Source organism: Canis lupus, chromosome 2 (assembly GCF_003254725.2).
Source record: "Canis lupus dingo isolate Sandy chromosome 2, ASM325472v2, whole genome shotgun sequence".
NCBI classification, from domain to species: domain Eukaryota; kingdom Metazoa; phylum Chordata; class Mammalia; order Carnivora; family Canidae; genus Canis; species Canis lupus.
This window is the reverse complement of record NC_064244.1, coordinates 5244211-5820926: the sequence shown is the minus strand read 5'-3', so window position 1 is coordinate 5820926 and position 576716 is coordinate 5244211. Positions and strand designations below refer to the sequence as shown.

The 576716-nt window shown below is 38.7% G+C and overlaps 8 protein-coding genes, 3 long non-coding RNA genes, 1 other non-coding gene and 1 pseudogene across 57 annotated transcripts in view; 7 read left to right on the top strand and 6 right to left on the bottom strand.

The window, feature by feature from the left end:
• Positions 1 to 34970: 34970 nt before the first annotated feature.
• LOC118353986 (uncharacterized) lies at positions 34971 to 78063 on the bottom strand. The gene is made up of 3 exons (XR_004813764.2): positions 77909 to 78063; positions 44173 to 44370; positions 34971 to 35449 (listed from the first exon to the last, which is right to left on the bottom strand). It is a non-coding gene; the product is annotated as an uncharacterized LOC118353986 (long non-coding RNA).
• Positions 77811 to 190686, top strand: LOC112670290 (amyloid beta precursor protein binding family B member 1 interacting protein). 3 transcript variants are annotated; one of them, XM_049096925.1, is made up of 14 exons: positions 77811 to 77864; positions 117078 to 117149; positions 127944 to 128031; positions 130750 to 131042; positions 133557 to 133634; positions 139364 to 139523; positions 140696 to 140817; positions 154934 to 155020; positions 157307 to 157450; positions 161684 to 161794; positions 171550 to 171648; positions 172225 to 172348; positions 181205 to 181308; positions 183798 to 190686. In XM_049096925.1, the coding sequence occupies exons 2-14, from the start codon at positions 117078 to 117080 to the stop codon at positions 184299 to 184301; spliced, it is 1986 nt and encodes a 661-aa protein (XP_048952882.1). In that variant the 5' UTR covers positions 77811 to 77864; the 3' UTR covers positions 184302 to 190686. The 3 variants fall into 3 exon arrangements, with proteins under 3 accessions (XP_048952882.1, XP_035569336.2, XP_025319667.3); XM_035713443.2 differs by lacking the exon at positions 77811 to 77864 and adding an exon at positions 78164 to 78372; XM_025463882.3 differs by lacking the exon at positions 77811 to 77864 and adding an exon at positions 78431 to 78778.
• LOC112670297 (uncharacterized) lies at positions 152317 to 183878 on the bottom strand. Its single transcript, XR_003142862.3, has 3 exons — positions 183758 to 183878; positions 157587 to 157638; positions 152317 to 152534 (listed from the first exon to the last, which is right to left on the bottom strand). It is a non-coding gene; the product is annotated as an uncharacterized LOC112670297 (long non-coding RNA).
• An 8892-nt stretch (positions 190687 to 199578) lies between the features above and the next one.
• LOC112670295 (protein adenylyltransferase SelO-like) lies at positions 199579 to 228391 on the bottom strand (the record flags this gene model as incomplete). The annotated part of the gene is made up of 16 exons (XM_049097076.1): positions 199579 to 199870; positions 202554 to 202631; positions 202712 to 202791; positions 206036 to 206154; positions 206923 to 208814; positions 212373 to 212465; positions 212567 to 212648; positions 212747 to 212791; positions 217020 to 217149; positions 217850 to 217933; positions 220325 to 220397; positions 221215 to 221284; positions 224679 to 224777; positions 224872 to 224928; positions 225016 to 225080; positions 228224 to 228391. Coding segments are annotated over 12 exons (1059 nt in total), but the record flags the coding sequence as incomplete, so codon positions are not given.
• A 4322-nt stretch (positions 228392 to 232713) lies between these two features.
• On the top strand, positions 232714 to 276462 carry PDSS1 (decaprenyl diphosphate synthase subunit 1). Of its 9 annotated transcripts, none has more exons than XR_003142855.3 (12): positions 233422 to 233647; positions 239637 to 239701; positions 240129 to 240249; positions 242852 to 242982; positions 255514 to 255655; positions 258314 to 258425; positions 258526 to 258635; positions 267058 to 267138; positions 267243 to 267356; positions 268405 to 268585; positions 272018 to 272091; positions 273182 to 273262. XR_003142855.3 is itself a non-coding variant. In XM_025463896.3 (11 exons), the coding sequence occupies exons 2-11, from the start codon at positions 239637 to 239639 to the stop codon at positions 276144 to 276146; spliced, it is 1098 nt and encodes a 365-aa protein (XP_025319681.1). In that variant the 5' UTR covers positions 232714 to 232986; the 3' UTR covers positions 276147 to 276462. The 9 variants fall into 9 exon arrangements, 6 of the variants coding, with proteins under 6 accessions (XP_025319681.1, XP_048952995.1, XP_025319684.1 ...); XR_007403764.1 differs by having other exon boundaries at positions 268402 to 268585; XM_025463896.3 differs by lacking the exons at positions 233422 to 233647; positions 268405 to 268585; positions 272018 to 272091 and adding exons at positions 232714 to 232986; positions 276006 to 276462.
• Positions 246926 to 248732, top strand: LOC112670392 (E3 ubiquitin-protein ligase Mdm2-like; annotated as a pseudogene).
• LOC112670422 (U6 spliceosomal RNA) lies at positions 248159 to 248262 on the top strand. The gene has a single exon (XR_003142945.1). It is a non-coding gene; the product is annotated as a U6 spliceosomal RNA (small nuclear RNA).
• ABI1 (abl interactor 1) lies at positions 276264 to 412473 on the bottom strand. 11 transcript variants are annotated; one of them, XM_049097014.1, is made up of 12 exons: positions 412336 to 412473; positions 349945 to 350112; positions 313143 to 313319; positions 307516 to 307530; positions 306687 to 306787; positions 304571 to 304711; positions 295668 to 295768; positions 294420 to 294500; positions 290520 to 290693; positions 287327 to 287413; positions 283498 to 283683; positions 276264 to 278412 (listed from the first exon to the last, which is right to left on the bottom strand). In XM_049097014.1, exons 2-12 carry the CDS (start codon positions 349972 to 349974, stop codon positions 278237 to 278239), a joined length of 1269 nt encoding a protein of 422 aa, XP_048952971.1. In that variant the 5' UTR covers positions 349975 to 350112; positions 412336 to 412473; the 3' UTR covers positions 276264 to 278236. The 11 variants fall into 11 exon arrangements, with proteins under 11 accessions (XP_048952971.1, XP_025319668.1, XP_025319675.1 ...); XM_025463883.3 differs by lacking the exon at positions 412336 to 412473 and adding an exon at positions 393974 to 394251; XM_025463890.3 differs by lacking the exon at positions 412336 to 412473 and adding an exon at positions 393227 to 393248.
• Positions 412474 to 412806: 333 nt separating this feature from the next.
• On the top strand, positions 412807 to 463748 carry ACBD5 (acyl-CoA binding domain containing 5). Of its 19 annotated transcripts, XM_035713437.2 has the most exons (15): positions 413811 to 413973; positions 414148 to 414322; positions 419264 to 419384; positions 421042 to 421114; positions 435723 to 435837; positions 435935 to 435967; positions 440164 to 440298; positions 442394 to 442597; positions 444078 to 444184; positions 448159 to 448417; positions 452024 to 452067; positions 452164 to 452223; positions 456266 to 456310; positions 456660 to 456769; positions 461608 to 461770. In XM_035713437.2, exons 1-15 carry the CDS (start codon positions 413959 to 413961, stop codon positions 461621 to 461623), a joined length of 1512 nt encoding a protein of 503 aa, XP_035569330.1. In that variant the 5' UTR covers positions 413811 to 413958; the 3' UTR covers positions 461624 to 461770. The 19 variants fall into 19 exon arrangements, with proteins under 19 accessions (XP_025319666.1, XP_035569334.1, XP_035569332.1 ...); XM_025463881.3 differs by lacking the exon at positions 413811 to 413973 and adding an exon at positions 412807 to 412870 and having other exon boundaries at positions 452024 to 452223; positions 461608 to 461760; XM_025463876.3 differs by lacking the exon at positions 413811 to 413973 and adding an exon at positions 412846 to 412870 and having other exon boundaries at positions 414158 to 414322; positions 452024 to 452223; positions 461608 to 461761.
• Positions 463749 to 473087: 9339 nt separating this feature from the next.
• On the bottom strand, positions 473088 to 507588 carry MASTL (microtubule associated serine/threonine kinase like). Of its 3 annotated transcripts, none has more exons than XM_025463865.3 (12): positions 506572 to 507588; positions 503433 to 503570; positions 495293 to 495432; positions 494311 to 494399; positions 490756 to 490862; positions 490379 to 490529; positions 486665 to 486837; positions 484484 to 485629; positions 482662 to 482800; positions 477471 to 477584; positions 477261 to 477362; positions 473088 to 473553 (listed from the first exon to the last, which is right to left on the bottom strand). In XM_025463865.3, the coding sequence occupies exons 1-12, from the start codon at positions 506755 to 506757 to the stop codon at positions 473396 to 473398; spliced, it is 2643 nt and encodes an 880-aa protein (XP_025319650.1). In that variant the 5' UTR covers positions 506758 to 507588; the 3' UTR covers positions 473088 to 473395. The 3 variants fall into 3 exon arrangements, with proteins under 3 accessions (XP_025319650.1, XP_025319651.1, XP_025319652.1); XM_025463866.1 differs by lacking the exon at positions 506572 to 507588 and adding an exon at positions 502335 to 502438; XM_025463867.3 differs by lacking the exons at positions 503433 to 503570; positions 506572 to 507588 and adding an exon at positions 502149 to 502311.
• Positions 507589 to 507744: 156 nt separating this feature from the next.
• On the top strand, positions 507745 to 551983 carry YME1L1 (YME1 like 1 ATPase). 4 transcript variants are annotated; one of them, XM_025463870.3, is made up of 19 exons: positions 507745 to 507984; positions 518004 to 518135; positions 523293 to 523455; positions 525767 to 525865; positions 527595 to 527704; positions 529842 to 529992; positions 530393 to 530476; positions 532303 to 532385; positions 535785 to 535875; positions 541110 to 541262; positions 542006 to 542138; positions 543216 to 543278; positions 544323 to 544435; positions 545269 to 545424; positions 546241 to 546392; positions 547464 to 547590; positions 547685 to 547758; positions 548383 to 548469; positions 550873 to 551983. In XM_025463870.3, the coding sequence occupies exons 1-19, from the start codon at positions 507952 to 507954 to the stop codon at positions 551014 to 551016; spliced, it is 2148 nt and encodes a 715-aa protein (XP_025319655.1). In that variant the 5' UTR covers positions 507745 to 507951; the 3' UTR covers positions 551017 to 551983. The 4 variants fall into 4 exon arrangements, with proteins under 4 accessions (XP_025319655.1, XP_025319654.1, XP_048952837.1 ...); XM_025463869.3 differs by lacking the exon at positions 541110 to 541262 and having other exon boundaries at positions 507771 to 507984; XM_049096880.1 differs by lacking the exon at positions 543216 to 543278 and having other exon boundaries at positions 507771 to 507984.
• Positions 551984 to 568575: 16592 nt separating this feature from the next.
• On the top strand, positions 568576 to 572386 carry LOC125752979 (uncharacterized). Its single transcript, XR_007403716.1, has 2 exons — positions 568576 to 570449; positions 570665 to 572386. It is a non-coding gene; the product is annotated as an uncharacterized LOC125752979 (long non-coding RNA).
• Positions 572387 to 572559: 173 nt separating this feature from the next.
• Positions 572560 to 576716, bottom strand: part of LOC112643353 (ankyrin repeat domain-containing protein 26-like) — a 39995-nt gene continuing 35838 nt past the window's right edge. Inside the window, exons 6-7 of one of the 3 annotated variants that reach the window (XM_049096788.1) lie at positions 573777 to 573822; positions 572560 to 572803 (exon numbers count right to left, since the gene is read on the bottom strand). In XM_049096788.1, the coding sequence (XP_048952745.1) occupies positions 572790 to 572803; positions 573777 to 573822 (60 nt within the window). In that variant the 3' untranslated portion in view covers positions 572560 to 572789. Of the gene's footprint in view, positions 572804 to 573776; positions 573823 to 575570 lie in introns of those variants that run through there. The other 2 variants (XM_049096790.1, XM_049096787.1) reach the window with 2 other exon arrangements.

Here is a 576716-nt window from a genome sequence, read left to right as displayed (position 1 = left end):
AGATCACAATGTTATTGAGGCTGGGTTCCAGATCTCATACAAGCTCCAACAGCTTTATACAGTACCTGATAACTCAAAAATGATTTTATAATTTTCTTTAGGTTTCTGTCTGCTTTCTCAAATCTCACACAAAATCCTTAACAATGATGCACTTTAGCCATAATAGAAATGTTTTCAGATTACCTGTATACCCACTCCTGCTCTATGCTCTAGTGTTAATAAAGCTTTCTTCTTCCTGAGTTTGAAGAGACCATAGGGATTAGATAGCAAAAGTATGGTAGGAAATGTACTTCAGTTTGGAAGGACCTCAAACACGTGGAGGTTAAGGACCATCCTGCTAAAAGATGAAAGGGTCAACCAGGAAATTAAGGAAGAATTAAAAAGATTCATGGAAACTAATGAGAATGAAGATACAACCGTTCAAAATCTTTGGGATGCAGCAAAAGCAGTCCTAAGGGGGAAATACATCGCAATACAAGCATCCATTCAAAAACTGGAAAGAACTCAAATACAAAAGCTAACCTTACACATAAAGGAGCTAGAGAAAAAACAGCAAATAGATCCTACACCCAGGAGAAGAAGGGAGTTAATAAAGATTCGAGCAGAACTCAATGAAATCAAGACCAGAAGAACTGTGGAACAGATCAACAGAACCAGGAGTTGGTTCTTTGAAAGAATTAATAAGATAGATAAACCATTAGCCAGCCTTATTCAAAAGAAGAGAGAGAAGACTCAAATTAATAAAATCATGAATGAGAAAGGAGAGATCAACCAACACCAAGGAAATACAAACGATTTTAAAAACATATTATGAACAGCTATACGCCAATAAATTAGGCAATCTAGAAGAAATGGATGCATTCCTGGAAAGCCACAAACTACCAAAACTGGCACAGGAATAAATAGAAAACCTTAACAGGCCAATAACCAGGGAGGAAATTGAAGCAGTCATCAAAAACCTCCCAAGACACAAGAGTCCAGGGCCAGATGGCTTCCCAGGGGAATTTTATCAAACGTTTAAAGAAGAAACCATACCTATTCTCCTAAAGCTGTTTGGAAAGATAGAAAGAGATGGAGTACTTCCAAATTCGTTCTATGAGGCCAGCATCACCTTAATTCCAAAACCAGACAAAGACCCCACCAAAAAGGAGAATTACAGACCAATATCCCTGATGAACATGGATGCAAAAATTCTCAACAAGATACTGGCCAATAGGATCCAACAGTACATTAAGAAAATTATTCACCATGACCAAGTAGGATTTATCCCCGGGACACAAGGCTGGTTCAAAACCCGTAAAACAATCAATGTGATTCATCATATCAGCAAGAGAAAAACCAAGAACCATATGATCCTCTCATTAGATGCAGAGAAAGCATTTGACAAAATACAGCATCCATTCCTGATCAAAACTCTTCAGAGTGTAGGGATAGAGGGAACATTCCTCAACATCTTAAAAGCCATCTACAAAAAGCCCACAGCAAATATCATTCTCAATGGGGAAGCACTGGGAGCCTTTCCCCTAAGATCAGGAACAAGACAGGGATGTCCACTCTCACCACTGCTATTCAACATAGTACTGGAAGTCCTAGCCTCAGCAATCAGACAACAAAAAGACATAAAAGGCATTCAAATTGGCCAAGAAGAAGTCAAACTCTCCCTCTTTGCCGATGACATGATACTCTACATAGAAAACCCAAAAGTTTCCACCCCAAGATTGCTAGAACTCATACAGCAATTCGGTAGCGTGGCAGGATACAAAATCAATTCCCAGAAGTCAGTGGCATTTCTATACACTAACAATGAGACTGAAGAAAGAGAAATTAAGGAGTCAATCCCATTTACAATTGCACCCAAAAACATAAGATACCTAGGAATAAACCTAACCAATGATGTAAAGGATCTATACCCTCAAAACTATAGAACACTTCTGAAAGAAATTGAGGAAGACAAAAAGAGATGGAAAAATATTCCATGCTCATGGATTGGCAGAATTAATATTGTGAAAATGTCAATGTTACCCAGGGCAATATACACGTTTAATGCAATCCCTATCAAAATACCAGGGACTTTCTTTAGAGAGTTAGAACAAATTATTTTAAGATTTGTGTGGAATCAGAAAAGACCCCGAAAAGCCAGGGGAATTTTAAAAAAGAAAACCATAGCTGGGGGCATCACAATGCCAGATTTCAGGTTGTACTACAAAGCCGTGGTCATCAAGACAGTGTGGTACTGGCACAAAAACAGACACGTAGATCAGTGGAACAGAATAGAGAACCCAGAAGTGGACACTCAACTTTATGGTCAACTAATATTCGACAAAGGAGGAAAGACTATCCATTGGAAGAAAGACAGTCTCTTCAATAAATGGTGCTGGGAAAATTGGACATCCACATGCAGAAGAATGAAACTAGACCACTCTCTTGCACCATACACAAAGATAAACTCAAAATGGATGAAAGATCTAAATGTGAGACAAGATTCCATCAAAATCCTAGAGAAGAACACAGGCAACACCCTTTCTGAACTCGGCCACAGTAACTTCTTGCAAGATACATCCACGAAGGCAAAAGAAACAAAAGCAAAAATGAACTATTGGGACTTCATCAAGATAAGAAGCTTTTGCACAGCAAAGGATACAGTCAACAAAACTAAAAGACAACCTACAGAATGGGAGAAGATATTTGCAAATGACATATCAGATAAAGGGCTAGTTTCCAAGATCTATAAAGAACTTATTAAACTCAACACCAAAGAAACAAACAATCCAATCATGAAATGGGCAAAAGACATGAAGAGAAATCTCACAGAGGAAGACATAGACATGGCCAACATGCATATGAAAAAATGCTCTGCATCACTTGCCATCAGGGAAATACAAATCAAAACCACAATGAGATACCACCTCACACCAGTGAGAATGGGGAAAATTAACAAGGCAGGAAACCACAAATGTTGGAGAGGATGCGGAGAAAAGGGAACTCTCTTACACTGTTGGTGGGAATGTGAACTGGTGCAGCCACTCTGGAAAACTGTGTGGAGGTTCCTCAAACAGTTAAAAATAGACCTGCCCTAGACCCAGCAATTGCACTGTTGGGGATTTACCCCAAAGATACAAATGCAATGAAACGCCGGGACACCTGCACCCCGATGTTTATAGCAGCAATGGCCACGATAGCCAAACTGTGGAAGGAGCCTCGGTGCCCAACGAAAGATGAATGGATAAAGAAGATGTGGTTTATGTATACAATGGAAGATTACTCAGCTATTAGAAATGACCAATACCCACCATTTGCTTCAACGTGGATGGAACTGGAAGGGTATTATGCTGAGTGAAGTAAGTCAGTCGGAGAAGGACAAACATTATATGTTCTCATTCATTTGGGGAATATAAATAATAGTGAAAGGGAATATAAGGGAAGGGAGAAGAAATGTGTGGGAAATATCAGAAAGGGAGACAGAACGTAAAGACTGCTAACTCCGGGAAACGATCTAGGGGTGGTAGAAGGGTAGGAGGGCGGGCGGTGGGAGTGAATGGGTGACGGGCACTGGGGGTTATTCTGTATGTTAGTAAATTGAACACCAATAAAAAATAAATTAAAAAAAAGAAATGTATTTCATGACAAAGGAGAGAAAATAAATAAAGGAAAGGAGACAGAAAAGCAGAAAGCAAGGTAAAATGAAAAGTTAATGCACTTGCAAGTTTTGGTTTGGAGATTGGTGGGATGTTATATGGGTGATAAATTAGGGCTAGAAATTGGAAACTGAGCTAATTTTATTTCAGGAGCGACATGGACAAATTGACATTTCAAAAAGCTTCACCTGGCATCCATGGAAAATGTGCATTAGAGATGGAAGAGCTATTAAAGAGGCTAATATTCAGTATAGAGACTTAATATCAATGTAGATTTGGAGATGACTTCAGACAGAAAACTTTCTTTACCACTCTTCTCCCAGTATTCTTAAATCAAGAATGGTTGTGTGTGACCAGTCATCTGTGTAAAGGACTTCCGTTTATCCTTTTTTATTCCTCACTAATGGTTTTGGAATTTTTCTATAAGGCAAACTTTATTCAAGGATTTCTCAATCTTGACATCACTGGCATTTGGGGCCAAATAATTTTTTTTTTTTTTTGCTTTGAGGGGCTGTCTTGTGCATCATAGAATGTTTAGCAGCAACCCTGTTCTTTTCTCAGCAGATGCCAGTACTACCATCTCTTTGCATCCTCTCCCCAGTTTTCACAATCCAGACTGTCTCCAGACTTTGTCTAATGTCCCCTAGAGTGTAAAATCATCATCCTCCTGCATTTGAGGGCCACTGCTCTAGAGTGGAAGAAGGAGACATTAGAAAGAATGAAATGAGTCTCTTTTCCCAAGAATACAAGAAATATAAGTCACTGAGGGTTTCATAGATGGACACTAAACAGTTGGTTAGGGGCTAAATTGAATATCAATACCAAGGAAATTCCTTGTACAGGAAAATACCAGGATTTTCCTTTTGTAACATTTTTGGTTAAGAGGATTGGTATGAGATGGGATGATCTTGCCGAGATGGATAGTTGTGATAATTCGATTTATAAACTTTAGCAAACTCTGAATTTAAATTAGGCCATGATAGCCAGAATCAGATGGCAATGAACTAATGATTTAGAGAAAACAAAATCCTTCAATGATTTTCTTTGCTAATTTGTCCTTGTAAGTTACTCAGCTAATTTCCTAAAGTGATCTATGATACACATCATGTATTTCCAATTATCTATACTAGACTATAAGCTCTTTGATGGTGGGAAGTCTGTTTGTTTGTGTTTAGTATGCACTACTCTCGTCTTGTTATTAGAACTGCTAATACCTTTCTTCATTGTTTCTCATACATCACTGTCAGATAACACTAATCAGTAATGGCAATCTTTCCCATTGATCCCTTCTCAGGCTCAGAAACCTTGTCAGAGCATTATAAAAAAAAATCTCTTTGGGGGTGCCTGCGTGGCTTAGTAGGTTAAATGTCTAACTCTTGATTTCAACTCAGGTCATGATCTCAGGGTCCTGATATCAAGCTCTGCATCAGGCTCCATGCTCAACACTGACTCTACTCAAGATTCTCTCTCTTCTTCTTCTGACCCTCCTCCTGCTCATGTTCTCTATCTTTCTCCAAAGTAAATAAATAAACCCTCTTGCACTCTTGGTGGGAATGCAAACTGGTATAGCCACCCTGGAAAACAGTGTGGAGGTTCCCCAAGAAGTTAAAAATAGAGCTACCTTATGATCCAGCAATTGCACTACTGGTATTTACCCCAAAGATACTGATGTAGTGAAATGCCAGGACACCTGCTCCCCAATGTTCATAGCAGCAATGTCCACAATGTCCAAACTGTGGAAGGAGTCAAAACATGCTTCAACAGATGAATGGATAAAGAAGATGTGGTATATATATATATATATATATATATATATATATATATATATATACACACACACACACACACACAATGGAATATGGAATATTACTCAGCCATCAGAAGAGATGAATACCCACCATTTGCTTCAACGTGGATGGAACTGGAGGGTATTACGCTGAGTGAAATAAGTCAATCAGAGATGGACAATCATCATATGGCTTCATTCATACGTGAAATATAAGAAATAGTGAGAGGGATTATAAGGGAAAGGAGGGAGAACTGAGTAGGAACAATTAGAGAGGGAAACAAACCATGACAGGCTCCTAACTCTGGGAAACAAACAGAGGGTTGCAAAGGGGAGGTAGGTGAGGGGATGGAGTAACTGGGTGATGGGCAATGAGGAAGCATTTGATGGGATGAGCACTGGGTGTTATACTATATATTTGCAAATTGAATTTAAATAGAAAAATTTTAAAAATATAAATATAAAATAAAATGTTTAAAAAAAAATGGAAGAGCCGGGAGTGGGGAGAGCAGGAGTGATTGCTGATGAAGGCTCCAATAAAGCAAAGGCAGGAGCCATAAAGGAAGGGGAGGGAGCACAGACTTAGGATGTATTAGGAAGAAGAATTGGCAGGACTTAGTGACAAACTAGATACATGGGACTGTAGAAGACAAAAGAGCCAAGGATAAACCCTAGTTTTATGAGATGCACTCAAACAAGGAGCCCAGAATAAAGGTTCTCTTGTGAACTGCTTACCTCTGAGGTGACTGTGAGAATCCATGTGGGAATATGGACCTAGCAGTTCTGCTGGGAAATCTGGATTGCTTAGTGACTATAAGAAAAGAAGAAGAATCTCAAGGATTGGGGGAGGTTATTTTAAGGACATTGGAACTCAAGCCTCAAAGGAAGTTAAAGCCAAAAGGAAGTTATTCTTCCCATTATCCATCTCTCAACATTCTCAATTTTTCCAGGCCACAGGCATCCACTTTCTGCCCTGCAGCCAGAGAGATTTTCCTAAAATCAGGCCACTCCTAACACCCATAGCCCTGAGGGAGAAGCTCACAATTCTTGGTTTGGCCTTGCATAACACTTGTGGTCAAGCTCTAGCATAGCCCTCCACCTCATCTTCCATAACTCTGTCCCTTGCCACTGATGGATAAACAGAGGATTAAAAGAAAAATAAAGTGATAGACAGATGATCTTTCCTCTTTTTTTATTCTGCCCATCAGCTGCACTCCAGATCTGCCTCCTCCAAGAGGATCCAAATCCTGCTCCTCTCGTAACTTTTCTTGCCTGTAGCTCTGGCTTATACAGACACACCAGAAGTCCTGACATCATATGTCTCAGAAATATTTTTTAAGAACATGAAGCAAAATTTCCTTACTGTCCATGTTGTAAGTCCAGATTCCCAGGAGAGAGAATCTGCGTGACTCATTATGAGTGTCAGGTGACCACTTTCGTTCCAATCAGCTATGGACAAGGATCAATGTCACAAGGAAAGTAAGAGGCCTTCCCAGGGCAATGGGGAGAGTCAGGTTCACAGAGGAGGTGTGGGCACCAAGGAAGTGATCAACTTCCCTATCCCAACTTTGCCCTCTTTGTGTGTGACTATTTTTTCTAATTTCTACTTAAATTTTGTTCTAATATTACAAAGTAGCAGTATTACTCATGCAGTTTTTCAGTCTCAACTGATTCAGTACTGTATTTGATTCTAATATACATGCTCTTGTTTTTCTTTATCCAGATCACTTGTGACAACATTTTAAAGAGAAATTTGGTTTCATACTGTAGCATTACAGAAAGCTCAGGCCTCTTCCAAAAGAAAGAAAAGAGGGTTTAGAAGAAAACTGTTGTAAAAAATCAGGAAGCTAAAAGCACAAAAGTTATTGACTACATCTGTCTGAAGTAACAGATGGTAATACTAATTGCTGTTCAGATGTTGCATATTGTTTTAATTTTCTCAAGGGTAAAATATGAAAGTAGACATGGACATATTTTTAATATTCCATTTCTACACTCACTGCATGAACTTTGCAAATTATTTGATTCTCTTAATAAAATACATCTTCCTCTTTTTGAAAGGATGTGGCTCTCTTTTAAGGGGAAACAGTTTTAGAAGGCAGCAAAAATATCACAACTTAGAAAAATTCTTTTGAAATTAAGTTGTCTATTTGCAAGTGAATGAGGTGCTATTTCTGTCCACTTCAATATAATCAGCATTCTGCTTCCAGTAATATTCCGATTTTCATTGAAAATCACTGCGATGGAGTTCTGTGTTTCTCATAACTCAGGAAGACTCAGAACCTATCCTTGGTTCATGGGCTCCTTTTGCATTTATGTGAGATTTTAATAACAGTTGGAAGAAAAGTACCTCCTTCCATCCATACCAGTTGGGTGGGAAATACAGCTAAAAATTAAAAATAAAATACCACATTAAAGAGGTGTGAGGTGGAGGGCATGTAAATAGTTGATCCAATTGAATGTGGACAGTGTGTAACAGTATGTTGTATAAAGAGAATGAAAGAGATCCTGAATTTGGGACTTGCCAAACCTAAGTTCCATCTTTGAAAGGACATCTTCGAATCTCCAATTAGATGTTAAAATTCTTTTATATCTTGGACTTAAAATATAACCGCTGGACACAACCTAGAGAGTCAGCTTCAAGAGGTGCGGGGATGAACTTTTCTGCCTACCCCACTCCGAACTATTTCATATTTTTCCTTGTCTTTCCACAGAGTAGCAAACATACCATTGGAGGGCTAGCCCTTTGGAGTAGGCATTGCCATTTCTAGGCAGCGTCTTTAAAAATGCAGATTCTCCTGAGAGAGGTAACATAGAACATCAGTGATATCGTTACCTGAAAAGGTTTCTCAAAAGCTGTGCAGAGAGTAGGATCACAAGGGGGTGAGGAAGAAGCAGAAAATGGGTATTCAGGGAGGCAGGGAATGCTTTTTGTCAGTGCTGCTTGAATTCAGGGATTCAGTCAATGCTGAAATACTTGGTGAAATACTTCTAATAACTAACAAAAATGTTTCAGGTTTGGTTTCTTTTTTCTTTTCTTTTCTTTTTTTTTTTAATTCATGAGAGACACAGAGAGAGAGAGAGAGACAGAGACACAGGCAGAGGGAGAAGCAGGCTCCATGCAGGGAGCCTGATGTGGAACTCGATCCTGGATCCCAGGATCACGCCCTGAGCCAAAGGCAGACGTTCAACTGCTGAGCCACCCAGGCGTCCCTCAGTTTCTTTTTTTGCCAGACTTATTTAAATTACAAAACTATCCTGATAAGATGCCCCATGTAATTTGGATTATGTTAGTACCAAAAGGCTTTTCTGCCACATTAAATGCAGTGATTACCATCACCTTTGCTACACATGGAGAACCCAAACAGCCAGCATGAGTTCATTTTCTAGTCAATCACGACCTTGTTCTCATTTTCCAAATCAACATAGAGCTGATATAAACATGTATATAGATGTTTTGGACCATATCTGGATGGGCTTTGGGGATTTGAACTGGGCATCAGAAAAAAGCTGGCCCATTAGATTTTTTTTTCTTTCTACCAAAAAATCTGTAATGAAGGAGTGAGGGAGGAAGGGAGAAAGCCAGGCCCTGTATGACTGGGATTGAGATAATTCACTGCACCATGTGACATGACCATATTCTACTATTTGAATCCAGAAGTGAGAAAAAAAAATCACATTGTTAAGAGGGTGCAGTGGATATGCATTGAGGATCCTGGTAGTTTTGTGATTCCCAGCCCCAGTTCCACACTGAGTCCAACCTGAGTGTGTGTCTCTAATGACTAAATAAATAAAAATCTTTTTAAAAAAAATGTAAGATGGACCAGTGGAATTTAATGTAGCAGAGTACTAAAACTTCTTAAATAACTCAAAAAATTTCTGATTCAGATTTACCAATGCAACTAACTTTTATTTGAAAAGGTTACCAAAATACTCATTGGCCAACTGCATATCTATGTGAGGCCAAGTTTTCTACACATATTTTAATCAAAGCAACTAATTACGACAGATTGAATGCAGCAGTAGATGCATAAATCTACCTGCACTTGTATATCTTATATGGATACAATTTCCCCATTTCTCACATATGATAAAAGGATATTTCACTGACTGAAAAATTTTATGTTTTTTAAAAAAAATCTGTTTGGTGCATCTTATATGGAGTGATTTTATGATTTCTCTCAGCTTTAACAAGAGCTTATATTTAGAAAGAAACAGTGTCCCTAAGCAAATATTTGTGGGGAAATAGATGAATGTTAAATTCCACAGATGAGTCTAAGATGTCCAAAAGACTGAGCAGATGTCTAATTGGAAAGGAAAGAGGTCCTTTATCTTAAACAAAACAAAACTAAAACTAAAACAAAATCTGTGTTTTTTGGGTTTTTGTTTGAAGGAAGGGTCATGTTGTAAATCAAGAGTTCTGCTATGTGCAAATGTCTCTTTCAAAATAAAGAGGGCTGGCAGAGAGGACATCTGGGGGTCTGTGTATAGGACAATAGAGAATGGGGAAAATGAGAGATTATCAAGCAGCTGACAAATAAGTTTGGGTCAAGAGCTTTGAGAGAGGAAATGCTTCTTGGTTTTGGGTAAAGGGTCCTCTGATGAGGAGTTGTTCCTGTTTTTCTTGCCTCTACTTTTCTGGTTCACATAATCTTTCTCCCAGGTCCCCCACATCTTTATTTTTTAAATTTATTTATTTAGAGAGAGAGCATGCACACACACTCATGGCACGTGAGAGCAGGGAGGGGCAGAGGGAGAGGGAAAGAGAGAATCTCAAGCAGACTTCCCACTGAACATGGAGCCCCACTTGGGGCTCAGTCCACCACCCTGAGATCATTACCTGAGCTGAAATCACAAGTGGGACACACAGCCAACTGAGCCACCCAGGCAACCCCACCACCACCCCCTCCCACATGTCTTTAGACGGGAGTATGTGTGTTGAAAAGCAATAAACTCAATTCTCTCTCTTGGGAAGACCTTGGCTAATAACAAGCCTCCAATATATATATATATATAAAACTATTTTGTGTGATAAACAGAAGATGCTCTAGAAATGGACCCAAAAAATGATCAATCTCACCATAATCAATGTTAAAAATTGGAGAAATGATAAACATCCTTTACCATGCTGTATTTTTATGTGCTGTCAGTGAGGCAGACTTATCTATTAGAAATATTTCTCAGAGAATTTACAAGATGAGAAGGATTTAAAAAATCCTCCACAGTTTCTCTTTATTTTGCTTTTTGAAACACTTGTAAACATTTATGTGAGGTTTTCAAGAAACTTAACCCCCTGATTCAGTTTGTAGTCAAGGTTTTTGAAGACAGTCATCAGTTTCTGCTTCCTTTAAAACTCCAAAATTACACTAGCACAACCTCTTCTGACATGCAGCTATTGGTCTGATTTAAAACATGCTGGTTTAAACTTGTACAGTCAGTCCTACGTAGCCTGAATTCTAAATCTAACCCATTTCTCCTTAAGACAAGAGTTCAATGGAATGTGAATTCTACACAGAGTTACACACAATTTTAAATGTTTGCCTTAAATTGACTGCCTAAATTTCATAAAATAACGGTTTTTTTAATTATATAATTAAGTCACTGGGTAATTACTACTACACTTACACAATCAGAGACAACTATTTTTAAATCTCATCTTGGTACTGCAAAATTTCCAATACACTTGTTATTTCAACTGGAGTCAATACCCAGTTTCCATGTAGAACAGTACTTGATGGAAGACTGAGTATGCTGTGACACCAGGCACCATATTTCCCATCCAGTTAGCAAATATCAAATAGAGGCTTAGGAGCCACACCTCGGATCTTGTTCTTGGCCCTATGGGAGTGGATTAGAGGCTCCCTGGCTGGGAGAGAACTCTGTGTCCATATTTTCTCATCATTCAACTCTTCATCTTGTTCTAGGCCCTGCTTTGAGTAGTTTTCTGAGATGAACCCATTTCCCATCTGGCCTCTGTTCTTCCTGCAGCTTTGACTTGGCTCCCCTTGGACCCAGCTTCCTGTTCTGCCTCTGCCAGCCCTCAGAATCTACCTCCCCGCTAAGGCAAATGAGCAGTGGGAACATCAGCATCAGGAAACCACATCCACATCCTTCATCCCCTTCACTTCACATTTGCTTGGTTGCCCCATTGATCTCACCCTGCACAATCACATCTTAGTCTCTTGCTCTTTCCAAACACTATTCTGTCATACTCTTCCTTAAAAATAATGTCTTTGGCTGCTCTTCCCTCCTCTCATCCCTTGTCCACCATTTCATTCTTCTGATCTTTCTTTCTCCTAATCTGTCTATGTCTCCTCTTTTTATTTTATGCTCTTACATTTTTCTCTTTCAGTTTTTTTTTTTTTCTTCTTTTCTTTTCACTTCCTTTTTGGCCACAACCAAAGTGTTTACTCCTATACTTGCTAAGCAATGAGCATTCCCAAATGTGTGGTTTTGAATCAGCACCCGTATTGGAGCTTTCTATCAGGAAAACCAGGTGGGAAAATACCAGATACAATGGTCTCAAATTAGGTAAAATTTGCTATAGCATATTATGAAATGATCTTGCACCATTCAGGTTGCTGAGTGGAGCTCTGTTCTGATTCTCCATGAGAATCTCACCAACCCTTGATGCTGGCACACAGATCCTGGCCTCATGGTTCTGAATCCTCATCAGTAACACTTACCAGCCTGAGGAACTGCCCCTCCTCCATCATGCAGACTGTTTTCCTTCTATATACTTACTATTTGTATTAGTGCTACCCTTGGAAAGTCTATTTTTCCAAATATTGCAGAACTTTTTAAATGGAAAGTCCAAGCTTAATCATAAAAAAAGGAATAGCCTTTGAAAATGAGAACATGTTAAGGTATATAATTCAGTTCTGAAAATCCTTGAGAGAAAAAATTCATTGTAAATGTTCTCTTGGAAAGTTACATTTGCACTGCAGCAGGGCTAGTAAACTAGGGCTAGTAAACACTCATGTAAACATAAGTGTCATTAAACATACAGAAATGATTCTGTCCTTTTGCATCTTATTCTGAGTATTTTAGATTTGGCTACTCATGAGAAATGACCTAATGAAGAAGCTCAAGAAGTTGTGAGTGTCCATGACCTTACCTCTGCTGAGGTAATTACAGCACTAGCACTTTAAAAGGAGTCATGCTTCATCCTGAAAATAACCTGCCATGCCACTAAAAATTTCCTTTAACTGTTCCATATTCAGTTTCAATTTATGTATCAGATCTACTATAGGATGAGTTTATAGCACCTTAAGCAGAGCAATAATAAAAAATATTTAATATTTGGTAGGGAGTGGGTACTGACTGCTCAGAATGGAATCAGAACAGATATCATACTGGTGCCCACTTGCTATCTATAGCTTTGGAAACCCGTGAACAATGAACCCAAGAGATTAGCTATGCCAATGTTTTGAATTGCATGTATTTTTAATGTGCCTTTTGCTTGTATAAAAGAAAAAAAGTGGTTTGAGTAAGTAGAGATTGGGAAAGCCTGCCTGACTTCTTAAAGTAAATTAAAAACTCAAAATTGTAAAATTGTACAGCTTAAAATTGTAAATTAAATTACCAATCAAGAGTTTCCTACTTACTAGAAGGTGCCTAGTGCAATGCCTGAATAGCATAGGTGTATAATAGTACTTTAAATGGTGGTATTATTATTATATCTTATTATCAAAAATTTATCAAGAATTTGTTAAAAATTCATGACCACTCTGTGGACCTGTCTAGGTAATTCAGAGGCTTCACAATAATATCAGACAAAGTGGGGGAAAAAATCAGTTGAACATTCATAGAAAGTGATGAAAAGAAGAGAAAGTTGGTGAATCCATAAAGTAGAAGATACCCATAGATAGGAGACAAAGAAGAGGAAGTAAATGTGGAAATGCTGAATTAAAGGGGAAGTTTAAAAAAAGCCAAGAAAATTCAGTAGCCTAAAATATATATCTGGTGAAACTGCATAGCCCTAGAGCGAGAAGACAGGAACAGGAAACTAAGAACTACAGTGACCCAGTAATTTAGAGCAGTGCTCAGCAAACCTTTCAGTGTCTTCTCCCATTCCTCAGGATAAAAGCAGCCCTTTAAAAAGCCATGTAGGCATGACCTCCAAGAGCCTCAGTAGGCCCAAGAAGTGTGTGGATTCTGAGGCCCTCTCTCTACCCACACCCATACCTCAGCCGTTGGATCCAGCTAGTTCTAGGAGCCTATGGTCTTCAATTGGTCCCAGATAACGAAAGTAAACTGATGAAACAGGTGGCATCATTTAAAAATAATTATGGCTACTGGGGAGCTTAGGTGGTGCAGTTGGTTGAGTGACTGACTTGATTTCGGCTCAGGTTGTGCTCTCAGGGTCATGAAATCGAGCCCCACATAAGATTCCATGCTCAGTGCTCAGTAAAGAGTTTGTTTGAAATTCTCTTTCCCTCTCCCTCTGTCCCTCCTGCTCATGCTGTCTTTCTCCAAAATACATAAAATCTTTAAAAAATAATTTAAAACTATAAATAACTATGGCTACCAAGAAAGCAAGTTTTGTCCTATGGGAAAAGGAGAGAGAGAGGGAAGAGAGAAAGAATGGTTTATCTCATTCCCACAACCCAGAATTACACTAACAGGGGTGGAGAAGTGGTACTCTCAAAGAGTTCTGTTCAATTCAGATACACAAATGTATATGAAATAGGCAAATTTCTATCTGATGATAGTATTGCTTTTAATATAATTACATATATATACTTTTTAATTTTTTAAAAGATTTTTAAAATTTATTTGAGAGAGAGAGACAGAGAGAGGGTGCATGAATGGGGAGGAGAGGGAGAAGCAGACTCCTCACTAAACAGGGAGCCCCATATGGAACTCAATCCCAGGACCCTGAGATCATGACCTGAGCTGAAGGCGGATGCTTAACCCACTGAGTCACCACTGAGTCACTCAGAGACCCCGTAATTACACGTATATCCTTAAGTCACATATTGTTAAACATCTTTTAATTTACCAATGTTCATTTTTTCCACTTTCACATTACACTAAAAAAAAACTGTATTCAAATTATTCACCTGTGCCTTTGGCATCATCGTCTTTACCATTATTCATCACTTTTGGAGTCATTGAGTACAGTTTTCTAGTGCACATTGTTGTTACATTTTATAAGTATGATTCTGGTTTTGAATTATTCACTCCTAGCCATGAATAACCAACCATTCACAGAATATTGTCAGATGGCTTTTTCATTCATCTTATAGTTGCATATTCTTTTTTTAAGATTTATTTATTTATTTATTTATTTATTTATTTATTTATTTATTCATTCATAGAGACACACAGAAAGAGAGAGAGAGGCAGAGATACAGGCAGAGGGAGAAGCAGGCTCCACTCAGGGAGCCTGACGTGAAACCCAATCCCGGGTCCCCAGGATCACACCCCGGGCTGCAGGTGGCGCTAAACCACTGCACCATCAGGGCTGCCCTATGGTTGCATATTCTTGACCTCTATACATTATCACTGAATGTATGAATCTTTAGAAAAATATGTTAAATATTGAGTAAATACAAAATATTTATAACACCTGTTTGAGTTACATGGACTCATAAGTCCAAATAAAACACCATGCATCCTACACTTACCATAAGAAATGAGCATTCCCTGTCCTTTTGGAGCAGTATATTCTTCCTTCTTACCTACTTGACTTCCAGTGGTATTTCACCCCTTAGAATTTATGTTTGTCATTACCTTGGTTTTATATCTGGTTTTAGCACTATGATTATATCCTCGTACAATATATGGTTTCATTTTGCACATTTTATTTCTTTAAAAATGAAATCATGCATATCCTACAACTTGTTTTCTTGGCATGATATATTTCTAAGATTCATCCATGTTGAATGTACACAACTAAGGGTTATTTATTCTCATTATTGCAGCATTCTATTGGTTTACCAGCATGTATTCATCCTTCCTCCTATTGATCAATATTTCAGTTGTTTCCAGGCTTTGCTGCTACATATGATACTTCTATTAATATTCTTTTGATGTGTCAGTACACATTTGAGAGATGTTTCTAGGGTAGCTTACTGGTTTGAGTACAGTTGCAGATAACAGACTCTATTCTATATAATCTAAATATAAAGGATCTATCACAAAGTATGTAACAGATTATAAGTTAAACTTCCTATTACCTCTCACAGCTATAAAAAAGAATAAGTATTACTTCTATACACTAGTATAAATTGATCATCAAAGTATAATCTTAGCTGGAAAAAACAACATGGAAAAGAATATACATAGTATTTATCTAAGAAAAGGAAAAGGAATGAGGAAGGAACAGAGGGAGGGAGGGAGGAAGGATGGAAGGAAGAAAGGATGGAAGGAAGGAAGGTTCTCACATGCACACTTTTACTTTTAAAGGATAAACTATAAAATACACCGGAGGACTATCTATAGAGGAAGAAAAGAGCCAAAGACAGATGCTTGACTTTTCTGAATACAACATGTGTTATAGACTTGACTTTGAAATCATGTAAATATTTTATATAACTTTAAAATAAATCAAAATGAAAATAAAGCAATACCTAAATATCAAAAGCAAAATGCAACAAATGAAGTCATTTATTTATCAAACTGATGACACACAGAGACATTGTTTCAAAAAATTTTTAAATATAATTCTTTGACCATAATTCACATAACTTATGAGACAACTTGAAGAAGGTTCCATTTCCATCAGGGAAATACAACTCAAAACCACAATGAGATACCACCTCACACCAGTGAGAATGGGGAAAATTAACAAGACTGGAAACAACAAATGTTGGAGAGGATGTGAAGAAAGGGGAACCCTCTTGCACTGTTGGTGAGAATGTGAACTGGTGCAGCCACTCTGGAAAACTGTGTGGAGGTTCTTCAAAGAATTAACAATAGATCTACCCTATGACCCAGCGATTGCACTGCTGGGGATTTACCCCAAAGATACAGATGCAATGAAACGCCGGGACACCTGCACCCCGATGTTTCTAGCAGCAATGTCCACAATAGCCAAACTGTGGAAAGAGCCTCAGTGTCCATCGAAAGATGAATGGATAAAGAAGATGTGGTTTATGTATACAATGGAATATTACTCAGCCATTAGAAATGACAAATACCCACCATTTGCTTCAACGTGGATGGAACTGGAGGGTATTATGCTGAGTGAAATAATCAATCGGAAAAGGACAAACAGTATATGGTCTCATTCATTTGGGGAATACAAAAATTAGTGAAAGGGAATAAAGGGGAAAGGAGAGAAAATGAGTGAAAATATCAGTGAGGGTGACAGGACATGAGAGACACCTAACTCTGGGAAACGAACAAGGAGTAGTGGAAATGGAGGTGGGCAGCGGGTTGGGGTGACTGGGTGATGGGCTCTGAGGGGGGCACCTGGCAGGATGAGCACTGGGTGTTATGCTATATGTTGGCAAATTGAACTCCAATTTAAAAAAAAAGAAGTTCCCATTGGCCAAAGATGGGGCAATTTGGCCAACAATAAAAATAATAATATAGAAATTATGTTAAAACCCCATTTATTCATGACAGTAAAATAACCAACTAAATTCAACAAGTGAATTTAGCAAAATATTTGAGAAATAATTGAGGACTAAATAATTGACCAAGACGGCAATATAGAAGGTTCCTAAGCTCTCCTCCTCCATGAACACACCAAATGTGCAGCTCCACACAGAGCAATTCCCTTTGAAAGAGATTCAGAAGTTTGCTGAGTGACTCCTACACATTGGAAAAATGAGAAAAATACTCACATTGAAACAGATAGGAAAAACTGAGATATTCTTTCACCATAAACCCTACACCCAGCACAGTGCCATACAATTGGGAGGAACCTCTAACTCTTAGCTTCACCCTGAGGAGTGAGGAGTTTGGGCCCCACACCTAGCACCTCAACTTTAAAGATTCCCACCAGAAGTATGGACTCCTAAAAAAAAACTTAGCTCTAAAAGCCAAGAGGCTTATGTCCATGAGACTCACAAGACTATAGCAAACAAAGAAGCAATTCTTAACAATGCCTGAGCATTCACTGAAACTATCTCCCCAGGCCTCAGTGCCAAGAAAGCAAGAAAAATTGACTCAGTCTTTCTCTGAAAGAGGTTTATCTCCTTATTTTCAAAGCTACTTGTCTTCTCAGGGCCAGTCTTCTAACTCACCAGATTCTAAGGGCTGCCTGCTAATCTTCCCCCAGAGACCAGGGAAGACAGAGGATATTTCTTTTGCCTTCTCCCTCTAATCCACTCCAAGTCACCAGTATGTCCCTGGAAGGAGCTTATCCACATATCTGGTGCCCTAACTTTTGTAGCAGTCACATGAGAGACAAGCCCCTAGATGTCTGGCTCTTTAATACCCAACAGAGCTTGCATTCATGAGTCTCATGGGACTATAGCAAACAAAGAAACAGTTCTTGATGGGTGCCAGACACAAATGGAGCAGGGAAAAATGCCCATTTTCCAGTTTCTCCCTGCAAGGTGCTTAATTACATACTTTCCCAGCTGCTATCTGAGGGGATCTGGCTTCTAATCAGCCTGCATCTAGGTAATGACTGCAATCCTCCCCATTAGGGCACTGATGGGTCTTGTCATACCCTCAACTACTAGGAACCACTTATAAAAGGAGGCTTAGATGATCACAAAAGAATTTGAGAGGCAACCAGGAGCTCAAATCAGCCTGATTAATGAGGCTTACCTCCTAAGACAGAAGGGGGTAGGTGCTTTATCTAATGTGCAGAATCTAACACAAGAAATCAAGGAGGAAAAACAGGGGAATACGTTCCAAAAAAAGAATAAGATAAATCTTCAGAAACCAATCTTAATAAAATAGAGATACATGATTTGCCTTAGAGAGAGTTCAAAATAGTAGTCATAAAAATACTCACTGAGGTCAAGAAAGCAATGCATGAGCAATGAGTATTCAACAAAAAAATATAAAGTATTAAAAGAGTACCAAACAGAAATCACAGAGCTGAAGAATATATTACCTGAACTGGAGAATTCAAGTCAGATGTTTAACAGCAGAGTAGATGAAGCAGAAGGATTGGAGAACTCAAAGACAGGGCAGTGGAATTCATCCAATCAAAGGGTCAAAAAGAAAAAGAATGAAAAAGATAGTTTAAGGGACTTCCAACACACTATCAAACAGACCAATAGATGCACACAAGATCTTCCTGAAAGCTCCTAGCTACGAGACAGAACAGGGACTACATTCAGGTCCCCTCAACCCTGATTATAAAATCCAGCCTCCAAGAAAAAAAAAAGGCTAAAATTCTATGCATCTTCAGTACCATATCTTGCAGGAATGCAAAGGGAGAATGTTTACTACAAAGACTGATGAAGATAAACCTAAATCAGTCTGCACCAAGATGGACCCCAGCACTGATCTTTTGCCAACTTTTTTCCTCATTATGATGCTAAAAGTCATGCCCAGGAGTGATTTAACATGTTAATTAAACATGTTATACATGAAAAGACTTGACCTTTATTTTTTAATTTTTTTAAGAGACGGAGGAAGAGAGACACAGGGAGAGAATCTTAAGCAGACTCCCTGCTGGGCACTGAGCTTCTCGCGGGGCTCCATCTCACAACACTGAGATCATGGTCTGAGCCAAAATCAAGAGTTGCATGCTTAACCAACTGAGCCAGTCGGGTTCCCCCAAAAAGCATGACCTTCAAGTGCACAGATGCTAATAAATCCCTGCCTCTACATCCTTAGATGTCACCCTTTTTCCACCTAAGTTTCTTTTAACAACTCTCCTTTGGAGAGTTAGCCTGAGGATCCTTTCCTTTGTGTTGCATCCTTTGTGCTCAAACAGAAGCCCCAATATAAAATTTTGCCTGAAATTCCTCTTTGGCCTCTTGTCAATTTCTACTGGTTAGAGAGCCCAAGGAATGGCCCAGTTCTGTAACAGCTAGATTATTATCTAATATCATCACACTATATGTTCTTGCTATACTAAATTATGTGTAGGTCCTTGAATCAGTCCCTTTTTTTTTCTTTTCTTCTCTTTTTCTTTTCTTCTGCCTTTCCTTATACTGCTTTCTGTTCCTGAATGTCTTTCATGCCCCCTTCACCTAGAACTGTATTTCTAGACACATTTCACATTGTTAGCACTTCTGGAAGGCCTCTGCTTTCACAAGAATAACATTGTAGGGGGGTTCCTGGGTGGCTCAGTCAGTTAAGGGTTGGACTCTTGATTTCAGCTCAGATCATGATCTCAGGATTATGAGATTGAGCCCGAGTTCAGGCTCCTTCTTCAGTGGGAAGTCTGCTTGGGATTCTCTCTCTCCCTCTCTTTCTGCTCCTCCCTCCCACTTAGACTCACTCATTCTTTCTTTGTCTCTCAAGTAAATCTTAAAAAAAAAAAAAAAAAAGAATAGTATTATAGAAAGTACTGGAGAGCTTATGTTTCCAAAGAAGAAACTTTTTTCTTGGAAATTAACATGAAATCTCTACTCTCTACTTCCCCAATTAACTCTATAGACAGTAGCTGTCCCTGCAATGACCTCTTTAATCTACTTATTTTTGTATTCCTCCATTTTTGCTATCCATTTCTTCATCTGGTTCAGAAATAGTGGGAGAGATAATAGAAAAATCATCAGAAGCCAGATATTAGGAAAAATTTCCTTATTCTAGCAGATAAAGAGATGGTTCAGCACCCAGGACAAGGACACCCTGACTGTCCAGGCTACTTCCCACCCTCTCCTCTCCATCAATCTTTTAGTCATGCCATGACTGTGTTTCTTATGTTAAAAGCTTCTCCCACTGCTGAGTTTGTCTCTATGATAGTTGTCACCTTATATTAAAATTACTTGTTTATATATCTTCTCAACCACATGTAGGGTACTCTTCTCAGCCTCAGCACAATTCCTGGGACATAGTAGACTCAGTAATTTGTAGATGATGAATTCATCAAAAATGACCCAATAAACCAACAAATAGCTTTCCAAAAAAGAGTAAAATCCAAAGACACACCTAAATAAAACAAGGATGCAAAGAAGCAAAAGTCATATATTTGTTATTACTCTTTTTTTAATACTAAATTTATTTTTTATTCGTGTTCAATTTGCCAACATACAGAATAACACCCAGTGCTCATCCCGTCAAGTGCCCCCCTCAGTGCCCGTCACCCAGTCACCCCCACCAGCCACCCTCCTCCCCTTCCACCACCCCTAGTTCATTTCCCAGAGTTAGGAGTCTTTATGTTCCGTCTCCCTTTCTGATATTTCTCACACATTTCTTCTCCCTTCCCTTATATTCCCCAAATGAATGAGAACATATAACGTTTGTCCTTCTCCGATTGACTTACTTCACTCAGCATAATACCCTCCAGTTCCATCCACATCGAAGCAAATGGTGGGTATTTGTCTGTTCTAATGGCTGAGTAATATTCCATTGTATACATAAACCACATCTTCCTTATCCATTCATCTTTCGATGGACACCGAGACTCCTTCCACAGTTTGGCTATTGTGGACATTGCTGCTAGAAACATCGGGGTGCAGGTGTCCTGGTGTTTCACTGCATCTGTATCTTTGGGGTAAATCCCCAGCAGTGCAAATGCTGGGTCGTAGGGCAGATCTATTTTTAACTCTTTGAGGAACCTCCACAGTTTTCCAGAGTGGCTGCACCAGTTCACATTCCCACCAACAGTGTAAGAGGGTTCCCTTTTCTCCACATCCTCTCCAACATTTGTGGTTTCCTGCCTTGTTAATTTTCCCCATTCTCACTGGTGGGAGGTGGTATCTCATTGTGGTTTTGATTTGTATTTCCCTGATGGCAAGTGATGCAGAGCATTTTCTCATGTGCGTGTTGGCCGTGTCTATGTCTTCCTCTGTGAGATTTCTGTTCATGTCTTTTGCCCATTTCGTGATTGGATTGTTTGTTTCTTTGGTGTTGAGTTTAATAAGTTTTTTATAGATCTCGGAAACTAGCCCTTTATCTGATACGTCATTTGCAAATATCTTCTCCCATTCTGTAGGTTGTCTTTTAGTTTTGTTGACTGTATCCTTTGCTGTGCAAAAGCTTCTTATCTTGATGAAGTCCCAATAGTTCATTTTTGCTTTTGTTTCTTTTGCCTTCGTGGATGTATCTTGCAAGAAGTTACTGTGGCCGAGTTCAGAAAGGGTGTTGCCTGTGTTCTTCTCTAGGATTTTGATGGAATCTTGTCTCACATTTAGATCTTTCATCCATTTTGAGTTTATCTTTGTGTATGGTGCAAGAGGATGCTCTAGTTTCATTCTTCTGGATGTGGATGTCCAATTTTCCCAGCACCATTTATTGAAGAGACTGTCTTTCTTCCAGTGGATAGTCTTTCCTCCTTTATCGAATATTAGTTGACCATAAAATTGAGGGTCCACTTCTGGATTCTCTATTCTGTTCCACTGATCTATGTGTCTGTTTTTGTGCCAGTACCACACTGTCTTGATGACCACGGCTTTGTAGTACAACCTGAAATCTGGCATTGTGATGCCCCCAGATATGGTTTTCTTTTTTAAAATTCCCCTGGCTATTCGGGGTCTTTTCTGATTCCACACAAATCTTAAAATAATTTGTTCTAATTCTCTGAAGAAAGTCCCTGGTATTTTGATAGGGATTACATTAAACGTGTAAATTGCCCTGGGTAATATCGACATTTTCACAATATTAATTCTGCCAATCCATGAGCATGGAATATTTTTCCATCTCTTTGTGTCTTCCTCAATTTCTTTCAGAAGTGTTCTATAGCTTTTAGGGTATAGATCCTTTACCTCTTTAGTTAGGTTTATTCCTAGGTATCTTATGCTTTTGGGTGCAATTGTAAATGGGATTAACTCCTTAATTTCTCTTTCTTCAGTCTCATTGTTATTGTATAGAAATGCCACTGACTTCTGGGCATTGATTTTGTTTCCTGCCACGCTGCCAAATTGCTGTATGAGTTCTAGCAATCTTGGGGTGGAGGCTTTTGGGTTTTCTACGTAGAGTATCATGTCATCGGTGAAGAGGGAGAGTTTGACTTCTTCTTTGCCAATTTGAATGCCTTTTATGTCTTTTTGTTGTCTGATTGCTGAGGCTAGGACTTCCAGTACTATGTTGAATAGCAGTGGTGAGAGTGGACATCCCTGTCTTGTTCCCGATCTTAGGGGAAAGGCTCCCAGTGCTTCCCCATTGAGAATGATATTTGCTGTGGGCTTTTTGTAGATGGCTTTTAAGATGTTGAGGAATGTTCCCTCTATCCCTACACTCTGAAGAGTTTTGATCTGGAATGGGTGCTGTATTTTGTCAAATGCTTTCTCTGCATCTCATGAGAGGATCATATGGTTCTTGGTTTTTCTCTTGCTGATATGATGAATCACATTGATTGTTTTACGAGTGTTGAACCAGCCTTGTGTCCCAGGGATGAATCCTACTTGGTCATGGTGAATAATTTTTTTAATGTACTGTTGGATCCTATTGGCCAGTATCTTGTTGAGAATTTTTGCATCCATGTTCATCAGGGATATTGGTCTGTAATTCTCCTTTTTGGTGGGGTCTTTGTCTGGTTTTGGAATTAAGGTGATGCCGGCCTCATAGAACGAATTTGGAAGTACTCCATCTCTTTCTATCTTTCCAAACAGCTCTAGTAGAATAGGTATGGTTTCTTCTTTAAACGTTTGATAGAATTCCCCTGGGAAGCCATCTGGCCCTGGACTCTTGTGTCTTGGGAGGTTTTTGATGACTGCTTCAATCTCCTCCCTGGTTATTGGCCTGTTCAGGTTTTCTATTTCTTCCTGTTCCAGTTTTGGTAGTTTGTGGCTTTCCAGAAATGCATCCATTTCTTCTAGATTGCCTAATTTATTGGCGTACAACTCTTCATATGTTTTTAAAATCGTTTGTATTTCCTTGGTGTTGGTAGTGATCTCTCCTTTCTCATTCATGACTTTATTAATTTGAATCTTCTCTCTCTTCTTTTGAATAAGGCTGGCTAATGGTTTATCTATCTTATTAATTCTTTCAAAGAACCAACTCCTGGTTTTGTTGATCTGTTCTACAGTTCTTGTGGTCTCGATTTCATTGAGTTCTGCTTGAATCTTTACTAATTCTCTTCTTCTGTTGGGTGTAGGATCTATTTGCTGTTTTTTCTCTAGCTCCTTTAGGTGTAAGTTAGCTTTTGTATTTGAGTTCTTTCCAGTTTTTGAATGGATGCTTGTATTGCAATGTATTTCCCCCTCAGGACTGCTTTTGCTGCATCCCAAAGATTTTGAACGGTTGTATCTTTATTCTCATTAGTTTCCATGAATCTTTTTAATTCTTCCTTAATTTCCTGGTTGACCCTTTCATCTTTTAGCAGGATGGTCCTTAACCTCCACGTGTTTGAAGTCCTTCCAAACTTCTTGTTGTGATTTAGTTCTAATTTCAAGGCATTATGGTCTGAGAATATGCAGGGGACGATCCCCATCTTTTGGTATTGGTTCAGACCCGATTTGTGACCCAGTATGTGGTCTATTCTGGAGAAAGTTCCATGTGCACTTGAGAAGAATGTGTATTCAGTTGAGTTTGGATGTAAAGTTCTGTAGATATCTGTGAAATCCATCTGGTCCAGTGTATCATTTAAAGCTCTCGTTTCTTTGGAGATGTGTTTAGAAGACCTATCGAGTGTAGAAAGCGCTAGACTGAAGTCAGCAAGTATAAGTGTATTATTATCTAAGTATTTATTCACTTTGGTTATTAATTGATTGATATATTTGGCAGCTTCCACATTCGGGGCATATATATTGATGATTGTTAAGTCCTCTTGTTGGATAGATCCTTTAAGTATGATATAGTGTCCCTCTTCATCTCTCACTACAGTCTTCGGGGTAAATTTTAGTTTATCTGACATAAGGATGGCTACCCCTGCTTTCTTTTGAGGACCATTCGAATGGTAAATGGTTCTCCAACCTTTTATTTTCAGGCTGTAGGTGTCCTTCTGTCTAAGATGAGTCTCTTGTTGACAGCAAATAGATGGGTCCTGCTTTTTTAGCCAGTCTGACACCCTGCGCCTTTTGATGGGGTCATTAAGCCCATTCACGTTCAGAGTTACTATTGAGAGATATGAGTTTAGTGTCATCATGATATCTATTCAGTCCTTGTTTTTGTGGATTGTTCCACTGGACTTCTTCTTAAAGGGGAGGAATTTTAAGAGTCCCCCTTAAAATTTCTTGCAGAGCTGGTTTGGAGGTCACATATTCTCTCAGTTCCTGCCTGTCTTGGAAGCTCTTTATCTCTCCTTCTATTGTAAATGGGAGCCTTGATGGGGATAGAGTATTCTCGGCTGCATGTTCTTCTCATTTAGGACCATGACTGTATCCTGCTATCCCTTTCTGGCCTGCCAGGTCTCTGTGGAGAGGTCTGCTGTTACCCTTATACTCCTCCCCATAAAAGTCAGGGATTTCTTGTCTCTTGCTGCTTTAAGGATCTTCTCTTTATCTTAGGAATTTGCAAGCTTAACTATTACATGTCGAGGTGTTGAACGGTTTTTATTGATTTTAGGGGGGTATCTCTTTATTTCCTGGATCTGAATGCCTGTTTCCCTTCCCAGATTAGGAACGTTTTCAGCTATGATTTGTTCAAATACATATTCTGGCCCTCTGTCCCTTTCGGCGCCCTCGGGAACCCCAATTAAACGTAGGTTTTTCTTCCTCAGGCTGTTATTTATTTCCCTTAATCTTTCCTCATGGTCTTTTAATTGTTTGTCTCTTTTTTTCCTCAGTTTCCCTCTTTGCCATCAACTTGTCTTCTATGTCACTCACTCGTTCTTCCACCTCATTAACCCTCGTCGTTAGGACTTCTAGTTTGGTTTGCATCTCATTTAATTGATTTTTAATTTCTGCCTGATTAGATCTAAATTCCGCAGTCATGAAGTCTCTTGAGTCCTTTATGCTTTTTTCTAGAGCCACCAGTAGCTGTATAATAGTGCTTCTGAATTGGCTTTCTGACATTGAATTGTAATCCAAATTTTGTAACTGTGGGAGAGAGGACTGTTTCTGATTCTTTCTTATGAAGGTGAGGTTTTCCTTCTAGTTATTTTGCTCAGTGCAGAGTGACCAAAAACAAGTTGTATTGGGAAAAGGAGAAAAAGAGGGAAGAGAAAGAAGAAAAGAAAAAGAAAAAAAAGAAAAAAAGAAGATAGAAAAAGAAAAAAAAAGAGAAGAAAAGAAAAAAAGAAAGAAGGGGGGGCAAACAGAAATCAAAAAACAAAAAACAAGGGGGAGTATCCTCTGATTCTGTATACTGTAAAACCCTCGACTTCCCCTGGAACTTTCCAGTGCTGCTTGGTCAATAATTTGTTTTTCCCCTGTCGGTCTAGCTGGTCCTCTGGGGGAGGGCCCTGCTGTGCTGATTTTCAGGTGTTAGCACTTGGGGGAGCCGCTCAGCTCCCTGCCTGGTGCAGGGCTCAGTGGGGGTTGTTTACCCCGTGAGGCCCCAGGAGGAACAGCCCCAGTGGCGGGGCAGCTCTGGAAACCTGGATTCAGCCCCCGCAGTAACCCCGGAGCTCTCCGTCTGCAGGGCCTGGAGGCTCCGGGGCGGGGCCGCTGATCTGCTCAGCTGGGGCAGGAGCGTCCTCGCTGTCCTGGGCCCTCCCGGCCTCTGCCCGACCTGGGGGGAGGCCGGATCCTGGGCTGTGTCCCCGGCGCCCTGGGCTCCCGGCCTGTGCTGGTGGGTTCGCGTTCCCGCCCCGCCGCCCCCTCCACGGAGCCGACCCCGAGCCCCCCGAGCTGCTCCCGCCCCGCAGCCCCCTCCGCGGAGCCGCCCCCGAGCCCCTCCGAGCTGCTCCGGGTCCCGCCTGCGCGCTGCAGCCCTTAGGGAGCTCGGCGCACTCTCCCGGGGCGCAGGTGTCTGTTAGTGTCCCCGGAGCCCGAGGGCATCCCCGCCCTCCTGGGTCCTGCTCCAGCTCCCCGCGAGCCCCTCTCCGCCCGGAAGGTCGGTGCAGCTCCTGCTCCTCCGGGACGGGGCTCTCCTGTCCTGGGGACACTCGCCCCGGCCTCAGCCCGGCTCCTCGCGGGCCCCTCCCCCTTGGAGGCCTTTGTTTCTTTACTTCTTTTTCCCCGTCTTCCTACCTTGATAGAAGCGCGAACTCTTCTCACTGTAGCCTTCCAGCTGTTCTCTCTTTAAATCTCAGGCCGAATTCGTAGATTTTCAGGATGATTTGAAGGTTATCTAGGTAATTTGGTGGGGACAGGTGACTTGGGGACCCTACTCTTCCGCCATCTAGCCCCTCCCCCCCTTGTTATTACTCCTTCAGACATCAGTTCTCAATCTTAGCTGTGCATCAGAATAATCTGTAGAGGTTATAAAAAATGCAAAATCCAAGATACTACTCCAGAAATGTTGAATGAGAATCCTGAGAGGTGGTGTTTATCACGTACATGGAGGACAGGTGATTTCCTAGGCATGACATAATTTTTCTACAGATACCTCTAAGTGCTGCCATATCCCTAGAGGGAGAATTTTCATCTGGAAGGGGAGAAAGCTTCAGCTGCTGTCATTTATATGAGCAGCAGGACCCAATCTTTTTAGCTAGGTATAATGGAAATCAGCAGAAATTGTGTCTTTATGCTAACATCTGCTGGTCTCTCACTTATGGTGTAACAATGCAGGTAAAGTTATGCTTTCAGGTTCTCTCCTTCCTGCATCTGCAATCTATAAACAAACAATGCGTTAACCATTTCACTTTCCATGTGGTGCCAGTAGCACAGAACAAGTCCACTCTGCTTCAACTAGAGAAGCAAAGAAATGCTGACAATAGTACAATGGACATGAGAGAAAATCTGTTTCAACACCTGATTTTCTTCCTTTTTCGTAAGATTTTATTTGCTTATTTTAGAATAAGAGAGAGAGCAAGAGTGGGGGAGGAGCAGAGGGAGAAGAACAAACAGGCTTCACACTGAGCACAGAGCCCAACATGCGGCTCCATCCCACCCCCCTGAGATCATGACCGGAGCTGGAATCAAGAGTTGGAGGCTCAAAAGACTGAACCACTCAGGTGCCCCTGATTTTCTTCCTTTAAAAGTAAAAATAAAATTTCTACATTCATGATCTTTTTGGAAGGTTTAGCTTCCAAAATATAACAAAAACATTAGTCATGATACTTCTGTTGTTCAAGGAAGGAAATTATCTCTTTAATTTAAATAAACTGGAATCAGGGGTGCCTAGGTAGCTCAGTGAGTTAAGCATCTGTCTTCAGCTCAGGTCATGATCCCAGGATCCTCAGGCTTCCTGCTTAGCAGAGAGTCAGCTTCTCCTTCTCACTCTCCTTCTGGCCCTCCCCCCCTGCTCATGCTGGCACACTCTCAAATAAATAAATAAATAAATAAATAAATAAATAAATAAATAAATAAATCTATCTTTAAATACAACTAGAATAAATATTTAGAGTAATACTATGGCTTCCTATTCTTGGTTTGTCAAACTAGAAGTGGTAGAAGAAAGAAAGTGCTAAAGATCCAGTGAAAATGAGAAAACCAGTACAAATCATCTACAGACATAAACCCTATAACTAAACAATCTTGGATTGTTAATTCAATCTTGTGAATTATCACAGAGAGAGAAGTTATTTAAAGCATGATCCAGAATTGTGTCTGTACTGATTTATGTCTTGAGAATTTAAAATGTAAGGCACTCTAAGAGTAATGTATATAAGAAATAGTGTTCTCTCATATTAAGAAAGGAGTCTATATTTATCAAAACTCAAAAACTTAGTAATTTAATTCAAAATACTACCTTCTTCATTCCATCAACAGTCCTCTTATCTTTAGACTGTTAATTTATTTTCCAATCAACTGTTTTTCATACCTGGACCTGAGGTGATGTTTATATCCAGACCTGTATTTTCCACCTTAACAAATTGTTTGATATCTTGCCCCTTTAACATGTCTAAGTCAGAAATAGATAAGTTCGGCTACACATTTCTCAGAGAGCATCTCTCTTTGGGAAGGATAGAAGTTGTCTAAACCCTGTCTTGCAGACTCTCTTGAAGTGGTATTGTCTTGTACAACAAACAATAGACTGGGAGTCAGGAAAAACATGTTCTGAGCAACTCACCTATCCTCTTTGGGCTTCAGACATTTTTAGTAGCTTCCTCTCTGTCTGTCTGTCTCTGTCTGTCTCTCTCTCTCTATATATAATATACACATACATATATATAACATATATATACACATATACATATACATGTGCATATATATATACATATACATACATACAATTCACACACCATGCAATTTATCCACTTACTATATTCAATTTGATGGTTTTGAGAATATTTGCAGAGCTCTAAGATCATCACTACAATCAATTTTAAAAACATTTTCATCTCCCCAAAAAGAAATTTTACAGGGGCAACTGGGTAGCTCAAGTTGGTTGAGCATCCAACTCTTGATTTCAGCTCAGGTCATGATCTCAGGAATTGAGCCCCACATCAGACTCTGCACTCAGTGCAGAATCTGCTTGAGATTCTCTCTTTCCCTATGCCCCTTCTCTCTGCTCACTCCAAATAAATAAATAAATACAATCTTTTTTTTTTTTTAATAGGAAACTCCTTACATTTAGCATCACCTCACATTCTCCATCCTCTACCCACCCAGATAGCTGCAAATCTACCTTCTGTCCCTGCCTATCCTGGACATTTCATATAAATGGAATCATAGAATATGTGATCTTTTATAACTGCCTTCTTTCATTTAGCATATTTTCAACAGTCACCAATGTTGTAGCATGTATCAATACTTCATTCTTTTCTACTGCCAAATAATATTCCATTGTATGGGTATACCATATTTTATCAATTTTTCCTTTTATTGATGGGCATTGATTTGGGTTGTTTACACTTTGGGGATATTATGAAAAATGCTGCTATCAACATTTGTGTATAAGTATTTGTGTAGAGCTTGTTTTCATTTCTTTTGGCTGTATACCTAAGAGTGGAACTCCTGGGTCATATGGTAACTATGCTACCACTTGAGGAACTGCCAGACTGTTGCAAAGCAGCTGCACCATTTTCTTCCATTCCATATAAGAGCTCCAATTGCTCCACACAATTGTGAACACTTGTTATCATTTTGACACCTCTTTGACATGGATAACCATCCTAGCGTGAATGAAGAAGTAGCTCACTGTGGAATTACCATTCTTTGCAGTGCTTTGTGATAGTGGAGCTAGACTCTATAAACATTTTTTCTTTGTCTTCTCACACAAAAAAAGCTTTTCTGCAAAGGCCATGGCAGGCACACTGCAAGAGTATAGAGCTTCTCTTCCACATTTGGATGTGCTTTTCTTCTTACTTCTATGGTGAGGCTGCCTGTGGCCTGTGAAAGACCCACTGCATATTTAGCTAGCACTCTGGTCAAGCAAATTCCTTCTTCACCAGTCCCAGCCCAAAAGCTAAAACTAGCTCCGGTTGGAGGCACCTCAGGACTTCAGGAACCTCTTTTGCATCTAGTAGGCTACAGATGTACCCTCTCCTAAGAGGTCTGAATATCCATTCTAGAGTGGGAGGAGCCCCCTTCCAAGTTTGTTCTTTCCTTGGATTTTCTCCCTTAGCCCTAGATGTAGCAGCTAGCTATTCCCTACCTTTGTTGTTGCTATATTGTCTGCAAATCTTTTACCCCTTTAGGTTATTAACTACATTTTCCTAGTTAATAATTGCTGTGTCTGAATGTGTGTGTCCCCTCAAGACTCCTATATTTAAATCCCAATGCCCAGCGTGATGGTATTAGTAAGTAGGACCTTTTGGTGGTGATTAGGTAATGGAGGTAGAACCCTCATGAATGAGATTAATGCCTTTGTAAGAGAGACCCCAGACAGTTACCTTCCTCTATTCTACCATTTAAGAATACAACAAGAAGTCTGGGACCTGGCAATGTGCCCTCATTTAACCATGCTGGCACCCTGATCTTGGGCTTCCAACCTCAAAAACTGAGGAAAATGTTTCCATTATTTGTAAGCTACCCAGTCTGTGGTATTTTGTTGTAGTAGCCCAAATGGATGAAAACAATATTTTTACATTAAATTTTCCTTATTTAAATTACCATGATGGTTTCCACCTCCTTATTGGACCCTCACTGACACAAGATTCTCCTTTTAATGCAATTAGAGATAATGAAGTTTTTCTCTTTGAATTAGTCATATCAACACCACTCCAAAGTAGAGTCAATTATTTTTATAACCTTAAGTGTATTAAATTATCATTGCAGTGCTATCTAAATCCACCTTTGCAAATCTAACACAATATTAGAATGTCAAAATCTGTAATAAACAATTGTAAAAACTACAAAAAGAAATTCTAAAACTGCTGAATCGCTATCATTGCAATGAAAGAGTTGTAACTTTATGTGACAATTTAGACGCTTTCAAATTTTAATTGTCTTTTGAAATAAGTGCAAAAACTCATCCAACTTAGCATAAAATAAAGTTAGAATGGGATACTTCATGAATCTGATATATATATATATATATATCCCTTAAATAACAACTTCCTACCACCTTTAACCATAGATTATAGATTATGATCTGTCTTCAACTTGCAGGTGAAATGAAAACATTAGATTATGATACAAAAGAAAATGGAGTAAGGACACCTTTCTCTGACCAAGTTGGTTTTAATGGGAACCAGGAAAATAGTGCTACACGGTCATCAGTACAGACAAGTTTATAGAGAGCCAGCTAGGGGCAGGCATAGTTAAGTCCTGGATGGAACTTAATTAGTTTCACTTGCCACTTCCTTAAAACTGTCCTATTTCATGTCAAAAATTCCATGTTTATGCCGAGTAGCCAACATTGCTCTGGCATCTGCTTACTTTATGCTTTTTTGGAAGTTCATTTAATACTTCCTGCTTAACAGATAACTATTGGTAAATCCTGATGTGAATTTCCATGCTACCATGTTGTAGTCCTGAAACGCCATTTATCAAAAAGAACTGACTTCAATTTTTAAGAAGCCATTAATGCATGCTCTACAAGTGAAAAATGAAGCACCAGAATTCTACTTACTCTGATGTTCTTATTTAAGTTGTACACAATCTACAGCTCACAAGGTAGTTACTTGAAAATATTTCTTTTAAAAATTTCTCTTAAAGTTCAATAGGTAGGGGATACAGTGTTGAGCTTATTTAAATATTTTTATTAGTTTTTTTTAATTTGAGAGAGAGAGCACATGAGTGCAAATGTGGGGAAAGGCAAAGGCAGAGGGAGAGGGAGTCCCAAGCCGATTCTGTGCCATGCAAGAAGCCCAAAGAAGGGTTCGATCTCATGGCTCTGAGATCATGACCTGAGCCAAAACCAAGAGTAGGAGGCTCAGCCAACTATGTACCCAGGTGCCCTTGGACTTATCTAAATAGATCAGTCTCAAGGCTATCCTGTCCAATTTAACAACCCAGAATACCAAAGTTGGGGAACCCCAATGTACTATTGCCTTTGGTTCCATTACATCCCTGGCCATATGCCACTCTCTTTTAAGAAGTAGTGATGCAGGGATCCCTGGGTGGCGCAGCGGTTTGGCGCCTGCCTTTGGCCCAGGGCGCGATCCTGGAGACCCGGGATCGAATCCCACATCAGGCTCCCGGTGCATGGAGCCTGCTTCTCTCTCTGCCTATGTCTCTGCCTCTCTCTCTCTTTCTCTCTCTGTGACTATCATAAATAAATAAAAATTAAAAAAAAAAAAAAAAAAAAAGAAGTAGTGATGCAAGAAAAAGCCACCAGCTTTGAGATAGCCAAACAGGGTTCAAATAAGGCCTCTGCCAGAACAAGCCCTGTATACTTGGCAAGTCATTTACATCTCTAGACCACCATAAAGAGTAAAATGTCACTTATTAACACAGTTATCATACAGATTAATAAATATAAAAATTTAGCCAGTGTCTGACACATGCTAATTGTTCCACAAATGGTTATTAGGAGTATGATGGGAATAAATGACATATTAGTGCTTTTAATTGGCTTACACATAATGAAAGAATGGTATTGATATTACTCTATTAGGTGTAAGTGGCTAAAAAAAAATAAAGGCAACTTCACACTAATCTGTGGTATGTCTATGCCCATTATTCAAATATCAGTTACAGCAGTATCTCATAACTTAATTCTCCCAACTATATGTGGAAGTTCCATCCAGCTGTCATAAAGTAAAGGGCAATTTACCTTCTCTATGTGAAACTGTGGATTACCGGTTGTTATAGACTAAATGTCTGTGTGTCCATACCCCCACCCCCACCCCAAATTCATATGTTGAAGTCCTAACCCCTAAAGAGGCTATATTTGGAAATGAGGACTTCAAGGAAGTAATTAAGATTAAATGAGGTCATAACGGTGGGGCCTGATCCAATAGGGTTAATGTCCTTATAGAGAGACCAGACAACTCTCTCTCTCCAGCCAATGACCCCACACCCACATCACTCCCCCTGTGTACATGCACTCAAAAAAGGCCATGTGAGGACATAGCACTCAAAAAAGGCCATGTGAGGACATAGCAAGAAGGCCAGGAAGATAGCTCTCACCAGAAACCAAATCATCTGAGACCCTGCCCTTAGACTTCTAACCTCCAGAATTGTGAGAAAATAAATTTCTGTTTTTTAAGCCACCCAATCTATGATATTTTATTATGGCAGCCCTAGCCCAGACATCAAAGTGTACTTGAAAGAACTATAAACCCCAGGGAAAAAGTATTCCTTAACTACCTTTAATTCTTATATATAAGCAGTTAAGCCCACTTAAATGCATAATATGTGCAACTCAGCATCCCTGATGTCTCAACAAATAATTCATGTACAATAAATTATACTTTATACCCCCTCATAGATAGCTCCCAGTACTAAAAGCTAAGAATACTTAAATATATTCAATCAGAAACCACTTGATAGAAAGCTAGCTTTTACAGATCAGGAAACACTGCATTAGCAACAGTAAGAAATATTTAAATGTCAGGATTTAAATATCCAATATAAAGGTGATGATCAAAAAAAAAAAATAAAGGTGATGATCATATCTTTTGACTGAAAAATCCCCTGAAGATGGACTACATCAGACACATGCTACATCCTTATCTTTAATATCTTTTAAAAAAATTATAGTTTGTATGGCTTTAATATTCACGAATTGGGTGCTCCTACACTGCTAGCTGATGTCAAATGTGACTGTCAGGCACACTGCCACTTAAGGTGGCTGTAAATAAACTATACACAGAGCCAAGTGCATCATCTGCAGCATGTTTAAGAATCCCAGTCTCATAGGGTGCCTAGGTGGTTCAGTCGGGCATCTGCCTTCAGCTCAGATCATGATCCTGAGGTCTTGGGATCAAGCCCCATGTCGGGCTCTCTGCTCATTGGGAAATCTGCTTCTCCCTCTCCCTCTGCATGCTCCCCCTTCTTGTGCTCTCTCTCTCTCTCACTCAGATAAATAAAATCTTAAAAAAAAAATAAAAGAATCTCCGTCTTGTAGAGACTTTTACTCCTCATCAGCTTTTCACTTTCATCTCAAGGATTTATTTTACAACCACACCAAGAACACAGACTTCCCTCTTATAAGTGCACATTATTCAGCCCAGTGCTACTGAATAGTATTGAGACATTGGTTATTTATAGCTGAAACAAAGAAGAATTTTTAATCTTGGCTCTAGTACTGAACATTTCAGTATGTCATATAAAGCTCCTTTGATTATCCTCTGGACATGAAGTCTGCCTTTCTTTGCTCATTAGCTGAGTTAGAGGGCAGAAAAAAAAAGCACTTTGCTGATCTTCCAAATATTAACACAATAGTAAACAAGTCAGATTCTGGAAGTGCCAACAGGAATGCTTCCAAACAACTGCAAAAGACTTCAGTAGTAAAGTCACCATTGTTCAATCTGATCCTATATATGGCTAAGTTGAGCACTGCATTTTCTCCATAGGCCTTCCTTATGACAAATTTGTGATTTTTAAAATTTTTTAAAAGAAGCAGGGCAAGGGCACCTGCGTGGCTCAGTCAGTTAAGTGTCCAATTCTTGATTTCAGCTCAGGTCATGATCTCACAGTGGTGAGTTCTAGCCCCATGGTAGGATCTGTGCTGAGCATGGAGCCTGCTTAGATTCTCTCCCTCTGCCCACCATCACCACTCACACATGTTTGCTCTCTCTCCCTTTCAAAAAAAAAGTACCAGCACAATTTTATAGAGCAGATCAATTTAAAAAAAGCATAACAGTTATAACCATTTTCATACACTGGCTGCTTAAGACTGATTTGGAGGGAGTACAAATACAAAGGAAACAAAGCAGAGATAAAGGCAAGACTCTTGAGAGTTCTAAAAATAAGGAAGTAATTGAAATATGCTTGAAGAAAGTGCCAAATACTCTTAAAAGGGAAAAAAAGAGAAAGAGTATAAATAAATGTTATAAAACATCAGTAAAAGTCAGCATGATTGATAGTTTCAGCATTTACATGTTGAGCATCATCATTAAATCCAACTTTAATTCATAAAAAACCTATTGTTAGCAGAGTTAATATGACATGTGAGAAGTACCAAACACTTTGTCTTAAGTGGTCTTATGAACTTTATTTAAACGCAAACAGGTGTGTATTCACTTAATTTAAAATTAGATCTACAAAATTTCCATAGCAGTAATTTAGTAACATGCTTTGTTGTCCAAATAAATATAAGAAGGTCCTGAACTTATTATAATAACTAGTGAAAATTTGAGTTTATATTTAACCCAATTCTAACTCCAACCCACAAGAAATAAGATTACAAGTAAGACTGAGTTCCATGTATATTTTAAAAAGACAGTCTCGGTCATCTTTTTATGGAACTCAATCAACTCACAATGCCGCAAATATATTTCAAAACATAGTTCTTTTACATGCTGATATCACAATATGTAAACATACAGTGCTCTTTAAAGGACAATCCAAAAGTTGTCAATCAAAAGTTCTCTATTCCTCAATGAAGTTAGGAGGCAATCCATAAAAGAGATACGCTGGTGGCACATTCCTGAGCCATCTGACTGATTCTTCTATACACACCCCTGGAGAAAGAGAGATCATGGTGTCATCATGATCCTCAAAAGAAGACGCAGACTTATAATAGCTCATAGACTTCCCTTGGTCATCTGACCACCAATTTGCTGAACATTTGTGGCTGGTTGCATGTCATCATGAGACAGTTGACTTGAAGTAATTTTAATTATACTACATAAATGGAAGAGCTTTAGATTAATAGCAACATTGGCAATGCCCTTTGTCAGGAAATCTAAAACACTTCTGAACAAACTGTTGGGAAGAAACCAGCTGTATCTGCTTCTCATTAGATTTAAGTGGGTTTGATCTTTACAGCTCCAATAAGCAGAGCTATCTTGGAAACAGTGGCTGAAAGAACAGTAGGAATTGCTGACAGGATCCAGATGAAGCTAAATACACTGGTACTGGAGCCATCTCCAAAAATACCATACATGGCACTGATCAGGGGAGAAAATCTCAAAGTTCATTAGAACTCCATCCTGGACATTGGTGATGGAATGATGTATCTTGGTAAATTACACTAGACTTGCATATGTCCATTAGTTCCACAGTGGTACCATTCTTGCTGATACAAGAGATCAAGGAAAACCCTTCACAAACACCAGTGGGACCCATGGAATACAAGGCCCAGTGGAAAACAAATGATGGTGCCAGCTTTGGTGAAGCATCCAGCCTTCCCATCATCAGATAGGCTGATAATGCACGTGTCAGAGTTCATTTTAGAAATAGGAGAATAGATGAGGCATCTGGCTGGCTCAATTGGTAGAACATGCGACTCTTGCTCTCAGGGTCATGAATTCAAGCCCCATGTTGGGCATGGAGACTACTTAAAAAAATTTTTTTTAATTAGGTAGTGTATCACGGTTGATGTCTATGCATTGTGGCCTCTGTTATGAGACAAAACAAGATGAGTGGCATATGAAGATCATCAACACATGGAAGCTTTCGCTTTGGTTGCAAAATTAATAAGTATCCTTAAGGCATAATTCAAGCACATGGTCGGCTCCTCTAGGGCCTGCCTGCATCACAATGATGTGACATATGTATATATTGTAAAAGGATTCCCACCATTGAGATAATTAATATCTGTCACCTCACAGATTTTTTATTTATATTTTTAGTAGAACACCTGAGTTCTACTCTCCTAGCAAATTTCAATTATATAGTATTATTAACTATAGTGACCATGTTATACGTTAGATCCTCAGATCTGATTCATCTTTTTTTTTTTTTAGTACAGTTCACACATGTTACATTAATTAGTTTCAGGTATCCAACATAGTGTTTCAGCTTCTCTATATGTTATGCTATGCTCACCTCAAGTAAACCTACCATCTATCACCATACAATGCTATTACAATACCATTGACTATATTCCCTACGCTGTACCTTTTAATATCATGACTTACTCATTCCATAATTGGGAACCTCTATCATCCACTATTCTTCACCCATTTCACCCACCTCTAAACCCTCTCCCCTCTGGCAACCATCAATTTGTTCTCTGTATTTATAGGCCTGATTCTGCTTTTTTCTTGTTTGTGCATTTATTTTGGTTTTCAGATTCCACATGTAAATGAAATCATGTGGTATTTATCTTTCTCAGTCTGACTTATTTCACTCAGCATAATACCTTCTAGGTACATGTTCTCAAAAATGGCAAGATCTCATCTTTTTTATGATTGAGTAATAATACACACACACACCATATCTTCTTTTCCATTCACCTGTCAACGGATACTTGGGTTGCTTCCATATCTTGGCTATTGTACATAATGCTGCAATACACATAGGGGATCCTGTATCTTTTCAAATTATGATTTTTGTTTTCTTTGAGTAAATACCCAGTAGTAGAATTACTGGATCATATGATGATTCTATTTTTAATTTTTCGAGGAACCTCCATGTGGTTTCCCACAGTGGCTGCACCAGTTTACATTTCCACCAGTAGTACATGACAGTTCCTTTTACTCACATCCTCTTTTTGGGCACCTGGGTGACTCAGTTGGTTAAACGTCTGTCTTTAGCTTAGGTCATGAACTCACATCCTCTTTTTTATTCTACCATTTCACAGATGTAAGGTGATATCTCGTTGTGGGTTTTTTTTGTTTGTTTTTTGTTTTGCAATCTCCTGATGATAAGTGATTTGAGCATCTTTTCAAGTTGTCTGTTGACCATCTATGTGTTTTCTTTGGGAAAATATGTATTCAGTTCCTCTCCCCATTTTTAATCAAATTATTTGGGGTTTTAGGGCAGCCCCAGTGGTGCAGTGGTTTAGCGCCACCTGCAGCCTGGGGCGTGATCCTGGAGACCCTGGATCAAGTCCCACATCAGGCTCCCTGCATGGAGCCTGCTTCTCCCTCTGCCTGTGTCTCTGCCTCTCTCTCTCTCTCTCTCTCTCTCTGTCTCTATAAATAAATAAATAAATAAATAAATAAATAAATAAATAAATAAAATTATTTGGGGTTTTAGCATTCAGTTTTTATATATTTCAGATATTAACCCCTTATCAGAGATATAATTTGCAAATATCTTCTGCCCTTTATGTTGCTTTTTTGTTTTGTTGATGATTTCATTCACTATGCAAAATGTTTTTTTTATCTTGGTATTGTTCTAAGGGTTAATTTTTATTTTTGTTTCCCTCACCTGAGGGCTATCTAGAAAAATGTTGCTATAGCTGATGTCAAAGATGTTACTGTATATATTTCTTCTAGGAGTTTTATGGTTTCAAGTCTCACATTTAAGTCTTTAATCCATTTTGAGTTTATTTTTATATATGGTGTAAGAAAGTGGTCATTCTTTTGCATGTAGCTGTTTGGTTTTCCTAGTACCATTTGTTGAAGAGACTATCTTTTCCCAATTACATATTCTTGCCTTGTTTGTCATAGAGTAATTGACCATTTAAGTGTAGATTTCTTTCTGGGCTCTCTATTCTGTTCCATTATCTGTTTTTTGTGTGCCAGCACCATACTGTTTTGATTACTACAGCTTTGTAGTATATCTTGAAATCTGGGATTATGATACCTCCAGCTTTGTTTTTCTTTTTTCAAAATTGCTTTGGTATTCAGGATCCCTTGTGGGTCTATGTAAATTTTAGTATTATTCATTCTAGTTCTGTGAAAAATGCTGTTGGTATTTTGATAGGAATTGCACTGAATCTGTTGATTGCTTTGACATTTTAACAATATTAATTTTTCCAAAAAAAACCAATATTAATTCTTCCAATCTATGAGCCATGGAATATATTTCCATTCGTTTGTGTCATCTTCAATTTCTTTCATCAGTGTTTTAGTTTTCAGAGTACAGATCTTTTACCTCCTTAGTTAAATCCATTCTTAGCTTTTTATTCTTTTTTGGTGCAATTGGAAATGGAATTGTTTTCTTAATTTCTCTTTCTGCTACTTCATAATAGTGTATAGAAATGTAACCAATTTCTGGGTATTAGTTTTGTATTCTGCAAATTTACAGGATTCATGTATTAGCCCTAATAATTTTTGGTAGATTGTTTAGGGTGTTCTACTTATAATATCATATCATCTGCAAATAGTGACAGTTTAACTTCTTCCTTAACAATATGACCGTATTTTATTTGTCTTATTGCTATGTCCAGGATTTCCAATACTAATGTGGAATAAAAGTGGTGAGAGTGGACATCCTTGTCTTGTTCCTGAGTTTAAAGAAAAAGCTCTCAGTATCAAACATTAAGTTTGATGTTTGCTGCAGGTTTTTCCATATAGAGCCTTTATTTTATTGAGGCCAATTCCCTCTAAACCCACTATGTTGAAAGCTTTTATCATATATGAATGTTGAACTTTGTCAAATTTTTTTTCTACATCTATTGAGAAGACCATATGGTTTTTACTTTTCATTTCGTGAATGTGGTATATCACTTTGATTGATTTGCAAATATTGTACCACTCCTGCATCCCTGATAATGTTAGTCTTGTAGAATGTATTCAGAATCTTTCCCTCCTCTTCTAGTTTTTGGAACAGTTTGAGGAAAATAGGTATGGACTCTTCTTTAAATGTTTTAAGAATTCACCTGTGTATCCATCTAGTCCTGGACTTTTTCTGGGAGGGGGGTTGCTTTTTGATTATCAATTCAATTTCATAACTAGTATTGGTCTTTTCAGATATTTTATCTCTTCCTACTTCAGTTTTGAAAGATTGTATTTTTTAGGAATTTACCCACTTCTAGGTCGTCCAATTTGCTGGCATATATTTTTTTGTAGTATTACAATCCTTTGTGTTTTTGTGGTGTCGGTTGTTATTTCTTTCACTTCTGATTTATTTATTTGGACCCTTTTTCTTTGTGTCTTGATGACTTTACCTAAAGGTTTATCAATTTTATCTTTTCAAAGAATCAGTTCTTGGTTTCACTAATCTCTCTCTTTCTCTCTTGTCTCTGTCACTATTTCTGCTCTGATCTTTAATATTTTCTTCTGTGTACTCAATTTGGGCTTTGTTTGTTCCTCTTTTTCTAGTTTGTTTAGGTGTATGTTTAGATTATTTAGTTAAGCTTTTTCTTGTTTCTTGAGGTAGGCCTGTATTATAATAAATTTCCTTCCTAAAACTGTTTCCACTGTGTCCCAAAGATTTTGGACTACTGTGTTTTTTCATTTTTATTTGTCTCCATGTATCTTTTTTTCTTTCTTCTTTGATTTCTTTGTTGACCCATTGGTTGTTTAGTAGCACATTGTTTCGCTTCCATGTGTTTCTGTTTTTTTCCAGTTTTTTTCTTGTGGTTGATTTCTTTTTTAATACCATTGTGGTCAGAAAAGATGCAAGAAGTGATTTCAATCATAAATTTATTGAGACTTGTTTTGTAGCCTAACATGTGATATGTGTTGGAGAATGTTCCAGGTGCACTTGAAAATAATCTGTGTTCTATTGGTTTTTTTATGGAATGTTCTGCATATATCTGTTATGTCCATCAGGTCTATATGTCATTTGAAGACATTGCTTCCTTAATAATTATCTGCCTAAATGATGCATTCGTTGATGTAAGTGGGGTGCTAAAGTCTTCTATTATTATTCTATTGTCAATTTCTCTCATTAAGTCTGCTAATATTAGCCTTATGTATTTAGGTGCTCCTAAGTTGATGCATATTTATCATTGTTATATCCTCTTCTTAGATTGATTCCTTTATCATATGTAATGCCCTTCTTGTCTCGTGTTAGTCTTTGTTTTAAACTGTATTTTTTCTTATAGAAGTATTGCTACCTTGGGTTTTTTTTTTTTCATTTCCATTTGCATGAAATATTTTTTTCCATCCCTTCACTTTCAATCTGTATGTGCTTTAGGTCTGAAGTGAGTCTCATATCTTATCCATCTTTTATTTGAAATTGTGTACCCCTATATCAACCTCTCCTATTTCTCTTACCCTCTCACCTAGCTTCTGACAATTACTCATCTAGTCTCTGTTTACATGAGACAGACTTTTCTTTAAATTCCAAATATAAGTGATAACATGTAGTGTTATTTGTCTTTCTGTATGTGGCTTATTTTACTTAGCATCACATAGACCAAGGTCACCTGTACTGTCATATATATACATATGATATATATATATATCATATATATCCTTTATCCATTCATCTGTCAATGGGCTCTTAAGTTGTTTCCATATCTTGGCTTTTGTGAATAATGCTGCAGTGAACATGGGAGTGAAGATAATCTGTTTAAGATAGTGATTTTGGTTGCCTTGGATATACATTCAGAAGTGGAATTGCTGGATTGTATGATAATTCTATTTTTAATAATTCGAGGAACTTCATACTCTTTTCCATGGTATATGGCAGTATGGGTATCCATAGATTCATCTTATTTAGTACTCTGTGTGTTCCTGCATCTGATAGCTGTTTTTTTATCCCAGTTTAGAGAATTTTTTAGTCATTATTTCTTTGAATACACTTTGTGTCCCTTTCTTTCTTTTCCACCTTTCTGGGATTGGTGCTCTAGAAGTCCCAGAAGCTAGTTTCACTCTTTTTCATTCCTTTGTTGTTGTTATTTTTTTAACCCCAAGATTCTAAAGCTATTAATATCAAAAGATAACTAGCTCAGGAGGAGGGGAAACAAACAAAACACAAAAGCAAAATCAGAAACTACAAAATTTTTGAATCACAAACACCCATTTTTTTTTTTTTGTGGAAAAAATTTGTTTGTGAGCTAACCATACCATAAATTTCCATGAACTCTCTTAAATCTATCATAATTCAAACTAAATATACTTCCAGTTTCAGGCACAACTTCAAAAACTGCAGACACAGTCCACTGGACAACCTAACTTCATCAGGCAAAAGGCTTAAATGAAAATAGCCATCCACTCCCAAAAAGGTACAATCAGGTAACATCCAGGTCCTTTGCTGATAAATGAGAAAAATACTGCAGAAACCTCAAGTCACCAATTAGTCTACATTCATATGTTCAGGCTTCTATCTTTAATCAACAACTTTTCTAATACACATTTCTTTAAAAATGCTCATAAACTTAAAGATGGTAATCAAGTCCTCTATCAGCCTTCATCTATAATCAAAATATACTCCTCCTTCACATAAGCAGTTTTTCACTCAGATTTATCCCCCCTTCTTCCTGGTAACTAATGATGGGAAGGAATGACAAAAAGTAGTCCTTTGCTCACAGCCCTGAATAAGAGGGGAAAGTAGGAGATCCGTTGCTCTCTTCCATCTGCTCAGCGAGCTCATCCCACAAAGGAAGGTGCTCTGAGACCACACTCTTCCATTTTTCTTTTCTATCATTGACACTGGATTCTGCTCAGATAGAAAATAAAACATAATCTAACCCTGATAATGAATTCCTCCATCAGCCGTGAAGGAGTCCCTCCTTCATCAGAGAACTAGTTCTAACTTTTTTTGAGCTAGATCAGTTACCTAAATTCAAGGAAGCATCCGGGAAATTCAAACAACCTAACTCAAGTCTTTTTGGCTTTCAAATACATTGTTTAGTTGTTAACATCTAACTTACATTTTAAATTACATATTTCCTTGCTAAAGAATAAAATATCATTGAGTTTCCTGAGAATTCACAGGCAGTGGGTGAAGAATTTTTTTTAAAAAATGGCTAAGAAGTAAAAAGAAGACAACTTAGAACTAGAATTTCCCCCAGTAAGTCCAGAAACTTACAAATCTATATGCAGTTGAGCAAGGATTCATGGCCTGTGTGTTTAAGTTTGTAAGAGCATGTATGTGTTTGAAAAGCCCCAAATGATCAAATCGGGGACTATTATTACCCTTTCTTATTTTTACCTTTTCTTATTTTCTTATTATTACCCTTTCATTGTTATGAAAACTAGATGCTTTGTAAATAGATTATCTAGGGTATTCAGACATTTTGTCCTTTCACCACATATATTTGAAGATTCGGTGCATTCTTCTCTATCCTGAAAAGCATGATAATCGCATTGTGAGTCACAAAAATAGAGATGGTATAAGAATACTAAAACGTTGATTTGGCCACCTTATTTGAGGAAAATATGTTCCTTTCTCACTAAATTATGGAAAGACAAAGAAGTTTGAGCTAGAAATATCAACCAAATTTAGATATATCCTGTTTGCAAATATGTGCATAATGATCTGGGAAACAAAGGCAGGAGAAAAATTATTAAATTTCCTTACTACCCACAGTCCATTGACAAGTCTTTGAAGCAGGCAGAATGACATTCCTCTAGGGACTCAGCTGCCTCGATGTTAATACATTGCTAAGGGCAAAAGGCAATCTTAGCCTGATCCCCAGAATTCTCTAAGTCTACTTTAACATACAAAAATTCCCTTGGAAATTTCCTTTATCTCTACCCCCTAAGATACATGTTGGCAACCATCCCCCAAGCATATGGCCCGTCCATATACATCTGAAGGGTCTTATGCCTAAAGCTTTATTAGCCGGTAATAAACATCTTTTTCCCAACATTAGGTAGCCCCTTTGAGGTCCTGGAAACCTTGCTTCCAAATTCCTTAGAGCCTTAGGCTATCCCTAACTCCCTCCCAACTTGAAAGTATGTAATGGGCCACTCCTCATGACCCCAGTGCAACTCTTTCTGCCCATGGGTCCCATTTCCGTGCCTTAATAAAACCATCTTTTTGCACCAAAGACATCTCAAGAATTCTTTATTGGCCATCAGCTTCAAATCCTAGCATCTTTTCCATCATCACATAAGAGGTTACTTAGGTTACATTCTTTTTACCAGTACATTTTTGGCAAATAAAGCTTTTCAGATTGCTTATTATGTACCACTTAAAAATTAATTTGAAATATTTTACATTACTGTATTTACATTTAACCAAGTAAAACTAAATGTAAAGATCATAATTACTTCAATAACTTTAGAGAAAGTAGACCATTGCCTTACAGTGGTATTTTTAAATCCCTAATAATAATAGATAAAACTATAATATTTCACCTGACAAATCTGATCCATGTTTGTGGAACATTCAGAAAATTGGGGAAAACCCAGCAGGGCAAAAGTTTATTTTCCACACTGTGATGATCTCTTAAAAATTGCAAAATTCATCCCTTTCACAAAGGCCACAGTCTAGAGAGCTTTCCTCCAACATTAATCACTTTCATACCTGCTTCAACTTTCTGCAGAAGGTATGACTTCTGGAGATGACTTCTGACATGGTTCTATAGTCCCTGAAGATGAGTTTCAAAATAATGCTGGCTGTCCTACAAGCTATGGAAACACATCGGCTTCAGGTGCCATACTGAACTTACATCAGATTCATTTGCTCTTGCATTTTCTTCCACTGGTGTAGAATAGCTCCTCACTGGATAATCGATATTTATTGTTGTTTTGTAAGTTTCTCCTGCAAATCGTGTGCTGGCTCTTTAGCATCTCTACCAATTTCTCTTGTCCCTTTGCAGAGACCAGTTGCAGGACCAGTGCATCCTCAGATGGGATTCCATTTTCTCCTGCAGTTAGAACAATAATGTCATACATAACGGCTCGCCATTTTTCATTTCAGGCAATGTTTTGAGTTTAAAACAACAATGTTAATAATATGACTTCTTATTTTGGCAACTTTAAACTTAAATCATAAGTGTCCTGAACATTCTATCTATACCCCAACATGAAGCTTTAGGCTCTTCGGGGTTTTTTTGCATATACAAAAACCTTACATTACTTAAGGCTTTAGAGTATCAAAATTTAATAGGTGCTTCTGAAAACCAAAAGTACTAGTTCTTAATATAAAAACTATGTGGTTTTAAATTCCACATACAACCACAGCTCAAAGCACAATACCACTTAGCCTGTGGTTACCCAAAGCTATCCACAGAATTTATCAGTAAACAGAAAATGCTAACTCTGCAATTCATCCCTGCCTTTGGAGAAGATGGATAATGGGATCATAGGTTTTTATGTGTTTATTTATGTACCGGTGAATATCAGGTGCATGTGCATTTGTGTGTATGCATGTATGTTTTCACTTAGGCTTTTCATCAGAGGGTGACCAATTTGATGAGGCATAGGTTCTGTTCTTTTCTTATTTCATAGATTAATGACTTGTTTATGGAATAAGAAAAGGAAAACACAAACCACTAGTGGATGCTAAAAACAAACAACTTAGAAGGGAATTTGGAAGATCAATTAGGAATACTAATTTAATAGGATGACCATAATATACTAACATTCCCTCCTCTCCATTTTTCTACTTAGTCACAAAATTTGTGTAACCACGCAATAGCTGGAAATTTGACTGCTAACATTTCAGACAATTCTGGCCAAATGAAATCACACAATTTCAGAAAAGAGAGTGAAAGATTTTTATCTAACGCCTGAAAATGTAGAGTAACACTTAACTCTACCTATTAACCAACACTACTGAATAATCGGTAACTAAGTGGGCTCACAACTAAACTAATGTTTGTAGTTTGGAATAGGCCTGTTAGGGGAGGGAGTAAAAGTAATATGAGATCTTGCTAGGTATTTTCCTGATAAAAGTCTCATCCCAGACATTGATTTTTTTTTTAATAGAAAAGGCTACTTGAGAAGTTCTGTCCATAAATTTTCTACAAACCACTTTAGCATCAATAGTTTTCTCTCTCTGTGTGTGTATATGTGTATGTGTAATGTTCTTGCCAAGAATACTTTCCTAATTATTTTAGCTTTACATGACACCAAATAGTCAATCTAATTAATTACCTACAATATCCAATGTCCCTTCCTTAGTAAGACTCCCAGGGACCTAAAGATGAAGCATTCCTTTAGATCTCTGCAATGACTACCTAGAACAGGTGCAGTCCCTTCCTAATGATTTGGCAACAACAACGACAAAAGTGCCCAGAGACTGCCAAGATTACTTTCGGTGGCTTTGGTGGTTTGAAATACTAGGGAATTTGACCCTCTCTGAGGTTCCGTGTTAAATGTGACGGAGTTTAGCCATGCTCTCTACTACAGACGTACAGAATCAAGTAGCATCAGAGTCCTTATGGGTCGCCCTCCCCACCCCAAGGTCAATTCTCATTTACAGATGAGAAAAGTAGGCCCCAGGGAAGAAGTGACTAGCCCACTGGATTCTGAGCAGAGCTAAATATCTTGACACCTTGGTCGGTACTCTCCACTTGATGATTTAGATTTAATTCCTGAGTAATATTCCTAAATTCTCCTGATTACTTTTGTCACTGAGATGACTCCAGAGGTAACTGAGACATCTGAATTGGGTTCAACCTGAATGAAGGAACAAGACTCAGAAAATATGCTAGATTTAACCCCAGGCAAAGAAGTGTACCTTGTTCTGACCAAGCTCACATCACACAATAAAAAGAAGGCTGGGATCCCTGGGTGGCGCAGTGGTTTAGCGCCTGCCTTTGGCCCAGGGCGCGATCCTGGAGACCCGGGATCGAATCCCACGTCAGGCTCCCAGTGCATGGAGCCTGCTTCTCCCTCTGCCTGTGTCTCTGTCTCTCTCTCTCTCTCTGTGACTATCATAAATAAATAAAAATTAAAATAAAAAAAAATAAAATAAAAAAAAAAATAAAAAGAAGGCTAACAGGAGTCTGAGTTCTGTCACCCGGTCCCAAATCATCACAATTTACTTTGACCCAGTGGACTGAAACCACAACTTTTGTTTTAGGGTATACTTAGCTCATATTTACCTTGTAGGGATCTTCTTAGTGAATAGAGACATTCTAGGACTTGGGGTTTATAAGTTGAATTATATAAACATGTACGTGCCTGAGCAGGAGGGCTATATACAAAGGGATGTTGACAGCATTAAAACAAGGAAAGGGGAAGATAAAAAACAATGACAACAGCAGAGAAAACGAGGATCAGCAAAGTTTTAAAGAGGCTCCTTGGGGATCCCTGGGTGGCGCAGCAGTTTAGCGCCTGCCTTTGGCCCAGGGCGCAATCCTGGAGACCCGGGATCGAATCCCACGTCGGGCTCCCGGTGCATGGAGCCTGCTTCTCCCTCTGCCTGTGTCTCTGCCTCTCTCTCTCTCTCTCTGTGACTACCATAAATAAATACAAATTTAAAAAAATTATAAGAGGCTCCTTGGTCCTTTATATCTCTATTGAACTTATATAAGGAATAAAGAATAAAGAATTGAGTAATATTTTTAAAGCAACAAGATGTGCTGGGAATATGTAAGAATTGAATTGTGTTACTTTAAGTGCTCTTCAGACAGGTACTATTATCCCTACTTTATAAAAGATGAACTGAGATGACCTTGCCTTGCCCAAGGTCAGGCATCTTGGAAGCTCTGGAATTCAAACCCTAGTCTGTCTAAATCTAACTAGGCTCTGTCAAGATCAAGTCTGAGTTTTTTCTATTACATCATTTTGCCTCTTATATTGCCTAATTTTTTACTGGTTTATTAGGGTTATAAATAAATAGCCAGCTTATGCTACATTTGCTTTATTCCCTGAGGACAGATTTCTAAGAACTGGTATGTGATAAATAGGGTTTTCTGTCCCTTGGAGAAAGGATGAAAAAATATTGGATGTACCAATACCCCAATGGTGATGTTATCTCAACTTTCTCTCAATCTATCATCCCCCTCCTCTTTTTTCTGTAGACCCCATTTGGCATCACTTCAGCATCTCCCTTTCTGAGATTTTTTTTTTAGATTTTATTTATTTATTCATGAGAGACACACAGAGAGAAGCAGAGACAACAGGCAGAGGAAGAAGCAGGCTCCATGAAGGGAGCCGGATGTGGGACTTGATCCCAGGACCCCAGAATCACACACTGAGATGCTCAATGGCTGAGCCACCCACGCCTGCGTCCCCCTTCCTGAGATTCTTAAATCTCTCAGTCAACTCATGGCTCAATCCCCAGCTGCTGAGCACTTAACCACTCAGATGGGGCTATTCATAATTCACACCCCAAAGTCAACTGGGTGCTCCCTGCTCCCCAGCCATCCCCTTATGTTGCCCTCATCAGTCTCCACTCGGCACCTCACAGCAATTTTCTGGAACCTCTGACCTCTCAGGCCCACTTGTCCTTAGCCATTGTTTTTGCCTCCTGCTTCACAGAGAAGAAACTAAAAGTCATCAGGTCCCAACTCCATCAGCATTCTGCCACTATCAATTTATCTGCAACTGGGCTCCACTCTGCCTTCTTCCTGTTTGGCAAGGCTAACTCATCCCCTCTACTCTGGAACCCATCCCCTTCTGCCTCCTGAGGACCTCCCTGCTTCCTGGTACCATCCCCTCCGCCTCCTTATTCCTTCCTACAAAGGTTCTCTGCTCTCTCTCATGTTTAACAACAACCAATAAAGGGACGCTCCCTTAATCCCATACCCACTTCTAGCTAAAGCCTCTGCATTCTGCTGCACCACACCACCTTCATGGACATCACTTTTTCCTGATTTTTCTCTGACTTCTCTGGTTGAAGGAAAATCTTTTCATGAGCTCATCATCTTCTACCCATTCTTAGTATTCTGTGTCCTCAGAGTCCCAACTTTGGTCCCCAGTGCTACACCATGAGTCATACATTGCCTTTGACAAGCCCATCCCTCATCTTCCCTACACAATCCCCTAAATTTTATCCCTGGCTATCGTTTTTCAATTACCATATATATGTTGGCAACTCCCAGACCTGTAACTCCAGAGCTCATATTTCAGTTGATCTCCAAACCCTATATGTCTATACACCCCTCACCACATCTTGGAAATCCCAAAGCAAGCAGCAGCATCTTCATCTCCTGCCAAATTGAGTATTCACTCTATATGAATGAGAAGCACTACCAAGGACAGTATGCTTGATTCATGTCTCATGTCAGTCAAAGTCTTTTCAAAGCATCAACTGCAGTTAGTAACAGCCACTCAATTCCAACACCTTTATAGATAGCCTCTCCCTATGTCTCATGGACTTAACATTCCCTCCATAAGTACATTTCCTTCCAACTCTATGCTACCTCAGTTCACTAAGACTGGATGTGGGGTTTTTAAAGATTTTATTTATTTATATGACAGAGAGAGAGAGAGAACAAGCAGGGGAGCAGCAAGTAGAGGGAGAGGGAGAAGCAGGCTCCCTGCTGAGGAGAGAGCCTAATGTGGGACTTGATCCCAGGATCCTGGGATCATGATCTGAGCTGAAGGCAGACACTCAACCAACTGAGCCACCCTGATGCAGGTGCCCCTTGTTTTTTTTTTTAAGATTTATTTATTTATTTATTTATTTATTTATTTATTTATTTATGAGAGAGGGAGACACAGGGAGAGGGCATACACAGTGGGGAGGGGCAGAGGGAGAGGGAGAGACGGTCTTAAGCATACTCTATACTGTACATGGAGCCCAACATGGGTCTGGATCTACCACCCTAAGATCACCACCTGATGAGCCAAAACCAAGAATCTAATGCTTAACTGTGCCATGCAGGCACCCGGGGATGTTTTTCACAATTGCTTTGCTACCTTAAGCTAGGAATTGCCTGTTCACCCTTATCTCTAGTGATGGGATCCTCATTTCAAAACAGCTGGCAGGTGATCCAACTCTACATTGTCTTTTTAACCTCTACTTTCTCAAACCTTTCCTGGCATCAACTGTTGTAGATCAGAGTGCAGGGGATTTATTGGAGGGTGATCTATAGGTAAATACCTGAAAGGGAAGGAACAAAGCAGCACTGGACAGGGGAAGAAACCAGTCTCCTATGTAGTCTCAACAAAGGTCTCAAGCAAACTTTCTGAAACTAGGATGGCCCTTCAGAATTGTCCTAGTGCATTTCCTAGGTACAGTTGGAAGGAAATGCAGCAAAAGAGCCAGGCCTTCATCTGTCCACATCAGCCATTCATGTGTGTAGGCTGTCCCCTGGAGAGGGAGGTGACCTTGGGCAAGACACCTCTCTCTAGATGAGGGCAATTTCCAGAAAGGGCTGACCACTGAGGACTGTTAGCTGGCGGCACTCCCAGCTATTGGGGATTTGGGAAGTGTATCACAGTGACTTCCACACTGGCCATACTGTTGCAGAAGTTAGTTGATTTCTCTGTGTACTTGCCTATAAATTGAGGAAGGATAATTGTATTACCTAATGGGGTTGTTGTAGAAATTAAGGAAAAAACATATAAAGTGCCCAGTGGGTGGTAAGCCCTCAATAAATGTGAAACTGTGTTGTTACTTTCTTTTTGCTATATTTTATAATAATATTTTATTATTGTCATTCATTGAGATCTCATTTATCCAGAAACCTCCAAAATTATGTTAATAGTTCCTCTTTTGGGCAGCTCGGGTGACTCAGCAGTTTAGCGCTGCCTTCAGCCCAGGGTATGATCCTGGAGACCCGGGATCAAGTCCCACGTTGAGCTTCCTGCTTGGAGCCTGCTTCTCCCTCTGCCTGTGTCTCTGCCTCTCTCTCTCTGTCTGTCTCTCATGAATAAGTAAATAAAATCTTTAAAAAAAATAGTTCCTCTTTTATGCTTATCATAGCACCTTAAGCTTTATCAAATCACTATTTTCATTGACTTTTTCACCCATCTCCCTTACTAGAGTATAAATTCCTTGAAAGCACTCACTTTCTAGCCTTATCTAAAACCTGTTCATACTGCAGCATGCCCCAACTGTGGCTACTCCCACAGGCCCCCAGTTTTGGGAGGTTCTCAGTGTTGGTGTCCCCCATGCTCCCCATTTCTCCTTCACACTCTTATAAAACCTCTGCTCTTTAGGCTCTCATGCCATTAGGCTTTACCACCCTTACCCCTTCTTGTCATGGTCATCACCAACCAATCCTCCCACCAAAACCAGTCACTCAGTGAAGAATTGACACTAAAGAGGCTCACAATCTCTTTAGAAAGAGGTAGACCTCATTTCCTGTCATCATATGATATGACATTAGTGTCCACAAGGACAATTCAGACAAAACGCTTATCCCTCAGTTCCCAGATATCTTTAGCCCCCATAATGTTCATCTCAACTCCTCTACTGCTCAGTCCCACATCCAAGTGATATCAGGCTCCACCCACAAATATGGTTATTGTGTCAGTTGACTGGATATCCATCTGATTGGTCAATACCCATGTTTTACAGTTGTGAAATATTTTTAATATTGCCTTAACCGTGTTCAAGTTTTCCTACTCAACTATTCTTCAACTTCACAGGACCAACCTATTGACTACTCTGGTTTCTCCAAGCCACTGGCCTCCCTTTCCTTCATTTCTATACTCAATTAGCTTATACTTAATGATCCTTCATCTTAGCAAGATGCTGCAGAAAACTTTAACTACCTCGATCTGGTATCTTTTCACAGGCCCAGTTAGGGTTTGCAAGATGCTTCCTTCTCCATAGCTCTGTGAAGCACTACCAGAGAAAGTCACACATTAGAGCATACTAGTAGCCCCATGAATCATGGTCCCCAAACTCAAATGGGTGCTCAATGCTGCCTCACAATTCTTCCTGGTTTCTTGTCAAATTGCTCTCACCCTTTTGTAGTCTTGACACTCTTCCTGATATTTCAAGCCCCTTCTTCCTATACTTAGAAAATAAATTGTCCTTTAAGATTTTTTCTTTTTTATATTTTATATGTTTATCAATTTATAAAAATTAAAGAAATATATATTCTTTTTTTAATAATAAGTTTATTTTTTATTGGTGTTCAATTTGCCAACATACAGAATAACACCCAGTGCTCATCCCGTCAAGTGCCCCCCTCAGTGTCCATCACCCTATATTCTTTTTAATAGGAGAAACAATTATTTAACTGCATACCTAAGCAAAGCTCACTGTATCAAAAAGAATTGCCAAAATCCATACCCAAGCACAGCAGAATAGATGATAAATGCAAATACCTAAACCTTTTCATGTTGAGAGATTTCAAAGATAAAGAAGGTTTCAAAGATATTGTAAAATATTGAAATCAAAGTCAGGGCACTTCCTCCCCTGGGGCAGTTTTTGCTGCAGAAACAAGGTCACATGACATTGTTCTGTATGAGTGTCTTTCTAAGAATGAATGTAATTTGGGCTTTTTAACATTATTCTAAATTAGCCATTCACTAATTCACAAACAACCAAATCATTTTCAGTTTTCTTGCCACTACAAACAATGCTATAATAAATATTTAGGAATATAGGCTTTATATACCATTATCTTCATAGGATAGATTTCAAAATGGAAATTCCCATGCCAGAGAATGGATTTTTTAAGATTTTAATAAATATAGTCAGATTACATTCAGAAAAGGTACAGCAATTCACTACTGCCAGAAGCAAAGTAAGAGAACACCTACTTTCCTGTACCTTTGACAGCCCATGATGTGATCTCTCTCCTTCATTTCTATTTCTTTTTTCTTCCAGTTATATGATTTAAAAATATAAATGCCTTAACTTTCACTGATTTGACTTCTAGCAAGTTTGAGAATCTTTTCATGTATTTATTGATTATTACATTTTATTTTTCATGACTCACCTCTGCCCTTTCTTTCCTTGTGTGTTTTCTATGTCTTATTAATCCAGAGAAATTATTATTATGGATATTAATAGTTTTGCCTGTAACATCTATTGAAAATATATTTTCCAGTCTCCCTTTTTATTTAGTGTAAAGCTTTCTTGCCATGAACCTTAAAAAAAAAAAAAAAAAAAAAAATATATATATATATATATATATATATATATATATATAGAAAGACATACCTGGTTTTCTGATTACTGGGTTTCTTGGTCTGTCTGTAGGATTTCCATATTTCAAAATTTGCTCTCCAAAATTGTATCTAATTGTTAATTGTCTTTTAATATTAAATCTTTCCTACATCTGTATGTAGTATGAGAAAAGTGTCTGGCTTTGTTTTTGTTATGTGTGTGTATTACATATATTTCAATGCCTATCAGGGAGAGTGATGGAACCAAAATGGAACCAAGATGGCAGAGTAGCCTAGCCTCTGTCCCCCAACAAAGATCAACAGTTATACAACTATCCATGAACAGAAACAGCTCTGGGAGTGTTTGGGAGTCCACATAAGAAACTTTGGTAACCCAGTGGAACAAAAACTTGAGAAGAACTGCACAAAAAGGGAAGGAAGACAGCTTCTTTTTGCATATATCATCCCATTCCCCAAGCCAGCATTGCTGAGCATCGAGAGGGAACTTCCCAATTAGAAAGAGTTCCCCCTCACAGGGAGAGGAAGAGTGAGGTGAGTGACCAGCTTCCCCGGTCTTTTGGGGTCCTACACAAAGACCTCGCTTCAGTTCCACCCCACCTAGAAACCAGCTCTAAACATCCCTCCTAGAACTGCTTTTGCTGCATCTCATAGGTTTTGGTGTGTTATGTTTCTATTTTTGCTGCTCCCCCTGCTTGTGCTCTCTCCCTCAAATAAATATACAGAATCTTAAGAAAAAAAGAAAAATATCTCAAATAAATAACCTAACTCTACACCTCAAGGAACAAGAAAAACTACATCCAAGGTTAGCATAAGGAAGGATATAACAAAGATCATAGCAGAAACAATCTTAATAGAGAATAGGAAAACAAAAAGATTAACAAAACTAAGATTCTTTTTTTAAAAGATAAAGAAAATTGACAAACTTTTACCTAGACTTACCAAAAAAGAAAGAAAAAGAGAGAGAGAGGACTCAAGTAATTAAAATTATTAATGCAAAAAAAGACTGCATCTGATACCACAGAAATACAAAGGATCATAAGAGACTACAATGAACAATTATATGCCAAAAAATTGGATAACCTAGAAGAAATGGGTAAATTCCTGGAGAGACAACCTACCAAAACTGAATCATGAAAAAATTGAAAATTCAGACAGACCAATAACAAGTAAGGAGACTGAATTGGTAATAAAAAAAATCTCCCAGCAAGAAAGGCCCAGGACCAGAAGGCTTCATGAGTAAATCGTACCAGACATTTAAAGAAGAATTGAAGCCAATTCTTCTCAAACTCTACAAAAAACTGAAAATGAGGCAACATTCCCAAACTCATTTTACAAGGCCCACATCACATACATACAAAAGCCAGATAAGAACACTATGGAAAAAAAATTTACAGGTTAATATTCCTGATGAGCGTAAGTGCAAAAATCCTCAACAAAATATTAGCAAATGAATTCAATAGCACATTAAAAGGATCATACACCATAAGCAAGTGAGATTTATTCCTGGGATGCAAGGATGATTTAACATATGTAAATTAATAACTTATATCTCACATTAATAGAATGAAAGACAAAAATCCTATGATCATCTCATAGATGGAGAAAAATCATTAAAATTCAACATTCTGTCATGATAAAAATTCTCAAACAATTAGGCATATAGGAAGCATATTTCAACAATAGAAAGGCCAAATATATCAAACACAGCTAACATTATACTCAATGGTGAAATGTTGAAAGCTTTCCCTTTAATATCAGGAACAAGAAAAAAGTGCCCACTCACACCACTCCCATCCAACTTTAATATGGAAAATCCCAGCTAGAGCAATTAGGCAAGAAAAAGAAGATAAGGCATCCAAGTCAGAAAGGAAGAGGAAAGGGACGTCTGGGTGGCTTAGCTGTTGAACATCTGCCTTCAGCTCAAGGCATGATCCCAGGATCCGGGATCAAGTCTCACATCAGGCTCCCTGCATGGAGCCTGCTTCTCCCTCTGCCTGTGTCTCTACCTCTCTCTCTGTATCTCTCATGAATAAATAAGATCTTTAAAAAAATAAAGAGGTAAAACTGCCTATGTTTGCTGATGACATGATCTTATACACTGAAAATCCTAACAACTCCACCAAAAAATCATTAGATATAATCAAAGATTTCAAAAATGTTCTGAAATCAACATATAAAAAATCAGTTGTATTTCTATACACTAATGATGAAGTATCTGAAAAAGAAATAAAGAAAACAGTCCCATTTACAATATTATCAAAAACAATGAAATATTTAGGAAAATATTTAACCAAGGAAGTTAAAGATCCAGACACCAAAAATTAAGACATTGAGGAAAGAAATTGATAAAGACACAAATAAATGGAAAGATACTCCATGCTCATGGATTAGAAGAAATAATATTGTAATATGTTCATAGTACCCAAGGCCATCTACAGATTCAATGCAATTCCAATCAAAATTCTGATGGCATTTTTCCAGATATAGAAAAAAAACAATACTAAAATTCCCATGGAACCACGAAAGATCATAAGTAGCCAAAGCAATATTGAAAGAAGAAAGTGGGAGTCATCACACTTACTGATTTCAAACCATATTATAAAAAACTAGTATCCAAAATAGCATAAATACAGACACATAGATCAATGGAGCAGAATAGAAGGCCAAGAAATAAACCCATGCATATATGGTCAACTAATATTTGATGATGGAGCAAAGAATTCTCAACAGGGAAAGGATAGTCTCTTAAATAAATAGTATTGGGGAAACTAGATATTGACATGCAAAAGAATGAAATTGAACCTCTATCTTACACCACTAACAAAAATTAACTTGAAATGAATTAAGGACTTAATTTAAGTCCTAGAAGAAAAGAGGAAAAAAGTTCCTTGACATTGGTCTTGGCAATAAATTTTTGGACAGAGATATCAGAATCACAAAAACAAAACCAAGAATCGACAAGTGGGACTCCATCAAACTAAAGAGCTTCTGTATAGCAAAATAATAATAATCAACAAAATGAAAAGGCAACCTATGAAATGAAAGAAAATATTTGCAAACCATGTCTGATAGGGGGTTAATATGCAAAATATACAAGGAACTTACACAAGTCAATAGCCACTAACAAACAATCCAATTTAAAAATGGGCAGAGTACTTTTAAATAGACATTTTTCTATAGAAATCTCCAGCAAGTACATGAAAAGACCAACATCACTAATCATCAGGGAAATGCACACCAAAACTGCAATAAGATATCATCTCACACCTATCAGAATGGCTATTATCAAGAGATAACAAAAGCTGGTGAAGATGTGGAGAGAAGAGAACCCTGGAGCACTGTTGGTAGGAATATAAATTGGTGTAGGCACTGTGGAAAACAGGATAGAGGTTTCTCAAAAAATTAAAAATTAAACTACCGTATGACCAGAAATTATACTTTTGGTTATGTATGTGAAGGAAATGAAGTCACTATCTCAAAGAGATATCTACAGCCCTCATGTTTATTGCAGGATTATTCCCAATAGCCAGGTTACGAAACAACCTAAGTGTCCATTGATGGATGAATGCATAAAGAAAACACACACACACACACACACACACACACACACACACACACACACACTGGAGTGTATTGGTCACCAAGGACAAGGAAGGAAATCCTGCCATTTGCAACATCATCAATAGACCCTGAAGGCAATATGCTCAGTAAAATAAATCAGACAGAGAAAGATTAATACTGCATGATCTCACTTGTAAAACCTAATAAACTGAATAGAATGGTGGTTGCCAGGGACTAATGAGATGGGTGAAACAGTACAAATTTTCAGTTCCAAGATGAGTAAGTTCTGGGATTCCATGTACAGCATGGTACCATAGTTGACAGTACTGTATTGAATACTTGAAAACTTCTGAGAAAATAGAGCTTTAACTTTCTTTTTTTTTAATTTTTATTTATTTATGATAGTCACAGAGAGAGAGAGAAGCAGAGACACAGGCAGAGGGAGAAGCAAGCTCCATGCACCGGGAGCCCGACGTGGGATTCGATTCCGGGTCTCCAGGATCGCGCCCTGGGCCAAAGGCAGGCGCTAAACCGCTGCGCCACCCAGGGATCCCGAGCTTTAACTTTCTCACCATAATCAGGAAGTGGCAATTATGAGAGGTAAATGCAATGTACACATGTATAAAATCATCACATTGCACACATTCAAACTTACACAAGGTTGTATGTCAATTATATTTCCATAAAGCTAGAAAAAAACTGGCTATGATTAACATGCTCAAGAAGTTAGATGACACAATGCAAAGTCTCAGTAGAAAACTGGAAACTGTTTCAAAAAGAATTAAATGGTGGGGCACCTGAGTGGCTCAGTTAGTAAAGTGTGTCCAACTTCAGCTCAGATCATGATCCCAATGTCCTGGGATTGAGCTCAGCTCGGAGTCTGCTTAATATTCTCTCTTTCCCTCTTCCCCTTCCCCTTTCCCTGTTTATGCTCTTTCTCTCTCTCTCTCTCCTCTCTCATATGAATAAATAAAATATTTTTAAAAAAGAATTAAATGGAAATGATAGAACCAAAATGATGAACAAAATCAATTGCATTTAACAGTAGACTACATAGCTCAAAGAGGTAAGCTAGAATAGATTAGAAGATTAATACACAGGAAAAAGAAATAGGATTCAAAACTAGAAAAGTGCATAAGAGACTGTAATGCCTCACAGTGTGTGTACCAGGGCATCCAAGGCATTGAACACCTCCTGGCTTTGTGTGGATTTACTGCTGCCCATCATTTCTTCATTTTTCTAGCCTATGCAAAGTCCCCATTTACAGCTCTGAGGACACTTCACATAAATGCCACAGATGATATCCTGGCATTGACCCCTGGCTAACACGTGCCTTAATGTATGTCCTCCTTGTAAAAGACGAGGAGTTGATGATTTCTTTGGAATCTTCCAGCATGACAGATAACACCTAAGGAATGATGGGGCAAGAATGACTGGGTAAGGCCATCATGTGTGTAATCCAGTACTAGACCTCTCGATGCCAAGACACCCCTGGCACCAGGGAGGAAGTGACTTATGATGGGCACCTAGACCGTGTTCCTGTTCTGACCGGGTGCTGGGTGCCTGAGAGAACATATACACCAGATCACAATTGTCAGTAAAAACCCCAGGCCCCATGCAAAGATGAGACTCTGTCCTTTCCTTTATGTCTCCCAGATACTCTGTTTATATCTGCACTCTCTATATCTTCAGTAAACCCTGCTCTCACTTCCTGCTGGTTCACATTTTATTTCTACCCTGAGCAAAGCCAAGGAGCCCTTTGACTGGTCCTGCAGGACCCTCTCTTGATCCTCAAACCTGGCCTGCCTGCATCAAATGCAACGAATAATAAGTCAAATAAGTGAAACCCAGAACTTCACCATACAAAGACTCCACTAACTTGAATAAATAGGAGCTGCTTTTTCTTGCTTCGAGGTCAGTCCCCATACAAGAGTGCATTCAAAAGAAACAAAATTCTGACTCCAGAAAGCCTTGGAAAACAACACATGCCTTTGCTGAAAATTTCTTGTGAACATCTTGTGGACATCTACACAGCAGAACAACAAAATAGAAGGATCTTGGATCTTTAATGGCCTTGTACAGCAGAGCCGCCAGACCAGGCTCAATGTTGACATGAGACAGAAATGGACATTCTTCAATGTTGGGTCACTGTCCTGGCATTTAAGCCTATATTGTATTAATTTAGAGAATTTATTTACTATCCTGATCCTAATTAACATTATAACATGTCTGGAATTGTTCTCTAATTGTTTTGACCAAAGTAAGACATAAATAATTTACTTATTCAATTCAACAAGTATTTTTATTTAAGATTTTATTTATTTATTCATGAGAGACACACAGAGAGAGAGAGGCAGAGACACAGGCAGAGGGAGAAGCAGGCTCCATGCAGGGAGCCCAATGTGGGACTCGATCCCGGGTCTCCAGGATCACCCCCTGGGCTGAAGGCAGCGCTAAACCACTGAGCCACCCAGGCTGCCCAATTCAACAAGTATTTATTGAACCAAGGACTACTCTAAGAACTGAAGATCTAGACATAGAACAGACAATATGCCTGATGTCAAGGAAATTACATTCTGTGTGACATGCAAATAAAGAAGTAAAATACAATAAGATAGTGTTTATATCTGTGGGATTTATGAGCAGAATGCTCACATCTGAGAAGCCAGAGGTTTTACAGATGAGATTGCATTTTGTATTGAGATTCAGCTACGAATAGAAGCTGAGAACTCTGCACATGAAGGCACACAGTTCTGGAAACCGCCCAGTAGTTATGAGTTTGTGAGCATTAAGACCAGAACTCACTGGACGCCTGGGTGGCTCAGTGGTTGAGCATCTGCCTTCAGCTCGGGGTGTGGTCCCGGGGTCCCAGGATCAAGTGCTGCATCAGGCTCCATACAGGGAGCCTGCTTCTCCCTCTGCCTATGTTTCTGCCTCTCTTAAGAATAAATAAATAAGGGGACACCTGGGTGGTATAATAGAGATTTTAAAATTGGGACTTACACAAAAGCTTATTCCCTCACAAAACAACAATCTAGAAGTAGGTAGTCTAGGGCTAATACAGCTGTTCCACAGAACCTTCAAACCTCAGGTACTTCCTATGTTTCTGTCTTGCCATCTTTAGTGTGTGCCTTCTGTACTCAAGGTTACCTCATGGACCAGGAGAGCCACTCCAAGGTTTCCATTCCAAGTAGCAGGAAGGGAGGATATGAAGAAAGGCACATTTGAAGGAGGCTTCCCAAAAGTCTAAAGTAATACTTTCAACTTATCTCTCATGAGCCAAAATTTATTGACATGGCCTCAACTAGATTCAGGGGAGATAGGACACATTTTCCAAAACTCCGTATTATAGAAGAAGGTGGTGAATATTGGATCTTAGTGATGGTCTCTAACACAAAATATAAGAAAAAAATTGAAATTTTATGTAATTGAGCAGAATTCATTTTTCCTACTTGCATTTCTAACCTCTGGTTAAAGCTTGGGTGGCAGGATAGAGTCTGGGAGGAACAGAGAAGGCACTTGGCATGGGTTGACCAAACTTTCAGCCAAGTCCGCAAAAATGAGAGTTTTGATTCAGGTGGATCTATAACCTGATTCCATCCTGGTTGCTTTTAGAAGGAGCCAGTGTCCCCCAAACCCCCACAATTGGGAGAGTAGAGACAACTGCCTAGCAAGCCAAAGAAGATGGGTTAAGAAATGCCTCTCACAATCCCCGAGATTGTGAGAAAATCTCAGATCGCGTATTGTTGTGATTTGTAAAAATACATATTTTATCTTTGTCCTGATTCCTGGCTCAGAGCTCCTAAAAGCCTTGGAATTTCCTCAGAAGCAAGAGCAATGGGAGCATCTTTTGCTGTAATATTTGGTCTTTTGTCCTCAGTTCCTGAAATCACTTCAGAGCCATAAAGGTGATATAGATGTCTTGTTGCTCATAGCAAGCTCCTTTTCACCATAACTGGGTTTATGTTAACAAGGTGACTTGGAAAGTACCTAAAGTTGGGAGCTGGTTGCCAGTGAAACCAACCATGGATAGAGGGGTGGAATGTTCAGTCCCACCACCTGATTTCTGGGGAGGCAAGAGGGGGTAGAAGTTAGAATCAATCATCAAAGGCCCATGATTTAATCAAACATGCCTATGTAATGAAGCCTCCATTTTAAAAAAAACAAAGGACTGGGAGCACCTGGGTGGCTCAGTGGTTGAGCATCTGCCTTTGGCTCCAGTTGTGATCCTGGGGTCCTGGGATCAAGTACTGCATTAGACCCCTTGCAGGGAGGCTGCTTCTCCCTCTGCCTGTGTCTCTGCCTCTCTCTGTGTGTCTCTCATGAATAAATAAAATCTTAAAAAGAACAACAACAACAAAGGACATGGTTCAAAGAGCTTCCTGGTTGGTGAAACTTGTGGTGATTTGGGGGGGGAACAGTGCCCTCAGAGGGAGCATGGTAACTGTGACTTTTTCCCCATACCTTGTCATATACATCTCTTCCATTTGGCTGTTCCCAGGTTATATCCTTTTATAATAAGCCAGTAATCCAAGGAGTAAACTGGTTCCCTGAGTTCTGTGAACCAATCTAGCAAATTAGCCAAACCGAAGGAGGGAGCTGTGGGAACCTCCAATCTGTAGCTGGTGAGCCAGGATCCCAGGTGACACTGGCATCTGAAGTTGCGGGGGAGGGGCAGGCTTGTAGGACTAATCCTTAATCTGTGGTATCAGAATTGAGTTGAACGATAGGATGTCCATCTAATGTCTTAGAATTGCATGTTGGTTAGAGAACACCCCCACACACACATACACACTGGGAGCAGATGCAGAATCTTTATCCAGCATGATATGGAAATTAGCCAGGTGTTTCTCCTGTGTGCCTAGAATGGCAAAGTAGGATAGAGAATTTTCAACCACAAGAGGATCCATAGACTGAAGGGGATGAGGGCCAGGGGCCCCAGACTGTGTGACCCTGCCTTTGGGAATCTGCTGGGATTAGCTTCACCAGATTCAAATGAAAGAGAATCACATCATCATGAAAGATACACTAAGGAAAAAAACTGAGTAAGATTCCTTTTTAAAATAATAAAAATAACTTAGAATCTGTCAAGAAAAGGATGGAAACTGAAATTTAAGAGAACTGTAGACAGAAGCAGTGATTTTACCAATTACGATCTCACTGATTGATTCAGGAGAGAAAGACATACGTATGGGTTTTATCCCCTGTTGAGAATGAGCTACAATTAAAAAACAGAGAGATATATTTGATGTGGTTCTAATTAGAAAATTAAATTCCCAGCAGTGAATTGTTTTATACTTTTACCTGAGATCATAGGATATAAAACTGGATAAAGCAAAGCAAACTAGAAGGAGTGGAGATAGATTTGGTGGGGGTCTTAGCAACTCTGCTTAGTCATTTTATTATACCAACAGCCTCTGCCATGTATTTTACTGAAATTCATTTTTTCATATAGAGTTTTTCACTTTGCCCAGATTCCTTCTTCAACTGACAAAGATGAGAAGGGAGGGAAAATGGCAGGGACATAGAGAGGGAGGAAAGGTAAGGGAGAAAGAGAGTGGAGGAGGGAAGGAGAAAAGTCCCATTTAAAATATATCTCTTTGCTATGTTCATTGAGAGAATGGAATAAACATTATTATTATTAACTTAATGTCTGAGGATTGCTGCAGGAGCAGCAATGAAGTGCAGAGTCCCTTGGGGTCCCAGAGCAGGCAATGAAATGCCTACCAAGAGCTTCTTCTGGAGCACACTGAGCTGACTGCTTTGTCCTTGGCAAAAGACCTTCACAAGGGAAGGCACCTCTACAGTGTGAAGAACACACTAGCCTGAAATTACTAACATCTATTCCTGTCTACAGTTTTTGAAGCAATCTTGCATGTGTTATCTAAACACCAACCCTGTGATTCAGGCAAGAAAACATTCCTATTGGCTTCATGTTACAGTTAAGGGTAGGGTGAGAATATTTTTTAATAAACACCATCTTCTGACCTCCTTCTATTTTTTTTTATAAAATTTTTTTTAAATTTTTATTTATTTATGATAGTCAGAGAGAGAGAGAGAGAGAGAGAGAGAGAGAGGCAGAGACACAGGCAGAGGGAGAAGCAGGCTCCATGCACCGGGAGCCCGATGTGGGATTCGATCCCAGGTCTCCAGGATCGCACCCTGGGCCAAAGGCAGGCGCCAAACCGCTGTGCCACCCAGGGATCCCCTGACCTCCTTCTATTTCAGTCTGATCACAGGTACAGTCTGATTGTGGTGTTTAAATGCAATATTTCACACAATTCATAGAAAAGGCACCAGTTTAGGAAAATATGCTGGGAGAAATGGAGCCTTGCTGGGTCTCCTCAGTCTCCTACCTCCAACCTGCACCTTAACCCCTACTTCAGCTACTTTCCATGTCTTCAGGGAACTTACTTAACACAAGCAAGAGGTCATCATAAACCTGAGATTGAAAGGATGAAAAGATGTCATTCAAGCAAACAACCAGAGACGTGCATTCCAGGCAGCAAAGAGCATCTTAATTTTCAAGAACAGACAGGAAGACAATATGGCTTGAGCTAGAAGAAGTTGGAGAAGTGGGGTTGGCACCAGATCTGATAAAGTCTTAGCGATCATGCCTAGGAGTTCAAATTTTATCCTAACAAAGGCAAGTTTAAATTTTATGTAAACAAGGAATGACAGTTCAGGGAGGCAAGACATATAGTGGCCAATAAGCCCAAACTCTATCTCATGCTGCTCCCAAAAATTACCTGAAATGGAGTTTTGCTAGATAGTCTGAGAAGTTCATGTGTTTTGGCTTCTATTACCAAAAGCCATATGGATCTGGCAAAAAGGAGGATAAAAGAACTTGGAGTAAAAGACCTGTAGCAAATTTTGTGTTCTAAACTTTTAAAATATATAACACCAGTGTTCCTTAAGCCATATGCTTTTTTTCAGTGTTTAGTCCTGGTATAAAACACTCTTGCTATAGAAACACACCTACTATTACCTCAACACTGTCCTTAAGTACCTGTAAGGCTCTGCAGTATCCAACAGCATGTTGTCACCTGTAGGATTAGACAGAGCTTCTAAAAAGTTTGTGGTATTTGATACCTTATTTCTTCCCATACAATTTTATGTTCCCTCTCTCTCTTTCCCATTTATATTTTAGATCAAGGCTTCCAACAATAAAATGTTCATTTTTGGAAAATCTAAAGCAGTGATCCTTCCTTATTCATCAATATTTGTTATAAACATTAATATCATAGACAATTCAGATTTCCCCTTATTTTCAATGAATAAGATTCTAACTAAAATTTAATATATGTTTTTAAATTACATTTTTGAAATCATGAATTAAATAACAGTCCAAGATGCAAAAGATTTTTTTATAACTCTACTGAGGTACAATTGACATATAGCAAACTGCACACATATAGTTTATTCCTTTTTTTGCAGAGTAGTATTCCATAGAACAATTATTACACAATTTGTTTATCCATTCACCTATGATGGGGATTTGAGTTGTTTCCAATTTGGGGCTATTACAAATAAAGCTGCTGTGTATAGACATGTAACAAGTCTTTGGGTGGACATATGCTTTTATTTCTCTTGGATAGATACTAGGAATGGAATGGCCAGGTCATATAGTGAGTGTGTTTCACCTTTCAATAAACTGCTAATTTCTAAGTGGTTGTACCATTTCTGCTCCCATTAGCAATGTATGAGAGTTCCAGTTCTTCCACACACTTGCCAATATTTAGTATGATCAATCTTTTTAATTTCAGCCATTCTAGTGGGTATATAGTAGTGTCCCATATGGTTTTAGTTGGTTTTGATATCAACACTTATTTTAGGATTTTACCTAAGGCATCAGTACTTTTTATGGCTCCACCAGTGGTTCCAATGTGCACCTAGCATTGACAATCATACTGGATAAAACACTTGGCCTCTTTTAATAGACAAAAAGATTTTAAGTATCGATTTTATAGTGTGCATAGTCACACTTCATACTGATAGCACTAAACAACTTTTCACTTTTCTTTCATACAAAAGCTGACTGGTGGTAGCTGCCATTTGCTATCACTGTGTGAAAGGAAATGGGGGTGGAAGAGGTTTTTTAGACCTTGCTAGGATTAATATTGAGTGAGCAGAAATTGGATATTAAAATTTTGGGGCTCCTAAGTGGCTCAGTTAGTTAAGCATCTGCTTTCAGCTCAGGTCATGGTCCCAGGGTCCGGGGATAGAGCCCTGCATCAGGCTACCTGCTCAGTAGGGAGTCTGCTTCTCCCTCTCCCTCTGACCCTCCACCCTGCTTGTATTCTCGCTCACTCTCTGTCTCTCTCAAATGAATAAATAAAACACTTTAAAACATTTTAGCATTCTCAAAATAAACAAAGAACTCTTACATTCCAACAATAATACAACAAAGCAAAGAGAAAGAAAGAAGAAAGAAGAAAGAAAGAAAGAAAGAAAGAAAGAAAGAAAGAAAGAAAGGAAGGAAGGAAGGAAGGAAGAAAGAAAGAAAGAAAGAAGAAAGAAAGAAAGAAAGAAAGAAAGAGAAAGAAAGAAAGAAAGAAAGAAAGAAAGAAAGAAAGAAAGAAAAGAAAAGAAAGAAAAGAAAAGGAGAAAGAAAGAAAGAAAAGAGATGGCGAAAGATCTAAATGAACACCTCACCAAAAAAAAAAAAAAATACAGATAATAAACAAGCATATTAAGAGATACACAACATATATCATTGGGGGAATGCAAATCAAAACGACAATGAGAGGTATGCCTGAGTGGCTCAGCGGTTGATCCTGGCCCAGGAATTGAGTCCCCGCATCAGGCTCCCTGAGAGGACCCTGCTTCTCCCTCTGTCTATATGTCTCTGCCTTTCTGTCTCTGGCTCTCATGAGTAAATAAAAAAAACAGACAAAAACAAACAAACAAAAAATGACAATGAGATACCACCACACACCTATTAACAATGGCTACAATTCAAAAAACTGACAATGCCAATTGCTAGTGAAGATGCAGAACAACAGAACACTTATTGTTGATCGGTATACAAAAGACACAACTACTTTGGAGGACAGTTTAGCAATTTCATACAAAGTATACATAGTCTTTTTTTAATTTTTTAAATTTATTTATGATAGTCACAGAGAGAGAGAGAGAGAGAGAGAGAGAGAGAGAGAGGCAGAGACAGGCAGCGACAGGCAGAGGGAGAAGCAGGCTCCATGCACCGGGAGCCCGACGTGGGACTCGATTCCGGGTCTCCAGGATCGCGCCCTGGGCCAAAGGCAGGCGCTAAACCGCTGCGCCACCCAGGGATCCCACATAGTCTTATTATATGATCCAGAAACCCTGCTACCAGGAATTTAGCCAACTGATATGAAATGTTTGTTTAAAGCAGTTTTAATGTTTAAAGCAGTTTTACTCATAACCACCAAAAACTGTGACCAATTAAAATGTCCTTGGTGAATGGATAAACAAACTACAATATATCTATTTAATAGAATACTATTTAGTAATAAAATAAATGAGCTATGAAGCCACACAAAAACTTAGATCAATTTAAATGCATACTGCTAAGTGGATAAAACCAATCTGAAAAGCTACATACTATATGATTTCATTTATATGACATTCTGGAAAAGGTAAAACTATAGACATGGCAAACAAAAATGCTTTTAAGAGGTAAAGATTCAGGGGTGCCTGGCTGGCTCAGTCAGTAGAGAATGTGACTCTAAATGAGGTTGTGGGTTTGAGCCCTACATTGTGGTGGAGAGATCACTCAAAAATAAAAAAAAAATTTTTTTTTTTGAGAAAAATAAAATCTTTAAAAAGTATGTGACTCTTAATGGGGCTGTGGGTTTGAGCCTCATGTTGGGTGAAGAGATTACTTAATAATAAAAATCTTTTTTTTTTTAATTTTTTATTTATTTATGATAGTCACGGAGAGAGAGAGAGAGGCAGAGACATAGGCAGAGGGAGAAGCAGGCTCCATGCACCAGGAGCCTGATGTGGGATTTGATCCCAGGTCTCCAGGATCGCGCCCTGGGCCAAAGGCAGGCACCAAACCGCTGTGCCACCCAGGGATCCCAATAAAAATCTTTTTAAAATAAAGGTAATGGGGTACCTGGGTGGCTCAGTCAGTGTCTGACTTCAGCTCTGCCTTGGGTTCTGTGCTCAGCAGGGAGTCTGCTTCTTTCTCCCTCTCTCCCTGCCTCTCCCCACACTCATGCTCTCTCTCTCTCCCTCTTTCTCTCTCACATAAATAAAATATTTTTTTAAAAAAAGGTAACTATTCAATCTTTTGAATAAATGTGAGCTTTTTTTTTACATGACCTGTCCACCCATTTGTCCCACACATCCCTACATGTACAAACACTGACTTTTAGAATCATATTTATCTAAATGTTTGCCTCTATTTCAACAAAATCATAACTACTCTTTAACAAAAATGTTAGACAAATAGTACCTGGTTTAGAGACTGAATACTAAATCTTTACTTATCAGCACTTACAATCAAAGACAAATTATAGCTGTTTTGATAATTGGATACTAGCAAACATTTATCAGTTAGATCCCAGGAGATAATATACCTCATAAACTCACTTCCAGAGCCAGAGCTGATCAGAAGATAACAAATCAAACATGGCAAATCAGATTCTAGCTCCCAGGAATTTTAAAGTGGAACATAAGGACTCTCTTCAGTTCCAGTTGGTATTTGAGATGGGACATGAGGTCAATCTGGATTACGATGCCCAAGGTTCATATTCCCTTTACAGTAGTGGTAGCTGCTCACTGCTCATATCTGAATCCTTCTCCAGAAACTGCCCTTGACCAAAAAGAGCTGCTCTGTTTAAGGGCATCCCCTCCTCCCCAAAGACAGTCAGTATCCAATGGCTGGTTAATATGGGGCAAGCAAAGGTCCTGTCTCCTTTGCCTAGAGCTCTCTGTATAATTGGCTAAGGCTTTTGTTGCCAATATACCGTAGTTAGTTTCTCTCTCTCTCAATCCCTCTTCCCTCACTCATTTACAAGCCTCATTTCTAAAATCGTTCTCAACAAACTTTCTGCATGGATATCTCTCAGAGTCTGGAGTCCAGGGGAGCTACTCCAAGGAGTGGTCATATGTGAGGTAGGGCAAAAAAGTTAATTTACAGAAAAAGAAGAAAAAAAGCAGTTAGGTAGAGAATATTAGACATAAACCATATGAGTACAAAAAGAGAAATGAAATCAACAAAATACTAGCAAATAAAATTCAGCAGCATGTTGGAAGGATTAAGCACCATGATCAAGTGGAATTTATTCCTAGAATGCAAGGGGAGTTCAGCATATGAAAATCAACTGATATAATATATACCACATTAACAGAATGAAGGAAAAGAAAAAACACATGATCGTTTCAATGGATAGAGAAAATGCATTTGACAAAACTTAACATCCTGTCATGATAAAAATTCTTAAGAAATTAGGAATAGAAGGAAACTACTCAACCTAATATATAACAATCATATCTGAAAAACCCACAGCAAAAATCAAACTCAATGGTGAAGGACTGAAAGTGTTTTCTCTAAGATTAAGAACAAGACAAGGATGTGCACTCTCACTATTTTTATTCAACACAATTACCAGAAGTTCTATCCAGAACAATTAGGCATGAAAAAGAAATAAGAAGAATCTTAATTGGAAAGGAGAAAGTAAAATTATTTCTGTTTGCAGATGATATGATCTCCTCTATAGAAAACCCTAAAGATTCCACACCAAAATAAACAAACAAATAAAAAACTGTTCAAATTAATAAATGAATTCAGCAAACTAGCAGGACACAAAGTTAACATGTAAAAATCAGTTGCATTTCTACAAACAACCATCTGAAAAGGAAATTATGAAAATAATTCTACAATAGCATCAAAAAGAATAAAGTATTGAGACACCTGGGTGGCTCATTTGGTTAAGCCGCTGACTCTGATTTTGGCACAGGTCATGATCAGGATCATGAGACAAAGCCCTGAGTTGGGCTCTTCCCTTGGCAGGGAGACTGCTTGAGACTCTCTCTCTCTCCCTCTCCCTCTGCTCTCTACCCATCTGCCCCACTCACTTCTACTCTCGAAAGAAAGAAGAAAGAAAGAAAGAAAGAAAAAAGAAAGAAAGAAAGAAAGAAAGAAAGAAAGAAAGAAAGAAAGAAAGAAAGAAATTTAAGGAATTAACCAAGAGTTGAAGGACTTGTACAATGAAAGCCACAAAACGCTGCTTAAAGAAATTAAAGAATTATAAATAAATGGAATCAAATCCCATGTTCATGGATTAGAAGACTTAATATTGTTAAAATGTCAATACTGCCCAAAGCACTCTACAGATTCTTTGTAGAAATAGAAAAACCCCATCCTAAAATTCATATATAATAGACAGAACAATCTTAAAAAAGAACAAAGTTGGAGGACACACACTTCCTGATTTCAAAACTTACTACAAAGCTATAGAAATCAAAACAGTGTAGTACCAGCATAAAGACTGACATACAGAGCAATGGAATAGAATAGAGAACCCAAAAACAAACTCTCACATATGATCAAATGATCTTTGACAAGGCTACCAAGACCATAACACGAGTAAAGGACAGTCTTCAACAAGTGGTGCTGGGAAAGCTGGATATCCACATGTAAAAAAAATAAAATTTGACCCTTGCCTAACAACATAAACAAATATTAACTCAAAATGTATCCAAAACTTAAATGTAAGACCTAAAACCAGGAAACTTCAGAAGAAAGCATAGTGTAAAATCTTCACAACATTGGATTTCACAATGACTTCTTAGTTATGACACCAAAGATACAGGCAACCAAATAAAAGATACATATACTGGACTCTGCAGAAAAGTTAAAAATTTTGTACATTGAGACACCTGGGTGGCTCAGTGGTTGAGTATCTGCCTTAGGCTCAGGGCATGATCCTGGGGTCTTGGGATCAAGTCCTGAATCAGTCTCCCTGTAGGGAGCCTGCTTTTCCCTCTGCCTATGTCTCTGGGTCTTTCTCTCTGTGCCTCTCATGAATAAATAAATAAGATCTTTAAAAACAAAAAACAGAAGCTAAAACATGGAGGCAACCCAAGTTGCATGAATAAGCAAAATGTGCATATACATGCAATGGAATATTATTCAGCCTTAAAAAGTAAGGAAAATCTGACTTAAGCTATAGCGTGAATGAAACTTAAGGATATTATGCTAAGTAAAGGAAGCCAGTTTCAAAAAGTATATTATTGGGGCTGCTGGGTGGCTCAGTGATTGAGTGTCTGCCTTTGGCTAAGGTCTTGATCCCAGGGTCCTGGGATCGAGTGCTGCATCAGGCTCTCTGCTCTGTGGGGAGCTGCCTCTCCCTCTGCCTGTGTCTTTGCCTCTCCCTGTGTGTGTGTCTCTCATGAATAAATAAAATCTTTTTTTAAAAAAAAAGTATATGACCCCACTTACATGAGATAGTGAAGAACAGGCAGAAAGTAGAATGGTTGCCAGAGGCTGTAGGAGGGGAGAATGGGGAGCTAGTGGTCAATGAGTATAGAGTTTCAGTTTTACAAGATGAAAACTACCATGGAGAAGGATGGTGGTAATGGTGGAATAACATTATTATTGTATTTGATGCCACTAAGTGGTACACTTGAAAATGGTTAAGATGATACACTTATATCATGTATGTATTTTTTAAAGATTTTACCTATTTGTCAAAGAGAGAGAGAGAGTACAAGCAGGGGGAGCAGTAGGCAGAAGGAGAGAGAGAAGTAGACTCTTGGGGAACAGGAGCTTGATGCAGAACTTGATCCCAGCACCCTGGGATCATGAGCTGAAGGCAGATGCTTAACTGACTGAGCCACCCAGGTGCCCCAATGTCATGTATATTTTATCACAATAAAAAAATACTTAAGGAAAAGTAATAAAGAGATGGAAAGACTTCCTGGTGGTCCCTTACTTCTAACTGTAGTCCCTGAAGTGGCCCAACTGTACTTCCTGTCTGAGTTGAGTGAGCTCTCAGAGCTTCTCTCCAGGAACTTCCTTTGACTTATGCCATGGGTAGCCATGATCGCTGCTTTACAGACATATGCTCTGGGACGATACAGTGTGTATATATATATATATAATCAGTATTTCAAAGATCTTAATGTTTATTGAGTAACCTACCACTGGACTCCCATAGGCATAGCCTCTGCAGTGTGGATGCAAAGAAACCATCCAAGTTTAATCTTCAAGCAAATTACTTTCCTCCCTTCTTTCTCACTCTCTACCTCTTATACCCAGCAGTGTCCCCAAAGACATCTTTCTCTCTGTTTTTCTCTCAGCTTCCTACCAAAAATCGTCTCCCAAGCCTCCTTGGGCTCTCTCTTTTCTTCTCTACCCTTCTCCTGCTGCTGTTCTTCCATCCAGCCTGTTTGGTATTCCTCCCACTGACTATCACTAGGGTATAAAGCAGGAAATTGATATCTGAAAACAGTGGCCAGAAGACAAGTAGAGGGTCAGAGGTCAGGCAGAGGGAACATTTTGTTAACGGGCAAGAAAAAATACATATACTATATATAAAACCAACATAAAATATTAATAGTAGTATACTAATTATGTATTTTTATGATTAAAATAGAAATCACAGTTATTTTTGTTGTCTATTTATTTATTTATTTATTTAGTCATGAGATACACACAGAGAGGCAGAGACACAGGCAGAGGGACCCCAGGATCACGACCTGAGCCGAAGGCAGATGCTCAACCACTGAGCCACCCAGGTGCCTCTCAATTAATATTTTAAAAGGAAAAGCACAGAAGCTTTACTACGACAGAAACATGAGGCACAGAGGTACTCAAGATGTCTTGAGTATCTATTGCTTTAACAAATCAAAACTTAGAGGCTTAACACAGCTATGTCTCATTATCTCTCAGGAATCTGTAGGTTGATTCAGCTCATCTGGTTGGTTCTCTATGCTCTCTGGTGTAGCTGCATTTAGGTAATTTGGGCTCGAATCTTCTGAAGGTTTGATGGGGCTGGGTGTCCAAGATAGCATCTTCACCTCATGTCTAAGGTGGCCTCTCTTCTTTATGTGGCCTGTCTCTCCGATAGAGTAGGCTGCTTCATGAGTGTTCAGGGCTGAAAGAGGTAGGAAATGATGCTCCCAGCCGGTAGGTGCTAAGCCCACCATCACTTCTGCTATCTTCGATTGATCAGAACAGTCACAGAACCCACCCACATTCAAGGGGGAGGGAGAGAAATGGACTCCACCTCTTGATGGGGAAGGGACATAGGGTCATGCCATCTTTGGAAAATGGATTGCAGATAGTGTAAAAGTTATGTATCTAAATCAGAAGCAAATATTCCCTATAATTAAGGGTAATCCACATAGAATTAACAGGCAAAGCTTTATGAATTGTTAAGCCAAAGGGAAACATACCCCCCTCCCAAAAGTGGCAGAAATCTTAATTCCCTTACCAGAAGCTGAATGCTCTTTAGCCAGAGGGAAACGGGCCAAAATACATGTTGGACTTGATGGACATGCCAAAACAGTAAGGTAGTAAGACACAGTTAAAATCCACCTCAATTTAAACTTAAGTTCTTCTATGGTGCCAGAGTCCATGTTCTCTAGCCACTACCATGCTCTGTAGGATACTCCAGGGAGACTGCTTCACTAGTCCCTCTGCAAAGAGATCACCAGGAGAAATTTCTTCCATACTATCATCCCATGATATTCTCTTCTTCCTCACCTGTGATTCATTCAGCCCTTGTCTTCCCCACATCCCAAACTCTCTCACTGCCACTCCTGTACCATGGGGCAATTTCTAGAGTGCTCCTCTGTTCTGGAACTTTAACTTGGCATTTTCATTGTAGCTTTCTCAAGGAAAAGTAGTTTATTCTCTCACACTCCATGTTCCTTCAGTTTAGAAGGTGAAGCTTCCCCACTACTACTGGAAGACCTTTAATGGCTCCTCCTTTTATTGAAAGGAAAAGAAAGCAAAAAGCAAACTGATTTCTCTTGAGGCTCAGACCATTTGGGTAAACTCTCTGTCTACCATTGCAGATCTGTCATCTCCAAAAATCACAGTCAGTCCTGCTCTCTCATTTTGAAACCCTGACACCTGAATCTCAGTCTTTCTTAATGACGACTTTAAATCTTGTCATCATTGTTTGTCTGGAAGAGTCATGTATCACACTTGTTTCTTGCCATTCTCATTCAGTTAGCATTTTGGTACTCTCAGAAGAGGCTCAGTCTCAACAGTAAATTCTGAGCCACCCTAATCCTGGATGACTCAAAGTTATAAAAGGTAGAATAGTAAGCACAATCATTTCGCATAAAAAAGTTAGGTCAAGGTGTAACTGGGGTGATATACGTAACCCCTTGGCCTCTCATTTCCTTGATCACTTCAGCCATGGAGGCCCACGGTCACATTCTGGACATCGTGAGCACCCATAATCTTGATACATCCAGAAGCAAAATTTAATCTACCTACTTTCCGAACACAATAATCCATCCTTACCCATCACAGCTAAACTTTCTCCAAGCCTAGGGAACCTAGTCTTGCAGGAAAGTCACATGATGGAGCAGATTGCTTACACCATCATTGTCAATTTCAAATAGATTCTCATACTGCCTGGAAATTTCATTAAATTTTTCTGGTCAACTCATTCTCCCTTCTCTCCAATGACCTTGTCAAATTTTCTCGTTTCCCTAATCTATGATAATCCATTTGATAGTCCCTTCTATCTCCCAGCGGAAGATTATTTCTTTTCTTACCTTACAAAAGAAAATAGAGGTTTCAAATTAGAATTTCCTTATCTCACAGCTATCAAAAAGAAGAAAATTCTCATCTACTCTAAACGCAGTCTTCTTCCTTTCTGGTAAAATACAGGAAATCTTACTTTTCTTATTTTAACTTATTTAAGTACCCAAAAATATACAATGGGACAAAAAGAGCCTCTTCAGTAAATGGTGGCAGGAAAACTGGACAGCCACATGGAAAAAAAAAAAAAACTGGCTCACTTTCTTACATTGTACACAAAAATAAAATGAACTAAAGACCTAAGTGTGAGACCTGAAACCATAAAACTCCTAGAAGAAAACATAGAATAAAAATAAACTCTTGGACACTGACCATAGCATTATTTTTCTGGATTTGCTTCCCCAGGCAAAGGAAACAAAATGAAAAATAAACTATTGGAACTACATCAAACCAAAAGCTTTTGCACAGAGAAGGAAGCCATTGACAAAACCAAAAGGCAACCTACTGAATGGAAGAAGATATTTGTAAATGATATATATGATAAAGAATATCCAAAATATATAAGAATCATACAACTCAACACCAATAAAATAAATAATGCAATTTAAAAATGGGCAGAAAAAAATTAAAAAAATAAAAATGGGCAGAAGAAGGCAGCCCGGGTAGCTCAGTGGTTTAGCACCACCTTCAGTCCAGAGCGTGATCCCGGAGACCCGGATGGAGTCCCATGTTGGGCTCCCTGCATGGAGCCTGCTTCTCCCTCTGCCTGTGTCTCTGCCTCTCTCTCTCTCTCTCTGTCTGTGTCTCTATGAATAAATAAATAAAATCTTTTTAAAAAAATGGGCAGAAGACCTGAATTGACATTTTCCAAAGAAAACAAACAAATGGCCAACAGACACATGAAAAGATGCTCAATGTCACTAATCATTGGGGAAATGCAAATCAAAACAACGATGACATATCACCTCACACCTGTCAGAATGGCTAGTATCAAAAAGACAGAAATAAATGTGTTGGTGAGGATGTGGAGAATAGGGAACCCTTGTGTGTTGGTGGTAAGGATGCAAATTCATGCAGCCAGTCTGTAAAACAGTATGGAGATTTCTCAAGAAATGAAAAAAAGAAATACCATATGATCCAGTAATTTGGCTTCTGAGTATTTACCAGCTGAAAATGTAAACACTAATTTGAAAAGATATGTGCATCCCTATGCTTACTGCAACATTATTTACAATGACCATGACATGGAAGCAACCTAAATGTCCATCAATAAGTGGATTAAGAAGATATGGCATATATATATATATATATATATATATATATATATATAGTATAACATATATTATGTATACATAATAGAATATTACTCAACTGTAAAAAAGAATGAAATCTTGCCATTTGCAATAACACAGATGGACATAGAGAGTATTATGGTAAGGATAGTAAGTCCAAAAAGAAAGACAAATATCATATGATATCCCTTATATGTGGAACCTAAAAAACAAAATAAATGAACAAACAAAAACCAGAAACAGACTCATAAATACAGAAAACAAAACAGGTGGTTGTCAGAGATGAGGAGGGTGGGGCTAAGCAAAATCACTAAAGAGAATTAAGAGCTACAAACTTTCAATTATAAATTAAGTCATACGGAGAAAAGTACAGCATGGGAAATATAATCATTAACATTGCAATAATTTTGTACAGTAATGGGGGTAACTACGCTTACCTTGGTGAGCATTTCATAATGTATATAATTGTCAAATCACTGGGTTGTACACCCGAAACTAACATAATATTATATGTAAACTATACTTCAATTACTAGGGAAAAAAAACATAAGAACTTTCCACCATCAATTATCTCTACTCTGTCTTTAATATTTAACCCCTCCTCTCATCTGGATTCTTCCTGCTTGAAAACCATTTAAACAACAATAAAATCTTCCTCAGTTTCACATGCCTGACATTCTACCTTGCTATCCTTCTCCTCTTTACACACAACTATTCAGAAGGGTTATTTTGCTCACAGTCTTCATTCCTTTCTCCTTATTTACTCCTCAACCCATCTGGCTTCCAGCCCTAACATGCTATTTAAAATAAGTCTCTGTGGTATCATAGGGGAAGGGAGGGAAAAATAAAACAAGACAAAATCAGAGAGGGAGACAAACAAACCATGAGACTCTTAACTATAGGAAATAAACTGAGGGTTGCTGGAGGGGAGGTGGATGCTGGGAGAAGATGGGGTAACTGAGTGATGGGCATTAAGGAGGGCACTTGATGTAATGAGCAGTGGGTATTATATGCGACTGACGAACTCTACCTCTGAAACTAGTAATACACTATATGTTAATTGAATTTAAATACAATAAATAAAATAGGTCTCTGTGGTCATTAATAAGGCTCAAGTTAATGGGCACATCTTGATCTTCATCTTACATTACTCTTAACATCTCCAGACACGGGTAAGCACCCCCACTCTTGAGACTTCCACGCTACCTTCTCCTGGTTTGCCTCCTACTCCATTAGAGCTCTTCCTCTGTCTCCTTTGCAAGCTGAAGCTTCTTCTACTTTGATGGTGACGTTCTTTAAGGCTTAGCCTTGGGTCATTCTCTCATCCCACTCACTTCTCTCTAAACCATCTCAATAGCCACCTATAGGTGGATTACCCAAACTGTATTTCTAACTCTAAACCATCTTCTGAGCATCAGACCCTTATATATCTCTCTACGTGAGGTCTCCACTTGCATGTCTCAGAGGCTTGTCAACAATTTGTCAAAATAAAACTCACTATCTCTAAGCCTGAATCTTAATTGGCATCCTTGGCTCGTCCCTCTTCCTCACTCTGTCCACATCCAGTCATCACAGCCTCCTATCAACTACCTTGTAAATATCTCTCAGGTCCACCAATTCCTTCCATTTCCACTGTCACCAATCTAGTCCAAACCATTATAATGTCTCACCCAGCCTAGCTCAGAAATCTTACTGCACCCATTCTTCTCCTCATCTGATCAATTCCCCAATTATAGCCAGAGTGATTTTCCTAAAATACAAATCCTGCCAGCTTAAAATATTCTTTAACACAATCTCATTGTTTTTAGGATGAGAAAACAATCTTCAACATGGTTTTCATGGTTTTACACGGTTTGTCCCTACTGACCTTTCTCTGTCTAGCCTTGCCTCACGCTAGAGCTCTCAGGACTTCCAGCCACACCGGTTCACAGTCAATTCCTAATCCCTTCTGCCACTCTGCCACTCTGCTACTCCCCCACTCCTGCAACAGCCCATTAGCAAACACTGTTGGTTCTGCTCTGAAGTTGTGTCTTGAATCCAAACTCTTCCCATCATCCCCACTATTAGAATACTAACTAAAGCCACCACCATCTTTCACCTGAATGGCTATTGCTACAGCCTACTGAGTAATCTCTCATTGCCCTTTGTCTTGCCCTTGCCCCATTTGATCTATTTCCAATCACCAACCAGCATGATGCCATACAGCATAAATCAGACCACGTACTTCCTAAAAACTTTCCAATAGCTCTTCATTGCAATCAGAATAAAACCCAAAGTCCTCAAGGCTGACCCCAAAGCCCTGCCTGATCTGGTCCACTTACCTCTCTGTCCCCATCCTCTACCACTGCCTTATTTTTTTGCTATATGCTAGTCACACTGGCCTTCTTTCTAGCCTTGTATGGTCCTATCTCAAGGCTTTTCTTGCTCTTCCTTCCCTTGAAATGTTTTTCCAAATCTCTGAAGGGCTGCCCCTTTTCATTACTTTTTCAAAGGGGCATTGCCTGCCCATTCTTCCTCTCTTATGAAAGTCACTCTATTGCTTGCCCTGGCTTTCTATACAGTACTATTACTTTCTACAACTTTTTAATGGCTTCCTATCTCACAGTGAAGTCCCTACCACAACCAGAAAGGCCACACATGATCTGTCCACAATTTCCTCTTTGATGTCACATACCACCTGTCCCCTCGTTCTCCTCTAGCCGTATTAGCTACTTTGCTGTTCTCCCAGCATCCCAAGTACCCTCTTAACCCAGAGCCCTTGAACATTCGCACTCAAAAATCCACATTAATTAATTTCTCAAGTCATTTAGGTCTGGCTCAAGTGACACATATCAGAAAGATCTTCCTTGATGATCCTAATTAATAACAACAGCTCCATCCCCACTACCATCACTCCCACCTTTTAATTCCCTCCAAAATACTTATGTCACTCATGAGTTAAATATTAATTTGCAGAGACACATGGGTGGCTCAGTGGTTGAGCATCTGCCTTTGGCTCAGGGCATGATCCCCAAGTTACAGGATCAATTCCCACATTGGGCTTCTTGCACAGAGCCTGCTTCTCCCTCTGCCTATGTCTCTGCCTCTCTCTGTGTGTGTCTATCATGAATAAATAAATTAAATCTTTAAAAAATATATTAATTTGCTGTCTCCCAACTAGAAAGTACTATCCAGGAGAGCAGGGAATTGTTTTCTCCATAACTATTTCCATTGTCCCTAGATGAGTAGGTGTTTAATAGTTTTTCGTTAAGGGATGCCTGGGTGGCTAAGCAGTTGAGTGTCTGCCTTGGGACCAGGCCATGATCCTGGACGACGAGTCCCCCACGGGGCTCCCTACCGGGAGCATGCTTCTTCCTCTGCCTATGTCTCTGCCTCTCTCTCTCTCTCTCTCTCTTTCTCTGTCTCTCACGAATAAATAAAATACTTAAATTTTTTTTTTCATTAAATGATTGAACTATCTTAATTTACCTACTTTGTGCCTCGCATATGTCTTTGTCTTCTCCACCCCCTTCCCCACACATAAGCCCTAAAAGACACAGCTGTATGTATAGGGGAAGAGGAGCTGGATTCAACCACATTTACAAATCCTGCTTTTAACTTCTATATTTTCAGATCTCCCCTCATTCTCTCAGGAGGCCCCCCTCCCTCTGAGCAGCCTCCGGTTACTTCCAGTCAGTGCTGTGCTATTACAAATCATGCGGCCGAGAATGGGCGTGGGTATATATGCAAAACTCCGTGTCACCACTCCTATCACCCTAATACATTCTGAGAAGTGGGATTTCTGGATCAAAGGATAACTGCATATGTGAGTTTAATAGCTATTGCTGAGTTCGCCTCCGCGGGGATCACCGGATTTTTGGGTTTCCACGGGCAGCGGTGTGCGCCAGCGAGTGCCTGTTTCTTCACGGCCTCGCCGGCCAACTCAGTGTCGTTAAGCTTCAGGGGGGTTGGCCAATCCGACAGTTGAGAAATGGCCCGGACCGAGCGCGCCCTTCCCCACCCACCCGATCGCTGACCTCGGACAGCCGCGCCGCGTCACCCGGCCGGAGCGCATCCCCGCGGCGTGGCGAGCCAGGCAGCTGCGCGCACGCGCGGGGCGAGGTCCGCGCTCGGCACGCGGGCGCCGAGGCCCCCAAGGGTGGGCTGCGCGCCGCGGAGATCCGGCTTTGCTCAACCCTCCCGAAAGAGGAAGCGCGGAAGGGCTTGAAGCAAACACTTAGGCCGACCGTTGCAACAGCGCTCAGGGTGTCGGGCTTCTGCGGAGCCGTCGTGTGGCCCCACATCCCTCAGCCACGGGTGGACCGAGTGACGAGGCAGGATCGCTGAGCGAGGGAACGAACGCTCGGAGAGAAGGGGGCGCGCGGAGGGGAGGGGTCAGGCGGGAAGGCCCAGCTTCTCCCAGAACTTAGAAAACCAAGAACTTCCCCCCCCCCCTCCTTCAAGGGCGTGGCGAGGAGGGGGAGGGCCGGGGGACATGCGGCTCGGAGCCGGGAGCTGGGAAAGCAGCAGCCCCCGAGGCGCAGGAGCCCTCCTCCACACGTCCCCCCGCGGGGGCGCCACACGGCGGCGCGCTGCGCGGGGAGGGCAGGGCCGACACCACTTCCTCCAGCGCCGCCGACCTGAGCCGGGCGCCGCCCAGTGTGCGCTTCGCCTGCCCCGCGGCTGCCGCGCCGCGCCGCGCCCGCGCCCGCCCCAGCCGAGGCCCCGGGAGCCGTCAAGGTAAGCGGCCCGGCGGGGGCCCCGAGGGCCGGTGTCTCCCGCGGGTCTGCGTCTGACCCCGGGTCCGACCCAGCTCCCGGCCGTGGCCCGGAGGACTCGCGCGCCCCGCCCGGCCCGGCCCTCGGGGGGACGCGCGGCCCCGGGATCCCCGCTGCGCCCAAAGCTGCTTCGGAGGTGGATGGAGAAGTGGCCGAACCCTCGCCTGTCTGGCGGCCCAGGAGCCCCGACTGACCCCTCCGGAGGAATTCCGGGGGGCGCTCTAGGGCACCGTACATCCAGGGCCGGTCGTGTGAGAATTTGAGATTGACGATCGCAGTCTGACGTATCTTAGGGTGTTTCCTGAGTTTAAAACTTTTGGACAACCGTATCTTCTTTTTCTTAAAAAAAAAAAAAAAAGTCTTTACTAGTGATACTCCTTTTCGTTTTAAAATAAGATAGAGGGGGACGACGCCTGGGTGGCTCAGTGGTTGAGCGTCTGTCTGCCTTCGGCTCAGGTGGTGATCCCGGGGTCCTGGCATCGAGTCCCGCATCGGGCTCCCTGCAGGGAGCCTGCTTCTCCCTCTGCCTGTGTCTGCCTCTCTCTCTGTGTCTTGAATGAATGAATGAATGAATGAACCTTTAAAAAAAATAAGATAGAGGAACGATTTGGACACCAGGAGTTAGTCTCATAATTTGGCTTGGAGCGAATGGCCAGAGTGCCATTTTGTAGCACGAAAGAAACTAACTAGGATGTCCTGATATCCAGGAGTCGCCCTGAACCCTTGACCCCCTGCACCTCTTATTTTTCTTCTGGGAAGGTATTTCTTGTACATACCCTTGTGGAACGCTAAAGGTGTGGTTTCCTAGAGGCATTCTAAATTCTCGGCCTCTGAACAGAAATTTCAGAAAAGAGAGCTTTTGTCCCTTGGAATAAACCACCACTGACAATTTTCCCTCTGGCCTCACTGAAATAGTCTTATAGTTAAGACTAGCTGACAAAATTCACAGAAAATGTGCTAAGAAACCTTCCATAACCTCTTCCGGGTAGTATTTCCTGTCTGTTCAGTATGTTGTGAAAGGTCTAAGAAATATAATGTCATCTTTGGGTTATTAGTACTTAATAATTTTCACAGTGATACTAATATTTGTGTTTTTTCTTGGTATTTGGATCTGTTGAAAAACTGAGGTGGGGCATTGTTGTGCCCAGGCTTGGGCAGATCAACATTAGATTTCAAAATTCTTCAATTATTATCTCTCAAGAAATATATCTTTATAATATGGATTATATTATGATTTAGTTACTTTAAATCTTAAACATGATACTCATTAGGCTATACAGTGTCCATTAATTTTTTATATTTTTATATCCTAGGAATGAATACCAAATACCTAATTTTTAAATGTTTATTAACTTATAGTAAAAAAGTTCTAGATATTTTCATCTTATTATTAAAATGAATCACTTATAAAATTTATTGCCATAAATGTCTATGCTTGATATGCCGCTCTGAATTTCTTTAAACCATACTACTTTCTTTTCTTTTTCTTTTTCTTTTCTTTTCTTTTTTTTTTTTTTTTTTTTTTCTTGAGAGAGAGAGACAGAAATAGTGAGAGAGAGCAGGAGCAGGGAGGAGAGGGAGAAGCACATTCCCTGCCGAGCAGGGAGCCTGACATGGGGCTTGATCCCAGAACCCTGGGATCAGGACCTGAGCCAAAGGCAGACGCTTAGCTGACTGAGCCACCAAGGCAGCCATAAGCCATACTACTTTCAAAAGCATTATTATTTTTATTTACTTTTAATTAAAATCTTGTTTTAATTATTTTTATATCCAAAACCTTGTAGTGAGTCCACAGATCTTATAATAAATTAAGTTGGCATATCATAGCTTGCCACACCAAAATATTTTCCATTTTAAAGACCTCATGAGTTTATTTTATAGGCCATAGAATGATCTTAGTAATTCTCACCTCAAAATAGAGCAATTCTTATTAACATACTTTTAGTATGTAAATATGTCTATATATCTTTTAAAGATTTTATTTATTTATTTATGAGAGACACACAGAGAGAGGCAGAGACATAGGCAGAGGGAGAAGCAGGCTCTCTGAAGGGAGCCCCATGTGGGAGTCCATCCCAGGACCCCAGGATCATGACCTGAGCTGAAGGGAGACACTCAACCACTGAGCCACCCAGGTGTCTCAATATGTCTATGTTTTATGTCAGTTCTGTCATTCTATGTGACAAGTAGCTTAAAGTTTAAGCAATTATTATAAATTTAAGTAATTCATTATAAATTCAATAAATGCCAGGATTTGAGGTATTTGATTGGTACACTGGTTGTGTAGTCATGTTTATCTGTATTACAGTTATAATTGTCATGAGAAACATGATTTGTAGGGGAAACTGCAATATATTTGGAAAAGTAAACAGATGTCTCTTGAGAAGCAACAATAGCAGCACTAAGGAATAGCATTGAATAAGCTATATTCTATTAAAGGGGCTAGATTATAGGTGCAGCATGACAAGGCGGGGCCTGTGGATAGGGACCAGAGATGTGACCTATCACCACCACGTCTCCATAATCTTGCCAAATTCCTGGCACCATAGTTGGGACTCAAAAAATATTTTCTGAGTGTCCAGATACATCAGTTCCACTTCTGGGTTGTACCATCAAAATGTCACAAGCCCCTGACCCAGGCAGCCCTGTTGGTCCTAACCCTGAGGCATGAACAGGCAGAGATGTAGCCCCACTCCAAGGAACCACACCTTCTCAGCATGCACTCTGAAGCTTAAATTCATGACACAGTTTCCATACATTTCCTGAAGATTGACTAGGCACTTGATTCATGAAAAATCATATTGTAAGAACTATTCTGTCTCAACTCGGTTTCTTCTTCATCACCAAATGGTAATCGTAAATAATTATTCTATTGACTTAGCTTAGATTTTGGACCAGACCCTTGTGCTAATTAATATAGATGTGTCATTGCATTAATTCTCACATCCTGGGCTTATGCCATGGTTATTATCTTCGAAGAAATGAAAGCACAGAGAGGTTAAGAAGGTTACACAGAGAGTAAGAAGAGCTGACCTTTGAACTGAGCTAGTCTCATGCCAACACCGTAGCAGCTGTACTGGGGACAGGGCTCAAATGGTGAAAAAACATGGAGCCTTTCTTCAGTGAACTTGTAGTCTGTTTGCGGCGAGGTGGTGGGGGTGGGGGGGTGGGGAAAGCGGACATAAATGGGCAGTGAACAGTTCTACACATGACCAGAATTGTGTGCTGTAGAAGTAAATATCAAATCCCTGTACTACAGTGGGGTCAGGGAAGGGAGGATGAAATAAAGGTAACCAAGGAACTTGCCTTGCTGTAGTGGGAAGATAAGGTATTATAATCAATTGTGAAGTTATTATCTTTATATATGTCTTTTGAAAAAAATAATCTGCTTTGGCAGCCATCACATGTTTTCATTTTTATCTTTATTCTCATCCCTCTTGATAGCTTCTAGGTTGACTAAATCAATAAAGCCATGAGTATCATATTCTTTTTATTTCTGCTGGGGATCTTTTCTGATTTCATCTCACATCACTCATCAGTGAGATGGTTGTGGGCTGGGAGAAGGTATAAATGCTAAATCAACAAAAGTTAGTTTCCACACACTGGCTAGAAGATTTATGTCCAGAGAGGTATATCAAACTAGAAGAAAAATAAAGAGTGGTAGTAGAACAAGTAAATACTAGTCTAGATTTATTTTTGTCCTTCCTTTTTTATTATGAAATGTTTCATATACAAAAGATGGTGTATAATGTATATGTAAATTACAATGAATAATAATAAAGCCAACATCTGGATACCTATACCCAAACTGAAGAAGTAAAATATTACCAATATATCTTCTGACTTCCTCCTAATAGCATTCCCCTTTTTTCTCAACAGACGTCATCACTATTGCGAATGTGCTGATTTTTTTTGAAAGCATGTAGAAAGCATGTACATGCATTTGCAAAGACGTCAAACTAAGAGAGTACACCGGCACTTGGGAAACAGATTAGAATCTCCACCAACTGTAGGCATGATTGTAAAGTGAAGTGTTCACTGTTAAGTGAAGATAACTTATTTTAAACAGCATAAAAGCAAAGTGGGCTATAAATGATTAAGAGTAAGTACCATGGAAATAGTTAGAGGTATCTTACTCATTACTGAAGTGACCAAGATTCACCAGTGGATAACCATAACTTTTAAGGGTAATAAAAAATATATAACTTAGGAACTGCTCATTTTTTTTATGTTACTTAAATTTCTACTCTAAATACGACTCAGTCATTTAAAAAATATTTGCTGAGCACTATTCCAGGTGCTTGAGACATGTTGGCAAACAGGAGAGGCAAAGATCTCTGCATTTATGGAGTTTATATTCTAATGGGGAGATACAGACAATAGTCAATAAAAATAATAAATAAGTAAATAATCTCAGTAGTAATAAGTGAAAAGTGTCATAAAAAAAAAAGACAAAGTTGAGCAAAGTAAAGTTGTAATACTTAATAAGGTGGTCAGGCTTGGCCTCACTGGGTAGGATAGGATCTGAGCACAGTTTTGAAGGAATTAACTAAGAGACTATCTGAGGGAAGGGTGTTCCCAGAAGAGGGAACAGCCAGGGCCAAAGCTGTAAGGCAGGGATCTGCCTGGTATATTCAAGAAACAAGAAGACCCACGTGGGTAGAAAGTATATGACTAGGAAGAGAGTAGCAGGAGATGTGGTTGGAGAGGAGCATGAAGAGGTGGAAGATCATGTAGGGTCCCATAGGCCATTGTAAGAATTTTTGCTTTTATTGAGTGAAATTGAGGGGCAGTTGGGGGATTATGAGGAAAGGAGTATCATGATCTGACTTATATTTGAAAGGTTTGCCCTCACTGCTTGAGAATAAACTGAACAGAGTAAGAATGAAAGCTAGGAGCCCAGGGAGTCTGGGAGGCTCAGCAGTTTAGCACCGCCTTCAGCCCAGGGCGTGATCCTGGAGACCTGGGATTGAGTCCCACGTCAGGCTCCCTGCATGGAGCCTGCTTCTCCCTCTTCCTGTGTCTCTGCCTCTCTTTCTTTCTGTGTCTCTCATGAATGAATAAATAAAATCTTAAAAAAAAAAACAAAAAAAAAAAACTAGGAGCCCATTAGGAAGCTTTGGGAATCACCATGCATTTTGAAGGTAGGGCCAACAGAATGTGGGGTTTGAGAGAAGAGCCAGTGATGACTCCAAAGTCCTGGCCTGAACAACTTGGAAGATGGAACTGCCATCAATTGACAGGGGGAGTTTGGAGAGGAGGTGGTCAGAAGTTCAGCTTTGGATGTGAATATGAAGTATCAACTGGTAAATATGTGCTTATTATATATAAGGCTAAGGTCATTCAAGCTAAGTAACTTTTTGGGTAGATACTATTATTCTGATTTTACAAACTTAGAAATGATAGTTTGAGAGTTAAAGAAATAGAAAATAAAACCAGATCTTTTATATCCTATGGCTTTAACCATTCTTTCAAAATTTGTTGAAAGGAAAAAAAAAAAACCCTTGCTGAAAGGTTTGTTGACCTGTACTCTTTATTATACAGATAAAAATTAAGAATATAGTCAAACCCTCAGTAATATTCCACCTCCATGAGACTCTAGACAATGAAAATTATTTTTAATGAGTGGAAAGGCAAGAAATAATACTAAAGAACACTAAGTGCTAACCAGTGACATGGGCATTCTGCAATACAAGATTTCCGTGATTGTGTTTAATAATGGATTCTGAGGGATGGAGAACAAAGGCCTTTTCCACAAAGGAGATTTTTTTATCTCAACCAGAGGTTAAGATACTTATATTTACAAAATCTAGGACCAGATTTGGAAGAGAGGGGAGCTTCATTTTGGCACTGCTGGATATCCAGATAGATGCAAGTGTTTGAACAGGGCTAAAGGGCCACTAACAGCTGTTGGAGGATGTTAGATGACACTGTTACAGTATTTGGAAAGATGAAAGTACTTTCTACTTCATTAGGAAGTATACTGAAATGGTGCTAATTGATATTTCACTTGTTCTGGTTACTATAGGCATCGAAACAGCATAGTTATGGAATGGTAGTATTTAGTGGAATGCTGCTTAAGTGGTTGATTACCATTTAATAGATTGTGTTTTTCACCAGGCAAAACTCCAGTCTTTAATTAAGTGCATTTTCAAAATCTGGAAGCATGTATTTAATAAAGAAGTACTTTCAATTGAATGCTTTAAGATTTCATCTCAAAAATAAAACAATTAGGGGAGGGAGGGAAATACCACGAAATCTTTTGCAGGAGATTTACAACATATTAATTACATTACTAATTAAGTAAATTTATCTTAAGGCTACTCTATTTATAGTAACAACATTAACGAACTCATTCATGTCTGCTAATAATGTAAAATTCACAACTGACAGGTCAATGAACTGAGTAGCTTCTGGATATAGTATTGGTTTGTTTGTTTTGTTCTTTTAAGAGGAAGGTTTCCTTCTGGTTAAATTCCATAAATGATATGGCTTAGCAAATCAAGACTATTCCTTAACATGCTTACTAATTCAGTATATTTACCCTATTGTAAGCAACAAGCAGAAATGAAGTCGCCTGGTCCATGAATGTGAGCAAACGCAGTGCAACGCTATGCTGTAAACACGTGGCTCATAAGACCACGACTGAATAGAGAAGTTGAAACCCCCAAGATAGTCACCCCACTGTCAGAACAGAGAAGCATCCCTCAAAGTGAGACTTACGGAGGGAGTATGGTTCTTATATGTATGCTTGAGTTGCATGAAACTGCTAAACATGCTGTAATCAGAACTATTTTTTTTCAGTTTCAACACATCTATAGAAGGCCAACCATGTGCCCAATGTGGAGGGTGTAAAGTAGAATAAGATATAGCTCCTAACCTCAAGAAGCTTCTAGTTGAATGGGAAAGACAGGCCTGTAAATAAACACATTCAAGTGTGTGATATTCAATGATAGGTGTGGAAATAATATGGTGAACAGAGTGACTATAGGGAAGACTTTATATGAGGGTGACCAAGAGGCACTTTGAAGGATAAAGGTATTTCCAGGTGGCCACTGGAAGGCCACCCCAGGTACCACATATATGAAAGAGTTTGTCAGTTCTACTGGAGGATAAAGTACAGTGGGAAAGGAAATGGGGCAATTCTAATTTAACTCTTGATGACTCATATCCAAATTACATTCATATGTTACATTTACAACCATCTATCACCTTTGAGTCAACGTTTAGGCACTTGTAATAATGGAACTGTAGTACTCTAGACCAGCCCTGTTCAATAGAAATATAAAGCAAACCATATATATAACTTTAAATTTTAAAGAAGCCACTTGAAACACAGTAAAATAGTGAATATAAATATAAAAATAATATAAAATATTAATAAAATATATAAATAAATATAAATATATATAAATAAAATATATAAAACATATAAAATAATGCTAGTTTTAGTAATACATTAAACTTCATTTATGTCCCGAATGGTCATTTAATTACTTAATAGTAATTATACTAAATAGCATTAAATTTAAGTAATATTAAAATTATTGGTGAAATCTTTTATTCTTTTTTTTTCATACCAAATCTTTTAAAACAAGCATTTTTACCCTTATAGCACACCTCTATTTGGACTAGCCACATTTGAAGTCCTCATGAACTAGTGGCTACCCAACTGGACAGCACAACTCTAGATAATGGCACAATTATTGTGTCCTAACTATACGCTGACTCTTCAGGTGCATGGAGGATATTGGATGAATTATGAAGTAAGGTAAAGGGAAAAAGCAGGGAATAGCATTCCTATAAGTATGAGGTCTGTCCCTGGAACTTGATTTTAATTCATACTTAAATCTGCTCTCAATACTTTCTTAGTCCTCTAGCAACAAAAACAAACAAACTCAAATTATCATTGCTTACCTGCCTTTTTATTCTTTCTCTTCCCTTCCCACCTTAATTTTTGGATTCTGCCTAATAGTAACAGAAACTGAAAAAAAATGGAAATAAATGGTGGAGCAGTGTGCCCTACACCCACCCACATCCGGCAAAATGTGAACTGTTGGTCTAGGCAACAGTGGTTGCCACCTCTCTCTCTCTCTCTCTCTCTCTCTCTCTCTCTCTCTGTCACTCTTTCTCTCTCTGATTACACCTACTAGTCATAAGCATCAACAACAGCTCTCTTTACTGTGGTTCTCAACTCCAGAAATATACTTCCTTTGTGGGGGTAGAGACAGTAGTGATAGGATTTGGAAGATGGAGTTGTTTTGATTCATAGGTTTGGTTTGAAAAAGCCTCAGGGGTGTTCTGATGTCCTGTCTTATTCAGAATGGCTAAGAATCTCTGTCAAAGAAACAATATTATATATGTCCTTCCCAGTGGCTTGGTCTTTTTAAAATGCCTGGTCTACAAAAAAATGGCAGTCCAGCTCAGTTGCTAGGTTCACAGAAATGCAACAAAGAAAAAGTACCCATCCAGCTGTAAACATGGGAATGTGTGTATGAATATGTGACTGAATATGGTCTCTGCCACCTGAAGTTTGTCTCCATCACTGGTTTTAGATGGAGAGTATAGTAATAAAAATGATGATAATAGCTGATATTAGTATCACTAATACCCCTTTATATGTGCCTGTCACTTTACTAAGCACTTTATAAACACCATTTCACCCCCATGAGAGAGGGACTGTTTTGTTTTGTTTTGTTTTTTGTTTTGTTTTGTTTTGTTTTGCTTTGTTTTGAAGGACTGTTTTCGTTGCCATTTTTTAGCTGAAGAAACTAAGCCAACAGGGAGGTTAAGTAACTTGCCCAAGATTACCCAGCCACTGAGTATCTTTACTAAGTAAATGGTATATGTCAACACTTAATGAAAATACAGTGTTCCATATCTGAACTCATAATTGAGTGTGAAAGACATATAAACACTGTAACAGAGGTATGAGCAAAGCAATTGCCAATTTTCACCTCTTAACAATCACAGTCTTTCCTTTTGGAAGGCAGCATGACATGCTGATTTTGAACATGAACTTTTGAGTTAGACCCAGGTACAGTCCAGTTCACCACTCGCTGGCTGCATGAGCACACACAAATTATTTAATTTCTCTAGGCTTGAGTTTTATAGCCTGTAAAATTAGAATAATGTCACCACATCAGGGAATTGTTTTGAAAATTAAACTAGACACTCTAGGTGTCTGACCTATAGTGACTGCTCCACATTTATAACTCCTCCTATCATTATTTTAAAGTCAGTGTTAAAAAAAATAATAAAGTCGGTGTTAATATCTGTGAATGTGAGCTAGCTTATACTGAGTTCTAAGTACCAGCCATGGCACTATGCCAGGTCCCAACAAAGTTAATGTGTAAATTTTGCCTCTGCAACATAGTTGAGAAGGTAACAATACATACCTTAAGGGAACTGATGAACTATCAAATTAGTGATCCTCACAACTGCTGCTACAGGATATAAGATGAGGGTAGATCACCAGGATCCAGCAGTGAGCCTTGAGCTGGCCTTGCATAGTGGGTAAGGATGAATAAAAGAGAAAAAGAGGAGAAACAGCACAGAGGTATAGTGTGTATGGAAGAAGAGAAATAAACTACTTTTACTGTAAGCAAAGGTTTAAAGGAAGATGTTGATGAGTTTGGAGTGATGTGTTTGATGGATTGTTGATGAGCTCATGCTAGAAGGTGTTTTCTCTGATCAGCTTTTCCAGCTATCTGGAAACATGCAAGGATGGCCTGCACACAGGCAGCAATGAGGGCTGTAGACCAACCATCTAGTCTCTGCTTCCTGACTAAAAGCATTGGCTTCTCTGCCACCTGCTCCTTCACCTTCTGTTTGTCTTTCTCTGATTGACATGGACTTCCCAGATTTGGTCTTTGTACCTTTTGGGACAAGAGTGCTCAGATAGCCTACTGATTTAATCTTGGAGACTGCTGCAGTACAAACCCTGATCACTCCTGGGAAAGGCATCGGGGGAGTTGCCCCTGGTGCATATTGACAGAGGAGGGCATTGAATGACCCTCCACAATTTGACACAATGGGATGAGAGAATAATTTCATTTTTGACAGGTTATCTCTGCTGCAGAACTAGATTTGTGTCCCTGCTGGGACAATGAGCCAAATGGTATAAGGAGTTCAGACTTTTTACCAAGAGGCAATAAATGATAGAGATGCCCCCTAAAAAACAATACATTGCTTAGCTAGTTGAAATATAAATGTGAGCCATGAATTAAGGACTGGGAATATCATTTAAAAAAGTGTTTAAGGATTTGTAGTCTGACATAAGAAAGTTCCACGGTAACTGTTAGGTGGAACAAATATAAAATACATAGGCTTTTAGATGTTGAATTTCACTCCATATATGCTAATTCAGATGTTTGAGGTTCTTGAGGTCTTGAGGTATTTTGTTTTGTTTTGCTGGTATCTATGTATTTTAAAACAAGGATTAATTTCTATGCCAGGTTATTCAGTAATCTTTCTGTGGTTGGACTCAATTTAAGCCAGTGTTGCTGGAGTCTGGTTCTTTGCAGGAGCAATCAGAAATTTACCCTAAATCCATTTGGATTGGTCCTGGATTATAGCAGTATAGTGCTTGCTGTTATAGTTCCCTTTTATTTTTATCACAGTGGCTTGTTCACTGCACCTACATTTCACAAATGACTCAATGAGTATGTTCTGATTGAATGTGCAAAGAACTGTAAGTTATTAAATCACAGAAAGAGAAAAAGACCTTTCTGGGAGGACTTTAAGGTATTAAAAAACATTCTGCTCTCAGTAGCATCTATTTAAAAATAATGACTCACACTACACACAAAAATTAACTCAAAATGGATCATAGACCTTAATGAAAAGCTAAAATAGTAAAACTCCTGGGAAAAACATAAGATTAGATCTTTATAACCTTGGGTGAAGTAATAGTTTCTTAGATATAACACCAAACACACACACACACACAAATAGATAAATTGTACTACTTCCAAATTTAAAACTTTTGTGCTGCAAACAGTGCCATCAGGAAAGTACAAAAATAATGCACAGAATAGAAGAAAATATTTTGTTTGCAAGTGATATACAAAGAGTCCCCAGCTTATGATGGCTCAACTTAGAATTTTTTGACTTTATCATGATGTGAAAGCATTGCTCATTCAGTAGAAACTACACTTTTAGAATTTTGGATGTGGATCTTTTCCCAGGCTAGCAATATATGGTAAAATACTCCCTCATACTGCTGAGCAGCAGCCCCTAGCCTTAACCCTGTCAGCCACAGGATCACAAGGCTCAACAAGTAATATGCCTATAACCATTCTGCACCTGCATAGCCATTGTGTTTTTCACTTTCAGTGCAATACTCAATAAATTACATAAGATACTCAACACTTTATTATAAAATAGGCTTTGTGTTAGATGATTTTGCCCAGCAGTAGGCTAATGTAAGTATTCTGAGCATGTTTAAATTTGGCTAGGCAAAAGCTATGCTGTCTAGGTGTTTTAAATGCATTTTTTACTTAGGATATTTTCACCTTACAATGAGTTTATTGAAACATAACCCATCTGTATCTGTTAAGGGACTTATATCTAGAATATTTATAGAAGTCTTATGACAACATAATAATATATATAAAATCCATTTTAATACTAGAAAGAGGATCTGAGTAGACTTTTCTCCAACGAAGATATAGAAATGACCAGTTAGTTAACACATGAAAACTGCTCAGCATCATTAGACATATGGGAAATGCAAATCAAAACTGCAATGAGAACTTTATACTCACTAGGAGGGCTATAATCAAAATGACAGATACATGTATTGATGAGGATGTGGAGAAATTCAAACCTTCATACATTGCCAGTGGAATGTAAAATCACACCACAAATTTGGAAAAAGGGTTCAGCAGTTCCTCAAAAAGTTAAAGTTATCATATAACCGAGCAAGTTTCATTCCTGGGAATCCTAAGAGAAATGAAAACATATTTTATGCAAAATCTTACATACAAATATTCATAGCAACATAATTAATAATAGCTGAAAAGTGGAAACAACTCAAATTTCCATTAACTAATGAATGGATAGTCAAAATATGGTGTTTTAATATGACGAAATATTCAGCAATAAAAAGAAACAGTGCTGATATGCATTACAATGTGGCTGAACTTTGAAAACATTATCCTAAGTGAAAGCAGCCAAACACAAAAGAATACATTAAAAATTATTTATTTATTTATTTATTTATTTATTGCTTTCAAAGTACATTTTATTTATTTTTTTTAATTGGAGTTCAATTTGCCAACATATAGCATATCACCCAGTGCTCATCCCATCAAGTGCCCCCCACAGTGTAAAAAAATTTTTTTTAATTTAAATTTTGCTTAGTTAACAGTGAAATATTGGTTTTTGGAGTAGAATTCAGTGATCTGTCACTTATATACAACACCCAGTGCTCATCACAAGTACCTTCCTTAATACCCATCACCTATCCAGCCTTTTCCCCACTCACCTCCCTCCATCAGCCCTCAGTTTGTTCTCTATCATTAAGCATCTCCTATGGTTTGTTTTGTTTCCCTCTCTCCTCCCGACTTCCCATATGTCCATCAAAGTGAAATCATATGGTATTTGTCTTTCTCTGACCAATTTATTTCACTTAGCATAATATACTCTAGTTCCAACCACATCATTGCAAATGGCAAGATCTCATTCTTTTTAATGGCTGATATATGTAACTTATTTATCCATTTATCAGTTGAATGGACATTTGGGCTCTCTCCATAGTTCAGCTATTTTGATAATTCTACTGTACGCATCAGGGTGCATGTACACCTTTAGATCTGTATTTTTGTATCCTTTGAGTAAACATCTAGTACTGCAATGGCTGGGTTGTAGGATAGTTCTGTTTTTAACTTTTTGAGGAACCTCCATACTGTTCTTCATAGCGGCTGCACCAACTTGCATTCCCATTAACAATGTGTAAGAGGGTTCCCCTTTCTCCACATCCTGCCAATACCTGTTGTTTCTTATGTTGTTAATTTGAGCCATTTTGACAGGTATGGAGTAGTATCTCATCACGGTTTTGATATGTATTTCCCTGATAATGAGTGTCATTCAGCATCTTTTCATGTGTCTATTAGTCATCTGGATGTCTTTGGGAAAATGTCTATTCATGTCTTCTGCCCATTTCTTAAAGGGGTTATATGTCTTTTGGGTGTCAAGTTTGATAAGTTCTATAGATTTTGGAGGGGGATCCCTGGGAGGCTCAGTGGTTTAGCGCCTGCTTTCAGCCCAGGGTGTGATCCTAGAGTCCTAGGATCGAGTCCCACATCAGGCTCCCTGCATGGAGCCTGCTTCTCCCTCTACCTGTGTCTCTGCCTCTCTCTCTCTCTCTCATGAATAAATAAATAAAATCTTTTAAAAAAAAGATTTTGAATATTAATCCTTTATCAGATATGTCGTTTTCAAATATCTTCTCCATTTCATAGTTTCATTGATTGTTTCATTTTAGTTTCATTGATTGTTTCCTTCACTGTACAGAAGTTTTTTATCTTGATGAAATCCCAATAGTTCATTTTTACTTTCTGTTTCCCTTGCCTCCAGCAATGTGCCTAGTAAGAAGTTGCTACAACCGAGGTCAAAGAGGTTTTTTGCCTGTGTTCTCCTTTTGGATTTTTGATGGTTTCCATCTCATATTTACATCTTTCAGTCATTTTGAATTTATTTTTGCGTAGTGTAAGAAAGCGATCCAATTTCATTCTTGGGTGCATGTTGCTGTCCAGTTTTTCCAACACCATTTGTTGAAGAGACTGTCTTTTTTCCACTGGATATTCTTTCCTGCTTTGTTGATGATCAGTTGACCATATAGTTGTGGATCTAATTCTGGGGTCTCTATTCTGTTCCATTAATCAGTGGGTCTGTTTTTGTGCCAGCACCATACTGTCTGGATGATTACCGCTTTGTAATATAGTTTGAAATACAGAATCGTGATGCCTCCAGTTTTGTTTTTCTTTTTTAGGATTGCTTTGGCTATTTGGAGTCTTTTGTGGTTCCATACAAATTTTAGGATTGTCTCTTCTAGCCCTGTGAAAAATTCTGGTGGTATTTTGATAAGGATGCATTAAATGTGCAGATTGCTTTGGGTAGTATAGACATTTTAACAATGTTTGTTTTTCCAATCCATGGGCATGGAATGCTTTTCCATTTCTTTGTGTCCTCTTCAATTTCTTTTGAGTATAGTTTTCAGAGTACAGATCTCTTTTTTTCTTAGGGAGTGGAGGAGGGGCAAAGAGAGAGAGACAGAGAATCTTAAGCAGGCTCCACACTTAGCACAGAGCCCAACACAGCTCCAACTCACAACCCTAAGATCATGACCTAAGCCAAAATCAAGACTCGGATGCTTAACTAACCTGGGTGTCCCATAGTATAGATCTTTTATCTCTTTAATTAGGTTTATTCCTAGATATCTTATTGTTTTTGGTGCAGTTGCAAATAAGATAAATTCCTTGATTCTTTTTTCTGCTGCTTCATTATCGGTCTATAGAAATGCAACAGATTGCTAGATATTGATTTTATATCCTACAACTTTACTGAATTCATATGTTAGTTCTATCAGTTTTTTGGTGGAGTCTTTTGGGTTTTCTACATGTCAAAAAGACCACATATTGTATGGCTTCATTTCAGTGAAATGCCCCCAATAGGTAAATTTATATATAGAGAGACTAGATTGGTGATTGCTTAGGGTAGAGAAATGGTGACTGCTAATGGCTATGGAGTTTGTTTTAGGAGAGAAGAAAATGTTCTAAAATCAGATTTTAGTGATGGTTGCACAACCATGTGGAAATACCAAAAACTATTGAATTATAAACTTTAAATGTTATGTGAATTATATCTTAATAAAACTATTTTTCAAAATATGGAGTGCAGGGCCTGTGTTCAAGGATGCTCTAACTAAAAAATAAATAAATAAATAAATAAAAAATTAAAAAAAAAAGGATGCTCTAACTACTGGGAAGATGAATAGATGCATTAGAAGCAATCTGTGCTTTGACTCCAGTACATTAAATAAAGTATCTGGCGTGCCAGGGATTATAAAGAAAACAGTAGTTATAGCAGTAGAGGAGATTTATGGGGAGAACACAGTGATATCTGGAAGGTGAAGTTGGAGAAGTTGATGGGGGTTGGATTGTGAAAGAATATAAAACCCACATTAAAGAATATAGATTATATCCCGCAGACAGGAGAGAGCCACTGAAGTTTTGCTAACTGAAAGGATATGAAGAAAACTGGAGGCTGAGGTGGCTCAGCGGTTTAGCGCTGCCTTCAGTCCAAGGCCTGATCCTGGGGACCCAGGATCGAGTCCCATGTGGGGCTCACTGCGTGGGGCCTGCTTCTCCCTCTGCCTGTGTCTCTGCCTCTCTCTCTCTCTTTCTCTCTGTGTCTCTCATGAATAAATAAATAAAATATTTAAAAAAAAAAAGAAAACTGGGTTTTGATAAGAAAGCCCTAGTGACATTTTAGAGAATGGATTAAAGGAGAAACTAGAGGTAGGGAGATAAATAGTAAGCAGATGGCAGAGTCCCGGTAAGACTTGTTGAGGAGCGGAACTAGGGTGGTAGTTGTAGAAAAAATGGGACAAATTCAAGGGCATTAGGAAGGGTTCATTGATCGGACACACTGGCTGTTCCAGTTGGGGGCCTCAGGAACAGGAGGCTAACAAGATGCTCCCGAAGTTCTTGAGAATGGCTAAGGGGAGATAATTGAACTATAGGTAAAGACAAATGTAGACTCGTTTTTGGCATGGGAGGGAGTAAGGGTTTGGGAGTATAATGTGGACAGAGGCATAGTCATGTCTAGATGGCTCCTTTTAGCCACGAGTCTGTCTGGTCATCACAAACACCCGTAGCTATTAGGTTAGCCCGACCTATGCTTCTTCGCTGAGCCTGCTCTTGCCTTTGTCTCATCTGCTGTTCCACTTCCTAACGTTCCTGTTTCAGTTCCACAATTCTTGTGGCTCTCACATTTGACTTGGGTGTCTTCTGCCCAGACATCCAGTCTCAGCCTTACTTCACTGCACTGATCTTCCCTGGGATCTGATTTGCACCCAGAGCTATGCTGACTTTCTCCCCAGGTCCCATAATAACCTCTAACTTGGATCTTGCTGCACCATGACCTATGTTGGCAAGCCAGGGGGTGTTGAGGGGCAGGGTGGAGCAAAGAGGCAGCTGGAAGGGGCCATGTGGTGGTCGAACCACTACCCTCTGTGGAAATGCCTTGTGGACAATAAAAGTATAAATGCAGGGCTCAGTGTGAAGAGAAAATGGTGACTTGGATAAGTAAGCTGTTTTTGTGTCACTCAGCAGTATATCTACAGAGAATAGATAATAGGGGTGAAGATAATAGAAAACAAAGATGAGGGAGCATCTACTCCAAAGATAGTCCTGATTCACAGCTAAAATGACTAAATCATTTTTCTGAAGTGGTAACTTTGTTGCCACTTTTGCTTCAAAAAGTAGTTACGGTTGCATCTTTATTCATATTTATGAAATCTGGATATTTTTATGGTCATGCCTTTGCCAAGACAGGTGCCTAGGCAACAGGAAGATGAGTGGAATGGAAAGTGTGAGGACATGATGTGTGGTTTCTTGGAAATTTTACTGAGACCTCTATCTGGGAAAGTCCATGAAACACCCAATCAAAGACTAACCAGCACAGTATCCCATTTTTCTTTTAGTGTCCATAACAAAATGAACCTAAATTATCTCTTAATATATTATGTTCTTTATATCAGGACATCACTGGACTGTTGCAATGTTCTAAAACAAGTTATTAGAGGTAAAATTGGTGCAAAATAAAGACTATAGTATGCTATCCAAAAATATTAAGACCATATTTCATTTTACGTTTCCCATTCTGGTAAGATTATAAAGCAGTGAATTCTTTAATATACTTTGGTATATTTTTATATTCCGTTATGTTCCATCATTGTCTATTTTATTCTTACAATATTATTGTTCTGCTTTAATTAATTACTGTCATTTTGGAAGTCTTTCATTCTTTTTTTTTTTTTTTTTCCTCCAAATTTCCTCTAAATTTGACCCTGGTTAAATTGAGTATGTGTGTGTATACTTTTTCCTATGGCTATTTTCTACGTAGTTTGAAATTGTCCTTTTGAAATTTTCTCCTCTGATCCATAAGTTGTTAAGAAAATACTTTTTTCTTAAGGATTTCTTTTATTTATTTAATATTTTATTAGTAGTTTCTGTTTTATTATATTTAATCAGAAAATACAGCCTGTACAAGTTCTCCTTTGGGGAATTTATTGAGATTTTCTGGTATATGACTAGTTTTCAATAAATATTATAAACTAAGCCTAATTTTTTTAAAGCAAAGTCTGATTTTTACTCAAATCTGTTCTAGTAGCTTTTTTTTCCATTAATCAGTCATAGAGAAGAAATGTGTTCCATTGTTAAGGTCATGGTTTTATAAGCCAAATCTTTAGTATTATTTCTATATAACAATGATATAGTTTTCAAAATAATTTGAATATGTAAACGGATATATTTTTGGCTGGGAAGCTTAGTAATGATTCAGTTCTGAACCTAGACAAGTAATGCTAAAATCTTAGCAGTTGTTGCTCCTGAGAAATAATGAAAATAATTAGTTTCTGATAAGAAAAACACTTCTTCGAAAGTTACTAAGCATAGTGACAATAAGTAAATAAAATATCTTTTATAAAAATAATCATAAAATTCACCAACCAGAAACAACACCAGAAGGATACATTTTCGTTTGAATTTTCTTTTCCCTAAGACTCTAGGCCAGGAAGACAAGGAAGTATTTTTTTTTTAAGATTTTATTTATTTATTCATGAGAGACACACAGAGAGGCAGAGACACAGGCAGAGGGAGAAGCAGGCTCCCTGCAAGGCGGGACTCAATCCCAGGGCCCCAGGATACCTACCTTAGCCAAAGTCAGACACCCAACCACTGAGCCACCCGGGTGCCCCAAGACAAGGAACTATTGCAGTACACGTTCCAACTCAAATTGATCCTGGCAGTGTTTTAGAGAGGAAAGTCACAATCATATGGGGTAGAGAAGAGTCTCTTTTCCCTTTTTTGTGAGCAGCTTTCACAGTGGAATTTAACGAAAAGGCAGCCTATGGAATGGAATAAATTATTTGCAAACTGTGTATCAGATAAGAAGTTAACATCAGAAATATGTAAAGAACTCATACAATTCCATATAGCAACAACAGACAAACAACCCAGTTATAAAAAAATAAGCAGAGGACTTAAATAGACATTTTTCCAAAAAAGGCATACAAATGGCCAATGGGTACTTGAACAAGTGCTTAACATCTCTGATCATCAGGGGTGCAAATCAGAACCCCAATGAGGTATCATCTCACACCTGTCAGAATGGCTGTAATCAAGAAGACAAGAGATAACAAGTGTTGGCAAAGATGTGGAGAAGAGGGAACCCCTTATACATTGTTGGGAATGTAAATTGGTTCAGGAACTGTGGAAAACAATATTGAAGTTCCTCAAAATATTAAAAGTAGAACTGTTTTATGGTTCAGCAATCTCTCTTCTGAGTATATATCCAAAGGGAATGAAGACAGGATCTCAAAAGGATACCTGCACTCTCATGCCTATTGCAGCATTATTTACAATAGCCAAGATACGGAAACAACATAAGTGTCCATCAGTAGATGAATGGATAAAGAAGATGTGTATATATACACAGTGGAATATTATTCAGTCTTCAGAAGGAAGGAAATCCTGCCATTTGTAACAACATGGATGACCTTGAGAGTGCTGTGCTAAGTGAGATAAGTCAGACAGAAAAAGACAAATATTATATTATCTCACTTACATGTAGACTCTAAAAAAACAAGCTCATAAAAACAGTAGAATGCTGGCTTCCAGGAGCTGGAGGATGGGAGAATTGGGGAGATGCTGAAGGGTATAAACTCGCAACTAGTGGATAAATGGAGGTCTAATCCACAGCATAATGATTATACTCAGCAAAGCTGTATTATAAACTTCAGAGTTGCTAAGGACTAGATCTTAATTGTTTAACCAAAAAAAGATAATCATGTGACATTATAGAAATGTTAGCTAACATGTGGTGATCATGCTGCAGTATATAAATGTATCAAATCAACACAGTGCACACCTTAAATATATATAGTTATATTTTCAACTATGTCTCAGTTTAAAAATAAAAGCTTGAAAAAGATAAGATAAAATAAAACAAAAGGGACAGGATAGATGCCTCTAGAAGATTGTCCACATGTGGCTTTCAGTTATGTTGCTCATTTCCACCTAGCAGATCTCATGTCATTGTGAATCCTTGACTTGATCACAGGTAGAATTCTAACTGCAAAGGAGTCTGGGAAACATCATTTTTAGATTTCCAGCTTCAGTGTTACAGCAGCACATCATACAGGGCACTAGGAGAGAGTGTTTCAGAAAGCCAGTTAGTAGTATCTGCCATAGAATTATGAAGAAGGAAAAGGAGGGAGGTGGAGAGGAAGGGGAGAAAGAAAAACTTTTTTTTTTCTATGACTCTTATAGTTTTGCTGTTACACTTAGATTCTTGACCCAATTTGAGTTTATTATGTGTATAGTCATGGAATAGGGATCTGATCTTATTTTTTTCCAAATGGGTAGCAATTTATCAAATTTCTTATTTCTGCTGATTATTAATTGCCAACTTATTCATATATCAAATTTAAGTTCTGTGATCTCTCTGTTCTTTTCTATTGACTTTTTTGTGTAAATTTTAAAGTACCAAATTTTTTTCTTTAAATTACATTTTTTTGTATTCCTAACCATATTAAAATAATCTTTTGTATCTTAATTAAAGTTAATAATACATTTGTCAGCTTTTATTTATTTCTTTTAATCCATCTGGAGGTTTAATTGAAATTGCAAAAAGTTTTATACTCATTTAGGAAAAATGGTATCTTTACCATATTGACTGTTCCTTTCTAGTAACATGTTCTGTCCATTTGGTCAAGTCATCTTTTATACCATATAGATTTCTCTGTCTAGAATTGGGAAATTGCTTGTTACTTATTTCTGTATTTTTCATAGTTTTTGTTGCTGTTATAAATTTGATTTTTTATCATAGCATTTTCTAACATTTATTGCTAAAAATGTCGTTTTGTATGTATTTACATCACATCCACTATCTAATTAATTGTACTTTTTGCTTATATTCCTACGTAGACAATCATGTCACCTATGTATTATACTAACTTCATCTTTTCCCTATTGCCTCTTTGACAAATCTATTTTGGGGTTTTTGTAAATAAAGTTTGAGATTAGAGATCATGGCAGAGTAGGAGGACCCTAGGCTCCTCTTGTTGCATGAACACAACTCGACAACCATCATATTATCCTAAATACCCCTAAAAACTGGCCTGAAGACTGACAGAACCAACTCCACAGCTAAAGATAGAGAAGAGGCCACATTGAAGAATAAGACAGAGACTTAGACAAAATGTGAAGTTTGTCCCAAATGAAAGTACAAGGTAAGGCCACAGCCAGAGTTCTTGGTGAAACAGATTTAAGTAACATGCCTGATGGAGAATTTAAAGCAACAATCATAAGTTGCTTTAAGATATTCACTGGCTTGAGAAAAGAGTAGAAGACATCAGTGAGACCCTTACTACAGAGATAAGAATTAAAAGAAAAAAAAGACTTAGTGATGGAGAATACCATAAACAAGATTGGCAACAGGCTTGATTAAATGAACAGCAGGGTGAAGAAACAGGAATAAATTAGTGTCCTAGAATATAAAATAATGGACAATAATTAAAATGAAGAAAAGAGGGCAGCCCCAGTGGCGCAGCGGTTTAGCGCCGCCTGCAGCCTGGGGCGTGGTCCTGGAGACCCGGGATGGAGTCCCACGTCAGGCTCTCTGTGTGGTGCCTGCTTCTCCCTCTGCCTGTGTCTCTGCCTCTCTCTCTCTCTCTCTGTGTGTCTATGAATAAATAAAATAAAATCTTTAAAAAAATAAAATGAAGAAAAGAAAGAAAGAAAACAATATGCAATATGAGAATAGACTTAGGGAATGCAGTGACTCCCATCAAGTATAATAACATTTGTACTATAGGAGACCCAGGAGAAGAAGGAGAAGAAGAGAGGAAAAAGAGGACAGAAAATTTATCTCAAGAAATAATAACTACTCTAATATGGAGAAGGAAACAGACATCCAGATCTAGGAAGCACATAGAGAACACCCATCCAAATCAACACCAAATCAACAAAAGCAGGCCAACATCAAGACATATTGTAATTAAGTTTGCAAAATACTGTGAGTAATAAAAGAAAAATCTTTTAAGGCAACAAGACGAAGGAAGTCCTTGACCTCCAAGGGAAAACCCTATGGCTAGCTGGAGATTTCTCAACAGAAACTTGACAAGCCAGAAGCATGATCTATTCAAAGTACTGAAAATCTGCAGCCAAGAATGCTGTATCCAATAAGGCTATCTCATTCAGAATAGGAGAAATAAGAGTTTCCCAGATAAAAGCTAAAGGAGTTTGTGACTACTAAACCGGCCCTACAAGAAATATTAAAGGGGACTCTTTGAGTCCAAAGGAGAGACCAATAGTGACAAAGACAAGATCAGAGAAAATCTCCAGAAACAATAACAAAATAAGTAATAAAATGGCAATAAATACATATCTATCAATAATTACTTTGAATGTAAATGGAATAAATGCTCCAATCAAAAGACATGGGGTGTCAAATTGGGTAAAAAAAACAAAAAAACAAAAAACAAAAGACCAAGACCCATCTATGCTGCCTACAAGAGACTCATTTGAGACGTAAAGACTTCTACAGATTGAAAGTGAGGGGTTAGAGAAACATCACACAAATAGATGTCAAAAGAAAGTCAAGAGTAGCAATACTTACATCAGACAAACTAGATAAACTTTGTTGTTCCTGTCTTGTTGTTATCCTTCTGGTAGCAGGGTAGTACTGGACTCATGGAATGATTTTGAATGTGTTCCCTCTATTCCATTATTTGTAAGATTTTTATAATGATTGTCATTAATTATTTTCTTAAATGTTTGATAGAATTCACCAATGAAACCATGTGGTCTTGGGCTTTTCTGTGCGGGGAGATTTTGATTCCTAATTCAACTTTCATTCTTGTTATTGGTCTAAGAAAATTTCTTCTATTTCTTGGATTCAAGATTTATGATTCAATCATAATAACTTGCATATTTTTAGGATTTATCTGGTTTTTTTTCTAAGTTATCTGACTTGTTAGTATATAATTGCTTATAGTAATCTGTTACCACACTGTATTTCTGTGGTTTTCTGTTGTATGTTTTCTCTTACATTTCTCATTTTGGTTTTTGAATATTCTCTTTTTTTTTCTTAGTTATAAACCAAGACTTAGTTTTTTCAAAAAAGTGGCCATTACTTTCAGTGTTATGTTACTGTTTATTCTGGTCTCTATTTTAATTTATTTCTGATTTTTCTTTGTTATTTCCTTCCTCTACTATGTTTGAGCTATAGTTTCTTCTTTTTCTAGTTCCTTGTGGTGTAGTGTTGTTTGTTTGAACTTTTTTCTTAATATAAGCATTTATAGTAAATTTCATTCTAACCTCTTCTTTTGCTATATCCCATAGGCTTTGGAATATTGTGTTTTTTCTTTTTCTTTTGTTTTGCGCCATATTTTGACGTACTGTTTGATTCCTTATTTGGCCCATTGCTTATATAGTAGTGTGTTGTTTAATATTTATATATTAAATATTTAATATTTTAAGTAAATAAAGTTTTATTACCACTAGCCATGGCTTGTCATCTACAGCACCTTTTTCCCTTTGACAGCAGACTTGAGTAGTTATGACAGAGACCATATGACCTGCAAAACCTCAAATATTTACTATCTGACCCTTTATAGAAAAAGTTTGCAGATCCTGCCATAAAAGATCTATAAATTTGAAACCTTTGTTCTATTGTCTCAGACTACCAGAACAAACAAGTAGTAGCAATAATGATGAGACTCTTTGACTTGTATCTGGTTTTAACAGAAGCAATTTCTGTCTTTTACAATTAGAATCATGGTTGCCAGGAGCACCTGAGTGGTTCAGTTGGTAAAGCATCTAACTCTTGATCTCAGCTCAGGTCTTGATCTCAGGCTCATGAGTGCAAGCCCCACATTGGGCTCCACACTGGCCATGGAGCCTACCTTAAAAAAAGAAAAAAGGAAAGAAGAGAAGAGAGAAAAGAGAAAAGAAAAAAGAAAAAGAAAAGAAAGATTAATGGTTGCTATTGGTTTCTGGTAGATACCCTTATTAAGTTAAGGAAAGTACCAACTATTTCAGCCTTACTAAGAGGTTTTAATTGGATTTTTATTGAACTACCTATTCACCATGCATTAAGATGATCATATGATCTATCGTTTAATATTTAAGTTAGTGAATTACTGCAGTATATTTCCTACTGGTGACCTCTTCTTGCATTCCTGGTTATTATGTATTATTCTTTTAATATATTCCTGGAATCATTTTTTAAATTTTATTTGGGATTTTTGCATCTATTTTGAAGTTATATTGATTTGTTTTCATATTTTTGGTTGCTTTTTAAATAGCAGCCTATTCTTGTTTCTATATTATCTTAAAACACTCTAAAGCCATTAGATGCATTTTTTTCTTTTAATTTCTTTTCCATTTCTCTCATCAACTCTGTCTCCTCAGGGGTCAGTGTTCTGGTCTTTAGTCTTGAGGCTCTCATGTCTTGCTTATCCTCAAATATTTTATAACCCTTAGTTATTGATTTATAATTTTAATGAAAGGGCTCGAATAATATAGGAAAATGGCATGAATTTACTTGGCAACTGTTACAACCCTCTTTTTCGGCTAGAAAGCTCCTGTAGGTTTCTTTCAAAAATGAATGTGGGGATTAATAGGCAGCCTTCCCCTTTGGTTTGTCTTATAACAATAAGACATGTAAGTTTCAGCCCTCTTTGAATGCTATTTACCAAGGCCAGCAAAGCTTTGTGCTGGAGGTGGAGGGCATGAGAGTTTTTAGTGCTTTTTACTCAATGTGAATCTTTCTCTTCCCACTCCCTTCTGATTGATTGGTTGATTGAATTGTTAGCTGGGGGATGCCTGGGTGGCTCAGTGGTTGAGCATCTGCCTTTGGCTCAGGGTGTGATCCTGGGGTCCTGGGATTGAGTCCCACATCAGGCTCCCCTGTCTCTGCCTCTCTCTGTGTGTCTCTCATGAATAAATAAATAAACCTTAAATTAAAAAAAAAAAAAAAAGAATTGTTAGCTGGTTGGGTTGGAAACTGCCTATGTGTCAGGCAACCAACTTTCAAGGCACTGCTCCAGTGGTTTTGGGAGACTTAATACTCAGCTTAGGAACCAATGAGACACTTTTCCCATCTTACTTAAGGCAAAGATGTTTGCTGATTTTAGACTGGGGCAATTGTGACAGCTCATTTTTCCCTGTGACACGGAAATTCAATGGCCTAAAGCACTCAGTCCTTTAAATAATTACTTTTCCAGTTGGGAGTCTCTGGATTCCCTCTGCTGACCCTGAGTGTGGGTGTTTTCCTTGGCTCTATCTTAAGCAGCCCTCTTCTAGCTTCATATTAAACTGCTCTTTCCTTAGCTTTTGTTGTTTAGTCCATACAGTACTTTCTCTTTAACATCTTCCAGAAATTCCTCAAAATTTTTAGTATAATGATGCTATTCTTCCTTGCTTTCCAGACTAAATGTCCTTAGAATTTTAGTAGAGTGTGTATTCACTGTCCACTATTTGGAACTAGAAGTTGTTTTTTGTTTTGTTTATTTTGTTTTATTTTATATAAACCTGAGTTTAAGGGATGGATATGATAAATATCTTTATCCCTTGTGCCCCTTTGCACTTAATCCTTTCCCTCCAACTCCTGGCTCCAATAACCTGCTTATAGACATTATAGCTATTCCTTTTCTAGAATTTAATATAAATGGAATTATACACAATACAGTATGTTTGACTTCTTTCAGCCTAGTATCTTTGAGATTCATCCATATTATTCTGTGCATTACTGTTTCTTCCTTTTTTTTTTTTTTTTTAAATTTTTATTTATTTATGATAGTCACAGAGAGAGAAAGAGAGGCAGAGACACAGGCAGAGGGAGAAGCAGGCTCCATGCACCAGGAGCCCGACGTGGGACTCGATCCCGGGTCTCCAGGATCACGCCCTGAACCAAAGGCAGGCGCCAAACCGCTGCGCCACCCAGGGATCCCTGTTTCTTCCTTTTTTTATTGATAGTAGCATTCTGTGAAGTGAGTATACCACAATTTGTTTATTCACTCATCAGTTTTTGGTTTTTATGAACATTTAAACATGTTTCTGAGTGAGCATGCATTTTCACTTTGCTTGGGCCTTAAAGTGTTATTGCTGAGTGATGAATGTGTGTTTAATTGTATATGGTACCTCTATATTGTTTTTCAAAGTGGCTATACCATTTTGCATTTCCACTAGCAATGTATGAGATTTCCTGTTGCTCTACAACCTCATCAACACATGGCATTTTTTTTTGAGATATAACTGACATACAGCTTTATATTAGTTTCAGGTGTACAGCATAATTATTCCATATTTATTTATATTGTGAAATGATCAACACAGTTCTAGTTAACATCTGTCATCATGCATAGTTTATAAAATTTTTTTCTTATGATGAGAACTTTTAATATCTATTCTCTTAGCTTTTAAGTATACAGTACTGTTAATTGTAGTTACCATGCTGGTCATTACACACCTGAAACTTATATACCTTATAACTGGATATTTCTACCTTTTGACCTCTTCACCCATTTCACTCAGCCCCCACCCCTGCCTCTGGCAACTACCAATCTGTTCTCTGTATCTATGAGCTTGGGGTTTTGTTGTGTTTTTTTAATTCTACATATAACTGAGATCATACAGTATTTGTCTTTCTCTGTCAGTGCATTTTAAATTTACCTACCTACATACAAGCACCACTGTGTGCCAGTTACTGTGCCAGGGCCTTGACTATGCTAATTTAACTCTCAAAGTAATTTGATGAATTAGGTATTTTTACTCCCATTTTACAGATGAAAAACCTGGAATTCACCAATTAAGTTGCTCAAAGTCACGCGGTAGTTAGGATTGAATTCAGGTTTGACTCACGTTCACACCTAATAAATTCTCTGATGATAGAACAGGCCCCCCAATATATGCCATTTGAATGATGATCAAGGGTAATTCCAAGTTCCATATTCACTGTTTTTTTTTTTTTTCTTGATACATGAATTAAATAGAGAACTGGCTTAGTAGTCTAACCAAAACTGACAGAGAACTCTGGAGCATTCTGTGTTTTCAAGTACATTATTTTCATTTTCCATTTGTGCTTTCTCACAACTGTAAGAGAAAACTTTAAATGCTATTGTTATAGAGTGGGTGTGATCCCATGTAGACTGTATAGAGAAAAATATAATTAAATTAAAAGGCTCTCATTTGCCATATGTAAAAATAACACCAGTAGGAAATTATATGTAAATAGCCTTCACAAATTGAAGAAACTCACATAGAGCCATTAAATATTCTCATATATCCACAACACTGGTAGGTGTCCTGCTTTGTTTCATAAATGTGCTCAGATCTTAACTAGTTTGCTATTTGTGATGCTCTGTAGTTGGGCTAATTACTATCTAGTTGGCTTATTCAGGGACACGCATTGCTGTATTTTTCATGACAAACATATCATAATTATGGCAAAATAAATTATTAATGCTGACATTGTTATGTTGTAATGATATAATAATTACTAATTGTAATTAATACTAAGTTAATGATCTTTGTACCTCACAATGACTAGGTACAATGATTAAATTCTCGAAAGAAAAAGCATTAATTTTTAAAAGCTTTTTTAACAAAATAATTGTATTATTATCAATATTTAATTTGCCATTCCCTAGTTAACATCTTTAGGTGGCTGCAGACTAGCATTTTGGTATTTCTGTGCATTGAATTTTGACATAAACTAGTTATTTACCAGATGTCTGCCCCTGCATATTTCACTTGTGAATGGGGATAATGTATTTTGCAGAGAAAAATAATATATATATTATATATGTTATATATATAAGTATATATAAATAAGTAAATAAAGTATATATTACAAAATACATATATATTTATATACATTTAGATATAAATGTATATAACTTTATATATAAAATATATATAATTTATAAACATTTATATAGATATATAAATATATAGATATAATTTATAAATATATATTTATAATAAATTTTATTTATCATAATAAATGACATACTGCATAACATACTGCTGCATAACAAACCACTGCAAACTTTGTGCTATAAAATATACAGTTTTATTATGGTTATGGACTCTGTGGGTCAGAAATTCAGACAAGTCACAGCAGGGCTAGCTTCTCAGCTCTATGAGATCTGTGACCTCAGCTGGGAAGCCCTGAACATCTGGGGGTGACTCAAACATCGGGACACTGTGCTCATCTGGAGGGTTTTTCACTCACCTGCTTAGCCTGGGATTGGTGATTAGAGTCCTTCAGTAGGCCCCTTCCAGGTGGCCCACGCTTCTCACAGTGTGGCAGTTGGACTTCTAGAAAGAATGTCTAGAGGGGGTCCTGAGAGGCCCAGGGAGGTGGCTTTTATCCTGCATTTATCAAAGCAGTCATAAGCCTGCTCAGATTGAGGAGAAGGAGACATAGATTCCACATCTCAATGGAAGATGTCTCTACATCCACACTCATCGGCTTTTCCTGGCTAATTGCTGGAGTCCTGGGCATGGCTCCTGTGAGCTCTTGGACATGACTATCCTGTGCCTGGGAATACAGTCATTTCTGCAGGGCTGTCTTTGCAGGCTACATATTCTTCCTATGATGGCTTTCCCCCTTCTTTTGACCTCTGTGCAATTAGTGTGGCCTTAGCTCTTACTCTGGGCAGTTCCAGCATACTCCACAAAACAGAGACCTGTGTTCTGAGTTCCCACTAAGGTCTCAAAAGACACAGTCTTTTCATTTTTTCAACTCTCTCCCTCTTTCAATTCATGACCTCTCCTCCCCCACCAGCTACAACCAAGAACATCCCTAGGCCAAGTGGTTTTCTCTGATGGGAAAGGATGGGACAAGAGGGAGGACCCTGGTCTGGAGACAGTTGACCCTAACAATATGCCATGCTGTTGTCCCCATCATCCTCCTCTCCAAAATCATGATCAGAGTGTCTGACCGCAGCCTGTGCCCTTGCACATCGGCCTTCCAGGCTTCTGGGAGATTCTGATTACTCAATAGCATGAGGATGTCCACTTCCTGAGCAATTCCATCCAAGCCAGGCCTATTCTATGCACTTTAGATGTATTAATTTATAGAATTCTCACTTTGACCCTGGGAGGTAGTTTTTTTCACACCTTTTTCAAAGATAAAACTAACACATTGAGATGTTAAGTAACTTGCCAAGGTTACACAGCAGTAAGTGGTTCAAGACTCTAGTCTTATTCCTGGGGAAAAGATCTTGTCTGCTCCCTGCTGTTCTGTGGACCCCCCAGACTGAGGCCCACCTAGGTGGGCCCACATATCATAGTGGGGGAGATAAATGCACACAAAACAGAAGCCCACAAACACTGCACCCTAGCTGCCTATAGAAGATGGTTTAGGAGAACAATATTAGATGGGTTTTGTTTTATTTAAGGGATGAATCACCTTAAATGTGGAGGAGTAAAGATTCAGTTCCTTTCTTTAAAATAGAGTGAAAGTGTTGTCAGTAGCATCTTTGAAGAAGAAGAAAGATATTTTACTAAGAGACCCAGGAAAAGAATGAAAACTGGGCTGTCACTGAAAAATCTCAGATGTACCTTAGATTTTTCTGATGTAAATTTTTTTCCATGGCATGTATCACCATAATAAGTTTTGCACATACCAGCAGTCACAGAAATGGCTGCAAATAGTTCCAAACAAAGAGAAATAAACAGCACAGTGGGACACACAGTGCTTGAGCTCATTAATGCAGTTTACAATACTTGACCCTCATCTTGACCAAGAGCCCCAATCTTTGGGGGTTTCTAGGAACAGGCATAGAATATTGACCAACGTACAGAAACGGAAAACTCTTCACCCCACAGAAAGTCAAGAATTGGCTGATATTTCCAGTGTTATCCTTAAGCCATGCTGCATATAATTTTTTTGCAAATGCAAACATCTGGCTCTTGGCATCATATCTTGAAAAGAAGAGCAAACCATAAATTTCCAACAATAGAGACTTGATTAGATGATGGTGCAGCACATCCACACGAAAGATGCTTGGAGCCATGAAAGTGACTTTGGAAGAATTCTGAGTAACAAAGAAAGCACATAAAATTGCTGTGGCCCCGGAAAAGTTGTCTGTGTTGTTATCTTGGTTTCCCACTCACTTCTGAAAGCCCTGTGTTGACTCCCACCCTCAATGCTCCAGAGATAATCAGTGACTTTTGTGCAGTTAAGTCAAAGGTCATTTTTCAGTTCTCATCTTGAGAACATTGTATGTTACTATCATATTTCATTGAATAATTCATTAGTATTTTCTTTTTTGGAGGTGGGAGAATGCTGCATTAAATAGAAAGATTTTAAGACCTAAGAGCACAAAGTGATTCCTAGAATTACATACCATTTCTTGTTAGTATTTACAAATAAAACAGAGTTTTCACAAATTGAGAATCTAAAGACATTCATTAAGACATGCAGAGCATGCCAGGACACCCAGCCATTCGTTGCCCAAGGCCATAAAGTCTTGTTCCTTAAAACCTCTAGAGTTCACAGTATAATTTTTAGGCTTATCAAAGAAAGTTGTGAATTTTTCTATACTTCTTACTTGTTTAAATACAAAGATATATTTTTCTTTATTCTCTTAAGTACTCTTGGAAGTTAAATAACCTCTCTTGAATTCTAATAGAAGCTTTTGATAGGCATTTGGTATCTAAAAAGCAGTCCTTCATGATGCAGAATCTGCCATTTCAATTTCTTTTCACTTTGAAAATGGCAATCTGAGAGCTTTGGCAATTAATTGTATAAATAGCTCATCCTAACAATAATATGAAAATTATTAGGATTCTAGAATGCTTTATTTGTAAGTCAAAGGTAAAAAATAATAGTGGGTGATTGTTACACATTCTTAGGATATAAAATACAAAACTTTACAGATCCTATATAACCTAGTAAGTATTGTGTTTAACCTGTAAGGTAACTGACTCACAAAGTAATCCTCATTACAGACTTCTATTTCTCTGTGTGCGTTTGGGTGTCATCTCTAGGCAGATGCCTCGTGTGACTCCGAGTGTATTTTCCACCTGTGCTTCTGTGTGATCGTGGGGCCATCACTCAAACTCTGGAGCACATGCTCCTCATCTGTGAAAATGGGAGAAATATTCATCCCCACATGGTTTTTGTGAGAGTCAGATGATAGAACATATCAGTAGGTCACAAGATAGATGTTTTTTTTTTTTTCAAAGATTTTATTTATTTATTCATGACAGAGAGAGAGAGAGGCAGAGACACAGGCAGAGGGAGAAGCAGGCCCCATGCAGGGAGCCCGACGTGGGACTCGATCCCAGGTCTCCAGGATCATGCTCTGGGCTAAGGCGGCACTAAACTGCTGCCCACCACCACCACCACCCCCACCCCCCGCCCCTGGGCTGCCCAGGATAGATGTTTTTTCTCTGACATTGTCTTTGCCTGCCTCTACTTCTTATTCTGCCCGTTCCTCTTTCTTTTTTTGTTTTATTTTGTTTTACCTTGCTTTTTTAAACTCAGGTCTGTCTGGCTCAAAAGATTGATTCTTTTTTCCCCCAGCTTTTCATTTTGAAAAGCTTCAAAACTTCAACAACAAAAGCAAAAGTAGTGCAATGGACTTTCATTTTCCCTTCATTTCATATTCACTAATTATTTACATTTTTTTCTATGTCCTCTTTTTTCACTATCTTTTAAGAACAAAAACCTCTTACATAATCATGCTATCACACTCAGGAAATTAAATTGATTTAATGCATTGTCTGGTAGATAGTCCATATTCAAATTTTCCAAATTATGCCTATAATATCTTTTTTTTTATTTGAAGAGTCCAAAACAGTTACTTTGTTGTTTTGCAGAACATGCCTCAATTTGGATTTGTCTGGTTGATTCCTCTTGACTAGACTCAGGCTAAACATTTTGGCTGCAGCATTATAATGGTGACATATGTCCTCAGTGCATCACATGAGGGACAGTGGTGTCAGGTTGTCCCATCAATGATGATCCTAAATTTGATCATTTGGTTAAAGTTGGACCTCCCCCCTCCCAGATTTCTACATTTAAAAGTATAGCCTTTGAAATAGTTAACTAACATCTGTGTTCCTTACTATCTTGCTTCTGAGTTGAGCATTTGGGGATCTTACTCAGGCATCTCACCTACCCTGGAGCTTAACTTAACAGAGTAGAGAGTTATTCTGAGTCAATATCGTTTCTCAGCCATCTTTCATCCATTGGTGTCAACATCCACCATTTATTCTTACTATTCACTAGAGAGGTTGTAGAATCATTTTCCTTTTTTTAATGTCTTTCCCTAGCTTCATTTCTCTTCATTCATTTATTTAACAAATATTTTTGAAGGTCTTCCATGACGAAGGCAAGCACTAGCACAGCTCTCCGTGGTAAGGCCTCATCTGTAACTTCCTCTGTGGTTTCTTTACTCTGGCAGTGTGTCTTGCCAGGAGAAAGACCTCAGAAAACTGAGGTATTTTTTCTCACCAGTTGTGGCATGGCAGTCCATGGCTACCAGTGGCCCCGGAAGTAGCTGGTCCCACTCAGCCAGGACCATATAAATATCAGTTTTTGCTACATCCCAACAGCTAGGCTGGTTCTGGAGACAATGTAAGGTGACCATGAAGTCTCTGCAGTCAAGGTGAGCCCATGCAAGGAGCAGAGCAGAACAATGTCTCCTTCAGATCTTCTCCTTGGAATAGAAGGTAGATTACACAGTCCATGAGATCTACTGGGGATCCAGCTCTTGCTAGAGTCCAGGTGAAGTGGAGGTAGTGCTAGCAGCCCACTGGTCCCACTCCAAGCCCTGGAACCACCACCAGGATCATCTCCCAACATAAGAACTGTGTTCCTCACTGCTGCTCGGGTGCTAGAAGAGACATGCAGTCTCAGAGAGGACTTAGAAATGAGGAGCCTAGAAGCTGAAGCTTTATAGCTTCAAGTCAGTTGGCCTCTGTCAGGAGGCAAAGCAGAAAGGAAAATTTTGATGGAGGCCAAGTTAAAAAAAGTATTTCCAATAAAGAGTGATCAATGAGTGGTGATAAATGTTGTTTGAGATGCTAAGAATTAATCATTGGATTTGGCAACATCCAAGTCATTGGCAGTATTGACAGTTTGGTAACATGGGGGAACTAGAGTCCAATTGGGGTATGTCTTGGTCTGTTTGGGCTGCTATAACAAAAGTATCAACTGGATGGCTGATACAACAACCATTTGTTTCTCACAGTTCTAGAAACTGGGAAGTCCAGGATAAAGGCATGAGCTGATCTGGAGTTTGGGGAGAGCCCTCTTTCTGGTTTGCTCATGGCCATCTTGTATCCTCACATGGCAGAGAATAGAGAGAGGAATCAGCTCTCTTGTGTCTTTTCTTATAAGGGTCGCTAATCCCACTTTCATGACCTAATTACCTCCCCAAATCCTCACCTCCAAGTATTAATTCTGGGGATTATATTTCAACATATAAATTTTGGGAGGACACAAACATTCAGCCATGTCAGGATAGGATGAGGAAAAAATAGAGATGGGTAGGTAGGAGATGGTGAATATAGACAGATATTCATAAGAGTTTTCTGAATAATTAATGTCCATAGTTTCTTTTTACAAATGAGTGAACAATATATTTTCTGTTTTTGTCTCTTAAAAAAAACCCTAAATTATGTTGTCATTTTAGTTCAATGTCACAGTGGATCCCAAACACAAAAGCAACCCCCCAATTCCTGATATGGATGCTCAAAATTAAATTTAAAAGGCAACTTGAGGAAATCTCAAGATTTAAAAATTCTCTCCTCAACCTATGCATATCCAAAGGAAAATAGTCTACAGCTTGTCTCCCCAAGGTACAGAAAGCCATCTGGACAGATGGAAGTGAGAATATTGAGTTCATGTGAGTTTGTTTCCCTGTGTCACATGCTTGTATGCTTCTTTGTCCTGTTGAACATTTCTGGGTCTTTCAGCCATCACTTTTCACCTACCCTGGGACTTGACCTAGCATAATGATGCACTCTGCCCTACTCCACCCTGCATTCATTAAAAAGCAAAGTAGTTTGGAAGTAAATACATTTACAAATCATACCTTAAAAAATATAGTAGCCCATCTCCTGTTCTGTGTGTCTTGATTCTACCCCGTGACAAATTCTAAGGCCTTTGAAAGCACTGCCATAGTGGTTTTTAAGTTATTGAAATAAACCATGTCATTTCACAATTTCTTTTTCATGTACAAATGTTTTTTCCATCTAACTCTTGCCATCACAATATTGATTACTGAAGAACCCTACTGTCTTGATGGTTCCTTTTGCATGACCATGCATATCCCAGTGTCCACACGAATTTCCTTTGTGAGTGGTTGTTGTGTTTTGTCTGTATTGTTTGTGTGATCATAGTGATTATCCTACTAATATGACAACTGTTTGCTAGCTTATTTCTTAAAATTTTCACTTACCTCAGATGTACTATATAAAGCCTGTTAAGTTGGCCCAAGAGATTTCTTCATCTTACTTCTTTGTTGAGTATTATTTGATTTATATGTAAGTTTACAGATGCTTATATTTCCTGTTTTATGTTACACAGACGCTTTAACTTACCCCCACCCCCAAACATTGCAAGAAGCTTTAACCATATGCTGTGTTGTTCTGTGAACCACTTCCTCTTGATAAGTGCTTTCATTGCATTTTGCAAAAAAAAAAAAAAATATATATATATATATATATATATCTTGAAGGAATCAAGTAAAATTTAATATTGTCAGTTATTTTCCAATCATATTGTACACTATCTACATCATAGTTTCCACCATCATTTGTGATCTTCTGGATTCTACATTTCCTATCTCATACTAAGTGTGATTCCTATAATGAACAGATTTTTTTTTTTTTAAATTTTCTCTTCTTTGGTATTTGTGGTTGTAATGTGTGGGCTGACGTTTTTTACTTGAAAAAGAAATGAACATGACCTGCTATTTTTTTTAATTTAAAAATAATAAAAATACCAAAGCAAATTCATATGAATAGAGCCTCAAATTTTTCAACCTGTTTTCTTATTATTTCTATTTATATTTAGACTCTGACAATCTAGCTGTAGACTCAAAGCTTTGATTACCTTCACTAAGAAATACATGATAGAATGAAAAGTTAAAAAGTTACAGTCTCAGTGCAAAGATGCAAACATTTTTAACTGCCTTCAAAATAAGACATACAATACAGTGTGTAAATAAAGCCTAGGTATTTAACCCTTGACACATTGATGAAATGAAATACCTGAAAGAGATTTGTTAACAGTGTCTGGGATCAATAAATATTTGTTGATTTACTTAAATTGCATAGCCTTGGGCAAGTTACTTAACCTCTAGGTGCCTTAGTTTCCTCATCTGTGAAATGGGGAAAATAAAAATGTCCATTGAAGGTGGTTATAAGGATGGACTCAGTCAGTATATGTAAAGCATGAGAATAATGCATGGCACAGAGTGAGAACATCTAACAGTGTGTTAATAGTTATTTGTATTGTTATCAGGCAGGTGCTGGAATGGGGAGATTCTTCTCTCTTTCAACCCACAGCCATGCACAGAAGTAACAAAGAGAGGGGTAACATCTTTTCTGGTGAAATTTTGAAAACCAGTTCTAACTTGTCTGAACTTAATTGACTGACTCATTTTAATGATCAGGAAGTCATTTTTTTATACATTTCTTGTTATTTTATTATTTTAATTTTACTAAAAGATATTCTTTCATTCTGTAATTGGTACCAGTACCTCAATTCATGTAAATATTGTGCATATCTAAGAACACAGCCAAAAAGATGAGCTTTGCAAACATTCAAATTAGACCATCCACAAACCTGGTACTACAAGAAAGCAGGTATTTGACAAAAGCTCCTTATAAAAATATATATTGGAAAAAAAATATTTAAAAAAAAATGTATATTGGGCAGCCGGGGTGGCTCAGCGGTTTAGCGCCGCCTTCAGCCGGGGGCATGATCCTGGAGACCCAGGATCGAGTCCCACGTCAGGCTGCCTGTATGGAGCCTGCTTCTCCCTCTGCCTGTGTCTCTGCCTCTTTCTCTCCCTCTGTGTCTCTTGTGAATAAATAAATAAAATCTTTAAAAAATAAAAAATAGTAAAATTAAAATGTATATAACACAAGGTTCTTCATGGTATGGATGTTGACTGCCACTAGTATATCATAAAAATCTTAGATTTTATGCAGAAGTTGTTAGTACTTTTTAAAAAACCTATATGAAAAGTAGTCTTTTTAATTGTTTTTTGTTTTATGAAAAGTGCTTATAAATGTATTATTATCTATTGTGTTTAACATACAAAATTGTGTGTTTAATGAATAAATATTTTAGTTTTAAATACATCAAATAACCCCTTTAATACTTTTATGCCCAAAATTCAGTTCATAGCAAAAAAGTATAACATATATGTTATGAGAGGGGTACTTGAACATGTTCATATGTGTGTTCATTTTTTTTTACAGATTAGCAAATTCAAACACATGAAAAATAAAAATGCATCATCATCAAATGCACACACACACACATACATATAATTATTCTCTATTTGAAACCCAGTGCAAGCCAGAAGCAGATAATTCTATGTAAATAGCAAAATACATAATGTTATATATTAAAGTGATACAGATAACCTGATAAATTACTATATAATTAAACTGTTACATTTTCATTCAAAATTATGGTATAAATCTATGTTTATAGGGTTAAAATTTGTTAGATATATGATGTGAATAAAGGAATAATTAAGATGGAAGACACAACTTGTTTCTATTTATTAAATAATAATTAATTAATGCACTATCTGAAACATTAACTGACTTCAAATTGAATTAGACAGAAAGAAATCTATTGATTTCTTTGTTGGTCTTTCCAAGACCCAAAGGTTGCTTAGAAATTACATATTCGCAAAAAACTGTTAATCCCACCCAATCGTGATTTGCACATTGCTTGTTTTGCAATGCATTGCTTGACTAAGGCAGCTCCACCCTTGCTCTTTTGAACTGCTAACCTGAATAGCACTCAGGGCTGGGTGTTCTCTTTCTCTCTTTGGCTCTCTTTTTCATCTTGATTTTGACATTTGGATACCACACATACAAACAGACACAACCCTATGTTTTCATGCTTGGGTGTGTGTCTATGTGTATTTGTATGCACTATATATATCCCTGTAACTCTTGTTCTGTCCATTCCAAAAATAAGGGGTTTTTTTTTGGAGGGGGGGATAAATATGCAAAATTTATAGGTTAATCTACATTTATGTTAATAAAGGCCCTCAATTCAAATGTCTTACTATTTTCGCCAAGGTTACAACTCTTTTAAACTGCAATTCATTCAGTAGCAGATTACTTATGCCTGTAGATTTACAGCACAATTCTGATGTTGACTCCTTTTAATAATTCAATACCAACGGAATGGTTAGAAAAAGGAATGAAAGGGCAGGGGGCAAGATTTTACCAGATGAACACAGGAAGAGTTTCAGCAGAGGTCATGAGAATGCTGCTGTTTTTGAGTTATTTCCATCTTCCTTAGGTGCGTGATTCACTCTGGCATGTCCTTAGCCCACTGTGTATGAGTGGTGTGTGCAAGCCGAGAAACTAAGATCTTTGCGCTCAATAGGTTTTTCTGACTTATCAGTGTCATTGCTTTTCAAGACGTTATTCTTCATCATGTTAGTGGTTTTCTAAATTTAATGATTTAAGAGAAAGGTTTAAGGGCAAGATTCTTATTATTAACATCTTCTTTGGTTTCTGTGAGTTCTTTGGGACATAGGCTGGCACTTTTGAGGTCAGCAAAAAATTTATTCTTTCCACTCTGGATGGATTATTTTTCTCCTATGAAAAATTAAAAATGTGTTAACACTAACTATTTTTTAAAAGTGAAATACAATTAATATATCATATTAGTTTCAGGTGTACAAGATAGGGATTTGACAGTTATGTATTTAATGAAATGTTCACCAGGATACACTAACACTTAACTTTCTCTGTTAATAATAATTCATCTGAAGGATTTCTTTTTTTGTCACGTTGTACTGCATAATATTCTAATAAAAATAAACTCCCATAGGTATTTCTGGAATTTTATTGTTTATCTTGCTAGTTTCCTCTTATCAAAGTGACAAATGAATCATCCATAACGAGATTTTGAATACCAGATGAAGTGTTTGAGGGGACAGCATGTGAAACCATGAGTACTTTGTTGACTTAAATACTTTCTTTTCTCCATTTTGTGGATAATTTAAAGAAGGGAGGGTATGACTCAGATGCTTTGTAAGCAACTGGGAGGGAATAAAATCACATGTGAGTGGCTTCCCTCCCCAACGAGAGGCAGGACCTACTTGCAGCAGTCTCTCCTTCTCTGACCGATCAACATCAAGCCCAAAAACCTTCACAGAATGGAATCTTCCTTCTTTATTATTCCATCTTTGCTCACTGATGCTGTGCTTGCATCATCTCTGACTCAGACTTTTACACACAGACACCTGCAGTGTCTGCCTTGTCACTTACATCCCTGAGTGCTCACCTGCTTACCTGGTGTGGTCTGTCCCTGAGCAGTCACTGAATGGCTACCTAGGATTCAAGTACCTGTCTCCGTGCCCACGTGCACATACACCTGATTCTTTCAGATGTGCCTGCTACTTAGGAACGTGCTTGTCCCATGATCTCACAGTCCTCTTTTGTTTTAACTGAAGTCCCCATGTCCACTTGGCCCTACAGAAACTAGTTTAGTCTGGGAAAGTAGAGTCCAGTTGTGGCTCTGAGACAGGTCCTAAGGTTTGGTTCAGTCTTGGGCCAAGCAAATTGGAGAGAGGGCACGCATGGAATTCTAGGCTGAACGTTTCTCTCCATAGCCTTCTCTTTTTGACTTTTTGATGGATGAGGTTCTTGAGGAAAGTAAAGAGGTAGGACAATTTTCCAGGGACTAGGCTTTTATTAGACTGTTTATATCTGGGTTGTTTCTTTTTCCTTTTTTAGATGGGTGAGTCCAACGACGACATAGACCAAATGTTCAGCAATTTGCTGGGAGAGATGGATCTTCTGACCCAGGTAAATACTCCTTCTTAACTTTCAAATTAATAAAAGACAGATTTACAGAATTTGGCTTTAATAGGATGAAAGAGCTATCTTTAAAAAAACAACAACTGGAGAATTAACAATATCATTTCTTCCTGAGGTAACTATAACAGTGGCGGGTAATAAAGCTGTTTTTCTGATTCTACCCTCTGAATTCAGTTCATGGAATACATTGGTCACACATACATTCTGTTCTGGCAGTTCCCATGCTTATCATGTTCAGATATTTAGCCAATGGAGAAATTTTCCCCAAGCAAACCCTCACAACCACCACCACTGAACAATTTCCCCTGCAGTTACTTTTATACAAAGACTAGCGAAGAAAATCACATTATTGTTAGTAAAGGTTCTTTCCCAATCTTTGAGGAAACTGCTGCATTTTAAAGGATAATGGGAGTTATTGTGGCTTCTGATTAGTCTGTAAGAACTTAGTCCTCTCAAGGATCACAAAGACCACTGAGACAGGCTTCATGTCTAGGAAAGAGCTACTGGCCCCAGAACTAGATTAACTCAGATCACCCCATTGTTGGGCTGATGGGGCCCCGGGACTGCTGACCTGAGAACCCGGACCCAGGTAACAGAGTCAAGTGAGCATTAGTGTGTCTTGTATTGTTCTCATAAATGCTTTGATTCAGAGCATAGTCAGCTCATCACTGTCTGCATAAAATATTAAAATGAGAATAATCTGGTATTCCTAAATAAGACAAAGATCTTAAAAGCTTTCTAAAAAATAATTGAAGAATACTCTATGTTTTTTAAAGTACTTGTTTCAGGAAAAATAAATCAATTTTAGTTAGCTTCTGCTTTATAGTTAATATAAAATTCAAGAATGTTTAGCCTCTGTGAAGAAAGAAACAAAATATGAGATGGTAGGCTTAGATAAAAAGGGTGCTAATTAACACTGAGTGTTAGGATGGTCACTTCATTCTTCTAGAGGAGAGGAAGTTCTTACACCACCCATAAAAGGGAAGGATTTGAATGAACAACTGTGGTCTCCATCCCTTCACTCACTTCTCCAAGTGGGAGAATGACTGCTCCTTTTTTTATTTTTTTACAGATTTATTTACTTATATGAGAGAGAAAAAGTAAGGGTAGGGGGGCAGTGGGAGAAGAAGAGAAAGGAACCCAAGCAAGGTCCAAAAAAGGACCCCTTAGGGCTGAGTCCATCTCCAGGCTCCATCCTATGACCCTGAGATCAAACCTGAGCCAAAACCAAGAGTTAGATGCTTAACCCACTGAGCCACCCAGGTGCCCCATGACTATTCTGATTAGTCACAGTCTGGGATTTTCATAGGATCGCAACAGTGTTGTTACTCTAACTCAGGAGTAGGAAGGGGGTGGGCATAGTGTCTTGGACCTTCCTCCCCTCAAGGCCCTTTTGCTATTTGCTCTTTCTTTATTGTGCTTAAGTGGATGTAGTCACAGGGGTTCCTTGGCTAATGCACCTCTCCCAACAGGTAGGCCTCAAGAGTTCATGGTAAAGAGCAGGCCCCACTTTGTCCTTGAGTTTAAAATCTAAGCTTCAATTCAACCACTATCAAGTGCCCTTTGAGATTATTGAGTATTCTCTGAGTCATTAGAAAAGCTGTATTTTGATCTTCATTTGTGAATTTTGTGCATATTCAGTTCTTTGAAGCTACAGTGTGGTTGGCTTCCTAATTTCCCAAAAGAAGCAAAATTAAAAGAAACGAAAATGTAATAATGTGATTTTAACTTTTTTATCTTGAAATAATTTCCAGCTTAGAGAAAAGTCAGAATAATAATACAAAGCACTCCCATTCACTTTTCTCCCAGATTTCTCGTCAATTAACATGTTAACTCTGTTTGCATTATCATTCCCTATTTCTGTCTCTTTGTCTCTGTCTCTCTCTCCATTATATATGTGTTTGTGTTGTGTGTGTTATATGCATGTGTATGTATATATTTCTGCACACATATATGTACATACATATATGTATGTCATGCATTTAGAAACTATGTATATGAATATACATTTCTGCATAGAGAGACATAAAGGCTAAAAACCAGTACATATATTAGCTGGATTTTTTTGTGCAAAAAGGAAACCAAGCCATTGCCACTATTTATATGAGAAATATTTAAATACACAAATATCCATGAATATATATTTTTTATTTTTTATTTTTTATTGGAGTTCAATTTGCCAACATATAGCATAACACCCAGTGCCCATCCCATCAAGTGCCCCCCCAGTGCCCATCACCCAGTCACCCCATGGCCCCACCCACCTCCCTTTCCACCACCCCTTGTTCGTTTCCCAGAGTTAGGTGTCTCTCATGTTCAGTCTCCCTCTCTGATATTTCCCCCTCATTTTCTCTCCTTTCCCCTTGAATCTCTTTCACTATTTTTTATATTCCCCATATGAATGAGATCATATAATGTTTGTCCTTCTACAGTTGACTTACTTCACTCAGCATAATACCCTCCAGTTCCATCCACGTTGAAGCAAATGGTCAGTATTTGTCGTTTCTAATGGCTGAGTAATATTCCATTGTATATATAGACCACAGCTGCTTTATCCATTCATCTTTCGATGGACATTGAGGCTCCTTCCACAGTTTGGCTGTTGTGGACATTGCTGCTATAAACATTATCCATGAAAATATGAAAAAGAAGAGGTAATACTACATTAAGACAGATTCATGAGAGAGAATTAGATCCCAAAACATGCAAGAATTTAAAACATGATAAAAATAGCATTTTAATTAAGTAGGAAAAAGGAGAATTATTTAATAAATTGTGTTGGAAAATCAAAAGCTGAATTTCTACCTCAGACCTTATACCAGAATGAGTTCCGTGAGTCAAAGATCTAAATATATGATACATATAGAGAAGAAAAAATGAGGAAAATCTTTATCCAATCTTAAGATGTGGGTAGCTTTCCTAAGCAAGACATGACACCCACAAGCCATGAAAGAAAGAAGGAAATGTATAAATATAAAAATTTTAAATATCCAAAATGGCAAAAAACAAGTAAACTATGAGTTCATTTTGATACCAAGAATAAACAAAAATAACAAAAACAAAACTATCAGTCACTGTGAGAGATTGACAGAGCATTAACTTGATACTCTAAAAATTGATAAATAAAGAGAAAGAACTGAGCATTATCTTAGTCTTTGTATGGTCCCAGTCAAACTGTATTTGAGACTAAACAAATAATTAATGAGAGAAAGTTCTTTATTTTTTTAAGATTTTATCTTTAAGTAATCTTCACACCCAACATGGGGCTTGAACTAACAACCCTGAGATCAAGAGTCACATGCCCCACAGACTGAGTCAACCAGGTGCCCCACGGAAGTTTTTCTTTATAGTAGAATTCCAATTAAACATTGAAAAGGAATGAAGAGTTAGAAAATCACCATTATGCAACTTCTGATGAAATAAATTTTCAAGCATATGATGTTAAAGGAGATTAGTGCATACAGAGCAGTGTTCTTCTCAATCTTTAGTCACATATTACCTCTATGATTTTTGCCATGTTGCAATCCATCTGTCCTACGATTTTTTGTAATATTTGTCTTTAATTGATTTTTAAAATTAAACTTTATTTAAACCTCAAGTAGGTTAGATGTTCTAACTTAATTTTTTCACAGACATCCAAAGAGACCCACAATCATTGTAAATAAACTCTTTAAAAGAAAAATTTTAAAAGTTTCAAAACTTTTTAAAAGAAAAAAAAATTTAGATTGTATATATAATATAGCTTTTTTTTTTTTTTTTAAATTTTTATTTATTTATGATAGTCACACAGAGAGAGAGAGAGAGAGGCAGAGACACAGGCAGAGGGAGAAGCAGGCTCCATGCACCGGGAGCCCGACGTGGGATTCGATCCCGGGTCTCCAGGATCGCGCCCTGGGCCAAAGGCAGGCACTAAACCACTGCGCCACCCAGGGATCCCCTATAATATAGCTTTTATATCATATAGGAAGTCATTTTTTCAATTAAAACCCATTATTTACAAAATTAATAACTTATTCCATCCTAATTTCTTTTTAACAAGAATTTTATTAGATAAGAGTAACATACTACCTAATGGCAGATTCATCCTGAAACAACTTTTATCTTCCAAGTGAACATTCCTTTTCTTTGATGTCATTACTTAATTTCTTATAGAATTGCATACAGTGTATGTGCCACAAATGCACCATTACAGGAGCTATTTTTCTGTTATTTATAAAAATTGACTGTCTCATGCTCATCATTTTCAGTTGACCTGCCTTGTTTCAAAGATGTACCTTGTAGAATAATTTTTTTTTTATTGGTGTTCAATTTACTAACATACAGAATAACACCCAGTGCCCGTCACCCATTCACTCCCACCCCCCGCCCTCCTCCCCTTCTACCACCCCTAGTTCGTTTCCCAGAGTTAGCAGTCTTTACGTTCTGTCTCCCTTTCTGATATTTCCCACACATTTCTTCTCCCTTCCCTTATTTTCCCTTTCACTATTATTTATATTCCCCAAATGAATGAGAACATATAATGTTTGTCCTTCTCCGACTGACTTACTTCACTCAGCATAATACCCTCCAGTTCCATCCACGTTGAAGCAAATGGTGGGTATTTGTCATTTCTAATAGCTGAGTAATATTCCATTGTATACATAAACCACATCTTCTTTATCCATTCATCTTTCGTTGGACACCGAGGCTCCTTCCACAGTTTGGCTATCGTGGCCATTGCTGCTAGAAACATCGGGGTGCAGGTGTCCCGGCGTTTCATTGCATTTGTATCTTTGGGGTAAATCCCCAACAGTGCAATTGCTGGGTCGTAGGGCAGGTCTATTTTTAACTCTTTGAGGAACCTCCACACAGTTTTCCAGAGTGGCTGCACCAGTTCACATTCCCACCAACAGTGTAAGAGGGTTCCCTTTTCTCCGCATCCTCTCCAACATTTGTTGTTTCCTGCCTTGTTAATTTTCCCCATTCTCACTGGTGTGAGGTGGTATCTCATTGTAGTTTTGATTTGTATTTCCCTGATGGCAAGTGATGCAGAGCATTTTCTCATATGCATGTTGGCCATGTCTATGTCTTCCTCTGTGAGATTTCTGTTCATGTCTTTTGCCCATTTCATGATTGGATTGTTTGTTTCTTTGGTGTTGAGTTTAATAAGTTCTTTATAGATCTTGGAAACTAGCCCTTTATCTGATATGTCATTTGCAAATATCTTCTCCCATTCTGTAGGTTGTCTTTGAGTTTTGTTGACTGTATCCTTTGCTGTGCAAAAGCTTCTTATCTTGATGAAGTCCCAATAGTTCATTTTTGCTTTTGTTTCTTTTGCCTTCGTGGATGTATCTTGCAAGAAGTTACTATGGCCGAGTTCAAAAAGGGTGTTGCCTGTGTTCTTCTCTAGGATTTTGATGGAATCTTGTCTCACATTTAGATCTTTCATCCATTTTGAGTTTAGCTTTGTGTATGGTGCAAGAGAGTGGTCTAGTTTCATTCTTCTGCATGTGGATGTCCAATTTTCCCAGCACCATTTATTGAAGAGACTGTCTTTCTTCCAATGGATAGTCTTTCCTCCTTTATCGAATATTAGTTGCCAATAAAGTTCAGGGTCCACTTCTGGATTCTCTATTCTGTTCCACTGATCTATGTGTCTGTTTTTGTGCCAGTACCACACTGTCTTGATGACCACAGCTTTGTAGTACACCTGAAATCTGGCATTGTGATGCCCCCAGATATGGTTTTCTTTTTTAAAATTCCCCTGGCTATTCGGGGTCTTTTCTGATTCCACACAAATCTTAAAATAATTTGTTCTAACTCTCTGAAGAAAGTCCATGGTATTTTGATAGGGATTGCATTAAACGTGTATATTGCCCTGGGTAACATTGACATTTTCACAATATTAATTCTGCCAATCCATGAGCATGGAATATTTTTCCATCTCTTTGTGTCTTCCTCAATTTCTTTCAGAAGTGTTCTATAGTTTTGAGGGTATAGATCCTTTACATCTTTGGTGAGGTTTATTCCTAGGTATCTTATGCTTTTGGGTGCAATTGTAAATGGGATTGACTCCTTAATTTCTCTTTCTTCAGTCTCATTGTTAGTGTATAGAAATGCCACTGACTTCTGGGCATTGATTTTGTATCCTGCCACGCTACCGAATTGCTGTATGAGTTCTAGCAATCTTGGGGTGGAGACTTTTGGGTTTTCTATGTAGAGTATCATGTCATCGGCGAAGAGGGAGAGTTTGACTTCTTCTTTGCCAATTTGAATGCCTTTAATGTCTTTTTGTTGTCTGATTGCTGAGGCTAGGACTTCCAGTACTATGTTGAATAGCAGTGGTGAGAGTGGACATCCCTGTCTTGTTCCTGATCTTAGGGGAAAGGCTCCCAGTGCTTCCCCATTGAGAATGATATTTGCTGTGGGCTTTTCATGATGGCTTTTAAGATGTCGAGGAATGTTCCCTCTATCCCTACACTCTGAAGAGTTTTGATCAGGAATGGATGCTGTATTTTGTCAAATGCTTTCTCTGCATCCAATGAGAGGATCATATGGTTCTTGGTTTTTCTCTTGCTGATATGATGAATCACATTGATTGTTTTACGGGTGTTGAACCAGCCTTGTGTCCCAGGGATAAATCCTACTTGGTCATGGTGAATAATTTTCTTAATGTACTGTTGGATCCTATTGGCCAGTATCTTGTTGAGAATTTTTGCATCCATGTTCATCAGGGATATTTGTCTGTAATTCTCCTTTTTGGCGGGGTCTTTGTCTGGCTTTGGAATTAAGGTGATGCTGGCTTCATAGAACGAATTTGGAAGTACTCCATCTCTTTCTATCTTTCCAAACAGCTTTAGGAGAATAGGTATGATTTCTTCTTTAAACGTTTGATAAAATTCTCCTGGGAAGCCATCTGGCCCTGGACTCTTGTGTCTTGGGAGGTTTTTGATGACTGCTTCAATTTCCTCCCTGGTTATTGGCCTGTTCAGGTTTTCTATTTCTTCCTGTTCCAGTTTTGGTAGTTTGTGGCTTTCCAGGAATGCGTCCATTTCTTCTAGATTGCCTAATTTATTGGCGTATAGCTGTTCATAATATGTTTTTAAAATCGTTTGTATTTCCTTGGTGTTGGTAGTGATCTCTCCTTTCTCATTCATGATTTTATTAATTTGAGTCTTCTCTCTCTTCTTTTGAATAAGGCTGGCTAATGGTTTATCTATCTTATTAATTCTTTCAAAGAACCAACTCCTGGTTCTGTTGATCTGTTCCACAGTTGTTCTGGTCTCGATTTCGTTGAGTTCTGCTCGAATCTTTATTAACTCCCTTCTTCTCTTGGGTGTAGGATCTATTTGCTGTTTTTTCTCTAGCTCCTTTATGTGTAAGGTTAGCTTTTGTATTTGAGTTCTTTCCAGTTTTTGAATGGATGCTTGTATTGCGATGTATTTCCCCCTTAGGACTGCTTTTGCTGCATCCCAAAGATTTTGAACGGTTGTATCTTCATTCTCATTAGTTTCCATGAATCTTTTTAATTCTTCCTTAATTTCCTGGTTGACCCTTTTATCTTTTAGCAGGATGGTCCTTAACCTCCACGTGTTTGAGGTCCTTCCAAACTTCTTGTTGTGATTTAGTTCTAATTTCAAGGCATTATGGTCTGAGAATATGCAGGGGACAATCCCAATCTTTTGGTATCGGTTCAGACCCGATTTGTGACCCAATATGTGGTCTATTCTGGAGAAAGTTCCATGTGCGCTTGAGAAGAATGTGTATTCAGTTGAGTTTGGATGTAAAGTTCTGTAGATATCTGTGAAATCCATCTGGTCCAGTGTATCATTTAAAGCTCTCGTTTCTTTGGAGATGTTTTGCTTAGAAGACCTATCGAGTATAGAAAGAGCTAGATTGAAGTCACCAAGTATAAGTGTATTATTATCTAAGTATTTCTTCACTTTGGTTAATAATTGATTTATATATTTGGCAGCTCCCACATTCGGAGCATATATATTGAGGATTGTTAAGTCCTCTTGTTGAATAGATCCTTTAAGTATGATATAGTGTCCCTCTTCATCTCTCACTACAGTCTTTGGGGTAAATTTTAGTTTATCTGATATAAGGATGGCTACCCCTGCTTTCTTTTGAGGACCATTCGAATGGTAAATGGTTCTCCAACCTTTTATTTTCAGGCTGTAGGTGTCCTTCTGTCTAAAATGAGTCTCTTGTAGACAGCAAATAGATGGGTCCTGCTTTTTTATCCAGTCTGAAACCCTGCGCCTTTTGATGGGGTCATTAAGCCCGTTCACATTCAGAGTTACTATTGAGAGATATGAGTTTAGTGTCATCATGATATCTATTCAGTCTTTGTTTTTGTGGACTGTTCCACTGAACTTCTTCTTAAAGGGGAATTTTAAGAGGCCCCCTTAAAATTTCTTGCAGAGCTGGTTTGGATGTCACATATTCTTTCAGTTGCTGCCTGTCTTGGAAGCTCTTTATCTCTCCTTCCATTTTGAATGAGAGCCTTGCTGGATAAAGTATTCTTGGTTGCATGTTCTTCTCATTTAGGACCCTGAATATATCCTGCCAGCCCTTTCTGGCCTGCCAGGTCTCTGTGGAGAGGTCTGCTGTTACCCTAATACTCCTCCCCATAAAAGTCAGGGATTTCTTGTCTCTTGCTGCTTTAAGGATCTTCTCTTTATCTTTGGAATTTGCAAGCTTCACAATTAAATGTCGAGGTGTTGAACGGTTTTTATTGATTTTAGGGGGGGATCTCTCTATTTCCTGGATCTGAATGCCTGTTTCCCTTCCCAGATTAAGTTTTCAGCTAGAATTTGTTCAAATACATATTCTGGCCCTCTGTCCCTTTCGGCGCCCTCGGGAACCCCAATTAAACGTAGGTTTTTCTTCCTCAGGCTGTCGTTTATTTCCCTTAATCTATCTTCATGGTCTTTTAATTGTTTGTCTCTTTTTTCCTCAGTTTCCCTCTTTGCTATCAACTTGTCTTCTAGGTCACTCACTCGTTCTTCCACCTCGTTAACCCTCGTCGTTAGGACTTCTAGTTTGGATTGCATCTCATTCAATTGATTTTTAATTTCTGCCTGATTAGCTCTAAATTCTGCAGTCATGAAGTCTCTTGAGTCCTTTATACTTTTTTCTAGAGCCACCAGTAGCTGTATAATAGTGCTTCTGAATTGGCTTTCTGACATTGAATTGTAATCCAGATTTTGTAACTCTGTGGGAGAGAGGACTGTTTCTGATTCTTTCTTTTGAGGTGAGGTTTTCCTTCTAGTCATTTTGCTCAGTGCAGAGTGGCCAAAAGCAAGTTGTATTGGGAAAAAGAGAAAAAGAGAGGAGAGAAAGAAGGAAAGAAAAGAGAAAGAGAAAAAAAAAGGGAAGAAAAAGAAAAAAACAAAAACGAAAAAAAAAAAAAAGAAGAAGAAAAAGAGAAAGAAAAAGAGAGGAGAAAAAAAGGGGATGGGGGAAGGAAACAAATCAAAAAGCAAAACAAAACAAAAACAAAAACAAAAACAAAAACAAACAAACAAAAAAAGAACCACCGGGGAGTATCTTCTGATTCTGTGTACTTTAAGTCCCTTGGCTTGTCCTGGAAGTTGTCCGTCTAGCTGGTGTTCTGGGGGAGGGGCCTGTTGTGCTGATTTTCAGGTGTTAGCAGTTGGGGGAGCTGCTGTGCCCCTGCCTGGTGCAGGGCTCGGTGGGGGTAGTTTACCCCGTGAGGCCGCAGGAGGAACAGCCCCAGTGGCGGGGCAGCTCTGGAGCCCTGGATTCAGCTCCGGGAACTCCGTCTGCAGGGCCTGGAGGCTCCGGGGCGGGGCCGCTGATCTGCTCAGCTGGGGCAGGAGCGTCCTTGCTGTCCTGGGCCCTCCCGGCCTCTGCCTGTCCCGGGGGAGGCGGGATCCTGGGCTGTGTCCCGGCGCCCTGTGCTCCGGAGCCTGCGCTGCTGGATTCGCGCTCCCGGGCCGCGCAGCCCCCTCCGCGGAGCCGCCGCCCGAGCCCCTCCGAGCTGCTCCTGGAACCGCGCAGCCCCCTCCGCACGGAGCCTCTTCCTCTGCCCGAGCCCCTCCGAGCTGCTCCCGGGGCCGCGCAGCCCCCTCCGCGGAGCCGCCGCCCGAGCCCCTTCAGCTGCTCCTGGTCCCGCCGGGTCCCGCCGTGCGCGCTGCAGCCCTTAGGGAGCTCGGCGCACTCTCCTGGGTGCGCAGTTGCTGTTACTGTCCCCGGGAGCCCGAGGGCATCCCCGCCCTCCTGGGTCCTGCTCCAACTCCCCGCGAGCCCCTTTCCCCCGGGAAGGTCGGTGCAGCTCCTGCGTCTCCGGGACGGGACGGGGCTCTCCTGTCCTGGGGACACTCGCCCCGGCCTCAGCCCGGCTCCTCGCGGGGCCCCTCCCCCTTGGAGGCCTTTGTTTCTTTATTTCTTTTTCCCCGTCTTCCTACCTTGATAGAAGCGCGAACTCTTCTCACTGTAGCATTCCAGGTGTTCTCTCTTTAATTCTCAGGCCGAATTCATAGATTTTCAGGATAATTTGAAGGTTTTCTAGGTAGTTTGGTGGAGACAGGTGATTTGGAGACCCTACTCTTCCGCCATCGTGCTCCTCCCCCCTGTAGAATAATTTTTAAGTTGTAATTTTCTATAGGGAAAAACAAACACAAAACATTTTCATGTAAGAACACAGTTTTTAAAGATCATATTTAGAAAGAAAATATGTAAACAATAAATTATTTTTACTAAATGATTAACATACAGTGTCCAGCATGTTCATGTGGTGAATAACTTTGGGGGAACGGGGATTTATTTTCACAGAGTTTAGGAGTGGACACTCTTCCTCCTCCTGAATCCAAACCACCGAGAGCTGAATTTAACTACAGTGTGGGTTTTAAGGACTTAAATGGTAAGTATAATAATGTATATTCTTAAGTAACTTGAGATGTAATGATGACTAAAATCTGTACAGAACAGGGAGGAGGGCGGGGGGTGGGGGTGAATGGGTGACGGGCACTGAGGGGGGCACTTGACAGGATGAGCACTGGGTGTTATTCTGTATGTTGGTAAATTGAACACCAATAAAAAATAAATTTATAAAAAAAATAAAAATAAATAAAATCTGTACAGAACTACAATTTAAAAATAAAAATGTAAGGAAACATCCAGGTTCCGAGATCATCACATTATTTTATTAACAAAAATCTCTCTTCTTATTTAGTGTGGAGACAGTAGCCCATATGCTATTCAAATTATAATGAATCTTGAAGTAATTGCTTCAAAGTTAATGAGAATTCACTGCAACTCTTAAAAAAGATTTTCCAAAGACTGGCTGGCAGTACCCACCAAAAAAATGAAAAACAAAATAATAGAGAAGCCCAGTTACAGAAATCCAAAACTTCCAGATTTTTTTTCTGTCAGTCACTGGATTTGTTTCTGTTATTTTCAATATTTTTTTTATAAACCCTTAGGTGCCAATGCCTGCCCCTGAATTGGTTACAATACATCTCTTCTGACTACTTTTCCCACTACCCTTTCTGTTTGCCATATAAATTTACTATTCATGTCAGTCATTTTCATCATACAATTGAATGATAGTAGCATTCATGATGTTTCAAAAAGCAATGCACTTGAGTAAAATGTATGATATTAATAAATAACATAGACTTGCACATATAAACAATGCCGAGTTGCCGCCTCTTGTTCACAATGGCTAAATGCTTTAATCAATTCAGTTAAAATTAAGAATTAATACTGCAATTATAATCAAGTCAACTAATGCTTTCTAAGCACTCAGTACTAGTATCCAAAAATTACTGAATATATATATATGTATATAAACATAGTAATGTTGAAGTGCAGTAACAAGAAACTCATGTCATTGAGATAAGATATATACATGTGGCACAATTTGGGTATAGGACCAAACTATTAAAAAGTATTGATATGTACTAAAAATTAGTGTGTTGGGAATCAGAAAAGGAATAAGTTTCTTACTGTCTTCACATTGCTAAAATGAGTTAAAAATATTTTGCCCAAAGTCATTCAGAGAATTAGTGACAGAGTTCTGAATAGAATCCACTTCATTCTTATTCCCCAATTTTATAAAGATACAGTTAGGATTATGATTTGCTTTGGAAGTTGTTAATATGAGAATTATTATGGGAAATTTGTCCCTAAGATTTTAATAAAAGATTAAAATCATTTGCTTAGATGGCAGCAGTCACATGTGAATGTGCCTTATTTGTTCTACATATATTTTCTCTGAAATTTTTTAAATTAATTTAATTTTATGAAGAAGTTATTTGCAAAAATGGCTTAGAAGATGATGAATCCTTCTTACGCAGATAGGAGATCCAGACCTTAGTCCAAGTGCTGTGCACTAGCACTGTTAGCAGGAGTACAATATGCTACATGGTGTTTATTGTGATGATGTTTGGCAATAAATCTTTCACAAAGCCTCATGCTTCTTGCTCATTAGGCTGCATTTCCTTGTTCCAGTACATCCTACACATAGCAGGTGAATCCTTTTCTTCGTGGATCACTTCCGTCCTGCCCATGCTGTGTTCATTACCTTTGCCATCCAGGGAATGCCTGATCACCAGAGCACTCTGCTGACACCATTCACTGACATCACTTCCCTTAGGCCTCATCTCTGTCAGCTTTCAGGATCACATGTCCAATGGCCTATCACACGTGGAAGAAATTCCAATGAGAATTGTCCTCCCCCGCCCCCACCGAAAGTCTACATCTGCCCTTTTTTTTTAAAGTCAACTCTTAGCTCACCATCTTACAAAGTCTTTACCACTTAACCCCAACTTTTAAAAATTGTATTTTGCTTCAGCCTCCTTAGTGCTTTATCATTAATTTCCCTCTTCTCTGAATGTAAGAGTTTCTGTAGTTGGATGGTATGCCTACAGAAGCTCTATCCTTACCAAAAGTCTCAAAGCATATTAAACTCCAGTTGATTGAAACCTACTTTCTCCCAAGTATATTTATCAGTGGTGCTTCTGGAAGAAACTCCCTTTCCATCTGTTTCCAGCATCTCCCCTCCCCTGCTTTTCTAAATCTCTCAGATCCTGCACCAGAATATACAAGAATTCCTACTTAGGCAGTTAATGATGTGCTTGGATCTGACTTTATAGCTAAACTGTAAGGGTACACATTTTTCTCCTTTTATTTTTTTTTGGGGGGTGAGGGATTCAACTTTGTTGAGATATAATTGACAAATAAAATTAAGACATTTAAAGTGTACAGCGTGATGACTTGATATATATATCCCAGGTGAAAGGATTTCCTCCGTCGAGTTAATTAACACATCCATCACCTCACATATTTACCCTCTTTGGTATTGTTGAGAACGTTTAAGTTCTACTCCCTGGGCAAATTTCAATTATACAATAATGTTATCAACCATAATCACCATGTTAGATAAATTAGATCCTCAGACCTTATTCATCTTTATCACTGAAAGTTTATACCCTTTCTCCAACCTCTCCCTATTTCCCCCACCCCTTCCCTAGCCCCTGACAACCACTACCCAAATATCACTCTTAAAAATGACCTTATTTTAGTTTTTCCAAGTATAAATTATTGTTTTGATCATTAACATGATTTTCCCCATCAGAGTCCTTAAATGCACTGGAAGATCAAGATTTAGATGCTCTTATGGCAGATCTGGTGGCAGACATAAGCGAAGCTGAGCAGAGGACAATCCAAGCACAGAAAGAGTCCTCTCAGAATCAGCATCATCCAGCATCCGTAGAGGTACCAGATTTCAGTGGAGCAGCTGCTCTTAGTTATGGAGCAAATGTCACTGCAATTAGTGTTAGCCAATATGAGAATGACTTACCACCTCCGCCAGCTGATCCCATGTTAAACCTTCCTCTGCCACCACCACCTCCTGAACCTCTATCTCAGGTAAGTGTGTAGGGCAAAGATGGCAGGATCTTAAAAAAACAAGGATACCGAGTACATTCATTGCAAAGCCAGATTCCTCCATAAAAAGACACATTGGTGTGTATAAAGAACATACTGGGGCCATATTCAGGAGTTATTATACCTTGGCTAAAATTTATATTTGTATGCAATGCTCCCTAATAATACTCAACCTTTTGGGGTAATGTTTTATTAACTTGACATGAACTGTGGGACCAATATATACACGTGTGTGTCCCTGGTGCTAGCCCAGTGCATAAAGTATTGAAAGCATTCTTTATGTAATTCTGAATTGAATTAAATGGAATTTTGTTGAATATGTCAACTCTGTTCAGTAGGGCAAAGATACTATGAATCATTTGTAGTATAGTAGTTGAGTGGGGCAGGAGTAGGGGTGTTCTAGAGCAAGCAGGTGATGAGTGCTCAGTATTAATGAATTTCTGAACCCTGGGAAGATACACATCTGGGAAATTCATATCACCATTATTTGGAACATTAACCTATAATGTGTCTCTTATAAAAGTAAAAGGAGCACTTTTAAGGATTTTTCTTACAGTAAGCCACTTGAAAAATATTTTAAAGTAAGAACCCAGCTCTATTTCCTGTAGCTTCCTCATTTGTTGTACTGTGTGATGATCAGTATTCATAAATATGGCCCTAGTAACCCTAAAAGTTCCTACAATGCCTTTTAAATGAATGAATATTAAATATAAATCAAGTGTTAAGTCATACTCTATCATGCTCATTGTTCTAGTGTGTATTTATTGTAGAAATATTATTTGAAAATTAGTGACCCATGTAGAGCAGAGGCTTTTATTCCCCAGCTTTATTTTATAATTGACATATAACACTATGTAAGTTTAGGGTGTTATCATGTGATGATTTGGTACAGATATATACTGCAATATGATTACCCTAATATGATTAGTCACACCTCTATCTCTTCACACTACCTTTGTGTGTATATGCATGCACACATGCACATGTATATGGTGAGAACACTTAAAATCTACTCTCTTAGCAACTTTCAAGTACACGATATAGTACTGTTAACTATAGTAACCATGCTGTACATCATTAGATTCCCAGAACCTACTTGTCTTATAACTAGAAGTTTGTACCCTTTGACCAACATCCCCCCATTTCCTCACCTACTCCCAAATTCTGGCAACCACCATTCTACTCTTTCTATTTCTATGAGTTCAACTTTTTTAGATTCCATATACAAGTGCAATCATTTGGCATCTGTCTTTCCCTGACTTATTTCACTTAGCATAAACCCTTTGGGTCCACCCATGTTGTTGCACACGGCAAGATTTCATTCTTTTTTATGGCAAAATAATATTCCATTATATATATACCACATTTTCTTTATCTATTCATCCATCAGCAACACTTAGTCTGTTTCCATGTCTTGGCTATTATGAATAATGCTGCAGTGAACATAGGAATGCCAATCTCTTCAAAATAGTGATTTCATTTTCTTTGGATATTTACCCAGAAGTGGAATTTTTAGATCATAGGCTGTTTCTATTTTTAGTTTTTTGAGGCACATTCATACTGTTTTCCATAACAACTCCACCAATTTACAGTCCTACCAACAGTGCACAGGGGTTCTCTTTTCTCTACTTCCTCCCCAACAGTCATTCTCTCTTGTCTCTGACAACAGACATTCTAAAGAGCAAAGGCTCTTAACATAATGTCCATGAAGATTTCAAGGAGGCCATGATTTCCTGAAAGTATATGCAAAGTTGAATACACATGTAAAGCTTTATGGGCTTCGTGGCTTTCGACATATTCCTAAAGGGGTTTGTGGCTCAAAAAAAAAAAAAATTAACAATTACCAGTGTGAGAGGATATATGTCTGCTTTCAGGTAATAAGCATGTAACCAGAACAGCTCATTTCCTCATCATTGTAAATTGGTATGAAGGCCTTAATAATCTTATTCTTGGAATATTTACTTACAAGTATCAAAGGACTTTTGGGCTTATAAAATATTTCACTCTCTTTTCTGCCTACTCATATGTTTGTCAGTGTTTTCTTGGTGAATTATAAGTTTGAGTCTAAGTCTTAACTTTCAGGAAGTACCCCTTTAGGACTCAAATAAAAAGCTAAGAAGAATTCCAGAAAACACTAGCTGATCCAGAAGAATGTGTATAATTTCTTAGAGTATTTAAATCCCTTGAGACCCACCAACAGATTCCTCAGGTTAGACCCCACTCAGAGATTTTTGTGGACTCCATATGTGAAGCTTGTTTAGAGTCATCGTTTTATCTTAGAAATTAGCGCTTCTAAGATACAAAAGATGCCTTCTACATCTTTGGGCTGAAGATTTTTATTACAGTCATTTAAATTCTGAAAATCAAACATGAAATTTGGTGCCTCTGAACCCAGCCTTTTGTCAACATAAAGCAACTAAGATGTTTGCCATGGCTTGGGTACTTTCTCACTGCTCTTCTCTAGTGGACTGTGTCGAATGTCTTGCTATTTTACAGGAAGAAGAAGCAGCTCAAGCCAAGGCTGATAAAATTAAGCTAGCATTGGAAAAACTGAAAGAGGCCAAGGTCAAGAAGGTAAACTGTGAATCATTTTTATGTGGGACAGTTAAATTAATAACATGGTATTATACTTAATGATAAAAAAATAAAATAAAATTTTGAGTGGTGTTTTCCAAATAGTTGTAATTTTTTTTTAATTTTAGGACAAAGATAATTACATAGTTATTCTTTCTGTGACATCAGTTAGCTTATTTCTGACTAATTAATCAGAACCTATGTTGATGTAAATGTGGAAGCTTCCAAGTTTCTGCTCCCAGGGCTCCTGGGGGCACCTTCTTGGGTTCTGCTTAGCTGCATTGTAATCACCACAAGTGGCACCACCTCCTGGACCCGCCTTAACTGGGTCAGAGCTCAGCCTCCATTGACCTTGCTAATAAGCATGTCCATGATTGCTTTTGTGCCATTTTCTTACCCCTGAGGCAGCTTTCAGCCCTGCTGCCTGCCCTAGATATCCTGGTCATCTCCAGAGATCCCAAATGTTTGGGCTAGTGCTCTGGGTTCAACGTTGCATACATTTTGAGTTACCTACCTAATCCTATTTTTCCAATAATCCTGCAATTTTACTGAGTTGTTTTCTGTAGACTATAGCTTTCCAGAACATATATTATAACAGAAACACATGTATTTAACCTTAGTAGAATAGAAGCACTTACCTTATAGCAATTAGGTGTTGATAATAGTTAATTTGGTTACTTAGGAGAAAGACGAAATAGTCTTATTTCAGTTCCTGAAGCATATGCTATGTCTGAGACCACTTAAGAACTTTTTACTTCTAGTTGGGGGAAAAACATTAGACTCTATGTTCCTACAGCACCTCCCATGATTCCTTGAATGAAGGTGTTCAATACATGTTGAATGATATTCAATAAATAGTCCTCAACTGTCCCTGGATCCAGACTTTCAAGGTTCATCTATGAGAGTCTTCCTAGATCAGTCTGATCCTGTTCATTCTAAACATGCATGAAGTTTTTTTTACCATTATCCTCCCCTGTTCTCTACATGCAAGAACATGTCCCCCACCACCTACCCCATTCTCACTATCTGATGTCACCACTGCTCTTCCAACACTCCAGGTATGCCCTGACCTCAAGACCTTTGCAGTTTATGGTACCCAGTCTCAAAAGTTCTTCCCCAGATTCCAGTGGGTTTTCTCTGTTTCTCCCCTAGGTCTGGTCACCTGCTCAATAAAGCCTTCTCTATCTGACATTATGCACACACCCACAATACCCCTCCTTCTTCCCTACTTTCTTTTTTCCCTCAGTACTCATTACCAGCCAACATAATAGCCACTCTACTGTTTATCATGTTTATGTTTATTGCCTACATCCCCTCTCTACCCCCACAGAAGTTCTTCCAGGGATTTTTGTGTTTTCATCTCTGGTGCAGCCCCAGTTCATAGAGCTGGGTTTACAGAGATAAACCAGGTCAGGTCCCTGCCTATGTAGAATTAAATTCTAGCAGGGGAGCAAGTGTTAGGAAGTAAATAAAGCAGAAAAAAGTGATGGAGAGTGCCCAGGTCACTTCTAGATGGACCTCATGATGGGGGAAGCCTCCCTGAGGAGGCAGTACCCTGAGCAGGACTGTGTGGCCATTGCTCAGAGAGCCATTGAGTAGGAGGGAGAGTAAAGAGGACTTGAGGTCAGAGAGGCAGGCCAGGCCACTCAGCCTCACAGGCCCGAGAAAGAGTCTGGAATTTGAGTTCATTGGGAAGCCACTTGAGGGTTTTTAAATCGGGTATAATATCTGGTTTTGAAAGATCATCTCAGCTGCTGTGTGGGAAATGGATTGTAGGGGGAAGGATGACAATCAGAGTGGCCCATTCTACAGCCCGCTCTGGCACAGCAGCTCACTGTCCATCATTGTGGGCTGCACTGGGTCAATGACTTTATCTGTCAGATAAAAACACAAAAAGAAATGAGTAAAAAGAAAATTCATAGGTACTTAAACTATTTTAAACCACTGTATTGTTTATAAAAAGGGGGCCACACTGGCTATATTTTCAGAGGGGAAGTGAAAAGAGAAGTTGATTGTTAAATAAAAAGGTAGGACAGCTAGCTGAGTTGATCTGCTTCAACTAGAGGTTAAGAGGTGGGTAGGAGAATGGCAGCTGTTTCCTGCAATGTATCAGAAAGCCAGAGAACTTCTCCATAACTTAGGTGGGTGAATTGTAGCAGTAAACACTAAGCAGAGCCTGTATTGACTCAACAAAGAAGATGTAAAACAGAAGACACCCTGATCAGTGGGAAAGGAGAGAAAATTAAGAAGCCATGTTGTATATTTGGTCTGATTTCAGACACTCCAAACATATCCCTTAAAACAAAAGCCTTTAAGCACAGAACATTAAGAGAATAACTAAGATGTGCTCATACATAATCTGCAACGTGGAAATCAAGTCTCTTTGAAGTACTTTGACCTCAAGTACTCTATGGGGCATTGACATCATTTTGGATTGCAAGTGATGAACACAGCTTATGTGACAAAGCTTTTGGAACTGGAAACTTGTTAATTTCATATGTTCTTTTGCTTTAAAGCTCTGTGACACAGGAGAACAATCTCAAGTGAATTTTAGCACGGAAGCAAAAAATATATATTATAAAGGATTTAGGGCTAGGGTATTTTTTATTTAACAACTTGCAAAAGAAAAAGAAGAAATTTTAAAAACCTTTACTGTAACAGATTAGAAAGGGGAGGTTTTTTCCATGCTGAAATCATTCTACCCTCTATCAAACAGTGTAAATATGAAAAGCACTCTGCTTGCTAAATCACATAACTGGGATCTAGCAGTATTATGTGTTGGTGTAGCTACTCTTCAGCTTGTAAATGTGATAGAAGCTGTGAAGAATAGTAAATATAATTTCTTCTTGCTAAAAGTCACCAGCCTTCTCTTGCTTTTTTAATTTTCTAAGTTCTATAATTGTAGACATTCATAACTACATGTGGATTAAATTTAGTTTGCAGTTTCTGCCAAAAAATAAAAGAACAACTTTTCATCACTGTCAAATTATGTGGTTTAGTTTTTTTTCCCTCTATGTAAAAACAAAACAAAAACAAAATATGTTTTATTTTCTCAGGATCCCTATGCAGAAATGAAATGTGGTCAAACATTGTTACATTTTTGCATCAGGGAGATTGTCTTCTCAATCCTAACATTGGCAGTGTTTCTTAGGACATGTAGCCTCTCTACAGCAGTAATTCTCAGCAGAGTGACTATGCCTTCCACACACAGAAAATAAATCCTAGGAAAGCATCCTATTCAAGGGATTTTCTGTTTTTCTGGCAACCCTCCATGCTTCATTTCTCAGGTCATATGAGTTTATCTTTGACATTGTGGCACATTTTAAATACATGAAAAGACAAACCTACAAAAAACAACAATCCAACAAGAGGTTTCTGGGGTATAGATTTTACAGGTTTTCAAGGAAGAAAAAAGTATTCTACAGACAAGGCTGGAATAAAGGTCTAATTTGAATGATCCTGGGGAGAAGAAATGCACTTTTACTGCCCTGATGTCTGTGTTTTGACTCTCAGCGTGCAGGTGTTGAGAAGAGAAGGCATATAGAGTGCTTCAATTTGTGGTTCCTGCAGGCCCCTCACCCAGATTTCTATCTATACCCACACCCTCAGTCTGTCTTCCATATCTCTGTGTAACAATCCACAGAAACTGCACTCTTCATTCTGTTCACTACAGAATGTTTTCTTTTTTTTTTAAACATTTTATTTATTTATTCATGAGAGACACAGAGAGAGAGAGGCACAGACACAGACAGAGGAGAAGCAGGCTCCATGCAGGGAAACTGATGTGGGACTCGGTCTCGAGACTCCAGGATCAGGCAGGCCCTGGGCCGAAGGCAGGTGCCAAACCGCTGAGCCACCCAGGTGTCCCCCAGAACATTTCACAAAAATGTGCGTTAGGTTCTGAGCCCCTAAGAAAGTGCCCCTCCTGTCCCACTTCCACATAATCTGATCTTGAAAACATTCTGATTACGTGGAAGTAGGACAGGAGGGGCACTTTCTCAGGGGCTCAGAACCTAATGCACACTTTTGGGGAGGAAGAAATATTACCAGTAGTCTGGCCTCTCCAGGCCTTTGTCCCCTTGTTTGATAATGGTAAGTCTCACGTGTGAGTAACCAGCACCAACCATGGACCAACAGGATAGGCAGAACTTGTCTTTAGCTGTTTCACACTTCTCTTTTCAAGTTAGAATAGAAATTTAAGCAAGAGTATTATCAAGTGGTTCTGGTTGGTGATGTTTCCAGGCATTCTCTGTTGGTGTGTATAGTGTGTTGAGTTAGCAGGCACCGCAGGCTGATGGTCATTGAGGGCAGTGTTGTCTGGAAAGGGAAAGGTCTTGCATTCAAAGATAGACTCTAACTTGATTGACTCTGACTAAAGCTACTTCCCACTTAATTAGGTAGGATCAGTGATCTTAGTAAAGAATAAGAGCACAGATCTTCCCAGAAAGAGTCGTAGAAAATCTTCCCTTAACATACATGTGTAGTAAATTGAGACTTAGTGGGCACATTTCCAGTGTTCCTTTTAAAGACTAAATAGATGGCCCCATTATAACCTGTAGCACTCATAAATAACAACTACTGTAATCAGAAATGCACTACAAATACACAGGTGTCAAAGAAAATCCAAACTCTGGCTGTATTATTTCATGAATTAATTCTATTGTATTACATCAGAATCATGGTCTCTCTGGGGAGGGAGGAGTCAGAAGGTCTAATAACTTTGCCAAGTTGCCCAGAAGAAAACAGTAAAGTCCTATGTCCTTACTGAATATGAGTAAATTCTGCTCCCATCGAACCCTGCAGATCTGTATTGGGATAAATTCCAATTTGATGGTAAAATCAGTGCTGGAGAATATTTTTTTAATGAAATGAAAAGTAAGCTTGATCACTGATTTGCCTGTGTGCCTTCATAATAGCTAGTTTCTCTGTCTTCATTCATTTTGCCTAATCCACCTCTAATCTCAAACATATTCTGCTGTAACACAGCCTATTTGCCCCCGTAAGCATGCTGTGTCACTTGCACTGCTGACCTTCAAGAGAATTGTAGATTAACCAGCATGGTTAATCTAAGTGTATCTTAGAACCCTTGGGTTGCATGAAATAGGACTCAACTTCAGCTAAGCAAAAGAGAAGAATGTATTATAGATACACTTTCAATCAAATGCTTCTTGGCTCCAGTATAAATCTGAATAAGTGCCAGGAAGATGTTATGAAAGTAGGAAGCCATCACTTTGATTCTGTTTGTTTTCTCTTTCACCAGAATGTGGAGTGCCTGAAGGCTGGCAAGGACTTGATTATGTGTGGTTTGTTTTGTTCTGTTTTTGTTTTTGTGAATTACTTTCTCTACCTCTGTATCCTTAGTGCCTTAGACAAGTACTGAGCATATCAGTTCATACTGAGTGACTTTGCAGGACACACTCTTACTTATTTTTTTTTAATTTTTATTTATTTATTTATGATAGTCACACAGGGAGAGAGAGAGAGAGAGAGGCAGAGACATAGGCAGAGGGAGAAGCAGGCTCCATGCACCGGGAGCCCGATGTGGGATTCGATCCTGGGTCTCCAGGATCGTGCCCTGGGCCAAAGGCAGGCGTCAAACCGCTGCGCCACCCAGGGATCCCCACACTCTTACTTAAATTCACAGAAACAATAGCAGCTTTGAAATCTTCATCTTCATGACCTTCTCCAGTTGCTGAAATTTACTGGCTGCTCTGTGGCTTTATCCTCAGCTTGTTGTCAAGGTACATATGAATGATAACAGCACTAAGTCATTAATGGTGGATGAGCGGCAATTGGCCCGAGATGTTCTAGACAACCTTTTTGAGAAAACCCATTGTGACTGCAATGTAGACTGGTGTCTTTATGAAATCTACCCAGAACTACAAATTGGTAAGTCCCATCCCCAGTGATAAACTCCTCCAAGAACCTGTGGGTTTCCTTTATGATGGGTTTGGTTTCTTATTAAGAAGAATTTGGTTCAAGGCTCTCAAGACTTCCCATAAATCACTCTCCTCTTATGTCACATTCAGTGCTTGCCTCCTCATTTCTCTGTGAAGAGGCTTGGATTGTAGCAAGTGACCACACCTTGGGGCATGTCAGCATTATTACTGCCACTTCTCTAGTGGTCCCATAAGGAAGAGAAAGTGACAGGATGATACCTCTTACTGCATGCTTAGTAAGCTGTGCAAACCGGGGCGGGGGGTGGGTGGGGTGGGGGGGCTTGGATATCTGTCAGCTAATATATCTTTAGAGTTTCCTTCTTTAAACTATAGTGTAACTCTGTCATACATCAATGTTTCCCCTTCTACCATCCCCACTCATTTTATCTAGTTGAAGAGGCTCAGTCCTAAAGAGCAAAGGATAGTTGGTAGAAATTGATGGAGAGGAAAAAAAAGGTAAAAAAGCAATTAAAGAAAGATTCTTTTTACTTCTCATTGTCAAAATCACTTGGAACAGTTTTTTTTTCTCTCAGGAGAGCTTGATGGAATCCAGAATTGCCTGCCTTAGAAGCTTTCAGTGAATTTTTTTTTTTCTGGAGGAAAAGGTCTCTATTGAAACAACCTCTTGAAGGATTTTTTTTTTAACTCCCTGAGTCAAATAGAGAAATGAAAAGCCTTCCTTTATGTTTACATTTGGCTCAGATATGCATATATTGTTTTTAGAGTCTTTGGGGTAATATTTTAGAGAACATGTCACATGTCTCACAGCTTCATTCAGAGTTGTTTAGTCAATTATTGCTTCATGGTCCTTTTTATGAATAAGATGTCTACCTCCATCTGGACTATTTAAAGTAAAAAATGCTAAGAGAAAAGTGAAGTGACTGGCTATTGTCACAATATTGTATGTTCATCTGCTGTACTTTTTTATGGAAAATAAGTTGAAGACCTGGCACTGAAGAAGAAACATAATAGGAGTGTTACAGTGTGGCATTATGTAAGAGTGAAGAATTTCTAAAAACCAATGAGAGGTAGAAAGCATTGTGTTTAACTCAATACTAGCTTATTTCTCTGTTGGAAACCCTAATGTCTTGAGTCTGAAAGAATGCTTTCTTGTTTCATCAGAAAGGATTTTTGAAGACCATGAAAATGTTATTGAAGTCCTATCAGACTGGACAAGAGACACAGAAAATAAAGTGCTGTTTTTGGAGAAAGAGGAAAAATATGCTGTATTTAAGAACCCCCAGGTAAGATAACTTGTATATAGTTAAACCACATAAAGTATGGAGGATATTTTTTTAGTCTTACCTATGTACTAACAAACATCATTCATTGTCTCACAAAATAATGCAAATTTATTCCTTTCAGAAAACACAAACCCAATTCTTATATCATATGTAAACTAATAGATCCTTGAAAGATTTAAACAGAAAAGAAACCAATTTGTTTCTTTGGATTCAGCGTCCAAAGCATATCTGTCTGTTGACTAATCCTCTTCTTCTGTCCTTATTTCCATTTGGCTACATTAATTCGGTATACTGTGTTGCATTAAGAGTCATTAATGCTTCATGTTTTAAAGACATTGCTTTTTGTTGTTGCTAATATTTGGTGCTTATTGATGCTGGAATAATTAAAGAGAGCACCTAGAAAATGTCCAGTTTATTATGATTTAATTCTACAAACAGGCCACATAATAAAAAACATTGTTCTCCATATTTGAAAAGGCTTCCTTCAAGTCATGTGTACAAGGATGTTACAGAAGTGTAGACCTTTTCCCACGGTGGCCTCTAGCCAACTGTAATTACATGAGGGTCACTAAGACTTTTTTGGAAGTCAAAGAATGTTAGACACAGATGAGATTGTTGGGGACATCCAGACACCTTTATATTTTACAGGTTAAAAAAAACAAGTCCTGGGGTGCCTGGGTGACTGTCAGTTAAGCATCCAACTGTTGATTTCAGCTCAGGTCATGATCTCAGGGTCCTGGGACCGAGCCCCCACTTTGGGTTCTGTGCTCAGCAGAGTGTCTGCTTGAGAATACTCTCTCCCTCTCTCTTGGCTGGTGCTGCTGCTCACTCTCTAAAATAAATAATTTAAAAAAAAAGACCCATATCACTAGAGGCAAAAATAGAAGGATACTCTTAGCTTTCTCATGAGAAGAATACTCTTTCCTCTACACTGTGCTTTTTTGTAGAGTCTTCTCTAGGTTTTTTGGTGGCACACTGACAAAAAAGCAATTAAATACTATTGTCTTTGACAAATATTGAACAGTAAAAGTATGGTTGGCCCTGAACACTTAGTGGGGTGGGGAGGGAATTTAGGGTGCCAACCACCCATGCAGTTGAAAATCTGTGTATGCGGGGATCCCTGGGTGGCTCAGTGGTTTAGCATCTGCCTTCAGCTCAGGGCATGATCCTGGAGTCCCGGGATCGAGTCCCACATCGGGCTCCCGGCATGGAGCCTGCTTCTCCCTCTGCCTGTGTCTCTTCCTCTCTCTCTCTCTCTCTCTCTCTCTCTCTCTCTCTGTCTTTCATGAATGAATAAATAAAATCTTTTTAAAAAAAAACAAAAAAATCTTTAAAAAAAAAGAAAATCTGTGTATAACTTCTCACTCCTCAGAAACTTAATTACTAATAGCTTACTCTTGACTGAGAAGCCTTACCAATAACATAAACAGTCAATTAACACATATTTTGTATGTTATGTATTATATAGTGTGTTCTGACAATAATAAAGGTAGAGAAAAAAACATTATTAAGAAAATCATAAGGAAGAGAAAATATATTTATAGTACTGTATTTTTTTAAATCTGTATATAAATGGACCATGCAGTTCAAACCTGAGTTGTTTAGGGATCAACTGTACAAAATTTTCAAACCATAACTACCTTCAGTGGCATGCTTTAATGCCTATATTAGTTAGGGTACCATCTCAGCTTCTGTAACAAGGAGACTTCCCACAATCAGTGGCTCGAACCACCTAGAAGATTGATTCTTCCTCACATACCAGTCCAGGCATAAGTGGATAGATAGGCTATGCCATCCTCAACAGGTGGCTTCTATCTCAGTGCCCAAGGCAGCTTTTCTGCTTGGCCATCTTCCAGTCCTTAGGGAGAGAAGAAAGAGCCAGGGAAGTATACAACCAGGCTTCTTATTGGAAAGACCTAGAAATGACACTTTTATTTCTGCCTCCATCCCATTGGTTAGAACTTAGTCACATGGTAATATTGAGCTACACAAGGAGCTGACAAATGCTATCTCTATCTGAACAACCATACACATAACTAAATTTGGTAGTTACATCCAGAGTTACCACTTTGTACGATTCCTCCACAAAGAACCTTTCACATTGAGTCTATAAAAATGGTGCCCAGGAGTTATGTCACATGTCTATAGTATTGTATTAACCAAGAGGAGGAAGAGGAGAATGAATATCAGTGAATCTGCAGCTTGCTGTGGCATCTAATGAATCAGTGCACAAAACACAACTCTATGCTATGAATTTTTACAAAGTGCACATCCCATTTAACCACCACCCATGTCGAGAAGTGGTATGCCAGCAGACTCACTTATGCCCCTGATCCCCATTACCAAGAGAATCATGATTTGGACCTCTCTGGCCTTGGTTTTTCCTGCTTTTGAACTTTATATAAAACAGAATCATACCATAATACTCTTTGGTGTTTACCTTCATTCATGTTGTTGCATACGGCAGTGCATAGTTTGTTCTTTTCCTTTGGCATTTAGTATTCCATTGTGTGATTATATCAAAATAAGTTTATCTGTTGTATTATTGATGGACATTTGTTTCTAATTCAGGGCTTTAACAAGTAATGCTATTGAAGACATTCTTGTACCTGTCTTTTGTTGAAATATGTAGACTTTTTTCTTGTATGTATGCCTACAAATACCATTGCTGGATCATAGGTGATACACATATTTAACCTTAGGAGAAAGTGCCAAGCAGTTTTCCAAAGTGATTGGATGATTTGCCTTTGTTAGTATTGTATGAGAATTTCTGTCATTCCAAATCATCGCCAGCCCTTGGTGTTGCCATTGAAAAAAAAAAAAAAAGTTATACTGTATGAATGTGTAGTGGTATTTCCTTTGGTTTTAAGTAGAATTTTTTATTGCCAATGATTTGAGTACCTTTTTAAATGTCTATTATCCATGTAAATATTTCCATTTCTGTGAGGTACCTGTTCAGATCCTCTCCCATGATTCTCAGCCTCTCACCAGGGAGAAAATATGGCTCTCAGAATGTCCCAGCACCTCTTTGTGGTTCCTTTCTCTCTTGGATTTTGGCCCTTTGAGTCCTGGTTGCCTTCATAGCTCTCCAAAGCCTTTGCACAGATGGCTTTTGTGGAGCTTTGGTCTAACTACAAGCTACTCTATCATAGGAGGAAGCAGAAATCCTCCTGCTGAATTTTTCTGAATAATAATATGTTCTTAAAAACCAAATAAGTGGATTGTTCTAATTTACAATCACATTTAAAGACCATAATGGAAGTGGAAGCATTTTTGAAGCTGCTAATTTTAGGTATTTCCATTTTCTCAGTGTTTGGTTGGATAATCTATCTTCTGATTAGTGCTCTGTGTGAATAACTACTACTACTTCAGCATGCTAACCTTAGGGCTCTCTCCTTGTTCTTGAAGTAGACTGTGACCTTTCCTATGTTGATATCATGGCTCCTAAAAAGGGAGGCCTCGTAATTTTGAAATATCTGCAGTCCCTTTGTAAGAGCTACATATTGAGACCCTTTGATAGTTTTTAACAGAAACAACTTTTTAAGTTTACACCAAAAGAATAACAAATTGTAGTAGGGAAGAGTATTTCTGGAGAAACTTTCTTCTGGAAACACAACCTGTAGATTCTTTTGCTTAATTGTCTTAGATTTTGTCCTCAAGCAGTATCTCAAGCAGTTGATTCAAAAATCCAAATACATCCTGTATTTCTCTTGGGTTGTTAGTTATTTTTCAAAAGTAATTGTCAACACTTACGTGGTGGCAAATCCCAGAACACAGTAGTACGTAATGGATACCTGCTTCCACTCACTAGTCAGAGCAACATCTGTGAGCCTACAGCATGATCATCAGGCCCAGCTGGATTAGGGTGCTGACTAGGAACTATTTCAAGAGTTAGAGTGGCACCTGGGTGGCTCAGTCAGTCAAGCATCTGCCTTCAGCTTAGGTTATGATCCTAGGGTGCTGGGATCAAGCCCTGCATCAGGCTCCCTGTTCAGCGAGCATCTGCTTCTGCCTTTCTCTCTCCCTCTGCCTCTCCCCTTGCTTGTGCTCACACACATATATTCTCTTTCTCAAATAAATGAAATCTTTAAAAAAAAGAGTTAGTTAGAAACTGTGTGTGAAGAACGATATTTAACCAGAAATTATAAAAGGAAAAGACAGACTCTGTTCTTCCCAAAAGGTTTCAGAATATTGAGTATCTTTCTCATGTTGACTTATATGATGAGCCTTTAGTAGAATTCACTCCATTTGCTTAGATTTAGCAAACGTTGTAGAGTATCTGTTTACGTGTATAACCTGTGCTATTTATGGAGGATACAAAAATGAAGATAATCTTTGCTCTTCCAGCTTTAACATGAGAGTGGCATAGGACAGAGACTGTGGCATGGTGCTGTTTTAAGATTAAGTCCTAGTGCACAAGGTGCTACTGATAGTGCAGAAGAGCTTTCGTGAAGATATATGCTGAGAGTTTTAGTTTTGAAATTACTATATTAGTTCAAATTACCCAAGGTTAGAAGAGCAATGAAACTAGGAACTGGGGAGTCCGTTAATCCCTCAGTCCCAACTCTAAGGAAAAAAATGCTCTCTGCACAGATGCAAAGAGAGTGCAGCTCAAGGCAAACCACAGATTTTTGCCTGTTGACAGATACTGACTAAAGAACAATCTTGCCCTGATTTAGGGTGAATTAAAAGGAAAAACCAACATTGTGTTTATGACAGAATACTGTAGGACCTGACAGAAAATAGCATGTGAAAGACCTTCTAGACAATAAATCAATACAATTAATAAACTTAGGATTCAGAAAAAAATTGTGGAAAATTGTTATCTTCAGTAGAAGGTGGTGATATATGGTCCAAATAAACCAGAAGAAAAGGCAACAAAATAAGTGTTAAAGAAAAGAGGATGGGAGGGCAAAGAAGGGAATCGGATCTGGAAAGCTGTGAGATGAGATGGAGCACCAGCTTCTGTGGAGCACAGGGAGGGCAGGGAAATTTACCTGGAGAAACTGATGCCCAAGCAATCACCTGGTAAACTTGTAGGAATTAGTCAGGGGAAGAGTAGAGTGGAAGCGACAACTCTAAGCAATAGGTGTGTGAAGAGTCCAGGAAGTAAAAAGGATGTGCATTTAGGTCACGAGAAATAGTTGTATGGCTGGACCATGGAGAGTGAGGGTAGAGACAGAGAGTGACGGTGCATTCAGATAAACTGGTGGGAAAGAAACTTGTCAAAATACTATATTGATTAAAATAAAAAACAAGTCAGAAATGGATGTTTCCAGTCACAGTTCATGCAGTCATAATTGTATGGGATTCATTTAAAATGCATTTTCAGGAAAGTTAGTCAGTTTTCAGCATTCGGTTATTTTTAAAAATCCAATTGCAACCACCAATGCCTACTTTTCTTTGATATTAGACTGCATTTCCTTGCCATAGTGTGATCCAACTTTGCTATCATGACTGAAGCTGTTGCATGGAGTGTGCCCTACTCTTTACAGGTGCACAAAGCTGATGTTTAAGCTTCAATCTTGCAGAAAAATGATTCGTGGAAGTAGAGATGATGAGTGAAATGCCATCTGCAGAAGGTTATGATATGACAGAAGGTTCTACAATCACTGATAATAATCATGGGTACTATTCATTATATTCAGACTCTGGAGTGTTTTATTCCTGCCATCTCAGTGCTTGACAGAGCTGGCCTGACCCCAGGGGCACCTACCATTCCTCAACTAGGTCCTTGTCTTCCTAGCTGGGAGCAGGGAAGTGGCCAAGGGCATCAAGCAACAGCTTTACATACATACACTTCACTCATCCATATTTCACCCAAACCCAGAACTTTAGGAATAGATGCCAAATAAGCAAAATTGGCTGGGAATGAAATAAAGAGAAGAAACTTGGAAAAGTCTGACAAATGGCCCCACAGTCTTAAAGATAGATAAAAACCTAAGCACTACTAAATACTGAGAGTGCATTAGAATCAGTAAGACCTTTGTTGACATCCAGGATCTTTTTTAAGATTTTATTTTATTTGGGGAGACAGAACGTAAAGACTGCTAGGGAGACAGAACGTAAAGACTGCTAACTCTGGGAAACGAACTAGGGGTGGTAGAAGGGGAGGAGGGCGGGGGGTGGGAGTGAATGGGTGACGGGCACTGGGGGTTATTCTGTATGTTAGTAAATTGAACACCAATAAAAAATAAATTAAAAAAAAATAAAAAAAAAGATTTTATTTTATTTGTTTGAGAGACTATGTGCACGAGCAGAGGTGGAGAGAGAATCATACTCCCCACTGAGCAGGGAGTGCAATGTGGGGCTGGATCCCAGAACTCTGGGATCATGACCTGAGAATGAAGGCAGATGCTTAACTGATTGAGCCACCCAGGCACCCCATATCCAGAGTTTTTCAACACTAGTTCAAGTAGATGCAAATAATGCAATAAGCAACATATTATGAATTTTGACATTTTAAAAAATATCCAATGGAGTCCAAATACAGTTTCAGGGGATGCTTGAGTTGCTCAGCGGTTTAGTGCCTGCATTTGGCTCAGGGCGTGGTCCTGGAGTCCTGGGATCAAGTCCCACATCGGGCTCCCTGCATGGAGCCTGCTTCTCCCTCTGCCTGTGTCTCTGCCTCTCTCTCTCTCATGAATAAATAAATAAAATCTTTAAAAAATATATAGTTTCAGGCAATTTGATTTCCCACCAGCATCCGTGTAAGCAGCACATGAATAGCTTTTTTTTTTTTTTAATAGACTTTATTTTCTGGAACAGTTTTCAGTTCATGGTAAAATTGAGAAAATTCTTATACACTCTCTGCACATACATTGCCTCTCCCACTATCAACATCCCCCACCACAGTGATGTATTTGTTACAGTCATTGAACCTTCATTGATACACCATTACCATCCAAGTCCATAGTTTACATTAAGGTGTGGTGTTGTACAATAAGCTTTTTTTTAACATTTGGGAAATTTTAATTGTTCCTCGTTTTTCCCCTTGAAATATTCCCATTCCATTTTCTCCACAAAGGTTTCTCCTACTGTAATGTATTTTTATGTTTATAATTCTCTAATTGATCTCTCTCATACTTCTTTTCGACAAACTGTTTATAAATTGATATGTAATCTTTTTAAAAAAGATTATATTTATTTATTCATGAGAGACACAGAGAGAGGCAGAGACATAGGCTGAGGGAGAAGCAGGCTTTCTGCCAGGAGCCCAATGTGGGACTCCATCCCAGGACCCTGGGATCACAACCCGAGCTGAAGGCAGATGCTCAACCACTGAGCCACGCATCCCGATACGTAATCTTTTATATCCTGTCATTGTAAGGCACATAAGTGTTAAAAAGTTACACAGTTGGTTAAAACAATTTCAAAACATTAAAGCTATAAATATTGATATTAAGCCTAAAAAGGAAAAATCTGGGGGGAAACATCTCTTAATGAGATAAATAGATGAAACATTTTTCCCCTCTGATTAGTCCTAGGATAAAGGGATGAATGTTCAGCATCAATTATATTGCTGTTTTTTATTTCTATAGAAGTTAAGTATTTTTTATAGATATCAGTGGTGAGAAACCTTGTTCACATAAATGAGTGGATAAGAACAGAAGAGCTTTGTGAGAGCAATCCCATCCTGTTTCTTGAATTCCTTCCAAGTTATCTGTCGCTGAAGAATCAAGGATGATTCTTTTCATAAACCACCTGACAGGATGATTGGGTGCTTTCCATCGTGTAGAAGCAGGGTTAGAAAGCATTTGACTTCCTTTTTTTTTTTAATAAATTAATTTTTTATTGGTGTTCAATTTACCAACATACAGAATAACACCCACTGCTCATCCCGTCAAGTGTCCCCCTCAGTGCCCGTCACCCATTCACCCCCCCCCTCCCCTTCCACCACCCCTAGTTCGTTTCCCAGAGTTAGGAGTCTTTATGTTCTGTCTCCCTTTCTGATATTTCCCACACATTTCTTCTCCCTTCCCTTATATTCCCCACCACCACCATTTATATTCCCCAAATGAATGAGAACATACACTGTCTGTCCTTCTCCGATTGACTTACTTCACTCAGCATAATACCCTCCAGTTCCATCCACTTCAAAGCAAATGGTGGGTATTTGTCATTTCTAATGGCTGAGGAATATTCCATTGTGTACATAGACCACATCTTCTTTATCCATTCATCTTTCGATGGACACCGAGGCTCCTTCCACAGTTTGGCTATTGTGGCCATTGCTGCTAGAAACATCGGGGTGCAGGTGTCCCGGCATTTCATTGCATCCGAATCTTTGGGGTAAATCCCCAACAGTGCAATTGCTGGGTCGTAGGGCAGGTCTATTTTTAACTCTTTGAGGAACCTCCACACAGTTTTCCAGAGTGGCTGCACCAGTTCACATTCCCACCAACAATGTAAGAGGGTTCCCCTTTCTCCACATCCTCTCCAACATTTGTGGTTTCCTGCCTTGTTAATTTTCCCCATTCTCACTGGTGTGAGGTGGTATCTCATTGTGGTTTTGATTTGTATTTCCCTGATGGCAAGTGATGCGGAGCATTTTCTCATTTTCTGCATGTTGGCCATGTCTATGTCTTCCTCTGTGAGATTTCTCTTCATGTCTTTTGCCCATTTCATGATTGGATTGTTTGTTTCTTTGGTGTTGAGTTTAATAAGTTCCAAAAAAGATTTGTTTTGAGTGGTGAGTCTTTCCCTCTCACAACACTCGTGTTTCAAGTTATCCCTTTGCTCAGAGCCTTTGAGCTTCCCACACAGGGCAGTGAGATTCTGTGTAGCTGTGAGGTGTACCTTTCTTGTGTGTGAAGTAGGGAAGGGGCCTTCCATTCACAGGCAGATCCGCTTTGGAGAAGAGTACACATTGAAGTTTAGGATGTGAAGACCGATGCCCTTAGAGTACCCTTAGAGGAGCTTCAGTACATTCCCCAAGGGGGACACAGTTTAAAGGTCCCCAGTCTTGAGTGATGGCTCAGGCTCCCCCACAGTTAACTGTCTCCCTGCTTCTGAATCTGTCACAATTCTTATAAAATAACAATCTGTGTCATTTTCATCTTCAACTATTAGGAGGCTCAAGGAGGGTGGGTACCATTGAACTTCTTGTCAACCACTTAGCTAATGATAGCCATTGAAGCATATATCATAACTGGGTGCCTCCAGCAGGAGGGTCTTCCAGTTCTTCGATCAGAGACAGCCTCCCTAAGGAAGCAATGTTTCTCATGTTCGCCAAGGGAATCAAGATGAGGGAGAGAGGCAGGAGGGGAGATTCTAAGCCATAGTGTAGGATTATTGAGGCCCAGAATCAAGCCCTGTTCAAGGAGTAGAAAGGCCCACTGAGGCTGCTGTGGAGAATGGGGACAACAGTGTGCAAGGCCAAGTTGATGGACCTGCCACACCGTGCTGAGGGTTTTCAGTTTCATGAACATGGCATTTTCTGTTCAAACTTGTCTTCTACAAAACTGCCTCTTTCTGGAAGGCAGTCTCATGGAGTGGCCAGACTGTGGATCCTAAAATCAGACAGGTGGGATTTGAATCCTGACTCCATTGCTTATTAGCTGTGGGCCCTGGAGCAAATCATCTAACTTCACCAAGTCTCTATTTTTTTTTTGTCTGAAAATGGAGATAATTTGTTTTTAGAAGTGTGTGGTGAGAATTAAAGGCTATCATCTACACAAAGTGTAATAATTATCATTATTTTAGTTTGCTTCATTGTAGAGAATAGTCTAGAGAAAAAAAAAGAAATGGAGGCAATTGGGAGGATGGTAGCAACTCTCCAGAAGGCATCTGCAGTGCTCTTGGATTAGGGTGATCACAGTGCAGCCAGGCCAGACTTGGTGTGGGACAGTGGTGCTCTATCTCAGAAGTTTGGAGCAGGGACTCAAAGAAGTGTGAATAGGAGTCTAACCTCAGGCTACCTGAAGTTGTTCAGGACAAATTAAGGGGATAAGGATTTAATCCCTAGCTTCCCCAGGATGTCAAGCATTTGCTCAAGAATGACCAGGAAATATTTCTTGAGCATCCCTGGAATAAAGCCAGGGAAGGAGACAGTAGGTGAGATGCAAGGCCAGGAGCTATCTGCTGGATGTAATAGGCAGAAGGAACAGAAGTATCTAGGAACTACTGTGAAAATAAAAGTAGTAACCAGCATTCTTCAGAAAGTGAAGTCCATGCAGAGCACAAATGAATGACATGGGGACATTCTGCTTGGCTGGGTGCCTGGGGGCATGAGGTCAGTAGTCAGTGAAGTACAGCCAGGATACTGTAGGCTGTGGAAGGGTGTTTAGCCCTGTATCCTAAGGACTGAGACAGAGTTGTCCAAGATGGGCACCTGTTCTAGCCCAGGGCCCAGGGTGTGTAGACTTTAAAGGATGTAAGCTCATGGGCAGGAAAATCCAGGATGAGGAAAAGGAGAGATTATGTTCTACTCATTAACAACTGTGGCTGCCCTATAGCTGAGAAAGTTTCCCAGAAAATTAAGCACCTTGTCAAAGAAGGTCTAAAGAAATTCTTTTATATTTCTATTTTGCATTTTAAGTAGCCCTGATGACTAGAAGAGAATAAAAGGATGGGTTGGTAATGTGGAATCCCACAGGGAGTGGAGGACAGGCATCTGTGCAAACTCCCAATATTTATTAGGGCCTGGGGCAATTGTAGATTGAAGGCTTATATACCGTATATCTGTATATTTAAAGTTCTAAATCAAATTAATAAGCAGTTAAATGTGTTCTGTCCTCCCACCTTATTGCCTTCATAATGACCTAAGAGTTTAGACTTAGTATTCTTAGATTTCTTTGAGTTCTGTGCAAGATGGTGTCTTGGAACTGCTCATGACCAACCCCTAGACTTCCCCCCTCCATCCATCCCATCCATCCTGAGCCATGGGAGCCTTGCATGCATGATGTGGATGTTCCAGCCCAGAGAGCAGGCTCCATACAACCCATCACTCCCTTGCAAAAAGCTGCCCCTCGGCCACCCTCTGGCCTAGGATGCACATGCTAGCAGTGCCATAAACCTGCAGGAGAATGAATATAGGGCAGAGTCTCCGGGCCATTTAGTCAGGGAATTCCAAGGTCCTGGGTGTGTGGAGTGTGGACTGAAATGTAGGGGGTCATTGGCTTCAGGTGGGCATATCCCATTGGCCCCATAGACTTGTCACCCTGTGAGTAGGGGAGTGTCTGGGTGAGTGTCAGAGCAGAGACCTTCTAAAGAGTGGAGTCAGGGCAGGGACCCCTCTTGCCCAAGGTGGTACTGCTTATTTTGGGTAAAGTAGTTTGGGACACCTTCTATCCTTTTTTTAAGATTTTAAAAATTTACTTATTGGTGAGAAAGCGCACGCAAGAGGGAGGAGTAGAGGGAGAGGGAGAAACACTCCATGCCAAGTGGGGAATCCAACATGGACCTCAGCCTCAGGACCCTGGGATCATGACCTGAGCCAAAGTATATCACTTCACCAACTTCACTGACTGAGCCATCCAGGAGCCTGGGGACACTTGCTATGCTAATAAAAGCAACTTTATTTAAAAAGCAGCTTAGTTTCTCAGTCTGGTTGTCATTAGAAAAGTTCCTCTTCTCAGTTGATTGGAAGCACAGGGTGGTCTGCTATTCCTAAATAAGTGCCAGCTGTTGAAATGGGAGTCAGCTCCTCAAGAGTTCTGTTTTCCCAGAGTGATGCTGAAACTTAAGTCCCACTATGCAAAGACCAGTGATGTTGCCTGAAACGAAAAGAGAGGTATAAGGACTGAGGAATATGTCTAGAGGTAGAGAAGCTCTCCAGTATTAACATTAGGCATTCTTGGGGCTCCTGGGTGGCTCAGTGGTTGAGTTTCTGCCTTCAGGTCAGGTTGTGATCCTGGGGTCCTGGTATTGAATCCCCCATCAGGCCCCTTTGGGGAGCCTGCTTCTTCCTCTGCCTATGCCTCTGCCTCTCTCTGTGTGTCTCTCATGAATACATAAGTAAAATCTTAAAAAAAAAAAATTAGCCATTCTTCTTGCTGGGAGCCTGAAAAATCTGTTTTTCAAAGAAGGTACTGGCAAATCAGTTAATATAAGGTTGCTTGCTTATTTAATTGCTTTGTATTTCTTTAATGACATACTTTATTTTGCTGACTTCAAAAATAACATTGACTTACTGTAAAGAAAAAAAAAGTTGAAAAACAGAAAAAATGAAATTTAAACTATCTGTAATCCTGCAACTCCAACAATTGCTGATATTTTAGGCAGTTTTCATCCCATCCTTTGTTGTGTTCCTTAACTGACATTTGGTAGTGGTTGTGGCTCAGTGTGGCTGTAGGAGTGAGGAACACAGAGAGAAACACAACCTCATTTTGCTTCTCAGGTGAAGAAGGGTACCAGCCGCTGAGGGAGAAAATGATCTCATGGCATCTTTCTGACATTCTTTTCCAACCTGCCTCTCCCACCAAGGTTTATCTTTGACCATCCAGGACCAGGTCTACAGGAGGAAGTCTTATAGTAATCACATTTTTGGTCTCCAATATGGCTTCCTATTTTAAAAGAAAGTCTAGCCTTGGCTTCAGTGCCCTAGATCTAATCACCAGCCAGTGTGGGCATGTGCATCTGTCAGCCTTGGATGCATTAAACCACCTCTGAATCCTCATGGCTTACAGCCACAGACATTTCCTCTCTCCTGGGTCTGCGGGTCATCATCCTTGGCCCCAGAATGTGAGTCAGACTCAGCTAGTTCACTTGTCTCTTACCATCCTCAGACCAGCAGCTCCCTGTGACACACTCTTCTCCTGGTGAACTCACAGCAAAGAATACAGGAGGATGGCATGGAAACACATGACACAACCTCTCAGGTCCTCTGCACAGTCAGTGCCCTATATCTTCCACCCATGTTCTGTTCACCAAAGCAAGTCATGTGGCTAAATCCAACATAAGTGGGGCAGGGACATGAGTCCCACCCATTGTGAGGGGAGGCATTGCTCAGTCACCTGATGACAGGCCTTGGAGTATATTTGGACAATATTTCAAACTTGGACCTCCTCTGGAAAGTCTTCCTTGACCATTCCAGCCTACAGGGATTTGTTTTCCTCTTTGAAAAGCTATAGAAATGGCTCATTTTGAGTTTATGTGCTGTCTATGTATCTTCCCATCTACAGACCCAAAGCCATCTGTTTATACATATCTTCTCGACATGACAGAAGAATATTCTCAGGAACCAGGGGTATTTTACGTGTATAAGATAATTTATTCATGGGCTGGTAACTGCTTGGTTTACTCTTTATTCCAAGAAGGTGATATTTAAAAAGTAATGTGTTTGCTTTGTTCCTTTCCTCTCCAGCTGCCCCCAAATCTTGTATTTTCAGCGGTGAGAAAAGGGAGCAAGCTGTAAGTGAAAGTTTCATTTCCCATTTTAAAGTTCTCTTATTGTTCAGCTCAGATCATCCAGTTTCCGTGGGTAACAGCTACTGAGTTAACTCTTGAGCTCTGCCTTTTGCTACAGAGCAGCCCAAATTGAGTTGGCTGACCTCACGACTGATAAAGTCATGATAAAGTTCTGACCTAAGGGCAGCCTGTGCATTCTAAGGACTACCCTCCCTGAACTCCCTGAACTCCAGCTCAGGTTTCCTTTGTGGGGGGTTTTTCCCCATTTCCCCCCACCCCATTTTCTTTAAAACAAAAACAGTATAGCACCATCACTTGGAGGGGGGGAAAAACGGATTCTGAAGCTGAAAAAGTGAGAGGGGTCTCAGAGAAAATCTCAGAAGAAGACACAGCTACAGATCCCGACCCTTTGGGAAATCCTTATAAAAAGAGGCTCTTCCTAGCCTCCAGTACTGGGCATGTGTTCTAGACAATGGAATTTAACAACTAAATGGTGTCCTTTGCTAGTGTTTTCTGTCTCATGTTTATTTCCTCATTGATTGTGCATTAGGGGAAGAAGGGAAGAAGATTTTTCATCTGCCTAAGTGACACCATAGGACTTGGTAAACCCTTAGTAGGCACTTGATTGACAGATGCCATATGCTATGGTTCCCACTTTATTTCCTATAGGTGTATAGTCTGTCTCCAGCAAGACCATGATGGTTCCCTGCAGTGGCTAGCATGGTGAAGAACATTTATTGATCTGCTCTTTTAATATTTTATTTAGAATTTTTACTTGAATAACAAAGGAAGAAAAGAAGGAAAGGAAACAAATGAGAAAATGAATGCTAAGAACAAGGAATCCTTACTTGAGGTAGGTTTATTTTTGCAGAGTAGAAGAAAAGAGAAAGCTGTTAACTGTATCTATTTTTAAATTATTTGCTTCTTGGAACAATGGGAGATTCTTAGACACACTGAAATATTACCTTGGGGTTTTAAAATCAAATTATTACTAAATTATAGCTATTTAGATAATTAAACTGGTTCTTTGAGTCAGTTTAAAATATGGCTTTAGACTGTATTTTACTCTCATGAAGTTGGATTAGTAATTCTTGACTAAAACACTTTTAAACCCACATAAAATTAATCTCTTAACATTCTATATTTTTCATTACTTAAGTAATGAAAAAGCTCCATACGAGTCAGATGTAAGGATTTCCAAACCTACTTTACAATGAATTCTAAGATGCTCTTCTGGAAGCCACGTGTGGTAGGAAGTATGAGCTTTGGAGATAGGAAACCTGACACAAGGTCTGGGTCTGCCATTGAGGTTCATAATTATTGGATAGGTCCAGGAACCTCAGTCTCCTGGATTGTACTGAATTATTACAACTATCCAGGGAGGTCATGGAAGCCCTGTGTCGATTACTGTGCACATGTTTGTGATTATCATTCTAGGGACATGTTCAGTTGATGGTTGATTATTTTTGAAACTCTTAGTGAGTTTTCACAATAGTATGCTAAAAATCAGGGCTCTGTTCCCAGCATATAATGCAGAGGAGTGCAGAGATCACAGGTCACAGGTGGCCATGCTGGTCAACAGTGTGTTGACCTTTTCTAGAGTTAGTAGATTTGAGGCTTCTTCTGAAAACTTAGAAGACCTGGGGACACCTGGGCCTACAGTCACACCTGGAGCCAGTTTGCTGACATTGAAGAGCACCCTCTCTCATTCACCAAGGTCTGGCCAGGCTCCCACACAGGTTTCTCTCCCCACCACATTCTCCCAGCCCTATACCAGAGGGAGTAGGTGCCAGAACCTCCTGCCCCTCCCAAGGTCCTGAAAAAAATCTTACAAATTCTGCTTTCTGGGACCAAGAGCACAGTGTGTATTTCCCATGGAGGCCCAACAGTGGGAATGGGGACATTCTCTGCATTTACCAGACTCCAAGTTCAGTTGAGGAAGAGAAAGTACCAGGTGTCCCCAGCAGCAAGGAGATTCAGGTTCTGAGCGAACTTAGTAGTGATAGGGACTGACAGACATGGAAAGGGAGGGTGAAGTTTCCTAATACAGCCATTTGTTTATAATCAGTGCTTATATATCAGCTGTCTACACTGCCTGTTCCTTGATTTATACAATTGCCTGAATAGTTCTTGATATAGGACTTCAGCAGGGTATTAAAAGCTGGATGTGAAAGAAAAATACAAAGCATGTTATGCTATGAAAAATTGGCATTAGCCTGCTTTCTAATTTGGACCAAAAATCTGATTGAAGGGATTATATACAAGGCAGCTAGTGCTAGCTAAATTGGAGGGAAATGTGAACAAAAATGTATCCCATATCCACTATATATATACATTTGCTTGCAGGGTACAAAATTAAAAGTTATTCTACATTTATGAGATGGAATGAAAGGAGGTTGAGAGTTATAAAAAAAAGAAGCCCAAAATAAATGAGTATTTGAACTGGGAGACAAAAATGATGTATAATTATGCTACATTGCTTTTTAAAGGAAATTTACTAAGAATTATATAATTGTATGCATGTTGTGAGATTTGAAAATCTACACCTAGAAATTTTACCTTGTCCCCTACCTTTTCTCATACCATAGTATTAATAATTGCCTTCTTTATTCTTCAGTAAGAAAACTATCCAAAGAATAAATTAACTTACACATATTTATGTATGCATAGGATTATATATTCTATTTTTTTCTATTTACTAGTAGTGAAATAGTAATTTTTTTTACTTATAGAAAAAGGAATAATGTTTCTATTTAGCAATTTATAATAGCAGAAATAACCTTTATGGAATGCTTACTTTTATAGTATACCAAGATTATACTCATAACCTTTCTTATGAAGCTAAAGCTATTGTGACTCCATTTTTACAAGTAAAGGAGCTGAGATTTAGGATTTGCCCACAGTTGCAAAGCTAAGTGGTCAAGAAGCCTTGAAGTCTAACTCAAGAGCTGAGATTTAGCCACCATAATATCCTTCCTCTCTTTTGACAAGTAGTATGTGATGTAAGTATATGCATTCAGAGTTATAGACAAATGACTTTTAGCTTAAAGGCTAGTTTGCCACAGTCTGTTTAGATATGAACAAAAATGTGGTTTTTTTTCTTTCTTGTGCTCTCTATAATCGGATTTTCAATTTTCAGGAAAGTTTCTGCGGGACATCCATCATTGTACCAGAACTTGAAGGAGCTCTTTCTTTGAAAGAAGATGGAAAGAAAACCTGGAAAAGGCGCTATTTTCTTTTACGGGCTTCTGGAATTTATTATGTACCCAAAGGAAAGACTAAGGTCAGAAAGAAAAATAAAACGCTTTGTCAAAAAATCATTTTATGAAAATTAACCTAAGGAAATCTTCAGATCACAATCTAAATGCACTTTTTTGCTCTGAAATTCATGTTACTACAATGTTTGTGCAAATACATACCCTATTCGGACAGAATTGCAGAAGTCCTTTTGAATTTTTCCAAAGCTTTCTCCTGTAGGTGAAGAATTTTATCTGTTTTAAAGTCAGATTTCAAAAATTATAGCAGAAGCACTTTTCTTTTTTTTTTTTTTTTTTTTTTTCAGAAGCACTTTTCTAGAGATAATTTGTTACTTCATATATCTTTTTCTGAGGGTTTTTTTTTCCCCTGTATTTACTCTCTTGTTCTGTGGTAATTATAATAAACTTCTTTTATCTGCAATCATAAAAGTATAAGTGTTGACAGAGCTATATTAAGATTGTAGCCCTTATACTCTGAACATTTAAGTTGTTCTCTGAAGTGTGCTGTTTGCATTACCCTGCCTATTTTAGGACAGTATCTTAGATTAAACTTCTACTTGGTGATTTAGGATTATTGCCTCTGATCTATAAGCATACCTTAAATTATTCATCTTTGAAATGAATTTTAACTCTCATTCTGACCATTAGCTTTTTTTTCTAAGAGCTTTTTTTAGAGGCTTTGGGCATTTGCATCTTGTTTACCTTTAAAAGCTTTAGAATACCTCTCTCATCATCATATTATTTGAGGTACGCTGAAGCATTTTGCCTTCACTGCTGAATCCAGGGCACCACCAAATGGCATATGTACAAATTGCAGGCTGCTTCCTTTTATTTATTTATTTTTTAAGATTTCATTTATTTATTTTTGAGAGACAGAGAGGCAGAGACATAGAGGAAGATACAGGCTCCCTGCGGAGAGCCCGATGCAGGACTCAATCTCAGGACCCCGGGATTATGACCCGAGCCGAAGGCAGACACTCAACCACTGAGCATCCCCTCAGGCTGTTTCTAATAAGGCTTGACCCACATTCCCAAGCAGGTGAAGTCCTGGGAAATATCCAGGTCTGTTCCTCTAGTGAGAAGACTCTCTTACCGATCAGAATGCAGGAGAGGCATAACCAGTACTGCGTGGTTTATGTCAGCCTACTGCTCCTACTTAGTGTGAATCACAGAAAACTGACAGAGTGTTTCGGAAAACACACACACACACACACACAAAGTCTTTGACATTTACATGTAAATGAGATGATAAACCTATCCCAACACATTTAGTGATAAAATTATAACTGTTCTAGCTTTGGACAAGAGTACTTTACTCACTGCTACAGTTAACCTTGGAAGAGAGGAACAAGCCAGGAGTCAAGAAAAAGAACAAGAAGTAGAAATTTTTAAAAGAAGAGGCAGGGATCCCTGGGTGGCACAGCGGTTTAGCGCCTGCCTTTGGCCCAGGGTGTGATCCTGGAGACTCGGGATTGAATCCCATATCAGGCTCCTGGTGCATGGAGCCTGCTTCTCCCTCTGCCTCTCTCTCTCTCTCTCTCTCTCTTGCTCTCTGATGACTATCATAAATAAATTAATTAATTTAAAAAAAAAAAAGAAGAGGCAAAACTCGCTTTATTCACACTTGATGTGATCGTCTGCCACACAATATAAGACACTCAACTGAACGACTATTAGGACCAAATAAATTGTTTTCTTTTATACAAACAATATGCAAATGAAAACATAGTGCCAAATATTTCATGCATAGTAGGGAACAAAAAATACAAAATACCTAACAATAAACAGGAAATGTTCAAGACCAATGTGGTATAAAATATAAAATGCAATAAAAGAAGTGAACTAGAACTGAATAAATAAAAATTTATCATGCTGGTGGATGAAAAAATATTAATTCTCTCCCAAACTTTCTGTATGTTAAATCCCCCCAAAAATCTCAATAGGATAGTTTTTACTTGAAATTCACAGACTGATTCTAAAATTCCTCAGAGGGGTGGTATTTAATAAATAACATTGAAATAATTGTCTATCCATTTGGAAAAAGTAGTTTCCTACCTCATACCATGTTTCAAATTATTTTTTTTAAGATTTTATTTATTTATTCATGAGAGATACAGAGACATAGACAGAGGGGAGAAGTTGGCTCCTTCCAGGGAGCCCAATGTGGAACTCAGTCCTGGTATCACAACCTGAGCTGAAGGCAGATACTCAACCACTGAGCTACCTAGGTATCCTCCCATGTGCCAAATTAAATCCTAGATTGATTAGATATATTTACAAAAAGTATGAAATCTCCTTTTATCTATATTTTTTAAAATTCTCTGAGAAAATATAGGTTAATATTTTCATAATTCAGGGGTTGAAAAACCTTCAACAAGGCTAAAAACTCAAAATTATAATGGAGAAAATTGATAAATTTGACTTCGTGAAGTGTTTTTTTTAACTCTTTAAGGCCAAAGATACCAAACAATAAGTTAAAGACTATCTCTGGCATTAGAGAGTACATTCCAGCATGTATAACCCAATACAAATATTCATAAAATATAAAGACTTCAAAAAAAAAAAAAATATAAAGACTTCAACAAGTCAATAAGAAAAAAAAACATGCTCATAGAAAAACTGCAATGCTTATTGAGAATTTAATACTAAAAAAAATATCAGTAGCCAGTGAATAATTAAAAAGTTGCCCTTTCTTACCAGTAATCAGGGAAATGTAAATTAAAAAGTGAAATATTTCTTCCTACAAGATTGATAAAATGAACAATGTTGATAATATCCAGCTTTCAGCAGGAGTAAGAAAAATGGGCAATGTCAACACAAAATGTTGGAATGTAAGCTGGTACAGCTGATTTAACAAGATCTATTAATATAAAGGGGAATGCCCTTTCAAATGGCAGCTTCCACATTTCACAATCTACCCCCACGGAAATATTTGCTCATATGTACAGTATTTTTGCAAGAGCAAAATATTGCAATAACCTCTAGTCATCTTTGGTAGGAATGGTTAAATAAATCATTACGCCCACAGAGTGGAGTGCTCTGCAGCCATTACATGACTGTCTTGTATCCATCCATATGTCTGACATAGGGAGACCAAGATACTATGTTAAGAAAATAACAAGTTTCTGGAACACTATTTATAGTAAAATCTCATTCATATTTTTAAAATGGTATGTGGGTATGTATGTATGTGGGTATGTCTACACATACATATGTATATAAATGTTCACCCGAAAACATTTGGAAGAATACTTCAAAACAATGGTACTTTCAGAGAAAAGAGTAGAATTAGAAAAAAGGAGTGTGGAAGAAGTTTTCATTTTATTATATGTGTGTGTGTGTAAGCATAATTTTATAAGCAATGTAGTATATAAATCATTAATTTTTATATATAAAATTATGGTTTATACGTTCTATTTTTTCAATTTGAAAAAAAAACCCAAGACTTTGAAAATCCAGAAGAAAATATCTTCAAAGAAAAAAACTGTGCAACCATCTACAAAGGAGGCATTGTGCACTGAGAGGTAGCGTTTGCCCTCTCTCCTTTATTCACTCACCTGCTAAAGAATTAAAGAATGTAAAGGCAAAAAAAAAAAAAAAAAAAAGAGTAATAGGGCGAATTTGTAATTGAAATGTAACCAAATATGTAGATTAGAGGTTGGAATCCTCACAAGGAGCATGAGACATGGAGGAGAGGTTCTGTCTCCATAGCAACACTGCCAGCCCTAATGGGAAAGCATGAAAGGAGTCTTTTTTTCTCAGAGAGAAGTGCATGAAGTGTGTGCTGATTTCCTGAGCATCATATTTACCTCTTATTGTTCATCCTGAGGATGACTTTTTTCTCTTCTAATGCTCAATTAGGAAATCCATCACTGACTCAGAATGGCAAAAGCCAACGTGAAATTTCTGACTAGGTGGTCAGTCCTCTTGTCCCCACTGCATCTGTAACGATGTCTCAAGGTCAGCCAGTCAGCTCTGGCCCCAGGAGTCCACGTGCAGGTGCCAGAACAGCAGTACAATATTCCACTCCATCTCTGGGTGTGTGGCACACTGTTTTGTCTTCGGTGTGCTCTTCTACCTCTAAAAATGCCAGCCTGACTTTTTAGAAAATGTATAACATGATAGATGCTTAAATGGGTTAATCTAAAATTCAATATTGTTCTGCTAATATGTTACTCTTAGTTGTGCCATCAAGGACAACCTTGAAAAATTATTAAGCTGTCAACGCAGTGAAATTTATTTTTTTCCTTCTTTTACAGACATCTCGAGATCTGGCATGTTTTATACAGTTTGAAAATGTCAACATTTACTATGGGATTCAGTGTAAAATGAAATACAAAGCACCCACTGACTACTGCTTTGTTTTAAAGGTATGTCGTAAGAAGTTCTTGATTTAGACTGGTGAGCAATTCGAGTTAATATTTCCTTTTAAGGAAAAAAAATGTTAAAATTTAATATCATTAACCACAAGTGTGTATCATAATAATTTTTTTCATTTTAAACCAAAATAGGAAAGGTGGAAGCATTTCTACCCTCAGTTCCTGTTTCTGAATTTAAAACTTTATCATGGATCTATCCAGTCTTCTTCATCACTTATAAAAAATGAAAGCTCTCCAACTTGAACAAATCTGATACAGTTTCTCAGTTCTTTATTGGACCGTTATTCTGCTAAGAAGTTTTTAAAAATTAGGAACTTGACAAGATTTCCTAGAAAAATACAGAAAATACAAAAAATAGGGGGGAAAAACCCTTTGTCTAAAAATAGCCTTACTAGATCTAGAAGTTTTTTAAGGAGTATATTATCAAAAGGCAATTATCAAGTGTTTGGTCAGGTTTACATTTGCACCACATTTTGGAAGGTTGGGTAGAAGTAACTGTCTTCTGCCAAATTAACAACTGACTCCTAGAAATGGATTCAGGGAGTTTATGTAGCTATTCCGACCATACTTTGGTTCAAACACCGTAAATTCCTTTTCCTTCTCAGTCCCTCAATCACATTTCATGCCAGAGAGTGCCGATTATCTAAATCCATAGGTATGGCCCAAGGCTATGTGCAGAACTTCTCTTTAGAGTCAGGTTCCTCATTCTCCATCTGAGATGGAAGTCTGTGGAGCAGGTAGGTGTTAATAAAATCAGGTTCCTGGGGATCCCTGGGTGGCGCAGCGGTTTGGCGCCTGCCTTTGGCCCAGGGCGCGATCCTGGAGACCTGGGATCGAATCCCACATCGGGCTCCCGGTGCATGGAGCCTGCTTCTCCCTCTGCCTGTGTCTCTGCCTCTCTCTCTCTCTCTCTCTCTCTCTCTGTGACTATCATAAATAAATAAAAATTAAAAAAATTTTTTAAAATAAATAAATAAATAAAATCAGGTTCCTGGTGAGATTGTTCGGTAGCTCAGTCACCCATTCCCCCCCGAGGAAGAACCCATCACCGCGGTTGTAGAAATGTATCCTTGCCAGACTACACGTGTGTGCTCATGTACTTCTTGGCAAAGCTGTCACCTCTCCTTCCAAAGTGGTTCAAAGTCTATACTATAGGTTTATATCACCTTCATAAGTGGAGGACAACACCTAACATCTACGTGTGTGGCAAATATAACCTTTGTCAAGGACCACATCATTAGAGATGACCATGTACCCACTCTGTCATTTCAGAGGTTTCGACATTAGTGTGGTATTGTCACTCACATTACTGCAGGAGTTGGGTGTTCCCTAGACCCAACATTCCCAAAACTCTGAGCACAGGCAGTCTGGGCATTCATTCATTCATTTATTCATTCATCATATACTCAATATCAATTGAATGCCAGCTACCTGCTACGTACTAGGTACTGTCCCAGGGGCTCAGGATACAGAGGTGACCCAAACGTACAATAATCCGTGTTCTCATAGAGTTTATATTAAGAGTGAGGAAAATGGCAATAAACAAAAAAATGTGATTATCAGGCAATGCTAAGGCTCCGGATAAATATGAAGCCGGGTAGGGGACCCTGTGTGCAAGGACCAGGGCTTCTTTAAGTGGGTTGGTCAGGGAAAGGGTCTCTGAAGGAATGACATGTAACAAAAGATGTGAGTAAAGTGAGGGAGGAAGAATTACCCAAGGAAGAGCATTCCAGAAACAGGACCAGCAAGTGCAAAGGCCCTGAGGTGGGGTCCCATTTGGGTCAGTAGGAAGAGAGATGAGAATGTCCTGCCTGCTTCAGGTTCCTGCCTTTCCTTTTCTGTTCCTGGTATAGATGGGGTTGTGAGAATAATAACAAACACATAGCATCTATAATGCAACCTCTTAAGCACTTTACATACATTAACACATTTAATCATCTTACCAACATTTTGAGGTAAGAGCCATAATTCTCCCTAAAATATAGATGTGGCACCTGAGCACAGAGACTCTTCAACCAGTAAGCGGCCGAACAAGGTTAAGACTAGGTGGTGGGGAGCCTGGGTGGTTCAGTCGGTTAAGCGTCCAACTTTTAATTTCAGCTCAAGTCATGAATTGAAGCCCCACATTGGAGATTGATCTCCACCCAGTGTGGAGCCTACTTTTTTTTAAAAAAAAAAGAGAGAGATAGAGAAACCAGGTAGTGGCTGAGAGGCCACTCTCTCAGACTGTTTGCTAGGATGCAGGATCTCTGCCCTGCCCCACCCCTGCTGCCAGCTGGCCTGAACTGTGCATTCATTGTGTTCCTGTCTGACCCCATGGCCCTTGTTTGGAATTCTGAGACCCTGAGATACTACCATACTGGAGGCCCTCATTTTCCTGTGTACATTCCAATGCCCACATCTGTTAAGCTGGGAGAAGCCTTTGAAAGAGGTTCTGAAATGCTACTCAGTAACTGGCTTACTTAAACTCATGGTAGAAATACACATTCCAAGGTCCTGGACCCACTGACTCAGAACGTTTAAGGATGGGGCCAAGGAATCTTTGCTTTCCCAGAGCATAACCAAGTTTTACACTCAGTGTTAGAATGCATCCTACCTCTAAACATCAACAGTCAGGGCTTAGCTGGTAATGGAATGCACTTTACAGTGGAAAAATTGAATGACAGGTGTCAGGAGGAAGTAGAGGCTGCCCCAATTGCAGGGCTGGGTACCAGAGGCTGGAGCACCTGGTGAGAGAAAGACAAGGCCCAGACCCAGAGGTCCCAGGATGATGTTTAGACACAGTGAGCAGGACAAGAGCTCGGTTTCTTGTGCCAACTCACAAGTTTGGAAGTAGATCCTGGAATCATGGTATCAATGATCTGACCTGGGATGCAGGTTACCCTGGGCTGCACGAAGAATGGCCATGCTGAGGCCTGGGGTATTGGACTAGGGTATCAAAAACCCACATATCCAAGGCCTAAGCCTTCACGAGAGGGTTGGGGGCCTCCCTGAAGAGTGTGTGTGTGTGTGTTGTGGAGGCGGAGGTACAGGGCTCCAAGACAGAGAAGAAAGCAGGCCTGATGGATATAGAAATGGACAGGAGTCACGAGCAATCCTCATAGAACATTTCCCTTTTTCTTAAGACATGATCAGTTTTGTTCTCGAACCAATTTTATGAGCAATCACTCTGCTTATTCTGCTCTTAAGCATGCTGAGTTCTCAGTACCTTCCCAGAATACTGGGAATTGTTATTAATTTGCTGAGTAAAAGGGTCTCTCACAGTTTGAAGAACTTAATTTGTTTATGAACATTTGGTCACTTATTTCCCTTTCTGTCCATATTGGGGGGAAGAAAACCTCTTGATATTAAAATACTTCATCAGGGCAAACAGATGTACAGAATTCAAAGAATACGCATATACATTACAAAAGGGATTCAGGATATGGAGAAGCATGTTAAGAGATTGTGTGATTCCATAGCCATGTACTGATTGAGAAATCCAGTCCAGAAGTTTCTTATTTAGTGTGAGCTTACTGATTATGACAGTCCATTGGGGGGTGCTGTCAGGAAGATGGGAGAGTTGAGTCCTGGCCTGTCCCCTGGCACATTATCAACACTCTACGCCCCATTGCCCGCTTCTACAAAGTGAGGATGATTACACCCAACCCTTCTTATGTGGATTAAATAATGTATGTTCAAAACACCCTGAGTTCCATGTCTAGAAACATAGCACTCATTAATTGGGTCATTACTACAACACTTTATCATTAAGTAATTATTTCTATTGACCAGTGGTTCTCAAATTTTTCTGTGCATGAGAATCACCGAGAGATGCTAAAACACAGATTTCTGGGGCTCCAGAGTTTCTGATTCAGTGTCTGAGGTCACACTCAAGAATTAGCTCTTCACCTGTCCTTGAGAGGTTGTGCATACTCATGGGAAAGAGATTAGAATCCGAAGGAAGGATTTAGTACTCAAGAATCATTCCTTCCCTTGCACTCTTTCTTTGATGCACACTCCCATCCTGAGCCTGTGATGAAGTCCCTCCTTTGTGAATTCTTGCTCGCTCCATTCTGAGGCTAAATGAGATGATGGGGCAGTGGAAGTAAATATCTTCCAGGAGAAATGAGGGTTTATCAAGGTCTATTCAGAAGTGGTGGAATATCTTGGAAAGAGCATTGGAATTCAGCTCCCTACCCATCTTCTCTCCACCCCTTAACTCTGCTACATTTTCTTCACAGAAGTTTTCACAATCTGAAATTATATTACTTAGTGTTTTCTGTTTTTATTGGATTTCTACCCTAGTGGAATAAAAACACCTTGAGAGCAGGGACTTTTTCTGTTGTGTTTACTATTATGTTCCAGAGCCTGAATAGGTATTAAATGCTTAACTCACATCTGTTGAATCAAAGAACAAAAATGCATGTCAAGCCCCCTGCCCCATTGTGCTCTTCAAAACCTGGTTCTGTTTGTTTGTTTGTTTGTTTGTTTTTGGTTCTGTTATTAATAGGCACATGCCCTCTCATGTTATGGGCTCTGTGTTGGGTTCTTCTCATACATTATTTCACTTAACCTTTCAACAGCCCTTTAAGGGAGGTATTATCATCTCTACATTATAAATGTGGAAGCAGAAACTCACAGAGGTTCATGAACTTAGGTGAGGTCACCTCACGCTTATGGTTAAAAATGAAATGTGTTCTCTTGAGAACAAACTCTTCTCACTCCTATCTTGAATTTCTTGGAGCTAGGATTTAGGGTCAACATTCTCTTGCTACTGTATTTCCTTTCCCTAGCCTACTTAAGAGCCATGTCATAATGTGGGGCTCACACAGTTGAGCTAAGTCACTCACTTTTGGCTCTTGAGTCTGCTTTTTGCTGACTGGGTCAGCCTCCGCACTCACAGATTTTAGCAGCTTTTCCCCTGCTTTCCACACAACTCAGTCTTCGACTTCATCCCCTGACATCATCTATACTTTCTCAGAGTATCTCACCTGCGAACCTCTCAGCACACCTTGCCTTCTACTTGGAGAAGACAGGGAAGGAAAAGCTTGAGTTGCCCTGGTCTACTTCCTCTTTACCTCTGAACTTAACTTGATACAATCATCATCCTTCCAACTTTGTGTTTCAGAAGAAAAGGCTCCCTCTTCCAAGCTCAGTGCCTCCAACATTAGCCCTTCCCTAGGACCACACCATCAAGGACTCCCTTTTGCTTCAGCATCTTCATGTCTCTCCAGAGAATTCTTCTCTTGGGCTAGAACACATTCAGGTATTCCCTGGGTGGATAGGGGAGGTTCTATAATCACTTCCCTCAGTTTGATCTGCCCCATGCCTTGGGCTTCTGCGTTCCCTTTCACCCAGACTTCCTAAGAAAGCAATATGTCCTCCTTGTCTTCAACTGTTATTCTGCAAATAAAACTCATTCGTTCCAAAATATTTCTCTCCAGCCTACTGCTATCCAGTACCGTAGGATACATGGTGAACAAAACAAAGAACTTGTCTTTGTGGAACTTGCACTCTAGCAGGCTTCTCCTCCCTCCTGTGCTGAAACTATTGTTAAAGTTTCTGGTGAACAGTCAGGAGTTTCAGTCAATCCTCGGGTGTCTGATCTTCCTGGCATCATTTGCATTGGTGATAACTGCCTCACCCTCAGCCCAGACCCCTCTATCCACCCGCTCCTCCATTTCTGTGAGTTCTTCCTCTTCCCACACACCCTAGAATGTTCTCTGGGGTTCTATATTCTGTTCTCACCAGACTTCTGCTCTTTCTGAGAAATCATCTTCACAGCCACAGCTCCAGCTTTTGTCTGTACACTAAGAATTCCCAGTCTATAGCGAATTGTTTCACTTTCTTCCATCTTACACCTGAGACAAGCACGTGTCCAAAGACACTTCAGTCATAACCTGTCAGGTAGTAATTTCAGCACTTTCTCCACCCTCATGAACTACTCCTTTCTGCAGTCCCTATCAAGATGATGGTACCACCACCCACTGTATTACTTTTGGGGGGCTACCATAAGAAAGTTCCACTAACTGGCTGACTTAAAACAACAGAAATTTATGCTCTCACAATTCCAGGAATCCAGAAGTTTAAAATCACGGTGTCAGTAGGGTTGGCTCCTTTTGGAGGGCTCTGAGGGAAAATCTGTTCCATGCCTCTCTCCTGGCTTCTGCCATTTTCCAGCAATCCTTGGCACTCCTTGGCTTACAGCTTTATAACGCCAATCCCTGCCTCTGTATTCACATGGCCCTCCACTCTCTGCATGCTTGTTTGTTCTCTTCCCACAAGGACACCAGTTATTTTGGATTAAGGCCCAACCTAATCAAGCATGACCTCATCTCATCTAGATTATATCTACAAAGATCCTATTTACAAATAAGGTCACATTCATAGGTATCAGCAGTTAGGACTGCAACATAAAGGGGAAACAGTTAAACCCATAATAACCACCTACTTTTCCAAGTTAGAAATAGAAAAATCATCCTAGAAGTCCCTTCTCTTCCCTTTCTTGTCCAATCCATCATCAAGCTCTGATTTTCCATCAGAGATGTCTCTAATCCAGCCCTCTCTGTTGGTCCTTCCTCCCCATTCCAGGCCCATCTTCCACGTAACTGCCATTGCCGTTTGTATCACTGTGCTCTCCTAAAATGTCTGATGCCTACAGGACAGTGTCCACATGCTAGTTTGACACAAGGCTCTTGACTCTGGCTTCCGCTCATTTGCTGCCTCTTTTTTCCATGGCTCCCAGGTCTTAGTCACACAGAGAATTTCTAGATGTTCCTCAGATGTGACAGAGTATTAGCATACACTTCTTCCAAAGAGCCTTCTCATTCTCTGTTTCAAGTTTTTACTATGAAATTCACCATGTCATAGGGTAATCATAAATTTGTTTACGTATGTCTCCTCCAGCAACATTCCCCAGCCACCATGTCCTAATTATGGTGTGAGTGCCTTACTCATCTTTATTAATGAGAGCTATATTTCTTAGTACTTAATATATTTCTTAGTTCAGACACTCCTTTGGCCTTAGACAAATGGCTTAACCTCTCTAGCACAGTCTTCTCATTTGTAACACATCGGTTACCTCAGTTTAGAGATCTGTTAAGATCCTTTTTAACAGTAATGTTCTATAATTGCCCTGACACTTGTGTACTGTGTTGTACATACTACAAGAGCTTCTCTTGTAGTATTTACAGCACAATTAAATTAAATCTATTGCACAAGAGTCTGGCCAGCGGTACTGAACCAGTGTTTTGTTTTGTTTTTTGTTTTTTTTTCTTAAACCCCTTTGCAAATGATTTTTCAGTAAAAGGCTCAGTTAGGGAGCAAACTCCCTGGCAAAGTCCTAAGCCATGACTGGAAAACAAACACGCTAACTTTGCTATATGACATCCTGGGAGTCAGAAAGGAGCCTCGTGCCCACTAGATAGGTCACTTTAGAACCATAACATCTGAGGATTGCAAGCAACTTTTGAGGTCATCTGATGTTAACTCTCCTGTATACATTTGTGGTGTGTGTGTGTAGTGTAAGGAAGTCAGTGAGAATGTGGGAGAGAATGAACCAAGGTCTGTACATCTACCTCACCATCATAGGAGGAGCCACTGTTAGAATTCAAGTCTCAAGAGTTCTTGCCTATGTTTTATCCTCAAAACCCATTTTATTTAATGGAATATCCACATTTTACTCTATTTGGATAAATAACATACTTAAGAATTTATTAATTGTGCTGTATAAGTGGATACCTCTACACAGAGAGCTGATGTGTGCACCTCATTGCAAGCACAATATGATATATAGTCTATTATTAGGAACCTGGCTCTCATGTGGTGTGAAAACCAAAAAACAAATGAAAAATATTTGAATAGGGGCAGCCTGGGTGGCTCAGCGGTTCAGTGCCGCCTTCGGCCCATGGTGTGGTCCTGAAGACCCAGGATCGAGTCCCACGTCGGGATCCCTGCATGGAGCCTGCTTCTCCCTCTGCCTGTGCCTGTGTGCCTCTCTCTCTCTCTCTCTCTCTCTCTCTCTATGTCTCTCATGAATAAATAAATAAAATCTTTTTAAAAAATATTTTAATATACCAAGCCAAGTTAACAGTGTTAACTTTTAAAATTTCTCAGGAAAAAAAAAATAAGAGTTGCTTTCTAAGAAAAATTACAAACATTAATTGCTCTTGCTGAAGAGACCCGTTCACCCCCTTGCATGACTGTCAACAAGAATGCTGTTGTAAGTTAGGGAGCTGGGTTTCTGGTGCTGAAAGACAAGAACTTTGGTTTGGCTTTGTGGATTTTATTACGGGAGGGCGTGCTGCAGGCATCTCTGGAACGTCACATTCCATCCAGGAAATAAGTCACTTGTCATCAGCATGACCTTCTAGTTCATTAATGTTACAAATCTATTTTTGCCGTGGGGCCACATTATCTGAGTTGATAGAGAGTTTTGATTTTAAAGGCCTCCACAGATGATGATCGTTTGCATGACAGTTAGAAAGCTAAAATCTCACATTCAGAATGAATGAGGAAACACTGAACCCCAAAAACAGGGAAATGTGCAGCGGCCATTCAGAAGTGTCTGCCACCATCTGCTGGCCAGAATGGAAAACTACAGGCCACCCTGGGGAGCCCAGGGCTATCACCCTCAGGAAAACCTAAGACCATCCTGCAAGTGATGCAGAAGCAGATTCTCAGAGCGGAGGAACCTAAACAAAGAGAATGGTCCATTTACAGACAGAAGTATGAAGGTGAACTTTCCTCAACTGGTCAAAAGGCCACAGGGAAGAATTCTTTACAATTTCTTAATTTTCTGTGGTATCCTTAAAGTTTGGAATTTTGGCCTTAAGAGCTTCATAAAAATACAGAAATTCTAGGTAGCAGGACAAGAGACCCCCCCAAAGTTCTAGTGGACCATAGCATAAAATATATAATAACTTCTCTCGGCCTTGTTTTCTCATTTGTAAAACCGAAATTTACTAACCTCTCATCAAGCTCTTGAGTCTGTAACAGGTCTTGTTCTCCTTTTTGGGCAATGACAGCAATGCCACCAAGTTGTGAGAAACAGCAGGGTGACTAGCTGAGATGCTGTTTCTCAGACTCAAACTGATGTTCAGAGGCACAATGCCCTTGACCTAGATCAATTTTGAAAATAGCCATTTCCTTGATGGTCCGTAACGAAGCCAAAAGCAAAAGCGAAGGAGAGAGATCTGTGCGATACTCTTTAAGAGAGGAGCCAGCAGCTCCACTCCTTTCCTGCCCCTGAAAATGGCTTCCCACTCTCTTGGCATTCCATTTCATGCTCAGCACCACCACCGGTTTCTCCGCATTCCAGCAGGATTAACAAGCTTCTCTGAGGGTTGGAGGCAGAAGAGGTGGTCTTATGCACACAACTTCACCCACAATGGTTATAGTTGTAACTTTTCTATATAATAAAACTTACTAAAAATGATAATGAGTCCATTTAAATGTACCCTGGTTCCTCATGAGGCTGAACCCAGTGTTGGATTCCACGCTCAGTGGGGAGCGGGGAGTCTGCTTGAGATTAGATTCTCTCCCTCTGCCCTCACCCCACTTGCGTGCTCTCCCTCTCTAAAATAAATAAATAAAATCTTTTTAAAATAGTAAGATAAAAGTACTCCTATTCCTAATCCTAAAATTACTACCAGCAGTTTTCCACTATCTCAGGAATCACATACGTTGTTTTTTTTTAATTTTTTGAAAGATGCTAATAAATAAGAAGGAGTTTATAAATGGTCTTTGAAATTACTTTTTTCTAGCATCCCCAAATTCAGAAGGAGTCCCAGTATATCAAATATCTCTGCTGTGATGATGCAAGGACCCTAAACCAGTGGGTCATGGGAATAAGGATTGCCAAGGTAAGAGACCATTTGGACACAGCCTGTCTTGGATTGCACACCCGCACCCCAACCTGAGTGCAGTCTCTGTACTACTTCAAAATGACCATCCATTAAGGATGGGTCAGCATTCCTGATGCCATTTTATTTTCTGGCCCTTGGGGCTTTTTTAATAGGAGAGAGTGATGGAAACACAGACCTTTCCAATGACCTGAGAATCAAGGGTTTATTCTCCTGTGAGACTTCGAAGGTCTTTATATTTACTCAGGGAGAGCTTTGCACATATAGTATGTAATTAAAAAGTACAACACGTAACCTGTAGTAGATTTACATGAAGACCTATGTAATCAGAACTGAGAGGCAAAAGCTCTCCTCTAACATCTAGGTAAAAGTATTAACTGACTCTGCTAATCTGGAAAATCACTTAACACATGAAAACAATCTATGAATTTTTTTAATTGAAACATACTAAAAAAAATCTCAAGAAAGAAGTAAAAAGAGTAGCTATAAGGTGCTTTTTACTCGATATGTATATTGCAATTGAGTGCTGGATTTGGGATAAACGGATTCCTTTCTTCTTTTGTGTTCTTTCCCCAGTATGGAAAGACTCTCTATGATAACTATCAACGGGCGATGGCAAGGGCCGGGCTCGCCTCTCGGTGGACAAACCAGAGCACAGTCAGCACAGCTCCACCAGCCACGTCAGCTGCGCCGTCGACAGGTACTGTGCTAAAAAGAAATTCTGACACCTGTTCAAAGCTTACCTGTTCAGAGCTCATGTTCAAACTTACCTAATGCACCTTATAAAAACAGAACTTGTTGGCACTGTGTATGTTTGTTTCCCTTCTGATGGTCAGGCCCAAGATCTCCCACACACATCTGTACCTGTTTCTTTATAAGTGATTCTTAGTAAAGCTTCGACTGCTTTTCTCATGATATGCTTGTGGATCAGATGGTGATCACAGTGGAGGGTGAGCTGAAAGAGTACTGTGTCACATCAGAGTATAAAGGTGGTATCTGTCCCAAGCTCCATGAGCACCAACAGACAGCCCACATAAATGACAAGATCATTCCCTGGCGTTTTGCCTCAGTGATCCCATAACCAGAGCCTTGAAGCTGATCCTGGACATTACATTCTACGGTAACATAACAGCTTCTTGTTTGTATTTGTAAGGAGGCCAGACACAGAGAGATGAAGTGGGTACAAAGCATTGCTTTACATACACTGTTTCTGATTCTTACACCAACCCTGCAAAGTATAGATTACTATCTGCACTCCACAGTTGAGGAAATTCTGAAGCTCAGATAATCAAGTGTCTAGCGTCTTCTCTGTGGCTCAGCTGGATTTCAAATATGTTGTCTTCATGGTAAACAACAGTTGAAAGAACTGGAACTATTATGACTAGTCTTGGTCACCCTTCAGTGTTAAAGAATGGTCATATCAAAGGCCAGTATTGGGATGTCTGTCTGGCTCAGCAGTTGAGCATATGCCTTCGGCTCAGGGCATGATCCTGGGATCCTGGATCAAGTCCCGCATCAGGCTTCTTGTGGGCAACCTGCTTCTCCCTCTGCCTATGTCTCTGCCTCTCTCTCTCTCTCTGTGTCTCTCATGAGTAAATAAATATTTTTTTTAGAAAGGCCAGTATATATATTCTTTCCTCCTCAAAGGTAAAAGCAGCTTGAAAATGGAGAAGGTGCAGTAACAGTAGATTTGACCCAACATTTAAAGATATTTTTACTAGATGAGTCCGGTCTGCCTGCCATGTGTACAGGGAGTTTCTGAAAGTGTTTGTCTTGAATAAAACTATTTTTTGCAGAGCACTTACCATGATTTGTAATAATTTTATGTGTCCATTACTGTGTTTGGTGCCTGTTTTCTCCACTGCACTCTAAGTCTTGAAAGGACAAAGGACCATTTCACCATGTTGCACACTGTGTTCCCAGAGTTTACAAGCCTGGCATATATTTAATATTTATTGAGTAAATAAATTTACTAAATTTACTAAATTTACTAAATAAAGGGTTGCTGAGGTTGGTTGGGAGTTGGGTTTCTTAATCCTCTCAGTCTTCAGCTTGGGAGGGAAACGCCACTTGGAGTTCTTGGCGGGCAAGTTTCTCCTTCCCAAGATGGGGTCACTCTTTGGGATGAGGGATCCTGAGGCCATCTCCGGCATCTCTCCCCGGAGTACCAGCCTCCTTTCCAGTAAAGGCTCTTGGGCTATTTCTAAGGCAGATCATCCTAAGGCCTCAGCTCTTACTGAGGGTGAGCCCATAAGGTTCTCCTTAGTCTTTTGATTCAAGGGAATGCTATGATGCCTTTCCTTTCCAGACAGCCAAAGAATTTTTCTTCTGAGCATTTTTCTTGAAATTGGGATCACTTGCTTTAGCAAATAGCTCTATTTCTTACCAACTAGTGGCTCTAGTTATTTTTCACAAGCATAACCATACCTCTTGTTGAGCTGACACATCAGCTGAACTGTTTTAGAACAATTGGGATACCCTGATTGGCATATCAGCCATTTCCCAGAATGGAGCAACTAGTGTATTGTACCAACAATCATCCTGTCACCCAGACAGGTTTCTTAGCCTGGATCTGGCTCAGTGAGGTATCAGTCAGGAAGTTTGGGTTTTATGGTCAGCAGCCAGGAAGAGCCATATCCAGTCAGGTGCTCAGGGGATCATCTTTGGCATCAGCTGTATTCATTCAGGTCACTCAGATCACAAACTGTCTCTGTGATTCAGTAAGAAATATATTTGGTCTTTGACATCAGCTCCTGACACAGCCTCAATAGCCCAAGGTGAGCTGAGTTATGGTGTCTTTGTTATGCTAATGAGACGCCTCATGGTGAATCCCTTTGTGGCTTTAGGATGGGGGCTGGTCACCAAAAGGACCAAGCAAGTGATTCTACCACAGAGCTTTGGACATCACTTTCAATTGGGCCCTTAATACTACCTATTGTTCTTACTACAGTTTTCTAGACTAGCAGTTCTCGGAGCCAAGGGTGACTTTGACCCCCAGGGAAGACTTGGCAATGTCTGGGAACAATTTTGGTTGTCACACCTTGAGGGAAATGCTTGTGACATCTAACGGATGGAGGCTAGGGATGCCATCTTTCCTAAAATGTATAGGACAGGGCCCCATACACCAAAAAAATTTCCAGTCCCAAATGTCAGTAGTCTTGAGAAAACCTGTTGCTGTCAATGTAATCTCCTAGTTTCTCTAATTGTTTCATATGTTCTTTACTCTCCTCAGATATCTAATGGCCAAATCCTTTACTTTCAGGAGAGAAAATAAAACCATCAAATGGGAACTCCTTTGACTTCCCACCACCAAACCCAACACCTTCCCTGTATGTGCACCTGTCCTAGACTGCATCCATTATGTTACCTCCTAATAAAGGCCAGTCCTTCCATGTAGCCTCTGGTCCCCAATTCAGATACCAGTTGATTTACTGCAGTATTGACTCTGATGCCTACCACTGGAGTTAGCTCAGACCATACAGGTCAAGGGCACCAACCCTAACAAGGCTGCCTTTCTTCGCACTTCTGCCACACTTCTGATCTAGTGGCTACAATTTTGGAGGTTCCCACTACCCCTTCAGCTTCCACAGTTCTCTAGAAGGACTCACAGAACTCAGGAGAGTACTATCCTTATTATTACAGTTTTTAAAATAAAGGATACATATCAGGACCAGCCAAATAAAGAGACACACCAGGCAAGGTCTAGGAGGGTCCTGGCTGCAGAGCTTGTCCTCTCATTGACCATGTGATGGATTTCATTGTCCTCCCCAGAGGCTGGGTTAGCACAGAGCCCCAACCCTCTAATCACTTGGTTGATGTTTCTGATAACAAGCCCACCTCCCAAGCCATCTTGTTAGCATAAACTCAGATGTGATCCTAGGGGTTCACTGAATAGCGAAGACATTCCAATCACTTTGGAAATACCAAGGGTATTAAAAGTTCTGTGCCAGGAACCCAGGACAAAGACTAGACACATGCTTTATTATACCATTCTCTTCTACTTTCTTTTCTGCTCTACTGGGTCCTTCTCCTCAACATTGCTTCCTTCTTCAAACAAACAAGTTTTAAAACCATCCTATGACTCCCCATCTCCCTCTAGCTACTGCCCCACAGGACAACCAAACTATTCTTTTTTTTTTTAAGATTTTATTTATTTATTCATGAGAGACACACAGAGAAAGGCAGAGACATAGGTAGAGGGAGAAGCAGGCTTCCTGCCAGGAGCCCAAGGTGGGACTCGATTCCAGACCCCGGGATCATGCCCTGAGCCAAAGGCAGACATTCAACTGCTGAGCCACCCATGCATCCCCAACCAAACTATTCTAAAGGGTTGACTACATGTGCTGCCTCCACTTTCCTACCCTCATTCACTCTTCCACCCATTTCAATCAAGCTGCTTCTTCTAATACCCCATGGAGGATGCTCTTGCTAAGCCCACGTGGCCTCTATGTTGCTAAATGCAACTATTATAAACCTGTCTTCGTATCTGACCTTTTAGCACCATCAACACAATTGTCCACTCCTCCCTGAAACAGTCTCCTCTATTGGCTTTCCAGATAGCACACACTCCAAATCTTCTATCCCACTCCCAACTTCTAACCTCCTCTGCTAACTCTTCTTCTACTGCACCTAATCAGCCTCGGCCCAGTCAATCCTAACTCTGTTCTCATGTTATACGATCTCTTTACGTGGTCTGAATCCACTCCTGTCACCATATATGTGCTGACCACCCACAAATATATAAATCCAACCCAGACTTCTCTGTTGATCTCCAAAACCATGTAACCAGTGATTTGCTCAATGGCTCCATTTGGATACATCAGTAAAACTGATGCATCATCTTATCCTCCAGACTTGATCTTCTGTTGTTTTTCTCAGTTTCTGTAAATCATCATCATCTGCCCAGGTGCTCATGCAGGATACAGGCAAGGAAAGATCACTCATGCCCAAATCCAGTCACATCCAAATCCTGTTGACTCTACCTTCTAAATTGGTCAAATCTGTCCAGATCTGTTCATCTCCGTTCCCGTCAAACCCAAGCTGCCATGATATTTCACTTGGCCTCCAGTGGTGGTGGTGCACCAGCTCAACTCCCTACATTTGAAGACTTCTCTCCCTCCCTAAGTCAACTTTCTAAACGAAAATGTGATTTCTTCCCTATGGGTAGTGTTTCAGAAGCTTCTCACTGCTCTTAATGTCCCAAATCCTTAGCAAGGCCAACCAAGTCTGCATAATATGAGGCTTGCCCAGCTCTGAGGCCTCTTTTCCCCACCTGTGTCTTCCCATTCTTGTCACATGGGCCACTTGTTTTTTCCTAGTTTTTAAAGCCCCAAACACCATCATCTCTTAGGGACTTTACAGATGTTGTTCCCTCTGTTTATGACATGTTTTCCTTCATGTGGCTAATTCCTTCCTATTCTCAGGTCTACAATGAATTGTCCCTTTTACTTTTTTTTTAAGATTTTATTTATTTATTCATGAGAGACAGAGAGAGAGAGGCAAAGACATAGGCAGAGGGAGAAGCAGGCTCCATGGAGGAAGCCCAACATGGGACTCGATCCCGGATCTCCAGGATCATGCCCTGGGCCAAAGGTGGTGCTAAACCACTGAACCACCTGGGCTGCCCTGAATTGTCCTTTTTAAACCAGTCATAATTAATAATCTGTTTGATTAGTTTAGAACTGTTCTCTCCTCTAGACACTGAAAGAAATCATGAGGTGTTTCTGCTATGATTTTCCAACTGAAAAAGTCTGGAGGCATTGTTCACTTATCCAAAGTGCTTTAACAAGGAATTTATTCTAGATAAATGGCAGCTTTTTTTTTTCCATGTTAGAGAACAGTCATAGAGGGTTTTTTCTTAGTACTTATTAAATCAATTTGACTTTAGTGACTATTTTTAGTCAGGACTTTTCACATGGTAGTTGACAGAAATCCAACTTGGTCTGGTTTAAGCAATAAAAAGCGAGGGGGGTAGATTTATTAATGCGCAAAACTAGGAGGTCCAGGGGTAGGCTTCCTTCATGCACAGCAAGATCCAGGGGTGATGTCATCAAGTGATGTCATCAAGATATGGCTTCTTAGGCACCGTCCCCATTAGGTGGCAAGGACTGCCACTGATTCTCTAGGCTTACATGTTTCATACAGCTGGAAATATTAGTACAAATAGAATGTCTCATCTCTGAAAAAGCTCTGGGAGTGCTTTTTCATGCCCATTCCTTTTTTAGTCTTTTTTTATATATATAAATTTTTATTTACTTATGATAGTCACACAGAGAGAGAGAGAGAGAGAGAGGCAGAGACACAGGCAGAGGGAGAAGCAGGCTCCATGCACGGGAGCCTGATGTGGGACTCGATCCCGGGTCTCCAGGATCGCGCCCTGGGCCAAAGGCAGGCGCCAAACCACTGCGCCACCCAGGGATCCCTCATGCCCATTCCTAACGAGCTTACTATGCCCAGGAGGTTGCTGCCCTCTGATTTGCCAGGTCAAGTGGGAGGATTGGCCTTTCATAAACCATGTGGGTTAAGGATGAGGGATTGGGGTTTGGCTCCCTTTTCAGAATGTACTTGAGTCCTGTAAAGCATGTGAGGCTCATACTTGTTTAATCAACTTACAACCCCTACTTCCGCCAAAGATTCCTATAGAGACAGTGGAAAAGGCTATATTGCTACCTGACAGCTGGGACTGTTAATCAGTGAACCCATACGACCTAGATCCCAAGTCAGTGGACCTACAGAATATATGGGTTATGTGGGTGCCCACAGGTTACAGGTTGTCAGGATGGGGCAGAGAGCCCGTGGAGAAGATTGGATTTCCTGGTCCATGGGAAGACAGCAGCTTGGAGCATTTGGGGTATCGTTATTATTTGTTTGTTCTCACAAACAGATTAAAGAGCAGGACATCCTAGTTCATGAAAATACATGCTGTGTTGGTCAGAAATCAGCCTGTGTATATGTTTGGGCAAAAGAAGCAAAAAGAAAATACAATTTGTGTCCTTCAAAGGAATTCCCCCCAGTGGTCTTAAGGATTCAGCTTCAGTTTCTGCTTGCTTTGTACGAAGGTGTTTATATATAAAGAAAGGACTTGAATATGTATAAGAAGGGGAAGAGAAGAAAGAAAATAGACCAGAGGAGACAAGGAGATGGAGCACTTCGGAATCTAAGAGGTTTAAATCTCCCAGGAGCGGCTGGTACCATGCACAAGGCCTTATGAAAGCCTTAAGTGTAAACATCGTAAGGCTTTGAGATGTTTAGACTTGTTACTTCCTGACCTCCAGAACAAAGCTGTGGCTAATTAGAGACGTTTAATAAGCCTTAGAGCTAGAGAAATGCACATTTATGTGACACATCATGTATGCTCCAACAGCCCTGCACGGGCGTGCTGAAGAGGGCAAGTGAAGGTCCGCTCAGAACAATGAGGTGGCTGTCCTTGCTGAATGAGGAACATGGATTTTATAATAAAAAACTGGCAGTAGAGAAAGTGGTTATAGCCTGTTCTAAGATTTCACCTGCATAAATGGACACAGATACCTTTTTTTGTTCTGAAATCAAACACACAGAAAAGTTGCAAGACTACAAAGAACCCTTTCCGCAGACCACCCGTATTGAGCATTTGTCATATATGCATTATCATTTCTATCTCCTCTCGCTTCTCTATATGTTATCCACAGTCATGTTATTTTCCAAACCATTTGAGAGTAGATTGGATACCTCATACTCCCTTCCCTTGCAGTCTTTGTGGTTCCTAAAATCATGGCTATTTTCTTACTAACCAGAGTACAGTTATCAAATGTAGGAAATTTAATATTATGTAAATCACAATCCGTATTCCAGTTTTTCCAGCTGTCTCAGCAGTGTCTTTGACAGCAGCGTGTTTTCCTGGCACAGGCTCTGCCCAGGATAGTGTATGGCATTTATTTATCATGTCCCCTTAGTTCTCTTTCATCTGGAACATTCTTCTAGCCTTTCCCTGTCAGGATGTTAACAGTTCTTTAAGAATAAAGGCCATTTAATTTATAGAACATCCCTCAATTTGGATGTGTCTGATGTCTCCATGTGATTCATTTGAGATAGTAGTGTATTTTTTGCAGGAATCCTGCATGAGGGCTGTGTGTCCTTCTCAGGGTATCACGATCAGAGGCTTACGATATCTGTTTGCGGCTCATTAGAAACATTCATTTTGACCACTTGGTCAGTGTGTTGTCCAATTTCTCTCCTATACAGATTTTTCATTGGGTACTTAATAATGTGTAGAGAGATACTTTGAGGCCCTGTAAATATCCTGTTCCCCATCAAACACTCTGTTCTTCCTAGTCTCAAGTCCCTGATAGCCTTCTTTGAGTTGTTATGTAGATGAATGGGTTTCTCAAACTATTGGAAAAATATCTGAAGAAGCAAGCAAATGGTCATTTCATAAATACTTGACAGAAGAGCTGGCACTGAGCAGAGCTAAAGCAATCTCTGAGTTCGCTCAGTGAGAAGACCTGTTGTCATAGTGGGCTGGGTGGCAGTTTAGTCGCTGGAGAGAGGGCTTTCATGTGTGGCAAGGTGGCCATCCTTCCCCAGGATGTTCTCTAAGAAGCCAGAGAGATCCACATATATCTGAGGAAATCTATCAGATTCCCTCAAAACTGAGACCTCAGTTAATCTCACTTCTGTGACAAGGGTAAATTAAAAGGTAGGAAAATAAGTGTTTATTCAGAACTCCTGGCAGAAGGTCTATTCCAGGGTACCTCAGGGGTCTCCATATTTTGCTTCGTCCTCTATGTTTGCTATTTTTGTGCCCATAGTACTTGCTGATGAGAATAATGTTCAAAAGTTATTCCTGTACACAGCACAGTATGAAACTAGAAACACACATTTCAGAAAAATCTTCAACAACAGGAGTTTTTAAAACAGTTTTTCAGAGTTTATTCTCCAGTTATCAAAAGGCTTTTGAGGTGTGCCTGGGTGGCTCAGTCAGTCAAGTGTCTGATTTTTTATTTCAGCTCAGGTCATGACCTCAGGGTTGTTGAGATTGAGCCCTGTGTAGGCACTATGCTACGTCTGGAGCCTGCTTAAGATTCTCTCTCTGTCCCTCCTCCTCTCCTCTCTAAACAAAAACAGAACAAACCCCAAAAACAAAGACTTTTGAAAACAGAACAAATGGGGCACTTGGGTAGCTCGGCCGGTTCAGCATCTGCCTTTGGCTCAGGTCCTGATCCCGGAGTCCTGGAATCGAGCCCCATATCGGGGCTCTCTACTCAGTGGGGATCCTGCTTCTCCCTCTGCCTCTGCTCCTCCCCTCTCCTGATGCTCTCTCTCTCTCAGATAAATAAATAAAATTGTTAAAAAAAAAAAAAAGAACATACTATTCTCTAAATTAATCCAGATGTTGTAATCTATATAAAGGATTCACTTTCCCAAACCTTTGCTGAATCTCACGCAGTATTGCCATAGAACCTCAGGTTTTCTGTTAAGGCCTGTGTACCTATATAAAGTACTTGATATTTTTAGATGAATTTGCAAGAATGTTGAATATCCCTTGCCCACTCTTCTTGTCTTTCTTCCCCCTCCTCAGGACTGAAAACAAGCACCCCTCAGGCCAATGGTCAGATCCCCCAGGCTGCCCATTCTGTAAGCGCTGTTCTTGAAGAAGCCCAGAGGCATGTAGAAACAACTAAGGTAAGGCTAGAGGGGAACTGACCTCATTTTCAACCTGTCTCTGGTAAGCCCATATTCTAAACCATTAGCAAGGGTCCAATAACTGCTCTTCTAAAGGGAGAAAATCTAGTTCCAACAACTGAGAAGTCACTATAATTTCATTTAGATCATTGCCCTTTTTTATAATCTTAAAGTTATACAGGCTAGAATGGAAAGTTAAAACCAGCTATTATCACATTGCTCCAGGAAAATATAAGAATTTTTTTTTAATACTGAGGCTTGGTAAATATTTTTAATTTAGCTACATTGATTTTGACTGAAGGGATTTTCTTGGTTTAGGCAAGGTTTTAGCACTCTGAGAGTGGCTCCTGAGTTTTAAGCCCTTGGGATTTTTACTTATGTTTTTCTGAATAAATTAGAGCAACCAGTTAGTCAGAAGCCCTATATTAAATGCTAAGCCCCAAAACCAGATTATAAGACTACTAATAGGGTTCTTTTAGAAAAAATGTGCATTTTAGATTTTTCTATTAATGTTCTACATACATCCTCAGGGTGATAGAGAAGAAAACACATTTTAAAATAATAGCCAAATCAATAGAACATTCTCTATAAATAATTTTTTTTCAGTAGAGTAGATTAATGAAGATTCATTTAACCTGAAAGTTGCAGCTGAAAGTTGTGATCTAGTTACTAGTCTAATTGGTAACATCTCAACTGACTATTCTGTTGACTGTTTTCCGCATATGATTCAAACAATCTTGAATAACTGTACTTTCCATAATTTTTCACTTCATTCCTCCCTTTCATTTTGTCCATCAACCAGTGGTGGGAGCAGTTAAATCTTGTATTTATTGAACTTGTTATAGCTTTTGAAAACCGTTATAAACCATTAAAATTGTGTTTCTCTAATATTCTTATGAGCTTCTCAAGTCTGACATCATGCACTGTACCTTCAGCTCTTATTATTTCTATGGTTCAGCTTAGAACCAATGTCAGCTGAAGAGAAACACTCAGAAATGCTGAAAGCAAGAAAAAGATCCCAGAATAGAAATTGCTTCCTTGTTGTGAACATCAGTTTTCAAGCTGCCTGTTCAGAAATTTTTTTAAGTATATCACTAATCAATTAGCTTATCATGCTAAGCAAATAAACTAAATAAAATAGGCACTTTGTTAGGAAAAAAAACTTCTAAATTGAATCATCTGGTAAGAGGTTGTTAAGCAAAAAATGAAAGCCTGATAAATTGTAAATTGTGATAATTATTAAAACAGAGGGATTCAGCTAAGCTGCCTGAAATTCCTGGGGAAGTTGTATGATGTAATTTACTATTATTATCTGTTCCACTGTTGGCAGAATGACTGCCTCTACGAGCACAGTCCTCTGAGAGTTTGGCCAAGTCTCCTGCTCTGGTTTCCACCAGTAGTATGTGCAACATGATTTTACTCTACAGAACCCAGCCACACATTTAGCTCCTTTGATATCAGAACTTTGAGGCACAGATAATAACAAAGCCTATGATGCATGCTCCTTTTATCCCTAGTTAGCCAGATGACTTCCCCACAGTTAAGAAAAAGTAAATGGACCTTTGGACTATGGACCAAGTGTGTGGATTCCAGATCCACCCACCACCTTCCTTGAAGCTGTTATGTATGCCGTGGGAGTGAAGCATATAATTGGCTTCTCCCTGGTAGTCCACAGTCCTGAGACAAGATATCTTTGTTCTCAGCATGCCGGCAATCACTGATGCAAGAGACGCAGAACAGTTAGAACAGTTCTTTGCTAGGAGAGTTCTTTATGTCCAGATTTGAACAAAGGTCACCGGTAGCCTAGAGAGAACTCTTTTATTTCTCCCTTCCATCTTCCTTGTGCTAATCAAAGGAGGACATCTGAGCCAGGAGATTTGGGGAAGGTTTGGGGAAGCTTCTTAATCACCTCTCTACCACTGGAGGTATGATACAGAAGCAAAACAATTTTACAGACTCCTGCTTCTGACAACTGAGCTTTACAACCGGCTCAACTCAGACCAAGAAAAATGTCATGGCTGCATATGCCTCGGACCTGGGAGGCTTGTGTTGGGAGCCAGGCCATGAGTGGGAATTCCCGGAGAGCCATTTTGCTGCCATTTTGAGTTCCTTAGCCTGAGCTTAGGGTAGGTAAAGACTGAAGTAAGCCCATAACTAGCTAAACTCTGTATCACTAAAGAGGCATGGGTAAGTCCTCTATAAGGTGGTTGGGAGGAGATACTTCTATAATCTAAATGTAATAAACACCTCGTGGAATAGTACTAAATCTTCCATTCACTGAAGAAGACATGATTAGCATTAAATAATGTTATTATTGGTAATAATGTGAAGGGCCATTTGAAGTCACTAATGCAGAGCCAAGAGGAGCTAGCTCATGAACAGCCTCATGAGCTGTAGTCCCAGGCCCGTGGAATGGAGGCTCCCCCACCCCTCAGGAGGCAGACCTCACCTTTCAATGGAAATGTCACGCTGTGGTTGCTCTGTTGAAGGACAAGAAGCCAGCCCTGGGTAACCAGGGCCCCGGAGCGCCCGAGGTCCATCAGCTCCCTAAGTCCAGCCTGCCGCCACCCCCTCCCGTGCGACGGTCCTCGGATGTCTGCAGCAGTCCGGCCACAGCCGCCAGGGCCAGGGGCCTGGGAGGGGGCTTCCCTGCCCCTCCCGAGGACTCTCTGCCGCCGCCGCCGCCCCCGCCGCCCCTGGACGAGGACGAGCTCCCTCCGCCTCCCCCTGATTTTCACGATGCGCCCCCGGACTTCGTGCCTCCTCCACCGCCGTCGTTCGCAGGGGATGTGGGCTCGGCGTTACCGCCCCCGCCCCCGCCCCCACCGGCCCCCGAGGCCGCAAGGCCACCCCGCGTTGCCCTTAAAAGACCTCCCGCTCCCCCAAAGAGGAAAGAGAGCCCGGGGCCGGCCGTCGGGGGAGGCAGCGGAGAGCAGGATTTCATGTCAGATCTCATGAAGGCTTTGCAAAAGAAAAGAGGCAACATGTCCTAAGGGGACAGATAAAGCTCTCTGTGCGATGGGCATAATCGTTTCTAACCTCAAGTGCATTTTTGCTACTTTACCTTCATGACACCTTGTTCATTTTCCATAAAATATTGACACATTCAGACTAGAAAGGATGTAAAATGTCTCATTCATAACCATTCACCTAACACAGACATTAGAGCATCTGCCTAAATGTACATTATCTTTCCTATGTGTTTCCATTTCCATAAATCTATCTTCCCTTCCGAGTTTACTGAAGTGTTTTATGTTCATTTATTTTATTATGTTCAGATGCATCAAATTAATAAAAGTTAATTTTTTCTTAAAGATGGTATTTCTAAAAATATCAGTATTTATAAATCTAGTGCGATATTAACACAGTTATAACATACTTGACCTTTTAATACCTTTCAAAGTCGGCCTTCTAAAGGTGTTGTTAATCTTCGATATATTTTCCATTTCCACCTCCGTGACTGTCAGAATTTTCTGAAAAATCAAAAGAGAAAAAGGGAAGAAACAGGAGAGGCAGAGTGAATTCAGTTTCTTTGAGACTCATGGCAGTCCTGGACATACTGGATTTTGGTTTTGGTTTTCTGATGGTCAAATACCATAGTAATGAAAAAAATAGATATGTAGAGTTTGGGGATTCTCTGTTATTACACTGCTATAAGTATCCTATAAATTAAAATTTAGAGATAAGAACAGGCAATCATTTATATTCTTTAACCTGGAATGTTTTCTCTCAGATAAATTTGATGTTCAATTTTAATAGCCAATTTATCTTGAGTTCCTGTTACCCTCTCTCTTCTCTTTCTCATTGGCTTCTAAAAGGGAGTCCTTTTAGATTTTCTTAGTTTTATTTTTCTTTTTAATTGTGAAACACATACGGGCAGCTGGGTGGCTCAGTTAGTTGAGTGTATGCCTTCTGTTGGGGTCACAACCCAGGGTCCTGGGATCCCTGCATTGGCCCTTGCTTAGTAGGGGAGTCTGCTTCTGCCTCTCCCTTTGCCCCTGTTCATGTAAGCTCTCTCTCTCTCAAATAAATAAAATTGGTTCTTAAAAAAATTGTGGAACACCTCAAAATCTTTTTTTATTGAAGTAAAATACACTGAAGTATAATACACAACATTATGTTAGTTGCAGGTGTGCAACATTGCAACAACTCTGTATGTGATGTTGTGCTCACCACAAGCTATTACAATATCATTGACTATATTCCTTATGCTGTGCCTTTTAATCTTGTGACTTATTCATCCCATAGCTGGAGGCCTGTGTCTCCCACGCCCCGTCACCCATTGTGCCCAGCCCCCCACACCCCCTCACCTCTGGCAACTATCAGTGTGTTCTCTGTCCCTGCTTTTTATTTGCTTATTTGTGGGGTTTTTTTTTTTTTTAGATTGCACATATGAGTGAAAATATGGTATTTGTATTTCTCTGACTTTTTTCACTTAGTATAATATCCTCTAGGTCTATCCATGTTGCTGCAAATGGCAAGCTCTCATTCTTTTTTATGGCTGAATAATATTCCAATGGGTATATATAGCACATCATCTTTATCGATTCATCTATCTACGGCCACTTAAGTTACTTCCATATCTTGGCTATTGTAAATAATGCTGCAATAAACATAGGGGTGCACATATCTTTTAGAATTAGTGTTTTCTTTGGATAAATAGCCATTTGAAAACTGGATCACATGGTGTTTCTGTTTTTGTTTTGTTTTGTTTTTAAGATTTTATTCATTTATTCATGAGAGACAGAGAGAGAGAGGCAGAGACACAGGCAGAGACAGAAGCAGGCTCTATTTAGGGAGCCCAATGTGGGACTCGATCCCAGGACTGCAGGATCACACCCTGTACTGAAGGCAGGCGCTAAACCGCTGAGCCACCCAGGGATCCCTGGTGTTTCTGTTTTTGTTTGAGGAACCTTTATACCATTTTCCATAGTGGCTACACCACTGTACCTTCCTATCAACAGCGTGCAAGGTTTCCTTTTCTCCACATTTCAAAATCTTAAAGTGGGTAGAAAATAAATAATAACTAATATGCTAATTTATACTTAAGGAAGATGATTAATCTTATGTTCTAATATTTTGTGGGGAAGTAAGCCCTAAATTAACATTTAAAACAAAAAAGCAAATTCCGATTTTTAAATCCAAAGTATTTAGTAATTAAAACTGACGAAATGCTCTACATTTTTCCTAATCTTGTTCCTAAAATAGGATAGAAGGTGAATGCTTTACATTAAATGTCTATTCATGAATAATTTAGAATTTAGTGCCTCTACAATAAAAATAATAATAACCCTTTGCTGAGTATAAAAACCTTTGATGGCAATTTCCCAGGCATGTCTAGAGCAGGAAGCAAAAGCATTCCCCATCCCACAGCCACAGAATCGGGAAGATGAAGGGACCCTGGAAACAACCCACTACATGAATTAGGATTCTGACCTTACATGACAAAACCCTTGGAGCAATCTTAAGCCAAAAATAGTATGGATTACACAGTTCAGAGCAGAATGCCAGTACCCGAGGCTACAGTTGTACCTGGGCTATTGGGCAGGGCCTGGAAATTCATAGTTTTCCCCTCTCCTTATCTCTGCTCCTGTCTCTACGCTTGCCTCATTGTCACTCTTTGCAAATAGTGTTATTCTCTGTGTTGTCACTCCACCTTTCAGTTCCTATGTTAAAAGACAGTCTCATACACTCCAGCTTCCCAATTTTTACAGCATATATCTAGAGGCTAGGACGGATTGGCGGTCTACCTGCTAGCCCCAACTGGGAGAATTCTCTAAAAGAGAACCTCATTGCCCTGAGTGAATAAAGGGTCATTCCTTGGCCAAATCAGGTGTGTACCTGGAACCTAACACAGAGGGACGTGGTACCCCTCGCTGTGGATCAAGAAGGCTCAGAGTTGGAGCCAGGGCACTCAAGAAGGGAAGGGGAGAACTGTGATTGTTATGGGCTTCACAGAAGACCCAGAAAGTGTCACCCCAAAGGTATTCCTAATTTAACAGAGAGAAACCAGGCCTGACAATGCACTTGCCCTAGATCCCATAGAGCTGGGTCACAGCCCGTCTCCTGACTCCCATCCACACCATACCTTTCCTTTACAGGGGAAAAACTATAAAAATTCAAATATTAAAATGTGAATTTTTACATATGATAATATGTATTTTAGGAAAGCTCCTAAAGAGAATTAACTGATTTTGTAGCCAAAATGTGAATAGTTTTAGTGAACCAAAGGGTTGAATGCACTGTGTCTCTCCATTGCTTGTTTGCCTGTGTGGTGGGCCCTTTGATCTCTGTTGTATGAGTATCCAAGAAAGAATCCAGTGTTAAGGTCAAGTCAGGAATCTTAGAAATCAGGGCTGTTTTGCCTCATCTTGGGGCAGAAGTTTGCAGACCTTCAGTAGGCCCAGGCACCACCAGCTCAGGAGCTCTGTGTGATTTTCACTCAAGTGGAACAGAATCTCTGGTGTCTTGCAGAAAGGTCTTCACCAACAATTACTTATACATGAGTCTGCTTGGGTCAGCCTTGAAAATGCCCTGAAATTTGTTCCCCTTTTTTGAACAGCTGAGCCACAAATTTGGGCATGACAGAAGTTCCAACATTGGGGTGGAGCCAGTGGGGGAAAAAAACTATGGGATCAAGACAGTAATGCTATATGACAACTTATGATAACTATAGAATTCCATGCATAATGTTGCCAACAGGACAAAGACCCAGGTAGTAGCATAACTGTAAAGCAAAATAGAACAAAACAAAACACAGGGTGTGATCAAGCTTACAACAGACAAGATTTACCACGCCGGGAGACAGTATCTCCTGCTTCCAGCAGGTCTCAGAGGGGAAGTGAACAGTTAAGCTCCTGTGTTTTACGTATTTTATTTAGCATAAAAACAATGGCTGGTATGATACTGAAATTATCAGACTCAATGATAACTGAGCCTTTGAAGTTAGAGATTTTTGTTTTTTTACGGCTTGATACGTTATCAGTTTTTATAAACGACCCATGTGTGTTTAGGTACAGCGTACTGTACATGTGCTTAGAACAACTCACTGGCTAACCATGTGGCTCAGGTCTTCCATAGCCTACTATCTAGTCTGTTTGACCTACTGATTACTCAGAAGAATGTGTTAAAATACCGTTCGAGAAAGGTGGAGTTGTTAATAACTTCTATTTGTTCTGGTAAATTTCTGCCTTAACATGTTCTGACACCTCAGTAAATATAGACAAAGTTTATTTGTATATTATCCTAGTGAATTGAATGATATACCTCCGTGTATGCTTTGTTGCTTGTTATCTCATATTCATACAGCTGTTCCATCTCTTTTCAATTATGAAAACTCTATTTTTCAGACTTAAAAATCTATTCATTTACTGTCAAACTTTTTACATCATGATGTTCTAGGTTTGCCACCTGTAGATGGCATGTAAGTGGATTTTGTTGGATTTATATCTAGTCCAGCCACCACTGTCTTTTAACTGGCAAATTTATTTTTTAAACTCTTACTGTGATGATTTTATATTTGCTGCTGCTTTTAATATTTTATTTTATACTTTCTATTTTCTGGATTTTTCTGGGGCCTTTTTCTATCTGTCTTCATGGAATTAAGGATTTTTCTCTTACTCCATTTTTAATCTTATTGGAACGTTATACATACTGTTTCTATTCTTTCAATTGCTACTTATAAGTGACAACATCATGCTTAATAAAGTCTAAAGTAAAACAACTTTAACTAGAACAATACAAGACTTGAGAATACTTTAATTTCAGTCACACACACACACACACACACACACACACGCACAATATTGTTGCCCAGTGTTTTGAGTTCTGTCTCAGGGTTTTTTTTTTCTTAGAATGTTTATATTATACATTCTTGAAAGATGGTTTCACTGTATACAAAATTCTGGGTTGCCTGTAAATAAATTTTAGTAAATACTAAGGAACAGTGAGTTCTTAAAGAAGGTTCCTATCTCCTAGCTTCCGCTGATGCTGTTGAGAAGTTGGCTGTCAAATCATTTCATTTGGCCATCTTTTTGTTCCCCCCACCCCCGGATGATTTTAAGACTTTTCTTTGTTGGGATCCAAGTGTAGATTTCTTTTTAGTTGAATGCTTGGGAATCTATTGAGGCTCCTAATTTTACAAATATGTGGATTTCAGTATTCTGGAAAATTCTCATATATTTTATTTTCAAATTTGTTTCTTTTTATCCAGTTTTGGAGCTCCAGCGAAATGTATGTCAGGCCTTCTAGTTATCCTTCATATCTCTTAATTTTGTATACTTTCCGTGTTGTACCTAGGCATTTCATTTTTTGAGGTACTAATAAAAATGGTATTTTTAATTTCAGATTTTAGTTGTTCATTGCAGATATATAAGAATGCAATTGCAATTGACTTTTGCATATAACCTTGAATTCTGTAACCTTACTATAATTGCTAATTAGTTCAATTTTTTTTGTCAACTGTTTTTGAATTTTCTACACAATCATGTTGTCTGTAAACAAAGGCAGTTTACTCTCTTCTTCCCAAATCTATATACCTTCTAGTAACTTTTCTTATTAAATTAGCTAGGATTTCCAGTATGATGCTGTAAAGCAGCGATGAGAGGGGAATATCCTTGCCTTGTTCCTGACCTTACTGGGAAATTTTACCATTTAGTGCTTAATTTTACCATTAAGTAAAATGTTAGCTGTAGTTTTTTTGTACATGTTCTTTAGCGAGTTGAGAAAATTCCCCTCTATTCCAGGTTTGTTCAGAATGTTTATCATGAATGGCTGTTGAATTTTGTCAAATGCTTTTTACTTCATCTATTGATGTGATCATATGATTTTGGCATTGTTGATACTTTCTATTGATTTCCTGTTTTGAATTTCATTGATTTCTGTATTAATTTTCATTTTGTTCCTTCTGCTTATTTTGGATTTAATTTATACTTTATTTTTTAATTTCCCAAGGAGGAAGATTAGGTTATTGATTTTAGATCATTCTTCTTTTCTACTCTGTGCATTCAGTGCTATAAATTTCTCTTTAAGCACTTCATCCCACATATTTTGGTAAGTTGTATTTTCATTTTCATAAAATACTATTTCATTCCTCTTGAGATTCCTTCTTGGACCCATATGTTACTTTAAAATGTGTTGTTTACTCTCCAAGTTTTGGGAGATTTTCTAAGTATCTTTCTGTTATTGATTTATAATTTAATTCCATCACGATCTGAGAGCAGATACTGTGTGATTTATATTATTTTAAATTTGTTCAGGTGTGTTTTATGGCTCAAAATATGGTCTGTCTTGGTGAATGTTCCATGTAAGCTTGAGAAGATTGTGTATTCTGCTGTTACAAGATAAAATAACCAATAAATGTTAATTATATCCAGTTGATTGATGGTGCTGATGAGTTCAACTGTGTCCTTACTAATTTTCTGCATGCTGGATCTGTCCATTTCTGATATAAGGGTGTTGAAGTCTCCAGCTATAATAATGGATTCATCTATTTTCCCTTGCAGTTCTATTAGTTTTTGCCTCATGTGTTTTGACACTCCCTTGTTAGGCACATACACATTAAAGACTGTTATGTCTTCCTGAAGAATAAACCCTTTTATCAATCTGTAATGCCTTTATGTATCTCTGATAGTTTTCCTCACTTGGATGTCTGCTCTGAAATTAATATAGCTATTCCAGCTTTCTTTTGTTTGTGTTAACTTAGTATATCTTTTTTCCATCCTTTTAATTTTAATCTGTATGTGTCCCTGTATTTAAGGTGGACTTCTTGTAGCCAGAATACAATTGGGTCTTGCTTTTTGACCCACTTTGATAATCTCTGTCTTTTAATTGGTGCATTTAGAACACTGATGTTTAAAACGATTATTCGTATAGTTGGATTACTCTCTACCATATTTGTTACTGTGTTCTACTAGTTGTCCTTGTTCTTTGTTTCTCTTTATGCCTTCCACTCCTTTTCTGCCTTTTGTGGTTTTAACTGAGCATTTATAGGAGTCAGTTTTCTCTCCTTTTTTAGCACATCAATTATATTCCTTTCTTTTTTTTAACATTGTTAGTGGTTGCTCTGGAGTTTGCAGTATATATTTACAAGTAATCTAAATCCACTTTCAAGTAACTGCAATGCTTTATGGGAAGTGCAACTACCTTATAACAAAATATTTTTTATTCCTCCTTCCTGTTTCTTATATATCATTACTGTTATTGATTTCACTTACACATAAGGCATAATCATCTGATACACTGTTGCTAGTGTTGCTTTTAACAAACTGTTTTCTATTACAGTAAGAATAAGAAACATAAAACTTTCAATTATTCCTTCTCTAATGCTCTTTCTTTCTTTATGTAGATTTGAGTTTCTGACGAATATCATTTTCCTTTTCTCTGAAGAATTTCTTTCAGCATTTCTTGTGGAGCAGGTTTGTTAGCAACAAATTTCTTTTCTTTTTCTTCCTTTTTTTTTTTTTTTTTGGTCTAAGAAAGTCTTTATGTGTCCTTCACTTTTGAAGGATACTTTTGCAGGATACAGAATTCTAGATTGGTGGTGGTTTTCTCTCAACACTTTAAATATTTCACTCTATTCTCTTCTTGCTTACATGGTTTCTGAGAAGTCAAATGTAATTCTTATCTTTTTTTCCTCTATTTACAAGATGTTATATTCTTCTGGAAACTTCTGGGATTTTTTCTTTATCTTTGATTTTCTAGAGTTTGAATATGATATACTTAGATACTGGTGGTGTTTTGGGGGTGTTTATCCTACTTGGTATTCTCTGAGCTCCATGGATCTGTGGTTTGGTGTCTGATATTAATTTGGGAAAATTCTCAGTCATTACTTCTTTCTTTCTAGTATTTGTATAATATACCTTCTGTAGTTGTCCCATAGTTCTTGGATATTTTTTTCTTTTCAGTCTTTCTTCTCTATGCTCTTCAATTTTAGAAGTTTACATTAACATATCCTCAAGCTGAGAGATACTTTCTTTAGCTGTGTCTGGTCTACTAATGACACCATCAAAGGCATTCTTCATGATGTTAGTCTATGACACTGGGCAATGCACTTCACAAATGCTTCTCAGTTTTTTTCCTCCTTAGGTGGGACAAGATGGTTATAGAGGGTTAGAGTTGAGTATTTCCTTTCCCCCACATGAAAGGCTAGAGAAGGCTGGAGTTGGGCATTTCCCTTTCCCCTGGTCAGTTAGGCTGTGATAAAATCTCACTAGGTTAGGCTCTGATAAAATATTTTTTTCCCAAGGGCAGGTCTTGTTAAGAAGAATAGAATTCTCTGGCATATTTCTTCCTTTCTTTTTTTTTAAGATTTTATTTATTCATTCATTCATTCATTCACTCATTCATTCATTCATGAGAGATAGAGAGAGAGAAAGAGGCAGAGATACAACAGAAGGAGAAGTAGGCTTCATGCAGGGAGTCCAATGTGAAACTCAATCTGAGGACCTTGGAGTCATGCCCTGAGCTGAAGGCAGATGCTCAACTGCTGAGCCACCCAGGGATTCCTCTCTGGCATATTTCAGAATGGCTACTTTCCCTCTTTCCATGCTGGAAACATGAGGGGATTTTTCTCATATCTTCACTTTGAGAACCTGGTATAACTCCTAAAGATAGAATTCACGAAAGTGTAGTAATGGCTCCTGAGACTGAACCTCCTTGGAGTTCCTAACTCTTAGACATGTAACACATCTCTCTCAAAAGTCCAATAATTAAAGTAGAGCAAAAATAATTAGTAATGTGTGGCACAACTGAAAGAATTTCCTCCAATAAAATACATAGTATTTATATTAACTTAGAGAATACACATTCTTATCAAATATGCACAAAACAATTATATTTTTCTATGCATTAGGACACATAGAAAAAAATCAAATTCCCCCAAACTGGTATAATGTATATCATAGTCTCTGACCACAAAGTGAAATAAGACAAATAACTACAAAAGAATAGCCAAAACAAAACAAAAAAACCCAACCCATTTGGAAAATTAAAGCAACTAACATAGAACTCTTAGGTTAAAAATAAAATCAATATGAAAAATGCAGATTACTTAGGAACAATGACAATGGGAACTGGAAAAGGGGTACTCAATAGAAATTGTGTAGTCTTAATTTCATGTATGAGAAAACAAGATTAAAAATAAATGAACTGTGTACTAAGGCAAGAAAGCCAAAAGGATAAAAAAATTAACCTAAAGAAATTAGAAATATTTCATTTATAAAGAGAAAAATAAAAATTAATGAAACAGGAGGCCAAAAAAAAAAAAAAAAGGCAAACAGATGACTTGAAAAGACTAACATAAAAGACTAAGGTTTATAAATTTAATCAAGGATAAAAGATTGAGAGCATACATTAAGAAATTTAGAAACAAGTATAGGGAGAAAATTACAGACTTGGAAGAAATTAAATATAAGACATAATAATAGCACATATAGTATAGGTCAACAAAATTAAGCATCATGATGAATTAGACTAATTTTTTAAGCAATATATGAATTACCAAATTGAATGCAAGAAGATATAGAAAACCTGTAGTCTCATAATCACAGGAAGAAATGAAAAGACACTTTCATCTCCATAGTGTCCAAGTTCCCTTTCTTCTTAATTAACAGAAGATATAGTTGGAATGGCAACATAACTGACTAAAAATAGCTTCCTGGACTCCCTTTCCAGCCAAAACAGTCATGTGCCCAGTGAAACACAAAAATAAAAATGAGATGTAAGTAAAAGACTGTTGGAGATTTCTAGGAAGGATTTTTGTTTCCCTGTTACAGGCATCGTCCCCTCTTCCCTCCCTTCCTCCTGCATCCTAACTGGACTAAGGATCAAAGCTTGGAGGTCATCAGTTATTTACTGACTGTGAGGCAACAAGCAGAGTACCAACTCAATGCCAGAAGGAGATGGGGGGAATGTAAAGGAAAGTCTGGGCACCTCAGGGCATTGCTGAGCTGCTGAATCAGCCCTAGAATGCTTGGTCATACACTTCCCTTTATGTGACTCAAACAAACCTCTGTGTGGTTAAGACAGTGTTAGTCAACTTCCAGTTATTTGCAGCTGAATAAAAATAATTTTCATTTCTCAAATGATGTGAATATCTACTTAAAAACTAAGAAGACTAAAGCAATTCACTGAAAGCTGTAAGAACAGGAGTTCAACAACATGGCTAGATCCAAAATAGAAACCAAAAATTGTCCTATGTACCAGTGATGCCTATTAGAAAATGTAAAAGTGATCTCATTCACAGTAACAACAAAAACTACAATATATCTAAGAATTGATATAAGAGGACAGCCCGAGTGGCTCAGTGGTTTAGTGCTGCCTTCGGCCCAGGGCCTAATCCTGGAGACCCAGGATCAAGTCCCACGTCGGGCTCCCTACATGGAGCCTGCTTCTCCCTCTGCCTGTGTCTCTGCCTCTCTCTCTCTCTCTCTCTCTCTCTCTGTGTCTCTCCTGAATAAGTAAAATCTTTAAAAAAATAAAATAAAATAAGATTTAAAAAAAGGAATTGATATAAGAAATCTTAAAAGCCTATATGAAGAAAACTATGAATCTTTATTATAGAACATAAAATGTTTAGGAAACAAGTACAGAAAGCCCTTGTTTTGCATAGTTCCAACATGCACAAGTTCCAAGTACCACAATTTAGTTAAATAACACTAGTTATCCCCAACATTTGCTACCATGGTATTATAAAGTACAAACTTTACTATTAGCATTACAGTCCATAAATCATTACATAAAAAAACAGATGAGTATCATGATAAGTGACCAATCACATCACTTCTCTCAAAGTCTGTGATTGATCACTGCATATTTGTTATTCAGTTTATGCATAGACAGCAAAGTGTGTCATTGCATTGGCTCCTTATCTCCAGTGGTAAACCCACATGACATAAAAGTGACCATTGAAAGAGGGGAATTGGCCATTATATATGAAACTGCAGTACATAAGTGAAAAATGGCAATACTGAAAGTGAAATTCAAATTGAAAATAAATGGAATTATAGAAAAAATAGTATCAATTCACTAAGGCATAGAAAACATCCTTGCTCTGTATTATGAGTTACGTGACAAGACAGAAGGCAAGCATTATTGAAGCCAATCTTGATAAGTTTCTTAGGAAAAAAAAAACCACTTTCTCAATGTTTCTAATATTTTTTTAAGATTTTATTTATTTATTCATTAGAGAGAGAGAGAGAGAGAGAGAGGCGGAGACACAGGCAGAGGGAAAAGCAAGTTCCATGCAGAAGCCTGATGTGGGACTCGATCCCAGGACTCCAGGATCACACCCTGGGCCAAAGGCAGGTGCTAAACCCCTGAGCCACCCAGGGATCCCCTGTTTCTAATATTTTAAATTACAATGCACTAAATACTAGTTTTACTATTTTATTTCCCTATATATCTACAGCCAACAGTAGAAGAGTTAAGGGTTTGACAAAAATTTTTGAAGATCACAAAACAATCATAATTTTTCCCACTGATTATTGAGATCACTTTGCATGGTTTTAGTTTGCATGGCCATTTTTACAGTCCTGTAGTACCACACAAAGTGAAGACTGCCTATAGTATGTTACTAGCTGGGAAGACTCAATGTTGTAAAGATGTCAATTCTTTCTAGGTGACTCTATACATTTAATATAAACCCAATCAAAATACCAACAAGATTTTTTTTTGAAAGCTGATACACGTAAAAATTCATCTAAAATAATTAAATAGTAGGGATGCCTGAGAGGCTTAGCAGTTGAGCATCTGCCTTCTGCTCAGGACGTGATCCTGGGGTCTGGGGATCAAGCCCCTCATTGGTTTCCCTGCAGTGAGCCTGCTTCTCCTTCTGCCTATGTCTCTGCCTCTCTCTCTGTGTCTTTCATGAACAAATAAAATCTTTAAAAAAAAAATTAAATAGCAAAGAAAACATTTATTTTATTTACAGAGAAAGAGAACATATGCACACGCAAGTGGTAGGGAGGGGCAGAGGGAGAGAGAAAGAGAGAATCTTAAGTGGACTCCACACCTGGTGCAGAGCCAGATCTCACCACCCTGAGATCGTGACCTGAGCAGAAATCAAGAGTCAGCCACTCAACTGACTGAGCCACCCAGGCACCCCGTAAAGAAAACATTTTAAAAGAATAACGATAGGAGTACCTTGGTGGCTCAGTCAGTTGAGCAGCTGACTCTTGATTTCTGCTCAGGTCATGATCTCAGGGTCCTGGGATGAAGTTCCACATTCAGCAAGGAGTCTGCTTCAGGATTCTCTCTCTCCCTCTGGCCCTCCCCCTGCTCACTCTCTCTAAAATAAATAATCTTAAAAAAAATTAATGATAGCAGAATAACTATTGAAATATACTATATATAGTATATAGTATATATTAGCAGTTGCTAATACTATATGATCAAAATAATTAAGAATTGCATTGCTAGAAGAGTTGAAAAATAAAGTCTAGCAGTGAGCTCAAAAATATGAGAACTTAATATATGATAAAAGTATTTCAAACGTATGAAAAGGATAAACCATGTGCAAATAGTATTGGAACATTATCTGTCAATGTGGCAAAAACAATCAACAAATTTCAAAGGGATTAAAAGCACACATTCTAAAAGATACTAGAAATATGAGGAAATACTTTTACAAAATTTAAGCAATACTAAACAAGCCATAAAATCTAAAAATACTTTTTTAAATTGCCAAATTCAAATATATGAAAATTAAAAACCTGTTTAAAAAGATACCATTAAAGAGTAAAATACTGATTTTTAGAAAAGAAACACTATTTACTACATGAAAAACAAAAATTATCTGCCACATAATTACAATTAATATTAAAATAATAAATCAGATTTTCTCATATCAGAATGGGAAAAATATATAATACAATAATTCATCTAATGCTGAAGGTATGAAGAAACTGGTATTTTGCTACATCATTGGGAATATTAACTGGTGAAGCCTTATGGGGATTCAATTTGGCAGTATATATAAACATTTTAAATGCATATACCTTTTGACCTAATTAATTCTATTTGTAGGACTCTACATACAAAGATAAACAGAAAAGGATGCTGTATTTATAATGGAAAAAATCTGGAAACAAATGAGCACTAAATTTGTAAATTTCACAAAATATGGTATATCTATACTATGGAATATTTTTAAACCATTAAAGCAAATTAAGGAGATCAGCACATATTCATATTGAACATTAATATATATAATATATATTATATATATTACATATATAATATATAGAACTAAATAAAGCAATATATCAAATATGATCCTAGTCACATAAACATGTGCACTTATATATCTATGTTGGTATATAAGTATGTACAGCAAAGTCTGGAAAGATACAAGACTCATAAAGCATATTTACCTCTGGGATACAGAATGGGTATAGTTAAAAGAGGGGAAAGTAGAGTATGAAAGACGACTCCCACATTTATTCTATATACTTTATGTAAAAGGGTGGGGGAGGCACCTGGGTGCCTCAGTGGTTGAGCATCTGCCTTTGGCTCGGGTCGTGGTCCTGGGGACCTGGGATGGAATCCTGCATCAGGTTCCCCGCAGGGACCCTGCTTCCCCCTCTGCCTATATCTCTTCTTCTCTCTCTGTGTCTCCCATGAATAAATAAAATATTTTTAAATAAATAAATAATAAATAAATTTTTACATGAGCGTATATCACTTGACATGAGCAAGTATTACTTTAATAATTAAGAAATAATAAATGATCACCTTAAAATTTTGTGAAGTTAGGACTTTAGTGTTAATGCATTTTTATGCTTTTGGGGGTTTTTTGTTCTAAATTCATGTCTTCAATTTTAGGGAAGGTTTTTAACTCAGATATTTGCTGTAATTTAACAAAACATTAAGCATCTAAACTGTGATCTCTAATATCATTTCCCTGAATGGGGCTTCCTTAGAAAAATGACTGGTTTTAGGCCTAAGGCAAGAAATATACACGATGACCCTGAAACATCTTACAACATCAGAAAACAAAGAAGCTATCAAAAACTTCTAGAATGAGGTACACAAAGAGCCATTATGAATAAAACTTTACTGGCTATACATGGGACAATTTGTACATCAGTAAGGATAATAATTGCAATAGCATAAAACATAAAATATGCTTAAATTCAAGAGTTCATAATGATTCTAAAATAATTAAACAAGCCCACGGGTTGTCTTTGGCACATGCTTGGGAACCAGTTCTTTGCCTTTCTCTCTCAGGATAACCAAATAATTAATGATAGAAAGTTTTTCCTTTATAGAAGGATTCCAGGTAACAAGTAAATGATAGGATTAGATTATCATTTTTCAACCTCATTGAATCAATGGGTCAAGGTGATGATTGTCAGGGGCTACTGATATCACAAAAGGAAACAGCCAATATGTACTTGTTGGTGGAAATGCACAACACTTGCCTTCTGATAGCAAGTATTCCCTCAAATAAATTGAAAGTTTATAGAAATACAGCTGACAGAGCAACATGTTAAACAATACCACAGAGATGTGATTAGCAAAATGCAGACTCTGGGACACACTATGGGATAAATGATCTGGTTTCTTCAACCAAAACAAAACAAAAAATTTCAAGGGGAAAAAAAGATGCAGGTGGTTGTACCCAAAGATACCAAAAGAAACTCAATTTGTCATCTAATTTGAATGTATAATCCTTACTTAGATCACAATTCAAATAAACAACTATAAAATAATAACAGAGGTGATAAAACAATAGGAAAAATCCAAAAACTAGTTATTTGATTGGATGAATTAGGGAGTTGTTCATTTGTCTTAAAGTGATAATGGTATTATATGCATTTTAAGTCATTAACATTTGGAGATGTATACAGAAATATTTGTAAATTAAATGATACAGATAAGGGAACTTACGGGGGATACAGAAATTATACCTCAATTAAAACAATAACTAAAAATGAGGGAAAGTGTAGGGATGTAGATGAAATAACGTTGATCACTCATTGATAATTAAGCTGTCTAATAAATCAGATTCATTAAACTATTCTCTTTACTTTGGTTAATGTTGAAAAACTACCATAATAGACAAAAAAGCTCTAGGAGTACAACTTAAACTATAGACTTATCTGATTGGCCCACAACACTGGGCACATAGCATGTCTTAGATGAATACTTACAAATTCATTAAAAGATTGCCATAAGATTTTTCAGTTATTGAGAAAAACTCATGCAACTTGCCAAACATATTTTATTATCCCACTAAAGTTATTCATTAGAACAAAAATGATCACAAAGTTGTTCCAAAGAATAGGTCGTTTATTTGATTAAAAATATTTGCATACATAATTTTTTTATGAAACAGGGGGCTGTCATCAAAATGTAGATGCTCATTAAGAATCTATCAAATAGATTATTCTATGTTTAATTCAATAGCAGAAGTATTCCTTAATTTATTTGCCCTAAATTAAGATGAGCAGCTAACTCTGAGGTCTTTAGCCCAAGAAGGAATAGGTGAGGAGTAGCCTGCTTTCTCAGCTGCAGAATGCCTCTGGAAAGGATGCTGAAGATCGTGCTGGAGAAGATGAACCTGCCAAACAATTGAAGAGCATAGATAAAGATTTCTTCAAGACTCTTAATTTTCTAAATTCCCAGAATGACAAGGTTAAATTTAAATTTATTTAAAAATGTTTAAACATGGGGACGCCTGGGTGGCTCAGCAATTGAGCATCTGCCTTTGGCTCAGGGTGTGATCCTGGGATCCTGGCTGGAGTACTGCATCGGGCTTCCTGTAGGGAGCCTGTTTCTCCCTCTGCCTGTGTCTCTGCCTCTCTCTGTCTCTCTGTCTCTCTCATGAATAAATAAATAAACCATTTTTTTAAGTTTAAACATTTTATGTTTTATTAAAATTTCAACAATAGGGGATCCCTGGGTGGCTCAGCGGTTTGGTGCCTGCCTTCGGCCCAGGGTGCGATCCTTGGAGACCCGGGATCGAGTCCCACGTCAGGCCCCCATGGGGCCTGCTTCTCCCTCCTCCTGTGTCTCTGTTCCTGCATCTTCCCAGTGTGGACCTCATCTCTGCACACCTGAGCTTCCACAGGGCTGCCAGCAAGGACCATTAGAAGAACTCCTGCAAACAAGGAGCCTGATATTGCCTTGCTAGTGAGCCAGGATTTTTTTTTTTTTAAGTGAGCCAGTTCTGTCCTCTTTCTGAGTTGAGTGGGGCCAAGAGCAACCTGTTAGTCTTAGGAATCTGAATGTTCACTTGAACCTAGGAAGACACCTCCCCACCAAAGGTGGGAACTGCACCTTTACTCAAATATAATTTGGAGGAAGAGAAGAATACGAGGAACAAAAAGTAAGGAAGGAAGGAGAAATAAACCAACAAAACAACTGATGAAAGAATGCTTCGTTTCTTCAGTGTAGGCAGATTTAGAGATAAATACTGAGCTCCTCTTATTTAATACCATAAAAAGATTACATTTTAAGATATTATCTAAAATGAAAAACTAGATTTGGGTCAGGCTAATGAAACTACCGTAATAAAAAGTTAATGCGAGTTCCAAATTAGAAATAGCAAAAATCGGGAGGCACCTAGGTGGCTCAGTCAGTTAATTGTCTGACTCTTCATTTCAGCTCAGGTCATGATCTCAAGGTTGTGAGATCAAGTCCCAAATGAGGCTTTAAGCTCACAGAGAGTCTGCTTGAGATTTTCTCTCTCTCTCCCTCTGCCCCTCCCCCTACTCATGTGTGCTCTCTTGCTCTCTAAAATAAGTAAATAAAACTTTTCTTTTTTTTAAGGATTTTATTTATTCATGAGAGACACAGCGAGAAAGAGAGGCGGAGACATAGGTAGAGGGAGAAGCAGGCTCCCTGCGTGGAGCCCAATGCAAGACTTGATCCCAGGACCCTGGGATCAGGACCTGAGCTGAAGGCAGATGCTCAAACACTTAGCTACCCAGCCATCCCAAATAAATAAATCTTTAAAAAAAAAAAAAAAAAAAAAAAAGACAGGGCAGCCCAGGTGACTCAGCGGTTTAGTGCCGCCTTCAGCCCAAGGCATGATCCTGGAGTCCCGGGATCAAGTCTCATGTCAGGTTCCCTGCATGGAGCCTGTTTCTCCCTCTGCCTCTGTGTGTGTGTGTGTGTGTGTGTCTGTGTGTGTCTGTGTGTCTCTCATGAATAAATAAAGTCTTTAAAAAATAATAATAATAGTAATAATAAAAGACATAGCAAAAATAGTTTCTCTCTCATACCAACTCTGATCTGTTGGTAGTGACCACATACATGCTGTGATGAGAATGGTTCTGAGGTGGGACCAGCGTCAGAGAGAGCTTCGAGCATCAATAACATGTATTCCACTGTAGGACAGTGACAAGACAACACGAGTGCCAAGGCCATTCCTCTTCTTAAAAATGTATTATGTGGGGATCCCTGGGTGGCAGAGGTTTAGTTTAGCACCTGCCTTCGGCCCAGGGAGTGATCCTGGAGACCCAGGATCAAGTCCCACATCAGGCTCCTGCATGGGGTCTGCTTCTCCCTCTGCCTGTGTCTCTGCCTCTCTCTCTCTCTCTGTCTCTCATGAATAAATAAAAATTTTTTTTAAAAAGTGTACTACGTGCATTGCATTTTAAATAATTGACTATGAAGTATGTATATTACAAGAAGGTATGCAGAATATAATGAACACCTGTGTATCCTCCACTCAGCTTCAGAAATCAAATACTTCCAATATGATTGCGGCCCAGTATGAGTCTCCTTCTCTACTCAAATTTCTTCCTTAGCTCAAAGTAACCACCATCTGAAGATGACATTTATCATCTTTATTCATTTTGTTACTTGTATTATATAGGCATGCATCCCTATGTAATGTATAATTTTGTATGTTTTACACTGCATTAAAGTGGTGCTTGCTATATTCCTTTGCCACTTGCTTGTTTTGCCTAACATTATATGTGGGATTCATCCATGCAGGTACACGTGGACTTACTTCATTCAACTTCACTGCTGTCAGGATTAATTTAAGTGGACCTACATTGCTAGTGCCATGGACACCTGATAGAAGCAAAAGCTAATTCCCTCTGGAGAGATGCACCTTAAGTCAGGCTTCATTGGATCTCAGAGATTAAAATCCAAAATTCCAAAATAAAAACAATAAGCAGCAGAACTAGACCCTCAGAAGTTTGAATAATACAGATATAGGATATAAATGAATCTTTAAAATCTTAACTCTATTAAATAATAAATTATAAAATATGAAAAAAATGATTCACCGATGAATTTTTAAAATGGGAGATTAGGCAGCAAGAATTCTGGAAAGCTGGTGCTGGCAACGGTCTAGTTTAGCATGTCTGCAAACAAAATAAGTGTGCTTAAAATATGATACACTGAAAATTAATAGAAATAAAGCCAGAAGGCTCAAACATCTTACCTCTGAAAAATCATTCCTTTCTGCTTTTCACACTGTGGACTCTGCCATCCAGTTCTTCAGCACATACCTCGGATTAACAGCTTAAGAGGGAAAAGTGTTTTGGAACAATGAATTACTAAGTCCGTTTGGGCCATATGAAATTATCCCTCAAATTAGACAGGCTTTAAGAACTTTGCTGGGAGGCACAAATGAGGAAAAAAAGATCGGCATCAATCAATTTTGATTGTTTGTAAACTGTGTACACTGTCCATTGTCTTATGGTTCAGAAAACACTTTTTAAAAGATTTTATTTATTCATGAGACACAGAGAGAAGCAGAGACATAGGCAGAGGGAAAAGCAGGCTCCCCTGTGGGGAGCCCAATGTGGGACTCGATCCCAAGAACCCTGGATCATGACCTGAGCTGAAGGGAGATGCTCAACCACTGAGTCACCCAGGTGACCCAGAAAACACTTTTTGAATGTTATGAGCAATACTATTTGCTTTTTCTCTTCAGTGTTTCATCATTACTTTGGTCTTTTCACCATGTTCGGTTCACTAAGCACTTTCTAAAGCGTGAAGAAAGTAGTGAATGCATCTGAATCAGCCTAAGTGGAGGTGGAGGGAGAGAAGTTGCTGCTTTTAACAACTTTAAGCTCAGAATAAAAGCTGGCTTACTAGGACTGCTTAATGTTAATGCTGCCAAGAGAAGAGCAACTGTGAAGGCCAAATACAGGCAAAACTCTTTATAAATTTATATTTTGATGTAACCATGTATTTTGGCACTTTAAAAGTATTATAATAGGGCATCTGGGTGACTCAGTGGTTGAGTCTGCTTTTGGCTCACATTGTTGTGATCCTAGGATCCTAGGTCCTAGGATGGAGTCCTGCATCGGGCTCCCTGCAGGGAGTCTGTTTCTCCCTCTGCCTATGTCTCTGCCTCTCTCTCTGTGTCTCTCATGAATAAATAAAAAAAAATATTTAAAAAAAGGAAAGAAAGAAACCTGGCAATGAAATACTGTTAAAACATACTGGAAATTTCAGCTACAAGCAGAAGTGCTTTGGACCAAGTTATAAATATACAAAGTACTTTGAAATCAGAAAATTACAGATCTGTTTTTAGGACTCTTTGAGGAGTTATCAAATTCTGTACATTTCTATCTAGTTGGGAGTTTTCTGTTCCTGGGTTATTTCTTTTGGCAATAAAATTTTAAGCAGTATATTAATGAGGATTATGTCCACCCACAAATCCTGCCAGAGTTCCACGTAATGTGGGAATCCCAGATCCACTAGAGTGTTGACTACTTATGGGCAGGACTCAAATTTATCTTTGTAGTTTCAGCTTTAAACAATGTGACTGCACCGAAAAAGGGCCTATAATAAAGGCTTCGTATATGTTTCTGAATAAGCAAATCTAGTTCTGGAAAGATTTAAGACTATGTTTTACTGAATACATCATAATATAAATGAAGCATGTCATTGTGATCACCCTATTGGAAAAGATTAATGTATCAGAAAGTCAGCAGACTCGATGGCCATAAAACACTGAACACTTCAAATATTAAATGCAGCTAATCTTTCATAGGCTGACCATGAAACTGGAAAATGGTAGTTCTATTTATCATTTATATAACTCAAAAATAAATCTCATTCTTATTGTTAGCTATTAAAATAAGAGAAAATTTATTTCAAATATATACATCTTCCATTGTTCCTTCTGTCTCTCTCTCTCTCTCTCTCTCTCTCTTTTTTTTTTTAATGTTCAGGAAGAAGAATGAAGAAGCAAATTTTTCTTTTACTCTATTATTTACAAAGGGTCAGGTCTGAAATATCTATTTGGGGCCACAATTTAAATTTATACTATCACCTTGATGGAGAGCACTTTCACCTTGATTCCCAAATGACCTTGCTTAATTTCTATGGAGAGTCCTCACCACACAAAGGAAATATCTCTGACTTGCAATCACACTAGCATTCTCTCTGTGTTCCTTTCCAAAGGAGATAAGTTTGTGTTGAGCCAGTCCCAGTCTGGGCCAATTCATCCTCCATGATCAATGGCATGCCATTTGCAAGGTGGTGGTAGATGGGGAGGCCTGTGAACAAGGCCCAGGGTTGTATTTTCTAATAAGGCTCAAGCCCAAGATTTGAGCTCTAAAACCCTAAGGATACACGTAAAGATTCTTCTGAGCACGTGCCACAAATTCACTACTGGGCACAAAGAAAGCAGAATTGCACTGATGCATTTTCAGAATTACAATCAAGTTTGTTCTATTGCAGATACAACTGTTTTAGGGCTTTTAAAAATATCCCCCAGCAATATAAACCCAATCGTATAAGGCTGGAACTATAGTGGCTGTCTTCAGTGCACAGTCTTGACAGTTATCAAAGGCATTTATTAAAATTTTAGCATGATCTTGGGCTGGGTGGGCACAGTGTGACATAGAAGAGAAGTGATCAATGGCCTCTGGTGGCTTAGGATCAGAGTTATTTGGAGGCTTAAAAATAATAAATTTTACAGTTTTAAAAAAATTCTCATCTTTGATGTTCCCATTGCTTGCAACCTGGAGCATTTACAAAAAAAAATTTTAAAGCATATCTTCCCCTGGAATGCCTGGCTGGTTCAGCTGGTAGAGCATGTGACTCTTGATCATAGGCTCATGACTTCAAGCCCTACATTGGGTGTGGAGCCTACTTTAAAAAAACAAAAAACAAACAAACAAACAAACAAACAAAAAGGCAGCCCCATGGCTCAGCGGTTTAGCACCACCTTCAGTCTAGGGCGTGATCCTGGAGACCCGGGATGGAGTCCCACATCTGGCTCCCTGCATGGAGCCTGCTTCTCCCTCTGCCTGTGTCTCTGGCTCTCTCTCTCTCTCTCTCTCTCTGTGTGTCTCTCATGAATAAATAAATAAAGTCTTTATAAACAAACAAAAAACTTCCCCTAATCTATGATTTTTTTAAAATGTTTTGAGACAATATGTAACAGCAATATATTTTTAGTCTTTTGGTTTCTACAAAACATAGTCATCCCAGTCTTCCCAACAAAGATATTTAATGTACACTATACTAGTATAACAGCTGATGCTTACTGAGCCCATATCATGTGCCAACTACTATCTCCCTGCATTTGTGCAATAATCCATGATGTAAATGCATTTTATAGATGAGGAAACAAAAGAGAGGTCAAATGGATAGAAATGTTTTAAAACTGGACTGTCATGATGGTAGTGTTTTTAGTTTAAAAAAAATCACTGTACACTTGAATTAATGAACTTTGTTATATAAATTACACCTCGATAAAGGTGTAATTTAAACACCGATAAACTAAAGAAATATATATACACACCAAAAAGAGAAAAAGGAAGGAATCAAACGAATGACCTGCTTAATAACATCTAGAAAATAAATATTTGAACCAGAGCCCAGGCACAGCTGGTCCAACTCCAGAGGCCATGCCGTATTGTCCTATTAAGAAAAAGAAATTCAGGTCAAGAGCATACACAGAAATGAAGACCCTGTAAGGGAAATGATGATTCAGACTTCACTAGCTCTCTATACAAGTCCTAAGTAAGTCAGGAATATTCAAGGACTTAGGGTCTTCAGTCTGAACTTCTTTGGTCTTGTTAGAATCTACACTGCAAACAAATAACTAACTTCCTTTTTTTTTCTTCTCCAAATCAATTATGAAGTCACATGGTAAGATGAAATCGATATAGAAATGATTTGTTTTTAGAACTGTCATTTACTGGATGTATGTGATGGCCCATACACTGTAACAAGATACCTTACATATATTATTGCTCATCATTACAATTGCTGCAAAATATCCCCATTTCACAACAGCTAAGGGCCTTGAAACTGAGTCACATATCTTTCAGATCATACAACTAAAAGGTGGCAAGATGAGATTCACCTGCCAGATCCCCAAAGTCACGTTCGTTCTTTCCATCATAACCCAAACTACCTTGTCTCTCCACCATCTTTTAAGACTGTATTACTTTAACATCAGTATGCAAACTTATTAAAAGCAGAACTATCATATTCTCTTAAAGATAATTTTAGAAAAGCTCATGACACTTCAACTTAAGTAAAATATACTCAAGTAGAATTATTCTCATTAAAAAAAAAAACAACCTTTAATTCCCTCAAGTAATTACTTCTGGCTTTCAAAAAAATGTTGCTTTTATGTGATAATCCTTAACATTGAAAAAATCAAAAGGTTTATTTACTCACTTGTCATTCTTTTTCTTCTTTCAGAATCTGAATCATTCATGTTACTAACAAAGAATAAAACAAAGTACAAAATTAACCACTATCTCTTTTTTTCAAAAGATTGGAAATTATTTCACAATACCAATATTGAGGGAAAATTTTCAAAAATTATATTGAATCAGTGTCTGAAAGGAAGATAGAAAATACTGATTTTGATTAAATAATATATAGAATACCACCTTTAGTCATTTTAGCTAAACCCAAACCTTTTATTTTTACCAATTATAAAAATAGTTTTGTCTAAAAAAAGAAAATCTAAATTGTCTGATACCTTTCCTTATCTTAAACATAGTTTTCTGAAAATCAACTTTTTCTTGATTAATCATGGTCATCTTTATAAACATCCCTCAGGGGCAATTCAACTGGGAAGGGCTATTTCTTCCTGTGGTTTTCCTGTCTCTCCCTTCAGAAGCCACTACCTATAAAGTCTTTACTTGCAAGTTTGTTGTAACAACTAGTAGGCATGGCTAGAAGCCTGAGGAGCTCTCCAGAGCTTCAGGGCATGAACTCTCCAGGGCACGAACTCTCCAGGGCACCTGAGGAAACAGTGTTATCAGAGTTGAAGAGAACAGGTGTGGTGTTTGTCAAGGATGCCTCAGCAGGTGCAAAGGACCCCACAGTAAAAAGCAAAATCTGGAAAATTAAGGGAAGAGAGGCTAGATGGGTTGTCTCTGCTAAAGCAATACGTTACATTTTTAAATTATTTTTTATTTTTTTAATAATAAATTTATTTTCTTATTGGTGTTCAATTTGCCAACATACAGAATAACACCCAGTGCTCATCCTGTCAAGTGCCCCGCTCAGTGCCCACCACCCAGTCACCCCCACCCCCTCCCTCCTCCCCTTCCACTACCCCTAGTTCGTTTCCCAGAGTTAGGAGTCTTCCATGTTCTGTCTCCCTTTCTGATATTTCCTACCCATTTCTTCTCCCTTTCCCTCTATTCCCTTTCACTATTATTTATATTCCCCAAATGAATGAGACCATATAATGTTGTCCTTCTCCGATTGACTTATTTCACTCAGCATAATACCCTCCAGTTCCATCCACTTCAAAGCAAATGGTGGGTATTTGTCATTTCTAATAGCTGAGTAATATTCCATTGTATACATAAACCACATCTTATTTATCCATTCATCTTTCGATGGACACTGAGGCTCTTTCCACAGTTTGGCTATTGTGGCCATTGCTGCTAGAAACAGCGGGGTGCAGGTGTCCCGGCGTTTCATTGCATCTGTATCTTTGGGGTAAATCCCCAGCAGTGCAATTGCTGGGTCGTAGGGCAGGTCTATTTTTAACTCTTTGAAGAACCTCCACACAGTTTTCCAGAGTGGCTGCACCATTTCACATTCCCACCAACAGTGTAAGACGGTTCCCCTTTCTCCCCATTCCTCTCCAACATTTGTGGTTTCCTGCCTTGTTAATTTTCCCCATTCTCACTGGTGTGAGGTGGTATCTCATTGTGGTTTTGATTTGTATTTCCCTGATGACAAGTGATGCAGAGCATTTTCTCATGTGCGTGTTGGCCATGTCTATGTCTTCCTCTGTGAGATTTCTCTTCATGTCTTTTTCCCATTTCATGATTGGATTGTTTGTTTCTTTGGTGTTGAGTTTAATAAGTTCTTTCTAGATCTTGGAAACTAGCCCTTTATCTGATAGTCATTTGCAAATATCTTCTCCCATTCTGTAGGTTGTCTTTGAGTTTTGTTGACTGTATCCTCTACTGTGCAAAAGCTTCTTATTTTGATGAAGTCCCAATAGTTCATTTTTGGTTTTGTTTCTTTTGCCTTCGTGGATGTATCTTGCAAGAAGTTACTGTGGCCGAGTTCAAAAAGGGTGTTGCCTGTGTTCTCCTCTAGGATTTTGATGGAATTACATTCTTTTTTAGAAGTGGTTAGATCACCTTACCTCTTCAGCCTCAAAAGGCACTGCGACACCCAGGCAGGAAAAAGCTTGTGGGGATCCCTGGGTGGCGCAGCGGTTTGGCATCTGCCTTTGGCCCAGGGCGCGATCCTGGAGACCTGGGATCGAATCCCATATCGGGCTCCCTGCATGGAGCCTGCTTCTCCCTCTGCCTATGTCTCTGCCTCTCTCTCTCTGTGTGTGACTATCATGAATAAATAAATAAAATCTTTAAAAAAAAAAAAAAAAAGCTTGTGCTTTGAAATCATCTTCAGTGCCCAGAATTGCTAAATTAAAATGCAGTAATAGGCTGCTTATTATATTTATATTAGTGCTATTTAACTTCGTTACTTTAAATTATATTCTTGAATAATAACTTGTAATATCCAGATTTTTTAAGGCATGCTATTTCAAGTAAAAGTAGTACCAAAAAAGAACAATACTTTTCTTTTTTTACATACATATATTAAATATATATTTTTATATCAACTCTAAAATTCTAATTCATGGAAATTCACATAATGGCATGATTTAAGATAAACAAAGTCCTTATAAGATCACACATGAATACTTAAATTATCCAAAAGCCTTCCTTTAAATAATGTACAATTTGCTTTAAAAAACTTAATTTGTAACTGCATTTTGTTTAATCATCTATTTAATTCATTCAACAAATATTTACGGAATGTCAACTTTATGATGGGAACTATGTTAGGTGGGAAGGATATAAAAATTAATAAGACATGATCCCAGCCTTAAGGAAAGTGTGTAAACAAATAATTCAATGTCATTTTAGAAGTGTTATAGAAATATACATAAAAGGCTAAGCAGTTAGCTTAGCCTGAAAGAGAGTTGAAAAGCTCTCATGTCCAAAAGACACAAAACTACTGAAATAATTAAAAGTATAATGATCTCTTCTCACTTAAATTGTCCCAAATCTTAGAAACTTAAATATTTATACCTGTTAATAACTTGAACAAGTCACTTTAACTTTATTTTTCCTCCAGTTTATTCAGCTACTGCAATGATGACACCTGGACTCAAATGACATAGGACCTTAATTCTTTATTACATAACCCATGGTGACTGGCTAGGTGGAGGGACAGAGGGAGGAAATGTTTACCCTTTGCATTCTCCCTGTACTCCCATTTGTAGTTTAGTCAAGATGAAGTGATCTATGGTGGGAGCAGGAGCTAGGTGCTTGAGAATTAGGAGGCCCAGAGAGGGCTTCCTCAGTGATCAAAGCATTCTCTAACATGAAATTCTATAAACTAAGTGCTCCATAGCATGGAAATGACTTTAGAAGGGGCCTCACCAGGCATGAGTTAGCATGGGAATTGAATCCTACTGTTTTTCTATTGACAGAAAATAAATTGAAAGCTAAGAAAAATTTACTTTTATTACTATATTGAGCTACTGATAGAGAAAGGTTTACATGAATTTGATGCAGATATTCCAGGGGTTAAGAACATGGACTCTTGAGAAAGCTGCCAGCGTTGGAATCCCACCAGACATTTACTAATTATGTCACCGGGCACTGGTTACATAACCTCTCCATGGCTCAGTTTCTTTATCAGTAAAATAGAGATAATAGTAGTACCCACTCATGTCATGGCACAGATTATACATATAAAATTCTTAGGATAGTGCCTGGAACATAATAAGCACTCAATAAATGTTAGCTATTATTTTTGTTATTATTTTTTCATATTTTGTGAAGCATTTACTATAATGCTTGTCCCAGAGTAAGCTCCCAATAATAGTGGGTTCTCAGGGCACCTGGGCTCAGTTGGTTAAGTGTCTACCTTCGGCTCAGATCCTGATCCCAAAGTCCTGGGATCAAGCCCCACATTGGGCTCCCTGCTTAGCAGGGAGCCTGCTTCTCTCACTCCCTCTACCCCCCCCCCCATTTGTGCTCTCTCTCTTAAATAAATAAATAAAATCTTTAAAAACAATAATAGCAGGTTTTCAATAAGTGCTTTTTGAAAAAATGGATTTCTGAAGCTATAAAAAGATAACGTCAACTAGGTAGAGAATGTCATGAAATATAATGAAGAGATTGAAATTTTTTTTAAAAGGCTGAATTTTATTCTCAAAAATAAACAATGATTACAATATAAAATACTTAAACCTGTTCAAAATTGAGTCACTTGTGCTAAGGCCACATCACCAAACCAAAACTTAGTATCTAACCTAATTATAGTTTCAAACTCCCCCAAGAATATAATCTTAACTGGTCAGTCAAAAATTTCCTGGTCAGCAGTAGTGAGGTAAGCCACCTGATAAACACTTTCTTACCCCCCTCCCAAAAAAGATGATGTAATCTGCTCTTTCCTTGTCCCTGTCCTCTTCTGCCTATAAAAGCCTCACACTAAAAAGAAAAAAAAAAAAAAAAAAGGCCTCCCATTTTGTGCAACATCTCAGAACTCCTCTCTATTTGCTAGATGGGATGCCCCACAATTCATGAATCACTGAATAAAGCCGACTGAATCTTCACATTTATTCAGCTGAATTTCAATTTTTGACAGACCTTAGAAATAGATTTGTCTCTAAAAATCTGTAATAAGTAAGAATCTTCTGGTAATACCCATAATATTCCATAAATGCAATGTATTCATGTTGAAATAAAAAGGCAACACATACTTTTAAAACTGAATTAAATGCCACCACTTTAGAAACAGTTTGGCAGTTTCTTTTTTTTTTATTTATTTTTATTTATTTATGATAGACATAGAGAGAGAGAGAGAGAGAGGCAGAAACACAGGCAGAGGGAGAGGATAGAAGCAGGCTCCATGCCGGGAGCCCGACGCAGGACTCGATCCCGGGACTCCAGGATCGCGCCCTGGGCCAAAGGCAGGCGCGAAACCACTGAGCCACCCAGGGGTCCCCTGTTTCTTAAAGAATCAAGCACACATTTACTAAACAATCCAGCAATTCCACTCCTAGTATCTATCCAACAGAAATGAAAACATATGTTCACCCAAAAACTTGTAGGTGAGTGTTCAGAGCAGTATTTATTCACTATAGCCAAGAAGTGGAGATGACCCAAATGTCCATCAACTGGTAAATGGATTAGCAAAAGATGGTATATCCTTACAGTGGAGTACCAATCAGTGACAAAGAGGAAAGAACCACTGAGTAATAACATGGATGAACTTCAAAACTCGGCTAATGAAGAAGCCAAGTGCAAATGACCACATATTGTATGATTCCATTTATAGGAAATGTCTAGAAAGTGAAAACCTTGAGACATAAAGTAAATTAGTAGCTGCTTGGGGCTAGGAGTGTAAACAGGGATTAACTGCAAATAGGCACAAAGGATATTTTTTTTAGGGTGATGGAATTGTTCCAGAATCAAATAGTTGTGATAAATGCACTGATCTGTAAATTATAAAAAATCATTGAATTATATGCTTAAAGCCAGTGAAATTTTATGGCATGTAAATTATGCCTCAATATATCCGTTAAAGAAAATTTAATTAAGAGAAAACCAAATGTCAAAAATTACTACCTGGGGAATGCTGAGCTCCTCTAACTGGCTTTGAGTGATCTCACTGAGCTGCCGAAATGTCATTGTAAAATCAGCTTCTGTCTTTTCCATGAGCTAAGGAAAATAATTATATTTATCAATTTCAATTCTTCAAGAATATGCTGATTAGTAATTCAAATGTTAGTCAAGAAAAAAAGATAAAATGACAAACTCACATGTAATAGAACTGCAATTAAATCATCATCATCCTTCCTTTCCCCAAGTAACCCCAGTTTGGCTTTGAACAATTCTCTAAATCTGAAAGAGAAGTGTCAGTTCAGTTCAACTCTCACTATTTTGCGAACTGTCCTCAAATCAATCAGGATCTTTCAATATCTCTATTCAAAAGGACAAACCTTGTATAATAAAGAACAGGATACCCCTCAAGAATCCGAGCAGCTCTACAGGGGAAAAAAAAAAAGGAAGGACAGTTAAATCTTGATTTCAAATTAACATTCTTGAATTACACTTTACAAGAACAAAAGTGAACCTTTTCACATATTAAATATAAATATAGTCATATTTATCAATCTCGGTTCACATATTTCATAAAAATGTAAAGATTAAAGCATTCTTAACCTTAAACTTATCTTTAAACTAAGTTTCTATTTCTTAATATTAACATATTTTAAATCATACAAAAGCTCAAATCATTCTGAAGCTCCACTCCCTTTACCTTACTAACCTCATCCCTTCTAAGTCTTCCCCTTGCTCATTCTGAGGCAGCCAGAGGATGCTTCTTGCTTTTCCTTAAATTCCCCACACACACCTGCTCACGGCCTTTGCACAGGCTGGTCCCGTGCCTGGAACACTCTTCCCCCAGGTATCTATGTGGCTTGCTCCTGTGATTTCTTCAAGCCTTTGCTTGAGTGATCATCCTTTTAAAACTGTGAACCCTTCCCTCCCTTTATTCCCTATCTTCTGCTTTATTCTTCTTCATTGTATGTATCTCCTTCTAATAAGCTATGTAACTTATTTATTCTGTTTGACTGTCTATCCCACCAGAATAAGCACCACAAGGGCACAATTATTGTGCTGTTTGATTCATTGCTATCCCCTTAGCACTTAGAGCAGTGTCTGGCACATACTGAGCACTTCAATAAACATTTGTTGAATGAATAAATGAACTCTGCAGGGCAAAAGTGATACTAAATTAATGGAGACAAGAATGACTACTTGATTAATACTGTTTTACATTGCTTTGATTTTTTAACTATGATGTATTACCAATGTATTTTAAAATTACATTAAATTAGTTAAGGAAACCATATATGGAATATAAAACTTTAATGTTTATTGTAGTAACTCTTTTTGCTACCTGGGGTTAATGAAATCACTATATGCTTTGCCTTCCACTTGTTGTTCTGGAAATGGTCAGTGGCAGTGGGGAATACAGTAGTTTCCACATCAACAAAGGGGGTGATGATGAATGAACTGCCCACATCATAAAAAGATAAGGAAAGTGGGGAGTGGGAACTGATACATAAAATAAAGGATGATGTAAGATAGGAATAAAATAAATGAATTGTTACAATAAATGTGAACAGCCTACATACTTCTATTAAGACATAAACCATCACATTGAGTTAAAACCTGGCTATAGGTACTATTTGCTCTTATAAGACACAAACCTTTTTTTTTTTTTTAAGATTTTATTTATTTATTGTTGAGAGACACAGAGACAGAGAGGCAGAGACACAGGCAGAGGGAGGGGCAGGCTCCATGCAGGGAGCCCGACATGGGACTTGATCCTGGGACTCTAGGATGACACCCTGGGCCAAAGGCGGCACTAAACTGCTGGGCCACCTGGGCTGCCCAAGAAACATGCTTTAAAACAAAGTGATTAAGTCAATCGGAGAAGGACAAACATTATATGGTCTCATTCATTCGGGGAATATAAAAACTAGTGAAAGGGATTCAAGGGGAAAAGAGAGAAAATGAGTGGGAAATATTAGTGAGGGTGACAGCACATGAGAGACTCCTAACTCTGAGAAACGAACAATGGGTAGTGGAAAGGGAGGTGGGCAGGGGGTTGGGGTGACTGGGTGACGGGCACTGAGGGGGGCACTTGATGGGATGAGCACTGGGTGTTGTACTATATGTTGGCAAATCAAACTCCAATAAAAAAATATACAAAAAATAAATTTAAAAAAACAAAGTGATAAAAATGGTAAAAAAAACTGCAATTGCTATCAAAGTACCATTGACATTTTTTCACAGAGCTAGCACAAATAATCTTAAAATTTGTATGGAACCAGAAAAGACTCTGAATAGCCAGAGGAATGTTGAAAAAGAAAGCCAAAGCTGGTGGCATCACAAGCTAGACTTCAAGCTCTGTTACAAAGCTGTGATCATCAAGACAACGTGGTACTGGCACAAATACAGACACACAGATCAATGAGACAGAATAGAGAACCCAGAAATGGATCTTCAACTCTATGGTCAACTCATCTTCAACAACCAGGAAAGAATACCCAAAGAGAAAAAGGCAGTCTCTTCAACAAATGGTGTTGGGAAAATCAGACAGCCACATGTAGAATGAAACTGGAACATTTTTTTACACCGTACACAAAAATAGACTCAAAATGGATGAAAGACCTAAATGTGAGACAGAAATCCATCAAAATCCTAGAGAACACAGGCAGCAACCTCTGTGACCTCAGCTGCAGCAACTTCTTACTAGACACATCTCCAAAGGAAGGGGAACCTCCTGGAAGTTCCTCAGGAAGTTAAAAACAGAGCTACCCTACAACCCAGCAATTGCATTACAAGGTATTTACCCCAAAGATACAAATGTAGTGATCCAAAGGGGCACCTGCACCCCAATGTTTATAGCAGAGATGTCCAAAATAGCCAAACTATAGAAAGAAATCCAGATGTCCATTGACAGATGAATGGATAAAGAAGCTGTGGTGTGTACATATATATACATACAATGGAATATGACTCAGCCATCTGAAAGGATGAAATCTTACCATTTATGTTGATGTGTTGGAACTGGAGGGTACTATGCTGAGCAAAATAAATCAATCAGAGAAAAACAATCATCATATGGTTTCACTCATATGTGGAATATAAGAAATAGCACAGAGGATCATAGGGGAAGGGAGGGAAAATGGAATGGGAAGAAATCAGAGAGGGAGACAAACCATGAGAGACTCTTAACAATGGGAAAGAAACCGAGGGTTACTGGAGGGGAGGTGGGTGGGAGGATAGGGTAACTGGGTGATGGGCATTAAGGAGGGCACATGATGTGATGAGCACTGGGTGTTATATGCAACTGACAAATTACTGAACTCTACCTCTGAAACTAAAGATGTACTATATCTTGGCTAATTGAATTTAATTTTTTTTTTTAAAGAAAGCTAAGGGACGCCTGGGTGGCTCAGCAGCTGAGTGCCTGCTTTCAGCCCAGGGCATGATCCTGGAATCCCGGATCGAGTCCCACATCGGGCTCCCTGCATGGAGCCTGTTTCTCTCTCTCTCTGCCTATGTCTCTGCCCCGCTCTCTCTCTCTCTCTGTGTCTCTCATGAATAAATAAATAAATAAAAATCTTAAAAAAAAAAAAAAGAAAGCTGAAAAACAAAGTGAGACTCAAGGCAAATCCAACCAAAAGAAAACATGAATGGCAATATTAGTATCAGATAAACTGAAATTTGGAATTAAAAGGATAAATCAAGATCTCATTATGTTAGGCTAAAAGGCACATTTTTTTTTTATTTTAGGGAAACAAGTAAAAACCTGTATGTACCAATAATACAATAGCAAAATATGTAAATTTAAAACAATTAGAAAAAATTACTTAGTAAAAATACAATTAAAGTGGGAGATTTTAATATACATCTCTTATGAATAAAATTTATCAAATAGATTAAAAAAATAGAGTCATAAACATCCTGAATAATACACTCAATACACTCAATTTGATATAGTAAAACCTCTGTCTATGGAGTATACATTCTTTTGTATTAACCATACCAAAACATGCACAAAATTCATTATCTTGGGGTCATAAAGAACCTTAACACATTTTAAATAGATTTTGCCAAACACATATAAAAATATGTGGATAAAATAAGTCTAAAAATTAGATATTGGGAAAAACAGTGATAAATAACCCTTAGATCAAAGAAGAAATAAACTAAAATTTCACAACACTTAGAAAGCAATAAATAGGGAAACACTTTATCCTGATAACTATGGGAAAAAGGCAAACTGTACTAGAGAAAAATGTACAGTTTGAAATGCCTTCATTATTAAAGACTAAACAATAAGATGGCTTTTAAAATGTTAGCTTCTGGGATCCCTGGGTGGCGCAGCGGTTTGGCGCCTGCCTTTGGCCCAGGGTGCGATCCTGGAGACCCGGGATCGAATCCCACATCAGGCTCCCGGTGCGTGGAGCCTGCTTCTCCCTCTGCCTGTGTCTCTGCCTCTCTCTCTCTCTCTGTGACTATCATAAACAAATTAAAAAAAAAAAAAAAAAAAAAGAAAGAAAGCTGCAGGGGAGTCCCTCATCCTCTTAAAAAATAAAATAAAATAAAATGTTAGCTTCTGGTTTTTTCAAAAAATGATCATTATACAAATATATTTTCACACAGATTTAAGTAGTGGATTTAGAATTTACTCACAGTTGCTTTTGCCTAGGATCCAGTAATGGGTTTAAAGCTTGCAACAACTTGTTTAAATTAAACATCCCAATATTGGCCTGATTTCCTATTTTATATCTTCTTTCATCATCAGATGTGTTTGGGACAAAATCTGTTTAAAACAAAAAATACTAGCATTTTATCATGGGGATGATTATAATAAATAGCCTCTCCCTAAGTTTATATTTAAACTTAATAAATTTATATTCATTAGATATATTTATATTTATTAAATTTTTCTGACATTAAACATTAAACTCAAAAGTCACAAAAACGCTATTTATACATATGAAATTATTTTAAAATATGAATTATTTGCCTACTAGAGGAATACAATTCCAACATGTAAGAATTTTCAGGTGATCATACATGAACTTCAAATTTCACTTCAGGTGGCACATCCTCCACAAAGCCTGGTAAGATCCCTCCTTGTAAGTATTGGGTTACTATGACCTCCATTTTGTAAGTTGGTAAGGTGAGAAGTTAAATAACTTGCCGCTGAGGCCCAGATGCCAGAAGTTACACCTGCATCTGTCTCACACATATCTCCTATCACCTTCCCTGTCATCTCTAATATGTAATTCCATAAAGGTAGAGACCACAAAAGACTCAGTTTTGTATCCCTATAGCATCTAGAACATAGAGCACCACAAAAAAAAAAAAAAACCATTTTATGAGTCAACCTAATTCTTCTACTACCACACCACTGTATTAGCTGTACAATTTATCTGAAATAACCCTGTGATAATTTCTTAGTGAAATAAAATACATGTGTGTATACACACACATATTTACACATAAAGCACACATACCTGGGTTATAGGCTTCCATAAAACCAAATGGGCCATAGTCAATTGTAATGGATAACAAACTGAAGTTATCAGTATTACAAACACCTGAAACCACAACAAAAAGATTTGAAAACCATGGTAATAAAATAATAAAGCATTTTTAAATGTATAAAATTATCCAGAATAGGAAAGGTAATTAAAATGCATTTGTTTTAGAAATGACACAAAATTAGACTATCAATTGAAAGTTTCACTGGTGATGTCAAATAGCATAATATACATTAAAACTATATCTTTTAACCAAATTTAGCCTTTTGTTTTAGACCCCACGCCCACAAAGATTTCAAATACTACAGGAACAAAAGTCCCAAGAAAGAAATTTTCCTCTTACTTATCCTCAATTTCTTGCCTTTGTTTTAAAAATAAATGTTGCTTGGAATAGAAGTGAAACTGGTAAAGGAATAAGATTAACTCATTTTCAAAGGTTGGGAAAAGGGGAAAACATGGATATGCACTCTGGTTACAGTCATCAGCTGCAGACAACTAACAGAGTGGAGAGGGAGTGTATCGTCCTTCTCCCACACCCTAGGCAAGGGCACTATGGCTGGCAACAGGAGTGTGGGGTAGGAGGAAGCCAGGGAACGGATATGCCAGCATAATACAGGATATTTGGCCACTGTGTCCAATATAGGGTTTTAACCTTTTTCAGAGCATGATGGCCCTGTGTATCTCTGTAAATGTACAGACTCTCTAACCCAGCCATTCCACTTTAGGGGTTTGTCCTCAAAAAGTCACCTTCAAGAATACAAAGATAAAGTTGCCTGGTAGTCACTTGGTATAGTTCATCATAGCAAAAACTCTAAAACACCTACCCTACTCTCCCAACCCTAACCCACCCCAAGAGAGATATGCGGAGGATGCCTGTGATAAGGGACGCAGATTTCAAAAAGTTTTACAATAACCACTTTATGAGTCAACCTAATTCTTTCTACCACCACACCACTGTATTAGCTGTACAATTTATCTGAAATAACCCTGTGATAATTTCTTAGTGAAATAAAATACATGTGTGGGATCTCCTTTTCATATTTATCTAGAGACACTGGTACATACGATTTGTTTTCCATAGGAAGGAAAAACAAATTCCTTCCTATGCAACTTCACACTCTACACGGCTTCAAACACACAAGGCAGCCCTGCTTTTTTCACAGGAGGTATATGAATATCATCCCCAAAAAAGTCCAAAAGGATTGATATGAAATGGTTAATAATGATTACCCTGGAGAATGGAATTCACACTCACTTCTGTATACTTTCAATTCTTTACCATAAGCATTCAGTGCTTTTATGATTAAAATTTTAGGGACTGCCTGGGTGGCTCAGCAGTTGAGCATCTGCCTTTGGCCCAGGGCATGATCCTGGGGCCCCAGGATTGAGTCCCACATTGGGCTCCCTGTGTGGAGCCTGCTTCTCTCTCTGCCTGTGTCTCTGTCCCTTTCCTGTGTCTCTCATGAATATATAAATAAAATCTAAAAAAAAAAAAAAAAAAAGATTTTAAAAACAGCTTTAAAGAGTTCTAAATATGTAGCCACAAGGTGGCTTTACAGGCTAGGGCACCTGGGTGGCTCAGTCGGTTAAGTGTCCAACTCTTTTTTTTTTTTTTAAACATTTATTTATTTATTCATGAGAGACACAGAGAGAGAGAGAGGCAGAGACACAGGCAGAGGGAGAAGCAGGCTCCCCACAGGGAGCCCAATGCGGGACTCTATCCTGGGTCCTGGGATCAGGCCCCAAGCCAAACGCAGATGCTCAACTGCTGAGCCACCCGCATCCCATGTGTCCAACTCTTGATTTCAGCTCAGGTCAAGATCTTTGGATCCTAAGATGGAGCCCAGCATTTGGTGGTGGTCCTCTGGCACAGCACTCAGCAGGGGAGTCTGCTTCTCCCTGCAGCTCTTCTTCTGCCCCCTCACTCATGCATTCTCTCTCTCTCAAATACATAAATAAATAAATATTTTTTTAAAGAAAACTTTACAGGTAATAACATCCTCCTCGATTTGAGGATGCTTATTCTATTTTGTGCATACTGTTCCATTCAAAACCATTTTATTTATTTATTTTTTATTTATTTTTTTTTTTAGTATTTTTTTTTTTAATTTATTTCTTCAGAGAGAGAGAGACTGAGAGGCAGAGACACAGGCAGAGGGAGAAGCGGGCTCCACGCAGGGAGCCTGATGCGGGACTCGATCCTGGGTCTCCAGGATCAGACCCCGGGCTGCAGGCGGCACTAAACCGCTGCGCCACCGGGGGTGCCCTCAAAACCATTTTAAACACGAGAACATTTTTTTCTCTGCTGCTAAAAACAAATTCATACACCATAAAAGTTTAAGAAGCTCATTAGCGGGAATATTTTGAAGTACAAGAAAGAAGTCTTCTGCTTCAACAAATTAACTCTACTTTCCCATCAGAAAAATGAAACATCAGTAGATGACTTACCATGAGCAAAACCAACAGACATCCACAAGGCAATGAGTTGTGCCGTCTCTGATACCACAACAGAGAAAAAGTCCTAAAATAAAATTCAGAAATTTTTCAGATTTTCAGGAATGTGTACTGTTTTAGGATCTTCTGATAAGTCACAAGGAGAACATGGAAAGAATTCAGAGTGCTAAAGGTTGACTAAAGGAATGGAAATTACCAGGCATAAGAAAAAAATGGAAGAATGTGGAATTAGTCATCAAGAAATACTATATAAAGTCTCAGACACAGTATTATGGCCAGGCTTTTTCCACTTCCAATAAGAACAGGAAAAGCATGAGCACTGAGTATTATACTATCTGTTTGCAAATTGAATTAAAAAAAAAAAAAAAGAACAGGAAATGCATTAGAATTCAGCACAAGGGAGTTAAGTGTAAGCAAAGTAAGTTCTTAACCTTTAAACTGAGTCACCAAGAAAAATAATAGAATTCCCTTCTCTAGCTGCTAAGAGAATGAAAAAGGGTTACAAAGACCAAATCATTTCCATGAGATTAGGAAATCACATTTTCCTGTCATATATTGTGTTTATTTTAGAACTACTTAGAAATATCGATATATCTCATTTGTGAGAAACAATACATAAGACCAAGTTACAAAACATATGTGCAAAACATAACATCTAGAGTTTGGATGTGGTAACACCTGTTCTTTTTCTCTGAATACCTCTCAAACAAAACAACTTTCTTATCTGTGTCTTGTTTATGAAGTGGTTCACCTTCTCCTCTGACAAAACGTTCAAAGTGCTCGACATCATCTTTCCTACTTTTAGTTAAGCTCTAAGTTATAACTGTTGATATTGGCAGGCAATGAGAGAAACCGAGTACTGTCCTTTCTCTTTAAAAACTTACCACGTATCTGTTAGGTACTGTGATCTTTACTGAGGGGAAATGCTCCTGTATGATGAAGTCTAATAATGTCCTGGAGAGAGAGGACAGGGCATCAGTGTTCCCCAGTATCAAATCATCCCAATCTGCCCTTGACATTCAGGAATCTGTTATATTCAAGCTTAAACTTTTTAAAATTAAACCAAGATTTTACTCTCAAAACAGCCATAGAGAAATACTTCCTCAAAACCAGTCAAAACTGGAAATGTGTTTATGGGGCACCTGAGTGGCTCAGTTGGTTAAGCATCTGCCTTCAGCTCAGATTATGATCAGGGTCCCAGGATCAAGCCCTGAGTCAGGCTCCCTGCTTAGCAGAGAGTCTGCTTCTCCCTCTGCCCCTCCCCTGCCTGTGCTCTCTTTTTCTTTCTCTAATAAATAAATAATTTTTTAAAAAACTGGAAATGTCTTTCTAAGACAGTATTAGATTCCATCATGTTATATTACAAACGCATATTAGTTCAATAAATATCCAGTGTGTACCTACTGTACATACTGTACCACCATGCCAGGTGCAGGCACAGGGGGAAAATATGCCAATACCCAGACTCAGAGGACCCACGCCTCAGGGCACACAGAGCCCATCGGGGAGAAGAGCACACGAAGAAGTAATGACATTACAGTGTGATACATGCAATAATAAAACTATATAAAAGATATAAAGATAACAGAGCAGGGAACAATTATTTACGTCTGCAGGGTTACATAAGGCTTCACAAATGGGGGTGGCAAAAAAATTGGCCAATGTTTGAAAACAGGGTATTTAAGGTGTCTGTGTATCATATTTTTTACTTCCTATTTTAACTGATTAGTCAACTAACTAGTAGTGTTTAATGCATTGGATGAGAAAGAATCCAGAAGAAAATTGGACTTTGTGGATATGACTTGGGAATTACTGAAAGACAGTCAAAAACAAAAGGAATGGATTAATGTTTGTGTATATGTATTTTTTTCTAATCATTTAATAATTTATTATGTAACTGTTTATATGTCAAGAACTGTTTCAGGCATTTGGGAAACAAACAGGAATATACATGTGGTTATGTGAGCCAACAGAGACATTTTTCAGGACGAGGTGGTCACTAATATATATCAAATGCCAGAGAGATAAGTGAACAATAATGGAAGTATTACCAGTATGATATTGATGGAAAAATGTCAGTGACACTGTGAATCCAAACAGAAGTGACCCAAAAAACAAATGAGAAGTTAGAAATAATGCCCAGTGAGTGTAGATGACTCTCTCAACAAGTGAGATGACCATGAGCTCAGTAAATACTTGCCAAAGTAAGAGACTCAGAGGCTCTGACCAGTGTGAAGACTTCTCTGCTCTGCTTATTGCCTTCCCTCATGTCTTTTCTCATGTCTATGCCTCATGGACCAGGTATCTGGATTTATTATGCTGATAACTACAATACAGGATCCACATTCCAAACGATTCTAGTTTGTCTAAGGAAATTTATATGACTTTTTAAAACTATCTTAACAAAAGGAAGCAGAATTCCTCTTAAAGGAGGAAATGTTTTTTGTCTGAAGACATATCTTGCTAAGCCTGCTTGAGAAAGTTGGAATTTCTAAGTATAGACAGGGTAGGCACCTAGACATCAGAAAATGCTGGAAGCTGTACTGCATGATGCAAGGGGAAGAATTAATCGCTTTTGCTCTTTTGAAGCAATCCTCTGTCCTCTCAACAGGAAGATCTTCAGTAAGGATGTCGGGAACCATAACACTTTCAGAAATACCACAGCTCCAATCTCAGTAAAGGCTGCTCACCTAAACATTAGGATCCAAATGTGGGATTCCCACTGTCTTCTCTGCTGTGACCTTTTCCTTGTACCTCATCCTGGAATAGGAATCAGTGAATGATTTCCATGGCATAGTCCCTGCAAGGGCCTTCTATTGGTATAACTAACTGAAAATTAACCTCAATAAATAAAGTTTTGTGTACATTTTAACTTATGCATACACTGAAGAAATAAAGTGAGTCTATGTATTTTTGTGTTAGTACTTGTACCCTCTATTGCCGCCATTAGTCATATAGTTAGTAAATAGAACTGCGTGATTCTTTTCTCCAAAGGAATGCTGTACTTAGGTGTGTTTAGGTGTCAAGATGAAGTCTATTACAGGCAACAAAGCCTCCTGCTCAGTTGGTGCTGTGCTTTGATACAATACCACACTCACTGCTACCCCTGAGCCTCTGTGCTATTCCCTGCTCCACATGCCCAGCACACTGCTTCTTTTTTTCCCACTGAAATCCTTCCTAATCTCAAAGATAAGTAACCCTGAACTCCTTTAAGCATGAATATCTTAGGGAGATTTTTTTTTAATGAAAATCTTGTCGAAACATATCAGGTGCTAAGCATAAGGAATATAACATGCACACTCAGTAAATCACTGTGAATAACAGGAAAAATCCTGCCCTGTCACACAGTGATGTGCACAGGCCCCAAAAAAACATGTGCAGCTATCAGCAGCCTTCAACAACTCTGCTTTCTAAGGTGTTGAATAAGTTTATTATTAGGGCCCCTGGCTTGCTTAGTTGGTAGAGCATGTAACTCTTGATGTCAGGGGAGTGAGTGCAAGCCCCACATTGTTGTAGAGCTTACTCTGAATAAATGAATGAATGAATATAAATAAAACATTTATTTTTTAATTTTTTAATTTTTTAATTTTTATTTTTTAAAAAACGTATACTGTTGATTTTCAAGTCTCTTCTCTCCCCAGAGATTCAGGGTCAAGTTTCTCTCATTTTTTCTCTTTGCTGCTCTACACCACACTTCTCACCCCTTCCTAATTTTTTATTTCTGGCCTACTAATGGCTGAGGAAAAAGTTAACTGAACCGATTGGAAGTAAGCATGAAGTAAGAGCAGTCAGGCTCTGAGGAAAGATCTGAGGAGTCTCTCCTCAGAAAAAAGTATATGAACTTTCGTGTCCTGGCTTTGTAACATTTTGCTGGCTGTCCATAAACATTTTTGTTCACTTCCCAGATTCCTGCTGTTTGAAACCAAAGAGCTGATGATGTGAAGAAAGGATGTTCTATGATAATATCCTAATGCTGCAATTACATCTTGAACCATGGGTCATTTTTTAATAAGACTGCAAAGAGGTGCAGGATCTGTTATTCTTTAGGAACTTAGCCTAATTTTATGTAAGTATTCTAGAAATTTTATTACCTCGTTCTTTTGTAATGTTTCCATTGTAGAACTGATCTCTCCATACCTCATCATCACTCACAATTAGACTGAAACATAAGAGAATCCAACAATTAAAGTTATATGTTAACTGCTAGCAAACTACCAAGAAGTCCCTAAAACCCTAAGAAACAATGAGAAGTCATGCTACCAGAGATTTATCTGCTCAATGTACTGACACATGCCTGCAGATAACATGATGCAGTCCTGAAAGTTAGCTTTCAGGAAAAAGGAATTACCTTGAAGCTCTGCTAGTTGGAATTCCAAGAGAGTGCATAGCCTCGCTGCATAAAAATTCTCTCACTGAGGAACGAAGTACAGCTCTGCCATCACCATTTCTAGGGCAAATAAGAGAAAAAAGCTTTTCAGGTATAGTTAAGAGACAACATCAATTTTTATTTAGATGACTCTAAAAAAAGTATCAAACTGTACCGGGAGTATGGGGTCTTTCCTGAGCCTTTTAATTGGAGCTCCCACTTTTCACCCTGCCTTCAACAACAACAAAGAAATCTAAGTATTAGAAGATTCATGTTAATATTTACCAGAAAAGCTATTATACCAGGAAACATGTGGTACCTGTTCATGTAAATTCCAATAAGGTGGGTTCTTCCGTCCCTGAGCTGATCTGCCCATATCCCAAACTAAAGGAGACAAAGGAAAATTATTCATGCTTATTAACCTTTGAAGCTTTCATAGTAATTTTATAGCCAAAGTTATTTTGTCCAAATTGAGAATGGGGTGTTGCATTTTTAGGATTATAATAATCAACATCTTGAACAAAGGTGAAAATAAAATTCAATCAATAAGACGTAAGTGAAATTGATTTTAAAAATATAAATTGGAGACACATAATTAACTTCATCATCTTACAGCTGAGCTCAAGTTTGTTAGGTGTAGAATACTTAGAACTGACCTACTGATCTATTTAAATCTGGAATACGAACTAGGAACAATTTATTCATAGAAAACTTACCGATAGTACATGTATGCAATGTAAAATCAAGAACATATTTGTACCCGAGAAAATTGCTTTTGAACTTACAGTCAACTGTTTCCAACTTTTTCTGTTTGTGGTTGCCCAACTTCCAGTTATGCCACTTACTAGATATGTAAATTTGAGTTACTTAATCCCACTGAGACTGACCTTTCATTTCTGTAAAATAGGATAACCCTTGCCAGGTTGTTGTAAGAATAAATGCTAACACATGCTTTGTACTACATCTAACATATGTAAGTGCTTGTAAGATGGTAATAATTATCATTCCTGGCAGTGATTTGCTTAGACATTACTCCATTTTCTAGATGCATGTTACTTCCACAGAAGACTTCCCAGACTTTCTGGGACTAGGAGGGTGGTTCTGTGAATTCCCAAACTCCTATCGACCCCATCACAACCCTGATGTAATCAGAATTCATTTCTTTATCTATCCTCTACCCTAGAGTATTAGCAATCTGAGCAAAGAGGACAGGTGTCTTTCACCATTTTAACTCCTGGCACATAAAAGGAGTTCTATAAACAGGTGTGGAATATTTAAACTATATTTATAGTTCTGACAGAAAAACATGAATTTGAGAAAAATCTACTCAGTATTTTAATTTTTTATTTTAACCAGAAACAGACTACCATTAATTTTAGCTATGTAATAACCCCTAAGACCACAAATCTGAGAGGTGCTCTCAGGATACTCTGGAAATTTCTAAAGTCAACAATACATTAGATATATCCCACACTGTGAAAAAGAAGAAGAAAGAATGGTGAATCCAGAGCCAGGACGGAAGTCAGGGGAAACAAGAAGGTAGTTCTCTATTAATAAAAATCGTTTAGGGATCCCTGGGTGGCGCAGCGGTTTGGCGCCTGCCTTTGGCCCAGGGCGCGATCCTGGAGACCTGGGATCGAATCCCACATCAGGCTCCCTGTGCATGGAGCCTGCTTCTCCCTCTGCCTGTGTCTCTGCCTCTCTCTATTTCTCTCTCTGTGACTATCATAAATAAATAAAAATTTAAAAAAAAATCGTTTACTAGGACATCTGGGTGGCTCAGTGCTTGAGCATCTGCCTTAGCTCAGGTTGTGATCCCGGGGTCCAGGGATCCCTGTGGGGAGCCTGCCTCTCCCTCTGCCTGTCTCTTTGGGTCTTTCATGAATAAATAAATATAATCGTTTAAAAAATAAAAAATAAAAATAATTTACTCTTCAAAATGGCAAAACCATCCTTATAAATATTTATAATTTCAAATCAGAAGCAAGAGATGAAATGTGAAATTGATAAAAATGTAATCTATACTACAAAAAGAAACTACAAAAAAAAAAAAAACACAGCTTAATAAAACTCTGCAGGCTTAAGGTCTGCATTTGTACTTTAACAGTACACGTAAGTACTGGTACAAAACACTAATCAATTTAACCTATATGGGGAATGACTTTTTGAACTATGGAATCCCTGTATTTGGGAGCTAGGAAAAAATAAAATAAAATAAAATAAGGATCATCTAGTCCCGCAGTTTCTAAATTGAAAAAACATAGTTCAGCAAAATGTTAGTAATTATTCCTTAAAAACAAAGCCCAACAAAACCCTACAGTCGAGTATGTTTGAAAAAAAGGGTGTTAAATAAAATTAAGTGGATTTCTTTGCCTCAGCACTTCTCACAACTCCTGGAATGGACTTGGTCAACCCTTGCACATTAAAGATCAAGATGCTGAGGTTCAAGGTTGTCATACAGATGACTCCTGAGGTCTTTTTCAGTTCTAATTATCTATGTCACTTCGCTTCTCAGCTTATGTTAGCTTAGCTTCTATGACGTTTTTGCTTCTTAGGGCATTGAGGAACGAAAGCAACAAAAATCTAAAAGGAATTAACTGCACCCAACAAACCAGAACCTGATATTATTATTATTATAGCTATCATGGAAGCACTTTTCACTTTTCATATTTCCCAATTTCATCCTTACTCCAACCCTATTATACTTCGCTACTTTTCCCAAAAAATTATTCCAGAGTAAACCAGCCCCCAGACAATCAGACTGTTAAATCTTATCTAGTTCAACAATTGGTCCTGTGTTCCTTCTCTTTCTCCCTTTTTTATAAAATTAGTCAGATACCACACCCTGAACTTGCTTTAAATTTTTTTTTTTTTTAAGATTTTATTTATTCAGGAGAGACACAGAGAGAGAGGCAGAGACATAGGCAGAGGAAGAAGCAGGCTCCCTGAAGGGAGCCTGATGCGGACTCGATCCCTGGACCCCAGGGTCATGACCTGAGCCAAAGGCAGATGCTCAACCACTGAGCCACCCAGGTGTGCCTTGCTTCAAAGTCTTAACTTTATTTCTAGAAGATGCTTTCCTAATTGATTCAACATATATAATATCCCCCAATTAATCCTGATTAAATTCTAGCAGTCCCTAGCAGTTCTAAAACTTTGTTCTGCAGCTATCCTAGCAAAACTATTATCTCCTAATCCTTCTGAGGCTTTTATATTGATATTTGTGCTACTTGACTTTACCTAAATCTCCTGCCAAAACTTCTCTGAATGAGTTCTCTAGCAATAATTCATTGTTACCTCGGTTTTCTTGATTCCATCAAAGGAAGTTGGGCATGAGCTTTATCACAACAAGAAATCACATCGGCTAATTATGAACATCTTATGATACATTCTTCTAGAAACATCTTGTTGAAGTCTCCAGACACTAACATTATAGGAATTAATGCAAAATAACTTCACTAATAGGACAGCATTTCCACCAACTGTTTATATTTACATGAGGCAAGTAATGCTGATGCTGCTCATACCTGGTGGCCACCATAACTGTGAGCCAATGGAATAGATCCAAATACAGTCTTCTTACCACTCACAAGCTGGATAAAATCATCTGTTTCTGAGACAGATAAGTCAAGATCCAAAATATCTTCTAGAACTGCCTGAGGCAGAAAAAAACAAGAACAAAAAAACAACAACAAAAAAAAATTACAAATTTAAGAAATCCTTTAGGGATCCCTGGGTGGCGCAGCGGTTTGGCGCCTGCCTTTGGCCCAGGGCGCGATCCTGGAGACCCGGGATCGAATCCCACGTCGGGCTCCCGGTGCATGGAGCCTGCTTCTCTCTCTGCCTGTGTCTCTGCCTCTCTCTCTCTCTGTGTGTGACTATCATAAAAAAAAAAAAAAAAAAAGAAATCCTTTAATAATTTTGGAGAAAAGAAACTTGATGGAAGAAAATTAGAAGAATGAACCTCTTCCAAAAGCATATTAATATGTTTTTATGAGGGATGTTCCATACTTTGTGTGATTATTTATGCTATTTGGAAAATCAGTTCTATTAGATAGTTTTAAAATTTTTATTTATTTCTTGTGATACATAGTAAAATAGTATTTTTCTTAGCACACATTCTTTAAAGGAACTAGAAAATATAAAATGTCCTATTTCTATCCCAATTTCAATTGTATCATGGAAGAACAATTAGGAATTTGTTATTAGAGCCCATTTCTAAGAATTAAACTCATTTGCTCCTTTTTCAAAAAGGCATATTTTCTTTGTAAAATAACTTTAGGATGAAACAGAGTACTGGGCTCCAGGAATCAGTATCAAAAAGTGATTTCTAAGAATGACATTCTCCAAGTATCTGAATTTTAAACACAAAGATAATAATTTAGTTAATAGTTACCTAATAGACTAAAAATTCAACACTAAAAACTTTTTTTAGACAAAAGTTATAATGATTTAAGTATTTGTGTTGTGAAAAAAATAAAGCCTAACCTTTGAAACTGCTACAAGACGTATTCTTGATCTGAAAGAAGTAGGGAAGGCAATTGAAAAAAGTGAAAAGTTTTTCACTTACGAACATAATTTTCTTTAACAGGATCAACTGGCAACACAGCTGATTAAAAAAAAAAACAACAGAAACTCTTCTTAATGTTCTCATTTGTTGCACAGACAGCATTAATATTCCTTATATGGACTATAGTTAAGAAAATCAATTTATATCTCTTTTTCTTCCTACTTGTTATTGAAAACCTATTTTGTCATTTTCAACCATATCTATCCAATATTCACATATATAGTAAATGGAACCACGCAACATGATGAGAGATGGAAAAAGTTTAAAACAAAACACATATCCTGTCTGTAAGGATTTTCTCTTGTGGGAGACCAACAGGATACATATGTTTATAAATAAGAATGTATAAATAAAGTGGAGGCGAGCTGCATTATAGTTTTAGAATTATAGTACTAGCCAAGTCAATGGAATCCAACCAAGAAATATCAGGCAGTTAATCTCATTCTTTCTGCCCTTCAGAAAAATCGTAGCAAAATAGATACATATAAAAATTTCTAATACCAGGCAACAGATGATGTTTTACTAAATGTACAAAACATGCACTAAAGCACATGTACCTTATTTTAAAAGCTGTACAAAAAAAGAGAGCTTTGAACATGTTTTAGCTCCTCAGAATGTATTTTCTTTTAAGTACAATTAAAAAAATCTTAATCTATTTTCCTAATCCAAACCAATTAAGACCAGAAACAAACAGAAGAGGGTAAGTATATTAATAAAATCACAAAACAAAGGGACACAAAAACTTGTTTCCAGATAGAAATTATATTGTCAAGATGTCACTGTACCCAAATTATTTAATAAACATATGGAAATCCAACCAACATCTTAGAATGATTTTTTTGAAGAAACAGATCATCTTAAAGTATAAATCTTGAAAAATAAAAACATGTTTTTTAGAAATGGGAATTTCCTCATCATATTATAAATTATAGGAACATAATAACTAAAAATAGTCATTCCAAAAATAGACGCAAGGAAAAAAAGGAACTCAACAAAAAGCACTGAAACAACCCAAAGTAATGTTAAGAATTCTCTATATACTGAAAATGTTATTTTGAATCAGTAGAGAAAGGTGGCATCAGGACAATTTATCCAACTGTTTGGATTAACTTCTATCTAGCCCACTCAAGCCTAGGTGAACCAAATGTCAGTTATAAGAGAAATAAGAGTAGTCCTCTATCTTTCCCATATGAGTATAAAAACAGGCAAGTGTGGGGATCCCTGGGTGGCGCAGCGGTTTAGCGCCTGCCTTTGGCCCAGGGCGCGATCCTGGAAACCTGGGATCGAATCCCACGTCGGGCTCCCGGTGCATGGAGCCTGCTTCTCCCTCTGCCTATGTCTCTGCCTCTCTCTCTCTCTCTCTCCCATCCTCTCTCTCTGTGTGACTATCATAAATAAATAAAAATTAAAAAAAAAAAAAACAGGCAAGTGTGGACCAGATTTAACCTATTTTCCTCTAAATACATGGTAAGTAAGACACATCAATGGGAATAATGGGTAGTTAACCAAAAACATCTGATTTCAGCATTCACCATGGAAAACAAATTCTTCTACAATTAAAAGTAGAACCAACAGTGTCTTTTCTTCTCTTTTAGGAGAGCCACTAGGTGGAAATAGACTTATAATTTATGCATTTCTCACAATGCCCTAACATTTTAGTAGAACACAGACAGTATATACTATTCATTAATACTCATGATTTTGTACCGACTGATTGACATTTTGGCAAGGCAGTTGATCAGTCAATACAGTTAAACATTGGCCATGGAGCAAAAGAGGTCAACTGCTTCAGAGGTCCCCAGCCCTCACCTTTGTTACACTTTATCCAAGTAATTAGTCAAAGACTACAATCCCAAGACAAAATTCCAAATGTATATTTAGACTTTATCTCAAAATCTCAGAGAAATCAGTAATTCCAAAATTTAATTGTTTAGAATTCAGTTTTCCCTAAGATTAGGAAATCCACAAAAACTGTTAATCTTTCAGGGCAGCTATGTTTGAACCTCTTCTGTCAATAAATGCTCTTACCACAGTTACCTTGACAATTCATTGATCATTTATCTAAAAACATCAAGAGACGTTTTCAGGCAGTACTATGAATCAAGACATGGTATACATACACACATAGTATTATGTACCTAATCTCTCCTTGGCTGTAAAACCATGATAATGTTTTAAGCAGTGTCATCACTATGGAAAGAAAATGTCTTGAAGTATAGTTAACTCCCCAACATCAAAATAACTTTGAAAATGCTTTCGATTACACACTTACACACTTTCGATTACTCCATTTTTGTTAGTCAATATTGGTTGTTTCATTCATGTAAGTACAGTCAAAAAGACCCAAGCTGTTCCTAGCCTTTGCACAAGAGGAGTCTGTTCTTTAGCAGCTATTTGCACAGCTCAATGGTTTTAACTTCCTAAGACACACATTTGGCTTAGTTGGGTCAAAAGAACTACTTGCTAGGGGCAGCCCCGGTGGCACAGCGGTTTAGTGCTGCCTGCAGCCCAGGGCGTGATCCTGGAGACCCTGGAGCCTGCTTCTACCTCTGCCTGTGTCTCTGCCTCTCATTCTCTCTGTGTTTCTATGAATAAATAAATAAGAAATTAAAAAAGAAAACTACTTGCTATTCTGCATGTTCTCAGGGTGGGTTATTGTTCATCAAAGGTTTAGCTACACTATAATAGAAACCTTCACAAATTTCATCTGCTTTCCTACTTGGCCTTGCCATACTACGTCTTTTTAAGAGCGAGCGGTTTTGTTTTAATCGGGGAAAATGATCTCTAAATGAAAATAGCCTGCTAGAATTATGTAGTGCTGCATCTGCCAACTGTGAGCTTGGCCAGAAATGTAAATCCTCGTTATCTGCTTCCCTATCTGTGAAAAGGGCAAATGATAAAATCTAAGTGGTAGGATCACTGTAAATACAAGTGTTTATTACTAGACTTTACCATGGCAAAGTCTACCTATTGAGTAATGTACAAACCTGGATCAAGCCACAGATGGGTACTAACCATCTTTATTTGCAAAGCACCTGACTTTTACATAATATTCTTCGGGATTAGAAAAAAAAATCATAAAATAGGCTTATTCTAGTAAACTTTATGCTTTTACAGTAAGAAAAAAAACACGCCTCTTTGAAGATATAAAAATAACGTGCTCAGCTACAGGAGGGGTACTTTCACTTTTTTTAAGTTCAAAAGAAGACAAAAGTTCTAATAACTGTGGTTGCCTACTTGTCGGTCTATTTCCTGGTAACGCTGCATTTTCTGAGGACTATCTTTCCGTATCCAACACCTACACTTTCACCGGCCCTGTTTGTGTACATGTTGAATTATTAAGGAGGCCAAGGATTTCTCCCCTAAATACCCTTTCTCATTACCCGGAGAAGAGTAGATCTGGCTGTAGAATCAAGGGAAGGTCTGAGCCGCATCAGGTACTAACCCTGTACCTGCCCAACGTTACCACCCGCCACCCAATCCCACGCAGCTGAGTACACCCCGGCCTGGGACTCCCGCGTAAGGACAAGGCCGCCAGGCTGTGCCGCGGTACCCCCAGGCGGTTTTCAGAGGACAGAGTCCAGAAGTCGAGAGACGGGGCTAACGGGGCGTGAGTCTCACAGGAGCCCAGCTCGCGGTTCGACCGGTACTGGAAGGACGCAAGGGTGGGCACTTCCGCGGAGGCCAGGCAGCAGCCGGCCGCGGACCGCCGCGTGGCAGGTGACGCCCAGAACACACAGCCGCGGAAGCCCGAGCCCCCGGCTCAGGGAGCAGGGCGGGCTCCTGTTTCTGCCTCCACTCGCAGAGCAAGAGCTGGCGGCGGGAGGCGCGGCGCGCGGCGCTGGCTGGCGGCCGGTCTCCCGAGGGGCCATTTCTGCTGGAAGTCCGGGGGGCGCCCGGCTCCCCGGGGCGGCGGGAGGAGCGCGGGAGACACGGCCCGCGGGGCAGAGGGCACGGCGGCGGCGCCGGCGGAGGGGTCGGGCCACCCCGCGAGCTGGGGGCGGCGGAGAGGCGCGGGGCGGCGGGGGGTGCGGCCGGAAGCGCCCAGGGTTCCGCGCGGCCGCCCAGGAGCGCGCCCGCCGCGCCGCGCCGCGCCGCGCCGCGCCGCGCCGGCCGGGGGACGAGCGGGGAGCCGCGCCCGGGGCGGGGCCGAAGCTCTTCCAGGGCCAAGTTTCCGGCTCCGGGTCCCGGGAGGCGGGCCGCCGGGCCACAGGCGGGGCCAGCGCTCCGCCGCGGCTTTCGGACTCGGACCATGGCCTCGTGCAGGTGGCCCTGGCGGCGCTGCTGCTCCTGGAGGCCAGCGGCCCGGAGCCCCGGGCCCGCCTCGCCTGGCCGCGCGGGGCCGCCCGGGCCGCCCTCCGCCGCGGACGCTGGCGCTCAGGTGAGGCCCCGAAGCGCGCGCGGGGCGGTGGGGCGCAGAGGTCACAGCGCCAATGACAGCTGCGCGGCGGAATGAATGGGAGCTGGCGGCACGTGCGTCGGGGCGGGGGGGGGGGTCGCGCTGCAGGGGAGACCTCGGACCCGCTGGGGGGGCGTGCAGCGGCGGCGCGGGGCGGCTCCCTGAAGTCGGGACGCCCGGCTGGAGCCTGCAGAGCGTGGACCCGGGGACCCGGGGGGAGGGCGCGGGGGGGGGGGGGCCGGGGGAGCTTGGGGCGGGAGAGCTGAGCAGCTCGGGGGGAGTGCGCGGCGGGGGGTCAGGTCGCCTCCTGCAGCACGGAACCCCTGAAGCCTGGAGACCCCGCTGCAGTGCTTCCCTTTCGGATTTCAGCCAGGGCTTCGGGAGATCAGGTCTTCATTGGGATTTTAGAGCAAAAGGTGCTGTGCTCGGGCTCAAGAGACCAGGTGGGCTCGGCGCAGGCGATCTTGTGCAGAATGCAAGGCTGATGCTCAGGGTGGACCGGACTTCTGCCGTACAGGCGTTGCTTCCCCGGAAGGGCGCTGGAAGGAGAAAAGGTCTGAGGATGTCAGGAGCAGAGAAACCTTGAACTTTGATTGAATGTGATGTCTTGAAGTGGAGTCAGAATCTCAGCGCTAACCGTGACTACTTGTTTCTCTCCTGGGCTGCTCTTGGGCCCAATCTCATTTTTCTCCATTTCCGGCCAGTTTATTTAGCCCCTATAAATGGACACGTTCTGGGGCTCCTATGCGTCTCTCCTGCACTGTAGTGATGGACTCTCACGTGTCATAGAGTAGGCCCATTCTGTTTAGAACAAAATCTGTAGACTCCCTGTCCTTTTTAGAGACTGTCCAACAGTCACAGAGTAATTACAATGGGAACCCGTCATCCGCAAAGTCTTCTATTACTTCCACAAAGGACTCGTCTTTTTCACTTGGCTTTGGGACACTTCGTATTCCCATGAATTCCTCAGACACCATTTACCTGTATGAAATACGTAGCATTTACAAATGTCTCCTTTGTACCAAGATGGATGCATATCACAACTTATCCAGAATAAATATTTGGAGAGAGATGACTGCCTGGGTCAGCAGGCAGTCACTAAAAAGAGAATTTGGGAAAACAGTCTTAGGGCTTTGCTGAGATGCATTTCAGTACTGTCCTAACCAGATTTCATATATTTCTAGCATCACAGATGAAGGTATTATTTGGAGAGATGCTTGCAGCCACCAGGTGATAGCACTGGATACTTCTTGCTCCTTTTTGTTTATTCATTTAAATTCCAGTATAATTAATGCACAGTTTTGTATTAGTTTCAGGTGTGCAATGTAGTGATTTGACAGTTCTGTACACTGTGTGCTTATCATAAGTGTACTCTTGATCCTTTTCACATATTTCACCCATCCCTCACTGACCTCCTCTCTGGTAACCATCAATTTGTTCTCTATGAGTAACAGCCTGTTTTTTTGTCTCTTTTTTTTTCTTTGTTCATTTGTTTCATGAATTCCACATGTGAGTGAAATCATTTGGTATTTGTCTTTCTCTGACTTATTTCAGTTAGCATTATATTCTCTGGCTCTCTCCATGTTGTTGCAAATGGCGAGATTTCATTGTTTTTAATGGTTGAGTAATATTCCGTTGTATATATATCACATTTTCATTCAATGGAGACTTGATTTCCTTCCATATTTTGGTTATTGTAAATAATGCTGCAGTAAACCTAGGGGTGCGTATATCTTCTCAAATTAGTAGTTTTTGTACTCTCTGGGTAAATACCTAGTGGTGGAATTACCAGATCATATGGTAAATCTGTTTAATTTTTTGAGGAAACTATACTATTTTCCATAGTGGCTGCATCAGTTTGCATTCCCACCAACAGTACACAAGTGTTTCTTTTTCTCCACATCCTCAACACTTGTTTCTTGGGTTTTGATTTTAGCCATTCTGACAGGTGTGACATGATACTTCATTGTGGTTTTGATTTGCATTTCCCTGATAATTATTAATGTTAAGCATCTTTTCATATGTCTTTTGGCCATTTGGATGTCTTCTTTGGAGAAATGTCTGTTCATGTCTTCTCATTTTTAATTGGATTATCTTTTTTTTTTTTGGTGTTGAGTTGTATGAGTTCTTGATATATTTTGGATACTAACCCCTCATCATATATATTATTTGTAAATTTCTTCTCCTACTCAGTAGGTTGTCTTTTTGTTTTATTGTTTGCTGTGCAGAAGCTTTTTATTTTTTTTTTTTTTAGATTTTATTTGTTTATTTGACAGAGAACACAAGCGGGGGAGCATCAGGCCGGGGGAGAAGCAGACTCCCTGCCTTGCAGGGAGCCTGACATGGGGCTTGATCCCAGGACCCCGAGATCATGACCTGAGCTGAAGGCAGATTCATAACCGACTAAGCCACCTAGGCACCCCGCTTTTTATTTTGATATAGTCCTGGCACTCCCTTTTTTTTTTATGAAGTGCCCATTGAGCAACTTTCTCAGCCACAGAAAGGATGCTTACCTGGAGAGAAAAATGCTCAGTGTTTTCCATGTCTGCTTTCATGAGCGCAGGGTGGGACTGCATTGATCATGCCAATGCCATATATTGCCGATTCATGTATCATTGGTATTTTCACTATAAATGAATACATTAGCCTTCTGGTGTCTGCCGCAGGTGTGTGTCTTTGGTTAGTTCAAGTCTTTTAGGGCCTGCTAGCCTTTAGGGACAAAAGGCAACAATAATAAATCCATATCTGCTCCTTAGTTACAGCTCTGCTTCCTGATATGTGTACACTCTCCCAACTTAACCGTTGGTAGTGTTAACAAATCCTGTAATAGGACAAAAAACAGTGTGCATTTGTTACTGCCAAATCACTTATCAGCTTATCTGTTTTTAATAATTAGCAATTCTTTTTTTTTTTTTTAAGAAAATTCATGGGAGGAAAGGTTGGCTTTCAGGAGAGAGTATGTGATGGAAAGGAACAGTATTGGAATAGGAAAATGAGTGTCTCTGCTGCCAGTAGCACCACATCAATCAGCGTGGAATGCTTCACTGCTCTTCTGAGTGCCTCTAGTCTTATTTCGGAAAACATTGCTGCATCTTAAAGCAGAAAATAACCGAGTGTAGATACTGTAGATCTGTAGATACTGTATTAAATGTATACAATGTGCTAGGCTCTGAGCTAAGAGCTTTACACACCTCTGAATTAATCACAGTTTCTCTCAAAGAGTAGGTATTACCAGGAAGATGTCACAAAGTAATATGGCCAGGAAATGTTGGGATGGAAACCAAGATCCATCTTCCAAAGACCAGGCTTTTAACAAATGTTACACTATGTAATGGTTAAGAACACTGATTACCTGTGTAATATTTTTTTAATTTAAATTCAATTTAGTTCACACATAGTGTATTAGTTTCAGAGGTAGAATTTTGTGATTCATTTGTCGCATATAACACCCAGTGCTCATTAACATCAAGCGCCCTCCTTAATGCCCTTCACCCAATTACCCTATTCCTCCAGCAACCCTCAGTTTGTTTCCTATAGTTAAAAGTCTTTGTGGTTTGCCTCCCTCTCTGTTTTTATCTTATTTTTCCTTCCCTTCCCCTTTGTTCATCTGTTTTGTTTCTTAAATTTCACATGTGAGTGAAATCATATGGCATTTGTCCTTTTCTGACTGATTTATTTCACTTAGCATAATATATTCTACTTCATCCACATTGATGCAAATGACAAGATTTCATTCTTTTTATGGCTAAGTAATAGTTTATTGTTTCTGTGTGTGTATGTATATATTTTATTTAATTTTCCATTCATCAGTCGACATCTGGGCACATTTTTACCCATTCATCTGTCGATTGACATCTGGGCTCTTCCCATGTTTTGGCTATTGTGAACATTGCTGCTGTAAACATTGGAGTACATGTGCCCCATCAGATCACTATTTTTGTATCCTTTGGTTAAATGCCTAGTAGTGTAATTGCTGGGTCATAGGGTACAACTGCCTTAGCTGTGTAATTTTCGCTCTTCATTGCAGTTTAGAGGTTAAAAGTCTTAAACTTTTAAGTATTACAATGAAATACTGAATTCATGTGAACTAATTACCCACAAAGTCTGAAAGAAGTAGGTTAAATATCATATAATGGTAAAATCAAAAGAGAGGATTATCACATTGCTTTCTTGGGACATTATTAATGTTCTTATTGATTTAGTGAATATATAATGCTATGATAGAAGGACTAGAACTCAGCCAGTCTTCCTTGGCCACTGGCCTGCCTGGCAAAGTCAGCCTTTACTGTTTTTTTAATATGTCTAAGGCAGTATGTGTTGCTTTAGAGAAAAATCAGAAAATAGAAACCAAAAAAGAAATTAAAAATTCCCACAATCCTATTTAGTAAAAAAATAATAATAACTATTTTTAATACCCTACTTGAGATGCTTTTAAACCCTATTCTCTGTGTGTTTTATTTGTGCATGGGTGTCTGTAAAAAATTTTTGTGGGATCATATATAGATGATGATGTAGATGCTTTTGTAGATGCTTTTTTCTTTTGTTTTATTTTTTTAAAAGATTTTATTTATTTTGTAGATGCTTTTTTCTTTTATTTTTTTAAAAGATTTTATTTATTTACTTAGAGAAAGAGAGAGCCCGCACTTGCACAAGCAAGAGGAGAAGAGGGAGAGGGAAAGAATCCCAAGCAGACTCTGCTTTGAGCATGGAACCCAATGCAGGGCTTTATCCCATGATCCTGACTGAGATCATGACCTGAGCCATAATCAAGAGTCCAATGCTCAACCAGCTAAGCCACCCAGGCACCCCCCTTGCTTTTTTCTTTTGATATATTGTCAGCATATCTGTATATCAGTTTCTCAGACTTGACTTTTCTGAACTGCAAGCTTGCCAGCAGTATAAAAAACAAGTAGGGTCAAATAGTGTAAAAGCACATCGTAAGACTTTATCACAAATAGAGAAGATTCATTCTATTTTTCTTGTGCTAAGTTTGTCCTTTTTGTCAAAATACTTTCTTCAGATACAGAGCCCTTACCACATTATGTTAGGAAATCAGTAAAGTTTTTTTAAGTAACCTCTATGTCCCAGGTCAGGCTTGAACTCCTAACCCCCAAGGTAAGGAGTCGCATGCTCCACTGACTGAGCCAGCCAGGCCCCCCTGTAAATTAGTAATTTTTTAAATGACTGTGTCCCTCTATCCCTTAAGATTGGTGGTCTGTATCTTTGGGTCCATGGTGCTCATCACATTTCCTGGCCCGTAGTAGTACTCAGTAATCATTGGAACCAATATCTGTTGTCACCATCTCTGAATCTTTTAGTAGACTTCTGTTCTTGATCTCTTAAGTTAATATTCTCAAACAAGTGCTACTGGGCTTGCTTGTTGTTTAATGTTACTGATCAAGAAGAAACATTTCCAAGTATGTTTGGAAACAGTAACTTAAAATAGGTAGTGTTCATGTATAAATGTAAATTCATTCTTCAACATTGAAATCTTTCTCCTTTTAACTATCTGGTCTGATGCTTGGGGGAGCTTGATTACTCTTTGTTTTCATTGGGTCTAAGAACGTGAAAGAATGTAAATAACACTAATCTTTACTATTCTCTGACCAGTCTTAGTTAAATGGAAGGAAATGGTTTTAAAACTGCCTTTTCAAGTCTGGAAAGCTGGATGGAATATGTAAACTAGTTATCTTTGGAGAAAGATTATATATGTGGATTTTTTTCCTTATGTTCTATAATGCCAAATACTGTTTTTGTAGAAGGAAATTTTTTATCATCATCTTTTAAAGTTTGCATCTATCTACAAAGGGACAGCTAGAAGATAAAGATCATATTTATTATGAATTTATCATGAGTTCATATTATATGTGAATAGTTATGAAGTCTATGAATTATGAATGTTTTTATCTGGCATTATAAACAAATTTTTCATGAATATTCTTACAAGTTTCTTAATACTTTTATTTTATAGATGTCCTATTTTAATCTTGTGAAGAGTCTAACATCTGCTTTTCCAAATAGGTATAGTATGTCACGGTAAGTTTATGATCTGTGTTACAACTGCTGAAATTATTAGCCATATTGCCAGTAAATTTCTGTCCTAAATTGTGGTAGGCTAGTCCAACAAATTGAATATTTTGGTAAACTAAGTGCCATAATATCTGCTCTGTTTTACTTCTGCCTTTTCAAAAAATGGGACTATAATAAAATTTTAACTCAGAACACAAACTAATTTAGTCTTTAATTTGGGGGGTTCTAAAGGTCTTGGCTATAAAAATGAACTATTGATCTGTTGTCTAGCAAGAGCAAAATTCTGTGTGTATTTCTAAAGTATAACCATTTTGGATGCGCGCCTAATCTCCAGCAAGTAGATGTGTATATAATTCTTACTTAAAATCCAAATTATATCACTTAAATAAACAGCACTCAGTCTTAACATTGTGTACATTTTTGCTTGTCCCAGGTTCCACCACACAACGTCAGCAGTATGCTGTTGTAGTAAAACACAGAGTGGCGAGAAATACACCGATCCTTTTAAACTTGGTTGGAGAGACTTGAACGGTCTGTATGAGGACATTAGAAAGGTGAGAGAGTTCTGATGGTGCTGTGAAGTAACGCTGATTTCTTAGAATCGTGACAGACAGTGCAGCTTTTCAGATAACATCCAATGATGTTGCAAACTTGATTCATGAGTGTCCAGTTTCTGGTGTTTCCTGAATGACAAGGAGATGGTGGATGGATGCAGGGTGGAGGATGCAGTGCACATTCCCATCCAGAATGAGGTTATTGCAGAGTTGGGGAACTGAAGAAAACGTACAGGTGGCGCATACTTGCCCTCTCCTATTCCTTCCCCTGCTCCCTGCATAGTGAGGCGCTAAAGATCAGTGCCAGGCTGCCCCAAATCAGGCTTTCTCCATTAACTGCTTTTTTTCCCCAAAACTTTTCGTGGATTCTTAGATGCTGCCCAGAAATGTTCACGTGCCCCTCGTCTACTCTCCTCCTCAAACCCCCACTCCACTCTCCTGTTCTCCCAGCAGCACCATTGCTTATTTGAACGAGCTAGGCAACACGTTGAGGAGGTTCTCCCTGGGCACTGGCTGTGTCACCATCTGTGCTCCCATCCATGCCCAGCTGCAGGCTGCTCTCCTTTCCTCCCTTCCTGGTGATATAAACAGTTCCCTCCTTTCCAGGCGTCCCTTCCCTCCAGCTCTGTCCCGTGCCCTGTGCCTCCTCGATGTCAGTGCCGTAAGAACAACTCCCACCCCTGCCTGTCCGCTCCCCTTTTTCCACAAGCTCTCCCTCCTGGCGTGTCTCCCATCCACTGTCGGTGCTCCAGTTCATTCATGTTCACCCTTTACAGGACCGTCCCTTCCCTTCCCGTGTTCTCTGCCTCTTTTTTTCACCCCTTCATGTTTCCTCCACCGTCACGCTGTGCCTTCCTCCCCAGCCTCTCCTCTGAAACTGCTTTGCCAGCCCTTGGCTTCCATAGTGTGCTCTGCTAAATCCAGTGCACACTTTTGGTTTTTATCTTGGTTGACGTTGTTGTCAAACACCGGACACTGTCGACCACTCCCCACTGCGTAGAACACTTTTCCTTGGTTTCTGTACTTTTCTCCATCTCCGAAGTCTCAGGCCATCCTTCAGGCTGCTTCCTGGTTTCCTCTCTGTCCCCTCCTCACCCTTTTTTGATCATCCTGCCATTTCTTTGGGTTCTGTTTGTTCCCACTTCTGTGTCCTCAGTTTATCTGTTCCTGTACTTAATGATTCCCAAATAATATGCCTGTTCCTCATTAAATTCTCTCTCTCAAAACCACACATCTGTCACTGGGCAGTTCCACGGAGTGTCTATGACTGTCTCAAACTTAACGGATCTGAAACTCTACGTTCCCCTCCTAATCGTTTGTTTTCTTTTCCTACTCATTCAAGGTAGCGCCCAGCAACCTGGGCAGGATTCTAGAATTGCTCCTCTCGTCCTTCCACATCCTCACCGGTCTCTAGCCTTCAGTCCCCATGGTCTAGGTCAAGCCACACCCAATTCTGTGGCCCTGTCACTGTTGCTCCCCCAGCAAGCATCCTTAGCCAGCGGCATCCCCTTCTTGCTCCCAGAGGAGCTGCACTTATCTCCAGGACAGCACCCCTCATACTGTGTATTGCAATTACTGTTTTATTTCTCCCCATCTAGACAGCTCCTCAAAGGCATTGGGGAGGAGCTGTCTTATTTTTCTTTGTAACCTCTGCATTTATTATCGTGCCTGGCTCTGAAGTTGATATTTTGGCGAATTAAAAGACAAGCCCACTGTACCATGTTCCCCTGAGCCTGGCTGAGGGTCCTCAGGTCTATTCTTAGCTCCCATTGCTTTGGGGACATAAGCTGTGATTCGTTCTAGGAAGTTCTTGAGAGGCAGGTACAACAGACATAAGTCCATCACCTCGAAGACTCTCCCTCCTCTTCATGAATCAAAATCCTACTTATTCTTTAATTACAGATCAAAGCTTTTATCCTCCATTAAATTTGGTTTTCTAGCCCACTCTGATTTCTCCCTTCTCTGAACTTTTGCTGCATCTAATTTATTACATTTCATTTAATTATGTCATTGCTCAGGTTGCCAGTCTGAATATTCTATATTAAAAAATGTATCTCCCCAGCTCAGTTCTAAGCTCACAATCAGGCAAACTTCCTCTGTGAATTTTTGACATCTGGCTGAGCCGGGCTGACTGATCCTGGCTTCTTCCAGCCGCCAGCTTATCTTCCTGTCCCTCATATACAGCTTTGCCTCCATACCCCAGACACCCCCTCAACTCCTGCTTCATTGGCTCCCACACTTCCCATCTTTGTCCTCTCCCTTCCTCCACCTTCTAAGCTGCTCCCAGCCTGTTCCTTTTTGGTCCCCAGGCCACCTTTCCTCCTCCTCCCCTGTTGGAGTCTTTGGGGACAGGCGGCACTGTTTGCGGTGGCCCTGTAGCCACTCTGGGCAGGCCAGGCATCACTTGTGGCCCAGCTGCAGCGCAGCCAGCCGGGTTTGTGGCCTTACAATGTTGGAACCTCTTCCAATTGAGTGTTGAATTTCTCAAGTGAAATGAGTACAGTGAGTACACTGAGATCAAATCAAAGTTTTGTCATAGAAATCCTGTTGCCTTTAATGTGCAATCATGATGCCACATTGACACAGAGAAACTTCATTTCAGGAGCTACTCATATCTACAACCGAACTTAAGGAAATGTCTGAATACTACTTTGATGGTAAAGGAAAAGCCTTTCGACCAATTATTGTGGTGCTAATGGCCCGGGCATGTAATATTCATCACAGTAACTCCCGGTGAGTTCTTTACTTTCACTCCTCAGTCGTTTTTATATTTGGCAAATCTTCCTACTCACGGTTGCCATTTAGTTCCCTGATGGAGAGATAGCGTTTATCTTAGAATCCACTTTGTTTCTGATTTTGAGTCACCAAAGTCACCTGGCCTGGGCATCTTCCCTTGCCACACTTTTTAATGTCCTAAAAGAACAACTTTAACTGTAAGGAACTATTTTGAAAAGAATTTTAAAAGCCAAATTGGGTTTCCTCACTCAGAAGTAAAGAATAGCAAGGTGTGTGCATACATGTAATCATCATAGACATGGGGCAGTTAGTCCAAAGGTTAATCATGATAAAGTCATGAGCTATGTGCCTATGCTGTGAGTCTGGGCACTACACGCCCTGTGGGCCTGCCTTCCTGTGACCGTCGGAAATTTGCCAAAGAAAAATCTTGGCAAAAGAATGCTAGTGGTCCTCAACTTTTATGTTTTGAATATATATAAAATGTTTAAATATTAAAGCCACCTCATTAAAGGAAATCTTAAAAGGATTGGCCCCTTACCCCAGGCAGCCGCCTCTGCTCCTCCCTCCTCCCCTCTGCACTTTTATTCATTCGGTACATGTGTGTAATCCTGTGCTTTGCTTTGTGTATTCCCCCTTTTTTCACTCTTGACCATGTCACTAGAGTGTGTCTTCATAGTTATTTTTATATCATGTGATCTGCTGAGGGAAGTCCCAGCACCCATCACATACTCATTCACTTCCCTCATGTTGAACATTTGTATTATAGTCCCTCTTCCCAGCGGAGCACACTTTAAGGAATGCCTCAGGAAGTGTCAGGGGTTGCCTCTTGGCAACTGCTGCCCTCAGCCCACTGCAGCCTTTTGTTCCCTGATGCTCCAGCACATTGCATCACCTCAGGGTGCCTCCCACTATAGCCCCCCACCCCCCAAGACTGCCCAGGTGCTCATAGTGAAGTGAGGCAGTGAAATCTCTGGCAGTGGACCACCCTCAGGACCATTTGCACTTCACCGGGAAGGCAGAGCAGCACAAATGAGCCAAATTTGAAATATATCTCACACCATCTAGAGCAGGGTTTCTCAGCCTTGACATTTGGGGCCAGATAATTCTTTGCATGGGGGCTGTGTGTTATAGATGGTAGCAGCGTCTCTGGCCTCTATCCATAAGATGCCAGTAACCCCCTCCTTGGCCAAGTTGATGACAACCAAAAATGTCTCCAGACATTGCCAAATGTTCCCAGGGGTGGGGGGGAGGGGGCAAAATCATCCCTGGTTGAAAACCACTTGTCTAGAAAGAGTACATATTTATAATTTCTCAGATTAATGTGTAATGCAGTTCATTACCCTCAGAGGTACCATGGGAAGGAAATATCCTGTATAGCTTTATATCCTCTTGTCATCCCCATGGTTGGAAGTGTTTTCAATTTGCCTTGCTGAAACTGTATAAACCGTTGGTTGCAGAAAACATGGGAGAATGTAACACAACAAAGGCAGTGCTAGGTTACAAAGTAAGTTTAGGAGCGCCTGACTGGCTTAGTAGAGCGTTAGACTCTTGATTTTGAGGTTGTGAGTTCAAGCCCCATGGTGAGGGTCGAGTTTACTTGAATAAAATAAAAAGTAAGTCGCACACTGCCCTTTCTGGGATGTTTTAGCCATGACCTCAATCCCCTGTAAGTGATGGGAGCAGGGCTCACCAGAGGCACAGTGCAGAGGCAGGGTCTGGCTACACTCTCCAAGCCCCCGCTTCTTAAGAATACTTGCTTTCTAAGAACCCTTTTGAATCAGGCTCTTAATTGGCTAAATATCTAAGCTGGCACTTCTTTCTGTGCCTCTTAATGCGAGAAGGGAGGGACATGGTGGCAGGACGGGAGACCTGGGCCATTTCCGGGTTCGATTCCTGAGAAAGACTTAGAATAGTAAGGACTAAAGGTAGCCATAGATGAGGGGTGGGACCTCACAGAGCTTCTATTTCTAGCCGGTGCCACTGGAGGCATCCTCTAGGCACAGGGGCACCAGCACCCATTCCAGAAATTCCTTTACTGGCTTGTTGGTAACGGCAGAATTGAGAGAGCCCTGCTTTATCATTTGACAAAGTTTAATGGCTTCTATGCGACTTATCAGACATCATCTTCTCATTTGTGAAATGTGTGTTATATAGGTTAATCAGAATCCTAGAGGGAATTTTGGAAAACCGAATAGAATAGACACCTAAGAAATTGCGAGGGGGAAAAACTACCTTTTATTGATTTTCCTTTTCCTTTACTAAGCTTTTCAGTGGTCCATTAAACATTCCTTGTCAGATTACTAGGACTTCTTAATCTGAAGTCCGTGAGGAGTCTCATGGGGATCTGTGAGTCCCTTAGAATTGCATGCAGAATTTTTTGTGTATTTGCATTTTTCTGGGGAAGGTTATCAGAAGTTCATAATATATCCTCAAAAGGTAACATGGCCCCAAAGAGCCTAAGACTCAATCTTTATATTTGCTGTCAATGTCCTGATAGCACAGTATCTGGGCAGGTAAAATAGGAACACACAAACAAAAAGACTCAGACTTGAAAGGTCCAGAACACAGCTGTAGTGGTTCTAAGGTGTGCCATGTAGATCTTCCTGCAATGAAGGACTCAGGGCTGGACCAGTTCTTGTTGGCAGAGAATCTTGAGTTCTCAGCCTCTTCAAGGATTGCGTCCATGCAGCAAATCCTTGCACCAGCGCCAGCCCACATCCAAGGCCTAAGAGAGGAAGGGCCATCATGGCTCCAGGACATGCCACAGATGGGCCTGCATTATAGAAACTTCTCCCTCTACCCAGTCCTGTTTCATCCTCTCCCTCCCACGGCTTTTGATCCCAGGGGCACTCCTGAGACAGATGTCTTGTACTTTAAACTTCAGAGTCTGCCTCCCAGAGAACCTAGTCTGCACTGGAGTTCAGCAAACTAACTATAGGTCAGGACTTATTTTATCAAAGAATCTGGATCAAAAATGAGCTTTAGAGTAAATAGATTTCTATAAAAGCCCTCTACTCACTGAACATAGCACAGCTGTAGTGTCTGATCTTTTTCAAACAAGCCAAGCTCCCTGCTCAGCAACCTCATTGAAGGGACCGACCTACTCTTGTCACCAATCTCAGTACCATCCATTCCTGTATGGAAGTCTTCCAGCACTAGAAGTGGATATCAGTGCCTGTGATTGGAATAACAGCACTGCTCACATTTTATTGGTCTTGATTTTGCCAACGGCCAGGTGGCACTGAATTCCACTGGTCCAGTTTACAAAGCCAGACATTGGTTAGATGGTACAGCTTATAAGGTGCCATTTTCATATTATGATATCAAAGGTCCAAGTGTGATAAAATCTTAAATGCAGAGGAGGTAACTTTTATTATTCTAATACAGACAAAGGAAATTACAAAAGCCTGCCCTGGAAAACTATAACAAAATAGTCCATACGGCAGCATCTTACTTAAATGATTCTTAAGATCAGGCCATTCACAATTTAGGAGCCATTCCTGGTTTCTGTGTGTGTTCTGAATCACTGAACCAGCCACTACGATAGTGATTAATGGGAGAGGCAAGAAAGTTGATGCCAAAAGAGAGGTTTTTGCTTTTAACCTAGGAGATGGCCCTTTTGATGTATCTGTATTCATTACTGAAATGGATCTTAAGGGCAACAGGGGGCACGCATCAGGCTTACCTTGACCAGTTGGGCTCCTTCTGTGCCCCGTGCAGCTGGAAGGAAAATGGAGCAAGAACCTGAGCCCAAGGGGCAGTCCTAACCCCTCTAACTCGGGTCCTATCACTGTCGCTATCAGGAGCCTCCTCTGGAACTAATGCATTCTAGCATCCCAGTGGCCTGGAGCCTGCAAGCAAAATGGTCCAGGTCATTGTGTTTCTGTGCCCAGTGAAGGGAACTGGGAAGTCTTGAGGGTCCCTGCTCTCCCTGCTAGGCATGCAGAAAATCCCATTTGGTGAAGAGCAGCTGTATTCACTGGTGATTAAAGCTAGATACCTGTGGTCAGCAACAGAGCACTTGTTCTACATCAAGCCAGGCAGATGTTCAGTACCAACATCTGTCTACTGATGGTCCTGTAAGTACCTCACAGATTCCAGCTTCTGAACAGACCCTAGGAGACCAAAGCCATTGCTGCTTTTAAAGTTGTTAAAGTCTGTCAGTTCACAGAAAGACACTTAGCCTATGAAAGAGGACTCCTTGGGCATCCCAGATCCAAGGTTAAGAGTTGCACTCAAGATACATGATACACACACACACACACACACACACACACAAAGATACATGATACACTATACTAATCTTCCTGAGATAGAAGCTATATTTTATCTTGGCCAGTATAACTAAATGATTACGAGATGAGAAGCAACAACATATTGTTTGTTGTTCTAGTGATCTTCCAGAGGATTTGTTTGCAGAGCCAAACGTCTCTGTGAAAGAGTACGGGAACATATATGCAGTGTTCTACACAAACGTGGTAGTGGTCAGTCAGCAGGGACCATCATATTCAGGCACATCTGTGAGTGATAATAGGCTTCATCTTGAAGATGAGTGTGATCAAAAGTACCCTGACGAGCTACAAGAAGAGAAACCTTTACCTTCAGATTTGGTATCTATACCATGTACCTCTTCTAGAAGGAGAGCAGTTAGTGAGGCAGGAGAACATTCAGATGAATGATCTGCTGAATGACAAAGCATCATCGATCTGATAGTATTTCCTGAGAGCATTTCCCTTTCCTTTGATGAAAGTCTCTATGTGTAATAAGGAAAGTACATTTTGAAAAAAGCAGTAGCAGTGAATCAATGGGGACTCTCACACCCAGATCTTGATGGCGTAAAGAGAATATTTAGGTAATCTGTTGGATCAGGATTCAGTTTCAGGTCAATTTAGTGTGGATTTTGAAGTTGAAACTCTCCATTCAGAAGATTGTAGCCTCAATGAAGATGGATAAGAACTGTCAGATGAAGATTATGAGGTACATCGCATAACTGCATCAAGCAGGGGAGAGTGATACAGATGCATTTGAAGAAGACCCTGAAATTTCCTTACTTGGCTATTTGTGTACTTCATGCAATGAAATGAGACATCCTCTTCCTTGTAACAGATGTTGGGCCCTTTTTGAGAATTGGCTTCCTGAAGATAAAGGAAAGATGAAGAGAAAATGCCTGTGAGTGTTCACTTCAGCAAATACACTAAAATTGGAATGATACAGGGAAGATTAGCATGGCCCCTGTGCAAGGATAATATTCAAATTTCTGAAGCATTCCATATTTTTAACACTGACAAAAAATAGTGAAGCTTACAAATTTTAAAGATAAAGAGAAAATCCTGAAAGCAGCTCAAGACAAGGTCCTTAATCTACAAGGGTAGAAATATTAGACTGGCATCAGACCTATCCACAGAGACCTGGCAGGCCAGAAAGGACTAGCATGATATATTCAGGGTGCTAAATGAGAGAAACATGTAGCCAAAAATACTTTATCTGGCAAGACTTTTATAGAGAATGGAGGGAGAGATAAACAGCTTCCAGGACAAAAAGAAACTAAAAGAATTTGTGATCACAAAACTAGCCCTGAAAGAAACATTAAAGGGATCCTGTAAGTGAAGAAAGAGCCTAAAAGCAACACAGACCAGAAAGGAACAAAGACAATATACAGATGACTTTACAGGTAATACAATTGCAGTACATTCATATCATTCAGTAGTTAATCTAAATGTAAATGGGCCAAATGCTCCAATCAAAAGACACAGAGTATCAGATTGGGTAAGAAAGCAACACCCATTGGGGATCCCTGGGTGGCTCAGCGGTTTAGCACCTGCCTTCATCGCAGGGTGTGATTCTGGAGTCCCAGGATCGAGTCCCACATCGGGCTCCCTGCATGGAGCCTGCTTCTTCCTCTGCCTGTGTCTCTCATGAATAAATAAATAAAATCTTTAAAAAAAAAAAAAAAAAAAAGGATAGAATTCTGAAATATCTCCCAAACTGTATACGTTAACATCTCGACTTGTCTTTAAATAGGAATCTTGAGCAAAGTAGTGAAAATAACCACTTTGATTTAAGGTCCCAGATTTTCCTCTCATGTAAGCCAATTATATGTACTCAGGTAAGAACAATAAAATTAACTGGACTGTAAGTTTACAATAGAACTGAGGAATATAATTTTACATAGCAAATTTGTGTGCCAGTTACTAAGAGTGCAGTATATTAAACTTTAAGGCAAAACCATACATACATATGACTTCTCCATATATGTATATGAAAGTAGGAAACATGGCCACAGGAATTAGCACCTTAGCCAAGGACTGGTCCTCAGAAGTGCAGGAAAGCTTTATTGAGATTTATAATTAGCTTGAACTAAGAATCTTTCTGAGGAGAGTTGATAGGAAAAATGAGATTATAAACACTGTATATTCAAGGTATATTATGCATTGACTATGCTATTGACAAAACATTCACATCTGTACATAGTTTCATTCTAGTGCCTCTGCATTACAGATGTCCTCTTGATTGTCTAAACGTTTAGTGTGTGTGTATATATATATATATAATTTATTGACTTACAAATAAAAACATTAAATGTTTGATTAAAAACTGTTTCAAGAATATGACTATTGGACCTTATAAATAATTTCGTATTACTGAGTTTTGTTTAAAAAGAAATTATATTTGAGTATCATCTGTTTGGGTAATCAGAGGCACATGTGTGAAGGTGCTTTTCTTTTTAAAATAGCCAGGCCTGCCCACTGTGGCAGAACATATATTAAAGGACAGCTTGACGCAGTTGGGAGCCTCCAAGGCATTGAATAGACTCAACTTGAGAGTATGATGTTACAGTTTAGTAGGGCCATGCAATGCTGTTCTCTCCCTGTGCGCGTGTGTTATCACAGGGCAGGTCAGCTTACGTAGTTTCTCAGCTAGTGATGGTGAATGGTCTGGAAGGGATGGAGCAGGGAGGGGACTTGGGCTAGCCACCTTGCTACTTGTCAGCGTGAAAACCCAATTGTTATTGCTTGTAATTTCTCTGTATCATCTAGGAAACTGAATTCCATGAGGCCAAGAACCTCTTCTTTTAAAAAAAAAAAAAAAAGATTTTATTTATTCATGAGAGACACAGAGAGTCAGAGACATAGGCAGAGGGAGAAGCAGGCTCCCTGCGGGGACCCGGATGCAAGACTTGTTCCCGGGATCATGCCCTGAGCCAAAGGCAGGCACTCAACCACTGAGCCACCGAGGCATTCCCCAAGAACCTCTTCTTGATTATGACACACATGTATGGGGGCTCGATAAGAACTGATTGAGCGAATCAAAGCATTGGGACCGGAGTCTTATAGCTGGCTTTAAAGCAGGAGCCTGCCTACATAGACCAGGGTTAGCTGTTGGCATCGTTTAGTTCCCTTTCATTTTTAATAAGGGTTTTTAAGTTACTAATTAGTGTGTAGGCGTCTGTTGGCTTGTGAAGGTAACTATAAGTTGTGCCGTTTTATCTTGAAGAGTTTGTAGTCGGACTTGCTGGTGTTAGGATTCTGAATGGGGCTTTGATCTAGGCTTTACAAAAAAGTGTTTCTTCAGTTTAGAAAAAATACCAACTGTTTAAAAGTTTGTGGCTGTTTTTCCCATCCTAAAGTCAGCTTTCAATTATATATGGCAGGGAATTTTTTTTTTTTACATTTTCAAATACTCCTTTAAAAAGACAAATATATGAAAGCAGCAGTGTATAAGGTGCTCAGAAGCGTTGAATATGTTGTTATAAAACGGACTATTAACAAGAATTAATAAAAAGCAGAAAAAAATTTTTAAAAGGGATCTTGAAGTAGAGTCTATAACAAAGAACACCAACTGAGGTGGAGGAGATTTTGATAACCAGATGGCCATTGATTTATTGGTGAGGTCAAGCTCAAGCATAAGGACATCAGTGAGAACAAGAGGCCTGCAAGACTTAATAAACATACCCCGTGCACCCTCTTCCAGCACCCAGCACACCAAGATGGTGTCATCACGGAAGGAATCAAGCACACTTCCATTCACTGTGCCCAATTTGAAGAAAAAACTAATGCTTTGCTGATTGTATAGTACCAGCTCTGTGGAAAAAGCTGTGTGCAAAGCCAGCCTGGCTGAGTTGTAGGTCTAGACTTCACGATGGCAGATTGCTCTCCACAATACCCATAGATCCGTAACTTCTGCAGTGAGTCTTCAGTGGCAAGAACAGTAACATGAACCCTTGCACCATCTGTGATGCAGCTTTGTAGGCGTCCAGTCTGTCTGGAGATATATCTAAAATATCAGGAGCTGCTGTGCTTGGATATCAATTCTTTTCTTTTGGTGTTAGAAATGCTCCTGAATTCCTGACTTTGGTGGAGAATGAGTATTTGTACTTTTATCAGCTAACAACTAGGAAATGCAGTTTATATCCTGAAGCATTGGATGGAGAAGGAGAAGGACTTTATTTGCATTTTAAGTAGTGAATTTCTTCAGGACCAAAGCGATAAAGTACTCTGTCTTAGCCTTGAAAACTCCTAAAGGCGCAGAGTGTAAGAGGGCAGAGAGTCATTCTCCAAGATCGTGCAGGTGAGCAAGTGAGCCGCTCTGCTCCTGGGCTGTGAAGAGACTTGGGGAGTCAGTAGCATAAGACCTCGAACTCGAACTAACCCCTCTAGGTTTCAGGGCATGTTTATTTTTTTAGGATTTTATTTATTTATTCATGAGAGACACACACAGAGAGAAGCAGAGACACAGAGAGAAGGAGAAACGGGCTCCATGCAGGGAGCCTGATATGGGACTCCATCCCAGGATCCTGGGATGACAACCTGAGCCAAAGGCAGACGCTCAACCACTGAGCCACCCAGGTATCCCTCAGGGCATGTTTAGAATAGGAGAGTGCCCTCCTGTTTCATTTGCCCATGATTTAGAGACAGTACAACCATTAATCAGAAAGTCTGAGTTGGTACCAAAACCTGTCTCTAGGAAAGCTTCCATTTGTGGCTCATGGTGAATCAAATGAAGACCACTGCCTGAAAGAACAGCATTTCCCAAACTTTGTGCTTCAGAATCACCTGCCGTGCTTTTCTCCAGTGCAGATTCCTAAGCCTCATCATCAGATTCTGACAAGGTAGACAAGGGATATATGTTTAAAAAACACGAAGTTTGTCAAAGTCCTAGCAAGCAAAGTGAAACACTTATTTTTAGAATTGTTAGACAAAAAGAATGATTTGGAAATAAAAGCTCCTGTGTCTCTTATCCTAAAGGGAAGCCACATTTTCTATTTAAATTTGCTTCTCACGTTTGTTCTGAACCAAAGTAATCAATGAACAAAGTTTGAATTTCTGTTTGGAGACAATTTTCCCACCCTGGGGGTTTTACTTGGAATTTGTTAAAAGACTTCACATTATGCTCAGTCAGTTAAGCATCCGACTCTTGATTTCGACTCAGGTCATGGTCTCAGGGTTAAGCATCCGACTCTTGATTTCGACTCAGGTCATAATCTCAGGGTTGTGGGGTCAAGCCCCACATTGTCGTTAGGCTCCCCACTCAGTAGGGTGTCTACTTCTCTCCCCTTCCTCTCCCTCTTCCCCCATCCCTGTGCTCTCTCTCTCTCTCTCTCTCTGTCTCTAAAATAAAAAAAACAAAACAAAAAAGACTTAACAGTGCATGTGAGTGTGAATAAGGAAAAAAAGCATTTTGCTTCAATGACATGTAAGCTGGGTAGAGAGTATGTGGGGGTGGGGCGTGTCATATTGTTCCACCTATTCTTTCTGTGCTTCAAATACTGTATTATAAAAATTTTGTTGTAAGTCTAAAGAAGAGGAAAAAACAAACATCCCAGGGCTGCTGAATCATCACATACTCGTGCGTGTGTGAAGTCCAGGGGACAGAGCCAACTTGCAAGCCAAGGGCCTCCTTTTTCTCATGCTGTCTTGCCAGTCTGACTTTTCTTAGCACCTCTCCTAGAAGCTGAGAAAGTGTGTCAGCTATTTTCCAGTAGGAAGTGGAAATGGTGCCCAGCTTTTTGAAGGCATGACTCAGTTTGGCTCTTTGGAGATTTCATCTTAAAGACAGTGTGAGAGTTTTCTGTAATAAGTAAATTTTAGTTCTAGCCTTTACACTGTGCTGTGGAAGAGTGTGGCAGTGTTTTCCAGACATTAGCCAACACACATTAAAGCTTAGTTTTGTACGAAGAAGGACATCAGATACCATTAGAAAACATCTAAAATACGTTTCTCATATGTAGGGGGGTGTCGCAATGCCAAATAACATTCTAAGCAAGAATCCTAATTGCATCAGTCAGTAATTTAGCCATGTAAAATGGCCTTTCTGTGTACATCCAGTCTATAAGATTTCAAAATATTTTAAGAAATCTTTGTTCTAATATCCTCAAATCACAAAAACTCCAGTGTCTCAATAAGCACTGCCATTTCTCTGCAACTTCCCGGCAGGAACCCCTGTGCGCTGACATAGTTCGTGCTAGTGGAGGTCAGACCCTGCTTACGAGAGCTTGAGAAAGACTAGGGACCCTCACAGTGGTATTTAAAGATAAGTTCTGCTACTCACCATCAGAAAGTGTAAATTAGACCAAAACACTGTGGAGAAAAATATCCTAAAAGATAGCCTTTATTACGAAACACCCATAAATGGCTACATTTTTCTGTGCATTTGAACTCAAGTAAGATAAGGTCCAATACATTTACCTGTAAAATATTTGAGGTCAAAGCCTCCTGCTGTGAGGTCTGTGAGGGTCTCACTGAGGGCTTCAAAAGAAGCTCCTAGAAGCCTTCAGGGCATTTATCGCGATTATGGTCAGGACATCAGAATTCATCCTTACCTTCTGTTGCTTTACTTCTCCCACCTCTGAAGAACGTGGTGTGATCTGGAAGGATTTAGGACTCTTAAGATTATGACAGTTTAATAAATAATAGCACTTTACAAGTGATTCTGGGCTAAAAGTAGTTGGAAGGATCTGAGGTTTCATTCTGAAATGTTAGCTAAGAGTTGCCAGCAAAGCACCATATTTTAAAGTTATATTTAAGGCAAGATCAGATGACATTCTCCAGATTGATTTAGTGTCTGTAGTTAAATACCAGTATCTAGAATGCACTTGTACTTCATTTTCCATTGCTTTCTACTAGATGTGACGAATTAAGATGGGCACTATTTTTTGCAGATGTTCTGACTAGATTTTTTTTTTTTTTTTTTTTTAAAGAAAAAATCCCCTTTGAACATCCCTCTCACTCTTCTCTCTCAGAGATAGCGTGATGATGTTTGGAAAGTCAGCCATTGGAATGAGTTAAACATTTGGTTAGCACGTGTTTAAGTCGGGCCCGTATTTTTAGTTCAGAAAACTCCCTTGGTTATTTCCCCAATTTGATTTTCTCCAAATTCAATTTTTAAAAATACCCATAGGTAATGATAGTGATAATGATGATTAAAAAGGAAGGGCACATTCCCTTTTAATTGTAAAACTCACACCCATGTATCCTCTTGAGAGTGCCTCTCGCATATATTGTCTTATAGCCAGGGAAGAGAAGTTTCAGTTTGTAATGCAAAGGTTAAACATGGATTGGAACGCAGTTTTGACCAAAATTCTATCTTGGTTCTTGAGGTCTTCTTCCTAAAATATTTCATTTAACACAGTATTAAAAGCTTTAGGGGCACCTGGGTGGCTCAGTGGGTTAAGCATCTGCCTTCAACTCAGGTCATGATCCCACGTCCCTGGGATCAAGTCCCACATCAGGCTTCCTGCCCAGTGGGAGTCTGCTTCTCCCTCTCCCTCTGCCTGCTGCTCTCCTGCTTGTGCTTGCTCTCATTCTGTCAAATAAATCTTAAAAAAAAAACAAAAAAAAAACTTTAAACATAGTGACATGGGTTCTAAAGTACGCTTTTCCACAACGCTTCTTAACCTGCCTCCCTCATGCACCCCTGAGATCTACTCGTAACCTAATCATTAACTTGTACCAACTGCCCAAGATGCCCAAGACCATGATTATGGGGCATAAAGGTGATTCTTCAGCCTGATGGCCAGCCTTCTGAGCTGTTTAAGCTTTTTTGGTTGTAAATCATATGAATCCTCCTTCTAAATGTGCTGTCCATAAAACAGAATTTTGGCCGGGTATCTTAGGCGTTTTAAGAATGTTCTCCAAAGGAGCAGCTTGGGTGGTTCAGTGGTTTACTGCTGCCTTCAGCCCAGGGCCTGATCCTGGAGACCCAGGATCGAGTCCCACGTCCGGCTCCCTGCATGGACCCTGCTTCTCCCTCTGCCTGTGTCTCTGCCTCTCTCTCTCTCTCTCTCTCTCTCTCTGTCTTTCATAAATGAATGAATGAATGAATGAATGAATGAATGAATAAAATCTTTTTAAAAAAAGAATGTTCTCCAAATATTAGAAATGGCTCTGTAGGGAAGCCAAAGTGTTTATACAGTTTCTCTTAGAGAAATAAAATTCTTTATCCTAGATCGGATGTCCAGTTTTCACAAGATGATTGCTGAGAAGGTTATAGGCGGCGTCTCTTTAAAAAGCATTGCTTTCTGTTAACTAGAGATGTGCAAGCAAGCCAGCGCTCCATAGCCTTAATTGCAGAAATGATCCACACTGCTAGTCTGGTACACGACGATGTCATTGACGATGCAAGTTCTCGGAGAGGAAAACACACGGTTAATAAGATCTGGGGTGAAAAGAAGGTATGATGTTTTGTTTCCTTTTCATCTTCTTACCCATTCACATGCTCTTTGGATTGCATTTATTTTTCAGATTTGTCTCATTAAGTAAAATATGTCTCCTCAAATGCGGCCTTCCAATTTTCAGAATAGTCTTCATGTCTTGTCTGTGTACATATATTTGATAATAGAGAAAACCATAAAAAAATAAGCTTCATATTTCTGGTTATTCACAGTTTTATTTAGAATTCCTTTTGATCATAGAGAAAGGGATTTTTTTTGTGATCCAAAAAGCATATTTCATGAGGAACCATAAATTTTACTTTTGGGCTTAGATTACTCAGATTCAATTTAATTCTTTAACCTTTTAATGACTGCCATGTGCAAGAATGTCATGGCAAGTGAATAAAATTGAAATATATATGTATGCTACATACATGTTTTTAAAATATAAATATGTAAAAAGTTATATATACACACATAACTGCAAAAATTTAACATTTTTAAATAGAGGCTCTATATTGAGTTTGGTTCATACATGTATATTTTAGAGCATATTTCCATAGTAATTTATTAGCACCTCTTGAGGGGGGTATGTATAAAGGGGAGTTTTGCCTAAAGATACTTAAATCACTGGTTGAAGATGGGAAGGAGCTGAACCAATGAACACTAGGAGGGACAGGGCCTTTGGAGGCGGCGTCCCCCCACACGTGCCCCCATTGGCCGCTCTGCCCATTTGAAGCAGAGACACAGCAGAGTGAACAAGTTTCCCTCCGCTTACCTTCCCTCACGTGTGTGTATATATAGCACCAGCTTCACTCCTGTTTCCTAATTGGCCTTATGAAAAAGAAGAAATGCATATTAATTGTCAGCCTCACAGGCTGGTTTTGCTTTTGTGTACATGACTTGGCTGTGTAATCAAGTCATGTGATCTCCTCTATAAATCTTTTATTTCAAATTTTAAATTAAAGGTTTTGTATCCTGCTGACAGAATTCCATACATCAGAATGTGGTTTTTAAAAAAAGTGGTGGGGGCATTACCCAGTTTCATTTTGGAGGGGTCACAGGTACTTGATGACATGTCCCTGTAGTGAGCCGAATGGTTTCAGGCTGTCCTACAGCCTTAAAGAGAACAAATTCACAGTCTCTCTCCTGCAACGGTGATCACCACTGTTGGGGCCTCTTGCAGCCTGGGACTGGTCTGCCTTGCGTGGCCCACCTGCCAGCTCCCTCCCCTTTTCTGCCTCTTAGTGGAAAGTACTTGTGTTTCCAGTGAAAATCTGGCCACACAGCGCCTCCTCCAGGAGCCTCAGTGGTTGCCTGGGGCCCAGCATTTCCTTCCTTCAGCCTCTCTTACCTGGCAATCCCCAAAGCCCCGTCTGGTGGCTTCACTATGCAGAGGCCAGCAAGAGGAGAGACCTAAAAGCCCAGAGATCCAGAGTCCTGATGATGTGAGGATGCCAGTGACGTCAGGGTGGATGAGGGATGTATCTGTGGAGATATATATATATAATATATATATATATATATATATATATAATATATATATTATATATCATAATGGGGACAGTGACTCTAAATGTGTTTTTATGTTTATGTTGAGATAATTTGTATAACATGCTGTGTACAGTGATTAATAGGTAAACATACTGAACATCACTTATTTTAGATACTAGAGCTAAGACAATAAAAACTTAAAATAAGGTATTGAAAATTCTATGAATTAAGATTTCTCAGAAATCTAGCATTTATGATTTATGACTAATGACAACACAAAACTCAGGCATAGCTTTATTATTTTATTTTTATTTTTTTAAAGATTTTATTTATTCATGAGAAACACAGAGAGAGAGAGGGAGGGAGGGAGAGAGGCAGAGAGAGAAGCAGGCTCCACACAGGGAGCCTGATGTGGGACTCGATCCTGGGACTCCAGGATCATGCCCTGGGCTGAAGGCAGGCACTAAACCACTGAGCCACCCAGGGATCCCCTCATGCATAGCTTTAAATATGCAGATGAGTATATCTGATTACAGAGTACAATTCAATTATGTATAATTTATAACAAGCTGTAACTGCAGTAGGGGCATTGACTCCCAATCTAAAGAAGATCGTGTAGCACAAAGAACATTGAACTTGGAGCCAGGATTCCTTCGGTTTGCTTTTCAGTGAGACAAGGGTGTGTTGTGCTGAGTGCCCTGGAGGAGTTTGGTCCATAGGGAATCAGGCAGGGAGATAGCGGTTTGAAGGGGTGCCGCGCTCACACAGGAGACTGGTGTCTTCACATGGAGGAATCCGGGTGGGTTTCCTGGAAGTGTTACCCGAGCTAACTGCAGACGAGGCTGCTCTTCTAGGTAGAAGAGATGTAAGCACAGAGGCACAATAGCCCAATTTGAGTGGGGAGCCCTGTTTCAGCTGAGGGCCACCATACTCTGGTGGGGCCGGGGGTGGTGGCAGCCCCAGGTATATATATACTTGCTCAGTTCCACCGATGTCCCCAGTCTGTTACTGATTGTGACCCACAGTCTTGCTGAGGAGGAGGGAGGGGAAGACCACAGCCAAGATGGACCGCCCCACCCCCACCCCACTCTGAGGAGCCAGCTCCATTGATATTTTTGGATATCAATGATATTGATATTTTTCTACTCTGATATTTTTCTCAGAATGGGTTTTCTTCTTTTCTAGGCTGTTCTTGCTGGCGATTTAATTCTTTCTGCAGCATCCATGGCTCTGGCACGAATTGGAAATACCACTGTTATATCTATTTTAACACAAGTTATTGAAGATTTGGTGCGTGGTAGGTTAATTCTGATTTTCTTCTATCTTATTTGGAATCTCCGTATAATTAGCCAGGCAAATCAAGCCGTCTTGCAAATGACCGCTTTCTTTCTTTATAGGTGAATTTCTTCAGCTAGGGTCAAAAGAAAATGAGAATGAAAGATTTGCACACTACCTTGAAAAGACCTTCAAGAAGACTGCCAGCCTGATAGCCAACAGTTGTAAAGCAGTATGTACGTTCTGTCTTTGTTCAAGTTAAAAAAAAAAAAAGAAAAGCCTCATGGCACTTTTTGGGGGAGCTAATTTTCCTGGGGAACATTTCATTGGAGAACCTAAAAATAGTAACCCAAATCCCAAGAGGTCATTGAGAAAAGAATTACATCCCCAAACAGCGGAGAACTTCTGCTGTGGGTTTTGTTTCTGCTGTCTTCTGTTGCTGTGCGGACATCTTTGCCTTTCATCTTTCCTCCCAAGAGCAGAAGCAAAATAAGCCCTCTTCACCCCATCTCATCTCTAAACTGTGTGACGCTTTGAACAACTTCTCATAAATGATGTCTTTCACAATTGCTGTCCCATATATCATTTCTGACATTTTACCCCTAAAAAGTTATGAAGTGCCGTGTTCTTAAATATATTCTTTGCCCAGGAGAAAACACCTCTTAGGTTGCATTACTGTTCTTTGTCCTGTGCTATGAGTCTTTTTCCATGAAATATAAACAAGCCATTTTTCAGGGCAGCAGGGTGGCTCAGTTAGTTAAGTGTCTCACTCTTTTTTTTTTTTTTTTTTTTAATTTTATTTATTCATGAGAGACAGAGAGAGAGGCAGAGACACAGGCAGAGGGAGAAGCAGGCTCCATGTAGGGAGCCTGACGTGGGACTCGATCCTGGGTCTTCAGGATCACGCCCTGGGCTGAACGCAGCGCTAAACTGCTAAGCCACCCGGGCTGCCTGTCTCACTCTTGGTTTTAGCTCAGGCCTTGATCTCAGGGTCATGAGTTCAAACCCTGCATGGAGCCTACTTAAAAAAAAAAAAAAACAAAAAAAAAAAACAAGACGTTTTGCTTTGGATATAAATCCAATGTAAACCATAACTTTTTCTCTCCCTGGCCTTCCTTCCACTCTTTTTTTAAAAAGTCAGTATTCTCCTTAATCTGTCAACTAGAACATGTGGGATTCAGGACTCGCCCCTAAATGAGAGCCAGTTCTCTCCATAGAATTGCTCATCTAACGTATCTCAGCCTAACCAATGTGGCAGAGACACATCCTGGGCAAGCACTGGCCCCTTGCAATCAAAGCAGCAACAGAGGGAGCATTCCAAGGGGCAGGTGCACATTGCTGCCATCACGCCCTCTTAATATTACTGCAGTTGAGGAGCTTTTCCTCAGCCTCTCCGGTGAAAAAGGTCCCTTGCCAATAGTGTCTCGCTTTTGAAAAGTTCAGGAAGTGGATAATTGCAAGTCATAAAAGAATTAAGACATTTTCTTCCTGAAAAGACTAATTGAAACTCTAAGAAATGTGAGTTACATAGAACATGCTGGCCACCATTTCAGCCATTTTTGTCTTTATTGAAAGGGCTGATATTTTATTTCCAAGGAATTGCAAGTGTAGTTTTTAAAATACATGGTTGAAAATATGATAGACGTTAGAATGCTGAATTAGAGAATGACTGATTTGAAAAGAGGTGCCATAAAGCTGTTACATTAACCCTTCGTTGAACATCATATGTTTGATGGTCAAAGTCTCCACGAAGATAGACCGCCAATCTCATAAGGCACACTAGGGCGCTAGGTGAAGCTCACAGATGATCTCATGAGCTGGAGCCTGCAGGAGGAAGCGTTGGTGGGCAGTGGGACTGTTGGAACTAGACGTTCTGAGATCGTCATTCACACAGTGTCCCACAGAACCAGGTACTAATACCCTCAGTGATCAAACCCTATAAAGGGCCAAGGAGATGGACCTGAGGCACCAAGGAAAGCAGTGATCGCAGTGATCGTATCCTCTCTGTTTGGGAAGCCAGAGGCATGATAGCACACATACTCATGTATAAACTGTACCTGGTTCTTCCCAGCCTAGCAAGGCAACAGTAGATGTGCAGAGTACCATGGCTCAGCCCTTTCTAAAAATGAAATGCTTGATGTTATCCACTAGGAGGCATGCTGGCATCATCCCACAACTACCCACTTTCTATGTGACTTATTCCTAAACTCCAGAACTGTTAGAATAATAAAGCAAAATCATTGTGTGAGCACTTTAAATAAAAGATTCTATATTTAAGTGCCTACGGGTAGAAATATTCCAGAGGTGTTACATATTCAAAGTGGCTATTTTTATATACCTGGTATTCAAAATGCAAAGACCTGTGGGCTCTAAAAGTTCATGCAAAGCAAGCTAAAAGTGCCAAAAAGAGGGAGTACAGAGAATTTAAACATTAGAATTATTACGGAATAACTAATCACAATCTAAGATGGTATGGGAATTAAGGAAATCTAGCAGCTTGCAATTTATTCTGCTGAAGACACCATTTCCTGGGCGCCTGGGTGGCTCAGTTGGTTAAGCATCTGCCTTCAGCTCAGGTCATGATCCCAGGGTCCTGGGCTGGAATCCAGCATCGGGCTTCCTGCTCTGCAGGAAGCCTGCTTCTCCTTCTCGCTCGGCTGGACACTCTCCAGCATGTGAGCTTGCTTGCTCTCTCTCTTTCTCTTTGTGAAATAAATAAATAAAATCTTAAAAAAAGATAAAATAAAAAATAAAGACCATTCCCCTCCATCCTTAACCACTCCTTGCATTTTTCATAGAAATAGTATAAAATCTAAGAGAGGGCTATCTAGGATTATAACAGTGATTGATAGGAACATAGAAGTAATGTATTTAAATGAGTGGTTACATATTTGTGTACATAGTCATACAGAATACATCGGAGCTTGGAGCTTACCAATGAAGTCTATGATTTGTTCCCCAGAAAATCTGATGGGAATGAGATCTGAGAGGTCCAGTGGCCCATCCAGTGTTACTCAGGCAAACAGTGGCTGAGCTGGGATTCAAACCCAGAACTGGGTATGGTAATCCTGCATTCATTCCTTTTTCTTTTTCTTTTTTCTTTTTTCTTTTTTTTTATTTCTGCTCTCTCCAGTGCTGCATAGAGCCTGGAATCAATGGGATCTCTCTTCCTGGTACTTGATTTTCAAAGCCACAGTGTGCCACTACAGGATCTTGTTTTGTGGCTCGTATTTGCAGAACACGGACTTTGGGTACAGTACTCTTCTCTAATCTGCAGATTGACTTTATTCCTGTTTTGCCAACTGTCATAATAATGTAACAAAGGGGGAAAATGTTTCTGGTTCAGGAACTGATCAAGGTTCTCGTATTGCATTAACTGTCGTGACATTTTAGTCTCAGTGGGGAGCAGTTCCCTGGCCGGTCTTTGTTCTTGCGTTACCTTGGAATTTTGAAAGGTGCAGGCTGGTTGTGTCGTTGAGCCTCTCAAGTTGGGATTTGTCTGCCACTTCGCACAGTTAGCTCCAGGTCACAGAGTGGGGGAAGACAGCAAGCAGAAGGGACGCCACCTTCTCTGGTCGTACTGTCGGGGGGGCACATGATGTCCCTTTGTCCTATTACTGGTGATGTTCAGCTTGATTGGGGTGGTGGCTACCAGGTTTCTTCACTTTAAAGTTACTATTTTTTCCCTACTTAGGGAGGTATTTTGAGATTATGTAAATCTGCTTCTTATCCAACTCTGGTTTTTGCATCTATTAATGATTCTTTCCTAAGTCATTTATTGCTTCGATGTTTCTTCTGAATGACAGTTTTGTGGATTCCATCGTTCCTTTCATATTACGCTTCCACGATAGAGTGGCATTCTGTTTTAAGGAAGATCTTATCTATATGGACTCTTGGATTCTCATTCTGTGGATTATAACCCTTCATTGTTACTTATTTAAGTGCCAAATTATCCCAAGTTTGGCCAATAGGAAAGGCCCTTGAAACTGGCTCCTGTGTCCTGTTAATCTACCCTCTTTGTTCTTTTAGCACATCCTGAATTTCTGGCAGATGTTCTAGGCTCATCTTATCCTTCCCATCACTGAGACTCATTATTTCTCCAAGGAGCTCTTTTCTTTTTGGTGAATGGTATTTAGAAACCAAGATCTTGTCTTAGGTATAATTGGACCTGCCCACTGGAGAAAGCCAGGAAATTTTAATATATGTAGGTGGATATGCGTATATCTTGGTCTTTTTATATCCCATCTGTGTGTATTCAAAACCATGAGGTCACCACAGGATTCCTGATTTCTTCTAGCATTCCCTTCTTTCCCGACGGACAGTTGACCTTTGGACAACAAGGGTTTGAACTACACAGGTCCTTCAATGTGGGTTGTCTTTAAAAAAATTTTTTTAGTAAATACAGTACAGCAGTGTGACAGTCCTTTCTCTTCCTTGTGATTTTTCTAATAACATTTTCTTTTCTCTAGCTTTATTGTAAGAATAGGATATAATACATATAACTTCCAAAATATGTGTTAATCAGATGTGTTCATAACTGAGACTTTTGGTCAACAGTAGGCTGTTACGTTTTGGGGGGAGTCAAAAGTTATGCATAGATTTTCAACTGCAGAGGAGGTGGGGGTGGTGTCAGCACCTCTGATCCCCAAGAATAAGAAGCTTAGCTCCCCATTCTCCACAAAATATGTATCTTCTCAATCCCTTAGACATATACGATAGGGGCTTAAAAATTGGTACCTCCTGGGATCCCTGGGTGGCGCAGCGGTTTGGCGCCTGCCTTTGGCCCAGGGCGCGATCCTGGAGACCCGGGATCGAATCCCACGTCGGGCTCCCGGTGCATGGAGCCTGCTTCTCCCTCTGCCTGTGTCTCTGCCTCTCTCTCTCTATGACTATCATAAATAAATTAAAAAAATTAAAAAAAAAATTGGTACCTCCTATCTCTGTAAAACAAAACAAAATAAAACAATCAAAACAACAAAAAACCTTCATTATTTATTGTTCTTTTTATCTTTAGCCTGAGGATAATATAATAAAAAATCTGTGTTCAAAAGTTACCCTTGGCCCCTTTTCAATGTGGCTATATGTCATTATTTGAAATACAGGTTAAATTCCTTTTAACTCCATTTTAGGAGTTCCCTCCCATTCTTAGGGGTTTTGTGTTTTCGGTTGGAGGCTGTTGTTGTTTCGAGTGTATGAAACGTTAACATAACTCTGAGTCCGGACTGTACAGACAGGTGACTGCCCGCCAGCCCCTCGGCGGGTCCCTCCCCGCACCCCGTCCACATCCTTCCACCCGTCCCGCGCAGACCTGGTCTCTTAGCTTCTGCTTCCACCTGTTTACACAGATGAATGGACACACGGGCCTGTGACCTCCCCTTTCTTTTTCTTTTTTTTTTTTTTTTTTTTTTTAAGATTTTATTTATTTATTCATGAGAGACACAGAGAGAGAGGCAGAGACACGGGCAGAGGGAGAAGCAGGCTCCACGCAGGGAGCCCGACGCGGGGCTCCATCCCGGGTCTCCAGGGTCACGCCCCGGGCCGCAGGCGGCGCTAAACCGCTGAGCCACCCGGGCTGCCCTGCCCCCTCCTTTCTTACAAGGAAAAGCCGTGCCCTGTGCTCGGTGTGCGCCTTGTCTGACCTTTGCACCTTGCCGTCTTCGGTTCAGGACACCTGAGGGAAACGCCCCACGCTGCTCTGTAATGGTCCTCGGCTGCTAGAGCGCCGCAGCGCGCCGGCGTGTGCCTGCAGGCGGGCGTCTGGGCTGCTGGCGCCTTCCCGGGCCGGCCCGAGCCCCGCGGGGGCTTCCGCTTTGTTAGCGCGGCCCCGGGTGCCTTTCAGGGTAGCTGTGCGCGGTTCCGATGCCCGCCTGCAGCCGTCCTCGCCGCCTCTGCCGGCCCCGACGGAGGGGAGGTGGGATGGCGGCGGGGTTCTGGACCTGAACATCTCTCCAGGTGCTTACACGCCATTTTCAGACCTTGAATGTTTGAGACTTGCCCCTCCGCGTCTTCTGCCCCCCCCCCCCACTTCTAGCGGGTTTGGTCCTCCCCTCCCCCCTGCAATTTTAAAGAGCTCTTTCTATATTAAGAATATGAGCTCTTTATCTGTGATTTTACGCTGCCTGTGTTCTCTAGTATTTCCGGTTGGTTTCTGACAACGGCCTGTTTGGGGTCTGTCGTGTAAGAACGAAGCTCCGAGAATCTCCCGCCGCCCGGCGGTGGCGGTCCGGTGCAGTGGAAGCCACGCCTGGAAGCGGCGAGGCGCGCGCGGGCCCGGGCCCGGGCCTTCTGGGACAGGGCTCGTGAGCCTTCCAGAGCGTGACCCCCAGCAGAGGCACAAGAGCACGCCGGCCGCGGTCCGCTTCCCACGGAAGGCTCAGCCAAGCTCCACTTCCCTGCCTCTGTCATTCCTGGAACGCCGGGAGCGGAGTCCCGCACCCCCTTTGCGCTGTGGTGCTGCGCGGCCTGGGGCCCTCCCGGCTGGAAGGGCAGAGCCAGGCAGCCCCTCCCGGGCCTGGGGGGCCGCTGAGACCCGGCCGGACGGTGCCCCCCCTCGGCGCCTGTGAAGCACGAGGCGCCCCCTGAGCACAGCCCGTCCCGCGGGCGCACACCGCAGGCGGCGCAGCCTCGCGCCTCCCGGGCTCACGGTTTGCCCTCTCGGCTTCCACTGGGTGCCCGTTAGAAGCAGCCTGGTACGGTGAGCGACAGCCGCCTCGGAGTCCGACCTCTCGGGTTCCAGCCCCGATTCCACGGCGTCCCAGCCCTGCAGCACCTGGCGCCGCCCTGTGTGGCTCCGGCCGCTGGTAAGCGAGTGCACCTGCGACAACTCTCAGGCTGGCCCCCGGCGCGTGCTGGTGCTCGGGGAGTGTGCACTCCTGCCACCCGCGAACCACAGAGCAGACGCTTATGAAACGTCGTGAGGTTTAACTGAGATAACGTGATGTGCTCTCCTAGGCACTCCCTAAATTTTAATCCAGTGAGTTTAGAAATAGAATGGAGGTTTTGTTTTGTTTCGTCTTAGTGTCTCTTACTTTTCAGGAAGAAAGCTGGCACTTCTGTGCAGTTTTGTGTTCACAGCGTGAACGGGAGTGCTCTGTGAGTCATTTCCGCCGAGAAAGGGCATCTTGCTCTGAGCGCAGCACATCCCAGGCTGCCTAGGCTCCTCTGCTCATTCGGCCAGCTTGAGGGCTATCCTGACTCTTGTCACGGTTTCTGAATTGTGTCCCACGTGGCCTCGTGGATTCTTCAGTTTGGTTGGAAAGAGGAGTCTGTCCCTGTAGCAGTTATAAGTTTATTATACACTGGAGGAAGTGACCTTCGACAACACGCATGTTGTCATCTGAGCACGAGCCGCCAAAGATGACAATCACAGGCTACCTGACGTCATCAGAAGCATCGTCAGGGCTGAGCAAGTTGTGTGATCCGCCTTTCGTTAGCCACGGTGCATGGACACTGCCCAGCTCCTGTTTCCGCATCCAGGGGATGAGTGGGGGGAGGATTATTAATAATCACAAAGCCCTAGAGTTATCAGATGCCAGGCACTGTGCTGAGGTTTAAAAGTAGCATCACATGCATTCCTATGGCAACGCTAGGAGCTGAGTGCTTCGTCCAGCACGTTACAGAAGAGGAAACCGAAGCACAAAAATGTCAAGCAATACACCGAGATGACGCGCGTCATGAGGGGGGTCGCCGCGCCTCGGAGAAGCCTGACTGCAGAGCCCGGCCCCAGCGCAAGGAGGTTGAGCCCCGACCAGTGGGGTGGGGGATGGGGACTGAAGGTCTTTCACCATCAGGGACCCACTCCCGAAAGGACCCTGGTGCCACCTGGTTTTCTCACGCACTCGGTGTAGACGTTTCCTCTCCAAGGGACTTGATGCCCCTCCTGTTCCCCTTGTCTGGTTTCTACCCAGTCTTTGTTTCCTAGAATGTGACCAGGCCTGCCTGCTTAGCATGCTTATTAGAGCAATGGGAAATGCACTCAAGTGGCCAGTGCCAGCTAGGTTTTCTTGAGTTTTTGTTTGTTTTTTGGTTTTCTTGAGTTTTAAAAAGACTTTGAAGTCCTATTTCTCCTCCCCTGAAAAAGAGAGGGGGGAGCTTTTATGTAGTTAATTGCTTCTTGCTGGAGAAATATAGAAACAGTAGGACCAGGGAAGACCCTTTGATAATGAGAAAACAGTATCTGTCGAAAGTGTGAGGCTTAAGGCTGTTACAGACATGTCAGGAAATAAGGGAAATCACCAAAAATTATTAAAAGAAAGGAAATACAAATGAGGAAATCTACATATGGCAACATCAAGTGTGATGAGAGCAGATTAGGAGATCTATTCCTAAAATAAGAGCTAAATCAATAGAAAAATAAAAATAAAAACAACATTTAGGCCAGACTTGCTGAGTGCTAGAAACAGCAAGAAGGATGGCTAATCCTGGGAGCAGAGGGGTGGAAAGTAGCTTCCCAAGAATTTAAGAGCACGATCTGAGATTGAAACTGAAGCCCTTTCATTAAAAACACAGGTATTCTGTGCATGTCTGGTGTCCTTCTGAGGGCAGGATCTCCTGACTGCATAATACAGCCTCATCACCTCTTAACGGGGTGTGTGCAAGGCTTGGCTGCTTGCTTGTTGCCAGCGACTCATTCCAGATTTCTCTCTCGGCTTCAGGTCTCTGTCCTAGGATGCCCGGACCCGGTGGTGCATGAGATTGCCTATCAATACGGAAAAAATGTGGGCATAGCCTTTCAGGTGGGTCTGCTGCCTTTTAAGAATGTGACCTGTTGGCACAGTGGGAAGGGCCTCGGTGACACCAGTATGGCAGTGCTTTTGACATATTTTTTTCTGTTTGCTAGCTGATAGATGATGTGTTGGACTTCACCTCATGTTCTGACCAGATGGGCAAACCAACGTCAGCGGATCTGAAGCTTGGCTTAGCCACGGGCCCAGTCTTATTTGCTTGCCAACAGGTATGTTTTCCAAACTCCCTTTGACACAGCGCTTTGAATCTTCCAGGCACGGCTGATGGGAAGGTTCAGATAAGGAAGGTGTGGGGAAGCGTTTTACATAAAGACCTTAGATCTAGATGTGACCTTGGCTCTGTGCCAGAGATATTGGGACTAGTTACTTTACTCTAAAGCTTTATCTGTGTCCTCATTTGTGACACTGAGGAGATGACCACCGTCATCCCAGGGCTGTTGTGAGGATTAACTGAGATAACATTCCTGGAGGTACTTGACAAAAGCCGCGTGCATCCAAGGTAGCATTACGATTATTTCCATATGTTTTAGGGACTGACAAGGTGAATGGTTTCTGCATCTTGATTATAGAACTGGACTTGGGGTGTGCCTCAGAGCCCCTTAAAAAGGCACAGGAAGGGCCTCCAAGCATGAGAAATTCTGCAGTTTTAGAAGTTTAATGGGACTGTTTGCTGCTCTCAGAGAGCCTTAGCCACTGCCTCAAAAATGTCAAGAAGTCAGTGGAATGCACTACTAGAGCCACATAGTTCCTCCTTTCTCCAGATTGAGGGGCTGCCCATTAAGGAAGTAAGTAAAGCTGCCTTCATATTCTCCTTAATGCGGATAAGAGTTTAGGACCTTCAGATGTTGCAGGGACTGTGAGGCAGACATTTCCAGAGCCTGCTCTGGAGCCTGGCCACATTGCTCGGGGCTGGGCCAAATGTGGCTTGAAGTAAGTGGGACATTGGCTGGCATTTGGACATCTTTTTAATAAATTTTCATCTTTGTAGTATATTTAATCCTGTATGTAGCAAAGTGATAACATGTTCATCACCATGCCATGCAATTAAAAATTAGCTCTTTGGTCTAAAACTTTAGTAACTTTTAGCCTCTCCAAGAGTTTTGCCTCTGTTCTTTCTCAAAATTTGCAGAGATAAACCAACCATGTCTTCCGTAGAATTCAGTGATTCCATTTTGACATTACTGAAGCCAGTGCTCTTGCTTTGATCAGTTTCTGATCCAAGAAAGGCAAGATCACCTTTTATCCACTGCCCAGCAGAGCCGTCACCAGGATAATTCTCCTCGGAGGAGGCCGGTGGCTTGGGGGGCCTGGGCCAGGACGACACAACACACTAGAGGACAGCCGTCAGCTGAGGAACAAGGGCTCCAGATATCCAGATATTTGTGGAAATATCTGTCCTCACTGCCAGGCTCTGTCCTCGCAGAACTTTGAGGCTGAGGTGAGAAGTCAAAGGTGTGCTACAAATGGTCCTCTCTCCTGTGGAGACTAACTTGCCAGCCCACACTCAAGGAGAATACTAAAACATGTGCTAAGCTCTGACAAAAATTTATAAAATCCCCCTGAATACATGAAAGCACGAGCAAGGAATATTTTTTTTTTCCCCATTAACCCACAAAAAAGAGGATTCATGAGCCAAGCAAACGTAAAGGCATGCCGGAGCCTAGAAAGATCACTGCCTTCCATCTATCGGACTACAAACATTAGTCTACTCCCGAGGCCCTGATTAGCCAATGTGAGTAAAGAACAGGAGGAGCGGAGGACACAGGGACTGGGCCAGCTCAGGAAAGATTTCTGTAGTGAGGCCCTGAGTTATCAAGATGAGTAGGGAGCAGGCCTTTTCCAAAAGAAACTTGCACCCTACCAAAAAGCTCCGGCGTCGGACTTTTAGAAATCTTAGCAGTTAAATAACTGTTGTGAGCCCTGTGACACTAACAGTTGAGTCCCCCTAAACTGCAAGGTGACGGACTGAGAATGGATGCCTCTTCTGATTGTTTCACTAGGAACATATTTCAGAAGAAACAGATTTGCTTTCCTCCACACAAATGAGTAATAAATAATTCTCCCTTCAGATGTAGTGGGGCAAAGGCGGGGGGAAGGGGATCCTGCCTATGTGTTAACTAGTGAGTACTGATACATCAGAGATTAAAAATGCTGGTTTGGAAAGGCAAAGGGCAAGGAAAAGGCACACACAGAAGCTTACGGCGTCCCAAACCACAGTGCTACAGGTCTCCCTGGGAATGCAGCATCACCAGGCACCCACCCACCCTTCCCAGACAACACTGTTCCCATCTGCCTGGAAGGTGGCAGGAAAAGGAGTGAACAAGGCGCACGCCAGCCTTAGAAAAGGGAACAGAGGGGCGCCGAGCAAGCAGTGACCCTGGGCCGAACCTGCTTCCTAAGTAGACTGGCTGCTGTGTCCCGCACAGGTGCACAGGCAAGAGTTACGCAAAACAGCTTAAGTTGTTTTCAAGGAAAACATCAAGTTTAGGCTCTACCTTGGACTACACTGTCAAGAAAGGGATTCTTGGCCAGAAATGTGGTGAAAAGATTGACCTCGCCAGAAGTGGTTTTGGGTAAAACAGGTTCCAAAATGACATGAGACTGTGCAGTATCTCCATTTAATGAAAATGCATTGTTTTCATGGTTTGCAAAGGATTCTTTCATACGTTCTCTTTCACCTCACAACGCCTCTTTGTGGTAGGCATTATGCCCATTCTACACGTAAGAGAATGACATGCAGACCTGGCCAAATTAACCGTCTGGTGGATGGCACAGCAGATTACTGAACACCAGCTCCTCTAAGACCACTATTTCTTTCACTCCACAATGTAATATAATTGCCAGTGCTGACGCTGATGAAAGCTTGTCTAATGCCTGGTGGGGCTTCCCCTCAGAGCAGGTAACTCGTGTGCTCTGGCCCTGGTGACACTGAGAAGAGCCTCTGTCAGCCCTTCATGATCTGTCATTAACCGGCCCACTTAGCAGAGTCCTCCTAAAATGTTTGTAATCCTTTTCCATAGGTGGGTGACTTTTATTTGCCAGTTACTTAAATTAGTCTTTGAATTTTTCCACTTGTGAACGCTGAGTCTCGACCAGAAGCAACTTTGGGAAACCATTTTTCCTTTTTAACACTAGGTTGTCTTGAAATAGGAATTTCCTGATCCCAACAACTTAATGAAACTCCCTCTCCTTGGAATTCACTATTTTTGATATTTTTCTAAAGAAGTTTCTGGATAACAGTACAGGGGATTTAAGAGAAGTTTTGGGATTTCTGGAGAGGTCCCATTAATGACAGTGTCCTTCCATCATGCGTATATACATATTTTCTGTAAGAACAGAAATGTCATGTTAAGTCTTTAAAAAAGAGTATGTAAGTTGGATTTTGAGAACTTGAGAAACAAAATGGAAGTGATTTTTAGGTTCTTTTTTTCTTTTTTTTTTTTCTTCCATGAGATTGTGTTAGTTCACAGATATCCTTTAAAAGATCTTTTCCCTGGGTGGCGCAGCGGTTTGGCGCCTGCCTTTGGCCCAGGGCGCGATCCTGGAGACCCGGGATCGAATCCCACATCAGGCTCCTGGTGCATGGAGCCTGCTTCTCCCTCTGCCTATGTCTCTGCCTCTCTCTTTCTCTCTCTGTGACTATCATAAATAAATAAAAATTAAAAAAATAAAAAAAAAATAAAAGATCTTTTCCTTTCTTCTGCTTCTCTTATTTGATAGAAGTCACCAGACCTAAATGTCAGCCAGCTGCCGCCACCAGCCCCAGCCCCTGCACCAGCTGTACAGGCTTCTGCTGTGACTGGCTGGTCCCCTAGAGTTACCCAGGTTTTGTTTGAGTAAGCTTGCTACATTTATTGAATCGTCTTTGTAGTTTAGTTTATGGATACATTTCACAGTTAGAATATGATTCGTCCTTCTCTTTTTTTTTTTTCCCTGCAGATTTACTTATTTTAGAGAGAGTGAGAAAGAGAGAGCAGGGGAGAGGGGAGAGAATCTTTACGCAAACTCTTCACTGAGCTTGGAGCCCAACGTGGCCGACTATCCTGGCCTGAGCTGAAACCAAGAGTCACTCAGCACCTAGGTGCCCCTAGTTCATCCTACTCTTAAAAGGTTTCCTTATCTCAAATTAAAACAGCCTGGACAAACAAATTTCCTTATTTCTCACTAAGTCCGCAAACAGGCAATTGTTCCTGTTAACGCCTCTCACTTCTTGGCTTAGGCGCCTCTCACTTCTTGGTTTAGGCGATGAGGGGACAGGGGAATGCCTGGGGGAAGAGCGTGGTCATTTGCATATGAAAATTGCACACTCTAGTATTTAAAGGAAGGATGTCCTCACACTCAATGCAAATATTTTCTTCAAGCTTTGCTTTCTCGAAGCATTTTATACTAAAAGGAGAGAAACCACACAGCACAGTTTACCACCCTTGTTGGTCCTACAGAAAAAGCTCATGCATCATAAACAAGGTAACTTTACCAGATGCCCAGGATAGTATCCTGTCAGCCCGAAGGGTATGGCCCTCCTGAAAGCCAGTTTTGGAACGTGCTATTAAGACAGATGCCGACCTGATTTGGCTTTTTACCACTAAAATGGTAAATCCACTAAATGGATTGATTTGAGCTTCCTGATGTGTTCCCTGTAAAACATAAATTATTCTATTCTTAAAAGGTCAGTAACTAAAACAAATCACTGGTGTTCATTTACGAACTAACCATTTGCTGGCCTTTACACTTTATAAGCATGTGAAGAGCCTCGACAAGTTTAGAACTGTGTTCTGACACATCCTTTGCTCTGCAAGGAACATTCTCTTAATTCTTCATCTGTCACCATCCGGTTGAGGTTTTTCTATGTGTGCCCTATTTTTTCTTCTAGGATTACTAATACCGTGGTGGTGGTTACAGGACAACAACTTCAGACTCCCTGCCAGGGAAAAACTGGCAACTGCTGTAAGCGCTGATGTGTCCAAAACCAAACATATCCTACCTCTTATTTCATGGAACCAGAAGCTGTTAGAGCTGATGGGGAGGCTAGGACCTCAGGTTATGGATCTCACTCAACTGTGGAGGCACCAGGACTGGAGTTCCCATGTAGAAAATGAAGGGATCTGGTGTCCTGACTTACTGATTTTGTTCACGGTGACAATTCTCCTGAATTGTTGCTTAGTATAGCGGAATACAGAATTAACTACAGTAATGTGACTGGCCTGTCTACCTCTGTCTGCTAATTCAGTGGTTCTCAAACTTGGCTGCACATTAAAAACCCCTGGAGTGCTTCTAAAATCATTATGCACAAGCCGGACCACCCCACACCTCCCACTCCACCCTCTGCCCCAGCTAATAGAAGCAGAATCTTTGGGAGTAGATCCAGGCCACCATGAATTTCCCAAGTGACTCCAGTGTGCAGTCAGCATTGAGTACCCCTGCTCTGATCCGCTTGACAAGCTGCTGAGGTAGAGCTCTGCTCAGAACACCCTCTGCCTGGATACCTCAGTAGCTTTCAGGTGTCACCCGGTTTAGCACTACAAGTAGAATGCCTAGAATTCCCAGCCTGCTCCTAGGCCACTGCTTCTCAAACTGTCAGCAGGGTCAACAGAGTCCGTATCATCAGAACCTGTTAGAAATGCATGCTCAGGCCCAACCTACTCATCAAGAAACTTGGAGGGAGTGGCCCAATAGGCCTCTGGTGATTCTGGTGCAATCTAAAGTTTGAGAACTACAAGAGAAGCCACTAAGGAGATTTTAGGGACGTACTTTGTTCCTTTGCTCTTTTTTTACTCCGTGTTGGACCGAGGATAGAATAGAACACCAGAAAGAATGAGGACCAACAGTTACCTCTCCTGAGCAGCAGCTCAGTCCCTGGGCATGGAAAATGGAGGTGTCTCTTAGCTCTGCTTCTTTAATTGCTACAATTTACTGCCCACCCCCCACCATCTAAACATTTAATCCTTTTTGGGTTTTTCTCCTGTTGTTGCAAACTTAGTGTTAGAACATTTGATTCTCACAAGAGCAATAAATAGATTTCTTTCTTTATGGTTAGTTCCCAGAAATGAACGCTATGATAATGAGACGGTTCAGTTTGCCTGGAGATGTGGACAGAGCTCGACAATATGTATTGCAGGTAAGATTATCTTATAAAAAAAAAAAAAAGATCATCTTACAAAGAAGGCAGGAGCAAGAACAATGTGGCAGAGTTCTTGAATCAAATAATGTAACAAGTTTTAGATGCAAAACCAAGTGTGGTCAATCTTTGACAAAAACCGAGGAGGAACTTGTATAATTCCTTTTTCTTCTAGAATTCTTTCTAAAGACTGCAATTTAATTGGCCTTGGGTAAGGCGTGGACATTAGGATATTTTTTAAAAGCTACGCAAGTGAGTCTAATGTGCAGAGCCCCACTAGTCAGAAATCAGTCTTCCCCAAATCCACGGGTAGCATGCTGCTCCCAGCCACACAGATGCGCCCCACCCGGGGCAGGCTCTCACCTTTGCCACCACCGTGATTATCATCATCTCAGCATTGGTCCTCCCTAGTCCCTCCCAGAACTGCCATCAGTGGTCACTTGAGAACCAAGGGCTGTAAGCTTACTTCAGATGTATTGCCACATATCCTTGGAACTTTTCTGTAGAAGCCACATCTTTTTACATGTTTTCCCTCTCAATAACTATCTTTTGAGAATGAGATAGGGTGAACAGTTTTTAGTAAGCTCACGAGTGGTCTGGGATCTATGGTTAGTGCAGTACTTAAAAGAATACCAGGTATAGTTACCTTTCAGATTTCCAAAAAGCAAGACCCCCTCCAAAGGATATATTTCTCTTAACTCTCTGTACTTTAAGCATCACGATTTGCCACCACCTCTTTGGAGGGTAGTTCAGCAGTATTAACAACTCCGTACAAGGGGCTGTAGTTGAGGTCGATGTACCTGGGAGAGGTTCTGGTGTCAGAAATAATAGTATTACTGAAGGCTGAAGTGAGAAGTCAGACTGAAAAGAGGCAAATTTAACCTTTGATCTTAGCAAAACAGTGAAGTTGCAGCAACCTTAGGCAGAAATGCATTTAGAAAGGCACAATGTTCTCTTAAATTCCCCAAAGACCTCTAAATTCTAGCTCCCTTCACCCAGAGCGCCTTCCTAATCCCTTATTCCTTCATTAAATATGAATGGACAGCTAGGATTACTAAATAGTTGATTAGAGCTTGCTGATTGAGACCAGGGTAAAGGGAAATACTCAGGGAAAAATGTAAATGGGAGGGGGCGGGAAAATACTGTATCCATAGAACAAGAACAGAATATGTTTTGAAAAACACAGAACGAGCTCTAAGAAAATCTAAATGATTGTAAAAAACTAGCTCCAAAGGAGGATTCTAACATGAAATGAGCAAATCTTCGAAAAAGTAAACAGCAAGGGAAGAAAATGAGAAAAGCTTTGAGAGGATCAGTACGACATGAGGCAACAGGTATTTCAGGAAGAGAATCCAAAAACAGAAAAGAGTGGTCTGGAGAAGAGCTCAAAACTGGCTTGGGATATAGCAAGAACCCTGGTTGCCAGGGGGCAGCAGGCAAGGCCTTCCAAATGACGAGGAGACATTCAAACCTAGAATTCGGGGATCCCTGAGTGGCTCAGCGGTTTAGCGCCTGCCTTTGGCCGGGGGCGTGGTCCTGGAGTCCCAGGATCGAGTCCTGCGTCGGGCTCCCAGCATGAAGCCTGCTTCTCCCTCCTCCTGTGTCTCTGCCTCTCTCTCTCTCTCTCTCTCTCTGTCGATCATAAATGAATAAATAAATAAATCTTTAAAAAAATAAAATAAACCTAGAATTCTATATCCGTTCATTAAAATATGAAGGCAGAAGTCATCCTTACACTTAAATACTGTAAAGCTGATTTCCATTTTCTGAGTGAGTTATCTCTGGATATATTTCAGTAACAACGTGGGAACACCAAGAACAAGAAAGCTGTGGGCACTCAAATCAGTGGACTAAAAAAACCTACCTGGGATGGCAGCTGTTAGAGCTGGAAGGCAGTCAGCCTAAGCAACAAACAGAATGATGAAGGCAAAAAAAAAAAAAAGAATGATGAAGGCAGTGGAGAGATTAGGGATCAGGAGCTGCTTTCCCAAAGAGGAAGAAAAGGAGGCAGTTATATTCAGAAGTGGGCTTCTGTACAATACGGCACAGCAAACTAAAATACATCCTATTTTGTGTCAATTGGTAAACTACAGAATGATGCTAAGAATATTCTATTCTGAATGACAGTGGGCTCATGAGCTTGGAACCACGGAGAAGGAAATAAAATGATAGTTACAGGACTTGATTCTGCAGCAAATGTATTTTTACTTCATGGAAACAGTGTTTTATTAGCGTTCAGCTTTTAGAACCAACATAAAAACATGGTTCCAGAAGAGAATGCAAATCTCTATAGCGTAAAGGTATAAAGAATAGGAACACTGGTATCCTTGAGATAAAGTGAGAAATTGGTGCTACATGAACTTAACAGAAGGTGGCAATAGAATTAACAAACCAGAAGGCGTAGGGTGGATGGGCTGCATCCTCACCTTTCTTAGCAGAAAGGTAATAAAGTTGCTAATTAAGACATTAAAACCAGCAGATAAGGCTGTTGTCTTTAGAAGAACAGAACTGTTGATTTCCATCATACGTGCTCTTTTATTATGTATATGTTTCTTTTCTATAGTTTTCACTTAAAAATTTATACATATTGCAAAAAAAAAATTATACATATTGCATATGTGTACAACTTTTAAAAACTCAATACTTAAAGGGAAAGTAGATGGCTATTTGATTATTAATGAGTTAGTTGAAAGAGCTGATCCCAGTGAGTGATGCGTCTCTCCTCTTTTGTTGTACTCCCCAGAGTGATGGTGTGCAGCAAACAACCTACCTCGCGCAGCGGTACTGCCATGAAGCAATCAGAGAAATCAGTAAACTTCGACCATCCGCTGAAAGAGATGCCCTCATACAGCTTTCAGAAATTGTACTCACAAGAGATAAATGACAACTCTTTCTGTTATTTCTGGCAGCTATTTTACCAGACTGTGCCTAAAGAATTTTGTGAAATACACTTTGCTTCATGTGCAATAACCAAAAATCATTTCAAAAAACCATTTCAACCTTATTGATGGGCAATTTTTTTTTTATTGGCAAAGTTTTTCAGAAAACTTTTTAAATGTAATTAAACCACCCGAATTTGTCACTCTAGTCCTGTAAATTCTCATCGAGGTATCTTGATGGTTATATGTGGTATTGTTTACACTGTTAAGATCCACATGTAAAGCCATTACACAAATAAATAATCAATGTTAAAATTCAAATGGTTTATCATGTTTCACCATAGGAGTAAAGGTCACAAAGACTGTGAAGTCTACATTTCAATCCACATTAGATTTTAACAGTATCCAAAATTTCATATAGGAGAATGGTTTATTATAAAAGACTGTACATAAAATTTAGACAACAGGTTATATACAAAATTAAGAGAACATTCCACTTGAAAAAATGAAAAAGGTAGCTAGCTGATCACTAGTGATACTGAAATCATGTTTAAAATTAACAAAGGCAAAATGCATATACAACAGTCACATTGATTTGGTAGTAATAATGGCCTTTAATTTTCAGAAATAAATGTTTTGCACTAGTTTTAACCATTTACTATGCTGTTATAAGTCTGTAACACCCAGTACATAATAATTGTAATTTAAAATCCAAACAGATCCTCCATACACAGAAACCCACACTTGAGTGCTCTACTTTAATATCCTAGGCAATAGAGAATTACACACAAGATGAGAAAAAAAAACATCCCTCCAACCCTCCCTTAAGAGGAGACACACAAAGTGCATGTGTTGCATTTCAATCTGTTGGCCAGGTATATCCCTGTTCACTGATTAATACATGATCCACCTTTTTTTGAATTATCTTTTTAAATCCTTTTTATGTTGCCAGTGACAGGTAATGGATTTAAACAGTGCCTATTCAAAAGTCAATTGCACCCAGTTCTACAAAAACAACATGTAAAAGATACTTATAATTTCCTTTCATTGAGCCCAGTATACAACAATCCACTGGAAAACCAAAGGACTGATAGAGCAGTCCCTAAGACTTTTACTTACAGAATGTGCACACACTTGAACACATTTTCTTAGCTTTGCAAAAGTTACTTTAGAAAAGGAGTTCAGTAGATTGACTTGTAAATACCCATCTCAGATTTTAAATCTGCAAAAATCAGTCACTGCCATTGGGACAGGGTGAGATAAGGCTAAAATTTTTTTCCAAGTTAATATATTGAGAAAATAGAACCATAATTCTGCAATAAATCAGTATCTTTTATTATTTATTTAATTATTTATTCATTTATTTATTTATTTATTTATTTTAAAAGCAAACCAGTGAAGGAAAGGACAAAAACCTTTGGTTCACTTATGTATTTATGAATGGAAAAAATTTATAATGCAAATTCACTCATTAAAAAACTTAAGTACAAATTACATTACAGATAACCCTTTGTTTTGTTTCACATGGAGACCTTAGAGACTCAATTCATTTCAAGAGACCTAAGTACGAGTACTCCAAGTAAATATTACACAAATTGGAAGCATCTTGGATTTTTTTAAGTATATTTCAATACATAAATTTGTATGCATGCTTTAAACAAATAATATATTTCAAGAATGAGAAAGTCTAAACAAAAAGTATGACCAGCACCAGGATTGAAATTTTCTGATTTTAGTATTAGTCTGACATAGCGTTAGTAACCATGCTGCACTGAAACGTAATGGTACAATCTGAATCATGATTTGTTAAATATCATACCCCACACCCCCAGAATACTTAGGCTGGTCATAGTTAACTGTGTAAGTAAGCATATAAGCATAATCAGTTACAGACAGCCTCTTGTATAAATTGCCATTTAGCAATACACAAACTGCCTCTAAGATTTATGCTTACAGGTAGACATTCAATTATACCAATAAAACAGCATGTCCTGAAAATATGGGCACATTTTAAAACATTTTAAGACAAGTCTGTTAACCATAATAGTCCCACAGTATGACTGAGTAATAAGAACCTACTTTAAAAGCAAAACCTTTAATCAGTATAGTGCATGATTGATTCAACATAGTTCCCAGGGAACAGACCAGTCACTCGATTGCAGACTCCTTCATACCAGCCGTCATCATTCTTCTTTATTACGTAAATGATTGCACCCTCCATGAAGGATAGCTCATCATCCTTGTCTTTCGTATAATCATATATTGCCACAACTATGGAAAAGACAGTTGAAATACCATGTTTAAGTGCACTATTTCCAACATTTAACTGAATTTTATTTTATTCTTTAATACATTTATTTTTTATTGGTGTTCAATTTGCCAACATACAGAAGAACACCCAGTGCTCATCCCATCAAGTGCCCCCGTCAGTGCCCGTCACCCATTCACCCCCAACCCCCACTCTCCTCCCCTTCCACCACCCCTAGTTCGTTTCCCAGTTAGGAGTCTTCATGTTCTGTCTCCCTTTCTGATATTTCCTACCCATTTCTTCTCCCTTCCCTTCCATTCCCTTTCACTATTATTTATATTCCCCAAATGAATGAGAACATATAATGTTTGTCCTTCTCCGATTGACTTATTTCACTCAGCATAATACCCTCCAGTTCCATCCACGTTGAAGCAAATGGTGGGTATTTGTCATTTCTAATGGCTGAGTAATATTCCATTGTATACATAAACCACATCTTTATCCATTCAAATTGTAAAATTTAGTACCAATTAAATCTATAGTATAGCAAAACAAAGTATTTGTGCAAATCCTGTTAATTCTTACATCAGTAAAAACAGGCAAGTCAGTGGCCAACCAGGTGCCTAAATCACTGCCTTGACTGTAGGATCACACACTGACAGTTTTCATATTTATTAGATGTTTCATTTGTTCAAATATCAACAAAGTGCCAACCACCGCAAAACACCATTTTCCAAAATATGTACTGGGCAAAGCTACAGAGCCAAAGCTACAAACAACCCACACTAATTTGAAAATACATATATCCTGGAAGGTCAATCTCATCCTACTCATCCACAGAAAATAGCATGTAATTTATGGGGCCATCCCTAGATTTTTTTTTTTTTTAAAGAGTATTTACATAAAGGTCAGAGTTTTTTAAGGGGGAAATAGGTGAGCAAAGACCCATTAATTAAGACTTAGAGAACTGTTTGTAGTTCTGTGGTATTCAATTATTTGGAGTTCAAAATGTTCACTTGCTTTTTTTTTTAAGATTTATTCATTTGATAGCACAAGCAGGGGCAGTGGCAGATGGAGGGAGGGGGAGAAGCAGACTCTCTGCTGAGCAAGGAGCGTGATGGGCCCTGGGATCATAACCTGAGCCAAAGGCAGACACTTAACCAACTGAGCCACCCAGATGCCCCCTATTCATTTCCTTTGTAAACACTGCTGTGGAAAGGACAGTCATCAAAAAATTACTAGTTTTCCAAATGGTTTATGAATTTAATTGTTCCTTCATTCTGCCTTTGTAGCTTGATAGTTCTCAAGCTATATGTAATTTTCTAATATATGTGAGATGGTAGGTGACAGAGATTTCCATTGATTACCTCGTTTTTCTTAAAACAGTTCTTAGGACATTAAAGATATTCTGGCACTCGCTTTTCCCCTGAGAAAGACAACTTCTCCTAATTATTTTGAATTAGTGAATTATAAATAAGGACGAGACCTGAAGTACTGATCCATAGCACCATTTGCTAAATTAAAATAGCCAACATTCTCTTCCCCCTTACAAAACTAATGTAGTTAGTTAATATAAGTTACAGTTAATATAACTTCCCCTTTACAAAACTAATATAGTTAATATAAGTTATAGTTAATATAACTAATATAGTTAATATAACTAATATAGTTACTTAATAAGTAAACTCAACAAGTCCATTCTCCTCCATTTTAATCCTGCAGTAGAATCATAGTTATAAGCTCATTGACCCAAAAACATACAGAATAAATAGTACTAAATTATTATCCTGGTATAATTTTGGCTAAATAACCACTCAAGAAATTATTATCCTGATATATTCTGACTAAATAACCACTCAAGAAAATTGAGTGATTACTAGAAAAGCATTAGTAAGGAAAACATGGTAATAATTTAAATAGGCAACTAACATTATTTATTGTCAATTATTATTTGCTTATTAGCATTGGTAACATTAATTTCTTTGTATTCAGAGTCACAAAAGGTTAGAGTTTGTGTAGAGGACTTTTAGACTGATTGTGACAAAAGCCCGATGTCTTCAAAGTTAGTCAGCAGAATGAAAACTGTCTTTTCTTTGTGCTTTTAGTTCCACTTAGACCACTTAGAGCTGGTAAGAGTACTGAACCAATTTGTTTCCATTTTCCAAGTCCTTTTAGTAAATGAATCCCAGTCATACCCAACTTCTCCTCCCCCAATGCATATATTCTCTCCTATAATATAATGCTTACAGCTGAGTACTTAGTCATTAACAATTCAGTGTCCATCCTACTTTCCAGAACCCTAATTCATATAAAGAGTTAAGCTCCAGGGACGCCTGGGTGGCTCAGCGGTTGGGGTACCTGCCTTCAGCTCAGGTCGTGATCCCAGGATCTGGGATCAAGTTCTGCAGTGGGCTCCCTGTGAGGAGTCTGCTTCTCCCTCTACCTATGTCTCTGCCTCTCTCTCTCTCTCTCTCTCGAATAAATAAATAAATCTTTAGAAAAAAAAAAAAAAGCTAAGCTCCCCCCCATTCTGTATGGATTGTAGAGTCTTTTGGAACTCAAAGTCTACCACTCTAATCCTACTTCTACATGATAAAAATTTGAAGACAGTGATCTAGTTCCTCTGCAATCTTCTCAACTTGGAAACAATGCATTCAACTGTTTCACGTTATAGGTGCACTTCCTAGATATCTTGCCTCCTGAACATTCTCCTCTCAAAGGCATTCCTGTTTGCAGGATCTTAAACTGTGGTACTCAGAACTACACATAATACTAGTGTAGTATAAATGGATATGATCAGATTGGTATATATTAGGTTACAGTTCAGGTAAGGTACCCTAATAATCTGGCTTCTGGAAGTCCTGACATACCATTGATTAATATATTCAAAAATTCCTTTTAAACCAGGTTTTATTCATCTTGATTATAAAGGTAATTATTTAAAAAGGTAATTATTTAAAAATTTAAAAAATTATTTAAATATAATCGTATTAAATCTCAGCTCTCTGATTTCGACTACAGATTAGCAAACAATGGCCCATGGCTGAATCCAAGCCACTGCCTTTTTTGTAAAAAAAAAAAAAATTGTTGAAACATGGACACATCCATTCACTTATGTACTGTCTATGGCTGCTTTTCTGCTACAACAGCAGGGCTGAGTAGTTGTGACAAAAGGGACTATATGGTTGGCAAACTTCATTTATACTTCATTTTGTAATACAAACATCAAATTATTATGTTGTTCACCTGAAACTAATAGAATGCTGTTGTGATAATTAAACTTCATTTTTTTTAAAGTTAAAAATATTTATTATCTGGTCTTTTACAAAATATGTGTGATGACCACTAACTTAAGACTATTATTTCAACTTATAAAGACATTTTGTAATTCTGCTCTATTGCCAAATGTATTAACCATTATATCATTCACGTTTATCAACTTTTTATTAGTTCCATATTAGTCCCAATTTAAAGTTAAATTTGCATTTCCAAACCAGGAAATACAGGAACACAACTCAAGACTATTTAGCTTTATCAACCTCATAATGACCACAACATATCTCTATTTGAAGGTAGAGGAGAATCTAAACATAAAGTAGACTATTCAAGATTCCCTGAACATTATGTAGAATATTTACTATTTAAAAATATTTTAGGGGGATCCCTGGGTGGCACAGCGGTTTGGCGCCTGCCATTGGCCCAGGGCGCGATCCTGGAGACCCGGGATCGAATCCCACATCGGGCTCCCGGTGCATGGAGCCTGCTTCTCCCTCTGCCTGTCTGTCTCTCTTTCTCTCCCTCTCTCTGTGACTATCATAAATAAATAAAAAAAAAAAAAATTAAAAAATTTTAGGGCACCTGGGCGGCTCAGTGGTTGAGTGAGCGTCTGCCTTTGGCTCAGATTGTGATCCTGGGGTCCTGGGATTAGGTCCCTCATCCAGCTCCCCACAGGGGAGCTCCCTCTGTTTCTCCCTCTGCCTCTGTCTCTGCCTCTGTCTCTGCCTCTATGTCTCTCAAGAATAAATAAATAAAATCTTTTTTGAAAATAAATATAAATATTTTAAAAGGTACAGCATAGGGAATATAGTTAATAGCACTGTAATAGCTTGTATAGTGACAGATGGTAGCTACACTTGTAGTGAGCCTAGCATAACCTACAGAGATGATGAATTTTATATTGTAAACCTGAACTAATAACAATGTATGTCAACTATAGTCAAAAAATTTAAACACACATACATACACAAAAGGAAAACCACCAATTCCCTTTTAGCCATGTATTCAAAACTTTGGCACAAAAAATGGTGCAGGTCTCAAGAGCTACAGCCACTTGCTTAATGTTAATTAAAGAGAGTAAAGGCCAATGGAAGGGAATGTATTTCAAAAGGCAACCAAATGTGCTTAACTACATTACAAGCATTTTTCAGAACTCGACAAATACAGATTTTAAAATAGCACAGAGCTGGATGAAGAAAAGCAATTAACTCTAAAAACAGAATTTCTTTCTTTCCTACCACTATTTCTTAATACATAATTATAGTGAATGTCAAGTAATTTTGATAAATTTGGATGTTAGGGTTATACATAATTTCATGAAAAAAATCTAGTGATTATCTTCTCTTTTACAAGATCAACTAACTGAAAACTTTAATTGAGGCTTTTTCTCATGATAGTCTCAATATATTTTTAAATATTTAGATATAAAAGGTTTCTCTTTATTCTAAGAGCTTTGAAATTCTGTTTTAAATCTTTACTAATTACATAACTTTAGTAAGTATTTTAACTCCTATTTTGTACCTTGTTTCATCTATAAAAAGGAAATAGGCAAGTTCATCTCCAGCTGGAAACCTATGTCTTTTGAAAAACCACATCTAGCATTACAACATACTTTTAATTTAAAAAATAAAGATAATTCCTTTATACTGGAAATGTCTAGGAAATAAGGTTTAATTAAATTTTCTTGGTTGACAAAGCTATTCAAAGGGTTGAATAGTCCAGTGTCACTGGACTAGACACTGGACTATTTTTTATAAAGCTATTTATAGCTCTAAAATTCTGTAATTAGGTTAAGCTTCCTTTACCCCAATTCAATGATGACTGTACCTTACCTTTCTCAATATAATTTTTGGGGGCCCAAGCAGGATCCCCATCTGCATATGGATCATTATACTGAACTACTGCAGCCTCCTCATCCTCATAATCCACTGGAGGTGGTGGTGGCGGAGGTGGAGAGTCATCAAACATGGGAATGTCATCTGGGGGAGGTGGTGGTGGTGGAGTTGGACTGTCAGCAACTAGAAGAATTCAGATAATTAATTTGAATCAGAAATTAGAGTAAATGAAAATTCTTAAAAGAATTTAAGAAAGCTCTAGTTTGTATATAGCATGCACTATAATAAAACATGCAAAGATTAGAAATAAAAGCTTGGTGTGTTAGAGCTTCTATTATTCTTAAGAATAATTTTCCAATAATCCAATGAGCTAAAAATGAGAGTATCAGGAAGTGCTACAAAGTAATGAATGCAGCATCCTTTTATATGGATTACAGGAGTAAAAAAGTTTCCTTACTCCAAGGCTTGGATCAGAACAAATGTCACCCATTTGTTAGCCTACCTCTTTAAATAAGCCTGTGTCACATTTCTCATTTGGACTACTGTAAATGTTATGAATACCATTATATTAAGGTTTGATAACCATTCACTGCACACATTCAGGTCTCTGATTCTGGCTTTTAGTTCCCCAGAAATAAATCTCCAGTGAGTGGATTTTTATTTTTGTCTGTTTTAGTTGAGAAAAAAGTTGGCAGTTATCAGGTTGGCTTCTATGTGTATGTTTTCTATTCTTTTTTTAAAATTTTAACAGAAATTAAATGAGAAATTAAATAATTCCAAGTTAATACAAAATGTCATTGAGTATTTTTCAAAAGTATTTGTATTCACAATCAACTTTTTAAATGTAGAAAGGAAGCTAAGATTTTTTGCATTATTGCTAGTAAAACTTAAACATAGGATGGGGGAAAGACTTGATCCTAAAGACCCAATTTTTTAAGAAAATATCCACGATAAAGGTTTTTAAAATAAAGTGTTGCAAGAAGACGTAATTAAAAACGAACAGGAACTTATATCGTGCAAAACAATAATGACTCATACCTCAAGTTGTAGATGGGTATGGTACATGTATGTGTGTGATTTAAATAACAGTGAAATGAGAAAAGGTCAGGCTAGAACTATGGACACTAAGCTATTTGATACTAGGTAATAAGTGCTCCCAATATTAAAGAATTTAAAGCCAGAACACACAACTAATTCTTAATACGAATTTCTGATCCACAGATTTCTTTATTATTATTATTATTATTATTATTATTATTTAGATTTCTTTAAAAGTTAAAGACAGGAAAATGCTTTGACAGAAACTGATACAAAGAATTATATAATATCTGCAACGGAGAAACTCAGAATACCAACATACTAATTCAAATGCCAATTTCTGGGGCTATTTATGTTATCAAAGCAAGCAGTCATAATCTATTTGTAATATAGGTTTTAAAGTTCACTCCACCCTATTTTGGAATAATGGAGACTATAACCAAGAGATCCAGATTTAGAACATCTGTGGTAATAGCCCTACTTCCATAACCACTTCAATTCTGTGATTTTTATTTGATCCCATCAGGGAATGAGAAAGACTAAGAAAACAAATCCTGTGTTAGTGATGCTCATTCTGATAGCTACACCAAGCACAAATATAATTTATTTTTCCATCAACTACTTGGAGTCATTTTATTTTTGCCTTTATCTTCGCCACAAAGCTTTCCGCTATTATTGACAGGAGAAGAAAATGGGTATGATCCATCTAACATCAAAGAGCCATAGCTCATATCCTTAATTTGGCTTAATGTGTAAATTATACGTTTGCCTGAATCCCTAAATTGCATTTACTCTTTACTTATACATAACTTGCTAGTTTCATGTTTTCACTCAATCGTCTTCACGCCCATGTGAATCTACACTGGCTTATCTCCAAATTATATATACAAAGAGGCGGAAGACAGGGTCAATCTAATACTCTATGCATAATACTTTATCTAGCACCACACATAATTAGTTCAAAAATGCTTTCTGATGCTAATCATACACAAAGTAAACACATGGACTTTTTTAAGGGCTCGTGCCTTAAATTGAAGCACACTTAATAGGTTAACTGCCACAGGCATTCATTATCACTAATTCTGAGTGCCACAGAAAACTGCGTATTTAAGAGGAAAACAAAATTTGTACTCCATAAAACATGTAAGATACTGATACAGTTTATAATCAATCTTCCTAACATGCTTTCAAAGAAAATAGATCCTAAATAAAGTTGTACATTCTGCAGAGCAAGGATAACTGATTCCAGTTCCTAAGTCCAGGGAAAAGAACTAAAATAAAATAGTAAGTACCACGGTCCTCAGCAAAAAAACATGCAAACCTAAAATTATATACATTAATACTGAATTTCTATTTAAAAAAAATAAAAGAGTTACCAAAATGCTAGTCAATATACTTTGGCCCCACTAAATGGATGGCTATTTTCAAATATTTCCTCTCAACTTAACTGTAAGGCAGCTCAAGTTTTTGAATTCTTATAACATCAAGAATTTTTCCTTACTCACTTTTTAAAAAATAAGATTCACTTTTTTTTTATAAGTTTAAACATATTGGAGTTTTCAAACAAATGTTAACAATGAGGATGGTTTACACTCAGAAATTTGAACATTTTGGAACTACAACATTTTATAAAAAGCTTATTCAATCATACATGTTTCTTAAAGATAGTGGGATCTTTGTCTTAGACTATTTGTACTCTTCCCAAAGCCTAGCACATAACACCAAATAAACAATTATTTGACTGGAGGAAGGGAAGAAATGTGGAGAATTACACAACAGTGATCAATCAGCAAGAGCTGAACAATGGAATTTGCCACAATGCATTCTCCCGGAAGATGAGGCAGTCATGTGGGTTACACATTTGTTCAAACCCTTCTAAAATTTATTTGCATGGTGATGATCCCAAATGAAGTAAATCACTACTAGACACCATCCGTCTTAAGCTCAACAGCTATTTTGGCATAGTTATAACTCAGTAATGGTGGTATTTTTTATTTTATCAAGTAACATTCACTCTGATCATGTAAGTTAGGATTATACAATTACCCCAACATAATCAGGTAGCAATATAAACTACTCTATCCTAATCAAATCCACGTATTCAAAAGAATTTCCACAAATCACTAACCTGACCTGCTTGAAATAGAAGACCTAAAAGCTGACATATGTGCATGTTCAGAAATACTCCTCATGGGCCTACATGTAGCCGAAACACAAAGAGGCTTGCCATTATCACTCTTATATGGATAACCTGGATGTAAATTACTCATTCTGAAGATTCATTCTTATCCTAACAACAAATCTTTACATAGGTTCAAAATTCACTAAAATTTTTATGTAACTAAAGGGAAAAAAAAAAAAACCTGCCCCCAATGCATAATAAATTTAATCTCATACTGTATCTATATGCTGATGAATTTATTGGCAGCAGAATATAAAATATTTTCTAATCCCCCTAATAACTGTTGGAAGCTGGTAGTTTCCATACAATTCGAATTTTTACGTTTGATTATGCTTTCCTTAAGAATCAGCAAAGATCAGATTTGATGTTTTAGATCATGTAAATAACATAAGAAAGCTGCAGTTTTGAAATTTATATGGGTCAGTAATCATGCAAACAAGAGAAAAAAACTGAAGACCGTGCTCTTCAGTTTCAAATACGTATCTGCACCTATTTTCAAGATAAGATTAGCTTCTCAATAAAAGTAAGAAAATGATGACTCATCAGCCATGCATGCTATAAGGAGACAGCCTCTACTCTTTGACAGCTCAGTTTTTCCAAACTTACTGTTTTCCTGCACCCTGGCCACGAAGCCTGTGAGAGGTATCTGTGGAGTCAACTGAGGCATAGGGGGAGGGGGTGGAGCAATAGAAACTGGTAGCAACAACACAGTATGGGGGAAGTAAAACAGATAAAGGAAAGAAAAGGAAACAAACAAAAAGCAGAAGTCAGTTACAAGGACCACAAACATAAGTATGCAAAGAACAGTTTGCAAATGAAACAAAACAAAACAAAAAACAAAACAAAAACCTGCAGAACCTTCTTCAAGTTCATTTCCCACCAGCAAACCTAAATGGAGTTGTTGCTTAGCCAACCGGTTAATTTTTTAAAAATACATTTAATGTAATCCTAACGTTATACTGTTTGAGTAAGATTTAAGTTTACCATTACACTCATTTTCATGTAAAGAATTTTCAAATTCTAAGGAAAGACTTTAAAAAAAATGAGTAACACGAAATATAGATAAAGGTTTCCAGGACATCATGTCTTTGTCATATAACCTAACAGGTATGTTTAGCTTTAAGGTAATGTTGTAAATTAGAACCCAAATAAAGAAATATGTTATGGAATAAGTGTTTATTTCATATATAAATACATACATTAATCACAGGTTTCCTTTAAAAACAGTTCTTATTATATACCTAAATTTACACACAGCTCTCCAGGAAAAATCCTTGTTATGGTAAAACAAGGTCATTATTATTTTCTAAAGTGATGGTTTTATTTTTTTATTTTTTATTTTTTTTTAAAGTGATGGTTTTATTTTTAAAGATAGCACTCCTAAATTTACTAGGGAATAAGAGTGCTCCACATACCATGTTAATTGTTCACTGAGTTTCATAGGATAAGTATTTCAAAAAGGACCTTCTTCATTTTATCACTATTCTGAAAATAGGAAACCTGATCTCACAACAGGTTAAAATATGCAATTACTTTCATTAAAGTAATTTCTAATGAATCACTGAGTAGCTGTAAACATTCCAACTTCTTTCTGGAGGGGACAATTTATAGGAAACTGATATCAAATGCTCATGTGGGCAGCAAATGTTATTAAAAACTATAGCAAACTATACATAAACATTAATAAGTTTACCATTTTGTCTCATTTTAACAAGACAGTAACTGCCAAAGATTGCTTAGAAAAAGTCAACAGGGATTGAGTCGCAAAATTGAGTTTACTGGCAGTCACCAAAACATGACATAAATTGTCAGAGAAAAATAATTTATCGGTTTCCAAGGATCATTTAACCAAAAGGTCATTTCAATTAACCCAATGTATTATTGGTAAGCATAAAAATTTTAAAGAGGTTCAGTATTCAAAGCAGCAATAACTTACCAAAGCCATGTATTGCATTAATATTCATTTTATGGCTAAAAGTAACATTCAACTCACTATCAAATTGATCTTCATTGATTCTGATACTTTGGATATAGAAGGCTCTTAAATAAAATGTTACAGTGTTGATTTAAAACAACAACAAACCTCCCACAAGCCTAAAAAGTTTGTTTAGAAACAACCCTTAGTATCTAGATATGCTGGTTAGTACAGAGAGAAAAAGAAAAGCTATGCTATGAAGATACTAGTCATTACCATCACATCTGGACAGAAGGGGAAATATGCACATCAAAACACTAAAAACATTTACATACTACTACTACTACTACTACAACCACCACTACTACTACCACTATTACTACAACACCAACAGTAAGTCAGATTGTGGAATAATTATTTTGACGCATATTTTCAAAATTTGAGTCCAAATTTCCTTTGTAATATCCAAAAGATATAGCCATTCAGTAATGAAAAGGTCTTATTTGAGAATAAGTAATCCTCCCCAACACTGTTAAAATAAAACTACACAAACATGTATTAGGTGAAGTGTCACCAAAAACCCTACTTGCAGAGTAAACTAAATATCTAAGTGAGGCAAAGAAAAATAAAAAACATAAAGATGAGATCTAAAAACACAACATATTATGAAAAAAAATTAAAAGATCATAAAACTACTAGGCTAATAAACAGATAATCCATGGAATATTCAGACTAGCTACCTTTCATTACCAAAAGGAAATCAGGGAAAATGTGAGATAAAATTCTAACTGGTAAAGTTTCTCGGTAGGTAGCCTGGATGAAAATTTTGGTCTGGAAAAGGACTGTATTAATTTGGGGATTATCTGTGAATTCTGACATTTTTGCTAAAGTGTTACTCAATTCTTAGGAGTTTTCTTACTAGAATACAATCTTTAACTCTAAAATTTACATTGGAAACAAATAAGAGAACTTTCCTTTAGCTCTGCTTTAAAATACATGTTCAGAACATGCATTATAAACTTTAACTTCTTAGGAAATCAGAGTATTCAGTACTTTTTACCAATATAACATGTGGCTCTAGAAAGTAGTTACAAATGCCACATGGGAAGGTGTGTTCGAGTCTATGCCAGTGTTCGCCTCTTCAAACCAGTAATAAATACTGGACAGCAGGCTCATTTCAGAATTTCTTTCCTTTCTGAATTCTGCATCTTAGCATGGAAAGTGGTATTAATGATTACTCTAAGCAATTCATACTTCCTGCCATTATATGCTGAAACTATTTTCTAATCTTTAATATCTTTAAGCCTTTAAAAACACCAACTGCAGTTAGTGTTGAGATGTGCAATTTGACATGAAGAGAAAGAAATCAGAAGAAAATTATCCCCACTGTTACAGTGATTAGAGACAGAATAAGCAGGCATCACAAATGTTTTTAATGGTTTTGAGCTTATTTCAGTACAGGTTAACAAGCTTAAAAGTGATAGCCAGCAATTTCATTATACTATTTAAAGAAAATTGTTCGCAATGTTCTTATTGCTACTGAAGTGTCTCAAATGTGGCATTAAAATTAAGTCAGCTTAATTTCAGTATTTTTCTTCTCTAGTTCTATTTATAGTAATTAAAATGTTAAACCATTAGTTACATTTTAATATGTAAGTATATTCAGTAAGTCTGAATTTTTTTCAAAGTGATAAGCAATTATTTTTGTGATAAGCGGTAATTCTTAAAATGTCAGGATTCAAGTACTGACTTCCTAAAGCCAAGAATGAACACGAAATAGCATGGTTTCAATTGTTGTCTATCACTGGCAAGAACAACAGCTTCAAATAATTTCCTTCAAAAGGAACTCCACTGTTGCTGTACGCCTGCAAAGCACAAGCTTACTTGAATTCTGAGAATAAAGTGGACCTCCATTAACATGAGGTTGAGCAGAAAATTGAGCAGTCACAGAGGGAGTTCGTCTGTATCCACCAGAAGATGTCGAGGAAGTGGTAGAGTTGTGTCGAGAAATCTGCCTGGTCATTGTGCCATACTGGGAACCAGGAGCTGAGCCCGGGGCTGCGGAAAAGCATTAGTCAAAAGCAACCAACAAAGAATGTGAGCACAACATGTCACCTCCGATGGCAGAACAAAGAGAGGGGGACTCTCAGTAAGAAATATTTATTACTTTTTAAAGCCCACAGCACAAAATAAAGAGAAATGTGAAGATAAAACACAAATAGCTAGCTCTCTGAAGTTACAGAAGGAAAAACAGATACTGTGTGGACAGCTGCAAAAGTAAAATAACATTCTTAAACCTTTTAATTTAGCAGACTCTCAAATGCTATTTTGCTAATATCATATATAATTTTTTTCTGTATCATTTAAGAATATATAGGTTTTACATAAGAACTACATCTTTCCAACAAAATCAGTACCAAAAGGTAATCTGAGATGGAACACATCAGTTTTCAGATGTGACTGTATTAACAATGTATTTACAAACTTCCTTTTCCATCACCAGATCTTCAGGAGCACAAAGGTTAAATTATAAAATGTAAAGAGGCTAGCATATTTTCCACATATACTGCTGTATTTATGTGAATGTTTATTGTGTTAGTAGTTATAATCAAATACATATGACAGCAGAATCATTTTTATGAGAAGCACAATTTCTAGTTTCAAAGCACTTATAGATAGTATCAGATATTTGTCATCTATTTCCAAACTTTTAAGACTAACACACTTTCCTTTTCTTTTTTTTGTTTTGTTTTTACACTTTCCTTTTCACTTACACTTTTGTAACTGACAAAACTGTAAGTAATTTTAGACTTTGTAAAGTAATTTTACAATTTTAAAGCAGCTTTATGTAGAAAATCCATTACCTTTCTCCATACTTGGAGGGTTTGTTCCATCCTATACCCAAAACGATCTTTTTTTTTTATTTATCATGCATATCTAGAATTACTAAAGTACTAACAGTACTTAAAATTTCATTCAATATCATCTCTACCAACATTTCAAAAGTTTAATATTTCAAAGGTTAATAAAGTTCAAAGCCTCTAAAGTTAACCATACTTTCCAAAGGTAACTTCAGGACTAATGTTAGCCTCTTTGCCACAGCCAAACATCTAACCACCACTAAGTAAGTAAAACTAGTTTATTTTCAATCAGTTGTGTAATTTAACCTCTCCTAAAGGTCATACAAATTATTACATAAAGCCATACAGCAGAGGTTGTTCATTTTAAAAAGGGCTAATAAATTTAACATTTTGGAGCTCCCAAGCCATAGGCAGTCACTAATTATCTGAATCATCCCCAGGCTCATTTTCTAAATAGAAACATATTTTTAAAATAATACTCTATTCAAGAGCCTTCATGAATAAGTAATTTTGGATAGCTAGGGTTTCCACAGAGCTAAGAGGTAAACCTTTAATTGTTTTTAAGAGATCTCTGTAAAATGATTTTTATATTTCTGACTTAAATAAAAAGTGTATGAAATCGAAGTCATTTTTCTTGGTGATCTAAAATTGAAAACCAATCATTCAGCAGTTCCCAAACTGAGCCTATTTCAGAATTTACTTTAATGTTTTATTATGAAATATATCATGATGCCAAAGGGTATATGCTTTAGATTCAAAATTGTTATATACAGTAATACTACATATACATATAGTTATATATACTAATATGTATAATATGTAGTGGTAATATATAACTTATTTACATAAATATACATTTATATATAATTTACTTTTTTCATTTATATATAATTTAAAGAAAAATAAGATAAATACCCAACTCCATTAAACAGTATATTACCAGTATCACCAAAGCTTCCTGTTTGCATCTTCTAGATCCCAAAACTCAAAAGGTGTTAAACATTCTTTCTTTACAGTTTAAATCACAGCTATATATAAACTTAAACAATACGCAATACACAGAAAAATTATAATTTATAAGCTTTTATAATGGAGTAATTATGCATATTGTTGGCTTGCTCCTTTTTTAAGATTCATCCCTGTTGGCAAGCATATCAATGTTGTATCATCCATTTCTGTTGCTTTATTTGCATGTGAGCATGCCACAACTTATTTATCCATTCTATTGTGATTAAATAATTGGGTTGCATCTGGATTTCTGCTAATATTAATGCTACTACTATGAACATTCCTAAATGTGGGGTTCCTAAGTTTCTCTACAACACTTGTTCTCAAACTTCAGCATTAGTCAGAATTTCACCGTGAGGGCTTGTTATAATACAGACTGCTGGGCTCCAGTCCTCAAAGTTTCTGAGTGAGTCGTAGGTCTAGAATGGGATCTGAGAATATACATTTCTAACTAGTTCCCCTGTGGTGATGATGATGATGCAGTTGGTCTGGTGATCACACTCTGAAAGCCAATGCTCTAGAACACAATGGTCTAGTTTTACTCTTTAAAATTAGAGAACCTCATAAAGCTTTTGCAGAGGTGGGTTATAGCAACAGGTAATTACTATAATAGAAATTAAAATTGACAGACACATCTGTAAAACACATGACTATATAAACATTCTATTAGCTGTCACAGCAATGATTCTGTCGTAAGTCATACAAGCCTCTGGAAACTTCCACCGTATACTTGTACCAGAATGAGAATAAAAAAGGCAAATAGGTCTTCGTATTATAACTAATATAGTTCTGACCTCAAAAACTCCATAACAGGATCTTAGCATCCCCCAGGGGTCTTATAGCCATATTCTGAGAACCAGTACTCTACGGCAAATATCTAGAAATGAAATTATTAAATCTAAGGTAAAAACCTGTTCAACCTGACTAGGTAACAATTACTTTCCAAAGTGAATGTATCAACTAATAAACTCCCACCAGCAGTGTACTAGTTACTATACATCCTTATCAACATTGGGTACTAGTAAGCTTCTACATTTCTACTTATGAGGTGGATATAAAATAGTATCTCACTGTGATTTTAACTTTCATTCTCCTAATTATTAACTAGGTTGGGGACTTTTTTTTCACATGGATTTTCTGACAGTAATTTTTATTATTAGGATCTTTTTATTACCTCCTTTTGCCCTTTTACAATGTTTTGAGAAGATGCAGCTGAAACTCAGCTGTCATTTGAAACATTTCTATCCATGTCTACCCAGATTATTGCTCTGATATATTTCTAGGCTGAATGCTTCATACTGAGTCTGTATTCTGAATTCCTTATATGCTCAATCTAGTTACCTCCAATTTAGGAACAATTTAAATGTATCAGATTAAAAAAAAAATTTCTTGGCATCCTAGATTCCAAAGCACTAAGCTATATCAAAGTTTTCACATGGTGATCCACAGGAAAGCCTCAGGAGCACCCCACAACCACACATCATTTCTTTTCCATTTTAATTCCTCCTGTCCCCCATCTTCACCCCAATCCTTTGACTGTTGTATACACCAGGGAGTTCCAAATGAAGTTTCATGTAAAAAAATATATATATTACATTACTAATTTAAAAATATCTTTTTGAACAATCACTGCTATAATTTTCCTAAAAAATATCAAAACAAATACGAACCACATTTAAATCAGTTACAAATTAAGCATAAAAGCATTTCACATTTCAAAGAATGTGATTTTATATTTAACTATATAACTTCAGAGGCCTTTCACCTGAAGAAATTAGTGTAAATTAGATTAAAACTTTAACCTTTGTATTACCACCAACAACCTAATAACTATAAAAGCTAGCAGTCTAACAGAGGAGTTTATTATGAATTACACAAAGTAAGTTAAATCACTCCAGTGGTTATGCAATCTCACCTATCACAGTGTTCACTGGGAGAAGTGGTGGAAGAGGTGGTGCTGGTGGAGCTCCAGAAGGAGGAGGGACAGAAATGTTTTCTAATAAAATAGTTTATAATTCAGGTCAGAGTGCAAGAAAGAGAACTAAACATTCTGAAACAGTAAGAAAGTACAAAGTTTCGGAAAGGAAAAAAAAAAAAAGAGAGACACCGATAATGTAAAGCATGTCCAAATGAATATGAATTCATTTTACTAGGTAAAAAAAGGACATTGAGTTCATACCTGCATTAACTATAAAATATGCCTGTTTTTATAAGCAGCTTTTTCTTTTTCAACAATCTCTTTGAGAAGCTAAGAATTTTTCCTAACAGTTTTGATTATGAAATATGTATTTTTAACATTATAAAGTATTTATATCATTTACTAAAAAAAAAAATCAAGGAACTGATTTAATGCTCTGCAACAATTTCTTAAATTTTTCTAAAATCTAAAGAGTAAAAAAAACTTTTCCTATTTTAATCTCATGTTATATTATTATTTTACTAGAATATGTATGGAGTATTATACCTAAATGTAGAAAAGTCACAGAACAAGCTAACACCAGAGTTGAGACACTAGCCTATAAAGCAATGCCAGAACTCACTGGTATTAAAAAACAGTAACAACAACAAAACTCACCAGTATAAAATATACATTAAAGACACTCATCCTTTGAAGTATCACCAATATTGGTTTGCTCCTGAAATAGTATCATTCTTGACTAGTGCCCAAGGCAAGTTATTTCTAAAGCAAAATGGCCCAAAAGATATTTAATGATGTTATGTAATATGTTTTATGTGTAAGAAAAAATAACTAGTAAATTGCTAAAGTCTCTGTGAAAGTCTCCCTAAAAATGTTCTTTTTTTTTTTTTTTTTTTTTTTTTTTTATAATTAGTACATTTAGAGCTGATGATTTTTTATTTTATTTATTTATGATAGTCACACAGAGAGAGAGGGAGGCAGAGACATAGGCAGAGGGAGAAGCAGGCTCCATGCACCAGGAGCCCGACGTGGGATTCGATCCCGGGTCTCCAGGATCGCGCCCTGGGCCAAAGGCAGGCGCCAAACCGCTGCGCCACCCAGGGATCCCCCCTAAAAATGTTCTTAAATTTGTTAGCATTTCTTCTAGCAACAATCACGTAAATTTTATCTAATATAACTATTTCAGATTTCATAATAAAGCTCAAATTCTAGCACATATTAAAACAGATTAATACACCAACATACCTGGTCCAACAGTGGGCGGTGAAGGTGTAGGCACGGCAATGGGAATGCCAATACTGCTGCTTCCACTGTTCTCTCGACTTCCACTCCCTCCACTGCTTCCACTGCAAAGAAATAAATTTGAAAACAGCCATTCTAGAGATTTATCCAAAGACAAATTCAAAGCCAAAATACTCTTTTTATGGTGTGTGTGTGTATGTTAAATATAAAAAAATAAAAGTTTTAAAAACTATTCAATACAATTTTAACCCTAATACCTAAAGTAGTTCTCGTGTTTTACTCTACTTCTCAAACTACTGGAATTCAATATAGTCCTAACATAGTACATAGAACTATCAGAAGAGATCTATTGAGAAATGAATGACCAATAAAATCTTATGGTACAACAATCCAACAAGACTAATTAAGTAACCAAAGCAGATATGAACCATGTTTCCACTGAGCTCACAGTTGAGAATGGGAAAACAGATGTTAAAAAACAGCATTAGAAAAAAACAAAAACAACAAAAAAACAACAACAAAAAAAAAACAGCATTAGAGATGCCACAAGAGAAAATATACAATATGTGATAGAAGTTAATAAAAACTGTAACCAGTTTTAGTCTGGAATTGGTACAAAAATCTCAATCCCATCTTCAAAGAATGGTGATAAAACAGGGAAATTTCTGGAAAATGAGTAAACCGACCAAAAAAAAAAAAAAAAAAGTAAAGCTTCAACATGGAGCATTCTAGAAGAGTTGATAATGTTAAACTCTAACCAATTCCTTACTATTCTAATTCCTATGGATTTACTGTACATTTAGGCATATGATCTCATACTATGCAGTTTTTAGTAACGTGTGCATGTATATGTATTTATGTACATGTGTAACCTTTGGCTTCATACTGTCTTAAAAATCAACATCAATGGCTCAACAGGTCCAGAAACTCAAGAGAGCAAAGACTTGTACAGCTTAAACAAAATTTTGTTCTCTGATATGATTATTCTATAATTACATTATCATATGTTAATAGAAGAAGAAGAAAAACAGAGAAAGCTGTTTATATACCATAAAGTGCTTGAAGGTGAAGGCCTCTCTACTGCCTGAAGCCAGGTGATCTACTAATACTCTGCTTTGTGCTGGCACTGCATCATAGACATATGAAGTTTTTGTATTTATTATACTCTTCTACAATTACTGGCTTATAGGCCTTTTTTCTCACATAGGGGTTGGAAAATTATAGCCCATGGGCTGAATCTGACTCCTGGTCCAATTTTTTCAACCTGTGAGCTGAGAACATTCTTTTCATTTTTAAATGGTCAAAAAAAATTTAGAGGAATTTTATGACACATTAAAATTTTATGAAATCCAAATTTCAGTTCCATGTACAAAGTTTTATTGGAATGCAGCCATGCTCATTCATTTATGTGTTGTCCATGGCTGCTTCCATTCTGCAATGACAGGGCTGAGTAAATGCAAGAGACCATATGGCCCACAAATCTTAAAATATTAACAATCTGGCCTTTTATTAACAAGTTTGTCAATCCCTGTTCCAACAGAATGAGCTTCTGGAAAATTAAACTATATCTCATGGGCATATCCCTAGTACCTAATAAGTAACTCTTAGTAACTAGTGGCTGAATATGATTAAACGCTTAATCCTTCCACTATAGAGAAAAACCATCCTTTGAATTATTATTCAAAAACAAAGGGGGGGAGGAGCAAGATGGCGGAGGAGTAGGGTCTCCAAATCACCTGTCTCCACCAAATTACCTAGAAAACCTTCCAATCATCCTGAAAATCTATGAATTCGGCCTGAGAATTAAAGAGAGACCAGCTGGAATGCAACAGTGAGAAGAGTTCGCGCTTCTATCAAGGTAGGAAGACGGGGAAAAAGAAGTAAAGAAACAAAGGCCTCCAAGGGGGAGGGGCCCGCGAGGAGCCGGGCTGAGGCCGGGGCGAGTGTCCCCAGGACAGGAGAGCCCCGTCCCGGAGGAGCAGGAGCTGCACCGACCTTCCCGGGGGAAAGGGGCTCGCGGGGAGTGGGAGCAGGACCCAGGAGGGCGAGGATGCCCTCGGGTTCCCCGGGACACTAACAGAGCAACTGCGCGCCCAGGAGAGTGCGCCGAGCTCCCTAAGGGCTGCAGCGCGCACGGCGGGACCCGGCGGGACCCGAGCAGCTCGGAGGAGCTCGGGCGGCGGCTCCGCGGAGGGGGCTGCGCGGCCCCGGGAGCGCGAATCCACCAGCGCAGGCTCCGGAGCACAGGGCGCCGGGACACAGCCCAGGATCCGGCCTCCCCCGGGACAGGCAGAGGCCGGGAGGGCCCAGGACAGCAAGGACGCTCCTGCCCCGAGCTGAGCAGTTCAGCGGCCCCGCCCCGGAGCCTCCAGGCCCTGCAGACGGAGTTCCTGGAGCTGAATCCAGGTTTCCAGAGCTGGCCCGCCACTGGGGCTGTTCCTCCTGCGGCCTCACGGGGTAAACAACCCCCACTGAGCCCTGCACCAGGCAGGGGGCTGAGCAGCTCCCCAAGTGCTAACACCTGAAAATCAGCACAGCAGGCCCCTCCCCCAGAAGACCAGCTGACTGACTGACAACTTCCAGGAGAAGCCAAGGGACTTAAAGTACACAAAATCAGAAGATACTCCCCGGTGGTTCTTCTTTTTTTCTTTGTTTTGTTTTTTGTTTTGTTTTGTTTTGCTTTCTGATTTGTTTCCTTCCCCCACCCCCTTTTTTTTCTCCTTTCTTTTTCTTTCTCTTTTTCTTCTCTTTTTTTTTTCTTTTCGTTTTTTTTTTCTTCCCCTTTTTTTTCCTCTTTCTCTTTTCTTTCCTTCTTTCTCTCCTCTCTTTTTCTCTTTTTCCCAATACAACTTGCTTTTGGCCACTCTGCACTGAGCAAAATGACTAGAAGGAAAACCTCACCTCAAAAGAAAGAATCAGAAACAGTCCTCTCTCCCACAGAGTTACAAAATCTGGATTACAATTCAATGTCAGAAAGCCAATTCAGAAGCACTATTATACAGCTACTGGTGGCTCTAGAAAAAAGTATAAAGGACTCAAGAGACTTCATGACTGCAGAATTTAGAGCTAATCAGGCAGAAATTAAAAATCAATTGAATGAGATGCAATCCAAACTAGAAGTCCTAACGACGAGGGTTAACGAGGTGGAAGAACGAGTGAGTGACATAGAAGACAAGTTGATAGCAAAGAGGGAAACTGAGGAAAAAAGAGACAAACAATTAAAAGACCATGAAGATAGATTAAGGGAAATAAACGACAGCCTGAGGAAGAAAAACCTACGTTTCATTGGGGTTCCCGAGGGCGCCGAAAGGGACAGAGGGCCAGAATATGTATTTGAACAAATTCTAGCTGAAAACTTTCCTAATCTGGGAAGGGAAACAGGCATTCAGATCCAGGAAACAGAGAGATCCCCCCCTAAAATCAATAAAAACCGTTCCACACCTCGACATTTAATTGTGAAGCTTGCAAATTCCAAAGATAAGGAGAAGATCCTTAAAACAGCAAGAGACAAGAAATCCCTGACTTTTATGGGGAGGAGTATTAGGGTAACAGCAGACCTCTCCACAGAGACCTGGCAGGCCAGAAAGGGCTGGCAGGATATATTCAGGGTCCTAAATGAGAAGAACATGCAACCAAGAATACTTTATCCAGCAAGGCTCTCATTCAAAATGGAAGGAGAGATAAAGAGCTTCCAAGACAGGCAGCAACTAAAAGAATATGTGACCTCCAAACCAGCTCTGCAAGAAATTTTAAGGGAGACTCTTAAAATTCCCCTTTAAGAAGAAGTTCAGTGGAACAGTCCACAAAAACAAAGACTGAATAGATATCATGATGACACTAAACTCATATCTCTCAATAGTAACTCTGAATGTGAACGGGCTTAATGACCCCATCAAAAGGCACAGGGTTTCAGACTGGATAAAAAAGCAGGACCCATCTATTTGCTGTCTACAAGAGACTCATTTTAGACAGAAGGACACCTACAGCCTGAAAATAAAAGGTTGGAGAACCATTTACCATTCGAATGGTCCTCAAAAGAAAGCAGGGGTAGCCATCCTTATATCAGATAAACTAAAATTTACCCCAAAGACTGTAGTGAGAGATGAAGAGGGACACTATATCATACTTAAAGGATCTATTCAACAAGAGGACTTAACAATCCTCAATATATATGCTCCGAATGTGGGAGCTGCCAAATATATCAATCAATTATTAACCAAAGTGAAGAAATACTTAGATAATAATACACTTATACTTGGTGACTTCAATCTAGCTCTTTCTATACTCGATAGGTCTTCTAAGCACAACATCTCCAAAGAAACGAGAGCTTTAAATGATACACTGGACCAGATGGATTTCACAGATATCTACAGAACTTTACATCCAAACTCAACTGAATACACATTCTTCTCAAGCGCACATGGAACTTTCTCCAGAATAGACCACATATTGGGTCACAAATCGGGTCTGAACCGATACCAAAAGATTGGGATTGTCCCCTGCATATTCTCAGACCATAATGCCTTGAAATTAGAACTAAATCACAACAAGAAGTTTGGAAGGACCTCAAACACGTGGAGGTTAAGGACCATCCTGCTAAAAGATAAAAGGGTCAACCAGGAAATTAAGGAAGAATTAAAAAGATTCATGGAAACTAATGAGAATGAAGATACAACCGTTCAAAATCTTTGGGATGCAGCAAAAGCAGTCCTAAGGGGGAAATATATCGCAATACAAGCATCCATTCAAAAACTGGAAAGAACTCAAATACAAAAGCTAACCTTACACATAAAGGAGCTAGAGAAAAAACAGCAAATAGATCCTACACCCAAGAGAAGAAGGGAGTTAATAAAGATTCGAGCAGAACTCAACGAAATCGAGACCAGAAGAACTGTGGAACAGATCAACAAAACCAGGAGTTGGTTCTTTGAAAGAATTAACAAGATAGATAAACCATTAGCCAGCCTTATTAAAAAGAAGAGAGAGAAGACCCAAATTAATAAAATCATGAATGAGAAAGGAGAGATCACTACCAACACCAAGGAAATACAAACGATTTTAAAAACATATTATGAACAGCTATACGCCAATAAATTAGGCAATCTAGAAGAAATGGACGCATTCCTGGAAAGCCACAAACTACCAAAACTGGAACAGGAAGAAACAGAAAACCTGAACAGGCCAATAACCAGGGAGGAAATTGAAGCAGTCATCAAAAACCTCCCAAGACACAAGAGTCCAGGGCCAGATGGCTTCCCAGGGGAATTCTATCAAACGTTTAAAGAAGAAATCATACCTATTCTCCTAAAGCTGTTTGGAAAGATAGAAAGAGATGGAGTACTTCCAAATTCGTTCTATGAGGCCAGCATCACCTTAATTCCAAAACCAGACAAAGACCCCACCAAAAAGGAGAATTACAGACCAATATCCCTGATGAACATGGATGCAAAAATTCTCAACAAGATACTGGCCAATAGGATCCAACAGTACATTAAAAAAATTATTCACCATGACCAAGTAGGATTTATCCCTGGGACACAAGGCTGGTTCAACACCCGTAAAACAATCAATGTGATTCATCATATCAGCAAGAGAAAAACCAAGAACCATATGATCCTCTCATTGGATGCAGAGAAAGCATTTGACAAAATACAGCATCCATTCCTGATCAAAACTCTTCAGAGTGTAGGGATAGAGGGAACATTCCTCGACATCTTAAAAGCCATCTATGAAAAGCCCACAGCAAATATCATTCTCAATGGGGAAGCACTGGGAGCCTTTCCCCTAAGATCAGGAACAAGACAGGGATGTCCACTCTCACCACTGCTGTTCAACATAGTACTGGAAGTCCTAGCCTCAGCAATCAGACAACAAAAAGACATTAAAGGCATTCAAATAGGCAAAGAAGAAGTCAAACTCTCCCTCTTCGCCGATGACATGATACTCTACATAGAAAACCCAAAAGTCTCCACCCCAAGATTGCTAGAACTCATACAGCAATTCGGTAGCGTGGCAGGATACAAAATCAATGCCCAGAAGTCAGTGGCATTTCTATACACTAACAATGAGACTGAAGAAAGAGAAATTAAGGAGTCAATCCCATTTACAATTGTACCCAAAAGCATAAGATACCTAGGAATAAACCTAACCAAAGATGTAAAGGATCTATACCCTCAAAACTATAGAACACTTCTGAAAGAAATTGAGGAAGACACAAAGAGATGGAAAAATATTCCATGCTCATGAATTGGCAGAATTAATATTGTGAAAATGTCAATGTTACCCAGGGCAATATACACGTTTAATGCAATCCCTATCAAAATACCAGGGACTTTCTTTAGAGAGTTAGAACAAATTATTTTAAGATTTGTGTGGAATCAGAAAAGACCCCGAAAAGCCAGGGGAATTTTAAAAAAGAAAACCATAGCTTGGGGCATCACAATGCCAGATTTCAGGTTGTACTACAAAGCTGTGGTCATCAAGACAGTGTGGTACTGGCACAAAAACAGACACATAGATCAGTGGAACAGAATAGAGAATCCAGAAGTGGACCCTGAACTTTATGGGCAACTAATATTCGATAAAGGAGGAAAGACTATCCACTGGAAGAAAGACAGTCTCTTCAATAAATGGTGCTGGGAAAATTGGACATCCACATGCAGAAGAATGAAACTAGACCACTCTCTTTCACCATACACAAAGATAAACTCAAAATGGATGAAAGATCTAAATGTGAGACAAGATTCCATCAAAATCCTAGAGAAGAACACAGGCAACACCCTTTTTGAACTCGGCCATAGTAACTTCTTGCAAGATACATCCACGAAGGCAAAAGAAACAAAAGCAAAAATGAACTATTGGGACTTCATCAAGATAAGAAGCTTTTGCACAGCAAAGGATACAGTCAACAAAACTCAAAGACAACCTACAGAATGGGAGAAGATATTTGCAAATGACATATCAGATAAAGGGCTAGTTTCCAAGATCTATAAAGAACTTCTTAAACTCAACACCAAAGAAACAAACAATCCAATCATGAAATGGGCAAAAGACATGAAGAGAAATCTCACAGAGGAAGACATAGACATGGCCAACATGCACATGAGAAAATGCTCTGCATCACCTGCCATCAGGGAAATACAAACCAAAACCACAATGAGATACCACCTCACACCAGTGAGAATGGGGAAAATTAACAAGGCAGGAAACAACAAATGTTCGAGAGGATGTGGAGAAAAGGGAACCCTCATACACTGTTGGTGGGAATGTGAACTGGTGCAGCCACTCTGGAAAACTGTGTGGAGGTTCCTCAAAGAGTTAAAAATAGACCTGCCCTACGACCCAGCAATTGCACTGCTGGGGATTTACCCCAAAGATACAGATGCAGTGAAACGCCGGGACACCTGCACCCCGATGTTTCTAGCAGCAATGGCCACGATAGCCAAACTGTGGAAGGAGCCTCGGTGTCCATCGAAAGATGAATGGATAAAGAAGATGTGGTTTATGTATACAATGGAATATTACTCAGCTATTAGAAATGACAAATACCCACCATTTGCTTCAACGTGGATGGAACTGGAGGGTATTATGCTGAGTGAAGTAAGCCAGTCGGAGAAGGACAAACATTATATGTTCTCATTCATTTGGGGAATATAAATAATAGTGAAAGGGAATATAAGGGAAGGGGGAAGAAATGTGTGGGAAATATCAGAAAGGGAGACAGAACGTAAAGACTGCTAACTCTGGGAAACGAACTAGGGGTGTTGGAAGGGGAGGAGGGCGGGGGGTGGGAGTGAATGGGTGACGGGCACTGGGGGTTATTCTGTATGTTAGTAAATTGAACACCAATAAAAAAAAAAAAAAACACAGAAATTTGGTTCTCACTTAACTTGACCTGATACAGTAAATGAAAATTTCGATATAATAATTTATTTACTAACAGTAACAATTACATAGCACTTAAGAGGCTTGACACAGCCTATTTAATTGAATCCCCCAAAATGATTTTGCTAAGTTTCTCTAATATATCAACCTAAAAGTCAAGGTAAAGAGAGGTTCCTTGCCCAAGTTAAATAATAGATTAAAATGAAGAAAAAAATAAATTAAGCTGTACAACAAATTTGTCTGACTTTTACAAAAGTACCCAAACATGGAGTGGCTATTCTGGGAGAAAGAAAGTAGAGGCTATAATTGGGAAAGGGCCTAAAGGGGACTTCCAGGCTGCTGGGAACACTCCACTTTCTGATCTGGGGATGATTATGTGGGTGTATTCAATTTGTATTAAACCATCAAGTTGTATACTTAATACACTGTAGGCTTTATACTGAATGGATGTCATGCTCCATAAACAAGTTTTTAAAAAATCCACTGGGAGGGGATTTCTAGAACTTTTTTTTAAAACAACTTAAATATCCTCTAGTATATCAACTCTCTTAACAAATCCTTCCTCTTAACAAATTCTTCTTAACAAATTCTCCTTAACAAATTCACCTCCACCTCCCTTGAAGGTGTCTTTCTTCGTCCAACCTCATAAAGTTTAAATCACATTGCATAATTTCCGATATTTCAGTCTTTATCCAAAAATAATTAAGAGTGGTTGCCTCAATCTTTTTTAAATAACTGTTTTAAAACATTCTTTAGGCCTTGATCCAAATATATATTTATACTTCCATCAAAAAGAAAACATAGTAGCAAATCTGTAATTAGTTTAAACCTGCTTAACACCTAAAAAACAGAGGAATTATGGCACAAATTTATTTAAAGAAACATATACAATATGATTACCCTCATCTTTTATATTCTATATTAGCATTAGAGCAATACTTTACTCAGCAACTTTTCAGGAGTTTGTCACCAGTCAATAACCCCCATTTGCCGATATTCAAAGACTCAACCTGAAGGTTTACCTGTGTGTCCTTGGTCTCTGGTTTAAAGAAGCTGTCCTGCCTGGACTATGTTGACTTCCGAGCCTAGCAGGACTTGTCATGTAGTCATTAGGAACTGTTGGGGGTTTAACAGGTTCCAGAGTTTTATAAGGAGTATTTCGTCTAAAGAAGCAAAACAGAGAAAAAGAATAATGAGTAAGAAAGATTAAATGGTATTGTCACCATATTTGTGATTGTCTCTTTGTAACCAAGTATAACACAATTTTTCTTTATCTGTAATAATAAAGTTTTGTTTGAAAAAATTCTTGGGGAGGATCCCTGGGTGGCTCAGCGGTTTGGCGCCTGCCTTTGGCCCAGGGCATGATCCTGGGGTCCCGGGATCGAGTCCCACGTCGGGCTCCCAGCATGGAGCCTGCTTCTCCCTCCTCCTGTGTCTCTGCCTCCCTCTCTCTCTGCCTATCATAAATAAATAAAATAAAATAAATAGATAGATAAATAAATAATCTTTTTTAAAAAAATTCTTGGGGGGATCCCTGGGTGGCTTGGTGGTTTCGCGCCTGCCTTTGGCCCAGGGCATGAGCGATCCTGGAGTCCTGGGATCGAGTCTCACAATGGGCTCCCAGCATGGAGCCTGCTTCTCCCTCTGCCTGTGTCTCTGCCATTTTCTCTATCATAAATAAATAAAAATAAATCTTAAAAAAAATAATACACACATTAATTAATTAATTGATTGATTGATTAATTCTTTAGGATGTCTGGGTGGCTCAGCAGTTGAGTATCTGCCTTGGCTCAGGGCATGATCCCGGGGTCCATGGGATCCCTGGATGGCTCAGCGGTTTAGCGCCTGCCTTTGGCCCAGGGCGCAATCCTGGAGTACCGGGATCGAGTCCCATGTCAGGCTCCCGGCATGGAGCCTGCTTCTCCCTCTTCCTGTCTCTCTGCCTCTCTCTCTCTCTCTCTCTATGTCTATCATAAGTAAATAAATCTTTAAAAAATTAATTAATTAATTATATATTATTCCCAGCCCAGTGACCCACAAGCCACTATCCTTGTACATTATGAAAACAATGTACCTCCCCTGCAATTTACTCCTACTTCAGTACAGAAATATATGAACAAGTATATTCTGATACCATTCTGATATATTCTGATACCAAAAATGCCATGTATTTCTCAATAAATGATTTTAACTTTTCTATTTAATAGCTTCCTATGTTTTTTTCAGGGGCTAAGGGTTTACAGAATGAAAATGGAAACTAAGATTCTGTCAAAATGTTGACTATCAATCTCTGTTACTATAAAATAATGATTCCTCACCCCTCTACCAAAAACAAGAAATCTACTATATTGCTTCCTACGTTAAGATCAATAATCCTTCAAAGATGTCTTACCAATCAGTCTATATTTTTGCTGCACTTAGAAGGAAGAAACCACCAACTATTATCTTTTCTATTTCTCCAATTGGCCTACATGCAAAACTTAAGTATAAAGGGCCCTCAGATTATCAGTAGAAACACAGTTCAGAGTTCTCCAGGTAAAGAGTCCCCCTGCAGGCTATGAAGCCAAACCACATAAAACACATCGCTAATTCAAACTCCTGCAATAGGAATATTGTAAACACATATGAAAGCACCATATGGAATCATCCTGCAATTTCATTAGAAATAAACTTGGGCTAGACTCCCCCCGCCAAAAAAAAAATTAGAAGGTAAAAACTAGGGATGCCTGAGTGGCTCAGCAGTTGAGCATCTGCCTTTGGCTCAGGGCATGACCCCGGTCTGGGATTGAGTCCTGCATCAGGCTCCCTGCAAGGAGCCTGCTTCTCCCTCTGCCTGAGTTTCTGCCTCTCTCTGTGTCTCTCTCATGAATAAATAAAATCTTAAAAAAAAAAAAAAGATAAAAACTAAATAATGCTTATTTGCACATATACAAAAGATTCTTTCTAGTACAGACTTCTATAGAGAAAATTATAAAACAAGCAGATTCTGTTCAAGGAAAGAAGAAACAAAATGAATTTGTAAGAGGTAGTTCACATTGAGAGCATCCCACAGCAAAGACCCATACACTTACTTAAGTCACAGAAATATCTTTCTCTTTAGCATATGCCTTTTCTTGTAAAATGTAGTTGCATTCTTACCCCAGCGTTCCCCGGCCTGACATGGGAGGGCTCGGTGGTTTCTGAGTAGGAGGATTTGTTCTCGACAGTGTGCCAGTTCTTGCAGGCTGGTTATTTCCATGCTAAAATGTGGAAAGAAAAGCTTTTTATTTTTATATCAAATTGTTCTGTTGGTGTTTTGACACCATGTATTATTTTTTTTTAATATCAGAATGTGAAGTAAGGATTCCCAGACAGTTTTAATAACTGACTTTGGTACTACATTTTAAAAAGTCAAGAAATTTCCACTTGCACAAAGCTTTTTCTCCTATTATCTGTGCTATCCAGACCAATTTATGGCAAATACAGATGTGATTATTGGATTTTATACATTATTTTACTGTTAAACATGTTCACTGAGATCAAACTTAGCTGCATTCAAGTACTGGATTTCCAAAATTTTTTACATGTGTACATGAATAAAAACTATAGATCTCAGTGTCAACTTGCTAAAACATTAATCTGAAAAATCATCTTTATCTTAACAATTCAGTAACAAAGTCATATGTGTCTGGAAAACCTCCTAATTGTTAAGTCAATAAAAGCAAGGCAACTATCCAAAAAAATGAGCAAAGCAATAAATGTTAGCAAAATTAATGTTCCTATATAAATGCAGATGTCAATATATCATTGATATATTAACACATCCAAGCTAAATGTTGCTGATTTGAACTGAGTTTATTTAATCTACATAAATCCTATGGGAAAAAAGCAGACAGACATAGGAAGAGTTTTCAAATTTTAGTGGCTCTGCAGCCTTTATCAAAATAGAGGGAATACTGTGGATCAAATGATAAGTAGTATCTCTTACCTTGGCTTTTAGCCACTTTACGTTGGCAAAAAAGGGGGGGAAAAAGTAGAAATTAATTCTAAATAAATTGTATCTAATAGGACACGTTTACATTTATAGTCATTCAATTCATGTTAATAAGCTTTTACCCAGCCATATTTCAAATATTTTATAAAGAAAAAATCCATAAGCAATAGGGAAATATTCACATGTATTAAATATTTTCCAAAAAAATATATTCATAAGGAAAACATCACTAAATTATGCCGATCTCATGAAGGCCCAATAATGTCTTATATCAGTATTTATCCCATGAAACTAAACTAACTGAATTACAGATGATAAACACTGATTTAAACACAAACATCTAACACATTCGATGTAAGGCTACTTTAACACATCAGTGTACCAGACATAAGGCTTTACCAAACAATCAATGCTCAAGTATTCATCAGATGAATGGTAATATAGTATTCTAAAACTGATATTCTAAAACTGATAAGCTGTAAATGCTAAAATTCAAAATCACATGGTGCTTCCAAATTCAGAAAAAGACCTAGTACCTGAGTATTAAAAAAAAAAATCCCTATGCACAATAGCAGCTTAGCCGGATTCTAACTAAGGCATACAAACAAGGTCTAGGGGATCCATGGGTGGCTCAGCGGTTTAAAGCCTGCCTTCGGCCCAGGGTGTGATCCTGGAGTCCCGGGATCGAGTCCCACATCGGTCTCCCTGCATGGAGCCTGCTTCTCCCTCTGCCTGTGTCTCTGCCTCTCTCTGTGTGTCTCTCATGAGTAAATAAATAAAATCTTTAAAACAAACAAACAAGGTCTAGAAGCCCTCTCATTTGTAATTTATGAATCTAAATCTGAGCAGGCCAAAAGCAGAAGGTTATAGGTTGCTTTTGTTCTAAGTTTTCTTCTGAACCAGTTTAGACAAAATTCAAAACTGAAGAACGATTGCTTTGATCCTAAAGGCTACTCCTATGAAAGATGACTAGCCTATATATGAAATAACATGTACTACAAATAATATGAAATACTGTGTATAGTCCTAAAGCATCACTACTTGTACCATGCCACTTAAGAAATACCTTTAGGTTGTAGAGTCTAACTTTGTATATATTGGGGTCTTAAGTTCTTTGACATTTGTCTTTCTAAATATGAATCTATCATTTTTCAGGTGACATAAAGGCAACCATTAGGAAAGTCAACCAAAGAAGGAATGTACTTTGTCTTGGATATATTCTTATTTCTAGGAATTAGGCCAGAATTTTAGTATTCTTTAAATGTTTGTTTAGAATGATATTGCTCATTTTCATCAATGTCTAGAATCCTACCTAGCTGCTACATATCACATCTGGATTTAGAAAGTGTAAACCTGAGTAACATTATTATCCTTGGAAATAAGATATACTAATGTGATAGCATCTCAATACACTAAATATTTTTAAAATAATTTAGAAATATTCCAGATATGACCACCTATCTTGTTTCTACTGAACAAGAAAAAAAAATAACATTCAAGTATAAACTGATTCCAAGTGAAAGAATGAATGGAGAATCGGGGAATAAAAACTCTAGCAGAACTTTGCTACTGTGTAATGATGCAACCTTTAACCTTATATGAAGTTCTGCCTTTTCTATCTAGTGTGTATTTATATAGAAGTGTCTGAGTTTGAGAGTATTACAAGGAAATCATCTCTGTATCTTACAGCTTAAAATACTGTAATTGTTAGCAACCAACAAGATTTATCCATTTAAAAAATCTCCAAAACACATCCAAACTAGACTTTTATTTCCTTAAGATCTCACTTCATTTCTTTAATATTTACATTAACAGGCCACTTTACCATGTCCTTGGAATCTCAGGTTGAAAACAACAGGATTCTCTTTGATTCCTCCCTATCTTCTGACCCTAAGGAAATTATAAGCCTTGTATACCACAGGTGCTGTCCATAAAAAAGGCCAATCCTTTCTTTACTATGACTCATTAGTTTACTCTTTTAATACAAATGAAACCTTCAAAAAATATCATTCCTATGTATATATTATAAATACTTAGTGTCTCTACTAATAAAATGTAACAACTCCTAGATTACATGGTCTTTTGAGACTTAAAAACACATACAGTGAAAGTCCTTTGTAAATTATAAACCAGGCTATAAAGCTGTTAATTAAAAATAAATTTAGGGACACTTGGGTGGTTCAATCAGTTAAGCAGCTGCCTTTGGCTTGGGTCAAGATCCCAGGATCCTGGGATTGAGCCCTGCGTTACCGGCGGGCTTCCTGCTCAGTGGGGAGCCTGCCTCTCCCTCTCCCTCTGCCTCTGCCTCTCCCCACACTTCCCCCTTGCTCACGCACTCGCATACATACATAAATTCCTTAAAAAAATTTTAAATGTCTTTACTAAGTATTCAGGTCTTCTTTAGCTTACTCTGAAAAGCTGTACTCTTATAAGGTTCATCTTCTTTACATTCTCCTTTATGTATATATTCTGGTGGTTTCCTTATGCTAGGATTCTCTTATCCATATCTTACACTGCTTCCAAAAGTCAAACCAGACATAAGATATTTCTTCCATATTTTGAATTCCTACCAAACTTATGTGTAACCATCTATCTCACAGCATAAAATGCTTCACCATATAGTATTATTTAAATAATACAAGTATCAAAACCCTGAAATTTAAATCACAAAAGAAAATATGATGGAACATTAATTTCAGAGTCTGGAAACTTTAACATGAAACTTGGTAGACATAAGAAGAAATACTAATATATTTGGATATAATTTTTTTAATCTATGTGTATTTTTTAGAATACCCAAACATTAAAAAAGTCAAGAGCCAAATAGCAGTATGAAGAAATTTAGGAATATATAAGGAACTCATTTCCTTGACAGAAAAAAGAGTTCTTACCAATCAGTAGGAAAACAGACTTCTAAATAGAAAAGTGGTGGACAAAGGTTAAGAAAATAATTCTAAAACTATAAGAATAGCTTCTCTCTTTTCCTTCTAATAATTTTGGCCCTAGTATTTGTTCATTAACTACTATCCAAATTTCTGGGATACCTGGGTGGCTCAGTGGTTGAGCATCTGCCTTTGGCTCAGATCATGATCCCAGGATACTGGGATAGAGTCCTCCATCAGGCTCCCCACAGCCTGCTTCTCCCTCTGTCTGTATATCTAACTCTTTCTGTCCCTCTCATGAATAAATAAACAAAATCTTAAAAAAAAAACCCACCTACTATTCAAATTTCTAACCGTCACTCTACTATGCTCTAGAAATATTTAATTAAGCCAGCAATGAATGATCTGTCAGAGAAATCAGAAAACAAGAGAAACAGAGTGGCAATGAGACAACTGGGGAAAAAAATAACTGTGTATATATTTGTATATCACAGAAACAAAATATGGACAAATATGCCACATATCAGACTCTAAGAAATGTTATTCTCACAGACCATCCACTCTCTCACCCTAATCAAAAATATATTTTAAAATAACCTGTGTATAACATGTGAAATAAACTCAGTATTTTAATAAAGTAAAAAAAAAATTTAAAAAATTACCTGTACAATACAAATGTAGTCACAGAACTATACGTTTAAAATGTTAAATAATAAATTTTATGTATATTCTGCCATGATAAAAAGAAAAATCATGTGTCAGTAACCATATTACAGAAAGCAGACTGCCAAAATTCATATCTGCATACTTTCAATATATATTATGTGGCATTTATACTTCCCATTTATACATATATGATGAAATAATTTCATATTCTCACCCAAAATTTCCTTATGAAATTTGCTTTCATCTTCTATTCTGCTAAGTACTATGTATTAAACTATTAAATATAGTTATTAATGGAGGAATAATATAGGATATTCACTTCTAAGATGATGACATTTTTTTTATGCACGTATTTTGTTTTGAAAGAAAGCAAGCTCAAGATTAGTTAGGTCAAAGGGAGGCAGCCCAGGTGGCCCAGCGGTTTAGTGCCATCTTCAGCCCAGGGTGTGATCCTGGAGACCCGGGGTTGAGTCCCACACACATCAGGCTCCATGCATGGCGCCTGCTTCTCCCTCCCTCTGCCTGTGTCTCTGCCTCTCTCTCTCTCTCTCTGTCTCATGAATAAATAAAATCTTTAAAAAAAAAAAAAAAAAAGAAAAATTAGGCCAAAGGGGAAGAAGTGAGCACGAGTGTGTGTACACACATGCATACGCGTGTGTGTGTGTATATATAAATTTTAATCTCATGGCAATTAATACAAAAAAGATTTCTTCCAGACTCTCAATATTCAAATCCTATAGCTCAATCTAGTCTAAAATAACTTAAATTCCAACTGAATTTAAGCTTTTTTTTTTAAAGGATTTTATTTATTTATTCACAAGAGACACGGGAGCGGGGGTAGAGGAGGGAGAGAGAGAGAGAGAAAGAGAAAAAGAGAGAGAGAGAGAGAAAGAGACACAGGCAGAGGGAAAAGCAGGCTCCACGCAGGGAGCCTGACATGGGACTCGATCCTGGGTCTCCAGGATCAGGCCCTGGGCTAAAGGTGGCACTAAACCACTGAGCCACCAGGGCTGCCCTGAATTTAAGCTCTTTTACAACTCTAGCCACATACCCTGGGTAAAAATATAAGAAACAAACAAGTAGCCTCTTCTACATTTGTAGTGTTCCAATTTTATATCTAACTTCAAAGCATGACAGAAAGGGGGAGATTCCAATAATGACAGCGCAGAGTAGAATAAAAGTGAGTATTGTCAGTCAGCTACACTCTTCTCTTGATCAGGAACCCCAAATAATTTAGAATGCAACAGAAATCCAGCAATAACCCTGGTCAGATCAGCCAGCTAGGGAAAGCTTCAAGATTCTAGCCAACTCCTAAAAATTTATTATAAAAATTCTGAAAATCAGATACAAAATCAAATAATGGTCCTCTAGGAAAGGGACTATCAAATTTCATAGGAATCGTTTATCCTGAGCAAAAATGGCTATAGAATTCAGGTCATTCAGTATGTTTGCAGAATAACCCATAAACATCTAAGAAGTTGACAGACTACAGGTATCTTTCAATAGCAGCTAATTCTGCCACGCTAAGATATGAACATGGGCAACAAATAATCTCTTTCCTAAAACCCTATTGGGGCAGGGGAAGGCAAGGAGGGTATGGTATGCAAAACTACATACAATTTTTTGTTTTTCATAAGTTGCTGGAATTATAGCCACATCTACATAAATGCACTTACATATATTTTTTGAAATAAAAGGTTCAAAGTTTTTATAAATTATTTTGTAAAACAACTCTGCAAAGCATATAAATTTTTTATTTTTAAATATTCATTCAGTAGTAAAAGCAAGACATGGCATTCACAATATCTGTAATATTAGTCTAGGATTCAAATGGCTCTACTGACAAAAAGCCATGGTAAGTTTTACTATCTTCTGAATACAGCCTATTTCACAGATAAAATTCTGACTCAAACTTAGTATAATACATAGCTAATATTAAATATTCTTTGAAAACTATAATGCTAGTTACTAGCTAAGAGAATCTATTAATTAAGAAAATGATTTTTACTGCTCTATTTCCTATCCAAAATATTTATTGGATAAATTATTTCAAGTTAATATAAAAATGCTTACCTTGACACCATGGCCCACATCATCCAGAACTGTATAGTCAATAGGTTTCCGAATATACCTTACAGGACGCTCCATGTTTGCAGGTGCTATTATTTTGTGAGTTCTTGATGTATTCTTATTTGTTGTCAAAATACCAATCTCTCTCCGAGCCACTTTTTCTTTGTGAATGTCCACGGTCTAGATTTTAAATTTGAACAAAGAAAATATTATTAGGCATAGTAAATTAAATAACAGCCATATATATTGACCATATACAAGGTTGGACTACAGGACAGTATCACATGTCTACTTTCCAGGGAATACTGTATCTTTCCCTTCAAAATTAAGGAAATTAATATCCTTGAGGCTCAAAACAAGGAATATCTAAAAGTGATTAAAACCAACAACTGAGGGACGCCTGGGTGGCTCAGTGGTTGAGCGTCTGCCTTTGGCCCAGGGCATGATCCTAGGGTCCTAGGATGGAGTCCCACATCGGGCTCCCTGCAGGGATCCTGCTTCTCCTCTCTCTGCCTGTGTCTCTGCCTTTCTCTCTGTGTCTCTCATGAATAAATAAATAAAATATTAAAAAAAAAAAAACCAACAACTGATTTAATGGAGTTGGTTCCAAAACAATTTCCAGGGAAGCAATTTTCATTCCTAAAAACTCTGTGTGTATGGAACAGGACAGGTATCTTGCTCGGAGAAGCTTTTACTTTATTTATTGAGGATGCAGACAAGGAAGAAAATCAATAATTATAACACAATAAGGTTAAGTGCTGTAGTGACCTACACACAGGGCATCTGAAACCTCTCCAACAGTGTTCAGAGACAAGATACCTAACTAGGTTGAGAAGGGTTCACTTAAAGACTTTATAAAGTAAAGAAGAAAAAAAAAGACTTTATAAAGTATGTAGGTTTTTAAGAATGAATAGAAGAGGTAAACATGGAAATTATTCAAGGCAATCAATCATGTTGCAGATAAAAGGTATAAGAGAAAAGATGGTAAGTTAGAGCAGAGGTTACAAACTGGCATCATGCAGCTTACCTAATACTGGCCTTTATGGCTTAAAAATTTTGTTGTTGTTGTTTAATTGCTAACATTTAAACCTAGATAGTAGTCAGCACATAAGAAATAATTACACAACTACTCAATAATTTAAACTTTGTCCTAATGGTAGTGAGGAACTGGTAACAAATTTTAATTGGGTGACATCATCAAACCTGCATTCTAAAAGATCCCTGGAGTTAGAGCATCTATCTGGGTGGCTCAGTTGGTTAAGCATCTGCCCTCGGTTAAGCCATGATCCCAGATCCCAGGGTCCTAGGATTGAGCCTTCTTGCTCCCTCTCCCTCCTGCTTATGTGCTAATAAATAAAATCTTAAGGAAACAAACAAACAAACAAACAAACAGATCCCTCTAGTAGAGGTGGTGAGGATAGACAGAACAAGAGCACTGGCCATGAGACCAGGCAGGAAGCAGTGACAATAGTCTAGGTGGAGAAGCAGCAAAGATGGAAACTGAAGATGGTCAAGGGGTATTGTCAGAAAAAAACCAAGATTCTATTAATGTTTAAAAATAACCTGTGTTAATGTTTAAGATTCTATTTCCAGAATTTAAAAAATTGAATGAGAGAGGATCTGCAATCAAAATATTCTCCCAACTCCAAAACAAGGTAAAGAAAATTCTCCTTCAGTGTCTAGAGTTTTTGCACATCTTACAAGAAAAGGCACTGCTCCCCCTGTCTGGGATATTTATAAACAGCCTTAGAAGAGATGGTGTTTTCCAGGAGAGCAAAAGGTAGGCTTGCTTTCTGTCCAGTGTAATAAAAATGTCAGCTCTGGGGCAAAGGTCAGGAAGGCTTATTGCCCATTATAAAAGATCTGGTCCCCTAAGCTGGGAGTTCTTTTCCTGCAATGGCCCCATCTCTGTGTGCAAACATCACTTGGCTCTCTTTTCAGTATCCTACAGAAATTGGGGCTAGTTACCTAGCACAAATGCTGACACTGGCTACTGCTATTGCCATGACCAATGACATCCTGCATCTGGCCCAAGAGTCTCATGTCTTTAATACTGTCTATGAAATTGTGGCAGGCTAACTTCTTAGCTTGCACAAAGGGTAAAAAAAAATCTTAAACCTTTCACAATTTTTGACAGTTTTGGAAATGAGGCAGAATTTCTTCTAGAAATGGAATGAAAGACCAGTTAACAGGAACCAGCTAAGTCCATGGGAATCATGAGTGAACATGCTGACCAAATGGGATGGTCAACCAAGCAATAAATGGTTTACTTAACCAGCTATTAATAAAGGCTAATTTGAGGATGTAGTTTCAAGGTGAATACCATTTTGTAGGTTCAAAGATAGCAGTCTGAATAATGCCCTAGTAACTGACCATCAACTTTCCATCAACCTGACAGTTGGCCTCAGCAGGTCTGCCCTATGAACAACTGGTACTAAGATTTATCTGGCAGAGGGAGTGGGGAACACAAAGGACTGTTCCTCTTAGACAATGTTACACCCCATGTTACACTGGGTGCCAAAGGAGAAAAACTACAACCACTGTGGTCAGAACCAGAAGAATCTTTAGAACTTCAGCTAGTTTGTTACATGCAGGGAAGGGGCACATAATGCTTATTAAAAGATGGCAACAGCTTACTATCTTCTTGCTCAGTCCCTCTTGCAGCCTATTTGGTCAACATTCAATTCATTCAAGATGAGTAAAAGTGGGGCATCTGCATGGCTGTCAGCTGAGCATCCGATTCTTGATTTCAGCTCAGGTTATGATCTCAGGGTTGTGAAATTTAGCCCTACATTGGGCTCCACACTCAACAGGTTTCTTCTTGGAATCCTCTTTTCCTCTTGCTCTACCCCTCCCTGCTGCATTCCCTCTCTAATAAATAAATCTTCAAAAAAATATATTAGTAAAAAAACCTCAGCATTTTTTGGCAGTGGGTCTGCTACAAAAGAGCTCTGCCTATACCACCCCGCCACCCACCCCACCCCAAAAATTTCACTAAGAGAAACTACTGTGGGCACTGACTAGTCTTCACGTTCTTTCTGTACTAAACTGGGTTTAAAATGATGAAAAAGGTGATTCACTAAAGAATGAGAAACTTGTCCAAAGAAATCTAGATGAAGTCTTGCTGTTGGACCTTATGGCCTTGGAAAACTCCTCTAATTCTTATGCTGAAATAAGCAAGAATTTAAGAGATATTATCTCGATAATGGAACAGCAAATAGCCTACATTATGTAGACTACTATAAACAATGCTGAAAAAATAAATAAAATAAAATAAAATAAAATAAAATAAAATAAAATAAAATAAATAAAAAAATAAAAACAATGCTGTCACTGTGCAGATCTTAGCCCAAGTCATCCAAAGGGCATGCGGTCATTTCTCTACCAGAAAGCAATGTGGCTGTAGCTCTGAGTGTCGTATTGATCAGCATATAGCTAGAGTATTGCTCAAAACTGAAAGGAAATACACCTTGTTTAGAGGTGCAGAGCTGCTCTCTCCCAATCTTCCCGATGGCCCAGCTTCGGCTGCTTTGCAAAGATAAATGGTGGTGGAGATGAGTTTTCCTAGTTCCCCAAGGGAACTGAAGATCAAACATACTCAGGTATGCTAGAACACTAGGGAGAGGTGGGATTCAAATTTTTATGGCTCTGTTACATACAGGAGCCCACATCCCCTTCATAACCATCATGTAGAGGAAGAGGGTACTTGTTTTCAGCTACCAACATTTGGGTAGGATTAACAGTGGGGAAACAGCAACTAACTCATACTTTTCAGTGCTATCTTTGGATCAATTCAGTGTATTACTACTGTTGTGCCTTCTACCACTGAGTATATAATTTACTGATATTTTGCATGCCTGTACTGTGAACGCTCCTAAGTGCCAGAGCAGATTATGACAAATGGGAAGAGCCCATGTAGAAAACACTGGTAGCTTTAGCACCCCACAATCCTTATCACCCCTTTGTGTACACATCTCCACACATAAGATGATTTTACTCACTGGGGCCTCTGGCAAGAGGAGCAGTTCCCACCAAAGGTATCCCTTTGGTTTTTGGATTCAATGCCTCCCTAAAAGAGCTACCAAGTGCACACTCCTTTTGAAGTTTCCCATTTGAGGATGGGTCAACTCAAACTCAATGACTACAAAGGTGGTTAGAGACTAACAAGCTTCTCTTATCACATTCAAGTGGTAAATTCAAGAATGCAGCCAGGCTGGCCCCTATGGTATTTTAGCTTTACACGAAAAAGTGACAGTTATCCCTTGGGGGAAGTTTTAACCTCCATTCTGCATAAATCAAAGCCACTGGCTCATTGAGGCCCTTGATTCATGGAGGATCTCATAAATGCCTGCACCTGGTTCACTAATGAATGATTCAATTACAATGAAACTATGGTGTTCAGAGTGCTGGTATGCTGTTCAATTTCAGGGCCAGCCACACAGAGCTGAAAATGGGTGTGGATGCTTTGCTCCATGGGCAGAACTCAAGTATGTTCTCATAGATCTGACCAATATTCCTCTTCATAAACCTTGTTATATTTTTACTGACTCTGGGTCTGTTACTAATGACCTAGCTATTTGGTCTACTACTTGGAAAACTACAAGCTGACATAATAAAAACTAGCCATAAACTGTTGGGGACAAATTGCAGTTGCTGATCAGATCATCTAGGTCACAAATATAGATGCCCATGGTAAGGGCCCATCATCTGATGAGATCATATGGAATGAAGCCTATAACCAGGCCTATATCGCCCAGACTGCCATCACTGCTGCAGGATCTATTACCACATGTACCATCATAGAACAGATATAGAGTAAAAGACTCTCTGTTCCTGATGCAGAGGCAATCAATGCATTCCACACTTGTAATTCCCAGAAGATCCACTTGTCTGATCTATTCTACTGACAGATTGGCTACATCAGATCTCTGACCTCCTTCTTCAGGCTATTAGTAGTATCTTACCATTGGTGACATTTTTTTTAGGCATGACACTGCTATTCCAATCCGATCAGCTGACTCCAGCACACCAATGTTAACCTTGATGCTAACCTGTGCCTCATTTTTCACTTTCCAAACCATTTGCAGTCTGTTTTTATTCTAAAAGTCACAACAATGGGCAGTTAGTCAAGGTGTTTGATGGCCTTCCATACTCCCTATCACCCACAGGCATCATGTATTGCTGAGTGCTGGAAGAACCTGCTCAAAAATCAACTCAAAAAATTCAGAAACAACTAGATTAAAAAATGGACAAAGGAGGGCACCTGGGTGGCTCAGTTGGTTAATGCCTTCGGCACAGGTCACGATCCCAGGGTCCTGCGATAGAGTTCTGCATCATGCTCCCCACTTAGCAGGAGTCTGCCTGTCCCTCTCCTTCTGCCTCTCCCCCACCCCACCTCACCCTGCCCCGGGCTCTTTCTCTCTCAAAAAAAAAAAAAAAAAGAAAAGAAAAGAAACAGACAAAGGATTTGGTTAGACATTTCTCCAAAGAAAATATACAAACCTATACAAACCTAGAGGTTCCTCTCCTATTATAGACTGTAATGCAATACAGGAGAGGCATCATCACAGGTATCACTCAGCCCTCTTCACATTTCTCTATGGAGCTTAGGCTTGGAAAAACTGGCACAAATACCAACACTGGCTCTTGCTATTGTCATGAATAATAAAGTCCTATGTCTATGACCCAGAAGTCTTGTATCTTCTAACAACATCTAGGAAACTATGGCAAGCTAACTTCCTAGCTTGCATAGATGGCAAAATCTCAGACCCTTCACAGTTCTTAAAATAAGCTTTCTTTTTTTTTTTTTAAAGATTTTATTTATTTATTTATGAGAGACACAGAAAGAGGCAGGCAGAGACATAGGCAGAGGGAGAAGCAGGCTCCATGCAGGGAGCCTGATGTGGGATTCGATCCTGGGTCTCCAGGATCACGCCCTGGGCTGAAGGCAGATGCTCAACCACTGAGCCACCCAGGCATCCCAAAATAAGCTTTCTTTTTATAGTGAAACAATTCATACTCGGGCCAGTCCCCTCCTCTTCGGTAATTTGGAAGATTATCTGATATAGTCACTCATGTTATAAATTATAGTTAAGAAGCTACATTTTTTAATGCCTTCACTTATCTTTTAAATTCTTTCCTTTTCTGGGGCACTTGTGTGCCACAGTGGGTTAAGAATCTGACTCTGGGGGCACCTGGATGGCTCAGCAGTTGAGCATCTGGCTTCGGCTTAGGTCGTGATCCTGGGATCTGGGATCAAGTCCCACATCCAGTTCCCTGCGAGGAGCCTGCTTCTCCCTCTGCCTATGTCTCTGCCCCTCTCTCTCTCTCTCTCTCTCTCTCTCTCAGTCTGTGTTCTCTCATGAATAAATAAATAAATTTAAAAAAAAAGAGTCTGACTCTTGGTTGCAGCTCACGTCATGATCTTATGGGTGGTGAGACTGAGCCCCACATGGGGCTTGGTACTCAGTGGAGAGTTGGCTTGAAGATTCTATCCCTCTGCCCCTCCCCCTACAGGCACATGTATATGTGCATGTGTGCACGTGCGCTCTCTCTTTCTCTAAAATAAATATATAAATCTCTTTTAAAAGATAAACTCCTTCTCTAACATAAGTTTAATTTGGTCAAGCTAAATTCTGATTGACATGGAATTAAGTTTGGAGATTCATAATTCCATAGAAAATACTGAGATTTCATTGGAGGGTAAAAAACATGGACCAACACTCACCTTGGTTTGCTCTTAACTCCCCGAACACTCATCTCTGTGTCCTTTGCAAGGTCACTTTACAGATGTAATGCCTCTGTACTGAATCTAAGTTCTCTATGCTTTATAACCTCTCCTTGGCAAACTCATCCACATTCAAGTTTAAATTGCCATTTATATACACATAAACTTTATTCTAGACCTCCTCTGATGTGCAGAATTGTACGAAAGAGGGATCCTTGGGTGGCGCAGCGGTTTAGCGCCTGCCTTTGGCCCAGGGCGTGATCCTGGAGACCCAGGATCGAATCCCACGTCGGGCTCCCAGTGCATGGAGCCTGCTTCTCCCTCTGCCTGTGTCTCTGCCTCTCTCTCTCTCTCTGTGACTATCATAAATAAATAAAAATTAAAAAAAAAAAAAAAGATTTGTATGAAAGGTGTGACAGGGGCACCTGGGTGGCTCAGCTGGTTCACCGTCTGATACTTGGTTTCCTCTCAGATCATGATCTTGGGGTCATGAGATCAAGCCCTGCATCAGGCTCCACACTCAGCATGGAGTCTGCTGGAGATTCTTGTTCTCTCTCTCTCTCTCTCTGGCCCTCCCCCTACTTGCATGTTTTCTCTCTCTAAAATAAATAAATAGGGACACCTGGGTGGCTCAGAGGCTAAGCGTCTGCCTTCAGCTCAGGGCATGATCCTGGAGTCCCAGGATCAAGTCCCACATGCGGCTCCCTGCATGGAGCCTGCTTCTCACTCTGCCTGATTCTCTGTGTGTGTGTGTGTCTCTCATGAAAAACTAAATAAAATAAATAAATCTTTTTAGAAAGTGCAACATTCTCCTCAGATATGCCAATGGTACCTCAAAATGAAAATGCCCCAAATCAAACACATAGTCTACTCAACTCTATGGTTGAATAGGAAACTCAATGTTCCTGTAACAGTTTTCTATCAAGTTAATTAAGTCAGATATCTAGCACCTACTTCATATCCAATATCACTAAATCTTGTCATATTTACCTTTGGTGAGGATGTGGAGAAAAAGGTTAGAACCCTTGTGCACACTGTTAATGGGAATGCAAATGAGCACAGCCTCTATGTAAAACAATATGGAGGTTCCTCAAGCAATCAAAAATAGAACTACTGTATGATCCAGCAATTCCACCTGAGTACTTATCGAAGAAAATAAAAAACTACTTCAAAATATATATGCACTCCCATGTTCACCACGGCATTGTTTATAATACCCAAGATATGGGGGGAAAACATCGAAGTGTCCATCAATGGATGAATGGATAAAGAAGCTGTGGTAAATATATACACCACCACAATGGTATACTATACTATGGAGTACTTTTCAGCCATTAAAAAGTATAAAATATTGCCATTCGCAACAACATAAATGGACCTTGAAAGTATTATGCTAAGTGAAATAAGACAGAGAAAGATAAATACCATACAATTTCACTTATATGTGGAATCTAAAAAAACCAACAAATGAAAAAATAAGCCCACTGATACAAAGAACACATCAGTGGTTGCCAGAGGCAGGGACTGGACAAAATGGGTTAAAGGAGTCAAAATAAGTAAGTCATAGGGATGTAATATGCAATATGGTGACTATCGTTAATAACACTGTACAGTATATTTGGAAGTTGCTAAGAATAAATCTTAAAAGTCTTCATCCTGGGGATCCCTGGGTGGCTCAGCGGTTTGGTGCCTGCCTTCGGCCCGGGGCATGATCCTGGAGTCCAGGGTTTGAGTCCTGCATCGGGCTCCCTGCATGGAGCCTGCTTCTCCCTCTGCCTGTGTCTCGGCCTCTTTCTCTCTCTGTATCTCTCATGAATAAATGAATAAAATCTTTAAAAAAAAAAAAAAGTCTTCATCACAAGAAAATAATTTTTGTTAACTATGTTTGGGGACACATGTTAACTAGACTTACTGTGGTGATCACCTTGCAATATATACAAACATTGAATCACTCTGTGGTATAGCTGAAATTAATGTCAATTATACCTTTATTTAAAAACATACATATATGCAAACCATATAGACACCATTAAGGTGTCTCCAACACCTTAATCCTAATCAATCTACTGTGTCATCTCTCACTTTGGTTATTGCAAAAGCCTTCTAACTGGTCCACTTGTATCCAGTCTATCCCCTTTCTAATCTGTTCTTTACAGTGTAACCATAGTCATCTTTACAAAATCAGTAAACTTGAGAAAACAAAATGAAAAACTCTGAAGACAGCTCACCTGCTTAAATCCTATTAAAAGAATATCCTACATGGCTCCCAGTCTTCATGGGAAAAACAAATTCAAAACGGCTCAAGTTCTTTCCCTATTTCTTTCAAATATCATGGTATCCACAATTCTCCTTAAAATCATCTTTGTCACCCTTCCTATCTGCCCTACACACTGCAGACATATTCAGGACACTATTTCAAGTTACCTGAAGTTTTTTTTTTCTGAGTCCACTTCCTCCCCAGTTTCCCAAGTACAAATCACAAAAGTCCTAATCATAACCCTTCCTGCAATGTACAACCCTCCATATGGGAGGGTGAGTGAATACAGCAGGTAGGAGGAGGGGAACAGACTTGGAACATTTGTATAACAACAGCATGCATATGCTCACCAAGCCAAAGTTAGCTTTTTCAGGGAGATTAATTCCTTCTTACACTTGCATTTCCTTACTTTCACATTTTTTTCATCTTTAGATAGCAAAATAAGCAGTTTGATACCAAGAAAATTGGTTTTCAATTATAATATACTGGAGATAACATTTAAGAGTTATCCTAGTTACCCATCTGATCACTATGCAGCAATCCCTAGACCTATGAAGCATAGCTGAAAACCACTGATTTAAAGAAAATACACATATATACACAAATGTGAAATCAGAAAACCTAGGTTTGAACACTGGCTTTTTCACATACTAGTTGTGATATTTTATACAGCTTTTAAGCTCACTAAAATTCCATTTTGCTTATATAAAATGGGGATGGGATAACAAAAGAATATTGCTTGATATAAAAGTACTAAAAAAAATTAGCCAAGTCTGAATCTTACTTATCAATCTATCCAATCTACAATCCTGCAGTTAAGGGAAAGTATTTCTAAAATGTGAAAACATGGACATACCACATTGTGTATTAGAAATAATGAATGTTGAATCTGGAATGCACTAAGCCAAATGCAGAAAGAAAAAAACTGCATTATCACTTAACTGTAAAATCTAAAAAAAGTCACACACACAGAAGGAGATGGGGTGGAGAGGTGCAGGAAATGAAGAATCTAAAAAGCTGAACGCCAAAAAGCAAAGCAGAAGATGGTTACCAGACTCTGGGAGTGGGTATTGGGGAGATATTAGTCAAAGGCTACAAAGTTGCAGTTAATAGAATGAATAAGCCTAGAGATCTAATGTGCAGCATTATGACTACAGTTAATAACACAGTACTGAATACTGGAAATTTACAAAGAGTAAATTTCAGGTGCTCTCATCACATACACAAAAGGTAACTCTGTGAGAAGAAGGTACCTTAAGTTAATTAGCTTTACTACAATAATCATTTCACTATGTATATGTACATCAAATCATGTTGTAAACCTTATTAATTATGCATAATTTTTATTTTAAAAGATAAAAAAGGACGATTAACATGATTTATGTTCCAATCTCCAGTTTTGCCACTAGCAATAGTAGGATTTTAGAAGACTCCTCAAAGTCAGTCTAATGAGCATTAAGATTCTGGAAGCTTGAAACTCAATGATTCCAAGATAAACAAGTCCTACAGACTAAAATTCATTTAAAAGAAAAACAAATATTACATATGTGCCTATCAGCAGGACAAACTAAAGAAAAGCTAGAAACACAAAAATTCTGATAAATGATTAGATCATGTTTGATGATTTAGGACTTTATAAAAGAAGAGATCAGGTCAAAATAGAATGCACATGGAGATAAATTTCGAAGTAAAAGATAGAATGAACATGTTCAAAGGATCTTTTAAGATAAGAGTACATTCCTAAAGACTTTATATGTAATTCAAAGCTCAAAAAAATCAAACAACTAAGTTTAACACAGGATAGTGTTTGTTTTCTGCCTAAGTGTCAAATGACAATAAAATAATTTAACAATTTTCCTTGTCCAGTTTTGGAATTACGCAATGGTTTGTAGAATTTTTTAATCTGAAGAAAGTCTTCACATTTTTAAAATAATTTTTCAGGGGATCCCTGGGTGGCTCAGCGGTTTGGCACTTGCCTTTGGCCCAGGGCACGATCCTGGAGTCCCAGGATCGAGTCCTGAATCAGGCTCCCGGCATGGAGCCTGCTTCTTCCTCCTCCTGTGTCTCTGCCTCTCTCTCTCTGTGTGTCTATCATAAATAATAAATAAATAAATAAATAAATAAATAAATAAATAAATCTTTAAAAAATAAAATAATTTTTCAATTTTATTATTTTTTTAAAAGATTTTATTCATTTATTCATGAGAGAGAGAGAGGCAGAGACACAGCAGAGGGAGAAGCAGGCTCCATGCAAGGAGCCCGACATGGAACTTGATCCCGGGACTCCAGGATCAGTCCCTGGGCCGAAGGCAGGTGCCAAACTGCTGAGCCACCCAGGGATCCCAATTTTTCAATTTTATATCTCATGTTGCATTTTCAGCACACAAAATGAAATTGTACTACAATGGGCTGGTAACAATGACATAGTTGCAACAGTCTAATAAAAAGCAAAGGAGGTCTCTGATTCGGGTAATGTAAGAGGCATCATCTAGAGCTAGATAACAGTAAATTCTTTTGACAGACTCAGTATGACAAGTACAAATAATATCCAGAGTTGTGAGAAAGAAACATGACAATGGGGAATATAAGATAAATCAACAGAAGTGATCAGAACATTCTGGATAAAGCCATAACAAAGTCTCTCCCCATCTAGTTATAAATAAGGTTAAAAAAAAGACGGGGGGATCCCTGGGTGGCTCAGCGGTTTAGCGCCTGCCTTTGGCCCAGGGCGCGATCCTGGAGTCCCGGAATCGAGTCCCACGTCAGGCTCCCTGCATGGAGCCTGCTTCTCCCTCTGCCTGTGTCTCTGCCTTTCTCTATCATGAACAAATAAATAAATCTTTAAAAAAAAAAAAAAAGAGGGGGGTGGGGAACAGTGAAATTGGAGTTTGAAAAATTAACCTGAAGAAAAAAAAAAAAAAAACTATGTAACCTTGAAAGTATAAGATACACCCACTTACCAACCAGACATCTCTCTCATTCCCCCACTCTCATCCAATGGAGTATTGATGCCAAATCTTCCAAACTGATCTATAACTTCAATGCCTCCCAATAAAAATCCCAACAGATCTTTTATGGTTTCAAAATATATACTGAATAGCAAGCAAAGGAGAAAGAATCACCAAGATAAGGTTAAAAAAAATTACAAAGAAGAAGGGACTTGCTCGTTGAGATTTATTATAAAGCCATATTAAATAAGACAAACTCAATAAAAGAGAACTCAGAAACAAGTTCACACAAGGAAACTTGGTATCTTACACTGATGACACAACAGTAGGAAGGAATACATTATTCAAATGGGCAACCAGTTTCCATGTAGAAAGAAACACTAAAAATGGATCCCTACCTCACACTCTAGGGAAAAAAATCAATTCCAGATCCATTAAATGCAAATGCAAATAAGCAGCATATTTATATTTGAAATATTATACATGAATATGAACCACTATGAATGAACTATATACATGAAGTACAGATAAATCTTAGAAACATAATGCTTAATTTTTAAAAAGTAAAGCTAGACTACAAATAATATGAATCTATTTTTACTAAACCCAAATGTAAACAAAATTAACAATTGTTTAGGAATACATATTTATGTGATAAACTTTTTTGAAGGACAAGGAAATAAGCATTCTGTTGGGAGTAAGGATTGAAGCACATAGGTATAAGAAACATAACTGATCATCTTCTAGTTAACTTTAGTGGTGGATTCACAAATGTTTTATTATTACAAATACTGTTACATGCATTACATGTAATGCATTTATTCTTCTGAATGTATTAAGTATAATTTATTATTATATTATATATATATAATATATATATTATTATGCAATGTAATGCATACATTCTTCTGAATGTATTAAGTATAATTTTTCAAAAGTCTTTAATCACAAACAAAATACTAAATAGAGCATGAGAAAAAGAAATGTTAGTATTCATCAAGCAGCATCAAGGAACTCCATAAAGAAGCTTCATTTTAGCCATCCATATTTGGCAGACCAAAAAGGAGGAAGATGGGGTACAAAGGAAAATTACAAGAAGAGGAAAGAGCATAAGCAAAGGCAAAAAGACATGAAAATACAACACCTGCTTAAGATGTACGAGAAAATTTTTAACAGCATGAATACAAATAAGTTAAACTCTGCTCTCATTAAAAGTTATTAAAGGAGGGGCTCCTGGGTGGCTCAGTTGGTTAAGAGTCTGCCTTTGCCTCAGATCATGATCCCAGGGTCCTGGGATGGGTGCCCTGCATTGGGCTCCCTGCTCAGCAGGGAGTCTGCCTCTCCCTCTGCCTGCCATTCCATCCTGCTTATGTGTTCGCGTTGTCAAGCAAATACAAAATCTTAAAAAAAAAAAAAAAGTTATTAAAGGAATACTAAGGAATTTAGAAAATAAAATTTGGCAATTTCTTTTTAAAGGGTCAAACAGGTTCTTTATAATATAAGCAGATCAGGAATTGAATAGGTAAAATATTTTGTAGAAAACTAAGGTTCTAATTAAATTAAAGTATTCTAATACTTTATTCTAATTTAATTCTAATTAAAGTGATTCTATTTAGAAATGAAAACATTATTTTCCAAAACAAATATTGAAATACGACAAATTTTGTAAGTAGACAAGATTTTTAAATTATATTTTAAGATACAATTATTTTAAACTATTATATTGAAATATGGTGTTTTAATTATGTTCTCTTTCCTTTCCTTTACCAATTGGGGGCGGGAGGCAGAAAAACATGCTTTTTATAGATCCTCCAAAAAAAATTCCTTTCTAATTATCAAAAGACAGAAACCAGAGCAAAAAAGAAGTACAACATAACAAAACTACTCAGTATTTCACATATTTTCTATCATGTTGGAAGGCCTACTATCCTCACAACCACCACTTCCAATACAGGGAGGGCATTATAGGTTTCAAGCAAAGAATCGTGTGTGTGTGTGTGTGTGTGTGTGTGTGTGTGTGTGTGTGTGTGGTGTATGTATGTAAAAGCACAATAAATGTTTGCTGAAAGAATAACTACAGAATGAAAAATCGAAACAGTTTTGCCCTGAATAGAAAACGGAGAGGAGTATAAAAAGGATAGAAAAAGTGTAAAAAGAGTCCTGAGACAAGCCACACAGAGAAAGCCTTCAGCCAAGAAAGAAACAATCTTTGTTTGTTACTGCTTATTTGGACCAGACTCTGGAAATGGCTCTATGCCCAAAATTCTGTGTTACAGAGCTTTGTTCAATAAGCTTGAAACAAGGTCCCAATCAACTGCAAAGTTAACTTGATTCAGAATGACCTATATATACACACTATAAAATAGATCTATTTAGAAAAGAGCTGCAGAATAAGACTGGTGGAAAAACATAATCTAAAACACTTGAATCAGAATTATTCCAAAATACTTTATCCTGGGAAAAACTGGATTTGTTACTAACACTTTGGCCCATATCCAATTTTTAGTACTACCCAATGACATTTTTGTCACCCAATGACATTTTTGTCACCCAATGACATTTTTGTCTCCTCTTCTGCTTAAGAATACACAATGTTGAACACTACACATGGTGATTATACATCTACCTCAAAAAAGAATTTTTTTGCGCTTAATTTTGTGATAACCATTTTGATCCAAACTAGGATCTAAGGTAAAAATGAACTTTCAAGAGAATATTAGATCACAGTTTATCTTCCAAATACCAGGTCATAAATTTGTACTTAGTACTAAGAATTAACTTTCTAAAAAATATTTTGTGAGTGCTCCTCCCTTCTTAAAAAGATAATATTATGTACCTAAAATTCTGTTGAGGAGGCGCCTGGGTGGCTCAGTCAGTTAAACATCTGCCTTCAGCTCAGGTCACGATCCCAAGGTCCCTGGATCAAGCCCCACATCAGGCTCCCTGCTTTGTGGGGAGTCTGCTTCTCCCTCTGCCCCCTCATCCTGCTTGTGAGCACTCTCCCCTTCTCTTAAATAAATAAAATCTTTTAGAAATAAAAAAAAATAAAATTCTGTATAGAAATATCACCTATTATAGTCTAATGACTAAGAGCACAAGCTCAAGAACTAGACTGCATTGATTTAAAAGTAGACTCTTGGGACACCTGGGTGGCTCAGTGGTTGGGCGCCTACCTTTGGCTTAGGTAGTGATCTCGGGATCTGAGACTGAATACCACATCAGGGTCCCTGCAAGGAGCCTGCTTCTCCCTCTGCCTATGTCTCTGCCACTCTCTCCCTCTCTCTGTGCTTCTCATGAATAAATAAATCTTTATAAATAAATAAATAAATCTGAATGAATGAATGAATGAATGAAGTACTCTACACTTACTAGCTGTGTGATCTTGGGTAAGTGACTTAACCTCTCCATGCCCTCAGTTTCTTATTGTACAGATGAGATATTAAAAAACAACAACAACAAAAAACCACACCATGACTGTGAGGATTCAACAAGTTAATTTACATAAAGGATTTTCAGCATGGTCTTACATGGAGAAAGAACTAAATAAATGTTAGCTTTTACTATTATCCTGTTCTCTAATCCATATCCAAGCATTTCACTGAGTTTACTAGATGTTAAACCAGTTAAAGCTTAAAGCTAATAATACAACTCTTACAATCAATCTTAGAAATTAAAAACTGTTACTTAGTTCATTTAAGAAGAGCAGCCACATTAAACATATAAGGAGGATAAACCAGTATTCCCAGAAAAAAAAAGAAGCAAATCCAACACTTTGAAAAGATTTTAATTATACTCAATAGTAACCATTTCTGCGCCTACTCTTTTCTTTCATATTATCATAAAAGTACTTTTGGTACTGGGGCGCCCAGGTGGCTCAGTGGTTAACTGTCTGCCTTTGGCTCAGGTCATGAAGTCCTGGGATGCCCTCTGTTTGGGCTCTCTGCTCAGCAGGGAGCTGCTTCTCCATCTTCCTGACACTTCCCCTGTATATGCCCCCCACCCTGCCTCTCTGTGTCAAATAAATAAAATCTTTTTTTAAAAAAAGTATTTTTGGTCCTATAATTCCTACAAGTAAAAACCACATTTGGAGATATTCCCAGAGAGGATATTTAAAGGTACAAACTGGTGCTTTAGATTAAATTCAGAGGACTGATGATACATTAATGGCTCTCCCTTCTTAGAATTCCACCAAAATGAATGCCAAAAAATTAATATATAATAATAAATATTTTACATAAGTAATTCATAAAATATATATATTTAAATACATTTTTTAAATATAAGGACAAGGAGAAATAAAAGAAGAAAAATCAGTGGACAAGAACTTCCAATAAATGTTTGGGTATCAGAAAGCAAACAGAATCAAGGTAACTGATTAAGACAGAAGAGGCACCTAGGTGGCTCAGTCATTTGGGTGACTGAATCTTGATTTTTGCCTCAGGGTCATGGGATCAAGCCCTGCAACAGGCTCTGCACTGGACATGGAGGTTGCTTAATATTCTCTTTGCCCCTCCCCACTCACATGCACTCTCTCTCTTTAAAAAAAAAGGGGGGGGGGGCGAGGGACAGAAGCAGCTAGAACCCAAAATGCCTAGAGAAAGCAAGACAATTTATCCTAAAAATAATAATAACAACAACCCTTGAGAGGCTCAGAATTTGGAAGTGACTGGTTCTACAGACTACAAAAGTGAGAAATAGAATCAAAATGATGAGATACTGACACTCACTAGGACAGCTACAAGAAAAATATAAACAGATAAAAGAGGATTTGTGGGGATGTAGAGATATTGACCCTCTCACACATTGCTGGTAAAATGTAAAATGCACAATCACTTTGAAAAACAACTGGCAATTTTTTGAATGGTTAAACACGGAATTACCATGATGCCACAAGTCCACTCCTAGGTATATAACCTAGGAGTTATATATGAAAATCTATGTCCACAAAGAAACTTGTATGTAAATATTGAGGTTCCAGCATAATCATAACAGCTACAGAGTAGAAACAATCCAAATGTCCATTAACTGATAATTAAATAAAATGATATATTCACAGAATAGACATTTGGCAATAACATGGAATAAGTACTGATACATACTACAACAGAATAAACCTTAAAAACACCCTAAGTGAAAGAGGCCATCACAAAGAACCACACATTATTACGAGTCCATTTATACAAAATATCCAGAATAAGCATATATATAGAGATTAAAAAGTAGACTACTAGTTGCTTATGGCTGGGTATAGAGAGGATACAGGAATTGGGAAGCGCTAGCAAAGGAGTACAAGGGTTTCTTTTTGGAGTAATGACAGTGTTCCAAAATAGCTTGTGCTGATAGATGCATACTTCTATGAATATTATCAAAAGTCACACAACTGTACATTTTAAGTGGATGAACCACACAGTATGTGAATTATATCTCAATAAAACTGTTTTTAAAAGTGAGGAACAGAGAGCTCGGGTGGCTCAGTCAGTTGAGTATCAGACTTCAGCTGGGGTCACATGACCTCAAGGTCCTAGGATCAAGTCCCATGGTTGGCTCCCTGCTCAGCCAGGAATCTGCTTGTCCCTCTCCCTCTGCCACTCCACCGGCTCAATGCTGGTGTGCACAGTGCACACTGTCCTCTCTCCCAAGAAAATAAATAAAATTTAAAATAAATAAAAGAGAGGAAACAAAGCTAAAAGTTGGATAACCTGAGTGTCTATATAGTAATAGTGGACTTCCCTATCAGTCCTTCCACTCACCATGTTCTCAGAATGCCAGAATTCCTCCATGAATGCAACTCTCATGAAAAAAATTAGAAAATTCTCCAAAGCAGAAATTTAACAGCTTAAGAATAGACTTCTATATATTGAAAATCTGGTGTGCCCCTGCTTAAAAAGCCCAATCACTCATCAAGTGACAATCTGTCACATAGTTTCTACTTAAGCATCTAAGTTCCTCATTCTTAAATAGAAACAGACAACCAAGGATGACTAGACTATTTAAGGCGGTATTTCATAAAGGGAGGGAAAAAAACGCTATTAAATTTTTTTTCAGAGACCAGAGAAATACTTAAAAACTAGGACTTACATGCAGAAGAATTAAACATTATCTATTAATAAGAAAGAATTTAACTTATGAAAAAGAACAAGAAAACTAAAAAATTAGCAAGTAGCCTCAAAACAGCATAAATATGGGCCATCTCATAGACTCCCAGCCTGGTACTTCTCCAATGTCTCCTCTTAAAGTTGCACCTGATTCTATTACCAGTTTTCATCCAAATCTACTGGGGAATAGGATAATTCTGTTTTTATTTCTTAGCCAAGAATCACTGGATCCTAAAAGTTTTGTGAGGAGACATGGCAAGGAACAGTCAATCATACACATAAAATGGTGGAGCAAAGCCAAAAATGTATTTAATACCCCTAACCTAATGAACATCATAGCATCACCTACCCAACTTAAACATACTCAGAACACTTACATTAGCCTACATTTGACACAAAGCCTTTTCTAACAAAGTGTTCAATATCTCATGTAATTTATTGAATATCGTACTAAAAGTAAAAAACAGAATGGCTGTGTGGGTACAGAATGGTGTTACGTGTATCAGCTGTTTCACCCTCGTGATCATGTGGCTGACAGCTGAGATGCTGCTGCCCAGCATCACAAAAGAATATCGTACAATGTATTGCTAGCCAGGAAATTATCAAAATTCAAAGTACAGATTCTACTGAATGCAGTATCATTCTTACACTGTCATAAAGTCAAAGAAATCTTAAGTCAAACCATTATAAATAGGACACCATCTGTACTTTTAAAAGGCCACAAAAAAAAAAAAAAAAGACCAAGAAGATGGCACCGAAGGTGAGGAAGGAAGCCCCTGCCCCTCCCAAAGCCAAAGCCAAGACCAAAGCAAAGGCTTTGAAAGCTAAGAAAGCGGTGCTGAAAGGCGTGCACAGTCACAAAAAAAAGATCCATACGTCACCTACATTCCAACCACCCAAGACCCTGCGTCTCCGAAGGCAGCCCAAATATTCTCGAAAGAGCGTCCCAAGGAGAAACAAGCTTGATCACTATGCCATCATCAAGTTCCCCCTGACTACTGAGTCAGCCATGAAGAAAATAGAAGACAACAACACACTTGTGTTCATTGTGGATGTCAAGGCCAATAAGCACCAGATCAAACAGGCTGTGAAGAAGCTCTATGACACTGATGTGACCAAGGTCAACACCTTGATCAGGTCTGATGGAGAGACAAAAGCATATGTTCAACTGTCTCCTGACTATGATGCTTTGGATGCTGCCACAAAATTGGGATCATCTAAACTGAGTCCAGCCGGCTATAAATCTAAATATAAATTTTTTTTCTCAATCAATCAATTAATAAACAAAATATAAAATAAAAAATTAAATAATAAAATAAAATAATATAATAAAAAAGAAAGAAAAAAGAAAAAGGAAAGGAAAAGGAAAAGGAAGAAAAGAAAGAAAAGAAAAGAAAAGAAAAGAAAAGAAAAGAAAAGAAGAGAAGAGAAGAGAAGAGAAGAGAAGAGAAGAGAAGAGAAAAAAGAAAAAAGAAAAAAGAAAAAAGAAAAAGAAAAAAAAAAAAAAAGAAAAAGACAAGACCAGTATGGGGGCAGCAGCCCAGGTGGCTCAGCAGTTTAGCACTGCCTTCGGCCCAGGGTGTAGTCCTGGAGACCCGGGATCAAGTCCCTGCATGGAGCCTGCTTCTCCCTCTGCCTGTGTCTCTACCTCTACCCCTCTATCTCTCTCTCTCTCTCTCTCTGTGTTTCTCATGAATAGACAAAATCTTAAAAAAAAAAAAAAAAGAAGACCAGTATTGAGTTATATCCCATGAAATTTCAAAACACCACAGCTAAAGATAATAAATATTCCAAAGGTTTTCAGAGAGAAAAAGACAAGTTACACATAAAAGATCTAAAATCAGAGACACAGGACACCTGGGTGGCTTAGATTGTTATGTCTGACTCTTGGTTTTAGCTCAGGTCATGATCTCATGGGTCATGGGATGAAGCCCTGCATCTGGCTCCACACTGAACCAGAGGGAAAATAATTTTCAGTCTAGAACTGAGAGCAGTAGAACATAGTGATAACCAGATTCTTTTCTTTTTCTTAAGATTTTGTTTTTTTAAATAATCGATACATCCAGAGAACCCACCACCCCAAGATTAAGTCACATACTCCACCAAATGAGCCAGCCAGGCACCCCAATGATAAGCAGATTCTAAAACCAGACCACATGGTCCAAATGCCATTTAATAGCTATATGATCCTAAATTAGTCACATAACTGTGTATCTATTTATCTTTAAGATGGGACCGTTCTGAGGATGAATTAATTTGTAGGTGTTCACATATATAAAAAGCCTGATACACAGTACTCACTATGTGAATGCTCTAGAAGCAAGAGTGCGTATAAAAAGGGGTAATACAGAACCTGACTTATCATTATAATCCTTTAGGTATATCTGAATGGCTTTTAACCACATTCACATATCACTAAAGAGAGGTAGGAAACTGTGAAATGAATTTCAATGGTAATAGCTGGGTACAGAAGAATATCTATATGCCTTTAGCTCAGATGAGACAGACAAAAAATAACATTTTATTGAAAGAGGACCACTGGACCAGACAGTCAAGAGGGGAGGCAGAATGTGGTGACAGAGATTCTTGGTTGGGGTAAGTAGCAGAGTAAACCAGGATAGAGTGGGGTCAGATTAAAGTTTAAAAAGATAAGTGTGTCGATAAGAGTAAAATTCAGTGTTCAAATTGATAAACTGTTTTTAATCAGACTTAATGGACCAGCTTCTTCAATGATGAGACCCACTGAGGTTTTTCAGGGTTTTTTTAGTGAGGCTTAATTAAAAGCATTTTAAGTTCAAAAATAATACGAAAATAAAAGTGAAAGACTTTACATTTTTAAATTTATTTTTTAAAGATTTTATTTATTTATTCATGAGAGAGACAGAGAGAGAGAGAGGCAGAGACACAGGCAGAGGGAGAAGAAGCTCCATGCAGAAGCCTGACATGGGACTCGATCCCAAGACTCCAGGATCACACCCTGGGCCAAAGGCAGGAGCTAAACCACTGAGCCACCCAGGGAGCCCCCAGACTTTACATTTTATTAAAACTCATTAGTACCTTGCTAATATAAGGAATGGCAAAAAAATAAAAAATAAATAAGGAATGGCAACTGGGGCAATATGGCAGATTAGATAACCTGAAAACTACCTAAACATTCTTAACAGACTGTGACATCTTTTTTTTTTTTTTTTAAGATTTTATTATTTATTCATGAAAGACACAGAGATAGAAAAGCAGAGACATAGGCAGAGGGAGAAGCAGGCTCCAGGCAGGGAGCCTGACGTGGGACTTGATCCTAAAACCACGGATCACACCCTAAGCCAGGGGCAGGTGCTCAACCTCTGAGCCACTCACGCATTCCAACTGTGACATCTTTTAAAAATTCATAGCCCAATGCTAAAGAGCGTAAAGAAAATCCTTAAGGGGAAGAAGGTAGGGCTAAAACCCAGAGCAGAAATATGGAAGAAGCTATTCTACAGAGACTTGCTAGCCACTAAGAAAGGGGCTACGGCTTTTATGTCAAATGGCAACAAAACATAAGGTCTCAGTTTGTTAAAGGTGGGAAAGCAGAACTCACGGGGCAAAAGGGACTTTTTAGATGTGATTAGGAGTCTTGAGACAAAGATTATCTGAAATTTCTGAGGCGGGCTCCTGTAATCAGAAGGGTTTTATAAGAAAAAGTGGGAGGCAGGAGAGTTAATGCTGATCAGAGTGACTGCCATGTGAAATGACTCAACTGGCCATTTCTGACTCAAAGACAAAGGAAGAGGCCACCAGCCAAAAAATGCATGAAGTCTCTGAAAGCTAAAAAAAAAAAGGCAAGAGAACAGATCCTGCCATCGAATGTGTCCAGAAGGAACACAGCCTGGCCCACATGTCAATCTTGGCCCAGTGAAACCCATTTCATATTTCTGACCTTTGTAACTATAAGATAGTAAAGTTGTGTGGTTTTAAGCCACTAAATTTGTGGTAATTTGTCACAGCTGCTTCAGAAAACACACACATGGGTGGGGTGGGGGTGAGAGGCAGCAGTTGTCCTAGAAAGTATAACATGTTTCTATGATGTCTTTAGGTTCAAAACTTTAAATAGTGCTGGACTGATGGTATCCCTAACAAAATCAGGAAAATATATATCTTCAGTTTATCTTGTCAGTTTAGTCCTCTCAGAGTAGACAGATATCAAAGACAAGATCTTTAGATGGGCTCATAATCAAAATTCATAAAACACATAAGGAAGTTAATTCACCATAACCAAGAAACAAAATACATCCACATACACACACACACACACACACACACACACACAAAAGGGGCTCTGAAAAATGTTAATCCAAAGAGAATGCTAGTCCAGAAAAAGAAAAAAAAAGAACAGATAAGACGAATAAATAGTACAAATTAATGGTGATTCATTTGACTCCAACTAGATCACTAATGACATTAGGTGTAAATGCAATAAATCCCCAGTTAAAAGAAATATCACATTTCTTAAAATCCAGTTATGCTTAGATAAGACAAAGCTTAAAAAAAAAAAAAACAGGAAGAAGACAGCAAATAGGAAAGATACAGTCTATATATATTAATATGTACAATATTAAGACAAAATAAACTATAATCAAAAAGGATTCCTAGAACAGTCCCTTCTTCTGTAATGATATATTTTATCAAAAATATTTTTAATGAATTAAAATACTCAATGAAGTTTTATAATTTATACTTTCCTCTTCAAAAAGAACAAACCAAAAGCATTAGAGGTTGCTTACATGTCAAGCTTGGTGAGAGGACAGTTTTAGAAAACATGAACACGTGCGACTGCACATAAAACTGCAGGTGGTGGGACACCTGAGTGGCTCAGTGATTGAGCCTCTGCCTTTGGCTCAGGTCATGATCCCGGGGTCCGGAGATCGAGTCCCGCAGATCAGCCTCCCCTGAGTGAACCTGCTTCCTCGGCCTGTGTCTCTGCCTCTCTCTGTGTCTCTCATGAATAAATAAATAAAATCTTAAAAAAAAAAAAAAAAAAAAAAAAACTACAGGTGGCTAGAAAGGAAACCAGCTAAAAAGAAAAAAAATCTAATAGGCTTAAGAACTGTGATTCTGACTGCCTTCCTTGGATTCTCAAATTATTTCAGAGCTAAAACTGAGAGCTAAAATGTGTACAATGTTTTTAACCAAGAGGATTATTTTAAAAATAATAAATTCTGCCATAATTAAATACACTTACTTATGTCTTAGAAGTTCTCAAGTACCACTAGCAATTCAGAAGCCAAAGAATTTTTTTTGCCAAAGAATTTTTAAATACAATGTGATCTTAATGATAAAATATACCAAAAGAATTATTCCTGATTAGCTGAAATACAAATTTCCATGACAATGAATTTTGTTTGTCTCTTACAAAATAGTTTTAGGGATGTTATATGTGATGTACATGCCAGGTTCTTTATAGGTTGCCTCTGATTTTGAAGATTACTATGGATTTACAAGTCCCAAAACTTAAAAAATTTAGAAAAAGACTTAAAATGTAAACAAAAAAAGTTTCTTGAAAAAGTTAATAGGAGTAGATTTTTAAATAGGAAGCTATTGCATCCAAAAGGTCATCTCTAATTTATCTCCTGAATCCAATCACGAGGAAATATAAACATCCCCAATAATTGATACATTCTACAAAACTAGCTGTCCTATAATTTTCAAAAGCATCAACGCCAGGGAAAGCAAGGGAAGACTGAGTAACTACTCCAGACTGAAGAAGGCTAAGGAGACATGATAACAGGATAACAAAAATGCTTCTGAATTGGATCCTATTCTTACAGAGCTACTAGAACAATTGGAAAAAAAAAATTTTTTTTTAATTTCTACCCAAGGATTTTTTTTTTAAGATTTTATTTATGAGAGAGAGAGAGAGAGAGAGACGCAGAGACAGGCAGATGGAGAAGCAGGCTCCACGCAGAGAGCCTGATGTGGGACTTAATCCTGGTACTCCAGGATAACGCCCTGGGCCGAAGGCAGGCACTAAACCGCTGAGCCACCCAGGGATCCAGAAAATTTATTTTTATTTTATTTTTTTAAGATTTATTTATTTATTTATTTATGAGAGAGAGAGAGAGAGAGAGAGAGACAGGCAGAGACACAGGCAGAGGGAGAAGCAGGCTCCATGCCGGGAGCCTGACATGGGACTCGATCCCGGGACTCCAGGATCGCGCCCTGGGCCAAAGGCAGGCGCCAAACCGCTGAGCCACCCAGGGATCCCCAAGGGATCCAGAAAATTTAAATGTAACTCGAGGATTAGATGGCAGCATGTGACAATGTTAATTACCTGATTTTGATTATTGTATTGTGGTTATGCAGTAGAATATTATACCTGTGTCTAGAAAATACACACCAAAGTATGCAGGGGTGATAGGCCAGCATACAGCAAGTTATTCTCAAACTGTTCAAAACAAAAAGTTCTTTGTCCTGTACTTGCAACTTTTCCATAAGTTCCTCCCCCCCAGAATGTCTGTTTTTTAATTTTTTTAAGTAAACTCTACCCACCAATGTGAGACTCAAACTCCTGACCCTGAGATCAAGAGTTACATGCTCTAACAACTGAGCCAGCCAGGCGGCACCAGTCCCCCTCCCCCACAAATGTTTTAAGTAATCTTTATTGCTGTTATAAAAAAAAATAGGATTTTTTTTAAGGTCACTGATTCAAAGGTATTTATTGATTTGTGGTCCCTCAATCTATGAAGGAACAGAGCCAAGTAAGATTTCTCTAAAAAAGAGGATATACTGATTTTTTTTCATCAACGAAACTTAAAAAGGGGATGACGCTGTTCCAAATTGGCAAATTCCAATGGCCCCAAATTCTCTTCATCACATGGTTCAGACACCCAACCGCTGAGCCACCCAGGCGTCCCAACCCAGGCCTTTAAAGACCTTTAAATGTCATTACAAAGATTTTAATAATTTTTTCCCTGCAGTCACAGATTTTTCAACCCTAATTTTTATTGTTCGATCCTAACTTCAAGTCACCTCATACACAGAAGCTCAATATGCAATACGAACAAAAGTAGCAAGGTCTTGTCTAAAGAGGAAATAGGGTACTTTAGTAGGACAACACAGGCTGAGACTATTTACCCAAAGTAAGGGCAAAGGCAGAAACAAGGCCAACTATTGAAAAGAAAACATTATCCAAATAATATATGCTGTGTTATACTGGACAGACTTTCAATCAGAATCTGACTAAATAATCCAACTAGAATAATTCAAGAAGCATTTACATACAAAGGAACTAAACACAAGGAATCCTAAGGACAGGGGAACGGAACAGAAGGTACAGGAACTACTAGCAGCAGGAGCAGCAGCACCCCTAAATCCAGAAAGGTAAGGGGCAGGAGAGCTTACCAGAATTTGGAAGAGAAAGTCACATAGAGAAAGCCACCTTGAGGGGAGTAATGATTTCCTCTGGGACACAGCCAACCCACAGGGAAGAAACCAGGGAAGTAAACATTCTGACCTTACCTTCCTTCCTGCTTCCTATGTTCTTGTGTTCCACACTGGCTGCACCCACTCTGAAGCCCGAAGTCACAGATGCCCATTGACATAATCCATACAGGTAAGCCTCCCAGAGCAAAGACCAGGGCAGAAGAGAGTAGGTTAGGAAAATCACACAGAAGTGATCAAGAAGATCAAACAGAAGTTATCTGTCATATACAACTATGCACGGAAGTATGAGGGAAGATCAAACCTAGCCTTCTGGAACCAGGGGGGAAAAAAGGGTTCCCCATGCAGGAACAATTAAGCAGAAGCTTAATGACTGAGCAGGGGTCAGCAGACAGAGGAAACAGGGCAGACACTCCAAGCAAAGGCACGAGCCACTATAAAGGGATACTGCTACAAGAGCTAATCAATTAGGATGTCTGAAGCCCAAAGTAAGAGGGAAGAAAGGGAAAGGAATGAAGCTGGAGACAAGGAAAGACAAGATCATGCTTGCATGGATACCATGCTAACAAACTAGCCTTTATCCTGAAGGCAGGGTTTAAGGACTGACATAGTATCTGACAGAGGTGGATGTGGGTTTTCACGAAAGCAACAGACACAGATTTTTATTTTTTATTTTTATTTTTTTTAATTTCTCAGTTGAATAGCTCTTGCCTGGTCACCTCACAAGAACCTGCAAGGCAGAGCAGGACTGTGGAGAATACAAACACTAGGGGTACCTAGTTACTTCAGCCTTTTGTAATTCTCCACACTGACTTTTTCAGGGAACAGGAAGACCAAAACATTGTTAGTGATCACATTAAATAATTTATTTAAGGGGCATCTGGATGGCTTAGTCAATTAAGCATCCAATTCTTGATTTTGGCTCAAGTCATGATCTCAGGGTTGTAAGACAGCCCCATGCCAGGCTTCATAGCACACAGTCTGCTTGAGATGTTCCTGCTCTCCTTCTGCTCCTCTCCCTGCTTGTGCTCTGTCTATGCATACATATAAATAAATAAATAAAATGTTTTAATTTTTTAATTTCTTTTTATTTTATTTATTTATTCATAGAGACACAGAGAGAGAATGAGAGGCAGAGACACAGGCAGAGGAAGAAGCAGGCTCCATGCAGAGAGCCCGACGTGGGGGACTTGATCCAGAGTCTCGAGGATCACACCCTGAGCTGCAGGCGGCGCTAAACCGCTGCGCCACTGGGGCTCCCCTGTTTTAGTAATTATTTAAGATTCTGAACCAAAGCACTGATAATTCAAAATTCACACTAGGGTATATCCTGTGCTTGCTTCAGCAGCATATATACGCTAGGGTATATTCATGTTGTTTTAAAATGGAGATTTTCTTTTTAAGATTTTATTTTTAAGCAGTCTCTACACCTAACACAGGGCTTGAACTTACAACCCCACAATCAAAAGTCACATGCTCTACCAACTGGGCCAGCCAGACACCCCAAAATGGGAGAACTTTCTAAAAACAACACTGATACCTCCACCCTTTTTGCAAAGGACTATACATTTTCTGAAGTACCACACTGATAATTCAAAGACTTGAGGATCCACTCCTTGCCAGCCCTATGAAGACACTTGGGATACAATGATACACAAAACAGATAAGGTTCCTGTCATCATTTAACTTACCTGTAACAAAAGGAGCATTCAGTAAATAAGTATACAAATAAACATACAACAAATTTGTTATGTGCTATAACTAAAAGTAACAGGATGAGTTTTAACTTAGATTTAGAACAAAGATATTATTGGGGCTCTTTCCAAAAGCAACATCCACGGAGTAGACAGAGACAAAATAAAATCACAGTGGATTGAGACACATACATGTTTGGAGGAAAAAGATGCCACAAGGTGACAGATTCAAGTTCTTGTCCTGGCAACTGTCAAGAGAAAAGATAGTACCTTGAGGGTATGGTAAGGAAAGCTTTTTAATTTTTTAATTTATTATTTTTTTTAGGAAAGCTTTTTTATGATGGGTAAAAACAAACATGCTTGCAGGTTGATTGGAAGGGAGAGTACAAGAGTAGCTGCATGTAAGAGCTATAGATAACAGATATGATGTCTAATATCAACATTTTATATACAAGTGTTAGGCTAAATGCTTTATGTACAATTCTTTATATAATCTCTAAGGCCACCACAACTGTCCAAATATAAATAATGAGAAAACTAAACTCAAAGAAGTTAGGTAATTTGAACACATTATTTTTTTTTTAATTTTTATTTATTTATGATAGTTACAGAGAGAGAGAGAGGCAGAGACACAGGCAGAGGGAGAAGCAGGCTCCATGCACCGGGAGCCCGACGTGGGATTCGATCCTGGGTCTCCAGGATCACGCCCTGGGCCAAAGGCAGGCGCCAAACCGCTGTGCCACCCAGGGATCCCTTGAACACATTATACAGTGGCAGAATTAAGATTCAAACCCAAGTCTTTATGACTCCAAAGCATACCATACACCACATGGCCTTATCCATTCAACAAAGACTTTTCAAATCACTTTTTTTTTTCTCAAATCACTTCTTTTTTCTTTTTTTTTTTTTTTTATTTTTTAGTAATCACTACACCCAATGTGGGGCTCAAACTCACAACCCCGATATCAAAAGTCATATGCTCTACTGATTGAACCAGTCAAGCGCTCCTCAAACCACTTTTTTTTTTAAAGATTTTATTTATTTATTCATGAGAGACACAGATAGAAGCAGAGACACAGACAGAGGAGAAGCAGACTCCATGCAGGGAGCCTGATGTGGGACTTAATCCTGGGACTCCAGAATCATGCCCTGGCTGAAGGCAGGCGCCAAACCGCTAAGCCACGCAGGGATCCCCCTCAAACCACTTCTTAAGTGCCAGTTACTATGCACTGAGCAACAGAGATGAATTAAACACGCTCTTTAGAGAGTGATGGAGGGAAGACATGAATACCTCAAGTCACTGACAAAAGGAGGAACAAGTTAGATGGCATAGCACAAAGAAGCAGTTACTCTACCCTGAGCTAGTCAGTGAAGACTTCAGGTGGTACATGTTAAGCAAAAGAGACATGACAAAGTTAATGTTATGTCTTAGTCATAACAGATTATGGAAAGGCAAAGAGGCACAAATTTACATGCTGCATCTGAAACACTTCAAGAAACTGAACATGGCAGGAATGTGTTGAAAGGTGGAAGAGACCAGATTGAAGAGCCTTTTAATGCCATGCTGTGGAATCTAAAGTTGAAATTACAGGAAGTGAAAAACATTTCCAGGCTTCAAAACAAGATCAGACTACTATGAAGACTCAAACTGATTAGAAGATTCAAGTCACAGCCTGGTGAAGAGCTTACAACCAACCAAAAGGATAGAAGATCTAGAAGGAGACCCCCAAACTACCCATATATAATCAAGCTAGAAGAAAGAAGGGGTTCCAATTCTCTTTTTGAAAAAGGTAGTCCTTACTCTAAGTAAGATGAGAACAGTCCCTTGTTATATCATTAATTAGGATAGAACGAAAAAGTCAGCAAGCCCAAAGTGTATGATCAACAGGGAGGAAACTGGAGGTTGCTTCCTCAGCATCACAAACAGAATACTTGAGGCAGAAGATGGACTTAGATGATTCCCTTCTCTAAAGGCATACTGAATAGAGGCAGGATAAGCCTGCTGCTTACTATGAAAGCAGAGGGCCTCCAATTTCCAAAAAACACGGTCTCCCTTTTGCTTCAGGGGCTTAATCACACCCGTCAGCCATCTGACAATGGTTCAGGAACAGTAATAACTTTTTCTGCTAAGCATGTTGCTCAATCCAGGAGCTGTACAATTCCAGTACTAAGCAGATATGAGAAACAAAAAAGAAGCGAAAGGATACTATCTATTCTCCTAACACAACAAAAGCCATTATTCAGCCTCTTCAATGAAACTAAATCAAAGGGAAACGAAGTATAATTTAGAACTTCAGATTTATTTTTCCAAGTTGACCTCCAGGTACATGCCCCATTCCAAACATTCCATCACACATCCCAGTCACCCCTAAATAAGACATCCATGTCTGTGTTTGATGTCATTACCTCAGACTGGAATGCATTTGTACTCCATGTCACACAATAAATGTAAAGACTATCTTCAAAACCCAACTTAAATGTCACTCCCTAGATGCCACTCAAACTATATGCCCACAAGACTTTTTACTCTTTTAAAATGTTTATTAAGTATTTCCATCCACTATATTTAATAGTATACATATACAACTCCTCCCAAGTGAAATTTTTTAAACAAAGCCTTAGTCAATGACAGGTTTAGTTTAAAATTCTTGGTTCTAGAATTTTAAAAACTGAGTATTTAAAACTGAATAATATAATCTGTTATCTTTCAAAAGCCCCAACTACAATGAAAACATAATGCCAACAGTAAATGCAGCAATTGGTATGTGTCTCAAGTGCTAGTGGGGTGCAGTGCAGATAACATTGATACATGCTATAAGACTAGCTCACTTGGGGCACCTGGGGGGCTCAGTGGTTGAGCAGCTTGCCTTTGGCTCAGGTCATGACCCCAGGGTCCTGGGATTGAGTTCTGCATGGGGTTCCCTGATGGGAGCCTGCTCTTCCTTCCGTGTCTCTCATGAATAAATAATACAATTAAAATAGGAAATTTCAGTTATCTAAAAAGCTAAATACTCTTCTATAGAATTACCAATTTGAGAAATATACTTCTATAAATATACTACACTTTAATTATCAGTACCTGAAAAACAGTTTTAAGAAACATTGTATAAATTATATCTTTTGATCTTGTGTTCTATGGCAGCAAAAATGGTTTATAAAACAAACTGAAAAAGCAATCCTCAAACTTGAGTTTTATATAAGCTTCAGTATGAACAGAACTAAATCACAGGTTCAATCATGAAACAAATACATTATTTTTTTTTTAAGATTTTATTTATTTGGGCAGCCCGGGTGGCTCAGCGGTTTGGCACCTGCCTTCGGCCCAGGGTGTGATCCTGGAAACCCAGGGTCGGGTCCCACATCGGGCTCCCTGCGTGGAGCCTGCTTCTCCCTCTGCCTGTGTCTGTGCCTCTCTCTCTCCCTCTGTGTCTCTCTCACGAATAAATAAAGAAAATCTTTAAAATAATAATAATTTAAAAAAAAAAGATTTTATTTATTTATTCAGGAGAGACACACACAGAGAGAGGCAGAGACACAGGCAGAGGGAGAAGCAGGCTCCACGCAAGGAGCTTATTGTGGGACTCGATCCCAGGTCTCCAGGATCACACCCTGGGCTGCAGGAGGCGCCAAACCGCTGCGCCACCGGGGCTGCCCACAAATACATTATTAACTGTTGGTTCTTACTAATTTATTTCAGGCCATAAACCCTCAAATTTGATATCTATTGTATAATAAAGAATTTGACTGGCCTTTGTCCTTGTTCCTGGGAGGAAGCTTACAATTCTTTGAATTTCCCCAAGGATAGGGGTATCTTTGTTTATACTAACAAGATAGCTCAGGATGGGGGCTGGTCACGAGAAAGAACCAACTATGTGACTAGTATTGAGGCTTTGAGTCAGCCCAGTTTTTGAGTAGGGAAGGAGGGCTGGCCATGGGAATTTAGTCATATGGCCGATGGTTCAATCAATCATGTCTACATGTGAAACAAACTCTGGACACCAATGCTCAGTAGAGCTTCTTGGTTGATGAACAACACACTAATGTACAGGGTAGGTGATATGCCCTGATTCCACAGGAAGAGGACCGTCAAAGCTCTAAAGCTCTGTGTTCAGAACCATCCCAAACTTGGTCCTGTCTCTTCATTTGGCTGGTCTTAATCTGTTTGTTTTAAAATAAAACTATAACCATAAGGATAGCATCTTCCTGAATTCTGAGTCATTCTAATAAATCATCACACCCCAGGCAGAGTTGTGAGACACTCCCCCTGGCAAAGATCTGTGACCACTTGGTCAAAAGTGTGGGTAGAATGGGAATCCAATTTGCCACTGGCATCTGAAATGGGAGCAGTCTTGACTCTAGGTTAATGTCAGAATAGCATTGCAATAAACCAAGCTATGCCATAATACCAAACCTCTAATGGAGCTTGTTCCATCATTTCTTACACAAACTAACTTCTATATGCTGAGATATAGAAAGAATAAAGCCATAAACTTGTATAATTTGTATCATCATGCAATTTGCATCATGCAAGCCCCATTCCTTACAATTTCTGGTTCAGCAAATCAACCTCCAGAAAAACTAGTTAAAAAAAAAAAGTTATTAAAAAGTAGCTGGAGAAAGTGATATCAAATCACATGAAACTTTAAAAAAAAATTGAAACAGAAGTTTGTATAACACAACATGAAGGGTCAGCAGAGTTTTTCTGAACAGAGTATAAATATTTTAGGCTTCACAGGCCATATGGTGTCTCTCATTAACTACTGAACTATGTTATTGCAGAAGTGAAAACAGCCATAGCAATATGTAAACAAAAAAAATGCTACTGTGTTCTAATAAAACTATTTTACAAAAATAAGAAGAGGACTGAATTTAGCCCACATAGATAATCATTTACTGATCCTTGCACTAAATTATTTATTCAAATAAACATTCAAATTCATGGAAGTTCTATCTGATGGCATGAAGCGCTAGTGTCACACCAAAAATTAACAGTCTGAGAGACAAGTTAATACATTTTCTTAGAAGAAAAAAACCAACCTGAATTTGTAAAGGACAAAAGCTATACCAGAAATATTTGTTACAGAGTATTTTTCTTTAACCTCAAATTTTTCAGATAATGTCTAAACATAATAAAATTCAAAAACTCCTTCAACTCACATGGAAGCATGTATTATCAGGCACTGTGCTAAGTGCTATAAGAGTCCCTGGCAGAATAACCAATTTTGAAACAAATGTTTATCCATACAGCAATTAAAAGAATTTTATTTTAGGTAACAGAAAGATAAAGTCTAGTGCCAAGGCAAGGTGTAGTCCTTCAACTGCTACAAATAAACATTTATATGTTCTGCACCATGTACTTATGTTAAGAGAAAAATCTGTATTACTACACCTTTACTATAGCTTGTTCCTCTATAAATCTATATTGTTAATAACTATTATTAAAGCAAGAATGCCAGGGATCCCTGGGTGGCTCAGCAGTTTAGCACCTGCCTTTGGCCTGGGGCGCGGTTCTGGAGTCCCGGGATCGAGTCCCACGTCCGGCTCCCGGCATGGAGCCTGCTTCTCCCTCCTCTTGTGTCTCTGCCTCTCTCTCTCTCTCTCTCTCTCTCTCTATCATAAATAAATAGATAGATAGATAGATAGATAGATAGATAGATAGATAGATAGATAGATAAATCTTTTTTAAAAATAAATAAAGCAAGAATGCCTTATTAATCTCAACTAATAAAAAATGTCCTCCCTCCAAAAAGGAGGTGAAGAATTCTCCCTAAAACATGATTGTTGAATCTTAATATGTACAAGAAAAATGGAGGAAAGTTAGCAATTGATTAAGTTGTATGTCAGTCTTAAAATAACAAAGGTAAAGATAAAAAATACTATTTCATAATAGAACTTGGCAGGAAACTAGAGGAATTTTTCATGTTTTCTTCATGGTTTTAAGATATTCACACAATTTTATAATACTCTTTAAGAAATGCAATTTTATTTTTTTTTAATTTTATTTATTCATGAGAGACACACACAGAGATAGAGAGAGAGAGAGAGACAGAGACAGAGACACAGGCAGAGGGAGAAACAGACTCCATGCAGGGAGCCTAACATGGGACTCCATCTGTGGTCTCGAGGATCAGGCCCTGGGCTGAAGGCAGCGCTAAACCGCTGAGCCACCCGGGCTGCCCAAGAAATGCAATTTTAATCCAAATCATGAAAACGTCCTGAAATTGTGACCCAGGCTGAAATCAAGAATCAGAAGCCCAACAAACTGAGTCATGCAGGTACCCCCTCCCACCCTCGTATAAGGACATTTGCGATGACATTTATAGCATACCTGGATAATCCAGGATAATCTCTCCAGCTCAAGATCTTTAACTTACATCCTTAAAGTCTTCTCTGTCATATAAAGTAATACATTTCCAGGGATTTAGACCTGGATATCTTTAGGGACCATTACTCAGCCTACTACCATAGTTCATCTTAGAAATATTAGATGTATATATATAAATCCATTAGAGGGGATCTCTGGGTGGCTCAGTGGTTTGGCTCCTGCCTTTGGCCCAGGGTGTGATCCTGGAGTCCCGGGATCAAGTCCCGCATCGGGCTCCCAGCGTGGAGCCTGCTTCTCCCTCTATCTGTGTCTCTGAGCCTCCCTCTCTCTCTCTCTCTCTCTCTCTCCTGCGTCGGGTTCCCAATGTGGAGCCTGCTTCTCCCTCTGTGTCTCTACGCCTCTCTCTCTCTATCATGAATAAATAAATAAAATCTTATAAATAAATAAATACATACATACATACATACATAGGAATACTGAATAGGACAATTAATATAATTTTATCATGGTAAATGAGCCAATCAAATGATTGTCACTGAAGCTCCCGGCCATTGAGTGCCAACTCAACGTATCATACTTTCTCATTTACTTATTTTTTATTTTTATTTGCATGCTTTCCCATTTTTTTTAAGATCTTTAAAAAAAAAAAACTCATGAAATATCTTTAAGAAACTGGTTGAGGAAACCTAAAATAAATACCAACAGGCCATTAGGGATCAGCAGAAGTCCTATCATATTATGGATAAGTTCAACAACAACAACAAAAAAAACTCATAAAAGTCAGTAAGGATGGACCAAGAATTGTACAACAAAGAACCAGAAAAAAACTATAGGTGGAGTTAGATTACAAATTTGGAAGATTTTTTTTAAATGGAAGCATGATGGCCAGTATATGATACCAAAAATACATATCATAGACTAAACAGTAATAACCCCATAATGCAATGGTTTTCCAACTATCGTCCAAGAATTCCCAGGGTCCCCAACATCCAGCCTTTTCAAACTATATATCTGTAAAAGCTAGACTTTCTTCATATATTTCAAACAAAAAAACAAATGACATTAAACTCAAAAACAAGTATGAGAATTATCTTTTATTAAATAAAACATTAAAAAGATGTGCAGAAATGTAAAAATACCACTCTTCTCACAAATTTTTTTGTTTTGGTAAGAGTTATTTTTCATTAAAATGTTATTTGTATTAACATGTAATGGGTGTATTTATTGTTAAATGAGTTAATTAGCACTTTAAAATTTATCAGTTTTAATTTCTGATATGATAAATACTGGATGATCTACCCATATAAACCAAAACCCTTGCATTCTCAATAATTTAGGATTCTAAGTGCACCTACGAACAAAAAGTGGGAGAACTATAAGAACACTGATCCAGTTAATACCTCTACTGCAGGAACTCACTCCATCTCCCCAGTGCCTGGCCAAACTACATCTGCCTAGATAGTCAAACCTAGGTTTACCAATGATAAAGAAAACTCTTTTCATAATAATAAATTCATCAATAGTACATTACGAACCTAAGCATTTACATTATGTTAATAACATAGCTCCAAAGTAATTTTTTAAAAAGATTAAAATTTAAAAAAAATCACAAACTAGAGTCCAAGAATACAACTTACCTTCCTCAACAATTAATAAAACAAGTAATCAGAAAATCAGGAAGGATATAAAAGAATTGAACAATATTATCAACCAACTTGATCGATGATTTTTACAGAATATTCCACCAAAATGCAGTAAAATATACATTCTCCTCAAGGGCACACAAAACATTTACCAAGAGAGACTATATCTGGGTTATGAAACAATTCTTAATAAATTTGAAAGGATTCAAATTATATATTTTCATACTACTGCTGAATTAAATTAGAACTCAACAGCAGAGAGATCTTTTGAGAATCTTGAAATTTTTCTGAATAGCCCCTGGGCCAGAGAAGAAACCAAAACCAAAGTTAGAAATTATTTTGAGCTGAATGAAAATGAAGGTACAACATATCTAAATTTATGAAATACAGATAACACACTATTTCAAGGGAAATTAGGTGCTCAAAGACATCAGCTTTTACTTTAATAAAGCATAAAATAAGAGTAAATTAATTCCAAAGAAAGGAAAAGGAGAAGAAATAATCAAGTAAAATAAAAATCAACACAATAGAAAACAGAAAAAAAGTTCAGAAGATTAATGAAACTAGAAGCTGAGGACTTTTTTAGAATATCAATAAAATTGATAAACTAGCCATACTAACCAGCTTAAAAAGAGAAAAGACAACAATTAAGAATATCAAGAATGACATGTGATATCACTATAGATTCTACAAATATAAAAAGGATAAGGGCATGTTATTAACACTTTTATGCAAATAAATACAACAACATAGGTGAAAGGCCAAATTCCTGGAAAAATACAAAGCTTACTCAAGAAGAAACAGATGAAGAGAACTGTCGTATATCTACTGAAGACATTAAATATATAGTTAAAACTTCCCTGTCAAGAAAAACTATGTCCAGATAGCTTTACTGGTAAATCCCACCAAACATTTAGAAGGTAGCAAGTATCAATTCTAAAGACACTTTTCCATAGAGGTGAAGAGGAGGGAATATTGTCCAATATATTTGTAATGCCAGCATATATATATATATATATATATATATATATATATATATATATAAAAGAGAGTATGTATATACATGCATACGTGTGTGTGTATATATATATACATACTCCACGTGTGTGTGTGTATATACACATGTGTGTGTATATATATATATGTGTGTGTATATATATATGTGTATATACATATATATACACACACACACACACACACACACTCCACAGTGACAGAAATGTCTGAGGACAGGGGATAGAAAGATGAATAACAAAGAAGTATGAAAAAATTGGGAGGGTGGGGAGTGTTATCTTGAATGTGATGATAGTCTCCTGGGTAATATGTGTATCAAAATTTATAAAATTGTATGCTTTAATTATATACAATTTATTTTACCTCAAAAAAAAAAAAAAAGTCTTTCACAGTAGGATAACCAGTAACGGTTCTACAACAATGCGAATATACTTAATGCCAATGAATTATAACTAAAAAATGGTTAAAATGGTAAATTTTACATTATGTATATTTTACAAACAAAAAAAAAAAAGAAGAAGAAGAAGAAGAGTATGTAAACTGGATTCAAACCTGAACCTAAAATAACTACAGTCATTAAGATGAGTAAGGAATCCATATTTCCAGGCTATCTACCTCTTTGATTATGCAGCTTCTATTCTTCCAGCTGATTAAATGTGAATGTACAGCTTTTTACAAGCTGTTACCTGTGAGATATGATTGATGGAAGACTCCATTCTCCGAAGCTGAGAGGCTTGGATATCCAGCAACTGGAGTACATTGTTGGCCAATGCATTTATTTGATAAGCAACACTAGCTAGGGATTGAGTTGTGTAGGCTTTGGTCTCTTCTAAAGCTTTCCTCTTGTCTGCAGCCTGAAAATAAGAACAAAAACAATCAGTACTTACTTAGGTTAATATTCATTAAACATGCATTCTATAGAAAGGCAAAGTTATATTTTTTAATGGAAAGATCCAATTGAATCAAAAAGCTTATAGGACCACTCTGATGATAGTCTCAGGACACTGGGGGGCCCATAGCAGAAATCCCTATCTGCCAGGTGGGATCCACTGCCTCGAGTGGCCAATCCACTGAGGTCCACTAAGGCAGCCATCAAGTGACCATCATCAGAGGTACACAGTACAATTGGTTCTGAGTGGCCTAAAGCCCCTCAAACCACCAACTTCTCACATTATATCTTTAGGATCTTCTGTCAGCCCCAAACTCCCAACCCACTGTTGAGAATATACCTAAACTACTCTGTAATACTGCTGCCTCAGCATCCACTTTATGTGGCTAAGTGCCTAGAGGGGCCTTGAATTGACACTACCTCCTCCCACAAGTACATGCCCTAGATAATAGCCCTCAGGGTGACAAGTAAATATACGTTCCAGATAGGATTCCCCCAAATCCCCGTGATAAACAATCTCTCCTGTCTTCCAGCTCCTTCTTCTTCTGTCTCCCTTATAAGACCACCTTGAAGCTTATTAAAACCCTACAGTTTTTGGTTTGAACTGACCAATCCAGAATTAGCCCAGAAATCCCAGAGCACTGGACCTGAGGACCCTAATAAAGCCATGTACCCCAAGTCCTGCAGCTCATTGCCTGCCCACACCCTGCACTGAACTCCCCCTGGGTCCCCTGGAGACATCATGTTGTGTACCTCCAGGACCTGTGAGTAATAAACTTCTATATTCTACTTTCCCTTTTTCCCGTCTTTTATTGAACTGTGGCTCACCATCTATGGGCTTTACTTTACAAATGTTAACAAAAAATCTCAACACCTACCAACAATGATATAGATTAAATTCATTCCATCTTATATTTCTGTTTACATTAATCAACATCAGAATCCCAACCTCCCTGTTATCCGTTATAACTACATCTCTCATCTCCACAAAAACTACTCTGAATGTTATAAACCAAACCTTTACCACCTGTTCTTCCCAAAGTCCTACACATAACTCAGTCTTTTGTTAGATATGTTTTACAAATATTTCTCCTAGTCAGTAGCTTACCTTTTCATTATTTTAACAGTCTTTTGTTGTTGTTGTTGTTTTAAGATTTTATTTATTTATTCATGAGAGACACAGAGAGAGAGATAGAGAGCCAGAGACACAGGCAGAGGGAGAAGCAGGCTCCAGGCAGGGAGCCTGACATGGGACTTGATCCCAGGTCCCCAGGATCACGCCGCGGGCTGAAGGCGGTGCTAAACCGCGGGGTCACCAGGGCTGCCCCTTTAACACTCTTTTGAAGGGAAACTTTTTCTTTCAATGAAGTCCAATTTATAATTCTTTCTTTTATATTTCATGATTTTTGCATCCCATTTTTAAAAATCTTTGCCAAACCTAAGGTCACTAAGATTTTCCCGCATGTTTTCCTTCAAAAGTTTTGAAGGAAATAACCTATAGGCTAACATTAAAAGTATCATTCTAGGCTAGAACCCTACATTATTAAAAGATGTCCTATATGGAAAACAGAGCATATATTCAGAACATATGCTACAGCATTAGCCTGTATAATATCATTTCAAAGAAAAATATGACTTAAATTAAAAGTTCTTTCTCACTTTGAACCCTTCCTTAAAGTCTGCCAAGAGACTTGAAAATAATTTGCTCTCTTCGAAAAACATCAATTTCTTCCTGCCATAAATGCAAGAAGTTTAATGACCCTACTCAGGTAACAAATGGGGGGTCAGTCTCATATGTACTTAAAAAAAAAGTTTTTCTGCCATTTTGCTTTTGTATCTTTCCCTTTCCTCCCCCTTTCTAGGAATGTCACATCGTGTCTTTTAATAACTTCTTTCTTTTAATAACTTTTAACTTACCTCTAATCTAAACCTCCCAGAAACTTTTCCAAAGTCGGAATTTTTCCCATCGAATATTTTACATGTTTTTCCAATTATTTAATGGAAGTAATTTCATGAAAATCCATTAAAAAAAACCCTAAATCTACAAAAATTACTCTATTTCAATGACTCCACAAACCAGCTACTGTGAGATGCACCATTTTTATGTATTACTAGGAAAAACCTGTCAATTGAATTGTGTCCGAATGCTTTCTTATAAAAAATTACTTTATACTTATAGGAAATACTTTCTCAGATTTACCTGGATGGTCACTTTATGTCAGTGTTAATCATAAAGAAATAAAATTAGTTAGAAAATTCATACTCAATGTTATCCAAATTCCAGAAAAAAAAAAAATCCCTTTTTTAAGGGGGTGGAGGGGCAGAGGGAGAGAATCTTTTTTTTTTTTTTTTTTTTAAAGATTTTACTTACTTATTTGAGATAGAGAAAGAGAAAGAGTGCGTGCAAGCACACACACATGCAGGGGAAAGGGGCAACAGGAGAGGGAAAAGCAGAGTCCCATCTGAGCACAGACCCCCAGATCATGATGTGAGTCAAAATCAAGTCAATACTTAACCAATTGAGCCATCCAGCCATTCCCAAAAAAAACTCTTTATCTTTTGTACAATGCAAGATCTAACCAAAGATTTTCCAAAGCTATAGTCATGTCTATCTAGTTTCCTTAAAACTTAAAAAACCTTTACCCTTCAACCCTGACCTTTTTGATGTTCAAAACAGATGTTATTTTAAAAATCCAAACCAGATGGGGCACCTGGGTAGCTCAGTTAAGTGACTGACTCTTGGTTTTGACTCAGGTCATGGTCACAGGGTTGTGAGACTGACACCCCGTTAGGCTCCACACTGGACATCTGTCTGAGATTCCCCCCACCCCGCCCATGCCCCGTTCCTCCCCCTGCTTGAGCTTGCACACGCACACTTTTTCTCAAATAAGTAAATCGTTCTTATAAATAAGTAAATAAAAAAATAAAATCAAACCATTTTTTTATAGAAACTCCTATAAACTAGATTATTTCCTTATGACTAGATTCTGATTAAACAAGGTGGCAAGAATACTATACAGGTGATGCTGTGAACTTCCCACTGCAGGTGACACAATATCTTTTAAGATAAGGCTCTATCATTATTTCCAGAATTTTCTTACAAGTTGCTAACATATCAATTTTGCAAATTCTGATGCTACTGCTAACTTAATCTTACCAGAAGGTGTCAACCCCCAAAACTGCCTGAAGGTAAAACCCAGGACTCTAGCCTTTCCTCAAATGGTCCTTATATATCTGTTAACAGGCCACAATAATCCAGTTAAACCACCAGCAAAAACAACCAAGTTCCCACAAGTACAGACAATGAATACTACTCTGGCAGACAGCTTTTAAATTGTAAAATGCATCCCAATTTCAGAAATGTTAAAATGTGGGGGTGAGGAGGAAGTTTCTTAGACTTGATTAAATACAGAATATAAGGAACACTTATTGGTCTAAGGGCCCTTTAAAAAAAAAAAGGTATATTAATGTTAATAGGAAGAATTTAAAATGTCAAGTTTTTTGTTGTTGTTGTTTTGTTTTGTTTTTTTAAGATTTATTCACTGATGAGAAACACAGAGAGAGAAGCAGGCTCTATGCAGGGAGCCCGATGTGGGACTTGATTCTGGATCCCGGAATCATGCCTTGAGCCGAAGGCAGATGCTCAACCACTGAGCCACCCAGGCATCCCTAAAATGTCAGGTTTTAATACCTATAAAAGGAAAAGTTTTATATACCATAGGGTACACAAAACATCTACTTTGCTGAAGGCCAATCTAAAGTTTGGTTTGAGGGATCCCTGGGTGGCACAGCGGTTTGGCGCCTGCCTTTGGCCCAGGGCGCGATCCTGGAGATCCGGGATCGAATCCCACGTCAGGCTCCCAGTACATGGAGCCTGCTTCTCCCTCTGCCTGTGTCTCTGCCTCTCTCTCTCTCTCTCTCTCTCTCTCTCTCTGTGACTATCATAAATAAATAAAAATGTAAAAAAAATTAAAAAAAATAAATAAAGTTTGGTTTGAGACCTAAGAAACTTTCCAGGAGAAATCCATAATCATTTTGTGGAGAGGAATGAAAGGATGAGAGGGAGAAAAGAGCACATAGGCCAAATGTTGGTTCACTATTAACAAATAAACCCATTAAGCATGGAGTCATGCAATACCCAGCTACCACTGAAAGGATATAATTTTCTCCAACACAATTCCCATTTCAAGAGAAGTGAAAAGTAATTAAAAAGAAATCCTACTAGGTTATGGCAAATATCGAGCAAAAAGAACAAACTGCTTGCATGGCAATTCAGATTGAAATATAGTTACCATAAGCTTTAGCACAGCTCCTCGTTTTACCACCTGCCATTTAAGCAACTGCTAACTGGCCTACCAGCTTCTAGCAAAAAATCTAGAAGTCTCTGCTGCCTCTTACATCACAGTTTTGATAGTCAAGGAAGGAGAGTTGTGGCACACTCTTCTTTAATTGAAGAACAACAATCAACAGCTAGCATACTCATTATATAAAATTCAAAATTCAACCCTAATATAGAATATGTTTTTAAACCATCGCAATTTATACCCCCCAGGGTATTTCCAATAACTAGATCATCAGATTCTAAAATTTTTAATTTTGCCATAATTACAGCCTAAGTCAATGACACCCCAAACTAACTCCTTTACCAGTCAGTACTATACTACAGGACTTTTATTTTAAAGAAACAGGCTGGGATCCCTGGGTGGCGCAGCGGTTTGGCGCCTGCCTTTGGCCCAGGGCGCGATCCTGGTAGACCCGGGATCGAATCCCACATCGGGCTCCCGGTGCATGGAGCCTGCTTCTCCCTCTGCCTGTGTCTCTGCGCCTCTCTCTCTCTCTGTGACTATCATAAATAAATAAAAATTAAAAAAAAAAAATTTAAAGAAACAGGCTTAATGGAAAACCTGTAAGAACCCAGTTTTCAAAAGACCAACTACATTTTTTTTTAAGATTTCATTTATTTTTTTTTTTAAAGATTCTATTTTATTTACCCATGAGAGATACAGAGCGAGAGAGAGAGGGAGAGACAGGCAGAGGGAGAAGCAGGCTCCACGAAGGGAGCCTGACGTGGGACTCGATCCCAGGTCTCCAGGATCACACTGTGGGCTGCAGGCAGGGCTAAACCACTGCGCCACCGGGGCTGCCCAAGACTTTTATTTATTTGAGAGACAGCACACAAGAGAGTACATGGGAGAGCATGAGTAGGGAAGAGAGAAGAGCAGGCTCCCCACGGACCATGGAACCCGACATGGGGCTCGATCCCAGGATTCTGGGATCATGGCCCAAGTTGAAGGCAGCCACTTAAATGACTGAGCCACTCAGGCACCCCAGAGCAACTACATTTTTTTTTCTAAAATTTATTTATTCATGAGAGACACAGATTGAGACAGAGGTAGACACACAGGCAGAGGGAGAAGCAGGCTCCCGGCAGGAAGCCTGATACGGGACTCGATCCTGGATTCTAGGATCACGACCTGAGCCGAAGGCAGGCACCCAACCGCTGAGCCACCCAGGCATCCCGAACAACTACATTTAAACACAAAATTAGTTACATGTTTAAATATTATTGGCAGAATATATCTCATACTTAGTCCAAGATACTAGCTTCCTTCCATTAATTCCATGTTAACTAATTATATTCTCAGATATCTTTCTTCTTTAAAGAATTACAATGAAAGGGGTGGGTGGTGGGTAGGGGGATAAGGATTAAGAAGTATACTTGTTTTTTAGGCTTTAAGATTGCATTTATTGATTTTATAGAGAGTGCATGCATGTTGGAGCAAAGAGAGGTGTAGAGGGGGAGGGAAAGGGAGGAAATCTCAAGCAGATTCTACACTGAGCGTGGAACCTGATGTGGGGCTCGATCCCACTACCCTGAGATCATGACCTGGGCCAAAACCAAGAAGGGAATGCTCAGCTGACTAAACCACCAGGTGCCCTAGGAAGTGCACCTGTGATGAGTACCAGGTATTATATTATTCAATTACTATATTGTATGCCTGAAACTAATATTATACTGTATGTTAAGTAACTAGAATTTAAATAAAAAAGAATTAAATTGAAAGAGCCACCATGATCAAGAGTGTAGGCTGGGCAATCAGTTTCACATACTGCTGGAGGGTACAATTAGACAACATGTATAACAGTTCTTTAAAAGGTATATATTCTTCACTTTTAGGAGCTTACCCAAAAGAAATAAAGGTCAAGTGCAAAACAAATAATAATACTGTATGTTTAAGGATGTCCAACCGCCTCTGTTTATAATCACACACACACGAAATAATCTAAATGGCCAATGAAAGGTGACTAGAAAAAAAATTCATATACTAGAATGCCATGTAGTCAATAAAAGTGATACTTACCAACAAGTAAAATGTATTAAATCAGGATTCAAACTAGGAAGCAGAGCCACTTAATAAGAAATTATAGAATTTTACTTCACACATTATAAAAATAGCTGGGAAAATTTAAGATAGTCCACAGGAGAAGTGTGAGGATCAGAAAGTCATCAATTTGAGAAGCCAAACACACCAGCTAGAGAAATGAGACTGCAAAGGAAATGCTCCTGTAGAGATCTGGGAAGCTATGCTTTTGCAATTTTCGTATCAGTTGAGGGGCCTGATGCCACTGTTGACCAAACTGTCAGCAACTAGGAAAAAGAACTAGAGTAAAGGGAGACCAAGGTCAAGCTGGAACCCACCAACACCTCTGTGCCTCTTATTACACTTAACCACAAAAACCTGTAGAGGTTAATGAATGTCGCTTACATAAATTCTTTTAGCCAATTCTAACCCACAACCTTAAAGGAAGGAAGTCTACTACAGAACTATGAGATACATAGTTTCAACTTAAGGAAACTGAAATAGTACAAACCACTACAGTACCCTCAGTCAATAATGTTTATGTAGGAACTTCTTTCATTATATTTAACTCCTGAATAAAGACAATAGCAAAAACATGCTTCAGTCCAACATGATCCAGTCATCCTCATACAACCAAAATGATGCTATCTCCCCAAAAGAGAATACAAAGTCTACTTTGTGAGTAATGTTCATTCCTTTTCTAACTGGCTGAGTTATACTTCCCCTTGGATATCCTGTAAGTTAAATATCGAAATACTAGGTTAACTACTATTAACACATCTAAAGTTAAATATAAAAGAACTGCAGAGAGAGGAAAAAAAAAACTGGTTAATATACACACAAATATTAAGGTACAGAGCAAATATTCATAAATACTAGAGTTTTCATTCTGTAACCGGTCATGAGGTCGTAGGTGGTATTTATAATGTTCTACTATCTATCACATATTCCACTTGCCCTCAGCAATCATCTCATCTGGTTGTTATTCCCTGCCTGGTTTGCTGACTCAAACCACTGCCATGAGCAGCCCTGCCTGCAGTAGACTGTTTTATTACTGCATTAGCTTTTATCACAGGACACGGAAGCACTAAGAGGCACTCCAGATAATCTCCTGCATTCCAGACATATTCCTCTTTACCCCTACTATGTAGCAGCAACTCAAATTCCACTTTGAAGTCAGATTCAATCATCCTGACCAACACAGTAATCTTTTGCTTTGCCTATTAATTCACTGGCAAGAGGAAGTCAAAGTGCTCAGGTGCTTAACTTCCAGTTCAATAGAACCAATACTATGTTCCCAGCAGAAGTATTCCTCTCTAAACTAGCAGACCCCAGAGCAGTGAGGAAAGAAGCAAAGATTTTCTTAGTAGACCATCAGGTGTATAGTGACAGGAGTTCACTCCATGTCAACCAGCTGACGGAGTTTTCAAAAGAACATTCCACTGTTTTATCAATTCAGCTGCTTCAGGGTAATGGGGAACATGGTAAGATCACGAATTCTATGAACATGAGTCAACAGCCTGGTCAAAAGCAATGTGATATGGGGGTGCCTGGGTGGCTCAGCTGGTTACGCATCTGAGAGACTCGTTTTAGGCACACTGGGCTCCCTACTCAGTGACGAGTCAGCTTCAGATTCTCCCTCTCCCTCTCCCCGTCCCTGCTCACATACTCTCTCTCCCTCCCTCTCTCCCTCTCTATAAGTAAATAAAACCTTTAAAAAAAAAAAAGAAAAGGCAATGTGATATGAAATACCAGAGGAATGGTGCTATCTCTGGGATTCAGTGTCAGTACTCTGTTAATATTAGCAAGGTAGTCATTCACCAACAGTGGTAGCCAGATTGGTCTTGGTGAATGAAGTCCATATTGCTGAGCATAACATGCACAACTTCCATGCCTGCCATCCTGGCATCTTTTTCATGAGCCCACTAAGCAAGGATAGAGGTGGATAGCGAAAGAGGCTGGAATCCAGAGGTTACACCTTATCTACTTTATTAAGATCCTTCTCTGCTGAGAATGCTCTATGATGGGCATCATATCACAATAAACACAAACATTAGCTGATGTCCATTCAGGAGCATATCTACATACCTATCCCCCATACTTCCAATTACATTCTTTCCAGATCCATAATGATTAAGTCCAACAACTGCTACTGTCATGAGTCAGAATGGATCTACATCTCTAACCATCTGTGTTTCTCAACAAAATAAATAAGTAGGTGCACTGTTCAAAGTTCTACTCATCAGAAGAATTCCCCTTAACCACTGCCCTCTGGGTCGCCCCCTGATTATGGCTACAGTGCTATACATATCCAACTTCAGGTGGTACCAGCATATGATGCAAAACCATCTGTAAAAAAAAAAAAAACCATCTGTAAACTGTACCTAAGTATTTTTTTTTCTCAGTCAACTGAAACTCATGAGACCACAGGTATCGGTTGACAGTGAAGAAGCAAAGATGTTGAGGTACTTATTTTAGAGAGAGTGTGAGCAGAGGGAGGGACAAAGAGAAAGGGAAACACAGAATCTCAAGCAGACTCCATACTGAGTGCAGAACCTAATGCAGGGCTCAATTCCCTGAACTTGAGACCATGACCTGAGCTGAGACTGAGTGGGACACTTAACCAACTGAGCCACATAGGCACCCCAAGTACCTGGTTTTTAAAAGAAAAGTCTGTATAGGACCACCCGGGTGGCTCAGTCAGTTAGTTGAGCAGCCAACTCTTGGTTTTGGCTCAAGTCATGATCAAGGTCGTGAGATCCAGCCCCTAGATAGACTCTGCACTCAGCATAGAGTCTGCATGAGATTCTCTCCCTCTCCTTCTGCCCCTCACCACCTTGCATTCATGCTTGCCCTAAAATAAAATAAATAGAATCTTTAAAATATATTTTATATTTATTTTTATAAATATCTAATACTTTCATATTTTATATTTATATAAATGTTTATATAAAAATTATATATGAAACATATATTTATATAGATTAACAAATATCCCTGGATAATGAGCCATGGGTGATTTTTAATATTCTTTATATTTTTTCTGTATCCAATTTTTCAACAATAATCACACTTCAATAATCAGAAAGAAATTATTTTTTATTACAAAAATTCTCTTTATATAATCTTAATGGGAAAATACACAATACATATCTATGTATATAGTGCAACCTAATTTTGTTTGGTATAATTAAATACCTATACAAACTAACTCACCAGGTACTGAGAGGAGATATATCAGCATTAATTACGATTACATTGGGATTATAAACAATTTGTGTTTTCATCTTCATCCTTTTGTGGAATTTCCAAATGTTCTATAACTAGGTAACATTTTTACTGCAACCAGCTTGCAGACACCAAAAAAACTAAAACTAAGGCTAATAATACCTCACTACCATCCCATCAAAACAGAAAGAACTTGAATCCTTGATAATACAAAGCTAGAGAATTAACCAATCCTGGGACAACCAACTTGGAATTTCTTGTGATATAAAATAATAAATGTTCCTTATTGTTTAAGCCTAAGTTCTTTTCGGGGCACCTGGGTGGCTCAGTGGTTGAGCGCCTGCCTTTGGCTCAGGGCGTGATCCCATGGTCCTGGGATCAAGTCCTGGATCAGGCAGCCTGCTTCTCGCTCTGTGTCTCTCATTAATAAATTTAGAAAATCTTTAAAAAAAAAAAAAAAAAGCCTAAGTTCTTTTTCTATTAACTACAGCAAAATGCATCCTCAATAATTTTTATATGCGAGAGAGGCAGAGTAAGTTCCAAAAAAGCATCTTGGTTAAACTGAAAAGTAACAACTAATTCTCCTAGTCATATAGAAAAAAAAATCTATTAAAGTAATTCCCAAATTACCAAGGTCATTCTCTAAACTAGTCCGCTAATTTACATCTGATTGTGTTACTCATTAAAATGTTATCTGACGGGCATTTCGGTAGCATAGTCAGTTGAGCATCTGACTCTTGGTTTTCGTTGTGGTCATGATCTCAGGGTCATGAGACCCTGGGCACTGGCACGTAGTCTGCTGAAGATTCTCATTGTGTCTCTCTCTGCCGGCTCCCCTTTCTCTCTCTCAATCTCTCTCAAATCTTTTTTAAAAACTGTTATCTGAGAAATCAATCTAATTTGCCCTTCCCACAAAGGCAATTGTATTTTAATCTGTATTAGTCTGCTCAGGCTGTCATGACAAAATGTTGAATGGCTTCAGCAACAGAAATTTATTTTCTCACAATTCTACATGCTTAAAAATCCAAGGTAAACATTGTTTCTGGTGAAAGCTCTCTTCCTGGCTTGCAGAGGTCCACCTTTTCAATATGTTCTCATATGGTGAAGAGAGATTGATTTCTAGTGTCCCTGCCTCTTATATAAGGAGTCCAAGTTCTGGGATCCCTGGGTGGCGCAGCGGTTTGGCGCCTGCCTTTGGCCCAGGGCGCGATCCTGGAGACCCAGGATCGAATCCCACATGGGGCTCCCAGTGCATGGAGCCTGCTTCTCCCTCTGCCTGTGTCTCTCTGCCTCTCTCTCTCTCTGTGACTATCATGAATAAATAAATAAAATCTTTAAAAAAAAAAAAAAAAAAAGAGTCCAAGTTCTGTCAGAGTTACACCCTATGACCTCATTTGACCTTAATCACCTCCTTAAAGGCCCCGTCTCCAACGCAGTCACAAGGTAGGACTGGGGCTTCAACATAGAAATTTGGGGCAGGGGGACATAATCCAATTCCTCAAACATTAGGAAATATAGCCATCTTACTAATATCCAAAATAAATACTCTTGATAGTAAAACTTTTAACAGCTACATATTTAGTTTCCAAAGCACTTCCACACAGCAAACTAAGCAGACATCCCGGTTTCAGACATGAGCATGGGCACTATATAAAGCTCAGAGATACTACTCTGTCCAAGTACTCTCTAACTAGTAAACAGAGGAGCTAGGACTAGATCCCGGATCAGCATCTTAATCCAAAGGTCTTGACACAGTTCTTACTCTTGTCATATGTAATTAGGGACTGAAATTTTATTTCATCTAACATTCTGAACACTAGAAGTAGCTTCGGGATCAGAAAGGAGAAGAGCAAAAGCTAAAGCTCAAAGCAGAATGTAATGAACAAGAGCATTAGCTTAGAGGTGAGCAAGCTTCAATATTCAAAAAGTCCAATGGAGAAATATACAAGGCTAGAAAAATCCTATAGGCCCTTGAAGAATTTGGACTTCATCCTGAGGCTACAAGGGAGACACAGAAGGATTTTCAGGAAAAAAACGGATAAACAAGTTTTTGGCTTCAGAAAGACCACATCAGGTGCAGTTTTATAAGGTAAACTGGGAAAACACAGAGAAGTCAAAAATGGAGACAAAGAATTCTGTTGTAATATGTACCTTTATGTTAAACATCCCATTTAAAATAGCTTACAATGAGGAAAAAGAAATTTGGTGAGGTTAAGTAATTTGTTCAAAGTACCACTGCTAGAAAAGAACAGACCTATTATATCTCCAAAGGCCATGGTCTTCCAATATACCACACTGCCTCCCAGCCTATAACTTTAAAATAGAACAAAATAAAATTCTAATGTGTCAAAGTGAAACTATTAAAGTAGTTCTCTAAGATGAACCACTCTAAGTCATCATTAACTAATTTGTATGCCAAATGAATTCTAATTAACTGAAAGAAGAGAATAGAGTGAGAAAGCAGACTTTCTTAGCATAGCCGAGAATGTTTTTGATCTACAAAACAATTGATGCTCTGTATAGTAGTTCTACAAACAAGCGAAACAAAAATTAAACTTTAACACTTTTCTAAGTTATTCACTAAAGTAACAAAATCACATCTTCAATTCATTCTCAAATAAATGGGACTCTGTTAGGTAATCACTTAAGGACCATAATGCATCATTTTGTAAACTATTAGGTAAGGTGGTAGTTAATACTGTCACAATCCGTACCACCCTTAATTAACTGACTTGAACAACAAAGTACTTCTGCTTTAAAAAAAAAAAAATTCTATAAATACCAACAAAAGTACCTTGTCCTGACTATTTCCTCACTTATACCAGCTTACAATAGTCTCACAGAATCAGTCTTGACCATCTCCATCCTAGTGATTCATTAACCACATTTTCCAAACCAAAAATCAAGACCAGTATGACACTATCTGACAAATTATATTTACCCCGATTTCTTTTTTTTACCCCGATTTCTTAATCTGCTATATAAAAGTATGAGAATTATAAAAGTATAAGAGTCAATTAATAAACCTTTACTGAGGGGATCCCTGGGTGGCTCAGCGGTTTGGCACCTGCCTTTGGCCCAGGGCACGATCCTGGAGTCCCGGGATCGAGTCCCGCGTCGGGCTCCTGGCATGGAGCCTGCTTCTCCCTCTGCCTGTGTCTCTGCCTCTCTCTCTCTCTCTATGTCTATCATAAATAAATAAATAAATAAATAAATAAATAAATAAATAAATAAATATTTAAAAAAATAAAAATAAAAAATAAATCTTTACTGAAATCAACTCAGTTTTGTAAGTTATAGCCATGCCAAAAAGACAAATGCAGAATCATTCATGTAGCTATTCCAAAAACTCTGAGATATGTACAAAGAGATGTTCTGTTCACAAACATTAGTTATAAAATAGACACAAAAGAGGAAGAAATATTAATAAATTACCAGATACTGAATCCAAACCAAATAATTTAATCAGTTAGAAATCTAAATGCCAGGGGTGCCTGGGTAAGCTCAGTCAAGTAAGCATCTGCCTTGAGCTCAGGGCATGATCCTTGAGCTGCATGACTAGGTCCTGGGATGGAGACCTGCATCTGGCTACCTACATAATGGAAAACCTGCTTCTCCCTCTCCCTCCACACCCTCCCCCTCAACTCCTGCTTTATCTCTCCCTCAAATAACCTTTTAAAAGTTTTAAGAAAAAAAAAAAGAAAGAAATCGAAATGCCAGTTAGGGGATACAATAGAATTAAAAAGAAAGCTACCAAGGTGCCTGGGAGGTTCAGTTGGTTAAGCTTCTGACTTCGGCTTCGGTCATGATCTCAAGGGTCCTGGGACCAAGTCCCATGTCAGGCTCTCTGCTCAGCAGGGAGTCTGCTTGTCTCTCTTCCCTCTGCTTATTCCCCCACTTGTGCTGTTTCTCAAATACATAAATAAAATCTTTTACAAAAAAAATGAAAGAAAGTAAGCTACCTAACAAAATATGTAAATGATCTATATAAGGAAAACCATAAAACTCCGATTTAAGAAATCAGAGAACTACATAAATGGAGAGATATTTCATGATCATGAAAAGGAAGACTCAATACTGTCAAAATATCACTTATTCCCAACTTGATCTATTCACTGAGATCCCAATCAAAATCTTAGCAAGTTATTTTGTGAACACTGACAGATTCTAAAGTTTACCTGGAAAGGTGATATTAGCAAGATAGCCAAAAAAGATATACCCCATCATAACCACCTTCAGCCACAACTATCTGGTACCCATCTACAGACAAAAGTGCCTTTGTAAGAGCTATGAGATCCAGAGAAGAGACTGTGAAACTGTAGTGCAGTCAGTCCAAGTTGAGAAGAGCTGTTCTAAGAAGATAGGCCAGCACCCAGGCAACTGACTTGACTTTGGTCTTGGCTACAGACTCAGAATCAGCTCCATAACAGAGGTCTGACTTGGCTCCAGCCCCAATTACCTTTGGTTCAGACACTAGTACCATATGCCAAAGGATCTAGAAGAACTCTCACCCACTCATGCATCAACTAACAGACATACAGACATCCTACAAAATGTGGATGCTGAAGTGGACCATGAACTAGCTCCCCTCAAAACTGCAGTCCAGGAGCCCCTAGACAATCACCATGCATGAGAGAACCTTTGTAAGGAGTCCAGTGGAAAAGTTTTTGCACATAATTGGAAAAAAAGAAATGAGATAAGATGCTTTGGAAAGGATAAGAGGAAAAGTTTTACTTTACCCACATTATCCCTCCTTCAAGAAAGCTCTAAAACAGTTCAGTCCCAAGAGAGCCCTACTTTGCCAATGATTTCTCCTCAGAGGTAAACAGAGTGTGTGAGGGAGTGCCTGACTCCCCCGGATGTGTGACACACTGCCAAAGAAGCCCATTTCTTTCTTGCCCCACCTAGAATACTAAGCCATGAGCTGCATGACTAGGGGGCAATGAGCAACTGGGAGACCAGCAGCCAGATGTCAGAACAGAGGGCCCAACCATAAGCTGCTGGGAACACCCTGCCTGTGGATTTTCCCCAGACTGGCCCATCGGCACCACTGTGCCCCAAATGCCTCATATCTGACTTCTGTGAACACACCTAACAATGGTGAAAGTGAGCTTTTGCAAAAGACTGATAAATACACACAGAAAGCCAGCCTAAATCTTTAGGCCTGGGAGACATCAGTAACTTTAGTATGTAAGCACCACCCATGCTTTCAGCACCTGGCCTGGCACTTTGTAGAAATCAAAAAAGAACATGGAAGCTTAAGAATTCTACCACAAAGAGAAGCAAAAAATTTGGAACAGGCATAGCCATGGAAGATCTGTAAAGGCCTAAGAATCCTTAGGAGAGCAGACAAAATATAGTGCTCTCCTGAGTCAATCAATAAAGACTGGAGGAAGTGACTGTTACTTGAAAGGTGAAGACAGCAACACAAGAATTCAAGGAACGTGGAAATTCAAGGAAAAATGACACTATCAAAGGCTCGCAATAATTTTCTAGTAAACAATCCCAAAGACATGAAGTTCCGCGATTTACTTGATGAAGAATTCAAAATAGTTCTTTCAGGAAGCTCAGTGAGCTACGAGAAAACAGAAAGATCATTTAAAAAAAATCAATAAAAACAAAACACAAAATAAATTTAACAGACAAATCCTAATGAAACAAAAAGAAACTCTACAGCTAAATAATACAATGAATGAAATAGAAAATACAATAGAGACCATCAACAGCAGCATGGATCAATCAGAAGAAAGAATCTGTAAAGTAGAAGACAGGAACTTTGAAATTATTTAGTCAGTGGAATGGCTCAGCAGCCTGGGTGGCTCTGCAGTTTTAGTGCCGCCTTCATCCCAAGGCATGATCCTGGAGACCTGGGATCGAGTCCCACGTCGGGCTCCCTGCATGGAGCCTGCTTCTCCCTCTGCCTCTCTCTCTCTCTGTGTCTCTCATGAAGACATGAATACAATCTTAAAAAAAAAAAAAAAAAAAAGAAAAAGAATGAATATGAAGTGAAAAAAAGTCTATGTGACTTTGGGACAGCATAAAAAGAAACAATATGTGAACTACCGGAGTACTACAGAAAAGAAATAGCCTAAGTAGGAGGTCAGGACAGAGCAGGATGATATATATTCAAAGTGCTGAAAGAAAAAAACTGCCAATGGAGAATACTTTATTATCAAGCAAAATTATCCTTCAGAAATGAAAGAGACAGGGCAGCCCAGGTGGCTCAGTGGTTTAGCGTTGCCTTCAGCCCAGGTGTGATCCTGGGGACCCGGGATCGAGTCCCACGTCGGGCTCCCTGCATGGAGCCTGCTTCTTCCTCTGCCTGTGTCTCTGCCTCTCTGTGTCTCTCATGAATAAATAAATAAAATCTTAAAAAAAAAAATGAAAGAGACACAAAAACATAAAAGCTTAAGAAGGAGTTCAGCACCACTAAACCTGACTTACAAGAAATACTGAAAGGGGTATCTGAGTGGCTCAGTCAGTTAAGTCAGGCATCGGACTCTGCTCAACAGGGAGTCTGCTTTTCCTTCTTCCTCTATGCCTCCTACCTGCTCATACATGCTCTCTTTCAAATACATAAATTAAAAAAATTTTTAAATGCCGAAAGAAGTTCTTCAAGCTAAAATAAAAGGATGCTAATTAAAAACATGAAATTAATACAATATATTGATAAAAGTAAGTATATTCTATCCAACAGCAGAATACACATTCCTTTCATGCATACACAGATCATTCTCCACAGATCCTATGTTACATAGATCATTCTCCACAGATCCTATGTTAGGTAACAAAACAAGGCCTAGCAAATTTATGAAGACTGAAATCATACCAAGTATGTTTTCTGACCACAACAGTTTGAAACTAGACATCAATAACAGGAGGAGAACTGGAAAATACATAAAAATTAAACACACACCTGAACAACCAGTGGGTCAAAGAAATCAAAAGGGAAATCAAAAAAATATCTTGAAACAAGTGAAAATGAAAACACAACTTACTGAAACTTACAGAATTCAACAAAAGCAGTTCTAAGAGGTAAGTTTATAGTAATAAAAGTCTACATTAAGAAAAAGACCTCAGATACACCTAACTTTACACCTCAAAGAACTAGAAAAATGAGAATAAACTAAGCCTAAAGTTAGCAGAAGGAAGGAAACAATAAAGATCAAAGTGGAAATAAATGAAATAGAAAACAGAAAAATAACAGAAAAGATCAATGAATCTAAGACCGGGTTTTTCTTTTATTTGTTTTTATTTCTGCCCTGCAAAGGTACGGTCTTGAAAATGAAAAGACACGACACAGAATGGGAGAAAATATTTGCAAAACATATCCAAAAAATATAAAGAACTCTTAAAACTCAACAATAAGAAAACAAACAATCCAATTAAAAATGGGCCAAAGACCTTAGAGACACCTCATCAAAGAAAATATACAGAAAATAAGCATATATGAAAACATGCTCCATATCATATGTCATCAGGGAATGCAAGTTAAAACAAGTTATCACTATATATCTATTAAAATGGCCCAACTCCAGAACAATGGCAACACCAAACACTGATAAGGATATGAATGAAGCAACTAGAACTCTCATTCATCCATGGTGGGAATGCTAAATGGTACAGTCACTTTGGAAACGGAAACTATACACATAAAAACTTGCACAAAAATGTTTTTAGCATCTTTTACTCATAATTGCCAAAACTTGGAAGCAACCAAGACGTCTTTCAGTGAGTTGAACTGATACATAAATTGTAGTACACATCCAGACAATGCAATATTATTCAGAGCTAAAAACAAATGAACTTTCAAGATAGGAAAGGACATAGAGAAACTTTAAATGCAGATTACTTTGTGAAAGAAGCTAATCTGAAAAGGGTATTTACTGTAGGATTCCAACTACTATAGGAATTCTTGATAAAGCAGACCTATAGAGACAGTAAAAAGATCACTGACTGCCTGGGGTTAGAAGGGAGGGATGAATAGTTTGATGTACAAAGGATTTTTAGGGCAGAGAACCACTGTGTATAATACTACAGTGGTATACAGCTGTCAAAGACATATGTAAAAACCCAAAGAGGGGATCCCTGGGTGGCGCAGCGATTTGGCGCCTGCCTTTGGCCCAGGGCACGATCCTGGAGACCTAGGATCGAATCCCACATCGGGCTCCCGGTGCATGGAGCCTGCTTCTCCCTCTGCCTGCGTCTCTGCCTCTCTCTCTCTCTCTCTATCATAAATAATAATAATAATAATAATAATAATAATAATAAAAAAACAAAAACCCAGAGAAAATACAACGCCAAAAGTTAACCCCAAACTATGTAAACGAATAAACTACAGACTCTGAGTGATTATCAATCGTTCACCGTTCATCAACAGTAACAAACCATCCTGGAGGTAGATATTGTTAATGTGGGAGGTTATGCATGTGTAGGGATGGAGAGTATATGGCAAATCTCTGTACCTTCCACTCAGTTTTGCTGTGAACTTAAAACTATTCTTAAAAAGTCTATTTTTTTGAAGTCTCTTTTAAAAAAAAAAGAAGGCAGCACTTGGGTGGCTCAGTCGGTTAAACATCTGCCTTTGGCTCAGGTCCTGATCCCAGCATCCTGGGATCCTGAGATAGAGCCCTGTATCAGGCTCCCTGCTCAGTGAAGAGTCTGCTTCTCCCACTTCCTCTGCCTCTTTCCCCCTGCTTATGCTCTCCCTCATGCATGCATGCACACATTCTCTCTCATAAATAACTAAAATCTTTAAAAGAATAAAAATTAAAAAAGAAATCCATTAGCCTCTATATGTTAGTTCAAACACAGTTTTGGTCCATCAGCAGTATAGCATAGTCACTGAAGTTCACGCTATAGAACAGGGCTCTACAAACTATGATCTATGATCCTTGGGGTAAATATATGCTCCTGTTTCTGCAAACAAAGTTTTATTAGAACACATTTACATATCATCTATGGCATTCTTACTACAAACAGAGTTTAATATTTATGACAGATCATATGGCCTATAAAGCCTAAAATTACTATCCAGCCCTTTGCTGCAAACATCCTGCTCTAGAATAAGTGATTCTCAATCCTAGGAGAGAATCAACACCCCCTAGTGAGCTTTTAAAAAAAAATCCAGAGGCCTGGACTTGATCTAATCTTCATTTCCCTCTAAAAAGATTTTAATTTCACTGGTCTGGAATAAGGCCATTAGCTATTACTATATCAGTACATAAAAACATGTGTACCTAACAGCAAAATATACAAAAGTCAGGATATCCAATAATATAAAGGCAAGACATTAATCCACAGACCAAGAGACCGCACAGTCCTAGTTAATAAGTTGGAACCATAAGTTTGGCTCTGATCTCCATGAATCCACAAAGATAAAGAAACAAGATCATTACATGATTTATAGTATTCATGAAGTCAAAACATCTTGGTGAAAGCAAATTTTCTAGGACTTCTGATTGTAAAAAGAATGTTTTTATTACAATTCTTCTCAGTGATGTTATTATTTACACTCTCATCTTAAACCATCTCACCTCTTCACTCAAAACCTAAGTAAAACAAAACAAAAAATCAGACAGTAGAAGGATTTTCATATAGATAGCAACGTGCTGCCTTTCTTCCTTTCTTTGTGTGTATGTGTGTGTTTTGGGTGGGGGGAAGTAAGGAGTAAGGATGAGTGGAAGAAATGCACAACTGAATTGGAAATAAGTGACTTCATATTCCACAAGATACTAATAAACACTAATAATAAATCCACTAATGCCGGCAGTCCTGAGTCATGACACTTAGTTCATACAAGAACGATTTATTTAGATCTATAATTCAATTTTCCTGCATTTACCCATTTATTCATTGGTTTCTGTTGATTACATCAAATGTCTAGACAAATAATACATATGAGGACACAGCAAAAGCACAATTTCATCTTATCGATGTTAAATTTAAAACATTGTTTCTCTGTTGTCAAATGTAGGAAACAATGAATTGATCAACTACAGTTTAATGACAAGTTTTGGGTTTGAAGTCTGCCTGTTTTTCCACTGAGCTCTCATCTCCTCCCCTACTTCTCTCCCCTACATCTGACACTATCAAAAGCAAACTACTCATACCTCTCTCAAACATGTTATCGGTATACATGCTGTTCCTGCTACCCACCTCCTTTGCCTCCCAACTTCCCTTGCCCCTTAACTCTTTAAACTCATGACTCCGCTAAACTCCGTCTTTATGAAAAGTCTTCCCAGAAACCCCTAAACGCTGCACTGTTCTTAAAGTCTCTAAAAGTTTCTTTTTTAAAGGAATAATTATCAATCCACATATAAGTCACACATGTCTTGGAAGCATTTATAAAAAGATTCTAAGGGTCTAAAAATGTCAACATCTGTAATACAGAACATTATGACAGAACATCAAAATTAACATTAGAAGGAGAAACTTGCACCTCAACCTCATGTCATCATACTACATAGCCAGAGACCCTTGGGAGTCTCTTTCCTCTCTTTCCTCCCTCTCCCAACTTCTGCCCACACAGCCAGCTAACAGTCAAGCCTTATTCCTATTTTCCAACCCACTGCTCTGCCTATCAATTCAACTGTGGAGGAGTAAAACCTGGGAAGTGTTGGAATCAACTGTGTACTAACGGCTGAAAAGAAAGGGTCTATAGATTCACTTCTGTGACTGCAAATTACCTTCTGTAGGCGTATTAGCTTTATGCTGGAAGAGAATGGCTACAGGTAAAAATAAGTCATCTCTGAGTTCTCCCTCTCCATATCTACCCATATCTCCTTCACCAAGGTTTCCTGATGCTTACATTTATTCCTTCCTTTTCTTTTTTTTTTTTTTTTTATTTTATTTATGATAGTCACAGAGAGAGAGAGAGGCAGAGACATAGGCAGAGGGAGAAGCAGGCTCCATGCACCGGGAGCCCGACGTGGGATTCGATCCCGAGTCTCCAGGATCGCGCCCTGGGCCAAAGGCAGGCGCCAGACTGCTGCGCCACCCAGGGATCCCTATTCCTTCCTTTTCAATCATAACTGCAGCTCTCTCAATTCAAGAAATATTCTTTGCATTTGTACAAATACAAGTCCTCTAATTAGTCATTAGGCATCCAGTCTGTCTCTTCACTAATCCACCCTGCACCAATGCCAGATCAATCTTCCCAAACCACCTCACCCTTTGAGTAAAAAGTAGGATACAAAACAAACTTGACAACAATTTGGGGTAGGGAATGAGCAGGAATGTGGGGAGGACAAAAAGAAAGGGGAATTTTAGATTTTGCCTTTAATTCAATACTATTATTTGAATCTTTTGTAGGAATGTATCCAGATGCTCTTACAAAAAAACTGCTTCACATTTTTTTCTTTCCATAAGCAAAATTCTATTGACTGCCAAAACTAAAATTGAAAACTTTTCAAAAATAACAATTATTTTCTTCCATACAGAATATTTTTTCATTTAAGTATCAGTACTATAAATCAATTTTCTCTTTCTTAAATTTAAGGCTTTATAATCTGCTTTTAGTCAATGATTTTTACATAACTATATCCCATATAGTAGACATCACAACATGACATTACAGTACTTAGCAGTCTTTCAGACAATAAATATTTGTCAAATATCAAATTAACTATTTTTTGAAGTACCTCTAACACATCCCTATAACCTCAGTTTTTCTAGAAAAGTAGCCACAGCCTATCACACTGATTCCAAGCACTAAAGATTTTAAATCATTCACCACCACTTGCTACCATCAACTCTAAACTAGCCTCCCCCCAATCTCTTCTTGAGCTCCTTCCAATCCATACACAAGCCTTCCAATCTGTTCTTCACTCTTAACATGAGTAATTTTTTAAAAGAGTAAAAATAATATCATCCCATTGCTTAAAAGACATTGAAAAATGTCTTCTCATCAGCCTCATAAAAAAAGACCAACATTCTTAACATAGCCTATAAAGCTTTACTGATCTCATCCTTGAGAGGTGGGGCAAGATGGCAGAAGAGTAGGGTCCCCAAGTCACCTGTCTCCACCAACTTACCTAGATAACTTTCAAATCATCCTGAAAACCTACGAATTCGGCCTGAGATTTAAAGAGAGAACAGCTGGAACGCTACATGAGAAGAGTTTGTGCTTCTATCAAGTACAACTTGTTTTGGGCCACTCTGCACTGAGCAAAATGACTAGAAGGAAAAACTCACCACAAAAGAAAGAATCAGAAACAGTCCTCTCTCCCACAGAGTTACAAAATTTGGATTACAAGTCAGTGTCAGAAAGCCAATTCAGAAGCACAATTACATAGCTACTGGTGGCTCTAGAAAAAAGCATAAAGGATTCAAGAGACTTCATGACTGCAGAATTTAGATCTCATCAGGCCGAAATTAAAAAGGTCTCATCCTTACCTAATTCCTCAAAGGTTACTTTCCTTTATTTACTCACTATACTCTAAAGCACACACAGGTCTTTATCTTGTTGAAAATCACTCTGCTCTCATTCTGCTCTCACTCAGTTATGTTTCTGTTCCCTCTGGGTAAATACATTGTTTCTCCTTCCCTCAAAACTTCTTGGTTAACATATACTAATTCTTTATATCCCAACTCCAATATTACTTCTTTGATACACAGGCTAGGTGGAGGCATCTTATATATGCTCTCAAGTCAACATGTACTTCCCTAGATAAAACTTATTAAAATATGTGATTTGATTTGTGAGGAAGGCAGAGATTATCTTAAAGAGATTATACCTAATTCACATAACACACTCTAGAACATAGTAATCAGTGAAAACCTGAATAACTAAACAGGTGACAAATTATTATATTCTGTCATGTGAACTATGTTATATATTAATTAGACATCTTTCATTTTACTGAAAATTTCTCTTAGAACTTGGGATCCTATAAAATTTTGCCAGTTTTCTTTAGGTTCTTTCCGGTATTTTCTGAATATTGTGAAAGAAAGGGCATAGCATCAAGTTGTCTTCCCACTATTCAAAGTAAAATCTGAATAGTATTATCAATTGAATACTAATTTTAATGGAATATGGAGCTAAAAAAGAAAATAGGTTTCTCAACCTTTTTGAAAGAAAAAGGTTTAGGGGCACCTGGGTGACTCAGTAGTTGAGCATCTGCCTTTAGCTCAGGTTGTGATCCTGGAGTCTGGGGATCGAGTCCCACATCAGGCTCCCTGAATGGAGCCTGCTTCTGCCTCTGCCGGTGTCTCTGTCTCTCTCTCTCTCTTTCTCTGTCTCTCATGAATAAATAAAGTCTTTAAAAAAAAAAGACATAAATATATCAATATAGGAAAGGAAGATATATAACGTGGATAATATCAAGAACAGATTTCTTCAAACCTAATCTGGACTATACTCAAATTAGAAATAAATAATTATTGTATCACTTTAAAATTAGTATTTCATACTGCTTCTTTACAATCATGTAATTTGAACTTTGTATTAATGAAATAAATTTATTCCAAAACATTACAAAATGTTTAGTATTGTTGAAATTTGGAGAAAACATATATGAAATTTTTTAAACTTTCAAAATTAGTGCTACTGAGAGATAAAATAAACAGAGCAATAACACGACCCAGAATATAAAAACGATCCAAATAATTAACACAATATACACAATGCTAAGAGAATTCCTACATAAGGAACTTTATATTTTTATGAGGAATTACTCAAGCTACTTTAGTCAGAAATGTCCAAAATACATAGTGCTATATAGTCATATTTAAAATTCAGATTCCTATTACTACCACAAAAGGAAGACATTAAGTCTACTAAACCAATCATCTATACAAAACTTCTCAAAGTGTGTGGTCTGCAGACCTCAAAAGATGCCTAAGACTCTTTCAGGGGATTCACAAGGTCAAAACTATTTTCACAATAATACTAACACTATTTGCCTTCTTTTCTGTGTTTACATTTGCAACAATGGTGAAGAAGCAAAGGTGACAAACCATCAGCCTCCTAACATGAATCAAGTCCCTGTCACCAACTGTACTAATAATTATTGTGCTCTATATCACTAACCACTCACGGGGCTGTGACAGACAGGGAGGAACACATGACACAATAGCTTCATTTAAAAATGTTCTTGGGCAGCCCGGGTGGCGCAGCGGTTTAGTGCCGCCTGCAGCCCGGGGTGTGATCCTGGAGACTGGGGATTGAGTCCCACATCGGGCTTCCTGCATGGAGCCTGCTTCTCCCTCTGCCTGTGTCCCTGCCTCTCTCTCTCTGTCATGAATAAATAAAATCTTTAATAATAATAATAATAATAATAATAATAATAATAATAAAATAAAAATGTTCTTTAAGAAAGAGAAAAAATATAATTGTATTAAATTTTACCCCTTAAGATGTGACAAAAATACTTCTGCATTCTAGGTATGATGGTTGCCTTTAAGAAAAAGCACTTGTGCAATTTATCTAAAAGCTGAAAAAAACACTTTTCCATGGAACTTCAAAAAAAAGACTTCAAAAATGAGTTCATTGTTACTTCAAAAAACAACGGACAAACTATGGCTAACAAGATGAGCCTATCACTTCAAAGAAAAGAATTGGTAATACTTGTTGCCAATGTAAAATTCAAGCTTTCAAGCAAAAATTAGAATTTTTGAAAACCTCTATCTATCAACATGAACTTAAAAGGTTTTCGCTACTTTTCCAAATGACCTATGCAACAATTTCTAATGTAATGGAGTATACAATGTTTATTGATATGGCTTCAGAGTCCACACTGCAACCAACTTTTAGGAAACTATTATGTACCAAGTTTTGATGAAGTATCAAAAAAATTTTCCACAACTATATGCACAATCAAAACACTCCTCCCAAATCCAACTCCTCCTTCCAACTACACAACTGTATGAAGCATTTTCTAATATACTTCAACCAAAATAAAATAGGTTGAATACAAAAGTAGATGAGAATTTAGCTATTAGCTAGTCACTAAAGAGATGTGCAATAATATAAAACAGTGCCACTCTTCCTATTAAGCATAATTTTTTTGTTTTGGAAAACTATGGTTATTTTTCAAAATATATATATATATATATATATTTTAAAGAATTATTTATTTATTAATGAGAGACACAGAGAGAGAGAGAGAGAGGCAGAGACATAGAGGGAGAAGCAGGCTCCTCTCAGGGAACCCGATGTGGGACTCAATCCCGGGATGGGGATCACACCCTGAGCCAAACACTCAACTGCTGAGCCACCCAGGTGTCCCCAAAAATATATTATTTACATTAAAAATAAACCCATTACATGTTATTTAACTGAATTAATGTTTTAAACTTTGTCTTAATTTCTGATACAGTAAATATTGATATAGCCCACCTAAAGAAAAATTCTCTGAGGACCTCAATACTTCAAGAGTATATATAAAGGAGTCCTAAGACCATAAGTTTCAATATCATTGATCTATACTGTAGACAACTAATCAAGAGATAAAGAAAAAGATATTCTAACACATTCTCACCTACATTTTCTCTCTTCAGTAGGACTTGAAAAAATTGATTTTAACAAAAAGGTTAGGTTTTAAGAATGTTTAAGAGGAATCACAGTTGATAACTGGAATTAATTCATTTCCTGAACAATCTGTTTATTCAGTCTCTTGATATCTTAGTTATAACAAAGTAAACATTTAAATATAACATCTGCTAACAACACAATGGAAGGAATAGGTGTAAGTAGATCAAGAGGCTTTTTTTTTTTTTCCTGAGAAAACTGAAGAACTCAGAAACAAACTAATGAAAAACATAATAGGCTGAAAATCATACACACAGGAACAAACTTTAACTACAGACCATCAGAATTGTCAATCTAAGGATTAAGGAGTGTACTTGTCATGATGAGCACTGATGATTCATGGAATTGTTGAATCACTGTACTGTACACCTGGAGCTAATATATTAAATAACTAGAATTAATAACAAAATTTTTTTCAAATAAAAATGTTTTTATTTTTTAAAATAAGAATAAAGAGTTGTCACTCTGGACACAGTCTAGTTCAAATCTGCCATTTTACAGAAGGTAGAGTTAAAGGGTGGTTACAGCCTGGAATGAGGACTAGAACTAAGCTTCTAGACTCCTTCATACTTTATATAAACTTCTGAAAACTTATGTGCCTGTTATCGAGCAGAAACTGGAGATATGGTAATAATTAAAACGAACCTGGTCCTGCTTTCTTGGAGATTAGCATCAAGTGTCAAATAGATACAATGAGTGCCACAGAGGAAATATATAGGATACAAGGAGAGCATTTAACAGAGTATAAACTGACCTGGTGGGACAGGGAAGAGGTCTCTATGGAAGTAAGCTCCTTGTGTCATCTACCAACAACCATCACACTGGAGGGTCTAACATCTAGCTCACTAAATCACCAATATTTCTATCATTATTCTTAGTGATGTCAACATACACTCAGATAATCCACCAAAAAATCCTGCCTCTCACTTGACCTCCTGAACTGAAACAATTTTTTCTTCCATTTTTTCTTCACCACAGTCAAAAACTCCCATGTTCTTGTACAATGAGATATTAAACTTGGGAGAAACCAGTTTATTGGTTCTGAAACTTTTCTCTAAGTCCCAAATTACTTCAAAACTAAAAGTTAAAAAAAATCTCCCATGTCCATCACGAGTCATTATACCAATTTCAAAAATCCCACATTCTAGGGCAGCCCCGGTGGCGGTTTAGCGCCGCCTGCAGGCTGGGGTGTGATCTTGGAGACCCGGGATTGAGTCCCACATCGGGCTCCCTGCAGGGCGCCTGCTTCTCCCTCTGCTTGTGTCTCTGCCTCTCTGCCTGCCTCTCTCTCTCTCTGCCTCTAATTTAAAAAAAAAAAAAAAAAAGGCAAAATTAAAAAAAAAATCCCACATTCTAAACACATAACTTGTATCTCTGCAGTTTATTTACTCTAGTACCTCAATTCCAACTATGCTTTCACATCATAGGACTTCAACCCATTAATCCCCACCCCCATTTTTCACTATCCATGTCCCAACTAAGACGTGCTGTTAAGTATCAAATTCATAAGATTCCAGATACTTAGTACAAAAAAAAAATAATAAAAAGAAGAAAAATGTAAAATATCCCTTTAATTAACTATACTGATTGCTTACTGAAGTAATTACATTTTGGATGCACTGGGTTATTAAAATTAATTTCAACCTGTTTCTTCATACTTTTTCTAATGTAGCATTAGAAAATGTTTAAATAACATATGTGCCTCACATTATATTTCTATGAGACAGTGCTAATCTATTCTATAATGATTCATAAAAGTGGATCTCTAACTCTCTTTCCTAAGCTCCAGAATGACCATCTGGTCTATTTGGTTGTCTAACTGGCATCTCATACTTAACAATCAGTACTCTTAACATCCTCCCACAGATGCACTACCATCCACTAGCATACTTAGAAAAAAATTTAAACTAAGAGTCATCCTTTGAGTCCTCTTTTCCTCATACTCCACATCCAATCTGCTGAAAGTTCTGTCCAGCTCTGCCTTAAAAATATCCAAGCTCTCCCCTCAAATCCCCACCCCACCACTAAAGTACAAACAATTCTCATTTCCTACCTGGACTACCACCATACCCTCCCTGCTGATTGATTCTGCTCTTGCCTTCCCTTCAGTACGCTTTCCACTCAGTAGCGTGAATGATTCTTTTAAAGAGTAAATCAAGTACTCTAAAGATAACCCCATCACACTTTGAATAAAATCAAACCTCTTTTCAAGGCCTTCAAAGCTCCTCATAATCTGGCTTCCAACAATCTCTCTGCCCTCTCTCCTAGCAGTTTCCCCTCTCACAAACTCTCCTCTAGCCACATTACTCTTAGATTTTTCCCATCTTTCCTTTTCCTCAGATCTTCCAATGGAAGATGCCATATCTACCCTCCAGCTCGAATGCCATCTCCACAGAGCCACTACCTAACTTCCCTAATTAAAGAAGTCCTCCTTCCAATTCAAATTTTCTGTATCATCACTCCATTTCCTTTTTTATTTTGTATATTTTTTATTTGGGGTTCGATTTGCCAACATATAGCATAACACCCAGCGGTCATCCCATCAAGTGCCCCCCTCAGTGCCCGTCACCCAGTCACCCCAACCACCCACCCACCATCCTCCCGCCCACCTCCCCTTCCACTACCCTTTCTTCGTTTCCCAGAGTTGAGTCTCTGATGTTCTGTCACCCTCACTGATATTTCCCACTCATTTTCTCTCCTTTCCCTTTTATGCCCTTTCACTATTTTTTATATTCCCCAAATGAATGACATCATATAATGTTTGTCCTTCGCCAATTGACTTACTTCGCTCGGCATAATACCCTTCAGTTCCATCCACGTTGAAGCAAATGGTGGGTATTTGTCGTTTCTAATGGCTGAGTAATATTCCATTGTATACATAAACCACATCTTCTTTATCCAGTCATCTTTTGATGGACACCAGGGCTCCTTCCACAGTTTGGCTATTGTGACATTGCTGCTGTACACGTTGGAGTGCAGGTGTTCCGGCATTTCACTGCATCTGTATCTTTGGGGTAAATCCCCAGCAGTAAAATCGCTGGGTTGTAGGGCAGATCTATTTTTAACTCTTTGAGGAATCTCCACACAGTTTTCCAGAGTGGCTGCACCAGTTCACATTCCGACCAACAGTGCAAAAGGGGTTCCCCTTTCTCCACATCCTCTCCAAGATGTGTTGTTTCCTGTCTTGTTAATTTTCCCCATTCTCACTGGTGTGAGGTGGTATCTCATTGTGGTTTTGAGTTGTATTTCCCTGATGGCAAGTGATGTAGAGCATTTTCTCATGTGCTTGTTGGCCATGTGTATGTTTTCTTTGGTGAAATTTCTGTTCATGTCTTTTGCCCATTTCATGATTGGATTATTTGTTTCTTGGGTGTTGAGTTTACTAAGTTCTTTACAGATCTTGGATACTAGCCCTTATTCTGATAGGTCATTTACAAATATCTTTTCCCATTCTGTAGGTTGTCCTTTAGTTTTGTTGACGGTTTTTTGGCTGTGCAGAAGCTTTTTATCTTAACTCCCAATAATTCATTTTTGCATTTGTTTCCCTTGCCTTCATAGATGTATCTTGCAAGAAGTTGCAGTGGCCAAGTTCAAAAATGGTGTTGCCTGTGTTCTCCTCCAGGATTTTGATGGATTCTTGTCTCACATTTAGATCTTTCATCCATTTTGGGTTTTTCTTTGTGTAAGAGAATGGTCTAGTTTCATTCTTCTGCATGTGGCTGTCCAATATTCCCAGCAACATTTATTGAAGAGACTGTCTTTTTTCCAGTGGATAGTCTTTCCTGATTTGTCAAATATTAGTTGACCACAGAGTTGGTCAACTAATAGAGCCCATTTCTGGGTTCTCTATTCTGTCCCATTGATCTGTGTCTGATTTTGTGCCAATACCACACTGTCTTGATGACCACAGCTTTGTAGTACAACTTGAAATCTGGCATTGTATGCCCCCACCTCTGGTTTTCTTTTTCAATATTCCCCTGGCTATTCAGGGTCTTTTCTGATTCCACACAAATCTTAAGATGATTTGTTCCAACTCTCTGAAGAAAGTCCATGGTATTTTGATAGGGATGGCATTAAATGTGTAAATTGCCATGAGCAGCACTGACATTTTCCCAATATTCATTCTTCCAATCCATGAGCATGGAATATCTTTCCATCTCTTTGTGTCTTCCTCAATTTCTTTCAGAAGTGTTCTGCAGTTTTGAGGGTATAGATCCTTTACGTCTTTGGTTAGGTTTATTCCTAGGTATCTTACGCTTTGGGGCGCAACTGTAAATGGGATTGACTCCTTAATTTCTCTCTCTTCAGTCTCATTGCTAGTGTACAGAAATGCCACTGATTTCTGGGCACTCATTTTGTATCTTGCCACAGTGCTGAATTGCTGTATGAGTTCTAGCAATCTTGGAGTGGAGTCTTTTGGGTTTTCTGCGTCCAGTATCATGTTATCAGCGAAGAGGGAGAGTTTGACTTCTTCTTTGCCAATATAAATGCCTCTTATTTCTTTTTGTTGCCTGATTGCCGAGGTTAGGACTTTTGGTACTATGTTGAATCGCAGTGGTGAGAGTGGACATCCCTGTCTTGTTCCTGTTCTTAGGGAAAAGGCTGCCAGTGTTTCCCCATTGAGAATGATATGTGCTGTGGGCTTTTTGTAGATGGCTTTTAAGATGCTGAGGAATGTTCCCTCTATTCCTACACCCTCAAGAGTTTTGATCAGGAATGGATGCTGTGTTTTGTCAAATGCTTTCTCTGCATCTAATGAGAGGATCATATTGTTCTTGATTTTTCTCTTCTTGATGTGATCACATTGATTGCTTTACGAGTGTTGAAGCAGCCTTGCATCCCGGGGATAAATCCCACTTGATCATGGTAAATAACCTTCTTAATGTCCTGTTGGATCCTATTGGCTAGTATCTTGTTGAGAACTTTTGGATCCACGTTCATCAGGGATATTGGTCTATAATTCTCCTTTTTGGTGGGGTCTTTGTCTGGTTTTGCAATTAATGTGATGCTGGCCTCACAGAACAAGTTTGGAAGTATTCCATCTCTTTCTATCTTTTGGAACAGCTTTGTAGAATAGGTATTGTTTCTTCTTTAAATGTTTGATAGAATTCCCCTGGGAAGCCATCTGACCCTGGACTTTTGTGTCTTGGGAGGTTTTTGATGACTGCTTCAATTTCCTCCCTGGTTATTGGCCTGTTCAGGTTTTCTATTTCTTCCTGTTCCAGTTTTGGTAGTTTGTGGTTTTCCAGAAATGCGTCCATTTCTTCTAGATTGCCTAATTTATTGGCGTAAAGCTGCTCATATGTTTTTAAAATTGTTTGTAGGGATCCCTGGGTGGCGCAGCGGTTTGGCGCCTGCCTTTGGCCCAAGGCGCGATCCTGGAGACCCGGGATCGAATCCCACGTCGGGCTCCCGGTGCATGGAACCTGCTTCTCCCTCTGCCTGTGTCTCTGCCTCTGTCTCTGTGTGTGACTATCATAAATAAATAAATAAATTTTTAAAAATAAATTTAAAAAATCGTTTGTATTTCCTTGGTATTGGTTGTGATCTCTCCTTTTTCGTGATTTTATTAATTAGAACCTTTTCTCTTTTGAAATGACTGGCTGGCTGATGGTTTATCTATCTTAATAATTCTTTCAAAGAACCAACTCCTGGTTTTGTTCCCTTAACCTTTCCTCATGGTCTTTGTTTTTCTCTTTTTTCCTCAGCTTTCTTCCTTACCATCAACTTGTCTTCTATGTCACTCTCTTCTACCTCATTAATCCTTGTCGTTAGGACCTCCAGTTTGGATTACGTTTCATTTAATTGATTTTTAATTTTGGCTTGATTAAAGTCTACAGTCATAAAGTCTCTTGAATCCTTTATCCTTTTTTCCAGAGCCACCACTAGCTTTATAATTGTGCTTCTGAATTGGCTTTCTGACATTGAATTGTAATCCAAATTCTGTAACTCTGTGGCAGAGAATACTGTTTCTGATTCTTTCTTTTGTGGTGAGTTCTTCTTTCTAGTCCTTTTGCTCAGTGCAGAGTGGCTAAAAACGAGTTGTACTTGTTAGAAGTGCAAATTCTTCTCTCTGTAGTATTCCTTCTGTTCTCTCTTTAAATCTCAGGTCGAATTTGTAGGTGTTCAGGATGATTTGAAAATTACCTAGGTAAGTTGGTGGAGACAGGTGACTTGGGGACCCTACTCCTCTGCCATCTTGCAGGATCTCCTAATTATCTTTTTTTTTTTTTAAACCAGTTCAGAGTAATATTATTTGCTTTGTTATATTTAGTTTTTTGAGTATAATTGACAATGTTACATTAGTTTCAGGTATACAACAGTGTATCCAGAGAAATCTATATATTATGCTACACTCACCACAATAATTAGCTACCATTTGTCAATATGCTATACTATTACAGTATCATTGACTATATTCCCTATGCTGTGCCCTTTAGTTCTATGATTTATTCATCCCATAACTGGAAGCCCATATCCCCCACTCCTCTTCATCCATTTTGCCCATACTTCCTTCCCTCTGGCAACCATCAGTTTGTTCTATATATTTACAAGTCTGAATCAATTTATTGTTTATTCATTTGTTTTGTTTTTTTTAGTTTCCCCATGAGTTAAATACTACAGTATCTGTCTTTCTTAGTCTGATTTATTTCACTTGGATTCATCTATGTTGCCACAAATGGCAAATTCTTGTCCTTTTCATGGCTGAGTAATATTCCTGTCTGCGTATATACCATATATTCCTTATCCATAAACCATCAATGGACATTTAGATGGCTTCCATAACTCGGCTATTGTAGATAATGCTGCAATGAACACAAGGGCACATGTATCTTTCCAAATTAGTGTTTTCATTTTCTTTGGGTAAACAGTAGTGGAATTATTGGATCATATGGTATTTCTATTTTTGATTTTTGAGGAACTCACATACTATTATCTATTAAGGCTGTATGTATTTACATTTCACCAACAGTGCATAAGCTTCCTTTTTCTCCACATCCTCACCAACACTTGTTATTTCTTGTTTTTTATGATTTAAATCATTCTGACAGGTATAAGGTGATATCTCATTGTGGTTTTCATTTGCATTTCCTTGATGATTAGTAATGTTGTGCATTTTTCCATGTGTCTTCTGGCCATCTGTATGTTTTCTTTGGAAAAATATCAATTCAGTTCCTCTGCCCATTAATCACTTTCTTTTCCCATTTAATTATCCAAACAACACTTCTCCCTGTCCAAAACAGTCTTTTTTTTTTTTTTTTTGCTCATTGTCTGTCTCCTAACCTCTATAATGAAAAATTCATAAGGGGAGGTGCTTGGCCTTACTCACTATAGCATCTCTGGGACCTAAGAGGAGAGTATCTGAGAAATGGTAGGTACTCAAGGAATTTTTATCAAGTGAAGAATGAATGATTTAATACGGTAATTCTTTCTGAACTACAAGACCTGACAAATAGTAATATTCAGACTGAGAGGAATGACAGAGAACAACATTTGCAAAGGCAGAAAAGAATGAAACTGCAAAAACTGAAAGGCCAATATAACTGGTGAGATAAAGGTAATAGGATGAATGCAGCAAAACTAGAAAAATAGGAGCTGTACTATATAGGGCCTCTTAGGTCTTATTGTGAGACTGTATACTTACGGGGAATCATTAAAAGATTTTTAAGCAGGGAGTGACATGATCAGATTTCTTTTGAAAATACCACTTAAGCCACAGGATATACAATGGGAACGTGATCAGAGGAAGATTCATGGTGATGTAAAGACAATTAGAAGCTATAGCAGTTATCTAAGCTTTACACTGGGATGGTAGAATAAGTCAATTTAAAAATCAACAGGACCTGTTACAGATGAAGGGAAGAGAGGACAAAGAGGAATAATGGACTCAAGAATGATGCCTAGGTTTCTAATAGGTGAGTGAATGGACAGTAGTAAAGGAGACTAGGGAGAGGTGATGAATTCAGTTTCTAGCATCATAAGTCTGAGGCACATATGATTCAAATAAGCAGAAGTATCAATTAGACCACTTTAATACTTAAAGGCAGGGTGGAGAGTTGGACAAAATGGGTGAAGGGGAGTGGGAGCTATAGTCTTTAAGTTATGGAATGAGTAAGTCACAGAGATAAATGCCACAGCATAGGGAATATAGTCAAATGATACTATAATAGCATTGTATGGTGACAAATGGTAACAACATTTGTGGTAAGCATAATGTATAGACTTCTCTGGAATCACTACCTTGAACTAAAACTAATTTAACATTATGTATCGACTACACTCAAAAAAAAAAAAAAAACACCAACCCCTAGTACCTTAAAAAAAATAATAAATTTTTAAACAATAGTTAAAAGTAAAGGAGAATAAGGGGCCAGAGAGTAACAGGAAAAGTAGGAAAGAATGTCATCATAAAAGCCAAAGGATTGGCTTTTCCTAAAAAGGGAAAGTAGTCAATTTTGTGAAATGATGCTGAGAAGACAAGCAAAATGAGAACTCAACAGAGGGCACACACCCAGATGGCTCAGTCAGTTGAGCATAGAACTCTTGGTTTCAGCTCAGGTCACCATCTCAGGGTTGTGAGATCGAGCACACATTGGGCTCGGATTCTCTCTCCCTCCACCCCTCCCGCTAATGTCTGCATACTCACTCTCCAAAATAAATAAACAAATCTTTAGAAAAAAATGAGAACTAAACAGCTTTCAATGAATTTTGCAGCATGTAGGTTACTGAACATAATTTCAGTGGAAAAGTAATGACAGAACAAAACAGGTTAAAGAGTGAATGCAAAGTGAGGGATGGAGGAGGGTGTATACAATAATTCTAATAAAACTCTAAGCAACATGGGAAAAAGAGGCCAGGTACCACATGGATCTATGAAGTCAAAGGATAATTTGCTCATACAATAAAGACTTGAGATGTTTTGATTCCAACTGCACAAATTCAATAAAGAGAAGATATAAGCATAAGGCTTCTGAAAAAGGGAAGAGAGAATGGGACTCAGAGCAAAGATAAGGACTGACCTTAGCTAGGAGGAAGGACACCTTTCCTCCATTACAACAAAGAAACAGAATAGATTGGCAAAGGATGCTAGTAGGATTGGAGATGGAGTGGTAAAAAATTATGTCATATAATGAGGACTATTTTCTCCATGGAATAAAAGATGAGAAAGGAAAGAGATTTTAAAAGGGAAGAGAAACTTAAAACAGTCTATGGTAAACAGAGAAATACACTGGTATGAAAAATATAGTGGGATTGATGGGCTATGTTAAGGGTCCACTTGTGAGTAGAACCATAATTTTAAAATGGCATAGGGGCACCTGAGTGGCTCAGTTGGTTGGTCACCTGACTCTTCATTTCAGTTCAGGTCACCATCTCGGGGTTGTGACATTGAGGCCCTTGTCAGGCTCTGCACTCAGAGGGGAGTCTGCTTCTCTAGCTCGCTCTTCCCCACTTTTCCTGGGCCCCTCCCCCTGCTCATGCTATCTAAAATAAATAAATCTTAAAAAAAATAAAATGGCATTCACAAATCTTTTTATTTTTACTTTTTTTTTTTAAGATTTATTCATGAGAGAGATAGAGAGTGAGAGGCAGAGACACAAGCAGAAGGAAAAGCAGGCTCCCTGCAGGTAGCCCAATATGGAACTCGACTGAACTTCGGGATCACACCCTGAGTCGAAGGCAGCCACCCAGGCTTCCCTCATAAACCTTTTATAAACACAATTTTCTTGTTTTATTTTTTAAAAGATTTTATTTATTTATGAGAGAGAGAGAGAGAGAGAGAGAGAGAGAGAGAGGCAGAGACGCAGGCAGAGGGAGAAGCAGGCTCCATGCAGGGAGCCTGACGTGGGGCTCGATCCCTGGTCTCCAGGATCAGGCCCTGGGCTGAAGGCGGCGTTAAACCGCTAAACTACCCAGGCTGCCCTACTACACAATTTTCTAAAATCAGTATTTGTTATTGTCACAGGTTGCTAGTATTTGAACCAAGAAGTATCTTTTTTCTACATAATGCATTATATACATTTCCAGTGTTCACCTTTCTGGAAGGCATTAACTCCCTCATGGCACAAATAGAAAGGATTCTCAAAAAGCACCATCCATGCTTGGGGCACCTGGCTGACTTAGTAGAGTATACAATTTTTGATCTCAGGGTTCTGAGTTCAAGCCTCATGTTGGGTATAGAGATTATTTAAAAATAAAAATAAACCTTAAAAAAAAAAAAAAAAAGCATACCATGCTTGCCTTTCCACAAAAGGAAAAAATAAAATTTATCAAATGTAATTTTATCAGAGCATGTAAAAATCAGTATTAGGAATTAAATATAAAGCATTCAGGAAACAAGTGACCTGTAAAGGTAAACTGAAGTTTTTCAATAATACACTTTCATTAGACAATATTTTTGTTCCCTTTAAATTTCAAGGAGATAAAAAATAAAAATTTGCTCTAATTAAAAGCGGCTGAGACTATCCAGATGCACATCTTGCATACTATGCTTCATTTAAGTTCTGAAGAAGAATTCACATTTGATTTAATTAGACAATCTCACAGAAGTTTCAGGTACTTTTAGTTTCAAAATATATTATGACTGAAATATTTTCTGCCTTAAACAATTTAAGTTTCCCAACTATACAGCAGTAACTTTACATTCTTTAAAGGCTGTGCATAGGGCAGTCCCGGTGGCCCAGCGGTTTGGTGCCGCCTTCGGCCTGGAGTGTGATCCTGGAGACCTGGGATCCAGTCCTACTTCGGGTTCCCTGCATGGAGCCTGCTTCTCTCCCTCTCCCTCTGCCTGTGTGTGTGTGTGTGTGTGTGTGTGTGTGTCTCTTTCTCTCTCTGTCACGAATAAATAAATAAAAGCTTTAAAAAAATTTTTTAATAAAAAAATAAAGGTTGTACATAGAAGTGATTTTTTAAATTTATTATTTTTAAGTAATTTCTATACCCAACATAGGGCTCAAACTCACAACCACAGATGCTCCACCAACTTGTAATGGTCTAAGCCATGTATATTTCTAAAAAGTTTAAAATTTGTGCAGTTCCTATATTTAATATCACTTCAGTAATGAAGGAAATTAACCTTATATATAAAGTGAAAAATTAGACTCCAAGTCTTTTTTTTTTTATTAAATAGCTTTTTATTTATTTTTTTAATTTTTATTTATTTATGATAGTCACACAGAGAGCGAGAAAGAGAGAGAGGCAGAGACACAGGCAGAGGGAGAAGCAGGCTCCATGCACCGGGAGCCCGACGTGGGATTCGATCCCGGGTCTCTAGGATCGTGCCCTGGGCCAAAGGCAGGCGCCAAACCGCTGTGCCACCCAGGGATCCCTAGACTCCAAGTCTTAATTGCTATCAGTTTACACTCATATTCTGAGTATATGTTCATGCCTGCAATTCCCTCATTACACTGCAATATGATAGTACTACAGTGCAAATTCAGATAGCTATATATTTCACAACAAAAGAGCATTATGAACCACTCCTAGGTGTATATACCAAAGAACTGAAAAGTACTCCAATAAACACCATACATGAATTTTCATAATACCATTCACAATAACCAAAAAGTAGAAATTCAAATGTCCAATAACAGATGAATGGATAAACAAAATGTGGTATATTTGGTAGAATATTATCCATAAAAAAGGATGAAGTACTAACACGTGCTATAAAATGAACTTCAAAAATATAATGTTTACTATAAGTGAAAGAAGGCAAACAAAAGGCCTCGTATTATATAATTCCACTTATATGAACTGTATAGAATACAAAAATTCAGAAAGCAAATTGGCAGGTGCCAGGTACTAGGTGGGTAGGGATAGGGACAAACTGCTTAATGAGTACAAGGTTATTCTGAGGAGTGATAAAAATGTTCTGGAACTAGATCAAGGTGATGATTGTGCAACACTGTAGAGTAAAAAATACCATTAAACTATATACTTTAAAATGGTTGGTTTTATATGAATTATATCTCAAGAAAAAAGAATCCACTTGGGAGCTCCCCTCTATTTGCTATGTGGGATGATCCTAGATTCATGAATTGCTTAATGAAGTCAATTAAATCGTAAAAGGAAAAAAAAACAAAAATTCCATATGAACCAAATAGTATAGCTATATCTAATCAACCTATGGCAGGAATCACTAACAAAATTGGCTGTAAATTAAAAATGTTAACAGTAAAAATATATATATTAACCATTTTAAAGCTTTCTACTCATTTTTGTCACTTGTAAATTATAACATTCATCATCTTTTTTCTCCACATATAAAAGTTATGCAATAGATTTAATAATAACCCTTTATCTTTTAGGGCAATATTCTAATATATTCATGGATGAAATGATATGTAAAAGATAGGCTTTACAATAATGGTAAGGAGATTTAAGAGGAATATAGATGAAAGGAGACTGGCCGGGAGTTGATAATTGTTGAAGATGGGTAATGAACATAAGGTTTCATTATATATTCTCTCCATTTCTGAATATGTTTGAAATTTTCCATAATGAATTTTTAATTATTGTGTTACTAGTAAAATAAAGTTCAAAATTAGTTTCTTTATACATTTTTTTTAAGATTTAATTTATTTATTCATGAGAGACACAGGCAGAGGGAGAACCAGGTTCCATACAGGGAGCCCGACGTGGGACTCGATCCTGGGTCTCCAGGATGAGGCCCTGGGCTGAAGGAGGCAGTAAAATGCTGAGCCACCCTAGCTACCCAGTTTCCTTATACTTTAAGTTATATTTGAAATAGGATGGATTGGAAATGGTAAGTTTATTTTAAACAAACACAATCACAGATCACACCCCCATTTGTTCAAATACCTTTCTTCCACTACAGAGTATTAGCATTCTTTAGCTATCAGAACCAACTGGAGGACACAGAAGCACACAGAAGGCATTAGAAGTATCCTCATCCTGAGGAATTAGGATGTCCAAAAGATACAAGCATGCTAAAACTCAGGATCTAAACAGATCAGGATTAGATCAAAGCACCATAGGTAAAGTTCTTATTAGTACGAAAGTTACAAAAGGAAAAAGGAGAACTGTTTGTTTTTTTTAAGATTTTATTTGAGAGGGAGAGCATGTGAGCATGGCAGTGAAGGCAGAGGGGGAGAAGAATCTCAAGCAGGTTTCACGCTGAGCATAGAGCACAGTGCAGGGCTTTGTCTCACCACCCTGAGATCATGGCCTGAGTAAAAACCAAGAGTCAGACGCTTAGCCAACTGAACCACCCAGGCACTCTAGGACATTAGTTTTAACACAAACTTTCAAATAACATACAGCCCTAAAGAATAGTCCATATCCTTGAGAGTATTAATAATAAGAATTGATATAATGTTCTATCCTTATGAATGGACTTTTTGTAAGACCTAATATGGAAGGTCAGATCCTATCTGCTTCACAGCAGCATTAATAAACATGGTGTGACATGGTATAAATCAAACAACTGAGGATCTTCCATAAAATATCTAAAGCTCCGTTTTGTTTTAAATTGTCATAACATTAGCCTCACATGTACAACATCATTATTTGTATATACTGCAAAATGATCACCACAATAAACCTAGCTAACATCCATCACCACACAGTTATAATTTTTTTTTCTTACTATAGTGAGAATTTTTAAGATCTACTCTCTTAGAAACTTTTTTTCTTTAAGATTTTTTTTAATTCATGACACAGAGAGGGAGGCAGAGACACAGGCAGAGGGAGAAGCAGGCTCCATGCAGGGAGCCCGATGCGGGATTCGATCCCGGGTCTCCAGGATTGCGCCCTGGGCCAAGGCAGGCACTAAACCGCTGCGCCACCCAGGGATCCCTCCACCCTAATTTTCTTAACCATTTTGACTGAACCTAGTTTGTGTGGAAATCAGAAATAATTATAATATTTCAAGACTTTTTTGTTAACTTTTACTAATTTTTTTAAGAGTTTATCTATTTGAGAGAGTGAGAGAGCTCAAGTGGGGAGGAGGAACAGAGGGTGAAGCAAACCTCCCCCCCCCCCCCCCCCACTGAGCAGGGAGGCCAACTTGGGACTCAAACCTAGGACCCTGAGATCATGACCTAAGCCAAAGGCGGAAACTTAACTGATTGAGGCACCCAGGAGCCCCTGCTAACTTCTACTAATTATTATACAAATTTTCTTATCACAATTGCAAAGCTGAATCAGAATTTTAAAAACCAAAGATGCATAGAAAGGAAAGGATCCACCAAACTCAATGAAAAACTAGCCTGATTCCTATAATACAGTACTTCAAGTGCCAAAGCTACCATCCTTTGGTGATGAAGGCAAGTCCCCAAATTACAAACATACCTGTTCTTATACTTGCAACCTGGAACTCAGAAGAAACGATGATAAAATAGTTGTTAGATTCTAGATTTTCCAACAAGAGTCTATTCATCCTATGACATTTCTGAATTAGTCTAGATTCAATGGAGTCTGGAGACAGAGTGATATAGCAGGAGTTTAGCCTGTGGAGCCTCTCGGAGTTGGGCAGAAACCCTGACTGCCAATTACTAACTGTATGATCAAACAAAATTTATTTAACTTTTCTGACTCTTAATTTCCTTAACTATAAAAGAATACTGCCTATCATGGAGAGTTTTTTAAGGATTAAAGACAATACAAATCAACCAGCAGAGGCTGGGACGGGGTAGGTACTCAACAAGTAGAAGCAATTACAGTACTACCTTCTTCATACCAGCTTTTTATCCTCTATGCTCAGGTAAACATCCCCATTCAGTCAGTATTCATTAAAAGGAAAATCGTGTTTGATTCTACACACTGTCTAAACAAGATATAGAACTTTAGGCTAGGTATTTGATGCCTCTGACTACAGGCTGATCATCTGCTTAAAAAAAGAAAATCATAGGGACACCTGGGTGTCTCAGAGGTTGAGTGTCTGCCTTTTTAGCTCAGGGCATGATCCTGGGGTCCCAGGATCGAGTCCCACATCAGGCTTCCTGCATGGGGCCTGCTTCTCCCTCTGCCTATATCTCTGCCTCTCTCATTAATAAATAAATAAAATCTTTTTAAAAAAGTTATATGGGGGATCCCTGGGTGGCGCAGCGGTTTGGCGCCTGCCTTTGGCCCAGGGCGCGATCCTGGAGACCCGGGATCGAATCCCACGTCGGGCTCCCGGTGCATGGAGCCTGCTTCTCCCTCTGCCTGTGTCTCTGCCTCTCTCTCTCTCTCTCTCTGTGACTATCATAAATAAATAAAAATTGAAAAAAAATATTAAAAATAAATAAATGCTTTAAAAAAAAAAAAAAAAAAGTTATATGGAAGACTTTTATGCTTAAAAAAAAAAGGTATATGGAAGACCCCAATCTAGCAATCTGCATGCTAAGAAACCTGTCTTAGCAGTTTCTACTCCTTTTCACTTAGCTTACCTTCCTATTCCCCAAAACAGTTTCCATGGCAATGGCAATACAGACCCTAAAGTAGAGCAAAGAGAACTGGTCAGATACGAGTATGTACAAGTTGAGGAGTGACTGTCCTTGACCTAACCCACCAGAAAAACTCAAACTGAAGACAAAAAAAGGCAAAGATTTTTCTTCATGTCTATATATAAAATACTTTATATTTTGAGAATTATTTCCCCATAGCAATTTCAAAAGCACTATCCTTTTTTACAGTAATAGACTGTTTTGAGAAGTTTTGCTATTAATAAAACAATTTAATAATTAAAGTCAACAGGCCCTGAAGAACTAATAAAGTGCTCTATGCTCAACTGCACCACAGCCAAAAGAACTTGTCTGCTAAACAACTCACCTGAATTGTACTTCCAAACTGTATGAAAACAAAATAAAAATTGAACTCTGAGGATAAAAATCACCCAAGCAATAAAATAACTCATCTTGAGTATAAAAAATTCACAAAATATAAGTGACTATATTAAGTATATATATATATATATATATATATACACACACACACACACACACATATATATATATATAGGACTATATGCTTTCCCTGAGAGGTAATATGTTTATGTAAAATGTTCATAACTTAATCAAACCCAGGGTCACAGAAAGGATATAGAAAGATCTCAAAAGACAGCTAAATGTATATTTCTAGCACTACATGTTTCCTATTCCACCAAAGTTAGCAGAACAGCATGTCACAAAGGCTAAGCTACTACATCAACTTCCACAGCCTCCATCATCTTCTGAGCCTGACCCCATCTCAGGGAAGGCAGCTAGTAGCCTGCATCATGCTGCTCAAAATTTCAAGGCTACTAAGATAAACACTATGTGTGAATTTCATCTCCCCCACCCCACCCAAGTTCAAAATATCTTACTGGTGTCAAGTTTAGAACCACCAAAAACAATTTGGGGCCATTGGCAATGGCTCTTGGCACCACGGTACTAACATGTTTAAGATTACAGGGCAGCCCCGGGGACTCAGCGGTAACGCCGCCTTCAGCCCAGGGCGTGATTCTGGAGACTCAGGCATTGAGTCCCTCGTCTGCTCCCTGCATGGAGCCTGCTTCTCCCTCTGCCTGTGTCTCTGCCTCTCTCTGTGTCTCTCTTGAATAAATAAATAAATCTTAAAAAAAAAAAAAAAAAATTACAGAAGAAACACCGTGATTTATCTTAACTAGGAATATTACTAATGAAGTTTAAAAGTGTTTCAGAGTTACATGACTGTGGCAAGAGGAAAGAGGTCAGGAAGGAAAAAAATAAAAACTATACAGCACACAACTACCTGAAAAAAAAAAAAAGGAGTCAATAGACAAGTTAAAACAGGCATTTGCCAACACGTAGCAGTTACCACACCATATATTTGTCAGATTTCCCAACCGCAAAAGAAGCCACCCTTTCATGAAGTACTTATTTATGGACTTCTACAAAGAAATGATTTTTCTGGACTGGGGGACAAGAAACTTCCTGTGCTTTCCCTTTAATTTTCAGAATCTTCAGAACTTTCAGCAAATTGAGATTCACCTCAATTTTAAGGCTTTTCATGTTATGGTGAATACAAGTTGTATATGTTAATATCAATAAACTACAAGACCACTCTTCTTTTTGAAAACTATATTCACTTTTCCATAGATTTTAGAATTGTTTTTTAAAAAAAGGCTAACTACAAAGTTTGCAAAAACAAATACTACAGTAGACATGGTGGCCATTCAAGAAGTTTATTTATCAGAACTCCTAAAGTAAAAAGCTTGAAAAAGTTTAGGAGATAAATTCTTACTGGTGCTACTTAAGACACAATGTTACTATGGAAATTGAGAAATATTCAAAATATCCTGAAAACAGTATCTCCTTCTAAAAATAAAGGAAACAAACCATTTGCCAACATAGAAATTATTGGTTCTTGATAATCACATGGAAGGCATTTCTAGAAATACTTTAGTTCTAAATTGCAATAACTCGACTCTTTCAGAGCACGTCTGGATTATGCCTTATCCTAACAAGCGAATTTTTGATGTCATTATATTGATACAAAGGACTCTACTCCTTAACTGCTTCTACAGCAAACTGTTGGTTTACCCAGCTGAAGATCTACAAACCAAACTATCACAGTATAAATCACTTTCAATCATTAAAATAAAAACCAACAAGAACCTGACATAATTAAAGCCTGAGAATGTTCTAATAAACTTAGTAACATTTAACATTATGGTCCTAGGACTAAATACGTCCGGTAATCTACCTGGATTCATAGTCTATGCATTTACTTAGGTCGGAAAGAGAGAAACCTCAGAAAACAAGAAACCGGCAGTTACACTGTTCTATTTTAAGCTACTTTTAAAGCCAACAGTTCAAGAACTTTTGGGGAAGAGAGAGCGCAAGACATTTTTGCAAGTAGTTCAGAATAATTTATGTTTTACGATAAGGACAGTCCTCACCACCTCTAGAATGCATTATGGTGGGGCGGAAGTGAAAATGCGGGGGGGGGGGGGAACCCGACTTGAAATCGGACAGCCAGGCAAATTTACAAACCTTCAATTACAGGAATTTTGAGATTAACTTCTCTTATGCGCCCTCCCTCGCTCCCCATCCGCTTCCTCCTCTCCTCCGGGAGATCTGTGTAATGTGACTCATGACAAATTTTTTTTAAATAAATAAATAAAAAGACACACCCTCTGGGTTGAACTGACATAATCGCTCCCACCCTGCCCTCCCCCGCCACACACGAGCGCACACACACACATACACCCCGCTTTTCCTCTCCCTTCGGCCGCTCCTCCTTGCCCTCCCCTCTTCCCCCGTCCCAGACCCCTCCGGCACGGACGGCAGCGGGTTCTCCCGGACAGGAGCGCGGCGAACGGAAGGCGGCCGAGGGCAGCGCGCGACCCGGGGAGGGGCGGCGGGGGGGAGGGAGCCCGACCCGGGGGGGCGCTCCCCGAAGGGAGGCGGACGGCAGGGGGGCGCCGGTCTGCGGCCGCCGCGAGCGCCGGGATCCCTCGCCCATTTTCTCTCTCGGCTTCTATCGGCTTCAACCACCGCAGCCACTTCCTGTATCGCAGCCCTATCCCCTCAGCCCGGCCACTTGCTCTCTCTCTCCCGGGCTGGGGCTGGGGCTGGGGCTGGGGCTGGGGCTGGGGTTGAGGCTGGGGCTGAGGCAGCCGCTGAGGTTAGGGCAGCTCCCTACCCCGCCCAGTGGGCTGGTCACTCGGGCGGCAGGCGGCGGATCCTCGGCCCGGCCGGCCGGCTCCCGCCTGCCCCCCGCCCGCCCGCGCGCCTCACCTGTATGTAGTTGTTTTCACAGTAGTCCGCCACCCGGGTCAGATTCTGGTAACTCTCTATCAGGGCCCTCTTGCCAGACGGGATCTCCTCTTCTAGTAACATCTGCAGCTCTGCCATTTTCCACCCCTCTGCATCGCTTCCTCTCGCGTTAAAGAGACAGAGGCAGCAAGGTCCGCGGAGGGGCCGAGCACCTCACAGCCCGGATACAAACCGCCTACCGCCCTCCCGCCTGGTATTGTGGGACGGCACCTCCTCCTCTTCCTCCTCACCCTCTCCACCCCGCTCCACCCACTTCGCGCAGTCGCCTCAATCCCATTCTCTCGCGAGCCTTCACGTCTTTCCCTCCTTCTCCCCGCGACCACGGGATTTTTTTTTTCCTTTCGCAAGGCCTTCAGGGAATTGTAGTCTCTCACAGGCCGTCAAACCAAGAGCGCATGCGTGTAGGGGAACCTCCCGGGGAGGAAAAAAAACAAAAAAACCCAGGGAGGACCGTAAAGGACCGCCCAGGGAGGGGGTTAAAGGCGGAGATTCCTGACATCTCCGGCAGATGGCACCATAGAGAGAGTCTAGAAAATAAAATCCTTTCCCGAGGGAAGACTTGTGAATATTGGCAGAATTTGGTTGATAGGAAATGTCAGTGAATCAGAGATATCAACACTGATACGGGATTAAAAAGGGCTAGCATATGAAGAGATCCAAATCTTTACTCCCTGTCTTCTTAGATGTAACGCGACTCTGGCTTACTTCCTCCACTCTCCATTTATCATTTAAAATTTAGCAAACATTTGTCATTAAAGCTCTGTACCAAGCAATGTACTAACACTGGAGGTACGAGTTGAACAAGAATACTCCGTACCTAAAGATTCACAATTTAAAAATACACATAATTTCAGTGTTATTCCGTCCTAATTGCTTTTTCTTTAACTCTTCTTTGCAAGTATCTCCCTATACTTTTTTTTTTTCCCTTAGATTTTATTTCTTTATTCATGGGAGACACCGAGTGAGAGGCAGAGATGCAGGCAGAGGGAGAAGCAGGCTCCATGCAGGGAGGGGACTCGACCCCAGGACCCCAGGATCACACCCTGGGCCAAAGGCAGATGCTCAACCGCTGAGCCACCCAGGCTGTCTGCAAGGAGGCAGTGCATGAGGACTGTCTTTAAAGGGGGTAAGAAGGGCAGCCCTGGTGGCTCAGCGGTTTAGCGTCTGCTTTCAGCCCAGGGTGTGATCCTGATCAAGTCCCATGTCGGGCTCCTTGCACGGGGCCTGCTTCTCCCTCTGCCTGTGTCTCTGTCTCTCATGAATAAATAAATAAGTAAAATCCTTTTTATTTTTTTTTAAAGGGGGTAGGAAAAGGCGGCATGGTGACATATGGAATATTCCCTTTTTTGGGAACTGTGCCTAGTTGTAAGTAGCCCACTGGTTAGTTATGGCCTATGGATATTTTGACGTGGGTCACCTGATGGGCCTGTGTTCAGCCAGGTGGTCACTATGACCCTTTGTACATCCATTCTCAAGACTGTTTGCCTAAAAGTGGACTCTACAATATATTAGTATTTTTAATGTGATTTTTTTTAACAATGTGATATATTCTTTTTTTTTTTTTTTTTTTTTTTTTTTTTTATTTATGATAGTCACAGAGAGAGAGAGGAGGCAGAGACACAGGCAGAGGGAGAAGCAGGCTCCGTGCACCGGGAACCCGACATGGGATTCGATCCCGGTTATCCGGGATCGCGCCCTGGGCCAAAGGCAGGCGCCAAACCGCTGCGCCACCCAGGGATCCCCCAATGTGATATATTCTTAAATTTGGTTTCCACATGAGCCAGATTTAACTACAGACATCACTAAGCTTGCTTATATCTATATATTGATACCTTTTTTTTTTTTTTTTAAGTTTTGGTTGGCTTTTGGTAGTTGGTTTTTTGTTTTTGTTTTAATCTCTACATCCAACATGGGATTCCAACTCAGGACCCTAAGATCAAAGGTCTTCTGTCTGAGCCAGCCAGGTGTCCCCACATAGTGATACCTTTTAACAACATTGGGGAGGTGATCCCTGGGTGGCTCAGCGGTTCAGCACCTGCCTTTGGCCCAGGGCATGATCCTGGAGCCCCAGGGTCAAGTCCTGCATTGGACTCCCTGCATAGAGCCTGTGTCTCTGCCTCTCTTTTCTCTCTCATGAATAAATAAATAAAATCTTAAAAAAAAAAACACAAAAAAAACCAACATTGGGGAAGTCAATAAACAGGTGCCCCTGCTTTACTATTTTCAAAGTACTACCAGATTTCTCTCATGCCCACAACTCTGAGGAATAAATGACCTAAAGATTCTCTTCTATCTTTACTAAATATGGAAATTTAAGCTAGAAAGCAAAAGAGTTTAGCTAAGGACACTGGAAATAGTAATCAAGTGCTTCAACTTCTAGATCAGTGATCATTCCTACTATCCAGTTAAAACTATCCATTCAAATACTTGTGGTTCATATAAAATACATTCAAAGAAGTTATCCCTCATACCTTTAAGGTAATTTAAGGTAATTGCTATCCTCTGTATTTTTATTTAAAAAATAGTTTCCCTGATAATTACAGTCTATAATCTGGCAATATTTCTTTATTAAAACCAAAGAGTGTCAACTACACTTCAACTTAAAAGGGGTTTGTGGAGATAAAACTGTAAAACACAGCACCATACTGTAGCTATGGGCTTTCAACACAACTCAAAATAAAAAATATTATATGCAACAAGATCCAAAACATAGGTAGGTAGATAGATAGATAGATAGATAGATAGATAGATAGATAGATAGATGATATACACGCTGGTATAAAAGTTTTACAAAACTAGGTATGCCTGGTGGCTCAGTGGTTGAGCATCTGCCTTCAGATCATGATCTTGGGGTCCTGGGATCGAGTCCCATGTGGGGCTCCCTGCTCAGTGGGAACTCTGCTTCTTCCTCTCCCTCTGTCCCTCCTTCTTGCTCCTGCTCTCTCTTTCTCAAATAAATAAATAAATAAAACCTTTAAAAAAAGTTTTACAAAACTAAATATGATTACTCTGATATTTCCTGTTCTATTTTATTTTACGTAATGTTGATAAGGACCACTGAATTCATTTCATGACCCACAGTTTGAAAACCATTTTTCCCTCCCAATAAATTAAGCTAAGAACTTAACTGACTCTAAGGACAAAATGTGACTCTATACCATAAGCATATGTTACTATCATAAATTTAGGTTAAGTTACAAACATAAAAAGTTACTAACAGATAAACCAGAAAAATGTATATATTCAAAGATTTAATAGAATAAAATTTAGCTGAAGGATCTAAATGTCTGTACTAAAACAACTTCCTTATACACCCGTATTCAAAATCCTAACAGGTTTTTAAAAATTGACAAGGTGATTCTAAAAATTATATGGAAATGGGGCAGCTCCGGTAGCTCAGCGGCTTAGTGCCCGGGGTATGATCCTGGAGATCCCGGATTGAGTCCCACGTCAGGCTCCCTGCGTGGAGCCTGCTTCTCCCTCTGCCTGTGTCTTTGGAAGTCCATCTTTGGAAGTCCATTAGTCAGCCTACTATAGCCATCATTAAAGTTAAAACACTATGCTTAAAAAAAGAATACTGTTAAGAAAGTGAGAAGATAAGCCACAACATATACATTTGACAGAGGACTCATCCTTAGAATATAACTTTAAAAGATTCCTCCAAGTCAAGGCACCTGGGTGGCTCAGTCGGTTAAGCATCTGATCTCAGCTGGGGTCACGGATCTCAGGGTCCTGGTTTGGAGTCCTGCATTGGGTTCCCTGCTCAGTGAAGAGTCTGCTTCTTTCTCTTCCTCTGCCTCTGTCCCTTCCCCAACTCCTGTGCCCTATCTTGCTCTTCACTCACTCTCTCTCAAATAAATAAATAAATAAAATATTAAAAAATTCTTCCAAGTCAATACAAAAAAGATAGTTCAGAGGTGCCTGGGTGGCTTAGTGGGTTAAGAATCTGCCTTTGGCCAGGACGTGATCCCACAGTCCTGGGATTGGCTTGCTCAGCAAGGAGTCTGCTTCTCCTTCTCCCTCTCCTGCCTCTCCCCACTGTTTGTGCTCTCTCTCTGTCAAATAAATAAATGAAATCTAAAAATAAATAAATAAAGACAACTCAATAAAAAACAGACAAGAGAACTACATTTCACAAAAGGCCAATAAATACAGGAAAAGGTACTCATTACTCATCAAGAAAATGCAAACTAAAGCCATACTAGGGGCACCTGGGAGGCTCGGTCTATTAAGTATCTGTCTTTAGCTCCTGTCATGGTTTCAGGATCCTGGGATCAATCCCTCATAGGGGGGATCCCTGGGTGGCGCAGCGGTTTAGCGCCTGCCTTTGGCCCAGGGCGTGATCCTGGAGACCCAGGATCAAATCCCACGTCGGGCTCCGGTGCATGGAGCCTGCTTCTCCCTCTGCCTATGTCTCTGCCTCTCTCTCTCTGTGTGACTATCATAAAAATAAATTAAAAAAAAAAATCCCTCATAGGGCTGCCTGCTTCTCCCTCTCCCTCTCTACCACCCCCTTACCCCACCACTCGTGTGCACTCTCTCTCTCTCAAACAAGTAAATAAAATCTTTAAAATAAATAAATAAATAAAATAAAGCCATACTAAGATAACACTGCCCTGCACCAGGATGTAGTGTAAATTTTTTTCAGATTTTCAATTAAGTAATTAATTTATAGAGCATGGGGGCACACACACGTGCAAGGGTGTGGGGAGAAGAGTGAGTGAGAGAAAAACCCAACTGGATTCCACACTAGTGCAGAAGCCTCACACAGAGCTCAATCTCATGACACTAAAATCATGACCTGAGCCGAAATCAAGAGCCTGCTGCTAAATGGACTGAGCCACCCATGTACCCTGTAGTATAAATTTTAAAAGACTACACTACATGCCCATTAGAATAGCTACAAAAAAAATATCCTGACATTAGCAGAGACATTACATCTTATATATTACTGGCTACAAACTACTGCAGTCCCTCTGCAAAGCAGAGTATAGCAGTTTCCTATAAAGCCAAATATATACCTAATATATAACCTAGCTATCCTACTCATAGATATTTACCTGAGAGAAATGAAAATGTATGTTGGCACAAAAACCATTATGTGTGAGATCCCTGGGTGGCTCAGCAGTTTAGCACCTGCCTTCAGCCCAGGGCGTGATCCTGGAGTCCTGGGATCGAGTCCCACCCACATCAGGCTCCCTGCATGGAGCCTGCTTCTCCCTCTGCCTGTGTCTCTGCCTCTCTCTCTCTCTCTCTCTCTCATGAATAAATAAATGAAATCTTAAAAAAAAAAAACATTATGTGAATGTTTATAGTAGCTGTATACATAGCCACTAAAAGCTGGGAACAACACAAATGTCCTTCAACCAGCTATGGATAAACAATAGAATACTATTCAGCAACAAAATGTAATGAATTATATACTCACACAAAGTCATGGGTAGGGCATCTGGGTGGCTCAGTGGTTGGGCATCTGCCTTTGGCTCCAGGAGTGACCTCGGAGTCCTGGGATCAAGCCCCACATCAAGCTCCCCACAGGGAGCCTGCTTCTCCCTCTGCCTATGTCTTTGCCTCTCTCTGTGTTTCTCATGAATAAATAAACAAAATCTTTAAAAAAAAAGTTATGGGTGAATCTCAAATGCAATTTGCTAAATGAAAGAAGACAGACATACACACGACTACATATTGTATTATTTCATTTATATGAAATTTTAGAAAAGGCAAAACTGATGATTAAAAAATCACATCAGACTTTGCCAGAGGCCAGACTCCAAACAGACACAAATTAACTTTTAGAGGTGAGGGAAATATTCTAGATCATGATTGTAGTGATATGACTAAACGTACTTCTCAAACTTTATTGCACACTTAAAATAGGTGAGTTTTATTGTAATCTAACTGAAGCTGACCCCAAAGAAAGTATAGGCAGAAGAAAAATCCCTTGCTTCAAATACTAAAGAACAGGGGGGAAAATCGCATCTTTTGTTGGCTTTGATATAGGATAAAAAATCACACAACCCAAAAAGATAGGAGACAACTTGCTTCTCCAAGTTAAAAGGTGACTAAATGGTCAAGAGTTAACATTAAAATGGCAAGCAAACGTGGTGACACTAAATTAGAACATCATAAGAACTTCTGAGTTCAGTTTTTTTCCCATAATGTGCGCTTTTATACTATTCACTTATGTAGTATTTTTCTGTGGATTTTGTTAAAATAAATTAAAATGAAATGTCTTTCAAAGAAATCCCAACAGAATAAGGAATAAGAGTGTCTGTATTAAACTAAATGATGTATACTGAGGCCGGAGCTGAAAATCAGACCTTATACATTTCATTTCATGGATGTCTAGTCAAGATAATCAATTTGGTCATGAAAAACAGTTTGTAATTGCAAAATCTGCACATATGCATGGAGATAAATTGAAATTTCATATATTCAACTTTGAAATAGCAGATTGCTGATAATCATAAAAATTTAATTCAGAGTGATTAAGAGATGTGCCAGGAAATGATAATTTGGACTATCCTGGTACAAGATTGCTTCTCTTGCTATCTGGACACAAGTGACACTGCAAACTTAGTGAATCTCAGACTCCTGCACAGTTAATTCACATATCGCATCCCAGGATACTAACTTGGAATTGTGTAGTTAACAAACCAGAATGTAGATAAGAAACGTGGTATAATGGAAAGAAACCAGGAGTCAGGCAACCAGGGTTCTCTTCTCTGTCCTTCCTTGTCCTCATCCACCACACTATGTGACAGGGTCACAGAGAGGGTGCCTTGGTGGCTTAGTCGGTTAAGCATCTGCTTTTGGCTCAGGTCATGATCCCAGAGTCCTAGGATCAGCCTTGCTCTCTTTCTTTCTCAAATAAATAAATAAACATCTTTAAAAAGGGGGCAAGGTATTAGTCGGCTCAGGCTGCCAAAACAAAATACCACACAATGAGTGGCTTAAACAGCAGAATTTTATTTTCTCACAGTTCTGCAGGCTAGAGGTCCAAGATTAAAGTGTCAACCAGGTTTGGTGTCTCCTAAAGCCCATCTCCTTGACTTGCAATGGTCATCTTCTCACCATATACTCACGTGGGACTTTTCCCTGGTATCTATGTCCTGCTCTTGCCTTTTATATTTTTAAAAGATTTTATTTATTTATTCATGAGACACAGAGAGAGAGAAAGAGGCAGAGACACAGGCAGAAGGAGAAGCAGTCTCCATGCAGGGAGCCCGACGTGGGACTCGATCTCGGGTCTCCAGGATCATGCCCAGGGCTGAAGGCGGCACTAAACCACTGAGCCACCTGGGCTGCCCTGATCTTGCCTTTTAAAAAATATATTGGGGTGCCCATGTGGCTCAATGGTTCAGCATCTGCCTATGGCTCAGGGCGTGATCCCAGGGTCCTGGGGTTGAGTCCTGTATCAGGGTCCCCACAGGGAGCCTGCTTCTCCCTCTGCCTGTGTCTCTGCCTCTGTCTGTCTCTCATGAATAAATAAATAAGATCTTACAGAAATAATTAATTAATTGAAATATTTATTTATTTATTTATTTATTTATTTATTTATTTGAGAGAGAGAGAGGGAAGAAGGCAGCATGGGAATGAAAGAGAAAATCCCAAGCAGACTCCATGTTGCTCACAGAGCCAGAAGCAGGGCTCAATCCCATAACCCATGAGATTACAACCTGAGCCAAAACCAAGAGTCAGGACACTTAACTGAACCACCTAATCACTGCCTAATCTTGTCTTTTGATAAGGACACCAATCATACCACATTAGGATCATATCCCATGACCTCATTTCATCTTAATTACCTATTTAAAGGCTCTATTTCCAAATACACTCACATTCTAAGGTCCTCGAGGTTAGGACTTCAATATATGAATTTTGCAAGGGACATGATTCAGTTCACTACAGGACATTCTAGGATTAATTGACATCCCAGGTTCTACAACCCTCAATTATGACCTCTCTTTGCTTCTTTTCAAATTAATAATACCATCCAGGAATCCTCAGAGAAGGAGGGTGAATGGAATGATCTGTTCAAACAGTGTAGCAAGGCCCACACAAGACCAGAGGATTTCAGGAGACAGAATGAATTGTAAACCTTCCTTTCAAATTTTATTATAATTGGTGGTGGACATTCTTTCATACAGAGTCATCATATTTGCAGCAGGCCAGACCTATAGGCTGGTTTTCTGGCAGGTCTGATTATTCATTTAACATGGGGGAAAGGGCTCCCTTAGACATGTTAAGTCAAGCCCCTGCAGAACCTTGGTGTTATTTTAGAGTGCAGCAAGCTGTTATCCTGAAATAATAAAAAATTAGCAGTGGCTAAAAATGCAAAGTACCTGGAGTTCTGTAGGGAAAAATATAGCCTTTAAGTGAAATCTCATGCTATTTTTTCTTCTCTTCCAGAAGCTATAATATTTCCAGCATGGTTTGAATGAATTAATTTCTTGTTAATTTTGGAAGCTGCTGAATCAACACATCCTCCTCCACCTCTCATTTTCAGCTTCAACAAGATCCTGCAGGCATTTGTGACAATCAGAACTGTTTCTGGAACAGCTGGTCTCACCAGCAATAACAAGTAGCTCATTCTTTGAACCTAGCAGAGAATCGGCTAATAATGGCCCTTCTCTGAACTTTGTCCCTCCAACCTTTCCAATGCTTTTACAAATCCCTCAGTGTTAGAAATACCTAGAGTAATTTCTCTTTTCCTGACAAATGAACAATATAATATTTAGAAGTTCTATAAACAAATGACAATCCATGTAAAGTTAGTATTCTTTAGTTGGATGTTACAGAAAACAAAACCCAATGTAGTATAAGACAGAAAAAGACAAAAAAGGGAAAAAGAAAAGCAGAAAAAAGTCCTCATCATGAAAATTCAGGCTCACCCACAGAACTCAAAACTACAAATGCAATCAGTCATAAAAAAAAAAAAAAATACTAGTGCAAGTCATTTGGAAGGCCATTAGGAACCCAAGTAGTATTCTCTCTCTCTCTCTTTTTTAAGATTTTATTTATTTATTTATTCATGAGAGACACCCAGAGAGAGAAGCAGAGACACAGGCAGAGGGAGAAGCAGGCTCCATGCCGGGAGCCTGATATGGGACCTGATCCTGTGACTCCAGGATCATGCGCTAAGCCGAAGGCAGATGCTTAACCACTGAGCCACCCAGGCATCCCCCAAGTAGTATTCTCATTTAGTGTCCAATTTCTTTGTAAAGATTTTGGGTTTTTTTGTTTTGGTACCCTTCGTAAATGGTGAAGAGCATGGCAAATGTATGTACCAAATGTTTCATCTTTACCACACAATAAATCCATCCTCTGGGATACCTGGGTGGCTCAGCAGTTGAGCATCTGCCTTTGGCTCAGGGTGTGATCCCGAGGTCCAGGGATCGAGTCCCACATTGGGCTCCTTGCAGAGTGCCTGCTTCTCCCTTTATCTATGTCTCTGTGTCTCTGATGAATAATAAATAAATAAAAGCTTTAAAAAATAATAAAAAAACCATCTTCAGCTCAAATTCCTCAGTTCCAAACCCATGTCCCCCCCACCCTTTTTTTTGGTGGGCAGCAAAGTTTATTGAATGATGACGTTTATTGAGCAATAGTAAGTACAAAGCTCCCGAAGAGGGAGCAGACCTGAGAGGATTGCCCTCAAATCCATTTCTCAAAAAGAAAATCTTTTTATTCCAACTGGAATTGGCTCTTCTTTCCAATCATCAGCTTTGGCAACAGGGACATGTTCAAACAGCCTTAGCATAATCACTTGAACGCCCTGAGATTGGTGTGGGAAGTTTCCAGAGAGACTAAATAATCAAAGAAAATAAGTGTCAGGTGTTCACTACAACTGGGAAAACTTGTGCAATACATAAACACGTGGTTGGGTGCTATTTGTGCAATCCTGCAGGTTACTCATACACAAGAGCATCTGGGTTTCTCCCCAGGATTTTATGCTGTTCTTTTTTTTTTTTTTATGCCGTTCTTATTTGTTGTTTAAGAACATTTCCCAGCTAATTCTGTAATGTCTATATTCTTTGTCATTTGCTGCCACTGCAATATCTACTCAATGTCCCAGTGTCTCCTGGGCATGTACATAACTCTGCATATAGTCATGGTATTCTAGATCTCCAAAAATACATGTTGCTGCTTTTCAAAACCCTCTGTGAACATCTCATTCTCCACATTCTCTTTTTAAATTTTTTATTCAATTTCTGTTTGCCCCACCTATTATTGCTGCCATAGCCACTGCAATGGTAAACAATTAAAACTGGTTTTTTGCTTGTTTGTTTTTTAAAGATTTTATTTATTTGACAGAGAGAGATCAAGAGAGCACAGCAGGAGGAGCTGTAGAGGGAGAGGGAGAAGCAGACTCCTTGATGAGCAGGGAGCCCCATGCAGGGCTCCATCTCAGGATCCCCATATCATGACCTGAGCCGAAGGCAGATGCTTAACTAACTGAGCCAACCAGATGCCCCAAAACTGTTTTTTAACAAATACCTTGAGGATAGGATTGTTAGTGCTAAATAAGTTCTGAGTCAAATGAAAGATAAATTCTGAGAATAGAGCTTTTCAAGGGAGTTGCCAGCAAAGTCAAATAGCGATAATTCTCTGGGGATTGGACTTTTGGGGGCTTTCCCAATCTGTCCTTCCCCATCAAGAGGCTGCTAGGATGATGCTTTTCAAAGCACTATGATTGCAAGATAGCTTGTTTCAAGGCTACTGTAGAGCTAGGGAGAGAGGGATGGAAAGAAGACAAATTCAAACGCCACATGTTTATTGTTCTTACTAGATTTAGCTATTTTTTTAAGATTGATTTATTTGAGAGAGAGAGAGTACAGGTGTGAGCACAAGAGAGGGAAGGAGCAGAGAGATATTGGGAGAGGGAGACTCTCAAGCAGACTCCCCCAGAGCCCAGAGCCCTGAGCCCCAAGCCTGGAGCCAACTGGGGGCTCCATCTCAGGACACAGAGATCATGACCTGAACCCAAATCAAGAGTCAGAAGCTTAACTGACTAAGCCACCCAAGTGCCCCTCAGCTATTTTTCTTGAATGAATGCTCCTTTATTTCCAGTTATTTTTTTTAAATTTTATTAAATACTTTATTTATTGGGGCACCTGGGGGCTTAGTTGGGTATCTGCCTTCAGCTCAGGTCATGATCCTGGAGTCCTGGGGTTGAGCCCTAATGGGGCCCCCTGCTCAGTGGGGAGCCTGCTTCTCCCTCTGCTGTTCATCCCACTCCTGTGCTCTCTCTCTCTCACTCTCAAACAAATAAATAAAATATTTTTCTTAAAGATTTCTTTTCTTTTAAAAAAAATATTTTATTTATTTATTTGAGAGAGATAGGGCAGAGGGACAAGCAGACTCCCCACTGAGCACAGAGCCCCATGTGGGGTTCCATCCCAGGACTCTGAGATCATGACCTCAGTCAAAGTCAGATACTTAACTGACTGAAACACCCAGGTGCCCTATAGTTAATTTTTAATGGTTATGGTTAATTTCCAGAATTTGGTTAGTTGCCAGAGTTTGGATAAAAATGATTTTTGCAATTTTACCAGTGTTCTCATTGCTTTTATATAGGTGGTTAAGACTATTCCTAGGCTGCTGTTCTGAAAGTGCGTCCTTTCATTCATTTTATTTTATTTTACCTTTTAAAAAAGATTTTATTTATTTATTTTATTTATCCATTCATGAGAGACACACAGGGAGAGACAGAGACATAGGCAGAGGGAGAAAAAAGCAGGCTCCCTCTGGGAACCCGGTACGCGACTCCATCCCAGGACCTTGGGCCAAAGGCAGATGCTCAACCACTGAGCCACCCAGGCGTCCCCCTTTATTCGTTTTAAATATAACCTTGATCATCCACCAGCTGTGAGACTCTGGGGAAGTTACAGAAACCTTGCTAATTCCTATGTTTTGAAAATAATAAAATTAACCATCAGCTACTTAGCACACCACCCATTAAAAGTGAGTGTTCAGGAGATGATGCCTCCTCTGCTGAGGAGAAAGCACCAGGAATCTGCCTCCTGCTCAGCAGGGAATCTGTTTCTCCCTGTCCCTCTGTCACTCCCCTTGCTTGGGCTCTCTCACTCTCGCTCTTTCTCAAATAATTAAAATCTTAAGAAAGAAAAAAAATCTTAAGAAAGAAAGAAAGAGAGAAAGAAAGAGAAAGAAAGAAAAAGAAAGAAGGAAAGAAAGAAAGGAAGAAAGAAAAGCAACTGCAAATATAAGAAATACTAGAAGTAACTACACATGCCCTGGGAAAGGCTCTGAAAAGACTTGAGAAAATCTTTAGTTCATGCCCCAGGCTGATCCTCAACAGACAGCATACAACAATCAGCAAACAGTAATAATAATCAAACACAATAACAAAAAATAGGAAACCCTGGGGACTGGAGAATCTGGTACCCAGAGTTAGCACATTATTAGATTCAAATGCCCAGTAATCAACAACAACAACAACATCACATGGCATACAGTAAATATGGCCCATTCAATAAAGAACACAAAACAACAGCTAATGTCACCACTCATAAAGATCTAATTAATGACACATATACTAGAAAAAGTCTTTAAAACAACTGTTTTTAAAGATGCTCAAATAACTAAAGAAGGATGTGGAGAAAGTCAAGGAAGCATTGTGTGAACAAAATGAAAATATCAATAAATAGAAAAATCTAAAAAGAAAACAAAAATGGCTAATTTGCATTTGCCTATTGGTTAGCGATGTTGAGGATCATTTAATGTGCTTACTGACTATTTGCATACTTATCTCAGAGAAATGTCTATTCAAGCTCTTTGCCCATATTAAAATCTGATTTTTTTTTAAGATTTTTTTTATTCATGAGAGACACACAGAGACAGAGGCAGAGACAGAGGCAGAGGGAGAAGCAGTCTCCATTCAGGGAGCCCAATGTGGAACTCGATCCTGGGACCCCGGAATCACACCCTGAGCTGAAGGCAGACGCTTAACTGCTGAGCCATCCAGGCACCCCAAAATCTGATTGTTTTTGTTGAGTTGCGGGAACTAGTCTTTTAAGAGGAGGCATTTCAAATCAGGGGAGAAAAAAGGATTATTCAATAAGCAATGTTGGGCAATTGGGTAAAATTCTATAAAAAATTAAAAATTGTCACATTTTTCCTGTTTTTTATTTTTTTTCCTGTTTTTTTTTTTTAAGATTTATTTATTTATGATAGACAGAGAGAGAGAGAGAGAGGCAGAGACACAGGCAGAGGGAGAAGCAGGCTCCATGCTGGGAGCCCAACGCAGAACTTGATCCCAGGACTCCAGGATCGCGCCCTGGGCCAAAGGCAGGCGCGAAACCGCTGAGCCACCCAGGGATCCCTCCTGTTTGTTTTTTAAAGGGAAACAAAATATTTGGATAAAAACCTTTTATACACCATACCCAGTCCCTCCAACCACCAATGTAATCATTAGCATGAATTTATTGTTTCTCTTTTTTTAATAAAGATTTTATTTATTCATGAGACACACAGAGAGAGAGAGAGAGAGGCAGAGACATAGGCAGAGGGAGAAGCAGGCCCCCTGTGGGGAGTCTGATGTGGGACTGGATTCCAGGACCCTGGAATCACAACCTGAGCCAAAGACAGGTGCTCAACCATTGAGCCACCCAGGTGTTCTTTATCATTTATCTTCTTATTGAAAAATAACTTTATATACTAAGTTGGCATAAACTATAATTCTGTTTTGTGTGTTCTATATATTCTAAATATATTCTTGAGATTCATATAGTCTCCTATATTCTTTTTCATTGTTACATAGTATTTCATTGTTCCAATGTTCCATATTTCATTATATATTCTCCATTTGAAGGTGTTTTGGTTGTTTCCAATGTTTCATACTACAAACAGCTATCTGATGAATATATCCTTCTATCTGTCTCCATGTACACACCAGTGAAGGTTTTCTAGAATTTATGCTAGAAAAGGAGATTGCTTCATTATTAAGTATGTATATTTTTCGTTTTTAGTAGAAAACATCAAATTGGTCTCCAGTAGGTTGTATCAATTTACATTCTCATTAGGAGAGCATGAGAGTTCCAAATGCTCATATTCTCACCAGTATTTTATACTGTCAGACCTAAGATCATTAGTAGGACTGAGGAATAAAACGTGGTATTTCGCTGTTGTTTTAATTTGCATTTCCCTGATTATTATAGAGCTTATCTTCCCATTTGTGTTTTTGGCCATTTATTTTTCCTCTTCTGCTATGTGCCAGTCTTTTCCCATATCCATTTTTCTATTGAGTTTTTTGTCCTTTGGTTTTTTTGTTTGTTTGTTTGTTTTTAATTTATTTTTTATTGGTGTTCAATTTACTAACATACAGAATAACCCCCAGTGCCCGTCACCCATTCACTCACACCCCCCGCCCTCCTCTTCTACCACCCCTAGTTCGTTTCCCAGAGTTAGCAGTCTTTACGTTCTGTTTTCCTTTCTGATATTTCCCACACATTTCTTCTCCCTTCCCTTATATTCCCTTTCACTATTATTTATATTCCCCAAATGAATGAGAACATATAATGTTTGTCCTTCTCCGACTGACTTACTTCACTCAGCGTCCTTTGGTTTTAATTAACTATAAGAGTTCTTCATTCTGTACGAAAGATTTTTTTATCCATTACAGACTGTTTCAGTCAGAAATTCCATTTTGCTTTAAGCAACAAAACTCTTACAGTATGACAAATGTTTATTTTTTTCTTGGATCAGGAGATTTTGCCCAGACCCTGGTAGACTGGTAGAGGTGTTCATGATGTTACCAAGGATCCAAGTTCCTCTTCTCTTTCCATTTTCACCTCCATGTACATGGCTTTTATCATTATGGAACAAGATAGCTGCTATACTTCTATCTACCTCACAAAATTTCAGGAATAAGAAGTATGAAGGAAAAAGGCAGAGGCTAAAAAAGGGCAAAGGGGTGTTCCAGCTAAATCTTTACCCATTAAAAACCTTCACAGAATGGGGATCCCTGAGTGCTCAGCAGTTCAGCACCTGCCTTTGGCCCAGGGTGTGGTCCTGGAGTCCCGGGATCCAGTCCCGCGTCGGGCTCCTGGCGTGCAGCCTGCTTCTCCCTCTGCCTGTGTCTCTGCCTCTATCATGAATAAATAAATAAAATCTTATTAAAAAAAAAAAAAAAACCTTCACAGAAGCACTATTAACCAATGTCTATTATATACATAAACCAGACCAGTGACTGACACATGGCTACCTTTAGCTGTAGGAGAGTCTAGGATTTTGAATTTTGGGTTTTTTTTTATAGTCTCCACAAAGACAAGGGGAAGGGAGATGGATTTGAAGACTGTATCACTCAACACGTATTGAAAGTACTCTCTCCAAATCTATAGTACGCTTTAATTTTATATATGTATCTTCTTTCACACCAGAGTTTTTAAATCTTGATATAGTCAAATGTGTTGTTATGTGCTGAATGTTTATGTCTACCCTAAATTCATAGCCTGAAACTCTTTACCCCAGTGTTATACTTTTGGAGGTGGGAAATTTGGGGAGATAATTAGATTTATATTAGGCCATGAAGCTAGGACTCCTTTTTAAGATTTTATTAATTTGAGAGAGTGAGTTAGCAAGTGAGAGAGCACAAAGCAGGGGGAGCTTTAGAGGCAGATAGAGAAGCAGGCTCCTTGCTGAGCAGGGAGCCTGACATGCCTCCATCCCAGGACCCTGGGACCATGATCTGAGACAAAGGCAGATGCTTAACTGAATGAGCCACCCAGGTACCCCTGTTAGATGCTTAAATATTCATCTTTCTATATATTCCTGGAACAAATTTTGGCTACTTTAAAAGTAAAAATTAGAATAATTTGGTGAGTTTGTATTGGGTCATTATTTTTAGAGAAGCTACAATTACATCTCCCAGAATGCCCTTCTCTGTATTGTTCTAAATTAGGGTTGACCATAAGAATTTATGTGAGATTTGGCAGATAGGAGTCAAGCAGCTCTGAAGGGCATTAGGTATGGAGTAGCACCTTGACCCACTTTCCCAAGTCTTAGGTCAGGCATGAGTTCAGCTCCATGAAGACTGGTATCATTTCGTTCTGAAGGTCATCCATGTCATCTAGTTTAGACGCAGTGAGAGAGAACATAGAATTCAATTTGTCCTCACTGGTTTCAGTTTGTCTTTGTTCTGCCCTACTTCATGTAAGTTCTTGACTACAAGACACACTATAGCAATTTTAAGCTCCCCTCCAGACACAATGGCAATAGCTTCTCATAAACTCTTCAGTAGCTCCCATAATTATATAAGTCTAATCCCTGTAACTAATCTATTGTACTATATCAATCATAATGGTTGTGCTTTCTTGATCAAATTGTAGTTGATAGAAAAATATAGTCTTTATGGATTTGTTTTTTTTCTAAAGATTTTATTTATTTATTCATGAGAGGCACAGAGAGAGAGGCAGAGACGTAGATAGAGGGAGATGCAGGCTCCTTGCAGGGAGCCTAATTCAGGACTCGATCCTGGGAAGGGGATCATGCCCTGAGCCAAAGGCAGATGCTCAACCGCTGAGCCACCCAGGCATCTCAAAGATTTTATTTTTAAGTAATCTCTATACCGGGATCCCTGGGTGGCGCAGCGGTTTGGCGCCTGCCTTTGGCCCAGGGCGCTATCCTGGAGACCCGGGATCGAATCCCACATCGGGCTCCCGGTGCATGGAGCCTGCTTCTTCCTCTGCCTGTGTCTCTGCGCCTCTCTCTCTCTGTGACTATCATAAATAAATAAAAATTAAAAAAAAAAAAAAAGTAATCTCTATACCCATTGCAGGGCTGGAACTTACAACCCTGAGATCAAGAGTCACATGTTCTACCAATTGAGCCTGCCAGGTGTCCCTATGTGTACAATTTTTTTAAGTGTAAATTTTAAATGAAGTATAATATACACAAAGAAAAATAAACCTTTTTTTTTTTCTAAAGAGAGCAAAAGATTTTCTTTTTTTTTTCTTTTGAGTATAGTTGACTATACTCAACTAAAAGTTGTAACACAGTGTTACATTAGTTTCAGGTATATAATTTAGTGATTTGACACAAAAATGTACTATTTTACCTTTTTTATGGTCATGAGGGAGAAGTGGGCTTATTCTTAATTAAAATATCTCTAGAAAAACACCATCAAGAATGCTTAATTTATCTGGTTCTTTGGTGGCTTAGTATGTTAGGTATCCGCTTTCTTTTTCTTTTCTTTTTTTTTTTGGGGGGGGGTATCTGCTTTCCACTCAGGTTATGATCCTGGGGTCCTGGGATGAAGCGCTGCATCAGGTGCTCTGCTCAGCAGGGAGCCTGGTTCTCCCTCTGTCTGCCAACCCCACCTGCTCTATTAAATGAATAAATATTTTTTTTAAAAAAGAATGCTTCATTTATTTGGTGATCATTTAGTACGTCCAAACACTCAATCATTATGTTTTACACCTGAAACTAATAGGTTATGTGTCAATTCAATCTCAAAAGAACAATGCTTCATAGTAGGCACTGCTCTGAAGATACTGAAAGACAACCAGTGTTCCATGAGATGTATTTTAGGTAGAATTACAGGCTGTTCAGGTAAATGGAAGGCAGCTTAGGAACGGATCAATCCACCATATTCATCAGTGTGTTTCAGTAGGAGTTACCGTATATAAACCAGCACTGTTATATGAAAGTGCTTACTTTTAAAATACCTTTATCTGAATAATCCCAATTTCCTTTCTCCTTATGCTATTCTCCTTGATTCGAAATCCATACTACCTGCAAATGGAAATTCCATAAAAACCACTGACAGAAAATTCTTATTCATCCTTACCTAAAGACCAGAATACTATACATTTCTTACTCCATAAACTTAACGAAGAGTTGTCAAAATGAAGTCTTAGATTAGAAATCTAAGCTCTTGGGACGCCTGGGTGGCTCAGTGGTTGAGCGTCTGCCTTTGGCTCAGGTCATGATCCGGGGTCCTGGGATCTGGGATCCAGTCCCCTACCAGGCTCCCCGCAGGGAGTCTGATTCTCCCTCTGCTTGTGTCTCTGCCTCTCTCTGTGTCTCTCATGAATAGATAAAAAAAAATTTTTTTAAAGAAAAAAAATCTAAGCTCTTTCATGAGTATGCATGATTCAACAGACTGGAACTGAAGTGAATATGATAAAAAAAAAAAAAAAAGGACATACAGGAAGCAGCAGATATAACACATAAATCCTTCCTAGTTTGAATAAATTACAAACAAACAAAAAATGGCTAGTCTTTCACTTTAGTGTCCTGGAATAAGTCCAAGATCTAAAAAGCACGAGTTTTATGGACTGACTCCTGGTTTTGTTACTTACTGAATTGTGGGACCTTGGGCTAATCAGTTACCGTGAGCCTCATTTCCTCACTCGTAAACACCCTATTGCCTTTTGGAACAGGTGCCATTCTCCTGGCAAACACCGGGCACTCACAAAAGCGGTAGTTCTTTATCACCCAAATGGCGCTCGTTTTCATATACTCGCCCTCAAAGTTAGTAAGCAATCAGGAGCAAAGAATTAGAGCCCAGTTCTCCGAATCACACCAGCTCACACCAGGGTACCCTCGAAGGCGTCACCGAGGGTCTCTTTCGGTGGAAGTGGATGTGGCATTAGAAGGGGCCCGGGGGCGCGACGCAGCGGGGAAGAAGGATTTCCGCCGCAACCGCCAAAGCAACCGCGGGCCGGAGACACCGAACCGGAACTGGTGAGAAGTACGCCTGCCGCGGAGGGAGGTAATGCGGAAGCGCCGCAGAGGGGGTTGGGGGACTACGTTTCCCATAAGTCCACGGGGCAGGGCGAGGGGCGGGCGGGCGACTGGGACAATACCGGACGGGCCTTGCCTGGTAATGCCAAGGTAAAAGCCGGTTGTGCGGCTCGGAGGGAAGAGCACCTTACAGTCTGCGCTTAGATATCTGCTAGTAGCCCTCCTAACCCACCCCAAACTGACAGTGATTTCCTGGCAATTCGGGGATTTCCGGGCCGCAGGACTCCATCCCTAAAACGCGTATCAGTACCTCCCCCCTCCCTCCACCCCCCAGTGGGCCTGGGGGAGGTTCCAGGTGCCTGAGGTCGCGGGGCGCTATACTGGAAAGGTGAGGGCCCAGGGTCCCGTTTCGAGGGCTGACAGTCCGTTCTGGGTCCTCAGTGCCTCCTCCCTCGAGCCGTGTGACCTATTAAATGGCGCTGGAGCTGGACTGTGCCCGGTTCCCCGGGTGGGAGGACAGCAGTGGTGCCGGGGAAACTGCCCTCCTTCCCACCCCCAACCCTGAGCTCCCAATCCGGTCTGGCGGCCGGCGATCTTCCTGCTCCTTGGGGGGCTCTCGGACGTTCTCGACTCGAGGCAGCCCAAGCCCTGCTAAAACACTGATGCAGCACCTCTAATTCCTTCCTCTGTTAGGGTGCTGGCAAGACTGCCAATGCAGAGGCTGAGTAGCTTGCTCCAAGAGCTCGAGGTTCGCACCGAGTCTCTGCGGACCTAAAGCCCTTTGCTCACGTCCCTGCACAGTCCTCAGGCCGTAACTTCAGAGTTCAGGCGCTGTGAACCGCAGGGTCCTTTTTATATTTTCCCCCAACGGTACGGACTCTCGCTCGGCCCTTTGAGCCCAGGTGCGCCGGTACCGACGCGGCGGTCCCGCCCGTTCCAAAAGCGAGGACCCGAGCCGTCGCCCTTGCGGCCTTGCCTTCCTCCCAGGCGCCACCCGGTCGCCTGGCGGCAGCGCTCGCCGCGGGCTGCGACGCGAGGCGGGGGGTGGAGTCGGCGGAGCGGCCGCGGCAGCAGCGAGTGGGTCCGGTGGTGGCGCTGGGGCGGGGCCGCGAGGAGGGCGCCGGCTGACCCACGGACCCCGCCGGGATGGGGAGAGTGGCTGCTCCGCCAGGGTCCTGCGGGTGGGGGAGCGGCTCGGCGACCGCGGCTGGCCGGAGCCCTTCCGCGCTGTGCTAGAGATGCTCTTCCTCTCGGTGAGTGGTCGTTCGTTCTCGGCCGCGCGGCCTAGGTCACGCCCCGGGGAGGAGGAAAGAGCCGGGCCGCCTCGGTCCGTGCGGCCTGGAGGGCAGGGCCACGGGGCGCTGACTCGCTGCGTGGGCCTCCTCCTCCTTGGGCATGTTGATCCGCGGCTGCGCTCCATGTTCCAGTTTCATGCAGGCTCCTGGGGAAGCTGGTGCTGCTGCTGCTGCCTGATTCCAGCCGACAGACCTTGGGACCGGGAGCGGGGCCGGCGCTGGCGGCTGGAGATGGCGGACACGAGATCCGTGCACGAAACCAGGTTTGAGGCGGCGGTGAAGGTGATCCAGAGTTTGCCGAAAAATGGTAAGTGCGCTGGGCTCCCGCAGCCCAGCTCCAGAAGCCTCCTGCAGAGGCCCGAGGCCCCAGTTCCCGAACGTCGCCTCTTTGAACCTTCTCTCGGCTGGTAGACTTGCTAATTTAACCTACTTCGCTTCTGCGTTTACAACGAATGTAATTGGAGGGCAGGTGAAGAATGGGAATTAATTACCTGCTGATCTTGCAAGCTCGAGACGAATCTATTATCCAGCTTTTGAGTAGTTGCTATTGCTGAAAACAAAAGTCTGTCACTTAATGACTGCGGATTTGGGTATGTTTAAAAAAAAAACAAAACTGGGTGGGGGATGCCTGGTGCCGCCTACTCATAAACTGCACTATTTAAGCCTTTCAAAAACTTTTGATGTGAAGGCAGGGAAAGGAAAGAAGAGCTAAATTCATTTGTAAAATGATTTATTTTAATACATACATGTATTTGTGACTTTTTTCAAGTGTGCTGTCCTCTGTATTCTTGTGCTCTCTTTCTTATACTTATATTGGGCCTTCCTTGCAGCTTAGGAGAAAAGTCATTTCAGTTCTTTTGTATTTAAGATTTTTCAGACTCCTTTCAAAATTTTTCTCCTCCTTATCCTTGGCTTTCAGCAGTTTGACTGTGATGTGTCCAGGTGTGGTTTTCTTCAAATTTATCTTGTTAAGAGTTTACAGAGCTTTTTGCATTTGTCATTTTATGTGCTTGACCAAAGTTGGGGACAAAGTTTAAAGCCTTTAAGATATTTTTTCCTTTGGAGAGGCTTGGCAAAAACAACTCTTATCTTTTACTTCGTATCCTTCTTCACTATAGGAATTATTTTTCACAATTAACTTGTATTTTCTGACGATGCTTCTTAAAGCACTATTACTGTGCCAGAGCATAAAATTCACTGAATACATCGTTAGCATATTTTTACAGTATTTCGTATGTTTTCTGTTTTAATTAATCATGAGTTGACTTGGTAATGACTATTCAACATGGTTTAATAAAAATTCATTAAGTGCAAATTCAAAAGGTTTTGAAAACAAATATACACAAAATAGTATTCTTTTTGTAATCTCAAACGTCAGACTGGAGGAGGAACGTCTGAGATTGTGAAGGGGTTGAAAGATAAAAGAAAGATAAGAAAAAAAGAAAAAAGTGAATGAACAATATGTAAAGAAATAATATAGGAACTTATTTAGCTATTGGTTTTTAAAATGCCTGATTAAGAGGGTTTATAAAAAGGCATCATTCTAAGAGTTTTACATAAGTTGTAGCATCATCCTTTCTCTTAAACCAATATTTTTCTAATTTTTTGAAAATTGTTAAAGGTAGAACTTAACATCTCTAGTCTATTTTTTTGGGTATATATAATGTATTAAGAAATCTGTGTAAATATGAACTGTATAAACATAGCATTTAAGAAGCTATTGCAAAGTTAAGATATCCTGGCAAATGGCACCTGAGTTGGATAATATTCAGTATACTGTTATCCCCTGAAATTAAACTGATATTAATTGAAGCTGGAAGTATTGTTATAATGAATTAAAATTTTTTATAATAATACCTTTTAACAGGTGTCTGCCCTGAACAGTTTTGCAAAGAGTAATATCTTACAGTTAGTTCCTTGGCCTTTATTTAAGGTCTAAGGTTACAATGAATCATGTAGGATCTATGTTTGATTTACCCTTGGCCTTTAGAAATTTAAATTCTTAGGGGACACATGGGTGGCTCAGTGGTTGGGCTTCTGCTCTCAGCTCAGGATGTGATCCCAGGGTCCTGGGATCAAGTTCCACATCTGGCTCCCTGCAGGGAGCCTGCTTCTCCCTCTGCCTATGTCTCTGCCTCTCTCTCTCTCTTTCTCTCCATGTCTCTCATAAATAAATAAGTAAAATCTTAAAATAAAAAAGAAATTTAAATTCTTAGATGACATTTTAAATACAAATATCAAATATAGTATGTGTGAGCTCCTTAAGAACAGATTATATTTTATCTGGTGTTTATATATAGATTATATTCAATACATTATCAATTTTTGCTGTAATCTATTCTAATGTATATGTCACTCATCTTAAACTTTTAAATCTTATTTTGATTTACTGTAGATACTATGAGTTGAATCTCTTGGTGTTTTAAATTTAGATTTGTGTTATTTAATAGGTAACCATTTAAAAAATACTTCTTCAAATAAAACTTTATTTCAAAGCTTAAAAAAATATGTAGCCATTTTAACTGTAATTTCCCTATGTTTTTTAACCTATGTTATACCAAAGAGGACAATATTATTGAAATAATGTATCTAATAGATACTCCTAAAGGAGTATATATGATATAGAATTGTTATTGTGGTTTTGGAATTAATTATTCATTCTTGCCCATACCTGAAACACCAGCTCTCAGCTTGTCTGTGCTGTAATTTTCACAATGTTTATAAACTACTAGTTTTTGATTACTACACACTATTTGTTATGCAATCTATAAAGTTTTTAAAAATATCTTTTTACAGTTTTTATTTTTGTAATAATTTTGTATAAAAATAACATACAAACAGAATGTAAAAAATTTTAAAACACAAGCAAACAGGAAAATAAAAATAATCTCTATGCTTAGTATCTCCAGAAATATCTTCTTTAACATTTTGGTGTGTTTCCTTCTATTCTGCTTTTGATGCATATAAATATTTTGCAAAAATGAATTGTATTTGATATGCTATTTTTATTTTATTTTTTAAAAGATTTATTTATTTTGTTAGTTGAGAGAGAAAGCACGAGTTGAGAGGAGAGGCAGAGGGATAGGGAGAAACGAACTCTGCTGAGCAGGAAGCCCGATGTAGGGTTTGATCCCAGGACCTTGGTATCATGACCTGAGCCAAAGGCAGACTCTTTTTTTTTTTTTTTTTTTCAAGAGAATATTAAATCGTTTATTGATTACACATGATAATGGACGATACACAAGCTTTAATCCCATCTATAATTTTATCTGATACCATAATTCAATTTAGATATATTGCATAGGATGTGCCAACAATCATAATAACCAAATAAACTCCAGGACTTTGCTTGGGTGACCCTTTTAACGGTGAACTCCAGGTCACAACACATTAACTGTCAGTTCAACCACACCAAGGTTTGTGGAGACAATGGCTTCTGTGCCCAAGCAGGTTGCAAATAAATTTCGAGTGGAACCTGGCATCACCCTGAAGGAATTCTAACTTCACACTGTTGGGGTAGTTTACCAAGATGGCTTCAGAGTAGACTAACTTTACACAGCACATTTAAAAAAAGACACATTTATTCAGCGTCATGATCAGACTATTACATTTAGCAATCAACAGCATGGGTGCAAAAAAAAAAATCTACATTAAAACCCTTTGTTGGAATGCTTTACACTTTCCACAGAACAGAAACTAAAATAACCTGTTATACAATTAGTCACAAATACAGTCCTCGAGTTTTTTGCCCATACACATGAGTATTGTCTAAAACATGTCTTCTTTGTAGCAGCTAGGCCCTGCCACCACTGTGCTTGGCTGAGTTCACAAATCTGTTGTAACCAAAGGCAGACTCTTAACCAACTGAGCCACCCATGCCCCTGGATATGCTATTTTTGAACTACTGGTTTGTTTGTGTGTTTGTTTTTATTTTTTCATTTTATAATAGATTGTGAAACTTTTCTCAAGCCATTCTTTGTATTTTCATAATATATAATTTGTAAGGGCTGTAGTTATAAATCATCCAGTTGTATATATGTATATACGTATCATAATTATTTTGGCATTACCTATTATAAAACATTGGCATTCTGATTTTCCTTGTTATGAAATATTGCAACTTATAGTACTAATGCATACAATAAATTTTTAAAAGGTTACCTTTTATAAAAAGGTTATAGGTATGTTAGAGACATGTATGCACACTGATTTTCAAAGAAATTGATGTGTTCAAAATTACAAAGGTAGGAAGTGTGAAATCTCTTTTATCTTGGATTGATTCTTTTTCTATCACAGCACACACTGGTTGACTTTAGTCAAACTTCCTTATCCATTAAGAAATTGAAATTTGGCCAAGAGAGTTGAATTTCTTTTTTTTTTTTTTTTGAGTTGAATTTCTTAATATTGAAGTTTCATTAAGCAGACTGTACATTTAACTTTTTCACTTATGCTAGGCAGTTTGATTTGTCACTATCCTTGTTTAGAAAATACCTTATTAATAGTTGCATAATGCAGCTATTCTGTATTTTCATATATTGCTTTTTGAAATGATATTTTCCAGTTAGTTACATCTAGAGCATATTTGTTCATTTATCCTTTTATTTATTGAACTATGTTAGGCATTGTTATTAAAGTGTAACAATCTCCAGAGTTTTTTTTTTTTTTTAAGATTTTACTTATTTATTTATGAGAGACACAGAGAGAGAGGCAGAGACATGGGCAGAGGGAGAAGCAGGCTCCGTGCGGGGAGCCTAATGTGGTACTCCATCCTGGAACCCCGGGATCATGCCCTGAGCCAAAGGCAGACATTCAACTGCTGAGCCACTCAGGTGCCCCAAGAGTTTTATTTTCTTTTATTATTATTTTTTTCTTTTTAAAGATTTATTTATTCATTCATTCAGAGAGAGCGAAGAGAGAGGCAGAGACACAGGTAGAGGGAGAAGCAGGCTCCATGCAGGAAGCCCGATGTGGGACTCGATCCTGGGTCTCCAGGATCACACCCCGGGCTGCAGGCAGCGCTAAACCGCTGCGCCACTGGGGCTGCCTGAGTTTTTTTTTTTTTTTTTTAAATTAGAGGACTAAAGCAACTTACAGAGCCATGACATTTGTTTCTATAAGACAAATAAGTGATTATCTGAACTATTAATGAAATATTTAAAAATCACTATTATTATAACTGAGCTGATTTATAGCTTTAGATTGTCAATTGTATTCTCCAGGTGATCTGTTTTTGATATGTTTCCAATAGGTTCATTTCAGCCAACAAATGAAATGATGCTCAAGTTCTATAGCTTCTATAAGCAGGCAACTGAAGGACCGTGTAAACTTTCAAGGCCTGGATTCTGGGATCCTATTGGAAGATATAAATGGTAATTTCATATAGGGAGCTATGAAAGGAATTTTATTTTAATGACATAATTATCATATGACTTATTTATGTGGTTACATATTATTCTGAGCAGATACTGTTCTAGCGTATTGGATCCGATTTTTATCCTCCGCGTTCTTTTAACACAATTTCATATGAAGAGAAAAGTCTTGGGGAAGAGAGGAAAACAGTAAAACCAAAAAGGACAGGTGTATCAAAGATAAAAAAATCATTTTCAGGTAGTCTTTCCTTTTAGGAGTTTTTTTCATTTTATTGTAAGAAGAGCAACTCCCAAGAGCAGTTAAACTCTCCTGCCTCTTTTACCAAGAAAAATAATGACTTTTACTTGCCAAGTGACACTGTTTACTTTGAGCCTTTAGGTGATAAGTAACTAGGCACATGCTGTGCTAACTTTTGGTCTGGGCTATCACTCTTGTCCCACTGTACTTGAATAGAAATTTGATTTTTAATATACATAAGAAAGTCGTAAAATAGCCAGAGAAACCTCCATAACATGGACTGTACTTTAGGAACAGAGTATGCTAGCTGGTGTAGCAGATCTTAAGAGCCACACATTTTGATGGTTAAATTTATTTACACTGAATTGGAAGTCCTTAAACTCCTTTGAGGATTTCTTAGTACTATATTTTCCTCTAAGTTCTTTGTGAATAGTCATAAATAAAAGGTTAAATGTAATAGCTGTCTGTTAGTTGATCTGTTTTAAGACAAGTGATTTACCTTACGATTTTTCCCTCAGAATTGACCATTGGTGGATTTAAACTGCTTCTGGAAAAAATGTGTAAAAAGAAAGAGTTTCATTATAGGCAAAAATTTCAGAGGACTGTTGTCCTTATCTAGGGGTTTAAAATGTCTTATGCAAAAAAAATAATAAAATAAAATAAAATAAAAAATGTCTTATGCCTCACATTTTTGTTTCTAAGAAGTAGGAAGCCACTTTTATTTTTTGAGTATATGTTAGACTCTTGTTTAAAATTAATGGAAACTTTTAACCAGAATTTCTGTTCATTTAAAACATGGCCATGATAGTTCATTTCATATAGAGTCTTTTAAAATGTTCGTTACTGTCACCATTCTTTATCATACAAAATTTTTGAAGAGTTCTTAGCAAATATTTTTCAACAATATATAGTATCTACTCTATGGTATATATAATAGTCTCTGTAACTTATAGTTTATAATTTACAGATGGGCTACATATTTACTACTTTTAAATAATATTTAATTTGACAGTTTATTTTCTCTGATACTTTTTTTTAAGATGATACTTTTATTTCTTTTTTTAAGATTTTATTTATTTATTCATGAGACACACACACACACACACACACACACCCCCCAGAGGCAGAGACACAGGCAGGGGGAGAAGCAGGCCCCATGCAGGGAGCCTGATGTGGGACTTGATCCCGGGACTCCAGGGTCATGCCCTGGGCCTAAGGCAGGCGCTAAACTGCTGAGCCACCCAGGGATCCCCTAAGATGGTACTTTTAAAGAGATCCTTTGGAAGCATAATATTTTTGTATAGGCTTTAAGAAGAAAGCCTGTTTTAAATTAATGACCCTATAGCATTGACTACAAATTGTATTCTGAGCAATTGGAAATTGTTCAGTAATTTGATATTTGCCTGTTCTTATTTCTAGGGATGCTTGGAGTTCGTTGGGTGATATGACCAAAGAAGAAGCCATGATTGCATATGTTGAAGAAATGAAAAAGGTAGGGGAAATCATTCACAGCAGAAAATGAAAATATTAGACCTCCGGGATGACTCAGTGTGTCTGCCTTTGGCTCAGGTCATGATCCTGGGGTCCTGGGATTGAGTCCAGCATCAGGCTCCCTCTGGGGAGCCTGCTTCTCCCTCTGCACATGTCTCTGCCTTTCTCTGTGTCTCTCATGAATAAACAAATAAAACCTAAAAAAAAAAAAAAGAAAATGAAAATATTCATGGGGCACCTGCATGGCTTAGTTGCTTAAGCATCTGATTCTTGATCTCAGCTCAGGTCTCTTTTTAATGTTTACAATTTTTAAATTTTATTTTCAGGTCTTGATCTCAGGGTCATGAGTTAAAAAAAAAAAATATCCAGCACAGCTGAATTAAATTAATTTTGTTATTAAGCAAATTAGCTTCTTTGTTTTAAGGAACAAAGAAATTATAATATGTTAGCATATAATATTTAAGATGAATTTATTAGGGCTTTATCTGTCTCTTCAACGTTCATCTTTTTTTTTTTTTCAATGTTCATCTTAAGATAAGTGTTTTTACCATAAGATCACACTGTAGTGATGGGATTTTTTTTAATCTTCTCTGTATTTGTCCATAGCTTCTTCAGAAAATGTAAAAATAGGAATCTTTTGAAATATTGAAGCCCCTTCCTCAGGAATCTGGGGAATACCTGAGCAACCTTGAAAGCATTTCTGCTTTGGAACTTTTTATTTAGGAGAAATAGCTAACAACCCTGCCCATCAGTGTTTTCGTCGAGTTTGACTCACAAATTGAAATACTCCCATCATGGGATTTCTTAATAACAAGGATTTCTTTTCCTTGAATGCAGAGATCCTTCAGAAACAAAATAAGATAAGGATGCTTTTAATTTCTCTGGTAATTGGTAAGGACAGCTTTCCTTACTGACTAGCTTTCTTAAGTCTGCTCAAGGGATTTTTTGAGGAGCAAATTTATGAAGAAATCATGATTTTAAAGATACTCTTAGTGTCTTTTTATAAAGCACCATTGCTGTGTTGGAACTGGATCAGAAATTGTGAAATTTGGGATCCCTGGATGGCTCAGTGGAGCACCTGCCTTTGGGCCAGGGTGTGATCCTGGAGGCCCAGGATCGAGTCCCACATCGGGCTCCCTGCATGGAGCCTGCATCTCCCTCTGCCTGCGTCTCTGCCTGTCTCTCTGTGTCTCTCATGAATAAATAAATAGTATTTAAAAAAAAAAAAGAAATTGTGAAATTTAAAGATGCATGGGTGGCTTAGTGGTTAAGCATCTACATTTGGCTCAGGTTGTGATCCCGGGGTCCTGGGACTGAGTCCTGCATCAGGCTCCCCAAGGAGCCTGCTTCTTCCTCTGCCTAAGTCTCTGCCTCTGCCTCTCTCACTGTGTTTCTTGTGAATAAATAAATAAAACCTTAAAAAAAAAAAGACATTGTGAAGTTTAGGTCTGTTTTATAATCTTTTTTTTTTTTTTTTTTTTTTTTTTTTTTTCCAAACACACTGCACGTTTCTACCTTAACGACCCCTTCTGGCTCCAAAGCCCACAGGTGGCCTGGGTGCTGGGGCAGGCAGGACCATGAAAAGCCCCAGTGCATGGAGACCCAGTTCTCCTTGAAGCAGGTTCCTGTTTTATAATCTTAAATAAGTTATCTTTGAACATAAAATCTGTAAAAAGGAACACTTCTTTTGCCAGCTTGTTTGCCAGTGTTAATTTCTTTTTTTTTTTTAATTTGTTTTTATTGAAGTTTGATTTGCCAACATAGAGTATAACACCCAGTGCTCATCCCATAAAGTGTCCTCCTCAGTGTTCGTCACCTAGTTACCCTAACCCCCCTCCCACCTTCCCTACCACAACCCTTTGTTCATTTCCCAGAGTTAGGAGCCTCTCATGGTTTGCCTCCCTCTCATTCAGTGCCCTTCCTTTCCCTTATAATCCCTTTCATTTCACTATTTCTTATATTCCTCATATGAGTAAAACCATATAATGATTGTCCTCCGATTGACTTACTTCATTCAGTATAAATACCCTTCAGTTCCATCCACGTCAAAGCAAATGATGGGTATTCATCGTTTCTAACGCCTGAGTAATATTCCATTGTATATATAGACCACATCTTCTCTATCCATTCATCTGTCAAAGGACATCGAGGCTCCTTCCATAGTTTGCTATTGCAAACATTGCTGCTATAAACATTGGGGTGCAGGTGTCTCAGTTTTTCACTGCATCTGTATCTTTGGGGTATATCCAAAGGGTATATAGGTTATAGGATATAGGTCATAGGGTAGCTCTATTTTCAACTCTATGAAGAACCTCCCTCCACACATTTTTCAGAGTGGCTGTACCAGTTCACATTGCCACCAACAGTGCAAGAGTGTTCCCCTTTCTCTACATCCTCTCCAACATTTGTTGTTTCCTATCTTGTTAATTTTCACCATTCTCACTGGTGTGAGGTGGTATCTCCTTGTGGTTTTGATTTGTATTTCCCTGATGGCAAGTGACGCGGAGCATTTTCTCATGTGCTTGTTGGCCATGTGTATGTCTTCTTTGGTGAAATTTCTGTTCTTGTCTTCTGTTCTTGTCTTCTGCCTATTTCACGATTGGATTATTATTATTTTTTTGGGGTGTTGAGTTTAATAAGTTCTTTACAGATCTTGGATACTAGCCCTTTATCTGATACGTCATTTACAGATAACTTTTCCCATTCTGTAGGTTGTCTTTTTTTTTTTTTAATTTTTATTTATTTATGATAGTCACACACTGAGAAAGAGAGAGAGAGAGAGAGAGAGAGAGGCAGAGACACAGGCAGAGGGAGAAGCAGGCTCCATGCACCGGGAGCCCGACGTGGGATTCGATCCTGGGTCTCCAGGATCGTGCCCTGGGCCAAAGGCAGGCGCTAAACCGCTGCGCCACCCAGGGATCCCTGTAGGTTGTCTTTTAGTTTTGTTGACTGTTTCTTTTGCTGTGCAGAAACTTTTTATTTTGATTAAGATAAAAGATAGAAGATAACTATTGGGATCATTCATTTTTGCTTTTGTTTCCTTGGCCTTTATAGATGTATCTTGCAAGAAGTTGCTGTGGCCAAGTTCAGAAAGGGTGTTGCCTATGTTCTCCTCTAGGATTCTGATGTATTCTTGTCTCACATTTAGATCTTTGATCCATTTTGAGTTTATCTTTGTGTATGGTATAAAAGAATGGTCCAGTTTCATTCTTCTGCATGTGGCTGTCCAATTTTCCCAGCACCATTTATTGAAGAGACTGTACTTTTTCCAGTGGAGTCTTTCCTGCTTTGTTGAATATTAGTTGACCATAAAGCTGAGGGTCCACATCTGGATTCTCTATTCTGTTCCATTGATCTATGTGTCTGATTTTGTGCCAGTACCACACTGTCTTGATGATCACAGCTTTGTTATACAGCTTGAAATCATCATTGTGATGCCCCTGGCATTGGTTTTCTTTTTCAGTATTCCTCTGACTATTCGGGATCTTTTCTGATTCCATACAAATCTTAAGATGATTTGTTCCAACTCTGTGAAGAACATTCATGGTATTTTGTTTTTTTTTTTTAACTAAAATTTTTATTTATTTATTTATGATAGAGAGAGAGAGAGAGAGAGGCAGAGACACAGGCACAGGGAGAAGAAGCAGGCCCCATGCACCGGGAGCCCGACGTGGGATTAGACCCCAGGTCTCCAGGATCGTGCCCTGGGCCAAAGGCAGGCGCTAAACCGCTGCGCCACCCAGGGATCCCCATCTATGGTATTTTGGTAGGGATTGCATTAAACGTGTAAATTGCCCTGGGTAGCATAGATATTTTCACAATATTTATTCTTCTAGTCTATGAGCATGGAATGTTTTTCCATCTCTTTGTGTCTTCCTCAATTTCTTTTAGAAGTGTTCTGTAGTTTTTAGGGTATAGATCCTTTACCTCTTTGGTTAAGTTTATTCCTAGGTATCTTATGCTTTTGGGTGCAATTGTAAATGTGATTGACTCCTTAATTTCTCTTCCTTCAGTTTCATTGGTAGTGTATAGAAATGCCACTGATTTCTGGGCATTGATTTTGTATCCTGCCACACTGCCAAATTGCTGTATGAGTTCTAGCAATCTTTGGGTGGAGTCTTTTGGGTTTTCTGTGTCCAGTATCATGTCATATCATGTCATCTGCAAAGAGGGAGAGTTTGACTACTTCTTTGCCAATTTGAATGCCTTTTATTTCTTTTTTTTTTTTTTAATTTCTTTTTGTTATCTGATTGCTGAGGCTAGGACTTATAGTACTATGTTGAATAGCAGTGGTGAGAGTAGACATCCCTGTCATGTTCCTGATCTTAGGGGAAAGGCTCCCAGTGTTTCCCCATTGAGAATGATATTTGCTGAGGGCTTCTCATAAATGGCTTTTAAGATGCTGAGGAATGTTCCCTCTGTACCTACACTCTGAAGAGTTTTGATCAGGAATGGATGCTGTATTTTGTCAAATGCTTTCTCTGCATCTGTTGAGAGGATCATATGGTTCTTGTTTTTTCTCGTTGATGTGATCTATCACATTGGCTGTTTTACGAGTGTTGAACCAGCCTTGCATCCCGGGGATAAATCCCACTTGGTCATGGTGAATAATTTTCTCAATATACTGTTGGATTTTTCTAAATTTTATTTATTTATTCATGAGAGACACAGAGAGGGAAAAGAGAGAGAGAGAGAGGCAGAGACACAGGCAGAGGGAGAAACCGGCTCCATGCAGGGAGCCTGATGTTGTACTAGATCTCAGGTCTCCAGGATCAGGCTGAAGGTGGCCCTAAACCGCTGAGCCACCTGGACTGCCACACTGTTGGATCCTATTGGCTTGTATCTTGTTGAGAATTTTTGCATTCGTGTTCATCAGGGATATTGGTCTATACTTTTTTTTTTTTTGGTGGGGTCTTTGGTTTTGGAATCAAGGTAATGTGGCCTTATAAAACAAATTTGTAAGTATTCTGTCCCTTTTTATACTTCGAAACAGCTTTAGTAGAATAGGTATTATTTCTTCTTTAAACGTTTGACAGAATTCCCCTGGGAAGCCATCTGGCCCTGGCCTTTTGTGTCTTGGGAGGTTTCTGATGACTGCTTCAAGTTCCTCGCTGGTTACTGGCCTGTTCAGGTTTTCTATTTCTTCCTGTTCCAGTTTTGGTAATTTGTGGTTTTTCAGAAATGTGTCCATTTCTTCTAGATTGCCTAATTGGTTGACATATAGCTGCTCATAATGTTTTTAAAGTCATTTGTATTTCTTTGGTACTCGTGATCTCTCCTCTTTCATTCGTGATTTTATTAGAGTCTTTTCTTTTTTTTTTTTTTAATTTTTATTTATTTATGATAGTTACAGAGAGAGAGAGAGAGGGAGGCAGAGACACAGGCAGAGGGAGAAGCAGGCTCCATGCACCGGGAGCCCGACGTGGGATTCGATCCCGGGTCTCCAGGATCGCGCCCTGGGCCAAAGGCAGGCGCCAAACCACTGTGCCACCCAGGGATCCCGAGTCTTTTCTTTTTAATAAGACTGGCTAATGGTTTATCTATCTTATTAATTGCTTCAAAGAATCAGGTCCTGGTTTTGTTGATCTGTTCTACAGTTCTTCTGATCTCTAGTTCATTGAGTTCTGCTTGAACCTTTATTATCTCTCTTCTTCTGCTTGGTATAGGTTTTACTTGCTGTTCTTTCTCCAATTCGTTTAGGTGCAAGGTTAGCCTGTGTATTTGTGTTTTTTTCCAATGTTTTGAGGGAGGCTTGTATTGCCATGTATTTCCCTCTTAGGAGCACTTTTGGTATCCCAAATATTTTGAATGGTTGTATATTCATTTTTATTATTTTCCATGAATCTTTTTATTTCTTCTCTAATTTCCTGGTTGATGCATTTGTCTTTTAGTAGAATGCTCTTTCACCTCCATGTATTTGAGTTTCTTCCAAATTTCTTGTCATTGAGTCTAGTTTCAAAGCATTGTGGTCTGAAAATACGTAGGGGACATTCCCAATCTTTTGGTATAGGTTGAGACCTGATTTGTGACCCAGTATGTGGTCTATTCTGGAAAAAGTTCCATGTGCACTTGAGAAGAATGTGTTTTCAGTTGTGTCTGGGTGGAAAGTTCTGTATATATCTGGGAAATCTGTTTGGCCCAGTGTATTATTAAAGGCCCTTGTTTCTTTGGTGATGTTCTGCTCAGAATATGTGTCATTTGCTGAAAGTGCTGTGCTGAAGTCTCCTACTATTAGTGTATTATTATCTAAGTATCTCTTTCCTTTGTTTATTAATTGATTGATATACTTGGCAGGTCCCACATTAGGAGCATTAATATTGTTAGGTCTTCTTGTTGGATAGACCCTTTAAGTATGGTATAGTGTCCCTGTTCACCTCTTACTACAGCCTTTGGGATAAACTTTTCTGATATGAAGATTGCTACCCCAGCTTTCTTTTGAGGACCATTTGAATGGTAAATGGTTCTCTACCCCTTCATTTTCAGGCTGGAGGTGTCCTTAGGTCTAAAATAGTCTCTTGTAGACAACAAATTGATTTGTCTTGCTTTTTTATCCAGTCTGAAACCCTGTGTCTTTTGTTTTTTTGTTTTTTAATATATTTTTTAAATATTTTATTTATTTATTTAGGATAGTCACACAGAGAGAGAGAGAGGCAGAGACACAGGCAGAGGGAGAAGCAGGCTCCATGCACCGGGAGCCCAACGTGAGATTCGATCCCGGGTCTCCAGGATTGCGCCCTGGGCCAAAGGCAGGCGCCAAACCGCTGCGCCACCCAGGGATCCCACCCTGTGTCTTTTGATGGGATCATTTAGCCCATTCACTTTCAGAGTACCTATTGAAAGATATTAATTTAGTGTTGTAATACCTATTCAGTCTCTGTTTTTGTGGATTGTTTCTTTAGACTCCCTCTTTCTTTTACAAGGTCCCCCTTAATATTTCTTGCAGAGCCAGTTTGGTGGTTACATATTCTTTCAGTTTCTGCCTATTTTGGAAGCTCTTTATCTCTCCTTCTATTCTGAATGAGAGCCTTGCTGGATAGAGTATTCTTGGCTCCATGTTCTTCTCATTTAGTACCCTGAATATATCCTGCCAGCCCTTACTGGTCTGCCAGGTCTCTGTGGAGTGGTCTGCTGTTAATCTGATGTTTCTCCCCATATAAGTTAAGAATCTCTTGTCTCACACTGCTTTAAGAATTTTCTCTTTATCTTTGAAATTTGCAAGTTTCACTATTAAATGTTGAGGTGTTGAATGGTTTTTATTGAATTTTAGGGGTGGTTCCTATCTCTTGGATTTGAATGCCTGTTTCCTTCTCCAGATTTGGGAAGTTCTCAGCTATGATTTGCACAAATATACTTCGTGGTCTCTCTCTCTCAGCCTCTTCTGGAACCCCAATTAGACATATATTCTTCCTTCTCAAGCTGTCATTTATTTCCCTAAGCCTTTCGTCATGGGCTCTTAATTGTTTTTCTCTTTTTTCCTCAGCTTCCTTCCTTACCATCAACTTGTCTTCTATGTCGCTCACTCTTTCTTCCACCTCATTAACCCTCATCGTTAGGACCTCCAATTTGGATTGCATCTCATTTAGTCTATTTTTCATTTTGGCCTGATTAGATCTAAATTCTGCAGTCATGAAGTATCTTGATTCCTTTATGCTTTTTTATAGAACCACTAGTAGCTTAATAATTGTGCTTCTGAGTTGAATTTCTGACATTGTATTGAAATCCAATTCTGTAACTCTGTAGCAGAGGGTACTGTTTCCGGTTCTTTCTTTTGCGGTGAATTCTTCCTTCTCGTCATTTTGTCCAGTGCAAGAGTGGCTGTTTGAGCGGGCTGAGTCAAAAATATCGACCACGACCTAAGTAAAATACACCCTTGATGATTCTGAAGAGGTCAGAGATCAGAAAATAAAAGAAAAAGAAGACCAGAACAAAATATAACAGAAGGACCACTGGAGTCAAAAACAAGTTTTAAAACACAGAAGTAAAAATAAATAGCTAAAAGCTAAAAACTAAAAACAAAGAAAAAAAAGTAAAAGTAGAGAAAAGAGGAAAAAGAAAAAAATTAAAAGGTGGGGGGGATGGTGTTTGTGAGGAAGTAGTAATGGAGAGAGAATGTAGTCTACCTGAGGAGTCCTATAGGGTGATCCTCTTGGTTCTCAGTGTATTTTGTTCTCTATGTTAGAAGTTGCTCAATTCCAAATTTATATGAACCAGCAATACTTATTATATAAAGCCCCAACATTGACCACAAAAACAAACAAGATAAAAGAGGGTACAGAAGAAAGAAAGAATATAATCTCACAGAATTACAGTGTTCCACTTGGTTCTGAGTGCATGTTGGTCGTATTTTAGAAGGTACTAACTTCCACCATCACAAATTAAAACAAGGCAGAAAAAACAAAAAAACCAAAAAACCCATGTCTTGTATATGTACCAAAATCCCAGTGTTAATTTCTATAAGTAATTTTTGTGAGGTGATTGAGACTCATTTGTTTTGTTTTATTTTGTTTTCTTCTGCACTGCTCAAAGTTGTGCCCTTTGTTAAATTGTCACAGTTTTTTTTTTTTTTTTAAGTTTTATTTATTTATGATAGTCACAGAGAGAGAGAGAGGCAGAGACATAGGCAGAGGGAGAAGCAGGCTCCATGCACCGGGAGCCCGACGTGGGATTCGATCCCGGGTCTCCAGGATCGCGCCCTGGGCCAAAGGCAGGCGCTAAACCGCTGCGCCACCCAGGGATCCCTGTCACAGTTTTTATTTAGTGGATGTGGTTTATCTATAACAGAAGGCAGAGTTTAATCCTTTTGACTGTTAACTGTATCAGTAGCACAACAACAAAGGAACCTCTTAAAAGCAGAAAGAAAATCTAAAGCCTTTTTGGTTTGTTAACTATTCCTTTTCTTTATTTTAAATATTCTGATTTGGGGGGCACACTTCTATAATGTAAAGTTGAATAGACACATCAGGTAAAATTTACCCATTTTTCCTATCCAATTTGATTAAGTAATGATGTAGTTACAGGTTAAAATGGGAGGGATACGGTTTTAAACTATACTGCTGCCTTTTAGCTGTCTTAAGATACTTTAACTGTACCCATAGATTTCTATAACTACTTCTCTAATTCAAGAATATACTTTTAATTTTTTTTAAAGATTTACTTATTTATTCATGAGAGATACAGAGAGGCAGAGACATAGACAAGACAGAGGAGAAGCAGGCTCCATGCAAGTAGCCTGATGCAGGACTTGATCCTTGGAATCTAGGATCACACCCTGAGCCAAAGGCAGTCAGCTGCTGAGCCACCCAGGTGTCCCATCCATTCAGACTTTTAAAATTTCATTTTTCAGAAGGTGAATATAATAAAATTTTGGTAGACTTTTAGAGATAAATCTAAAATGTTAAGATACTAATCAGTTGAAAATTTGATTCATTTTTTAAAGTATTTGCAGAGTTTTGCTTTGTGGACATCAGTAGATACAATTGTATACTTTTAAATAATGATGTGGCAGAGGGTGGAAGGGACCTGGCTGGCTTAGTCAGTAGAGCATCCAACTCTTGATCTCAGGATTGTGAATTCAACCCCCACATTGGGTCTATAGATTATAAAATATTCATGTATATAAGTGTGTATATATATATATTAGATAATGGTATGGGATGGTACATTATCCCAAAGATTAGGTTACTGAATATGGGACTTTTTGTAATTGTAGTAATTAATTGACACAACCAATTAGGAATTTAAATTATATTTTAAATATAGTTCAGTGTGCTATTGCTCTTTAGAATTACTCTTGTATTATAAATCTCATTCTTTTGCTTTTGCATTCACATGTTTAGGGAACTTGTCCATTGGGATCCTTGGGTGGTTTGGCAGTTCAGTGTCTGCCTTCTGCCCAGGGTGTGATCCTGGAGTCCCGGGATCAAGTCCCGCATCGGGCTTCCTCTTTGGAGCCTGCTCCCTCTGCCTGTGTCTCTGCCTCTCTCTCTCTCTGTGTCTCTCACGAATAAATAATAAAATAAAACCTTTTTTTGAGAAAAAGGAACTAATCCATTTAATTTATATTTTATAATAGATATTTGTAAAAAGATTTTATTTATTTATTCGTGAGAGACACACAGAGAGAGGCATAGACATAGGCAGAGTTCTAGGCTCCTCACAGGGAGCCTGATGCGGGACTTGATTCTGTACCCTGGGATCATGCCCTGTGCTGAAGGCAGACATTCAATCTCTGAGCTACCCAGGTGTCCCTAATAGATAATATTTTATAGAAAATTGCTTTTGTAATCTATAAACTGTCCAGTGAAATATCATTTAAAAAGTTGCTGGAATCAAAAATTCTTTTAAATTAATAGGATTTTAGCTTTGAGGGAACAAAAAAAGTAATGTGGTTTGTGGGAAAAATCTGTAGTTCTTTTAAATAAAGTTAATTTTCATAATCAAAAGGAAATATAAAATTCTATTTTCTGTACAAATTTTACAGGCTATTGTTCTTTTAAAGATTTTATTTTTAAGTAATCGCTACACTCAATGTGGGGCTCAAATTTAGAACTCCATGATCGAGGGATCCCTGGGTGGCACAGTGGTTTGGTGCCTGCCTTTGGCCCAGGGCACGATCCTGGAGACCCGGGATCGAATCCCACGTCGGGCTCCCGGTGGATGGAGCCTGCTTCTCCCTCTGCCTGTGTCTCTGCCTCTCTCTCTCTCTCTCTCTCTGTGACTATCAGAAATAAAAATTAAAAAAAAAAAAAAAAAAAAAAAGAACTCCATGATCGAGTTGCATGCTCAACCGAGCCAGTCAGCCAGCCCCAAATTATATAGGCTATGTTAATGAGGGTTTCTAGAGAATTCAGCCAAAACAAAACTTGAATAATATGCAGTATGTCCGTTGGATGTAAAGAGAGATCAGTGTCCTCAACTCTGGCTACACATTGGAATCACTAGGGGGATCTTGTTTAAAAAATATATATATATAAAAAAAAAAATATTGCCCCAGCATAACCTCAGACTAATCATTTCGGGATTTCTAAGAGGATGGGATAATAGCTGTACCAGAGGGAAGATTAGAACAGAGTCTCATAAAGGATGGAACCTGAAAGTCACCATGAATGAGGGTCTGGTCTGTACCTCTGCCAAGTCCAGAACATTGGCTTTCTTTTCTAAGGGTTGACAGATGATAACCACCTTTTGGAGATTTGGAGAAAAACCGGAATACTAATTTTTTCCCCCAGAATGCTAATTCTTTAACTTACAGAGGGTGTTATATTTTTCAAGTGTGCAGCATACTCCTGATTAAGATATAGGACACTCCTCAAAATGTCAGAGGCACTTGGGAAACTGGATGAATGATTGCTAAGATTGTCTATTGAACAGAGCATAGAACACTGAGATTTGGATGGCATTAAGAGATCTGTTCATTTGATCAAAAAAAAAAAATCTGAGCAATTTAATCTTTGCTTTACAATACAGTGTATCTGTGCCTCTGATAGTATATTTTTATCATACAGAAATGATGTTTCTTATCAAGAAAATGTGCTGGAGAACTGGAAAAATTACTGTGCTTTGGGTGCTGTTTTTTTTTTTTTTTTTTAATAAGATTTTATTTGAGAGAAGCATAAGCAGGGCGAAGGGCAGAGGGAGAGGGAGAAGCAAACTCCCTGCTGAGCAGGGAGCTTGAAGTGGGGCTGAATGAATCCTGGGACCCTGGGATCATGACCTGAGCTAACGGCAGACACTTAACCGACTGAGTCACCTAGGCACCCCACAGATGCCACTTTTATGGAATCTGTGCAGCTCACCAAACAGTTTTCATTTGGATAGGTTATAATCGAATTGAATTGATTTAATTCACTTATACTGTAAATAAAATCTTCTCTAGGAGTAGTTACCTAGACTGAGGTTTGCCTGGCTCTGCTTGTCTCTCTGTGTCTGTCCCTGCCAGTATCATGCGTGTGTGTGCGTGCACATGCCATTTCTTTTATTTCAGCATTGGAGTGAGGGAGAGAATTTTGCAGATGACTAAGATCATTCTTCTTGGGTTTTGTATTTTTAGTTTTTTCTTCAGAGAGTAATCTCTTAAATTCTGGCTATATCTTGCTGTGGCTGCTTGTGTCCTGATTTTATTGACTATTGAAATTCTTTTTCTTTTTTTAAGATTTTATTTATTCATGAGAGACAGAGAGAGAGAAAGGCAGACACAGGAGGAGGGAGAAGCAGGCTTCATGCAGGGAGCCCAATGTGGGACTTGATCCTGGGACTCCAGGATCATGCCCTGGGCCAAAGGCAGGTGCTAAACCGCTGAGCCACCCAGGCATCCCAAATTCTAGCTTATTGAAAGAAAAATAACTCTGCTTAGATTTGCCTAGGACTAGCACATACTACATATATTTAGTTCTGACATTTGAAATCCATAATTCAGTCCGTTACTTACGGGTATAAACTGAAACAGATTTGAGTAGCTCTACTTAAAGACAAATTTGATAGACTTTTTAGAGTAATATCTAATTGAGAGATAACTAAAAGAGATCTGGTTTGAAACAGGATCAAAGGAAGTTTTGGGTGGAGTGGGTCAAGATGGAATATATGGCTAGCTTACCAGATTCCATTGAATCTTTGCATACATACACTATTCTAGTATTAAATAGTGTAAAGGATGTTGACTTGTGTTTGAATTATATCTCTGCCATGTAGTAGCTGTGACTTTGGCCATATCAAAAAATTTTTTTTAATTAATTTATTTATTTATGATAGTCACAGAGAGAGAGAGAGAGAGAGGCGCAGAGACACAGGCAGAGGGAGAAGCAGGCTCCATGCACCGGGAGCCCAATGTGGAATTCGATCCCGGGTCTCCAGGATCGCGCCCTGGGCCAAAGGCAGGCGCCAAACCGCTGCGCCACCCAGGAATCCCTGGTCATATCAAAATAAGCATTACCTAATGGTTTCAATTTTGGGGTTGAATCTATTATAATCCATATATATTCCAGATCATATATCTATATTAAACTATAAAAATGCCCTCCCTAATATCCCCAGCCTCACAGTAACAAGTACTCCCTTCTAAAAAAGATATTTTATGGTTAAAGCAATTTTTTTCAGTTCTATTCATTGATAGGAACAGCAATTAGGTAATTTACATTTAGCTCTCAGATCACATTATAATCACTATAACTAGTTATTTTTAGCATAGTTCATCCTGTATAATCTCCCAACATACCTCCGCCTTGTTGATTAAAACTAGATGAAGGCCCTGTTCTACTGAGCTTACATTGTATTGCTCTGAAAGATAGGCAGTAAGCCAACAATAAAGCAGGGCGGTGACTGACGAGTCTGAGCTTCTTAATTTTAAAGGTGTAAGTGGCCACTTTAAAACTGTATATAAGCTGAAAAATATGCAAAAATGATATAGGACTTTGGTTGCTTAAAGTAATAAATGTGTTCATCTTAGTAGTAAAAGTAATAAATGTAAATGAAAAAAATCCAAACATCAAAAAAAAAAAAATGAAGAGTCTTTCCTATTCCCTCCATGTTAATTCTTTGAGTCTAATTACTTTTAATTCTATTTTATAGATTGATTCAGAAAACACATATATGTATATCTTCTTATTTTAAAAGAGAAGAACCTTGGGATCCCTGGGTAGCACAGCGGTTTGGCGCCTGCCTTTGGCCCAGGGCGCGATCCTGGAGTCCCAGGATCGAATCCCACGTCGGGCTCCCGGTGCATGGAGCCTGCTTCTCCCTCTGCCTGTGTCTCTCCCCCCCCCCGCCTCTCTCTCTCTGTGTGACTATCATAAATAAATAAAAATTTAAAAAAAAAGAGAAGAACCAATAATGGTATCATATTCCTACTGTTCACTAACTACCTTTTTGCTTATAAAAAAATTCAGATGTTTTCCCAGTCAGCACACACAAAGCTGACCTTATTCTTTTTAAATATCTGCAAAATATCTCCTATATGGAAATATTTTCTTTTATCAGTTACCAGTTGATGGCCATTTACTTGAAATTAATTTACCTTGCTCTTTAAATTTGATGATTCTAAATTGGCCCATAGGTGTGAAAATGACAACCATTTCCTACTTTCCTTTTATGCCCTTTTAGAAACATGACCTTAGAGAATGGTTTTTAATGCACAATTTATGGGTTATTGTATAAAATTTTAAAAGAAGTTTATGTAAAACAGTCTTCGAAGTGAAGACACTTTTATTTTATTTACTTATTTAAGATTTTATTTATTTATTTGACAGAGAGAGAGCACAAGCAGGGGGAGCATCAGAGGGAGAGGGAAAAGCATACTCCCCGCTGAACAGGGAGCCAGTGAGGTACCTGATCCCAGGATCCTGGGATCATGACCTGAGTAGACGGCAGATGCTTAACTGGCTGTGCCACCCAGGCACTTGATGAAGACACTTTTTAATAAAGTCTTTAATATACTTGGATTTTCCTGAAAGAGTATACAGTTTATGTAATTAATGTAGATACTTTGGGAAATCTATAAATGAACTTGAAATCTCAAAATTATTGCTAAATAAATTGTAAATATTATGTTATTTGGTACTAGTGTAGACCATAGTAGTAGTTTGTGATTTCACAAGGTTTGTTTCTTTTGATTACAGATTCTTGAAACTATGCCGATGACTGAGAAAGTTGAAGAGTTGCTACATGTCATAGGTCCATTTTATGAAATTGTAGAAGACAAAAAGTGTGGCAGAACTTCTGATTTAACTTCAGGTTGGAATGTTTTACCTTGTTTTTAAATCCAGCAACTGATGTATTATGCATGCATTAATATTTATATGTCTAATTTTTTTTTACTTTCACATGCCAGTCCGACTGGAGAAAATCTCTAAATACTTAGAAGGTAGGAATAATGAAATACATGTAAATGTTTTGTTTAAAATTTACATGCCAAAAGAATTTTACACAAATTTAACTTATAAGCTGGTCACTCAAGAGTTTTCATTTCAAGCAAATACATTACATAAAGTTCAAAAATAATATAAACACTCAAATTTTAGCCCTTCAATTATTAAAACATGACAGGTGGCTCACCAAATATATACAAGATTATAACAATTTATGATTTTATTTTGATGATTTACTTTCTGGTTTGCTTTCTGTATTACATTAATGGTGCCATAGCTGAAATGATTTTCTAGCTAATTTTAATGTAGATATGTTTATAATATAGCTTATATAGTGTAGCAATCTAAAACAAGACGCCAGGGAATTCACTTAGCTTGGTCTTTTTTTTTTTTTAGAATTCTAATTTTGTGTTCTCAGGAAAGAATTGAAAGGCTTATCTTTCACGTATTAGCAGGAATTGAATAATAGGCAAATTTGCTGGCATTAAGTATAAACATTACTCTTTAAATTTTTTTTTTTTTGAAAGCAGAGTGAAATGAGCCTGTAAGAATTATTTCAAATGAAAAATATGTTTTATTTTCCTGGAATCCCTATTTACAAGGTATCTTTTACTAACTGACAGAAATCAGGGGTTTCAGAACAGTTACCTTCCTGTGCGTCATAAGATCTGCAGTTTGTGTCTGCAGTAGTAACTGCTATAATGCTCACTGAGCATAACATTCTTATAACCACATCCTCTATATCTGATTTGCCTAAAGAAACACATTTTAACAAATAATCTTCCTTATAAGTCATGCTGTTCAATGCAGAAAAAATATTATTTCCTCTGTATGAAGCATGTTGTTAGGATTTAGAGGGGAGTAAATCTGGATCTGTTTTTAGTAGTATCTAAGCCGGTTAAAGGCAAATGTTTAAACAGCTAATTATAAAGACAAGGAATAATGATAGTAAATGCTCAGATCCATAATCCCTAAGTTATAATTTAAAATTCAAAAACCTTGATAAACCAGATATTTTTTGGTGACTCATTTGAAAGCAAAGCCTGTCCTGACATGAACTAATTGAGCAGCCCACCCTGACCTGATTTGACACTAGACTTTTATTTTTATTTTTTAAAGATTTTATTCATTTATTCATGAGAGACACAGAGAGAGAGAGGCAGGCAGAGACACAGGCAGAGGTAGAAGCAGGCTCCATGCAGGGAGCCTGATGTGGGACTTGATCCTACTCCAGGATCATGCCCTGGGCTAAAGGCAGGCGCTAAACCGCTGAGCCACCCAGGGATCCCTACACTAGGCTGTTTAAAATATTTATTCTATTTAGTGTGACTACCCATATGTTTTGCTGTAAAAACTTTCTTTATTATTAGTTTTTTTAGTGGGAGCTGCCTAGACTCTATTGAAGATGTTACATAATGTATAGTACATACAGTGTATGACCTTTGCAAAGTTAGAAAACTGGATTTTAAATCATATCTGCAAGGATTGCAGATGCAAGGGTTATAAGGAATATGGACCTGTACCATAATTTATTTAACCTGTATAATTCTAATGGACATTTAGATTGCTTCCTCCTCTCTTTTTTATATTAAGCTTTTATTTTAATTCCAGTATAGTTAACATACAGTGTTACATTTGTTTCCTCTTCTGGTCTTCAAAAGCTGCTGAAAGTAACCCTGTACAAATGTCATTTAATAAAAGAGAAAATATATCTGTAAGAAATAATATTAGAAATGTAATAACCAGGGTTAAAATATTTGAGTGTTTCATAGTTTGCAATCTTGACTTGTTTTTTTTTTTTTTTTTAAGCAAAGAATGGTATTGAAAGCCACTTAGGCCCAGTAAAACAGATATATCTGTGTCACATGGGCTTTTTCATAGTTCAGATGCATAGTAAGTTTTGAAATCAGGAAGTATGAACTATTCAACTTTGTTCTTTTTCAAGATTAGTTTGACCATCCTGGATCTTTTGCATTTCCATATGAATTTTTGAATCAGCCGGTCAATTTTTGCATAAAGGTGTCACCTAGGATTCTAGTAGGGATTGCACCGAATTGTAGGTCATTTTGAGGAGTATTTTGTCATCACAACAGTATTGTCTTCCAATCCATTTATTTAGTTCTTTAATTTCTTTGAAAAATGTTTTGTCATCTGCCGTATAAAATTCTTATACCTTCTTTTTTCCAGTGTACTGCTGAGCATTTTATTCTTTTTGCTGCTATTATAGATTATTTTCTAATTTCATTTTGTATTGTTCATTGTTAGCCTGTAGAAATACAATTGATTTTTGCTTATTGATCTTGTATCCTGCAGTCTCATTGAACCTTTTGTTCTTTTTTTTTTTAAAGATTTTATTTATTTATTTGTGAAAGAGAGAGAGCATGAGTGGGTGAGAGGGGTAGAGGGAGAGGGAGAAACAGACTTCCCATTGAGTAGGGAGCCTGATGTCGGACTCTATCTGGAGACTCTAGGATTATGACCTGAGCCAAAGGTAAACTCTTGACCTACTGAGCCACCCAGGTGCCCTCCTTTTGTTAATTCTAATAGGTTTTTTTTTGTAGATTCATTAGGATTTCTTGTATGTAAGAGCATGTCATTTGCAAACAGAGACCATTTTTTTTCCTTTTCAGTCTGGATGCCTTTTATTTACTTTTCTTGTCTAATTGCCCTGGCAAGAACTTCCAGTACAATATTAAATAGAGATGGCAAAAGCAGACCTCTTTGTCTTGTTTGTTATTTTAGTAGCAAAAAACACTCCGTCGTTTAACATTGATTATGATGCTAGTTGTGAATTTCTGTAGATGACCTTTATTAGATTGAGGAAATTCTCTTGTATTTTTAATTTCTTCAGCATTATTATGAAAGTATTTGATTTTTGTCAATACTTTGTGTCTGTTGTGATAATCATGTGGCTTTTGTCCTTTATTCTGTTAGAATGATGTAATACATTAACTGATTTTTGGATGTTGAGTTGGGCTTGCTAGTAATTCTCTGTGCTTTCTATACCTCTTATCACAGAACTGCTGTGGTGCTGCTTTTGCTGCTGTCAAGTAGTTTTACTACAAACATCTATTTGGTGGGGGCTTAGGGAATTCTCTATTGCTTAGTTTTGTTGAAGATGTCCATGAGTGGTGGGTGTTTTTGTTTCTTGGTGGTGGTGGTGGTGGTGGTGGTTGTTTTGGTTAGTTGTTTTTCTTTTTGTTTTGTTTTTAGTTTTTTGTTTTTGTTAATCTTGCTTTTTCTGGTTGGCAGGGAGAGAACAAGGAGATTCATAAACTGTGATGCTTCAGGTTCTCTAAAAGAGAGTAGAATACGATGGCAGTGGTAGAGTTGAGTTTTTATTCTTTTGTTCCTGTTTAAGATGTATGGAGATTGTGAAATTTAGTTGTTGCTTGGGATGCAGGGAAGCATCCAAAATGCATTTGAGTAGGTGAAAATGAGCCCAAAGGTTTATGAAGGGAGACCACTGTTTTTGGCCAGTAGCCATGTAGGAGGCCTTATTATCTTAAAGAGTGGTGGAAATTCCCTGTATCTCAAAATGAGGTTCAGTATCCAACAGCATTGGCATCACAGAGGAGCTTTATGGAAATGCAGAATCTTAGATCATCCCAAACTTACTGATTTTTAACTGGATCTCAGCTGATTCCTATGCATATTAATGTTTGAGAAGTTCTGGTGTATTTATTCACAAGATATGACTGGCTAGTAGGACAATTTATGTACCTTTTTAAGTGATTGATCTCACTAACTGATGCTTTAGAAGAAAATAATTTAAATATAAAGCATTAAAGGTAATAAAAGGATGAAAAAATTTTAAATGTAGTTCATTTATAATATTGATGAGAGTGTTGTATTTATGTTTTCAGTATGCTAGCATGTAACAACTGTCTCTTCATTTACGGTGTATAAAGATCATTTATCTCTAACTTTATTATTTGATATTAACAAAAAAAACATTCTCTGCCTTGCTTAATAAGGATTTATCATTTTTGTTATAAACTGATACTTGAAGTTTATTTATGTAATATATGTGTACTTATAGTCAAAGAAAAGAATACTAGTTATATATCAAAATTCTAAGTTTTACTTCAAAGTAATTTTATTAGTTATTTATAAATGGCAGTATTATTTGTAAATGATAGCATTATTGTATGTACAGCACTAGAGATTAAGTGATCATTTCATATTTTAGATCTTGGTAATGTTCTAACTTCTACTCCAAATGCCAAAACTGTTAATGGTAAAGCTGAAAGCAGTGATAGTGGAGCTGAGTCTGAGGAAGAAGAGGCCCAAGAAGAAGTGAAAGGAGCCGAACAAAGTGATAATGGTAATCTTTGGATGATGAACTAATAATTTTACATTAAATTAGATAAAATATGAAGAGGTCTGGGCTGATTTGGTTTTGTATGAGAATAGTGTTTATGGTAGGATCCAGGCTCTTGACTTTACCAATAAGTTTTTTTTTTTTTTAATTTTTTATTTATTTATGATAGTCACAGAGAGAGAGAGAGAGAGAGAGAGAGAGAGGCAGAGACATAGGCAGAGGGAGAAGCAGGCTCCATGCACCGGGAGCCCGACGTGGGATTCGATCCCAGGTCTCCAGGATCGCGCCCTGGGCCAAAGGCAGGCGCCAAACCGCTGCGCCACCCAGAGATCCCTACCAATAAGTTTTTTGTGGACCGAAGATACAGGGACAATCAACCTTATGCATAGATAGAATAGATGAGATTGAACCCTAACAAGAATAGACATTTCTCTAAATCTGTTGCCTGAAATGTTGCATTAGGAATGTATTCATGTTGGGATGCCTGGGTGGCTCAGCAGTTGAGCGTCTGCTTTTGGCTCAGGGCTTGGTCCCAGGATGGGGTCCTGCATAGGGCTCCTTGCGGAGAGCCTGCATCTCCCTATGCCTGTGTCTCTGCTTCTCTCTGTGTGTCTCTCATGAATACAAAAAATCTTAAAAAAAAAAAAAAGAAAAGAAAAAAAGAACATCTGACTATTGATCTCAGAGTCATGAGTTCAAGCCCCATGTTCAGCATAGAGTTTAGTTAAACAAACAAAAACAAGTGTATTCATTTTAGATGTTCCAAATATGAATATCCATATGTTACCAAGGAGAGGAGACAGGTTAAACTCTCAATACCTTGTCAAGAATAGAATGGAATCCAGAGAATTGGATACAGGAAGAAATTTTGATGAAGAAGGAACACTGGAGTCATGGGGTACTACACTAGGAGGGCCTTGTTAGTAAGAGTAACAGTGATTCTTAGGAAGACTACTTTAGAAGGGGGAGGCAGAAAGACACTAAAACAAATGGCACAACTTCGTTTTGCTTTTATTTTCTAGTAAGATATGATGAATAATATCTTCTTTGAAGGATATTATTGATTATGTGGACCCCTTTGTACAACTGGGTCTCATAGGGTGACTTGCCTGTGCTTGAGAGTGTTATCTTGACCTTGAGAAGTTATCTTTTTTTTATTTTTTAAAGATTTATTTATTCATGAGAGACACAGAATGAGAGAGAGAGGCAGAGACTTAGGCAGAGGGAGAAGCAGGCTCCTTGCAGGGAGCCTGATGCGGGACCTGATCCCGGATCCCAGGATCATGACCTGAGCCGAAGGCAGGTGCCTAACTGCTGAGCCATGCAGGCATCCCAAGAAATTATCTTTTAAAAGGGGCTCTAGGGGACGCCTGGGTGGCTCAGTAGTTGAACATCTGCCTTCAGCTCAGGGCGTGATCCCACGGTCCCCGGATCTAGTCCCACATCGGGCTCCCTGCATGGAGCCTGCTTCTCCCTCTGCCTGTGTCTCTGCCTGCCTCTCTCTCTCTGTCTCTCATGAATAAATAAATAAAATCTTTAAATAAAAAATAATCATAAAAAATAAAATAAAAAGGGCTCTAGGAAAGCCTGGCTGGCTTGGTGGGTGGATCGTGTGACTCTAGATCTTGTGGTTTTGAGTTCTAGCCCATGTTGGGTGTTGAGTCTATTTAACAATAAAGTAAAGTAAAAATAAAATAGCTTCTAAAAGATTCACAGGGAACTGAAGCAGTTTTGAGTGGGCTGTCAGCATGTAATAAACCCCCCTTTTTAAAAGATTTTATTTATTTATTCATGAGAGACACTCAGAGAGAGAGAGGCAAAGACACAGGCAGAGGGAGAAGCAGGCTCCATGCAGGAGCCCGATGTGGGACTTGATTCCAGGATCACGCCCTAAGCCAAAGGCAGACGCTCAACCACTGAGCCACCCAGGCATCCCAATAAACCCCTTTTTAAAGAGTATTTCATCTCTCTGATCCATGTAGGAAACTGATCAAAGGGATTATGGTAGGTTGGAGAAGTGATTACTTGATTTTAGAAAATATATGCAGAAGTTGACCTACTGTGAACTTTTATGAATCTCCCTACTTTCTTATAAAAGATAAGAAAATGATGAAGAAATCTGCAGACCATAAGAATTTGGAAGTCATTGTCACTAATACCTATGATAAAGACCACTCTGCTCAGGAAATACAGAATGACATTCATGCCAGTTCTTCCTTGAATGGTAGAAGTGCTGAAGAAATAAAGGCTGTAGATGAAAACTTGGAGAAAACTGGAAAAACTGCTATCTGCATTCACCAAGGTACAGTCCTATAATAATGATCTGTCCAGCCTCTTCCCTACCAATGGAATAGTCTCTTCATTATTTGAGGATGTTTAGGAGCAATTTAGAATTAAAAACCTCTTATCTAGGGGGCACCTGGGTGGTCCAGTCAGTTGGGTGTCCAACTCTTGATCTCGGCTCAGGTCTTGATCTTGGGGTTGTGAGTTTGAGCCCCATGTTGGGCTCTGTACTGGGCATGGATCCTACTAAAAAAGAGGGAAGGAAGGGAGCAAGGGAGGGAGGGAGAAAAGAGAAAAAGAGGGAAAAAAAGAAAAGAGTCCCATAAAAATCTTTCATTCAGTAATATCTTAGGGTTTATTAATATTATAAAGATGTATGGCTTTGAATGATAGTGAATTAGGAGCAGGGCTTCTATATTTTTATTGAGACATTTTTTATTGTGTTTTTGTATGACATTTTAAAGATTTTATTTATTTCTTCATGAGAGAGAGAGAGAGAGGCAGTGACACAGGCAGAGAGAGAACCAGGCTCCATGTAGGGAGCCTGATGTGGAACTCGGTCCCGGGACTCCAGGATCACACCCTGGGCCAAAGGCAGGCGCCAAACCACTGAGCCACCCAGGGATCCCTTGTATGACATTTTAAAATAAAATTTGAGAGAGAGGCAGAGGGAGAAGCGACTCCCCATTGAGCAGGGAGCCCAACATGGGGCTTGATCCCAGGACGCTGAGATCATGATCTGATCGAAGGCAGATGCTTAACCATTTGAGCTATCCAGTTGCCCTTTGATGTTTCTTTTCTTTTTTTTATTTTTTCATTTTTTCACTTTTTCATTTTTTAAAGATTTTATTTATTTATTCATGAGAGACACAGAGAGAGAGAGGAACAGACACATGCAGAGGGAGAAGCAGGCTCCATGCAGGGAGCCTGACGTGGGACTCGATCCCTGGTCTCCAGGATCACACCCTGGGCTGAAGGCGGCACTAAACCGCTGCGCCACTTAGGCTGCCCCTGATGTTTCTTTTAACCCAACCTCTGATTATACAATGCCTTTGCTCTTTATTCATAAGTTACAGTCTTTTCGTATCTTAGGACTCTAGGGGTGAGCCTGTCATATATATTTGATGAATTATGAACATTGCTGCAATTCAGTCAAGAAACCAGGAAATGAACTTATTTAATGTAACAACTGAACTTACATAGTTGCTATCAGTTTAGGCCTCCTAGCTGGTAGTCAGTTTTCTCTTATAAGGTTATTAGTTTTGTAAGGTTTGATATAGACAATGTCTTTGTGCAATTATATGATAAAGTACTTTATAATCTTTTCAAGTAAAAATTATCAACTAAATTTAAAGTTTTGGTAAGTTAAAAGAAAAAATATGGCTTGATAAATCAAATTTGTCTCTAGTATGAAAATAATATTGAGCTGTTAAATTTTGACAATGGAGTAAGTGCATTTTTCTTCAATTAGAGAATAATAATTATTTGTTCTTTTTTAGATATAAATGATGATCATGTTGAAGATGTTTCAGGAATTCAGCATTTGACAAGTGATTCAGATAGTGAAGTTTACTGTGATTCCATGGAGCAATTTGGACAAGAAGAGGTAAAAATGATATTTTTTTAATTGGGAAATCTTTAAAGTGATAGAATTCAGTGCATAACTTATTTTAATTATTTTTTATTTGCTTTTAAATTTTATTTTTATTAACAGATTTTATTTTTAGGGACACCTGGGTGGCTCAGCAGTTGGGCGCCTGCCTTTGGCCCAGGGCGTGATCCTGGAGTCCCGAGATCGAGTTCCACATCAGGCTGCCTGCATGGAACCTGGTTCTCTCTCTGCCTGTGTCTCTGCCTCTCTCTGTGTGTGTTTCTCATGAATAAATAAGTAAAATCTTTAAAAATAAATAAATAAAAATAAAAGATTTTCTTTTTAGACAGAGAGCAGACATAAGGTGGGGGAGGGGCAGAGGGAGAAGGAGGTAGAGAATCTCAAGCAGGCTCTGTACCCAGTGCAAGCCTAATGTGGGGCTCAATCTCATGACCCTGAGATCATGACCTGAACCTAAGTCACGAGTTGGACACTTAACTGACTAAGCCATCCAGGTGCCCCCCATAACTTCTTTTAATACCAGTGCCTATCACTTTGAAAATCTACATATAAAATATTTAAATTTTGTATTTAAAATTATTTTTGTAAATTTAAAAAATATATTCCTGAATATTCAAAAATATTTAAATATTATAATTTATAATATATTTGTAAATATTCTGAGAGTGAGGTGGGATGGAGGAGGCAGAGAGTAAACTCAAACTAGTTGCTATGTTTGAAACATTGATTGACAGTCAAGAAAATTGAATAATTGACAAATAAATCTGTTCTTCACAATAACTTTAAGTGTAATTAACAAAATATTATATTAGTTTTAGGTGTACAACGTGTTGATTCAATGATTCTGTACATTACTTGGTGCTCACCATGATAAGTGTAGTCACCATACGATTCTATTACAATATTATTGACTATATTTCTTATGCTATACTTTCCACCTCTGAGACTTAACTTACTTTATAATTGGAAGTTTATACTTGTTAATCTTCTTTATCTATTTCACCCATTGTCACCTATCCACTTCCCCTTTAGCAACCACCAGTTTGTTTTCTATATTTGAGAATTATTTGGGGATTCCTGGGTGGCTCAGCGGTTGAGCATCTGCCTTTGGCTCAGGGTGTGATCCCGATCTGGGGATCAAGTCCTGCGTCAGGCTACCTGTGAGGAGACTGGTTCTCTCTCTGCCTGTGTCTCTGCTTCTCTCTCTGTGTCTCTCAGGAATAAATAAAATCGTTAAAAAAAAAAAAAAAAAAAAGGAATTGTTGGGGTTTTGTTTATTTGTTTTTTAGATTCTACACATAAGTGAAATCATAAAGTATTTGTCTTTTTCTGTCTGACTTATTTCACTTAGCCTAATAGCCTCTAGGTCCATCCATGTAGTTAAGAATGGCCAGATTTCGTTCTTTTTTTATGACTCAGTGATGTTCCATTGTATGTATGTATGTTTGCATGTGTGCATACACACATATATTGTCTTTATCCATTCACCTATTGATGGACACTGGGGCTGCTTCTATATCTTGGCTATTGTAGATAATGCTGCAATAAACATCTAGGTGTATATATCTTTTCAAGTTAGTGTGTTCATTTTCTTTGGGTTAATACCCAATAGTGGAATTACTGGAACATTTGGTATTTCTATTTTTAATTATTTGAAGAACCTCCATACTGTTTTCCATAGTGGACACACCAATTTACATTCCTACCGATGGTACACTAGGGTTCTCCTCCATATCCTCACCAATGCATGTTACTTCTTGTCTTTTGGATGCTAGCCATTCTGATTGGTATGAAGTGTAGTGCTTTTTGAATACAGTAATGTTTTTATCTTGTATTTACATTATCTTGGTTTCTGTCCTTACTGTAGGGTTTATGGTATGAAAGCATTGCGTCTCATTGGTTTAACTAAATCTCTGACCTGTTAGAAGACCTTATGCTTATGCCCTGGGAAGGGCCTCATCTCACTTAACAAATTTATGTTTAAAAGAAAGTTTTTTATTTCAGTCCAATTTAAATAAGTTATGTCACTTATAAATGCCTTTATAAAAGGCTGAAATTTTGAAATATTAGTAATTATTGCTTTGTAGAAGCTAAAAATAGAAAATGATTCTAGCATAACCATTTATCAGAATAGTGATTGGTTTGGAAGTGCTGTTCTAAAAGAGATTTGAGATAGGAAATATTTATTTTATATATACATGTACATATACTTCTGATATTATTGCAAACCAGTGACCAATACAGACCAGTGTACTTGGAATTTTGTTAGGTGGATTTAGATTTCTAAGATTTCTTTTTAATGATAACAAATGTTATTTTAGTATATTTCATTTTTTTTATTTTAGTATATTTCAAATAAAATATGAACAACTCAGAAGTATTTGCCATATACACCATTCCTATATATATCCCTTTAAAAAAAATTTTTTTTATTGGTGTTCAATTTGCCAAAATATAGAATAACACCCAGTGCTCATCTCATCAAGTGCCCTTGTCAGTACCCGTCACCCAGTCACTCCCACCCCCCCACCTCCCCTTCCACCACCCCTAGTTCGTTTCCCAGAGTTAGGAGTCTCTCATCTTCTGTCTCCCTTTCTGATATTTCCCACTCATTTTTTCTCCTTTCCCCTATATATATCCCTTTGGCATAATGACTTGATTTCAACTTTTCTTTCCTCTTTTGACCCCTTAAATTTGGTATTCTTCACAAATATATCTCTAGTTAACTACTCTGTTGGTTTCAACCTTCACTCACATGCTGATGATTTTAAAAGTGTCATCTCCAACCTATATCTCTGAATTCTAACTGCTCTATTAAACATCTTGCCTAAGAACCTCAATTTATACTTATCTATAACTATACCATTGTCTCTTTCTGTTCCCCTGAAACCTGTTTGTCTTCTGTATTTCTTATCTTGGTGAGTATCTCAAAATCATCGGGTCTTTTCCTTTCCCTTACTTCCTACATTCAGTATTCAACTCCTAATGATTCTGTAATCTCAAAAGTTCTTGAATCACCCTCTGTCCCACTACTACTCTCTTGGTACAGGCTGACATTATTAGTACACCTTCAACTTGGCTTATACTCATTTAAGTCTTACTAGTTCATATCATTTCTTCCAGGAAGCCTCCACCCAGCCCCAGTATGAGTTAGGTACCCTTCCTGTGAATTCCTATAGCAAGCACCCTTTGTCTATGTTTTTCATGACACTTATCAAACTACACTGTAATGATCTTACATCTCTCACTTCCTTACCAAATCTAGAAGCCTCTTGCAGACAGAGCTTTTATCTCTTTTTTCATGTTATCCTTAGAGTTTAGCATAGTAACTAGAAAAAGAGTAGATATTTTTTAAAAGTCTCTTGGATGAATGACTGACTCATGAGAACAGTTTACTGCCAAAACTACTCAATTCTTTGCTCATGGATGAATCATCCCTAACTCATTTTTCTACATATAGGGAGCAGAAAATGAATAACTTTTTAGAAAAATAATATTTCTGGAGCACCTGGGTGGCTCAGTAGATTGAGTGTCTCCCTTTGGCTCAGATCATGGTCTCAGGGTCCCAGGCTCAAGCCCCATGCACCTGCTTCCCCCTCTTCCTGTGCCCCCTCCCCACTCATGTTCTCGCATGCTTTGCTCTCTCTTGCTCTCTCTCAAATAAATAACCTTAAAAAAAGAAAATATTTCCTATCATAACGTGAAAAAAGTTTTATAAAAAACAATTCTATTGGGATCCCTGGGTGGCGCAGTGGTTTGGCGCCTGCCTTTAGCCCAGGGCGCGATCCTGGAGACCCAGGATCGAATCCCACGTCGGGCTCCCGGTGCATGGAGCCTGTTTCTCTCTCTGCCTGTGTCTCTGCCTCTCTCTCTCTCTGTAACTATCATAAATAAATAAAAATTAAAAAAAAAATTCTATTATCATAAAAACTTATGTTTATAGCTTTTAACTTATTTTAAATTTGTAGTCTTTAGACAGCTTTACATTAAACAACGGACCATTTCGATATTACTTGGGTGGTGATCCCAATAAGCCCTTGGAAAACTCTGGTTTTCCTGAAGATGGATCTCCTGGAAATGGCAACACTGGGGATATGCAGGTGGTAGCAGTTGAAGGAAAAGGTGAAGTAAAGCATGGAGGAGAAGATGGCCGAAGCAACAGTGGAGCACCACACCGTGAGCGACGGGGTGGAGAAAATGAGTTCTCTAATGTCAGAAGAGGGAGAGGTGTGTATTTTTTCTTGTTCTCACTAACTATCCTTATAAAGTAACTAGTAAAACAAGAGTTTCAGATAGGAGCAATATTAGAACTATCCATCTGCAAACGGAATGTTAAAAGTTATCCTTACATACATCTGACCATTTTTCTTTACACCTGGTTCTTACCTATGATTCTACAAGGCATAGTAGTTTGATACGGGTTGGGGTGAGGGGAGCATTTCTATTTCTGCATCTTTTTTTTTTTTTTTTAAGATTTGTTTATTTATTTGAGAGAGAGCACAGTGGCAGAGAGAGGGAGAAGCAGGCTTCCCACTGAACAGGGAGCCCAATGCAGGGACTCAATCCCAGGACCTGGGGATCATGACCTGAGCCAAAGGACTGAGCCACCCAGGGGCCCCTCTATTTCTACATCTTTTACACGGTTTTTTGAGGTAGCCAAATTTATGTTCTGTCACCCCTCCTCCCTGCAATCAGTTACTCGTTCCTCCAACTGCATTTCTGCTTTTTTTGCTACCATAGGTAAAAATTTGAATTCTGTCTTTTCCACATTTCCCTCCTTAAATCAAAGATATCATTTAAAGCTGACAGATCAAGTAATAAATGTAAAATATCATTTAACAATCCAAAGGGAAACATTAAGAATAGTAAGGTGATCAGGTAACAGATTAGAGTTGAATAGTGAAGAATGTAAATATATATTAATTTATAATTGTTCGTAGTTAGGAATGGATAGGTAATGTCAAAAAAGAATAATGGAAAGACAAATTCCATATGATCTCATATGTAGAATCTAAAAAAAAAAAAAAGACTAAGTTATAGATAGAGAATAGGTAGACAGATTAATGATTGCCACAGGCGGGGGGTGTGGCGGGGGGGGGAGGAGGATGTGAAACAGGTCAAGGGTCAAAAGGTAAAATCTTTCAGTTATAAGTAAGTCACTCATGGGGATATAATGTACAGCATGGTGACTGTAGTTAATCTACTGTACTGCATATGTGAAAGTTGCTAAGATAGTAAATCTTAAAAGTTACCATCACAAGGAAAAAGAGTCTGTAACTGTATGGTAACAGATGTTAACTGTACTTACTGTGATTATTTTGCAATATATACAAGTATTGAATCATGTATGCTTAAAAAAAGGAAAATCCCTATATAATTTTATGAGATCGTAAAAAGTTAAAGGAATATCTGTGTATCTGGTTGAAAAATCTACATAAAATGAAGACGGGGGAAAAAAGAGAATTAATGGTATTAAGAAACTAATTGTTTAACCAATAGGCATTTGAACATATACCAATTGTAAATATTCTAACAAAGAAGAGAAAGATCACAACATATTACTAGAACCTCAGATTTAGGTTCCTGTCTTTAGGCAATTTACCTAAATTGAATGTATGAAAGGCTTCCCATTTATAACCCGTGTTCACCTGTCCTATAAAACACCACAACTCCCAGCAATCACAGGAGTCCATACAAGGGGCAGACCCTAAAGTTAAGCTTCTTGAGCTTCATAGTAAATCTGCCTCAGCATTAAATAGATATTATTGAGCTGTTCTTTGTCAGGCTGTGTTCTAGGTCCTGGGGATGCTGTAGAGAAGGAGACAGCCCCTTCCACAGACAGAGCTTATGTTCTAGTAAGGGGAGCTGACAGTGAATACATAAATAATTCAGATTGGTTGCAAATGGCGATAAATGCTCTGAAGAAAAGAAAATGAGTAATTGGACAGAGTGACTGGAGGTGGGGATTACCATAGCATGGAAATAGTCTGATTAATCCTGTCTTTGTGAAGGCTGGTTTGAAAGCTCACTATGACATAGGACATAGTAAAGTGAGCAAAGACAGGAGTGATTCTTCAGTACCTACTAATAGGCCCTCATAGAATTTCTCCATCTCTTAAGGATACAGGAAAATAAGCCTTTAGACCAGACTTCCACTTTTTTTTCCCCTTGTAAATTCCACACCAGTCGCTGAAGTGGTCCTTTCTTTCTTAAAGAACCACTTCAAAACTTACTTCCTTTCGATACAAGAGTAGAAGTCTTCTTGAAACTGGCATCAAGCCCTCAGCGTTCTCTTTGGGCTTTAACTTGGCAAACAGCTTTAGTTCCATTTTTCTTACAAGACCAAATAAGGTGATACAAGCTCACCTTTGGAAATCCTGCTGCTGCTTTGGGGCTCCAGGATGCCAAAGGGCAATGAGGTAAACAGGTTCTTGGTTATTATTTAAAACAAACAAAACTTACCCAACTGTATTAGCAAACGGACAAAAACTTGTAATATTTCATTTCTGCACAGTAGTGCTTTTTATATACTGCAATATAAAACTGTTGCAGCCTTTCTGAAAAATAACCTGGCAGCACTTAATGAAGATCCTCTGCAAAGCGGTGCCTGGGTGGCTTGGTTGGTTGGGCATCTGCCTTCAGCTCAGATCATGATCTCAGGTTCCTGGGATGGAGCCCCACATCATCCAGCTCCCTGCTCAGTGGGGAGTCTGCTTCTCCCGCTCCCTCCACTCCTCCTCTCTGCTTGTGCTCTCTCTCTCAAAAAAAAAAAAAAAAAAAAAAAAAAAAAACCTCTACAAAGTTGTCATCCTTTTACCCAGTAATTCTTTTTTGATTCTGTTTTTCCTAAAGAAATCTGGGCAATAATTTATATACAAAGACATTCATCACAGTGTTATTTGTAATCACAAAAATTTGGAATCGTCCTAACTATCCAAAAATGGAGAATGAGTAGATTTCTTCATGGTCTTACTGGGGAATTTATGTAGACATTGCAGTGGTTTTGAAACAAAATTTAATGATGCAGATACATATTGATGAAATTTTTTTAAAAGAAGGACACAAAATCATGTGTTAGGGGTAATGCCAATTCCTTAAGTATAAGCATAGGAAAAATGATGGATATATAACATAATTTTAATAGTGAAAAAAATTTTAATAGTGATAAGTATAATAGAATTTATAATAAAAAATACATTAAACAATCTTTTGGGAGATTTACAGTATTATTAAATTAAAAATGACCAAAAAGGAAAATGTGTAGCTTTTAATACTCTAAAGAAGCAGGAGGAAACTGAGTGGGGAAGAATTCGAGAGGAAGACAAACCATGAGAGACTCCTAACTCTGGGAAGCAAAGGGTTGCTGAGGGGGAGGTAGCTGGGTGACTGGCACTAAGGAGGATGGCACATGAGATGAGCATTGGGAGTTATACTATATGTTGGAAAATTGAATTTAAATAAATTATTTGTCAAAATACTCTAAAGAAGCAGTCCTCAGATTTTTTTTCAATCTTGTTACTTTATTAGTAAAGAATTTTTGTGAATGCAGCTCAAATATGTAAATTCTGTATGAATTATATGCATTTAGTCATTTACTAGTGCAGTAAATACATTATAAAACCTTAGCAGGAAAAACTTTGAGTAAATCAGTATAAATAGAAGCTTATATATCTGCTTCTTTGCTCCCAGTATTTTGTGTACACTTTCTGATTGCTTCCACTCCACTTTGGAGATTTAGATCTCAAAGAAATAACAGAGGAAAATGAGTAAAACGCACTTTTCTACTTTTATAAGAATTATTTAAAACTAACTTATTTTGCTTTCTTAAAATAGGGCATAGGATGCAACATTTGAGCGAAGGATCTAAGGGTCGGCAAGTAGGGAGCGGAGGGGACGGGGAGCGCTGGGGCTCGGACAGAGGCTCATGGGGAAGCCTCAATGAGCAGATTGCTCTCGTCCTCATGCGCCTACAGGAGGACATGCAGAACGTCCTGCAGAGACTCCATAAACTGGAAACACTAACAGCTTCACAGGTGAGCGTTCAAATTTGTCTTCTTCCACTGCTGCTGATCCTGCATAACAGCATGTAAGTGTAGTCTGTGTTGATCTGACTTACACAAATCAGCGTAATGATTTTTTTTTAATTTATTTATTCATGAGCCTACACAGAGAGGAGAGAGAGAGATAGAGAGAGAGAGAGAGATAGAGACAGAGAGAGAGTCAGGCAGAGGGAGAAGCAGGCTCCATGCAGGGAGCCCGACGTGGGACTCGATCCCAGGTCTTCCCTGGGCTGAAGGTGGCGCCAAACCACCGAGCCACCTGGGCTGCCCCAATGATTTTTTTTTTTTTTTTTTTTTTTTAAATAGGACCTAGGAGCAGGACTCCTGGGTGGCTCAGTAGTTGAGGGTTTGCTTTTGGCTCAGGTCATGATCCTGGGGTCCTGGGATGGAGTCCCACATCAGGCTCCCTGCAAGGAGCCTGCTTCTCCCTCTGCCTCTGTCTCTCTCTGCCTCTCTCTCTCTCTCTTTCTGTGTTTCTCATGAACAAATGGATGGAATCTTTAATAATAATAATAATAATATGCACCTAACTTAAATAATTTTCCATCTCCATATTTTCTTTGCAACGGTTATAGTTGTATGGGATTTTTCCTTTCAAAAATATTTTTAAAAAAATCAGTAATCCTTATTTTAATCTAGCCATATAATGGTAAGTAGGATTTCTAAATATGAAAAAGCTACGTAAAAGCCACTGGTACTGACAAAGATTCATTGCCAGCCTAAATGTTAGATTCCTGAACTTTCTCTTAGGCCCAGTTCTTCACTTCTTCCTTATAAAATCCAGTTTTATCAAGAACCCTGCTAAGTTAACCAGACAGGCTCCTCATCCTCCACCAGCTGCCAGATGATGTCTGATCATCCCGGCCCGCCTTCCACAAGAATCCTGTTAGGTCAGTTTAGCCAGAATCTTCCTAACCCCATGTTTCCATTTAGGCATTTTCCATCTGCTCATCCTTGCCATATGCCTTGACACTACATTCCCCCTCACCCATGCTGTGCTGGGTGTGCAGGAAATGAGCCCCAATCCCTGCATCGTGATAGCCCCTACCCCCTTGAAGAAAGTCTTCCTTTTTGTGCTTTCACAAGTGTCATTGATTCTTTTTTTCAACAACATGGATAAATATCATTACAGCAAAAAATCATAACGCTAATTATAACAGCTAGTGCCAGTACTTCTTAGATGAAAGCAGGGGTCCTTGGGAATCTTCATTTGCTTTTCAGACTTTATTACTTAGGGAAAAAAATCTGCTAATAGTTAACATTTAATAGTTCTGACTCCACTTTAGTATTTGTTGGTAGTTGCTGCTTTAATGAGGAAGAGCAGCTGTGTCATCACATTGGGATTTGGTCACCTTGAATTCCATCTAGAAATCACACTGACAAATGTGACCTTGATTAAGTCATCAGATACCAGGGAGCCCAATTTTTAAATCTATCCTTTATTCTGAAAAAATGCCATAAAGTAAATCTCCTAGTTAAATATCACGCCGTAGGGCATTTGAATGGTTCAGTTGGTTGAACGTCTGCCTCCTGGTTTGGCTCAGGTTATGATCTCAGGGTCTTGAGATCAAGCCCTGTGTTGTGCTCTGTGCTCAGCGGGCAGTCTGCTCAAGATTCTCTCTCTCAAATAAATAAATCTTTGAAAAAATATATATATTATTATGCCTACAAGGTACAATTACAACTAATATAAAGATCATTGGTTTGTCTAGATTCTTTCAGCACTTGCAATTTGATTATGCCCTTCTGTACACCTTGATGAGGTGAGGACTAATGCAACATCTGGAGGCAACTAATTTAGTTTTACCTGTAAGGTATAGTCCTACTGAAGTCCTTGATACTATATTACCCATAACAAGGAAATTTAAAGCCTGCCTCCTCCCTACCACTTCCTGCTGTAATTTCAGCATACAGGCCTCTGTGCTGAGCCTTGAACTTGCTTGAAGGCTCCCTCCCACCTTGGATCCTTGTACTTGCTAATCCCTCTGTAGGGAAGATTGTGCTGCACACACACCCCTGCCCCCCCACCCTCCCTCCCCATTCCTACCCCCCACCCTCCCTTCCGCCTCCCTTAGCTACATAGCATACTGTCAGCAAAGCCTTCCATCACCATTGTATTTAAACTTGCAAGACTCTCCTCCTCCAACATGTCTCTTACTCTCCCTGTTTTCTTTTTCTTGTTTTTCCCTCCTTCCTGTTTTATTTTTCTTTATGGTGTTTATTGCTACCTGATACATTGCATATTTTACTGATTTATTCATTATTATTTGTATCTGTCCATTATAGTATAAGCTCCATTAGGGCAGCACTTTTTGTCATTTTGCTCTCTGTTGCATCTCTAATGCCCAGGGTTAACTGGTACATAATAGACGCTGAGTATTTACTGAATGAATGAATGAATGAATGAATGAACAAACGAACGATCTCATTTTCATACTTTCTCTGAAGATATAATAAATGGAGAAACTGGGATCCCTGGGTGGCACAGCGGTTTTGGCGCCTGCCTTTGGCCCAGGGCGCGATTCTGGAGTCCCGGGATCGAGTCCTGCATCAGGCTCCCGGCATGGAGCCTGCTTCTCCCTCCTGTATCTCTGCCTCTCTTTCTCTCTCTATCATAAATAAATAAATAAATCTTTAAAAAAAATAATAATAAATAAATGGAGAAACTGAAGTAATAAGTTTCCAACAATTAGTATAAGGAAACTTGTTTTCTGGATGAGCCAAATTGGAATATGTTTTCTCAATTAATTTGAAATTTTTCTGTTTAGTTTATACATCTCATTAAAAATCCTACAATACTCCTCCCCTCAAAAATAATAACTATGTAAAGTGAGGAATGTGTTAATTAACTTGATTATGGTAATCATTTCATATTGTATATATGCATCAAATCATCACATATATATATATATATATGTATACGATTTTATTTATCAAGTATACCTTGATAAAGCTGGAAAAAACTTAAAAGCAAATCTATAGTACCAACAGTTCATTTCTATCATACCTCTTGTGCTATAACTTATGAATTTTCAGGGATGCCTGGGTGGCTCAGTGGTTGAGCATCTGCCTTCAGCTCAGAGCATGATCCCAAGGTCTCAGGATCAAGTCCCACATCGGGCTCCTTGCATGGAGCCTACTTCTGCCTCTGCCTCTCTCTCTCTGTCTCTCATGAATAAATAAAATCTTAAAAAAAAAAAAAACAAAAACCGGGGATTCCTGGGTGACTCAGCAGTTTGGTGCCTGCCTTCGGCCTAGGGTGTGATCCTGGGGTCCCAGGATCAAGTCCCATGTCGGGAGCCTGTTTCTCCCTCTGCTCATGTCTCTGCTTCTCTCTCTCTCTCTCTCTGTGTCTCTCATGAATAAGTGAAATCTTTAAAAAAAAAAAAAAAAAAACCCAAAACTTAAGAATTTTCAAAGCAGATCTTTCGATATGATTTATAATTTGAAAATAATCAAGGCTGCAGTTCTCAGATGTGTTTTTAAATTTGTAATTTGTATGGAAACAAAGAATTACTAAGTTAATTAGATAATTTAGTAACAGTATACAAGAAGTAATGGTTCAGATTAATTTCAGGTTTTATTTGATGATTTTATATAATTTGAACTATAAAACATAAAATGTCGAAGGTATTTATTTGACTAGGAATTTAGGGACCTTGTTATTTGGCCAGTATAGGTTTCAGTATAATCAAAGTATGATTAGCAGAAAAACATAATAAACTAATGTTTTAGACTTTTTAAAAAAATTGAAATACTTTTATATTTATTCATGAGAGACACAGGCAGAGACAGAGGCAGAAGGAGAACCAGGCTCCATGCAGGGAGCCTGATATGGGACTTGACCCCAGGACTCCAGGATCACGACCTGAACTGAAGGCAGGCACTCAACCATTTAGCTACCCAGGCTTCCCTAGACTTTTTTTTCTTTTTTTTTTAAGATAAGATATAGAAAAAATTACTATTTTTTTTTCTCATTTTGTCAAAGCTAAATTACTTTCATTTGTATTTATAGGCAAAATCATCGACATTACAGACCAGTAATCAGCCTCCCTCGCAGGTAAGAAATTCTTTTCTTAAATTTAAGTCTAAAATAAGGGTTTCAAATCTAAAAATAAGGGCTTCAAATAACTTAAAATAAATTTAGATTATATGAGGTTCTTGAAATATTCCAAATGAAATCTACCCTTTAGAGCTTTGAAATTAAAATAGATTTTTAATGTTTTTAAGTCTAAAGTACTCCTGAACGTCTGTGTACTGAATTACACTCTGAGATACAGAATATCTCCCTTCTCTTTAGCAGGGCTGAGATTTGTTATTAAGTTTTATATTTTCAAAATTATGAATTAGGTACATTTTATATATACAGCGTGTAATAGACTGGTGACCAGCTTATTTTATTTTCTCAGAGACCATCTTGGTGGCCCTTCGAGATGTCTCCTGGTGCATTAACTTTTGCTATCATATGGCCTTTTATTGCCCAGTGGTTGGTGCATTTATATTATCAAAGAAGGAGAAGGTAATTTAGTTTTATAATTGAAAATAGTATGCAAAGCCTTATAATCTACAGTAGACAGAGCTTTCAACAGCAATGGAAACGATAGCTCCATTTTGTAGCTATATTGTCATACTGAACATTCTGTACCAATCCTGAGACTGAAACTCTCTTCGAAATCATATCTAGTGGATTCCTAGGTGCCTGTTAGACTTAAAAAAAATCAAAGTCTGATGTTTATTTTGGGCCTTTTGCTAACATTAAAGGATTGTAGACAATAGGTAGGGAAACAATACCTGCATGCTCTCTATACCTTTGAAAGAGACATTGACATTTCAGAAGATTTTTATTTTTATCTCTAGAAATAGAGATTTTTCTAATGTGAGGGCCAAACTTTCAGTTTGGGATGCCAGGAGATACCTCAAATTGGTCTGAGAATAATAAATTGGGATCCTTGAAAGGGCTCTGAGATTGTCTAGGTTAGGAATAACCAAAGGCTCAGTCTCTTGGGTTCAAGAAAATCCTTAAAGTATGTGTGTGTGTATATGTATATATATACACACACACACATATTTTTTTTTTTTAGACAGTATGTAAATTGAATTACTTCCCATGGATGGGCATATTGATCATTATTTACCGCGTCACAGTCTCACTTACTATGGTTTTGGTGTTTCATCACCATTTCATATTAAGTAACAACAGATAGGGAGAAGAAATAGAATAATTGATAATAACATTTTAAGTGCTCTCTTAAATACATGCAATAGAAACACATTTTTAAAGACCTACAAGTTTAAATAATTATGGATATGTTGTTCTTCTATCAAAGAACCCAGGTCCCTAAATTAACAACACTTGCTACCAAAAGCAGAAATGAGACATTTGCCCTTCTCTTCTCTGAAAGGGATAAGCAGCACATGAGTTAGTATAAGTACTCCAGAGATAATACTTGATGGCAGAGAAACTGAAATCCATCAGGATTTGGGTGAATCCTTTCAATCTTCCTGCTTTCTGCTTATGTTAAGACAGTTCAGGTCACCTAGATGGCTCAGTCAGCTTAGCATCCGCTTTCAGCTCAGGTCCTGATCCCAGGGTCCTTGGATCGAGCCTCGTGTTGGGCTCCCTGCTCTACAGGGAGCCTGCTTCTCCCTTTCCCTCTGCCTGCTGTTCCGCCTACTTGTTCTCTCTCTCTGTCTCTCAAATAAATAAAATCTAGGGGAAAAAAAGTTCAACTTATGTTCATAAGAGAACTAAAAAATTTTGTGGTACATTCGTGTTCTTGGACTACACTGACCCACTTGAAAAAACTTTAATTCAGAAGCATGAACTGCTCTCACAGTGTTATTTACCTCCTTTCTAGGTCATTTGTATAGATGTCATTTCAGCTCTGTGTAAAGTTGGTGTAAGGGTTCAATAAACTTTAGCTTATGTCCTTCCTTTTCTTCTTTTCGCAAATTTTACATTTATCCCATGATGGTTGGGTTTAGTGCGACACGGTGTTTTAAATTTTAAATTCCCTGATAATAGGAGGGAAAAAGAACCGAACCTTTTTTCACTATGTAGTAAGTGCTAGATTCAAGCAGCAAGGCACTAAATGTAGGTGTTGACATATTTTGCAACATATTTCAAAGTTCTTTACGTGTTTCCTTTGTTGATCGTTGAGCATTAGAGAGTAGAAAAATTTGGCACAGGACAAAAACTGTTAAGCTTACTTGGGTTAATAATTTATGTTATGCTTAAGTTTGCAGCAGCTTGTCACTTTAATAAAGACTGAGAAAACAATGACTCTGCTTCAGCAGTCACCAAAAATTGGAGTTTTTCTAAAATTATTTTTTTAAGATATTCCTTGCTGGTACACATCTGCACCATTTCTCCTAAGTTGCTTACAGATGTCTCTGAATGGAGAAATTCTCCTATTTTTAATATTCTACTTTGTTATTGTTGAATCTTTATCAAATTTTCAGTAGGTTAAATGTTTAGTCCTTTCAAACTACCAATTTTTTTTTAAACTTTGTCTTTTTTTTTTAAGATTTTATTTATTTATTCATGAGAGACACAGAGAGAGAGATGCAGAGACACAGGCAGAAAAGAAGCAGGCTCCTTACAGGGAGCCTGATGTGGGACTCGATCCCCAAACTAGGATCATGTCTTGAGCCAAAGGCAGACCCTCAACCACTGAGCCACCCAGGCGTCCCAAACTACCAATTGTTTAGCACTGCGCAACTGCATTTTGATGAGATAGTGGTTTATTTTTAAAGATTTTTTTGTTTAGGGAGAGAGCATGCCGTGGAGAGGGGCAGAAGGAGAGAGAATCTCAAGCAAACTCCCTGCTGAGAGGGGAGCCTGATGTGGGGCTCAATCCCAGGACCCTGAGATCATGACCTGAGTCAAAACCAAGTGGCAGACGCTCAACTGACTAAACCACCCAGGCACTGCCAATGAGAGTCTTTTCTTTTGTATTGTTTGTTCATATACATAACAAATTAACAGGGATTGGAGACAGAGCCATATTTGATATGGAAAGAAGTTTCAGGCTTGAAGGGACTTAGACATCTTTTCATCTGGAAGTGTGTAGCAATTTTTAATCTGACAGTTATAGGAATGAAAACTAGAGAGCAGTGTGTATAGTTTGAAGGAGATGGGTTCTGTGTTAGAGATGAGGAGAAAGATCCAGAAATCCAGTTAGAGTGGGGAAAGGTATGAAAAGGAGTGGGTGTGCTCTATTCATAATAGGGACCATCCTGTGCCTCGACCCCTAATTCAGTGTTTGGCATGTAGTAGGCTTTCAGAAAGTGTGTGCTGAGTGCATGACTGAATACCCACTATTTGTAGGAGGTCACACTGAAGTACTATATGATATAGAAAGCTTTTAGTTTATTTATTTATTTAAATTTTTTTTTCCATTTTGCTTAATAAATAGGCATCTGGGTACAAACACAGTGAGATAGTTCTATATATATGTAAAATAAGTAGCTATCTATTTGTGGTAAGCTTTTTGAAATAATAGTTTGTTTTCTTCAACATTAAAAGCAAGGTGAAGGGTCCACTGTTTGATTCCCCCTCTCTCCTCCCAGTGTAGAAGAATATAAACTCAAAAGTAAATTTCAGGCATTATCACTCTGCAGTGGATCAGAAAAAAAATCCCAAAAGACGTTTTTTTCTGAATGTGGTATGAAGAGCACATTCCTTTTTAAAGATTTCATTTTTCACTCACGAGAGACACGCAGAGGCAGAGACATAAGCAGAGGGAGAAGCAGGTTCCCTGCAGGGAGCCTGATGTGGAACTCCATCCCAGGACCCCGGGGATCATCATGACCTGAGCCGAAGGCAGATACTCACCGCTGAGCCACCCAGGTGCCTCTCTGTAGGAACACTTTTCAGATGGAGCCTGCCTCAAAAAGTCAGGCCCAGGCTTCTGAGGAAGGGAAAGAATCTCATCAGTATAGCCAGGGCAGATAGTTTAGCAGGCAAAGTGAAAGGCATAATGTTTCCCTCTACCTTTAATCTGTTGTTTTCTGTAACTTTTCTTCTCTTATCACACCATACCCTACATTTTGCAAGTTAATTTAAAAAGAAAAAAAGGACGAAAAGATCTCATGAGGAACCTTGAAAAACATTCTAAAATTCTGAAAATACGGATGGGAATTTGTATGTATTCTATTTCCCTATTACAGGAGAAGATAGAGGGTTCAGAGAGTTATGTGCTTTTTTGTAAATATGCAAAGAATTTTGTGTAGTAATCTACATCACATAGGTTCTTAGTAAGTGTTGCTAACTGTTCATGCACCATCCAGTGAACATTTCTGCTAACCCCTCACTTAGGCTGTTAGTGAGGGCAATTCTGTGGTGCCTGTGTGACTCAGTTGGTTAAGTGTCTGCCTTCAGCTGGGGTCATGATCCCAGGGTACTGGAATCGAGGCTGAGCAGGGAGCCTGCTTCTCTCCCTCTATTTCTGCCCTTCCCCTCTGCTTGTGCTAGAACACACACACTCTCTCTCTCTCTCAAATAAATAAGATCTTTTTTTTTTTTTTAATTTATTTATGATAGTCACACAAAGAGAGAGAAAGAGGCAGAGACACAGGCAGAGGGAGAAGCAGGCTCCATGCACCAGGAGCCCGACGTGGGACTCAATCCCGGGTCTCCAGGATCGCGCCCTGGGCCAAAGGCAGGCGCTAAACTGCTGCGCCACCCAGGGTTCCCTCAAATAAATAAGATCTTTAAAAAAAAAAAAAAAAAGTACCACTCATAATTCTGTTCTGGCTCCAGGAGCCTTTTTTCCTTCATGCCCTTAGGGCTCTCCTTATGTGAAAATTGATCTATTTAAAATGTCACTCCTGCCAAGGAAGTGTACATAAGAGGATTTCTACAGAGGATAGAAGATGATCGTATTATTTAAAATATCCCTCCTGCCAAGGGGATTGTGTAAGAGCATTTCTGTAGAGGTGAGGAAATGAATCTATAATGAGAACATTTCAGGCATTTTGGCATCTAGAGTGCTGGGGAGGATATAGAGATTTTTACAGGTGTGGGACCTCTCCCAGATGTCAGATCATACGTGATTGTTGTGTCTTGTGCTGACAAACCCACCCTTCTCTGATCACTCGTTCACTCTGCTATCACTAAAACTGTCATTTTATACCTATCTGAATTGTGAGTTTATATGTTCTCCCTCCTACCCCCAAGCTAACCTGAGAGCTCTTTTAAGAGTCGAGAGCCTGCCTCATTTATGTTTGAATCCCCAGTGCTTGGCACAGAGCCTGGAAAGTCATAGACACAAAATATATGTTGATTAAATGAATAGTCTAGGTTATACATCTATCAACCTATTATAGTCTTATTAAGCATTTTTTGTTTCACAGCTTTGCCAAGTTGTAAAATAATTCCCAAAACCCTGAATCGCCTTAAGCCAACTACAAAAGGATGAGAATTTCTTAGGAACTACTGGCAATTTTATGATTTGATTCTGAACGTGAATATGAATTGTTATGTTATCGTCCAAAGAATTCTCTGGTATGGATGTGTTTCATATTCAGGTTGCATTTATATTCACAGAAAATTGGTTTTTACTTTCTTTTTAAAGAAAACTGAACTGAAGAAAATGGTGTTTTACCCAAGAAGACTACTGGGCCTGAATGACCTCAGAATGAAATGGAATGTGGAAATCACAAGAGAATCTTAGTTTGTGATGATTACACTTCTTTTTGTCGTCCAATAGTTTGGTTTGTGTACATATATACATATATATATTTTGCACTACAAAAATGATAACATTTAATATTGCTGATACTTGAATAATTAATCTCAGCTAGGTTACAAGTAGCATACATAGATTTGCCCTACCTTGAACTTGAAGAGCATTAAATTATTAATTATTGTTTGGTAACATATTTACCTGATTATCTCCCGTAGAGAACAATAAGCTGCTTTTCCAAGGTACAGTTGTGATAATGAGATATTTTATTTTTAATTTTCTAAATTAACTATAAGAAAGAATACAAACCAGGAGTGAAGTTCAAATGAGATTAAATGAACTTTTCAATTTAGTCAATGAATTGCCATGCCAAGCAGTAGAAAACTGCTGGAAGAATTTTCTCCACATCCTCTCTGTGGGCTGCCCATAATCTTTCCTGGGCATTCACAGCACTGACTTTACTGTTCAGGCGTCGTTATTACAAAGTAGAGCCCTATGTACCAGGCTTACTTTTTACAAATGAACACAGACTAGACATAACCTGCTGACAAGAATGATGAAGAATCGGCTTCTAGGAAGTTTAGAAGTATACTCTGAGCCTGTAGATCATTGATAAGATTTTATTCAATCGTATACATTTATTCCTTTGTAATCGCTTTTCTTTGAGGATATCTTGTTTCTGCTTCATAGGGTGCTTTGAAATATAAAATGAAAACTTATTTATACTGTTTTTACAAAAGGTCAAAAAGGAAACACATGAAAATCACTTTTCTGCAACTGGTAAACTACACAGACTGGACTCTTAACCTTTTAGTGCCTCTGTTTTTCCCTTGGGGTATAATATTTGAGATACACCTATTTCACAGGGGTAATGGAAGGATTTGCAAGCAAGCAGGGCTTATGCTTCCATGTGAAGAAGGCACACCCAACTAACCTGAATGTAAATGCTTCCCCCGCCCCCCACATTTAGATGAGAAAGAAGACTGTAACATATAGAGATCCTTGAAGGCTTTGTTTGGAATTATTCTTCCTGTATACCTTCCAAAATTTCACATTTAGATGTAGCTTGTACTTTAAAGATTTCTCTCATTCGAAGGCATAGTAGCAAATAATTTTTAAGCATTCTCGATATGTGTGATGTTGGGTTAAGCATCCTGTGTTCAGAGTGTTTTAAGAAAGTAATCCATCCCTTGCATAGAGCGTGGTTCTTTGCTTGAAGAAAACAGTATAAGAATACAATTTGCTTTCCCCAAATTCTTTGTTCCTTTTTTTTTCTTGTAACTTGATGGTTTTATTTTTAAATCACATCCTGATTAAAATGTGTCTCTCTAAAGGGGTTACTAATATTCACCTTTTAAAAACTCTATTTAGGGGAAAAAATGAAGCAAGTAACTGAATTATATGGAAAAATAAGGTTCACACCTGTGGATCAGGGATTATTTTTTAAAAATTAGATATTAATTTGGTATCAGACAATGGTGGTGGCATTTCTTGATAGTAAATAAAATAACTAAAAGCAAATTTAAGAACATAAGCAGTTGTGATTCATTATAGGCAGTGGGAGGTAACTAACTCCTAGGGATAACCATTTGTATCCTATTCCAAAGTCTTATTTTATAGTTTGAAAAGTACTTTGCACACAGTTCTTGTATATATAAATAAAGATGTAATTATAGGATATGGTGTTACTGCTTTGTTAAAAAGAACCTCATTTAAAATTTTAAATTGACAGCTGGTATTTTTTTAATGATCTTCTTTTCTGTTCCTTTATTGTAAAACTACATTAAAAATAAAAAGGTTAATGAGAAATGCTATGGTTTTTATTACTTGTTACTGGTAGAAGTACATTGAATAAAGGATTAAACAAGTGTAAATTGTGGGAATTCATAGAAAGTAATCATGCCTCTTTCAGAATAAAACCATGGTATTACATAGAATTTCATAAAAGTTCAAAACTGGGATAAAGTAGAAGTCCTTTAGTCATTTGGTTGAGAATGTCCAGTCAAAATCTTAGTTTCCATTCTTACACCACATAGATAGCTTCCCCCAGCCATGACATCTTAAATACACAATTGGTCTTAGGTGGAATATGCTCAGAGGATTTGTGTTTTTTTTTGTTGTTGTTTTTTTTTTTAGGGGGGTGTTTTGTTTTTTTCTAAAGACTATTCATTTGAGAGAGAGAGCACAAGGGAGGGGTGGAGTTGGGAGGAGGAAGAAGTAGGCTCCGCACTGAGCAGGGAGCCCTGCTGGGCTTAATCCCAGGATCCTGGGACCATAACCTGAGCTGAAGGCAGGTATCTAACTGACTGAGCCACCCATACACCCATTTTTTTTTTTATTAAAGATTTTATTCATTTATTTGAGAGTGTGAGAGACAACCAACAGGAGGAGGGGGTTGGGCAGAAAGAGAGAAGGGAGCAGATTCCCTGCTGAGACCCCAGGACCCTAGGATCATGACCTGAGCCAAAGGCAGATGCTTAACCAACTGAGCCATCCTGGCGCCCCAGGATTTGTGTTTTTCATACAAATATATAACTTGTAACTTTTACAGATACTGATAAAAGTGATGTTAGCTATTTGTATCACCTAAAATACCAGTGTTTGGGTGTCTGGGTGGCTCACTGGCTGAGTGTCTGCCTTTGGCTCGGGTCATGATCCTGGGGTCCTGGGATCGAGTCCTGCATCAGGCTCCCTGCTTCAGCTCCTCCCTCTGCCTATGTCTCTGCCTCTCTCTCTCTGTGTGTGGCTCTCATGAATAAATCTTTTTTTTTTTTCTCATGAATAAATCTTAAAAAAAAAAAAATACCAATGTTGTGCTGCCTGTCATCAAAACGTCAGTGACTTGACCAAGTAAGTTTGGGGGTTTTTTTCTCAAATACAAGAAGTACACAGGGCGCCTGGATGGTTCAGTTGGTTAAAAATCTGGCTTCCACTCAGGTCATGATCTCAGGGTCCTGGGATCCAGTCCCACATCCGGCTCCCTGCTCAGCATTCTGCTTCTCTTTCTCCATCTGCCCCTCCCCCTGCTTGCGCTTATTATCTCTCTCTCTGTCAAATAAATAAATAATCTTGAAAATAAAAAAAAGAAGTCGCTCAGAGGTAGGAAGCCTAGGGCTGGGTGCTTCCACAACATGGTTAGGAAGAGGCTCCTTTCTGTTCTGCTGTCTTTGATGTGTAGCTTTTGTTGTTCTGCTTGCCAGATGGCTGCTCCACATCTAGGTCTAATGTTTATTTTACAAACAGATAAAGATCTTTATCTGATCAGGAAACAGTAAGTTTCTTGGAACTCTCACACAGGACACTCCCTCTCCCTATTATTGGCTAGAGCTAGTTTACCATAGTTAGGTCTTTTGTCTATAAAAACATTATTTAAAGGCCTAAAATTACTCCAGTTTATACATATATACAATTTTACAAATTTATTTTTGCCCATATATCAGGAAAGAACATGTGTTTGGGTTTAAATGCCCCCTTCTTTAGGTCTCTACTTGTTTTTCCTTTTTGCTTCTCAACCATTGTTTGCTGATTTTCTCTCCATCAATCCTCTTTTGAAATGGTACCACATTTTATAAACTGGAAAGGGATAAAAGTCCTTTCCCTTTAAAAAACAAAAGGGGGGGGTGGGAAAAAAAATAAAAAAAAATAAAAAACAAAAGAGGGATCCCTGGGTGGCGCAGCGGTTTAGCGCCTGCCTTTGGCCCAGGGCGCGATCCTGGAGATCCAGGATCGAATCCCACGTCAGGCTCCCGGTGCATGGAGCCTGCTTCTCCCTCTGCCTATGTCTCTGCCTCTCTCTCTCTCTCTCTCTGTGACTATCATAAATAATAAAAAAATAAAAAAAATAAAAAACAAAAGAGAACTTTTAAATATGTATGTAACACAGAGTGTTGCCACTGTTCTGTTATCCTGCCTAGCATCCTTCCCTCCTTCTCCTCCGATAAAGACACCGCCCTCCTCTGTCCCTCTCCCTTTGGAGAGCTCTTCATCCTCCATTCTCAGTAGGTGATGGGGGTGGGGGAGGTGAGGGGTTCCTGCACAATAGAACACCCAGCTATGCCAGCCCTACCCCTCCTCAAGCCACGGTGGTGGGCCTGTGACTCAAACCTGGTCAGTGTATATCCTTTCTACTGACCACAGTGACAGTCTCAAGGATGGGCAGATGACCATAAGGCTATGCCAGCCCTACCCCTCTCTGGAGAATGAGGGTGGGGTTGAGAATTCCAAGCTTCTAGTTATGGCTTTGTCTTTCTGGCAACCAACTCATCAGAGTCATCTCATCAGAACAAACGATACTCCTGTCACCCAGGAATTCCAAGGGATTTAGGAGCAAAAACAGGTGAAAGACCAGATGTGGGAACAAAAGATGCTCTCACTGTTCTTATCACTTAGGAAATTACAAGGATTTTAGGAGCTCTATACCAGGAACCAGGGACAGAAGTCAATATGTATATTTTCTATTATTTCACACCAGTCTTATTTCTTCCTCTTTGGATGCTTATAGTATCTTCCTTTTGCCCCAGTGTCTGAAATTTCACTGTTGTAAGTTCCTATACATAGGAGATACTTGCTACAATGATGCCATGTAACAAATGACCTCAAAGTTCAATGTTCTCATTATCCTTACTCATAGGTCTCTGGGTAGGTTGTGCCCATGCTGGACTCAGTTCAGTTTGTCAGAACAACGCTTTGATTTGAGTTCATTTCTGTTCCATGTGCCTCTTCCTATTTGGACCATGAGCACACGTCATGTCTACTAATCTTCCATTGGCCAAAGCAAGTCTCATGACCACACCCAAGTTGGAGGAAATTTATTTCAACCACTCTAGGGAAAACACTACAATCTTGCATGAGAAAGGATGTGGAGTGGATTGGAAACAATAATACAATATACATCAGTACTGTTTTTTCCTTATGCTGACCATTTGGCTCTTCCGATCTGTAAATTTATGTCCTTCAGGCTGAACATTGTTGTTTTCATTAATCATTTCTTTTCCATTTCTCTGTTCATTTTCTCTGGAGCTCCTATTATTTGGACAGTAAACTACCTAAACTAAACACATCCTTGAAATTCATCTTTTCTCTCCTATTTTTCAACTTTGTCTTTTTACTCTTTGGGAGAGATTTCTTCAACTTTGAACCTTTCTATTTAGTTTTCATTTCTACTATCATTTTAAAATTTATTTATTTATTTGAGAGAGAGAGAGAGAGGGAGAGAGAGAGAGAGCAGGAGCAGGGGGAGTGGCAGAGGGAGAGGGAGAAGCAGATTTCCTGCTGAGCTAGATCCTAGGACCCTGGGATCATGATTTGAGCTGAAGGCAGACACTAAACCGACTGAAGCACCTGGGCGCCCTCTAGTACCATATTTTTAAAAATGTTTTAAAATTTTTCTGAGTATTCTTTATACTATAGGCAATATCCTTTATTTTTTTTAATTTCTTAAATTTTTATTTATTTATGATAGTCACAGAGAGAGAGAGAGGCAGAGACATAGGCAGAGGGAGAAGCAGGCTCCGTGCACCAAGAGCCCGACGTGGGATTCGATCCCGGGTCTCCAGGATTGTGCCCTGGGCCAAAGGCAGGTGCTAAACCGCTGCACCACCCAGGGATCCCAAGGCAATATCCTTTAAAATGTTTCTGGGGATACTACTGATAATACCTTTGAAGTTTTTTCTGTGTGTATAGACTCTGCTTCCGTCATGACTTTTTCTTCAAATTGTTTTGGTCAATATATTTAAAAAGACTTTCCTCAGGTATCTGTAATCTTTAGTTGTTTGCTCATATTTCTGAGTAAGAGACTACAAAGCTGATTGGAGGCTCTCAGTGGGGCTTAGAAACAGTAGGTTTCACTGAAGAGCTTTCTGTATAAGCCATTTAAAGTTGGGGACATCCATGTCACATTTTTTTTTTTTTTTTTTAGAGTAAGCTTTACACCCAAAGTGGGCCTTGAACTCATGACTCTGAGATCGAGTCACAGGCTCCACCGACTGAGCCAGCCAGGTGCCCTATCTTTGGATATTTTTAAAGATCTCTTGAGGTGGTTAAATTCCTCAGACTACTAATCTCTTGCCTAGAGGCTTAGATCCTTTCTAACTGCATTCTGGGAGCTGACTGAGGGTTGGGGTTAGAGGGTTGGGGGTCTTGGCAGTTGATGTACATGTTTGTTTAAAGCCTATTTTAGTGGGATGCCTGGGTGGCTCAGTGGTTGAGTGTGTCTTTGGCTCAGGGCGTGATCCTGGGTCTGGGGATTGAGTCCTGCTTTGAGGAGCCCACCTCTCCCTCTGCCTGTGTCTCTGCCTCTGTCTCTCATGGATAAATAAAATCTTTTTTTAAAAAGCCTATTTTAATGCTATTATTTATATCAGAGACTCAACAGAAATGCAAATTCATTTGGATATGTTGAGGAGAAAGGAGAACATAAAAAACCTATTTAATGAAGGAATGGGCAGGGTATAAGGAAACCACAAGGAATACTTTAGTACTATATCAGTCTGCTAGGGCTGCCACAACAAAGTACCATAGACTAGGTGGCTAAAATCTAGCAGTGGGTACCTGGGTGGCTCAGTGGTTGAGTGTCTGCCTTCAGCTCAGGTCATGATCCTGGGGTCCTGGGATTGAGTCCCCCATCGGGCTCCCCACAGGAAGCCTTCTTCTCCCTCTGCGTATGTCTCTGTGTCTCTCATGAATAAATAAAATCTTAAAAAAAAAATAAAACTACCTAGCAGTCAATAAATCCAATTTTTTTCCCTCACAGTCTGGAGTCTACAAATCCAAGATCAGGTTTTTGATGGCTGATTTCTTCTGAGGCCTCTCATGGCATCTTTTCTCTGCAACTCTACACAGTCTTCCCTCTGCATTTGTGTCCTAATCTACTTTTCTTTCTTTCTTTTTTTCTTTCTTTTTTCTTAAGGATTTTATTTATTTATTCATGAGAGACAGAGAGAGAGAGAGAGAGAGGCAGAGACATAGGCTCCCTCAGGGAGCCCCATGTGGGACTTGATCCCAGCACCCCAGGATCATCATGACCTGAGCCAAAGGCAGATGTTCAAACACTGAGCCACCCAGGCATCCCCTAATCTACTTTTCTTATAAGAATGTAGTCATCTGGTATAGGGACCACCCTAATGGCCTCATTTAACTTAATTATCTCTTTAAAGATTCCATCTCTAAATATACTTAGAGTCTGAGGTACTGAAGGTTAGCACTTCAATATATGAATTCTGGGGTGACATAGATCAGATCATAACGAATGAATCCCTTGGGAGTTAATAGCAGTAGGTCTCTGCTGCTACCTCCTAGGTCTTCAGGGATGAGGGGAAGGAGCATTATCAGATGCCATAGACAGATTGGGACTGTGGAGATGGTTACTTTACAAGAGCTGAAAACTGGTGGAGAGGCAGCCAGCCTACCTGGACTTACAGGGAAGAAAGTATGGGAATCAATATTCCTACCTCACTCTCTTCCTTCCCTTGGATCTCCTGGTGATACTCTCCAGTAGCCAAGTCTATCTGGCAGCCAGAGTGTAGGAAAGTCTGTTGATTTAGTCAATGCAGGTCAGCTTCCCAGGACACAGAACAGGCTGGAGAAGGGTGGAAGTGGATTTGGAGGGGCAAATGAAAGATCTACAGCACAGCCAGTACCCCTGCTTTCATGTGTGCTTGGTACCCTGCCTGTTTACCTATCCTGAGGAAAAACCTACAATATCTGCCAAGAGGAAGGGAGAGCATATTCAGAAGGATGTGTGCAGTTGGAGAGGGGGATCTAGAATTTTTTTTTTTTAAGATTTTATCTATTTATACATGGGAGACATAGAGAGAGGCAGAGACATAGGCAGAAGGAAAAGCAGGCTCCCTGTGGGGAGCCTGATGCAGGACTCAATCCCAGGACCCCAGGGTCACAACCTAAGCCAAAAATAGATGCTCAACCAGTGAGCCATCCAGGTGCTCTGATACGAAATTCCAGGAATTATTTTATTTTATTTTATTTTTATTGTTTTATTTTATTTATTTTTATTTTTATTTTTTTTAATTTATTTTTTATTGGTGTTCAATTTACTAACATACAGAATAACCCCCAGTGCCCGTCACCCATTCACTCCCACCCCCCGCCCTCCTCCCCTTCCACCACCCCTAGTTCGTTTCCCTGAGTTAGCAGTCTTTACGTTCTGTCTCCCTTTCTGATATTTCCCACACATTTCTTCCCCCTTCCCCTATATTCCCTTTCACTATTATTTATATTCCCCAAATGAATGAGAACATACAATGTTTGTCCTTCTCCGATTGACTTACTTCACTCAGCATAATACCCTCCAGTTCCATCCACGTTGAAGCAAATGGTGGGTATTTGTCATTTCTAATAGCTGAGGAATATTCCATTGTATACATAAACCACATCTTCTTTATCCATTCATCTTTCGATGGACACCGAGGCTCCTTCCACAGTTGGGGTATTGTGGGCATTGCTGCTAGAAACATCGGGGTGCAGGTGTCCCGGCGTTTCATTGCATTTGTATCTTTGGGGTAAATCCCCAACAGTGCAATTGCTGGGTCGTAGGGCAGGTCTATTTTTAACTCTTTGAGGAACCTCCACACAGTTTTCCAGAGTGGCTGCACCAGTTCACATTCCCACCAACAGTGTATGAGGGTTCCCTTTTCTCCACATCCTCTCCAACATTTGTTGTTTCCTGCCTTGTTAATTTTTCCCATTCTCACTGGTGTGAGGTGGTATCTCATTGTGGTTTTGATTTCCAGGAATTATTTTAACCACTTTTTTTCACTCTTTGAAATGTTCCTGGTACCGACTCCTAACTGAACCTGTTTGAGGGCTTTTGTAGTGCAAACTGGATTTACTTTTGGTGATCTCCAAGACTCAAAGAGGATTTCGTTTCCTGTTTTTTTTATTTATTTAAAGATTTTATTTATTTATGACACACACACACACACACACACACACACACAAACACACACAGAAAGGCAGAGAGAAGCAGGCTCCATGCAGGGAGCCCAACGTGGGACTTGATCCTAGGTCTCCAGGATCACACCCTGGGCTGAAGGCGGCATGAAACCGCTGAGCCACCCAGGCTGCCCCATTTCCTGTTTTTTCCTACTTACCCATTTATTGTTCATAAAATTTTATTTAAATTCCAGGTAGTTAACATACAGTGTAATAGTTTCAGGTGCACAATATAGTTATTTCAGTACATCACCTGGTGCCCATCACAGCAAGTGCACTGCTCAATCCCCCCACCCATCTCCCTTCTGCTTACCCATCAGTGTGTTCTCTATAGGTAAGAGTCTTTTTCTTGGTTTCTCTCTCTCAAATAAACAAATAAAATCTTAACTGTAACAGATTTTTTAAAATAAAGATTTTATTTATTCATGAGAGACACACAGAGACAGAGAGGCAGAACTAGGCAGAGGGAGAAGCAGGCTCCATGCAGGGAGCCTGACGAGGGATTTGATCCCCGTCTCCAGGATCACGCCCTGGGCTGAAGGCAGCTCTAAACTGCGGACTCACCGCGGCTGCCCTGTAACAGATTTCTGTACACTAGTGACTTTACTGAATTCTTGTATCAGTTTTAGCAGGTTTTCTTGGAGTCTTTCAGAGTTTCCATGTAATCTGAAAATAGTGAAAGTTTTTAAGATTTTATTTATTTATTTGAGAGAGAGAGAGTACACAAGCAGGCGGAGTGGCAGAGGGAGAGGGAGAAGCAGGGAGCCTGACATAGGGGTTTGATCCCAGGACCTTGGGATCATGACCTGAGCAGAAGGCAGACACTTAAACATCTGAGTCACCCAGGTGTCCCACAGATAGTGAGATTTACTTCTTTCTTTTGATTTGTCTGATTGCTGTGGCTAGGACTTCCAGTACTATGTTCATAACAGTGGACACTCTGTCTTGTTCCTGACCGTAGAGGAAAAGCTCTGTTTTTCCCATTGAGGATGCTATTAGCTGTGGGTTTTTCTTATATGGAGTTTATTATGCTGAGGTATGTGCCCTCTAAACCTACTTTGTTGAGGGTTTTTATCATGATGAATCAGGTTGTATTTTGACAAATACTTTTTCTACATCTATTGAAACGATCATATGGTTCTTATCCTTTCTTTTAATATATATTAATATCATGTTGACTTGATTTATGAATACTGAATCTATTCCATCACCATCTTCCTTTCTCTTGGACTACTCACCCATTTATTTGCCTCTAGGTAACATTAATATAGTGAAATTGAATCTTATATATTTAATTAGAAGGATGTTGACAGATGATATACTTGAAGTGTTATATTAAGCAAAAATAAATTATTTTTAAGGGTCAGGTTTTCTTATAATGTTGCACATGTTCTAACAAATTCTTTGAAGATGTAAACCATCACGTTTTTTATTAAAATTGAATAAGCTGGGCAGCCCGGGTGGCTCAGCAGTTTCATGCTGCCTTCAGTCCAGGGCGTGATCCTGGAAACCTGGGATTGAGTCCCATGTCGGGCTCCCTGCAAGGAGCTTGTTTCTTCCTCTGTCTGTGTCTCTGCCTCTCTCTCTGTGTCTCTCATAAGTAAGTAAATAAAATCTTTAAAAAAAAATTGAATAAGCTGTTAAAATTGCTACAGCATATCACACCAAAGTCCTCCAGTATAATTTTAAGCAAATAGGTGTTGTAGAGAAAGCACCAGAAGCAGCCAAGGCAGCAAGAATGTATTCGTAGCAAAGTAAGCTAAAGCCTCTATCCTTTTTATTCCTCATGCCTTAGAGAAGTTACACTACCAACTGATGGAATTTCCCAGCTGCAGTTTTGAGGCCACAAGAGCAACCTTAAATGACTGCTCTCTCCGGACCTGAGCTTTTGGAAGCAATCACGTCTAAATAAAATTACAATAAAACTGTATGATTTTGGGCAGCCCAGGTGGCTCGGTGGTTTAGCGCCGCCTTCGGCCCAGGGTATGATCCTGGAGACCCGGGTTCGAGTCCCATGTCGGGCTCCCTGCATGGAGCCTGCTTCTCCCTCTGCCTGTGTCTCTGCCTCTCTCTCTCTCTCTCTTTCTCATGAATAAATAAAATCTTAAAAAAAAAAAGAAAGCTGTATGATTTTGTTATTTTACACCAAACTGAACAGTGGACTGAAATCAACATGTGAAAGAAAGGCTGGAAGCTAACTTTTCTAACAGAGTAGTGTCATTTTATTTTTATTGATGCATTACTTTTCATAAAGTGCAGTAACAAAATAAATAAAGTGAAAAAGGTTCTAAAGATCTATATACAACTCTGAGATTAAGATAAGTACTGATTGTTATCTTGATAGACTTTTAACTGTGTGGAAGCTGTAACATACACTGCAAACTCATTGATCCAAGTAATGTAATGATTCTTTTTCCCCCTTAGATCAGTCGACTCTGAAGGTGTATATAATTATGCTAGCATATTCTGTAAGACAAGATTAGATTAAAGGGAAAACTGATGATGTGCTATAGACTAAATCCAGATACGGTCAGGTGCTGAGCATTATTCCTGGCTTCAAAATAGGATGTATCTGTTTCGTCATCTGGTTGAGGTATGAAAGGCATAGTTTGATGCTGCAGATTTTCCCAGTCCACGTCACTGAAGAGAGGATGACATTTCAGCTCTTAGGAAAAACATAAAATAGAGTATTATGACACCATTACCTAGTAAGTACTGTTTTATAGTAATAAGGGAAGGTCTCCACATATATCTTACCCTTGTTTTGCTTCACATATGTGTTGTGTTTTTTTTTAAAGTTTTTATTTTGAGACAGAGTGTGAACGAGAGACAGAGACAGACACAGAGAGAGACACAGAGGAGAGAGAGAGAGATTGCACCAACAGGGTGGAGGGGCAGAGGGAGAGGGAGAAGCAGACTCCCCCTGAGCAGGGAGCCTGATGTGAGACTAGATACCAGGTCCCTAGGATCATGACCTGAGCTGAAGGCAGATGCTTAACTGACTGAGCCACCCAGGTGCCCACAATGTCTATCTCTCTGTGCAACCATGTACTTCACAATGGTACATATTATGTCATTTTGTATTAACACTTAACACATGACAGGTGCTTGGCCTGTATCTATCAAATGAGTAAATGCGTGATGTGCTTTAACAGAAGCCTATCTTTCTCATGCCTCCATCTTCTCACACAACCCATGACTTGATGGCACAAGAGCTTGGACTATTTCCTGCTCCCAGACACAGCTTCCACACCACTAATCTTCATGGTTAATGCTCCACTTCTCATTCCAAGTCCTTCTAGCTGTTTTTCTCTCTCTGTGATCCTTAGCACCACCTACTGCCCTACGTAACTCTGGTAGGAAGTCATCCTCCACTACCTTAACTTTCTTCTCTATGTTCCATCCTTCTCCTTCATGGTGATTTTTAACACATACACTGATGAAATTTGCGACACATTCTCTTCATGGTTCTTTGACTTCTTTGATTTCATTGACTTGTATCTTGACTACATGCCCATTTTGCAGGATGGTTATATCTGGAATTTTTACTGCTTCACTTACAAGATCTCAACTTGGTCATTTCTTTAAGTACATTTGCAATACCTAATTCCTTCTACCTACTAAAATGAAAACATACTCTTTTGATCACACTGTGATACTTAGTTGTTAGACACAACCTCCCCTCTCCTCAACCCTTCATGTTAAGTGAACAATAAAGATGTTGGCAAATTAATTGATAATTAGGGCATTAATTAGTTTTAAAAAAATCAACAACCAAATTTAAGGATAATATTAGGAGAAGACAATAGAGACAGGAAAGAATTATGTGTCTACATTAGGAGTGATGGGTTGGGTAGTTGATATGTCTACAAATTGGTTTTTCCCTAAACTAAAAGACTGGTGGGAAAATAAAACAACAAAAATAATTCACATTTAGAAAAAGTGTCTCTTAATTGTTCAAAGTAAATGCCTGAGCATAGATTACTTTAGAGTTACTTATAGCAGTAACTCTTAAACTGTGATATCTGGCTGTGATGTGAAACTTGATGACTCTCTCATCATAATTATTTATTTAAACTGAACTCACAAAGGAATTCTAAGCTAATTTAAGATTAACTCTACAAACAATTGTTGCAATGACTGTTTTTATTTTTATTTATTTATTTTTTATTTTTTATTTATTTATGATAGTCACACACACACAGAGAGAGAGAGAGAGAGAGGCAGAGACACAGGCAGAGGGAGAAGCAGGCTCCATGCACCGGGCGCCCGACGTGGGATTCGATCCTGGGTCTCCAGGATCGCGCCCTGGGCCAAAGGCAGGTGCTAAACCGCTGTGCCACCCAGGGATCCCGCAATGACTGTTTTTAAAACTGAAGACTACTCCTGTCATCTGCTTCACTATGTAAGTCGTTCACTAAACAAACAAAAATCTGAGGTCATTGGTGAGAATGGTGTTCTTCTGTCTCCGCTTATTTTGTCCTTTGGGAAGCAGAATTACCCCAGATGAGAACTCCTATTCCAAAGTAATTTTAGAGCTGAGCTTTCAAATGTCTGCACACTCATTTTACAAAGGATTTTCTTCAAATCTCACTTGTCACAGAGGTCTTCCCAACCACTTTATCTAGATCTCTTAACACTTTGTATCTACTCACTTGCTTTACCTTTCTTCTCAGGACTCACTGCTAGATGGCATTATGTCATGGTTGTATCTGATTACTTTGTCTTTTTTTTTTTTTTTTTAAGATTTTATTTATTTATTCATGAGATACACAGAGAGAGGCAGAAACATGGGTAGAGGGAGACTCAGGCTCCCTACGAGGAGGCCAATGGAGGACTCAATCCCAGGACCCAGGGATCATGACCTGAGCTAAAGGCAAAGGTCAATCACGGAGGCACCCAGGCGCCCTACTTTCTGTCTTTCCACTAAAGACAAAGTTCTATAAGCACATGGATTTTAGTTTGTTCATCCTAGAATACCTCCAACGCCCACAGCAACATTGCCTGGCACCTAGAAGTCACTCAATAGGATTTGTTAAATAAGTAAATTGTTGGTCTTATTAGAGGGAACACCTAGAAGCTATATGAGTGACATTACTAAAGCTCATTTTTTTCTGAAGACCTTATACCACATGGAAATGCATTTGGGGACATAACTGCTTCTTTGACTCAATATGTACTTTGTTACAAAGGCAATTTTTAAAAAAAGGAATTTTGGGGCAGCCCGGGGGCTCAGCAGTTTAGCGCCGCCTTCGGCCCAAGGAGTGACCCTGGAGACCCGGGATCGAGTTCCACATCAGGCTCCCTGCATGGAGCCTGCTTCTCCCTCTGCCTGTGTCTCTGCCTCTCTCTCTCTCTCTCTCTCTCTCTCTCTCTGTTGCTCATGAATAAATATTTTTTTAAAAAAGGAATTAAAAATATGTATTTATTAGAAAGAGACACAGAGACAGAGCTAGTGAGAGAGAGCATAAACAGGGAGGAGAAGGAGAAACAGGCTCCCCCACTGAGCAGGGAGACCAATGTAGGGCTCGATCCCAGGACCCTGGGATCATGACCTGAGCGAAAGGCAGATGTTTAACTGACTGAGCCACCCAGGTACCTCTACAAAAAAGACCTTAAGGCAGCTGACATTATATCTAATTTGAAACTAAAGTAAAGCTAATGAGTTTTTCTAGTTTCAAAATTGGAATTTTAATATACACCTGTATTGGAAAAAGCCATTGAATGGTTCACAAATATACCAGATTTGTCTTATTTGAGACAACCTGGCACTTGCTACATTTGTCAGTCAACAGTGGTATCAGAAATGAAGCAGTAAGAACTTACAGAAAAGAGTTTTGATTTAAAAAGTTCCTGTATTTGTTGATGAATAACTTTAACACTTTGAAAAAACCTAAGACATTGAAAAGGTAAGATTGCTTTAAGGTATCTGTTTGAGATTAATAAAATTAAGTGAGTGAATATCCCCACCTGATGCATTGCATTTTAATGCAGAATAGGGGCAAATATATCAATGCATACCTAGTCAGCAAAAATAAACTGATGAAATTTTTAACCAATTTAGCAGTCATTATCTATAATATTGTACTAGAACTTGATATCATTACCATTCATCTGAAACAAACCGAGAATAAGAGTTTTTTTTTTTTAAACTTGATTTTTTTTTTTTTTTAAATTTATTTATGATAGTCACAGAGAGAGAGAGAGAGAGGCAGACACACAGGCAGAGCGAGAAGCAGGCTCCATGCACTGGGAGCCCGATGTGGGATTCGATCCCGGGTCTCCAGGATCGCGCCCTGGGCCAAAGGCAAGCGCCAAACCGCTGCGCCACCAGGGATCCCAATAAGAGTTTTTTTTAACATAAAACCTTACCTTTAATTCCAGCTCTTTTTGCATTATCAATAGTTAAAAGTATTTCTACCGCATTTTGAGCATTATCTGATAACTTTTCTTCACCTTCAGGCCAAGGGATATCTACAAACACAAACAGCTTGTTAATCACTGTTCAAATAATACTCAGATAAATGCATCTATCTTTTTTTTTTTTTTTAAATGCATCTATCTTAAGAGAAAAAGAATCACCTCTTTTCAGAATATTCTGGAATACTTGCTGTGATGTTTCATCATTGAAAGGAGGAATTCCTGTAAGAAACTCAAACAAGCAAACTCCAAGTGCCCACCAGTCTACCGCAGGACCTAGAATTTAAGAGGGAGTAGCTGAACTTGCAAGCATTTTGTATAAATATTTCACCAACTAAAATGTTAATACACGGATATTTGGGCACAGTCAAGGCATTCATTTCCTAAGACATTCTTCTAGCTTCTTAAGGTACAAAAATCCAAATTACCTTCACTTTGGTAATATGGCAATTACTTTCCTTCTCTATTCTCCAAGAAGTTTAGATTAGCAATCAACACAGCTAGTCAAAGAAAAATGAAAGGTATCTTTCTTTTGTCACTAACAATAACCTCTGATATTCTGGACACTTACTTGTTCTAAATCCTAAAACAGAACGAAGGAATGCATTTAATCTAAAGATTAGGGGCAGCCCCCGTGACTCAGCGGTTTAGCGCCGCCTTCAGCCCAGGGCCTGATCCTGGAGACCTGGGACTGAGTCCTGCGTCAGGCTCCCTGCATGGAGCCTGCTTCTCCCTCTGCCTGTGTCTCTGTCTCTGTCTCTCTCTCTATGTCTGTCATAAATAAATAAAATCTTAAAAAAAAAAAATCTAAAGATTACTCTCTAAAATAGAGTACTAACAGAGTACTCAATTTCAAATCGGGGGAAACAAGAACATTGAGATGATTCTGTATTCCATTTACTTCATATGGGTATGAGATAAAGTAGCAATATTTATACTAATTGGAGGACACCCTGGTTAACAAGGAAAAGTCTTAGAATGTTTTAAGGTATCCTCACTCCTTCTAAGAACATAGGGGGACAAATTAGTTTCACAAAAAATATTCACTTAAACCATAGCTTGAGGAAGTAATTTGGGAGTAAGTCTTAATAAATATGTAAAACCCCTTTCTAAATAAGATCTTTACTGGAAGCATCATCTATATACAAAGATGTTTTAAACAATTATTTTAAACATACATGACCTTATAATCTGGTTTATACTTTTTTTTTTTTTTAATTTTTATTTATTTATGATAGTCACAGAGAGAGAGAGAGAGAGGCAGAGACACAGGCAGAGGGAGAAGCAGGCTCCATGCACCGGGAGCCCGACGTGGGATTCGATCCCGGATCTCCAGGATTGCGCCCTGGGCCAAAGGCAGGCGCTAAACCGCTGCGCCACCCAGGGATCCCTCTGGTTTATACTTTTGTTTAATTCTATGAAAAAGTATTTCCTAAGTAAAAGTTAATTTTAGTAAAAAAAAAAAAAAAGATTAACTTCAATATAAATTTAAAATAGGATTTTTTTTAAAGATTTTATTTATTTATTCATGATAAACACAGAGAGAGAGAGAGAGAGGCGGGCAGAGACACAGGCAGAGGGAAAAGCAGGCTCCATGTAGGGAGCCCGACACGGAACTCGATCCTGGGACCCCAAGATCACGCTCTGGGCCAAAGGCAGGCGCCAAACCGCTGAGCCACCCAGGGATCCCAAAATAGGAATTCTAGTCTAGTACTAAATGTGCTTGAAAATTACTCTTTAAAATCAACTTCACACAATTTATTATTGTGGTTAAGAAACTACCACCTTTCCATTTAAAAAAAAAATTATTTATTTATTCACGAGAGATAGAGAGGCAGAGACACAGGCAGAGAGAGAAGCAGGCTACCCGCAGGGAGACCAGTGTGGGACTTGATCCCGGGACTCCAGGATCACTCCCCAGGCAGATGCTCAACTGTTGAGCCACCCACCCGTCCCTACCAACCATTCCACTGTATTTTTTTATTTTTCATTATTTTTAAAAAAATTTTATTTATTTATTCATCAGAGACACACAGAGAGAGGCAGAGACACAGGCAGAGGGAGAAGCAGGCACCATGCAGGGAGCCCGATGTGGGACTCAATCCCGGGTCCCCAGAATCACACCCTGAGCTAAAGGTGGAGCTAAACCACTGAGCCACCCAGGCTGCCCCCAACCATTCCATTTTAAAACAAGTAGGAAAGTGTTGTGGAATCTGCCATTAGGAAAATAATCACATGCATTTAGAGTGCCTCTTCATGGCAAGTCACAGAATCCCATCCTCCCTAAGGAACAAACAGTCTATAGACTTCTATTTCTAGAAGTAATGTAATACGAATGCATGTAATAATCACATACAAACCACCTCAGTTAGTGGATCTTTTAAATGGCATGGAGAAAGAATAGATAGTATAACCAAATAATAACAAAAAATTAGGGGAGAAGTCAGGAAAAAGACATATATTTTTATTATTTTACTTAGGTTAGAAATTAGAACCCTTTTCCCAGCTCAGCCAAAATGTCCTCATGTCAAAAACTTACACGATTTCTCCATAGATATGTCACACATATCCATATATTTGAGTCAAAGTCTAATAAGATCACATATTATGATAAATTGTAGCAATTATAATACATACTATTAGAGAATAGAACACATTTCTTTTACACTATTGGTTTTCTTTTCTTTTCTTTTTTTTCTTTCTTCCCTCCCTCCCTCCCTCCCTCCCTCCCTCCCTCCCTCCCTCCCTCCCTTCTTTCCTTCCTTCCTTTAGATTTTATTTGTTTATTCATGAGAGATACAGAGAGGGAGAAGCAGGCTCCACGCAGGAAGCCCCATGTGGGACTCAATCCCAGGACTCTGGGTCACCACCTAAGCAGAAGGCAGGTGCTCAAACACCGAGCCACCCAGGCATCCCTACATTATTGGTTTTCTAATTCAAAACTTACATGTGTAATTTGTACATTGATACTGTTATGCCTTTCTGTTTCCTAATAATAATGGAATTAAATGGGTAGGAAAATTCAAGCCCTGTTGTAGGAGCTAATTTAAAATATTTTATGAAGCCGGTTTCCTGGGTTGCAATAGAAAAGGCTATATCTCCACTCTCTGCCACCTTTAAAAGTTATTTTTAAAAATGCTATATGCCTACATTTGTTTTCAGAGAAGAACATTTTCTCTGATGTCTTCCTGCTCAGAAGACAGAATATAGTTCATTTTGTATTTCCTAAGTGAGATGAAACAAAATTTTTTATACAATGTGATCTAGTTATACTTTGTTCAGTGTAATTTGCTTTGGCATATTACTTCATAGAGAAGCTCACTCACCCAGAGTCAGAAATCCTGCATGTAAGAAAAGAGTAATTAGGTAACATTGTATAAAAATCATGAGTTCATTCTCATATCATTCATTGAACTATATATGAATTATTATGCCAGATACAAGGGATGCAAAGATAAATAAGAAAGAGCTTTTCCCAAAGAGAAAACAACCTACTCTGGGAGAGACAAACATAATTTTGACACAATGTTAACAGCAATGAAACAAAAATATGCACAAACAGCCATGGGAAACTGGCCAGAGTTCCTAAGTAATTGGCCTAGGGGGAAGACCAGGGAGGACTCAGAGAAGTCTTAGCTGTCCTCAGTATGATGTTTAGAAACAGAGAGGTCAATACAAGAAACAAAATTGGTATAGACAGGCCTTGGGGTCTGGAAATTGGGGAAACAGGTATAAAGCAGTGATTTTTTTTTTTTTTTTTAATCATAAATTGCTTTGTACTGCAGGGCCTGGTTGACTCAGTCTGTTAGCATCCAACTTTTTTTTTTTTAGCATCCAACTCTTGATCAGGGTCCTGAGTTCAAGCCCCACAGTGGGCTCCCAGTGTGGAGCCTTCTAAAAAAAATTGCTTTGTATTGTTATTTTAAGAACTGTGTATCAAATATTTTATAGAAAATGAAAATCTTAAAATGTATCACTAAAGGGGGAGCCTGGGTGGCTTAGTTGGTTAAGCAGCTGCCTTCAGTTCAGGTCAAGATCTCCAGTCCTGGGATGGCAATGGCATTGAGCTCTCTGCTCTGCCGGGAGCCTGCTTTGCCCTCGCTCTACTGCTCCCCTTGCTTGTGCTCTCTCTCTCAAATAAATAAATAAAATCTTTTAAAAGTATATATCATGAGACAGTAAGGTAACTAGGTGTCCTATTAAAATAGTGGCAAAGATCCTAAAAAACAAACTTTTACATGTGATGCTTACTTTCATACTGTATCCTGAGTAGAGAAAATGTATATTATAGGAAACTAGTGAGCAAATCTGTGACTTAGCAACAGGGGCACTGTATAAAAATGAGTTAAGTACCCAGAGGCACTTTTTATCCCTTTCTCTCAAGAATTTTCCCTTCCTACATTCTGAAACCAACGGTTTTGATTTCCTAGAGCTACTGTCACAAAGTGCCACAAACTGGATGCTTCAAAACAGGACTTTATTGTCTGATGGCTCTGGAAGCTAGAAGTCTAGAATCAAGGCATTGACAGGACCATGCTCCCTCTGAAACCTATAGGGAAACTACCTTGCCCTGCCAGCTTCTGGTGGTTTGCCTGCAGTCCTTAGCTTGCAGGGGCCTCACTCCAACCATCCCTCTTCCTGTGATATCCTCCCTGGGTCTCCATGGTCGTGTGGCTGTGTTTTTATAAGGACACCAGTCATATTGGCTTAAGAGCCCACCCTGCTCCAGGGTGACCTCATCTTAACCTACCTACCTAATTATACCTGCAAGGACCATATTTCCGCGTGGCACATGCAAAAAATCTCAGGGTGAAAACTTCAATGTGTCTTTTCAGGGGGACAGAATTCAGTCCAATACCGTTCGTTTCAGAATGTAGGAAGGGAAAATTCTTGAGAGAAAGGGATAAAAAGAGGCTAGGTAAAAATGTCATCCTTGTCTTCCTATGCTGCAACCTGAAGAGAGCTCATTCCTGGCTTGACCCTGTGGAGAGGGAGGGAGAACGAGCTCTAAACAGGAATGTGCTGCTGCAGACTGAACAGGAGTTTGACTCAACTTTGTATTCCTGAGCCAAAGCTGAAACAGACCCGAGAAGAATTTTTGAACAAAAATAATAGAGCAGGTAGACTAGGGATTCTCTGGATCACTGAGAGTGAACAAGAAGGCAAAGAACAAATGGCTGCATGTCTTCTTTAACCATAAGAAATGCCATATTTATGAGAAAACAGTATCACATGAGCTCATTTTCTTTTACTCCAGGCAATCCAAGTACCAAAGAAATTTAAAACCATTTTACCTTAAAAGAAAACGTAGTAATTGATAATACTTCAAAAACTGAAGACATGTAAGTCTTACCATGGGCCCTGCCCAGTAACAGCTCAGGAGCAAGGTAGTCCGGGGTTCCAAGAATTCGCGCATCATCTACTGGGGCCGCTCCTCGCCTTACACTCTTTGGAGTTCGGTATGGAGTTTCTGATTTGACCTGATTTGGGGTCTGCCAATTTAAAAAGAGTTTTCAGTAAATCTCTTCATTCCTTCTACAGTGAACAGAAATACTAAAACAAAAGCAAAGCTAGGCAGTCAGGCATAAAAGCCATACTCTAATCCTTGATAAATTTTGAAAATGGACTCATTACCAACGATGATTCCAAACAGTCCTAGTATCTGGTGAAATTATTTTTTTTTAAGATTTTATTTATTTATTAGAGACAGAGACAGAGAGAGAGAGAGAGAAGCAGGCTCCATGCAGGGAGCCTGACATGGGACTCGATCCTGGGTCCCCATGATCACACCCTGGGCCGAAGGCGGCGCTAAACTGCTAAGCCACTAGGGCTGCCCATCTGGTGAAATTAAATAGCTTAGATAAGACCAATTACTTTAATAAGATCTAGATATGCATGCAAGAATGAAGAAATCTGTAAGAATTTGATAGCGTGGATTTTTTTAAAAAAGATTTGAGAGAGAGAGAGAGCACAAGCAGGGGGAGCGGCAGAGGGAGAAACAGGTTCCCCACTGAGCAGGGAGCTGGATGTGGGACTGGATTCCAGAACCCTGGGATCATGACCTGACCCAAAGGCAGACACTTAACCAACTGAGCCACCCCAGCACCCTGATAGCATGGATTAATACAAACTTAAGAATGGTCACTGAAGGATGCTATGGTTGAAAATGACTGAATTTTATGTGACTGAACACATAAGCTGAAGTAAATGTAAATAACCTCTTGTGCTAATCAGTATTTGTTTAAGATATCCTGTATTCTCACAAGGACTCTGTGAGACCAGTGGGACAGGTGTCAGCACATTCTACGGAGAGACAAGAAATAGGCTCTGAGGAAAAGGAACTTCTAAGTCACTCAGTGAGTTCTGATTAGAAAACCCCAAGTCTTAATTGAGGTGACCTTAATTCAGTTTGCATATTTTCTATTTTATGATGTCTCTCCAAAAAAAGAAAAAAAAATTAAAACTTTGGGATTATTAAGATTAAAAAAATGAAAACTTTGGGATTATTAAGATGAAGATTATTAGACAATAAAAACAGAAGACTTGAAATATATACTTTCCAACTATTTTCTTTGAAAAGAAGAGATAATGTAGGAAGGTCCTTGGAAGGGAGTAAGATAGACTGAACTTTAATATTGTAACTTGGAGTTGCTTTCATCAAGTGAAAATATGTGTCTGTAAATAAGTAAACATGTGAAAGTCTAGGGGCACCTGGGTGGCTCAGTCTGTTAAGTGTCTGCCTTTGGCTCAGGTCATGATCTTGGGGTCCTGCGATCAAGCCCCACAGCGGGCTCCTGGTGCAGCAGGGAGTCTGCTTCTCCCTCTCCCTATGCCCCTTCCTTCTTCCCCGACTCATGAGCATGATCTCCCTCAGAAAAGAAAATCTTAAAAAAATAATAATAATAAAATAAAATCTTAAAAAAAAAAAAAAAAAAAAAGCAAAAAAAGAAAATATGTGAAAGTCCAGAGAGCAAATGCAGGAGGCTCTATAGTTAATAAAATTACCACCAGCTTTACCTTTCTGCATCAAAACCTCCAATAATCCATAGATTCCTAACCATCAAAACAGAACTTTATGATTAATCTCAGAAAGTCTAGGTGAGAGGCAAGTATCTGGCCTTCAGAGTTTCTTGTTATAAAATCTAGAGACAAAGTGTTAAAAAGTTATCACATACCTGATATGGCACATAGGATATTCCTTTTTGGCTAGGGGTTATAGCCATGGGATATGAACCACTATAAACACAGGAAATATCCATTGCATCTAAAGAGGTAACACTCATTTTGGATGGTTCTGAGTTATTGGACGCATTAATATGACTGTTAAAACTTCGAAAAGCTACTGCATTTCTTTTAGATAAGGTTAATGTTTTTAACACATCAGAAGACGAAGCTAACATTTTTTGGCTACTGGCTTGGACAGCCAGATTCTCATCATCTTTTGGCAAGGGATTTTCTTGCCAGCTGGGTGATACAGCAAGTAGGTCTTCAATGTTTGATTCTTCAAAAGAAGATTCTCTGATGCTTTTATCTGGATCTAAGGACTGCCTTTCTAATGAACTTTCCATTATAGAAATTCCAGGAAAAGATGAATCAGAGTCCATACAGATACTTTTAGAAGCTCTCTCATCATCAGAACCCAGAAAGCTAGAACTTAAGAACTTCTTATTATTCTTGTTGCAATCTTCATCCAATTCACACATAAGGTTTTTTGCTATCATTGGGATAGGTGATTTTTCTGGGGTTTGTTGTTTATCAATGGAAGAATTGACCATGTTCTCCTTATTGGCACAGTCACTTTGTTGACTTTCACATACCGATAGCTTCAGGTCTTGGACTTCATTGGTTAAGCTTGTCCTTTGATTTATATAACCATTACTTTTTTCATTTCTAGACTTATGCTCTATACAATTTTTTTTATTCTGTATGATGTTCTGACAAGGACTAGAGTCAACTAACTCAGAATTTCTTTTAAAACCTCTTTTTCCACAGTATTCTTCAGTCCCATCACTGGGATCCACAACCCACTGATCCGATTGATGGAAAACACACCGGGTGGTGTCAGTGGCCACATTAACATTATTTATGTCCAGTTCTCTTGCTTCCCAAGAAACTTCTCCAGGGAAGCATTTTTTAGCCAGGTTTACACAAGAGCTTCCAGTCGCAGGAATGATACTGCTGTTATGAATAGGAGAAAGGGTTAATTCAAAATCCTTTTTATTGAAACCTTTTGTCTCAATGGCATCGGTAGATTTTGTACACGAAGACTTTTCTATTATATTCCAACTCATCACTGTAGAGCCCAGTGCATCATCACTTTCCTAAGAGGGAGAAAAAAACACTCTTTTAGTTGTATAAAACCGAGATTCTTGAATCTTTTAAACCTCTGTTGATTTCGGTGGAATAGATGACCTCATAAATTACTATGCTACCTATTCCCAGTTTCCACTGGAACAATAGAACAATGATATCACAGAATTAAAAAGCATAAACAATTAAAGTATGTTTTATTAGGTATTGAATGAAACAGCAGCCTAAAATTCAAATAAACTATTTTCTAATATGCACTTGCATAATTTAATATGTATTTGATATTCTATAATACATATTTGATACGTAGTATTTACAGAGGACAAATTAATAGGCAACATTTTCAGGTAAAATTGAGGGTAAAGCTATATTATGTATATATTTGGTTTGCAATAGCGATATAGATGATTCTGTTTTGAATTACAAAATGCACAGGACTTAAAAATATAGTTAATGGAAAATTATAGACAAAAATTTTGTTAAACAGATCACTTTGCACAAGTATAATAAAACCAAGCTGATAAAGGTGAAGCTAAACTATCCATAATTTATAATTAAAACCCAAAATAACAGAAATTAAAATCCACTGTCAACAAGATGAAATGATGATGCAAATGATAATAACAAAATACTTATACAATATGTTTTCTTGAACAGGAAAGAGGTGAACTAACAGTATTAGGAATGGAAACCTGTTTGTCCTGTAGTGTGTATTATCTATAGAGCAGCCTATAAGAGACGAAAAAAGATTGAGAAATCCTGCCTTGACTAAAAAATAATCTGACCTGACTTCTAGAATACAAATATCCAACAGTGAAGACCATCATATTACTGAGAATAATATTCATTGAATTTCTTAAGACTAGAGTCTAGGTTTCCCTTCAACATGATATAATTTGACGGAATATACAGGGAAATGAAGACTATCTTGACTGCCATTTACCTAAGTTTCATTTCCTTACAGAATTTACACAGAAAAGTATAAAGTATCTCCGTCATTCATGTGACATGAAATTGGCCTGGGTTCAGATAAATGTCCCTCTAACCTGGCAGTCTTTTTCCCATCTGGGACTGCTGTGGCACTCAGACTCCACACTGGACAGGAAGGTGTGGCTCTGACTGCTGGCACTTGATGTAGCCAGCCTTCTCCTGGACTGCAGTAGATTAGATGTCAGGCACTTCACAGGCATCCCAGGATCGGAGGTAACTGTTTCAAGACCTGGAGGGAACAGAAAACACTGAGGCTTATGTCACATCCTTGAGCTCCTCACTGAACCTGAATCTTTCCAGTTAATTAGGCAAGGTATTAATAAGTATGTATATCAGGACTCTGTCTGTGTAAACATTATTTAATCCACAGGACAGCTCAGGTATTTTAGACATACAAGTACGGTTATGAACGTTTAGGAAAAAAAACAAAACAAAAACCAAAAATAACCCTTAACATTCACAAGTGAAAATCAGGACAAAAGAACTAAATTGTAATTAGGGGAACACCCATTATCCAATTTGAAACTCATCTTGATAAAGGAGTATTATTGATATGCTATATCCACATATGTTATAAGATGGGAATGTCACTAAATTTACTCAGTTCAATTTGTGTTTAATTAAAACCATAGTTTTAGGGGTGCCTGGGTGGCACATCAGTTCAGCATCTGATTGTTGGTTTCGGCTCTGGTTGTAATTCCAGGGTCGTGACACTGAGCCTCGAATTTGGGTTCCATGCTTAGCACAGAGTCTTGATTGAGATGCTCTCTCTCTCTCCCTGCCCTTCCCACTTGTGTTCTCTCTCTCTCAAATTAAAAAAATACCTTTATTCTAATGTTGAAGTTTATGTGATTACAAGTGTGAAATTATCCACATCCATAAAGATTTTTGTTTTTTTTTCAATACTACTGTAAGATAGTGACTTGGCTAACAGCAAGATAGTGACTTGGCTAACAGCAAGCCAGTGCAAGATGGTAGCATCACCTACATGATACATGTTGGTTTATTACATAAACTCTTGTTTCTGAACTTATGAGACAAAATAGGCAACTATGCTTTTACTAAAGATCATAGTTTGTGCATATACAGATTTTCCATGTATGGATACGATCTGTATATCTTGTTTTTTCTTTCCCAAAGAGTTTAGGTAAAACACATTACTTTAATCCCAAGTAAGTTTGTACAGTTTTTTGATTTAATGAACCTTGGAACTTTATATATATATTTTTTTAATTTTTATTTATTTATGATAGTCACACAGAGAGAGAGAGAGAGAGAGGGGGGCAGAGACACAGGCAGAGGGAGAAGCAGGCTCCATGCACCGGGAGCCCGACGTGGGACTCGATCTCGGGTCTCCAGGATCGCGCCCTGGGCCAAAGGCAGGCGCCAAACCGCTGCGCCACCCAGGGATCCCGAACCTTGGAACTTTAAAATTAGAAGTATAGAGTTCCAATGGCCATATATTTTTTTAAAGTTTTTTTTTTTTTTTTAAGATTTTACTTATTTATTCATGGGAGACATACAGAGAGAGGCAGAGACACAGGCAGGAGGAGAAGCAGACTTGCTGCAGGAAGCCCAATGTGGGACTCTATCCCAAGGCCGTGGGATCATGACCTGAGCCAAAGGCAGACGCTCAACCAACCAAGCCACCCAGGCGGCAACCCCAATGGCCATCTAAAACAACTTTATTTTTGGTACATAAACCCTCTCAGTGAAATTCCTGAAACTCACTGGACACTGACCTTGATAGTTGACTAAACCACTCAGCTTACCTTTCCCCCTAATGTGGACATTTCTGTCTACCCCAATGCCATGTGCATACTGTATACTTGCTAAAGAGTTTTTTTTGGATCACTGATATGATGAGACCATTTCTCTCTTTGGAACTTTTGATGATTCCCCTTGTTCTACAGCTTAAATTCTAGGTTCCCTGTAATGACAATTGATCCTTCCCCATCTATCTGCTAAATGTCCTTTCCCATTGCACATGCTTCTCATTCTGACATAACATATTCAGTCCCCATTGTCTGAAGATGGGATACTTTCAAGTGTCCATGCCTTTGTTCATTCCTCTATCTGAAATGCTTTTTTTTTTTTTTAAGATTTTATTTATTTATTCATGACAGACAGAGAGAGAGGGAGAGACACAGGCAGAGGGAGAAGCAGGCTCTCCACAAGAAGAGCCCGATGTGGGACTCAATCCCAGACTCCGAGATCACACCCTGAGCTGAAGGCAGACGCTAAACCGCTGAGCCACCCAGACATCCCTGAAATTCTCTTTTCTAATACATTTGGAGTTATTGCTGTGTCTTTACTGAGAAACATTCCTGATTTTCTCAATTAGCATTTAACACTGTCTGTGTTGTATCACAGTATCCTTCTTATGATTTTAGAGGAGCTATTGTTAATCCTTTTACACATGTAGTCAACACAGAATTACAAGTTCTTCTGAGGCAAGGACTGCTCTCATTCATCTTAATAGCCACATAGTGACCAGCAGGGTGCCTTGCCCTGATCTACTTCTGACTAGATGAAGAAAACAACTCAGGAAGATGCATGTACTTTCATTTAAGAATAAGGCTGTAGTAACATCTGCATATTCTGTATTTTAGTAGTTTTGTATTTATCAAAGCTATATACATTTTTCAGCCACTTAGTTTTCCATAGAAGTGATTTTGACAGAAGAAATAAGACTCAGTGACTGTGGAAGAAAGGGTCAATGGACAGAAAATTTTATTGGCAATCAGGACTTGGCTTACCCATTACTAGTGTGAAACTAAACGTTTTCAAACATTAGGTTTCTCATTTCTAAGTGAGATATCCTGGACATGTACAGATTTGAGGACCAAATTCAAAATGAGGTTAACGTCTATGAAAACATGTTAACTAATTGTTCTTTAAAGCGTCATTATTCACATTCTTAAGACAAAGAACATGACTGAAGAGAACTAAATCATCCACATTTCTGGGCACCTGGGTAGCTCAGTCAGTTAAGCGTCTGCCTTCAGCTCAGGTCATGATCCTGAAATCCCAGGATCAAGTCCTATGTCTGGCTCCCTGCTCAGGAGGGAGTCTGGGTCTCCCTCTGCCCCTACCCTACTCATGCTTACATGCATTCTCTCTCTCTCAAATAAACAAATAAAATCTTTTTAAAGAAACCATCCACCCTTGCTGACTTATAAAAGGTGAAGTGCTATACAAATGTCCCATTCTCTTCCTCTACTACTTTTGTTTTTTTATCGTATGCTAATAAAAAATTATATTTTTACTTCAGCTATTTTATTTCAAAATCTTTTGGAAATAATTTTATAAAGACACAAAATATTATAGGTACTATATCTTCTCTATATAAATCTTCCATAGACCCAGTACAGTGAAATTTATCCAATGATCATTCTAATACCAAGCTAATTGAAGCATATCTCATTAGCTAGATATTTTACTCTGTTGACTTACAGAACTGCAACTGGGGAGCCTGGCTGGTTCAGTCAGTAGAGCATGTGACTCTTGATCTTAGGGTTGTAATTTCCAGCCCTATGTTGGGTGTAGAGACTACTTAAAATAAAAATTTTATAAAAAAAAAAAAAAAAAAAAAAAAGATCTGCAGCAATCTGTGTCAGAAATGGCATTTACATTAGGAAATGTAGGAATGCCACAGACTGTTCAAGTATTGGCTTTCAAACCTACATTAGAAATTAAAAAATTCAAAAATATTTTGTTTCTCAAAAGACACACTTAATGGAATAAACTATCATTTCTTTTATACTCACATGAGTGTAGTAGTTTGCTAGAATAAGGAGTGGTATCCCTGTGATCTATAGACATGGGACAAATTAGTCCTTGAGAAAGCTGTGATGTTTCAAATACATGGGTTGAAAGAATATTTGCAGAGTCTTTGTCTTTTTCTGCAGCTGGTGTGTACTATGAAAGAAAAAAACAAATGCTATGATTTAACTCTACAAAAATACCACCTAAATACCAACCATTTAAGTAGATAATGTTAAAGTAACTCAACATCCTTGATATTTAAATTTATTTATTTATTTTTTGATATTTAAATTTAAATTTATTTTAAACAAGTTTGAAAATTTTAAGTGGCAATCATGAAAGGGCATGTTATGTGAGTTTTTTCTAATCAAATACTTACAAATCTTAAAGAGCTGATGAGAGATAACACTTGTCCTGGGGTTCTTGAATAATCTTGTCTAGGTTTAGCCATTGACGGTGTTGTAAGGATATCCATCATATTGATATCTATGTATGGAAAGAAAAGTATATGAAATTCTTTAAAAACTTCAATGCCGTTGACTTACTAGGCAATAATCATCTGTTCTAAACTTTGTCTCCTTTTCCACATTATTAACATTATCTTTAACACTAGCTCGTGTAAGATGAACATATCCAGAGAAGCCACCACATGACAGAGTAAACATATACAACCAAGCTGACAGAGAAATACAAATACTGTATGACTCCTATTATATATAGAATCTTAAAAAACAAAACAAAAATAAGCTCCCAGGTATAAAGAACAGATTGGTGGATGCCAGAAACGGGTGGGGGATAGGAGAAATGGATGAAAAGGGTCAAATAAATAAATATTTCCCTATTAAAAAAAAGCAAGTGATTGAAATTGTTAAACTTTCATAGAACAGTCTTGCTCTAAAATGAATAGAACACAATGTAATGACCCAAATTAGGGAGTAGTCACTAAACAAGAATATTACCCCACTGGCAACAAAATAATTCTTGGTAAATCAAATACTAGAAAAGGATGTGGTAAGAAATATTAAGAAAGGAATATTAGGAATATAAATTAAATTTCAATAGGTCAAGATAGAAATTTATGCAGAATTTTTATCAGTTTCAGGGCATAACATTGTAAAATAATTCAATGTTCACTACATTATATGTGAGTTCTAAGGAACACAGTACTTTAGATACCAAAAATGGTAGGTGCCTGGCTGGTTCAGTCGGTAGAGCATGTGACTCCCTGATCTCAGGGTCATGAGTTAGAGCCCTACATTTCATTGGGTACATAGATCCCTTTGTCTGTATTTGTTATCCTGTACTTTTCATACCCATAATTTATTCATTTCATAACTAGAAGCCTGTGTCTTCCACCCCCTTTCACCCATTTTTTACCCTTTTGCCCTTTCTCCCCAACATTTATCAGTTTGTTCTCTGTATTAATGGGTCTTGTCTCTGCTTTGTTTTTTTAGATTCCATATATAAGTGAAATCATAAGTACTTCTCTTTCTGTCTAACTTATTTCATTTAGCATAATCCTGTCTAGGTCCATCCATGTTGTCACAAATGGCAAGACCTCATTCTTCTTTTATGGCTGAGTACTATTGTATTGTGTGTGTGTATACCACATCTTCTTTTTTTTTTTTTTTTTTTAAGATTTTATTTATTTATTCATGAGAGACACAGAGAGAGAAGCAGAGACATAGGCAGAGGGAGAAGTGAGTTCCTCTCAGGGAGCCTGATGCAGGATTCGACCCTCAGACCCGGGATCAGGACCTGAGCCGAAGGCAGATGCTCAACCACTGAGACACCCAGGCATCCCTGCACTACATCTTCTTTATCCATTCATCTAATGATGGACACTTGGATTGCTTCCCTATCTTGGCTATTGGAAACACTGCTGCAATTAACATAAGAATGCACAATATCTTTTTGAATTAGTATTTTTGTTTTCTTTGGGTAAATATCCAGTGTACTGTATAGTAAGGAACATCCTTAGTGGCTTCTCATCTAGCCACCTGTACTCAAATATTATTATTACTGCTGTGAAGCATCTGAGTAGTTATGTGAAATGGGATTAATAAAAATCATAAATACCTCACATCAGCTCAGGTCAGATTTTATCAAATTAAATGAAAATCCTTAGGTATTCAAAACTTTTTGAAATTTGTACTTGCAGTTTAAGATTGATAGATCTGTATTTCTTTTTAAAAAATTAAAATTCCTCCCCCCCCAAAAAAAAATTACAATCCCATGGTAAGCCCAATTTTGGGCTCTACTGTTCATTTACTTCTAAATGCTATCATTTTAATAGGTAACACAATAGGTTACCAAATTTTTAATTTTTTAATTTATTTATGATAGTCACAGAGAGAGAGAGAGGCAGAGACATAGGCAGAGGGAGAAGCAGGCTCCATGCACCGGGAGCCTGACGTGGGATTCGATCCCGGGTCTCCAGGATCGCGCCCTGGGCCAAAGGCAGGCGCCAAACCGCTGCGCCACCCAGGGATCCCTAGGTTACCAAATTGATAAGCTCACAGGTATTCATGTTTCTATGATAAACGTAAGTAGGGGCAGCCCTGGTGGCGCAGCGGTTTGGCGCCGCCTGCAGCCTGGGGTGTGATCCTAGAGACCCGGGATCGAGTCCCAGGTCGGGCTCCCGGCATGGAGCCTGCTTCTCCCTCTGCCTGTGTCTCTGCCTCTGTCTCTCTGTGTCTATGAATAAATAAATAAAATGTTTAAAAAATAAATAAATAAACATAAGTAATTTCTAGTTTCTCCTTATAAGAAACAAAGGTGCTACAAAGTTTTATTCATTCATTTTCTTCTCTTGAACAGTTTCCTTAGAATAAATTCCAAGACAGACTAGGTCAAAAAGAATTAAACTTTTTTGTTTCTTTTTTTTAAATTTTTAATAAAGATTTTGTTTATTTATTCATGAGACAAGAAAGACAGAGAGAGAAAGAGACAGAGAGGCAGAGACACAGGCAGAGGGAGAAGCAGGCTCCATGCAGGGAGCCCGATGTGGGACTCGATCCCGGGACTCCCGGATCACACCCTGGGCCAAAGGCAGGCGCTAAACCGCTGAGCCACCCGGGCTGCCCAACTTTTTTGTTTCTTAAAACACATTGATAGATATCTGTTGGAAAGCACTGTGCTAATAATCTATAGTGTTTCTAGAAAAACTAACTGTGCTTTTGCAGCCTCATTAACTTTAGATCTTCAGTTCTCTTTTTTTTGCCTAGCTTAATAGTGTGATTCATTTGCTATTTTTTAAATTAGCATTACTTTCATCACTAGTAGTGAAATTAACATACTTCCAAAACAAGTGTCTGAATTGTGTTCAGTTTGTCTTTTATCAAGGTCTTTGTGGTGATCTTGTCTGTGTGAATAAGTTCTGTAGGCATTATGGTTCATCATGTTATAGGTATTTTAGTCATTTTACCAATGTTTATTTTATTTATTTATTTATTTTTTTCATTTTACCAATGTTTAATTGTTCAAATCAGTTTCAATAGAGACAAAAAGTCAGGAGAACAGAAATTCTGAGTTCCTCTTTGAAGATTCAAAGATTTTTGAGTGCCTTTGAGGATTTAGGAACAATTATTCCCATTCTCATCTTTATGTATTTAATTTTTAAAGATTGTATTTATTTATTCATGAGAGACAAAAAAAGAGAGGCAGAAAAACACAGGGAGAGGGAGAAACAGTCTCCCTGCAGGGAGCCCAATGCGGGACCTCGGAATCATGACCTAAGCTGAAGGCAAATCCTCAACCACTGAGCAACCCAGGCATCCCTCATATTTATTTTTAATACCATTATGCTTTTCTAGTCTTTCTTTGGAACAAATAATCATCAAATTTTAGCCACTATAAGCTAACAAAATAATGTAAGTTAATAGCATGTAGTTGTTGGGTTTTTAAAAAGGTACTAACCTGCTATTTTCCTTACCTCTATTCAAAGTAATTTTGGAAAGCCCAAAATCTGTTAGTTTAATATGACCTTCATTTGAAATAAGCATATTGTCTGGTTTCAAATCCCTGCACATAGAAAAGACAAATAGCAGATAATTAAAAAAGAGCTAGTGGTAATGTTAGAAATAGCAAGGAAATACCCAGAAAGTTGCAGCAGAATCAAACCCTATTTATTTTCTCTAAAATAAGACACTTATCACTGGCTCTGAAAGTACAAAAAAAAAAAAAACACTCTCTGTAAATAATCTTCTGTATATCTGAACCTACAAGAAAGTGAACCGATTTAATACTAGATTATCTTTGGCATTATTTATTAGATAGCCTATTAAAACAAATAAACCTCAGGCCAAGTCAAAATCATATTTACCTCTTTCAAGGAGGGTAAGACTAAACTTTAAGAGAGAAGAGCCACTTAGAACATGACTTTAGTTGCAGAGTGAAACATTGTAAGTTAGAATTATAAAATACAGCACTTTTGTATGACAGTAGCAGAGTGGGAAAATTCTTCACAACAAAATGGTGTACCCATGCTCAAAGCAACATATTTAAAACACAGGGAGGGGAGGAGATGAAAGAAGAGTTGATGGAGTTTCTATTTTTTTTTTTTTAATTTAGTGCTTTTATTTATTTTTTTAAAAGACATTATTGATGAGAGAGAGAGAAAGAGAGAACCTGAGCTGGGGGAGGGGCAGAGGGAGAAGCAGACTCTCTGTTGAGCAGGGAGCCCAATGTGGGGCTTGATCCCAGCACTCTGGGATCATGACCTGAGCTTAAGGCAGATGGTTAACCAACTAAGCCCTCATTAGAAGAAATTCTATCTTCTAAACTCACACAAGTTACTCCCAAACTTTAGATAACCTGGATACATGGGCACATGGTTATGCAAATATTTCCAACTCAAATATCTAATACATAATTTGATTACTTCCACTTTTAAGGAATAGTTTGTAGAACTTTACCTGTGGATGATTCCATGTCTGTGAAGATAGTCCAGAGCCAAGGCTACTTCAGAAATATATTTCACAGCCATCTCTTCATCAAAGTAACCATATATATGTAGGAGAGACTTGACATCTCCACCAATAAGATATTCCATTACCTATCAAAAAGGAATATATATGTCACAAAATAAAAACAACATTATTACTTTAAAAACATTAGTTGTTACAATTATACATTTTTAGCATGGTTCTGCAACAGACACATTTTCTTGATATCACTACATATTAATAACCAAGTTTGCTCATGTTGCCATATAGTTTTTTTTTTTTTTTTTAAGATTTTATTTATTCATGAGAGATACAGAGAGAGAGAGAGGCAGAGATACAGGCAGAGTGAGAATCAGGCTCCGTGCCGGGAGCGTGATGTAGGACTCGATCCCAGGAATCACCCTGAGCTGAAGGCAGATGCTCAACTGCTGAACCACCTAGGCGTCCTGCCATATAATTTTTTAAAGTGAAGTTAAACTGTTTAATCTGAACAAAAATTCAGACTTACAGAAAAAGTATAAGAATAGTCCCATATATTTTTCTTTTTTTTTCCATATATTTTTCATCTAGATTCACCCACTGTGAGCATTTTGCCACATTTGCTTTTTTCCTCTCCACATGTAGGAATATAAAATAAATGTTAATAACATAATTATGTTACATAATAAACAAAAGACACAAATATTAACATAAATATCTTAAATTCATGTATTTTTATTCTGACTAAACGGTTTTAAAAATGTGGCAACCGGGGATCCCTGGGTGGCGCAGTGGTTTAGCGCCTGCCTTTGGCCCAGGGCACGATCCTGGAGACCCGGGATCGAATCCCACGTCAGGCTCCCGGTGCATGGAGCCTGCTTTTCCCTCTGCCTATGTCTCTGCCTCTCTCTCTCTCTCCCTGTGTGACTATCATAAATTTAAAAAAAAAGAAAAAAAAATGTGGCAACATCAACAACTGACATTTACAGCTTTTAAGGTTTTGCTAAATAACTGGAGAATAAAGTTGAAGAGGTCATGACCTGTCACCGCCAAATTTTTCAACATGTATCTTCTAACAAGGATTTTTTTTTTTAAGATTTTATTTATTGGGATCCCTGGGTGGCGCAGCGGTTTGGCGCCTGCCTTTGGCCCAGGGCGCGATCCTGGAGACCCGGGATCGAGTCCCACGTCGGGCTCCCTGCATGGAGCCTGCTTCTCTCTCTGCCTGTGTCTCTGCCTCTCTCTCTCTCTCTCTCTGTGACTATCATAAATAAATAAAAATTTTAAAAAAAAGATTTTATTTATTTATTCATGAGAAACACAGAGTGAAAGGCAGAAACACAGGCAGAGGGAGAAGCAGGCTCCATGCAGGGAGCCCGACGTGGGACTCGATCCAGGGTCTCCAGGATCAGGCCCTGGGCTGAAGGCAGCGCTAAACCGCTGAGCCACCCAGGCTGTCCTAACAAGGATATTTTTACATTACTACGGAAAAATAAAATTTAAGGAATTTTACACTAATATAATAATATAATCTATAGTCCGTGTTCAAATTTCTCTGAGCATCTATTTTTTTTATTTTTTATTTTTTTTTAATTTTACTTATTTATGATAGGCACACAGTGAGAGAGAGAGAGAGGCAGAGACACAGGCAGAGGGAGAAGCAGGCTCCATGCACCGGGAGCCTGACATGGGATTCGATCCTGGGTCTCCGGGATCGCGCTCTGGGCCAAAGGCAGGCACTAAACCGCTGCGCCACCCAGGGATCCCTTCTCTGAGCATCTAAATAAATGTCCTTACAGGGCATCCCTGGGTGGCTCAGTGGTTTGGCGCCTGCCTTTGGCCCAGGGCAGGATCCTGGAGTCCTGGGATCAAGTCCTGCATCAGGCTCCCTGCATGGAGCCTGCTTCTCCCTCTGCCTCTCTCTCTCTCTCTATCATGAATAAATAAATAAATAAATCTTTAAAAAAATAATAAATATCCTTAACAGCAATTTCCCTCACCCTCTTGCTCAAGCTAGGACCCCCATGGGATTTAGTTATCATGGTTGTTCAGGCTCCTTTAATCTAGGGCAGTTTTTTGCCTTTTTTTTTTGAGGGGGGCAGTCTTTCCTGACATCTGATTATTTCCTCACTACTCAATTCAGGTTTGCATTTTTGGCAGGAATTCTAAATAAGTAATGTTGACTTTTTCTTAGAGATTCCCACCAGTTGAGACACCTAATGTCAGCATGTTCCGTTACCGGTGATGTTAACTTTGATCACTTAGTTAAGGTCGTGATTTCCATATGTCTCCATTGAAGAAACACTTTTTTAATCCCTTGGTAATTAATAAGTAATGGGGGGAAATACTTCTAGAGTATGTAAATAAGCTACTTCCCAACAAATGTGCAAGCACTGATCTTAGCATCGTGTGACCAGAGATGATTCTTGTTTGAATTCACTATTGCTATGTGGTTGCAGAGCTCTACTATTCCTCTACATACAGTAGTCATTATTCTATAAAACTCATATAGTTTTAAGGTATAAAACACTGCCTCGTAATAACTTCATAAAACTAAGTCCTTTCTTTCCTCTTTAGGTCAATAGTTTCCCTGCTAGTCAATGTTCACTGATGAGATCAATCATTAAAACATTTACTAAGCTCAAAATCTGTGCTACACACTGTGCTAGCTCTGGTAATTTAAGTATGAATAAAATGTCTCTGCACTGAAAGAGTTTATAATTCAGTAGAAGGCAAATAAATAAACAGATACTGTATTTGAGCTCATGAGAATGTTTATTTTCTTACATCCTCATCAACAATAATTATTGATCCTTTTTATCTGTCATTCTATGAAAAAGTGGACTTATTTATTTTCAAGAAGATTTAGGACTTTCAGGGAGATTTAGGGTCTTTACACTATTTTTGGTCTTTTTTTTAAAGATTCTATTTTTAAGGGGCCCTGGGTGGCTGAGTACATGATCCCAGGGTCCTGGAACTGAGACCCCCCCTTCAGGCTCCCCGCAAGGAGCCTGCCTTTCCCTCTGCCTATGTCTCTGCCTCTCTCTGTGGGTCTCTCATAAATAAATAAAATTTTTAAAAATTCTACTTTTAAGTAATCTCTACACCCAATGTGGGCCTCGAACCCATAACCCCAAGATCAAGAGTCACATGCTCCACTGACTGAGCCAGCCAGGTACCTCTATTTTTGGTCTTGTATGTGTCTTCTCTGAATATTTTCTCCAAACTTGATATTTGACTACATAAATGGTTATTTTGTGTCAAATGTTTAATTTTGTTCTTAATAAGACCTACACCAATTTATGATTATAAAAATATTCACATCAGTTTTGTTCTAGTACTTTTTTTTTGAAAGATTTTATTTATTTGAGAGAGTACACATGAGCGAGCACGAGTGGGTGGGGAGGGGCAGACAGAGAGGGATAAGCAGATTCCTTAGGGAGCTCCATTTGGGGCTCTATCCCAGGACTCTGGGATCATGACCTGAGCCAAAGGCAGACATTTAACCAACTGAGCGACCCAGGTACCCCTTTCTAGTACTTTCATGGATTCCTTTTACGTAGAAATCTATGATACAAAAAGGGGAAACAAATGACCCTCGCACTAACTCTAGTTTCATAACCATGCAGAAAATTATTTCAAGTGACTTCAAAAACTAGAATTTTGGGATGCCTGGGTGGCTCAGCGGTTGAGCATCTGCCTTTGGCTCGGGGTGTGGTCCCGGCATCCTGGGATCAAGTCCCACATTGGGCTGCCTCGAGGAGCCTGCTTTTCCCTCTGCCTATATCTCTGCCTCTCTGTGTCTTTCATGAATAAATAAAATCTTAAAAAAAAAAAAAAAAACTAGAATTTTGATAGTATATCCTAAGGACAAAAAGAGCTGCAAAACAACAATAACAACAACAACAAAAAAAAAACCTAAATTGAATCCGGTTGTTTTAGTGTCAAAAAAAATATTGATATCATTATTTTCAAAATATTAGATATACATAATGTTGTAACTTAAAGCAAATTAATAATTATGTAATTAGGAACCCAGATGGTCAGGGTAAAAGAATACATTTTTTTTCAGAATTTTTTTTTTCAAAGATTTTATTTATTCATTCACAGAGAGAGAGAGAGAGAGAGAGAGAGAGAGAGAGAGAGGCAGAGACACAGTCAGAGGGAGAAGCAGGCTCAATGCAGGAAGCCCGACGTGGGACTCGATCCTGGGTCTCCAGGATCACACCCTGGGCTGCAGGCGGCTAAACCACTGCGCCACTGGGGCTGCCCTTTCCAGAATATTTTTGTATGTTATATACTCTTCAAAGATGTTAAGTAAAAATTTGATAATTTCCCATTGAATTGGAAATTTCATCATGAACTTATGATACATTTTTCTCCTTCTATAAAAATGTTATAGGGGCGCCTGGCTGGCTCAGTCAGATAAGTGTCCAACTCTTGATTTCAGCTCATGATCTCAGGGTTGTAAAATTGAGTCCCACCTTGGGCTCTGTGCTGGGTGTAGAGCCTGCTTAAGATTCTCTCTCTCCCTCTGCTCTGCTCCCCTCTAAAAAAAAATGTTATAAAATACATAAGTCACAGGGATAAAAAGTACAGGATAGGAAATACAGTCAATGATGTTGCAATAACTTTGGTGACAGATGGTAACTAGACTTATTGTGGGGATCATTTCATAATGTATAAAAATATGGAATCACTATGATTTACACCTGAAACTAATAGGATATTGTTTTTAATCCTTTAATTCTTTCTGGTGCTCTCTAATCCCTTTACTACATACTGCTTCATATGCACTGTGTGATTAAATAGTCCTCTACCTTCTCTGGAATGGAATGTATCAATGTTTCCTTTTTTTTTTTTTTCCTGTAAGGTGCCAAACAGTAAATATTTTATGCTTTGCAAGACATATGATCTGTGGGCAAATACCTCACTCTTGTAATGTAGCACAACAACAGATAGTAAGGAAACAAAAGGATACAATTGTGTTCCAATAAAATACTTGTTCAGTGAAGTTCAAATTTCATATAATTTTCATGTATAATGAAATATTCTTCCTTTGATTTTTTCAACATTTTAAAAATGCAAATACTATTCTCAGCTTACAGGCTGTGCAGAAACAGTGGGCCATATGTGGTTCACCACAGGCTTAAAAGATGGAAAGTCAATTATTCCTATAGTACTTGGTTTTCACCTTCCTACTGCTGCTCTGTATTGTTTTCAACTCTTTCAGATAGAGAACCACCCTATAAAGTAGACCCACATCTCTGGCTTTCTTAAAACCTAGGCGTCTCCTAAGGGGCTGTCTTTAATATTGCTTTGAGGGTGAATTCCAACACAAATTTGTATCTTTGCTCCAAAATCCCTCCCCACAGCATTATCAGGTTTTATCTCTCACAGAGAAGGTCACTGCAACTAGGTACCATGCTAAGGTATTCATTTTGGAATGTTGTTTAGATTGGTAAAAGAACCCAAACCAACTCATCAATAGGGCATTTGTTTTTTCTTTTTTTTTTTCATTTTTAAATTTTTTTAAATTTTAAAATTTTTTATTGGAATTCAATTTGCCAACATAGAGTATAACACCCAGTGCTCATCCCATCAAGTGCCCCCCTCAGTGAAGGGCATTTGTTATAAAAATTATGGAATTCCTAAATAAATCCATGTGATTCTGCATAGCCATTAAAAAGGATGAGGTCACCAGTAAGTGGGAAAAAAATATGTAGAACACCATTTATAATATGATCACATTTCTTGTACTTAAACTCTGTAAAAACTTATTGATCTTGAATTAGTCCTAATGTAAAAATGGTGCCCACCACTCTCCTAGAAAAACTCTGTACTCTCCAAAGTTTTCTGGCCCTCCCATCAAATATTTGAAACCACATAAATGTTAGCCTAAATCTGTTAGTTACTCACAGATTTACTGAAAGACTAGAAATGGATTTAAACATCAGGTGCCAAAAGAGTTTTAGATTTGTCTCTATTTTTATTTATTTTTATTTTTAATTTTTATTACTTTTTAAAGATTTTATTTATTTATTCCTGAGAGACAGAGAGAGGGGAGAAGCGGGCTCCCCATCGGAGCTTGATGTGGGACTCGATCCCAGAACCCCAAGAGCATGATCTGAGCCGAAGGCAGATGCTCTATCACTGAGCCACCCAGGTGCCCCGTCTCTATATTTATAATCTATCCTGAATTTTCAGGTGTACAGTTTAAAGTTGGATATAATGTTCTGTTCAGTTTCGAGTTTTTAATATAGCAAAAAGTTGAAGTGTCACACAATAATGTTCCACATACTTACAAGAGAGCTTTAGCATATTGAGGATAAAGGAATTCCACTCAGATCAGATTATGAAAGGAATGAGCATTCTGTTGGTAAACTACTGATCTGGAGTCTAAAATCTACATCCTATTGGCAAATTGAACTCCAGTAAAAAAAATAAAAAATAAAATAAAATAAAATCTACATCCTAAAATCCATTCATTCATAGAAAACCATTTATGTTCATGCTGAATAGAAGCCATTGGAGATACCAAATATTTAATCCACAAACCATTTCAGAAGTTAGGATCTCTAGAATTTGCAGTCAAAATATCCTCACCAATTCCTGTTCCCTCAAATTCTTCATTAGAAATGAAAAGCGAGCAACCCTTGGGATGCCCTCTACCTATGTCTCTGCCTCTCTGTGTGTCTCTCACGAATAAATAAATAAAATCTTTAAAAAAAAAAAAAAAGAAAAAAGAAAAGCAAGCAACCCTCAAAGTCCATGCACCCAAAATCCATCACTTCCCAGTATCTTTCCTTACTATACACCAAACTTTATATAGTATTCCTTTACTTACCAATGGTTTTAGTACTATGTGCCAGATACTGTTTAATATGCTTTATATTAACTGATTAAAATTTCATAACAACCTCTGAGGTATTATTATTATCTCCATTTTGCAGATGAGGAGACTGAGGTGGGTAGTTAATCTTATGTATCAATTTGACTAAGCCATAGTACTGAGATTTAGTGAAACATGAACCTCAATGTTGCTGTGAAGTTGTGTTTCAGATGAGATTAACATTTAGGTAGACTTTGAGTAAAGCTGATGACCCTCCATAATCTGGGCAGACCCCAACCAGCCAGCTGAAAGCATTAAAAGAAAAAAGATCAAGGTGTTGTCCTTCATACTCCCCACCCCCAACTCACCCCAAAAAGAAGGAATTCTGCCTCTACACTGCTTTTTGACCTGAGTTACAACATTAACTCTTCCCTGAGTCTGCAGTCTGCTGGCTTACCCTGCAGATTTCACACTTGCCAGCCCCGACCATCACATGGAACAATTCCTTAAATCTCCACCCTCTACACACACACACACACACACACACACACACACACACTATTAGTTCTTTTTCTCTGGAGAACCCTGACTCATACAACAGGTAAGGGTACTTGGCCAAAGTTATGAAGCTAATAAGTGGAAAAGTTGGAATTCAAACCCAAGTACTCTAACCCAGAGACTGTATTCTTTTTCTTTTTTTAAGATTTTATTTATTTATCTGGCAGAGAAAGAGCATGAACAAGCAGGGGGAGTGGCAGGCAGAGGGGAAGGGAAAAGCAGGCTTGATGCAGGACTCAATCCCAGGACCCTGGGATCATGACCTGAGCTGCAGGCAGATGCTTAACTGACTGAGCTACTCAGGCGCCTTTATACACACACACACACACACACATATATATTTTTAAAGATTTATTTATTTTTTAAATTTATTTTTATTTATTTATGATAGACATATATATATATATATATATATATATAGAGAGAGAGAGAGAGAGAGAGGCAGAGACACAGGCAGAGGGAAAAGCAGGCTCCATGCCGGGAGCCCGATGTGGGACTTGATCCCGGGACTCCAGGATTGCGCTCTGGGCCAAAGGCAGGCGCGAAACCGCTGAGCCACCCAGGGATTCCCTTAAAGATTTATTTTAAAATAATCTCTACACCCAATATGGAGCTTGAATTCAGAACCCTGAGATCAAGCTGCTGGCTAAGCCAGCCAGCCCCCCACTCGCCTTGTCAACTTGAGGCACTGAATTCAGTGACTGCTAAATAGAAGAAAAAAACGTAAAATCATTTACTTACCAAGTAGACATTGTTTGCTGACTGTAGTGAATAGTACAAATGGACAATGAAAGGACTTTTGCTTAGTGCTAGTGCATCCCTCTCAGCTTGTACCTGATGAGTCATATTTTTGTTGATCATATCTGCTTTTTTGACAACCTATGGTAGACAACATAACAATACATTCATTTTATTTTTTATTACAAAGTGTTCTCAGGTTTCAGAGTTGCCTTCGTGAAAACCATGAAAAACATAGATACCATTATTATTACCATCAAGAAACTGTCAGAAAAAAAAAGAAACTGTCAGAAAAACAGCTAATATGGTGAAACAAAACTAAACTTTTTTCAAGAGAACTACTTATTTTGGAACCCAGTGGCAAAAGAATCACATCCCTTTTTTTTTCAGATTTTGTTTATCTATTCATAGAGACACACACAGAGAGAGAGAGAGAGAAAGAGAGAGGCAGAGACACAGGCAGAGGGAGAAGCAGGCTCCATGCAGGGAGCCTGATGTGGGACTCCGGGATCATGACCTGGGCTGAAGGCAGGTGCTAAACTTCTGAGCCACCCAGGGATCCCTCATTATTTTTTTTTCTTTAAAGATTTATTTATTTATTTATTCATGAGAGACACAGAGAAAGAGAGAGGCAGAGACACAGGCAGAGGGAGAAGCAGGCTCCCCACAGGCAGCCCGATGCGGGACTGATCCAGGATCCCAGGATCCCACCCTGAGCCAAAGGCAGAGGCTCAACCACAGAGCCACCCAGGCACCCCTCCATTCATTATTCTTATAACAAAGTTAAAAGATAGTAATGATCCTAATAAGCCCCCAGGTAATCAGGAATCTAGGCACAGATAATTAGTGGCTAATAATTTTTTTAAACTTCTATTCTTTGATGGGTGAGAACTGAATCAGGAGGAAGAATAATAATATGGGAAGTTTGTTTGCCTAGAAAAAAAAATCTTGAGAGAACTACTGAAAGTTAAGTCTCAAATACTGTCTTACAGAAAATAGCAAATTACCCTTTTCAAGTTTCAAGGTAATTGGCACAAAAGCAAAACTATATATAATATCCACACTGAAATTAGATCACTAAACTGAACAGTAACATTGAGATCACTTGTCATGATGATTAAAAGGCATATTTTTTCCCAGAGACTCATTAGAATATTTGATAAAATCATTAATACACTATAAAAAAATACACTATAAATTCCAGCCTTATATCCTTTCCATAAGAAAAATGAGAGAAATTAACAAAGCCAGCCTCTAACATGATTTCACCTATGATTCCACTATATTGAAAGCTCTGTGAAGGCATGTTTGTTTTGTTCACCACTGGACCCTAGACCCTGTACACAAAAGGGATACTCAACAAATACTCATTGAAAAAAATCAATTGGTGTCTTTATTTCAACAACTGATAATGACTGATTAGGAAGTACAGTAGAAGGAAATGCAAAAAATTGATGGAACATATGAAGCGAGGAAGATTAATTTCAATGAGGTGGGTCTGAGAAAGGTCAGGGAAAGTTTGAAGAGGAACCAAGATGAATCTTTTTTCTTTTTTTTTTTTAAGATTTTATTTATTTATTCATGACAGACACACACACAGAGAGATAGAGACATAGACAGCAGGAGAAGCAAGCTCCCTATGGGGAGCCTCATGTGGAACTTAATCCCAGGACCCCAGAATCATGTCCTGAGCCAAGCGCAGGCGCTCAATCACTGAGCCACCCAGGAGTCCCTCAAAGATGAATCTTAATATGCAAATAACACAGGTGGAGAAGAGCAGAGAATGGTGGAAGAGAAGCTCTTAAAGAGGAGCCAGCTTAAACACAAGCTCAGAGGCAAGATAATACACAGTATTCAGGGACTAACTAGCCAATTGTCTGGGGTGGCTGGAACAAAGGATTTGTGGAAGTTATAGTAGAAGTTTAGTATCATTATTTCATTATTATTATTATTATGATTGCTTTTCTAAGGAGTTTGGACTTTAGCTTGCATGCCACAGCCTAAAGAGCAGATGAAAAAATTAGTGATCCTAGTTAGGAGCCTATTCCAATAGACGAGGTATGGAAAGGCAGGTGTGATGAATCTCAAAAACAGATAACAAACAAACTCCACCAAACCCAAAAACAGATGCAAAAGACTATATATTGTATGATACCATTTACATGGAATGTAGAGAAAAGGCGAACCTATAGAAAGTAGATTGCTGGTTACCTGGGACTAGGGGAAAGTGCTGCAGAAAGGCAGGAGGTGTTTTTAGGGTGATGGGTATGTTCTAAAATTGGATTGTGGTGATATCTACCCAATCTTTACTAAAGACTGATGTGTACTTTTAAAAAGGAAGGGAGAGAGGGAGGGAGGGAGGAAGAGAAAAGCAAAAGAAAGAGAAAAGTGAAGCCCTCTAATTGGGTAGACTTGGGAATGGAATAGAAGGGATTAAAAAAAGGAGTATGAGACAGAATTGACAGGACTAGTTGAGACCTTGGTTATAAAGATGAAGTAGTGGAAAGTTAAAATGACTCAAGTTTCCAGCCTGAATGACAGCGATGAAAGTGATTTTATTAAATGGCGAGAAGGAAGATTCATTGTTTAAGACGGTAGGTGGAGAGCAATGATTGTTCTTCAAGATATAGGGTAGCTATTCACATACCAATGTCCAATAGGAAGTTGGAACTACATCAGCAGTGAGACTGCTGGTTTCTTTCCCTTTTTATGCTCACTCAGTGCTGAAATAAAGAGTCATCTGAAAGTACGGGAATGGGTGAGGACCAAGAGCGGCCAGAAGAGCTTCAAATGCTTTTGTAAAGGTATATACCGCTGCAAGGATAAAGGAGTAACTGTTCTAACATGTTTTAGTTTAGTCTTAAATTGTTTCAAATTTAATGTTTCCAACTCAATCCCGGTAAAAGTCAAGGTGGTAAAAAGGACTCAGAAGTCCTGGTGTCTCCTAAGCAGAGGCGGTGTGAAAAGAAGGGCGGGGCAGAGGCGAGACACCCAGCCTCCGGGCGCTCACGTCACTCCAAGGAAGAAGTCACCTCACAGGGTTATAGGACTCCTAGAGCCCTGGGGCCTGCCCAATTCAGGAGGCAGGAAGGAGGCCCGAAGATCGGAACTCTATCCCTCTTCTTACTCCCCAACTCCTTACCTTCACAGCATACAACTTGCCGCCTTTCTGCCCGAGATACACCTTTCCAAAAGCGCCACGGCTAATGGGTTTTACTATGGTGAATTCCTCAATGGAGGGAGGTCTTGGCACCGGGATCCTGTTCGCGCACTCCGCTGTAACCGTGTCTCCGCCACTCTCCGTCTCGCTCCCCGCAGTGGCCTCCATCGTGAGCCAGTCCAGACGGAAGCCTGCAGCATCAGCCACTACCCCTTTCCAGCCACAGCTCCCGCCAACCGGGTTCAAAGTAAGAAGACCCCGCCCACGCAGCCCGTCGACCGTGACGTGACCGCGTTGCCGCGGACCCCGCCCCGCGCAGCCCCGCCCCTCCGATCACCTCTCGTTGGTAGGCGCGGAAGCGCCCAATGGCGGTGCGGGAGGGGACGCTGGGAAATTCTCCAACCAACCACAGACTCTTCGAGGAGGGCGACCGCGACCCAATTACTTCATTTGTAATAATGGCGGGGGGTGGGGGGGCCCCCAGGCAGTCTTTAGCCTGCAGGGAAAAGGGGCTACTTGGACTTGAAACTCAATCGCAGCGTTGAGGTCTCTCCAGATCTTCAATCAAGGTTGATGGGACCCTGCCCTCATCTCGCTTTTGCTTTGTTTTGTTGTTTTCTTACTCCTTCGCGACCTCGCACCCTCGCGAGAAACGTAAGCCAGTTCGGTCTGGCCAGTGGAAATCACAGAATGTGGAAAAACTGGATACGCAGGAAGCCCGTGGCTGGCCCTGTCATCTGACGTAGTAACAGGATGTAACTTGCCTGACTGAAGCAGATTAGGACCAACAGGAAGAATTTTCGATTTATTGTATGGAAGATAAAGAGCACCAAATTGTAGCCAAAGATACATGATAGTACCTCATAGTACCTTTATGACAGTTCCTCAAGGGCGAGTCGGAAAAGGAGTATATTATATATCGGAAGATTTAAGAAGTTAGATGTTCAAAGATTTAACAGAATCTATGCCGTCCCTGCTTAAGAAAATCCGGCCAGAGAGCTTAGGTGACGGGTACTTGTACTGTTCAACGAGAGCATCAAGCAGTTTGGGGGCCCCGGCACCTCAGCGGCAATAGTACGTGCGCCAGTCGGTGAAAAGCTGGCGGGCGGACGCATGCCCCCTGGTGGTGCGGCCCACCTGCCCCGGAAGTAGTGTTGCATTGGATACTTGCCTTCCGGGCAGATTGTCTGTCGTTGCGGCAGCTGTAAAAAGGGGAGGCCATTTTCGGGAGGCCATTTTCTGTTAGTAGGAAGAGTAAGGGCTAGAGGAGAGGGGGAGAAAAGGGCTCAGCACCTCCCCGCCGAGCCGTGGACAGAGGGGCGCTTTTGGCAGGCGGGTGAGGTCGCTGAGGGCCCGGAGGAGATGTTTTCCCTGTCCAGTACGGTGCAGCCCCAGGTGAGTTTGGCATCCGTCCTTTTTTTCCCCCTTCTCTCCTGACCGCGGCTGTTTGCCGTTTGCGTTTCTTAGAAGCTCTTTCTACGTTTGGGATCCTCGGAGGGAAGCGATCAACCCAGAGCGAGTCCTAGGGTTGAGAAGGGCTCAGCGGCCACGCTGAGAGTAAAAGGCGGACGGTGGAGCGGATACATGTTATGATGGAGACCTTGGTTTATCGAGTTGATAGCGTGGAATTTTTACTAGAGAATCCATCTGGGGTGGGGGTGCAGAGTGAGGATGGAAACGCCTGTGCCTCGTGTAAACGGAGCGAATAATGTTTTCTTCCCGTCTTATCACTCCTCCAGAGATTTTACTATAACGACCCCGATACCCAGCTTTCCCTTTTAAATGGAATTTAACTCAAACATATTGTAATAATTTGAATACTACGAATTCATCCTTTTGTTCTTTTTTTCCGGCCAGAAAAAGACTAATAAACGGATATATTTTTAAGTTACTGACTGCTTGCGTTGATATTTTTATTCAGTCTCTTTCCCATGTTTTCATAAAGCAAAAGATAAGGCAGAAAAAAAATCATTCCCAGGGTTTTTAATTGTCCTCTTTCAGGAGTAATCACTTGTGACAGTGTTTCGTCCTTGGTTAATTTAAAAATCTTTTTGGTGGCAACATTTTGATAGCTCTTTTTTTTTTTTTGAAGTTCTCAGTTTTGCAAATAAACAGTTTTTGAACACATTCAGATTTCAAAATAATTTTTAACAGTTCTTTATTTCAGCACGTAATTTCATTCCTTTGTGTAACCCCCACTCTCTGGGTGTTTTGTTTTGTCTTGTTGCTAGTATTGGCTGAGTAATGGAAAATGAAATGATTATTGGACATCAGTAATGTGCTTGCCAGGTGGACAAAACAAATGTGGAATCTTGATGGATGTGAAGAAAAATTGAATAGAAGTTAGCCAGGTGAAGAGTGAAAGGAAGTGAACAGGTATCCCAGGGATATGGAGGGATAATCTGGAGGTCCTGAGATAGGGAAGGGCTTAGCTGATTGGAGGAACAAAAATAAGACCAGTTTGGCTAGAATGTAGTGATGAAAATGTGTGATGACAGAAATGAGGTTGGGGAAAAGCCTTGAGGCAGATGACACAGAAAATTATTATAAGGTTTTTTGGATTTTAAGTGTATTGGGAACTATTGGATGTTTTTAAGCACAGAATGCCATGATCAGATTTACATTGTCAGTAGACTTACTCTGGCTTCTGTGGAGATTGTAGAAGGGCAAGAGTTTTCACTTGCCCTTAAGTTTTCACTTAATGATGCTATTGCAGTAATCCAGGAGGGGATAATGCACCACTACAGTGGAGGCAGTGGTTGTGGAAAGAAGGGGATGAGTTAGGTTTTTTTGTTTGCTTTGTTTTGTACAAAGAATAGAATTTAATGAGGGTTTGGATATGAGGGATGATGGAAAGAAATGTTTCTGGTTTGATAATCTGAATGCATGAAAATACTATTTACTAAGATGACAGTATCCATGTAACCAAAGTCTTGGAGTCAGGGTTTGCTACTACAACCCAAGGGAGTGTCGAAAACAAGGAACTTTATTACTTCTTACAAGTAAGGAGACAGATGACTCTTAAAGCACTGTGTGTGTGGGGTTAGTGTAAGGAGCTTTTATTTAGTGTATTAGGAGGTTGGGAGGGAGCTCATAAAGGCACTTCATTTCAATTACTCATGCCTAGTATTTCAGCATGCTAGTGTGTACATTGTATGTTCAAAAAAAATGGTGGAAAACTCTGCCTCTAGGAGATCTTGGTATCATAATGAGCTAAAGGTAACTGCAGGACTGCTCAGAGGGACTTCTGTGCAGTTCCTAAGGGCCAGTCCAGCTCATTCTGGCTCACATAAGGGGCTGTCAGGTGAGACACACCTACCATGGGCCTCTGAGGTGAAACACCATGTCTCCTTGGTTGGAACTGTTGGTTCTACAAAACAAAACATATTCCTTTTCTGCTTTTGTTCCTTTCCTTCCACTCTTTTTGTTGATAGCTTTCTGCCCTCTTTCTTGAGTAACTTCCTATTGCATGCTCATTTACACCTGGAGAAGCCCTACCAGTTATTTTAAAAGAAGTCTAATCTGGCCTGTTGAATACAGAAGTAAACCTTTTAAAACTGAAGTTCAAGAAGTTTATATTAAGACTCAATTTTAGTAGAATTTATCATCAGCTGGATGGAGGGTTAGTGGGACGTGATGTTGTAGAGATGTTGAAGGTATTTTGTGTGCTGTAGGTAGGCTTAACTGGGCTCATATAGGACCCTTATGCTTGGAAAGATGATAAGCATTTGTAATTCCTGGTTGCTTAGTTGATTGAATAGAATCATTTGAATTTAAACTGTGAAGTTAGGAAAGATACCAAAGGCAAACGTTTTCATTGAGGAGAGATCAAACCATCTTTTAGTAATTTGAATCCTTTTTTGGATGAGAAGAGATATAACTAATTGAAAGAAAGCTTTTCAGAGAAATAGGCAGAAAATATGTATCTTAAAATAAGTTGGTTCCTGGGTTGCTCAGTCGGTTAAGCATCTGTCTTTGGGTTGGGTCTAGGGCCCTGAGGTCAAGCTCTGCATCAGGCTCCCTGTTCAGTGGGGGAGGCTTCTCCCTTTCCCTCTGCCTGCTTGTGTGCTCTCTCTGTCAAATAGATAAATAAAATCTTAAAAGATACCTGTAGTTTTAAAAAAAACTTATTCTTTCTCACACTAAAAAATAATACATGCTCATTGCCAAAAATTCCAAAAAGAAAAATACAAATAAGAAAATAAAAATCCTCCATAATATCATTGCTCAGACATCATATTTTAGAATATATTCCTCATACATTTTACCTCTTCACAAATATGTGTATGCATACTTTTTAAAAAAGATGTAGTTTTACATTAGTTTAACAATTTTTTCATTTTATAACAATGAATTTATTTCTGTATCGGTAACTATGGGATGAAAAGTCTAACTGGGGGCAGCCCCAATGGCTCAGCAGTTTAGCGCCACCTTCAGCCAAGGGCGTGATCCTGGAGACCTGGGATCCAGTCCCACGTCGGGCTCCTGCATGGATCCTGCTTCTCCCTCTGCCTGTGTCTCTGCCTCTCTCTCTCTCTCCCTCTCTCTCTCTGTCTCTCATGAATAAATAAATAAAATCTTAAAAAAAAAAGAAGTCTAACTGGAATCTAGAGTCAGATGATCTTGGTTAGAATCTTGTTAACTTGCAGAGTGTGACTTTGAACATGCCACTGAACCTATCTAAATTCTTGTCTTCATCAATTAAATAGGAAGTAAATAATATTGTTCATGCCTGTTAAAAGTGTTAAATGAGATAATGTAAAATGCACATAATACAAAACCTAGCAGACAGGCATGCCTTGAAGATACTGTGGGTTTGGTTCAAGACTACTACAGTAAAGCAAGTATTACAGTAGCACTAATCAAATGAATTTTTAGATATCCCAGTGCATGTAAAAGTTATGTTTGCACTATACTATAGTCCCTTAGGTGTACAATATATGTCTAAAAATGTAATACTCTAATTAAAAAATACTTTATTGTATTGCTGAAAGATGCTATCTGTGTGTGTGTTTTTTTTAAACATGTATTTATTTTTAGAGAGAGTACACATGCACGCAACAGAGGGAAGGGCAGAGGGAGAAGGAAAGGGAGAGAATCTCAAGCAGACTCCTTGCTGAATGCAGAGCCCCACACAGGACTTGATCTCAGGACCCTGAGATCATGACCTGAGCTGAAATCAAGAGTTGGACGCATAAGAGACTGAGCCACTGAGGCTCCCCCATCATCTTTGCTTTCAACAAGTCATAATCTTTTTGCTGGTGGAGGGTCTTGCCTCACAATTGATGGCTAATGACTGATTAGGATAGTGGGGTAGTGGCCATAGCAATTTCTTAAAATAAGACAACAATGAAGTTTGCTATATTGATGGACTCTTCCTTTCATGAATGATTTCTCTGTAAGATATAATGCTATTTGATAGCATTTGACCACAGTAGAACTTCTTTAATTATTGGACTGCTGCTTTTTTATCAACTAAGTTTATGTAATATTCTAAATTGTTTGTTGTCATTTTAACAATCTTCACAGCATCTTCACCAAGAGTAGATTCTATCTCAAGAAACCACTTTCTTATCCATAAGAAGCAACTCATCCATGTTCATTAGATTGCAGCACTTCACTCACATCTTTGGAGTCCACTTCTAATTTTCTTACTGTTTCCACCACATCTACAGTTACTTCCTCTAACCCCTCAAAGACAACCATGAGGTTTGGAATCAGTTTCTTCCAAACCCTGGTTAATGTTGATATTTTGACCTCTTCCTATGAAAATGTTCTTAATGCCATCTAAAATTGTGAATCCTCTTCCAGAAAGTTTTCAATTTTCTTTGCCCAGATCCATAGGAGGAGTCATAGACTATGGCATCTGTAGCCTTTACAAAATGTATTTCTTAAATAATTAGACTTGAGAGTCAAAATTCCTTCTGACCCCATGGGCTAGAATGAATATTGTGTTAGCAGACGTGAAAGCAACATTAATCTGGTTGTACACATCCAACAGAGCTCTTGGGTAACCAGTACATTGTCAATGATTAGTAATATTTTGAAAGGAATCTTTTTTTCTTCTTTTTTTTTTTTATGAGCAGTAGGTCTCTTAACAGGGGGCTTGGAGTATTCAGTAAATATTGTAAATAGATACTGTGTCAAACAGTCTTTGTTTTTCCATTTGTAGAGCAGAGGCAGCATAGGTTTAGTACTCTTCTTAAGGGCCTAGGATTTTCAGAATGATATAAGCATTGGCTTCAACTCAAAGTCAGCTATATTAGCTCCTAACAAGAGAGTCAGCCTGTCCTTCAAAGCTTTTAAGCCAGACATTGATTTCTTCTCTCGAGCTGTGAAAGTCCTAGATGGCATCCTAGAATAGAAGGCTGTTTCTTGTACTTTGAAAATCTGTGTCGTGTAGCCACCTTTGTTAGTTACCTGTGTTCTCTAGACCTGGAAATTTGCTGTAGCTTCTACATCAGTATTTGCTGCTTTAGCTTGTACTTTTATGTTAGAGAGATGGCTTCTTTTTTTTTTTTTTTCTTTTTTAAAGATCTTATTTATTTATTGAGACAGAGAGAGAGAGGCAGAGGGAGAATCAGGCTCCATGCAGGGAGCCTGATGCGGGACTCGATCCCAGGTCCCCAGGATCACACCCCAGGCCGCAGGCAGCACCAAACCGCTGCGCCACCAGGGCTGCCCGAGAGATGGCTTCTTAAACCTTATGAACCAACCTCTGCTAGCTTCAGACTTTTTTTCTGCAGCTTCCTTACCTTTCTCAGCCTTCATAGAATTAAATACAGTTAGATACAGTTAGGGCCTTGCTCTGGATTAGGCTTTGGCTTAAGGGAATATTGTGGTTGGTTTGATCGTCTATCCAGACCTCTAAAACTTTCAGCAATAAGGCCATTTTGCTCTTGATCATTTGTGTCTTCATTAGAACAGCATTTTCTTTTTTTTTTTTTTTTTTTTTTTTAGAGAAGGCCTGACTCTCCCCTTGCCTTCCTTTTTTTTTTTTTTTTTAATTTTTATTTATTTATGATAGTCACAGAGAGAGAGAGAGAGAGGCAGAGACACAGGCAGAGGGAGAAGCAGGCTCCATGCACCGGGAGCCTGACGTGGGATTCGATCCCGGGTCTCCAGGATCGCGCCCTGGGCCAAAGGCAGGCGCTAAACCACTGCGCCACCCAGGGATCCCTAGAACAGCATTTTCATTTCCTTCAGGAACATTTCTTTTGCATGCACAACTTGGCAAAGTATAAGAGGCCTATCTTGGCTTTCGACATGCTTTCCTTATCAAAATTAATCAGGTCTAGATTTTGAGAGTGAGAGATGTGTGACTCTTCCTTTCACTTGAACACTTAGATGCCATTGTAGGGTTATTAATTGCCCTAATTTCAATGTCGTGTCTCGGAATGGGGAGACCTAAGGAGAGGGAGATAGGAAGGAGCAGTCAACACACAAACACACACACACACACACACAATAAATTGATTAAGCTCAGTGTCTTACATAGGTGTGGTTTGTGGCATCCCAAAACAATTGCAGTATTAACATCAAAGATCACTATTCCTAGGCAACCATAAGAAATATAATAATAATGAAAAAGTTTGCAGTATTCTGAGAATTACCAAAATGTGGCAAAGAGACACGAAGTGAGCAAGTCCTGTTGGAAAAATGGTGCCAGAAGACTTGCTTGATGCAGAGTTACCACAAACCTTCAATTTATAAAAAAAAAAAAAAAGAAAAAAGAAAAAAAAAATTGCAGTGTTTGCAAAGTGCAATGAAGTGAAGCAACAATAAAATGAGATGTACCTATATGGTAGGAACCCATTTAATTCTTTCATTTATTCAAGAAGTATTTATTTGGCATCTGCTGTGTGCATTAGTGTTGCACTGGGACACAGTATGAATTAAACAGAGAAAAATATAAAGTATGGAAGCTACATAAGTACTGTGTAAAAGCCTTTTGTTATGGAAAACTGGGTTTGTCTCCCTGAACTTGAAGCCAAAAGACACAGGCAAGCCAAATAATAGGAAAAGGAAAGGTCTTACTTGAAACAAGTAAAGGAGAACACCAGGCATCTTTCCTAATAAGACCACTAGTGTCTCCCTGAATAACCAAATTGTAAAAGTTTTATTGTAAGGGTTCATACATACTCATGGTGAGGCTTGTGCAGTAGGGAACTACATCATGGAATTGGGGCAAAAGTCATCTTAAAGTTACTGAGTCCAAGTCAGAATCACAAAGGCCAGCAAGGGATAGTATCATCAGTTCTCTGGCTCCAGGTGGTTCAGTATCTTGAGTACTCAAAGGGATTTTAGATCCTGCAAAGATAACTCAAGAATATGTGTCACTCTTGAATTTGGAGTTTTACCACTGATTTATTGTTCCTGACATGGTTAGACTATCTCCTGGCCTGGTAGTGGCTGTTTTTATATTCTTTCACAAGTTGGCTAGGAGGCTTTATGTCAAGAAAGTTATATCTGTCTTTTTCCAGGGACACTCTTTCTGTTAACAATTTTACTTTAGGGATCCCTGGGTGGCGCAGCGGTTTGGCGCCTGCCTTTGGCCCAGGGCGCGATCCTGGAGACCCGGGATCGAATCCCACATCGGGCTCCCGGTGCATGGAGCCTGTTTCTCTCTCTGCCTGTGTCTCTGCCTTTCTCGCTCTCTCTGTGTGACTATCATAAATAAAAAAAAAAAAAAAAAAAAAAAAATTAAAACAATTTTACTTTAAATACATAGTTGTTATTAGATAAATAAAATATAGAAAAAAAGAATAAAATATAGAAAAAAAATCCCTTGCCACATCGAACTTATATTTTAGTGGGAAACTGTTGGTATATAATACAAAGTAAATATTTGGTCTTTGTTCCCATTTCTATTGTCATGAAGCTCCTAAAACGCTTGGAATTCCTATGTGGTAGGAATATCTTACTCTCTTTTTAATTAATTAATTAATTAATTAATTAATTAGAGGGGATGGGGAGAGAGGCAGAGGGAGAAGAGGAAGCAGACTCCCTGCTGAGCACGGAGCCCAGTGTGGGGCTCAGTCCCAGGACCCTGAGATCATGACCTGAGCCTAAGGCAGATAGATGCTCAACTGACTGTGCCACCCATGTGCCCAGGATTATCTTATTCTTAAGGCACCCCTTTGGATCACAGCTGGATTTATGCTTATGAGGTGACTTAGGATAGGGTCTTTGGACAGCCTCAGGGCTGGGCTGGTCACCTGGAAGGCCTAGTGATGAGATGTGGGAACTCTCAGCCCTAACCTGCTAGCGTTTGGGAGGGGAGGACTGGCCTGGGATTGATTGATCTCTATAAAAACTCTTTAAACAGTGAGCTACAGTCCAAAGATTCACCATGCAGAAGGATGGTACACTCCATATCTTTTGTTTTGGACTCCTCTGGCTGTAACCTTATGTACCTATCCACCTGGCTGTTCCTTCCTCCCTCTTTTTTTTCCTTTCTTTTCTATTTTTTCTTTGGCTGTTTGTTTCTGTCTTTCATAATGGACCAGTAAATGTAAAGTACATTCCTTAGCTCTGTAAGCTGTTCTACCAAATTATCAAGCTTGGGGAGGAGATTGTAGGAAACCCTGATTTATAGCTGGTAGATCAAAAATATGAATGGCTTGAGGCTTGTGGCTGGTATCTGAAATGGGAACAGACCTGTGCGGTTGAGCCTGTAACTTGTAGGTTCTGCATGACACTGGGTAATTAGTGATAGAATTGGATTGGTTTTTTTTTTTTTTTTTAATTTTTTTTTTTTTTTTTTTTTTTTTTTTTTTAATGATAGGCACACAGTGAGAGAGAGAGAGAGGCAGAGACACAGGCAGAGGGAGAAGCAGGCTCCATGCACCGGGAGCCTGACGTGGGATTCGATCCTGGGTCTCCAGGATCGCGCCCTGGGCCAAAGGCAGGCGCCAAACCGCTGCGCCACCCAGGGATCCCTAGAATTGGATTGTTAAACAACCAGCTGGTGTCAGAATTGGTTGAGAGAAACAAGAAATAGACAACATACAGATAAATAAGTAGATTATGTATAAAGTATGCTAGATACTGAAAATGTCAAGAAGAGAAAATGGAGCAGTAAAAGGGGATAAGAAATTTTTGCAGGGGGAGGGTTGCAATTTTAAATAGGTTGGCTAGGGAAAAGATGGCTTTTGAATTAAGAACTGAGGGAAGTCAGAGAGCAAGCTAGACAACAGTGAATAAAAGCAATGCAAAGTCCTTGAGGTGAGGGTTTGCTAAATATGTCTCAGGAACAGCAAGGAGGCCCAGTATGGCTGGAGAAGAGAGGATGAAGGAGAACATAGTGGTGGGTAAATTTGGAGAACTAATAAAAAATTATAGAGGGCTTTCTATGTCACAGTGCTTAGGACTTTAGCTTTTATTGTGAGTAAGAAAAGCCATTGGAGGGTTTTGAGCAAGGAGTAGTGAGATCTGACTTTGTTTTTAGTAGAACAAGTTCAGGGAGAGTAGTTAGGAGGGCTATTGTGAAAATCTACATATAGATGATGGTGACTTAGAAGAGGATGAGAACAGGATGTGCAGTGAGGAAGTTGAGAAGAATAAAATTCTGGATATATGCTTACTTTAAGTCTGAAATATTTCATTTTGTGTTGGTATCATTTATTTAGCCCACTCCCTTAAAGGTGGACATTTCTACCTTTCCACTGCTTTTTAAACGTTTTGATGAAAATTGTCATCTGTACATATATAAGCCCTTTTCAGATTATTTCTGTAGAATAAACTACTAGAAATTAGATTGATGGGAAATAAAATATATTTTTATCTTTTTTTTAAGATTTTATTTATTCATGAAGGACAGAGAGAGAGAGAGAGAGAGAGAGGCAGAGACACAGGCAGAGGGAGAAGCAGGCTCCATGCAGGGAGCCTGACATGGGACTCGATCTCTGGATCTTGGATCATGCCCTGAGCTGAAGGCAGATGCTCAACCACTGAGCCACCCAGGGATCCCCCAAAATATATTTTTAATACATTTGATTCATACAGCCAGAATACCATTTTAGAGGAATTTGCCTGTTTTTTCCTACCTGCAATAAATTTGAGTATTTACATTTTTAATGTAGAGTTCTGATATACAATGGATGTGTAACTTTTTACAAATCCCATGACCTTACAATAAAGAGTTTTTCTAATTTTAAAAAGCACAATATTTATTTATTTATTTATTTTTTAAAAGATTTTATTTATTTATTCATGATAGTCACACACAGAGAGAGAGAGAGAGAGAGGCAGAGACACAGGCAGAGGGAGAAGCAGGCTCCACACAGGGAGCCCGACGTGCGATTCGATCCCGGGTCTCCAGGATCGTGCCCCGGGCCAAAGGGAGGAGCCAAACCGCTGCACCACCCAGGGATCCCAAAAAGCACAATATTTAATTTCAACTTTTCTTTTAGGTTACAGTTCCTCTGAGTCACCTCATCAATGCCTTCCATTCACCAAAAACCACATCTATATCTGTCAGTGCGTCAGCTTCGCAAAACCAGCATCGAGATGTAGTTCCAGAGCATGAGGCTCCTGGCAATGAGGTAATAGTTTTTACGCTAATTGTGTGAGAAATAGCATTTTTTATTTAGTATGTTGTAAACATGTCTGAAATGTCCTTCTGTGGTTAGGCACTTGTAACAAGGGATTTCTGTCTTCGGCTTATCTCCTTTATGATTACAGATGTCTAATTTTGGCTTTATTGTGTATATAGGAAAGCTACTTAGTCTTATTCTTTAACATTTAGTTTATTAAAAATTTCATGTGGCAGTGGTGCATGGCTAGCTTAGTTGGTTAAGCAGACAACTCTTAATCCTCAGAGTTATGAGTTTGAGCCCCACGTTGGGCATGGAGCCTACCTTAAAAAAAAATTCATGTAGAAGTATATTTAGTGTTCATTTTCTAGATTATTAGTTGTATGATACCATTTAGATATTTTGTATTGTTCCAGCACTAGCAGTGAACCCATAATTAACTGACCATAATTGCCTCCTAAGTCTCAAGGAACATAGAATGTAAGAAGTTACTGTCTACTGAGATATAGGAGTGTTCAGTGTAATCGAACAATTAGAATATAGATCCTGAAAGTGAAATATATAAGCTATGAAACTATTTTCAGTGTTCAGAGAGTTATAAAACCAGTGTTTCCAGTGTTTCCTAGGATACAGGGAATTCGCAGCCTAGGAATCTTGGTGTTTACAGGGTTTATTAGTAAGATAGCTGCATGTTGCTCAGAATATATTTTTCATAGAAAACACTATAATTTGTAGTTAAATTTCCTAAAAACCTCTTTTTTTTTTTAAGGTAAAGGGAAGTTTTTTTTTTTAATTTTTATTTATTTATGATAGTCACAGAGAGAGAGAGAGAGAGGGAGAGAGAGAGGCGCAGAGACATAGGCAGAGGGAGAAGCAGGCTCCATGCACCAGGAGCCCGATATGGGATTCGATCCCGGGTCTCCAGGATCACGCCCTGGGCCAAAGGCAGGCGCTAAACCTCTGCGCCACCCAGGGATCCCTAAAAACCTCTTTAATCCACAAGTACCTTATGTTGTTAGTCCTGATGTCAGGGACTGTGTGGCAAAGAACAGTAGAGTAGGAGTTGAAAGTGTTCACTTCTTGGGAGGGTTGGGGTCAGTCTTGGGATAAAATTTTAATTACATGAAAAGTTTGTCTTCAACGTCTTTATTCCTTCTTTCTATAGGCAATCCATTGTCTTTCTACTGCGGTGATAACCTTCTCCTACATTATAGTTCAAGAGAGCCTGCCTTATAAAAATACATGTAACACAATTGGTACATATAGCAATATGGTGTTTATTTTAGACATTTTGGAAAATACCGTATAGGTGGAAGAAATAAAATTCTCCTGTGATCTTGTTCCCCGGAGATAATGCTATTAACATTTTTTAAAAAAGATTTTATTTATTTATTCATGAGGGACACACATACACACAGAGAGAATGGCAAAGACACAGGCAGAGGGAGAAGCAGGCTCTATGTAGGGAGCTCGATGCGGGACTCGATCCCGGGACCCCAGGATCACTCCCTGGGCTGAAGGCAGGTGCTAAATCGCTGAGCCACCCAGGGATCCCCAACATTTTGTATTTATATTATCAAGTCTCTTTTGTCTCTTATGCTTTCTGTTTTGTTTTGTTTTTTTTGAAGTTGGCTGTATGTGCAAGCATGGAGCCCAGTGTGGGGCTCAAACTCAGGACCATGAGATTAAGACCCAAACCAAGATCAAGAGTCAGACATTTAACCAGCTGAGCCACCCAGGCACCCCTGTACTTTTTAATTTTATAATTGGGTCATTCTGAATATTGCTGATTTAGATTCTCCTTTGTTCATTTAATAGTCCTTATGGTCTTGTTATGCCATACATTTTCTGTATTTTAATGACTTCAAAGTATTCATTGTATGATATCCCATTGTTGGATATTGTTCCCAATTTTTTTTTTTGCTATAAGAAACATCATTTTTACTCTCTGCATTGCTAAAGACTATTTCGTTAAGTGAAATTGTTAGGTCAGGGGCTTGAAAAGTAGCTAAACTCTAGAAGCCGATGATCTTATGAGTAATGGTCTCAAATACAGAATCGGTGTCCTTAACCTCTTATACACCCTCATTAGCCCTATTGTTTGTCTTCAGTGAGTGTTCTTCATTGCTTTACAGAACATTTTCTTTCTCCTTAAGCATCCTGCTTCATCTCTACTCTTAACCCCCTTGCTTTCATTATGTCTTGCTTATCCAAACATCCACTCCATCATGCAATTTTAAAAACCTTCCTTTCAACTTCTTTCAAAGCTACTGACTTATTTTCCCTTTGCTTTCAGATATCTCGAAATAGTAGTCTGAACTTGTAACTGTTCTTGGTAAACTTTTATTCATACTATATCTCATCATAGTTTGCTACTTTGTACCATTTTACAGACTCACTTTGTTAAAGTTGTTGATTTTCTTCATGCTAAATACAGGCCTTTTTAAAAAGCCACATCTTTACAACTTTTCCTCAGCATCTGGTCTTGTTGAATAATTACTACTTTCAGAATGCTCCCTTGAATTTAGTGATGTTAGATTGATGGTTTTTTTCTCTTTCTGTTTTGCTGGCTTGTGTTTTATTGCCAGCCCCATAATTGACCTAATTTTCATTATGCATGCATTCTCCCAGGTCATGTTACCCATTTTCATATCTTCACCTAACAAGTATGTGTGTATGTGTGTGCGTGTGCAACCTGATAACTCCCAAATATGTCTCCAACCCTAAATTCTCTTTAAATCTTTGAAGTAATTTATTAAGTGCTTTGTTGAAATAACCCTTCTGGAGAGAATTTCTGGGACCTCTAAATTAAGATGTCCAAACTCAGCTACCCTCCCATTCCAGTGTATTCAAACTTATAGTGGATTCAGCCCCTTTTTATGAGTCTGACTCCAACCAGGAGAGAGAAGCCACATAATCATCTGAACAGTGGAAGTTTAATGCAAAAATTAGTGTAATCTTTTGGTTTAATATTTTTAAAACCCTATTTTTATAGGGAATTAGAATAACTAGGGATTGGTTAGTAATAAACTCTAAAATATACAGAACTAGCTGATTTAAGGAGTAGCTAATACACTTAGGACTGAGATAGGGCATCACAAGAAGAGTTCTTCACCGGCAGGCTGAGGTCATAACCGTTTTGGAAAAGAGGACATGGCTCACTGAATGGCTGAGAAGTCACTGGTGTCATGCTAGCTGCACTTGATGGGAATCTGCCATCTAGGGTCTCAGGGAAAGTTATTCATGGGAATGTCTCTTATTGGAAAAGCTGCTACGGCTACCCACTGTTTACTATAGGAGCCAAGTTTTAGAGCAGCTACACAGGTGGCAACCAGATACCAGAGAAACCATGGGTGTTACAGATGGAAGCCTGCTGGATGAGCACACCGGAACCAGGAGCAAAAACACTTTCCTCCTCCAGGGTCTCCAGTGCTCTTTAGTGACAAAGCTTAACATTGTCCCAGCTGTCAAAGAAAAAATATTTGAAGAGCCCGGATCACTGTTCATGGAGCAAACAAAAAGGATTAAGAGAAGCTAGGAGACAATAGATTGATAACTAGCATATCCATCCAGAACCCTTCTTCCTCTCAGTCTCTTACGGGTTTTTCCAAATCTCTATTGTTATTTCCAATTTTTGTTGGGCTTGGTTCAGGCTCATACCATTTTTTTGTTGTTGTTGTTTTTGTTCCGTCAGCCTTCTTTTATCCAGTTTATTTTATTACACAATCCAGGCCCTTTGATGATATTTTGTTTGTCCCTTACCCCAAGACTTTTTGTCATTTTGCAAATCAGTGAAGCTGTTTCTGACTTATGAAATTAGTTGCTTTCTGTTTTCTTACCACTTTTTGTTGTAAATATCTCTGTAATACCAGTCATATGTTTTATGATAATTGCTATATTTATATGTACCTTATTTTTCTTTACATTCCAAGGACCTAACAGGCAATAAGTAAGGGAAATAATTTTAAGTTAAGAATCTGCATTTCCCTTTTGAAGTCTTTGTACTGTAAATAGACTTTCTGGCTTCCCATTTTAAAAGATAACTTTTGTGGGGCGCCTGGGTGGCTCCTTCAGTTAGGCATCTGAGCTTGGGTCTTGATTTCAGAGTTGTGAGTTCAGGCTTCACATTGGGCTCTTTGTGGAGCCCACTTAAAAAAAAAAAAAACTAATAGAAGAAAACTTTTGAAAAGTACCTTTTGAGTGTTGTAGTCCTGCTCTTTTCATCATAATAATATGCTTTATATTGTGTAGTTTTTAGTACAGAGCACTTTATTTATTTCATCATGCCTTTAACTACCTTTGTACAAGTGTTAGGATGTCAGATGAGCACATGGTCTTTTCTATTGATCCATACATACCATCTTGTGAAGTAGGCAGGGCATGTCCACAGTCATTTTACTAATGAAGAAGTTGATTCTAAGAATATGTGACAAAGCACTTGTCACAAAGCTACTAAATGACATCAATCCAGAGCTATATAATTCGTGGATTATATTTATTTATTTATTTTTTCTGTGACTTCACATCGTCATCAGAAGCTGATACTTACTCTGTTTATTTTTGCTTTCCTCACTTGAATATTTAGTGTCTGGGGCTTGTCTTTTATGTCTACCTGACAGCTCCTGTGGACAAGAAAATAACTCACTTCTATCCTGTTTGTAGATAGTTTAGAACTATTTCAATGTGACCGTACTTTGTTGCCTAGTTTTCACACATTTTTTTACCTTTTCAATTTCCCTCCTTATTAAAAGTTAGATATGGGTAACTATAGCACCTCTCAGTTCAAAGAAGGATCTCAGCAATGAGACCAAAGAAGTGAGATGTCCTCTGGTAACCGCATACCCTTTTTTTTTTTTTAAAAGCAAATGGGCTTTTGTTTATGGTATTAGAGACTGAGGAAGTTTTAAATGTCCATAACTTAGAGATACTATTGGGAATACGATAATTTTAACCTTTGTCAAACCTCATGACTGATCTCCATAAAACTAGAATTATAAAAATATTTGCACCAATTTTTATTTTTTCCTATTTAGTTTTTAAATATTAGAAAAGAGGAATCAGTACATTTGTTAGATTTTTTAAAAGCTATATTATTTTGATTGATAAGAACTCTTTAATTAAATACCTTGATAATAATGCTAACTTGGTTGACTCAATTTTTTACAGTCTGTACTTAACTTAAGAGACCTTGGATTATCTGATTTAAAAATTGGACAAATTGATCAACTGGTAGACAGTCTACTTCCTGGATTTTGTGAAGGCAAGAGTGTTTCTTCCCATTGGCATACATCTCATGTCTCTGCACAGTCCTTCTTCGAAAATAAATATGGTAAGTTAGTGTATGTTTTGCTCCAATTTAAGTAAGCCGTTGTAGTTACTAATAATTTAACAGATAGCATATATTAACATTTACTGTGTTCAAGTTTTTTCCTGAGTTCTGTTCCATTCCTTTCCTTTCTTTCCTTGATAATTTTTCATATTGGAATAATTTTAAATATACAGAAAAGTTGCAGAGGTAGTACTGAAGTTCCTATATATCTTTCACCTGGTTTCTCCTAATGTTAACTGCTTGTTAACCATGGTGCATTTTGTCAAAACTAAGAAATTAACATTGGAATGATATGTTTAACTATAAATGGTATTTAGATTTTACCAAATGAAATTAAATCTTATTAAATTACTGGTTTTCCACTAGGGTTCTTTATTTGTCCCAGGATCTAATAGAGCATACATAGTATGTGATTTTAGGAGAGCAGAGGGTTGTTTTAAATTTAGGTGACAAACATTAATTGGATTCCAGGAACTGTACTAGTTCCTGAAGAAATACATTGAAGAAATAGTCGTAGTCCTTTTTTAAAAGAATGTCTGTATATTTTCTTATTTAAGTCTTGCTACAATCTGGTGTTACAATAAGTGGGTAATTTGTAGAAGGGGTTTCCGTCTCATGAATTTCTTTTTGGATGATACTTAATGAATGTTAGAACTTATCAAAATAATTGTGTTTTATTGATGGAAGAAAATATTTTAAAAATCAGTATAAGCTATAATAGCCCAGGAAAAAAGTGCGGATTTAAATAGTTTTGTGGGGATCCCTGGGTGGCGCAGTGGTTTGGCGCCTGCCTTTGGCCCAGGGCGCGATCCTGGAGACCCGGGATCGAATCCCATGTCGGGCTCCTGGTGCATGGAGCCTGCTTCTCCCTCTCCTGTGTCTCTGCCTCTCTCTCTCTGTGTGTGTGACTATCATAAATAAATAAAAATTAAAAAAAAAATCTTTATCTTTGTGATAAAGATTTATTTATTTATTTATTTAAGATTTTATATATTTATTTGAGAGAGAGGCAGAGGGGGAAGGAGGCTCTCCCTTTAGGGAGCCTGATGTAGGACACCTGAGCCAAAGCAGATGCTCAACCACTGAGCCAACCAGGTGCCCCTAAAGATTTTATGTAAGGCTGTACTTCGTACAAGCTTAATTCATTTACTCCTCATTCTATTGCCTTTATTACATATATGGGTTGTAGGGTAAATAAAGAATTTAAAAGTGAGAAAAATGAAGTTTTTGAGTTTGGGGGCTTAGGTTAGAAATCTGCTTCTATTATTTTATGTTATGCGACTGTCTTCCTGAGAGAAGTCCTGAGGCTTAGTTGTTAAGGGTGAGGAGTAGGTTAGGATCAAACTCAGTCCTGCCACTGAGCAAGCTGTGGCATTTACTTTATTCCTCTAAACTGTTATTTTCTCATTTTCATGAAGCACGAAGAAAAACTCCTTATCTTCGCAGGATCAAATGAAATAATCTGAATAGTTTACTTAGCCATACTATAATGCTTGGCTCATAGTAAAGTGTTCACTGGAGTAAAATTTTTGTTATTATCGTTGTTATGTAGTAGTAGTAGTATTACTGTTGTTCTTCTGGTCTGCATATTTACATTTCCTTTTCCTTCCTTTTCTTACATTTCCTTTTTCTTATTGCCAACTGCTTTCTTGGCTTAGGAAGGCTAGAGGTATTAAGAAGGAGTTTGTTGACTTAACGATAAGATTTCCAGAAAAATCCCTGAATTGTAACTGGGATAGATGAGAACCAGTTTCTATTGCTCCTTTCTGCTTTTTCCCTAGGATCATGGATGTGTAAAGTAAGATGGGGCCCATTACTCAACAGTGGGAATTTGAAGGATCACCAAAGTTTATGGCTTCCAACTCTGGAAGGAACTATCTTTGTACACAGTGACCAGAATCTTTGAGAAAGAGAGATAACTGTGCTTTGGTTTATAGTGTTTAATCACATAATTTATTAGAGTTTTTGAAATTGTCCCTAGGAAATAGCAGTTCTTTATGTCTTTGTGTTCCTAACTAAAGGTAACTTTAGCTAAACATACATATCTTTTCCTTTTGGTTTGAATTGAATTTCATTGGCAGCTATAGTCATATAGAAGATAAAAAAGATAATCTAATGGCCAAATGATAGTAAAGGGATAAAGAACTGTAATTAGACTAAAAGTGTTTTTAGAAACTCCTAAAAGCAGAGTCATATGAACACATAAAAGGCTAAATTTATACTTTTATTTTTCTAGTATTTGGTAAAATTATATTTTGTTACTTTTTTAGCTTGGTAAATAGAAAATTTACTTTTTTCAATTTTCCTCCAGGTTACTTAGATATGTTTACTACTTTACGTTCCTCTTGCTTGTACAGACAGCATTCAAGAACTCTTAAAAGTATTTGTTCAGATCTTCAGTACTGGCCAGGTAGGAAATAACTGTCTTTATTTTGAAAAAAATTAATATATATTTAACAAATTCTAATTTATCTTTCTTAATTGTATTAATGTTTATAAACATTCATTTGTAGCTCATGGTAGAACTGATAGAGTCAATTAGTTGGGTATGTCCATAATTTTTAATACAGTATTTGGAGTCCATTAGTTTGGGTATGTCCATAATTTTTAATTTGGAAAATACATAATAGCTGAATTTTGAATGTAAGTGATAAGTGCCATAGTAAATCAAACTTTAGGAAACTTATCTATACCTTTAACATAATTAACTAAACATATTTGTTTACTTCCCCATATTTTTAAAATTTCATTTTCAAAATTGTTTCAATTGATTGCAATGACAGAAAAAAAATGTTGAAAAAGTCAGGGCAGCAGCAGAGGGGCTTCATCAGTGGATCAGAAATTTGAGGACTTTCCCTAAGGTATGAAGTAGATGACATCACATTGATAGCAAAATCAAAGATGCATATTTATTTATTTATTTATTTATCTCTCTCCTGCTCCCCCTACTTGTGTTGGTGTGTCTTTTTCTGTCAAATAAAATCTTAAAAAATAAAAGATTTATATTAATCTCTGTTGGCAAAGATGTGGAGAAAAGGATGTTCCTATTCATTGGTAGATGTATAAATCAATAACAGTCTTTTAGAGGGCAGTTTCTTAGTGTTAAATAATTCAACCTCACAGTTTCACTCTTAATAAATCAGTCTACATGTGCTAAAAGATGATACGTACAAGAATTTTAACTGCAGCATTTTTAGCAATAAGAAAACAGGAAACCACTAACATTCATGGTAGAAAAGTGGTTGAATATTTAAATTGCTGTACAATGATAAATTGAAAAATATTAACAGCCATTAAATTGAATGCACAATCTGTCCTGTTCTGAAAAATATTCATGATATACTGTTAAGCGCACGAAGATAATTGGCAAAAAATTTTACACTACTTATATAGAAAGAGCATGTGTTCACATACATAGAAGGGTAGTCATGAAATTGTTTTTCAAAACTTTTATTCTTTTATTTTTTTTTATTTTTTTATTTTTTTTAATTTTTTTTTTTTTTTATTTATTTATGATAGTCACAGAGAGATTGAGAGAGAGGCAGAGACACAGGCAGAGGGAGAAGCAGGCTCCATGCACCGGGAGCCCGACGTGGGATTCGATCCCGGGTCTCCGGGATCGCGCCCTGGGCCAAAGGCAGGCGCCAAACCGCTGCGCCACCCAGGGATCCCAAAACTTTTATTCTTTTAATTTATTTTACATAGGCTCCATGCCTGGTGTGGAGCCCAGTGCAGACTTGAACTCATAATCCTGAGGTCAAGACCTGAGCTGAAATTAGGAGTTGGATGCTTAACCGACTGAGCCACCCAGGCGGCCTAGTCGTGAAATTGTTAACAGTGGCTACTTCTGGAAGATGCGATTGGGGTTTGAGGAATTAGACCATGACTTTTATTTGTGCTCATCAGTGAGGTTTTTTTTCTTTCACATTTTAAAACTACCAAGAAACTCTAAAGTTAATTTATAGATTCAATCCATTTTAATGACTTTAATTACCAGGGTAGTGAAGTATCAGGCAAAGAACTATGTTAAAAAAAGAGATGATAAACTAGGATGTATGGATTTGGTGTCAGTTTTGAATCTTAGGCATTTTTCTTATAAAATTTGCAATAAGAAGTAAATGTGATACTGTTCCGTTCAGTTTTCATACAGTCTCGGGGTTTTAAAACTTTGAAATCAAGAACTCGACGTTTACAGTCCACCTCTGAAAGATTAGCAGAGACACAGCATATAGCACCATCGTTTGTAAAGGTAATTAGACCTTTTTTGTTGTTTGAAAAAGCAGTAATTTTCAAATTATTAAAATGAGAACCTTCAATATCTGATTTCTTTTAGTAGCCAGTTGATTTTCTAAAGGACTAGTAACCTGTGTAATCATTATACCTACAGCTCTTCTGAGTGCCAGTCGTGTTTCTCTTGGTCTATTAGACATCTCCCTTTATTCTTTTCCCTACATACCTACCTGTGTGTTCTCTGTGTTCATGAATAGCATCCGCCCAAGCTAGAAACCTGGTGATCAACTTTGATTTGTTCATCTTTTCTCCCCTCTCACATCCATTAATCACTAAAGTCCTGTTGATCCAGCCTCTTAAACATTTCTTAGATTTGTCTCTTTATCACCAATTCCACTACATGATAGACTATAACAGTTTCTTGCCTAAAGGACTCTAGTAAACATTCATTTAGTCTCCTTGCCTTTTTTTTTTTTTAAGATTTTATTTATTTATTAGAAAGAGAGCACGTGGGATCCCTGGGTGGCGCAGCAGTTTAGTGCCTGCCTTTGGCCCAGGGCGCGATCCTGGAGACCCGGGATCGAATCCCACGTCGGGCTCCCGGTGCATGGAGCCTGCTTCTCCCTCTGCCTGTGTCTCTGCCTCTCTCTCTCTCTCTCTCTGTGTGACTATCATAAATAATAAATAAAAATTAAAAAAAAAAAAAAAGGAAGAAGAAAGAAAGCACGCAAAAGCAGGGGGAGTAGCCAAGGGAATGGGAGAAGCAGGCTCCCCTCTGAGCAGGGAGCCTGAAGTGAGCCTTGGTCCTGGGACCTCACCCCAGTACCATAACCTGAGCCAAAGGCAGATGCTTAAGTGACTGAGCCATCCAGGTGTCCCTTTGTTTTTTTAAAAGAATATTTTATTTAAGAGAGAGACTCCAAAAGAGAGAAAATCTCAAGCAGGCTTGGCACTGATGGTGCCTGATATGAGGCTTGATCACATGACCCTGAAATCATGACTTGAACAGAAGTCAAGAGTCAGATGCCTAACCAGCTGAACCATCCAGGCTCTCTTTAGTCTCCTTGCCTTTAGTTTTGTTACCTACCAGCCTCTAGACTGCCACCAACCCATCATCTGTCTAAAATGTATTAATGTAATAATAATTGGATAACTTTGCTTTATTGTCAAATTCCTACTGTAATATCCATTTGGCCTCTGCCTACCATTTTCCTATTCTCATCTTTAAATATGGCACCCCCCCTGAACCTCCACCCTACTCCTCTCTTGGCATTTTAAAGTCCTATCAAACAAGATTGCTTGCAGTTCTTGAGCACTAAGACCTGTTATTTCATGGCTCTGTTAATGTTGTTTATGTGTTGTGTTCCCTGTGGTTTAGAAATCCTGTACCCTGTGATTTAGAAATCCTGACTTCCTAAAGTAGCATTTATTTTACCCCAGACCTAAAACAACTTTGTCGTTGTTGTTGTTGTTTTTAAGATTTTATTTATTTGAGAGAGAGAGCACATGAGAGCAGAGGGAAAGGAAAAGGAAGGGGAAAGAATCTTCAGATTCTGTGCTGAGTTCAGAGCCTGAGGATAGGCTTGGTCCCTTGACCCTGAGATCATGACATGAGTTGAAACCAAGTGTTGCTTAACTGACTGAGGCACCCAGGTCCCCCCAAACCTAGAACTTCTAATATATCAAAATGATTTTTAAAAATTAGTTATTTGTGTATCTCTCTCCTCTAGTAGACTGAGATCATTCAGATCATTGGTTATTTATCTTCACATTTTCAGAACTTATACAAGGCTAAGGATATAAAAGGTTCTCACTAAACATTTAATAAATTAATGAAGTTTTTCCTCTAGTAGAGATAAAGGAGTGTGAACATCAAACCATTAAAACCCTAAGTACATACATATATGTAACCAGGTTTCAGAATAGTATTTTTGGAGAGAATTTCTGTATTTTAATTGATTGATGCAAGTATAAGGTCCAAAGTTAGTTTCTTAGCCATTAAGTAATTTATTATTGAGTCTTAGTGTAACTCTTTAGGTGGATAATAAAAATTAGAAATTCTAGAATTTTTGAATGAATTTTTTTGTGAGTGGTCACTATATTTTTGGGCAGTGTTCTCTCTATAATCAGTACTGATGCGTTGTTTGTGTATTTAGGGGTTCCTTTTGCGGGACAGAGGATCAGATGTTGAGAGTTTGGACAAACTCATGAAAACCAAAAATATACCCGAAGCTCACCAAGATGCATTTAAAACTGGTTTTGCAGAGGGTTTTCTGAAAGCTCAAGCACTAATGCAAAAAACTAATGGTAAGTTGATTTGACACTATCCATATTTGGGAAGAACATCTAAAAAGAAGTCATAGTCCTACCTTTAAGTGATTCTAAATATTTTTTCTAACAGGTATGACCCTTTTCATTGGTTATATTCCATTGTATTTGTAACTTAGGCTGTGTCAAAATGAAAATATCTATTGACACTCTCCCTTTTCTCAAATGAGAACCAAAGTCAAGGACAGAAGCATGAATGCCTTCATGAGGCTTTTGGTAACAGGGTGTTGAAAGGAAATTCTGGCAATTAAACAAAAGAATGCCAGGTTCCAGAATTGCATGTGATGAAATGTAATTACCATCAGTAACCTAACACTTTTCATCAATCTGTCATTTGTCATTATTGTCATTTGATTTAAGCTTATTTTTCCTCCTCCAGATTCTCTGAGACGAACTCGTCTAATTCTCTTCGTTTTGCTGCTGTTTGGCATTTATGGACTATTAAAAAACCCATTTTTATCTGGTAAAGGCTCTTTTTATTTTTCTGACTTTTAAAAAATCTTTTAAATAGTTGATTTTTTTTCATAGTCTGGCTAAGACTTAGGAGAGAGGAAACATTTACTGTTCTGGTGTCTAGGCCTTTCTTTCCCAAGTTAACACTTCACAGATTGGGTCAATTTGAGATTGTTTTTTTGCATTGCAGTAGAAAAGTTTTAATCTGTTATAGTTACATGCCATCTACATTGTCAGGGCTTATTATATTTACATTGTTTTGTGGATTACTGGAAAAGTTGCTTCAGACACTGTACAAATTTTAAGTTTTACTTTTGAGAAAATAATTAATATTTTGTTAAAGTTCCAAAGATTATGTTGCAGCAAAAGTGTTGGATTAACTCCTATGAGTGGTTTTTCCAGATTTTTAGAAAATTATACCTATCCAGTTATAAAAGTTAAAAAACTTGTAGAACAATTGTATAATAGCAATACAAAGAAATAGTTACTTATTTCAAAGACACTAATAAATTGATGAAAAATTTATATATAATACATGATTAAATATTTAATATACAATTAAAATCGCTTTAAATGAGTTTCGTTTTCTCAGTTTGCCAGTCTGCAATGAATAATGTCAGTTTTAAGTGGTTCCTGTTGCTTTCTCATCTATTCACTTTTTACCCTGTGTTCTCTATGTTCTTTGTGATTGATTACCTTGAGAGAAAAATACATATACAGTTAAAGAATATCAGTTGACCTGGATCAGGACTTCATCCCAGAACTTGTATGTAACCCCAGATATTTTAAGTTTTTTGTGGCATCAAACCTGAGATGAGATTTTAACATTCAGGAATATTCTTTTGATAGCTAGAGTCAGCTTCTCTTGTCTCCTTATTTTCAAAACTGAACCAGTATAGGGACACTGAGTGATATTGGAAGGGTGGGATGAAATCTGGTTATTCTTTTATGTTTCTTAATTAATTTCTTATGTTAAGCAAAGTGTATATCAAAATATGAAGTGTGTTGCTTTTGGGTAATTAATTTCTTACAAGGTTCAAGTTGTTTGGCTGTATTTAATTTGCTTTATTAAGTCCATTTGTGTACATCCTTAAATAAACAATTTAGTGGACTAAAACTATTAGTGTCCATTGTAGAATTAGTGTATAACATTTGCTCTTCCAATTTGTATATTCTTGATAAGTGTTTTCTTGTTATCTCTGTATTTTTGCCTATTGGTTTTTTGGCATCCAAATTTCTATCTTTTTTTTTTTTAGGATTTTATTTATTTATTTGACAAGAGAGGGAGAGAGCACAAGCAAGGGGAGCAGCAAAGGGAGAGGGCGAAACAGGTTCCCCGGTGAGCAGGGAGCCTGATGTGGGACTCCATCCCAGGATCATGACCTGAGCTGAAGTCAAACACTTAACCAACTGAGCCACCAAGGCACCCCAAATGAAATTTTTTTTTTTTTAAATGCGCTCTCCTGGGCTGCCTTCTAAATACCTACAGACCTGAAGTTTTGGGCATGTCCTGGGAACTTGTATTAACACATTTCTCAAGTGATTTTTATGCACATTGGAGTTTGAGAATGTTTTAAATATCTATTGTTAATAGTACAGGAGAAGAGGGAAATAATATTTCATTTTAATTGGAACATATAAAGATGTCATTCTAATGTGAATCATTTATTCCTTGTACATAGTCTAGAAATCCAGAAGACCTAGTGTCTGTACTTCACTGTGAATTAATGTATGTAAACTTAGGTATAGTTTTTCTTTATTTTCTTACATGTCAATAATAAGATGGTTGGAATTTTATGAATCTATCAAATATATAAACATTTCTTTTCTCCTTAGTCCGCTTCCGGACAACAACGGGGCTTGATTCTGCAGTAGATCCTGTCCAGATGAAAAATGTCACCTTTGAACATGTCAAAGGAGTAAGTTTAAAAAGATTACCCTTCTTTCTTCAAATATTATCTCATTATGTAAGGCTAATATTTGATTTTAAAGGTATAAAGTAGAAAATATACATATTGGTCTCTACTCCAGTTCCAGGCGCTAAAACTCTTATAATTCCCTAAATGACGAGCACTGGGTGCATCTTTGGTTCTACAGTTTAGTCTTTGAGACCCCAGTGTTTGACACAGGGCTCTGAATCCCTAGGAACTTTCTGGGTGTGCTCTTGGATGGGTGTATGGAGATTAGAAAAGACCAAGTCATGATTGGAACCTTGGAACTTTAAGCTTCATTACATGTTCTCCAGCCCTCCTTTAGATATTGGGATAGAAGAAATAAATCTCTGCCATCATGGATTTTTAATTCTGACAGAAATTGGACAATGACACAGCATATAAGAAATAATAGAGTATGTTATGGGGGAAAAATGGAGCAGGTTAAAGAGGATTAGGAGTTTTGAGAGAAAGGTCACAATTTTAAGTGGGGATGTTCAGTGTATGATTGAGAAGATGACATTTGAGTGAAGATTTGAAGAAGATGAAGTAAACCATGCATGTATTTTTTTTTTTTTAAGATTTTATTTTTAAGTAATCTCTGTAGCTATCGTGGGGCTCGACTTTACAACCCAGAGATCCAGAGTGACATGCTCTACTGATTGGGCCAGCCAGGCGCCCCCATAACATGCATGTATTTGAGCAAAGAACATTTCTAGCCAGAGAAAGAGAGCAAAGATCTTGAAGAATTAATGTGCCTGATTTTTTTACTGACCAATGAAAAAGCTACTTTAATACAGAACAGAATGAGAGCTTTTCCTCTTTACGCACTGAGTTCTCTATCTATGCATAAATATTTTTCATGACCTATTTCACAACTATTAGGGAATAAAGTATCAGGAATCACTATGATAATTTTATACCAAGTAATCTTTTCCTTCCCTTTGCAATTTAAACAGCTGTGAACCCTGTTGGAATCACAAAAAAGGGAATAATTGAGGAAGAAGTTGGTGCAATGAGTATTTGAAAACTTGAGTCATTAGTGCAGAAGGCCCTTCCCATTTTGTTTAAGGTGTGCAGTCAGAGCCTGCTTTACACTGAACCTGACTGGTCAGCAAGGCATTCTTACTTTCTCCCTGCAAAGTATATATTTCATTACTCCGTATGCTACACTTCTTTTGGAATGAGTCCACTTCTGAGTACGAAGCTAAAGAAGACATGCTGATAATACTAGAAATGGAAACATCACAAAATTTTTAGATTGTCAAAAGCTTTCTGTGCGAATATATACAAATATTACAATTATTGCTATAATTTTATATTGTTACCATTACTATAGGACCTATATAGACCAAAATAATTTTCCATAATAGGTATGCCAGTAGGTGATACCTGTGATCAGTTTTGCCGAGTGTTAAAGAACTAATATAGGCATGTCATTTCCTTGCCTAGAATTTCTGATTATATAGGAATAATTTTATATATAGCTGCCATAAAAATACTAACAAGGGCTTTTATAACTTCATTCATTGCCTTAATCCCCTAAACTCTGTTTTCCTGTGTAGATCTTACATATTTCTATTGGGAATTTTCTTAACACTGAGATTGGGCAGAGAAAATGTAATCTGAGTAATAGGTGACATCTAATTGTTTTCCTCTTTCTTACAATTTAAAGTTATTCATTACCTTGACCAAATGTAGTTTGGCTTCCTTTTAGTATATGGATGTCTTTGAATATTTAAAAAACTTATTTTAATTGATAAAGAGCCAAATCTCTCTTCTTTAAAAAATATTTTAAAAGATATTTATTTATTTATTTATTTATTTATTTATTTATTTATTTATTTATTTATTTATATGAGAGGGAGAGAGAGAAGTGGGGGGGAGGGGCAAATGGAGAGGGAAGCAGACTCCCACTGAGCAGGGTGCCTGACTCAGGGCTTAATCCCAAAACTCTGAGATCATGACCTGAACTGAAGGCAGCCGCTTAACTCGTTAAGCCACCCAGGAACCCCCAAATCTCTTTTAAAACATAAATTTTATTGAAGCTCAGCATTCACACAAAGCTGCACAAGTCATAAGTCTATACCTTAATAAAGTTCACACAGTGAACTCATATTGGCACTCAGCTCACGAAATAGAATATTGCTAGAAACTTTCTAGTGCCCTTTGTTTTCCCACCCCAAGCATGATCATTGTTCTGATAACATCTATTAATTTGGCCTGCTTTTGAATTTTGCATAAATGTAATACATGTAGCATATATGGGTCATTTCACTTAAATGATGTTTGTGAGATCTATCTGTTTTTACATGGAGTTGTAGTTTATTTATCCCCATTGCTTGGGGGATGACTTTCTTGTGATATGACTATCACAATATTGTGTATTCTACATTAGGTAGACATTGTGTTGTTTCTAGTTTTGGCCCAAATACTGCTATTGTAAATTTTTAAAAAATATTTTATTTATTTACTCATGAGAGACCCAGAGAGAGAAAAAGAGAGAGAGAGAGGCAGACACAGGCAGAGGGAGAAGCAGGCTCCATGCAGGGAGCCCAATGTGGGACTCAGTCCTGGGTCTCCAGGATCAGACCCTGGGCTGAAGGGGGCGCAAAACTGCTGAGCCACCTGGACTTAGGCAGCGGTTCTTAACTTATATCTGAGTTTTTCAAGTTAAGCTAATATTCTGCTTGCCGTCTTTTTTGACCAGATTGGGCTTTATTCTTCTTAGGGATCTCAGTTCTACATGATTTTTGTATTTGGGATATTAAATCTTTTAAACTTTTTTGCCACACCCATTTACCAAACAATCATTACACTATACTTTAATTTAGGCACCATCCTTTGGGCATTTCTAGGAACTATGTCATTTGTAATCTAATGGTAATTCCTTATAATGAAAATAATTTCATAATTAATCACAAATTAATGTTATAACTTAAATACAGGCTCCCTTCTCATTGATATATATTAAGCCCACATAATTTGCCCTTTAAGTTTATAAGCCAGGTCAAAAGTTCTGGAGTTGAAACTTGGTAGGTGAGTCTTTCTGTTTATATCAAATGCTGCTGACACCTTTAACTAGAATTGTGAATATAAGTCCTTGTTAACTGGAGGAAGCACTGTTTCTTGAAAATGTAATAAGAGTACTTTTGTTGGGTCATGTAAGGAGACTGTATAATTGGCAAAAAGAGTCCAATGAAAACTCTGTTGTGTGTGCATTTATAAGGGAGCCCTCTTGTATACTTCTTTCACTGAAACAAAGAGACAGCCAAGATAATTTCCAGTTAAATTTACTATTTTCTAGTTAAATTTACTATTTTCAAAAAGGAGGCCTTGATAATCTAATCATTGCTTAGAGTTATTTGATAAATTGTGTCACTTTAGGTGGAAGAAGCCAAACAAGAATTGCAGGAGGTTGTTGAGTTCTTGAAAAATCCACAAAAATTTACTGTACTTGGAGGTAAACTTCCAAAAGGTAAGATATCTTCCCTTTACCGTGATTTGACATAAAAAAAATACTGTAATCCGTTGCTAATTTATTTTTAACAGATTTAAAGCTTAAAGTTTAGTTCTTAATTTCTTATTTTACAAGTAAGTCTTCATTCTGAACATACCATTGTATAACCTTTTTTGAGAGGAGTGGGGATTTTTTTTATTACAATTTCAGACTAAGTTGTGAGAATAGTGCAGAGAAAACTGTACTCTTAACCAAACTCAACAATTTTTCAGCAGTTTGTGCCATCTGCTCATCCATTTTCTTCACATAAATGTATTTTTAAACTATTTAAGAGTAGATTGTAGATATCATACTCCTTTAACCCCAAATACTTCCTTATGTATGTCCTAAAAATAAGAATATTCTATTACATAATTCCACTATAGTTACTAAAATCAGGAAATTTCGCATGGTTCTAAAACTATTAGGAAATTCAGTTATATTCAAATTTCAGCATTTCTCTTAATAATTAAGGTCCTCTCATCCACCATCCCCAACCCCAGGTTTAGGACTCAGTGCAGGTTTACACATTTAGATTTTTCTTTAATCTTTTAAAAACTTATTTATTTATTTGTTTATTTATTCATGAGAGAAACAGAGAAAGAGGCAGAGACATAGGCAGAGGAAGAAGCAGGCTCCTCACAGGGAGCCCAATGTGGGACTTGATCCCAAGACCCTGGATCATGCCCTGAGCCAAAGGCAGTCTCTCAGCCACTGAGCCACCCAAGTGCCCATATTTATTTATTTTAGAGAGAGAGAGAGGAAGCAGGAGGGGAGGAGCAGTGGGAGAGGAAACAAGAGAATTCTCAAGTAAACTCCCCATTGAGTGTAGAGTGGAACACGGGGCTCAATCCCAGGAGCCTGAGATTATGACTTGAATCAAAATCAAGAATTGGCTACTTGTACATAGTCTAGAAATCCAGAAGACCTAGTGTCTGTACTTCACTGTGAATTGAGCGACTGAGCCACCCAGGTGCCCCTAGATTTTTCTTTAACCTGAAAAAAATTCTCAGCCTTTATTTATTTATTTATTTATTTATTTATTTATTTATTTATTTATTTATTTATTTACTTATTTATTTATTTATTTATTTAAGAGAACACACACACAGACACAAATGTGCTTGTTGGTAGGGGGACATAGGACAGAGGGAGAGAGAGAACTTAAAGTAGACTCCTCGCTGAATGTGGAGCTCCACTCAGGATTCAGTCTCAGGATCCTGAAATCATGGCCTGAGCCAAAGTCAGATGCTTAACTGATGAGCCACCCAGGCCCCTTTCTCAGCCTTTTAGTATAGGAATAGATGTAGATCTTTTATGACCTTAAAAATTGTGTAGTAGACTACACACTAATTTGTAGAATGTTCCTCAGTTTGATGTTTTCTCCAGTTAATATGATTTTTAATGATTGTTGTGATTTATAATAAATATAGTGATGACAGCAATAGATTTGTCTTCTGAACAAGGTGACTTTTAGAACACACCTAAGGTTAGAAGCTGGTTGTCAGGAAAATCAACCATGTGATTAGAGGGCTGGAACTTTTAGTCTCCCTGTTGGCTATCTGGGAGGGGAAAGTCACTGGAGGCTGAATCAGTCATGCTTATGTAATGAGTCGTGCTTATGTAAAAAAGCATGTTTTTATGCTTATAAAAACCCAGAAGGATAGGATTCAGTGCTTCCAGATTGGTGAATATGTGCAGATGTGGGAAGAGCGGCATATCTAGAGAGGGCACAGAAACTCAGCAATCCTTTTACCTTTCCTTACCATATGCGTCTCTTCCATTTGACCGACTCTTGGCTGAGTTGTATCCTTCTATAATAAACCAGCAATCTAGTAAGTAGAATGTTTCTCTGAGTTCTGTGAGCCATTTTAGCAAATCAAGTCCAAGGAAGCAGTCATTGGAACCTCCTCTCTATAGTCTGTCAGTCAGAAGCATAGGTAACAACCTCGTCTTGTAGTTGACATAGGGAAGGGTGGGGCTAGAGGCAGTCTTTTAGGACAAAGTGCTTAATTTATGGTGTTTGATACTATTTCCAGGTAGGTAATATCATAATTGAATTGAATTGTAGGACACCCAGCTGGTGTTGGAGAATTATTTGTTGGTATGAGGGAAAAACCATATGCTGGAATTGAGTACAAGATTATGACTTCATGAGGTCCTTGTACTATATGATTGTTCTATACTATAATCATTAATATTGAACTTTGAAATGGTTTCCAATGTTTTGCTGTTAAAATTAGCAGTGTGTTAAAATTAGCCTGGGTGGCTCAATTGGTTAAGCATCTGCCTTCAGCTCAGATCATGACCCCAGGATCCTGGGACTGAACCCTGCATTGGGTTTCCTGCCCAGTGGGGAGTCTGTTGCTCCCTCCACCTCTGCTCCTACAGCTGTGCCTACTTGTGCTTTCTCTCTTTCTCTCAAATAAATAAATAAACAAAATATTTAGAAAAAAATAGCAATGTGGAGGCTGGGCAAAATGTATGAAAGGGAGAGGGAGAGACAGGCTTCTATTTGTAGAATGAATAAGTCAGAGGAATAAAAGGCCTAGGAAATATAGTCCATGATATTGTAATAGTGTTGTATAGTGACAGATGGTAGCTACATATGTGATAAGCACAGCATAATGTATAAAGTAAACTTGTTAAATTACTGTGTTGTATACCTGAAATTAATGTAACTGTGTGTCAAGTATACTCAAACATTTTTTAATTCAAAAAACAAAAATCTATGATGATCATCTTAATATCTCAAGGCTTTGCCCACATGCTTAATTATCTCATTAGAATAAATTCTGGATTTACTCATTTATTTATGCATTATTCTAGATTCCAATTCTAGAAATGGAATTGGTGAATTAAACGGAACAGTAAGGGCAGCCCCGGTGGCGCAGCTTTTTAGCGCCGCCTGCAGCCCAGGGTGTGATCCTGGAGACCCTGGATCGAGTCCCACGTAGGGCTCCCTGCATGGAGCCTGCTTCTCCCTCTGCCTGTGTCTCTGCCTCTCTCCCTCTCTCTCTCTCTCTCTCTGTCTCTCTGTCTCTGAATAAATAAATAAAATCTTTAAAATAAATAAACAAATAAATAAATAAATAAATAAATAAGTAAATGGAACAGTCATTTTTTTAATATATTTTTTAAAATTTTTATTTATTTATGATAGTCACAGAGAGAGAGAGAGAGGCAGAGACATAGGCAGGGGGAGAAGCAGGCTCCATGCACTGGGAGTCCGACGTGGGACTCGATCCCGGGTCTCCAGGATCGCGCCCTGGGCCAAAGGCAGGCGCCAAACCGCTGCGCCACCCCGGGATCCCGGGAACAGTCATATTTAAGATTTGTTTTTATACTGCTCACTTGAATCTTCTAATTCAAGATTTATTTTTTTTAATTTTTTTTTATTGGAGTTCAATTTGTCAACATATAGCAGAACACCCAGTGCTCATCCCGCCATAGGATTCATTTATTAAAGCCAATACTATGACATCGTAAAGGACATGTTTAAAATCATAAAATAGGTACACTTTTCTTACTAATCACAAGGAATATTTATAAAATTGTGGGAAAATTCTCAGGTACCAAAATATATTTTACAGAAATTGATGTGATGATTTAAATGAGTTAGGAATTATCATAATGTGGCAATACAAGGGGACAGTCTTAGGGGTATTTTTCAGCAGATTTGCTTTAGGAAGAGTTTTTATGTTTAAAATATAGCATTAATGCTTTTCTTTTCCTTTTAAAAAAATGATTTTATTTATTTGAGAGAAAGAGCACACAAACAGTGGTGAATGAGGGGCAGAGGGAGAGGGAGAGGGAGAAGCAGACTCCTTGCTGAATAGGGAACCTGACTTGGGACTCTATCCCAGGACTCTGGGATCATGACCCGAGCTGAAGGCAGATGCTTAACTGAGCCACCTAGGCACCCAGTTTTTTTTTTTTTTTTGCCTTTTTAAATGTAGTCTGAAAAATGAAAAGTTGTGGAAACCAGAGAATTCAGTCATTCTAACTTCCAAAAAACTTAACTGCTGTTATGAAAATTTTCAAACATAACAGAAAAATTACAAAACTGTAGACACTAACTACTTTATATCTAAATGCTTTGTTATGTATCACCTAGGACTAAGGATATTTTCCTAAAGAAGGAGGATAATTTATCCTGCCAAATAAAAATTAAATGTTATTTCCTTAATATCTTGTATTCTAGTATTTTTTTCAACTTTTCATCAGCTATCCCTGGAATTTAATTTCTTTTTTTTTTTTTAAAGGTTTATTTATTTATTTATTTATGATAGACATAGAGAGAGGCAGACACAGGAGGAGGGAGAAGCAGGCTCCATGCCGGGAGCCTGACGTGGGACTCGATCCTGGGATTCCAGGATCGTGCACCGGGCCAAAGGCAGGCGCTAAACTACTGAGCCACCCAGGGATCCCTCTTTTTTTTTTTTAAGATTTTATTTATTTATTCATGAGAGACACAGACAGAGAGAGGCAGAGAGATAGGCAGAGGGAGAAGCAGGCTCCATGCAGGGAGCTCAATGTGGGACTCCATCGCGGGTCTCCAGGACCACGCCCCGGGCCGAAGGTGGCGCTAAACCACTGAGCCACCTGGGCTGCCCTGGTATTTAATTTCTTAAATATGTTTTTCATGGAAGAGTATCAGGTCAAGGGTTCATGCATCACATTTGGTTGTTTAATCTCTTAATTTGTGTTTATGTGAATTTTATCTTATTTAGTGATAAAGAGTTTGTCATTCCATTCTCAGGATTCTGAATTGTCTATGATGAGATATAAACAGTATTTAAAATGATAGAGGGAAATTATTTTTGAAGATCTGAAGTGAATTATTCTAGAGACATTTGTTTTCCTTTGTTTCAAAGTATTGGTTTTGTGCCTTCAACCTAAAAACTATATATTAATAACTGTTTTATAGATTCACATTAGGGTTTATTTTAATTTGTTGTATTTTATTTATTTTATTTTTTAAAAGATTTTATTTATTTGAGAGCACATGAGAGAGTGAGCATGAACAGAGGAAGGGTAGAAGCAGAGGGAGAATCAGATTCCCTGCTAAGCAGGGAATGCGAGACTCGATCCCAGGAGCCTGAGATCATGACCTGAGCTGAAGGCAGACACTTAATGACAAGCCACCCAGGAGCCCTATTTTTATTTTTTTAATTTGAATCATTCTATTTTTTTTTTTTTTTTTTTTTTAGGAATTCTTTTAGTTGGACCACCAGGAACAGGAAAGACACTTCTTGCTCGTGCTGTGGCTGGAGAAGCTGATGTTCCTTTTTATTATGCTTCTGGATCAGAATTTGATGAAATGTTTGTGGGTGTGGGAGCCAGTCGTATCAGAAATCTATTTAGTATGTTTTAATGTAGCTTTAATACAATAAAAAAAATTTGTTAATTTTAGGGGGAGAGCTTCTTACCCTTTCTTTGCTATTTGATTATGATTGATAGCTGACCTAGCTAATGTGTGAGCTAAAACAGAACTGTACTTTTTTCTCAAATAGAAGAGCTAGGAGAAGCATTAGATGAGGTTGGGCCTGTTGAAAAGCTGAGTTTTTTGTTGTTGCCCTTTTTATCTTATTCATCAATTCAATATATGAAATTAAAGAATAATTAGCCTCACACCCGATTGTATATGGTTTGTACAGTTGGAAGAATGAATACTAATTTGTTTTTATTATATATCATTCTGTGTAATATAGTTTTGTCTTTGAGATTATTGTTCTTAAATCAGTTATTTATTCATTCATTCATTTATTCATTTAATTTATTTAAATGTATTCATGAAAGAGAGAGAGAGAGAGAGATAGAGAGACACCAGGCAGAGGGAGAAGCAGGCTCCATGCAGGGAGCCTGACATGGGACTCAATCCCAAGTCTCCAGGGTCACGCCCTGGGCTGAAGGCAGTACTAAACCACTGAGCCACCTGGGCTGCACTTAAATCACTTTTTAAAGAAAGAGATCTCCTTTTGTGGATTTCTCCTTAATGAATGTCTTGTTGGCTTTTGACAATCTGACAGGTTTTTAATATATATATGATTTTGTTCAGAAAGTATTGATTTCATTAAATTCCTTTGAATCTTTTCTCTTTTCCTAGGGGAAGCAAAAGCAAATGCTCCCTGTGTTATATTCATTGATGAATTAGATTCTGTTGGTGGAAAGCGAATTGAGTCTCCAATGCATCCATATTCAAGACAGACTATAAATCAACTCCTTGCTGAAATGGATGGGTAATTGAATCTCCCTCTGTCTTTTGGAATATGGTGTTGTATTTGTTAACCATTCAAGATATAGCGGGGCATCTAATTGGCTCAGTCAGTGGAGCATGCAGCTTTTGATCTTGGGGTTGTAAGTTTGAGCCCCATGTTGGGTATAGAGGTTACTCAAAAATAATACCTTAAAAATAGGAAAAAATATAGGCAATAGAGAGTAGTCCCTGTGCAAGAAGTCAAGACAAGCTGCATTTTCTGTATTGTATTGTTTCCATTACTAATGGAGTGATTGATGTATCAACTCTTAATTGGTGATCTCTGCACCTTTTTTCATTATGAAAGGAAAGTGATGTTTCCAGTTGAGAATAGTAGTGTATTTGGTGATGTAAAGGGATCATATGATGGTCCTGACACAATTTGTGACTAGCTTTTAGTGTTGTGGTAGATTTAAAGTTGTTTTTTTTGTTTTGTTTTTTTTTTTTAAGATTTTATATATTTATTCATGAGAGACACAGAGGGAGAGAGGCAGAGACACAGGCCAAGGGAGAAGCAGGTTCCCTGCAAGGAGCCCAATGTGGGACTCGATCCCAGATCCCAGGATCACACCCTGGGCCAAAAGGCAGATGCTCAACTGCTGAGCCACCCAGGCGTCCGAGATTTAAAAAGTTTTCATCATATAAAAAGCAAGAGGTGGGGTTGCTTTGAAAGAAGGAAAAATATTTTAAAACCATATAAGTAATTTTGAAACAAAGTCTAGGAGTAAAAATTTCAATTGGTAAACTTGAGAAGAATTCTTCACAAATTAGTCAGGTACCCAAGCCTTTTCTGTTAGGTCATCTCTTGCTAAGCAGAATAAATATTGTGAAGGCATGTAATCATAGGACTTTTTGATTTATTAATAAGAGTTTTATTTTAGTATGCTGGCCTAGTAACATTTGTCCCTTTTAAGAAATAAGATGTTAGTGGATAAAAAAGATCAACCTCCGTTTCTTTGCCGTTACTAAGTTTAATGATAGACCATTTTATGTAGAGCATTTCTATATGTGTACTGTTTTAATTATCAGTGAAAAGTTACTTTTTTTCTTTTTTAAATAGTTTTAAACCCAATGAAGGAGTTATCATAATAGGAGCCACAAACTTCCCAGAGGCATTAGATAAGTACGTATTAAAAGACTTTTTTTTATAAGTATTGATACATACTAAAACATGGATGAACTTTAAAAGGAGGAAGCTCAAAAAAAAAAAATAAAATAAAAATAAAAATAAAAAAAAAAAGGAGGAAGCTCATCACAAAATACCACATATGATTCTGTTTATATGAAATGTCCAGAATAAGCAAATCTGTAGCGACAGAAAGTAGATTCTGGTTGCCACAGATGGGAAGAATGGGGAGTGACTGTTGGTAGCTGTGGGGTTTCTTTTGGTGTGGAGGCATAAAAATATTCTTGACTTAGATTGTTGATAATTGCACAACTCTGAATACATTAAAAACCACTGGATTACCTCCTTTAAATTCTGGAATATGTGAATTAAATTTCAGTAAAGTTGTTAATTTCTGAGAACTTTGTATCATAAAATTTTGGGGGTGGTAGGATTTTAAAAATAAAACTTACTATAATTTTAAATTTTTGTTGATTTTGTCATAGAATTAACTCATTTTAATTTGATGTAATAGTTTGTTTTTGCCTAAGTCTCTAGTTTAATATTCTGTACTTAATAGTAGTTATGATAGGAAGCTTTCATAGTGTAGATCTCCTGATAGACTGCTCTAGAATTATTGTTCCTTGAATGACCAGATTGCATGTTTTTGTTTATAAGGGTTGTGTACTATCTGTATCAGCCTTTGATCTGTCATCTGGTTATTGAAACTGTTACTTGAGCCATGTTTTACAGGAAGCTATCTGAATATTGGTTTAGTTCAAAACTCCAATTTAGGGTGAAAAAGATGATGGAGATTAAGGAATGCACCTGTTGTGATGAGCACTGGGTGATGTGTGGAAGTGTTGAGCACTGTATTGTACACCTGAAACCAATATAACACTGTATATTAACTGTACTGGAATTAGAATAAAAAACAAAACTCCAGTCTAACCTCTGGTTGCTAATATCTTTCCATCCGTATTCAGAGTTAGTCCTTTGAACTAACTAGTCCAGCATATTCAGGTTATTAATTTATAGTTTCTTTTTATATTTTCCCTTTAGTGCCTTAATACGTCCTGGACGTTTTGACATGCAAGTTACAGTTCCAAGACCAGATGTAAAAGGACGAACAGAAATTTTGAAATGGTATCTCAATAAAATAAAGTTTGATCAGTGTAAGTCTAATTCCATTAACACAAACTTTATTATTTCTATAGAATGGTAATATTTCATTCCACCATTTGTGGTCCTTACCTTAAAAATGTCTCAAAAGACCGGTTTGTTATATGTCCTTTTTAAAATGTTTATTTCATAATTCTTGTATATCTAGGAAATTGTCATTTGAATCCTGATTGTAAAGAATGTTTTCTTGTTAATACCCAGATAAATAATATTTGAAGATAAATATATAAATATTTTTAAGATGAATGTAAAATATGAAATAGTAGAAAAAGTGTATATAATCACTTTGGGTTGAAAAGAGGCAAACTGTAAAACGAAATACCTGAAAATATTATGGGCCCACTTACTTAACAAATGTAGCTATTAAGCTGCAGTATTTTCACAGATAGATGAATCAATTTGTAAGAACCAAATATGTTCCCTATAATAAGGGGAACTCTTACAAATGTACATATAATACTAAATACTTAGGTATAAAATATTTCAGGATGAAATTCGGAAAATGTCTGTGAGTTCACATTTTTAGTTTGTGCTTAGGTGAGTAACAGTTTAGGTCGTAATTTGAAGGTTTACAAATCATGTCAGGCAACTCTGCATTTCTTTGTTTTTCGTAAAGTTATTTAAATTTAAAAACTTTTGTAATTTGTCCCAATGGTAATTTTAATAGCATTTTGGCTTTTTTCCTTTAGAAAAAGTAAGTTTATTTTGTAGTTTTAGCAAAAAATAAATATTTTAAGTTCTAGTTCAGGATTGCTGTTTTCTTTTGGAATGTGAATTATTTATGAAGAGCTATTTTGGAATTTTAATATTGCGATTGTCTACACAGCTGTTGATCCAGAAATTATAGCTCGAGGTACTGTTGGCTTTTCTGGAGCAGAGCTGGAGAATCTTGTGAATCAGGCTGCATTAAAGGCAGCTGTTGATGGAAAAGAAATGGTTACCATGAAGGAACTAGAATTTTCCAAAGATAAAATTCTAATGGGTAGGTTTTCTCTCTCCCCCACCCCTTTTTTTTTTCTGTCTTACCCTGTTCATTATAGTAGAGAATAAGTTCTTTTTAAATAAAAGGTTATAAAAAAGAAAGGTACAGGAGCAAGAAAATATATATACTCAAAAATAGCCATCATTTGGGTCTCATAGATAACAAATACAGTTTCTATGATTATACTTTTTGCGGGCAGGGGGTACTCATGTGTTTTGTCTTATTTATTTTTTTAAAAGATTTGTATTTATTTATTCATAGACATACACAGAGAGAGAGAGAGAGAGAGGCAGAGACACAGGCAGAGGGAGAAGCAGGCTCCACGCAGGGAGCCCGACGTGGGATTGATCCCGGGTCTCCAGGATTACACCTTGGGCTGAAGGCTGTCACTAAACCGCCATGCCACCAGGGCTGCTCTCATATTTATTTTCTGAAATTAGAATTAATTAAGGGATGCCTGGGTGGCTCAGCAGTTGAGTGTCTGCCTTTACCTCAAAGCATGGTCCTGGGTTCGGGTATTGAGTTCCGCATCGGGCTCTCTGTGAGGAGCCTGCTTCTCCCTCTGTGTGTGTCTCTGCCTCTCTTTCTGGGACTCTCATGAATAAATAAATAAAATCTTAAAAAGAAAACCAAAAAAACTTGTTGATAGGATTAAGATGACATTTCTTCCTATTTTGGTTATCAGTTGGCAGATTGTTGTGGTTTAAAATATTTATTAATGTCACTCTAAGAACTACATAAGGGCAAGTGGTTTTCATTCATCTAAATAGACCTTCCTAACAGAATAATTTTATTCAATTAAATTTTTATCCTTAGGCCCTGAACGTAGAAGTGTGGAAATTGATAACAAAAACAAAACCATCACAGCCTACCATGAATCTGGTCATGCTATTATTGCATATTACACTAAAGATGCAATGCCTATCAACAAAGCTACAATCATGCCACGAGGGCCAACACTTGGACATGTAAGTATCTGGTAGTTTTTTTTCTTTTCTTTCAAATAGCACTCTCCAAAGCTTATGTAAGAAATTGTGGATGAAAATAATTAAAAAGAAAATTCAACTAATTCCTAAATATGCTGCTAACTTTCTTCTTTAGTATTCTGAACCATCATGAAATCAGAGATATTCATGAAACTTACCTGCTAATATAAAGGATACTAATAGTTCAGATGTTATATATTTACATTATGAAATTTATTTATTTATTTTTAAATTATTTATTTATTTATTTATTTATTCATGAAAGAGAGAGAGGCAGAGACACAGGCAGAGGGAGAAGCAGGCTCCATGCAGGGAGCCTGACGTGGGACTCGATCCAGGGTCTTCAGGATCACGCCCTGGGCTGAAGGCAGGTGCTAGACCGCTGAGCCATCCAGGCTGCCCTACATTGTGAAATTTAAATCTGGAATGACAGCAAACTTTCATTCTTCTTCTTTTTTTTTTTTTTAAGATTTTATTTACTTATTTAAGAGATAGCACATACGAGCAGGGGGAGGGACAGAGGGAGAGAGACAAGCAGACTTCCCGCTGAGCAGGGAGCACAATGCGGGGCTTGATCCCAGGCCCCAGGATCATGTCCTGAGCCAAAGGGAGACAGATGCCCAACCAACCAAGCCACCTGGGTGTCCCCAAAGTATTATTCATAAATACGTAATTGTTCTTTTCCTTCCACAAAGAAACTCAGTGTTTCCATAGTTATTCTAAGATTTTTCTCACTGAGTACAAGTTTCATTCTCTTATCTTTCTAATTATAAACATATTAAGCATTTTTGTGCACCTGGATGTAAGTCCATCCTATTGAAGCATTATATACCTATTACATATAAAATATATAAACTTTGGCTTAATAAAGAATTTTTCTTATTTTGTATATTGTCAGTTTTGTCATCAGTCACCTGAGATCCTCTCTACTAAAAATGTCTTTGAGCTGTCAGCATCCTGATATTATATAGTGAGAGCCAAATGATAATTCTGATTATTAATATAAGTATTTCAAACTGTGTCTGAAGTTTTTCTTTATTTTCAATTGTCTAGGTGTCCCTGTTGCCGGAGAATGACAGATGGAATGAAACTAGAGCTCAGCTGCTTGCACAGATGGATGTTAGTATGGGAGGAAGAGTGGCTGAGGAGCTTATATTTGGAACTGACCATATCACAACAGGTTGGCTGTAAAGAATGGCTTTAGTTCACATTATGCTTACTGATTTAAAGATATTTTTAAAAATTGAGTTCTTATGTATATATTTAAATTTTAGGTGCTTCCAGTGATTTTGATAATGCAACTAAAATAGCAAAGCGGATGGTTACCAAATTTGGAATGAGTGAAAAGGTAATAGCTAATTTTAGCCCTTCCTCATGTATCAGATGATGATTTGTCAAGTGTTTCTTTTTGAGAGGGTTCTCATGGTAAATTGGTAACATTTACTTTTCCCCTGTCTCATTCCAAGTAGATTTATCACTGCTTATTCTAAACTAAACGTTATTTTCTGAGTAATACAGATAGTATTCTCTTTCCATTCTAGCTGCTTGGACAGTAATAGTATTTCATGAGTTAAACAAAGGATAAGATACTTCAATCCCTATGACCTAAAACACCCACTTGCTGAACTTGCTTACTTTGGCCTTTTCACATATTTCACTTTTCTACATTATCATTGTGGCTTCATGAAGCACTACTATATACTACATTGTGGATTTCTGGGTTTGGAATAGCTGCAAAGGTTTTCTAAGAAGGTACTCAGAACCATGCTTATGATTTTAAATTTCCTCTCTTTGCTCATACTTTTAATTTGAGTCTTCTACTTTCAGAAGAATGATGACATTTCTTTGTGCTCAAGGGCATTTTTATATTGAATTTCTTCCTTGCCCCCATGATGTTTTCTTTAAGTATAGGATAGTATTATTAGTGATTTAGGGTTTTTCTGTTCAATTTCTTTCTTTTTGTTTGTTTTAGCTTGGAGTTATGACATACAGTGATACAGGGAAACTGAGTCCAGAAACTCAATCTGCTATTGAGCAAGAAATTAGAATCCTTCTAAGGGTAATGATTATATTTTTCTGTGCTTATTTATCTAGTCCTAATGTGCCTAAGTAGTAGGTGCTTACCAGAAGATAATGGTTATCCTCTGTTTAGAAATGTCACTATATACAATAAAGAGAAAAAGGGCACCATTGAAATGATTTAAATATGTTGTTTGGGAGTCTCTGATTATAGACTGAGTCTTTACTTTATTCTGGCCATAGGCTAAGAACAGTTTATATCAGTAATTATAAATATTCTACTTTAGCTGTTAAAACTATACAGTTGTTAGAATAGGAGATCATGATTATTTGAGTCTTTATTGGTTTTTTACTCCGATATATATTTTATTCAACAAGTAGTATTTGCTTTTTGCCTACCTGTGTGCATGTGCTAAGAATGAAGCACAAAGATCTTGAAAATGAAAGTCTTTTGATTGTAGTATCCAATACAGAATATGTGAGTTGTTAGGTACTGTGGAATATCTTCATTGTACCACAGATGTCTGGATTAGGGCATTGAGAGTGGAAATTGAGAAAAATGCATTCAAGAGATACTGATCTAGTGGAATCAAAATACCTTCATGATGTTTGGGTGAGAAAGCAGCTAAATTAAACACAAAGCTGTTTTCTAGATTTCTGCCTCATAGTTCTGTGTGCTATTTACTGGCAAAACACTGATGACGGCCTAAGGTGGGGAAGTATGTAGATTATGAGCTGAGTTTTATACATAATGAACTTGAGGTGTCTTAGTGAAGATTTCAAGTCGGAAAAGATAACATAGGTCTGGTGCTTAGTGCAGAGGTTGGATATGTGTTGCATTTGGATGTGCACGAAGGCAGATCTTGGAATGGAAAAGATTGAGCTAAATGCCGGAAGTCTAATGAATGTGAACTGTAATTCGGGTAGTAGATGGCAGTGGAAGAAAAAAAAAAAAAGATGGCAGTGGAAGGAGGTTGAATAGGGCTACAGTCAAATGGTATAAACTTCAAAGGATTTGTGCTTTCTAGAAGAGGATGGGATAGTAATGGTCTGCTAGTGATGAGGGGAACAAAGAGGTCATTTCTTTACTCTGAAATGGGTGGGATAAGAGTGCATTGGTAGGTGCCACTGGAGTCTCCCCAGGAGGGCCAGTTATTGATTAACTCAAGGAGATAAAGAAATGCTTTAAAGTCATTATGTGGAAAGTGTATGTAATGGAAAGGTTTAGAAGGTGTTTCAGAACAGGAATTCTTTCTGCCTTACCAGAATCTTCATTCTCTTTCCTTTACTATTTGTTATTTTGAGTAAATTATCTATGCTCTAGTATTCTTAGAGCATTGGAAATATTCTTTATTCTAATAATTTTCTGAAGACTGGGAAGGCAGTAGGTATTCTTTCCACTAGATGGCACACTTACATTGTTATTAAGGGAAATGATGACTAGTACATTTTTCGTTCAAATATATATATAAGACTTAAAAGTATAAAAAACCTAATAGTAGTCTTACATGTTACAATGTAAGGGTTTCATTCCGTTGGGTTTTTAAAGTTATTACTAATTCATCCTTGGTTATTAGTCTCAATATTACATGATATATTTGCAATACTTTATATGTTGTCTTTAATTTTATTATTTCATTTAAACATAATGTTTTTTTTTTAAGAATGTCTAATGATGTTTATTTTTAATAAGTGTGTTATGTTTATATGACCTATGCTACTTGGTTTTGTTAAACTGATTTTATAGTGGGGCTCCTGGGTGTCGGTTAAGCTTCTGCCTTTAGCTCAGGTCATGATCCTGGGATCCTGGGATTGAGCCCCAAGTCAGGCTCCCTGCTCAGTGGAGAGCCTGCTTCTCGCTCTCTTTTTGCCTCTCCCCGGCTTGTGCTCTCTGTGTCACTCTATCTTTCAAATAAATAAAATCTTAAAAACAAAAACAAAAAACTCGTTTTTGAGTTTTTTTGGCAACTGGTATAGTTGTCACAGACTGAAATACCAAATAAGAGAATAGAAAAGATCTTTTCTGGCTGTTTAGATTGAATAAATTGGTGAAATCTCACAAAGCAAAAGAAGCAAACCTCCCTTAACTTTTTAATGGGAGAAAGATTTATTTGTTCATAGATTTTACCTAAAAAACAGATACATTATATACTTATATATATTTAAGTAGCTCCCTAAGTAGTCTTTATTTATCCATGTGATAAATTTTGAGGTTAAAAATAGAACATTTGCAAATCTCATCTTTGAGAACCAAGCTTCCTTTTCTATCTACCTGTCCATCTATGCTGGACATGGAGCCCAGTGCTTTTATCTTTTATAAATAGAAATGAATAGATTTCACATTTTTTTAAGGCATATCTTTTTTTTTTTTTTTTTTTTCCTATTTACGGTTTTTGCTTCTCCTAAGTTTTCTGCTTCTAAGATACCTGCTTTTCCATTTCAGGACTCATATGAACGAGCAAAACATATCTTGAAGACTCATGCAAAAGAGCATAAGAATCTAGCAGAAGCTTTACTAACCTATGAGACTTTGGATGCCAAAGAGATTCAAATTGTTCTTGAGGGAAAGAAATTGGAAGTGAGATGATAATTCTTAAAATGGATGCATTGCTGGTTTTACTGCAAGAATATATAAGTAGCATTTCAGTAGTCTCCTTTTGCAATGCTTTTCTCTCATTCTTGACTTGATATCACTCAAGGGTGTGAAACACTTTGTCTCTTTTGTCATGTTTAGTCTAGTTTTGGTTAGTCTCATGATGACACCTATTGCAAGTTATCAACTCATAGCAAATATGTTAAAGAAAATAAAGAACTGTTAGGATTGAAAATAGCTTGTTAGAGAAATGTCAGTCAGTTATTCAGTTGAAAATAAGTAATGATTTCATGGTTGGTTCCTCTACTAGATGTGAATAAAAATTGTGCCTTTAGCACTTGGAAAGTATTTTTACCTGGCAAAGTAAAATTGTTGAAGGAGTGTCTTTGTTTTTAGATAGTACCATTTGTTGGTGAACCATACTTCTATTCATGTCAGTGGAAACTTCATTAAGATGCACTTAATTATGTTCCAGGTTGTCCATAATATAAAATAGTTCTGCTTTTGTTTTTGTCTATCTAAAAATAGAGAACTGTAAATGTAAAGATATAATCATAATTTAAATGATTATAACCTTTTAGAGATGCAGCTTGCATTTTCATTGTCTTTTTTTAACATCATCATCATTCTTACTAATGAAATTTATTTCAGAGCAGCAAGTATTTCATTAAATAAACAGTGAGTCACTTCAAAATCTGAATTATTATATAATTATGCTTGGTATTGAAAAAAAATTAACCCCAAATCCCAGTCCCTTCAAAGTGAACTTTGAATTACCGTGTTAGAAATGGAAAGTTGTGTTTGCTTTTCATTCAGATTTTGTGAATATGAACATATTACAGGATTTACAGATGACTTTATTAACTGAATAAAAAAATTTTTAGAGCTCATTGTATTGGTTTTACAACCAAATTATATTCTTGAAGTTATTTTATTAAAGTTACCTACAGTTTTCTAATAACTCTTAAGCTGTATATGGTCTTCATTGAAGAAGTTGATGGAGTTTGCTATATAATATCTTTGCCCTTTTTTTTTTTTTAATTTTACAGTTTGATCTGATTTCAAACTTACAGAAATATTACTGGAATAATACAAGGAACTCCCATATACCTTGGTCCAGATTCATTATCTCATTTTTTTTAATTGCCCACCTCTCTTTCCCCTTTTGTTTCTCCTTCCTCCTCCTTTCCCTCCTTCCCTCTCCCTGTGTGTATACATGTCTTTGTGTGGATATATGTTTTCATTTTTCTTAGATAGACTTCTAGGATTGAAATTGCTGGGTTGCATAGTAAGTTTCTGCTTACTTTTTAAAGAACCTGATGCATCTTTCTCTACATCTGCTACAGTATGTTTTTATGGTCTTTTTGATAAAGTCATTTTAGTGTGAGTGAAATAATATCTCATGGATTAATACACATTTATCTACACTAGTGATACCTCCCCTGTTTTATGACCATTTGTATATTTTCTTTGGAGAAATGTCCATTCAGACGACCCTCGCCATCACTTTTGGGTTGTCTTATATGTTGTAAGAGATCATATATTCTGAATACAAGTGCTTTATTGATGGATCCTACTTTTTTCTTTTTTTAAAGATTTTATTTATTTATTCATAAGAGAGAGAGAGAGAGAGAGACAGGCAGAGGGAGAAGCAGGCTCCATGCATGGAGCCCGATGTGGGACTCGATCCCAGGACTCTAGGATCATGCCCTGGGCTGAAGGCAGGCACTAAACCTCTGAGCCACCAGGGATCCCCGGATCTTGTTTTTTTTATCCAGTCCAACCATCTCTATTCATTGTAGTGTTTAGTTCATTCAAATTTAGTATTGATATAATTGTTTTTGCACCTCCTATTTTGCTTTTTGTTTCCTGTTTTTCTCATATATAAATAGATCCTTCTGCTCTTCCTTTTTGAATTACATCTTAGTGGTTGATCTAGGGATGGCCATATGCATTAAAGTAGACCATCAGTCTACTTTAATTCTGGTTAAATGTAGGAACTTTGTTTCAGTATATCTCATTTTCTTCTCTGTGCTCTTAGTGTCATGTTATATCTGTGCATGTTACAGCAGTTCAACAATATAGTGACGTAACTTGTGCTTTATATAATCTTATTTCCTCAGTCTTTCTCTGGGAATGTCTCTTATTTTTCCTTTTTGTAAGTATAGTGTTGCTGGATATAGAATACATGATTGCCTTTTTTTTTCTTTTTTAATTTTATTCATGAGAGACACAGAGAGAGGGAGAGAGGGAGGCAGAGACACAAAGAGAGAAGCAGGCTCCATGCAGGGACCCTGACGTGGGACTTGATCCTGGGTCTCCAGGATCACACCCTGGGCCGAAGGCAGGAGCTAAACCACTGAGCCATCCAGGGATCCTGACATTTTTTTTTTCTTTAATCATTTTGAATATGTTATCCCATAGACTCCTGGCTTTTTTTTTTTTTTGTGAGGAGTCAGCTGTTAATCATAATTTTGGTTTCCTTTTCTGATAGGTTGTTTTTTTTTTCTCTTGATGATTTCAAAGTTTTGTTTTGTTTTTGTTTGCTTATCCTTATCTTTTACCAGTTTGACTATGATGATGTGTTGAGGTGTGGATGTCCCTGTGTTTTTACTATTTGGGGTTTATTGGGTTTCATGGATCTGTAGATTAGCTTTTTATCAAATTTAAGCAGTTTTTGGCAGTTATTTCTTCAGATACATTTATCTGTCTTTTTCTGTCTTGTCCTTCTGGGAGTCTCCTTACATGTGTGTTGGTACAGTTAATGTTGATATGGTCTCTGAGGCTTTGTTCATTTTCTTCATTGTTTTTTCTCCCTCTCTACTTAAGATTGAATAATTTCTATTATTGAAGTTCACTGATTCTTCTTTATTTTCAATAAAATATGTTGGAATGTAGACTTGGTCTTTGGATTGAAAAAATAACACCTAGCTGTGGATATAAGAATTGGGAGAGTTGGGCAGCACTGGTGGTGCAGCGGTTTAGTGCCGCCTGCAGCTCAGGGTGTGATCCTGGAGACCTGGGATGGAGTCCCATGTCAGGCTCCCTGCATGGAGCCTGCTTCTCCCTCTGCTTGTGTCTCTGCCCCCCCCCCTCTCTGTGTGTGTGTCTCTCATGAATACATAAATAAAATCTTAAAAAAAAGAATCGGAGAGTTGATATATATATGAACTGAGGACTTTATTTCTGTACAAATTCTCTCTTGCCCTCATCCTATTACAGGTGAATACCCATCCTTTTAGACAAGAATGTGGATCCCCAACTCCATTTAGGCCATGGACTTAATTTATATATAAATGCTGTGTTGTCTTCAGTCTTGCATCATATGGTAGTATGATGAGTAGATAATCTTATGAATTTAAGAATGCATTTAATGAGAAAGAAAATTACAAAGCTAATTACAAAGCTGCCTGAGTGGGAGGGTGAGCAGGTACATATTTCTCAAAACTAGTTTGGAGAGCTTGATAGGAATCTCTTGCTGTTCTGGAAGTATGACTGTTTCCTTATATTCAGGAAACCTGGAACCTGAGAGGGCTGGTAAGGTGCTTTGGCTAATGAAGGGAGAAGTCTAATGTTAGTTTAAGCTCTTCTGCACTCTCAGCATTTGGTTTGACAAAAACTGCTTGAGTGCTTATGAAGGGCCAGATACTAAGTGTGAAGAGTGAGCCCTCATGGGGACTCTATTTTAGATACTGTATAAAAGGGTTGCTTGGAGGTGCAAAGAGGCTTCAGAAGAAGACAGTCCAGGATGGATATCTGGATTCCTTAAGAGCTAAGAAGAAAGAAAGCCTGACCGAATAAACTGTATTCACTCAGGTCAAGGGAATTGCAGATCAGATCAGCTGTGGGTACCAAAGTGGCCCTGAGAGAGTCAGCTTTAAATAATTGCTGAGCACCTGGCTGGCTCTGTCAGTAGAGCATGTGACTCTTCATCTTGGGGTCATGAGTATAAGCCCCATATTGGGTGTGGAACCTGCTTTAAAACAAAAACCTAGGGATGCCTGGGTTGCTCAGTGGTTGAGTGCTTCCCTTCAGCCCAGGGCATGATCCTGGAGTCCCGGGATTGAGTCCCGCATCGGCCTCCCTGCATGGAGCCTGCTTCTCTCTCTGTCTCTGCGTCTCTCTCTGTCTCTCATGAATAAATAAAATCTTAAAAAAAAAATTTTTTTGCCAAATCCAGCCTGCTTAAAACCATCTTACAGCCAGGAGAGCCTGGGTGGCTCAGTCTGTTAAGTGGCTGCATTTGGCTCAGGTCTTGATCCCAGGGTCCTGGGATGGAGCCCCTGTGTAAGACTCCCTGCTCAATGGGAAGCCTGCTTCTCCCTCATTCTGCTTATGCTCTCTTGTGCAATCTCTCTCTCTCTCTCTCTCTCTCTCTCTCTTTCTGTCTATCTCAAATAAATCTTTAAAAGAAACCAAACAGTAGCATCAGCCAGATAAGAGCTCAACCACTCCCTATAGTTTTGACCCTGGCAAAGTCAGACCAGACAGCCAGCTGTGAGAGGAGAGATGGAATTAAGCAGGAAAGAAGAAAAGGCCATGCCAGCCTTCTCCCCCTACCCTAATCACCTACTGCAGGTGGTTAACCTGTAGCCTGGCCTGGCTAATTAACTCTTGCCTTTTGGTGTTTCTATACTTATATGGGGCTGGACATTCTGTTTCAGTGCCATTTTAAGTAAAGTTTTTCAACCTGGATTGAGAGAAAAATATCTGAATATTTAAAAGACTACCGGGAGATGATTTTGCTGTGTGATAATATCCTATGAATCAAAAATAGTGGTTACAGGGATGCCTGGGTGGCTCAGCAGTTTAGTGCCTACGTTTAGCCCTGGGCGTGATTCTGGAGACCTGGGATCGAGTCCGACGTCAGGCTCCCTGCATGGAGCCTGCTTCTCCCTCTGCCTGTGTCTTGGCCTCTCTCTTTCTCCCCATGTCTCTCGTGAATAAATAAAAAAATCTTTAAAAAAAAATAGTGGTTACATATATTAAGATTTTTGGGGTGCCTGGCTGGCTCAGTCTAAAGAGTGTGACTCCTGTCTTGAGGTTGTGAGTTCAAGCCCCATATTGGGTTGTAGAGATTACTAAGAAAAAATAAGTTTAAAGAAATTTGAACATTTTTTTGTGGTATAATTTCATTTGTATGATTTTTCAAAATCTGAAATAGTTCTGTCATAATATTCACATAAATGTGAATATGTCATCTTTAACTTTTTAAACAAAATATTATTGCTAAATTAATAAGCAAGAGAAATCCCTTCTGATGACTGCTTTTAGTTGGCCGCAGCTCTTATTTCCCCTTTCATTCTGTTGATAACATTTCTATGATTATGTTAAAACTCAGAAATTATCTTGTGAGGTCCTTCTTTACTCTTTCATATTGGTAAACTTAAGGTTATTTCTTTGGTTCTTTAGGCTTCTATTTTCTTCTGTCGTCTGTATGCCTGTGGTTTCTTAGTCTTTCTCTCCAGCCCTTCTGTTAAGGGTTGGCTACATGGCCAACCGTTTTCTCTGTTTCTCCTTTTTTTGCAAAGGTTGACAAAAATTACCTGGGGAAAAATTTTTTCACAAACCTCCAGACTATTCCCTATGTACCTAATAATATTAGCATGAAGTAATCCATATAATCAGTAACCATGGTGATCTGTAAGGTAGTAAGTATATCAAGATTCCTGTGGATTAATATGACAGAACTGAAGAGCAGGGGCACCTGGGTGGCTCAGTGGTTGAACCATCTGCCTTTGGAAATTCGTTTATATTTCCTTGGTATTGGTGGTGATCTCTCCTTTTTCATTCGTGATTTTATTAATTAGTGTATTTTCTCTTTTGTTTTTAATAAGACTGGCTAACGGTTTATCTATCTTATTGATTCTTTCAAAGAACCAACTCCTAGTTTTGTTGATTTCTTCCACAGTACTTTTGCTAGTTCATTGAGTTCTGCTCAAATCTGTATTAACTATCTTCTTCTGCTGGGTATAGATTTTTTGCTGTCCTTTCTCCAGTTCCTTTAGGAGCAAGGTTAGCTTGTGTATTTGAGGGTTTTTTTTTTCCAATTTTTTGAGGGATGCTTGCATTGCGATGTATTTCCCTCTTACGACTGCTTTTGCTGTATCCCAAAGATTTTGAACGGTTGTATCTTCATTTTCATTAGTTTCCATGAAACTTTTTAATTCTTCTCTAATTTCCTGGTTTTCCCATTCATCTTGTAGCAGGATGCTCTTTCACCTTCATGTATTTGAGTTTCTTCCAAATTTCTTCTTGTGATTTAGTTCTAGTTTCAAAGCATTATGGTCTGAAAATAAGCAGGGGACAGTCCCAATCTTTTGGTATTGGTTAAGACCTGATTTGTGACCCAGTATGTGGTCTATTCTGGAGAAAGTTCCCTGTACACTTGAGAAGAATGTGTATTCGGTTGCGTTTGTATGTAAAGTTCTGTAAATATCTGTGAAATCATCTGGTCCAGTGTATCATTTAAAGCTCTTGTTTCTTTGGAAATGTTGTGCATAGAAGATGTGTCATTTGCACAAAGCTCCGTGTTGAAGTCTCCCAGTATTAGTGTATTATTATCTAAGTATGTCTAAACTTTGGTTATTAATTGATTGACCAGCTCCCATATTAGGTACATAAATATCATGATTGTTAGGTCCTCTTGTTGGATAGATCCTTTAAGTATGATATAGTGTCCCTCTTCATCTCTCACTACAGTCTTCAGGGTAAATTTTAGTTTATCTGACATAAGGATGGCTACCCCTGCTTTCTTTTGGGGACCATTTGAATGGTAAATGGTTCTCCAACCTTTTATTTTCAGGCTGTGGTGTCCTTACGTCTAAAATGAGTCTCTTGTAGACAGCAAATAGATGGGTCTTGCTTTTTTTTTGGGCGGAGGGGGGAGGTTGCTTTTTTGTCCAGTCTGAAACCCTGCACCTTTTGTTGGGGTCATTAAGCCCATTCACGTTCAGAGTTACTACCGAAAGATATGAATTTAGTGTCATCATGATACCTATTCAGTCCCTGTTATTGTGGATTGTTTCCTTGGACTTCCTCTTTCTATTAAGAGTCCACCTTAATATTTTTGCAGAGCTGGTTTGGTGGTCACGTATTCTTTCAGTTTCTGCCTATCTTGGAAGCTCTTTATCTCTCCTTCCATTCTGAATGAGAGCCTTGCTGGATAAAGTATTCTTGGCTGCAGATTCTTCTCATTTAGGACCCTGAATGTATCCTGCCAGCCCTTTGTGGCCTGCCAGGTGTCTGTGGAGAGGTCTGCTGTTACCCTAATACTCCTCCCCATAAAAATTAGGGATTTTTTGTCTCTTGCTGCTTTAGGGATCTTCTCTTTATCTTTGGAATTTGCAAGTTTCACTATTAAATGTCAGGGTGTTGAATGGTGTTTATTGATTTTGGGGGGAATCTCTCTACCTCCTGGATCTGAATGTCTGTTTCCCTTCCCCAGTTAAGGAAGGTCTCACCTATGATTTGTTCAAATACATTTTCTGGTCCTCTGTCCCTCTCAGCACCCTCTGGAACCCCAATTAAAGGTAGGTTTTTCCTTCTGAGGCTGTCATTTATTTCCCTTAACCTTTCCTCATGATCTTTTAATTGTTTTTCTTTTTCCTCAGTTTCCCTCCTTGCCATCAACTTGTCTTCTGTGTCACTGACTTGTTTTTCTGCCTCATTAACCCTCATCGTTAGGACTTCTAGTTTTGATTGCATCTCATTCAATTGATTTTTTTTTTTTTAAGATTTTATTTATTCATGAGAGACAGAGAGAGAGAGAGGCAGAGTCACAGGCAGAGGGAGAAGCAGGCTCCATGCAGGGAGCCCGATATGGGACTCAATCCCAGGACCCCAGGATCATGACCTGGGCCAAAGGCAGATGCTCAATGCTGAGCCACCCTGGTGCCCCTCATTTAATTGATTTTTAATTTCGGCCTGGTTAGATCTAAATTCTGCAGTCATGAAGTCTCTTGAATCCTTTATGCTTTTCTCCAGAGCCACCAGTAGCTTTATATTTGTGCTTCTGAATTGGCTTTCTGACATCGGTTTGTAATCCAAATTCTGTAACTCTGTGGGAGGGAGTACTGTTTCTGATTCTTTCTTTTGTGGTGAGGTTTTCCTTCTAGTCATTTTGCTCAGTGCAGAATGACCAAAAACAAGTTGTACTGGAAAAAGGAAGGAAAATAAAAAGAAAAAGGGAAAACAACAAAAACAAAAACAGAAAACAAAACAAAACAACAAAACAAGGGGGGCTATCCTCTGATTCTATATACTGTAGATCCCTCGACTTCCCCTGGAGCTTTCCAGTGCTCTTTAGTCAATAACTTGCTTTTCCCCTGTCCTAGCTCGTCTTCTGGGGGAGGGTCCTAACTGTGCTCATTCTCAGGTGTGTGCACCTGGGGCAGCTGCCCTGCCCCCTGCCAGATGCATGGCTCAGTGTGAGCTGTTTATCCTGTGAGGCCCCTGCTCAGTCCCAGGTACAAGGTGACAGCAGGAGGAACAACAGTGGCAGCGGCCAGGTCTCCAGCCCTGGAGTCAGCTCCTGCAGTAACTACCGCAGCTCCCAGTCCGCAGAGGCCTGGACACTCCGGGGGCATGGGGCACCGATCACAGCTTGGCCACCCGGTGATAGCATCCTCACTGTCCTGTGTCCTCCCGGCCTCCGCCTGTCCCAAGGGGAGCATGGGATCCTGGGCTGTGTTCTCCGGCACCCTGGGCTCCGGGGCCTGTGCTGCTGGAATTGTGCTCCTGGGGCCACGCAGACCCCTAGCCATCTGCCTTTGGCTCAGGGCATGATCCTGGGGTCCTGGGATCAACTGCCACTCGGGCTCCCCATAGGGAGACTGCTTCTCCCTCTGCCTGTGTCTGCTTCTCTCTGTGTGTCTCATGAATAAATAAATAAAATTTTAGAAAACAAAACAAAGCTGGAGAGCAAATGTGGTCTTGAGGTAAGATGATAAAGTTGAACCATTTAGGAAAGAGTAGAAAGCTGGTTCATGATTAATTTGTGAACTGATTTTTTTCCTTTGATCATTTAAAAGTTTTTTTAGTTCCTTTATTATATAAACAAATAAGAATGTTTTATCATTACTGTTAATCCTTTTTTCCTATATTAGCATTTATGCTAAGTTTATTTGGTCACAGATTTTTGTGGCCAAATGTATTGATACTTTCTTTTAGAACTTCTGTTTGAAAAATCTACCACTCATCGGTAATACCACTCATATATATTTTTTTCTGAAATATTTAATAGTTTAATGGTTTCATTAGATTAAACACTTTTACTAATAGGTTTATTTTGGTGTATGATGTGTGTAGTTAAGTTCTGCTCACTAATTGATTTTTCCCAAAGCATTTTTATTTTCCATTGATAATGCTTATTTTTTGTAGACAACATAGTATTTAATAATTATATTTTTACATTTATGAAGTATATATTTTATACTTTATTATCTAATGCAGAAATTTCATTTGTTAATCTTGGAACACATTTAAAGCTATTTTATTATTTTAGCCAGAAAATTATTATAGTTTTATGCAAAATCAACACATATTATTTATTGTTGAAAATTTAGACAATATAAATAACTAAGTAAATATGTAGTAGTAGTATTAATCTCTGGCACTCAGATGGATGTAGATATACCTCATTCTCCTAACACTGGTTCCTCCCCATGCAAAGATCTGAGGGGTGATGCTAAATTTTTGTCTACCTCCTCCCCATCTGAAGGCTTCTTAGAATGCAAAAAAAGTCTGGGAATAGAGTAAAGAAGTCTGGCAACAAAGAGGATGCCTATAACAACTGTCTGGGCATCAACTCCCTATGAAATTTAGAGGTTCAATGTTTGCACAGATTCTGGGACAAATAAAAAAGATTTTAAGATTTAATGAAGTAGAGATGCCAGAGATTCCTGCTCATTTTTCTGTTGAAAATAGGAAGTCATTGGCTGTAGTACCATTAAGTACTTTTCCCTTACAGGAAACAAAGACTTGTGTGGGAAGGGTTCAAGTAGGCACAATGCTATATCCCCTCCCAATGTAGGGAGTCAGGTATTAACACAGGGGTTGACTTGGATTATGTAGGGGAGAAGTTTGGAAGTAAAACAGAGGCCCAAGTTGAAAATTTAACTTGGATTCCTAATCTGAGTTTTAATATTTGAAAGTTACAAAGAGGAGTTATAAATGTTCCACTCTAGAAGTATCAGTGAGGGTTGACAGCACCTGAAAGACTCCTAACTTTGGGAAACAAACAAGGGGTAGTGGAAGGGGAGGTGGGCAGGGGATTGGGGTGACTGGGTGATGGGCTCTGAGGGGGACACTTGACAGGATGAGCACTGGGCGTTATGCTATATGTTGGCATATCGAATTCCAATAAAAAATATACAAAGAAAACAAGTGTTTTAGATCAACTCTTAATGTAATTATTGACATAGCTGAATTTAAGTCATTATTCATATCCCATTTATGTCATCTGCTCTGTTTTCCTCTGCTTTACTTCTTTTGGATTATTGAGTATATTTTAGTCACTACTCTTGATTTTCATTATGTGTCTTTAACTTAACACATTCTATCTTTAAATAGTGTTATAAAACTATAAGAAGTTTATGAGTATATTTTCATTTCACTCTTTTCCTGTGTTTTTATTGTTGTCATACTAGTGCTTCTACATATATTATAAAATCTACAGATTTTTGGTTTTAAACAATTACCTTTTGAAAAAATTAAAAATTCATTTATATTTACTCATACAGTTGCCATTTCTAAAGCTCTCTATTGCTTTGTATAACAAGAACAAATTTGCAAATGCTGCAACTCAATAAAAGTTTGCTGAGTAAATGAAAAAAAAAAAAAGTTCCACTCTGCCTAAGGAATCTCAGAGTCACCATAGATGGTGTCTGCTCTAGAGAGGCATGGAATATGGGAAGAGGGGCTGCAGACATGGTTAAAAAAAATTCACCTACGACCTTCAAGTCTTTTCTCATACGATTCTGATATTTCTACCTCCCCTTTTTTTTCCTCTTAAATGGCCCTTTGGTTACATAGGACCTGCCTGGATAATCCAGGGTAATCTCTTCATTTTAGCAACTTCTGATTAGCAAATGTAATTCTGTCTGCAACCTTAATACCCTGCTGTCCATGGTAAGAACATTTACAGGCTACAATGATTAGGATATGGCCATCTTTGAAGACTATTACTTTCCTTATAATCACTCTTCCCTTTTCCCCTAATAGGTTTTTCCTTAGTAAATCTCTTAGTTTTTCCTTAGTAAACACACCTTAGTAAATCTTTTACTCTACCTAAGCATTTGCTTACTTGAGAACTGAACTAAATCTGAAGTAAATCTAACTTAGTAAATCTTATTTTTTTTCTTTTAAGATTTTATGTATTTATTCATGAGAAACACACAGAGAGAGAGGCACAGAGAGAGGCAGAGGGAGAAGCAGGCTCCATGCAGGGAGCCTGACCTGGGATTCGATCTGGGGTCTCCAGGACCACACCCTGGGCTACAGGAGGCGCTAAACCGCTGAGCCACCGGGACTGCCCTACCTTAGTAAATCTTGTACTCTATGGAACCATCTGCTATTTGAGGACTGAACTAACATAAGTGGTGCCAAGAGTGGTCTGAGGAAACAGGTTTTGAGATTGTCTTGCAGCCAAAAAGAATACCACTGTGAGTGGCAGATGGGGCTTGGGCTTCAAGATCAGGCCCCTGAGGGCCAGCTCGCGGCGTCTGAATGGTACCAAACTCGCCAACCTGGGCCCCGGGTACCACATCCCAGACAGAGGTCTCAGAAAAATCCACAAAGCAAAAGTGGCAGGGGATTCTGTTGCTGGGAGACCAGAGGAACAGGTGATAGGGACTTTGCAGCTGGCGGGGAGGAGGCAAGGAGGTCGGGGAGAGGCGCTCACCTTGCTGGCCTGAGTCTGGAGAGCTGAGCCCTGGGTGACCACCCAGGGCGCTTGGCCGTCTTTCTTCTGGTGGCCCCGCAGCACGTACCTAGGTCGTGGAACCTTACCTGGGGTCTACTCCGGCCCACTGAGCAACAAAATGTCTTCAGCTGCCTTTGGACCCCTTTGTAATTCTCCGTAGGGAGCGCTTTACAGACAGTTTTGATGTGATTTAACGGATTTTCAACAGTAGTAGAAAGGAAATTAAGGGGACGCCTGGGTGGCTGAGTGGGTGAGCATCTGCCTTTGTTTCAGGTTGTGATCCTGGGTCCTGGGAACCCCAGTCGGGTTCCTGGCACGGAGCCTGTGTCTCCCTCTGCCTATGTCTCTGCCTCTCTGTGTCTCAGAATAACTAAAATCTTAAAAAAAGAAATGAAATTACGTATATGTAGTAGTTTGTTTTTAATGGACATCCTATACCAATGTTATTAAAGAGTGCATGCTGAGAGAAGTAATTCCCAGAATTACTTTGGATACAGGGCAGTATCTGACTTCTATCTGTGTACAGTTTGTACCTATATTATTTACTGAGGGACCTTGGAAGGAGATTTGGAATTGGGAAGATGGTTCTGACTGTGAATAGGAAGTCTCATTTTTCTGAAAATGTGTACTCTTCCCGTGTTTATCAGTATTCCATGACGCAATAGAAACATTATGGTTTTAGAAATTCTGAGCTTATTATACGTGCGGTCTCTGTTCTTTTCATTGTGATAATTAAGAAAAATTTTGCAATCACTCACTATGTTGTACACCTGAACCTAATACAACGCTGTATGTTGTATTAACAACGTGTTGTTAACCACGCTGTATGTTAACAAACTGGAACTAAAATGAAAACTTAAAAAAAAATTTTTTTTTAATTTTTTTTATTTATTTATGATAGTCACAGAGAGAGAGAGAGAGAGAGAGAGAGGCAGAGACACAGGCAGAGGGAGAAGCAGGCTCCATGCACCGGGAGCCCGATGTAGGATTCGATCCTGGGTCTCCAGGATCGTGCCCTGGGCCAAAGACAGGCGCTAAACCGCTGCACCACCCAGGGATCCCTAAAAAAAATTTTTTATAGAATACCTTCCAGTTATTAAAATGTACCTTAAATTTCCGCAAATTATTCATTGACTATCACATGAAAAGACGGATAAATGAATGGAACAGGTAAGAAAATGCCAAACACCTAAGTATATGTTAAGACTTTGTAACTTGATGCTGGTGACATTTCATATTAGTAGGAAAAGGTGAATCATTCATAATGTTGATGACATATCTGCTATTTGGGGAAACTAGCTAGAATTTTATCTCATAAAAATAAGTTCCAGATGAAATACAGATTAAAAATGTTAAATATGCAAAATACAGTACAAAAGAAGAGAACACGAATGCTTCTATACCCATTTTTTATGTTGACAAAGACCATTCTTAAGAAAGACTTTTTTTTAATAATAAATTTATTTTTTATTGTGTTCAATTTGTCAACATACAGAATAACACCCAGTGCTCATCCCGTCAAGTGCCCCCCTCAGTCCCCGTCACCCATTCACCCCGCCTCCACCCTCCTCCCCTTCCACCAGCCCTAGTTTTTTTGGTGGGGTCTTTGTCCGGTTTTGGAATTAAGGTGATGCTAGCCTCATAGAACGAGTTTGGAAGTACTCCATCTCTTTCTATTTTTCCAAACAGCTTTAGTAGAATAGATATGGTTTCTTCTTTAAAAGTATGGTAGAATTCCCCAGGGAAGCCATCTGGCCCTGGACTCTGTCTTGGGAGGTTTTTGATGACTGCTTCAATTTCCTCCCTGGTTATTGGCCTGTTCAGATTTTCTATTTCTTCCTCTTCCAGTTTTGGTAGTTGTGGTTTTCAAGAAATGTGTCCATTTCTTCTAGACTGCCTAATTTATTGGCGCATAGCTGCTCATACTAAGTTTTTATTTTTTTTTATTTTTATTTTTTTCATACTAAGTTTTTAAAATCGTTTGCATTTCCTTGGTATTTGGTTATCTCTCCTTTGTCATTCATGATTTTATTGAGTCTTTTCTCTCTTCTTTTTAATAAGGCTGGCTAATGGTTTATCAATCTTATTAATTCTTTCAAGGAACCAACTCCTAGTTTTTTTTTATCTGTTCCACAGGTCTTCTGGTCTCTATTTAATTGAATTCACCTCGAATCTTTATTAATTCTCTACTTCTGTTGGGTGTAGGATCTATTTGCTGTTTTTTTCCCAGCTCCTTTAGGTGCAATGTTAGCTTTTGTATTTGAATTCTTTCCAGTTTTTGGATGGATGCTTGTATTGCCATGTATTTCCCCTTCAGGAATGCTTTTGCTGTATCCCAAAGATTTTGAACGGTTGTATCTTCATTCTCATGAGTTTCCAGGAATCTTTTTAATTCTTCTCTAATTTCCTGGTTGACCCTTTCATCGTTTAGCATGATGGTCTTTAACCTCCAAGTGTTTGAAATCCTTCCAAACTACTTGTGATTTAGTTTTCTAGTTTCAAAGCTTTATGGTCTGAAAATATGCAGGGGATTATGCCAATTTTGGTAAATGTTAATACCTGATTTGTGACCCAGTATGTGGTCTATTCTGGAGAAAGTTCCATGTGCACTTAAGAAGAATGTGTATTCAGTTGCATTTGGATTTCAAGTTCTGTAAATATCTATGAAATCCATCTCGTCTAGTGTATCATTTAAAGCTCTTGTTTCTTTGGAGATGTTATGCTTAGAAGATCTGTCGACTGTAGAAAGTGCTACATTCAAGTCACCAAGTATAAGTTTATTATTACCTAAGTATGTCTTAACTTTGGTTATTAATTGAGTGCTATACTTGGCAGCTTCCACATTCGGAGCATAAATATTGATGATTGTTAGGTCCTCTTGTTGGTAGATCCTTCACGTATCATATAGTGTCCCTCTTCATCTCTTACTAGTCTTTGGGATAAACTTTATTTGATATGAGGATGGCTACCCCTGCTTTCTTTTGAAGACCATTTGAATGGTAAATGGTTCTCCAACCTTTTATTTTCAGGCTGTAGGTGTCTTTATGTCTAAAATGAGTCTCTTAGCAGCAATATCCGCAATAGCCAAACTGTGGAAGGAGCCTCGGTGTCCATCGAGAGATGAATGGATAAAGAAGATGTGGTCTATGTATACAATGGAATATTACTCAGCCATTAGAAATGACAAATACCCACCATTTGCTTCGACGTGGATAGAACTGGAGGGTATTATGCTGAGTGAAATAAGTCAATCAGAGAAGGACAAACACTATATGGTCTCATTCATTTGGGGAATATAAATAATAGTGAAAGGGAATAGAGGGGAAGGGAGAAGAAATGGGTAGGAAATATCAGAAAGGGAGACAGAAGATCGAAGTCTCCTAATTCTGGGAAATGAACTAGGGGTGGTGGATGGGGAGGAGGGCGGGTGGTGGGGGTGACTGGGTGGCGGGCACTGAGGGGGGCAGTTGACGGGATGAGCACTGGGTGTTATTCTGTATGTTGGCAAATTGAACACCAATAAAAAATACATTATTAATAAGTAAAATGAGTCTCTGTAGACAGCAAATAGATGGATCTTGCTTTTTTATCCAGTCTGAAACCCTGCGCCTTATGATGGGGTCATTAAGCCCGTTCACATTCAGAGTTACTATTGAAAGATATGAATTTAGTGTCATCATGATACCTATTCAGTTCCTGTTTTTGTGGATTGTTTCCTTGGACTACCTCTTTCTTTTACTGAGTCCCCCTTAATATTTCTTGCAGAGCTGGTTTGGTGCTCATCATATTCTTTCAGTTTCTGCCTATCTTGGAAGCTCTTTATCTCTCCTATTCTGAATGAGCTCCTGCTCGATAGAGTATTCTTGGCTGCAGGTTCTTCTCATTTAGGACCCTGACTATATCCTGCCAGCACTTTCTGGCCTGCCAGGCCTCTGTGGCGAGCTCTGCTGTTATTCTAATACTTCTGCTCATAAGCGTTAGGGATTTCTTGTCTCTTGCTGCTTTAAGGATCTTCTCTTTATCTTTGGAATTTGTAAGTTTTACTATTAAAGGTCGAGGTGTTGAGTGGTTTTTATTCATTTCCCCAGGGCAGGGGTGGGGGGGAATCTATCTCCTGTATCTGAATGCCTGTTTCCCTTCCCAAGTAAGGGAAGTTCTCAGCTATGATTTTTCAAATACACTTCCTGGACCTCTGTCCCTTTCGGCACCCTCTGGAACCAGAATTAAACGTAGATTTTTCCTTCTAAGGCTGTCATTTATTTCCCTTAACCTAGCCTCATGATCTTTTTTTTTTTCCTCAGCTTCCTTCCTTGCCATCATCCTGTCTTCTATGTCACTCACTCGTTTTTCTACCTCATTAACCACTGTCATTAGGACCTCCAGTTTGGATTGCATCTCATTTAATTGATTTTATTTTTTTTTAAGATTTTATTTATGAGGGAGAGAGAGAGAGAGAGAGAGAGAGAAGCAGCTCCATGCAGGGAGCCCGACGTGGGACTCGATCCTGGGTCTCCAGAATCCGGCCCTGGGCTGAAGGCAGCGTTAAATCCCTGTGCCACCTGGGCTGCCCATTTAATTGATTTTTAATTTCGGCCTGATGAGATCTAAATTCTGCAGTCATGAAGTCTCTTGAATCCTTTATACTTTTTTCTAGAACCACCAGTAGCTTTATAATCGTGCTTCTGAATTCGCTTTCTGACATTGAATTGTAATCCAAATTTTGTAACTCTGTGGGAGAGAGGACTGTTTCTGATTCTTCAGTGGCGAGTTTTCCTTCTAGTCATTTTGCTCAATGTAGAGTGGCCAAAAAGAAGTTGTACTGGAAAAAGGAGAGAGAGAAGCAAAAAGGGGGGGCGGGGCGAAACAAACAATACAAATAACAAGGGGGAGTATCCTCTGATTCTGTATACTGTAAATCCCTCGACTTCCCCTGGAACTTTCCAGCGCTGCTTTGGTCAAGAACTTGCTTTCCCTGTCCTTCCAGCTGGTCTTCTGGGGGAGGGGCCTGCTTCTCCCAGCAGTGCTGATTCTCAGGTTTGTGCACCTGGGGCAGCTGCCCAGCCCCTGCCAGGTGCACAGTTCAGTGGGAGCTGTTTATCCTGTGAGGCCCGGGCTCAGTCCCAGGTACAAGGCGACACCAGGCGGAACAACAGTGGCTGCGGCCAGGTCTCCAGCCCTGGAGTCAGCTCCCGCAGTAATTACCACAGCTCCCAGTCCGAAGGGGCCTGGGTGCTCCACAGGCGGGCTGCACCCAGAGCAGGAGCCTCCTTACTGCCGTGTGTTCTCTCGGCTTCCGCCTGTCCCGGGGGGAGTGCCAGATCCTGGGCTGCTTCCCCTGGTGCCCTGGGATCTGGGGTCTGTGCCGGTGGAATCACGCTCCTGGGCCATGCAGCCCCCTCGAAGCGGAGCCGCCGCCTGAGCCGCTCCTGGCCCCTCCGGGCGCATGCTGCAGCCCTTTAGGGAGCTCGGCCCATAGTATGTGGCGCCCTCTCCCTTGGGGCGCAGTTCCTCTGTTAGTGCCCCTGGGAGCCTGAGGGCATCCCTGCCCATCCTGGGATCCTGCCCGAACTCCCTGCAAGTGCCTTTCCTTCCGGGAAGATTGGTAAACCTGCATCTCTGGGACTGGCCTTTCCTGTACTGGGGTCACTTGCCGCCAGGTCTGAGCCAGGCTCTTTGCGGGGCCTCCTCCCCCTTGGATGCTTTTTATTTTTTCTGTCTTCCTACTTTGATAGAAGTGAAAACTCTTTTCACTGTAGCATTCCAGCTGTTTTCTCTTTAAATCTCAGGCCGAATTCCTTGTGCTCTCTTAAGTAAAATCCTTTTTATTTTAAAAGTGGCTTAAAAAAATCCATGGATGCTACATTTGTGGTGAGCATAGTATAATGCATACAGAAACCGAATGCCTATGCTGTACACCTGAAACTACTGTAACGGGTTAACTATACTCAAGTAGAAAAAACTTTTAACTCCATAAAATAAAATAAAATAAAATAAAATAGGAGATAAAAGAACTGATGCCACAGATATACAAGTATCACAAGAGATTATTGTGAACCATATTGCAAGCACCCATATTGTGAAGTCTATATGGCCAAGAACAAGGAACAGCCTTGCTCTACACTGAATATTTCTATACCCACTCCTCCAAACTCAGGTTTTAAGTCTTAGTGTTCAATGTGATGATATTTGGAGGTGGTGGCTTTTTAGTGCCCTTATAAAGGAGGCGGGAGGGAGCTCCCTTGGCCCTGTCCCTTATGAAGATGCTGGAGGAAGACAGGCACTCATGAACCAGGAAGCAGACCCTCACTCGACACTAATCTGTCAGTGCCTTGATTTTGGACTTCCTAGACACCAGAACTATGAGAAATACTAAGATAGTTTATCAAGATAGCTGATCCTAAGCTCAATATGCAAAGTATATTTATTTCTACAAGCTGTAAACAGGAAATGAAATTGATTTTTAAAAATAATTTAAAATAGGATCAAAAGTATCAAATAACTGAAAATAAATCTAAAATATATCTTGCAGGACCTTTATAAGAAATTTTTTTAAACACCAAGAGTTGAGCAATTAAAATATTGTTTGGAAAACTCAGTATTACAAATGTCTCTTCTCTTCAAAATATTTATAGATTCAATGCAATCCCAATCCAAATCTTTGTATTGTAAAGCTCCATAAGTTGATTATAAAAGACCTATGGAGCCCTTTCCCCCTTTATCCTTTCCATTCCCAAAGATTTCAGTCCAAAAGCACAGGAACAGAAACAAGGAGCGGTGGTGTCCCAGAGGGAGGTATTGGAGCCTGGCACAGAATTGGGAAGGCATAAATGTAGGAGTGCCACCTGAACAGTCTTAGAGCTCAAGACATAGCATCTCTGAAAGGTGAGTAACTTAGGATGAGGTATCACAGACTTCAAAGGTTCAGGAGGCATCCACACAGGGAAAGAACAGCCCAGCATGGGTTTTCAGAGCCTGTCAGTGAGGCACATCATCTGCAGAAGTGGCCTGGCATAGGGTATCTCAGAAAGGAGGTTATTATATGTCTCAAAGTACTTCTCCATAAAATACTAATTGTAAAGTGCAAAGTTAACATTCTGGGAAGAAAAACTGAAGATACTACTCCAGCGATCAACATCACCAACAATGGGACAAATCAAAACTGTAGGTCACGTGATATGATGCAATGAGAAGAGTAGAGGACCAGTTCAGTTGTGCTCTTGCTAAAATACATATATGTATATGTATATAAATATAATCTTAATTTTATCATAAGGAAACATAAGATACGTAAGAAAAACCCACACTGAAAAGACATTCTACGTTACTGGAATGAACTCTTCAAAGGATTAAAAGTCACAAAAATCAATGGAAAGACTAAGGAACTGTTCTAAACTGAAAGAGACTAAGAAACACAACATCTTAGTTCAGTACATGGTTTTGAATAGGACCTTCCTTGCTATAAAGGATACTACAGACAAATGTCAGAGCTTTAAAAGAATATGAGGTTTATTTTATTTTTTTAGAAGATTTTATTTATTCATGAGACACACACACACAGAGAGAGAGAGAGAGAGATGCAGAGACACAGACAGAGGGAGAAGCAGGCTCCATGCTATGAAAGGAGCCTGATGTGGGACTCGATCCCCGGTCTCCAGGATCACACCTTGAGCTGCAGGCGGTGCTAAACCACTGCGCCACCGGGGCTGCCCAGAATATGAGGTTTAGATGATAGAGGGGATAGTTGACGTAGCAATTGCACAACTGGGTATTTACCCCATAGATACAAATGTAGTGAAATGAAGGGGCACCTGCACCTCAATGTTTATGGTAGCAATATCCACAATACCCAAACTGTGGAAGGAGCCAAGATGTCCTTCAACAGAGGAATGGATAAAGAAGATGTGGTATGGGACCCCTGGGTGGCTCAGCGGTTGAGTGTCTGCCTTTGGCTCAGGGCATGATCCTGGGATCCGGGAAGAGTCCCATGTCCGGCTCCCTGCATGGAGCCTTGCTTCTCCCCCTGCCTGTGTCTCTGCCTCTCTCTCTCTCTCATGAGTAAATAGATGAATTCTTTAAAAAAAAAGATGTGGTATACATACAAAGTGGAATATTACTCAGACGTCAGAAAGGATGAATACCTACCACTTACATCAATGGGCATGGAACTAGAGGGTATCAGGCTGAGTGAAACAAGTCAACTGGAGAAAGACAATGATCATATGGTCTCCCTCATAGGTGGAATATAAGAAATAGTGCAAGGAGGGGAAACTGAATGGGGAAAAATCAGAGAGGAAGACAAACCATGAGAGACTCAACTCCAGAAAACATACTGAAGGTTGCTGAAAGGGAAGTGAATGGGGGGATGGGGTAAATCAGTGATGGTCATGAAGGAGGGCATGTGACGTGATGAGCACTTGGTGTTACATGCAACTGATGAATTATCGAAAACTTTATCTGAAAACGATGACCCTTCTAAATGTTGGGAAATTGAATTTAAATTTAAAAACATAATGTATACCTAACATAGTTTGAATGGGTGTACTTATATGCCAATTTTTAAAAAACACAGTACTGTAAATGTATTTTCTCTTCCTTCTGATCTTTTTTTAAAAGATTTTATTTATTCATAAGAGGCAGAGAGAGAGAGAGAGAGAGAGAGAGAGGCAGAGACACAGGCAGAGGGAGAAGCAGGCTCCATGCAGGGAGCCTGATGTGGGACTTGATCCCGGGTCTCCAGCATCACACCCGGGCTGAAGGCGGCACTAAACCGCTGAGCCACCCGGGCTACCCTCTTCTGATTTTTCTTAATAACATTTTTCTCTAGCTTACTTTATAAGGAGAATATAGAATGGAATACATATAACACACAAAAAATAGGTTAATTGACTGTTTTGGTACAATATTCTGGTCAACAGTAGATTAGTAGTAGTTAAGTGCCTGGGGAGTCAAAAGTTCACAGATTTTTACACAGAGGATCAGTGCCCCCCTAAGCTCCACATTATTCAAGGGACAATTGTATTAGTGTTGATTTTCTGATTGGCAGGGTTGTACGGTAGCTATGTGGAATGTACTGACTTGCAGGATATAGGGGCCACAGGAATTGGGCATAAATTAACAATTTACTTTCAAACCATTCTGGAGGGAAAAGGTCGTTTTCTCTATTTTTTCTTTTCTCTAATTTTAAGACTCTTCTCAAAAAGTAAATTAAAAAAAAAGAAAAGATAAAAAGCCTTAGGCAAATCTTTTTCACCATGAGGAAAGAACTATGAATAATAAGTATTTAAAATTGAAATTATACACAGGGTTTATGGCACTATAAAAATTGAAATACATACAAACATTGGTGATAGCTTTAGCAGCAGTATATCAAAATGATGTGTGTCTAAATCCATATGTCTAGTAATAAAACATAGAAAATACAAAAAAAAAAAAAAACAACAACTACCAATTACCAGCCCCAAAACATTATCAACAACTTGGTCCGATCTACTTGGGCAGATTGGAGCCTGTAAAACTCAATAATGCTGGTTTCCATGTAGAAAATATGCTTAAATTTAATCAGATGCCAAGAAACATAGCTTAAAATAATATATAAACTTTCATTACACACGATATAACAAAATTTCCTTTAATAAAGATTTTTTGTACATCAGATATTTACTGGGAAACAATTAAAATGTTATATTAAACATCTAGGTAATAAACTTTTACTATATAGCTTTCAGATCATATACTTTCTATTCAAAATCTCTACATATTCTCGTGATGCTTGCAGTACTAGATCTTGATTTACATTTGATTCGTCAGTAGGTCCTAAAGGAGAAGATCTACAGAATCCTGATTCTCAATCATGAGCAACTGAAAAAGAGAAAGAATAATATTCTTTATCTGAAATACTTTGTAGTTAACTAGAAGTTAGTAAAAAAAAGTTGGAATCTTCTGAGTGTTAAAAGGATGAAAAATATCTACATATAACTACAATATAAAATACAAGATTACTATTAAATCAAGTTTGCTCACGATTGCCCATTGAATTAATTACTACTGTGGATAAACACTAGAGCTTCTGGTTTTCTCATTACAAGATGAGATTGCAAGCTGATGGCACAGTCCACCCCTGAACAATCATATACTATCAACTGAAAAATCTAACAGGCAATATCTAGAGTCAAATATATCATGGCAGGTTTAAAACAAGACATTATAAGAACACACAGAAGGGACATCCTGGTTTTCTATCAATATTGTCTGCTTTTCGGTGGAGGGAATAGGAAGGCTGATACCTGAAAGATTACTCTCTGCAAAGCAGCAGAGTAGGGTAATGGCGACAGAGAAGGCTCACCAATGTGGCAAGAACCAAATTGATTTGGGTGCTTATATTCCATGCTAAGAAACCTGGAATTTTACCCAATGGCAAAACCAGTGGCTGGAGATTGAAATGTCACCTGTCAAGGGACAGCTATATGAACTACATAATTGCTTAACTAAGTATTACTAAGACAAGTCTGGTCTGTTTGGTCTTCTACCACTAGCAGAAACAAGAATTTGAGAACGCCCACATTTTCAGATTGACAGTTCCATAGCGATGGCACAAGTGAAGGAAGATTACAGCCAAAAGTGCTAACAGGCATACAGGCTGCAGGTTTTTAAAAAAGGTATGAAACACGATGACCAAATGAGGAATAAGTCTCTTATTCATTATGTTTATGTTTTACATTTTTTATTAGATATATCTAGACAAAATTTTAACAAGGGGAAGGGATGCCAGTTACTATTTGTGGTTTATTTCAGAAATTAATGACCATCTAAATTTGTAAATTTGGCAACATACCTTCTTTTAGTTCTCTGATTATACTGTCTTCCAACATCTGCTGCATCTGAAATAAGTTAAACGTTACTTACAATGTTCAAGTTAAACAAGAGACATTATTGTAGGAATTTTATTTTGCTTATGAAACGTGGTCTGGAAATGATACTTTTAGAAAGTAAAAGCTACAATTTGCTTAAATAGAAAGCTAATCACATAAATAAAATAAATCCCTACTTATTTTAATCTGGATAACTGAGAAGAAAACTGTAATGCTGTTTAGAGGATTCTAATAAAAAGTACAATTAATATTGATCAATCGAATATACAGAATTTCTGGAAGAAGAGGACGATGGTGGAGGAGTAGGAGACCCTAGTTTTGTCTGGTGTCTGGGATTCAGCTACATAGGTATCAAATCATTCTGAACACCTGTGGACTCAGACAGAGATCCAAGAAAAGAATTGTTGCAATTCTACAAATAGAACAGCGACCGCTTTCTGCAAGGTAGGAGGTGTGGAGAAATGAATCAGAGGCATATATCAGAAGATTAAACCAGGGCGGCAGGGAACCTCTGGAAGCCAGAAGGCAAGTCCTGGAAAGTGATATAGCAGCAGAGTGCACAACCAGAACTTTTAAGAGGTCTGTTCCAGTGAGGACATCCCTGTCTGAAAGATGCTCAGGTGGCAACGGGGGGCAGCATCCTAAGTGGGACGGACAGTGTGGTCTCAGGATCCCTGGGGGGGCGGGGTCACAGAAGGAATGGGGGCGGCGCCTGAGTATGGCAGTTGCCAAGGCGTTTGAGCGGGGAAGCCAGTTGCAATCAGTGAGCCCAGGAGTGGGCATTCAGCTCAGTGTTGCCATAAACCCCAAACCGAGGAACAGTCAGGTGACCACTTTCCAAGCAGGAAAAACTGGGCAAGACCTCCTCCTTCCCCCCAGGAGGCACAGTGTGAATGGGAGCTACAGGGGTCTGCAAAGTTTGGAAAATCGAAAGGGGGTCTGTGCTTGAGATAAAAATGCTTGGTCACAGGCTGGGTGAATACAGAGTGCAGACAGAAACCAGGGAGACACAGTAGGGAGTGAGATCTTTCAATTCCAGGGCTGGAAATTAGGAGGCCACCATTTTCATTCTCATCCTCTAAAGCTGCCCAGAAAGCCTTCAGGGAACAAAAGCCACAGAGAGCAATCTGGAGCTGCTTACCTGGCCTGGCCCCCTGGCAAGGGTGGTGCAATCCCACCCTAAGCAAAGACACCTAAGAATCAGTGCAACAGGCCTCTCCCTCAGGAGGTCAGCAACAACTTCCTGCTAAGACCAACTTTACTCATCATACAGAGCTGCAGAACTCCAGTGCTAGGGGCAAACAGTATACAGAACTCATGGCTATTTCTCATGACTCCTTAGTCTTTCTATTTTAATTTTCTTTTTGCTTTCAACCATTTTCTTCATTTATCAACTCTTACAATTTACCTTTTTACACTTGCATTCAATCCTTTCACTGCTCTTAATATTATTCCTGTATATATTGAAGTTTTTCTTTCTGTACCATTTCGGGAAGTAGTTCCTTCTAAGAAATAGACTAAAATACAACCAGAATCTACTATACTGCTCTATTCTCTTCATCTGTCTGATTATAATATTTTTAAAATCTATCTTAATTTTCATATTTACAGTTACATTCTATCCTTTCATTGCATTTAATTTTATTTTTGCATATAATGAAGTTTTTCATTCTTTACAATTTTGGGATGTAGTTTCTTCTAACAAACAGACCAAAATAAACTTACGATATAGTATATTGCTCTGTTCTGTTCAACTGGCTGATAATATCCTTTTTATTTTGACTTTTAATTTCCATTTTTACACTTACATTCTAGACTTTCCTTGTATTTAATTTTATTTTTGTATATATACAAGGTTTCCTCTTAACCATTTGGGGATGCAATTTCCTAACAAAAAGACCAAAATTCACATAGTATCGGTGTACTGCTCTGCTCTCTTGATCTCTCTAATTCTATTATCTCCTTTGTTAACCTTTAAATTGGCTTCGGGTCTCTTCTGATTTGTTTAGCATGTATTTATCTGGGGTCATTCTTGATATTTTTCTATTCTGTTCTCTCACTCATCTCTTCTTCTCTGGACAGAATGACAAGATGGAAAAACTCACCGCCACAAAGAGAACAAGAGGTAGTACTGACTGCCCTGGAACCTAATCAGCATGGATAGAAGGAAGAGGCTGGAGCGAGAGTTCAGAATAATGACCATCAAGATAATAGCTGGGCTTAAAAGACACACAGAGGACACTAGAGAATGCCTTTCTGGAGAAATAAAACAACTGATATCTAATCAAGTTGAGATAAAAAAGGCTAATCTTAGTGAGATGCAATCAAAAATGAAGGTTCTAACTGCTAGGATAAATGAGGCTTCACAGAGAAGTAGTGATATAGAAGACAAAACAATGGAGAATAAAGAAGCTGAGGAAAAGCGAGAGAAACAACCACTGGACTATGACAGGAGAATTTGAGAGATGAGTCGTACCACACAGCAAAACAATGTTAGAATAATGGGGATCCCAGAAAAAGAGGGGAAGGAGGGGGCAGAAGGCATATTTGAGCAAATTATAGCAGAGATCTTCCCTCATCTGGGGAAAGAAACAGGCACTCGAGTGCCAGGAGGCACAGAGAACCTTCCTCAAAATCAATAAAAAACAGGTCAATATCTCCAATATAATAACAAAGCTTGCAAATTTCAGACCCAAAGAGAAAATCCTGAAAGCAGCTTGGAACACGAGGCCCTGAACCAAGAAGGAGAGAAATATTCAACTGGCAGCGGATCTATCCAAAGAGACCTAGCAGGCCAGAGAGAGCTGGCATGATATACTCAGGGTGCTCAAGGAGAAGAGTCTACAGCCAAGAATTTTATCCAGCAAGGCTCTCATTCAAAATACAAGGGGAGATAAAAAGCT

Excerpts from the sequence above, each read along its gene's own strand:
- ABI1 (XM_025463883.3), bottom strand. The coding sequence starts at position 394,090 with ATGGCAGAGCTGCAGATGTTACTAGAAGAGGAGATCCCGTCTGGCAAG. Across the intron at positions 313,320-349,944 it reads CCATCAATCATATCTCACAG|ACCGTGGACATTCACAAAGA; the intron begins GTAACAGCTTGT and ends TTTAAAATCTAG. Across the intron at positions 304,712-306,686 it reads TCAGGCCGGGGAACGCTGGG|ACGAAATACTCCTTATAAAA; the intron begins GTAAGAATGCAA and ends TTGCTTCTTTAG.
- LOC112670290 (XM_049096925.1), top strand. The coding sequence starts at position 117,078 with ATGGGTGAGTCCAACGACGACATAGACCAAATGTTCAGCAATTTGCTG. Across the intron at positions 155,021-157,306 it reads ACAAGGAATCCTTACTTGAG|GAAAGTTTCTGCGGGACATC; the intron begins GTAGGTTTATTT and ends TTCAATTTTCAG. Across the intron at positions 161,795-171,549 it reads ACTACTGCTTTGTTTTAAAG|CATCCCCAAATTCAGAAGGA; the intron begins GTATGTCGTAAG and ends ACTTTTTTCTAG.
- YME1L1 (XM_025463870.3), top strand. The coding sequence starts at position 507,952 with ATGTTTTCCCTGTCCAGTACGGTGCAGCCCCAG. Across the intron at positions 542,139-543,215 it reads CTCCTTGCTGAAATGGATGG|TTTTAAACCCAATGAAGGAG; the intron begins GTAATTGAATCT and ends TTTTTTAAATAG. Across the intron at positions 545,425-546,240 it reads CAAAGATAAAATTCTAATGG|GCCCTGAACGTAGAAGTGTG; the intron begins GTAGGTTTTCTC and ends TTTTATCCTTAG.
- MASTL (XM_025463865.3), bottom strand. The coding sequence starts at position 506,757 with ATGGAGGCCACTGCGGGGAGCGAGACGGAGAGTGGCGGAGACACGGTT. Across the intron at positions 486,838-490,378 it reads TAGCAAACTACTACACTCAT|GTCTTGAAACAGTTACCTCC; the intron begins GTGAGTATAAAA and ends TGTTCCCTCCAG. Across the intron at positions 477,585-482,661 it reads GTTACTGGGCAGGGCCCATG|GTCCTGCGGTAGACTGGTGG; the intron begins GTAAGACTTACA and ends CTTAAATTCTAG.
- PDSS1 (XM_025463893.3), top strand. The coding sequence starts at position 233,519 with ATGGCCTCGTGCAGGTGGCCCTGGCGGCGCTGCTGCTCCTGGAGGCCA. Across the intron at positions 240,250-242,851 it reads TGTATGAGGACATTAGAAAG|GAGCTACTCATATCTACAAC; the intron begins GTGAGAGAGTTC and ends ACTTCATTTCAG. Across the intron at positions 242,983-255,513 it reads ATTCATCACAGTAACTCCCG|AGATGTGCAAGCAAGCCAGC; the intron begins GTGAGTTCTTTA and ends TCTGTTAACTAG.
- ACBD5 (XM_025463871.3), top strand. Across the intron at positions 414,323-419,263 it reads CCAGAGTTTGCCGAAAAATG|GTTCATTTCAGCCAACAAAT; the intron begins GTAAGTGCGCTG and ends TGTTTCCAATAG. Across the intron at positions 440,299-442,393 it reads AGCCGAACAAAGTGATAATG|ATAAGAAAATGATGAAGAAA; the intron begins GTAATCTTTGGA and ends TTCTTATAAAAG.